Here is a 479,442-nt window from a genome sequence, read left to right as displayed (position 1 = left end):
GTGTCACATTATGATTAAGAATTTAACCATGATCCTTCCTTCTCCATTGTTATTCCACGGACGACGGCGCGCGAGAGGGACGCCAGCCTCGGCAGGCTTCATTAGATTCATTGATAGATTTATTGTTCTCCACGGTGGTAATCACTTCCCCGAGGTAATGTCTAAGCTCTTTATGGTTCAGAGGTGCAAACCCTGGAAGTTAATGAATCTGCGTGTTTGGGATTTTGGAAGTGGAAATGCCCTCATGCTTTGATCACGTCTCTGAGCAAAGAGCTTCATGGTGACCATTTATTTCACTATTGAATGGGATATATTTGACAAGGATGATGGAGGTGTTGAAGATGAATGACTAAAATATTTCATCCAAGATTCTTCTGAATTCTGCTAATAATAAAAACAATGTTTGGGGGAAAAGAATTTCCATATTTAAATGAGGGAATGAAAATATGGACAGGAAATATTGAAGTAAATATGTTTAAAATATGTAATATATATACTAAATATGTTTATTTATTGCCATGTATATTATTCTATAATATCCAAAATATATTGGTGACAATTGCTGGTTTATTATTATTCTTTTTAAACCTTTTTTACTTTATGATTTCTAGTGTGAAGCTAATCATTCAACATAGTTTTATACTGTATATACTTTCATGCAACAAGAAATTTCTTTAATATAATTTTAGTTCTGCACATAGATATTATATTGGTCAATTTTGTTTTCATTTTTAATATTTTGTGTACAATGTATTGAGTTAACTAAAAAGTTTAATAGAAATAATTTTAACTGTGTATTGAATATTAAAATATTTTCACACCATTCGCAGTTTATTTCCAAGCATGGTTTCATTAGCGATTATTATAATTATTGTATTTGAAAAACTTTCAAACCTTGAAAATATAATTTCACACATTTTGTTTAGCTTTTTTCCTGGGCTACAAAACGTCTTCTAATTCAACAAAATAAATAAACCTCTTCTAATTCATGGTGACCCCAAAACAATGTTGAAACCTTTGCTTTTCCAAACTGGATCAGAGTTTTGACTCTCAGATCTGACGACCTTTCTCACGCGTGAGCAAGTCCTGACTCACTCAAATCGGCGTCTTCATCATGTGTGTGTTACAGTGCTGTTCTGGGGGAGTCTTTAATCCAGTCATCTACAGAGCAAGGTGTCAAGCGCTGTACAACTGAGACTGTAGACTGTACTTTGAGAGAGTCTTCCCTTCTCGCCACTTCTGCCAGAGCAAGAATCACACATCTCTTTGCGACACAGTCCCATCAGAAATATTCTTTTATTTCCTCTCCATACATATTTGTTTTTGCAATATATGGACGCCAGCGCCCGCAGATTGTTATTGTCTCTGAAACACAACTTGTGCGATTCGAATCCCTCAGCTGTCACATTCTCACTAAGTTTTTCTCGCTGTATATATTAGCACCTCTCCCTCTGCGAGGCCTGTGCTCTTCCGTACCCCCACTCTCCACCACATTCACAACTGCAGACGGAGTAAACAATCTGCTTCCTTATGTGTGGAGATAGTTTTCATCTATTTTAATGTCATTTAACTTAAGACGCACAAACACCTGCTGATCCTTTAATGGTGGTGCCAATTGCTGACAGTTTAAATCACTATTTTTACTCTCAGTGGAGTCAACCCTTCTGCTATTTCACGATTATTAAAATAAAGTGCCATTTTATGTTCTAAAAATGAAGTTCATTTTAGCTTTATTGGCTCACAGGTGGGAACTAAGGAGCTCTCTTCATGGAAGACTTGGAGTAGAGCTGCTCCCCAATAGGTGCTGCATGCATGTCCCAGCTTATTATGGAATTTTATTTATTTATTTATTTTTTTAATAAACATTGGTGTGTGGTGAGGTGTTTTTTTTATCAGTTGTCTTTGTCGTCGACAGCTTAATGACTGAGCTCTGACCTCTGAGTGTTCACAGCTCACCGATGTGAAAGTGTGAAAACGTTTAAAGGCCATTTAAGCTGACTCCTCTCTCTGGTCACACACGCATGAGTCGCTGTCAGGCACGTGACAACTGGCTTCTGAAGAGTTGTACCTCTCCTGATTCAAGGGCTTCGGTCAGTGAGGGAGAAGATGAGACGGTTAGATGGAGGGTTGTGATCCAGTCAAACATGGGATTATGAGCCTGAATTTGCCTCTTCAATGCATCTTTGATCTCTCCCTCAAAAACTATGATATTACATTCTTCCATTTACTATCGTAAGTCAGCTGACTTTAGTCATGTTATTTTTACAGTTACAGTTTTGCAGTTGACTGAGTAGCCAAGACCCTGAAGACAGCATGACAGCGTTGCCAAGGGTAAGTGCTGCTGCCTCACAAGCAGAAGGTTGCGGGTGTGAAGGTCCAGACTAAGGCAGAACTAAACTTGGGAGTTGATCTGGACTGATCTGGACTGATCTGGACTAATGGACCAGGAGCAGGAGGCGGAGCAGGATTGGAGTCAAACCATGGTGTTGAATCCAAACCAAAACCTAAGAGGGCAAAACACGAGGAGAGTGGGGAGAAAACCGGACCACAGAACTGGACGTAGAAAAGTTGACCTTGACGACACGAGAGAAGATGATGACTTAACTAAGCAGGCAAGACGGACACAGGAAGACCAGACTAACCCCGCCAAAATAAAAGCGGAAATAAATAACCAAGCGTCCTAACAAACAAATGAAGAAAACCTCAGGGAAGCAGCTCATTGACTATAAATATTTCTGTCCTGCATTTTTAGAGGCGTTTGACAGAATCAAAATAACAAAAATGTGTTTGCCCCCTGGCTCAGCTCTTCCTTCAATGCAACACAACGAGTCCTTGTTACTGAAGACGCTGCACCTTCTCATGTGACCCAGAGATTCTCTACTCGGAATAGGATCTTATTCCCAACCTGAAGTGATTGAGAACCCATTGTATTCAAACCAGGACCGGTCTTCTCATCTGCAAAGAGAAGAGATGGCAGTCTGAGACCACCACAGGTTTAGCTAGTCTGGAGGCTAAAATATTACACGCAATACAATATATGGCAAGACTAAAATGGCAATGGCGAATGTCTGAAATCATTGCTGCAAAAGTAACAGGGATCAGCCACCAAGGGTTTTAATTGCTTATTATGAATGACCTCAGTGTCACTATGGTTCAGATGAATCCATTTTCCAGCAAAACTTTTGCTCGGTGAATCTCCGAGCACTCGGTCACACACACACATACAGACACACACGTTACTTCACTGTGATAGAAAACTTCGCTTTTATCCATCAGAGAAGAAAAAGCGATCGATCTCGCGCTTTGCCTTCTCCACTCTTTTTCCTCATCATAATGGAAAGTCTCCTCGGCCATTTCTCCAGCCTATTCTTCATTTGGAGTAATTATAGATGGAGAGGTAAAAGATGCTTTTCTTTCTTTTTTGTCCTCCTTCCTACCCTTCTTTCTCTCCCCGGCGCGCATTTAGAGGAGCTCTCACGAGTGCATTCTTATTAGAGACATGTTTGAAAGGCTCTCCGCAGCATGTGGTGTCCTCTGACCGTCTGCTGTGGCTGCTTTTTGTTGGCATTAACAAGCCAAGCGAGCAGGGATAGCTTTTCAACAGGTACAAACTTTTCCTCTTGGATAATTAACTGCATTCAGACACTCAGTGGAAGGCACCGTGGGCACAGAAGCCTCCAGAAGACCATATTCTAAAAGCACAGAGAAGGAAAAGGAAGAAAGACAAGATGTTCTCTTTGGTGTTGTTTAGCGCATTCTGTATCAAACTCCTATTCAAATAGTTTGGTCTTCATTTCTGCTCGTCTCCTTTGCTTTCAGGGCCGTGGACAATGGAATGAGTGGAAACTCTGGTCATTGTGGATCGGTCAAAGGTTTACTGTAGGTAATGAATGGAAGAAGAGCCCAGCGCTTGCTAGCCCCGGGACGCCTCCTGAAGAAGGCCTTCTCCATCTCCTCTCTTGTGGCAGGGGGCAGAAAGCAAAGGCAGAGGGGAAAAGTAATTTTCTTCCCGGTTCTATCCAATTTTTGGGTGGGCTTCTTCCACTTTTTCCTGTGCACTTTTATCAAGGTTATAATTATCTCAGCGAGGGCCCTCAAGTGAGAACGAATGGGGCCTTTGTGCTCGTCGCTCTTCAGCACTCTCCTGTTTCTGGGAGGAAGGTAGTCATATTAACATTTGCTCCTTCCATTTCACAGGCGCGGAGTCGAGACCAGATGTGTCCTGTGGTGGAGAATAAAGGGAGATTATGAGAGTAATGAATTAGCCACAGTTATTAGCAATGACTTTACTGGGTGGACCTCTATGCAAGGAACGGATGGAAGATTCTTGTCCTCCAAGTAGACAATCCAAGATGGCTTCCCAAACAGGAAGTCAAGCAGCAGCAATGAAATACACAGAAAAAGACATCTTTGTGCTTCATCTACATTGGTGCGTGAACAAGCTGCAGGAGGACAGAGTAGCCCAGCAAGTCTTTCATGGACGTTGACATCTTGTTTTCTGAGCACGTTAGACTCAGCTGTGGCGTCACTCCAACCTGGGAAGTACACCATCTTGAACACTAAGAGTGTTGGTAGAAGATCAGTTGACTTGATGTTTACTGACCCTGGTCAATCCTGGAAAATCGTGCCAAGGCCTGGGCTCCGTTGGCCTTCGTGTAATGTGTGCAGTGACGTCCAGCTACCTGAGCATTACATGTGCTGGGTTCCAATGGTTTTCCAAAGCATCAAACGTGCGATATACGGCAAATACGGACCCCTCATGTGGGGAAAACAAGAAGTCGAAGATGAAGACAAGCTGATGAGTACCATGTTATTTAGGGCGACCCAAAGCTCGGAGCCAGCCTGGGTCCTTTATGTACATCCTTCCAAGTCCAAGAAGACAGAGGTCAATCGATGTCTATATTTAACCTCTGAGGGACTGGAGAGCTTTCCAGGGGGTCCCCCACCCCTCGATCCTGGAGAACTCCGTGGTGTCAATGAACCATTAGTTATTGTTATTGTTTATTGTTTCGATGGTCAGTCAGTGAAGTGATCTCACCCAAATAGAAATGTAAAGGAAGCGTCCGCCTCTCCCGTGCTCTCCTTGAACTCCATCCCCAAACTCTTCCGGATGATTTCTCTTAATGTTATTTTAATTAAAAACACTGGTGTCAAAGGGTTTAGCCGGCCTGAGAAGCGGGTGCAGATTGTGGCACAGTGGCAGCCGACTTCTCTTGCTTGAGAGGAAATGCATCCTGACATGTCTTGGGTGGTGCCAACAGGCGCGACATGGCCAGGTCCAAACTGAGCAGGTATTTCATCGCCCACATGAATCGTCATGTGGTTTTAAGTGTGTCGCAGGTGCGTGAACTGAGAGTCATTCAATTGCAAAGAGGATTAGATTTGGGGGGATTTTCGGCTTCATTATTTCCCATATCATATTATTGAATTCAGTGAAATATTAGAAGAGTTTTCACATAACGTCTGAGTGAGCGTGAGAGTTGTCAGTCTCTGCGTGTCCTGTGATTGCTCTTGCTCTTTCTGAAATTGGTGACGTAAGAGCTCCAAGTTTTGATTTGGGACTGATTCTCTAACCCACCAACTGATAAAATGACGGACCCTTTTGTTTTGTTATGCAGCCCTCCAAACCTCATTTTCTCACCTGTTTATCCTCTATTATTGTCTGGTACTGTGCTCTAAAAGGCAGCGGCATTTTCCTAATCGATCACCTGGCCACATGGTGGGTTGTATATCTCTATGTTTTCAGTACCTTCAGAATAACCCTGCTATTGTTCTCCCTTTACATCCAGTAGCTTGGGTTTCAGGGACCTACAACTGAGGCAAGTGGCTGTTTGTGGTCCAAACTTCCTTCAGTGAGCATTATTGGCGACACTGACCGAGGGAAAGTGGCAGATTTTCCAGAGGTGACCCGGGAAGCTGCCCCACAGCAGGTCTCAACAGCAGAGGCCTGCTTCAAGTTTTGTAATCCCCTCACCCTCACTAGTGATTATCATATCTCCACCGACCCCGAAGGGCTCCCCGCCGACCGGGCTTAAACTAAAGTCTCACCTCCGAAACCCATCTGCCGTCTTGAAAACATCTTGGAAGTCACTGATACAGACGGGGGGAGGTTTGTCAGTAGAACTGTTTCATCATCACAAATGAAACACAAAACATTCCATCCATTTCAATATTTTGTGAAATCTGATTGACTTTATTGTTTGATACGTGATTTAAGATGTCAAGGTACGTCTGACGCTTCATCATTGAGAGAGTGTGATGCAGGTTTGGGTGGACAGTTGGACGGGCTGGTGGTCAGCCCAGAGCAGTGAGGCATGTAGTAAGAGGGTTTAACTCTGCTAACCTCCTTCTGCCAGGTTCAAGGGGCCTGCTGGGTTTGGTAATATTGCAAGTTTGTGCTGCTGCCATATCAGTCAGCAGGCTGTGGGATGGCGAGCCGGTGCTGTGGAGCACACTGTCTATTCAATGTCACTCTGATCTGGCTGGTTGTTGGATTTGCTCATGTAAAAGGCAACACATATTTGATTTAAACATGAACTAAATCAACAACCCAGACTTTAAAAATGAATCAAGCTATCAGGCCAAGTTTATTGTTGAATACTGGCAAAAATATTTGGGTTGCAAGCAAGGTATTAATTTATTATTTATAGTTTAGCATTTTTTGTTACCGTCTGACAGAGGAATTGCAGATTTAATCTCCTTTAACAATTTAATGGTGGAAAGAAAAAGCATGTGAATTACCCTGGTGCTCCTATCAAGCATTCAATGAATCAGGAAAAACAACAAATGAGAGAGGAAAATAAAACAAATTCAACATTTTATGTCGATTTATTTAGACGCTCTTTTCAATAATGATACATTAATTAATTGAATTAAAATACAGTATATAGCGCTAAATAAAACACCACAAAGACCAAAGAAAGTCTCTTGTTCTCGAAATAGCGCGGATTAAAGTCGACACAAAAAGGCAAACTCCGTCTTTTACTGTGAAAGAGTGTCCATGTGCCTCTGGGATTTGTAGTTTTTTTCCGGCGACGTTGCACCGGAACTGGTTGAAGCATGAGTGAGGTCACATTGATGTAGTTTTGTAATGCAATGAACTAAAACAACCATGGCAGCGACCAACACAGGTATTTATTGAAACACCTTTATGTGTAAAGAAAGCGTTTTATCGGTTATTTACTGAGCATGAGCTGCTCGACTCATTTATTTACGGAGCAATGCTATCGTTTCCTGAAGCTAACCTGCTAGCACCACAGCTCTGCATTGACATCTACGTAACCAGCCGATTTAACAGTTAAACAGATATATATTTCTCTGTTTCACTTCAGAGGAGACGCACTTAAGACACGTGGAAACTGACGTCCTCATTCCCAAGTTAATGAGAGAGAAGGCGAAGGAGCTCTGTGATGAGAAAGTACAAGGTTTGTTGTCTGATCTCGTCTCTAATATATGGCTTCAATTTCATACAATGCCGGATAACGCATTCGCTTCATGACGAATTCAGGGGCCAAACCCGAAGCAGACAGTGGCCGGGGTTATAAATAGTTATATAATTTGGGATGTTTTTATTTGTAATTTAAACATCTATTTTCCCATATTAGAGCGGGAAATAGATGCTTAAATACGTAACTGGACAACTGCACTTTTTTTTTTAAACATGATAGACGCAGTTATTCATAATGCCTGTCAGTGAATCACACATATTACACACATATTCTTCATGTATTTCCTCACGAGTAAACAGACATGACCTTTCTGTGATGGTAAAAGCGAGTCTGCCTTTGTAGCGTCTGACTGGCCCTCGGGGGACAGGTGCTTGTTGATTAAATTAGTCGCACTGTTCTGCTCTTTCAAATTGGTTTTTCCTGCAAGTGACATTGTTTGATCTGCATCCGGATCAAAACGCACAGCTAATTACGACGTCGGTTGGAAGTGGGAGAGCAGTGCTAATGAGTTGATCCCGCAGTAAGGGCTCGCTAAGAAGGTGAAGACTGGAAGTCTTCCACACCCTGTTTACGTGAAGGGTCTGTCACATAGAATGTCAGTGAAGCAGAATCCTTTTTTTCCATAATTAATTACCGAAAATTTCAGGTGGAAATAGAGACACAATACTAACCTTGTATGAGTGGAGACAACACTTGCATTACAGGCAGAACAAAACCAATGACCTCCACTGTATATGGAGAAATTATACGTACAGAGGAATCACACTGTCCAACATGCACTACCAAGCATGGAGTGAGACGAAAGGTTAGCACAGATACTACTAATAAAAGGTGCGTGTGTGAGGCAAATGAGGACATGAGCAGCGGGTAAAACACATGCAGTCGCATAACAATGTTAACGCAACAAGCATCACGTGACTCTTGTCTGAAATCTTCAGCCTTTAACGCCTGCTGTAAAGAGTCGGGGTTCTTCATGGTGTTCAAGTGTCGGGAGGAGAACTCGGCTCTGAAGGCGTGCTTGACACAGTAGTGAGTACTTGGCTGTCTTTTATAAAACAGAAAATGAGGCTAAAATTATTGCATTTTTTTCTTAAATCTCCAGCTACAAGGATCCCGTGTTCTTTGAGCAGTGCAAGCAGGAATACATCCAGGAGAAGATGGAGTTCGAGAGGACGGGAGTTCCATCCAAGAACAGGAAACAGAAGCTGCCCACCAGCATGTAACACCCAGAGGAGTTGAGAGCTTTGGGCAGGGAGAACCTGTGGAGGCTTTACATGGTCTTATACATGTTCAGTAAAATGATGCTTTTGCAAATACGTCCCGTCTCACGACTATGATCATGAAGCACTTGGTTCTATTAAGGGTATCAGAAAAGTCCGGCTGCCAAGCAGGCTGATGTTCCGGACCAGACGTTGTATATAAATATTCACTTGCTGTGCAGTGTGAGATGCAAATATACTGAAAATGACCTTACACTCCGCCTCCTGTTATCTTTGTGAATGTGTTGAAACAGAACTCCGATTGCTTCCCTCTGTTGCCTTATGTCTGGACAAAGTGTCTCAAGATGATTCCAGCTGTGGAGCAGGTAGCAATTCTAAGGTTTGAATACAGTGAGATCACAAAACCATGGTGAGATAAACCGCCTTGAATTGACACTCAAGGCTTGAAGAGGAAATCAGAGTTCTTCTGGTGTATTTAATTGGCCGTATTTACAAACAGTCCGCAGTGCAGTAAATCTAAAATATAATCCGTATCTACTGTACATTGCATTTTGGTTTGCAAATGGTTCACAGAAGTGATTACTGCTGCTGAACAGAACTTGTGGAACAGACCGAAGAGGTCTGTAGGCATCTGCATCTTGAATCACAGCGGACACTCGAGGCGTCTTCCCGACTCATTTGTAGACAGCTGTCACGTTTCCGAAGCGCCACTTTGGAGATCAAAACTGCATTAGGCAGGTAGCTGAAGCTAGTCGTATGATTGGACTGACGGCATGTTTCATTTACACCACACGGATTAGATTCAAGCTTGAGAAATGAACGACAGAAGTTCCTCGTACTGCATTTCAGCAACCCTTGCTGAAAAACAAAACTCTTTAAAACAGAGCAGACAGTCCCAACAGGTCAGTAGATGAGGGGACGACCAGGATGGTGTCCAGCATCGCTTCCAGCCACAGTCTCAGCAAATGCTGCTCGCATCTAAAATAAAATGACTTCATGACATAAAACCTTTTACAAAAATGTTTCATGACGTCATCCGCGTCAGTACTGTGCTAAATTACTATATAAAATGTAAAGAGACATAAATGTTATACTGAGATGACCATCTCCTGAAGAAACTCAAGTACACATGTATCATTTACAGCAGTTGTGTAGGTGGCTGATGACTCTGCTGCATCTAAATGTGGCTGTGGAGGATGAAAGTGACCTCTGAACCCCACTCCATCCAGCTCCAGGTGCACAACTGACCCGCACTCGCGACAACAGCCAGTGGCGTGCGCTAGCATGTGCTAAAAGGAACACCTTGCCTTCTCACAAACACATGTTAAACAATCGATTCTAAAACAAGCCTGTTGCAGGTATGTTCACCCAAGTCTTTACCTTCAAGGCAAATAGGTCTCTTTAGGCCTGGCATGGTTTCCCGAATCGATAGATCTGGTCCGGAAAGAGTGGTCTTCGTCAACTTAAGGCAAGTTAGGTGGTAGCAATGAGGCGGGTCCGCCTCTTGACAGAAAAGAGTCCGCTACAAGTTCAGTAGGGTTTGGCCCACTCTGTGTTAGGGGGGCTCCTCGGAACACAGTTTCCCACTGAGGATGAGGAGTTGGACGACTCCCAAAACATAGCGTCACTGGGTTTGGGGGGGCTGGGGAAGGAGCGCGAGCTGTCGTCCAGCGAGGCTTGGTTGAGGGGTGGGGGCGGCAGCACGACGGAACAGGGGTCGCCCCCGACTAGCCCGTCGTGGTACGTGGGCCAGGGTCCGTTGTACCAGCAGTCCTCTTTCAAACTGTCAGGCAGCACAGTGGCACCTGTCATGGCGGGCCGACCCACGCACGAGGGCAAGGAAGGGGAGCACGGAGGTCGTGGGGCTGTTACCCGAGGAAATGGGTGGAGGTTGTTCTTTTCCACGTCGTCCAGACACTGGACCGGGACAGAAGAAGCAGCTGGACACAGACAGGAGGGAGATGACTTAAACAACAGACAGGAGAGCTGAGGACAACCGCCTGGTGCGCTCAGTGTCATCTGCTAACAGGCTGTGAAGAGATTTTACACCGTGCCACAGTCGACAGTATGTCAAACACCGGCTGTAAACGCCCTCACAAATCCAACATGAAAAAAAAAAACAGTCGTTATTTATTCCTCACACATCAGTGCTTTGCAATTAAATCATCATCATGAGCGAATAATAAGTCGAAATCAAATTCCCTGCTTGTAATCTTCCCTTCATCCATCTCCCCATCCCCCTGGCCGTCCCTCCCTCTCTACAAACACCTCCCGGGACGCTGATTTGAATAAAAGTGATTCCAAAGGCAGATCATTACTAGAATATGAATACAGAATACGAGTGAATAAATAGCCTCATCCCCTCCGCTGCTCCTTTAACTCCCCTTTCTGAATTCCAAATTTCTCTTCCAACTGTATCATCCAAGTTACGGGATTAGCCACTTATTCAGTGGAATAAATAGGCAAAGATTTATTTTCTTGCCATATTTCGTTCTCATTTTCACCTCCTGGTCGCCCGCACTGACACAACAAGGGAATAAACAACAAAAGGTAATCTCTGTGCAAATTCATGGCGGCAGAGGGAGGGGACGCATTAGGATGTCCTTTATCCGCGTGTTTCTCTGCATCCGCAGTCTCCTCACACCCTCATACAAACTGCAACAAGGAGCAGTGGGAGAGCTGTTCGGCGCACGGAGAACATCTTTTGAAAAGCTTTCACATGTGCAGAACCACTCCTTCAATTTGATGAGTCGGAAAAGTCTGACATGGTTCAAAGTCCAGCTCCAGCTCTGAAGTCAAACAGTAACCAGGTTGAAATTGAAATAAGGCCGGACTAGAGCGCTCACCTTGTCTCATCTCCGTGGTCAGAGGCCTGAGTTTCTGAATCAGGCCTTTCTGTTGCTTCATCTCCGCATGGAGACGAGTGACTTCAGAACACAAGGACTCGTACGAGTGCAAGATGCTTCTCTCCCTGCACACATCAACCACAGGTCACACCGTGATGACATGATCACGTACATGGGGTTCTGCTTCAACGGACAACAACAACATTAATAATAATAATGATAATAATATTAGCAGGAAAAATGCTGAGTCAAAATGGCAGATGACATTATTCATTCATGACTCAGTAGACTAATCAAAACTGATTAAATATGAAACAGGAAGTAGACTAATCTGCTCTTCCCCTTATTATAACATTTAAATTAATCCTGCTCTTTCGGCATCTGGAATCCCACAAGGAGATTCCCGGTATCGTCACATGGCACTGCCGTTATCTGAGTTTAAAGAATATATCGCTCAAGAGCAACTGGCAAACTATCATTTTAACACCAGACTCAAAGTGTCACAGCTCAACACCAGCACTAAGCTGAGAAAAGGACACTTTCTGACACCGAACAACTGCTGACACATCAGCTCATGCAGATTGAATTTGCCTGCCAAGAAATGGAGCTCATTTACAGAAGATTATATTCCTCTGAAGAGGAAGGTAATCCTAGTTTAAGTCCAAATGCAATCAACCAGAATGCCAGAGTGTACCATATAATAGACATTATATATTATAGCATATTTTTCAAGATTCTAAAGGTGATGATTACTGAAACAGTTGCCGTTCACGGTCGCGTTTAGCTGTGGCCGACACATTGCATTAAACTGCACCCTCCTCTAGTGGTCACGCAGGGTAGTTACACTTCAAAGTTCATCCATGTAGAAGAGTTATATTGTCGTTTCTATTTTGCTGATTTAATAATTTAATAATACTTAATTCCCAGACCTGTTAAACGTGGGGTCGCAGCTGTGGTCCAAGTCTGGTCCGTTGAGGCCATGCAGTTCATCCTGAAGAGAACGTCAAACATTTAGTGCCTGTTTTTCTTGTCAGTAGAATAAATGTGGAGAGTAAAAAAATGGTTTTGGTATTGCATGAGGTAAAACAGCTGATACAAGCACAAGCAATGCATGAAATGAACACTTTTCTACGTCACACATTTATCAACAGTTGTTATATATTTTAGAACCATAGTTGCAACACCACAGTGTTTGATTTCCAGCACCTTCCTCCAACCCTTTTGTAGCACAATCCTTCCACTGAGATCCCACTTTCAGCATCCTCTCCTGCCCTCCTTCTGGTGACTGCCCACCCGCACTTACCTCTCTCTCTAGCTGTCGGCAGTTTTGCAGCGTCAACCTCTCCAGCTCCTCTTGAAGTTTGTTGATCTTCAGCTCATTGCTGACTCGGTCCACCTGCCAGTAATCCTGGGGGCTGTTCAAGCTCTTCATCACTGTGCGCCCAAGACATAACATACAAAACATTCATATTGATGTATTTTTTACCTACAAGTCTCCTGGTTTTAAGAAAAACACAACTTGAGTGATCACACACTCCACCTGTCCCATTTGACACAAATTTCTGAAGGCTTTTTTAGACATTCCACTGACGCAGTTCTGTGTAAGCATTTCAGAGCAAGGTGTTTTGATGCTGCCTAAACTGAATTACACAGCCTCTCCATCACGTACCTTGGCTGGTCTCCATCTCTGTCCTCAGCTGCAGCAGCTCCATCTCTTTGGCTTGAAGTTGTTCAGTCAGCAACCTCTCACTCTCACTCTTCTCCTTTTTCTGAAGGCAGCAGAGGGTTACTCGAGTTATTAATTAATTAATTACAAACTAATACATATGGTAATGTACATTCATGACCGTCCACTGTCATTGTCTGACAGTGACTATAAATCACTGTGGTGGTCGACTTTTGTTTCATTAGTCTTGATCGTAATTTTAACAAATTCCAACAAATAAATTGCATTAAAAGCTATTTCACTTAACTTACATATAAATTACATCACTGATGCACAGAGTCATACATAAACAACAAAATGATAGCTTACTCAAACTAGCTACATATAATACTACTGTAAACACTGCTTTCTTCATAAGACATAGATTCTTCCTCTATTTGTTTCCTGAAGAGAGTAATCTGATGTTATAGTAAACCGATTCACACTCAACATATCTAGAGGAGTGAAAGTATTTGGAAGATATTGAGTTGATGTTCTGTCAGGGTCAGCTGTGAGCCTGAGCCTTCAGAGATTGTTGCTGCAGGCTGAATATTTTATACCAACATTTCCACAGTGTTGGCATCAGCTTTAAAAAGTTAATGAAGCTGTACTCACCAGTTTATTGAGCTCAATCTGCAGATCCTCCTTCTCGATATAGATGCCTCGATAAGCACTGAAGGCTTTGTTTACGTACTGAGGACCTTCTGACGGTGGTGCATCAGGCCGGAAAAGCTGCAAAATACAGTACAAGTGTTTTTTGGCTTTTGAGTAAGTTAAGTAAAGTTGAGCAAAATAAAAACCTGCGACTCAAAATAATGTATTCCATATACTGCTACACTCCCTATTATGCTGTTCTTTCCTTGAATGTATTGACAGTTTATATTTACCTTATCTTCAAGCTGCTTCACTCTCTTCCTCAGCAAAGTGTTTTCTCTCTCTGTGTCTCTCAGCCTCTTCTTGATGTCCTCGTAGGCCGTGACAAGAGCAAAGTGTGAAGCGACAGATTCGTCGCCTGCACAGGCAGACACAGGGCTCTCTCCGGTGGCAGTGTAGGCCGTCTCATGTTTGAGGATGCATATGTCATCATCCACAGCCAGAGGCTCCATGCCTGCGCAGGCCTTCAATCTGGCAGATCCAAAACCTGGAGAGCAGAAATCAAGTTCAAAGAGCGTTTCTTGACTGCTCATACTTAACACAGTGTATCTTTGATGATATCACAATACTGTTCCATTGTGCTCAAGACACTTATCACTTCATGAGAGATAACTGAAGTCTTTAAGTACAAAAGGTGGCCGTGATTAATGTTGGATAAACTACTTAGAGTCAGTGATATCCTAACTGAATGATAATTTTCCAAAAAAATTCAAAAAACATTTTACTATATTATTTTTTTTTACTTGACTATTATCTTTTCACACGATGTTTACAAGTTTAGATGTCAAACCTCAGTAAAATATCACAAAAACATGAGGATTTTCTTTGCCATTAGGGTGGAGTATAAACAATATTTAATAATATACATGTAAGTTCAGATGTATTTTTATGATCTTGTCAAGATCGAAGATAGAGTTACATCATAAGCTCTGACTCAGTGATCGAAACGAGACCCGTTTCGGCATGTTTGGAAGACCTCCAAAGTGAACGGAGTTGTCAGAACATTAAGGAGCGTGACAGCTATAATAAACAGTAAGAACATCCGTTTTAACCAATTTGCTTTTTACACGATGCTAACCAGTGAGTCGTTATTTGCTCTCATGACATCCTATATACAACAATGACATTACTTTCAAAAATACTTCCAATTTTCGTACGACTTCTCGAGAAAACAGCCGATATCATCACCCACTATGATATGATCTGAGCGACCAGTGAAGGATGACAGGTTAGCTAGCATTAAGCTAACGTCTCCTGGCGATTTGTGGCTAGGAGGACGAAAACATTGGAGTTATTCACCAGATATGACTTTTACAAACCGTGTTGGATGCTGCCCTCAGATCTGCCACTGCTGACCACACCGTGTCTTCATGTATTTCTGAAGAAAGCAGACCTGTTTGTCGTAGAATAACAAAGAGACTGGGCACTGACAGGTGATGAGGCAAAAACTTCCGGGTGTCGCGTCAGTGCTTAGTCATTTCAAAATAAAAGTCGGGAGCGTTCGCCTAGAAGACCGATGAGCGGGTGAAGATTCGAGTTTATTTGATAATGTAAGTTCCAAATAAGAATGGACTTTAAGCTTTTATAGTGAGTCACAGTCGTTGTGTCACATATTCGGTAGATGCTTAGTTAGCTTTAAATACTTATTTTTAAAATGGCTAACCTCTAATTATTGTATTAAAAACTTTGAATTGCTATAATTCATTCACAAAGTATCTACTGCTATAGGTCCAGTTTGTTCCTGTACAATGTCTAAAACCATGAAGGAGTTCCGCCCGAGGCCGTGGTCAGTTAGCAAGTTAGCAAACGTGTTTCATGCTTCTTCAAAATGACGTTACCCAGAATGTTGCTCATTAAATTGGCTTTCAATGGTTATAACGAAGATATATTGGGTCAAATTCATGTGAAACCTCCTGAACATTGTGGCAATTTGTGTCAGTGTAGCTAACTAAATAGCAAAAGCTACGTAATGTATTTGCTAACCCATTGCAAGTTCATCGTTTAGTTGATAGCTGTTTTAATCCTAAAAATTGTCACGTTCATTGTAGTACTGACTTTAGTCTGTTGTGGTCATTCATTTATTGATTTCTTAAATCATAAATTCATTTTGGGGGGTATTTTTCTTAGTTATTTTTTAATTTGCAGTTTCAGTTCTTTCGTTTCTGAGTGAAAAATGTATGGCACATCTGCTCTCCATATCAAAGGACTTAAGGTTGTCCCTGGCCTGTCAAAATAGTAATTTAATATGAAGTCTGCCCATAAATATATAGCCTTATCTTTCTGTCTTTATCTTTACAGCGCCACCAAGGGCCGAGCCACTAGACAAATCTACACTGGCATGTCCATCGTATTCAGGTAAATGTGCATTGGTGAGACCCTATGAAATAAAGTGGCTACTTTCTTTTTTTTTTTTTTTTTTACATTTTTTAGCTTTTGCTGACTATATCAGACAGTGTGGAGGAACAACATAGGGAACATCGTCCATCATTGAACACTTCCACAGATTGCCAGATCAATTAAAATGTTTTTGTTTTTAAGCCAGAGTGCGACCGAGACTTTTCTTCTCAAGCTCAGAAGTGGCTTCATGAAACCATTTGCATTCAGTTGCATAGCAACACAATTGCTTCTCTATTGCAGTAGAATTTCATAAAATTCACTGATCGTACTGAAGAGCTTACCCTTGCTTCCAGGCATTTTTTGGATTCTTATGACAGAGAATCTGCAGCTTCTTCTGTTGATGAACTCCAAATGTAATGATAAAATTGCTAAAATAAAGCCTTAAATATTTTTGGATTTGAGAAGCTCACACTGCCTGTGCAGTCATTAATTAATTGGAGGAGGAAACACACTTTAATCCAAACCCAGATTTGCCTTGAGCTTTCTTGATTTCTTGGTGCAGGATAACTACTGAGAATCACTCCAGTGTAATTCAAGCAGATGTTCACCTGCCATAAAAAGGCGAAAACATGTCAATTATCAATCAATATTCTGGTGATTTTCTTTTGTGATATTTGCGACTGGCTGGTGGCACTGAAACCTTTCCAAAACTGTTATTTTGATTCTAGATAGTGCTGTTGTCAGCTATGTTTCTACACTGTTCCATGTTCCTGTTGAACCCACATTAGTCTGGAAAGACATCTTACTCAAACTGCCTCTGAATGTTTCTGACCACTGCAAACAGTCATCTGAACCTCCTTTCTGAGTGTGTCCCCAGATGTCCTGTCACTTTCAGAAATGATCACGATGGAATGATGATGATAATGATGAAGATGTTTGTTCGCTGTTTCAAGATGGAGGAGTTCTACTCAGGTGGACCTGTTTTGATGAGGCTGCAGGTGTCTGAATGGGGTAGAACCACGTAGAACAGGGACCTTCGTCAAAACATCTGCTGCTTTTTGGATCTAAAAATAGTCCAGTTGTTAGAACACTTAAAGTGTGCAGAAGCATGTCCTCGAAGGGAGTCAGAAGGCAATGACAAGTTCAGAGAACAAAGGCTTCTCCTTAACTCACTGTTGATGTTCGCTGTTGTAGCATGAGATGCTGTGATTTCCTATATGCAAAGGGAAAATCAGCTGTTCAAACTTCCTGGACTTGTGTCTTGATGAGTACAGACTCCAAAGAATCAAGTGGGGATAGTTAAAAAAACTCAGCTCACCCACCATGGACATCTATTTGGAGTATATGACAGGATTATTATTTGACCTTGTCGTGGTTTCTGTGTTCCCGGGCGTCTCAGCATGCATGTTTTTGTTGTGACAGAGTCGCCGGTGCATCGTGCCAGAATCATGGAGGACAGAGAGACCTTGGTCGTCGATGGCTTTCTGTTTGACAGCACAGCCAGTCGAGAAGACCTGAGGAGCCTGCTGACTTCACAAGCTGATGCGCGTGCTGCCACAAAGTGGTCCCGCCTGTCCAGGACAAACAAGCGGCTAAGGTGACGACATCAGTCGCATGACACTAGTAGAAAAGTCAATATAGAGCTCATCCTTTCAAAGGTCATACAACAAAAATAATCTCACACTTGGAAGCATTTATTTACTTCCGCCATCAAATTAAACAGGATGCATTCCGCAGCTGTGGACGCACAGCACCAATGAATCAGTCCATCTGGGACATTTAATACTTCTTCAAACTGTTATGTCTGTATCTCTAACCAGAGTTATTGCCCTTATTGCATTGTTTATTATGGACTCATTAAATGTCAACCCATAAACAAGAACATTGTGCAGGTTAGATGAGGACACAGCCATAAAAATCTGTTACTCCCTCGTGGTTCGCAATTCGTTCTTTCGTTATGTCTGAATTATAGTCGTGTACATTTCGACGGAAATAAACTGCCACGTTATCAATTTCATTTATATTTTCCTGTGAAATAATTTCCTGTCAGGAAGGGCATCTGCGGTGAACCCGGCGCCAAATGAAATAAGAATATCTTCTCATCTGCAAATTCCTCCTCCGATATTGATGTATGAAAAAAAATGAAGCGCACATGTGGTCGATCAATTTGCAATATCACATTTCATTATTATCAATAGGATCTAATTAAATATCCATTACAGTCGTCACATCCACCCCTTATGATTTACTCCAGTATATCAGATATTTTATCAATAAAATAATTTTGAAATATGCTGTGTCATGTTCACATCGCTTTGTTTTGGATAAATATTATAGGTGATGGCAATACTAAGATTACAAACAGATTTTAACCACCACTGACCATTTCTGATGCCTAAAACTCTACATGTCTGTCCTGTCCTTGCACTGTGTAAACTTTTTTCCACTTATTTCACACGATAGATGCACAACAATCTTGTACTGTCTTCACTGTTTCAATTTCAAATTGGTTGGATTTCATCCCAGGGTGTTGCTCTGATGTAAAAAATGCATTGGTTTCAGGGTGTTGAAGTGCAAGGACGGGAGGGCGTGAACGCTGTTTTCAGAAAGTTGCAGGCTGTTTTTGGGGTTAAATTGTGGCTTTGTCAGTAGTGTTGTAGTCTAGACCAGATCAATGCTGTGTCGAGGCATACAGAGACCAAGACCAGTGATCGGACCAAGACCGGGACCAAACTGAATACAGGATACAGAAGTCTATTCGTCATATATATTTCTATTTTCTATCCCCACAAGGATAGAAAAACAAATGTGTGTGTGTGTGTATATATATATATATGACGTGGAAAGCTGGATCGGTCCTGTCCAAAGAAGCTTCATCCGCTCGGTTGGAAGGAATTTGTAATTATCTGTGAAACATCATCGAACTAACACAGAACTGAGAGCAAATATATGGTCTCATCACTTGATTCAATTGTGAAAAAAAATCACCAACCATGCTGAGCCTCATCATGCCCGACCAAATTTAAAAAGTCAGACATGCGGGTACGTTGACAAATTCAAGACCATCAATTTAACCAATTATCAAACTCCCAATTAGAATCTTGCACAGCAATTAAACCCACAAGTTTACCGAGCATTACCATACTAAACAGGCTCCGGTAATTTATGCAAATGTTGTCATTATTATGCACGTACTGGTTCAGAGCCCAAATTAAGTGCTGTTTGAAGCACACTGGGTGTATTAGCAAGTGTGATCTCTATGACAACAAATTACAGAAATAATGGTCAATTGAAAAGTCTAATCAGTTCTTCAGTTTGGTGGTAAACGGCTGTGTTTACTGGCGCAGAAAGGCAGTGTGGATCAAGCGGTTAACCATTCAAATCTAAAGAAATAACTTCCCTAGACGTGTGGTTGCAGGAAGGCTTCCATAATCTGTTATGGAGGATAACAATACGCAGGCGCAAAAGCGCTGGGTAATCAGGCTGAATGCAGAAATAAAGCCTTGAAGAGCCTCCAGCAGATGTTAATTTAGTAATAACAGAAGTTGCAGATTGACTCCGTTGATTGTGGTGAAGTGCTGCATGAATTATTTATATTACTGCCCATGTAATCAGATTTTAATGGAAAATGCCGGGACAAGGAAAATCCAAGTGCTTCTTTTTTTTGGAGTCGATGAATCATCTGCCGTTTCCTAAATCATTCTGGACAACTTTGCATCTTAAACACTCTCAAACGGTTATCACAGTGGCAGCTTTAAAAATGTAGACTCCCGACTGCTGCAGAGGGTTCATTTATGATCGCTGTGACTCATTGTTTCGATATGTTTTTTCCACCATAAAGATGAGAAGTGCTCTGTGTGTCATATTCTTTTTGGCCAGAAGAGGCTGCTATTTCAATGTCCTTCCCCATATGTTCTATCGTGCATCGCAATGAAGCATTTAAAAGCTGAACTCAGCTCTCTTGAATGTTTAGCTAAATAAAGATTGATAAGGGCGGAGTGCGGACTGCAGAATGCTTCTATATAGCAGTATTAAAGTACTGTAAATCAACAGCTGGCCATTTATAGATTGTGGGGTCCCTTTGTGCTCAATATGACCCCTCTCTCTCTGCAATACAGCACTCCCATCAACGAAGCTGCACTGCTGCAGTTAAAGCTAAGATCAATGATGCCAGCAGTACAGTCATTCATCATACCGCTGTTGAGGACTTGTTTCTCAGCGCTGGACAAAACTGCACCAACACAAATAACATCAAGAGTCGACTTAACCCCTATGTTTTTCTCCGCTTGGAAACGCTGGGGAGTTCGGACTGAATTTCTGTGTGACTCTTAGTGTGGGTGAAGTTGCACTGACAGCGTGTGATATGAGCAGGTATAGAGCGCTCTTTAAAATGCTCGTGTAACAGCCCCCACCGTGTGTTGAGGCCGGACGGATCAAGACGTTTTTGAAGGTGGTAAAAGTTGGAATCTGGTTCTCATTCGTCTGTTGTGTAAATGGAATCCATCTCTGGAATGCATGTTGGCCTGAGATACGCAGCCCCGAGGTACTGAGCAAGAGGGTGGAATGATCATTACCTGACACAGAGGCTCATTGTTTCTGCAACATAACTTTGCCTGTCAAATATGGTTTTAGGCTTTTCGTCTGTGCTGCGCGTGTTAGTGTTTTTATCACTCTGGAATTCCCATGTGCGAGTGTGGTGACTGATTAAAACTGAGGCTTGGTGAAAGCAGTTACTCTGAATGTAAATTACCTGTCAAAGCGTTGATGAAATGTTTGTTAACTGTAACTGCAGGGTTTTCTGGGTTGATTCCTCAAATCCTGCGGCACAACGTTGCCAGAAGTGGCTCCCCCACTGCTCAGATTGACACATCAATATCATGACACAATGGATGCTTTGCCTCAGTGACCTGGACCATGGATATGTTATGGATGAGAAGGAAGTGATTCAGTCTGGGTTGACTACTTGTCTTGATTTGCCCAGTTGCCATATGCATACCTGTATTTGATAGGAATGTCATGTGACTTGGCCTCCTGTCTTCATGCAGCTGAACACATATTCCTCGTCATTGTCATGTTAGTTCTGAAACACTTAAGATAGTTGTTACGCTGACACGTGGGAATGCGGAAAGAGTCTGCAGTAAGTGGTATGTCTACTCTGTTTTCAAAGAATGGCCTGTGGCAAAGGGAGGCAACTGAACGTCATACAGGATTTATATAGCTTTTGTTTAAATACATTTTTTATTCTAGTAGGGCAAATTGGCCCCTGTGTAGGGTTAGGGTTAGGTCAAGTTACCTCTCAAAATAAAAGAAAATAGGTTCATAAAAACAATATGTCTCTTCGAAATCCCAAACAAACAAAAAGTTTGTTACTCTTTCAACATTTGGTGTTTATGTTTTTAACACCACAAGAGGTCATTGACTAATTCTCATTCACTAAGTGGAACGAAAACCACAACATGGCTTGTTGCTAATGGGAAGGCTTGTATTTTCAGTGTCACACTAGATCTTATTGTGCTGCTCTATGTTGAGTGAATAGTGGTTCAGTTTGGGTAGATACGCCTCGGCTTGTTCTTCAGTTTGAAACATGAAGGTTCAAAAACTTCAGTGCTCACTCTTTGCCTGAAACCGTGCCATTTAATCAGCAAACATCCTTCTTTGGACGACGCAGAGGTCAGCCATGTCTGTGACCCTGGTGTGTGTTTCGGTAGAGCGCAGCATTTCTCAGTAGATGGAATGAGAATAGCTACAGCAGGGCATCCAAGGCCTTTGCTTTGTTTTTTCACTGAGCCAATTAGAGAGATCTGCTGTGAAAGGAGAACAATAGAGCTTTCCCTGTGTCTTTGAGTCCACGAGTGTAAGAATGTGCGCGTGTGTTCCTGTTTGCCGGAAATATACAGATTTTTTGTTTTGGTGTCTCTTGGAATTTTTGTGTTAATGTGTGCGCTTGTGTCGCCACAGAATCAGCAAGCATAGAGTGTTTGTTGAATAGTAATGAGCAGATGTATAAAGCAACAACAAAAAGTGGATTACCGCAGGCACAACATTCCACTTTATCCGCAGAGATTCGTTTACACCAGAGTCAGACACGTGCTGCGTTGAAGTGGATGCAAATAACATTTACATTCAAGTATCATATAGATCGTGCGCCACACGCTGTGTCAAGCCATGCTTCTCCATCACTGCAGAATAGGTTTTTAAGTGCTGCAGTTGGTTGGAATTAAAACGCACAAGCATTATGTTGGATTTAAATATCGCGCAGGGTAATTATAAAAACTGCTTAAATATGCAACATCGCTGTGCAGAAGCTGTTACTGTCAGAACATCTCTTAAAGCTATACTGAAACGCTGTCTTCATTTGAATATATAATAACATGGTAATGATTATGCACACATTCATATTTGATCATTTATGTATGAGGTAAGGAAACTGTCAATAAAGACGTTCAAGTCCTCATCAGTCTTGGATGTATTTGGGTCCGATACAACTCTATCACTTAAGCCAGAGTTCCATAGTTTATTTCCAGCGTACATTCTTCCCAGTGTAGTTCAAGCTTGTTCCTCTGTCTTAAATCTTGCATTCTAACAGAGGAATGAACAGCTCCTTTAATCAACAAAATCATTAAAAAAATTAGTATTAGTATAATAAATAATATATATTATTAGTATTAAGCTTGTCAAAAATGCACCAGCATATGCAAGTGTCTATGCACTAAATATTGATGTAGACAACTTAAAATATCAAATACTGTGATATTTCAGCAAACATATCGATACAATATCGCGGAATCACAATGTTTGATTGTATCTATGTTTTCTTACACCCTGATTTATATTTTCACAACAACAACTTTTAATACACCGACTTAGATGGACCTTTCAGAGGCGATGATTTGAATAGATAATTCTAAAACAACAGAGAGTAGTTTTAGCGTTAGGCGTCCTGAAACACTTTTTCCTTGTCTCTTACGTTGATTACGTGAAATTCAAACTTAATATACAAGTGAGAGCAGCATCAGATGATTGTGAGAAACTTTGTTTTCTATAAATATCTTTTGTTATTTACCTTTTTTACAACTTTGAGCTGATCCTTCATGCACTTCAGTTTGTTAATGATAGAATTTGGGTGCCTTTTCCGCGCCGAGTCACTCGCATCACGTCCAATTAAAAAGTCACTACTGCTGAGTGGGAAACTGGCACGCCTCAGTTTGTGTCCTCGCTCTAACTTCTGTGCAACTTTTTTGACAGGAAGTGTGGTGATGATCTCACAGTAGGCCATAACACTTTATCTCGCCAAAAGACTTTGAGGTCATTAACCCCTACCTGCTGCTGTCTGGTGCTGTGCAGAGTTTGATGACTTGTATTTTCTATCTAAGGAGGAAAAAGGGAGAGCTTTGACGGTGTGTGTATGCATGTGTGAATACGTTTAGCGGCTCGAGCTAGCACCCCCGGCTTGGCCAGCCGGCTCCACCATATGGCCACATTTATCATGTATCTCACTATTCATTAAGATTGCCCTTGCTGGCTACAGGATCACTGCTGGGGGTCCCAACCTCACCTCAGAAACTCATTGGGCGACTGACTGCAATCCAGTCTCATTTTAGGTAATTGCATGAAAATTAATAAAGATATCTTGTTTATTTCCGATCACTTTGTCACCGAAAATGGTATGTTATAATCACAATAAACTAATGGCTGCAGAAAGAAACTAAAGTGAGATAAAACAGTGCCCAACAGATAGAGTTCTTAGAATAATCTTCCAGAATTAAACGTAAAAAAAAAAAAAAATGTTTTTTGTTTCCACAATTCCCACAAACATGTTTAGAAAGTGTTCCTGTCTATGTGTGCATGCTTTTGGTCGGCAACATAGTGGTCTCGCTTCGTAGCGTTTTCCACTGTTAACACGATATACTGGTGCTTTCCTGCAGAATTTACAAAGAGTGTTCTGATTACCATATCACTCTTGTTCCTTGAGCTGTGTTGCGAATTAATTAGGTGAACTGGGGATATTTGTTTCTCTTGACTTGGTTTTATCAGTATTCATCTCTGAAAATTGCCTTTGTGATCTTTGCGTTAGCTTCTTTTTCATTCTGTCTCCATCTTGTCTGTGTCGAATGTGAAATCACAACAGTAAAGCGACTCACATCGTTGACTGAAGTTTTACCCGCTAATGGTGACACAGTAGCTCTGTCTTACAGACATGGTAGTTACAGTTTAAGGAAATACATTGTCGTAGCACTCCTTCCTTTGATGTCTTCTGGCCATGGTCCAGGCTTGTGGTGTCTTTGTCAAGCAAGCCGAACCATATTTCTGTACCTGTTGACACTTAGTAGTCTCTTCCTTTACACCTGACGTGAGCTTGGATCTTGGTTTTCACCTGACGTCACTGTAGTGTACTTGTGTTGTGATTGTATGGGCAGCTGCTGTTTTACTGCACCTTGTTAAGCATCCAAGCGTCAAACCTTCAGTGTGACTTCAATGCCATCCAAAGATCACACACTGTTGTCAGGCCTGTCATTTTAATCTTGGGAAGTAGCCTTTGCTTTTGTCTGCAACACACTTGATTTTCCATCATCCGGCATGTCCATCTTCCCCTGTCCCTGTGTGACAGTTTGACAGTGACTGCGACTGAGAGACATTTTCAGTTTTGTGGGGGATGTCAACATGAGTGAGATGTCTGTCTCTTCATCTTGATCGCTGTGGGTGGGTGTTTGTCCTTGCCTGTAAGCTAAGTACTGTTGTACAAATACCTTTGGTGTTCAAACACATTTACTTCCTTTTCTGTCTTCAGCGATTCCACTTTTCACTGTACGTAAAAAATAGCCAGGGTACAAAGGATGAACTGCCAATCGTGGCGGCTAGTGTGATCTACCCCCCACCCCCTGTATCAACCACCTTCATATTTTGACTAAGAGACAGTCATGGGAGTTATGGGAGATAAAGGCCAATGCATTTTAGCCATAGATGGTTTGTAAAAGTTGTGTGAATCCACCATGACATGACAATATTTCTGTTGCCGCCATCTATAAAAATCCTCTTTTATTTTCCTCATATTGTATCCAATAAGCTCATTTACCCAACACCTCTCTTGTTCTCCTTTCAGCCCTCAGCAAATGCACTCTGAACAATGATGTCCCCTCCTATAAGGTGCGCATAAATAACTTGTAGCTTATGACCTTTCTCTCCTTTGGGAAATATCTTGTGGACTCACAGCAGACTCCACCACACAGCTTTGCACAGCTGTTGCAATAAGAAAATGTTGGTGGGAGAGAAAGAATTGTTAATTTTGAGGCTTACACTGGCGCTTATTAACAGTTGGATTACTATCACTGAGGCACAAGCAAGGGCACAGAGACAAGCTGTGGCAGTAACATAGGAGGAAGTGTGGAAATACAACCTTGACCTTGATGTAGTATTAATGACACGCTCCATCTTTGCAACCTTTGATGACAAGAGAAGCCTCAGGAAGGAAAATAGACTCTGCAGTGTTTCTTCATTTTCAAAATAATCTGATTTATACGTTTATGGCTGCGGATGAAGAGAACGTGAAGTGGAAGGGAATTTCCCAGGATCTTTTAACCTTTGTCAGTGGAATTACCCTTCAGGACACATGATGCCTTATATCAAAGTTGTGTGAGGATAACGGGTCCTTTGTGCAAGGCATTTTTTCTCCGGTCAATATCATGTTGTTTTTTTGGTAAAACATCGATCAGAACTGGTTCTTGCATGTCGTTCTTTTGGTGTTTGAGATCATAAAGCAGAGTAAAAAAAATGAGGAAAAAAATGAAGTTGATTGTTTCACTTCAACAAATACTCAACAGAGATTTCAATTCTTTAAAACTTTTGGAGAAATTTAAATTATACTGAAAATGAAATATGAACTTACATATGTCTGTCTTATTTGATATATCTGGTCATAATTCTCAAATGATCTTCGTTTAACTGATAAATAGATTCATACTTTCACAGATGGAGGAATGTAGACTGCAGTTGCCGGTGAAATACCTCAGCACATAATAAAGCAGCATTCCCACGAGCAAGTGAATGTTGAAATGATATGCTTCACATATTCCATCCGCCAGAGCCTCAAACTGTGAAGTTCGGTACCAAGTTGATGGCAGAACAGGCTTGTCTCTGTGACCACAAAGTGCCATCAGCTGTGTTAACAAAGCCGTAGATTCTGCTCACATTGTTCTTCTCTCAGTTATGGTCTCTGGAAAAAAAGGAACAAAATAAGTCAGGAAAAAGGTTCTACAAAATAAAAGAGGAAGTGAAGAAGATGAGACAATAAGATGGCGGTGGCTCTTATTTTGGGGTATGTTGCATGTATAATGTATAAATTATACTGAATTTAACTGCATCTGTACTGGTTGGATATATATTTATATATAAAGCTAAATTTAATTTAAATCATCAAGAACATCAGTTGAGCACACGAAGTAGCTTTAAACAGGGCTTCTGACAGCTGAGTCATTCTTTTTTTCACACAGTTTTGTTTGCCACCCAGGTTCATGCGAGGTAAAGGTTGTGTCTCTGAGACTTATAATTGGTGCAAAAGGGTAACTGTGCACATTTGCTGGAAAGCCTCTCTATTAGTTCTAGCCTGTGCGGACTCACCCATGGAGAAAAATGCCTTCAATAAGCCAACAAGAATGATATAATGTGCCATTATGGAAGACGTGTGTATGTGGCTGTTATAACTGGGTCAACATATGGCTACCTTTAATGGTTGGCCAATTCACCCAGCAGGAACAACCAGCTTGAAATATCTGGATGCATTTTGTAGTATTTTATCTTACCACTTGTGCTCACCTGTTAGGGGAGACTTAAATAATTTGCTGCTAAACAAACGTTGTTTATATATTTCCCACTAATTGGACAACAGGGGGTATTTTGAGCTCAGTACGCTCAGAGCTCCTTTTTTAAAGAACATTTTTATATAAGGAAATAGTAGGTAAACAAAGAGTAGCTCTTTATTTTGCTACATTTAAGTCCTCAATTAATCCTCAAGGGCAATTCAGTAGCCTCACTGTTTTTAATGGCAGCACTAAATCTACATTCCTTTTACTTATTAATTATTATATTTAGTGGAAGTTCGGCCCCTTGCACCCTCACCGTGGCCTTACACATCCTCTAGTCACACATTCATGTCCTCCTTCATCATTAACATCATGGGTTGTCCTCTTATGTTCCATCCCAGAATACAAACTTGAGCGGTTCCTCTCAGTGCTCTCGTATACAACCTTTGTCTAAAGCAATGGGCAAGAAGAAAATATCGTTTTATAATATTATAAAACAAGAATAACAAGCGGGGAAATGTATTTAAAGGTATGATGTTAAATATTTAAGTATGTTGTTGGATCATTCGATTTTCAGTATAAATCCTGAAGAACAGATTTGATGGCTTAAACATGTTATTAGGGCACCTTATTATGCAGCATTCTTTGAAGCAACAAACACAACAACACAAATAGTATGAATTTTGAAAAAGAGAGTAAAGTTTTTTCTGACCTCATGAGAGCCACTGCCCTGTCCAGGCTTCCTTTGCCTCTTGCAAATGTCAGTAGCACAGAGGGAGGTTGCATCAGGATTTATTCATTCAGTGATTTCATTCTGCCGTCTATTTTACATCTTGCTACAAAAATAAAAAATCTTTGCAGTGTTCATTCCTTCTGACCCCAAATTGAATCTGTTCCAGGGCGACCTATGGCCCACCCTATTGCTTGGATTTACATTTCGGTAACATTTTTTTTTTTTTGCTTGCATAACATAAACAAACCGCAATTAGACTTAAAAATTCCAGACGTGGATTTACCGTCGTGGATTCAGTATTGCTTTATTATCTCTTTGTGTGGTATATTTTACAGGGGCTTTATGGTAATGCTTTACCATTCAGGAACTTCTGACAAACACACAAACCCCATAAAGACATATAATCGTATGCTGATTCTCTGCCATTAACTGCCTCAGGCATTACAGCGTACGGGTATATTTTCTGTGCTGGGTCCTAATCACAGCCAGCTTCAGCCTTCCGCCGGGCACCCACACAGCGAGTGTATGGACTTGGAGTATGATGTTATTTTTCTGGCTGGGCTAATTGTCTCTGGGGTTTGGTTCTCTCTTGTTGCAGTCAGACTTTGCTCAGTTACTCGGCTCAGCCTCAGGTCCCTGGGAACACTCTAATGAAGAGTTATGAGAAGCTGGATGCCTCTTGGCTGAGGAGAGAGAGGAATGGAGGACGGCGATGCAGGGAGGAGAAGGGAGAAGTGAAGAGTGAGGGATGAGATGCTGATGTGTCAGGAAAGGAGGTAGACTCGTGGAGAAATGGTTAAAAGGAGAAAAATAAAGCAACTGTGTTAGTGGGACTGTCAAGACTGATCTCTCACCCAGGAGGACGATGATCGGCGTCTCTAAATGCCTCTCAGCAAGATCCCGATTGAATGTTTAATCCAAGTATGAAACAACATCTTGCATCACAATTCTGTTTCCTAGGGACTGAACTGCCAAAAAAGAGCTGAGCCAGAAGGAAAAAAACAGTTAATGAAAGCAACAGTGAAAAAAATAGACTGCTAGTTTTCCTAATATAGAGAATATTGCACATATTGTGTTATCATCGTAGTACGGTCGGAGACTTTCCAAATCATCCAGAGGGCTCTTGGAGACTGACACCCGATACAAAGAGAACAAGAGTGCCACATTGTCAAGCAGTGGATGGCACCAGTGGTGGAGAATCATTTGCGAGAAATATGAGGTTCGGAGTGAGATTGTTGAATATTCAGTCACTCGGATTGGCACTTCATGACTGGCGGGTTGCAGTAGATATTCAGATTTTATCCCTCACTCGTTTTACGTCTTCACCAGCAGTGGAGATGTTTGTCGTAACGAGACTTTTACAGCTGTATTTGCATTTTTATGAATCCTCTGGGTCTGCAGTCTTCATGCCAGCCTTGTCCTGAGATGCCACCATTGTGGAAGTGTTTTGAGCTCATTGCCCCCTTCATCTCAACAAAAATTATCCTTATTTTGACACAGTTCCTTGGCTCTTTGACCCTTAAACACTGTAAATTGTTTGCAAAGCTGCTTTAAAGTGAGTTAAAATCAGTTTGCGTTTAGCCAGTATTGCCAAGTTTGTCCATTTGTACGATATTTTTTCCCCCTTTATGAACAGTGCATGATTGTCATTGTATTTGTCTGATAATTAATACAATAAATATGACAAACAATCTACTAAAATTCATCATATTTAATAAGTTTCTCAGTGAGTTCAGCTGCGATTAAAACGTTTTTTCTCAAACCTGAAGTGAGGAGATGTTTCTCAAAACAGTGCACGATTTGCTAATGATCATCAGTGCCCACGCTACGTAGCATTGCTTTCAAGGTTTCACTAGATTTAAAACATCATCTACAAGTAACATCCGACTTATGACCTGCTCGACTTACATCCACCCGTACTTATGACCACGGCCAGCAGATGCTTATTTTTTTTAATTCAATGTCTGGTACCCCAGCAGCCTGGAAACGCGTATGGCAATTATGGTAGCCTGCCGCCATCGTGTACGACAGTTACCGCAGCACAGTATCCCAGCATCTCACTCTCACAGAGGTCGACCACTACAGTAGTACCTGTAACCCTCGCCTTGGCTGTTTTGAATGGCATTCTTACATCCAATCTGACTTAAGACCGGCTGGTCTCCAAAAAACCAACAAAAGTGAGTTAACTCACTGGTGAGATTAATAGAGGTAAAAATTTTAATCTTGTGACAGCCCTAATAGTTTTGTTTTGGGTTTTTTTTTCCGGAACAACAGTCAATTGGCTTGCTGTTAAGGCTATTTTATGGAAGAGAAGCAGGGAACACATAGGAGGCAGAAGTCAGAAACAAGGAGAGCAGGACAACCAATGAGGCGTTCATGGATGTGGTGAAGGATTTGATGCACAAGATAGGCTAAGGTGGAGGAAGCTGGCTGGAAAGAAGGCTTGTGGCAGGTGTACGATAATTTATGGCCATTATCTGTTGTGATAATGCTATCTGTTTTATTCCTCAGAAAGGACGTCACATGATATTTGCCCAAAATATTCATCATATGACAATATTCATTTCAATTTAAATGGCCAATAAAAACAAATCGCCAAGTGTACATTTTTGATCCCACTGGCACTGACCAGGTCACATCCCTCGTAGGCTTTCTGTCTCTTTTCATCTTCTCTCTCTTTCTGGAATTCAAATGCCACACAGCCAGAGAGAGACAGAGGCAGGGAGGTCTGCAGGGAGGAAGCCATTGAGAGCATCCGTGATGATACACTTCCCCCATTCAGACTGATGAGCTATTGAAAAGCGAGCTGACATTTGGCAATAATACGCCAAATAGCTCCACAGTTTAGCGAGATGAGACATTATTCATAAATATGTGATGCCTGGCATTTTTTAAGGTTTGCGGGAAGATATGCTGTCAAATGGTTTTCCACTCCTGCTGGAGTTTTATTTGTGCGCTGCTCTTCGATAAAGCTGTGAACCATGACAGTGAGTGGTTTTAATCAGCTGCACAACCGCATTGTCTTGCAAAAAGATTGCTTAGAGTCACGGTGAATGATATTATAATGCAAGTGTTGCGAAATGTTGATAGATGATGGTGTGTATGTGTGTGTTGGAGCCTAGCTGTGTTCAACTGGGTTACAAAATAGCAGAATTTGACTTTAGCATTGTGTCCTACTTACGTTCGAGATTCTGCTCCATCAGCTGCTCAGAAGTTTATGGAGACTTTCAAAAAGTGGTGTTACAGTTCCCAGACTGAATACTGTACCTCGTGTGTCTGACGGCATGTGATGAGAACAATATATGATTAGTGAAATCAGGCTACATTTTTGTAGAGTGGCAGAGAAATGCCAACTACCCTCTTTCCTTGATTCAACTCCCTCTGCGTCAATCTCTTCCATCATTTTCCTCTCAGCCTGAGATAGAATGCATGCCATTTCCTTTTATGTCCTCAATTCCTTGCGAAGTCCTCCTGAAGGGTCGTAGATTAGTGCCATTCTCATCCACATAATTTTAACAGCTGCAGTGTTAGCTGTTCCGCCGACATTAGAAGCCTCTTGTCTCCTGAGAGAAGCTCTTTGGCTGTTGGTTGAATTTCTGCCGTTTCAGATCAGCCCAGCTGGAAAAACATTAAGCAGGCGTGTTTTATTCGCTACGGGCTGCCATGGATGTTGTGGCTGCACATCGCCAGAGCTGCCGTGCCAAAGAAGTGTAGCATTTAAAGGAACAGAAAGAGGGAACTGACATGCTGGGAATTGGACTGTGGGTCTCCTCTTCGGGTGGATGATGTTTAAAGAGTCGTGTTCTGGACGTGGTGTTTCAAAAACAGCTATCAAAATAGTATTTATACATTACGTTTATACATATTTATTGAACACTTTTTCTCCTTCGCCAGCTTCAGCAGGGTTCATCTGAACTCCCACTCAGCACCGGAGTGATGGATTTGGCGTAGCTACCAGGTCCTCCACCAAATATCATGGACATTGTTTGAAAAAGGTGCCATTAATATCTGAGCAGATGGTTTAATTGAGTACTTGAAACGCTTCTGCCACAGGGTTAATTTGCTTGCCAGATGCCCAGGGTTAGACAGTTGGTTCATGGCTAAATTTTATGTCATGCTTTCGTTCATTTTTCGTTTTACATGAATAAATGGCTCCATGAAAAAGGGTTGTCCTTGAATAAGAGACAGGCTGACTTGATGGATGGATGGATGAGTGGGTGAAAGTTGGATGAGTGGGTGGGTGGGTGGGTGGATGGATGGATGGATGGATGGATGGATGGAAGGAAGGAAGGATGGATGGATGGATAGAAGGATGGAAGGGAGGAAGGATGGATGGATGATGGATGAGTGGATGACAGTTAGAATAGAATAGCTTTTATTGGGTGGATGGAGGGATGGAGGAGAGTGATAGGTGGGTGGATCAATGGATGAGTGGGTGATAGGTGGATGGATGGATGAGGGGGTTGGATGGACAGACAATGTGAGACCCAATGATACATTCAAACGCCATCATTGCCTGACGTCCACCGAAATAAAGGGTAGTGAATGAGCATGCAGGGAACAAACAAGACGATTTCCTTCCTCATACCTCCACCTCTGTGTTGACTGAAATCAAGTAATTTGTAATATACAAATGTTGCTTGTTAGCTTTGGATTAATTTGTATTATTTGTAAACGCTCTATGAATTGCTGAAAATATAACTCAAGGCTTGGTTGTATATTTTTCCACTTCATAAAAGAAGACACAAATGGGCCTAATGTTTTACGACTTTATTCAAAGGATTGTCACTACTGTACATGACATTATCATGTCGCTTTGTGTTTGTCTAAAGGCGCATTGAGGAAGGCCCGTTTTGATCTGCAGTCGCACAACTGCCTGCTCTGCTTTGACTCCCTTCTCTTGCTGTTCAGGACTTAATTACTGCAATAATTTGGCCTTGTTTGTTCTAGTCATTATCACACTCTGCAAGCAATGGCCAACTAATGAAAACACAGCCATCTTGATTGGAAATGTGATCAGAAAGTCAGAGGAGAATGAAACTCAAGTTAATCTGCGTGACTTTACGATAAAGCCTTGCTTGAGATCATGACAGTGTGGCCCTCTAGAGGCCGATAAAGATGAGCGACGCTCGAATATCAGAATCAGAATCAGAATTGTATGTATTGCCATGGTCAGTGGGGAGCCCACCAACTAGGAAAGTGTTTTGGAAGAAAGTGCTGACAAAAAATAAATAAAATAAAATAAAATAAAATAACAACAAATTCAACAGTCTGACGGCCGAGGGGAAGAAGCTGTTCCTGTGACGGGAGGTTCTGCTCTGGATGGACCGTAGCCTCCTGCCAGAGGGAAGAGGAACAAACAGTACATGACCAGGATGAGAAGGGTTGGCTCTGATCCCACCTGCAATCCTCTGACTGTTCAGTGTCATTTCAATACACTTGCTATTATTATAAGTCACTTGCAGACAATAGAGTTCTTGACAGCTTCATCTGTGTTTTAAACACCAGGCTTATTGTTCGTGATTTTGGATGTCACGTCGTCTCTACAAAGAAATCGTCTCCACAGAAGAATGTTAGCCTGATTGGTGATTGTATCAGGTTTAAAATTAACTTTTGAATGGGAGTATAATGATAGTACTTGAGGGCTTGATTGATACAATGTTGTGGGAGCTTGCATATTCAATGACATTCTGATATATCTGTCTACTCGGAGGCTTGTAGATTTCACAACCCATTGACTTGATTACTTCTAATGAAAGTTCATCAATCACTGCTTGTCTAATCAAAATGTCAAATTGAAACCAAATGAGGTACATGTAGGTTACATCAATTTATTAGATGAAAGCAATCGCATCTGATGAAACTGAAATACAAACACAATACATTTTCAACAAGGACAACAAACTCGTGTGCAAGTACAGCGGCCTTTTGTTGAGGATTTGTTTGAGTCTTTTGAGAATCCGTTGGGCGGCCGTGTTGCAAGATATTTTGCTGACTAGGGAATTGTACCATAGTACATTATATATATATAATAATGAATAAAGTCAACTCGCCAGTGGGTTCATTGGAAATGGGTTCATGTCATCGAAATCCCTCACGTACCTCACTAAAATGAGGGACAATAAACCTAGTTCTAAGTTGCAAATAGAGCATCTCATGCCCCTCGAAAGTTTCTGAACCCAATGTTGCTGCACTGGGTGAAGGGATGTTGGGGAGAAACTTGGGGGAGCTTACGATCTCGCAACGCCCGAATCTCTTAACAAACTTAGATCTCTTAACAAACTATTTCGTGACACACACACACATTCACATGCTGGACTGTTGTTTGTTTATGCTGCTGGAAATGGGAATTTCTCTTCAGAGATTAATAAAATATCTATCTAGACCATGATCTGTGGGAGGAAACTGGAGTATCAGGAGTAAGCCCACACAGACATGGAGAGCGTGTGCCCCGAGCCGTAGGCCGCAGACTGTCACAATGCCACCTGATCAGGTACAGTATATGAGAGCATTGGGTGTTGAATGGAAAACAGTCAGCGATCTGGATACTGATCTCGCTTGAGGTTCTCAACCTCTGTCCCCCACTGAGCCGGTCCCACTGTGGTAACGTTCTTGGCACTGCAGCCATGATATCAAAGCAGTCTCAATAGGCAGTCTTATTTGTCTGTTTATGAATCGATAGAAACCACTCCTTCCAGTCCACTTATTGACATAGGGACATGATACTGCATTGACACTGAAGATCACTTTCCTCTAGCGTAACTTCTTTTTACTCTCCAGTGTTTATTGGACCCAACTTTGCAAAAGTTTCACACAGAAAGGGAGGATTTTAAGTAAGACGAAGGGACTGTAGCGGTTGGAGGCCACATTAGTTCTTAGGAGATCGATGGCAGAAGGCGCTCATCTTGAAGCACCACTCAGTCTCTGAAACCCAGAGGAGGCATTCAAATCTGCTGGGAAGACCCCCTTCTATTTGTTAAATGATTTTGTTACGATTACAAGCGCCGGTCGACATCTGAGGAAAACTCCATAAAGCTTGTCAGGAAGATTTATCTATATATTAAACGCCTTCAAATAAAGGTGTGTGGATGTTTCACCTAGCTCTGGAGTTGTTCATCACTGCAGGATACTGAACAAGGTTCTCTAATAAGTAAACACAATGTATGGCTCCTGCACAGAACACCGCAGATCCATATCAGGCAAGATAATAATGTAATTTTCCCACTGTGGAGTCAAGCAGTGAAGGCAATAAGCCATTTTGGAATGTGATTACAGTGCTTTTAAAATAGCGTTTTCAGCAAAAACAGTTACTCTGAGGTACATTGTCGACGTTACTTAAAGAGGCTCTCTCTGTTAGGTGTTCGGTTATGCTGTAATTGCACATATTGCTTGCATGTGACTGGTGAAAATCTAGTGCTTTATGAACATTAGAAATGCCGGTAGATGTTCCTCTTCTTTTCAAAAAGGCAATGCCAATAGTTTGTCATTGCCTCTCTGACGTTGCGTTCAAGAAGAATTTGAACTAGAATGCAGTTCTTAAGTGAAAGAAACTATCACTGTTGCTTGGTATTAACAAAAAGCCTGGGTCACTCATGACTCTTATAAGACATGTAACTTGCCAATGTGCCTCTGTTGAAGATTTTTTTTTTATACATCTGAATATCTTGGGGGCAACAAAGAAAAGCAACAAGCTGGATGATGGTGACCTGCAACTTTTTAGTGTAGCAAATGTTGGTATGACCAACATAATATATATTTTTTATTTTTTTCCTAGCCAAGTTTCAGTTCCTGAATAGTTGTGCTACTCTATTTAATTCTACTCGTAGCAAGAGACGTACCTCAAATGACATTTGTGTGACAAAATCAGGTGTCATACATGAATTTATTATGCCATTCCTTCATAATAAAGTGTGGCCTATATTTCCACATGTGAACCTTTCAGTTGCAAACCGAGTTCTGGATCGAGTGCAGTCTATAAGCAGAGGTTTGACATACCTCAGAGTCTACCATGAACTGGCATTGTTTCTTATACGGGCTTCATTTTGACATACTAAACTGGATGTGATTGATCAATGGATCATAATGGCGTTCTACAAATGCTTTGTGTCTTAAGCTCGGCAGAAGTGCTGATGCCTGCTGTCTTGCACACAGCAAATGATGTGAAGAAGAGAGCCAACGCTGTCGTCGGGAATGAGGAACTTATATGCTAAACAGAGGTCCATTATAGCAACAAGCAGGCAACAAGCAGCCGTCTCCAGGGCCTGAGCACTAGTTTAGCATGTTTGTTCTGAAATTTACATTTTCTGAAAATCAGTTGACTAAGCACAAATAGCCCAGAACAAGGCCATCTCTCTCCAAGGGAGCAACACTCACAGGTTGTCTACGCCGCATTTGCCAGTTACAAAACATGAGATCATTCTATCATCTTTATGATCCTTGTCGTCGAAATAAAGCTGATGCAAGCCAGCCAACTGTGGGGATTCGGTCATGGCTGCCATGCACATTAAGCTCTCTCTGCACACACACAAACACATATACACTCTTCTGTGACCGCTGGATTTACGACGCGTGAACAGTTTCCTTTTTTATGAGGGGCTTAGACAAACAGTATTTGGCGCCAATTGATCGTTATGTTGTACATTATCGCATTTGCTGGACCAGATATCCCTCTGCATTGAAACGATCTCGGCTAAGAGGATCGGGTATAAATACATCTCATTTGTGGTGCTTATTTTTCGTGGGGTGTAGATTTCCCTAAAGTGTCTATAGCAATCGTTATATTTCTCCAACTTGTACTCACGAACCACCCAGACAAATAAATCACTTTTCTTCTTAGTCTTTTTTGCATTTCCCACTTGGGGTGTCTGAGCAATTCCTCCCCTCCTTTAACCTAGCTTGCAAATCTTCCAAACTATCTGGCCTTTGGCTTTGACTCCAAACTAGGGTTGGACGATTAACCAAAAAAAACAATCAAACAAACAAACATAAGAGACATTTAGAGCTTCAAACCACTGTGTCGGCTATTTTAGTTCCCCCTCCTTCCCCTTGTTATTCTCTCTCTACCACAGTTTCCTGCAGCACTCTATAGACGGTCCGCCTGTGTTGTGTTTCTTGAAGGTTCCACAGATGTGTTGCAAAACATGCGCCGCAGAGCAGCCAATCAAAACCACAACATTTTCAAGCTGGAATCAAACAAGAACTTGAGATTTGTGAAGGTCTGAGTCTCTGGCTGATGACACAGCTTTTAAGAATCTTACATTCTTTTTCAATAGTCTACATTTTTACATCAAAACCAAGAGGTTTTAAAAAAAAGTTGATTCTCTTGTCTTCTGGCTCAGCTCCTTTTATGTTAATAATCCTGTGATTTATCCAGTATTATGTTGTGCTTATACACAGCCTTTAACTTTTGTTGCCATAAACTCTTCTGGAATTTATCAAACTGCCTCTTGTGCAGGTGTTGTAATATAATTGCTGGGTATTTTTCCCACAAAGTAAAACTCAGCTGAATCATCAGTGACCCTCTCTCATTACAAGGGGCAGCATCCATTAGTCTATTTCAAACTGTTTCCCAACACCACCGGAGCAAACACACTTACATTTGACTCAGGCTAATTTGATTAACACATTTGATCCAAAAGCCTCCACAACAGGGTCGGCATTAATGCGTTGTGCAATATGCTTGTGTGTCTGCATGTGTGATTAGCAAACAGCAGGTGTCTTATAATGTGTATTTGCAGGGCTGTTTGGTGGTGTGTGTTTATGACTGGTTGTTAGGGAAGCAATGAGATAAGGCGCTAACTCAGACGCTGGAGATTTCCCACTTGCTCTTGTGTTCCGCTGCTGAATACACAACAGGAGCAAGTTCAGCAAAGTTCAGCCACTTCTCACTATTCACTCAGCACCACATAAATATGGATCGCATTAGCAGGGATGTTGTCTCCGCACTGTTGAAATTAGTTAATTATTCACTGAGTGCCACCCAGCTGAAATAAACAAGAAACATCGGTCCTGCACGTGTGGTGGGAGACAAGATTCCCTACATGGAGACTGGAGATTAATTAAAACCAAAGCCAATATTTTCGCACTGCAGATGTCTTCACCCGGGAGTTCAAGTACTCCACTTATTCGGGGCGTCAACAAACTTTTTGAATCATAGCCGTTCCTCCCTATATTCATCAGTCTGCTGCCCACTCTGTAGAAAAACTCAATATTTATGTTTCACTTCTGTTATGAGGATTTGATAAATGATTTCTTGACAATTCAGTATTTCAGCCCGACACACAGCTGGTATCCCCACTGATCACATACGGCAGGTATGACGGGTGGTGAGATTCATTCCATCTGCATCCATCTACGACGGAGTGGGAGGCCGGATTATATGCAAGAGGAAGGACGTGACTGCTCAAACTCGGGTTCCACCGACCAAAGTAGATAAATGGGAGAGGATTATTTTATTGCCGTCCTTTAACTGCATGATGGGTAAATTAAACACAGATGTTTATTGTTATTGACTTCCCCTGAGGCAGCATCATCATTCGTTTGCCTCATTCTACACCATTTGGTTTCCTGCCTTGACATCTCACTCCATTTCGTCCTAGTTATCATTTCACATCATCATCTTGATATTCCCATGTTTCCTGACATGAGAAGCACCTACATTTTAATAACTTAATTTTGTCTTTGTTGAGAAATTGAGTGTTCACGAATAATCGAATGTAATCGAATGTAATTGAATCTAAAAATAGTTGTGAATTCAGTCATTATTGTTGTCATTATTATTTTCATGTATTATGTAGTTTATATGCAGTTTATATTTATTACCATTATTTGGTTGCTGCTCTACAAGTAATGCTGTCAATCCAGCCCTCTTGTTTTTGCTGTTGTGAGTGTGATGTGGTTCTATCACTACAAGGAGTGGGTTGTGCCCCTAAACCTGGCTAATAGGTTGAAGTTAAAATATACGTATTTTGTATTTTCAAAATTCAAAGCGTGTTTCCTCTGTTTATTGACGATTGCCATTTTTGGAGCCTTTTTTGGCTCTGATGCTTAATAGGTAATGTTTAATTCATATGGGGGAGTAAAGGCTACTTGAAGCTCAGCTAACCAGTCGTGTGATACTGCATGAACTTCCTATCCAGCAGCTCTATTGTTGGTCTTTTATTGCCTGTTGCCTGTTGTGTTACTAAGCTACTGTCTTGCCCTTTGAAATTGCCTCTTGGGGATGTGTTCAGTGGTTCTGAATTTGAAATAATATTGACATATTTTACTTTGGAAATGTCATTTTTTTAGACAACTAAAGCGAAACATTTTTATCCCCCTATTACTGACAGACATGATCTTTCCTGCCTATCCTTTGTTTGCCTCTGGAGCTCCTCCCAGGTGGGACAACTCAAATAGCTTCTCTTGATGTGGAGGAGCAGCCGTTGAGTGTTCCCAAATGATGCAGCTCCACAGACAAAATTCAGTCACTCTGTGGTGACAATGTTGACCACTTTGTGTCAGCCATCTTGTTCTTCAAAACACGAGAAAACAGCCACTAAATCAAGGGCTTTTTCTTGGTTCCTTCCTCACAACATCAGACTCAACCTTGCTGGTAAACAAGACGGTAACGCCCCTGCTTCCACTGTGCGTGCCTGTTACGTTGCTGCAGCTGACATGCAACCAGTCTAACAACAGTACTCTGAAGTGGCATGTAGTAGTAGTGCACGGTAACAAAATAAAAGCTTCCGCTAACCTTAAAACCAACTCTGTCCTCTCTGTCTTGGACTTCCCTGTTTACTAAGACTGTAATAATTACCATGTTACGGTATTTTTCTTCAACATTTTCCAGCTTTCAAGATCAAATTTAATAATAGATTTCCTCTGCACAAATATGAATATTTGATTTCATGCATATGGCGCTTTAATGCCACAATGATTGTGTATCTGCGTACAATATTTATTGCCATCTAAAGTCCCAGTCTTCGTGGGGTAAAGTGCATGTTCAGATCAGAAGTGACTCGAGGCATTCATTATATAAAACCAGCAAGGGCTTTTATAGTACTGATGCAGCAAGTATGCAGAGTAGGCAGAATCCGCGGTTGCCTTTGCTTGAAGGAGCAATATGTTATCAGCTGTAACTAAGTAGTGAAGTACGGCCCCTGGCGCTGTCAAAGTTCAGAGTTATATGCCCAATGCGGCCATTCACATTGAGCAGAAGAACAACTTGGCCATTCCAAAAAATGTTGCACGGATATCCCACTGGTGGTTACATAACAGCGATGTGTGTTTTGGCGAGACGCTCAATGGTATGTGCAAGATCTCACTGTTTAAATCTACCTAATTAGGAGTGAGTTTGTCCGCCTCGTGTCTGTGTGTTGGTTCAGAGTATATATTTTTGTTGCCAGTTATTCAATACTGATAATGCTAATTGTGCCACTTACACCCTATCTCGCAGCCCACAACATCCTCTGTTTCTCTCACCGTTTATCGCCTCCCCCGCCCGCCACCACTCCATCGCCTCTCCTCTTCTCTCCTCCAAACACTTTCTTTCTCTCCTCAGGTGACAGGGTGATGGATTAGGCGCAAATAGACTCGTTCATCTTCCAATTAGAGCGAGTGTTGAGGAGGTGCCAGCCATTATGAAGCTGTCAGAAAGACAGGTAGAGAAAAGTTATGGAGAGATTGAGTTTTAGCATGATGGAGAGATGTTTGCGGAAGAGAAAGGAAAGGTTAAAGGAAACGTATTGCTGTGCATTAAAGGTAGTTAACGTCCTTCACAAACTTGTAGTAAGTAAACTTTTGTCTTGTGACTAGTCGTCGTATGTGAACATGTGATTGTTCATTGCTGTGTAATTTGATTGTGTAGTATGACTCTTCCATGAGAGGATGAAACCGCTTGCCTTTGAAGAGGAGTTCACAACTCTCTCTTTCGGTGCTTCACTCATACCACTGCCAAGTGTTGGCATAATTTCATTTTTCACGTTCTGCTTCGTCTTTTTCTTCAAGAACTGTTATGTACTGTAGGCACATAGGGACGACTTTTAATGAATTTGAATGAGCGTCTCAATTTATTTTCCATGTTTTATTTATTTTTTTCAGGGTTTGGGGAGTAAATTGAATCAACGGCGGCGATGCGTGCGCAAGTCAGGAGCAATATAGGGACCTGCTGTTCTGATTAAGTTCCTGTTATGGAGCTGTTCATTATTGATTTCAATTCACTTCACTTCTCCTCCCTCTCACCTTCTCATTTGCGGCATATCTCTCTCTGCTCAGCAGGCCTGCTTCTGCCTCTGTGCCTTTCACTTTACTCCACTTTCAATTTTCTCGTCTTCACTGTCAGGTTATATTCCCCACCATAGAGTTAAATGCGAGAGTTGCGTTTTCCAGGATAACATGGATTGTATAATCCTAAATTATTTTGGAAGACAGTCACCTGCTGGATACTCCCTTGTGGCCTTACATTTTTATCAGCCTATATGTAGCTACGAGTCGCTGGACCCTGCTGTGAGGTGGGATGAGACTGGAGATTGGAAGGGTCCAATACGGTGGTATATGCTGTGAAGGGGAAAGTGGGGCACGTGGAGACTCCTAGTGACTGAGAAAGAAAGGGTCCTTGAAGGCTGCATTAACGTTGGGCAGGCTTGACTGGACTCTACTGTTGTCGCCAAGTCCCGCACCAATGAGTGGAGCAGCCAAGACCGTGCAGTGTACAGAATACAGATGCCCAAGTCATGTAGACAGACACACACGTATGCAGTATTTTTTACTGCAAAAGAAACCATATTATTTTTTTCAACATAAATAAATTGAAACAGACTAGTAGTGTTCTGTATTCAGTTTGACTCGGTTTTAGCCTTGGTCTCATCCCTCACCCCTTGGTCTTGGGTTGGAACTCTGTATGCTCAGGACACTGTCTTGACTTGGGCTTCCAGGAGTAGAATACATCTTAGACTAATAAGTGTTGCGAAGAATAATGTAGTTGGTGGTGTTGATCATTGATTATATTAGATTTGATGTCCTTTATTTGTCCCACAGTGGTCTGGTCATCTCTTTGAAGGCACAGAATTTTTAACTGAACTGCTAAGAAGAACTATTTCATTGGGATGCAGATGTACCATTTGCTCCTTGGAGGGGAACCACTGTGTTTCCTGTGACATTAGGCGTCGATGGTGAACCACAGTGGTGTTTGACGCTTGTGTTCAGTCACTGTTAAATGACTGCCAGTTTTACACTTTGCTTGGCTCATGTTTTTAAGTGACTAACTTTGACATTTGATTGAAACACTCACTGTCCCTTTTACTTTTCTTAAACAATATGTTTCAGGAAGGACACACTGAACAACTCATGCTGAGACACTATCCGTTCTATTCGGTTCATTAAAGCATCATTCTGTTTGGCTCATACTTACTCTGCAGTTTAAATTTTTGGCTCGCTTGTTGCACCCCATTGAACTAACCTGCCATTATTCTCTCGTTGTGCCTTCACTAGCAGAAACTATAAGGCAATTGCCTTCATCTCAAGCTGGCTTTGAAAGTAGTATTTTTCTTTCTTAAAAGCATTTTTTGATTCTTTGTCTAACTCATTGCATCAGCGTTTTCATGAAAAAGCACTGAAAGTAATCTCTATAAATTCATAAGCTCTTGAGATAAAGCTCTTTACAGTCTCAGTAAATAAAAAGGCCTGGCTCTCTGCTGAGGAAAGGGTTGGATGGGAAAGTGAAGGCTTCTGTCTGCAGGTGTTATTATGACTAACTTCCTACAACCTGACATCTCCATGAGTCAAGAGCCACTTCACAGAGAAAGGAATGCAGCGGCAGGTTCTATGGAAAGATGAAGTGGGGAACCTCTTGTAATTAGCGTCTGGCCTTTTTGGCTGGCTGGCTGTTTTGCTTTCTGGCTTTGTGGGTGGCGGACTGAATCACTGTCTATTTTTCTGTCGAGTTTCCATACTGCTAACGATAGGAACGAGTCACCTTATAAATTAGAGTCTAGCAAAGTTTGAATGGATTAGAGGAAAGCAGTTCAGGTAAGCCTTTTATTTTCTCATTCAAAGTGCCAAATCTGTGAATGCTGGAGAGCACATGAGCTCTGCAGTGTAACAGTTGAGAGAGGACTGTAAAATCTTACCTATCTCATTCGTTGATAGCGGGAGAGCCCCGCTTTGACGTCTGTGGTCTTGGCTGAACAAATGATTTCAGATTGAATAGGATTAAGGCTCTTGACTGTGAGTGCACTCAAAGGACTTTGGATCTGGGCTTGAGAAACAGAAGAAGTCCTTTTCTAAAGAGGATGGAAGTGTAAAAGCAGGAAGAATTTTGTTCAAGAATGCAGTACAAATAGCAAAGTGCCGCTCTCACTTAAGGCAAAAAGACACTTGTGAAACTCTGGAGTTCAAAAAGGTGAATCAAATGGTGTGTAATTTGGTGTGTCATATTGGTGGAAACCATGATTTGAAATGGTCAATGAGCAGAATTCTATTATAAAGCAGCGGTTCTGCCAGATTCGTTCTACATACCATTGTAACTTTTCTTTGTAATGCTGATCATGTAATAAGCCTTTCTGTGTTTTCCGATCACATCAATATGAGAATATTTCTTTCAACCATCTGATGGCATTGTTTTTCATCATCTTTTGCCATTTGCTGCTGCAAACTTACCGCACGTTGATCATCCTCCTGGTCAGGCCTCATTCACAACATATATGAGCCTCATTGGTTGTTTTCCTCTTCTTCGTCTCCAACATTTTTCACTGTCTCTCTTCTCCTTGTTTCCAAACCATCCTCCCGCACCTTGTCTCCAAACTTCTCATCACGTAGCTCTAGCGTTGGTGGAGTGTGTATAGAACGGTGTGAAGCGATGAATGCTTCCCAGATTTGATATATTTTCATTATTTCAGCTCTTTGAATATGCCTAATTTAATGCTAGATAAAATGTTTTCTTTAATTCCAGTTGTGTTAATTCCTCAGTCCCACTGTGAGTCTCAGATAGAGAACGCTGGTATTAGCTGATGAATAGATGAAGGCTTTCAGATAAGTTGAAAAACAAAAGAATTTGGATGCAGCTAGTGCCGAGGGGACTGGCGAGTCGGTATCTTGCCAGTAAGCAGATCATGATCAGGGTCAGCTGGTGCTTTCTGGCTTGGTTTCTGTGCTGGGTCGAGCCAGATTTACCCCGTCCCCTTGGTGCCTTGGCTTTGCCTCCCTTCACCTCCCTTTTTTGGACGTATACGCCTGAACTCATATGAACTCTTTAAATGCCAAGGCTAGTGTTTTATACACATTCTGAAGAGAATTTTTGCAAGATTTAACAGATGATCCAGCGCATGAAATGACTCAGCCGCAGGAATCCCAGAAAACCTGCAGTTGTTGGCTCAACTACTGAGGGAGATGACAAGTACAAGTAAGGGAGGAAAAGACGGCAGCTGTCATGTTTAGGAATTTTACATGTATCCCTGCGTTTCTATTGAGATTGCTCCGTTTCACCTCTTGGACCCTGATCCCACCTCTGAGCTGACGTTTTTAAGGATCAGCAGCCGGGGAAGAATTAAAAACCCTTCGGTAGTGGACATGTTGTTGGTTATGTTGACCGCAATTGAGTTTAATGTCTTTGGTGACATTGACCCTTTTCCTCTGTTTCCCACAACTGTAATATGCCAGGCATTCCTTCCAGCAGCTTGTCAGCATTAGTCTTTGTCCAGGCCTCAGAAGCACTTGTTTTTAGTGGCCCTCCAAATTTATTTTCTATCCACGGTTGTTTTTCACAAGACCAGAGCGTGGTAATCAGGCTCTTTTTGTCCCGAGGATGGTAAATACCTGATTTATGTTTGTTATATATATTGTATATTTAGTAGATTATCCTATAAAGTAACAGGAAGTTTGTACCGATAGTGGTCCTATGATGCTTGAGTCAATTCCAATGTATTTTAAATTGCCATATTTGAAGGACTAATCGCAAAATACGTAATTGAGCGTCATTTTCACTGTGATATTTACTCTCCTTTTTTACTTGTTTTATTGCCACTGCAAGTTCGCAGCTTGTTTTCTTTAACCTCATGAATGCGAGTTTAGGACTCAATTTCAATAAAAGATTCTCCCAACTTGTAAAAAATTAAATGATGTGACAATGAAGTAGAGCTGAACCGGTTAAACGTTCCCATTGAAGAGACACATTTCTGCCTCAAGCTTTTTCTTTTGAGGAGGCCAGACATTCTCAAATCACAAACCGTAAATATGACAGACACAGGCACTGTGATTTACAACGTTGCCTCTTTATAAACAAAGCATCGCCGGATTCACACCCTCTGGTGCCATTATTGTCTGGCTGGAGACGAGCGGAGGAGTTAAAAAAAATCGCTGACTCACGCTAGAGCTCCTGGGATCATGTAGCTTCCAAACTTTTGCAGTGTTGCAGTGACCTTGAGATGTGCAGAGCCGAGCAAGTGAGCCAGTGACGGAGGGAAAGAGGGAGATAGAGAGATTCTCGACAGATAATCCGTCAACCCCCCACTGGTCCCCAGACTCACGGCACATGCGGCAGACACACACATATGCTCTGTAGAGCACATACACACACTTCTTACCAGCTGCCTACTCCTGCAGCACCAACAACTGTGGTTGACGGAGAGGACACTTCCCTCCCTTTTCTCCTCCTCCTCTTCACATCCATCCATCATGCCCAATGCAGCTTTTCCCCTATTTCAGTTCTTGTCTCCTATCATATATTATTTTTCATCTTTTTCATAGCTTTCTCTGACTTTTCCTCATCTCCATTTCTGCTTGGGGGTCTATCATTCTCTCTCCTCCATGCTACCTCCCCCCTATACTTTATCACCTCTTTTATTTGTATATGCCCAAATCACCTACTGCGCTGGGAAAGAAGATTAATGTATGACGACTAGACACTGATGAGAACACACTAATAATTGATAATGGGTCGGACCAACTGCAGTAAAATGTGTTTTGAATTATGAAGCAATTTAAACATTCATTTCAACCTATAGTTTTAATGATTCTTTAAAAATTATATTACAATATGTTATTACTTCTTTAGTCAATTCCATTGGAACTATGCTGAAATGCAGGTCATAAACTCACTAGACAGAATCACGCCTTTGGCGTCATATTGGCCCCAAATTGCACTTTCCCAACTTCAATATATTAAGCCATGGAATTGAAGATTGATTTTGAGTTGGTGAAGCTAGGGCAGAAATTGTTTGAGACCTTTGTTGCGTTCAACTATTTAGAGAAAACCCTTCGATCAAGGCGATGGTAGAAACCTACCAGTAAGATTGGGCAATGTTATTTACAGCCAGATAGACCCCAACAGGTGGACATATTCTTTGTGCTCCGTGATGCCTATGCAGCTGGGATTTGCCCATACAAGCCTAAAGTAGGAAAATGAATGATCAGCATTTAACGCTTCACAAGGAGTCCAAGCATTATAAAACCAAAGATTTAAATAAAACAACACTAACATAAAGACATATACCAATGACAAATGTGATTTAAGTTGTGAAAGATCTAGATTTTCTAGACGGATGTCTTATATGCCTCTTTCCATGTGTAAGTATCACACCACGCATTAATGCTTGAGCATGCGGAACATGTGACACAATACACACAAAGTAAGAACTGCAATAACAGTAATTCCCTCATGTGATTCAATAAGCGACAGGTTCTTGCACTAGAGCTTCTCTGCCGCTCAAACTGCATGGATCATCATGTGCATACCGCCCTGTGGGAGTTTTCAATTTATGGAGGAAATGGATACTGCAGTTAACATATCTCCTTCTCTTCCCCTGAGTGGGAAGAGAGCAGCGGGAGTCTGACATTAACGACAACCCAAGCATAATGCTTCTCAAATATTCCACGTTAGTCATCATCAGGGACGATCACTGAGTCAATTGAGAAAATAATAAGATGAACAAACGCAAGTGTGAAAGAGTGAGGCGTAACCAGCTTGGAATGAGGAAAACGCTGTGAGTAAATATGTGGTTTTTCGATGCGTTCTTCGGCATGTGTTCATCATTTGGACCTTTGGTCTTTACTGCTTTCCCCTCCATCTTTCTGCCAAGTTAATTTCCCAGCCAGGTGACGGCTAGATTTATTGGCATGTTCCCCCAACTGAGACACCACAGAAGGTGCAGCGGCACAGATGTGATGAAGAACTGTGCTGATTCCAAAACTCCAGCAAAGTTTTTAATCTCTGCCAAGAGCAAAGTTATAATGGGTGGAGTGACAAAGTGGGGTCAGTGAAGAGGGCTTGTCTAATAAGATGCAGAAAGGCTTGGGCTCCGATTTTTGAGAGTGAAATATGATGATGGACAGCAGCTTTTTTTGCGATAATTTTGCTTACTGTCAGGACATGATTAATGGACACAGAGACAAGGAGGCTGATTTTTATCGTCACTCTGTCGTCGCAGTCAAATTGACCTACACTTGGTGCCGGGGGCGTGTCTACTCAGCTGCACTTAGCCTGGCTCACTATATTACTGAATATTATTATATTCAGCCTTGCATGTGCTGCTGGAGCCAGAATTCTGAGCCAGAGAACCCATCACTTGAAGTAAATGCACGTGTTGCGCTTGAGAGGATTTTGGCTCTTGTCACTGACAAAGATGTGATCAAGTGAAATGCGAGTATAATAGTTGGATACATTCTTCATTTAGGGAAGCAATCAGTGTGAAATATTTGCTATTGCATTTCAAACCCCTATTGTGCCACTTACAGCCACATCTATTATTATTCGGAGCATTTGACATCCCGCCCAATTTAGAGCAATTGATCATTCTTTATTTGTTTGGTTATATGAAAATAATGGCGAGGAATGCTCCACTATGTCTTCCAGTGGCAGCACAGTAAGGACTTTCAGTCTGTGGTTCGATGAAGCAGTTCTTGTCGATCATGTGTGTATCCCCATAAGACCCTCCTGTAAATTCATACCATGTATTTATAAGGCCCAAATAGCTTTTTTTATCCAAAGAATTAGCTTCAATTCCAAGAAAATATCTGTTAATGACTGCTACTTGTCTCCCTGAAATAACGAGTACATACGCATGCACGTGTGTGCATCTATGTGATGTCGTGCGTGTGGAGCGTGGATAATTGAATGTAAGTGGTGCCTGTCAAGTGCGGTTGTATTTCTCTCGGGGAATTGAGACCCAGAGGGATTTGAAAACTAATTTTGCCGCTTCTCTTCAAAGAAAGGAAAATATGTGGTGTTGCCCACATCTGCTGGGAGTGTGAGGAAAACAAAACTAGTCTTTTTCTCTTTAACTCAAGTACATGTTCTGGCTGTTATGTGTGATTCGACATGATTGTCTGACAGCCCTCCAGACCACTGCGGTTTCTCTGAGATGTAAGTATCCAGGCTTGATCATACAGTTTCTGAGCTGGAACCTGAAGAAGTGCCTCTTGCTAATCCAGACTACCACGTCTTTTGGTACAGAGAGATTCTTTGCACAAATAAATGGTATCTAATCTAGCTTCCTGTCATTAGTGACGTCTATCGGCGGGTCAACCATGGCTCTAGAGTGGCAAAGCTTCTACTGGGTTTGTCACAACGTTTCATGGCAAAATTGTAATCCTTGACCGGGAATTGGATTGACGCAGCAGCCAACGTAGTCCTGAAGGACAAAACAAGCCGTGATGTTGACCCAAGCCAGGCTTCCAAAAGCAACAACCATTTATCCACCTATAAAAAAGAATGAATATTGACATCAGATTCTTTTTTTAGCTGCTATTTTGGTTATTTTCTCCCAGTTCACCCACTGTTGAACCGATTTCAACAGTAAAAGTTTCAGGCTTACCTGCTAGCCAAGCCCAAGCATGTTGAGTTCTCATTCTTCTTTAGCAGTCCTTAAACTGTGCCAATGGAGCAACAACCACACATTTTGGCACCACTTTCATTTTAGTTGTTTTATTCTGGCAATTCGATTTTTTTTTCCTTTTTGCAGTTCTGAACTCTGCGGGGTGTGTAAACTGCAGCAGTGAGAAGTATTTCTAAATAGCAACAAATCTATTTAGTCGTCTGTCCTCTCTTATTATTAATATTTCCTGAAACATTTCCATAAATTCTTTTATCATTACTTACTCAAACAGACTATTATTCACCTATTATTGACCAAATAATTTGGTGCCAGGATGTTCAAATATCGACTGTATGGAGTAGAAGCCCCCCGCATGCTCTCGAGCGGCTGATTTTTACCTCTGCCATCTCCAACCTTGAGCGCAAGGCAATAAGCAGATAGGTGAATGAACCCTTTAGCGAACCGAGTCCCCACTCTGGGAACACTAATCTGGAATACATCAGTGCATTGTTAAGGTTGGTTGAGAGATCACGCTTCAGCTGCCTTGATTAGGAAGCACAGCAGACCAAGCTAGGACAGGATGAAGTGATGTGTATCACTGCGGTGGCTTGGAAATGTTATTAGATGTCCGTGGTGACAGGAGAAAATCAGGCTGAAATGCTATCCCGATCGATAAGGCGGTTCTAAATGCTAATGGTACAGACCTGGTGAGCAGCTGCGACAGGTGACCGGAATGGGAATGGACACTTGTTGGAATATCTCAGCGACAAAAGCAACGGTAGTATGAACATCTTATTTCATGGACATAGGAGGAGGCTTAATATTTTGAAACTGCGACATTTTGTATTAAGACGCGCTTGAAAGACTGATCCTTTTTCTGGATTTAAAATTCCTACACCCATATAGTTGCAATAGTGAATTGCAAAAACGCTCAGATTATGTCGCGATTCCTGTTGTTGATGTCTCTCATTTGTCAGCCTTTTTTGTTCAATCGCTCCCCGTCCCCCTTTGCTCATTAATACAGAAGACAACCTGATAAACTGATTCCTCACTTCAAGGAATCTGAGCCTCCTTTCAAGTGCTCTTGATAGTTGTCCTTCACATGACTGCAAAAGTTTGTATGGCTTTACAAACTTGGTCCAAGGTGGCGTTATAATTAAAGAGTAGAGGGGTTCCAATATCACTGTTGGCTTAAGGGGATGGACTACTTGACTTTTATCAAGCAAATAACCTTTTCATGTAATATAATAAAACATTTATTTAATATCCAGGATTCTCATTATGAAGATTTGGACCTGCAAATACCAGATCGAAGATGCTATCAATGTAATAAGCTTCCTAATGTCCCCTCTGTGGAAAAATCACAGAGCGTTGATTTCAATCTTCTTTTAGGGGCCGAACTCTTTATTTTGTTGGGGTTGTTTGTGCAGTGTTTGGCAAATAGGTCTTCAGGAAACTGTCGTAAAACATCATTTGGCAGTAATAAGTAATTGCCGACTCAGCACAGTCGCTTGCATAATATTGAAATGAGTGAAATGTAATTTTCTCTGTGCATATTAAACCTGCGATTAAATGCCAAGGCACGATAAGGACAGTATAACTTGATGGGTTTGTGAGAAAGTGAACACATTTGTGCAGTCACTCTCTCACCCTCCCGCATTATGCTTCTCTCCAGCAGCGGGAAGAGTGGAGAAGGTATAAAAAATATTGTTTTCTCAGATTTTTCTTCTAAAGTTAACAAGGGCAATGCATGACATATTCCGTGTTAACAAGGGAGATGCTGTCCCCCCCTCTCAAATTGCCCTTCTCTCGTTAAAAGCCACCAGTGTATGAAGCAGGAGCCGTCGCTGTGAGAAATGAAGGCCATTGAGTTAAGCTTGTAGAGTTTAATGGAGCAGGAAGGCTATAGCAGAAGTAATGGCTGAGTGTGAGCCCTGCCACAGGCCTGTCAGGAACCAGAAGGAGCAAAGAAGAGATGAAAAAAAGTCTTCGATGGCGTGGCTGACGGATGCATGTATTTCTGGGGGCGTTGTGCTTAGAGCCTACATAAGAAAGGAAGCACTTTCCTAGTTGGTGGAATCCTCACTGACGTTGGAAATATAGCTTTTTCTGATTGTCATTCTGAAGAAAATGGTTGAATCTCACAGAGCTGCTTGCTCCCCAATAAATTCGATAGCATGTTCGCAAACCTCACACGTGTCATAGACACTTAGCTTGGCTGTGGCATCACCTTAGCAACAGCTGCGGACCTAGTATTTCTGTAATGTTGTCGAGACATCCGAAACATTGGGTCAACAAAGGAACTATGGATTTTAAACATAAACTAGACGGATAATATGAAAATAAAGCATACATTTCTCACTAGAAATGCCATAAAAACTAAATAATAGCTGCAGATTATCTTATAATATTGATGTTTTCCACCGAAAATAGATAGGATGTTTTTTTTGTTTAGGCCAGGACACTGGTATTGGTCACACTATTAGAGATGTGTGTGTGAAATGGCTCCACTTTCTCCTGTGGACAAACATAGGTATTACACACTTTTGGTGATAGAATGGGCTGTGCCATGAATATATCAGGAACTTGCTGCTTGGATAAAAGCTTCATATCTCCTTATGATGAGCGGAAAAACAAGCATGTAGACAAAGCTATAGCGTTCTGAAAACTGATACTAGAATGTTAACACCCCTTTGATGTCAATCAAATACAAGCTTGTCTGTGTGTTTGGCTTGTTGTCTGTGTTGGAAGATGGGAAGCTATAAGACATTTTGGGCTTTTGCACTTGCAGACGCCCCCAACAAATGCAACAGTATCCACATGTGTGAGAGAATTATTGGTCAAAAGCACTGCGTTACCTCTTCTTTCCTGGTGAGTAGACCCTTCTCTGGTCCACAGTAGCTATGGAAACCCTCCCTGCCGCGAGCCCTACATATGGCTGCACTTGTCTTTCCTGCCTCTGTGGTATACCGTTGTTACCCCTGCCATGTACACACAGGTCGTATATTCTTACCAAAGCCATAATGGCCGCTGTCATGTAATCTGGCCGATCTATAAAGCCCTGGGCTTGATGTCAAAGAGAAATGTATATCTAGCTGTGAAAACACTGACTTTAAGGCCAGCCATGTAGCTTGCCCTGGCGGGAGGAACAAAGCAGAGTGATGCTGTGGCTAGGGCTAATCGTCTGGCAATGTGATAGCATTTGAAGCTGAGAAGTCAGTTTTCATTCAGCTGCCCTGAATGACTGGTGAATGACTGCAGGCGGGCACATCAGTTGCTGAACTCTGGAACTTGTGAAATATTACATGGCTTCAGAACAACTCAACTTAGAACTTTGGAGCCTCTTTCCGTCACACACTGAGTAGCTGTGTTTCTTTAGACACCTTGTTTACATCTCATTTCGTCTAGCTGTTCCTCCTCAATATATGTTATGCATTTACATACATACATTTACATACGCCTCGTTCCTTATGTGCCGTAGTTATGGACACTATTGGACACCCCTGAACCTTTCCAAAGTGGTCCGCCATTGCTTCTGTGATACAAGATGGAAGCTGCTGTTGGAGCTGAGGGGGCACAGTCTCATGACTGTATGCTGGTGGAGGCAAACATTCATCCTTCCACCATCAAGGGCTGAACCTTGGAGCTCCTCGCTGGTTACCCTCACCGGCACCTGTGTCAAAGTTGGGGTGGGGACCTCCAGAAATTGCTCAGAGGTCTCTTTAAGTCCTGCTCATGACAACATGAAATTCAGAAGGGCCCAGTTTGAAATGCAATGGAATCAAAAACGTCATTTGAAATGGTACCCTTCACCCGTACATCACCTGTTCAGTGAGCCGCAGCATTATCGCACCTGAGATCGTACCTACTTCCTGAACATCCATATGACTTCCATTGCCTCTACCTAATGGTGCTTTTTCCCATTTGCCTCTTTTAAAGCATTTTAATAAAACACTTCAAAAGAAGATAACAATTTGAATGTTGTGCAATACATTAAGTGAAGGGCATTGTTTTCATGAAGTATGTGAGGATGCATCTACCTTCAGGCAGTGACGTCCACAAAAAGTTAACAGTTATTTTGGATATGAAATGAAGCTCGGCTGTGGAAGTAAAGGCATGTAACTAGATGCTGAGATGATGCCATTAGCACTGATGGTGCTGCTCTATGATGAAGCCTGATGAGATGTGGTGAAATCCGTCATGCATTGTAATTTTTTTGTGGTGTGCAACAGCGTGGGCGTTGAGAGAATTAACAAATATGAATATGGATGTTCAGTGAGCATCATGAGAGTAAATGTGCTTACTCTATTGATTAAATCTTCCATCAGTCACCGAGCTGCGTGGTCCCCGTCCGCTCCCCCTCACTCTCGCCGTCTCCCAAACCGTCTCTGTCAGAGCGCGCTCAGTGGAGTGGTTAAATTGTCCGTAGTGCGTAAACGCTCCTTTATAAAAGCCGACAGACGTGGCAGTCGTTTGCTGAAATTAATTACCCCTTGGAACCACAGCAGACATAGGCCTTAGTCAGTCAGTCACAGTCCACCACCTCCGAGGTCCTGTACCTGCACAGAGAGCCAGATACAGTCAGGGGGGAAATGACAGGTACGCTACGATGAGTTCGATTCAATAGAGAGCGCTAAGTAAAACCCGGAGTGTCTGCCACATTTTCAGTTAATGCTCATCATTTTTCTTTGAAAGAAGTGCCCTTTATATTAACAAAGTGTCTGTGCAGCAGTCAGTGCCAGCCTTTTGAAACACTACCTGAAGTCGTCTTTACTGTCAGCTTTATTTAAGCTTCAAATTATTGTTGTTGCACTTCAGTCCAGACACCAAAACACAACACTCAAGCCGTTCTCTGCAACTCAGAGTAGAGCTGCTGCATCTCAGTGGGGAAAAAAGGCTGGCTGAGGTGTTCATTTCTGATGGTTATATTGTGCGTCTCACTTGTAAAAGATCATATGACAGACTCACAACAGTCCGACTAGGGAGCAACTCGGTCGGCTGCCAAAGCTGGGCGGACCTGGGAGGAAAGTGATGAGTTTGAAGATGAGCAAATCCGATAAAAATGGATCCGTTAAGCTCCTCGTGAGTTGTCACATCCCTTTCATCAACACCTACCGACCACAGTCCCAATCCTGAATGACACAACAACACAGGCATCTGGCTTATTAAAAGAATGTGCACACGTTGGGCTGTGAAATGTAATTCTGTGTGACTCTTTTCCATATTTTGATTGAAAAATATCCATGGAGAGTTTTGGCGCGATGACACCACGACCAGCGTAACATTCCAACTAATCAGAATTAGTTTGTTTTCGGCGCAAGTAACCTAATGAACTGCAGCACTCCGTGATGCAACACTCTGTGAATATTAATAAAACCTTCATCTCCACTGTGATTTGCATAATTGGTAAAATGAATCCATTGATGCACAGTTCTTCTTCTCTTTTTAATAAAGTGATGATTCGTTTAAAAGTGAGCTGTTGTATAGAGAAGGATGGGTTGCAGTGTGTGGGGGGGAACTAATGAAAGGAGTGATGAAAAGAGAGGGATTTGCAGAGGGCCAAAGGTAATTTCTCACCATGTTGATTCAGCCATGTAATGAAGCGTGCCGTGTTGTACAAGGAGGTTATTGGTTTGATGTGATTTTTCATATGGCTTTATGAGGGCAGATGTCTCAGACTGTGTTGCCAAAAATGTCTGGGAACACTGGTATCTTTCCTTTTTTTTTGCATGCACTTTTGTAACCTCTTTATCTCACACATTGGCTGACTTTCCGAGACAGTCAAGCAGAGATCTGTGTCGTCTGAATATCTGATGACAGATCGTGGCTTTATGTCTGGATTCTTCTTCCCGTCAGGGGTCGCCACAGCATGTCTTCCACCGTAGCATATCTGGAACATCCTCTAGAACAGGGTGGCAATTACATTTCCTTAAGGGCCACATTATATACTCTGACTGTTGTGGGGGGGCGTCATGCCAAAAGGCAGAAAGACAGAAGGATGTGTCTAAAATTTTACTTGAATTTTGTTGCTAAATTATCGTAAAACAAGGAGAAAAATAACAAAATGTTACTACACTTTGACATATTCTCTTCTAATTTATTTTTTCCAGTGTATATGCCAGGTCTTGAAATGTGAATGTATTAGCAGCTTATTAGCATGTAATTATTCATTATAAAGTACTTGTAAGTGACTTATTATGCCTTACTACATTTTACCCAGGATTGGTCACCAAAACATTAATTCAACGTAATTCCTGACTAATGACTGTAAATAATCAAGTAATTAGTTTATTAATAGTTGTAGTGTTTCCCAGTCTGAAGTGTTATCCTTGGTACTTTGGTGGAAGAAAAACTGATGCATGAACTACAGTAGGAATAACATATACTTGTTACGGTAATTTCTAGACGAATGCGTGCCCCTGAAGCTGTAGAAAGGTCTGCCAGCTTAAAAAAAAATACACAAGAATCACTTCTAAACTGTTTTGAAAAGGGATTCCACCATCAAGACTGATTAATATTGAAAACCTGTACACTAACTGCTGCACCTCCAGCCACGAGTCCGTGAAGCTGATCAAGTTTGCGGACGACACCACCATCATCGGGCTCATCTCAGATGGAGATGAGTCGGCTTACAGGAGGGAGGTGGAGCGGCTGGTGTCCTGGTGCAGCAACAACAACCTGGAGCTCAACGCTCAGAAGACAGTGGAGATGATCATGGACTTCAGGAGAGTAACAGCTCCTCTGTCCCCTCTCATGTTGGCTGGTTTATCCATTCCTATTGTGGACTCCTTCTGCTTCCTGGGAACCACCATCACTGAGGACCTCAAATGGGAGTCAACCATCAGGTCCCTCATCAGGAAGGCCCAGCAGAGAATGTTCTTTCTGAGGCAGCTACGAAAACTACGACTGCCGACGAAGTTGCTGGTGGAGTTCTACACGGCCATCATCCAGTCCATCCTCACCTCCTCTATCACCGTCTGGTACAGCAGCGCCACCTCCAGGGACAAGAGCAGACTGCAGCGCATCGTACGTTCTGCTGAGAAGGTGATCGGTTGCAGCCTGCCACCTCTTCATGACCTGTATGTCTCCAGGACCCAGAGACGTGCAGGTCGGATCAGAGCCGACCCTTCTCACCCTGGACATAGACTGTTTGTTCCTCTTCCCTCTGGCAGGAGGCTACGGTCCATCCAGACCAGAACCTCCCGTCACAGGAACAGCTTCTTTCCCTCGGCCGTCAGACTGTTAAATTCATGAACAGCCTTGTTGTAATGTTATTCTATTTATTTTATTTTATTTGTTTTTTTGATGCACTTTATTCCAAGGCACTTTCCTAGTCAGTGGGCTCCCCACTGACCATGGCAATAAATCTGATTCTGATTCTGATTCTGATTCTGATTCTGAAAACAAACTCAGCGATGTTCAGAACGTGCCACTGTATCCAGCCTCGTCACATCAGACCAGTGTTCCTGGAGCTCCATGCTGCAGCGAAGACTGTAGGAATGACGGCACTTTAAGTGCTTTAATGTGAATCAAACAGCTTTGATATGTTTGGTTTGATGTGAGGAGGCAAAATATCTTGTAGTCCGAAAATTCCGGTACTTGTTTTTAGGTCTTCATTTTTACCAATTGTAATGAATTTCTCCTTTCAGTTTTGCTTTGACCTGGTGAGGGCCATATAAATGAAGGCAAAGGACCACATGTGGCCCTCTGACTGGACTTTGACCACATCTAGAAACACTAGAAACCATCGCTGCTTCCATTCGGTTCACAGTGGCAAGTCAAGTGGTTGGTTAAGAAAAAAAAAATCAACTTTGCACTATTCAATAAGTGCAACTGCAAACACAATGTTTCGACAATTGTTTTCAGGTCCGCTATATTTTTAAACACCGTGCCAGCTCCAGTATTGGATAATTATACAGGCTGAAAAGGTACAACAAATAAACAGCTAATCTGCTTATGAAGCAAACACTCTTTCTTGTCCAAACTTGTTAGCGAGCGCCTTTAGCGATTGTTTTTCTCTGTCGAACACTGTAAATATGATAATAATGGCAGACAACAAACAAAGTCCCAAAATAAACAAAGAGTCTGTATTAATTGGTTCATATCCTGGGCGCGCTTCCCAATTACGCTGTATCACTGCACCTTAAGTTCAGACTAAATTATGTGCCGTTTCTCGAAGGGATTTAATTAAAACTTTTGCTAACTTCCTTCAGGATTTTACAGAGCATATTGATGTTAGAACCAGCATGAGCCTCACTTTGTCACGGTGTTGGTTTGACCGGATAAACAAAACCAGAATCACGGCACATTTTTATTCATATGAATTTATTGATAGCAAACGCTTTGTTTTGCTGAGAAGTCCGCAGCACTCCACTCACCATGTTTTAGAGAAGCCTGAAACCCAGCAATAATTTAAAGTGCTCATCTCCTTTATGTGGCCCTCAAATATATAAAGCTAGAACTCAAAATGAAATGGAATACTCATTTAAAGAGCACCAATAGTCAGGATATTGTGCTGTTTCTTTTCTGGAAAGTGGAAATTCTAAATAGAATTTGGTCCAGATGGAATTGAATCTGACAAAAGATGGGGAAGCTTGATTTGTACTGCAAATAATGTGTTTTCACAAGCAAATAAATCACAAATTATATGACAAATGTAGTTGAACCTCACATCATTATTTAGCATTTAATTTGAGGTCTAGCATGTGTCTGATCCAGGGCATGAGGCAAGATGGACCAGAATAGTCAATAACTTTGACCTCCCCATTCTTTTGTTTCTGATCTTAGGTCCCTTGGACCGACTGGAAAGGGCGGGGACTTAGGCTCGATTATTGTCATAGGATCACCAAGATATTGACTACATTAACACCAACTGCATCATGTTATAACACTTACTCATAACATAAAATCTGATTCCGGATACTAAAACTCACAACTCGGTGTTTTATGGGTAAAGCTGAGCTGCAACACAAAAGGGAAAATGTCGATTTCGTCGTGTTCCAGATGCCTCCCTGCAGAACTGCAGTCATCATGACCTCTGGTGTTTTCTCAGCTGTATCTAATCTGAGATGTGAATTCATTCGTTCCTCTTTCTTCCTGTGTGTGTGTTATAAGTCTGGTGGCCAGGGATGAGAGGACTACATATCCCCTCGCCCCAGCATGGCCTTTCCTGCTTGCTTTACAGAGCGTTTTGATGACCAAGGACTCGCAGTTTCAATGGAAACACTTGCTTGACCGCCCAGTCTGGTATTTGCCTATCAGTGAACACGGGAAAACGCATTCGTCTTAAGACAGGCAAAGTCCTTCAATTCAGTCCTCAGAGGGGTTCAGTTTGTTTAGGACATAATAGAGGTGTGCACCAAAGACAAAGCAGTTAACCTGCGTGTTTATCACCTCTATTGTCAGTCCTGTCACTACAAAACGTAATTAGAAAGCTTTATTATGGGGAACGAGGATAAAAAGAGACTCGTAAAGAGTGTTCCTATCATAAAAGAAGTGTGCTGTTTAGTTTGGAGATTCAGCCCCTCGCTTTGTCTTTCCAACTGCCGTGTCAGCGTTATGCAAATTTCTCATGATAACTGACTGATGGGCTTTCTTGCCAAGTCCACGCACACACAATGCACCTGTTCCTTTCCGTTGCTTGAGATTCTAAACGCGCCGCTTACTAATGTAAAAACCTTCCCTCATTAACCATCTTTAGTGTCGGGGTTTTTTCAGAGAATCTCTGTGGTTGCAAAATCGCATATGTGATGTTCTTTCTGCTTGAAAAGTCTCTAAGTATCTATTCAAGTCCTTTCATGTTACCATTTCAATAGGAAGGTCAAGTGAAGTCAAGTCTGACGTGAAGCACGTCAAGGTGATTAACAAGAGGTTAGCGCTGCTCATTTGTGTGTGACGATTTGCACTTAGTACAAAAACATATTTATTGTTGCTGTGTCCCACATCATAAGAGTGAAGAGGAACATGTTTTTAAATGCTTCCGTACCGTCTCACATTGTATTGTGTTCTTCAATGTTGGGGGCTGCGATGTCTTAACAGGTCGATTGATCCAAAATAACACGCTTCATTGCGTCCACACGCAACGCTGAAGGCTGCCTGCCGCGTCAGTATTGGAGGCAAAAGTCACCATTCCCAACGTCAGCCGATCATTTTTTAATCGGGTCATTTGGTTTGCATCCGCATAACATTCAACTCATTCGTTTATATATCTTGCAGTCACATGAAAATGAGGACAAACCAGAACATTGTACTTCATAAAACACAACATGCAGGCAAATCTCTGAAACTTGACGGGCCACAAAGCTACCAGTTTGATACCAAGCACTTGCTTATACAGCTTTACCAAATCTAATTAAAATATTTAACCTCAAATGCATGCGAGAACCAAACTAAATGTTAAACTGTCTTCAATCGAACCATCTATTGGGTAATGATAATGTTGTATTGGGTAATACGTGCAGTTTTATTTCAGTCCCACTACTACATAAATATAATTTGTATCGTGGTTAAAGAGGCACTTTAGATGAAAATGAAGGCACATTATGTCTTTGATTCGAGGCTATTGCCTTTAGGCGTGTAGATGCTGCGAGAGGCTGTGACTCAGAGATCTGCTCTTACACACACTAATGCTGCGGGAGGAGAAGACGTGAACGGTTTGCTGTAGTAGGTCAAAATGTTTGAGTGTTTGAGAAAACCGAGTAATAAACCACTAAGTTTGCTGGACCCACTTCATTTCTGTGAGTGGCGATCACCTGGCGTGTATCCGGCGGTGATGATTATGAGGCATTGCATTACACACACATACAGTATGTGCATGTATCAGACGTCAGATGGACGTTTCAGATCCAACTACGGAATTTAAATTGACTTGGACTTTCGAGATGTATTCTTTTCATCCGCATTCCCTCTGGCCATTCGCTGTTCGGCACACTTTGTACAGAGCTAATGAATGAACCATTCTTAAGCCAGAAAACTTGAGAGGTGAACTCAAGTCATTGTTTCTGTTTCCGCCACAGTCCAGACTTCAGAGCGCTGAGAACAAACCACCCTTGAACCCGGTGACTCTCGAGTCCAACTGAACTGACTGTGACCATCTATTCCCCCGAGCAAACAAGTCGAAACAGCAAGTTTAAAAATCACTCCAACTGGTGAAAGTACATAGAACGTAGCAATAGTAAGAGTATTTATGATCTAAAAATGTCATTCAAATCTGCAGCAGTCCAATTTCCCAAATATCGTGCGTGTCCTCCATCTCTGCAATAATTTGTTGGCTGTTGCGGTGCACCGGATTGTAGACTTTGTTGCTGGTGTGGGATTGATTTATTCAACCATCGATTTTGGCCTGTGGATTTGGCATGCTGGAAATTGAACTCATCCGTTATGGTGCTGCATCACAAACAAACACTGTGCACAGTTCTCCTGACACGACTTATATTCTAGTCGAGAATTTGAATGCATAATTAAAAGCCTTTTTGGTGGACATTTATTTTGTCACTGACGGATATTTCAGTGGGAAAAAAAACAGTGTGATTTGAACAGCACATATTTCTGTGACTGTGTGGTGTTTATAAATAAATGTTATAAAAACCCATCAAGTTTATTAATGTGGCAGATTGAAAAGCAGCAGGTGATAAAAATTCTGTAAAAACTGACTGAGGACGTACTAGCAGCTTGTCACACACCTGTCAATCACACACAGCTCAAGAAACATAGGAGAGTCTTTGATCTGAAAAATTAAAAATCTCCACCAAAAAACGAAATTGTTTGTATGACCACACAACACTAATGCTACGGATGAAGCAACATTATTGGAATTGAAAGTAAATGGCATGAGGAATGTGGTGGAATGTGTTCAGAGTGAAGCAGGCCCATTCAGTCAGAGCCAAACTACTGATTTGGACTATTACTATTTGGATTCTAAATATTTTTTTAATTTATTTATATTTTTATGTTTTATGTCTGTTTGTCTCACCCGATAGATAGTAATAGATATATTAAAAGTTAGACGAAATTACATTGTTTTACTGAGTAACGCTCATCTTTACAGTATTACTTTTCCTCAAAACTCTATATACAAGCAACACATGAGAATACGCTATCACTAACACTATCCTTGTGAGGACCTTATGCCAATGTGTGGCTCATTTGCCTGGACCCCACATATCCAAGCTTTAATTTGAGGATGAAGACATCAAGATAACTGGGTCATTATAGTTCGGTTGAAGTTTGATTCAGAGTCCTGGTTAAGGTTAGCCATTTGTTTTGGATGGTTAAGTTAAGGATGAGAGGCTATGGAAAGCATTATGTCAGTGAGCGGTCCCCACAGAGATAGAAATACAAATATGTGTGTGTTGGTCGCAGACATGCGTCACTCAGACTGTTGACCATGTTTAACAGCCACAAGTATTTGTCCCAGTCCATTCTGTGCTTTTACAATTCTGAAAATTGGTTTATCCGAAACGACTCTAATCAAAGATGTTGATCCCTGTCACTCTCTGGAGTGATCTTGTGCACTTCATGCCCCACTGTGAACTCTCACGCTGTCGATCTTTGTTGCTCTCACGCACACAAACAGCTGCAGTCAGAGGGCAGAGTAGTCTTTTCATGCACGGCTCACTCTGCTTATGTAAGAGCACTACTTAAACCAGGTTACATCACATACCAGGCGGCAGTGTGTCAGTGGGTCACTGTGCCGCACCACCGCCGTGCCACACACACACTCAACTTTGGGCCCTTCACCGGATCAATCGGATAACAATTGGTGGCCATGACATGAGTTTGAAAAGTCTGAAGTTATAATTGCGAGTAGTGGCGAGCGACTCATAAAATCAATTGAGAAATGAATTCACAAATAAGAATATAGCAAGCAATCTAGCATTGCTGCACCTTAGCTGTGCCAGTAGGGGGTCCTCTCCATTTCCAAATTTGAATCTGTGTGTCCTCTTTTCACCCTTTACCCTGCTGCTCTTTCAGCTCCCTCCCCAACTCCGCCTTTCAGCCAACAGAACAGCCCATATCTGTCCCGTTTCCCCCCTCCTCTCATTTTCTATTAAGCGTACAGACACAAACATCTCAAGGCTTGAATGAGGGCTGGACCGACCACTCCCACTATCCTATAGTTCCATGCAGCGCACAGAGGGAGAGTGACAGAGTGAGAGGAAGCAAGAGAAGAAGGGAGGAGCGTTGCTTGTGCTGAAGCCGAGCCCCTTCTATGCCTCCACACACGGAGTGGAGCAGACGGCAACAGCCACACACTCCTCTCTCAGTGGCACGCACAGTCATACACACTCACCACATGCACACAACCGCTGCTGTCGCCTCCGCCACCACACACACGCAGACAGTGACGGCTGCCAGACGCAGTGGGAAGCGAGCCGTCAGAGTGAGCGCCTGAGAAGAGAAAGAGAGATCGCATAGAAGAAGAGTGTTGGAGGAGGCACCTTATGGATCAGATGGGATTTTCCTCAGTGTGAGTGCACGTCTGGATGAGTCTTCCCGAGCAAGAGGAGTTTGACCAAGGCTTTTTTCTTCTTCTCATCCTCCACACTGGGCTCCTGTGATATCTATCTACCAATCATTCTATCCCTGGAGCTTAACAAAAGAGACGGGGAGTGAGAGAGAGAGAGTAAGAAAAAAAGCAGTCACAGCTTCAGCTCCAGACCACCCTTCTCCTCCTCCTCCTCCTCCTCCTCCACATCCATGTGTGAGTTCATCGCTGAAATCACTGTCTTCAAGGGATAGAGCGAAAAGGACTGTGTGTTTTATCCAGGTAGCAGCTGGGCTCCTGGTGGGATCTTATCTGCTCTGAGAAAGAACAAGCAAGTGGATACCCGAAAAGAAAAAGATAGCAAAAAGCGGCACGAGTGAGAGAGAGGCAGAGAGAGCGACACGCTGGAAAGCAAATTGTGGGGCATGTTCGGGGCAGCAGAGAAGAGACAAGAGTGAGTGTGATTTAGAGTGCAGACTATAAGGCACCGGCAACCGGATCCCATCCATTCCTCCCTCCTCCTCATCATCACCATTCTCTTCTTCGCCCCCCTCCTTTACCCATTTTCTCTTGTGTTGTTCAATCTCTCCTATTGTTTTCTGTATTTTCTCTTATAACTGTCACCCCATCTACCTTCTTCCACAGCCCTCCTGAGCTGTCAGTTCTTCCTGTCGCTCTTTTCCCACCAGCCGGGTTAGTGTCGGGATCCGTGTGAGCTTTCAGACCAGCCGTCACATTCAAGTAGTGCAAGCGATCGGTCACATCTGGAAGAGGAGCGACTTCTGCCTCCCTGACTCTTTGAAACCTTGGGCCGAAGGAGCCAGACTGGACCACTAGCGTAACTGTGCCCCACCTGCGAGCATCTATCTCCAGCCCCCAGGATCTTCAGTTGGATTCCAGCTACATGGGAAAACGTTTGGAGCAGCAGCAAATGTACCCCCACTACACCTACTATTACCCCCACTATCTCCAGACTAAGGTAGGACGGTCAGCGCCGTTGACCTAATTTACCTTCCACATCAAAGCCCGCTCCTGTGTTTATGTGCTTGCATGATACTGAACTTTTGCGTTGATCAACCCGCTTGTTAATGAGGCCTTTGAACATATTCACTCTTGAATCTGTAATTGCTACCAAACTCTAGCACGGCGTCTGCTGGGCAGTTGAATAAAAGTACAGTGTTTTACACAGTGCGATTGGAAGGCTGTCGAAACTTTCCTGATCGTGGAGAGGTTTTTTTCGTACACAACTTAAACGTCATTACAAGCTTGTATTGAACCATTTGTTGGCCATGTAGTGGTGTGTAGGCTTAGTTGTGAGTCCATTGATTACTACCTTGCAAAATACTTATTAAACCAAGTGGCAAATGCAAAACAATTGACTGTAGAACATGCATTTTTGTTGACGATTTATTGGTAAGATCAATTTTATTTAATCCTTCGCAGTTTCTGCTAAATTAGCGATTTCTCAGCTGCGCATGTTGAATTTTGAAATTAAATAGGTTTTTTTTGTAGCTAGCATTTGATGCATTACATTACAGACTGAGAAGTTACATCTGGGTATCAAAATGGTGGGTCTGGTGCAGAGAGAAAAAGATCCCCCGATAGTAGCGCCCACAGAGCTTATAACACAAATCACTCAAATGAAGATGAAATCTCTCTTGTTCGCACTTGACTGCCTCCAGGAACACGGTGGTTCAGCAGCGAACGTGTTAAAATAGCACCTGAGTCAACACCAATTAACCTGGAATTGTTAACACAGAAATGATCTGAAGAAACTGTAATGCCTTAATGTTCATTTTCTAGACCGTTTTGGCTAGATTCCTGTGGTTGTCGCCGGTTTTCATCATTAGGGGCCATCACACCCAAGTCGTCTCTCACGAGGATGACGCTGACATCACTCAGCTGTTTCCTTTTCCCGTCCCCTCCCCTCGTTCAGGTCTTGAGACCATTCCCTCTGCTCCCACTCCACCAGTTCCAAGTTCAAGTCCAGGGCATGCGACTCAACCTGCACTTCTCTCCCTGACATCCCGTCACAATCGCACCCACTCCCTTTACTAACACGTACTCACACTGACATGATTGATGAACCCTGCTTCAGTTACTAGCAAGAGAAAACAGTGATGCTATATGTCAGACAGCTTCTTGGTTTGCTTTCTTATGGTTTACATTTAACGCACGATAGGTTTGTTTTAACACAAACGCCAGTCAGAAACAGGTATATAAAGTCCCTGCAGACATCTCTCAGGTGTGATGGACAGCTTACCATCTCACTCAGGTTCTTGTCTTTCTTGCTTTTGAAACCATGTCTTCATCTTGAAAAAGGCTCAACTGGGAACCAGTTACACTCAAGCAATAGATTGTCAGGAAATAGCCTGAGAAATAGCAACATTTATCTGAACTAGTGTCGTACACCACTAAATAATCAGTGTAATTTAAGGTCATTTCCCAGGTGACTATTTATAGCCTTTATTTACCGCTGTGCAGCCGTACTCACAAATGAAGCCTCACGGTGGAAATGCATTTTGAGAATGTGATCGATTGATACAGCATCACATCGCCTGACTTCCCGTTGCCCTTTGTGATTCATTTGCTTTGTGATCGTAAGTGAAAAGATGTTTGTTTTAGTCTTTAGTAGAAGTAAACATGTCAGGAGGCAAGAGAGCTGCTGAGCGAAGCACAGATAAAAGAGTCAGAGTGGGATGCTTGCAGGAACAGAGAGATCACTCTTGGGTGGTCAAAGTGTGGGAAGAGCAGGTACAACAAGGATGCTCCAGCGGTAAAAATAGCCCGCATCTTTCGCAGGGCAACTTGTGTCACGGTGTGTTTGGATTCATCGGTGGAGGAACGCAGGTTCAAGAACATACTCTTGTCGATGACCTGTCATTGATCGAACTCTTGTGTCGCTTTTTCATATTTCTGCAGTTTAAATCGTCCTGTGGCTTCAATGGTTAATGAAAACGATTCAGATATTTGTTTGCGATATTAGCCTCGCCAAGGAGGTTAGGTGATCGCCGGTGTTTATCTGTCTGTGTTTCCAAATAACCCAAAACCAGATGCTTTGCAACAAAGTTGTCAGGAATTCTTGATCAAATCTGGCAGAGTTGCTGGTTACCATCTGGTTCCCCAAATTTTCACATGATTCACTGCTTGGATCTTCGTTGTTCTCAAATCTTGCAAAGGTTGGACAGTAGCATTCTACGGTGGGCTATCAGATTTCTTGAAGGGCTGCATTAAAAGTATTGCCGAATCCTGTAAATGATTTATTATATTTCTTGTTTTTTGCCCTGTATATCTTGTGTTGAGGGGCAGGAAATACTATTAGCTGAAGGGGAAAAAAGACACAAAATGGGGGAAATGAATATTAAGACCTGAAATACTATATTCTATAAAATAGAATTGAAACAGTAATCATTGATGAAAAAAGTTAAATATCCTTTTAGTTTGAGATCACTTTCCCCTCGTGCTTAGTTAGTTTTTTAATTCGTGGGTTGCACCCTTTAAAATTCAGCAGCTCATGGTATGCCATTTCTGAGGTCCGGTTTAGTGGCGTTTAATCATCAAATTCTCTCTAAGTCTGAATCTTTACGGTGCTTTTTGAAAGTAGACATTAATTTGATGTTCTATTTGAGGTTCTGCTAGCTGTTGTCTAATCTGTACCTGTGTTTACCGCTACTCCAAAGCCTTTTTGATTCATAAAAACACATTATTATTATTAGTAGTATTTTTAAGGGCTTGATTATGTTCATGTCCCTGGCCATATGGTGGGAGGAAATGAATGCCATCTTCTGGTGTACCTTGTGTGAATTACCTGTGCAGGTGGTATAAAAAAAAAAAATAGTGCGATAATAAATTAACCAGTGTGACGTTTTAAGGGTGAAGAGGTAAATAAACATAAACAGATGTAAAGAGGGAAGCTGGCGGGAGAAAGAAGCAGAGATGACATCAGAGTGGTTTTGTGCTTGAACAGAGAGATCCTAGTTTTGTTTGCCCGATGAACTTAGTAGATTACTTCATTTGCTGAGCTAAGCTTATTCATACTTATTAGCTTTATATTGTTAATCATAAAAGTATAATGGGATTCCAAAACAGAGTCAAAAGATTTGAAAAGGTTCAATCAAAAGACTACTTCCTGCCGACAATGTTTTTTTAATTTATGATTTTTTGCTGTGGAGTTGTTGAAGTGTCACAGCTGTCTGACTCTCAAGGTGAATAAACAGAACTTGAAGCCAATTTTAATGTAAGTCCACTTAAATTGAAAAGCTTTCATGCTATATTTGCATTTGGAAGTGAATATTTTTTTCTCTTTCACAGGCCGATGTTAAGGGAGTCTAAATTGCCTCTTAATGCAGCACTTTTTACTCTTTGTAGTAGTTGTTTCATTAGTTATCCTCTCCAGAATGAAAAGAAAAATGCTTTTCGACGCCAGGGATTATTGATTCCACCATATGTTTGTTGGTAATTTATATTTGTCATGTGCGAATGTAGCATCTGGTCTTGTGATTGCAAACACATTTACAGGTTTATTGCACACAATATTGCGTGTATGTTGCATTAACCCTCAAAATCCGACGCCGTCTGTCACATCGCGTTATGTCGACAAATGTCATCAAGTCGCACCGATGCCTCTTGTTTCGTGATTTATCTCCAGCGGTTCAAGGTTATCTAATTTGTCGCACGTATCTGCAACAGGCATCTAGCCTAGACCATCACTGCTGTCCCCCAACCAGACCCCTCCTGAAGCGCCCCCCTCCTCCAGCCCTTCCTCCCTCTGCTGTCAAGGTCAAACCAAATTGGATTGTACCTTTACAAGTGTTGCCTCCGATGAGTTAAAACGTTTCATCTTTGTATTCAGGAGTGTACATGAGGCCGTCTGTAAGCATGTGAGAGTGTGATCTGAATTCATTTTGTATATGTCAGTACACCGCGTATCTGCAGAATCTTCTCTGTGTGTGTGCCTGGCTACTGTCAAGCGGCGTGTAAAGACCAACAGAATTGTTATGCTGTTGTCAAGTGTGGGATCGTTGTTTCCTGACTACAGACAGCACAACTGCTCATGTATGAAAAGACAAAACCTTTTTACCTGCCTTTCTTTCCCACTAAATCCTCTCGGTTTCTCTTCCTGATCTGCTTGAAGATGTAAATGGCCTCTTATTAATCTTGATCCCGGTGGGATGAGGCGCCCCACCAGTGGAAATCAATCAAGCATGTGTACTCTGTGTGTTGCTGCCTGCCACGTTATGGTGCGTACGTTTTCTCCGAACTCACCCACCACTCACAGACAAAGGCAGCCATGAATGAGCAAACTAACAATGGCTTGCTAGACGAAGGAGTGCGTGTAAATATGGAGCTATTAAGCACACAATTGCTTTCGTTCAGCTCCCATAATGGGATATAGGTACAGTTAGTGTGCATTAGTTAGAGGTGGGAGGTCCGCCGTGCACTCCCGTCGGAGCCTAGTGGCCTTTAATCATGGCTTACAGATGGTTTGGGACTCTGAGGGAGACTATATATACACAAACACCTGCAGCATTGCTAATGTAGTGTTATCCTGCAGCGACTTTAGATTTGTCCAAGGCTCAGCCTAACACGCTCTGAGTGGCCAGCCCAACCTTGCTCCGCGTTATTCAGCAGTTACGTGTGGATTTGTACGGTAATATGACAAATAATACTACTTGGAATAACATGTGTCATCCATCTTTTTAAAATACTTCTTCAGATACAAACAGAATAGAACAGTGATTGTGTAAATAAGTGGCGTCCTCCATTGTGGCATCTGATGTGATTTCCTTCCTCATTATTAGGCTGCAGCACTAGCTCCCCTCCAGGAGCAAAGGAAATTGAAACCTTGAGAGAACCAGACTCAAGCTGGTGAGGCTAGACTCAGGCATGTACTGCTTCGGAGTAAACACAATCAATGTAACCCCGCAGACTTGTAAATATGAGCATGATTCTCTAGAGAAAAGATTTTACTACGCAAAAGATACTTCGTGGATCAGAAATATTGAGTGAATTGAATGTAATATGACAGTAATATATTCATGTTGGAGTATATGTGGACACTACAAATACAGCAGCAGGTAGTAGTAGGTAGCAGGTAGCTACAATGTGTCAAAGGAGATTGTAATAAACATTCATTCATAAGTAGTGGAAGGAGTGCAGACAACACCATGAGACCAGGAGTAGTGCAGCATTCACCTAAACACACAATACTTCGTTTACCCTCTGATCCGATAGCGCAATGGCATTTGTTTTTAGGGTTGTGGTTTAGGCCTCGTCTGTGTTTGTATGTGTGCTGCAACACTGGTAGCACACGTCTGCTTTTAAACCCATGCCTGCGCATTCAGATGCTGCTTGAAATGGAATTGCCTACACAAAGCCACGCACTTCTGTTTGCATGCTACACAGTGACTCTTGTACCTGTAGACGCAGCTCTCCACACAGGCTTGGTGTGGTGCTACACATCATAGCACAGGGCCACATATAAATGTTGGAGTTGGGATTGTTGGAAGGTGAGATGACTTGTTTACTTTGGTACCTTTTTTTCAGTTTGTTGTGGCCTAGCTAGAGCAGCATTCATCTTTAAGTCAAGCTCCATCAGAGTTCGGCGTCATCTGATGACATCATCAAGTGTGTTGCAGACTGCACTTTTTCCAGAGATATTTAAGAACCACAATTCACAAGCCTTAATAAGGTGTTTAATCTCAAAATCCTTCACGTTTTAATTAATTCTTTGCACCCCTAAAGACTCGAGTAATGTCCTTAAATGCCTCTGCGGGTCACTTCCTAGCCATATATTTATTTTTTTTTAAAAAGCTGTTTCATTTTTTATTGCATGAAATCCCCAATCGGGCGAGATGAAAGAGCAAAACAAATTTTTGTGGCATGAGATTGAAGAGATTTGCTTTGACTGAGTGCCGTAAATTTAGGCCGCGCAGTTAGTACTTCGCCGACATGGTCTCCGACTTCTGAGAATCCGAAGTCAGATAGAAGTCATATCACAGCGAAATTTCATTTTATCTTTATTGCAAAGATAGATTTAGAGCCAGTCACACCCCTCCAAAAAAGGAGAACACATCTGTTATTAGAGGTTCACTCTGAAACAATGTTTCCTCTGAGAGTCCGGAGGACATGAGATTGATCCTTCGGTGGAAAAAAAGGTGACGTCAATTCTCCCAAAAGCAAGAAAGGTACACACTGACACCTGAGTGTGGATGACATGTCCTTCCATAGTCATGTGGAAGTGCGGAACAGAGTTTGCAAGTTTGGACATCTGTCTGTCAGACACCAAACCCAGCCTTCTCAGTTTGCTCCGCAGTGTTAGAGTCCAATTCTTGTATCACAAGTTGATTGAAAATCACCTCATCAGATGGCATTTCAGAAGGGCCGTGTAGTTGAGCTGTTCAGAATGTCCTCGCACACTTGTTTGAAGTAGATGCTTTTAGGAAAGTACACAGTGTGATTTTGACTTCAGTCGTGGCATTTTTCAACTCTCATTTGTCAACTTTGCTCCCTTGCAGCTCTGTTGTCTCCATTAAAAGAGTCTGAAAACCAAATGATCAGTGAAGCACATGAGGTGAGATGCATTCAGGTGCTCAGCTCAACATCCTCTTGATGTGTTACTGTGTTGATTCTCAAGTTATATAATTCAGTTCTGTGGTCACAACATATAACTCAAGTGATTGTGACAAACTACTGACTATTATTTAACAAAAAAAAACTCATTTAATACTCACAGCGTCTGAACGCATCATTTCATTTTCTTATTATTTAGTCTTCTGCAATTCTAATATCATTTTGAGAAGCTTTGAATGCTAGATTCAAATGATGAAACTTGATAATCTAAAGCAAAACCACAGATGTTTCCTCACAAAATCCAGAAAAGACGGCTGCTTAGGTTCTATGTGTGCTCGCAAACATCATTTAGCCCCTAAAATAGAGCCGGAATCCCGAGATTCTTCATGCAAGCTAGATGAATTTTTATTGCTGTGGATGCAGTGAAGCCGCAGCAGGATGATGCAAATAAATCATAAGCGTTTGCAGACTAAAATGTACCATCACCTAACTGTTTTCAACATTAAGAGGACCATGTTGACTTGCTGAGAACGTGCAAGAGTCGTGTTAATTGACTTCAAGTGGAGATGTTTCTGTATATTATAAAGCAAGATCCTGGTAAAAGCACATGCCAAAATAGGTTCCCTTGACAGAGGATTGGAGTCTTGCATAGACGAAGCACTCAGTCATCATTCGGAAAAATCTCCAGATCCGTGAGTCAGAGCCGTGGCCAGATAAAAGGGAAATCCGGGATTCCCTAATGAAACCGTTTCCCAGCAACAGAAGCTGTGCGTGATGATGCACAGCTATTTTGTTTTCTGGTCTGAAAAGTTATCTAGCAGCCCATCACTTTTAAGCAAATCCATATTCCCATTTTCGGCGTGGGGCTGTAATTACAGTAGAGAAAAGCAGCGTTCAGCGAAGTAATGACACACTCGGTCATCTGAATACCATTAAGCAGCTTTTCAGAAACAACCTTTCACATTCAATTACTCTCTGTTGTGTAGAATTAGTAGAAGCAGTGGTGGCTAAACAGTGATAAGTGAGCATTGTGAACCCAAGATAAATAAGTGACACACAACCTGCATGAACCCAAGCAGACTGAATAAGACCAGCGTTTCTCTGCAGTATATTTCTTGTGTAAATGCTGCCATTTGAATTGAGCTTGACAACACATGACGATACGTGATGGCATCGACGGCAGCATCTGTACAACTTTTCATAATTATTGTGCTTATACTTTATATTGGAAACATATATTAGCATAAATACTACTTACTACTTTTTTCGCTGCATTTTGGTCAGTAATTTATCAGAACTAGTACTAGCGTCTTGTTAGAATGGCCACTGAAAGTTCACACTAAACAGCACCATATCGACTGAATAATAACCGTAAATATGCAAGTAATCTGTTTATTAGCGGCTCATATGTGTAAAGTGTGTATATAGTGGAACCATTATTGTTTTATTTGGATGCCACCAGATCATCCACTAATGATTTCAATAAGATCGGTGGTCCCTGGTTTTCAATGTGAAATGGCCCCAAATATTAAGAGCTACCAGGATTATTCTTGTAGAATACAAAGTGCTGTTGGTTGTGAAAAAACCCTAACATAAATCTGACTCACAACAAACACAAATTCTTGGATGTGCCTCGCTTTCATGTCGACTTCACGACAAGGTTAGACAGAGGCTACGTAATTTCAGGGCCTTCAAGCTTCAATCTTGGCTGCGATTTAAAGATGTCTTTGACATCAGGGCAACAGGAGGTGCAAGAATCTTCCTCTATATGTTGTCATCAGTTGTGCGCGCATCTGTGCTGTGCAATAGCTCACCTCTCTCTGGAGGCGAGCATGAAATTGGATCACTCAAACAAGTCAAAAGCAGCGAACTTTAGCTGCGACAGCAGGTACGGACCAGTGCAACCCAAGTCCCTGAACATCACCCTTCACCTCCAGTTTTCCTTCTTTTGCTTCCTCTTGAGTTTCTCTTCCTCTTCTATTCAGACATAAAATACTTCAGCTAAGCAGAATTTCATCATCAATTATGCAGCATCCATCACACACACACACACGGACTGAAAAGCCGCGTGTGTGTTGTGCAAAGCAAACAGAGTATAAGGGTTTACGGCGCAGCGTGACTTCGGCTCATGCCCTGGTTCTCTTCACACATCTGCCTCCGACTGTTGTGGTTTTACAACCAGGCCTGACAATAAATATCGTGTTTGCTTTAAAGGTTTCACCGACGAGCGTTTTCACAGCATCATTCCAAAAAAAAAAAAAAATGGAGTGTCCTCATGTTACCTTCTATTATATTCTACCCGATGCGCCCTCTTCCTGCTTCTCTCCTACTGGTTTCTGGGCTCTCTCCCTCTCGTACCATCTGTTCAGTTTTCTCAGCCTCGCTAGTTTTAACTACTTTAGAGGGGCTCTCCTAACCAGCCATATATGTCCTTTTATTATTCTCTCCGGCTTGTTCTATTCCTGTACGGTCACAGGCACTGACCACTCGCTCTCTGTGTACTAATGGAGCAGAAAACGCTCAGTAGGTCAGCATCAGCGCGGATTATTCTCCAGAAAGGCGGTAGAAATTACCTGCAACAGTAAAACTGTGAAAGGGGGAGCACAGTGCGATGTATCAGAGAGGGACAGATGGCCGTGCCGACAAGTGAAAAGGTATAAATCCAGAGGGAAATAAAGATGCAGTGAAGGAAGCAGAAGTTGTCAGCTAGGTCAGGGAATAATGGTGCTGCTGCATTTTTAATAGTTGACCACTTTGTTGCGACCCCTGTCTAATGGATTCTCTGCCTCTTAAAAGCTCCCGTCGAGGCCCTCCACCTCAAACGGTTACACTGCGGAAATTGCGGAGGGCTCCAATAGTCCCTTCCTGATATAACGGCCAATGATCTAATGTTACCCGGCAGCAGACGTTTACAGATGAATTTACAGGAAATAACAAGCAAGGGGGCTGTAATGTCCCGAATCGGCTTCGAGCTGTGCGCCTCTCTCCGGTCAGAGGTCACAGTGTTAAGTGCCTTGCAGAGTCGTCATCGTCAGGGTTAAAGGGTGAAGGCGGAAAGTGCAACCTTCAGCTGCTGAATATTTCAAGTGTTGCTCAGTGACTTCAAGTGAAACGCAGTTCATTCATTCATCCTTGCCATTTATCAGTTGCTGCTTTGCTGGAACACTTCCATGATTTTTCTGGACATGTACTGAGATCTTGGCATTCACACGTCCACTCCCAGTGACTTTTGTGCGTTTGCCTTTCAGTGGAATAATATTTATCCCTTCCCATATGATTTTCCTTTCGGGTTAGGTGAGGGCTAGGACACATGAGGGGAGCTCTCATTACTATTGAAATGAAGAGATCACTTGGCATGCTGTATATAGCGCCTCATACGGCTCTCTCCCTACTGACTCCCAAGTGACAAGTGATCAGGAGCGCCATCCCATAGCTAACCCTAAACCCAAGCAGTCTTTCTTTTCGTGACACACTGCGCACAGTGTCAGGATATGCCATGGAAGGCAGAACATGGGCTTCAAAAATGCATCAACGTGCAATGCTGAAGGTTGCCTTCTGGACTTTTAAAACCTGCAGCCTGTGGGCCATTCACAGCCCTCAGCCTGCTGTTTTGTGGCCGCTTCTTGGTGTCCCATTTTAGCACACTTGCAGTGAATTCCAATGGATGACATTTAGGCTTTACCTTAGAATTTGATACATTAATTTAAGGTAATTTAAATATGCCGCTAGCATTTCACTCATGGTTCCTCTATTACGTTTCCATTCATGGTTACCTTATCTTTTGTGCCAGTGGACAATGTAAATCAAGCTTTTCATCTCTCTAGACAGGGTCACATACCCCTCACACTCCGCCAGTCTGCGGCCCAGCCTCACCAAAACTTTGCAAACCTCTGGTGTCATTCCGGTTCCAATTCAAGTTGAATTCCAGTTGAACACGACATGAAAAATGACGAACTGCAGTGCAAAATCTGCGCCGTAACTTTTCCTGTAGGGGCATTACTTTTTTTGTTTTGTTTTGCTACTAAGATCCGTCCGATCAGAGCTGTTACACTGCCTTAATGTCCCGTCCCTCCCATCCCTCCGTCTATAATCCCTGCTTCATCACAAAACTCTTTACTATCCAGAAATTGACCTATTATAAAGTCATTTAAATGCAAATTCCTCCCCCGATGAACAAAATTAGATATTTAATGAAGGCGTGTTGGTGTTAAACATGCATTTACCATGACCGCATTTTTAATAAGATGTAATTATCTTTTCCATTTAATGAGCACATCATTACATATGCACTGTAAATGATCTGTGTCCATGTATGGAAGTGCTGCACATGCCTCCGAATCCTCTTTCAGTTCTGCACATTAATCATTATCTACCTCCAGTTTTGCACGTAAACAAGAGTTATACGTTTTATTCCATCTTGTCAGATATGGATGTCTGAATCCGTACATTCCGCCATCTGCATTTTTCCACGCATTGAATTATCATAGGGATAAAGCCAGCTCCATTGTCATTATCCCTCTTCATTTATTGTGCGGATCCCCTGGTGGGGAAAGTATATATAAAGGCTTGTATGTGGCATGGTGAGTGATCCAGACACCCGGGACCATGGAGATAATTGATAAAATGGCCCCAGGTTTCTCTGCATGTCAATCTTCATCCTACTTAAAGGTTAAAGTCATGAGCGTGGCCTTTTTGCTCGTCTATATGTTACATGCACGGCAGGGCTCAAGCCTATAGGGGACCTTCTCATCTCACCCACACGCCTGTGAGAATTGGACGTCCCTCATTACCTCTGTATGGTTTTAGGACTCTGGAGGGCTCCGTGGATAGATCTCTACACACAAAGGACATTTCAAACGACACGAAACTGAAGTCAATCCGGATTAAAGTTCATGTCAATATCTTGACGTGTGAAGGTACCAGTTTGAACCTAAAGTAATGAGCCCAGAGTATCATTGCCCGCGAAATATGCAAACTTCCAATTGCAAAACTTGAAGTGGTAAGACAGGAATTGAATGGAATCTAAAGCAGGTGGATCCTGGTGATTCAAGGAGAGTGTCTTGTGTGTTTTGAGTGTTTGGTGATGGCCGATTACTGTGCCAGAGTTAGCCTCCAGGAATGGAAAGACAGACTCATGTTTCCTTTGAAAGCACTGCCAGTTATTGAGCCTCCAGTGCAGGAAATATTAATGTACATCCATTTCATAATAGTATAATTAATGAATTGAATCAAATGAATCTCATTTTAACACGTTTTTCTATTCATGCTGCTCTGACAAATGTTCCCGGTGAAAGGAAGTTTATATTGACTGATAATTATTTTTGTCTTTAATAAAAGTAACATCAGCTCTAGTAAACACACCTTTGGTTTGGCCACTCACACATGCATGTACAACTGTAAAAGCATCAGACGGTTGTTGGGTCAGATGACATGTAGGTTTTGATTTGTCTTTAATTTGCTTCAATACATTATTCAGTCAGTGTACGTGTCGCACGAAAGAACAGTGTATACTGCAGAGAAATTAACGCCATGATCGGACATTTATTTTTAGTCAGTAGACGTAGATGTGGCGATCATTTCATACGCATCCAGAAATAGTGCATTCTCCTCACACCGGGGATTCAGCTCACAGGTAGAAACAACAATCGATATCGACCACACCGGCAGCGTTTTAGTCTCCAGCAGCACAGTAGGACATTTCCTGGTGTGAACACACTCTGGTGTACAACCCCTGCCCTCTTTCTTTCTTCATCTGGGCGGAATATATAAAGAAACACAGTTAAAAGTCTATAAAACTGCTGTGCTGTTTGTCCTTGTGGGCAGTTTAGCTGCAGTCACAAACACACTCCTCTCCCTGAGCCAGAGGTGACCAGCTGGGCCAAGCTTCTCAGATTCCCCTCTAATGAAATCCTAAATAAACCGTTCTCTTCCTGGACTTAAACCTCTGCCGCCGCCCCCCCCACTCCTCGCCCCCCACCACCACCATCATCGCACACAGAGTTGTGCAACAAATACTCTCAAACTTGGACGGAGACGTGGCGCTCAGTTTAATTCGACCGAAGCTTTTCCTGGGAAAATACATCTTTTGTTGGGCCCCAGTCAAATATAAGTTTTTAACTTTCAGCAGCGAATGCATGAGAAATGATTTCACATTTACATTTTCCTTTGTGTGTGAGTACAGTTTCCAATACATTTATGGCTCAATGGAAATCAGAATTTTGACCTTGTCTGATGGACACCGTCGCCTGGATGTTGACAAGCTTTGGTTACGTTTGAGCGTAAAGGAAAAAGAATCACAGCTCATAATCAGGGGTCAAAAAGTCAGGACAGATATTTTACACTTTAAAAGTTATGTTAAATGTTTGGTCCTGGCTAATTCTGTTTCCTCTACAATGAGGTGACAGGGACTTGTCCATACCTGTCCCTCTCATCCTTTATTAGGATTTGTTTTAGTAAGAAACCTGCAGCTATTTGTACCTTATTAATGGATGAATTCTTGTCTGGTGTTGTGAGCATATCTGATAATATTGTACTCACTAATACCCTTTCTCTTCATGAGGAAATACAAGTCACCCTCCTGAAAGTTTGATAACAGTTCTGTCTCCCCAAAACATACCCTGTCGTCCTGATGAATCATATATAGAGGAAGCCAGAAAATGACTCTCAGATGGATCTGTTTCACTTGTGCTTTCATTCACTGAGGAAAGGTCAATGGTATGAGAATATTAACCAATTTTAAACAGACAATCTTTACTTATATATGTGCGTCAGGAATGTTAAACTCGATATTCAGAGACTGTGAGAACACAATATTTGCACAGCTTGATGCAGTTGGACACAAAGTTGATCAAAGAAACAGGGTGCATCTCCGTCCTTGATCACGCCATTGACGTCTTCTTCATCTCCTTCATTCTTGGTCCAACACAGTGGGTCTGTCCTCCCTTACTTTAAGCAGTACTTCAGAAACATCACTCATTAATACTGATGCTAGTTTCACTGTTCAGTAGCTGCTGTCATCACACCTAGATCCATGTTGCAAACAAGCAGTCTGCCATGTTTAAAATTCCAACAGGTCACGTGATAAGACGGTACGGTGGTAACTGAATATTTGGCGAATAAAACTCTAAATGTTTTTGCAACAATTGCAGTCTAATTATTTTTGCGAAGCACTCGTGTGGGTTCTGGCCAGCCCACTCAGCTGGGCTTTGAATGTTCAAGTCACACTTCAGCTTCTATTTATTTGCACCAGCGACTCCCCCGAGAGCCTCTGGTGTAGAATTTCTTGTGTTCAACAATTAATACATTTAAGTTTCCAGATTAATAAAATAACCAGTCGGATTTGTGCATGAAAACCGGCTTTGTCGCCTGCAGTGAAGTGTTGATTTAAGTGGAAGTGGAGGGCGAAATGGGATAAAAGACCTGACTAGATTAGGCTGGCACACTCCACTGAGGCGTGCTGTACCGCCTGGCCTTTCGGCACACTCTGTACTAAGCGCGTGTGTGTGTCTGGCAGGCCAGAGTTTGTGTATCAAGTCAAGGATATTGAGATAGTGTGTGTTTTGGATGCACTGACGACTGGTGTCGCAATGCTTGGGCACAATAAAGCGGCACAGCAGAAGAGCACAGTCCTCACCAGTATGACCTATTAGGAGTATCAGGGTCGGTACACAGTGTACGCTAGCACTGTCCAGCCAGGTGGTTTGACACGCTCAAACACCGGCCTTGCTCTGGATCTTTATCTTACCAGAGGAAAATGAGCTGAAGAGAAGCGTCTTCATCTTGTGTAATTTACCCGTAAAGCTTCCAGTTTCGGTTAGTGGGAGGTTGAATTGCTGCATATTCCGGCTCCCCCACACAGACACCCCACTGTTTAAAGTCAAGGTAGTCTCCAACAATAACACTTCATGGGCTAAGTTGCTCCCCCATCTGTCACTCCTTGTTAGCCTCCTCGCGTGCTGGGATCTGGCAGCAGTGGGTAAAAATAACATTTTTAAAATGGTTTTATGTGCTCAGTTTGATGCTACAGATTAAGATCTAGCTTCAGGAGGAAGTATTGCCACTGATCAGGTGATGTTGCTTTGGTTCCCTGTGTCCCTTACCTGTAGCACTGTTTACAGTTAGGTCCCTTGAATACAGTCACTCAAGTTTGTCCTTTGGTTTTATAATAAACTGTAATATAAAAATAATAATAATAACATCTGTAAAAATACATAGTTTGTTTCATGAGAAATGAAATTAAACTAATGTCAATAAATTATTCTGAAATAATTACAAAATAAAATAATGCAATTAAACAACAAATCAGTTGTAAGAAAATGTTAATTTACTAAATTTTAATGTCATTTTGGTCAAACATATAAAGGACAATTTTATACAACTTCAAAAAATATTTGAGAGAAAAAAGAAAATGCAGATACATTTTATTAATAAATGTGAAATAAATCAGTTTAAATTAAATAAAAAACACATTTATTCATTATATTTCTGTTAAAATAAAAACTAAATAATTTATAGGAAGATACAGGAAATACTTTTTTTTTTTAATGCTATTTTTCTGTGTGTAAGAAAATAATTCTGACATCATGAAACAGTGTTGAACACAAAACATATGGTGGTTTATCTGTGACTGACATTTCCGCAGTTGTGTGCGTGTGTGACAGTGTCTATATGGCGTGGTGGTAGTCCCCAGCCCATTGTTCCATGTCGCTGGGACAAGCCCCGCCCCTCCTAAAACCCGAACCTGAATTGCCATGGTTATAAAGTGATCAGATGTCGCCCTGTTGTTGCATCAGATGTCTGTAAAAGCTTGTCAGATCATTTGTGAAGTGAACCATGGTTGTGTGTTTCACTCCGATATAATTGGGAGTGATCCGTTTCAATGATTCTTTGTGATGTTTTTCGTGCCTCCTCTCACTGCAGCCTGTTACACCGCCAGTTGTGCCGAACAAGAGGAGACGGAAACATCTGTCATTGACATGACTTACTGCCTGATTCTGCATATTTCATTGATTTAAGGGTCCACAGATGAATAATTGAAAGCCTCCATGTGCATAAATGCGAGAGTCTTGGGAGCAGCGTGAGGCTGCATGGCTGCATGCACTCTGCAGGTTGTGAATATATATTTACATAGTCTTTTGTCTGCTCCAGAAGTGAATCAAACACCTTTTCTCCATTAAGACATTCCCAGAGTGTGATATCGTCAACATGATGGCACATTAAGAAGTCTTTCTCATCGCACTCTCCATATCTGGAGTCGTGGCCGTGTCTCTCCGGGGCCCTGCTGTCATTCAGCTCTGCTTTGACTCGACCTCTGACCCCCAGTGCCCGATTCATTCTGTTGAAACTGGCTGAGCTCCACTAAAATCCTGTATGTATGATGTACTCTTCCTTATGGATCCTTGCGTTTTGCTGCAGTAATATACATAATAAATAATGCTAATCGTAACCTTGAGTTTCCCCAAAGCTGTAATCCCATAAAATCTACTGAGAAAATGCTGCGTCCGAGATATTTATACCATTTAGATGGTCTGGCGTGGAAGCTTTCGGGGAGAGTTGACTAATTCACATGACATTTTCGGAACCGACTTTCATTTGGGTAGATCTTTTAACACAGAGATGTGGTGAGCACAGAAACACGGCTGAATTAGCCCCGGAAAGGTCAGATTTTTGGCAATAACCTATCAATCATTCAAAGGAATGACGGGTTTCGAGTCAGTGGGCCAGCCGAGCACGACGGTCCACGTCAGCATCTCTGGCAATTTCCCACCATTTCCCTCAAACTGTACAGAGCCCTGCCCCTGTCTTCATTAGAAAAAAGAAATTATTTCAATTATGGCGTTCCTTTTATGGTTAAAATCTCCGCACTGCGTTTAAACAAAACTTTATATTTGTTGACAAAACTGAGCCAACAGGAGATTATATTTAAGAGTGAACTCTAGTGGTATAATAGCAATCGCTGTCTGGGATTTGGGGGGGGCATGTTCTCTCTGTGAAGGTTTCCTGCCTGGAGGTTGCTCCTGGGTTACGTACAGTAGGCCTCTGCTCTGCGACTTGAGTAACTGCTGGAAGGAATAGCATCGAACATTGATGAAGCTTCTGTAATTTCCCCACATTCTTAAACATTTCGACTCAGTCCCTCCCAATTCTGCTAACTGATGTTGTAGTCGAGACCAAGACCAAACCGAATCCAGGATGCCGATGCATAAGATTATTAGTTATATAGACATATGTATTTCTTACCGCCAAAGAAACATTTGTTTTACACATAATAAATAAAGAACTGAAACCCTTCCATTGGAGCTTTGATTGGTTTTGCCTTCAAAGTCTTGGACTTGGTCTCTGTAAGCTCTGGTCTCAGTCTCGACTACGTCTGACTGTCACTGTCTGCCTCATGCTCATCGACCTATCCGTCAGTTAAGACCAGGTTCTTTAACTTGCATTTAAATCTCACTCATGTCCATCTGTGCCAAAACACCGTCAGCGCGTTCCAGGCTCAGATCTTCCATGATGTCACAGTGTGGTTTCATGCCAAACTCCCTTTGTCTCAATCACTTTTATGAGCTGATGTGAGCGTTGAGAGATATAAACTCTGTATTTGGACGCAAACCAGGATGTTCCAGGGGATGCCCGATGCCACGGAGATTAATAGCTGTGAGCTCTTGGATGCAGTACACACTGTATTCAGATGTTGAAGGTCTTGGCCATGCAGAGGTTGAGCTAACGTGGCACTCTCTCGCTAACACTTGGACATGGCCAATGTTTCAGTGTTTATACTTGCTCTCTGTCTCTGTCATGTTTTGTCAGTCCTGCACAGCCTGGATTTCTGTCCAGAGCTGACAGCAGTGGGTGCTGTGGTGCGTCTCTAAAGGCCTTCTTCTGACCTTGGCTGTAACAATCACTTCAGCCTCTGTCTGGGACCAGTTTGAGACAAACCCAGAGGAACGGAGTCCACCAGCAGATTCTGAACCGACTCTTCTCGTTCTGATGCTGAGTTTTGCCAAGAGTTCTTGAACCTCTGTACATATGCATGAAGCTTCCTACAGATGATTGTTTTACTGGTAGTGATGTTCAAACGAAGCCTTACTCCGGAAAGCTGCTGTTGGTTCGATAATGCTGTTTCTCAGACAGCTATTTTTATGAAGTCCCACACATCATCTGGGATCTGCCTTGGCACGACGGTATTTGTGCAAAAAAGGCAGTGGACTCAAGCGTGGCTCCTTCAATGAGCCTCAACAAATCGCTCCAACTGTGGAGCGGGTTTAATGTGAACTGTAAAATAGCAGGAGAAGTTCTCTTGCTCAGAGATACTCACGAAGAAAGACGGAATTGTCATGTGAAAGTCAATAAACTGAGCAAGCAATTAAACTCCCAAAATTGCTTTTTATGCCGCTGATTCCCCAGCTGTGGATCTCTGGATCTGTGGATCTCTATTCTAGCGAGGCTTGACGAGGGTCTTAGTCTTGTCTCATGACTTGGAGCTTATTATTGTAATGAGTCAAAGGATTTGAGTGGCTCATGACATTCACAATAACTGGCTAAATCCATGAGAAAATTCAAGTAGGGATTGTATTGGTGACCAAGCTATCGGCAAAGCTCAAACACCCCAATATACTGAGTTTCAACCTTTTCCCAGAGGAAACCATTCTTACCTGCTTCTTTAAAGAGTAGTGTTGAGACCACCCAATCTGAGACCGAGCCATGAGCATTCAGAGGGCCAGAGACCAGACTGAATAGAGAGCAAACTAACAGTCTCCATCTGTAAATGTAAAAGTTCTTCCTACAACAGTCTGCAAAATGAATTGGTAAAACACATTACATTTACACGGCATTTAAAATAACAATAGAAGAGACATCAACTTGAAACCTTGTCCTGCAAAAGATCATCACTCTCCCCAGAGTACAACTTGGCACTCTAAAAACGTATCGTGAATTCATGTTATCAATATTTAAAGTCATAAACAAGTCTTTTTTTTTAAAGGCAGATGGGGCTCTCAAGAGGGAATAGTAGAAAAAGTGACAGAGCAAGACGGGGAATTGAGGATGACAAAAGTGGAAAAACAAACACGAGCGACAGACAGACTCTTGCTTTCCTCTAAAGTACAGTCACAAGCTGTTCGTTTCAGTCTGCCAGCTGAGCTCAGCTTCCCAGCCATAGATAAGCCGTGTGTTATGTGCGTGTGTTTTTACTTGTGTGTGAGGTCCGTGGCACATCACCCAATTTTAGAGTCAAGACTTTCCGAGGAGTTAAGATGAGGTCAACGTTCGGTAAAGGAGAAGGTGATTATAGCTTGAATCTCCAGGAAATGAAGTGATTTTTTTGGTCTAATATGTTGGAGTGTGTGTCTGTGTGTGTGTTTGTTATTCGCCAGTGCTGCCAAATCGTGATCTTAGAGCTTATCAATGCCGGTGGCACAAAGAAAGCGAGGAGGGATGGAAATCAACAGGGTTTTCAAAACAATGCTTTACCCTCAAATAGACTGGAGTTGATGGTATGGAATCATTTGCTCGCGCACCTCATCCGTGCATGTTTTATTTGTTAGCATACCAACAAAAAGTTGTTGCCACCGCGTGTGGTTTGTCTGCTGGCAAGAGTGCAGAACTTTTGTTTTATTGAAACCAAGTTGTTTGTGAGCACTTGTGTTGCCTGATCTCCATGAAGTCTGTGTGAACCTTCAACTTATCTCCTTTCTAAAAGCCCTACCAACCATCAGTGATAAGATATTCCCCGCCATTTCATTCGCTGGTGTCTCCTGATTTGTGCTGTAGTCACTTGTTGCTTTGAGAAACGACTCACAACCCTCCTGCACCCCAGGTCCTTCTCAGTAAACAAATGACTTTATCAGTCCACGTGTGAAACTTCAGGTGTCGACAAGCATTGCGACAGTGTTTCATCATTGAAGCTTCATCTTTTAAGTAACAGTGAACTAGAAACTGGTCAGTAAGAGAAACCACACAGCAAGAGCTATTGGTACAAACGTGCATTGGAAGTGCTCAGTCTTGACCTGGAGGTGGATGATAGCAAGGGTGATGGGGCTGATCCTAACTCTCTGCCTGGTCCTCCTAACCACCTTCTGCACCACATAAGGCTGCGCTAAGATGACTACACAGTGGCGCTAGAGTCACGTTGAAAACCTCAACTTCCTCAAGAAGAACATGGTGCAGATCACCTGGTTTAAGCCAAACATCCAGATGTATTGTGAAAACATGAGCCCTTTAGTTTCTGTCGTCATGTCCTGGCGGTGTGCAAATCATATTTATTGGTTCTCAACCTGCTACCGTTCTGTAGCACGCTGATAGCTTCGCAAACAAACCATGTAGCCACTATGGGGAACCGAGAGTTTAATGGAATGCCACCAGATCCTCCAATCTGTTCTCTAGTGGTCATAATGGCTGGCTTGGTTGCTGCCATCAGTCTGTCGACAGTTCTAAAGAGCTTCTCCCATATCATTGTTTCTCGCCAGCCCATATGTCGAAGATATTCTGCTTCTGTGTCTTCAACATTGTCTTTTCATTTGTTTAATATGTATTAATATGTAGTTGTATTTAACATCTCTGAGCAAAATCCGCCCTGTTGTACCCATTGTCTGATAAATAACCTTCAAATGTAACCTATGTAAACCGACGTATAGCAAACTTCTCTACTCAATGTGAGAAGCATTAACATACTGTTGACCCCAGTATGTTTTTGGTGACATTAAATCCACACTTGTTGTTTATATTCGCCTCGCATGTGTTCTACAGGTTAGCACAATCCATCTCCCTCCCCTGTCGTCTCTCTATCTCCCTTCAACGTCTGCCTGCCTCCCTCTTTCACTCTCAAGGAAGCGTAATCCCTCTTGTAGCTAATGTGCTGTGACATTTCATGGTACAATAGGATTTGGGAGGCACGCTGTATTCTCATGGTGCCAGGGTCTCACTGATAACCTCGCTGTCGAGGTGATTTAGAGCGTTTATTTATATATTGTTTATCTCAATTTGAGAATCGCACTCTCAGATCATCAGTTTTGCACCGGCCCTTCTCCCCGAATATGTTTTAAATGAGTCTTTATTTTATGTAAGAAGCAGTTCAACTTTCTGCGCTGAAGTATTTTCTCAATATATTTCTACAGCCAGTCTGATGAAAGATGTATCATAATTTCTGTCCTATTTCTGGATTTGTTTTTATTTAAATTTGCAATTCCTAGTGACTGAAGCATCTTTGTGTAGCATCTTAGTATTTTGCCGATGGTTTCTGTATCATAATGGTGACGGCAAAGAGGATTGTGGGGTGACGCTTGCTTGAGAGATGCAATAGTGTAGATGCAACTTGACCTGATGCCTCTAAGATACTTCTGCTGGGCTTCTTTTTGGTGGCACTGCAGTCTATTAGCTGCCCTTTCACTCTGGATTTGGTGTTATCGAGATGAGACATGAGGTGACGAGTCATTGAGTCTGGCCGTGCCTGGAAGTAGGAACGGCTGACAGTGACTTGGGTGGTGTGATTCCAAACTCAACCAGGTGTGAGGCAGAGGTCAGCCGTCGACAGTCTTGGTCCAGCACACACTGAGTGATACTGTGCTGCTTTCTGGATCTGATCCTGCGGTATCTTGTGATGATGAAGGAGTAGACACGTAAGAGTACAAGTAAGAAAGGGCTGGAAAAAAAGACTATGTTAAATGAAAACCACAGTATTTTAAATGTAATCCCTTCACAAGATGAGTCAGTAGGAATTTAAGACGCTTTAATATTGGACACTTGACTGAAGCAACCAGATGAAAAAGTCCTTCATGTCTGGAAAAGTTTCATTCATGCACCACCGTTCCACAAAAAACACTCACTAAAATAATGACTTTAATCCAAGTCATGCAGAAAGCCTCGGGTTGTGCTCATCCACTCAGCCAGCGAACACAAATGACAAGTGAAAGGACTGTTTATCTAGCTAACGACCATCCGAGAAGACTGACGTCGTGTCATTTTGATTTGGCCCCAAGATTTCTTTCATGACAAGTCGGTGAGAGGCAGCTAGAAATTGAAGAGTGTCACGCCCTGATTCATGAGTTGGCGCTGGCAGGTCCGCTGTATTTTACCTTGAGCGAACTCTGTAGCTGCAGCCAATTTAGCTGAAACACCGCTAAGAGTTTCCCCGAGGTGTTTGTGAGTGTGTTTCAGGATTAAGTGGCAGCACCAATTAAAGCCGCAGAACCGATTTTACAGGATAACTTCTGAACAGAAGCGACCTCTCTGGTGTCCTTTGCGTCTCCTGTATTGCTTTTGAGGCTCTCAGTTTTGTTTCATGAATTGAATCATTTCAACTTCCGCAGTAGGAGGATGATGTCAGTCCCTTTTTCTTTCCTCTCCCTTTTGTTCTCAGTCGTTGCTTCCGGTTGATAAACAAGTTTGTATAAATCCTTGCTGGTTAACGCTATGGATCATCATTAAAATGACATAAATAACGAAATAGCTCTAAATTCCAAAGCAGCGGCTGGTATCCTGGTTTTCTGTGTTCTGTCGGCGGAACATCAACATATTTTTGAGAGGTATGTCCATGAGTACTCACCTGAGAATGCTTCTTCTCTCGATGTGGAGGAGCGACAGCTCTGCTTTGAGTCTCTCTTGGATGCCTGAGCTGCTCAACTTATCTCTAAGGGAGAGTCCTGCCAGTCTGTGTTCATAGTCTTTTGGAGGGAAGGGACGTAGATGAAAAATCCACAGCCTTTTGGCTCAGCTCTTCACGACCTTCAACCCGTTTCTGACTGACTCTTGGATGTAGATCAGCTGATTTTCATCCCGGTTGCCTCACATGTGACTTCAAATCTTCCCAGCAATCTTCCAAATCATTTGATTATTAAATTGACCCAAACGACTCCAGACAAAGAAACAAATATTTGGAGATGTCAAATGATGAATTCATTCTCTGCCCGGTGTAGAAATCTGCCTGTGTTTGAGGCAGAACCTCAGATTCTCTGATCCACAGCCCAAATGCAGCGAGAAATTCTCCAGCAATGCAGAAGATAAATTAAACACTAGCTAACTTAAACACAGCTGAATGGCATTATAAATCTTTAACACTGACTCTGACATTCAAGAAGGGCTGAGGGAAGCAAACTGTGAAAGAACCCAAACATTAGATTCAGCAACTGACACCCATCATTTTGGACAATAGCACATTTACAGTCGACATTATCCAGTAAAATGAGCTCGACTCTTTCATCCCGGATGTATACCCAAATGGTTTTCCTTCCAACTTTCCCCTTTTGGAGCACCTTGCCGTTGTTATTCAGGACTCCAGGCTGCCTTTGACTGCTGCGTGATGCGGCCGTGTTCCCTTCTTCCTCCGTGTTCAATAACAAAAGCATGTTAGTGGGTAATAGACACCTTTAACCTTTTGCTGGTAATTTGATCAGGCTTTTAAATCGATGCACGCTAAAAGTGTCTGGGTTATGATCGTCAAAAACATCAGCCTCTTGTAGATGGTGACGCTGTGTCTATTTCTGATTGGATCAATTGTTCTTCAGGGTTTCTGAATTATTCACGTGCAATGCAGGGTCTCTAGCAAGGAGATATGAAGCTGATGTCTGTGACTGCTGTTGTTAGAGGGTTCATGAGGGATTATTGGAAGACTGACCAAGTTGAGCTCCTTTATGTAGCTCTCCGTGGCACAACCTTATCAGCAAGGGGAATCCATTCAGTTCAGATCGGGATGGTACGACATTGTCCACACGCTGGGCTGTGTCTCGGTCCACTCACAAATGTTTGGGGTCCACCAACGTTTCTCTTTGCCTGCCCTGTTCGTGCTGCTGTATACAGCACACTAGCACAAGGAGCCACGCCTTCTCTTGTTTTTTTACTCGGATTCCTTCTCCAGAATGATGAATGGAGGGTGACATTTGCTTTCAAATTCACTCCAGGCGTAGCAGTCATAAAGACTATTGTTCTCTGATGTTGAATAGACACTGTGGTGAATTATGTGGTTGATCATCAGGCCCACAATCGTCTTTTGCCAGACTTTGTGCCTTTGAATCCAAAGATTAGATTCTTCCGAAGAGTGTCCTCGGTAAACAAAATAGCTCAATACATGTCTATTGTCTATTTTAAGTGTGGCTCAACACAGTCCTCCCACTTCATACTTAATGCTCTGGAGGGGTATCCAATAGTGAGTCATTAAACACTTTTGATGGAGGTTCACTTGCATGCAAGAACATCATAAGTCACTTCTAATGGACCAGTCTATTTCTGCACAGAAATTCCCAGTTTGGCCCCCTGCTAGTATCACAAAATGTTGGATTTCCAAGTCAGGAAAGTATTAGAATCCTCCAAACCGAGGGTGTTATCTATCAAGAATCTAGACAGACACCGATCACTGAGAACACTGTGACTTCATTGAGAGCTCCGACTTCCCACTTCCGAGGCAATTGGAACCTAGCATAAGATGAAATGTGTGTTTCCATAGGATCCATGATCAGGTATGTGGGGAGATGCACTGTTATTCTTGCACCAGAATACACTTTGTTGGCTTGGAAACAGTAGGCTGTAGTCCGGGGACCAGAGTCTCTGTCTCTTTGCCAGAGCTGACGCCACATGAGTCGGTTCATGATGATGGATGGATAATGATACAGCATCCTGTTACACTATTGAATTAGAGGGATGACTCATCTAAATACAAATCTAATTTATTTCACCGGTTAACTCGATATAGCACCTGTTGAACACTCTCCTTTGAGTGTTCATCGCAGTTGTTGTGTGGAAGCGGATGCTTTTAGAAAATCCTCTGCCAAATTCTGGACCAGCTGGTGTCGTATGGCATCACGGGGGGTTTGGCGTGGGCAGAGGGATCTAATAAAACTGCATCTAATCGCTCAGCGGCAACACAAACAACATACTGAGCAGAACTCATACATACACCGTAATTTCCCCAACACCCCATTTGTGACACCATGCCAGATTTATTCTGAAAATGTGGAAATTTGAGTCCTGCTTTTTATCAACTCGGACTGTTTCTTCCGTGTTTTCCTCGTACCGGTATGTAGTCTCTTCACTGAAAATATACTGACATGGCCGACAGGGTCTACCTTTGTTCCGTGGCCGTATTATGGATTTCCCCTCCAGATATCCTCTGGTCATCATCTGATCTCTGTCAGCAGGCTTGGATTGCGCTCAATATGCCCTCACTCTAGCATGCCCTGCCTCCCTCCCTCTCCCTGAATTTCCCTCCTCTCAGAAGTGATGAAGGAATTTAATTAAAGCGGTGGGAGAAACTGGAAGAAATGAGGGACAGAGTGAAAACGTACGCTCACCGACCCCGAGAGCAGACGAGGTAAAGATGTTCAAATCAGAGCTGAAGGAGAGGAGCATATTGTTGTATTAGACGAGGTTCTGTATCAATGTGGGCATGTACTGGTTCAGGAATTGCTTCATGACTAAGTGGAATTACTGCTAAACCCTCCATCAGTCCACCTGGATCGGATGAGTTCAATACCAGTATCCCTTCTGAACATCATTCATCTCTCATTCTATTTTCCCCAATGGACGATGGGGATGACCTCAAAGGTCATCATCACTTTGACTCATGAGCTTGTAACTTGTGAGATATTGGATATCTGCTTGTTTTACCGTATGGATCATGTGCTTAAGCTGGATTTATGCCACTCAGTTTCTTGTTTGGTGGTTGCTATTACCACTCTCATCACAAAAGAAGTCATTCAATATGAATGTTTGTGTTTTTGTGTGTGGAGAAATGAGAGAAAATGTATTTTTGTTTTGAGGAGTTTGGCTTCAGGGGATCCATCCATACTTCAGAGTTCATTTAGAACCACAACTTTGAGCCCGAAGGTCTTCACAATCGTTTCCTTTGTGAACTCGACACAGGAATTCACATTAAATTAGAATACCAGTTTCGACTGCATCTGCAATGTCAGAATAGAAGTCAACTGTAACCCAAGGGTTTAAGCAGAGGCTTGATTGATGCATTACTCATAGTGACTGCTTGCAATGAAAAACACAAGGGATTTTACTATTTTCTCGATAACCAAAACAGATAGCAGAGATTTTGTGGTGAACTACTGGTCTGGTGTTTCTGGGAGACTTGCACCGCTAAAACCAGTTGCTTACTGAGATCCCAGCTGCGTAGCTTGAACCCTTAGATGGCAGAACATTTACCCGTCATCGTAGTACTGACACTGCAGCTCTAGGATATGTACAGTGATCACAGATGAACAATAGGCAGCGTCGCGTCTCGTGTGGAACTTTTATGAGGCCACGGAATCCATGATATGATGAACATTTGTCATCCAATTTTACATATACTAGTTTCAAAAATGTACCAAGTCAGTGAATAGTACTGGGGTGTGGTGACGCATTACTGTACTTGGCTGTGGGGCAGTCCAAGTTGTGGATTTCTGAAGGATCTGTGTGACTTCCTGAAGTCTTTTTCTTCCCTCTGCAAGCGATTTAATGAAGGTCAAAATGAAGAACACGGAAGTATCTGGTCCTGGATTTGAGTCAATGAGACTGACATAGGAATGTGCAGTGCTATTGTACTACCAACTTCTAGAAGTTCTTGTGCGCGCACCACCAAACCATTTCATCCACCACAATCTCCTGTTGCTCCCTGTGATGTCATTTGATTGATTTGTAATGGGGGACAAAGACACCCCGATCCCCCACTCAGTCTCTGTCTTTTCAATTTCACATTGTCAGAGGAAAGGAAAAAACCCGACCCCAACTCGCACAAGCGCACACCATTTCCTATCATTTTTGGGCTCCCATTGTTGCTGTGCAGAAAGCTTATTCTCTCTGCACACTCTTTCTATACTCTCCATTCTCCGACCTGCTGCTATATAAGCGTCCTGTCTAATTCTTCTGCCCTCATATATTCAAATGGTAATTTGACTGCCTGAAAGGATTTCCACCAGATTGTTCTTTCATTCAACAAAATACAGCAAAAAAGTCATTCCTGGTCCTGTGGATTTCCAGACTCTGTCGCGCCCGCAGTTGCCATTCCTCCCCTTCTCCCCCGTTCATATGCTAATAGAGCAGAGCTTGATTGTTTCCTCATATTTTAATCTCCTGCATGATTTTCGCGGGGAGAAGGATGTCGGGATGTGAGCACGAGGAGATGATGAACCTGTAAAATAATCCAGTGCAGAAAATATTCTGGGGGAGGGGGAGGCTGAGAAATCACTTGCAGGGAAGTTTAATTGGAGGAAAAAGTAAAATGTTTGGCACGAAGGTGAGTCAGAAGGTGAGAAACTGAAAGGTGAGATGGGATAATCAATATGCAAAGCAAAGACAGCGAGAGATAAAGCCGGATAGAAGCGCCGCTGGGTGATAAGACGCGGGTTGGTGGACGCGAAATTTGTCCTTATAGCAGGGTTTATGTTACATATTTAACAAAGCTTCATAGAAAGTCTGAGCAAAAACAACACCTTCCTCTCCTCCGCCGGTTGCCGCTCATCACTGCAGGGTTGTGTCCTTGACCACCGGGGCGCTGAGAGAGGGAGCGGGAGTTTTCTTGAATAAACTAATGTGTCATTTGCATTCATATACATAATAAAAGAGCTTCATGCAAAGCACTTTCTTAATATGCATTTTTTTTCCTCTAACTTAGCCCGGCAGAAGTCATTTAATCAGATGGAGGCACATTTATAAGAAAACACAGTTTGAAATATGGTAATTTTATTTGTTTGTGTTGTTGGCTGTTAATATTGAATTCTCTGACATCAGTCTGTCTCCAGTCACTTTCACTGCATTCTGCGATTCCAGCGGTTTGAATAGGCGTGTTGTGCATTAGCACAAATGTACATGAATCTCTGCAAAACGGTCGTGACTTGACCGGTCAGAGTAGTAATGAATATTGATGGTACAGTATGTCATGAACAACTGGAGCAAAGATGATGGTACACTCATGTAGCAATCGTGATTTTTGGTTTAGGAGGTGCCATTCCCACTCTGTGCTTCACCAGTCCTCAGCCAAAATATGCTTCGAGATAACTTCCCTGAGTCCTGGTTTAAGTTAATCCAGCTGGCAGCAGGGTTTCACAATCCAGCGCCATCTGTCTGGATGTCCTGTCCATTTCCGTTTACAGCCCTTCAGAACGCAATGAGTCAACACAAATACTCCGGTTATTTCACTGTGTGTCAAGCCAAAATATTCTTCAGAAGACATCCTCCTGTATTGATGATTCCTTGACAGTTCTGACGTCTCTTCACTGCTGCCTGGTTAAACGGCTGCGTGGCAGATGGAAAGTGTCTCACTGCTGCAACTATTGCTTCATAGACTTCCAACATCCTTGAACTTTATTTAAACTCTATTATAAATAAATGAATGAGGGGGACACATGAAACCATCACGAGAAGACAGATTATTTCATAACAAAGAAAACCTAGCTCTGCAGTTCAGTAGCATGACGTTAAATCTGAGGTTGTTCCCAGTTTTTCCAGTTCAAGAGTTTGTGCGGAGAAAGAGTTGAATTGTACTTTAAAAATATCGCTTTGTGTTGCTATATCTATCCATGTATCCATTTCTTGTGTCTTATTGCTGGCAATCCAGGGATGCAGTGTTGGTGAACCCCTAAGAAAGCGGTGACCCCCTGGACAGATTGACAGTCATTCTCATCTCAATGAGTTGTTGAAATAGTTTAAGGATGCTCGTTGCAAACATAAGAAGTATAGAGTTGAATATGGTCCGTGAGGGGCCGAACCTGAGCTCCATCTTGAATTAACTCTCCACTGTCGCCCTCGTAATGGAGCTTCAAACAAAGTCGAGACATCTTAACTGCACGTATTTGAGAGCTGACATGCTGCTGGAATAAAAGTGTGGATAGATGAGCCCGATCCCCTCTGAAATGACCGTCATACGTCTTCATGTTGATTCTGAGCTGACCTCCCCTGATATCGCCTCCGTGTGACCCCCTCACAGACATAACTGCGCAATTGTTGCGCCACAGCAGAGTCCCCCCTTCCATTATCTCCCTCTCTCCAGGGTCAGAAGCTTCCAGCCCACGGCCATGTTGCTCCTGGGACTTTAGTGCAGCTTGTTTATCAGAGTCCAAGTGTTGTTGATGCGGTTGTTGTTGGTGGTGTTAGAGATGGTCTGGAACACAACGTTCCTCGGACGAAGTGACCCTGGCGCCTGGCTGCTCGTGGGAGACTGAGAGGGGGGAGGGGAGTCGGGATCTTTTCTTTTTTGCATGGTGGCCCAAATGGGTGATGACATTTGCGCATGAAATTAGGAAAGAACCTTGGGCGGTAAACAAGATGATGAAAGAAAAATCTCAGTATTGTAAGAGTGAAATAATAATGAAACCAAATTGTTTTTCTTTTATCTAAAAGCCGTTGCATGCGATAATGTTCTCAAATCCAAAAGAAAATATGCAAAGAGCTGTTTATGGGTGGCAACGGCCGCGCCACAAAGTGCAGCGTGGAACTGTGCACAACGTCCTGGGCCACATCCAGAGAGGTTTTGAATGCTTGGAGGGATTGGTGGTCAAGCTTGAAATTAAGAAAATGACAGCTTGCCTTACCTGGAATAACCAAATAAACCAACCTTAAACCATCTGGAGGCAGGAGCTGGGACGGACTGCTAAGCCCAGAGTGGCTCCATGGTTTTCTCAGCATGAGGACAGGCAAGGAATTTCTGACCCGTAGCTGGGAATTTCCACCTTGACCAATGCAAATGGTTTCAGGACGTCAGTTGACCAGAAATCATTCAGGATTTCAGCCTTGAGCAGATCACAAACTGAGCCACGATTTCATTTAGAAAGGCCTGTCTTCATTCATGTCTCGTCCTACTCCCATCAGGATTGCCAGGTCAGCTTATCATGGTCATCATCTGAGGTCATACTATCCTCTTCACATCCTTTCTTGCTTCACCTCTCCAAAACGTCAAGGTTCTTGACCACAAACAGGCATCTGCTAAGGTTTAGGCTTGACATTTTCAAAGGAAATATCACCTCAAGTGTGACGATAAATCACTGCTGCTCTTCAAGTAAACACACTCCATGTCCGTTTCCAGCAATTCAAAAGCTACTTTATGTATCGTGGAACTTCCTCAGACATTCCTGCAGGCTAATCACAGGATGTAACTTCTGATTACCCGTCAATGTGCGTAACTGTCTGCTGTTTAATTTTGTTTGGCCTATTTATAGGAAGCCTGTTAATGTGATACGACATGGCAACGGTTTTAATAAAGCGTCGGAGCGCACAGCCGACTGCAGATTTCAGGTCGGCACTAACTGCATGTCCGGCCTCCATTGGGAATGTTTAATCAGTTTGTTGCTTGTGAGTCACACAGAGAGCAAGAATTTCAGTCCGGAACCAAAAATAGCGTGTCGTCCTTCCCCTGGGTTCCAGGAAGCGCCTGAAGAGGACAGAACAGTCCTGTCTTAAATGTCACTCTCTCTTATCCATCTCTTTAACCCGTCCTTCCCACTGCTCACCCAAAGCTCACCCCTCTCTCTGGGTCTAACTACCGACTCCTCGCTCCTCTCTCTCGCTCTGTGCAGTCTTTATGAGTATTTCCATCCATTCATATTCAATGTGCTGCCACTGCCCCTTAAATGTGATCCTCGCCAAGCATCTTTGAAACCCTACAAGGCCACGTCAGGGTGAAAATGTGAATAATTGACTACAAAAGGAGGAGCATTTTACCAAGGTGTCTTGTTAAACGCACAGAAGAGGGTTCTTGCAGCAGAATAATGGACCTACTGTTGGCAAGCTGTCCTTTTAATACTCCCTCTATTTTCCCCTCATGGTGTGTGTAGCCGCCTGTCTTTCGTCGCCACGTCTGTCTGGCACAAACAAAGATCAATGCGTGCAGATACAATGACAACACGCTGGCACGCTCAGTATGCAGCAAGGTAAACCCAAGGCCAGTCTGCCGTCACTTTTGAAAGAGAGAGGAGCTTTGTCGGAACGTGTGCAGGCCATTTGAGAGCCATTTCAGCTCTTTCCAGGAGCAACACATTGTTTGGTAAGAAGAGACCTCTTCAGGGACGAGAGGGCTAATTATAGAATTACTTTCTGTGAGACCGTGAGCCCATGTTAGAAGCTTGAGGCTTATTGAGTATTTTTAAATGTAAAACTATCATACTTTTGTTTTGTTTTTTACGTCCATTAAGAGAAATCAGCTGCGCGTGTAGTAAAAAACGGGAGGAAGGTAAAAATATATCTTGTTATTTTAGGATCTCAGAAGATATAAATAGCCAGAAACAAAGGATCTGAAGTGCAAGCTAATTTTAAATGCTGAGTCTGCTGGCAAGGTAGTCTGCAGGTGATGCTGGTTCTTTGATGCAGCCAATCCCAAAATAGTAATCTGTTATTTCTACAATCAGAGACGTCATCTGCATCAGTCTGGGTGGTTTTGTCACATTTGTAGCTGGGTTGCACAGTTAGTGGCACATGCAAGACTGAAAACTAAAGATGCTTCAGTGTTTCAGATTTTTCGCTTCAGTCGTGTCGAATACTTGGTGTTTGGAAGGGAGCCTGCCAGGCCCAAGAGATGAGATGAGGTGATACATACATCAATAAATAAATAATAATAACAGTACTATAGATTGTCTGAGATTTCAGATTTTGATGGCACGCCACAGAGATACAGATGCAACACTCATCCAGTGGAAATCCGAGCTAAGACCCACAGTGGAGACCAGTATAGATAAGTCCTGACTTGGTCCAGACCCAGCAATGTGGACAGCACATTACCTCATGCAAGCCAACCCCTGATACTCCGACATGGTCAGGGTTAATGTAACCACCCTACTTCTGACACGCTCAGTCGCAGAGACTAACCTTGGCTGTAAACTATTTTTTCCAGCGATGACATAGTGCCACAATTTCCGAGTGACTCCATTTTAACCCCTGTCGTGTTCAAGGATTTGGCACATTCAAATCAGCGTTCATGGTGCTGATTTATTCTGCTATGATTTCCATGCTGTCTTGTACTGTTGCGATTATAACAGTGGATCCTCAGGTAGACTGTATGTGACACAACACGGCGATCATCCATCCATGAAATCTATAAATCCTCTGTGACTGCGTTTGCTTTGTGTGACAGTTTGTGTCATCGCTGCGGAGCCTTCCCCCCACTGAGGGAGTCGCTCCACTGTACTAAGTGTGTCAACAAACCCAGCTGAGAGGCAGTCTTCAGTCTGCACACTGCGACTGGCGAGTAATCCTTCAAGAGAAAAATAGGGATAAAGTGAGGAGGCTGCGAACGAGAGAAGACATAGAGGGAGCGTGTGTGAGAGGTGGGAAGAGATATAGCAGCGGTGGAGCCGAATTTGACAGTGAGCAAGAGAGAGCAAGGGAAAAGAGCACAGATGCCAAGGAGAGTGAGATTTTAATGGTTCAAAGGATATCCCTGTCTCTGACACTCACTATCTGCCCGACCCTGACAGCTGCACAAATTAGCTAAAAGAGGTTCCCTCGCCGAGGCCTTTGATCAGGTGTGTGTGCTGGATGGGAAAGGAAAGAGGAATTTGTACACTCATTGCCGTGTGTTTGTGTAAGTGAAAATAGACTCTTTCTCGTCCGCAGATCATGGCAGGATGTGTGGAGATAAGCTCGTGTGTGAGAGCGTGGAGCCAACTTATCTTAAGCGTGTCATTATGGCTTTTGTTCCGGTAATAGCGCTCTTTCAGGTAAACAACCGCGTTGATAAGAGAGTTGCGGTGTGTCGGACCACCTCTCAAAACAGCTGAGGCTTTGAAGCTGAGGAGTTGTGATCACAGACACACACATACAAGATGTTCACAGCTCAGTGAGGTGGAGCTCCAGGGGATTTTTTTCAAAGGAGGCAGTTAAGTCTGAACTTCTATACCCATGTACCTTGTTTCATATTTACGATTCTATGAATGCATGCAATGCTTCCATTCATGCCTTAATCTCTTATTGTTAAAACTGTTTATTTGACTGATGTGCCACCCCTATGTACTGCTGATATTCACAGTTTACTCATGTTCGTTGACGGTGAAAAGTAGTTCTGGGGTGAAGAAGAGTGTGCAGGCAGGGTGGAGCAGGTGGAGTGTGACAAGAGCTGGAGGTTCCTTCAGCTCCTCCAAGACTGAGGCCATGTTTCCATCTTGGAAATTGTCTATCTTGGCTAAAAGGCTCTGTTCCGTTTGACCGTGTGATTCATCTCCAGGTGGAGGAGCTCAGGCATCTTCAGATGGGTCAGTCATCCTGGAGAGGCTCAAAGCTGCTGCATCTCTAAATGGAGAGCAGCCATGAGCGCAATATATCCAACTAAGAGGGGATCCAGCTCAAGCATGCTGGCTTGGAATGACGTAGCGTAGCATAAATACAGTTCCAACAGTTATCCATAAGGCCAATATTAGCTATGTTTCTGCCGCTTACGTTCTACACTTCTTCCATTTGGAGGCGCTTAGATGAGCTGTCAACTAACTGAGGCAAAAATAAATAATTGAAATTGAGAAAATAATTGATTGCTATCCTCACTACCTCGACTGTCAGCAGCTGAGGAGGTCACTATTTCAGAACCTCCATTTTTGGTCTGTTATTGTTCTAAGAATGTCTTGCTCTGGTAAACCATCACGATGTGAGGGGCTCATAGCAACCATCTGTGTACATAACACCCCTTCAGTTTTTAGTTTGAAACTGAAAAGCACAGGTTTCACAAGTACAAACTCTCCTAATCTATGACGAATATATCAGATTTAGGACAAAAAAAAATAGGATTTTACACATAAATGTATTATTGGATTTCGGTTATTGACAGTTTGATACAACCTTTTTATCGTATCTTGACAGACAAGGTAGGCGTCCATGAGTAACTGTATATGTCATATTACTTTCATTATTCATCTGACACTGACATATGAAACTGGTAAAGATAACTGGATTATTTGTCAGAAGCCGGTCATGTTTGGTCTGTGGGGAAGCTCAGACAAACAGCAGCTGCAGTGGAAGGTGTCAGCTGCATCTGGATGTGGAGCCACGCTTCCATCGTGGTTTAGTCAATTAACATTTCAGCCCGATTGATATCTCAAATAAGGTTTTCCATTAGCCCAGAAAAAAAGTAAATGACAAAAAAGCAACGTTAGCATGCACAAATTTGTCAATTATTATGCTGTCGAGTAACTGTCGGTTTAAGCTTCAGTGACCTTTAAGCATTTCAACCAATTTGCATTTTTAGCAGCTTTGGCTTTGCAGACATTAGCCATTCTATCCTGTTTGAAGACTTTATTTGCCAAAAGTCTGGCGCACGGCAAGTGTTTGGCCGAACATGATACCCAAGTTTTTCGGCTATTAAAACAGTGTAGCTGCATTCGGTCATGCTTTGTTGCCATGTTTAGTGTGAGAAACGGTACGTTACGTTTCTCTGCTGTGTGTCAGCGCTGTGTGTGCGTAGAGGTAATGGATTAATACCAGACCTTGTTCAGTCTCAACACTGCTGCTCGGTGACAACCTGCCATTATCACAAACATCTGCTCGCACACGCACTCAAACACGCCTCTGCATGCTCCGACTTTGTTCTGCCCACCGTGATTGTCAGCCCAAATACACTTTCTAAAGCTCTTTCACTTCCCTGTCTGCTTCTGGGGTCATGGCAGGCCACCCAGCAGACCTTGGTGGGGCTCACCGACATCTGTGCAACTCACCATTTAAAACCTTAGTGATCTTTCATGCTGTTTATTTGATTGTATTTTTTGGATGGGGATCTGTCACCTGACCAACCTGGCATTGTTTAAGTAGTTTATCTGCCTCATGATAATAACTACAGAAATGTTAAACTGTGCTTTGAAGTGTGTTACTACTTGGTACTCGACTTCAGATTGACTGTGGTCTGAATTACCGTCCCCGAAAATATCAACTGACCGTGTTATGTCTTCTGTCCGCAGCAGTCCTATGCTCCTCCCCCTCAGCCCATGGCTCCTCCCAGCCCCGGCACCACAGGTGGAGGAGGCGGCGGAGGAGGAGGAGGAGGTCATGGAGGAGGGTTAGTGGAGCAACTGAGTAAAACCAACCTATACATCCGAGGTCTTCCGCCCGCCACGACCGACCAGGATCTCATCAAACTCTGCCAGCCGTGAGTTCCGTTTTATTAAGCTTGAAGAAGAGCCGTCCTCTTGCACTTCACTTCATTCCCACTTGGATTAGTTCCCCTCCTGGTAATTAGTTTTGCGTGAGTCCAGCAGCAGCTTATAATGAGTATCAACAGTGTGCTCTTGACCTCTGCGCGTCTCCGCTGTGCTTCCTGAGAGGAAAAAACACCAGGCAGTTGGGCCAAACACTTCCGCTGCCCCCTGCACCGATTCATTAACACACAAACACAAGGACTCACAAACATCTGGGAGGCTGATATTATCCCTGCTGTCCCTTAATTTCTATTTTAAATCAAATTATGGACACAAAAGAACAAGTCGTGCTTTGTATGATTTGTTGATTCCACCTCCAAAATTTCATTTTGGCCACAAAACGCATTTTACAACTGCCTAAAAGATACTGTCCATAAAACAAGCTGATTTTTTGAGTGTAGAGGAAACGACAGATGCTAAAGAAGAAGCCATCAACGTTTCCAGACAGACACTTTTCAGCTGAAACCACATGTCTCAGAGGACATTTCATCAGTCCAAAGAACAAAGGAAGGAAATGGCATTACACAGTAGATAGCCTAAATGGAAGGACCAAGGGGAAGGAGCCAGTAGCAAGTCAAATTGCTAACGTCACAAGTTGGACTTCTCGCAACAGTGGGAGACTTTGCTTCCACTTCCAGGAAGAGGTCACACGCTAGGCAACGTCAAGCACAGTTCACGGAAACTTCTGTGCGTGCTCTGCGTTTACTTCCTTCGTATTTCTGCACGTTTCCATAAAGGGCCAAATGGTGCAGTACCACCAGTGGGCGGACAGTGTTGCTCTCACTTCCTCATCACCTTCTCGTCTTGGGTTTGCCCCGTGATCTCCTCCCTGCTGGAATGAAATGTAAAAGCAACTCTATTTGGACGATCCATAAGGCTTCTCTCCAGCCAGGAAACCTGGTGGCTGACGAGTCCTGACCAATTTCCAACTTAGCAAACGCCTTAAAAAAGCAAACTGTGGGGAGGTGGGGGGGCGTGACTTTGTATTCCTCTTCTGTTTTGCTGGTGAGCACTGCTCCCACGGCGTCGTCCCCTCGCGTGCGAACAAAGATGCCAAACCTTCTGTATTAGATTAGTAGCTGCTGCTGTTTCTCGCAGATCAAAACCGTGCACAAAACCAGTCAATAACACAATTTTCCCTTTGAGCCATACAACTGAGTTAAAGGCCTCAATATTCTAATCACACCAGTATAAACCATCGCCTTAGCCAATCCTTAGAACCGGTTTGTGACGCAGCCACAATTATGTCAAATGGTTTGTCCTTCCTGGCTATCCTCATCAATCCCAACCGGAGCGGTGTGGTTCCCGGTTCAGGGTCTCCTGCTGGTGAAGAGAAGGGAATCCTGAGTTTGGGTTTGATGAGCGAGAGTGTCTCTGTTTTGTTTTGTGTGTGTGCTATTGTGCCCTATCCCTAATGGTAGAGAGCTGACCTGAAGAAACCAAGTGGCAGAGACACATTTTAAAGTTCAATTTATTATGGATTTACTAGTACAAAGTTCCACTTTAAATTGAATGCCCCTTGAAGTAGATTGTTTAGGCACACCAAAAGGTGGTCAAGATCAGGTATCCACAATTTTTTTCCCTCAGACAGCTGGACTCCCCACTGGAGAGTGGGTGAGAACCTTGCTGCTGAGGTGGCTCAACCGTCTGGTCAGGATGTTGCTGTGGTTGGCTCTATGGTCACAGAGACAATTTTGGGAAGAGGGGAGGTTGGACCCCTTTACTTCAACTGAGAAAGTTTGGTTCGCAATCGAAGTTGGCTTGACAGTTGCGTTGTCTTCCCGCTGCTTTGCCGAAATACTAGAAGGATCCACACCCGTGGATAGGTCAAGATGAACGTCCCACTGTAACATGAGTTGTACAGAAGTTGCACCAGCATTAAGACACAAAAAGAGACAGCAATGGAGTGTTTTGTTTTCATGCAGCATTGGCTCCCCCCTGGCATATTTGTCACTTTGTATTGTGTGGAGCGATTTTTAGAGCAGTCCTACTGTGTTGCTTGTCGTTTCCAAAGATCTTCAGTGGCTTTTTAAAAGTGTTCATTTTTCTCATCACAAATGCTGCTGGCACAAATCTGGATGCTCACTTTTCTCCTTTAAAATTGAAGCTGTTTGTAGCAGACATATAGCATCTTAGAAATACTTGTGTGTTAATGTTTGAACGTGGAAAAGTGGAAACCAATTGAGACAGTTTAATGTTTGCACTTTAAACCACTGGCTGTGCGCTCATGAGGCTCAATCTGCTTCAATGAGAAGCACTTGCCTGCCGACAGAAAGTTACTGTATTGACTTTCTTTCAGAATAAATAATTCCAAGATTAAAAATTATTTTTTAAGTACATTAAAAATAGAATATGTCATTTAAATGAAATGAAAGTATCTTGAAATTATACTGTGTTTTCACCAACTAAACGTGTTTTTTTTACTCCTTCTTTACATATTGAGAATCATATTTCAAACATAAAAATATTTACCTTTTGAAAAATCGTCAGACATTTCTGCAGGGAACCATGATGCATCTGTCTGTCGCAGTTAATTGGTGCATCGAAGTGTAGCTCAGTATCTTGCAGGTTGAGGCAATAAATGGCCATAGATTTTAGGATAAGGACAAAAGAAGATAAAAACAAGTCGCCGACACTCTCCCGTCGTCTCACTGCAGCTCATGTTGTATTTCAGCTTTCCTCCCCGAGGCCATCCAGAGAAACATGGTGAAAAATGGGGGCCAATAAGAGTTTCATTAGAGTCCCAGACAGTGTGCCAAGTGGCCAGTAACATTTGGGAAAGGTCAGCTGGGGAGGAAGCTGTGTACCCTGGGTCTGATTCTCTGGTTTCCAAGCCTCTCTGGGCTTCTCAAAACAGATTATTCTTGTCATTAAGTCACAGACGTTTTTATCAGACCACCAGGTCAAGGACTCCTCGCTGAACTCCAGCAAGCGTATCCGCTCAATGTCATTGCTGTCCGACATATATTTTTGTCAACCCACCCAGCAGTTCCATCAACTCCTTTATGTTTCGCCATCCTCATTTCCTCCTCCTGTCCCCTTCCTTCTCTTTGTCTCTGTGCCAGTTCCCCGAGTGTCAGCGAAAACTGCTGTTGTCAGCTGACATTTCCAATCACTCCCCCGGTCGCCCGAACTATGGACACACTTTTAACGTCCGGGGACAGAGCGGAACGTGAGCGGAATCTTAATCCGAGCACAAGGGCAATCTCTGAGCTCTTTAACTTGTTGTCTCCCTCTCTTTCTCGCCCTCACACTCCTAAATCAGCGCTGTCTGTCTACCTGTCTGTCTGCTGGCTTCTATGGAGGGTTGTGTGAGGACGGTGGAACGGCGCAGGAGAAGAATATAAAACATTCATTGAGTTCACAATCTCACATTAATCATCTCTGGGTGAGTTAGAAAAGCTCAAATCTCAATGATCTCCAAACCTGCCGAATGACTCATGGAAGTTTAAAAAGCTTCATATATTGCGTCTGCTTGAGGTAAAGCCGCTCACCGATATGAAACTAGCATCCCCGCAGAAATATATTTCCGTCCTGAAATGCATTGCTTCGAAGATAGATTCCATCTTTAATTATTTTTATGAACTAAACTTTTGGGCACAGAATAATTAAAGTGGCACCTTTTTTTTGTTACGAAACTTTTCCTTTTCAGGCGTGGGACGCGGAATGGTTTTAGAAGTGGAGGAAATTATGCGTTAAAGAAAGAGTGCGCTAGAGAGATGCTTAGTTAAGACCTCACCAAGGGGAGTGGTTTGGCATTATTCCATGTGGTGAGAGGAGCTAATGGTTAGCGAATAGTGTCGCGACCTGAAACCCTCCGAGAATGTACCATTTTCCAAAGAACACATGACGTTCCCACCACATTTTGGGCAAATGAAGCTGAAATACTTAGAAACAAGTGTTTACAACAGTTACCAGACAGTTTCTTTCTTTTTTAAATGACTGTTTACAACTTTACGATCAGACATGTTCGTACACATCATAGGCCAGCTAGCCGACCAATCATCAAGGTCGTCTGTGACTAGTCGACTGTCAAAAAAGTCTGTTAATAAATATAGGTGAGATAAATAAACGAATTATTTGCATGGTTATTAGTGGCACAGTAGCCAGTAAAAACATCACTATAAAGCACAGATTAGCATGTAATTTGCCCTGTCTTGTTGTCCATAATTGCTCATTATTAACTGTAAATACGCTAGCAATTACTTTATGAATGGCTTATATGATTTGGGGCATCTACAATGCAACCTAAATATTCAATACAAGCCTTTTCCTTGGACTCAAATTATCTTGGAGTCGATTTGATTCAGCTACAAATTTGATTTGCATCATGAAAACTGTGAAAACTGAACCACCAAAACTAGCATCATTCTGAGCCACTCGTCACGTTGCTGTGTCTGCCTGACCCTGGTTGTCCAAGGTGGTCGGTCACAAGCAGCCTTTCTGCTTCCAGTTGCCCTGCCAGAGCATTCTTCCTGTGTCAGCTTGGCCTTGGAAGGTGCCAACTCCAGTCTGTCAGCGGAGAAACAAACCTGATTAACAGAGCTGTGAAATGACAGCATTAAATTTGCAAAACTTGTCAAGATTAAGAACAAAGTGCACGCCGGTGCTTTCAGTTTATTATTGGATCTTGTTTGCTAGCAAGTGCTAGAGAGAAGTCATCAGCTGCTGCTCCTATATCATCTCAGACAAGCAGGCTGAAGCAACCTGAAGTGTTCAGCTGGTCTGTGGCACAGGCAGAAGTTCACTCTGGCTTGGGAGCATCTGGTTGAGCTTCATTATGAGCCACAGAAACAGGGCCTGCTAGTTCACATCTCACACAAACAAACCTTCAGCCAAGTAAAAGCACAACCTCCTCTCCTTATTTAAAAGTATACCGAGAGGATCGGCCATCCTTGAGCGCTCACTTCCCGTCCCGTCCTTTTTGTTATAAGTGTCTGAATAGTTTTATTAGTGTCTCATGTGTCAGTGCCGCCGGGTCAAGTGGGGCTTGATGTTATTTCAGAAAGCTCCAGGCTTCTGGAATCGATGAAAAGGATCCAGCTGTTGAGAAAACAACAGGACATTCTGCACTTTCCGTTCCCTTTATCCCACGCCCTCGGCCTTCTCTCATTCACCGACGAATTATCAATATTTGTGTCCAATTTCTCCAGCAGATTTCCTTCAGCTGTTATGACTAAACTGTTACCTAATCGCGATGAAATCTTCCTTTCACTGATGCAGTTTTGTAATTTAACGTTCCACATGGGTAGAGCAGTGTTTTACTCCGATTACTATTTGTACTTTCTTTGTAACCAGAGACACAACAGGTGGACATTTATTGTCCTTTGGAAGCCGAAAAAGAAATGTCTGCATGTTTCAAATGGATTCATGATATTAGTTTTTGCTGATTTATGATCGGACCACTGGAAATTATGAGAAAACATGTTTCTTATTTTAATGTTAGAAATACAATTCAACACAGATTGACCTCGGGCCATGTTGAATTACTTGATTAAATTATTGACTCCTTCCTCTTAGTTTTTCATTTTTCATCTCCCTTAATCAGGAAGAAATGCGAGGCAGAGGAGCTGGGAAATCTTTGAGAAAGTAGGACGGCGTAAACAGTATACAAACACCAGGGTGACGTCAAACCACAAGAGGAATAGCTGAACAAACAGAGAGACAAGATGGAGCGTCTACAGTGGAAGATAGGTTGACGCAGTGTCGCAGTCAGCAGATCCTCTGGAGCTTGACCGGGGAGAGGAGCAACACTGGGCTTGGACGAGTGTGGATACCTCCTAACCTGCGGCAGACTGGAGACCATGACGAGAGCAGACCAAGACTTTGACCTGTTTCTCCCGATGTTAGCATTTCAGTTATTTCTTTTGTAGGAAAAAATAATCATGTGTGTGTGTACGTATGACTGATAGACTTATGCTTCTACGTATTCAGCTCGGTCTCGGGCACCGTCATTGTTCTTGATCTTACCTCGGTCATGGGTTAGGTGGTCTCGCCTGCAACACTAGCGTAGATGAACGATTCAAGTGAGTCATGGTGTTTTTCTGTGCATATTGAGAATGTAAAACACAAGTCCAGGGGTCCCTAGCTTATAATACCACCATTGTACTGGGCAAGCAGGAAGTGTTTATGGTTGCTTCTTGTACCCAAATTTTGGTCTGTGGTGTGGAGTCTTGGGTGGTACAGTGCTCAAGTCCTTGGGCAGTCCAGCTCAAACGCACACTCCAATATCAATTTCCCCTTTGTGTTCAGCCTCCGTCTACTAGTGTTCTATTTTAGCACTCAGTGGCCTGATGCCTCCACACATCTGGAACCAGAATAATCGACTCCTGGAGCTCTGGGATCTACCAGGCTGGCAGCTTCTGGATATAGCTCAGAATATGACTGCTGTCTATTGGAACCAGTGACTAGGTGGGAGGAGGACCTTCGTTCCAGGGGGTGTGGAGGGTAGCCTTGAAAGATACCCAGGTTGAATGTTGGAGATGACGCAAAACTAAGAGCGACAAACCTTGAGTTCTGTTTTGGTGTGACCCAAGAGGAGCAGCAAGAGAGAAAGGGAAGCTTTGGAGGACTGTAGGGGCCGCTTCTCTGATGCATGGTCCACTGAGATAGAAGAGTCAACGATGAAGATGCTGAAGGACAACATCAGAAATGAGAGGGACAGGTCAAAGTATGGAGAGAGAAGTTCACAGGAACATATGGTTTGGACAGGTGGTGAGGAGAGACACGGTTGGACCACTGTTCGAGGTGAAGAGAACCATTGAGGTTCATTAATGTCACTCGGGTGGACAATCATGATAGGGTCACATGGAGGATTTGCTGTGGCAAAATGGCAAAGTATTTTGGCCTCAAAGTTTGAACCGCTAGAACCACAATTCTGTGATCCTTTTTTTCCTCCTGTAGTCTCCTGAAAAGTTTCCTCATTCCTCAGCTGCAGGTTCGCTGTAGTGGTTTGCACAAAAATACATTCCTCAGCCGGAGATAGAAACAAGGCTCCAAATGTCACAGAATGCCATGTCAGGTATATCTTACTCCCCATCCCAGTGTTTTCAGCAGGAAGGAACAACCTGCCAAAACACTGACACGAGATGTTTGTAGTGTATCCAACGACCTCACAAATGCCCGCGCTGAATTGTTGCAAGGAATCACACCCACACATGTAATGCTCCAGTCTGTCTTGGCTCACACTCACAAATGTTTACACACACACTCGCTCCGGTTTGAATCACTGTGAGGCAAAAGTCAACAAAGGTGCAGCTATTGCCAGATGGTAAGTGTAATGTGCGTGATTTCCAATCTTCCCTCTCTGATCTGCGATGTTGCCTGCTGCTTACGTCTGCGAGTGTGTTTGGCCGATTAGTCTGCCTTTGTGCTTTCTTCGCCTGCATTACCAGATTTTCCCCCCAAAACCACAGACCCAGGACTTTTGTTTACTAGAAGCCATGTCGAGCAAACATCAGATTCAATTTCAGCTTCAGCTTCGGTCGGCGGATTTGCAAACGGCCCTTAAAAAAAGTCCCAAATCACAGGCAAATGTGTAAAATCGAGGCATTGTTGGAACGTTTGATGTTTGACTCCGAGAGAGTGCTGTGATTTTCTCTCAACCGATTTCAAGATCATACGGCGCTCCGCTGTCGTGTTGTGTGATAGCGGCCCTTTAAAGCTTTTTTTTCCCGTCTTTATTTCTAAAGTCTGCTGTCCCAATAGAGTTTGATGTGGAGCTGTCAGGCGAGCAACTCTCTGTTCTTTTCTTTTCACTGACAGAAGCAGTTGGCTGACAGACACTCTCCCGACAGTGACAGCTAAATGATCTCTTCTTTATTAAACACCTCATCCTATCTCTTGATCGCTCCCTGACTACCGCGCCTCCTCCTTGCTATCAGCGTCTCATTTTATCTTTAGACTGACTTCGTTCCCTCCTCATCTATTTCTCATTTCTTTGACTTGCCTCCTTTTCTCTTCTCCACTCAGTCAGCTGCTCAACTGTATCTCCTCTCTGCATATGTCAGACCTTTGTTTGTCCCAGAAGAATCGGAGACTGGAACCCTTTCAGGAGTGGAATATATTTAAAAGTTGCAAGATATCGTTTCTAAATATTGCTGCGTGCAAACTGAACTGAAACTTTATCGGAAAATCCGTGGGTCTCCTGCTGTGAAATAGCAACTAAATTATGCAGAGCTTACCTTCATCGGTTAATGGTGTCGGAAATTTGGTCTGGTTTTAAGATTTATTCACAACCGTCCACTTTCCACTACCTTTCCCAGACTTTCTTATCCTCCTGCTCTTCAGGGAGAATACCAAACTGAGACGAGGTCAACCCTGGGGCCTCCTCCCAGAACAGCCCTCTATGAACATGCCACCTCAACTGGCTCCAGACACCTTGGAGATGAATCCAATTTAAACTTGTTGTATCTGCCGTCCTGTTCATGACTACAGTTGAGTTCAAGAGCTCTGTCTTTTGGCTCAGCTCTTTCGTCCCCACGATCATACACCATCTTCATTGCTGCCGCAATCCAGTCGTCCCTAACTTGTAAGCAAGAGCACTAACTTTGTGCTTTGGTCCCACATCGAGTACAATTCCTGAAAGTCAAACCCTTGTTTGCAACTTTGAGTCTGGTTCTCTTCAGGTTTCTGCCTCTGACTTTGCCAGTTGCCCTCTTCTCTTGCAAAGCTAAAGACACATAATCCATGGTATGAAACTCAAACGATCATGACACTTTTTTACATGAATATTTGTGTATTATTTCATCAGCTGTGTTGTCTTTGTGGATTGACAAAATAACTGATGACGTAAGATGCTGAATGCCTGGGGAGGTCCTTGTCCTGCCAATGTTCTGTCTGTCTTTATCGGTCTCTCAATCTGAGCACATTTTTAGAAATCATGTGGAACACAACAGATGAGTGGCTCTGGCCAGAGCCGTTTGTCTGCTAATGCTAAAAAAAATTGCTGGAGTCGAGATACTTTATTTCTTTTCACTGTGCAACGTTGACCAGGAATTTTTTAACACGTCCGGTCTTTTCTGATCACGCGTGAGGGACACTTTATTCCTATGTTGTGGCTGATAAATAGTCCGGCGTTGACTGGGCCTGAATCATGCCTCTTGGTTGACTGTAGAGTGATATTGAAGCGTCTTAGACATCATGTTCAATTCAAACCAGATAGCACGAATAAGCCATGTTCTGAAATTATGAGCCCTTTTCAACACTGAAGTTTGATTCTACCTTCATGTTGCAGGTACGGGAAAATTGTATCAACAAAGGCCATTCTGGACAAGAACACGAATCAATGTAAAGGTGAGTGATTTATGTATTTATTTTTATAAAAATATTGAAGTTAGTTTTGTGTAATGGCAGAGAGAAGTACTCATTTTTTATATTTAATAGTTATCAGTTAGTATTTGTTAAGTTTTTGTATCACGTATTTCAGGAGGAAATTCATAACATACTGTCAACTTTCTGCATTAATTCATACTGTAACAAAAATTCTAGAACAATTTTTACACTTCATGTTTTTTTAATAAAAAAAAAAGAAACCTGACATTGATGCGTATTTTGATGTCAATTTCCATTGTGATCATTGTTGTAGCGTTTGCCGCCGATACATTAGCAGAAAGCCCAATATGTTTTTAATCTCCTCAGTGATGAATGGCTCTCAAGTGTGTCTGTCGAGGGTCCGGCTGATTGTTGGAGTGGCCGCACAGAGACGCTCTCATCTGTGTGATTGTCGTCCTTTGAAGAGGAACGCCAGAGCACGCGTTTAGCGTGATTGCTGCTTTTGTGTCCAGGGTGGACTTACAAGTCTCGCAACATGGTCAAAGAGAAACCACATGTTTAATCAGCTGTGATCCAGTTGGAGGATCCAGATTGTTGGATCTTAATGACCAGTGCCAGCGATGCTATTTCAGGCCGCACAACATAGACAAGCCAAATCATCCAGATGAAAGAGTGTTGGTTAAAAGAACACATCCAGCCCAGTTTGTTGAAGAGATGGGTCCAAAACACAGCAATCACCACATTCCACGGTTTAATGTGACGCCACGAGTCCGTCGCAACATAAAAACAATTCCTGTATTATCATAACCACGATATTCTCATCTTATTACGCCTTCACTAATGATTTAATGATAACTTCCTGTTTCTTCAATGGGCTTTTCAAAATAGAGCCGTATTTTCTTCCTCACAAGACGCAGACACACTGATTTTTCCGTGTGACCAACTCAAGTCTGCTTTGTTTTGTGGTCCAGTCACAAAGATTTACATTTCATTTGACCTTTTTCTGCCTGACTGCTAAAGGCCTGTCCGAAGAATCTGACCTGTGTAGAGCGACCACAAGTCCATATGTTTAGACTCTAGTCCAGTCATTTATTATAGGCTGGTGTTTTCGTAATATCCACTCAGCTGTACTTCGCTGAGAGTTTTGCTGTCCACCTTCCTCTCAAACCGTCTTCACTGCTCTTCCAGTAAAGCGTTCTGAAACGTACTATATAAATTGAGCATTATTCTCTATATTATATTATTAGTAGTAGTAGTCATAGTACTCGTAGTAGCATTTTGATCTCAATCTTGCTGTATATTTTACTATGACTGAACTAACACTTCTATAAATACTCAGCTATTCCTTTATATGATCAACTGGAATATCTTCATGGATGTGCACTCCAATAGACAGGTCACCTTTCCAGGGATTCCACTCTAGGAACTGAACCTCAACCCTTCCCCATGTTCTGGCATGGCCCTTGGCTGGCTGGGAATTGATGCATTTCTCTCCAGTTGAGCAATTCCTCTCCAAAAACCATGGCACAACACCGATACATCTTCACAGCTGATATTTGAGTCTTGAACAAACCAAATTATCAGACCTTCAGAAATGTACATTTTAAAATTCCTACTTTGGGAACCTAAAGTCTTTGGTCCGAGGCGACGCAACAATGTTTGAAATCCTGACTTGACATCATTGCAGCATTGCCAAGGGCGAGCCAGAAAATTCCTTAAACGTTGAGATAATCATCAGTTATTCACCCATTCGCTCATCTCATTAACCGGAGAAAAAGAGCTGTTGCGGCTCAGGCTCTGCTTTTTAATTTTCCAATTACGAGCGCATGCTGGTTTTTGATGTTATTTACAAATGTGGAATTATGTTGGCGGCGTGCAAGCTAACGTCCTGAAACACCCATTTGTAATTTCATCTGAACAAGCCTCCAAATGAACCTGCTCGACTGCCTCATGTTGAGCAGTGTTTGTCTGAAAACCTCTGTGGTTGATTTGAACTGACTACGAATCTTTGTCCAGCCCAGTGGCCGAGGCACCGGTCAGCACTTTCAGGGCTTGCGCCGGACTTCATACGTCACTCAGCGACTGGTTGCAACGGAGGAGTCTCATTATCAGCGGAGCATTAGAAGGCCTTACAACCGGATAAGTGTTGGTTTGATTGCGGAGGCATTCAGCGGGGACGCGATAAGTGCCTAGCGTGACTAAGAGAGTAGAAATTGGCACCGAGACTTCCCTGGAAAGGGAGGGATTGATGGGAGGAGGCGTGAGGAAGTGGCGGCAGGGTGTAAAAATAACCCGGGGCTGAAAGAGAAGGAAGGCGACCCTTTGAAACTGATGATTTAGCAGACCGCCACTTGTTTTCAGGACAATTTTGGAGAGGAAACACTAGAGAGACAACGGAGACTGTCGCAATCACAGACCTGATCTGCCAGTTTCCATGCCAACATTAAAGACTGTACCTGGATGTTAAATATGTCCTCAATATAATTATTGTTTATTGAGTCATTTACTGTGGAAAATGCACCTGCACACAATGCACCCAAACATGGAGCTTCACACACACACACACACACACACACGGCTTCTACACAAGCTTCTACAACCACAGCAACACTAATGTATTCACGTGAAACTATGTGAAATCGGTACACACAAACACCTCACCCACACACACACATGCAAGACACATCAAAGATCTTTCCACAGACTCACACACACTGAGCACCAACATGAAAAGACTCACAAATAAAAGGATATAACACACAAACATGCCATCAAAAACCAACAGAAACGTACCGACAGTAAGCATTCTATAAATCTCTATAAAGCTACACAACCATATAGTAAAACACACAAAAAATGTACACACAGACTTGCTTTGACACACCCATTTCAAACACACACATATGCTACCAGACCACAAAAAAGATAACAACAACACAATATATGGCGAGTACTCACACACACATTCAGCCACTAACTCCCGCTAAAGCACAACACATCCCCTCCCTAACACACTCACCGTGAAGTACACAAGCCACAGGTAGCACATCTACACAACAAATCGCTGTCATACGCTGCACAAACAAAAGTCTTCACCACCACACACTAATGAGCTAAATGGTGGTCTAATTGAGTGGTTGTTCAGGTGGGGACGCCTCAAATTGTGTTGTTGGTTTTCATCCAAATAGTTTCCCATAACAAACACATTGTGGACTATTCCTTCTCTGAATGTCAGAACTAGCAGTCGTGATGTGAGCCAGGAGTGCGATGTCTGTCTGCTGTGTAATAACGCAGCCCTGTAGTGGGTTAAATAGAGTTTTCTAGTTAGCGCGGTGGGAGACGGAGGGGGGTGGAGGCACAGGCCACGGAGCTCAGGAAGGAGGAAGGAAGGGAGAGGAAAGCACTTAAGATTATAAAGGATTCCCATTTCCCAAAGACAAGCGCCTTCCCCCCCTCCCCGTCCCCGCTTCCCTCCCTTCTTCTCATTGCTCATCTCGACTCTCCCTCTCTCACTCCTTTCTTTTCCCCGTCTTCCTCCTCTGCTCACCCGTCCTAATGGCCTAGGGACAGGAACTCTGGAAGCTCTGGAGATTAGATCGGAGTTGGAGATGAGAGCGTGTGCGCGTGTTTATGTTTCCATCTGCGGCCGTCCATGTGCTGCATAGTAAAATGTATTCTTTCATCCACGAGTGAAATATTTGTCCTGCCTGACTGAGCAAGATGAATTTTCAGCTGTGTGTCATCATGAGGTCACAGATGGGAGGAAGAGGGCACAAATGAAAGGGATTATATAATTCCTTTGTTTTCTCCTGCTTCAGACTCACGCTGCAGGAGCGGATATGATTGTTAGTGAGGCGGCATCTGTACCTTCTACGCAGGAAATCTTTGGTAACTCAGGCGAGAAGTGCAATAAAAGTAGGACCATGACGCCCTCTGGCTTTGTGAATGGAGTTGGAAATAATTCCAGTGCACTTTTGGCCCATCACAGTTGAGTCATCTATTCATTCAGTACGTCAGGGGTCATCATCTGGAGCCTGTTCCCTGTGAACACTGCCCCGTCTTTCTTCATGATTTGATAACTTAATAATAGCAACTAATCCTAGATGAGGTAACTGTGGGCATCACACAGGTATTTCACACAGGTATTTCCATACATGTTTTAAAATCAATAGGGATTTGAATCAAAATAATAGGCTTCTGTTTCAGCTGCAATAAATACAAAAAAACAACTATCAAAAATACATCACTGGGTCACGAGGGTCACAGGTCTTCCAGCCAAGATGCCGTGCGTGTAACACAAATCGATGGCATCAAATCAATAACACTGTTGTGTAAGAAATATGTATGGAGAGCTGTGGAGTTTGCTCGGCTCAGTCAAGTGTCAATCATGTATCTGGGCTCTATAGGTAATGCCTGCGACCCTTGTGTGACCCTGCGATGCAGTTTTCCCAATTTGAAAACTCAAGCTTAATATATTGCTTTCATTTCACTTTAAGTTCACAAAAACGTTGTTTCACTTGGTTGACGTTTATTCCTTTTAGGTCTATTTTATTAGAATTGTTGGGTTAACTTTGCAGTGTATGAAATATATACAAGGAATCTCGTCTTTGCTTGAGGAAAGAAAAAAAAATCATGACAAAACATCTGTCCATCACTTTGCAAGACAAACTACTCAACCAGCTCCATCCAGCAGCGAAGTCCTTGAGCAACTCCATAAATTCATAAAAGATTCAGGGATATGTTCCGCTGCTGAATACTTGACCCCTGCTCCCTGCCGTTAACGGGAGCAGCACCATCTCAGCGCACGCTGTCCACTCGCTGAGTGATGAGGAGAATACAAGCAAATGGGCCGTTCTTCTCAAGGCTGACGTTCCGCCACAATGGACCGGTCGCACCGGGGAGAACGCCTCCATCGGTCACGGCTGCACTGTCTGAAGTGTTACGGGACTCGCATTTTGGGGACGAATTCGCGGAATACCAGAAATCTTTTTGATCTGGGCACCAACCGGAATGTGCAGAGCAAGGCTACATTATGTGCCAACATCTGCGGCGCTTTATTTACGCGCGTGTGTGGGGCTCCTGAGGCGTGAACTCAGCTGCTCAGCCTGGTAACATTAAAGGCACATTCATATTTCGTTAATCACTAAACTGGCACTGAGTTTAAATTGAACACCGGGCCGTTGTTTCAGCAGTGAAGGAACATATATATATGGGAGGACAATATGGTGTTTAGTATGCAAGTGACAGATTCTCCCTGCAGGTGACTTCTAAAATAAGCTGCAATGTCATGTAAGCTGACTTAACCTGGAGTTTGTCTCTGAGACTCCACAACCACGTTTCCTGGCTGTGACTCCCACTTAGGCCAACTATTTCACTTCCCTGCAGTTGCTTTTGAAAATGTCTTATTTATTGGCAGGCTAATGAATAAATGCACATGTATTATTTGGGAAATATGCAGCTTTTCCAAAAGGAATCTGGAAAGACATGAAAACAACTCTCCCATCTGCTGATTAAAACTGCATGTGTGTGCATTGTCAATGAGTGTGAGGGTCCTGGTGTGACCCCAATTAGCTAAGTGTAGATTAAATAGCCACCAAAGAGTTAACGCAAACACGTCCATGCATGTTCTTCTGGCTATGTTTCAATGTTAAGATTTGGGTGGCTGGTTTTTTGGCAAATGTGTGACTCTCTCATTAGCATCGGAATCAACAGTGTGTGTGTGTGTGTGTGTGTGTGTGTGTGTGTGTGTGTGTGTGTGTGTGTGTGTGTGTGTGTGTGTTGGGCAAATCTTGCAGTGAAAGCAGGTTTCTTTGAACAATAAAAAGTCTTCTGCTGATCAGCAAAATGTGAGAGCACTTCTAAAACCCAGTCTCACACTGGAGTTCGAGATGTTAGAAAATGGCTGCCCCTACATTAATTACAGTTTTGCTATGTCACCGCAATGAACGCGGTCCACATGTACGTTTACGTCATGTCATTTTGTGATTATATCAGGTTATGGGGGGGACTGATGGACTTACACCCCCAATCTCAACAAGGTGCAGATCCAGCTTGTGGCTACAAGCAGCCCAGATTAGTTTTGAGTGCCTGGATTCTCCCTGAATGAAATGATGAGAAACTCAGTCATCTAGGAGAGACTGAAAGTATGAGGTACTCCTGTCATGCACACCTGGGAGGAGGACACGGGACAGGCCCAGGAGACAAGAAGTGCTGGAGGAGGCTTCCTCCGCCCACAAAACTTCTGCTGGATGAATGGACCAGCTTTGTAGCATCAGCTTCTTTGTTCGACATTTCCCTGCCGAGGTTGCCACAGAAAGTCAGCCTCACAAATATGAAGCATTATATCTCCTCTGTAGGCTTTTGTTCTTACCCTGGGAATGATTTCAATTCGACCGCAGCAGAATCTGGGAGGGTTGTTAAGGGACGAGCAACCAAATATGGGAGAACAAGGAGCATATAAAGTAAACGCTGACGGTCACTATACAACAAGTTTCGTTTCCCAGTGAAGAATATATATTCAGCAAAAAAAAGTGATAAAGTGTGAGTCAAAGGTTGAGTAAAAACAATAATTTTAAATGTATGTTAGCAAACCTAAGGTGCATTACTCTGAGTTTCTTTTAAATAAACACGTGTTGTTATTAGGAGAGCAATTCTGCTGTGAGTCTTTGAAAGAGAGCACTCTGTATCTTTATTAAATCCGTGCCCCGACTGCATTTTGACACATTTATTGAATTTATGCAGTGTTGATGACAAAACAATGGCTCTGTTATTTGACAGGAAGCAACACTCTTCGAGGTATTTGCTTTGTTTTTTTGTCATTTTTTTTGTTTGCATCTAATTTGCCGCGTTGGTTTCCCACTCAGGTTACGGCTTCGTGGACTTTGACAGTCCTGCAGCTGCTCAGAAGGCCGTGGCCTCGCTCAAAGCCAGCGGCGTCCAGGCACAGATGGCCAAGGTAAGCTCCGCTCCACCTTTCACTCTGGACCCTGCTCCACTTCTAACAATGTTTGCTGGGAAGGTTCCGCTGTATGGCTTCCTGATCCGCTACTGTGACGGATGTGAGAGGCACGATGATGAAATCATCGATTTGGTCCATTGTAAACTTATTGATTAAAGACCATGGCCCAGGATGAGTATATTGATCTGGGGAAGAGAGGAGAGCAGCACGCTGGTTTCTCCATCATGTGTTGGAGCCGTCTTGATCTCAGTCCAGAGGAAAAAAATGACTGAGTAATTTGGTAGTACTTCCGTGTTGTGTTTTTCTGCTGGTCATTTGAAGGTTTTCTTTAACTTGAATAATCATTGTTGCTGTCCATTTTTCAAATCTAAACCCTAAAGGATGAGCACAACAGGCACTACAGGTTCTTGATGCTATGCGAATCAGACAAACCTCCTCAGGAAATCACTCACTTTTTATGCGTGAATTATTCACAACACTTCTGCCTGGAGTTGTGAGCGCTTCGCCGAAATCCTGTCACGTGATGTTCACTGTCTAAGATCAAAAGAATGTGTGTGAAACGAAGTATCCATATTACCGTCTGTCTCTTTAACCAACAACTGCTTCCAATCATTGGTACTTGACAGCAAGTTTATTTATGTCATGCCGTGTGTGTACACAGCGTAGTTCACAGCACTTCATCAAAAATGATATTGTGTTCTCTATTCTTGGCTTACTTGACTCTAAAAAAATGTTCCAGAGCTGCATATCTCTTCTGCAGTTGGATGAAGTTTCTGCTGTGACTCAGTGTAGTCTGTGATTGTAAGTGCTTTTTGGAAGACTGCATGAAAGCTCAACTCATATAGCTGAAAAAAACATGATCATAAACATCTTCAAAAAACTATTGACATTTGCTTTCATTTGTCATGAACAAAATGTAGTGAGCTACGTGGTATGCATTAGCATAGCGGCACTTCCAAGCTAATCGGAGCTTTTGCCAGGAGAGTCCCCCAACATCATCCATGCCAAACCACTTTCCCCAACTCATTTTGGCTCACAAAACAGCTCCAAGTTTTACAGCCTTTAAGGTCGTATCATGTGAAGTTGTTTCTGAGCGATGGCTCAAGGTCGCACAGAACATTCTCCCATAGATTAAACCCGTTAATAACGCTGGAGTTGGGCGGTAAGGGAGCTAATTTTCTCCGGCCTCTTTCAAGACGGGCCACGAAGGACAGGAAATATAAACCCAAAATAAATGCCCGTAGGAATGAACTCACAAGAATCCTGCCTGATCATAACATTAATAGGGTTACAGACAGTGTCTTATTGATCTTGTATGGTTTAAAAAAAAAAAATTAGCGTTAGTGTGGGCCTGCTCTCATTCATAGGAACTTTCTCGCAGTTTGAAACTCATTCACCACATTGAGTGTAGTTGTTAGCCAACAAGCTAACGCCAGAAAAACCTAGCTGGAGTAAATAATCAAACATGGATCATTGAAACACAAATGAATTGATCATAACTCACTGCTAGCCATGGTGCGGCATTCGCCGTGGCGTGCTCAGTCACATTAGCATGCCTGAATTATCCTGTTGTACATCTTTAATCCGTTGGAGCGAATTCCGTCTGCTGTTCCTCACAGACAGGTTTTCCAAAGTTCTCTGCCGTAATCCTCTGCCCAAAACATCCAAACACAAACCGTATAATCTGTCTATGCGAGGAGGCGCCACAAAGTCTGCCAAGATTCATTAAAGCTGTATCACCGCATACTTTGTGTCATAAATGGGCGAGCGCAATTAAAACCGCCGTGTCTTTAGGCTGCTCAAAGCTTCCCGTTGAATGAAACGGCGGAGTCGCAGCCACCTTTGCCTTGCTCTTCCATTAAACCCATTTTCATTAAACTTCCATCTCTTATTTTGTTCCTAATGGCTCAAGGGGGGGCAGTGTTGATGTGTTTAGCTGTTATTAAAGAGAGAGAACCCCTTGACTCTTTGGAGATTGAGTTTTCCGCAGGGATGAATTGGAGGGCACCGAGACCATTCCAAATGAAATTACACAGACTTTGAGCTGTTTCGTGAACTAATTAGGAACAGAGCCGCCGCCGTCCCAGCTAACTTTTGTGAGTCGGGATGCAACCGAAAAGTGGCTTTCAAAAGCGACTGATGCCGGATTTGCGATTGCGTCGGTTTGCAAGACGAGCAGACTAATTGGTGATGTTCGGGGGGATTTTCCTTTTATCACGTTGAACACCAATTAGAACTGACACAGGGAAATTTGTCGGTGAAGAAGCTTGACACGGAAAGTACAGTCATGTTTTTGGAGGTTAACTGGGCCAAAGTTTCTCTGAGTAGAAAGCTTTTCTTCGGAAGAGCGAACCGAGGCGGCGTTTGACAGAGAACAAGGAGGTAATCAACTTCTGTGAAGGATGAGACACGTAGCTATCGATTTATTTCCTTGGGCTCCGAGAGGCTTCGGGACAGATTTGGACACGGAGCTGATGTTGAAGCAAGGTCAAACCCATCCACGCAGGCTAACATGAAAGCGTCTTGTCAAATGTGGACCTTTGATTTGGACTTCCTAATGATTGATTCTGTTAACGGAGTTGCCGTCCGCAACACGCTGGAGCTCGCTTTCAAACGTCCGACGAGATTGATGAGTCGCCTCCCCGTCGACACAATGAGCTCATTACCGCCGTTTATTAAACTGGTGTTGCGCCAAAAGTCGTGGTATCATTATCCATATCAAGATTTAAATATCTTCTTGCCCGGAAGCAAACTATGTGCCCTTTTCAAACATGGAACACAGATCTGGCTTCATCCATCCGCAAGAGTAATGGCCTTTTTGTCATTGCCTTAATATTCTGGGGCTTTATTCAGACATGACCGGTCGGTGGAGGAGATGGGGTGTTAATCCTGTGTAGTCCCGGGTTGGTAATAAACTTTGGACGGTGACTCTTCACTTTCATGTATCAAGTGACACACAGGGATTGATATTTGGCTTTGGAACCTTTATTCACTAGTTTGAGATTCGAACTGACCCAAACTTGTTTGGTCAGTCTGCAGAGACTTTGACTAGACTTGACATTTGTATCCGTCTTTTAGTGGCTTAAACTCGTATGAGGAAACAATGTTGACCCACTTGTCTACTGGTGCACTTGATAGGGCTTCCCCTTATGCCCCGCCCACTCCAAAGGGGGGTGAGTCCAGTCCACAGACGGACCATTTGTCCTCACAAGCTGATCTGTTGGACCATCACCAGAACGATGGTGTCATGGCCCCGCCTCTCTGGTCCACCCATGCGCTTGTGCTTCCACCTCCTTCATCTTATATGTTGCTCCAAATGTTTAGCGTAATGAACAGCCAATGTATGGAGGGTGTCACTATAGAGCACGATCTAGCGGGTGCAGGTGTCTGACCTATTAAATGGCTGCTAAGAGATAATTGCATGCTTGGTCAGAGTTGAGAAAAGAAGCTCAGACACAGATGCTTAAACAAACTTTGCCAGGGAAGCGCCATTTGAACTGGGAAGGCAACACATTAACTAGAAAGATGGGGCGGATTAGAACGGCCAGCTGTGAATATGAGTGCTTCAAGCTCCAGCGATAATCAATCACACTCTGTCTGCGGCGCTTGTTGTGCAGATGAATCGGGCCCTGGAACTGTTCCGTAACAGGAGCACGACCCTTTGTCTTCCCTCAGATTCCAGTATAATCATGAAATTCAAATTCTTTGATGAGAGGAATGCATTATGCAGGCGCGGCATGAGAGCTGGCCGCTGGATTGTTTTCATACAGAAGATTCATTTCAGGGAAAGTGATGGGTGCAATGCGTTTGTCAGGATAAGACTCGCACATGTAGAAATAGTAAATCCCTTCTCTGGGGAGGCTGATGCCAGAGGAGACAAATATCTGATATCTGAGCCTGCTGTCATCCTGCCAAGTCTCCCGGGACACTTTTGCAGCCGCTGCATCGCCCGCAGAGTGAAAGCAGCGCGTTAGCAAAGCAGCAGTGGTAGCTTTAGCCCTCACACGCCGTGATAAGTACAGGCCGGTCACAGCCACTGCAGTGACTCATAACACAACAGAAAATGGGTGTTTTTTCAGACTGAAATCATCCGAATTTCCTGCTTGAGTGGAAAATGACAGACGTAAACAGCAGTGAGGACTGAAAGGTCGAGACAACCTTTGCAAGTTTAATCGAAGATCAGTAGGCACATAAAAGAATCGTATCTTTGACTCCTTCCTGTTAAGGTCAAAAATAATCCTGATTCAAGCAACTTTTCATTCCATTATTGGTGACCAAGAGATAACCATTGAGAGAAACTTATAGATTCTTTGTAGCATTGGGAGGATTCAGAATGATTGAGATGCTGTGACTCAAGATTGAGACTGAGTTGGTACGGTCCAGGAAGTCATTTCTCCTACCATAAGGGGCAAAATGGCTGACTTGAGTGCAGAAAAAAAGGTGCCGCTGTCCAGTTTTATTCACGTCCATTGAGTACTTTTAAGGTGTTGCGAAGTTCTTATTGTGGAAATTCTTACAGGTATGGTAGTTGCATCACTAACAACTTAGGCCTACTTTTCCCAACATTAGGGGTGAAATCCTAGTGTTTTTAGGTTTAGATTTTATGGAGTGCTTCCTCTCCATCAGTTGAACAGGACTCGCCTTTTAAGGTAGACTGTTATGGAGGACCAGGAAATATGTACCCCCCTACACTAGGAAAAATCCTGGGGAGAACCCAGCATTTACCTTGTACTTTAAAACCATTGAAAACCTGACAAGTTTACCCTTCACTTGCTCTAGAACTGTTAGAGATTAATGCCTTCCCTCCGCGGGCATGACAAAAATGTTGGATCCTGCAAAAGGACACTGGCACCTTTAAAGCAGTTCTACATTTTTGGGGTGCTTTTTTTGGTCGGCAGGTGACTGAGGATTAGTGTTTTAATTTCACATGTAGAGTGTAGGAGTTTATCGTGCAATAATTTATCGTGCAGGAATTTTGGCCGTCCGCTGGCTGCAGAAGGTCCAGCCAAAAGGTGTGCAGCCAGACACTCCAGTTATGTGGTAGTTAGAGTGGGGAAATTTAAAGGCGCCTTTAACTATCCCTTTGTCTAATAAATGAGTCCGTAATGGACCTTTTGCTACCTGATAACTACAGTTCAGTTCAGTGTTTAGTGGTCTGGACTGTGTTGGAAGGAGCATGTAACGGTGTGAAAATACGAAACATGTCAGCTCCAGGATTTACTGCCACTGGAGCAGCTTCCTAACATTTGCTATTAATTCATTAGAGTTGTTGCTTTGCATATCATTCCATTCACTGGAAGAAAACATTGATCCATTGAAGCCTGCGGATTCCACGTCCTCTTTATGATGGGCTCATGTTTTGGTTGCAAAATGATGCAAGTAAATGAGATGAGGAAATTAGAGCAAGTCAGGATGTGAAGAGAAAAGACAGTGTGTGTGTGTGTGTGTGTGTGTGTGTGTGTGTGTGTGTGTGTGTGTGTGTGTGTGTGTGTGTGTGTGTGTGTGTGTGTGTGTGTGTGTGTGTGTGTGTGTGTGTGTGTGTGTGTGTGTGTGTGTGTGTGTGTGTGTGTGTGTGTGTGTGTGTGTGTGTGCACGTCTTGGTAATTACTGTTGGCCTGAAAGATGATTGCTGCTGCAGCTGAAGTCTCTCTCGCCCGCAGACACACACTGGTCTAGTGTGGATGACGATAGCTGATCGTCATGCCGGGGCTACTCCATTTCCATTTTTCAGTCTGGTTTTACAACATTAACTGTGATCATCTCGGGGAGCTGGAACTCGAGAGCGATTGTCACTTTCACAATAATCATGTTGGTCGTGCTCGGTTAAGTTTAGAGACTGCCAAGATGAATGCAGTCCTGAGAAAGACCGTAATGCTCTCCAGGGTTCAGGAAAAGAACATTGCTGGAGTTCAACTTGCAACCTGCCAACCAGGGAATCATCTCCATTGACACCATATCAGAATATTTTCAGAAGGATGGAGTGGTGTGTGGCGGCCGTTCTTCCTGCATGTTTTTGATGTTGTGTACAGTATGCATTTGAAGTTCACCTCCCTGTGTGATGCCCAATGTGTGCGAGCTCGACTGGTGTGAGCGAGCACGTGTGTGTGTGCTTGCCAGTCCCTTCAGGATCTCCTTTCTGCGATTTGTTGTGCAAATTTCCCTGTCTTGTGTGTTTGCTTTTGCTTGCACGCTGTGTGAGTCCTGTTTGTGGGCACTGATCCAAGTGTGTGTGTACGAATGCATTTGCTTGTACAAGGCTTTTTCATGATTTAATTGTGACAGTGTGCTTCGGTGTGTGTTGCATCCAGTGTGTGTCCGTGTGCTGTATCAGTTTAGGGAGGGCCAAGGTCATTATGCTAATAGGAGCTGGTACCAGTGGCACTGACACCTCCAACCTCACACCTCCTCCTCTCTTTCTTCTCTTCCTCCCTTGTCCACGTTGTCCTTGGCACCTCCGCCCTTCTCTTTCTTCTTATCTTCCTCCTCTCTTTTTGGCCTAGTTTGTTCTCTTTATCACACACACACACACACACACACACAGCCCCTCTGGAACTCTGGCATGTGTTTGTCTGCAGCAGGTGCTGCACTGGCTCCTCCAGAGTCATTAGTTACAGGGTTGAGTGGAGGCCAAAGAGAAAGGCAGAGCGAGGAGGTGGGCATTGGCGTGGGCCGAGCGAGGAAGGCTGGGAGTGATGAGAAACACACGCGCTAAGTGAATATGACTGTCATTCATCAGCCCTGATTAAACCCCCGGGTTCATGCAATGGTGTGCTTCAGTCTCTGCCTCCTTTGCTGCGTTCCCGGCGTGTTTGTGATAAAAGCCAGATGCCTGATGTTCTTTTGACTCCGTCTGCGGATGGAGATGCAGCCTCTGTGCTCTTCCTGTAAATCCTCACGGCTCAACTTAGTGACAGATGAGAGGAGACGTAAGCACAAAACAAGACAAGCGTCTCCCTCTGTTTCCCCAAAATGATTTATACGCCCGTTTGCTTAATGTCTTTGGCTTTTTATATGCTTTTTGTCCTTCCTTTGTTGCAATCCTTCTCATGTCTCACCCTTTTTTGCAATGAGACACAAAGAAAATCACATATTTGTTTGCTCTGTGCTGCCTGAGGCCCATTCCTGCCAGGTATATATGGTTAAGAGAGATTTACGAGTGTGTGGCCCGTCTGCTCTGTGGGCGGCCATTATACAGCATAACCAAATCTATCTGGATGTTTGAGGGCTCGTGTTGTTTATGGAAATTAGTCAACATTTATCAGACAGAGCACGTGGGACGGCTGATGACCGAGTGAATCCTGGCTCATTTGAATGTTTTACATTGATGTTTTGATCAGTAGAAATCAGCTGTGTACCTCGACCTCTGTGCGATATGTGTCATGCTCTTGGAAGAGTGAAACATACATTTAACATCAATGTGATGGAATGTAACTATTGTTTTAGACATATTTGGATTTTAAATTGTGTAACTTAATTGTTCATCTTTTATTTTATTTTCCCCAAAAAACTATTATTTAAAAGTAATTTTTCATATTAAATTCATCTTTCCTTGTATGTGTTTGTTTTCACCAATAACGCTTTCACAGTTTTATATATCAAAATAATAATATTTAATTAACATTCACAAGTACTGTATTTCATTTTACCTAATACCATTTAATGTTTTAGGTTTTATTCTATGAATAATGAATAATCGGTTTCTAATAAGGCACGTTTGGATCTAATAATAACAACAACAATAATAATTTATGCTTATTTTCCACAACATTTCTATCTCTCTTCAGTGTGTCAACTACACATATTTGTCAATTTAAAGACTATTCTGACTCAGTGCAAGTTGACATAAGTCTCTCACTGGGTTTGAATAAACCGCCTCAAACAAAAGACTGATTCCACAATTCTACAATGAAATATAATTAGATTTCATTCACAAGTCGACTTTTCCTAGGCAAGTGAATCCGGACCACAATCTTCTCTGTGCTTTTCAACTGTCGGCTGCCAATTTGTGTGTTGGGATGAAGCAATAGCGCAGTCTTTTGTGCAACATTGTTTGTCGGCGCTGCCAGCTGTGATCCGTCGGGGTAGTTTAGGGACGTCCTTTCTTATTAATTGTAGTTCCAGTCGCAGCCTTGTGTCCAGAGCCCAACAATAGACGGCTGTTTGCTTTAAAGTAGCCAGGGTTATGGGCACGGCTGTGCCGGGTGGACCACCTCTGACAAAAGCAAGCAGACAATGAGAAGACGTATAACAGGCCGGCCCAGATAGAGGAGTGGGAGATGGGGGGCCTGGCCAGTGAAACCCAATTGAATTAAATGTAATTTGGCCTGAATGTGCACAGCCATCAGCCGCTCTCCAATCTTGTTAACCCTGCATTACCAGCCATGGGTTGGTGCACGCGTGTGTTCATGTGTGTGTTTCCGCGCGCTGGGGCCAGCCATCGAGGAGTTAAGTGGATAAGTGCGAAAAGGAAAGAAAGAGACGGATCAGATTGGAGGAAGCCGGGGTGATTGACACGGAGATGGCGCAGAAGAGGAGAATTAATACGTGTGTTCCAGTGATGAATGTGTCTCCGGGGCTTCTCTAATGGAAGAAAATGGCAATCAACATCATTTTCTGATGATCTGCTTCCGCATTTTTCCGTCACGCAGGCAGCAGTTGGGGGTTACTACCGATTCAGCGCCACTCACTGGAGGGTTGGATCATAAATATGTGGTGTACTCTACAATTTAAGAAGCCTTTGATACACTACTCAGGATGCAAAGGACCCCAATGAGGAAATTACGCTTTCATGAGACGCTGCTTGAGAGATGTGGCTGCGTCACGACTTTTGACCTCATTTGACTTGGATCCATCAACTTCACTCTTCTTTTCGACTAAAAATCATTGAGCCAAACCTGCCGTGCCATCAACCTTGTGGGATGATAATCCTTGGTTGTGCCAACCCGTCCTCGCTGCCATGCCGTAATATATTGACTTTTGGATCCTGTACTGCGGCCGCCTCCCATGTTGCATGTTGAAGCTTAGGCATTTCTATTACCTCACCCCAACCTCCTTCTCTCTTTGACATGCCGCGCTGACCACAGCGTCAGGATATGCCACGGAAGGCGGGACATGGGCTTCAGTTGAAAACCTAAGTGTCAACATTTACCAGTAAAGGCTGCCTTTGAAGTCAGCATAGGACACAAAAGTCAACTTTCCCGGCGTCACTCTATTACACCGTGGGGGTGAGGATGGGTTCGAACCCTTGTGCTGATGCCTACTGCTTAATTGTTGGTACAGCCAAAACAGTGGTCTCTGACTCGGACCCAGATTGGGTTTTACATTAGTATTTAAAACTAATCCCTACTGCAGATCTTAGCCCTTTCATCCCATCACCTCTGACCCGTCTAACTTCCACGCGTTTCTTTCCCTCTTGCTGCTATTCCAACTTCACACTGTTCTCTACCTGTTCCACCCTGCTGCACCCTCTTCTTCACCTCACTTCATCACCATCCATCACCCCGGGTGGAACTGTTTTCCTCTACTGCACCTTCACTCCTGCTCGTATTTTAAATGACAACTAGGGAAGTAAATAAATATGGATATGTGGAAGCAGTCGCTTGACCTGTTTCCACCCCACTTCAGAATCATTAAATGGCATGTAGCTTTCACTGTAGCTTCTTAGCTCAAAGCAGCTGCAGAGTTGATTCAACTTTTCCTTGCTAAACCAGCAAAGTCGTGTTGATTTAACCACGATTGATTGATACATTACCAATGTACCAATGCTGAAGCAGCTGGTGAGCAAGATCAAATGTGTAACTGGAAGCCAGGAATGTATCAGATTTGCTGGGCGTCTCACACGACTCCTAACTGTATTACTTCCTGTTCTCTGGCTCATCCATCCATACTTTAACGTGCCTTTTTGCAAAAATGTACGATTATGTTTGTGCTATTGACTTTCTCTTAACATTATATGAGCAGATCTTCAGCTGCACTTCTTCTCTGTGAAGTCCTCCCCGGACAGCAGCTTTTAGCACATTATGAATTCTTCAGCAGGCGGCTCGGCGGCGGCTGAGAGCAGAAATGGAGGAATAAGAAAAGTGGCTTCTGCTTAAGTAGCTACACTTTGTGGAAGCAAATATTCCAAAATGAGACGTATGGATCTGCTTTCATTCTAGGGAGCTTTACTGCGGCCTTTTGGAGCGTTCCTCGACCGCAATTGTGATTCAAATGAAGCTGATTATCAGACTCGCAAGTGCAGGATAAATATTCCGCCTTCAGGCGATTTGTTAATTATTCACACCAACACTTCTGTAGCAATCTAACATCTGTCATTAGAGATCAGACAATTAATAAATAAATATCCAGGAAAAAAAAGAGTGTTTATGTTAACCACTGACACAAAATCATTCCAAGCTTTTCAGAGATTTCTTGACAGCTGACGTTAATTGAATCATCTGGAGACTGAGACTTGAGGTTTGTTGCTCGCTTCCTGTCGGATTCCGCCTCACGTAAGTGAGAAACAGACCATCAATCAGAACAGAACTGTGCAGAAGTGATGGATTTACCTGGACAAAAACTGCCACGGTTGAATGGAAAAGTGTTTTTATGAATTACCCGTTTTGAATAATCTGGTGTTGTAAAATTGACTGGTTTTGTTGACCAAGCCATCAACCCTAAAAAAAGTGTTTCCCTCAGGATACAATATTTGCTTTTGACACAAAATATGTTTGTTGGGTTATTGCTCGTAGAAAAGCAGCATTTGACAATAAAATTTGCTTGTCATATCTTGTTTTAAGAGTGGCAGTGGCATTTCAAATATTTGTGTGTCCATCCAGCCCAAAGTATTGAAAGCATATATTTGTCCTATCCATGTATGATATTTGTGAGTATACTCAAATGTGACACAGAGCTGGTGAATGGAATGTCATACCCGCAATGTATTTCCCACAAAAACAGACTATTGTTAGTGAATGGAATGGTATTTTAAGTTGTTTGTGTTGAAGTGGACTTTTGTCTTCAAGTGAAATTTCAAATGTTTGGACAGGTGTAGTAGAGAATGAAGAATGTCAGCTGAGGTGCTAGAAGACAGGAGAGAAAGTTCATGGATGAGGAGGAGGATCGGCGGAGGCCAGAGGGTCTTGGTCTGGCAAGCCTTCATGAACACGGTGGAAAGGGGAAATGTTCAGATATAATTTGAAATAGCCTTTTCTCACCCTGTGGAATGTTCGCACTGCTTAGAACAATACAGGGAAAGGAAAACGTTCACCCCATTGAAAGACGTCAACATGCAAAAGCTGGCTTCAGCCTCAATTTAGAAGGCAAAAGTCCATGTTATCTGACGCCTTGGGATTGGGTGAGTGAAGAGACTTTGGGGTGGGGCAGTGGGGTTCTGTTTAGAGGCAAGTCTGGGCCAGTGGTTTCGACCTGTATACGTTTAAACTGTCCTTTTCATTGTGCCTAAATTCACCATATAGTAGGCTGAAATAAAGGATCTGGACAATGGGAGCGTCAACAGTTGCATTACAGTTCTGCTGGTGAGAGTGGGGATTTGGGCCGCACCTGCCGTGCTCACCTTCAGAGTTGACATGATGCTAGATTATAGTGTGTCACCTATTTGGACTCCTCTCAGTCGTCCCGGCCGTGAATTTGTGATGGTGGTGTTTCTCACCTGCTGATTGCCTCCCACTGGACTGAAACTCTTCAGATGGAGTCTCACCTCAGCGGCGCTCTCGGGGGAATGCAAAACAAAAAGGAACGAGGAAAATATTGGCATGAGGAGAGAAGCAGTGGAGTAGGCAGCTGGAGAGTGGGGGTGGTGCTTGTTATGATGGAGCTGGTCGGAGAACAGCTCTATAAGGACGGAGATAACTGGAAAACACTATAAAACGCCTCCCCTCACATTCGCACCCTCGGTGGAATTATCCTTTGAGTGGGCTGCCGGAGTGAGGGTGGGTGTGGAGAGATTGATGGGGGAGAGAGTGGGAAGCTGTGACGAGGGATGAACCGAGGGAACGTGGAGTGGGACGTCTGAAGTCGGAGAAGTGAAAAAGGAAAGGTCTGAGGAAAGGGCGCCGCTGCGTCAAACACTTATTTCTCAGAATGCATATGAGAGAAGTGTATTAATGGCTGCGGGGGAACGTGGCTGCAATGGAGCTGTTTTACGAGGACACTGTCCAGTGTTGTACGCAGAGTCTGTTTTTCCCCATTGGTTGTTGGGGCCTCACATCTCTCATTGTTATTGGTGGCCAGGCGTGTTTGTTGTTCGTCATTGGGCAGACAGCGGAGTCGGCTGGATTCACAATCCGATGGCATAATTCAGCCATCGATCAAACTTTGTGGACAGCACTAGCCAAACGGCTCCTCCAGTGAGAGAGCGGCAGGGAGCTTTTAGTGTAGAAATATCACAAATCAAATGCTGTAACCTTTTAGTACGTTGGAGTCGGCACATGCCCGCTGAAAACCAATGAGCCTCGTTCCCGTGGCTGCGCCCGTCAGCCCGGCGGCCCTCCTCGCTTCTCTCTCTTTTGTCTGTCATTTACTTTTAACTGTCCACCTTTTCATCTTTGAAACTTTTGTTCTCCGAGTTCCCGGCAGCTGTCTGTGTTTTTCTCTCTACAAATGAAACGTTCTGATGATGGCTGAATTTGCTATTAGCAAGACAACCAGCGAGTATGTGAAAATGTTAATGGAGGTTTGAGGGCAATGCTTCACGAGCTTTCTAATGTGGCCGCGATTTCATTTGTTTGAATCTTCGTGCTTTTATTTTTATCACGGCATTCACTCATTCATTGTTCCGGCAAAACTAATTAAAACAGCAGCAAAAACGTGATCCCCAACAAAGCTTGTTGAATAACAACCTACAAAGGTTCAAGCTTTGCCCTTCGACATGCTAGCGAACGAATATGGCAAGAAGTCATCTGGATATTTATTCAAATGAATGCAGGTAAAAGGGAACTCAGTGAAAGATGGGGGATCTGATCTGTTGTTTGTGCTTTAAAAACAAACAAAACCAGACTGTCTCTGTTGTGAGCGGTGAAGGCGGTGAACTGATGTATTTTGAAGCTAACCACAGATGCTAACATTAGCCTTCAGCTATTTAAAGCGCCTTCAAGTTCTGTTTAACCTACTTTCTTACAGTTAAAGAATGCCATTTACAGGCTGCTCAATAAATATGAATTTTGCTTTGGCCCCATGTGTGACAGACAAGCTTTAACCAGTTTAGATTGTGGGAGGAAACCAGACGACGTGAAGGAAATCTGAACTCATATTTTAAACATAGTCAGATTCATGCCAAACCCCGAGTTGCTCCCTAAAATCCTCATTACCTCCAGGATAATCTTCATAACATTGTCCTCCTAAACTTTTCATTGTTGCCATCTTAGTCCAACCATCCTTCTCCCCCCCCACTCATCCGAGGTTGGGGCACTGGTCACAACTACCTGTACAACTCGTGGTGGGAAATACCAAGGTGATCTCAAGCCAAGTGAGATACACAGGGTTCTTTTCCATTTAGAGTTGGAGGTCCACTCTCCACTGTCCAACCTGGCAGCTCATGGCCTTTTCCATCAAGTTAAACGTAAATGTGGCATTGAAATGACGCAAGGCTGCAAATGTGGTCTCGATAAGTTAATAATACTTTACTGGTTCAACGTCAACACTAGCAGTGAGATTACAATATGCATGCTGTTTGTGGATGTATCTCCAGCGTGTCCTGGGTCGGCCCCGGGGCCTCCTTCCATCCTCCCGGTTGGGCAAGACGAGATTTAAGAGACGTCCAGGAGACGTTCTGATAAGATGCTCTCTGTCTCTCTGTGTCACCCAGCATCCAGCCTGCGATGCTGCCCATCAGTCTGTCTTCTCATCAGCAAATCAATCCTCTGAATTTACGCTCACGGTTAATTGCACCAGCCTGATTCATTTCAGCATGGCGCAGCTACAAAAACACACAGCCAGAGTTTTCTTTAAATCAATCCGGCTGCATTAGCAGAAATGGAATCAATAGAAATTATGAATTTTCTCCATAACACATTAGAGAACCAAAAAGATTGCAGTTTCCATGAATGTGTGTCGGCATCGATGTGCTCACACATCCACATGGTGGAAGACTTTTTTTTGGTTTCCGCCGCACCACAACACCAACGGTGAGAAAACCTTTCACCGCTGATCCTCCTCAAGAACGTCTGTGAGGTCAAATGAGCAGCTCCGGTCGAACCCGCGGATCCCAGGCCGCCCCCATGAATACCAAGTATCCTGCTGCTCCTGTCCGCGCTATTAAAATCCATCTCACTGTAATTACCAGCCCTGGTCCCCGTGGACAGGAACCAAACAACCACTGTACAAATCTTAATAAAACAATTCATTATCGATGGCCGGCGTTTTTTCTCTTACAAGCAGGTGCTTCATTATTAGGGCAGGACGACACTAGTGAGATGGAAGTCGAGCAGGTTGCTGATCTAATGGCCGATCGTTACGGCTCTATCTGGGCTGAACAGTAAACCCGAGCGGAATCTTCATTGCAGCGTAATGGCTGCTTAAGAGGGAGGGATTGTGCAGGTAAAATGAATAGAATAATAATTGTGTGTGTGCTGTCATGAGATGTCCTTGGTAGAGGATATGATGGTAATTAGGCTGCTGTTTTCTCAACAGTGTTTCAGGGATGAGTCTATTTAACCTCTCAGCGGGGCATGCGTGCCTGAACGCGCGTGTGTGTGTGTGGGCAATGATACATCTGTTAGTGTCAAGATGAAATAGTTAGATGCTTAAGTTTGTGTGTTCAGATGCCCTTGCTGACTCAGGCGGGCTTTTCCTTTCTAAAAGTAAATAACCTTGGTCCAGCAAGCTGTCAGCCGGCCCCTCGGTGCCCCAGCAGCACGCTGCTATCTAAAGATGGCAAGAAAAACCTCTGCTCCCGTCTCTGAACACAACAACAAGAGCATCTTCAGAGAGGCTGCTTACACAACAAAGAGCCGCTGTCTTAAGAACCTTGCAGTTTACATGCTTTTGTTCTTCACTTGTGACACAAGGTCTTTCATGGTGCGCTAATGGGGGGTGGTTGGAATCAATTATGGAAACCACGCCTTAACCCCAGCTACAGGGGGCAACTTGAATTCTTTAAATTAATGTCCCTTGGACAAGCACCGGCGTTTTCTTGGGATTGCCTTGAAGAGGTGGAGGAAGTGCGGCTGGGAATGGAAGGAAGGCCAACTTCAGATATAGTCCCTGGCGTTGGCTGGGGACTTTTCCTCTTATGGAGACCCAACAGCACAAACTCGACATATAAGTGATAGGTGATAGACTAGTTTCTCCTGTTTTGGAATGTCATTTTTCAGTTGCCACAGCTTGTTTTTCTGTCAGCTTGTCCTTGTTTTGCTCTTCCTTTCAGTTTCTCTCCACTCACCGAAGCTGTTCCCCTCGAGGTTAATACCCCACGTCTCAAATGGAGATAACCATGGCAACAGTCTGAGGCTTTGGAGCTGTAGGTCTGTAGGACAAAAAGCATTGATCAGGATGAAATAGCGTCAGGTGGAACTGGGGGACAAAGATCACGTGGTTATGTACGTGTGTGTAGGTACCAGAGGAAGAGAACTCAGTCCACACTGAGACAAAATGACTTTTAGAAACGACTCTTGATCGATGGACGTCTTTAAAGTTATCAAAGTTTTTGTTCCCAATTTGCTCTTAAAACCTGAAAGTTACGCAAAACATCTCCTGAAACCATGTTACTCAGATGCTAAGATTTATTAATTTATTATTTTGTTTGGCCTACAGGAAACACAGTAATGAAGTTTGTTGGAAAAGTGTGTTCATTTTCTCCCCCCATTATCCGAGAAAGTGCTTCCTCAATGATAATCCTGCAATCCAGCCGACCTTGCGCTTTATTGCATTTTTCTAAAGCAAAGTTCTGATACACACAGACAATCAAGGAGCAATTCAGAGGGAAGAAAAAAGAGACAGGCAGATGGAAGAGGCCAGACGAGGGTCGTTTTAGAAGCAGAGATGAACTGGCTGTGATCTGTGAGAGTGGGAAAGTGAGTGTTGTAGATCAGCTGGTTTGGAAATCCTTGACCGGTGGGTATCAGAAGCTCTTCAGAATAGAAGTTGTCACACTAACATTCTATTTTTGTATAATGTTTACACAGTACCAGTGAAGTCCAAACAAGGAAAGCACTCAAGAGAGCGCATACCCCGGCCTAGAAGCTCATCTCACACAGCAGACAGTCAATTCAATAGAGAAACATCCACCCTACACCATCAGTGACATGAGCACCACTGTGACCCCAAGTTGTCAAGCAGTCTTAGCTTAAAACAAAGTCAGAACGGTCTGAATAATCTGAATAATCCTAATATTGTGTCAAAAGGCTCCAGATCGATCGTGCAAGTCTGAACATTTAATCTCATTTTATCTTCGAATCTAGCTGGAGGCACCTGTGGATGAAGCAAACCCAGGTTAGTCAGTGACTCTAAAAGTGTGCAATCGAAAATGAAAATGAAAGACAGTTAGCCTGCTAAAAACTGCTAATTCTCTGACCATGTTCTCAGAATACAATGACTAGTTTCCCACCGAGTTTCACTTTATGATCTGCTAGATGACAGATGTTTGCCGTCTAAAGTTCAGGATCTTCCAGTGCACGAGTGTTGCAGACAAAGTTGCTGCTGCCTCTTGACAAAATCCATCTGCCAAGTGAGATAAGAGCAAGTCGGGTCATGCTTGGCTCCGGTGTCAGGCTGTAGCTCTTCGTGTATCTTATATATATGGTGAGCTTTGACTCTGCATGAGTGAGTCACTGTGTTGGAATAAAACATTCCTGCTGCTGCGCCGCTTCGCTTTTGGTGATCTATCGTAAGGAGATTCAGCGGCAGTAAACACTTACATCTCTTTCATTTATTTTAATTTTCAACCTGAACAAGCAGAATGAGATTTTAGCTGCAGGCTAATCGGCGAACTCAAAAGTTGGTATTTGTATGGGAGAAAAAGATCCTACCAATAAAAACACTTTCCTTTAGTAAAGCTTTCCGAACATGAAAACCGTTTCAAGCTTTCAGAGAGCACAAAGGGAGTGGCGTCGATGCCAATAGAAACCTGCAATATTTGCTCAGAAAGAGCCTCCAATTTCCCATTTCTTTTGAGGTCAGTTCATGCCCGTGCTGAGCTTCTCATCTGCATGTGTTTCCATCACCTGGTCTGAAGACAGTTGTATATGTCTCAACGGTGTTTCAGATACCATCCCACTCTGGGATCAGCATGGTTTGTTCTATCACCGTCAGGAGGCGACTCCCACGCCAAAGTCAACACCCCATTAATCATTCAGGGGAGAGTTTCCTAGAAGCTTGCTCTGCTCTAGGAAAAACATCACCATAATAACCCTGGTTTAAAATAATATTCCTTGTTGATGTCCTAACAAGCATGGGTTGCACCAGTTGCTGGTGCTGCTTGTGCCATCACAGGAAAAGTTGATTATTTTACATTTTCTCACATAGTTGTGCAACCCATTTTTTCTCTCATCACTAGTGAGCTTGGTAGATGCTCTAGAATATAGCAATTCCAATATTTTTTCTTCTTAACTTGCACCAATTTATACGACTCATTTATTCAAGTGGTGTTTCCTCATCCCAATTCTACTGTAAGCGCACCACACACATCATTTTTTCAATCTGTCAGAAGCTGAAAAACTGTTATAGATTGTTGATCTTACCGCCACACACCAAATAAAGATTTTGTCCCCTCACAACAGGAACTTGTCCTTTGCTTGCGGAATTTACGTTTGCGCGAGACACCCTGACATCTGAACGGACAGCTGTAGGTCGGAGTGAGATTTGCTTCTAATAAGTAAAAACTACCGTTTTAATGTCGAAACTTTCCTTGTTTCTCTGTCGGCTTCTTGATCAGCTATGTTCCGCTGCACTTCGTGACCGTTTTTGGAGACGATTATCAGGGCAAATTCACTCTGAATGCAGGGATTCTTTTCTGTGATAACGTATAGGAATTAAGAGGATGAGTTGTTGACCATTCTTGGTGTGGACGGAGCAAAATCGGGACAAAAACAGACCTGTTATTGTTGTGTTTGCGCCCGTCTTTAAGATACATTCCTGTCAGATTAGTTTCACCTGGCGCCATGTGGTGAACCAGTGTGAGCACCATATGATCCAAAATGTTCTGCCGTTCTTTATGACCAGTGGTGCAGATTATTCCAGTAGGTTTTTGGGAGCAGCGTTTGTGATAGCTTCCCTGGCATTTCTTATAACATATTCTTATCACCCCTCGTTCTCAGGTGAAGCTAATGCAATCTGAACGGCACTTTCCCTTCAGACTGGATGGCGCTGTGGTGCAACTCAAGCTCCATTTCTGACGCAGAAGTTTCATAATATCCGTGCCTCTTGATGTGACCTGCAACAAGCTTAAAAAGACACCAAGATAAAATATGCTTCTGACATTTAATCAGGTTTTCCACTCCATGATTGATTCATTTTCGAATTCCGTCCTCAAGAAGTAAATCTGCTAAAAGGCTGTGGATTAAGCAAAAGCAAGGGCTGGTTTGTCACGATGGCCGCTTGTTTACTGAGGATTTATATCTGTTGTAACGTTTAATAGAGTTTTTATTGGCAGGTGGATGTCTGACACACAAACAGTCTTTAAAGGACAGGTGTTAAGACGAATCATAAATCTGCATTCCAGGTCATTAAACTGACCGACAGCTGAGTCCCATGAGCCTCATGATACACAAGTACAGAGTTAGGGGCTTGCATGCTCCGTGAGCACTGAATATGTGCCGACGTGACGCCCATTAAGCGTTAAAGTTTCTGTGTCTAATCCTTCTGCAGGGGCTTAACGTGCGAGTGGCGCCCTGGCATTGATCCATTTACACTGCACCTAAAATGCATGTTTCCTATTCCAGCTCGTAATCCTTCACAAAAAATACATTGGCATAATCGTGCCCTTTCTCTCACAAACACTTGTCATCTTAATCCCAAAATGGATCCCAGACTGCCTGTGGTGGATTCACTTTGGGGTCTTGGCGACACGAGTCCTCGACTCGGCCTTGAGGAGCCGGGACCACACTCGTGAGAGCAGTTTTGTGTGGTCACAGTGTAGAAATAAAAAGTGTGAAACACCTTAGCTTTCTCTGTGGTGACAGAACAGTGTGGCTTCAGATAATGTGGCAGTCATTTGTGCGTTATTATTATCATGTGAGACCATTGTCAATATGCAGACATGGAAGTTGAGGATTTTTGGGGGGTTATTTTTGGTGTCATTTACATCTGACTCACCGTGACACCTACATTGGAGCGCCGGTTATACGCTGCTCACCTATTGTTCGACACAATATACATTAGCTTCTTTGGACGCACAGAAAGACCTATCCAAGGGGCTTTCACTTCTCAAGGATTAAGGATTTAATACGCCTCGAGAGGAGCCAGGTGTGGTGGTTTGAGCATCTGGTCAAGATGCCTTCAAGATGTCGGAACAATGTCAGAATATCCCGACGAATGTATTGCCAGGCCATGCATCTGAACCCTCCCACAGGAGCTTGTGGAAGTGGATTCCCTGCTGAGGCTGTTGCCCCCTGGACCAGAAACTCAATTTCTGTATTTAATGACTGTTTTTCTCCATGATGGCACAGGCATCAACCAAGATGGCAGTGCCTTGAGTCATCATTTTCACTCACTGCTGGCCACCAGAGAATCTCTTGGGCGTGCCAGAGAAGGGTTTACTGAAAGAACGCTCCAGAGAATGCGCCATGCTAACGCTAAAACTGACCCTGAGCCCCCTTAAATTGGTATTGGGGTTTGTCAGGTGCATTTGTTGTCAGCCACATGGCCAGTGACCAATGATATTCCTCAGTGCATTTTCAGATGTTTTCCACTCTGCCATGCTGGGGCCGTGTCCAGTGAGTGAAGCTGAACCAAAGCCAAGGTGTTGGGACTTTGAATGCTCTGTTTTGTTAGTAAGTTCATGTAGAATCTGGAGGAAAATGAGTGACTCTCACTCTCATCTATTCCGAACTGTTTTAGGTGTTGAAAATGTTCTACATTTGCAGAAGCTGAGGCAGCCAGTCAGAAATTGAGTTCCATCATGGCATTTATCAAGTATTATCTCTGGTGTTTCTTGGTTTCACTCTCTGTTGTCTCTATCTGAGATCAGCACATTAGCTTGCCATGAAAGAGCTCTGACCTCCTCTTGTGTACTTGAGTCTTTAAACGAGCTTTCCCTTCATCAACCAGCGCAGATCCGTGTTTCCGTGTCTCTCTGTTCCTCCCCCCTCTTAATCTGCCTCTGTCTGTCTCCCATCTCACTCTCACTGATGGTTTCAGTGTCACTGGACTGGGTGATTGATTCCAGCTCGGGAGGAAGGCCACTGTGCAGCAGGGACCGTGATGAATTACTCACCTTTTAATACACACAGAAGCCAAGGGAGGCAGAAAGAGGGGACCAATATAAACATTTTGCTGTGACACTGGAGAACAATGCGAGACTTCCTGTTTACAAGGAGCCTTCTGAACGACATATCTTTGTGTTAAAGCGATGGCGCCAACATTGTAGCTCGACTGAAAGCTGGAGGGAGTGAAAAAAAATGTAATTAAACATTGAGCGATTGTAAGAGAGCAACTGTTTCTTCCGTTGATGAACGCGCTGCTCTTATTTTTCAACAGTCGTGCCGCGCTATAGCTGCGAGGAATAGAAGGAAGCATTTGTCTTGAGAATATTTGTGTTAGTTTGCCCTCATTCGAAGCCTCTCACCTCACTTTTGATGATGCAGGAGAATCCTTTGAAGGTTGCCTTGGCTTTATGACCTCTGTGTTTAATTAACCAGAAGACAACACTGAGTGGAATGTAAAGGTGTGTGGATCAATCTTCTTCTGCTTGATGAGTGATTCCAGGTGAATACAGGTCAAGTTGGCTTCAGGTTGGAGACTGATTATAACCGCTCCGTATCATTTAGCTTGCAAGAGTAAGAGAGAAAACGTGTGTGAAACCAAAGAAAATCAGCTGGTCATTCTCCAGCACAGGAGAAAGCCTGGGAAGCCAGTGTCTGCATGTAAATATTCAGGTTTATTTGCCACAGTTTTCAGCAGTTTCAGCATGTTCTCTCTTCTAAAGATCTCATCCTTTATTTTATTTTATTTTATTTTATTGCACAATGTACCGAAGCACTTTCCTAGTTGGTGGGATCCTCACTGACATTGCAGCTGATTCTGATTCTAAAGCGTCAGATATTTACGGTTGTCAAGTGGACTTTACCCACCACACATTCAGCACGTAAAACAAAGAACAGTGGGGCGGAGGGTTAAGAATTGGGGTGACACTCCTGAGAGTTCCAGGCTCACTATGTGATGATATAGATACTGTAACACCTCATGTGATGGTGAGTGTCCTAAGCTACCTACTGTGTACAGGTTGTGTTCCCAATGGCTCTAGGCTCTTCCCAAGGTCTGACAGATCCGTCCACATGATTCAGCCCTCTCATTTGTTGCCCTTTCAAACCCCAATATCCGCCCACCACAGCCCGGCTTCTCCCTCATTTGTCTCATACTAAAGATGTTTCCTTGCACGGGTCCTTTATTGCCCACTTCCTAAGACCGTTTTTCCCTGTAGGCGATGTGACAGTTATGCGAGTTGCTTTGTCTCTTGGGACGCCAGCTGCTCTCAGTCATCAGCCGCCATAATCCATATCTGTGCTGTGCTTGAGCAGGCGCTTGAGACTGGACTGGTGCTGTTGCTGGCTATGCTTTACAGGGGCTTTATCCTGGACCTTTGTGGAACCGCCACAGGGTATGCGCTGCCAGAGGGAGGCCGTGATGTTGCCTCATCTCCAAACCACTGGGTCCCATTGTTGAGTAACATGATGCTCCAAAAAGGGAGCGGAGCGTTGACACACAGAAACACAGATAAGCCGCTGAGAAGCATCGTGATGTAATGGGAACTGACCGTGGACTAGATGATGAGGTAATGGGGACCCAGTGTTGCTTTCACAGATCCCTCCCAGTCATTGTGAAGATAGAGGGAAAAGTGTATGGCTAATGAAACCCTGGGGATACCCGGGTTTAGGGTTCATAAAGTATTTATGGTGTGTTCATGAAGTATTGATTAAGCTGTAAGAGATCGTTTAGACACCCAACCATTGAAAAAGATTGGATTTATGATCCAGTCCGAACACGACGGATGAAGAACTGCGAAAAGTAAATTTGGTCGTCAAAAGTGAAGGTAAAGAGGAGGAAACCTAACACAGGCAGAGACTGGAGAGCAAGCGGAATATTTTAACATCAATTAGAAATGTAGATGGAAATACTGACAGCTGGGCCTGAAGAGGAGCTTTGAATCTGTTAGAGGGAATGAGCTGCTAACTGGGATACAAAGCTGAAGGCGGACAAACCAGGGCTACTAGTAGATATATCAAACTGAGCAGGGCCGGTGATTGACAGGCTGGAAATATGAGAGGAAAGCCTCGGCACGTAATGAATCGCAAGTTCTGTCACTAATGATGTACGGTTTTATGGAAATGCTCCGCCAGTTCCAAAGGAATTCACTGCCGCTAAATGATTCCGCGCCTTAGCATCTTTGCATTTTACCGACGGATGCTGGAACATGGCTCCTCTTTGAAATGCAAGTGGGATAGACGAAGAAATGTCACAGAGTTGAACCATCACTGTGCAGACACGGACCAATGGCACCCTGGCTTTATGTTTCGCTCATGTTCGACTTGTCAAGGTGTTTCTCCTGAATGTCGAAAGTTACCTGACTTGATTCATGTGTCCATGTATTTCTCCTGTTGCCAGTAATGAATTGGAATGAAATTATTCGACTGCTTTATCGAGTGTATTGCTTTTGGCTCAGATCTTTCTCCAGGGCGAAGACTTTCCATCCTCCCTTTTCTTGTTTCTAGTCCTCAATTTCCATGAGCTTCTCGGCTCAACATGGCTGACCAAATCTTGGAGAGTAAGTCATGCCCTGCTGAATGGATCCGTCGGTACTGAAACCCACGTCGTGGCTGAAACGCAGCTGCTGGAACGCACCACAGACACCCCTGTTGGGAATCGGGTGTAGACCTAAGATACTTAACTTACCCTTGTAGGAACATGTACCTTGACCACAGTCTAAGGCCCTATATCTGGGTCAAACCTCATTTCATCTGCAAATATTTTTCTGGTCGTATCAGGGGGCAGGAGACTGTTTTGCACCCACACTAGCGAAAGACTTCTTTTAGGCCAGTGGTCCTCAACCTTTTACTCACCACGGACCGTTCAACTGTTGACAATTGCAAGGTGCAGAAAACAGCATACAGATACACCACAAAACCAAATATAAATGCATGAAAATTTTGTATCGCCATATTGTTAAATCAAAGAGAGTCCTGACCTTCTTTCTCTGCAACGAGACGGTCCCATCTAGGAGTGACGGTAGACGGCCGTGATAAATCCATATTTCAAGCACGACTCACGGTATTGTTTGTTTAAAACTTTCTTCTTCTTGGAAGTCTTCAGTCTCTTCACTGAGCCCTTTTCCTGTCGCAAAGAAACGACTGTTTCCTACTCATTTTGCGTGCTTGTGGGTTACGTTTTGGCTCTGAAGTGACTGAGGCTTAACCAAGAGAATCCAGTCATTTTTCAAGATAAAAGGTTTTTCAAAAGAAAAGATCCTGCATACTCAGCTAATAGGACCAATTGATCCACGGACCGGTACCGGTCCCCGGCTCGGGGGTTGGGAACCACTGTTTTAGGCGACCCTTGCAGTATAAACCAAGATAGTTTCCTCACACCCACTAGTTTGTAGTCATACGTCACGGCCCTCCTCGACACCCCACCTGCACTGTGGCCGTTGTCGAAGTTTCTACAGAGTTGCAGCCGCAGACCTGCTGTAATTCTGCAGTGATGAAGTTTAATGGGGCTGAAAACCTGGCAGACGGGCGTGCAGGCGACACAGTTAGTGTGAAGTTAGCACATGACAGATGTTCCAGAGTGGAGGTGGAGACAGGGGTGAGAGTGGACAGGGAAGAGAGCGAGAGAGAGAGAGGTGAGTTATTTTAACATGCGGAGAGAACGATGAGAGGCAACTTTGTCCAACTTGCAGCAAAGTCAAGCAGAGTTCACTCACATGTGAGGGAGTCGAAGCTCTTCAGTTCATGTCCCCAAAGTGCCGGTGAGTTTTACCGCAAACTGTGTCAAGAGATGGTGCGCTGAGGGGAAATGTGGTTCATGATTTTTTGGTGTTTCTGCCATATTGAATATGGAAAACAAAAACAGTCAATGTGGCAGTTTTCAGAATCCAAGCGAGACACATGCATTATGAGTGACTTCTGTGGTTGTTGAGTGAGAGGAGCCTCCACTCATCCCTCCTGGGGTGGAATCTAAAATGTGGCAGCGCAGCTCGAATGAACGCGAAATAACTGGGATTATGTAGAGCGCAAAAGTGTTTTGTGCAGTCGGTGCAGAATGTTTACATTGAGTTAGCGTGATCCTACAGTTTTTTTAAAGAAATCAACTTTCTTACTTTTAGGACTTTTGAGAATACAGTTTTCAATATTTATTCAATTTATTTATTTATATACATAGATAGATAGATAATGAAAAAGGGTGAAAGCTACATTTAAGCGCAGAAATAAGAAATAAAGCACATGATTTTTGTTCCGTTAAATAATAAAATTCATCAAAATAAAATATATCAAAAATAACAAACATTAAAATGGAAATTACTGTATTCGTAAAAGTGGACAAATGTAGTTGGAATCGTGGAGTGCAGGAAGGTACAGGACCATCCCCAGGCTCAGATGACCTGCCTGTTCAGGGTCTTTGGATGTTGGTGGGAACTGGCTCTCTCTCTCTCTCAGGTGGTGGACGACCATGTGGGGAATGTGTCATTGTGATTGAGCAGTATTTTATGTGCCATTGATATTGATCACGTAACATTTTTGGTGCTCAGAAAAGAGGTTTATTTTCGGTCCCACAGGGTCACGTGAAGAGGGAAAGCGGTGCTAGTGTTCACGAGTCGAAAGGAATGTAGGACGTTTCTGGTTTAATACGATTAGAACACTAAGAAAAATGACTGTGCTTTGATGCTGGTGCGGCTGCATCTCTGGGCTCTCTTAAAGGGTTTAACCAAGAACTTATCCACCGAGAGAGAGATACGTTCTATCAGACTGTTTCACTGGAGCCTCGCTGCCTTTCTCTATCACTGATTGCAGACGCTTTAGTCACAGTTGGCTGGACTTGAAACTCCAGAAGTCAAAAAGCTCAGTTGGATATGAAGCAAGAAAAATACAACACCCGTGTGGAAATTAGATACAGAGCACACCACGGCCTTCAAAGGTGCTTCAGTTGTTCAATTTTGCAGTACTTTTTTGGTTTCTGTTTGTCAGAATAAAAGCTTTGCAGAGCTGTTATTAGTGTCATTTCCTTGAAGGTGTGGTGAAATCTGTTATTAAGTTGTTGAGAGCAAAGTCACCACAGAGACTTTTTACTATTGATAAAAAAAATAACTGAAGTGTAGATAAATCTTTGCCGAAGATATTTCAAATAGTCCTTTAGATAGAGTTTTAACAAATAAGTAAATAAATGTGCATGTATAATGTATATATTTCATTGAAATTATAATTTGTCATTGAAATTATTAAACAGCTATGACTAAATACTTTTTAAGAATTTTCAACAACAACAATTCTAAACTATATATGTATATATGTATGTATATATACATATATATGTGTGTGTGTGTGTGTTGAGGTTTTTTTGCCACAGTTTTCTGCAGTTTCAACATGTTCTGTCTTCTAAAGATCTTGTCCTTGACTGATCAATTCATGAAGAGCCCTTGTTGTTTATTTTATTTAATTATATATATATATATATATATATATATATATATATATATATATATATATATATACATTACTGCCCGAGGATCAAATCTCAGTAATTTCCATCCGAGCTGCGAGTCACGTTCGATGCGAGTTTCATTCTCATAGAATTCTTTATGGCAGCATTTGAATCCTGATGGGGTTCCCTAAATGCTGCAGGGGCGTACTTTCATTTCCATGAAATGTTTGTTCTCCTTCTCCACATGGTGCCACTTTATTTCAGTTAGTGTCTGTTTTTACTGTTGCGTTTTTCAAGCCTGAGCGATGGAAGTAGTCATTTTTATGATGCTCGCTGCCGATTCAGGTTCCACGTTGACTCACTTGAGAAACATCAGTTGTGTTCAGTAGATAAATGTCACTGTAAAGCTTCAGTTTTTTTTCATATTTTATTCTTAAACACCTTTTTCCACCCTGTAGTTCTTGTCCTCTTTCATGTCCCAAGAGCCGCAGCAAGCCCTACACCTCTATCTATTATGATCGTCATCCAGTCGCACCTTCATGTCTTCATCCATCATGACCTTCACAGGTCTTCCTCTTCTTCATCTGCAACATTGTTGGTCTGCCTCTGTCTCTCCTCTCCAAGTGTCCAAACCATCTCCCTGACTTTGTCTCCAAACATAAACTTATTTCTGATCTAGTCCTTTCTAGTCCCTCCATCTTCAGCTCTGACTCCTGAGCCCTAAGAGCCTGATGTCTTCAATATAAAACCCACCTAAAAGTGTCCTCTTGTTTTCTTTTGCAGCAACAAGAGCAAGACCCCACTAACTTGTACATCTCCAACCTGCCGGTGAACATGGACGAGCAGGAGCTGGAGAACATGCTGAAGCCCTTTGGTCACGTGATTTCCACGCGGATACTGAGGGACGCTAACGGCCTGAGCAGAGGGGTCGGCTTCGCCCGGTAAGTGTGTGTCATGTGTGGTGCTAACGTTAGTCGACACTCTCAGCATCATGTCTGTTTTTAATGAAACCTCCTAGAATTCAATGTGTATGCATTTTTAAAGCTAAGTGAAAGCTGCAGCTAAAGCTGAGCTGGATAGCATTGTTGGGCTAATGGCTACATTCAGGAAAACACATTCTATGATTCATATTATTTCACGAGAATCATAATCCGATTTATGAAAAAAAAAAAAATGAAAATGACTATCAATGAGATTTTTTTTGGGGCTTACCGCAGCTAATCTCAGGACACCTCTCACAGAAAAAAAGTGCCTTCAAGTAAACATGTCTATAAAATCTCAGCGGGCAGTGATTTATTACTTCCTCTCTGCGGCCCAGACGTGTGCGTCCAGTAATGACATTTGGCAGCTTTGACTCTCACGCGTCTATTTGGGCCTCTGAATGTGTGTCAGTCTCCTCGATTACACGACGGAGCGTGCCGGCCATTAGAATGCAGTCAGGTCTACATTCAGGGTCACCGGCGACGAGAAGACAACCCCAGTCGCCCCGAACACAATCTCACTCATCTGTGTTTTTCTGTGGCGCTCACACTCGCGCGGGCTCGGCTTGCCAAGCAGGCAATTAGTCACTGAGCCGTGATTGGGTGAGCAGAGCTGAATGGAGGACAGACAAAGGGAACATGACACGCAGCAGATCAGACTGAATGGAGCTTTTTAACCGGGACAAAGGAGAGGAAACCCCAAAGAAAACACACAAACTGGGCTCAATCCTGCTTAACGCTTAGCCTGAACTTGGGGGAAGAAGACTCCACCAGAAGTGATCATCTTTCAAATATTCATGACTTGAGGCTGATTCAGTTTTGGATTCATCTAGCAGTGCATCTCGAACGGGTCAGAGTCAGGCCGAGGAGGGTGGTGAATTTGATCAGCTCCTCAAAGTTGGCCCGGAGAGAAAGTCTGGAATGAGCTCTAGCATGAGCTGAGAGCTGAGCTAAAAGGCAAACCCTTCCGTCAATATTCCCACTGTCATCTGTGGTCCCAAGAGAACAGAAGAACAAAGGTGTCTGTAGAAAGAGAAGATTGGTAGAACTGCACATCAGTTAGAGAAGAAGTTAAAGTGCGGGGGCGGTACTTAGTGGGACTGCCTCCCTTCATTGAAGTCCCAAGGATTTCAGGATACGGTGAAGGCATCTGCAGTGAGAAAGAGTGGGTTTCTGGGAAGAAGGTGTGGGAGAGTTGCAACATTAAATCCTTGCTCACGATTATTGAGGACACAGTCCTAGTGGCGTCTCTTTATACACCATTAGGTGTTGGTTTTTGTCCTGGAAAGTGAAAACAATGTTTCTTGTCTGTCTCTGTCAGGATGGAATCCACGGAAAAGTGTGACGTGGTGATTCAAAACTTCAACGGCAAATTCTTGAAAACTCCTCCCGGCATGACAGGTGGGTGACCGACATCGCGACAAACACTGTGCCAGGAGAGCGACTCGTTTCTCCGGTGAAGACATGAACACAGTCAGAAGTGATTATATTTGGCATTCAGGGGCATTTAATGGCGCCCTCCTGCTTACAAAACAACATGTGACTCCCTTTATAATATATCACAACACAGTAGATCGCTGTGGTGCAGTGTGGGCTGCAAGAAGTGCACGAATAGCTGAGCCTCTCTCAGCACTTTGGCACTTGCTTTACATAAAGGCTGCCACTGAAAACAGAGTTGCTGCGTGTCAACTGAAGTTTGCTGACGCCTTCATGTGTGACATCTGTGATTAATCTTAACACACTCCGATTTGACCGGAAATCCAATTTATCCGTGTTAAAGGATCAGTTAAGGAAAGCAACTACTTAAGGCCCTCTGATGCTTCCTTTATGGACTGAATTGTACCCGTCCTTTACAAACCATGCTACTGATCACCTTTCCATGCGTGTTTTATGTTGCCATTGCTGTTCACCAGTATATCCACCAGGGGCAGCAGCTCATCGTCTAATGTTTAGGACAATGACAAACTCCAGAATATGTGAATGAAACATTGATCATGAAGCTCTTGCACAAGAGAGGAAAACGGATGCAGCGTTGTAGGAGGCGGTTGTCGGTGAAGCCGTTTAATATGTCGCCACTGAAGGACGGAGAATTTACGCCATTGTTAGGTGTTCTTTGTGTCTCATTAGAGCTATGTTTGGATAGTAACAGCAACACTGCCCTCCATGGTGGTACTGCTGCGTCTGTATCGGCAGGCTTTTTAGAAACTTGCAGAAATACAGACAAAATGAACACAGAGCAAGGACAGAAGGCTCCGTCTGGATCCGTGTCTGTACATAACGTTGAGCATCAATGGGCCTTAAGATTTAGGTTTAGCTGTATAGCACTGTTGTGCTAATGGCCACGTTAAAAATAAAAGAACCCTTTCGATAGACTCTTATTGCGTATATGAACTGTTTGTTGTGGAAAATATGCCAAAAGAACTATAAATATGCATGTATTTATGATGGTTATTATTCCGATTTATTTCTTTGTTTTTGGGTTCTTTTATCGTGCACCAGCGTGAATATATATACTACAGTAATCATATAGCCCTCCCATTGGAGGTCCCAAAATGCGTTGCAACAGTTTAAGCACCCACAGTGCGGTGCATTTATATTGCTCAGTAAACATGCCCTTTGCTGTTTTGCTAGCACAGTTGTTACTGGGGCGTTATCTTGTATTACACACTGTAATAAGGAGATTTGTTGAAGTTTGACTTTACTCAAGTTGGTTCTTGCCGTTCATGGCTGAATTCCTGGGAAACAGATGTGCGCTAGATGAAATCATTCCTACTGATTTGTTCACAGTGTGAGTCAGGAAGACAAATGTGCCCCGAAATGTAAAGTCTCTCATAATTTTGATTCCGGACACAACACAGTGGATATTGAATGAGAGGGTGAGGAGAGAGGCGTGTGCTGCACGTGGGGAATGATGAAGAGCGGCGTGCGTCTCTGAGAGAGAGACGTGGAGTCAAGTGAAGGGGGTCGAATAATGGATGGGATGGCAGAACAAGGACAGGATGGCAGAGAATAGGGGCTGAGGTGCGCGGCGGCAAACTGAAAGTGACATGAAAAAGAGCGAGAAGAGATGGAGATACAGAGCCATCAGATATAGATAGCAAAAAGGGTTGAGCGGTACATAGGAGAAAATGGAAATCAAGGACAGACAGCGAGGGCTCTGCCTCACATCCTGGCAGCATGATTTGTGAGGTGCAGCACGGTGGCCGCCTCTGATTCACTCACACACTCTGTCACACGCAGTCTGGGGGGTACATAAGGAGGTGTGTTGTTTTAGCAAGGATGAGAACCGGTTGGCTGAGGCCGAGTGGTTAATATGAATTCATCGTTGAAGGTTTATGAATATACATGCTGCGGATGGACGGCGAAAAGCATGGCGGGGTGGTGACCCAAAAGCAGACTGGGAGCAGTTGAGCAAACCCGTCGGTGGTCCGCTCACGTGTGAGTGATGTGGGCGCTCGCCGCAGCCTGCGTTTGTCAGATTGATCCATCCTCCATGGCAGATATATCGACCAGCAACAGCAATATTTTACTGTCCAGCTGGGAGATTCAGAGAGACATTGATCACGACTCCAGCATTAACAGGACGTATATCAGTTTGGGGAGTTTATTTATCCTCAAAAATCACCTGTGTTGAGGTGAAGAGTTGATTCCTTGCTATGATTTTTTTGTCTCCTCTTGTCTGCTGAGGAGACGTCAGGTCATTGCTAGGACGTAGCCCAAAGCCATGCGCCTGAGTTGCGAGGCTGTGGGCATGAGGAGAGCCGCTGGGGTCAGACGTGACACTGAGCACGCGCCTCTGCCTGGAACATCATGAGAGCCAGCGGAATAATGAAGCGGCTGCCGAGTCGATAGCTCTCCTACAGGTGATGTTGTTTTGCGGTGTTTGGGTGTTGTTGTTTTTTTTCCTCCTGATTGCAGCGAAGCTTCCAACTCAAGATTAAACAGAATTAATTACTGCTTCCTTCATCAGTGTGAGAAAGTGAACGGATACAAAACAAACCAGTGATTGAGCGTCAGGCTTTTGTATCAAAGATCATTAGGATGATCCATGTTGTTCCTCTGATTAGACGAATAAATCCAGAATAAAGTCAGCGCCGAAACACTTTCCCCTGTGTTGCATGAGGGGAGGGAAGGAAGGAGGAGAGATGAAAGGCAGGAGATGTCTGCTGCAGACTCCGGGAAGCTTGAAGTGTGAGCAAGAGACGGGGCGAGAACCAGGGTGGTGAAGTTGGTGGTGGGTTTTAACCTGAGGATTAGCACAGCTGTGGGGTCACTAACCTGCATGGATGGATCAGTCTCCCTCATCCGTCCATGCAGGGGAGGAAGGTGAACATCTTGCATATATACACACACACATATATATATATATGAACCGTGCTCTGTGGTGGTCATTGCTAGAAGACTGTGGGAGGTCTGTTTCAACAGTGTGATGAGGAGGACAGAAGCAGCGAGAGAACCTCCAGCCCTCCATCTGCTCACCTTGGTAGCCGCCGTGCACTGTGCCATTCTGTCCTCCCTCCTTAACGGTCCTCTTTTTCAGTTTAGCAGGACTTGAAGAACTTGATGGAAAACATTTTGGCTGCCACTTTCAATCAGCGCTGGCACAGTAACATCCACCCTAGTTATTAACATTTCATCTCCATTCCTGCAAGATTCGCAGCCATAAGACGCTGCCTCTCGCAGAGTGACTGACAATTAAATATGACGGCGGTGCCAGTAAATAGCCTCGTTGAAGACGCAGTGGAACGTGGTGAATGTGTTTGAGGAGCGAGGAGTGAGAGGCGATGAATGAGAGTAGGTGGCTTATTCAAATGGATGGTTAAGAGGTGTCTTCATAAAAACCGTGCGCAGCCTCGGCGCTTGTTTGGTGCAATTACAGTTCAGGTCAGGAGGGCGTTTAATCCCTCAGTGTTTGTGTGGCGACGTGCTGGGTTTGATTTGTCAGATTTGTTTTCACCGAAGGAACACATTAACTCAATAAGGAGCAGAGGAAAAGAAATTTTCTGAGCTGCTGTAACTTTCTCATGCTGCCATTTTAAGTGGTTCTGATTTAAGAATCGTGGTAAATCTACGGCTCTCCTTGGACATTTAAAGCTGTGGTTTACACTGGCATTTAAAGCACTGTGGTTTACACTGGCCTTCATGCTGCGTCCTGTGCTCATTCTGGCTGCGGAACATCTCACATTTCTTCACTCAGCAGGGAAATCTATTGCAGGGGTGCTGAAAGAACCCGTTTAGTTTTGTTTCGTGATCTACCAATCCCATATCCTTCACCCAAAAAGGTATTTTCCTCAAAGCTGCTAAGATTTGTGTGGGAGGTCACACCCCACTTAATCCTGTTTGTCGTGAAGTTGTCTTCTTCCATGGGTCCCGAAATGAGCTGCGTTTCCCAGCAGGATCAGAACAGCGGTCCGTCGCCTGGGGTCAGTGTGTGTGAAGTTAGTCGGCGTATGAAGTGCGTCTGTTTGTCTGGCCCTTTGAACCTCGCTCACCACGCTTTGATGATTCGCCCCTAGCTGCGTTTCCATGTCACAGCCGCCGAGGCGCGGTGGAGTCGCAGAGATGAGATGATAACGGCTGTTGTTTAGATACATGCTTTAAGGGGCTTAATCGCTTCTTTAAGGCCCACTCATTTGTCTGGACTCATCTGTTCAGGGATCATGTTCTTTCCAAGGGTCAATATCTGTGCATCTGTCTCCTGCAGCACCTGCAGAGCCACTGCTGTGCAAGTTTGCCGACGGCGGCCAGAAGAAGAGGCAGACGCAGGTCAAGTATCCCCAGAATGGACGGGCTTGGACACGTGACGGAGAGGTGAGACCACTTACGTTGTAAACACAAACACCCAAGATATTGCGGCTGAAGAATCGAGTGTTGCTCCAGTGAACGCTTTGGTCGCTCCTCCAGAATGTGCCTATCTTTTCTCATCTAAAATGGGGTGCCACAGGAGTCTGTCCTCAGACAATTGCAGTTTGCTGAAAAGCAGGATTCTGCCCATCAGTTTGCTGTTGATGCATTTTGATGAACTACAGCTCTTGAGGTTCCTGGCTCCTCCTGTTCCTACAGAGTCATGTGTCACTCTCTGGGTTCCGGGTTATGGTAGGGTAACCACCACCCGTAAGAAATTAGTTTAACCAGTTGTGCATGAAGGCAGTTTTTAGTCATGAGACTTTAAAATCTTTTGTTTTGAAGGTATCCATTAGCAAGACAATACTAACGTTCTGTATTAGCTATTTCCGATACATTTAACCTGACTCCGACCCAAACAGGGGAATAAACAGACAGATAGCAGCAAACTAATTCTATTTATTAACACAAAAAGTGTCACAAAAATATCACATCTGGTTTTCTATAATGTTGTTTCAAATCAAACTGCAGTGTGTTGAAAGTAGTAGTAGTCGTGTATTGAGACCCTTTGGAATGTACAAACTGCAGAGCCAGAGAACAGTTCTATCGTGATACGTCATTGGTTTTTCCCTGCCACAGTTCTTAGTGAAAAAGGAAACGACAAGCTCGCTGGTGGGACATTATCAGTGCTCATTCCCAGAGGCTGCATTGGAAAGGCTTTTGAGATTTGAAAGGCGTCATAAACGTACATAACGACTGCTAAATTCGCTGTTATTAAAGGTCTCCACACCATTTTTGTTTGCTTTTGTTCAAACGCCCATTTACAGTCTGCTGAAATAAATGAACTATTGCCCAGAAGACTGAGGAGATTGACTGTTGCACAATGCAGCAAATTCAGACGTGGTTAGCGTCGATAGCAAAGGCTTTGATTTACAGAACAAGTGAATAATGTTCCTGCCCACACACGCTCAGGCGGCTCTCAGCAGCTTCCCAACATTTGTATTACATGGTGGTTTTAGAAAGCGCAGTGAAATGGAACCAGACTGCTGCACAGCATCAGACGTCAACAGAAAGTCGGATTGTATGGGCTTTAAAGTATTGAATAAAGACAGATTGTGATGGGACCAGTTTGTGTTTGAAGCTGTGAAGCAGGGGGTCCCGGGATGGATCAGAGTCAGGCTGACTCAGCAGAATTAGAGTGGCTATAATGCGCAGACAGACGCCTTCAAAACTCATTTCTATTCTAAAGATTTCTGTCTGGTGTTTATATTCAATGACAGATTTTGTTTGTCTGCTGTTGTCCGGTTTACATGCTGACGCTGCAAATCTCAAGAGTGAAAAGATACACAATAACATCAGGTGTTCGTAATGTTATGGCCCAACCGAGTGTCCTGAGGGTTAGTTTTAATATTTGCCCGCGCAGAAGGAGACGCAGACGACAGGACGAGTCTCTCCGAACTCACTTCTGCAGCGTCATTTATCATATCGGGATTCCTTCTGCTCTGCGAAATATCACTTTGACGGATAATTGTAGTCTGTTTCGGTGTCTTTTAGCGCACTTAGCTCGGTGATTGACGCTGCAGATGTTCCCGCCGACAACAAGCGCTCGCCGAGACAGCTCAGACTCATTTTGGAAACTCATCAAATGAGCATCTTTGTTCTCTTATTTACAAAGTGAGGCCGATTTTATCATCTGCAGGTGCTGAAGCGCTCGGTCCGCTTTTGCAAGGAGTTTACGAGATTATCGGTCAGAATAACTCAAAGACAGATGAATGTTTTTTTTTCCAGAAATGTTGATTAGATTTGCTGGTGTTTTGAATTACCATCTGGAAGCACCAACCTATTTCATGTCTCCATTGGCTCTGACTCTTGTGTGGGCAAGTTCCGTAACACTGCCACCTGCTGTCCAGTTGCCATGTTGCCTGTCACATTTTACAATTATGTATTCTAATATTAACCAATAGTAATCAAATGAACGCATCACGCTACAGCGCTCTGTTTTTGATGTCGAGAGATCCGTCGCTCTGCTGCTTTCACTGGTTTAATTACATTCCCGACTCTGCTGAAACCAATCGAAGTGCCTTTTTCTGCGTTTAGAATTGTGAATCATCCCACCAGACTGAAGGGCATTTCTCTTTCAGTTCAAAGACACACACAAGGACAGACAAATAAATCCTCGCAGCGCTGAATGTATTTGTTTTTACAAAATAAAACCCTGGTTGGTGTCGCCACAGGCTCGCGTCAGACTCATTAGTCTGCGCATCAGCGGGTTTTAAGTGGCTCATTTGGGATTCGGAGGCAGCTGAGGAACATTCCACTGACATGTCAATGGAATGATGCGTTTTCCGGGAAAGCTCTGGCGTAAACAACACAAGACTTTTGACGGATGTGTTTCACTTTTATGTATAAATCATTCAAAAGCCGTATTGAGCGTTTTTAACCTTCAAGCTATAACGTCTCACTCTCCATTTCTTCCTCCAGAGTGGCATGACATTGACGTACGATCCGAGCACCATGCAGAACGGGTAGGTGCAAAGTTTCCTTCTCAGATTTATAAATGTGTCTCCCACCTCACTCTGCAGTCTCCTTTGTTTGGCGCCCTGAGTGCTTACCTCAGCAGGTATTGGTGTGCAGAGTGAAGATTGCTTGAAGATTAGCTGCAGAGAAGCATCAAGCGTCAGCCGTCATCCAGCGCATTTACGTGTCGGTTATTAACACACCTGTACATTAAGTGAGATTGCCGTCAGAGAAGCGCCGCGGTGTTGCTGTGCGCTTTCGTCAGCCGGAATCATCTGCAGTGCTCGCAGGCTGGATGCAGAGTGCTGAGTGTCTGTCTGTTCCCGGGGAAATTGGAGATTGGTCCTGTCTGCTGGAAATGCTGCTGGTGATGCGATCCCTGGAGACGCTTCCCTGCAGCTCACTTTCTCTTCTCATCCCTTGTTGTCTCAGTCCTCCCACTTTGTATCTCTGCTTTCCTTTTGTCTTGCTGCACATCGAAACTTTTTTTCTCTCCACTTACCAGACAAATGTTTTCGCTAACTTCCTCCCCTGCTTTTTCTTTTTTGTCTGCTGCCTCTTCTCTGTGTGAGAAGTGGACGCTCACACGCGAGCGTCTGCGCATGTATATGCTTAAACCCGCCGCGACCCCTTCGCTGAGGTCGTCGTGGTTCCTTCCAGCGCTGCGCGCCACGATTGTGAAATGCTAATGCAGCTAATTAGAGAGGCGAAAACGCAGAGAGGAAAGCGCTGAATTAAAAGAAAGGGGCCCAGTTGGGGTCAAGAAGAGGGCGAAGGCAAGAATCCAGTCAACCCAGGGGTATGCATCAATTACAGGTTGCAGGTCTTTGTCAAGTGTAGCATGGCAGGTCTATAGAGGCTGATGCCAATCTCACATAAGTGGAAACATGTGTCTCTGTGTTTGGCCCCAACAATCACACAACAATCACTCAATTACACTGGGCTGCATTTTTTCAATCACGTCTCCTGTCTGGTCTGCTGGCTGCACTTTATTTCCCCTCCTTTGATTCGCCTTCAAGCCTCGCTCCACGACATGCTAACGCCGGGATTTTAAACCAAAGAAAATCTAGCTGCAGCTACCGAAGCGTGAAATCTGAACCCAGGAGAAGCCGCTGATCAGAATCAGGATTGTTACATCGACTCACTGGCTTCCCGGGAGTTTATATTATCAGCCGTTAAATTCAAAACCCACTCCTCGAAGGTGAGCTTTTTCACCAGCGGTTAAATAACACCCTCTCAGATTCGCGGAAAGGAAAACATTTCCATTCGACTTTTAATCTCGCAAAAGTATGAAGCAAAATCTGTCGTCCTTTTAATTCCGATGGAGTTGGAGCCTGAATTCACTTGGTGTCAATGCGCATTCTTGAATCATCCTCCTTCGCCACCCACACTTCCTTGCAACTTTTTTTTTCTCTGTAAAGCACAACTTATTTCCTCTTAGCATTAAATCGCCTTCTTTCTGAATCATTTTGGATTCATAAATTCCGAGACGCTGACTTGTCATTAAAACATCACGCACCGTGGGAGTTGTTTTAAGGTCCCGAGGGCCGGATAAAATCAAACGGCGGCCTCAGTTCGGCCCCTGGGCCGTGGGTTTGACAGGTGGAGAACATTTTTCACGGCGTCCACTGATGGCTCACCTTGCTATCTTGGTGCCTTCCTTCCTAGCTGGTGGCTACAGGACGCTTCCATTGATCATCCTGTCTCGACTTCATCACATCCCCCACAGTGACACACACACACACACACATTCCCTGCCACCTTATCTAGGCAGGGAAGGCATCCAGCGGAGCGATTGATGGCCGACAACATGACTGAGAAATTCCACACTTACTAAAGACGTTTGTCTCTCCACCAATTAGTCTCCCTTTCTCTGAGCCTTTCCAGGTGATCCTCCTTCTCCTTCTCCCTTCTCACTCCTTTTCTACCTCACTTGAGCCAAGCAAGACGTGAACCTTTTTTGTTTTTAAGTTTGTGCTCTTCAATCGCACCTCAAGTCACTCAGCTCACGTTTAAATATTCACGCACACACAGAGACACACACACACGACAACGTCTTTTATATCTTTTTGCGTTTCCTCCCACATTTCTCCTCGGAGGTCGACTCTAAATCATTCGCTGATTTTTCAAAGCGAGCCCCTGACAGTGGGGATCGGTCGCAGCAGGGATTCACAGAGAGCTTTTAAATTCAATCCCGTAGTTGTGTTCCAGCCGCAGTTGCGTGTTCAGTGTTTGGTTTGAACAGCGGTGCCAGAGTCCTTATTGACAGCACGCTGCTCAAGGCTAATAGCCTCCATCAATAACCTTGTATCTGTCCTCTACCTAGTATTCCGCCTTCTCTCTCTCAATGCACATCACTCTAATGAAAAATACAATAAACACAATCAGAGGATCGTATTGAATAACCCTGCTACATGCACTCATTTGTATTCATTAGTGTCAGTAATGTAGTATTTCTAATGCAAGTCATACATTAACTAAGCCTCTTTACAGTTTTTTTTTCTTGTGGCTGATAATCATTAGGCGACTGCAGGAATATATTTTGGTGCTTTAACACATTTTAAAGTTTAACTGAGTCTGAAAAAGATAAGTTTGCTCACAGAAAAATGCATTTGTGACGCAAAGTGTTTCCACAAAGCTCGCGGATACGGACCAAATGGAGCAGTACCCTAGGAAACCGTGGGGGGCAGTGTTGCTGTTACTACCCGAAACGTAGCTGTAAAGAGACACGAAGATGACAGTGGCGGTCCTGCAAGTCCATTGTGGCGGATTTGCAGTTTCTCCACGAGGTCCGTAAACTCCCGCCTAAAGTATCGAAAGGGGACATGACCCTGGGGTCCTCCCTGAGGATGTGACAACTCATTCACTGACCTCTCTGGTGGTGGTTTATTGGCAGCTATAATAGGCATAGAACAGAATGTGTGATCGAGAAAACAATATTCTCAAAAATCACTCACGTGTGGAAAGCTCTTCACTGCTGGTTAACTGTCTCACAGTCCAACCCTGTTTTCTCATGGAGACATTTAGATGGTTGTGGGCGGAGTTTAATTGACTTATTGCGAGTCATGTTGGATGAACAAGTTGGTGATATGAATTGTCATAAGTCCTCAAAAGTACAAGTTGAAATCTCATTGTTTTCATGCAGTAGTTTTTCTATTAGACGGGAAATTCAACAGGTTTCTTGGAAGTCGACGGCGAACACAATCACAGTCTGGCGAGCGCCACACGCAGTTAGGGAAGCATTTTCCAGGCCTGAGCTGCCAAAGTTCAAATACATCCGAGCGTCCTCGTCTCTGTTTACGACTTCTATCACACACCAGACCGCAGTAATGCGAAACAGAACCTCGGGGACTCGCTTGGAACCCAGAAATGTGCGTGTGGGCTCTGGTGTTGGTGTTGCAGTGGCACCCGTCCATCCCTGTGTTCCAGCGTGTGACGGCAGTTATCTCAATACCAGCGGTTTGTGTTTGTCAGTTCTCATAAACACCAAACATTGAGGTTTTGTCACCATTAGTTAGCCATCGGGATAAAATAAACTGCCAAAGCGTTTGTTTATTAGTGCGGTTTTCGCTTCCAATTAAGACAGGCTTGATTTGCTTCACACTATATTCTGTGGAATCACGACGGTGAGGCAGAAAAGCCCGCTCCCCCTCTCCTTCTCTCTGCCTCTGCCTCTCTTCCCCTCCCTCCATTATTCAGTCAACAGACACTTTGGGATCGATTGGGCACAGCAACACGGCCTGGCGGATGAAACATGTCCTCTCTCGGTACACAATGATAAATAAAGCACGGCGAGCTGCGGCGTTCTACCTCCGCAGGGTTGAGGGGCTCGAATGTGAAAGAGGAAAATGAGAAGGCCAAGCAAAGGTATAGCAGGAGATGTAAACAGTTAAAATGTTACCGATGCAGCATCTACCCTGCGGTGAATGATGTGGAGGCGGCAACATAAAGGCCATATGAAAAATGCCTCCCACTCTTACATTAAGGTGATCAGTTATTATTATGCTCAGCAGCAGAGCCGACTTTTGCACAATGTGTTCATGGCTGCCATTTCATTCTGGGATTCTGTGATGGTGCCGGCCATGGCGGCGTCTTCTTTATGTTTGATGAATGCCTGGTTTGTGTTTGTGAGATGTCGGAAATAACGCGTGGCCTCGTCCTCTCTCAAGTCTGACGTCCATGAATCTTTTATGCCTTTGACAGCTTCTACTCCTCGCCGTACAGCATCTCCACCAATCGGATGATTGCACAGACGTCCATCACGCCTTTCATCGCTGCCTCTCCGGTTTCCACGTATCAGGTCAGTGGAGTCTTATCCACGAGGTGTAACACTCAAAACAGGATTATCATTGTCCGCTAAAGCCAACCATGTGAGCGTTAACTGTTGCAGTGCATGATGGGACCCAGTGGCCATAAAGTGGCCAGCAGGAGTTAGTTTTGATGGAGTTTTTGAAGCGGTTTTCATCACGTTTTTGTCCACTTTTATGTGTTTTCCATCGCCAAATATCAGAGCTGCAGACACACGCACGGTGCTCTAATGCAGCAGTTCTTAACCTTTCGGATCTCGGGGCCCACCTTTCTTAGAACAAATTGGCCCAGGGCCCGTTCAAGTAATAGAACTGATTCTTTACTCTTCATTTCATTTGGGATTAATAACCACATTTAATCTACTTGCATGAAATCATTGCAAAGATATTTGTCATAGAAGAGTCCAACCAGCAACAGAACTAGGTGCATGTGTCATGTTCATCAAATTTGCTAAAGAATAAAAGAAAAAATACACTTGGTGCAAACTGGAAAAACTGAATAAAATTCTCAATAAAATAAATATAATAAAACAATGTCTAAATATCATAAAATGTTTTATTTATACACCATAGAAGATATAAGTGTAAATGAAAGTATCGCCATAAAATGTCCCAATTCATTTTCAAAACTGCTTCAACAGGTGCTTTCATGAACAGTGTTTACTGTTGGGAGGGCGCAGCATCACTTTCTTGATCATTTTTTCTTTTCATAAACTTCTCCATAGTTGGTAACTGTCTCAGAGTTGCAGCTGTCAAGTCAATTCAGTGACACAGCGCTAACATATTAAGTCTCTGCGTCTCGCAGTCCAGAGACATAAAACAAAAGAACTTCTAGCGGCTTTCTAGGAGGCACTGGTGGCCCAACCATGGGCCCTGGCCCTAGGGTTAAGAATCACTGCTCTGATGTGAGTGCGCTACGGGTGTGTCAGCAATGTTTTAATGCAGTTCACATACTTCAGAAAAAAGTTTCACTACACATACAGACAGTGAAAGTTCCCTGACAGGAGCCTGTTTTCAGACCTCTGGGTGGCACATGTGATCGGAAAAGACGGCAGATTATCACGTGGCCATCGCCGTGGGATACGTGATAATCTTTTCTGTGCCAGCAGTGGGTTAAAGGTTTTACATTTTTAATGTTGGAATCACGATGATGAATTCGTCTGCGTCAGTTACTCACACATTTTTTAACAGTTCGTGGAGTTTAAAAAGTCGGTTCTGACTCGTTCGCTGACCTTGTTTTAATGGGTTTAGTAAAAGAGAAATATGGAAATGAATGGAAGCAGATGCATTTCGTGACAGCAGAAGCACGGGTTTTGGGGTTACTTCCTTCTTCATTTCAAGTGATCCTCTGATGACAAGTAGAGCTTAGTGGGAGTCAAACTTTCGACTGATCTCAAGTGGAAAACATGACATGCGCGGAGCTATGGAGAAACCTGTGCATGCAGCTGCTCTCCTGCTGAACCAAGGCACAATTCTTGTCTTAAAGCAAATATTTTAATGTGTTTGAAGAGCTTCAAACAGGGCTAAAATAAATAGTTTGAACTAATTTCTCAAAAGGACATATATTATGGCTTCATATTATGGAAACCTTTAACTGGTGGTTGAGCTTATTTCTTCGTGATACTTATTCAAGTTGTCTTGTTCTTCTCAACAAGTGGGAATTGGACGTGTCTAACACGAAACTGTGGCCACAAGCAAGGGAACGCTGAGAATCAGATTTGATGTCATGATCCAGAAAACCTTTGAATAAGTGATGTGAACTGTGCTTTGTGCTGTAACCCCGTGACTCAGTGGAGTGCAGTGTTATTGAAATCCCGTCATGTTCCGAGCGTCCCTCACATGTTGATATGTTCATCACGAGCGTTCTCCATTATCATAATCACAGATTATTTATTTCACCCCGAGGCGGCCCCGTGCCCCACACTGCTGATGTAATTCAACATGAGGCGTGATAAATATGTATTCAGCTACAAACAAGTGACTCATCCTCTCAGATTCAAGTGTCCCCATCTGTTTTTACGGCGTTTTTGGCTCATAAACATATTTTAATTATCCGGCTCCAACAAATAAAGTCAAAGTGCTTGAAAGCTCAGAGTGGAGGAAGAGTTTGTGGCATGATAGTTTTGCGTCTTTCGAAAGTTGTCGGGTTGGTACGCACGGAACTCGTTCCCCGAGCTACGCTTTTATGCATATTATTTGTTATCAAATGAATAATAGCAAAGCAATGATGTACACATCAAAGCCCAGTAGGTGGCACTCTGTGGCCGTTTTGCTTCAGCTTTAAATGACTGAACTCTTTCCTCACCTGAGTCGCAAGCGTCTTTGGTTGAGGTTCCGAGTCGCCAAGTGATTATGCATCCGTGCCAAGAGAGTGGGAGGGTGGTTGTTTGCATCCATCCATCCGTTGTTTTCCACTCACCCAACAATGAGTCAAGGGCAAGGACCCTTCCTGTTCCACTGAAAACATTCAGCTCAGTTTCCCCCGGCCAACTGAGAGATGCAGTCACGCCTACGTCTATTTCAGAGTGTGGGAGGAAACTGGAGTGACGGGAGAATCAAACCTACCATCTTTTACTGTGAGGCTGCAGCGCTGCTACCGCTACATCATCGTAACCGTGCAATCTGGAAAGGGTCGAAAAGGTGTCTCGCAACTGCATGTCTGACCGTCACCACCAGCAGTGTTTTCAAACATGAATTTGATCAACGTTGTACTTCACAGTGGTTTTAAAAGAATATTTTTCGGAACAAATAGGTTCAATTATTGATCCATAAATCCAGAATGATTCGGCTTCAAAACACTGTTGAAATGCAAGTCAAATGTAAGTCTTATAATTTCACATAGGCCAGTAGTCATTATTTACTGGTACCAAAACTGTGTCCCTGCTCGGCGGTCAAGGACTCATGATATAAAAGGTGATCTAGGGAAGTTAAGGTGAAGGACTAGCAGAAAGAAGTAGGGGAGCTAATAATGCATTTGACATGCTAACCTCGCCTTGCTAATGGCTACATTGTAAAAACACAATTTTTATTTCCATGAACAAACCTCCTGTAGCACAATAGTCAACAAGAAAATACAACCTCAGCTAGCTTCACAACTGTGTCGAGAGCATCTGTCAGAGACTCGGAGTAGTCCACAAAGCATAGATTTTACGTCTTTTATATGAAGTCTTTCAGCAGTGCTGTTTCCTGATGATAAATATTGAAGCTCCACTTGTTTAAATGTAATAAATATGGCTCCCAAACTCACATTAAGCATGAATACTTTTCCCGAGTACAATCCAGCTGAGACTGAATTACCAGGTCAAACAAATGGAGCGCATCTCTGGAAATGTTTTAGAAAGTGAGTCATCCGGCGTCTTGGTTGGAGACACCACTCAGTCGAGCAATAATGGAACACAAGCGTGCATGGCGGCGCTGCTCCCATGGATCATCGTTATGCACAAATCCTGCTTTTGTCTCCCCGCTCTCTCTTCCCATGTGTCCCCTCCTGGCTCTCGCACACACAACATGAATTGGTTTTAAAGTTCGTCGCCTCATTCCTCAAGCCTTAGATTCACAAAAAAGATCCAACGGAAAACAAACAGCAGTCCGCCCCCGCGTCGTTTTCAGTCCAAGTAATGAGAAAAACAAATAAAGGCCTGTTTTTGAGGCTTAAACACACAAACAGAAACACGCTAATCGAAAACCACAAAAACCTTACTGTGCTGTATTAATCTGTGCTGTCCGGCCTCAAATGTTGGAAGTGGGTTTCCTCTGGCCACTCTGGTTTCCTCCCAATAACAACCTAGTCAGTGACACTGAAGTGTCCATAGATCAATTGCATGTGAGCCTCTCATTTCCTGGGTGCCCCTGGCCTCTTGGCCCAGATATCATACTTACTTTTTCTTTAAGGAGATCACTTCCTCGTGTCTCAAGACAAAAGGCTTGCTCAGACCCATAGCATCACAGAGCCACACCATGGTTGGGCATCTCAGTCAACCATCCGACCTCTGCAGCTCATCTGGTCTTCAACTTGCCCAGGTTCAGAATCTTTGTCCAAACTCTGGCCTATCAAGCCCGCGAAAGACTTGAGGTCAACACAGTGTCCCTCCTGAGGCGTCTGATATTAACGGTTGTCCAGTGAACTTTCACCTCTATGTTGATGCAGAAGCTGCACTTTCAACTCCATGAGTCAAGCTCATGGCACTTGGTACAGAGAGTGACATCAGAAGATCGGAACCGATGATATATGACTTTACCGCACGCTGGTGAATGGCTAACTTTGGTGACAGGAAATGCAGTGCACATCCAGGAACTGGTTACGCCTTAACACTATTTGTTTCATCTCAGCAGCATGGCCGACCCTCCCCCTGGCTGCCTCTTCCTGGAGACTGCAGCAGCCACCTAAGGCAGTGATTCTTAACCATTGGGTCGGGGCCCCCGAGAGGGCCGCTAGAAGTTTTTTTGGTTCATACCTTAGGGCCGTGAGACGCTCAGCTTTAATACACGTGCCAAGTATGGTGGCAGTAGTGAGTCACTGAATTGACTTGACAGCTGCAAATCTGTGATAGTAACTATGGAGGAGTTCTTGAAAAGGAAAAACGATAAAGAAAGTGATGCTGCCCCTCTTTGCGATGATCACATGGTTTCATGTAAGTAGATTAAATATGGTTATTGATCACAAATGAAATCAAAAGTAAAGAATCAGTTCTATTCCTTGAATGGGCCCTGGGTCCATTTGCTCTGGGAAAGGTGGGTCTGGAGGTCAAAAAAGTTAAGAACCCCTGACCTAAGGCACCTTCTTTTGCTACCACCTACTTCAATTCATCTTCATGGGAACAATGGACTTTCTGCTTGGAGATGCTCTCTCTGGTCTCGTGTGAGCCTCAGCAGAGACTCTCCCAAACGTGCACATAAAACTCACTGTTTGCTAGCCTTACCCGAGGGTATTAGCTCGGTTCCACCCTCCACCGTCAGTCTGGGATAGCATCAGCTAAATGACCTGCAATGTACTGCAGACAAACCCAGGTTCCTACCAACGTGCGCGATGCATGCTCCAACGACTCCCGATCCAGCGCTCGTCCGTCCTGGCTTCAGTTTTGACAGCTACTGACCGCAGTTTTCTAACACTCGATCATCAGTGTCTGGAACAAAGAGGAAGTGAGGAGCGTGTTTCTTCTCACGCCGGACAGCAAAAGATGAAAGTGGTGATTTGTGGCCCGAGACCCACTTTGATGATGAAACTTCCGCTGTGAAGGAGTAATTATGAGTCGGTGTTGCTCTCTGTGGTCCCGGTATCCGCTCACAATTACAACATACTCACAGCAGAGTGGACCGGGCGCCGCTGCTGCAACATTCTGAGGAGTGCTGCGGCTCCTCCGAGCGCCTTGTAAAGACTTGAGTTAATTAATCATTTTCCCTCCACTCTTTGTTTTTTTAATCCTGCTCTTTTGTCATTTTCACTCACTTCCTCTCCTGCACAATTGCCTTGTTTCATCTCCCCGCTTGCACCACTTCCTTCTTATTATCCTCGGCTTTTTTTGATCAGGCCAACTCTCTCATGTCTTCCTCCAACTCTGTCTTACTTGCCTCAGTCAACTCATCTGTATTTCCTCTCCTCTCCTCAGGTCCAGAGTACGTCTTGGATGCCACATCAACAGTATGTTATGCAACCTACAGTAAGTTGAATTGTTGAATTCCCCCCGCGTCTTAAAAGGGCCCCGCATCTATCTAATGACTCACACTGATCGGAGTTTTGGCAGCGAAAATCGTATCCGCACGTCTGCGAATCAGCCACGATTCAAACGCTGCTTCCATCAAAAGAGCCCCAAACTCTTGTGAAACCTTCCATCTGCTTCTTCTGAATGAACTCATCCTTCCTGGCGGGGTTCTCAGGGAGAATCCTATTTCGATGCTGCACCCTGCTGGTGATAAATATTACTGCAGGTAGAGGAGCAGGCATTTTCGCATACTAGTTTCTGGGGTCACACCTTTCGAGTGTTTAGAATATGGCAACAATGCCCTTTAGTTCTGTAGCTCCTACTTACATATTTATTATTACAAAAAGGCTTATTGTTTAGAGGGGTTGTGGCAATTCCATTTTCAATTAATGTTATGTATTAGGATACTAGTTTAAAATGTGATCTTGCTCGATAGTGAAATCCAACCTTTCTTTGAGGAGTGCATTTCGGAGTGTACTGCGAGCTGGTGAGGGACTGCTGTGTGTATACGTCATGTTGCGTCGTCTTGTGTATGCAGTACGTCTTTGTCGTCAACACTGTGCTTATTGTCACCCAAATATATTTCCAGTAGTTGATTATTTTAAAGTCCACGGAATTGAACATGGAAAACAGGAAGTAGAAGACAGGGCAGTTCTATTACTAACAAGCTAATGATTGGTGTGAAGACAGAGCTGAGCCAAAGGACACGCCCCACAGTAGGTGGCGCTGACATGTCCCTGGTCTTCCGGGTCGGAAGATAGATGGATATTTATGCAGTTCTCCTCCACACAGAAGCAGGTGGTCGCCTCTTAAACGTTGGCGGCCGTTCTTCCTTTTTACGCCGTCGTTAAAAATCACAGCCTCGAAATGGATTTTTTTCATTTTCACGGTTTGTTATTTTATTTCGCTGCTATGAAGCTGCGGCCTTAGATCGGGCTGCCGAGCGTCATCGCCACTTTACTTTAAAGTTATGTGCTGGGATTAACAGTGTTGTTCTCGCGCCATTTCCCCGCTAAAGGTCAGACTCCGGCTCTGATTTCACGTGGATACACCTCTGATTTTATCGGAGGGAAAGTGGCGGAAGACAGGATTGAAAAGCAGCACAAGGCTTTGTGAAATTCCAACGACCCCCCTCCCTCTCTCTTGAACAATTCAAGCCATCCTTAAATTACGTCTGCGGCTGAGGATAATGCTCTTTTGTACATGTGTTCTCAAACAAATGTCCTCTCGGAGTATTTGGCAGGCTGCTTGATATCACTTTCTCTGCCTGCTAAGGGGTGGGTGGAGGATTGGGGATTATATGAAGGGAAATGAAATAAAGGCAGGGCAGGAATGTGACAGAGGGAGGACGGAGCAGGGACAGGACAGCAAGATTACCACGAATCACTCACACGTTCTGCGAGAGCATGTCTGCGCCGCACACGTCTCTTCCAGGAGTCTTTGTTCCGTTACCATCCCCGTGAAACAATAGAGGCGGAGGCTTGTCATTGTACTTCCTGGCTGAGGAGCAAATTAAAGCTGCGCAGGGAAACTCCGCTCACAGCGGCGTAATTCCGTTCCTATGGCAGCAGAAGCAGAAGCATCGCGTCTAATGACTCGTAACTGGGATTAATGGTGTGCGGCTCATTGACAGATTTAGGTTCACACACACGCACGGCGCTGCTCATCATTCAGCGAGGGCTTCGTCACGCGTTACCGAGGTGATTCTTGCTGTGATGGTGGAGCCAGAATGAAGCAGCGTCGCAGATCCATGTCGCAGACAGGCGGCTAATTGGGAAATAAATGACTCCGATTAAAAGCTTCTAATGAGAGAAATTCAAAATGGCTGTTTAATTCCTCAAAACCGGAGGACGACACACGCAGAGGTGCAAACATAATGATGTGCTGGATCTGCAGTGAGGCGGCGCCTCGGTGAAATGCCCAGGTGGTTGAACTCTTTGTTTTTACATCTTATTCAGTGAGAGGACGTCTTTGTGTACAAGTACTGCTCAATCCTTCCAGAGAGAGAATAAAAGGTCCCGACTGAGACGCAGAGCTTCCATCCTGTAGGTGAAAACAGGTGAAAACCCTCACTGTCTGTCAGAGGTTTTCCATGGAGACAGGCTTCTGTGTGTGAGGTTTTCAAATTGATGTTTGTCGGGTCTTCGGAGGTTTTCATGTGTGCCTAATGGATTTTGACGTGTGTGACAAATGTTCTTGTAGGTTTTCTCATGTGTGTGACAGGTTCTCCAAGGTGTGTGAGAGGTTTTCGCAAAGGGATCAGAGGGGTTTTTCTTCCATGGGAAAATCTGTATTTTACATTTGAAAATCTCCCACCCAAGTATTTTGTGAAAACTTTTCTCACACACATCAAGACACAGTAACACACATGAAAACCTCTCATACACAAACATTTCTCAGATACCCACACATGTGAAAACCGGACACAAAAACATCTGGAAACCTTGAGAGCACACATTAAATCGATAAATGACAACCTCTCACACACTTGGAAGACCCTGTTACACACGTGAAAATCTCACATTTCTGAAACACATCAAAACACACTCCCACAAACATTCACATGACAAAGAGTCTCACATGATTTGGAGACCCTGAAACAAAAAACCTCTCACCCACTCTTTTAATGATATATAAATGCTTCTGCTGAGGGCCGTTCTGAGCCTGTGGTGCTTGAGGGGAGACTTCAGCTGAACTCTGACATGCCCCGCTACCTTATCTGTCATTGGGCCCACACCTTCGTCATATGTAGTTATAATCAAAAGGCAGTGTTCACGCGCAGTTGTGCACCAGTGTTTGCTCACAAGAGAGAAGCAGCTCCGAGGCCAGATCACACCCTGCATGTGCGCTCGCAGCAGCCACGTCAATCCTGCAGCAGTTAGCGATTTTCTCCATATAACTGGTATCATTAGTACTAATTCGGCCTATTTGATGCCACCCGCAGCTCCTCGCTCCCAACTTAACAGTGACAGAGGAGGGGGGTGAGACTCGGTTCAAAGTTGATGCAGATCTGCTTTCTCTCTGCCGTCCTCGCGGGGAGAGACATCTGTCTGTACTCATTTGTTTCCAACCCGGGGACAAATATCTGCTACTTGGAAGCAAAAACCAACACACACAGTTAGACACATGACATTTGAGCGGTGACGTGCGGCTTGTGGGCTGGGCTGAACAAGTCTTAAGGGTAGTTACATGTGAGGATCGTAATAAGAGCAGCAGTTGGGGTTATAGATGAAGCCGGCCAGCGCACAGATTCTGGAGCACTTGGTCTGGTGACGTGGGACAATTGAAGCATCACACATCTAACCAACTTTACGCTGAAGTTGGCCTCCAAGATTGTGAAGTATTACTCATTACAATCCAAGTTAAGGACAAGAAATCCATTTTTATTTGCCCCGCAGACCATTTTGGCCCCTGTGTTACCCCAGTTCTGCACAGCAACATTTACCCTGTGCTTCCGAAACTATATCCTCTGTGTATAAATCAAGCGTGCGGTTGAGAACGTTGTTTCTCCACCACTGATTCCTCCACTACTGGTTTCTCCCACAGCAGGACTTGATGTCTTCAAGTACCGTTTTTGTGGAAGGCAGTTGCTGACTGTGAGCGCGAGCATGAGAGCCAGACTTAAGGATCTCACTCTCAACACTTCCAACAGGCCGTACAGGCTTTCGAGATGGCAGCTCGGCATCTGCTCCGTGGAGTGCTTACCCCCCAGCCCAGGAATCCAGCTGGATGTATTTGTCTTAAGATGACAGCCCTTAAGTTGCACCTGTCACCGAAATACGTGGCGACTCTCGTCCAAGAACCAGATTTGACATGCACACGCCACGACTGCACTTACGGGAGGTTTGGTTAAACTGCTATCAGCAGCGCGTGTTTACCTCTCAGCGGTGGTTGCCAGGTACCTCACCCGTCTGCTAAACCAACACAGAGCGGTGGCGCGTGCAGCCGGTCGGCTGTGTAAAGCGGAGCCGAAGCCAAAGTGCGTCTCAGCCAAGAGATCTCCCTGTAAAGGCTTTCTTTCCTCAGTACCGGCGTGTTTGAGCAAGTCCGTCCGGCTCCTCGACTTACCGTTGACAAGAGAAAAAAGTTGGGCCGAGGTCGTGCTTTTCGTACTCCTCCTCACCGAGCTTCTTCTTGTGAAGTTACCGGCCTCTCTCCCACGAACAAAATTCCCTTTAAGGTTCATTATTTTCATCCTTTCTAATCTCCCGTCCTCCATACTTCACCCCTTGTTTTGCCGCAGGCGAAGCTCTTTGTGTTTCATCATTATGATTCGCCCATTGCATGACAAGCTGTATAACCCAGCTGCTGGTTTGTCCTTTCTCTCCCCCGCCTCAGGGTGCCGTCATCACCCCGGCCGCCGCCATAGAGCCCAGTTTGTCTCTCCACCCCTCCAGTGTAATGGCTCCTCTCACCCAGCAGATGAACCATCTGTCTCTGGGCACCACAGGCACAGTGAGTCGGCCCTTTTTTTTTACCTAAAATTACCCTGCTACTGTGTGTTCAGATGCTTTTCATCATAGTCTTTTACATTTAATGGACGATTTCGTAAGAAAGACCAGACAGCAAGAGTCTGACTTTGACATCAAGGACTTTTGCAAGAGTAGCCCCGATACTGTTTCAAACTTTTCCACACCAAGGGCACCTCATTATTTAGAGAAGGCGCTCGCTGACCACAAGTGACTCAGAGGATGGAGAGGAACAGTGCTGGTGATATGAATCTTCATGGAGCCTGCTAAATGATGAGATTCAAAACAAAGTCACAAGTCCGACTGTGGCGTCAAACTGAACGTCAAACTGAAAGTCCAACTGAAAGTCATGGGAGGAACAGAGTCTCCTTCAACATCAGTCTACCTTTCCTCTGAGGCTTGGCTGTGGTCAGAATACTCACCTCACAGCACAAGGTTTTTCTCCATGAAGCTCAGATACGTCATTTTTTGGAGAAGATTACTGAATAATTGGAATTTGTTTTCAAGAAATTCATTTTTCCTCCCTGTTAAATGTATTTTTTTCTTTTGTTTTTTCTTTCAGGCTCCTTAAATCATTGAGTCTGAGCCATCTATGCATATTTAAAGGGCTGGAAAAACAATAATATATTTAATCTTATAATGTCAACACGTGACCTCCTCACAAGACATTGTTGGAGTAGGAATGTATTTATTTATTTGTTGTTTTTTTTGATGGGCAACACTGGAATGCACCAGATCAGATGCACATTAATACCATTCTAACTATTGGGAATGCTTATTTCTTTTGTTATTTTTTTTTCATCCATTTATATATTTTAAGTCTCCCCTCTGAAAAAATGTAAATGTTTTAATTCTGATTAAATGTGTAAATATTAGGTTGAAAAGCTTGATGTTTACACACACATAAATGAAAATAATGTATCCATATGTTTTCTATTAACAAAAGAGTGGAAGCACAATGTAATAAAGTGCCTTTTTTAAATCATATTTACATGTTTTACCCTTCTATAGCCAAGCAATTTTCCATCAGATCAGACCATACTTACTCATATATATATTATACATATATATATATATGGAAGGGGCTGACTGCGGCCCTCCAGGTGTGAGTGTAATGGCTGTGTGTGGTTCCTCTGCAGTACATGTCTGCTGCTGCAGCTGCTCCTATGCAAGGCACCTACATTCCTCAGTACACTGCAGTGCCTGCGTCTGCCATCACAGTGGAAGTAAGCAGCCGCCCGCTGTGGTGATCCGCAGCTGCCTCACTCACCTTCTGGCTGACTGTGTGTCCCACGACAGGGTGTGGTGTCAGACCCGTCTCCTCAGTCGTCGGCCCCCACCTCGCAGGACGGCAGCGGGCAGCAGTCAATATCGGTGGACAACACGCCGGATCACGCCAGCGCCTACTCCTACCAGCAGAGCAAGTGAGTTGGGTGGAGGCTGCAGCAGATGAGGACCAGATGGAGTCACTTGCCTCGCTCTCACTTACTTCCAGTCTTCTACTTCTTCTTCTTCTTCCTCTTGTTTCTTCCTTTCTTCCGACTCCCCATCTTCTAATTCATCTTCTTGTTTGTTTCTTCATCCTTTGTCGCCTCATCTTCTTCTTCTTCCTTCTCAGCATTTTCATCTACCTCTTAATCCTCCTTTTTCTACCACATCGACATCTTTTTGTTCTTTTACTTCTGCCTCCTGTTCCTCATCTTGTTATTGTTTATGTTGTTGTCCTTCTTTTTCTTACTCTGGTCCAGATGTCAGTCCAAGTCTTCTTCCTCCTCTCCATCTTCTACCACTTTCTCCTTCTTTTATTTCTCTTCATCTTCCTCCTCCTGTTCATCTGGTACTCCCTCTTCTATCAACTTCCCCTTTCTACCGCCTCCTCATCTTCCTATGAGGAACAGAGAACACTTCTTGTTGTTTTCCTTTTACTTCTACTAGTCCAAGTCTTCTTCATCCTCCTCCACCATCTCCTCTTTTTCTACCATCTCCTCCTACTCTTCTTTTTACTCAGCTTCTTATTCTCCTTCATGTTATTGTCCTACTTCCTTTGTTCCAAGACTTCTTCCCCCACCTCTTCGCCTTCCTCATCTTCTCATTCTCCTTCTTGATGTCGTTGTTCTTCGTCCTGCAGTCCAAAAATTAAAGTCCAAGTCTTTCTCCTCCTGCTCCTTCTCTTCTGCCTCTTCCTTCTCCTCTTCTTCTTGCTCTTCTTCCTCTTGTTGCTGCTCTGTTTTTTTCCTCCTCCTGCCTTGAACTGTCTCAAATTTAGGATGTCAGAAAGAATCTCTAAATATCTGATGCAGACTGACAGTGATATAGATGGCGGATTGTTACCAAGGTTAGGGGCTGCGGGTCACACAGAGAGGCCTGACCGTCCCCCATCTTAGCTCCGTGCAGGTGACATGCTGATGTGATCAACAGTGTTGAAATATATATCCTCAGAAAGCTTCCATTTGGGTGAAACCTGACGCAGACCTCAAGGTCAGACGTCTGCGCTGACTCCGCCCGGCTTCTTCATGTCAGACAGTCACGTCTCCTTTCCCGCCGTCTCTTTCAGATGACATCACTGGTCCAGATCGTGGCTGCGCCGCCGTTAAGAGGTTCCCGACTTTGAGGACTCGTAGAAAGGATCGTGCTGCTGCTCACAGGCACCAAATAAAAGACTAAAAGAAGGAGAGAAAAAAAATCAATGACACTTTTTACCTGTTCGAACTAAGTCAGCGGAAAAAAAAAGAATGATGAATGGCTGAACTGGGGACGCAGGAATTAAATGCAGTCTTGGAGTTTATTATTTCTCATCTTGAGTCTGGACGTCGCCTTCCAAAGGAGAACAAAAAAAAAGACACAACAAGCTGTACAGAAGAAAAAAACTACATTTGAATGTGCGGGTGGATTTGTTTTTTTAAACTGAAGAAGGAAGCAAAGTCTGTCTTCCTTGAAAGCTCCATCCGTCCCATGCTTTTCCTCAGTTGGGTAGTTTTCTAGAATGTTCATGTTTGAGTGGATCTTTATTGCCTTAATTTCCTCAAACTTCTGGGAAACTGTTTCAGAAAAGAGCTGAGTCTGTACAGGATTAACGTCTAACGGTGATTTATGTGGCGGCCTGATCAGTGAGGGGCGCTGTCGTCATCGCTTCCTGAAAACTGACGTTTGTTTTGGGGGTTTTCGTCTCCTGGCAAAAATGGTGTTGAGAGTTGAAGCCACATCGAGGAAGACGTCTCTCCTGACCAGGCAACTGCTGGTGTGTGTCTCAGAGTGTGGCTCTGTTTGAGGGCAACACTATGGCTTTGTGTGTCTGTTCCTTGCATAGCTGTACTTCTGGGGACCTTTTGCTGGGGTTAAAGCTTCAATTTGAGGATTGAAACTTCAAAATAACTGGGTGATTATAATTGGATATAAGTTTGGTTCAGACTCCTGGTTAAGGTTAGCCATGTGTTTTGGGTGGTTAGGTTTAGGCTGGGGAAAGCATGAAAGTCAATGAGAGGTCCCCACAAGGATAGGAGTACGAATGTGTGTCTGTGCTTGTGAGTCTGTTGAGACACTTTTTCTTTGTGTGTACGTCTCCGTTTTCACTTGTGTTTGTGTGTGTGTGTGTAACTGGGAACTCCTGGTCCACTGGTATCCAAAAAAAAAAAAGTTCAAACATTTAGATTTCAACTTGTCGCCTCAATACTCTGAAGAGACTTCTTCCTCTTGATGTGGTTTTTACTCTCAGTAGTTTTTCACATGATGCTGCATTAAGCTGTGTGTTGGAAAAAAAAGAAGAAGAAAAAGCTGAAGGTTTATGTGTCGCTCTGGCTGCAGGTGATGCGTACAAAACCAAAGATGAAGAGACTGAGGACCATTCTGTTTCCCCTCCTTGGTTCTTGCTGCGGGAGAGGGTTCTGTTGGCTGATGCGAGTGTGCAGGGCGTCCACGTGTCACCGAGAAAGGACACAGTAGAGATGCCAACATTCCATTCCTAATCTGAGTTTGGGTCGTGGGGGCAGCAGTCTAAGTTAAGAAGCCCAGAAGCCTCATTCAACTCTTCCGGGGAGGTCGACTCCAGCGTGTTTTAGCTCTGCCCCGGGGCCTCCACCCTCACTAGGGAAGCGTCCAAGCGGAGTCTCTCCCATCTGACCTCCCCCGCCAATGATTAGAATGGACTCATCGCTTGCCGCCATTTCCTCCTTAAATATTCTAATAAATTATTTATCGAGACTCCAAGTGGTCTGCAGGTTAAATGGTTAGAAATCCGGTCTCCTCCGGTGTAACTCTTTGAATTCCCCCGTCATTCTCCACGAGCGAGGAATGTTTTCTGCCGATAGTTTCTTCTCATTTGATTCAGGCTATTTTCAGAGATAATGAAGCTGCTAAGTCCTGTCAGTGTTGGTGAGTGAGGGTGCTCGAAATGATCGCAGGAAAAGAGCGACCGAAAAAAATGACTTCACGTGGGGGGTGGGGAGGGGAAGAGTTATAGAAGGTCTGTGCCTCTTTTCGAGCGTAAGAAGAGATGTGAAAACAAGACGTGAACTCCGAGTGAGGAGAACCAAATCTGTAAGACATAGGAAAGAAGAAGAAAAAAAGCATGGTATAAATATACTGGAAATGAACTCACTGGGGCGTGGGGGGTCAGAGAGATTAAAAACTATCCTCTTTTTTGTATAAAGAAGAGTTCAGCTGACAAAAAAAAAAAAAAAACTTTGATGATGCTATTTTTTTATTTGCTTGGTCACACGCCTTCCATGTCTTTCAAATTCGTGAGAGTGTCTGTAGAAGCAGTGGATATTGCTGTAGATAAAATGTCTCTTTTGGTCTTTTTGTTTTCTAAAAAAAAACTTTCAATAAAAAACAACTCAAGGTTTCGAACAGGGTCTTTGCCTTTCCTGCTGCAGCTCCCATCGTTTGCCGCTAGAGGAGGCTGCGCACTGGGCAAAACGAGTGAAAAAAGGTAAGTTTGAGGTTTAGATTTTATGACGCTGCTCATGTTGTATGATGATGCACACACTCAAGTGTGGATACAGAGTGTTCGGGGTACAAAACTGAAGCGTCTTTTATTACACATGCATCGCACTGTGGGGCGGAACCAAACACTTTATTGGAAATTGTCATAACCACGGCATAAAACCTCATGAAATCTGCTTCAAACGACATTTTACAGTGATCGCACGCATGATTCTATAAGACCAATAATTCGGGAGTATTGCTGTGAAATCTAAGGTTGTGAAGAGTAGTGAAAGAAAGAAGGCATTATGTTACAAGGTCGCCCTCTGTTGGTTATCGCAGGCATGACATGACTAAGCATCATAGAATGATGTCTGCAAAAGAAATAACGTTATTATTCAAGAGGAATGACTCTCGTTCAATGATGTATTATTTATTTACAGCGTCGGTTAGTAAACACACAATATGGAAGAGAATATCAGTGCAATGACACAACATTCATGACTGATGTAACAAAATCATGACATGCATCAACAGTAAAACACAAACAGCTTCTTCTCTTGTTGTTGTTGCAGTGTTCTCTGAACAAAAATGATCCCATCATCACTTCCCTGAGATAAAAGCAACGTCGTCACCCTGCATGTGGTCTGTTCTCACGAGTAGAAGCCCGTCATAGCTCATATGTTCTGGCAAACAAAACCGTAAGTGCCTTACTAATATTAGCGCTTCAACTGCTGCAGTGCATTCTGGGACTACACCGGACGTGGAGGTGTGAAAACGCCAAAATTGATTGTGAGCATTTTACATTTATTTGAACGTGATAAAACAATTCACGTGAATGGACCTATGGCAGTAAAACCTGAGACGCTAGCGCCGAAACAAGCAGAACATCAGGAGCAACCCTTTGTTCACCTCAGCTCAGGCATGTCACAGTACATTTCATAAAGCAACGCAACAGTTGAAGCTTGACTCACGATAGTTTAGGTCAAAGGTTTGAATGACATTGTGTTTATGTTACACATGATGATCAAGTGAAAGTAGCCAGATTCATTCAGTTGACTGAGCTCTCGGCACTGGCCTGGAAACGGTCGCGAAGAAACTCCACGTTTTCATATCCTTCATAAGTTTTGATCGTTGTGGAGCATTGGGAACAAAGTGAAGTGGACGGCAGCTGTTTGTGGAGCTGTATGATTCAACAACCTATAAAAAACCACATTTATCTGCGTTGACCGTGAATAATCTGATCGCAGCATGGAGCTTGTGTGAGGACAAACAACGTTGACATTTTCCCTCAGAATAAAAGATTATCAATCTGACTTTCCAATCAATCGGAGCCCTAACGTTGGAGCCAAACTGAAGTAGGAAAGGTCTCAAACAAGTTCCACAGTCCGGGCCCCTCGGCCACGTCAGTTCAGATCACGTACGGCCTCCGTCATGAAATGTAATATCAGTGGCTTGTTGGAGAGAAGCTTAAAAAAATGTAAACATTTTTGTTTTTGGAATAAAAGAGCCATGAGTCAGTGGTGAGGCACTGAATGTTGCTGCTCTGAATCTTGAAGGAGGGAGGAGGGGAGTCACATGCTAGAAGAAAGTGGAGGGTTGACTGACTTTCGCATTCACACATAGAGAGAGGAGCATTTCAGAGGAACCAAACCATCAGCTCTCCTTCCGTCCGTCGCACGAGGCAAATCGGGTTCCTGGTTATCGTCAGTAACAGGCGCGGACCAGGGTGATGAGGAACAAGATGACCGCGATGACGATGAGCGCCGTGAATAGGAAGATGAGTCCAGCGAAGACGGCGTCCGTCAGGGGAGTTGTGGTCTCGATCTCGGACGGGATCATGTTGGACAGACTCAGCATGTAGCCTAAACTCCAGCCGACGCTCGTGCCGTCAACCTGGAGTTTGAAAAAGACAACTGCCATCAGGTTCCCAGCAGCCTGGAGGCTCATGAGCCACACCGTGCAAGTGTTCTGGGATTCACTTGCTGCCGAACTCCCAGACGCCCGGCGGCGGCGGCAAACAGTTGCCCTCTTGTTGGCAAGAAGAACTCTGGAATGCCGCCACCCAGTGTGGAATGTTCCCCTGGAAAAGTGGAACCACAACAGAATTGTGCGGTCGCGATGGGCTCAGAGGTCCGTGTTTCTGATCCTAGCCTCGGGCTGCTGAGTCCTGCTGAGGAAATCCCCTGCTGTTGAAGGCCTTGCATTGTGAGCTCAAGCGCCCTCAGGCCTCTGGCAGTCATGGCACTGGGCCTGTCTGCTGGGAGCATCCCTGGCATTTAGAGTCATGATTCAGGCCAGAGCCAACTCCTGACACAGTCAGCTACTGTCATGATGACATCATCCATCGGCGCTAGCCATAAAACATTTGGGTTTAAATGTTCTGCGCTTCCTCTTCAAACTTATTTCACTCTCCAACAAGTCGCAGTCGGAATAAAGAGATCCTACCAGGAGGGAGGATGCTGAATCCCATGATTCACTCACCTTTTCCTGAAACTCAATATTCCTCCAGGTTTCTGCGTCAAACTTGTATCCGTCATGCAGCAGCGTGAAGACGTAGTGAACGGCGTAACAGTACGTCCTCAGGTATCGGTCGGAGATCCAGCCCCTCTGCGGCCTGATCTGAAGACAGACAAACCCCCTGTTAGATGTTGACTTTTCACAAAATGTTTGCTGAAGACAGAAAGAGAGTGAGAATGTTTGTTTGACAGATTGAAGCAGGAGACGCTGGAGCGTGTGAGGCTGCAGGAACACGAGCTTCCTGTGGCTAAACGTCCGAGCCAACAGCTGCGTCGGTCCAAACTGAACGGAAATACAGATGTTGCACCTCGAGCGTCTTCATTCGAGAACATTGGTGAGTTTCATGTTCCCATGGTGTGACTGAAAGACCCTTCTTGACCCGTAAAGCAGGTGACAGGAAAGGTCTGTGCCCCTCACTCTCTTTTCAGGAATGTGAGGGTCCACTGTCCTTCATCAGAGGCGCCGCAGCTGAGATCCTTGAACCCACCAGGTTCTGGAATTCAGTCTGTTTACCGTCACTCTGTCAGACGTGTGAAGAAGCGAGGGAGGAGCCAGCAAAATGCAATGCAGACCAACACTGTTACGGTGAAGTCACTGTGACAGATGTGAAGGTCAGAGAAAGAGGAGGAGCCTAAAGACGGCCTTGAAGTGTCCTCACCACTTTCCAGTGTGTGGTGCAGAAGTTGGGGATCCCCTGACGAAACTGCTCCAGTTCCGAGGTGCCGTTCAGCAGCATGGCTCGGGCCGTGTAGAAGAACCCGGCGTAGGCCTGGAACCACAGGTTCGGTCAGCCGCAGACCCACCTGCCGCACGCTAGAGTGTCACTGGACCTCACCATGAACCCTCCCCTGACCGGGGGCTGCTCCACTCCGTTGAACGAACACTGAGCCGAGGAACAGGTCTTGAAGTCGAAGATGGACCTGACGATCCGCCCGCACCGCTCCGAGTCGGGAGCGCCCACCATCAGGAATTTGCTGTCCAGGTTGATGTTGGCCGGTTTCTCCGTGCACTTGGTGTTGTAAATGGCAGAGTACGATAGGGTGACGTTGGAACCCTCCAGGTAGCAGGGGTTCTCCACATAAGTGAGGTCAGAAGAGTTCTGCAGCACAAGAGAGGAGAACACGGCGTCAACACCAGGGTCGCAGCTAGAATCAGAATAGATATATATTTATATATATAAAATGAAGGTAATACAAAATAAAGGAAAGGAATTTCACCTGTTTTTTTAAATTAACTTTTTAAATTAATTTAATTTATAAAAAGTGGCCAAAAAATTGGACAGAAAAATAATATTATTTTCGATTGTGAGTGAACTGTTTTTTTTTTTTTTTTTTTTTTTTGTGATGCATTATTCTTGGCTCATAAAGAGTTTCACAATATCAATAAATAATGACGACTCGCTCTCTTATTTGACAGGCAGCGCCGAGCACGCTGCTTAGTTCGGCTAATGGAAGAGCGGTCCCTGCTTTCCTGCCGGACAGGTGCGGCTCCTCCTGCTGCTGCTGCCTGACTGACTGCTGACTTCATTCAACCCAACCAAGTAAGTACGAGCTCTTCAACTTCAGGTTTCCCTCTGCTAGCGGTAGCGTTGCGTTGTTTAGCGCGTTAGCCACATGCTAAACGGCCGCGCGCCGCCGTGTATCTGGACGCGCGTCCGGAGTATCGGCTGCTTTAGTTTAACTAGTTCCACCGTGAAACTTCCTTGTGTTCGGGATGTGGTTTTACTCTCACTTTATTTGTTCGTCTACGTTTTACCGTTGGCGACGTCTGCACCGGCGCGTCATGTTTACGGAAATAACGCGTGGCATGGCAGTTTCGGGCGTTTATATAAGGTTTATGATCCTCAAATGGGGTCGTACGGTTGCAGTTATTTTTTTTATAGTTCTTTTTTTTTCTGTACAGTGAGTCTTGAGTCACTTCTGAGCTGTGACTTTTTGCTCCAACCATTCACACTCTCCAGCCGGAAGCAGTGCACCTGCCGCAGATGTCCAACTTAATGGCTCCATCTCACGTTTCTCCCCCTGATATTGGTTTTCAGGAGCAAATCCAGCTGAAATAATGTAATTCTTTCAGAGCAAGAAATCAATATTCCTAATGAGATAATGCATCTGTGCCTGGAATCTCAGCCCCAGCCTTCCCTGGGCTTGTTTCCCAACAACAAGTGCAAACAACAGGGAGCGGGCCGTATTCGGATGGAGAAGGTGGAAGTGTGGGTTTGTACCCGAATGATCAGGTCCAGGACCCTCTTCTCGGCCTCGTTCTTCCCGTAGCACAGGAAGCTGTGAGTGTAGACGTTGTAGTCATAGCCGTAGAGTCTGATGGGAAGGTAGTCGGCGCCTTTCAGGTCATCTGAGACGGCGAAGGCGATCTGAGTGGAGGCGCCGCCCAGGTCCATGGAGCCCACGGTGTCTGCTCCGTTTGGACGCATGAACTTGTTCCAGGTGTTTCTCTGAGAATGAAACCATTTTAGAGACAGAGAAGTGGCGCAGATGAAGCTGCTTGAGGATGTTACTCTCAGACGGTTGGACAAAGAATGGAAGCACTGGGAGAAGCTGAAGAGGAAAACAACCAGTGAAGATCATGGATGTGATGAACATGTCGCTAGGGAGGATGCGGTGGAGGAGTTGACCAGGATGGCAGATGCTGACGGTCAGAGAGGTTTTTGTCATTCTACATCTCACCTCTAAAAATTTGCCCTTTAGATAGTTGACCGTGATCCACCCGTAGAGTCCTTCTTCCTGTCCGGAAATGATGGAGGCGTTCTGGAACTTGAAGGGCAGGGAGCTCAGGTATTCCCTCAGGCTGGCCATGACCTCGCTGGCCCTCTTGGAATCCTTCGCCCTGGTAGCAGAAGCATTTCACTTTTTAATCAGCTCTGGATTAAAGACAAGTGAGCAGGTGATCCTTCTCTTACTCGAGCAACCTCATCCCAGCTGTGGCTCCCAAAAACACAGTCGTGGTTTTGTGTTTCTTTGGAGGAATTTCTTTGGTGATGTTGGCCATGCAGGCTTTGAAGTCCTTCCATGACTTGGCGTCTTTCTCCGGGTCAACTTTCATCTCAGAGATGCCGTCGCCTGCAGGCGTTTTATTTGAGAAATGTGTGTATAAACATTGAAAAAAAGTCCTAAACTCACCTGGGACTTTACAGCTCTTGACCTCTGTCACGACACCTGTCTCATTCTCTTTTTCTCCCGGCCACTGGTACAGTATGATATTAGACTTTGAGGAGCCGGAATCTATCACGATGCCGTACTGTTGACAGACACATCAGGAGTTTGAGCGTCGAATGCCACCAGAAGATTTTACGTTTCAGGTTTTAATTTCAGGAATGTCCTTTCAAGGTGTCCAGAGATTCCCTGTTAGCTTTTTGTTCATTAAGACATATTTGTGCATGGTGAACGTGTCACATTGTACGGAGAGCTGGTCAAACTTGCAGACAGGATAAATATTTGAGGCAGTGCATGTTTACATGGTAAGAATGGTGACTGTAATCTTCTGGTTTGCTCACCTCTAATCCGTACTCCTGCTCGCTCCACTTGTGCTGGATGACGGCAATAGTAACAAGAGCGGCGATGCTGGCCAGGAGGAGCAGGACCACCACGAAGAAGCGACACTTGAAGCCCAGCGGCTGCTTGGAAGCCATTTTCCGTTGGTGAGTGGCTCTGACAAACCTCACTAAAGTCAGTTCAGATCATTGGTCAGTGCTGTGACACCTACTTCATATCACGTCTGAGCAGCTTTCCACACTGAAATAGAATGTCAATGTCATCTGTTGCCCTTGTTAGATTATGATGGACCACTTTGACTAAAACTGCCGCCTTGACCACATTTTCCCAAAAAGACAATGGTCAACAACACGAAGTCTCCGCTGAAATGAAGCTCTCAACCTCACTCTCTTTCACTCGGACGTCATCTCACTTGCGCACAGTTCAATGCCAGTGTCGGCAGCCATTTTGGTTGTGACTGGGAGGAATTGGTACTTGTGCGCCTCCTTGGTTTGGCCTTGGTGCGAGGCTGCCTCAGAAGATGGTGCTGGTGCTGAATTGAGATGTGTAGCGTGGTGCGGAAAAATCTGTTTGGACAACGGCAGATCGATTGTGGCCCGTAGACGATAGTCACTGTCAAAAGTAATCACCAGTGTGAACTGTCGAAGCGTGGCTGAAAGCGGAGCTGAAGCAGACCAGATGTTCCCCTTGTTTTGGGAGGCTGTTCTGTAAACCAGAGTGATGTTTAGCGATAACTGAGAGCAGCCCATCCGGCACCAGCAGTTCAAGATCTCAGTTCTCCTCGACTGAACAGAGATTTCAGCGGGACCGTGTCCGGCCCAGTGCTGCCGTGTTCAGAGCGGGTGGTTATATCAGAGTGTAGTGTTTGATATCCTCCCACACAAAAGTCCCTTTGTATGGCTGCCAGATGTGATGTTTAATTCAACAAAACATCAAAGTTTAGTTTTCCGTCGTCCTGTCAGCGCGTAATGTGCCTGCAATTACGGGGCAGCTCGGACTCCGTGACTCACGGCGAGGTCATGACATTCTTCCTCCTTCTGTTTATCTGCTTTACCTGCAATTTTCCGTCTCTGTATACACACACTACACACACACACACACACACACACACAGCTGTGTGTGTAGTGACATGACGCGCTGGAACTGCTGTTGTAGAAATAGAATGTCTGTTTTTAAGCTGCGGAACTCCAGTTTTCTTGCTGTTTAGGTCAAGTGTTTCAGTCTTTATTGCTGTGAAGTTAGTTTAGTTTGGCAACTAACTGTAATCCATCATACAGAAAGTCAGAGCAGTCGCACTCGCCGCCTGAGAAACCATGCTTTTTTCCAGCTCTGCCTTCTGCTTGTCTTCACTTCACAACCCACTTCCTCCCAGGCTCCTGCTGACTCAGTCTGTGCCCCGTGTCAGTGTGATGCTAGTGAGCACTTCTCTGGAGCTTGTTATAAACAGAGGTGTCATTCATCTAAAGACGATAGTGAAGGTCTCTCTCGCCACTGACGTCTTCAGAGGTGTGGACTGCACCTGATGTCGTAGTGTGAGTGGTAGTCTCGGCGTTGGCCAGGTCACGTGGCTGCTGAGTCATGATCTGCCCTGCAGACCTGCTCTGCGGCCCGGTGCTTGAAAGGCAGCTGTTGTGACAGGTTTAACGTCCTGAGCCCTCTTGAAAAGCACAGCTGGAGCCAAAAATAATAGCTCTCTGTTCGGCTGCAGGGACCCATGAATCCAGTCAAGTTGGAAGTGAGTCGCTCTCTAATGCTGCCTTTGTATTTATGTTCATCGTGGAAGTCCGAGGTCATTCTCCTAATTTAGAGTTAAGTCAAGTGTGTCTTAAGTCTCTGAAGAACACGGCAGGATCGCTGTCGTTTGGGGCGTTTGAGTCTCATCCTCCCACACCTGGACTCTTCCAGGCAGCTTTCACTGGGAGTTGGTGTTTGTGAAGCGAAACACAACCCTGAGAGCCTGTTGTAACACGAGCCCATTGATCTCTTAAATCACTGGCTGGACAGGGTTCCATCCATTCTGTCACGTCTGCTGACTTCAGTTGTAGTGATCTTTATTGGCTCACTTATCCGGGCGGCCATGTTCACGCCTGCACCACTCTCAAGCGTTCCAAATGTGAATAAATTGACTCCTTTCATCTTATATTATTCTGCCTTTCAAACCACTCCATTTGTGACTCAGCTCTTTTAAATCCTACTGTATATGTACAAGGTATTGAGGAATTGATCTGCCTTTCGGTGACAGAAGTTTCATTTAGAAAGTCTGTTTCCAGTTTTGATCCGTTGTTTTCAGTTTAAATTTAGGCAAGTAATCAGTTCCATGCCAGTACAAATTCCCTTGTTCACAATTGGAGGGAATTAAATCATACTTACTTATATACTTAATACTTGTCCTTATGGCTCAGAAACCCTACCTTGAGGTTGAGCTTATGCAGTCTGCCAAAACGATAACTAGCTATAGTCATTAAAATTTTTTTTTTTTTTTTTTAAGTTTGCAAAGGAACGTATTTTAAGATGTTTCCTAAGTCCTAAATAAGTTCTTAGAAGAGTTATCTCTACCAAACTAATTGGCTACAGTACACTGTTTTTGCGGAGCACTCCACCACTCAGTGGCGGAACAAATGACTACCGGGCCAGAGGTCGAGCATCTGACCCACCCAGAAAACACCAGGGGCTATTTGAATGCAATATAGTTAAATGAGTGAAAGACGCCAGTCATGTAGCTCCACAAGTTATTCAATATTTTAAACCCATCTACCTGAGTCATGACCAAATGTAGTTACAGACCAAGACTGGACTGAAGTGCTCTATATAAGCGACACACGCAGTCTCCTCAGAAAAGAGGTAAACTATAAAGCTGTTCAGTCGTAAGACTGTGCACAGTAAACATGACACAATTTCAGGCCTGTCCCCACCCAGCCCCCCTCCAGCAAGTGCATCTTGTCTTCTCCTCTTTTCACTCTTTAAGTCACATGGTACTATCCACATCAGCAAGTGTTCCTTTTGTTACTGTCAGTGGTAAACTATTGCAGCAGGTTCTATTCCACCTGTTATTCCTTGTGCAAATTCAATTATGTTGTATGAAAATAGTGTGGAAAATATTCGTCATCGCCTCATCCAGTTCCTCCAGTCGTGCGCATGCTCCACGATGTTTAACATCACAGGAGAATATAGAAAATATTGAGTAAAATATTGTTGTGATTGTGACTTTCAGTCAAGAATTCCACGATTATTAGTTTTTTGAACGTGATCTCTGTGGCATGATGTTTGGATCGAACCATCCACACTTGCTCAGTGAAGCGATATTTAATCCTGCAAAAGGAATAAAAAAAAACAACAACCAAAACTTGTAATGTTCATCCCTCTCCTTATTTGGACTGTTGACTTTAGTTTGTATGTAAATGCGTGGCTAATGATTCTGTTTCTCTAAGCTGTTGACAGTGTCAATAAACACGCCTATCAGACACTGATGTTCTCAGACGGTCGACAACTTGGTTCAGACACTGAAAGCAGGACAGTTGAGGGACATGAGAGCCGAATGATTCAAGCGGTGAGTGAAGACTGCAGCACAGAATCCACCTCAGTGACAACACCCTCTTGTTTCTCCACAGCCATGTGGAGGAACAAGCCATGTGCTGCTTGTAGAGACTGGTTCTTAGCAGGGTGGAAACAGTGCAGACACACCAGCCAGGAAACCGTCTTCGCATCTCTGTCAGTGTGCGTGTGTGGTATCAGGTTCAGAAGGAAGGTCTCTTACCTTGTGGAAGTCAGGGGTGGGAGTCTGCCAGGGACGTCAAGTGAGGGAGGAAGAGATGTTTGGAGTGAAGAGACGAAGGAGAGTTGGACCCCAGCAAGACTGAGAGGGAGGAGCTGTGTGTGTATGTGTGTGTGTGTGTGTGTGTGTGTGTGTGTGTGTGTTTCAAGATTAAATACTGGTGCAGGAGTGTGCGTGTCTATCGGGGGTGCACGAGGGGAGAGGTGAAATGTTAATAAGATGTAGTGAAGATAAAGTGGACGGTGGCCAAGTTACGGTCAAGTCAGCTCCCGAGTGACAGAGCTTGGAGGCAGGTCTGCTGACATCCGTGTACAGTCTTGCTGGCTCCCATGACAGCACCGTGACTCATTTGCTCGCTTGACAAAGTGCTGTTTTCCTGCATGTTTTTCTTCATGTGCTTATGCAGGTTGGCCGCATGTAATTACACGTCCAGTCAGACGCACAACTGGGTCGTCCTAAATGATTTATCAAGCAGAGGAAAGTCAGAAGTAAAATCCTCATCTGTCATTTAACTATATTGTTTTGCTTAAGCCAACAACTTGTAAATCACCTGTCAGTGTGGAGCAGTCCCTCACAACGTAGCCAAACACAGTCAAATAAATATATTGTTTCCATTATATCACAGTTATTTAACTTACTGTTTTATATTTTTCAGTGTTTATTTTTCATTTTAATGTTACATTCCATCTTCTTCTCTGTAACTTACATTTATTCTCTTCTTTCCTCTCGTGTTTTTTTGTCTTACATGGTCTAACTTTTGTCGCATCAGTCCTGGACTTGCGACCAGGTTCCTATGGCGCATCCTAAATTAGATTTCATGGTTAGTCAGAATACATAAGTCAATTTTGCAAATGCATTTGTGCATTTATTCTCAATTTACATGTGGAAGATGTGCAGAGTAGAAGACTGCCCCGGTCAGTTCTGGTGTGTTGGGAGGAGATGCTCCTCAAGTGGGCTGTTTTCCTTTATATTATATTAGGGATCAGAGTCTGTTCTGCTTTCACGTTCTGGTATTTAATTGAGCTTGGTTCGATCCGATTTCGCTTCTGTTTCTGGGTTGGAGAGTGACGCCTGCTGAGTGAGCTGTGGTTGAAGGTTGCTCAAGTTGTGACGATATCATCAGAATCACCTCTGCTCAGACTGGTCGTCTGCAGGATGCGGTTTTCTACCGCCATGCAAACAGGAAGTTGCCAGTCCCATGTAGTTGCCAGAGCTTATAGATGAGATGCCACAGGCAGCTGCATTAGTTGGTCTTTTCTGCTCCTCAGAGTTTGTCAGATCTGCCTCGATAGGTATAAAAGAGGCTGAGGCTGTGAACTACAGTGTGATTGATCCTGCTGTGAATGAAGGCCGACGCTTAGGCCAAATATCTGTCATGAGCTCAATAATTAGGCAATAAAAAGGTGAAAGCCTGACTTGTATTTTGCAATCCTTTTTTGATCCTGTTAAAGTCTTCAGAGTGAATACAGGCCTGTCACGGAGGTGTATGCGCAGCTCCGTGTCGGAGCGTGAGGGAAACGGTGCGGCTTGTCGGATGGGCGTGGAGCAACGGACTCCGTCAGGTGTGTGTGTGTGTGTGTGGCTTTCCTGTCTACCTCGGTGTTCTCAGCGCTCCCAAGTCATTCAGCCAGATCTCAGAGGATTTGTTGTTGGCCTGAGCCACTTTAGCTTGAGTGGATTTCTATTGAGGGCTTAAACAAGTGTTGACTATTAGTCTTCACCACTGTCTGGCTGGTTATTGGCTTGTGTAGCGGATGTTATTTGTGAAGGCCATCAGAAGATTGTGTGCAAAGTTTGTCTCTCCAGTCCTCAGATTGTGTTGTGGAAGTACTGACCATGGACAATAACTGTGTCGGAGATTTTCCACGTTTTTCAACTTTGAGAACCGTGGTGCAAAAAAATGTGGACACTGATGCCGCTCCTCATTTCGCTGTGTCACTGCATCACTTTATGTCTCCGTCGCAGCTTTCCGTCCTTCTGCACTGGACCTTCCACAGCCACTCTGGTGCTGCGTGATCGGACTGATGAACGGATGCAAAACTAATGCAGACTTTCTGTTGAAGAAGTTCCATTTACCTCTTGTTAGTCCAACACGCACATTAAGACGCAGGCGAACACGGCAGCGAAGGGAAGTCCCACTAATTGTTAGCAAGTCTCCGAGTCAGTGCTTTCAAAAACTCTGCCGCAGCCCAGGGAGAAATGTGGTGGCGCTGTTGCGGTCAGATCAATTAGAGGCGCGAGCCACTTGGAGTCCGCAGAAAGATCCCGACGTTCCTCGACTCCGCTCTCCACTTCTGCAGTGGCTTATAATGGGGATTCCACTTCTCCTGCTGTGCTGCTTTTCTGGGCCACTTCTCAGATTTCTGTCTCACAGATGCTCAATCATTTCCCGCCACAAGATGATCTGGACGCTTGACGTCTCTCAGAAGTGGAGTGACTTAATTGCAGAGTGGGATTGATGGTATAATGGAGCTGCAGGAGTAATTATGCAAGCAGCCACATTTCCTGTAGAAGCCTGTGCATTCTTCTCTGCTCTTTATGATCGATGGATTTCAATTGTAGTTAAGATCGAGTGAGTCACCATGCCTAAGGGCGCGTTCACACTGCGGGTTCCGTCTTGAAACAAAGCTCTTTCAGCTCAGAAGTCCGAGATGTGAACACATGCGTTTCCTTGAGTCTTGAGATCTGCACCTTGTCTCGGGAAACTCTCAGTGGGTGGTAAGCTTCTCGCCTCAGGCGACTCGGCGCTAGACGCCGGAAACTACACGTACAGCGTGACTCCGCACAAACATGATAGATGCTGGGCAGTGAAGGGTCTGATCGCTGTCTGGGTGCACAACATGGTTCAAAAACATCTCAAATTCCCACAACACTGAGGTGAGCAGCTGGGAGCTGCAGGAAAATTGTGCCTGGGAACGGGACGAAGCACAGCCGTCCGGGAATCGCTATGTGTACAGAGCTTCGACATCGGTTCATATCTGAGGGGAGGATGACTCATAATGTTAAGAAGCGACAGAGAAATAAGATGGTCAAGCCAGTGGCGGTAAATAGGTTGTCGTGCGGCTGATGATGACATGCTTCGTCGTGAGTCATAAACCAGCTATTTTGCGCAGAGCGCCCCCAGCTGAGGAGGAAAAAAGGGACATCACCTGAGGTGCAGAGGTGTGAGGCTGCACAGCAGGGGGCGCGTCGGACTCAGGCCACCTGAGACAGAACCCGCAGTGTGAAAAGCCCCAAACTAGACGCTTGGTAACATGCAGCCTCCCGATACGTCCCTCCAGCGCCACCTCACTGCAGTGCAGTAGTTGTCACTAGCAGCTCGTGAAAGTTTCTGCCTCGACAGTTGACCTTACCAAGTTTGCGTCCTTTGTTTCAGGGACCTGTGTGATGGGAAAATGTGACAAACACTGTGGCTCCAACTGTGCAAACAGCCTGACCCCTCCACAGACGTGGAGACGCGCTGCATGAAAACATACGGCAAGTGAGTTCCTCGGAGACGATGGTGATGGAAATGATCGGCTCATTTTTACCTTTTTTCATGGGCTGCCGACATTCCAGAGGGATTAAGTTGATGCTTTAATTGGTTTATCGCTATCAACTGTCTGTTACGAGTCGATTTGACTGGCGGACATTATGTCACTTAGTGGTTGTCAACAGTGTTTTGTCAGTGCTTTGTGCCCGAAAACTGGACTCTTCTGTGGGAATAGCTTTGGGTGTGGTGGTTTGCTGTTGCACAGCTGCAGCAGAGAACAAATGTACTGCCAGTGTTCTTTTTCTGAAGAATTCATTCGGTTTTATTTTCAACTTTTTACTATTTGATCCTTTCTTAAGTGTGTTTTTTAACAAAATACAAGTTATATTTCTTCATTTTTTTACCCAATATATTTGTCCAATATTTATTCAATCTTTATCGTTCAATAAATATTACTTGTAAATAAGATGCCACTGATGAGCTTCAAGTAATATTGCCTTAAAAAATGAGTGAATGGAAAAACTATGAAGTCTGATACTCTTTTTGTGTGTGTGTGTGTGTGTGTGTGTGTGTGTGTGCGCGCGCGCGTGCGTGTGCGCGTGTTTCTATTTCATTTTTTTGTTATATTCTCATTTCCTTCAGGTCCTCTGTGAAGCATCATGAATCGTGTATTGACCGCGCATTAGTAGATCAACAATTCATTCTGATTGTGTTCAGGAGTCGGATGTTACGTTTAGATTTTTCTCGTCGTCTTTATGAAGTCAACAACTCCAGAGAGAATACAGAAACTGACTTGACGTGGGCCCAAACCGGACCATCTGGGTCCAAATGTGGCCCAGGAGCTTCTCACTCCTCCTGCAAATGCATCTCCCTGATTGTTATGGTCTGCAGAAACAAACATGCAAAACCAATGTGGCTAAAATGGGTCCATCAAGTCTCTAATGTGTGGGTTTTTCATTGCACTCCAAACCCTCTGTGCTCTGTTTCTCACTTAATAGGCCCGACTGTCTCTCCAGAAGCCGTTAGAAAGTGTTTTTCCGTGGATGATGAGAGTGTGTGAGCAGCAGATCGGCAGTGTGTAACTCGAGCCTGATACTCTGGCAGCTGTGAAACGACACCCGTCCGACTGTGATTGGATTATCAGAAGGAAACAATTACGCTGATAGTATTGTAAGTTTGAGTGAACAACCATCTGAGCGCTGTTAAACGCTGCGCATTAAATGTTGTGTAAAGCGATCGCATCGCGTCTCCAGTGTGACCGGCCATTCAGTTATGAGGTGATGGGCGGAGGATTGTGATGTTTTCAAATGTGATGTCTCCCAAGTGTCTCCAGTAAATGGTGGAGCTGACATCATCTGTCCTGTGCGGGACAGACAAAGTGCGCCGGCGAGATTCACAGGGGCCTTTTGGTTTGGTTTTAAATGGCTGAGCATTAATATGGAGCTGACCACCATCGACCTGAGCCAAACGGCTGGAGGAGGTGGGGCGGTGCTTCTCTTACTCGCACTGACTGAGAGGAAAATAAAAAATACCAGTGAAAAAGGGAAATATTTATGATTTAAAAAATGTAGTATGCACCCAGACCAGACCAGACCTGGGCAAAGTGCGGCTCGGGGCCCATAAGCAGCCCGATGCCTGTATTTTTGTGGCCCGTTTAATGTCAAACTATAACTATGTCCTAATTTTTTGGCCTTTTGTTCTTTCTGTTTTAGTCACCACCACCATGTCAGCAGTTAATATAGCATGTTCTTGTTTTAAGACTAAAATGTTCTTCTTTTTATTTTAATACATTGATGGAATACTGAAAATACTGTTAAATATAAAGTGAAAAACTAAATTGTTTTAATGTATTGCCATTATAAATGAATAAAATAATAATGAATACAAGCAAAGAACTTAAATGAAAGGTGAAACTTAGTCAATTTAATTGAAGAAAAATCTGAAATGAAAAATGAACAAAATACAGACAACCAAAAAAATAGCATGTGGAATCGGAACTGTAAGAACGTTATGTACTTATAATAAATAATACATCTAAAAACACCGTCAACTCATGGGGCAAATGCATCTGACCTCGGTTTCCTGTCAGAAATCTTGCTGGTCTCCGCTTGTGTGTCGACTGATATTGCTCCTTCTGCTCAGCCATTACAACAACTTTTAGAAGATGTCACCGCGTAACTCGGCTTGAAATGTTGTTCATGCCGAGTTATGGATACGACTGAGTGGATGTTTAAGTCATAGCGCCTGTGGCAGGGGAGGGATGAAGAATCTCATAAAGTAAGTGTTCACAGAAAGTCAAGTCGCAGCTTGTGCCGTGTCTGATCTGTTGTCATGGACCAGAAATAGTTTGATGTCAACAGGACAGGATTAGAGGTGTGAGCGCCATCAGATGTCTCCAGATCACGTGAGCATGAGAGAGCGTGTCAGAGCAGAGGCGGGTTCAGTCTAGATGTTGATTCCGCCTCACATATCCATAGATACTGTGTCTGCGCCTCCCTGCGCTTACTCCCTCACCCACATTGCCCTCTAGTGGATTGCTAGAGGAGTTACAGCGATGTCAATTTTACTCACTTTTGAATGTAAATAAATCAGATCTAGTCCATGCCGCAGTGCTTGGGCTCACTTGTATCGCTGTTATAAATATATCTGTAGGTCCATAAATTATTCAAGTTGATTCTACCCAATGCCTTGTTAAAGGATATGAATTATTAATGTGGTTCAAGTGCACCGGTGCAAGCACTTTATCAACAAGACCTTCGTAACAGCGTCTTATTTATGATTTGATCAGAACAGACAGCCTGTGTGCCTCCGGCGTTCGCTTCACCAGCTGCACTGCAGCAGTGGTTCAGCTAAAGATCACCCAGATGTAAAGTGACAAGCACTTCCTATCTGCGAGAACTGAAATAGAAGCGAGTAAAGCGTATTAAACTCTCACCCGGGTGAAGAATTCACCTCCGACGCTCAGTCTCTGTCTATATTTTGAGGAGAGCCTTCGGCCTCCAGGGCCAGAAGCTGCACGGTGCAGTGTCAGATCATTGTAGAGAGATGAAGGTGCGTCTGAGACGTGGTGTCGCCACCTGTCTGTGAGCTGCAGTGTGTTGCGTTATGGATGGAAGATGCTGTAAAAATGAATCCACGTTCTTTCAAGTATGTAAAGCACACTGGCCATTTATTCACGAGTACCTTGAGGACCACTTGATCACCTTTACAAAAACAAACGCACAGTGACACCATGTAACACAGCTGTTGCCCAACAACTCGCCCAGACAGACAAGTAGCAGTACATTCTCATGAGAGTCTCAGTTCACTCAGACGTTCACGATAAAATAGCAAAGCGTAAAGAAACAGAATCTAAATAATTGTCTGTCTTCAAATGTATGTCATGATCGCACGGTCAGCAAATTAAGGCCTGCTGCTCACTGAACCTGTCTTTCCCTTTTGTGCTTCGCAGGTGCGGCTGCTACTTCAGGATTCCTGTGGCCAGTTGGGCGATGTGCCGCCACGCCACCTGCACGTGGCGGGATTCGGTGTAGCGCGAGCAGATGGCGAAGCGCAGGACGAACTTCCCGGAGAGCTCGCAAGGCACCAGGTGGATCTCTCTGCACTTGGTGATCTGCTTCAGCAGCTCCTGGTTCTGCTCGTTGGAGCCCTGCCGTGGCCAAGAAAGGTGAGTCCGAACCAAACCACGAAAACAGCAGTGTTCACTACTACAACATGATGATCAGAGGGAGAGGAGAAGGAAGCGTTACCTTGAGTCTGAAGCAGACGAGGCCCATGATGACCTCCGCACTGATCTCAAACCTGTCGTCCGCCCGGACTAGACCCTCAAACTCGCGTGCCAGAGCCACTTGCTGTGAGAGAAACATGATCACATTTCATTATCAAGGCATTTCCGTCGTAAAAACACAGGGATGAAGATATTATGGACGTTTTTATCCTTCATGTGACAGAGAGAGATGAGCTCGTGACCACTAGAGGGCAGCGCCGCACCTCCATCCACTGGCCTGTTTATTCTTTACTACCTTTCCAAAGTAAACAAAAATAGAAATAAAAATATTGTTTCAAGTTCATATTTTATTTAAATATAATCATTGACATTCAAGTACATATTTAATTGACTGACTCTGTTTCACCTGTTTTTATTTGTGTCCTTCAAAAATGAAATGAATATAATGAATGAAATCGGAAGCGGTTTCTATTGAGTCTTGATATATTATTGTATTTACCTGTAATAAGAAAAGGTGTCACTTAATGTAAAATATGATGTTTATGATGTATAGCCACTCTACCGATCATTTTTTTTTTTCTCTTAAAAATATTTTTAGATTTTGGACTTTGGTCTGTTGTTTTTGAAGTCAACTTGTGAAGTTACACATTTGTGCCGGAGTCACTTGTGCTTCTATGGTTAAGTGGTTCCTGATGGGAGCAGCATCGAGACCCCCAGCAGGTCTCCTCACTGCGACTCGCCACTAGAGTTTACGAACGTGACGTTACTGGCAGGAGGCTGAGCCGTTTCATATGGGACAGTAATCCTCCGTCTCAGCAGCATGTACGTATGAGCGGCAGGCGCTCGCTCGCTGCAGCTCTGTGAGCAGACGTGAACAAGCTGAAGGGCGTCAGTGCTGCTGCGGAAACAGAGCAGGCTGATTCGATTGACCCAGGACAAGAAACAGAAGCAGAGTGGGAGCGAAGGGAGGTGGAAGAAGTCGGGATATGAAGATAGCATAGTTCTGTATTTCACTGAAGTGTGTGGGAAAAGTTGACCCACCTGAGGTCCAACGTTTCTGTCAATATGTGTTTGGTAACAAAGGTAATAGAATAACTGACACGCAATATTGCTCCTGTTATCCAGTTATCACCCAGAAACACCCACGGTCGCTCTGATCAATCATTAGCTTCAGGTTTGTGGAGTGAAGTTCAGCGACTCGATAGAGACAGAGTCATTCACACAGTAGGTTATGATGACTGGGCATGAACTGCAGAGGAACGTGGCAATGATGCTGTGGAAAGCGTGTCACCTTGTTGGAGTGAGACGTGCTGATGAAGCAGACAAGAGGCTGCAGGTGTGAGGAGGATTAAGGCAGCCATCCAATTTATTCTGGCAGAGCTTTGTCAAGTCTGTTTGGTGGAGCAGTTGCTCAGGCTGCTCCTCCAGCAGCACGAGTTAAGGTTCTGAAGAACGACCTGAAGAGCAACTCTCTAGTGACATTATACTTTGTGTGTTTATTCAGAGAGCTTACTGGTAGTTTCTCACTTTTTTGGTTTGTTGATGTACAAAATAAACACACACATAAAACATTCATCAAGTGTAAAATGTGTTCAAATGAAAGACTTCATCAGTCCCAATATGGGAAATTGTAGTATATGGACTAAAAATGTAATGTAATGTATTAGTTGATCTCAATATTGGGCCCCCATTCTCTTACCTTCCGTATATTCTCCTGAAGTCTCCCAACTCCGAGCATTCGGAATGTGAACCACATTTTTAAGGAGCGAAAGCGTCGTCCCAGTGGAATCTGCCAGTGCTGAGGGTGAGACACGTGCGAGGGTGAAGGTGCTGAGCATGGATGGAGGCGCTCTGAACGGGAGAGAGCTGAATATCTTACCCGGTAATCTGTGATCAGACCTTTGGAGAGAAAGGACAGGCCGTCACCACATGTGTCAGCACTGGAGAATGACCATGCAGAGGTGTGTGCAGATGATGTTCTATTGTGTGGGAGGCTTTTGTCCAGAGCCTCTCAGCTCACTGCTGAAGAGGAGCCTGTGTGAGCGGCGGCTAATAAGCACTCATTAGACCGAAGGCTTTTGTCAGTGAAGGTGGGAGGCAGCTGCTTCGTGCTCTCGCTGTTTGCCGGATAAACAACAGCTGAGAGCCTCTGCAGAGTGAAGCCAGGGAAGCGTTTCCAGTGGCCACCACTGAGTTGTAGTGCCATGACGCTCCTACAGGCGGCAGTGTGGAGCCCTGTTGCTTCTTTTTATTGCAGCGTTTTAATCAACTGCTATTTTTCATGACCTCCATGGTGGAGGTCATGTCATCGTCTGTCTGTCTGTCAAGCAGCAGACCATTCATCAGCTTGACCTCTGTAGTGTTTTGCTTTACACTTCTGCACATCTGTCTCTGCTGGCTTTGAAGAGAAATGTTTAATTTCATATTAAACAAGAGCTAGAAATTGAATTTAAGGTTTGAACTTTTAACAGGCTTTATATATGTGTGTGTGTGTGTGTGTGTGTGTGTGTGTGTGTGTGTATAGTAACAGTTGGAACTGCTCTGCGAAGGCTTCAAGCCACTCATTTCCGCCTCTGTACCGCCGACTTCCTGACCGTACTTATCGACTTCAAGTCATAGATATGTTGAACCTCCTGAGCTGATCAGATGAGAACTGTGTGGTTGTTCTGCCACAGACTGCAGTGGATAGTCACGTGAGGAGCAAGAGCTTTGAGCTCATGAGTGTGAAGAAGGCAGACGGTCGGTCACCTGCGTCCTGCTTCTCGTATTTCAGGTAGACCGGCTCCACCTTGAAGGCGCCCACCAGGTCCACTTTGTTCCTCACCCTGTAGACCAAAGTTGCCAGAGACAGATTCAGTTTGAGATGATTAAAAGGAGAATAGACACTGACAGAAGGACGTTTTGTGCTGTTGATCTTTATGTTACTGAGGTTGAAGAGAACATGAGATGAAATGTAGACTGTATCAGGTTGGTCTAAAAAATTCAGGTGAAAAAATAACAATAATAATAATAATAATGCAGCCACTTTATAAATCAAAATGATAAATCCTATTATGGCAAATTTAATTCAGTAATATTTTATTGGATTCATGAGGTGGTTAAAAAAAGATTTCTATAAATCGATAAAAATGAACGCAGCTCAGCGATCACTGCACTTGAGCTACAATCTCATTGACAGAAGAAGCATCTGTTTATTTTGGAGGCAGTTTCCGCCCAGTGGTGGGGAGGCGGCTGTGTTTGCCAGCTGTGTTGTCCTGCTTTTTATAGCTGCAGTGAAAGAGGTGAGGATGGAGTGGAGCCCTGTGGGCTCTGATGGAGCTGCTGCATGCGTGAAGAACGTCAACTCACCAAAAGGCCGAGCAGTCGAAGTTGATCAAAAGCCACTTGTGCGGGTTGAAGTTGAATGAATCTGCAAACTGGAGGAGGAGATGACGGTGATGGTCACGTTGGTTAGCTGAGGAGGTGGTCTCATAGCAGGACGCAGTGAGGGAGGTGCTCCATATTGACGCTGCCACACACCTGTCTAATCTCTCCTCATCTTTTCCCTGGATATCTTTTGCAATTTCCTTTCCTCTCTTCCTTCGCAATAACCTGCTCGAGCAAGACAATGGCTGACAGGCTGCAGGCAGATTGAGAGCGGCCACTTGTATCCTAGCAACCATGCATCCGGCGTCCGTCCTGTGTCCATCTGTGGTGCCCCATGACAGTGTCACCACAGACTGAAACACCCACCATCTAACTTATCTGAGGGTGGGTCGCAGGGGCAGCAGCAGGATCAGAGAGGCCCAGACTTCCCTCTCCCCTAAAACCTCTTTCAAATTCTTCTCAGCCAACCCAGAGATATAGTCTTTCCTAGGTTAGACCCAGGGCCTCCTTCCAGCTGGACACAGTAACCCCTCACCAGGAAGGAGGCATTCTAAGATCTCTCCCAGATGACCGGGCTCCAAGATACTTGGACTGGGTTTTCTAGTTTTCTAGGAATGAAGCTCTTTTACATTGCCACATGAAAGTTGCCTTCGAGGTCAGCAGCAGTGTTGCGGGTCTTAGTGGCACTGATGTGCACATCCTCGTGATGATCTCACTCTTCAAATGGCTGAATTCACCGTCACATTTTCTGTTTGTATTTGCCGTCGCGTTCCGTTTGTTATTCTCGAAAGCGTCTTGCCGCTCGCTGTTGTTTCAACTTGTGTGTAATAAAGTGTGATGTGTAAAGGTTGGCCGCTGCCTCAGGAAATGACTGGGTCCTTATCTCTGCGCCTGCTGGAGGAGAGCGTTCAAAGCCCTAAAAGGCAGATTGATGCGGCCGCATATCGTGCCGATCGCCGCGCCTGTTGCTCACTCGTGCACGCTTCCTGCTTGACATTAACGTGACGGCCGTTTCAAACGAAAATACAGCGGGCGGATGTCATCGATGTGTTCGTGCTCCAGTGACGTTTCACTTGGACTTGGTTATCTCGCACCAGCAGAGATCTTCATTACGATAAATGCTTGACATTTTTCAGTGTAGCGTTCGATGCCAAAACCCACCTCAATGCCGTTCAAGAGATGTCGGAATTCAGGACAGATGAAGGCGCTGCCGGCGTACGCCGCGTCCACGTGCAGCCAGAGGTTTGCCTCCTTACCTGGAACACATGAGGGGAATGTGTCAGAGAGAAGGCTTGACTCACTAGTACAGACCTGGGCAAAGTGCGGCCCGGGGGCCATATGCGGCCTTTTGCCTGTGTTTTTACGGCGGTATTTTTTGTTCCTCAAAATACATTGAAAGAAAATTGAAAATATATTTTGAAATTAATTTCCTTTTAATATCTCATTGATATTTGTACATAGGTTTTATTATTATTTATATTCAAATTAAATTGAATATTTTTATAGGTTTCATACCATGTTTACTCTTAATGTCTTAACTTAATATCCTTGCATCCACTGAATCTTTAATGGTTCATTTCATCCTTGTTTACTTAAGATTTTTTTTTCCGTCACGTTTCTCAGTCATCGCCGCCTGTCTTTTGCCATGGTGGCCCCTCCCACAGTTTATAATGTGGCCTTATAGGAAATTGAATTGCCCACCTCCGCACCAGTGTGTCAAACCCCTGGCCTGGGGGCCAAATATGGCCTGCTCAGCCATGTGAGAAATCTATGCTAAAGTCAAGAATTCCAAGAATTCACTTTTTGAAGTGCAATGATTCAATAGTGGTTTGGCTGATGAAGTGAACAGAAAAAGCGAGCTGTCACTCACAATAAGGTCCCAGTTCCGCGATGTTGTCGAACGCACACGATGGTGTCGTGCCAAGAGTCGCACACACCTGCAGGAGGACAGGAACGACGGTGTCACAGAAGCAAAACTGGAACACCAGGAGTCGACTTTCGTGTGTGTTTGCGAGACAATAGCAGCATCAGATTAACCAGCAGTGTCCTTAACTGTGGCCTCGGGCTGAACACAAATGCTATTACTGTGATGACGACTGTGCTGCTCTCGTACATAGACGGGGATGAGTCCTGCTGCTTTGTCCTCCTCCACCATCCTCTTCAGCAGGTCCAGCCTCATGGCATAGCTGTTGTCTGTGGGGACCATCCTCATGGTCACCGAGGCGATCAGACCTGCTCGCTCCACAGAAGAATGAGCCTGAAGAAACACATTTGTACGTCACTTTCTCAAGACCACGTCTTGACCACTCGGCGGCCCGACCCTTCTCTCGGTAGTGTTCTCCCAGTAAAGGTCTACGTGGCTCTCTGGTCACTTCCTAACCTAATCACAGGTCCAGCCTGGAATTAAACCTGATCAGCTGCGGCCAGACTGAGCCACTGCCTCCAACCTTTGCTTTAGTAATGAAGTCAGGCTTGGACTCATGGATTCTGTGATGGATCCTGGGAGCGTGACCTGCTAGATGAGCTCAGAATTATTGCTGGTCTGTGCTGAGTTCCTGAGATTTGCGATGGCCTAACCACCCTGTTTTGAACTGGCCGACTCACCTGCTCAGACGTGTACGCGATGAGTTTGGAGAAGATTTCAGGCTCGCTCCATTCCGGGTGCAGGACCTGGATCTGCCGCAGCGCCTTGCAGCGCGCGGCCAGCAGGGACATGAGCGTGGCCTCGCTGGCGGTGCCCTGAGAGGAAGCAAGACAGAGGCTCACTCTCGGCTCCTCCTGGTGCCCAGCGTCCGTCGCTTCACTCATTAATATACAGTGATTATCTGGTATCAAAGTACTGCTGTTACTCTAAACGTCGTGTCATGTGTGGAGCAAAACTACAGACTACATATATACTACACTACATGATAGCTTGTATCTCTCCAGCTTCTCATCTCGATTCTCACCACAGATCTCTGTGCCATCAGCAAACATCACGGTCCATGGAGGCTCTCCCTAACTTAAATACCAGGGTGCAAACACACAGCTCCAATACGTGTCAATATGGCTGATCAATCAGCCCATCAGGGTATTGATCAGGGACCCACCAAGAAAGTATTCAACCTCAAGATTTAAGGTCCAGTCACAAGTACTGACTGAGTCAGCCAAACAAGATGTGTAGCGTCTATGAACGAGTCGATTTGAGGTCCGGTGAGGAGCTCAGTCGACCGGGAGAGGCTCAGACTAGACCCTCGATATAGAGAGAAACCAGTGGAGGTATCCAGAGGTACACACACTCGGGTACCTGCTGTGAGTAAACCCTGTCAACAAATAAACGCTCTGAGTTTAGAGTAGGAGAAAACGTATACAACAGATTTATGTGTGTTCAAATGTGAGGCTGCGGCGGAGCAGCGGCCGGCTGTCGGCGCTCTCATCTGCGCCGCCAGAGTGAGGCAGCGTGTTGCCATAGTGAGGAGGAGGAGGAGGAGGAGGAGGGACGCACTTAAACATGAATCAGATGAAAACGCTCCAGCCTCACACACAGGTGGGTGCGAGGCTTGGAGTGATCTGTCGTCAGAGTGCGCTCTCATGCTCCGACACTCTCCGCCAGATGACGTCCTCTGTTTCTGTCAATAAAATGACTAAAGTGGTGTTTAGCCTTCAGTCACACGGAACAATCCCCGCTCCGTCCGCCACCCAGCCGACGTGCCGAGGACGATTTCCCGCCATTTAAACAGCAGGTGTCCAGAAATGTGAAAATCGATGGCAACAAATGCAGATGATTTTTCCACTGAGAGCACAAACCTGAATACTTATCCACCGTCTCCTCAATCCATATGCTCCTGCTCTGTTTACATTTCTATTAGAGAAAACAGAAGCGACGAAGGCTTCGCCTCTGACCTGCCAGGACATCAACTGTCTTCTGTGAGTCAAAACCTTTTGTAGTACTTTGGTAGTTCTACAAAACGGCAGCAGAGGTAGTGGGTGTTGCAGCAAGAGGAGTAGACCTGGTAAAACTTGTGCAAAAGATGCAGAAATAATTCCACTAATAGCATTGAAAGTAGTATTTCAGGAGGAAGTGATCACCTCAGTTAATAGTAGCAGTACAAATGTTGAGGTCCTAATACTACAGTAACAGCACTGGGAATGGTTGTTGTGAAACTAGAAGCTGCAGTCGGCGTGAGCAGTATTAGTCGTGGCATTTGCAGTAAAATGAGAATCTGTTTTTTTCCGATGAAGTACTATAGGTAGTTAAAGTAGGTGTGGTAGCAGTAGCGAGAATTAGAGGTAGTTGTACTTGTGTCGTCGGACAATGATCAGAAAGGCACTCAGACAGTGCAGACCTCCACTGAGTCCACCCAGATGTAGTTTTTCTTTCTTTATCTGCTGCTTGTTCCGAAATTACCATTTACTGTAAATTTCACTGAGCTCTGTTCAAATATTGTTAAGTTGTTTGTTGCTACAGTTTTTGAAGTAAAACAATACTGGCTGTCGTTATGATCCTTTTAGTACTGGCTTTCATAAGTAGCAGAAGTGCAGGTGCGTTCTCAAAGGTCACCACTAGGTGTCCTTGTGCGCCGTGCACTGAATTGATGTTTGTTCTGAGCAGTTTACTGAGGGCCACTCACCTGCAGGACACCTCCACCTTGGCCTCCAGACGATGCTAAAAAGCACTCGGGCAGCTGCATCATCTTCCCCAGCCAGTCCATCATCACCGTCTCCAGCTCCGTGCAGGCGGGACTGGCCGCCTAAAGGTCAACCACAGCGGAGGTCAGGTCGAGCGCCACCACGCCGCCGCACATGAAATGTGGAAGGTGAAACGGACCCAGCTGAAGCCGATGCAGCTCAGAGCGCCACACAGCATGTCCGCCAGCAGGCTGGGGTGGGAGCAGCCAGTCGGGAAGTAGGCGTAGAAGTACGGGCTGTTCCAGTGGGTGATCTGCAACATCCAGCTGTCAGTCAGGGCGCTGGGACACCTTGTGGTAGATTCAGCTAACTTGCTCTGCTCGAGCGGTTTTGCTGAATCCTCAACTTGTTAGCAACTCACTAGCAGTGCGCGGCCTTTCTGAGGATGTGACTGTCCGTCCTCATCTCTGTTCTTGTCGTGAACTATTTAAATAAGAAACCCCAATTTGACAGCACCTTAAAGCATCAGACTAGAGCTCTACTTTCTGTTTCCGCCTCTGCTTTCCTGCCACGCAGCCTCAACTTTCAGAGCAACTAAGAGTCATTACGATTTTGTTTTTGGTGGAAAAGCAGTAAGAATAACTGGAAAGGACAACGCGCTCACCCCCGGCATGATGACTCTCTCCACGTCTTTCATCACGTCCTCGAACGTCTCGGGCTCCTGCGGCGCCTCGGTGGGGATGAGCGGCCGGAGGTAGCCCGGCTCTACGTCCGGGTAGACGGGCCGCTCCTCGATGGTCTTCCAGTAATCAGCCACGTAGTCCACCATCTCCTTGCCAAGACGCCGGAATTCTTCTACGTCCATTTCAACACTGCGGGAAACATTTATCTTTCACCGTGCGCTTATGTCACGACATGGCGCCAGATTAGCTACCCGCCATTCAAGCCAACGCTAGCCATGATATTAAACACCAACATCAAATGCTGGGTGACTCGCTCGCTAGTTTCTCCTCCAACATGGGTGGTGTGAACCAAATGCTGAAGCGATGTCTTCAGACTTGGAGGTCACAGAGGTCTGCGCTCGCTGAGTGCTTTGCTCAGGTCTCATTGTAGCACTGTTTCAGAAGGGCTCGGTGGCTCGCCTCATGCAAGGGACGACTCTGGGTTTCTGGTCACATGATGAGACCGAGGCTGGTGTTCAGTGATCACTCTTGTGTTCGACATCACCCTGAAGACAAAGCTGCCTCTTCCAGAGGGTCTGAGCCCCTCTGCTCATCTGCTGAGCCCTGCTTCGCTTCATCTCACTGACAAACTCAAAAGTATTGACTGTTGCTTCCCATGGGGTGAATCAGAAACAGACTGGTTTCAGAGCAAAAAAAGACAATCGGCGTCACTGGTGGGGACGACTGGCACGAGCATTTGAACATGAACGTCAGAGTATGAGAATCTGGAGTGGAGCAGAGCCGTGAGTGTGAGGTCAACCATAAACTCATCCGACCCACAGCAGCTCTGCTGCTACTAACCAGCAGTAACGCTGCCCTTTGTACCGCTGTATCGCTCCACAAGTGTTCGGCCCGCTCTCTTTCTAAGACCTTTATCCTTATCCCCATCTGAAATAGGATTACACACCGGTGTGCGTGTGTGTGTGTGCGTGAGTCTACTCACATTTCCAGGTGAGACCCTTGGAGGCTGCAGGATGGAGGCTCCTCTTCCTCAGAGCACAGACACACGTGTTGAATCTGGTTGTGAGTGGAGGCAGGAGAGGAGGCTTTTATCTTGCCACCTCCCTCTCTGCCCTCCCCGCCCCCCCCTCACCACTGCTGCACTCCAGCCAATAGCGACCTGTGGAGCAGCAGTTCATACTCAGTAGTGAGAGTCCTGCAGTGGTCAGTACCCATCAGCGAGGGGCACATATGTAGTGACATCCTTGGCTTGGGTTGGACAGCGCAGGTCCCGATGTTCTTAGTAGGGGCTACTTTTGATGAGTACTTATGAGGAACGCATCATTGTACTTTTGTTTTGTAGCCACAGAGGAAAATAAATGCTGCATTTTATTCTGAATACATGACGGTTTCTTGATATAATATGGAGCACTGGACTGCTTGTGTCGCTGGCTCTACTGCTTTTGCATTGTTTTCTCGAAACATTTGTCAAAACATTTCAGATTTTGAGCTTGTGCAACAGTGTTTATGTGCATGTAAACATGGGCCTCCATCATAGAAAGGACAGCAAAGGAGAGAAAGAAACGGTCTCCCTCGCCTCGGTTTTGGAGTGGGGTCGTGTTAAGGTTCGAGAAAACGCTGAATAATCTTCCCACATGCTAAGCTTTAAGCTACCTCGCCGAAACAACATGCCTTGTATTCTGTTAATCCCAAGATTGTGACACGCCGCAGCAGAGACGGTGACAAAGTCTCAACTCTGACTTCGGATCGACTCCTTAAATCCACCCTCACTTTCTTGCTGTTGCTGTGTAACTGAGCGCTGTAAGGGCGCGCCATCTAGTGGAGGAAATGGAGAACAGCTATTGACTGTGCCATCGTAGAAAAAAAGTATAAATGACAAACATACGTATTCTTTACGATCCATTTTTTTATATATATATTTATTATTTATTACTCTTATTAATTTATGACTTTTTTTCTACGATGGAACAGTCAATAGCTGTCCTCCATTTTCTCCACTATATTTTTTTATATATAGATTTTTTACGACATTAATATATATAAATATGTATATATATATTAATGTCATTTAAAAAAAAAAATCAATTTTCAGGTGCAGTTTCTCCCACGTGGCCCTGTGGTGGCGGGTGAATGTACCGTACTGAATACGTATGTTTGTCTTCTGGTTAATGTCTTGTTTGGGACTCAGTGACGGTCGAATCGGTTGTGGACTTTTGACACTCGAACGCAATGGCTCCCCTTCTCCAGAAATGTGTTGTGTAAATGAAGGATGTCCTATTGAACTATTGCAGGACATTTGATATTGTTACCTTCCATAATTTCTCAGGTGGAGAAAGGCGCTGTTGAAATGACGTCACATCCGTGATGGTCGTGTGCACCTGTTGCTCAGCTGTCACGTGCTGATGACGGCGAACCTTCTGGATCTCTTCGGTCTTTGGTGAGTACGTTGAATGTCACTGCACACAGTTGCATTGTTGGTCTTTAGGCTTTTCTTGAATTGATATGGTGCTTTTCATCTGCGCATAATTTGATGGAAATGATGAACTGCGTTCTGGACATCATGACGTCGCGTCCAAACTTAGAAGTTGAGGGTGAAGCGGTCAGGATTGGTCCGAGACTTTCACCTTGAACAGATGAGTGTTTTGGCTCCGGCACCGGATGAGGGCGCTGTTTCAGTTCCACGTTTGAGAATCAGAATCAGAAAAGCGTTATTGCCAACGTCAGTGAGAATCTCAGCGAGCGCTTCCGTACATGGAACAAATAAAAACAAAAACAAAAAGATCAAATTAGAAAATAAACAATAATAGAAGCGATTAGTGAAGCAATAAACGACCAACAATTGAGCTTGTGCCTGTGCTCAGGTTGATAAATAAATATAAATGAACAAATAGAGGATGAAGTCATAAACTGACTTTTGTAGGTGTCTCATTGCCATGACCCTTTCCCCAGCCTCTGCCCCTGAACCTAACCATCCAAAACAAACGGCCAGCCTTACATGGACTCTGCGCGTAAACCCAATTTCAATGATCTTATTTTAAAGTTTTCCTCCCTGAACTCAGGCACAATGTCCAGACACACAGCAACAACAAAAAAAAAACAAACAAATGTATTTTATATCAATGTATTAATGTTTTATTCTAATTACAATATACAGAATATATCAGTCCCTTATTTGTACAAAAATACCTGAAAAGGTTACATTAATATTTATAAGCCGTTCAACTATTTACAGACCGGAGCAAAGCACGTCATGAACACAGCGCCCCCTCTCTTCACACAGAGAGACGAGCGGCCGCTTTCTTTTTTGCGATCCCTGAAGTTGATATATAGATACTTTGCGCCGTCCGTCGACCGCCGTCACCTGTCCGACTCCATTTTCACGCCCCCAAAACTGATGAATGACTGAGCTGAAACGTGGTGTCGCCCTGCGCGTCGACCCTGAGCAGCCCAGTTACATTCATTTCTGCTAAGAGTACAAACATGGCCACCCTCAGATCTTCACGTGGTCGCGACTCGGTTGGACAGAACGCCGCGCTGCCGCCCTCCAGCATTCAAGTTTAGTTCTGAGTGGGTGGCGGGGGGGGCGACTTCAGTGACTTCTCAACAGCTTACGACGACTTTCAGCGGCAGCGAAGGAGGAAAAATGTGCATGATGCCGCACCCACCGTGTTAGTATCCGTGACACACCTTCAATCACCGGTGCGGTGCTACAGCCGCGCCAAATCCAAACTAGACGTGACCTCTAAAATCAAGGCATGAAAAGGAGACATTTTCTACGGCAAGGCATCTCAGACGGCGAGGGTTTTGGTGCGTCACTGGAGGAACGCAGCGTTTCCAAGTGGAGAAACCCCACTCCTCATCCATTGGAATGAGAAACACTCACAAAACATCACAAGTGTCCCAGTCGAAACACACGCCGCCACGTGAACAATCTCCCATGATTTAACGGGACGAAAGGAAAAAAAAAAAAACAGCGCGAGCGAAACAAGAATTTTTTTTCAAGTAATCAGTCACATCCAGATAAATAAATACATTTCTTGCTGAAACAATACTTTAAAATCATCTTAGATAAATAGCGGTGACCATGCACAGGGGGTCCGGGCCTCTGCCTGCTGCCGCTCAACAGGACCAATGAAAGACGGCCGTGGCTGGTTCCAAGTATGACACCGGGGGAGAGAGTTGAGGAGAGCAGTGGCCGTCCTGCGGCTCAAGTGACGCCACTTCTGAGCCACAGCGGTTGATCTTGTCCTCACTTCAGACTTATTTATGAAGAAGTTTCATTTTTCATCCTTTCATTTACCAGTAATTTCATTCAGTTTAGTCCTAAAAATAATCTGTTAGTTTAAAGGAGGCTTTGTTTTTCTGCAGTTAATGAATTCTCTCAACCCTTTATCAACGTCGAACACTAAAAACCGATGGAAGAAGCAATTTAACGGCAACTTTAGTTTTAAAAGTGAATCATCTGGTCCAGAACACGGTGGGTTCATACTGAAATCCAACCACGGCCTCCGACACTGGCATCAGAGCTGGTGGGGCGACGGTTCGGAGGAAGCAACACGACGTCGACTGAAGGGTAGAAAGTGAACACTGTGGCGTGGAGCACCTTCACGTAGCTTATGTGGACTCGTGAGAACGTCCGGACGACTGACCCGGGCTGGAGCCCCAGGCCTCCTGACGTCTCGCCGTACTTTAAGTGCAAAACTCGTGAGTGTGAAGGGGGTTCTGGACGAGACGAGCAGAGTGGTCCACAGGGAAGCGCCCCCGCTCCTGCTCCTGCTGATCGTCCCGCCTCCAGCTTATTGGCCACCACCGTCGCTCAGGTTCACACGCGGCAGTGTTCGCTCCTCTGTCTGTTGTGCAGCCGCTCAGTAGTCTCCGCTTCACCAGCTTCTCAGGAAAGATTGTTTCAGGCGGGGGGCCGAGGGCGGGGCGGCTCCGCGGGTGTCATAAGGCCACCACGGTGCACGGGTGTCTGAGTTTACAAGGCAACACTCCTCTGTTGAGCTGGTAGAACTCCACCAGCTGAATCAGGTCAGTGAATTTGGTGGCGCCGTCGTCAAGGCTGAAGAAGATCTGGCCGTCCTCTTCACACTGGGGGGAGGAGAGGGAGGGACGGTGTGATGAGAAACGAGCAGGACGAGAAGCTGACAGCAGATGGCGCCATTTCATTCATCACAGACACGACTGCAACTCTCGTGCCACTTCCACCTCCAGGACACTAGAGGGAGCGCGTAAACGCTCCTTTTCCCTGCCTATTCTATTCCATAAGAGCTGAGAGGCATGGCGCCACCTGCCGTCTATATAGTCGCACTCACTTGTGAAGTGAAACAAATCTGTGTTAGCTGTACTTATCAAGAGGTCAGAGGTCATGTAGGAATTGTGTTGGAAAAGATGTGACAAGCTGTGAATGACTAGCTCAGCTGATGTGTGCTTGGCTTGTTGTCTTCTCCAGGGGTCGGAGAGGTCGCGGCCACGGGCCGAGACGCAGGTGCAGAAACTCACCGGTAAAATCTGGAAGTGTTTGATCTTCTGGTGATGGCACAACGTGAGCACGAAGGCCTTGGGGTTACTCTGACTGACTCGGAGCAGGAACAACCTGAGAAGAGAAGCAGGTGAGGCATCCAGTCACGACCCTGGTGATCCCCTCACTACGTGAGTGGGACGTGACACCACACATTTACAACATGAATTTCCATGGCACGTTGGACAGATCACAACTGGAGCTCTGCTTCAGACCGTCATCTTAAACTTCACAAATGATGAAGAAAAATCTACATTTCAACTGGTGAATGACATGACTTATTTTCACTCTCTTCAATATTGTGTTTAACAGTTCCCATCGAACGTTCTCTCTTGTTCACTTATTGTCGAAACATTTGGCTTTTGAATGAGCAATTTCAAGACGATTATTCTTGGGAATCAAATGTGTTTGATGCTCTTCCTAATAGACGACTTGTTACTACACTATCACTCCTCAGGAAGCTGCTGCTGCTGCTGCGGCTCAAGTCTGGGGCCACTCACCCGTCCACCTGACCCTGCTGGTGCACGATGCGGTGGGATTCTTCTCTGGTTATTCTGCCATGAAACCACAGCTGAGTTAGGTGGATGACTGTGGAGGGAAGAGAGACATTCTCAGCGGATAAACCTTGGAGGGCGAGTGACTGGTGTGAGGCGCACCTGAGTTGAGCGAGGAGTGGTGGAGCGGACTGTGCGAGCCCAACACGTTCATTCGCTGAGTTCTCTTCTGACCAAGAACAAGTGAGTGAGTGGATTGGTGTCCGCTTGGTTCTCACAGGAAGTGGACTCACCCTCCAGGCGTGTCCCTCCTCCATGGCGGCGCTCTGGGCCTCCACCGGGTTCTCGATCACTCGGCCTATTCTTCCTGAGAAGTCCATCGCTACTAGTGAGTTTTCAGAAACGCTCCGCTAGAGGGAGACAGAGAGGCCCGTGAAGCCACAGCAGTGAGGTTAGAGAGGCGAGTGTCGTCTTCCTCACCACCGGAGCAGAGAAGTGTGAGAGCAGCGTTTTTCTTTCCAGAGGAATCTTGTAGTTCTGGTACAGAAGAATCCCAAACTGGAGAGGAAGCAGAAGAATTTAGCCCGGAACGTAATGAGGTGTCTGTTCTCCGTCGTCACGCACCTTGAAGAGTCTGAACGCCGTCATCCAGCAGGTCCTGCTCTGCTCGTCCTCGGCACACAGGACCCTCAGGTCCTTCAGCTCCCCCCGACACTTGTTGGGCTGCAGGAAGAGAGCCCACCGCCGCTTTCATTTTCCAGAACTGAAGGATCAGTCAGCATTTTTGGGACGTGGAAGCGAGCGACGGACAGGCTGACCTTGATGCAGAAGGCGAAGTCTGTGGGCGCGCCGTGCTGCTTCTTGCCTGTGATGGCGCTGAAGACGTTGCTGTCCTCGATGTCGGCGAGCAACTGCAGATGTCGGGGCTCCTGTGTGAGGACCGGGGGTCGTAAGGTCAGAGGAGACGAGCGGGCGACACAACCTTTAGTGGGGTTACCTTCGACGTCCCTTTGGTGGAACAGTAGAGTCCGGAGCGCCGCAGGAACATGTAGACCTTCTTCCAGGACTTGCGGCCCACCTCCTTCACGTACAGGTGGCCCTGGATTTCAGGGCAGCTGTTGGTGGCCAGGAAGTTCTGAGGAGGACATGAGACGCACAGCGCTCAACACACGGAAACACAGCTCCAGACTTCAGCTAGTGATGAGTCAGCACAAATTAGCGTTCAGTTAACAGAGCAGCTGTGTGGCCCGGGGGCCAAATGTGGCCCTTTAGTGACGTCTGCCGGGCCTGCGACAGATTCACGGTTTGGTAGAAATGATACACAACCAGCAAGAATGTTTTGTTTTCCAACTCACTGACGTCAGATGGAATAACTTGTTGCGTTTGCTTCATGTTGAATCTCCGTCAAGCCTTCTCTATGTTCAGTGCAGCGGGAAGGTCCAGTGAGGGGTTAAAAACACGTTGAGCAATGTTGCCTCTCTAGCATCTATAAACCTCCACTTTTTTGTCTCATGATGACAACTTTTCTGTTAGAATCTTATCTTAATTTTCACATTAAATTTTTTTTTTCCTGAAACCCCTTCGGCAGCAGCTTCCTTTTCATATTCTGCATCTCTTCTATAAAACGTTGATTTTCCTGCTTTTTAACAGTAACACAATGACAGATAATTTAAATAATAACTATCACATATCAACATTTTGTTACTCAGTATAATGAGAAAAACTTTTTTTTTAACTTATTTTTCCATTCCCAAAACCTGGATTTGAAAAGGCTACCGTTTTTTTTCCCGACTCAATGCAATGTGATTAAAACCAACTTTTCCTGGAGCTGCTGATGGATCTGAAGTGGTTTCAGTCCAGTAAGGAGTTCACACAATAGCAACATGAAGAAGGTATGTGTGGAAGTATGTTCTGGTCCTGACTGTCTAATTCCATCCATCACAGGCGGCGTCAGCTGAGACAGTGGTGTGTCAGCAGAGGATCAACAGCAGTTATTACTTCAGGCTCCAACTAGACGTACTGTCTGAGGGTCAGAGATCAACCATGTTTGCCCGGCGCTCGTTCCGAGGAACACTCACTCACCTGCAGCAGCTGCGACGGAAGAATGGTACGGTTGGTTTCCTGACACCACGCCACCATGTGCTCGGGGAAAAATGTCTGCCAGAGACACGACAGTTTCAGACACGCCGAATCCTTCCACACATGTTGAATTCATGTCTTTCACATGAATATCTGACATTTCAGTTAACATCCCATATAGATATTCCTTCTCATCTTGATCGTATTATGTATACATAGATATTATTACCTTTTTTTTAATGTTTGATTCAAAAACGTTTATTTTTTTAAATACAGTATTGAACAAAAAAATTAAAACGACGCACACATAAATTTTGCGTCATTATACAGTTGGTATTTATGTTAGAAATAATTTATATGATCATTAAAAATCATCTTGGTGTTTATTTCTGAACTGAATTATGCAAGATATTTTAGAAAAAAAAACCCTTCATCTTTTTAGTTTTTATAAGTTTTGGTTTTTTAACTCAAATGCTTGACCAAATAAATTAGGACAGTATTATTTTTCTCATTTTATGTTTTGTAAACATTTGCCCCCCCCAAATGATGTCATTATTAATATTTTATTGCGTCATGTTTCATCTGTCCTCAACACAGGGTCTAGAGTCTGATTTGTCTTTCTGTCTTGTCACTTTCACAGTGACATTAAAACAAAGCAGTGAGAAGCACACGCCGCTGAGAACACTTCTGAAAATCTGATCTGAAACAGTCAGATTAGTGTTTTCTACGTTCTTCACCTAAATGCTGAGCAGAACATGAGTGACATTTTAGTCTCGATGGTTTTGACAGTGTCTCACATTAATGTCTACGCTCTGTCCTGACTGACTGGGACTGTCGTCAGGTTCAACTCTGACGTGACTCGATCCTGTGCTTCCACCCTGAAGCTCCTCTGTAACTGCTGAGAACCCCGACGACATTAACAAGCGCCGGTCTGGTATTTTAACAACCTTCAGGTTCAGAGCGAGTCGGGAGTGACACGACACGGAGGAGAAAAACATTACCAGGGGGTTTCTGAAGAATTCATATTTGGCATAGTTCTTCCTGAAGAGGAATCTGCTGTCGCTGTTCATGGAGGTCTGGACCTGCAGCACCAGCTCATGGTCCTCCAGGCAGCGCTCTGGACACACGGAGCAGACACACTCAACCAAAACAGTCAGAGTCAAATGAACGTCGACCGTCAGGCGAGTCACACCATGGTGAGTCACCGTGACGACACACTCTTCAACGTTACTCCTCAAACAAATAACTTCAACCGTCAGGAACCAAACAAAGAGTCTCGTGTCGGGAGCAACGTCTTCTGAACAAACCGAGGGCTGAGTCACCATGAGGTCACCGCAACACGTGAATGTAAAGTTAGGTAACAGTCGACTCTTCAGATGATCGACAGATTCCTTCCCTCAGCATCACCTCACTGAAAAGTGACACAGGACAAGCACACATGTATGTACAGTTCCACAACATTGTCCAGCGCAACACACAATGTTTGCCACCAAACTGCACCCGAAAATGACCCGGACCGCCTTGCAAGGTGGGACGTTACAGTTACCCACCCACCAGTCATGTGACCCAGCCACACTCGACTCTGACACCAACCTCAGTCCCACTCAGTTCCTCAACCATCATCTCCAACAATCGGCTGGAGGAGACGTTGCTAAACGTTTGGCGAGCATGTGACCGGATGCTGGCCTCCCATTGGCTCCCTCCTTGAATGGCTCAGAGGGAGATGGAGATTACTTCATCCCATCTGAGTGAGTCACTCGTCGCACATGAGGATAATACTGTGTGAGACGGTGACACAAAGAGTCCGGGGAGACTGAATTGGGGCGGGTCCGGCTCAGAAGATTAACCAAGGGTCCAAGACTTGCAGTTATCACAAAGTTTACCTCAAGGAAATGGTCAGTATCGGTTTGTTTTCTATGTCAAAAAAAAAGTCATTTATTATTGGCCACAATAAATGACTTGGTGGGCCCCATTTGGCCCCCTGGCCTTCAGTTTGATGCAGGAAAGCAGAGCCACAGAGTTGCTTCACACTTCAAGTGCACGGCACCCCACCTGCGCTCATCTGAAGCTGCCTGGACTTGGTATCAGCCCGTGTCTGTGAGGTGTGTGTTCTGGTTCAGCTCACAGCCAAACATGATGTCATCCCAAACAAACCCTTGTGAAGGAGTTGGGCAGCACCGCTGAGAAGCGTAATCGGATCATGACGGACGGTGAAACGGTGAAACACTAGCACGCAGCTTTGGGGCACGTTCCAGTGAATAGAGCCGCTTTAAACGCGTCACATGAGTGTGTCACATGGTGCAGGGAGTCTGTCACGTCTGCGGCGGCCATCTTGGTTCCAGCAAACCATTCCAGGCTCCAAAAACAAAAAGGACCCGAGGGAGCATTCCACTTGTAACCTTCGCGGCAGTCTTGACCAGAGACTAGGAACGGCTTTGCGCATCGACTCGAGCGACTTGCACATTAAAGCTGGCGCTGTCGTGGGATTGAAAGCGACTTCATGGGTGCTGTGTTAGAAAGCGCACCACTCTGTTTGCTCGAGGGCGAATCAATATATTTAACCTACATACTTTGGAAAGCTGGATGAGTGAGCTTCGCGGCTAACAGCGCCACGGAAGACTCTCACACTCCAATATAGAAGCCGGCGACTCTGCTGTGGTCATGTGACCTCTTCCCAGGAATAACGGAGGAGGATGTGACTCAGGACGTATGAGGAATGATGCAACCCTCCAACCATGAACTTTACAGTCAAGCAAAACTGAAACTGGTGACGGGAACATGCGGGAAAGTACCAAGTTTGCCACCAAAGTCCACACAACTGTTTGATCTGAATCTTCTCGGCCGGCACTTTACAAATAGTTACTCAGTTGACCTGATTTCAATCCTCTATACGTTTGAGTTGAAAATCGACACCTGACATCAGCCAAAAGGACTTTTCTCTTTCATCATTTCCCATGATAAATATGTGAAGTTTGTGGGAAAAAAAATGAAAGGGATTTAGGTTTCATGTGGAAGAATTCAAGTAAAGACAAATGACACCTCAACCAGTAGAAAAGTAACCTGAACTGAAAAAAATCCAGTGATGAATCGATATAAACATTAAGGATCAAAGGGACAGTAATGGTATGTCACGTCGATAAACAAGCTGATGCTCACCCCAAACAACCACTGAGAAAGTGCTCATCGATCAACACGCAGGTCATGGTTTGAACAGAGGAGACGCTTGATATTTGAGTTCTTCACAAGCAGAACACGGTGTTATTATTGTGCGTGTCATTCTTATAGTTCCAGTGTCGTTCGTGGAGTCGTGTTTACTCGCTGTTCCTAGGTGTACAGCCACTGTCTACACACGCAGCTTCGCTGTGCATTTGAGTGATGACAAGTCTTTGCGTGCACATGACATAGAGTGTGTTTGCCATCACGCTGGCCTGCGTGGGAACGCCGGCGACATGCCTGTGTGTGCGCGCGGACGCGCGAGCCTGCAGGAGACCGCTCACCTGACAGGCTGGGGGAATTCGTGTGTTGCCACTTACCTAGCCCCAGCAGCGGGTGGTGCTCAACAAGTGCCCAACTGTTGTCGTCCACACAATGGCTTTTATAGACCAGGAGCTGGCAGAGGTCTCTCGCCGTCATGTCTGCTGGGATCTCCACCACTTTGCCCATCCCGTCTTCACTGAAGATCTTCACAATCTGACGGAGAGAGTCGCGTTAAAATGACGGACGCAGCCGGCGAGCACGTCGACAGTCACCATTGCAAGACATCTGACCGCCGCGTCGCACACCGAGTCGCCAGTTCTGTGTGGTGGTTATAATCTAAGTGTTGTGCCATAGCAAATGCTAGCACACGCTGCAGTCAGATCACACAGATGTGAAGATCCAAGACACAAACAGCAGCGAGAGGAAGCATTGCGTCGATATTCAGAAAGATAACGTCACACTTGGCACAAGTCAGGCCCAAAAGGTCTCTCAGCCATCCGGAGCGGTCAGGAGGAAATCAATTCACATCCATTCAGTCAGCCCGAAACGCGTGGGCCGGCATCCCAGCCGCCCGGTGCGAGACCCGAGGCTGAGAAGGAGCGACCTTACCTCCACGGAGCGCAGTAGGCAGCAGTCCGGGGAACACGAAGGCATTTTCGGAGGGAGCCTTGGCTCATACACGCCGACACACGACAGCCTGTCTCTCAGCAAGCTGCGACAGTTGTGCTACCTGTCACCTACTCTGGAGACCCTGCCCCGTCTGTCCGGGCCACTGGCTCCCACCAAACAGCCGAAAAAAAAAGGAGCGCGGTGAGCTTCAGCGCAGAGAGAAAGGCTCAGATGTGAGCAGGTACTGTACAGAGCTTCCAGTGCCGGTCGAGTCTGACAACTATCTTTCTTTCTCTCCCTCCCTCCCTCCCTCCCTCTCTCTCTCTCTCTCCCCCTTCACAAAGGGTAACAGCCTCAGCCACAGGCTCTGAATCAAACCACACACTCAGCAGCCAATCACACGGCTCCAGCAGGCTGATGTAATCATTCCCACACACACACACACACACACACACAGACGCACAGTCATCCACAGAACTTTTGCAGACCTCTTCCTGCTTCTCTCCCTTCCTGACTGGGAAAAGAAGTTGGTGACACTTTTCTCTTCCCCAGCTTCTTGTCCTCTCTCCCTCCCTTCCTCCCGCCCCGTGGCTTCACTTTGAACTCATTCAGATCTCTCTGCCTCTCGCAGCAGAAACCAGACTCATTACACAGCAAATGAAATGAAACAAACCTGGAGCTGCACTCCAGCACTCCGACCTTCTCCTCCCCTGCTGGAGAGCTTCGTGCCAACATTCCTTCTCCCTCAAGAACAAAAAAAAACGGGAGACTTTTGCACGCACACAGCACCCCTCCCTTTAACTTCGATATTTAATATGGCATCAGGCGGACAAAAGCGCCGACACGCCCGTCTGGGAAAGGCGGTCGTCCGATTATTCGACAGGTAATCGAGGTGGGAGTGAGGATGTGTGTCAGCGCACAAGGCAGCAGGAAGGACTCGGAGCCGTCAACCAGATACAACTTAATGAATGTAGTGGGAACCGTCGGGGAGGGAGCGGTGGGGGGAGGGGAGGGAGAGAAAGAGGAGTGTGTGTGAGAGCCGGAATGAGTGCACGTATGTGTGCACGCATGTCACAGCGAGAGGGACCGGCAGAGGAAAGTGGGCGCGAGACCTGGGGATGACACACTGCAGCAGAATGTGTAGCATGAATGCTTCCCACTGTGAACCACACGTCCAGCCTCTACAGCTGTCTCCCCGGAACGCCCACTCACCGCCGCAGAGACGCGCACTCGCACAGCAACACGCCCTCGTGTCTGTCACTCTCAGCTAGCCAGAAGGGAAAGCCCCAAAAAAGGCTGCGTCTTGGCTGCCAAACGTGTTGAATCAGAGGCAGCTGATGCAACCGCCGTTATTGCCATGTACAGATGCACTTTATTCAGCGCTTTTAATATGCAAATCTCAGCCAGACACGCAACACTACGCTGACACGCTAACCCGCCTTTTATGACACACAGAACCAGTCCAGGTGAGGTCGCTAAGCAGCCAATCAGATGTCTAGATTTAGGAGCGGGAATAATAAGTGGGAAAATAACATCATGAAGAAAAAACTGCACTACAAGTCACATTTTATTTTAAAATATCTCTTGCATGAAGCGTTAACACCACGCAGGTCCTGCCGTAAAACATCAGCGCTCCCGACATGAAGTCGAGCGGAGAGTTGAGGGAAGCAGGCCGACCGAGAAACAAGGAAACAAAGGAAGGATTCTTGACATTTCGTTTTTCCGTCAACTATTTCCATTTCCTGTTGCTATGAGGCTCAATCGCGCGAGAGTTCTAGCTTACAGCACGACCTTCTCAATCATCAGGGACGGGTCACGCATCACAGCTCGCGCCGGTCAGTTTAAGAACGTGAAATTATGAACAAGTCACACACCTGAGTATAAGTTGCAGGACCAGAGAAACTTGGTAATCTTTCTTAGTGTTTTTTAACTTTGTGCAGCAGCCGTTTTTGTTAGCATCAAGCTACATAAAACCAAACACATGTTTGGGCCCCACTGAAGAGAGCATTAGCATTAACATGTGTAGCATGTGTGCGCTTGAGTTCATGTAGTTCTGCTGTACACCAGTTCCATTCTGTCTAACCTCTTGAGTCACCAGGACTCACTTGGGAGTGTGGGATTCACTCACCGTCCTTCATCTTGACTCACTTCCTGCCCTCGAACGATTCTGAACGCCGCATTCCTGCTAGCTCACCAACTCCACCGCAAACAACTACAGCACCAGGAGTACTTCACGACTCATAGTTGATGTCACGAGCAGGTAACACCATGAGGGCACTGTCTCAAAGTCAAATATTAAATTTATATTCAAATTTTATTTGAATATATTTAGAGCAAATATAGCATGCTATTTGCAGAAAATGTTACGCAAATTTGTTCTGGTTATTTTAGCGCAGGTTAATCAGCCGCGTAGGCTTCAACTCTGAAATTCAACTACAATTTATAGATCAAAGTTTCCACTGCGATTGCAGTCTGGTAAGACGGTATTAGCAATGTGACCAGTGATGAAAAGTCACATGACGGATTTAAAATGATGTGAGCTGGTCCTCAACCTCCAACTAAACCCCAAAGTCTGGATTAGATTAACAGCCGATTCACTCTGAGAAACAGTGGTACGTTTCCAGAACGCTTTATATTTAGAATAGTTGTGGTTATTAGAGGCTTTTTTCTTGTAGATTACATTGTACTTCTTTTTTCCAGTGAATTTTTTACGATTTCAGAATGGTTCTTTTCTCCTCCAGCAGTATTTATCATACATTTACTCATTTTACGACCGTCACTGAAGGTGAAGTGAGTAGATTTATCATGTATTTTAGCCAATACAAATTCCGTCTTCATGAATTCAATGGGTATTTTTCTTTGTTGGTTTCTTTCTGTCAGTCACGCTGTCCGCCCACATTAGTGCCACTGTCTTGAAATCTGACTGTCCACCTCAGCAAAGCTAAACCCATTTGAAAGAACAACACAGCAAAATCGAGTGCACAACCTGGTAACTAGCAGGCGACCACTTCACCTCATGATCTCCAGGGCTCTATTCTTTGGGAAAATAATAATTATATACCAATCGTTGGTCACGAGGAAGCGGATTTTGTCGGCGTTACCTCACCCCTAGCCTTTCCACAAATCTGCTCCACACAGAAATGAAAGTGGAAATTGAAAGCCATGAAAGAAAGCGAGGGCCTTTTGGGCCGGGCCGGGTCTCTCTGTGATGACTGGGGTCTGATAACTTGCTGTGACGTAACCCCCCCCGAGGGCTGCAGCTCCGGGCGACACGCACCTAAAGAAACACACGTGTCGCTGAAGTCTACCATTGGCTCGCTGCTGCTGTGCATATCATGAGCACATGCGAGTCAGTATCCACAGAAACATAATCTTGCGTGAAACCAAGACGGGACACAAAGCAGCCAGATGCATGATGAGAACATGCTTTGGTGTGTGCAGCCGCTCACATGCACCTCTGTGCGGCGAGAATCGGCTGCCGCGCTAAAAATAGTTCCGTCGGTGTTGCATACACGTTACGCGCCTTTACATCAGATTGAAGTTCCTGAAGAAGACACAGAGTCGAAATCCACCACCAGATTGACAACGCTCACGTTTGTCGGCGTTAAACATGGCCGACACGTTTCTTCATTCATGGGACAGGAACTGGGTGAGGCAAGACGACAATAAACATGACATCTCTGGAATAAATCACAGAGACGGAGTCAAGCGAACAGCTGTCCGTAGTCACTCGTAGTCAAAGCATCTATTCACACGCCAACGGCATCAAAGGTCAACGTTCTGTCAGCATCAAAGGCACATTTTTCATCAGATCACAAGCATTTCTGTTTTCTACAGAGTTCAGAATGTGTCTTTGAACCCAACCCAAGGAAGGGACAAGGACTCGCGAACCACAGCAGGAGACAGCATCTGGATGGTCTTCAGCCATGTTGTCTCCGTGCTACTAGGTCTAAGACGCAGCGTGTGTGTTGTCTGGTCTTCTCTGTGCTGAAGAGACACACGTGTTCCAGCAGTGTGCTGGATCATGATGCTGCCAACAATTTTCCAATTTTAATCCTGCTACCTTCCCCGAAAAACTCATGGCATATATCAGCCTCAGGGCCATTAAAAAATACCCCCACCCAAAAAAAACAACGCATCTTAAGTTGAAACGATTCACTATTTCACAAAGTGTATGTTTTGTTTGAGTTTATCAGCTCAGCAAAAGCCCTCCTTTTTTTCCCCCTCTGGTAATTGGCAGGCTGTTGTTGGCGGGTCACTGCCGCCCACCTCCCATACTGTCAGAATTTAGCAGAGACTGCTCCGTCTTTGTTTTAAAAAAAGAACAGTGGCCATTGAAAAGCTGATTTGGCTCATCCAACCCGACTCACCTCCCATTAACAAGTGCTCTCTATCAAGACCCCGCGACTGTAGCGCGGTGCTGTGTGTGGTCTGGGCCGCCCCTGGAAACTGACGTTGGGATGATGAGATGCAGACACAAAAACCTGAATGGACCCAGAGACAATTGGCAGTCCCCATTGAGCGCCCGCAGTCAGCAGGAGTGGGTGGCACTCGCCGAGAAAACTGCTGAGTCATGAGGAGGAGACGGGGAACTGTCCCGTGTCATCCAATTACTGCGTCAAATTAAGACCCAAGACACAGAGGCCTATCTGGGCTCAACAAAGCCAGAGATGGCATGAAGGGAAGCAAGGAAGGGGGGTGGGAGGAGAAGCTGCTCAGTGCACACCGACAATACCAAGTCATGTACTGTGGCAGGCTGCCACCGCCTCAGCTGCGCAGTCATGCATCTGATCACTACTGTATATCGGCTGGTTCGCCCACAGAGCCGCTCTGTCCGTAAACAATGGCTTCTTCACACCAGCTGGCCCAAAGTAGAGGGGTGGAGGGTTCCCAAGATGACCTGGGTCACGTTGGATTAGCAATGCTGGTCAGAGGGCACAAATTCAGGTCAAATGTTTTAAAAAGGCACGATAAATACAGAGCAAGCGTGAAGACCTGGACTCACACCAGTCCACTCCAACAGGTCTTGAGTATCCAGGAGAGGCTTCTCCAAGACTGTCCTGTATGACCAAGACCCTCTCCCAGTCTTCAAGGGAGACTCCACGCCCCCGGATGGAGACAAATCTAAAACTTGTTTTTGAGACTCTCTGTCAGCTGTTTCCTCAGCAGCACGTTCAACAGTCATTTGTTGCTCTTCACGTTGCAAGCGGCCACTAACCGAAAACCCTCAACTAAAGCCATCAGTTGAGGGTTGAGAACTGAACCGAAAACAAAAGGGATGGCGGCGATGGCACAGTGGAATTCTCAGCGGGGGTATCAAGCACCGGGCAGAGAGGGACCGAATTAACCTCGGGATCCCAGGTGGCGCTACGACGAATGACTTGTAGATGGGGTTCATTTGAGTCATGGGGAAAATGTGGGATCCGAAATAACGTGATTTTTGGTGACCATATCTTTCATTGAAATAGAAGTAGCCTTCCCATATGCCACAGCCTTTGTTATAACGGCGGCACCCAGCAAAGATAAAACCAAGTGTGAGAAAAACACCTGTGTACTCAGAGATTTGTTGGGGAAAAGGACATGGCGCCGGCTGAGTAACCGCTCGGCGTGAATCAACAAATTCAGCAAAGTGACTAAGGAGGGAAAATGGGGCATCCACAAGGCGTCCTGCCTAAAAGTAGGGCATCCTATTTTCAGGAGCAGGAGTCCCCAGGACACCCGGACACCCAGCTAGCTAAAAGCCTGGCTATTAAAGTGGTCGGTCAGCTCAGGTCCAAACCTACCACGGGCATGATTTAACTTCCATGTGACAGAATCTCAACACCTAAATCCTGGATGTCTTAAACAAGATAAGTTGTTTGTTTGACCACACGCCGTCTTTAAGTACGTCTTGGCTGCACGGCTGCTTCAGTTACCTGCTGAGCTGCACCCAGCGTGAAGCCAGACATTTCACCAGCAGGCATAGAAATAGAAGGGGACTTATTATCGTACACGAGGGACCGTTGCCCAAAAACCCCGGGTAGCGAGTGTCTTCTCAGACCACTGCTGGTTCGGAGCCAGTGTCCAATTACAGCCGGGGGTGAGCGCGAAGGGGGTCGAGCAGTTGAGGGAAACAAAGAGGGACGTCACTGGTGTGATTTTAGCAATACAGTGCAACCAGAAACCGTCCAGTCACTGACAAGAGATAGCGATGATCTCATTTTTAAAGGCAACGTTAGCTCACCGCCGGCAGAACAGTCATTAGCAGAGATGTTCAGGAACCGAAACACCTAAAGGTCTTTGTGTCATTTGAGTAAAACAAGCATCGGCACCATCCGCTGCAGCTACAAACAAACCTTTCCCTTTTGAGTGGAATGACAGCGAGTGCCACGGGAAAGTACAGACTGTCCCCTGTAGCTGGGAGAGTTCTGTGCTGATGCCAAGTTCACAGTCTGTCATAAATCCTGCACTTCCAGCCGGGCACTTGTCTGTCTTTGTCTCTCCAGCAAACCACATTTCTCCAGCCCTGCTCCCGCATTTCGCAAACATACAGGGACAAAATGAAACGACCAGAAATGATGCCGTGCTTGTTCACAGCTGAACGCAACCATACGTTCCCTTCGCTACCTTTTCACTGCAGTATCATCAGAAATCTGAGCTGTCCTACTTTCCCTTAAAAAGAGCGACTGAACCAGAGGAGGGAAGAGAGATGTACAGTCTCCATGACCTACATGAGTCCAGCAACTTGGGTTTGGACAGATGAAATGCCCACAGGCTGCTGCTCACTGCTCTATTTGTCACACACTGGCACATAGGGGAACAGCATGGCGCTAAGAGGAAGGCCGGGTCCAGATACAGGCGCTGTCCTTGAGCACGCTTTTGGACTGGCGCTTCGCTTCTGGAACATCATCTGGCAGCCTTGACTCCAAGGCTTGACTCCGCTATCTATATTTCAGCAGGAAACGGAAGAGAACTGAAATGTGGTCATGTCATACTGCGCGCGCGTGACCTTGCCAGTTAGCTAGACGCACAAAAGAGAGCCGAGCGCTATCAGGGATTCCCATTAGCTGCAGGGGTAATGGGATCTCGCCCTATTAGCCGGGTGAAAGCTGGAGCTTCTAATCTTACACCGGGCCACTCCTGGGACAGGCACTGAAAGATGGACCATTAAAGGTGCATCGCCTCCTGAAGTCTGGGTGGTCTGCTATTTAGGAAGAACACTGACTCCGTATCACAGGTTTCAGCGGCTATTTTCAGCCGTGAAGTCCAACAGACCCAGATATTGCGTGTTATGGATTAGACGCCGACACTTTCCATTAAGGGTGCCAGACGCAATATAACTGGTTTTCTTGAGCTAAAGAAGTAGTGGAAAGTCCTGAGTGGAGTGCCACGGGGGATTATGGGTAATCGCAAAATGGCTATAATCCATGTATTATTTCCTTTAGCTTCATTCAGCAGTTCAGCTTGACTAAGTGAATACGAACAAGCCTGGTGTTATGAAAATATGAAGCGATGTGTCGACCTACAGCAGGCTTGTCCGGCCCTTCATCACATTCCATATTGCTCACAGCTTCTGTCACAAAACACATGATTTCATGAGAACCACACATGGACGATGACAGGATGTTAAAACATCCACATCTGGTTCGCTAAACTGAAGAGTTCTACTCTTCCTACTGACCCACTTTTGCTTATAAAGCTGCATAATCAGACACGAACGTACAGGATAAATAACCCACTCTATATTGTGGCATATGGAGAAGAAGTAGCAAATTCTTCTGGAACATAATCTGATACAAATATTGGTAAACATGGATCTACAGTTAGCATCAACAGCATTATCCGATCACAGTCTACCGTCTGCCTCCTCAATCCTTGACTCAAGTGTTTCATGTTTGTATTCTTTTTATTCCTAGCAGAAGAGTCACCTGTGTATCAGCATCATCTTCATCATTTTGTACATCGACAGCATAGCCCCAAGTAATTCCTACATCCATCATTTATTAAGACACAGCACAGTGTTACGGCATAAAAACGGCGTGTGGCTCAGTATCGTCACTTAAGGACGACACTGCATCTTTAATGACTCTCAACCTGTGAGAAGTGCAACGTGCGGTTTGGAACATAACAGCTGTGCTGATCAAGGGATTACCATAACCGACACTCCTTTCATTAAAATACGTTCATTATCTTGCGCAAATAGCGCAGATTAGACAGCTGGCCTGACTAAATGGAGAAAACAATCCCAATAATACATTGATTCAACAGAGCTAATGCCTTGCCTATTTGCCAGAGCCACGTTTATTAGCGGTGAATCGGTTCAGTTCAGCCAGTTCAGTTCCCCAGGTCCAGTGTGTGAGAGGCTCTGTGTCAGCCGCCGCCGCCAGCAGGTTGAGACATGTTTCCATTAAGGATAAATATAGACACGACATGTGAGGAGTTGCAGGCTCCACCTGTCTGGAGCTGCTCCAGGTAACATTTGTTTAACCACAGCTGAACAATTTGTATTTCACAGCTCCAAATACTGCAAATCCACTTAGTCACTGGAGTTGTTACGGGTGTGTGTGTGTGTGTGGACTCCATATCCAGAACGCGGGAGCACATGAGCCTGCGGGGGTCGCGCTGTCCCACTCGAAACGTACTCGAACATAACTTGACGCTACGAAGTCCTGCTTTCACGCCAACAAGGTTTCAGCAACCAATGAGCCAGGAAGTGCGAAAGATTTAAACAGTATGGAGCCGGTCCTCGCTGAGCCGCCATCAAACACTCGCAGCAGAGCACTCGCCCATGCAGTTTGTTTTATTATTCATATTCACCTCAGGTGTCAGTCGGACGTGAATTATACAAGCGGTCCAAACAAGAAAGTTCAAGCACACGCTGCAAAAACAAACTCCTGCTTAGTAATGCTGCAGTCGTGCGAGACATACATCAGGTGCCTGAGGGGCCAGGTCCGCCAGTGCTCCAGAGCGTGAGGCGGCAGATATCAGCTCTGCCTGGAGAGCACATCAGCGCCACCATGAGAAGCACGCGGACACAACTGGTGGAAAGGCAAAAGACATTGAGGTGTCACCTCAGGAGAACAGCGTCTTCCATCATACCAGACAGTGATGTCCCTTTATTTCCCTGCCTGACAGAGATTCGGGACCAAAAAAACACAAATAGGTGGCACCTGAAACCCCATGGTGTATTCAATATGGTTAGGTAAACAGGAGGCTCTAGCTCCAGAACATACATTTGGGCCAACGTGTAAGTTGATCACAAACATGGAGAACAAGAGCCCTACCTTTTGACTCAGCACCATATTTCGTCTTCTCTTTCTTGTTGACTTTCACCACTAACTTTCAGTTATTGGCCTAAAATTGGCCCCAGGACCTTGAGTTTGTGACACTCATAGCCATCACGATCAAATGGTCATGACAGATATAGTTGTAGTCAGGCTGTCTGTTTCACAGACCTTCTGGAGTTATACACATCAAGTTCGACACATTGCTTCAGACAGAAAGACACTTTTGGTCACCTAACAACGCTGTCACTCCAGGGACCAGTCAGCCTCACATTTCCTTCACACTCCTCGCCCCAGACTGGGGCGCAGAACTGGGCAGGTCTGAGCCAAGAATTCCCAAACCATGCGAGGGTGAATACTGGTTCCTCACAGCCATTTTTGGTCTTCACCAGGTGAAGTTTCCCATCCCAAGATATTTCAGGAAGAGCCTGTGTGGACGAAGACGGGCTGATGCAATAAACACAAGTAAAATGAATTGAAAGCAGATGGCCAAGGTGGGCTGGAATACCAGGGAACGCAGCGCGAGACGGGACATCCTGCTGAAGTACAGCAAATCCAACTAAATCTGACCGAGTCAGCGTTCCCACACCAGAGCGTCTGGGACCGTTATTAGAACACAGCGAGCCTCCGTCCATCACGTCACTCAAAAGTAACCCGCGCAATAACTCGGCGAACTTTCAGAACATTTATGCAACGACACGAGGCTGGTGTCATCAACGTCGACACTCTGTTACCGACGTTCTGCGCTATAAATAAATCGAGCCCGAGTTTTAATCAGTCCAAGTGAGGTTGTTTGGAAACGGCGTGTTCCCATCTGTGAGAACTCCAACACGTTCTGTCCTGGGCCCATGGCTGACAGCTGATATACAGACTCAATGTTGCGCTTTTAAGTCGCACATCATCCAGCGCTGCCAGCGAGTGGAGCAATGTCTGGTTTGCTGAGTCCATTCAGGTCACATAACAAGTTCTGTAATAACATGCTAATGCTTTACAGCTACTTTAATACGTGGCGTGTTCAAAATTATACGAGTGAATGAGCTTGTACTATTGATAAAGCTAACTGCTCAGTAAATTACAAAGTTATTCACCATGCTACGCTAATTGCTAAATGCTGAGCAAATAAGAGAAATGGAAAACATTTTTCCTCTTCGCGACTTACCCTGAACGGTTTTAGGCTGACGACAGGTCGAATCATTTTTAAGAGTTGAAAACTTTAGGATTAATGATTTTCCATCAGGTTAAGTTTTCAAAAATAGGAGCATAAGGGGGGAATATTAAACAAAAAATTATTAAAAAAATATATATTAAAAAAAAAAAACTTCGGAAAACCTGTTACGAAAAATGAATCGTTAAAAAAAAGGTATAAATAGAAACTGTATTGCGGAAAAAAAAGAGTCTGTCCATGTATATATAACTGCAAAGTAACAGTATAAACCGGAATTCATTTCACATTTCACTACATATTCGAAGCAATACATTATTTCTGCTCAGTTAATACTTCCATACCAGCATGAAGCCGAGCAGATCGATGCAGGCTTGGAGCCACATTCGGCCCCGGGGCCCACACTTTGCCCGGTGGAGGTGGAAGAGGGGGGGAAGTCTGGAAGCATAAAATTCATATGGCCATGTCAAAAAACCTTGACAGGCTTCCTCGAGCCCAAGGAGTGAGCTCAGGAGGAAACGGCGTCACAAAGTGCCCAGGGGTCGGAAAATTTGCTCAAGGGAACAGAACCGCTCTTCAACAGCGGCTGTCTGACTTGGCTGCACGCTTGTCGGGCAGGTTGCCGCCGGTTGACAGAGACAAATTGACAGGGAGAAATGAAGGCAGACACAAACTGGTGCAAACCACCTGACCGCACACACATATGGTGGAGATGGTGGAGATGATGGGGTTAGAGGTCAGGGTTTGTGGTGTGGGAGGAATTGATTTACACTCTCAGCATCTTCTGCAGCGCCCCCCGAACACAGCGCCATGGGAGGCCCGTCTCGGTGGAAAGGTGATGAATTTAGTTTCCACTGAAGAACAACCACAATGAGCCATATTTTCCATCGCCATCAACAACAATAGGCAGCGCCAACTCCGTAAATAGTTAGCAGATCTCACAAAGACAAACAGCCGGACCCCAGCGCAAACAAACAGCAGTGCTTCTAACAGACCAGCAGGCACGGAGGGAAGTCTGGCTCTCACAGAAGTTTACAAGACTGTGTGTACATTGTAAATAAACACAAGGAATTGTGTGCAGCTCTTTGTTAACACAGCCAAGGAGGTCATGTTTTCGCTGACGCGGCTTGTTTGTCTGTCCGCTACAGAAAACTATACAGCCCGATTCAAAAGGACCTTGATGGATGGATCACTAAAGTTCTTCAGCCGCACGCAGAGCGGTGTTGTGTAATGCAGCTTCATGCTGTCAGACTCATCACCCGCAGCAAACGCATCACACCACCACCAGTGAGGAATGGTGCTCAAGCCTTTTGGTGAAACGCGATCTCTGGTGTACGCACACACGCAGCACCGTGGCATCTGCCTCGTGGTCAAGACGCCGCAGCCATGTTTAGCTCACTTGTTAGCATGCCTGTGACAGGATGATGGCCGAGCACCACCTCTGACCCTTGAAAAGTAAGCAGCAACCCAAAGAAACCAGCTAGCATGCTAACCCAGAAAACGCTAACCAACCAGTGAACCGCACCGGGGATCCTATTGTCGTGAAACACATCATTTGTAAAGTTAATAATCTTCCACTCTCTCAGCCTCCTCTCATGTCTCACTCCATTTCCTCGTCCTTACACTGCTCTTAACCGAGTCGTCTGGGAATTTCCAAACCAACAACATTCCTGTCCGGACCGGAGCTGGTCTCTCCTTCAATTAAACTGGTTTCATAATATTTACCAGGCACGTCTGCTTCATTTATGTTAATACTGCGCCGCAAACTTCGAGCGCTGAAGTTTTGACCCGTGGAGCTTATAAAGTTTGATTTATTTATGCCGGCGGTGGTGATCCCCAAATACAACATTCCCACTTTTGACGACTTGGAAGCGGAGGAGGAATTTAATGTCTCAAGGTCGAGTCCGACATTTATTTATGTGGCAGATGGTTTCTGGAAGCCGCAGAGTTCTTCGCCACTCCAGCGCTGACTGCACTGCGTCCATCAACTCATCAGCTGATTTACGAGGCGGGCCGGCCAAATTCAACCCAGATCCTATTTTGGTTGTGGAGAATGACTCACCTGGGATTACGGTTGATGAACCAGGGCTATTATGGCCGTGACCAGACCCAGCCGGGATCGTAGCCGGGCCAGGAACTTATGGGAAGTCGTCCACCCTCACATTACTGTTATCCGGCGGGTTACTGTAACCTGAGCTGGCAGCCTCACATGAAGGTCGCTGGAAGGGCCAAACTGCTTTTCTTCCCGGAAGAGACAAACTTCGGTCGGAAAATAAAAACACTCAACTGTTTCCAGAAGTTTCAACGGACCCATCTAATGTTTTGAAACAAGTGGCAACAGTTGGAAACGATGCGTAAACTGAAGGGAAAATCTGAAACTTCCTCTCGTGCTGGTGCTGAATCAAGGCATTATGGCGCAGACCAAAACAAACTTCTCCCTCTGATGGAGTCATTTCTGATATTATCCACGTCTTCACCTGTGACTCTAACTCTGACTCCCGAATCCATACATCATGGCCTACCGTCCAGCATTATTCAAACGAGGAAAGTCAACTGAAACATACAGCAAGTCACATGACTAAAGCGAACAACTCAGCAAATATAACCTTATATTTGTTTAACATGAAATTATTGACTTGTTTGAGTATATTTTGTTGCTCTTGACACACAGCTGATGCTTCTCTCTTTCACACACAAACAGCTTTGGATCCAGGAACTATTTTCTTTTTTAAAGTTCAATAAACAGAGAAAGTTCAGGAATAAATATCATCGTTGAGTCTCTGCTCAGGAAGAGTGTGGTCCGGCTCCTACACCCCCTCACTCCAGACTACCATGAAGCTGTCAGTCAGTTGAAGCAGGAACTTACATATTTATCTGTGGATGCTTCTCCAGGCGGCAGAGAGCCAGGACTGAGGACAGGTGAGCTGGCTGGACTGCAGAGCTCAGGGAAGGGGTTGGGGATGGCTGGCAGAGATGAAGTCCTGAGTTGCTGCTCCTCCTCCTGCAGTCTTCTGGATGTTTTGGAGCGAAAGAATGAACAGGTCAACAATGGGCTGTATACAACTCTTACACCTGGAGATTCAAAACACAACGTACAGCGATATTTAACCGTGAGAAGGTTCTGTAGGAATAGGCTACAGCATTTCCATCTGGCTCACAGCAAACTGTTATTCTATGCTAGTTTGTGTTAAGGACTGCAACCGGGCCCCTTGCTGGACTTCAGGGTCATGACCTTATTCATTCAGCCAGTAATGGGATACAGGAGGCTGGAGCCTGTCCCAGCTACTCGGGGACACCCTGAACAGGTGGGAGGAAATCAGAGCAGCCAGAGGAGACCAAGCACAGTCCACACAGAAAGGACAGAAGTTCACTTCTGAGCTGCTTCACACTGGGATGGAACCTTTGCCTGTCTCAATGTGAGGCGGCAGCAGCAGGAACCGCCGGCCTGTCATGACATCATCGGAAACTGGAGTCAATTATAAAACTTTTAGCGGCTGGTCCGTGTGTCGTGTGTAGGTGGGAGTGTGTGAGGGCTGAGCCGGGGTGAATCCAGCCTCTGTGCGCTGGATCCTGGCTCATGTCTGTTTCTGTCTGATCTCTCCATAATGAACTGAGCAAGTGGAAATCACAGACCCCTGCAGCCCGCCGGCTAATTCACTGCAATATTCATCACGCATCAATATTAAATCAAGACATTACTTTTAAGCCGTTTTCAAATTTGGCACACACAGTCCGAGTCAGTGGCTCGACGGAGGCTCGGCTTGACAGTCGATCATCAAATTTTAAGGATTCAAACGGCACCGTTTCATGGGCAGGTCATTCTGTGAGCTCAGAAGATCATTGTGGAATACTTGTGCGTACTCCTCTCCTGGCTGCTGCTGTCAGAAGCCGCTCTCTATAGAACCCAGCGAGTTCAAAAGGGAATGGGCCGTTTGATGTCGTCCCATCTGAGCTTGAAAACAGGGTTATCCAGAGGTCACTTCTGAATAATAACAAGTGCCTCGCCTGAGTCTGTCTGCCTGTGTTTGTGAGCAGCAGAGAAAAAAGGGCGCCTCGAAGACGGAACGCTCCAGAACAGCGTTGCTTCTCCTCTGCTTCTGTCAAACGCTATAACAAGGAGCGGCACCAGAATGCGTCTGTAGCCAGCGTCGGCCTGCGGGACACCGCCAGCTCTTGGAGCTGACAGTTGCACTAACTTAATGAGTTTTTACCTTTCAGCCTCCTTTAGGATTGAATAGGGTCAGTTACGGGCTACAGGAGCCTGACCTGAAGAAGTGTTCAGAGAGCGCTAACAATCGTCGCATCGAGTGGCATAAATGAGAGCGGTGTCACCAACCAGTCCAGATGCCTAAAGGGCCACATCTCAAACAGGAAATGCCGACCCTGTCACCGCCCGCCTGACATGCGGATTTGAAATGAAGGCGTACCCAGTCCCACCACAGAACCCTGGACATCGACTCGTCATATGGCTGAATGCTAAATAAGCAAAAGCCCAGGAGTGAAACTGAAATCCATGAACTTGGTTTGATTATTTATGTTATTCTAGAGTTGTTACCATGTTATTAACCTGAAATGTGTTTATGGCCTTTAGTCCATTCCAAGTGCTGTTGTTACACAGCGTAAAACTAAGAGTGAGGTTGAAAAACAGCCCACAATTTGAAATTAATGCACTTACCTCTGGAACAAAAGCACTGACTCAGCACATTTTTAAGAGTCCTACATCCGTCTATAAACCCAGATGACCTGCTTATGACTGCAGTCGCAAAGGGTTGATAATATATCATTTCCTTCAGCTTATCAGCCAGACATGTCTGACACATCTTATGAAGGAAACTTTCAGTAACTACTCGACTCTCATGACTACGAAGCTCATGACTGTCTGTAGCAAGTGGTGCGGACGAACCTGACGGCGAGGATGTGCATGGGCTGCGACCGCCGCAGGCTGGTCTGGGGAGAGTCTGTGGACGAAGACGAAGAAGACGGCGGCGGCTCCGGGGACGTATGGCTGAGCCTGTGGTTCCCCTGTCGCAGCTGGATGTGCTGCGAGTGAGGATGATGATGGTGATGATGATGATGGACGAGGTGAGCGTGAGAGGTAGGGGTCTGTCCATTTTGTAGTAGTGGTGTGGACTCTGCCTGCTGACCACTGCAGTTCGAGTACAAACTCTCCAGGGAAGAGTTCATGTCGTTGACCAGGGCCTCCAAGTCCACATCGTCCTCTGGAGAACACAAGATTCAAATGTCAGCTCATTTGAAGCAACTGCAGACGCCAGATGTGGCTGGATGAGAGCTAGGACCGGGGGGCGCCTGCAGGGGTCAGTAGTGTGGGATGACTAAGAAATCAGTTCATAAATACAAGTATTAAAGGAACAGTGAGGAAACCATAAATGCGTAAAATATGGCAAGAAAAAAAAACACAACATGTCACAACACCGACCCTGACATTTAGAACTACCATCTGAAATCAGTGTCATACCAAAACTCAGAACCACACTGGTTTCTCTCTCCTATTCACAAAGGCTGAATATCTCAGTCAGAGCATGTTTTTTTTTAAACAATTCAGTCATAAACTCAAACTAAACCCAAGTGTACAACTGCGGAGATGAAAGTTCCAACACGGCTCAACATACAGTCACTAACGCCTGAGGAAACACAGTGCGCAGTGAGACTCAAATGTGCTTAAAGACAAGGCCTCAATAAATAAAAAAGCTCATATTTACAGTAAAGTCCAGTTCAGTTCAGCTCAATGTCGTGCAGGGTGAATGAATGAAGAAAATAAAGACATCATTCAAACCGAGCATCATAACGTTTGAATCAATGCGTGATTTTAGCCTGCCAGAAAGAGCTTTCCGGAGCAGCCATAACTTCAATGACATCATGATCACGTTTGCATATTGAGCATATATCCCGTGACCCAAATACGCACAAACAAGCAACCAGTTTCTCCAGAGTGCTCCATCAGCACTCGACTAAGTAGACTGTGCTGCCCTGAAGGCAAATCTGCAGGATTACACCTACAAGCAGGGACCTGCCGGGACACTTCTCAACTGTTGTGACTGGAGTCCAGAGCAGAGGCATCGCAGCTGCCCCCAAATTCTCTGCATGGATCAAACCTCTTTTCAAGACAGATATGAAATTCTAGTTTTTCTGCAGGAGAAATCAATCCTCAAAGTTGGAGTGAAAAAAAAAAAAAAACTCAAGGCACATTTAAATTCACCGAGTGAATTTTTCAGCCGACGCCGGCAGCGTGCCGCGTCAAGTTTGCAGCCCAACTGGAAGGAAGCTCTTGTTTAATTGCTTCACGCTGGGAAAGTTTTGTCCTCTGGGTGCAGCGGGCAGGCAACGTCGCTCTCAGTACAGTACAATCTCCACTGGAAGGATGAATAATTCTCCATTAGGAGAACGAAGCAGCTCATGAATTGATCATCACAGGCTGGAGTGAGGTGCGGCATACGAGAAGGCCACTAGGGGGAGTCCAAACTCCAAAAAACAGTCCGACTCGGAGACAGTTGGGGCTTCAGAAGAAGGCTGGAGGAAGAAAAAGCTGCTCCTCTTCTCGCTCATTATTTCAGTTTAATTGATCGCTGTATTCTATTTTGAATTCAATTTAAAACCCAAAGGCGAAAGTTCTGCGCACCTCATTAAGGGAAGTGAACATTGAGATACGGTGTGAACCTTCACAGAACTTTACATTGCAGAACAAGACGACATTGCTGTGGAATCTGCCGTCTGGTTGCATGTGCTTCAAACACACCAGGACAATCAGCAAACATGCAGGGCAGATGTTATCGAGGTTCCTGGATATGAGCTGGTGAACTTGTGTCACAGTTGCCTGTGAATCAGAGCCGCTTAATCTCCAGGTATTAATAGTGGCAGGTAAGCGGCAGCTGCTACTTATAGCCAGCCCAGAGAGCTATATGGTGCAGTGGGAGGGAGCGTGCATTAAACAGGGAGGCGAGCCTTCAGATGGTTTCAACTGTGCCATGACTTGTGCTGCAGCATCAAGCTAGCAGGTGATGCGTCATCGACGTGCCGGGGAGAAGATCGACTCAGACTTGAGAACATATCAGCATCACTCCGAAAGGTGTCAAGAGTCGTGACCCGGACGAGACACCGTCGACATAAACAGGAGGGCGTGGTCAAAAACGCTGTTGCTTCCAAGTGTCGTGCAGGTCCGGAACACTTCTGCCACCTGCTGGTCCATTGAAACACGACAGGCAGTCGGGCTAGAAGGGAGGCAGGGGTCGGCACGGCGATGTGAATCGAGTTTCATATCATATTGTCCTTTTGGCCCCAGGTTAAATTAGGTGTAAAATCGGAGACACTATGTTTCCACAATGCTTCCATTGTACGTGTCACGTATGCGAGGCGCATTCCAGCGGTAGGAGCAATCAGTTCTGGTATGGATCGGCACACAAGCAAAGGTTTCTGGTAGTTAAGCAGCAAGAAGCGGACGACTGAATCAACACCCATGTGGGTTCTTGTTTTCCACTTCTGACGCAGCTTAATGTACATTTCTAGCAGGCGGGGCTTCACGCACAATACGCCAATTGAAGGCATGGTAAACATGAGCACAGTGGTGGGTTCCATTCAGCGGGACCAGTGGGTGCATCGACGGGCAGGTTAGAACTGTAAAGTGTGTCAAAGCGGCGCACAATGCCACTGGTGACAGCCTGCACACACCCACTGGAGAGAGAGGCTTCTGATAGGAAGGCAGCGTGTGGGAGGGTCAAACCCGAAACAGGAGAAGGGAGGGAGGGAACGCAGATGAAGAGAGGGGAAAGAAAGTAAATAAAGGGACACAGAAAGAGACTCTTATTTAGAGAAACTGTGCAAGGGGGAGACGGTTCACACGGGGTGAGGGCCACTGCAGGACGGCACTGTGCACTGATTTCAAACCTCAACAACTATTAATAGAAAGCGTCCTCATAACTGACAGGTTTCTAAAAATGGCTTCAGGTTGAGGAGACATCTTGGCACAACAGGAGATAAAAATATCATGTGTGCATGTCGGGACTTCAACAAAACAGAGAGTCACAACAGCTTTGTTGTTATCTTGGCTCGACGCTACAAGAAGTGGCCAACGCAGACACAAGGAAGAGCGCGATGACTGCATCAAGCCAGGAATCTCTACTGCCCTCTGTCGACATTTGATCGCAGGCCATGATTTAAATAAGATCCACTCAATGAGTCCCTTAAAGTCAGCGTCAAGTGAAAGAGACGGTGGAAGTCACTCCAAACTCAAGCAATAGTGAAAGAATGGAGGGAAATCTTGAAGCTTGGAGTGAATTACGGAACATGATTGTGCCCTCTTGACCCTGGAAGGACATACGCTACATACAGACGATTCTTGATCTAAACCTTTCTGGTGTTGGTTTTCAACGGCAAGCCTGAGTCTAGCTTGTCCACGTGTTGCGTCCCGCCTCAGACGCCATCCTTCACTGCCTGCCAGAGTCAGGGTCCGCCCCCCAACACAGGCCACTCAAGTGCATCAGTATCAAAGCCTTTCTTCCCCACCTCACTCCTACTGTCACGTTTGGCTGCTGGATCAAGAACAACCAGGCACCTGAGTCAAGAACCTCGAGCGACACTGAACAGACATTTTGAGACGCTCATCTAAGCATCACTGAGAACAGCATCCAGAGGAGTTTCTCCCTTCAACCACTTCAAGACTGACTTCACTGGCGTCTCGAGGAAAAACAGGCAACAACAACTCCACTGCTAATGAAGCGAGAGCGACAATACTGCACTGATTTCAGAGACCATTTGTCGGTTTATAACGCTCAAAATCCTCTTGCTTATCTGCTCCACCACCCTCAGGGACCCTCTGGTCCTCAAGGTCACGGACAGAGAAGCTTATTTAGTGATCACGGCCCGACTCTGTGGCTCTCATGGCAGCAGAGTGTGTTGACATTTACATATGTGAGCTTAGGACTCAACATTGCAGTCTCACCTCTCCACAAACTTTATCAATTTATTTACTTCATTATTACATTTTAGGACGTTTTCTGGTGATTTGATGACTGAATCTTTTACACCAAACTTTTTTCCTTCCTTCTCTACATCATGTTATTAAACTTGTAAGGACAATAATATTAATTCATATATTTTACGTCATTTTCTTTTCCTTTTCTTTGTGTCTCGGGGCCACCCAGCCAGGGACACCACCCACTGCTATATGGACTGTGTGTCCGTTTTAATATGATTGTTTATCTTTAACATGTTCATGACTCTTTTCATGTTTGAAAAGCGCAGAGTAGCTCGTGCTTCATTCATTCAGAAGATGTGTCACTGGTTTCATGACAGGCTGTGGGACGACTCTGAACCGAGCTCTCACACAGAGTCGTTGTCAGCATAAAGACTGAGGCGACAACACGCTGCCATTGCAGCGCTGGAGAACTGCATCCACTTTCCAAGGCCCAAACGCTGAAGCCGTTCTGAGCTGGACTTGCACATGCAGCAGCTAAGCGACAAAGCTGCATTGTTCCGGATATCAGCAGCTTGAAGGAAAGTTTGACCTTGAGAGCAAACCCGGCGAGCAGCAGGTCGCTTTATTAAATCCAAGAAAAATGAAGAACGCTGCCTGGAAAATGGGTTTAATTCCATCAGCAGGGATTATTCAGCTTTAATACAATCACAAACAGCGGCGTGCAGCTGAAAACTGAGCCGATGTAATGAGACGTCAGCGCTCGGCTCCATGTGGCCAAAATCCTTCATTGAAACGGTATTAAAACGTCCGACGCTCCAAGACGTTCCCTCAGTCGAAGTCAACTCGGCCGTCTCCGAGTCCCTCAACATCGGCTGATCCTGTCCAGTGACAATGAGATTTCTGCTCCATTTATTTCCCATGATACGGACAAACGCTCTAATTCACTTGTTGAGTCGGCGCAGACTCCCCACCCTCACCTCCCATGCTGGGCCAATATTGTGCTTAAATCTCATGCTCCGATTGTCATGGATGAACCCGGCGCGGTACAATTAGATAGGCGGCGTAATTATAATGGCACCCTGCGTCCGAGCGGATCACACTTTGAACTGCTGAAATGTTTACAGCGGAAGGGACCCAAATACTGTATGTTTTATAGCCACGGCCCCGCCACCCCCGCCCCTCCCCAGCAGAAGATAATGAGCAGCAAGTCGCCCTGCGCACACTGTGTCCAGACAGGAAGAATTCTTCTATGATCTTTGCCACCAATACATGTTTGACTCAAGCGCTGCCGAGAACGAGGGCGACTTCAGCTGCTGACTTTGGAAAATACCAGTAGGATTCTTCAGAAAGGAGAGACCAACCTTGGTGACTTGGAGAATTCCGGTTGGCGGTCTGCTGGAAGCTCTGGCCAATGAGGTTACCTGGTCTGTGGCTGGATGAGCGGTCAATGTTGTCCTGCTGCAGGAAAGAAGAACGACAACTTGAGTCAGTTATAGTCTCACACCACAAAAGAAAAAGGATTTGCAGTTTTAGGAACGTCCCAGCAGTCATGTCAGACTGAGGTGTGAAGATAGCAGCTCCACACTTATTGTCTAGAGGAGTTGTTCAACTTCACGCTGTGAGTAAACAAAAAGATTTTGTCCACTAGTATTTTCCCCCTAAATTCTGTCAAAGAAAGTTTTGATTTTTGGACCAAAAAAAACAATGAAATCTCTCCTCAAACGTGACCCTCTCCATCCGCAGCAGTCGGAAGCAAATGCGCTCACTACAACACGTGTTTGGAGAAACTCTGATCATTATTTAATCTTCTCGCAGGGGTGTGTTCCTTTGTGTATGCAAAGCCAGATTGCCGGCGCGCTCGGCCTAGCAGCAGGAGAAGGGACACTGTGTTCCGCGGCGGACTGTTGTGGAGGACAAACACCGCGATGTCTCCCTTACACTGGAGACCACCTCTGACGAGGAAATAAAAACTGTTGTGGTCGATTGTTCTGCTTCATTTACAGCGGTTAGCGGCGGAGCTCCACAATAGGCGCGGTAATGACTAATTTTTGAGGGGCTACCATTGTTGCTGCCAAGCAGTAATGTACATGACGATGTGAAGAAGGTCCCCCTGAACACTTGGAGCAGCCAGCAGGTATTGAACAGAGGCCACTTAACTACACAACTAATATCACAATAAACACCAGCATTAAAAACAACAGCCAAACCAACCAAGAATGAGGAGCACGGGGGGAATATTGGGCTGTGAAGAGTCCCACTCACCAGTACTATTCAGTTGGAGGCAAAAGTCCACGCCCGTGCTTCAGGAAAACAACTTTTTTGAGGAGTTGAAGAAGAATAATCCAAGGTCTTTGACAAGCAGAGCCCTCTGAAGTGGGACCTCAACTAAACGTACATCCTCAACCTATGCTTTTATCCATGGCCGCCCCCAGAGGCTGGTTCTATAGCAGACAATTCAACCGCATCCAATTAATAGAACGTACGGCGCTCATATGATGAGGTCTGAAGTTCAAGCCGGATTGGCGTGGACCGGATTAGCGTGGAAGATTGGGACATTCAACAAGACTTGCTCCTGGAAACATTTTCGTAAGGGTAATACGATTAAAAAGAAAAAAAAAAAAAAAGAGGTATTGAATCACCTCATTTACACTATGACGCAGCAGTAATCCACAAACATGGCCCGGTGGGCTGGCTAGCAGACTGTGACGGATCCCGAACCAGTCACCCAAACACACCCGGGACGCTCGGCGATTGGTGGGACTTTACAGCCCGCGTGTGTGTGTGTGCGTGTGTGTGTGTGTGTGTGTGTGTGTGTGTGTGTGTGTGTGTGTGTGTGTGTGTGTGTGTGTGTGTGTGTGTGTGTGTGTGTGTGTGTGTGAGGACGGAGTGGTTCAGCTTCGCCAAACAGAAAGAAACGCGAGAACTACTTCACAGAAGATCTTGAAGGCACAAAAGGCGCCATCACTTTATTTTGGCTCTCGAGACTCCAATTACAGATGTTAGACAGCCTTTTCATGGCTTTTCCCCGAGTGAGAACTGGGAGGAAAACTGAAGACTCTCCAAGGGCCAAGGGAAATATTTTATCAAGCTCATTTGGGGGGAAGAAAATAAAAACTAGAATACAGGCGACAGAAGACACATTTTCCCAGCATGAAGAATGTGAAACCAAACGTCTGTTTTTGAAGCTATTTTGAATAGCTGGAGTTCGGATGGAAGCAGTGGCAGAGAACAACAAAGCCCTCATCCCTCTTCTACTGTCACACAACTAGCATAGATGGGCTCTTCCGTATTGATGGACTCAAACTGCAGTATTTGAGGTCCCTGTTTTTGTTGGGGTCAATGGCAGGCCGGCAGCCGACGACACCAAAGTTTGGAGGTTGGCCTTGGATTGACGTCAAGGTTTTGCCTTTAGGAAAGGTCAAACGGAGGTCAAATGTCCTGACAGAGGCTGGCGCATGAGACAGTCTTCAGTCTTCGGACGCCACATTTGTTCGGTTCACAACTCAAGCACTGTTTTTATTTTTCAGACATCCACCTCGGCTTCCACCGCGTCTACAGCAGGCACGTCGAATGCCAATAAACTCAGCAGTGTTCCTCAGAGAACCTTCACGCTGCAAGATCAACAAATGCAAAACTGCGAAATGAAGCACTGGATGATGGGAAAGTGTGCAAACCTGTTAATGTTTATCCAAATCCATAACAAGCCATGACTCCCTTGCAGCTCGACTTCAGCTCCAGCGTCAGGCCCGGCTTGTTTATCCAGCGATCAGACCGAGATACGCCGAAACCCAACACACTGCAGGGCATGCACCGCAGTTATACACAACAATATTGTGTTTTGGGAGTCGGAGGATTCTCAGTTTCTGCTTGCACATCCACTCAGACTGCAGTCTGCTTGTGAGTTCCCTCGAATTCCTCCATCCCAGATGGATGGTCGAAGCCTTGACGCTTCACAACAGGTTGAAATACTGGGCCTACGATGAGCTCATCTAGCAGATGATACAATATCCATTTCAAATTTCATGATCCAGACTCACCCAGTTAGTGTGAACAGTCTTAAATCTGCCATTGTTGGCAATATAATATATTATATTCCTCCACATTATTATCATCCGCAATCAAAATACATTTAATTTCTCTATGCATTTCTGTAAATTATTATAGAATTTTTCCTTCAATTAGGAAATGCCATTTTAATTTAAGTTTGTCTACCACCATCATTTTGCATAAATTTTGATATACACATTTTTTTTCCACTTCATTTTCTGATGTATTGGAAATGACCTTTTCCATGTTCTGGTATGAGTTTGTATTTTGTTTGCTATTAACATGATAATCAATGATCATTTTTAATATTTTGTTGAAATTGATCACCAATTTTTCTTCATTTTACAATTATGAAAATCAATCATATTGAGCTTTATTTGCATGCATTCCTCCTGTGTCAAGCTACTACAGTTCTGGCCGTCCAAACCTCATATTTATTTCTGCTTTGCTAGTTTATATACCACACAGAGGAATCCCAGACATCCTCATGTATTCTTTCCCAGCCCAGTTTCATGACGGACTTTTCTGTTTGAGCACTGAAGAATATTTGGAGAGCCACTCTGCATCACATGAGAAGAGAAAAAACAGAATTCCAAGACTGTGTGATGGATAAAAGCATCATATTCGGCTGCATTTTTTCATGTTTCTCAGCTGTTTCTCGTGAAGAGAGAAAAAAGTCTGTTGAAAGCACAACTAGCACCAAAAAACAAATTGCTCCCGGCCACCACATGATCCTGAGGAGCGTTTATATTCCAACTAAATCTGTTTAGTTGGAGCCATAAACTGTTCAGTTACACCCCGAGAGCGTCATTACAAGTGTTATTATTGTGAGGCCTTCAGCTGAACCGACACCAAATAACGCAGGGAGTGGAGCACACATGCGCCGACACTGCGTCTGGCACAGAGCGCTCAGCTGCGCAGATCAGCCGGGGTGAACCTTCTGTCCTCAGGCTCGGGGGTTAAAGGTCGTGGATAAAGCCTGAATGATGAACACACACTAGACAGGCCTCTGTTCCAAGCAGTGCCTCAATAACACTCAAGTGCAGGATGGATGTGAATCTGTATCATAAAAGGTGAAGCGTTTCAGTCAAATCGGGAGGAACATCAGAGGAGATTCCTCACACGTGTAGGGTCCAGGAACACAGGGAGGGACGGACAGACGGACGGATGGATCGTATTCGACAGGACGTAGTCAATGATTCACCTTCACGATTCAAAACCTCATGAGCACCTCAAATGAAAACAGGATGAGCTTCTGTTGCACTGGATTTGTTCAAACATTTGAAGACAGGGAAGCGTTCCATGTGTGACGACACATTTGGACACACCACAATTATTTCCTCCATACTGCGCAGGTCACCCCACTTATCTGTGTCTGTTCTCTGAGCGAGAACTTCCACTGTGTACTCATAAGTTTGTGTTACTGTCGAAGAAAATTATATTAACCTTTTAACATCCAGGTCAACCAAACCAAGCTTTGTGACCTTTGAACTCATAGTAAAGCGGTCAGAACAATCTCCACCAATTGGTTGATGTGTGTGAAGTAACTGCTGCTGCTTTTAAAAATGCCTAAACAAATGTGGATATAACTGGAATAAATACAGTATATATATATATATATATATATATTTTTTTTTTTGTTTGTTTGTTTGTTTGTTTGTTTGTTTGTTTTATATAAATGTAAAAAAACATTAAAGCACACAGAAAAAAATATTACATCAATACATAACAAAATATAACCAAAGGACATCAGGGAAATGAAAATGCAAAACTAAAATACAAATAAATATAAAAATAAATATTGAAGAGTCCAAAGGCACAGATCGGGGATTAATCAAATAAAATGTATGCTTTCACCCCTTGAATGTTTCACAGTAGACTTGATGTTGGTCAAAGGACGTTACCTGGTAATTTGGGTGATGCATGAAGTAATCCGGACACCCGGCCACAGCCATGCTTCGCTCGTCTCCAAACAGCTTGTCTGAGGTTGTCTGCTGCGATAGACGACGGAAAGAGAGGAACCTGTGCAGGAGGAACAAAGTGAGGTCAGCAGAAGCATCGAGACAAGGAAGGAAGGAAGGAAGGAAGGAAGAAAGGAAGGAAGGAAGAAAGGAAGGAAGGAAGGAACAAAGGATAGAAGGAAGGAAGGAAGGAAGGATGAGGAAGAGTGTGAGGTTGGTTCCCAGAAGACAGATAAAGCACTTCTTAACCCACATTTACCAGGGTAAACAAGAGCAACAGGCGACAGCGGCGGGACGGCTCTCGTGAACCTGAATCACGTATTTACACCACCGTTTTAAGCCTTGTTAGGCCATTACCTCATCCGACTCTCAGCCAACGACAAATAAGTTATAATCCAGGGCAATGGCCGAACAACCGGCCGAGACGCCGTCACAAGCCACGGACACATAAAAAGCAAGTGCGCTGGGAGCTTAGACTCTGTCTGGAGGCCAATCTCTGGTCAAAAAAGCCAATTACAAAATTAAACAACACTGACTTCAGTCTATTTCAACTTCTTAAAGAGGGTATCCTATTAACTTCCTGGCACGGCGGTCGCTGCACAAACACCTGTAAACACCGGCCCAAAAATACCCGGCAGGCGCGTCTCCAGGTCTTAAGATAGACCCGGGGTGTATTTCTGGGCCCAACAGCTCAGGCTCGCAACTGTGGGCGCCATCTATTCACTAGTTCATGACCCTGCCCCCGTATTTCAGGAACATGTTTGGCCGGTTTATACAGCGCTAAGACTCTTCCGCTTGCATGAGCAAGGGTGAGAGCGCAGACCGTGTGGTGGTGGCGCTTTTCATGGTGCATGTGCTGAGATGTGCCTCCGGATGCTAACACAGAACACGAAGCTACATCGAAGTAGCGGTATAACTCCAAAAAGGGCAGTCAGCGTGGAAAGTTGGGCTCAAGGATCGGATTGGACGGATTCTATTCAGACTGGATACCGATCCAGGCGATCCCTGATTATGTCGTGAGCCATCAACTACAAATGCTGAGCGCACATGATCGTGACACTGTGGCCTCCATGCTTGGTCACGACTGCATAACTGATGCAAACTAGAATTAGCGGTGAAGCTATCTTTAAAAATAACAAATAGAATCAGATTAATGGTTATTCCTGACACCTCTGCATCCAGACACATCAAACAACATAAGACATTATAGAAGTATCACAGTGTGGGAATTGGGCTAAAGCTAGCTTTGAAGCTAGCTTCCCAAAGCTCTCAAACAAAACACAACCCAATAAGATTAGCGCGGTTATTCATGAGCAGACATGACATTAGTGATTGATAAATACCATGTGAGTTACCAGTTATGTCTCGCGGTGACGTCACCTGATGCAAGATTTCTCAGTCGGAAGGTCGGAGAATTCTCGCCACTCCCAGTACGCAATCTAAGATGGCTTCCACGACAAAAGTTGCAACGTCATTCACAGCTGTGACTCCAGAGTTAAGGACTCTAAATTACATTTTTAGAATATAGTGAAGCATAATAGAAAATCAAACCTGCAGTTCTTGTACGTAGCCATTAGCACGACCGTGCCACCCAGCTAAAAGCAGGGTTGTTTCAGTAGAAATTGATAAAGTATTTTGCAGACCTGAATATTAAAATGTTGAGTGACACAGTGAGGATCGCCGGGTGTGTTTACCAAACTCAAGGTTATAATCGCAAAGGTTGTGCCACAGCTGACCTTCAAAACACTAGCATACCTGGCTAATGGTTGGCTAAGAACCAGCGCTCACACTGAACAATACTTTAGATCATCTTTCAACCTAAAAAGGTCAGTTCAAGCAACGTGTCAACTGAAGCATAGCTGTATGTTCATTGATATTACTCAATCATACTCACCAAATAACATCGCCGGCATATGAATAGGAAAAGAAGCAGAAAACATCTCGCTCAACAAAGGTGCCATCCATGTCGACCATTTTACACCGAGGACTAAACTAGCTGTCCAGTCGCTGGTGAAAAGTGTGGCTCCAAAGCACTTTCTGGATGGAAGACCAATCCATTTCCCTCACAGATAACTGGTACTACTGTCAAACATGAGGGGGAAAACCATTTTCCAAGGGGAAAAAAGAATGATAACAGAAAACCTCCGAAAAAAACAAGATTAAAAAGCCGAAACTCCTCTCGTCCCACAGGATTGTGTCAGCTGACTGCATGTCACGCAGGTCTTAGTCCAGTACTTTAGGGACCGGTCCGAGTTTGAAACGGCTCACGAATAATGACTGAACTATGAATACATTTCGGACAAAGAGCTTGGCATGGGTAAAGCACACGCTGTACCGGGACGCATCAATATGCCTGTTTTACTGTGTCCACGGGTGCCAGCTGGCCGCGGGAGAGAGAGAGGCTCGCCATTATTTACAGACCTACAGTTTCCCACAAAACCAAACCAATCCACATCAGCCCAGGCTGCAGCCGCCCCTCATTAGGTGCCACAGGTTTTTGCTGCCAATCTATAGCTCAGCAGCTCTGTGGGGTCGAGAGGTCAGAGCGGAGGAGAGCGGGTTCATGTAGAGAGGTGGAGGGCGGGACACGGTGCCCAGCACTTGTCTGCCACAGTAAGTCTGAGAGTCAGGTGCTTGCACCTAAAAATAGACCTTGACTGACAGGAGAAAACTTGAGGTGTGACTTTGTATCAGGTCTGAGGTGAAGGGTGGCTGCCGAGCATTGTGACCGCCTCCAGCTCGCTGGCACAGCACTGACTCGATCAATAATAATGGACCATTTAGCGTACTCTGGAAACGCCCAGGGTTCGGGTTAGAGGCAGACACCAGTGGCTGATGGTCCCTGGTTCAGTCAAGACACAGGGGGAGTCCAGTAGCTGGTCCAGTCCCCTTGCACGAACTGAGCACCACCACTACGTGATACAACAGATCAAGCAGGATTTGTGCTGTGCTTTGACCTAGCATTAGCTACAACAGCATCCCTCTGCGATTCTGGCTCGATCTAAGCCGCCCTTTTTCTCATGTTTGATGTTGGTGACTCAGGAATGGAAACGTGTTTTCGGAGCGAATACAAAGCTTTGCTAACTCGGGTGTGTGTGTGTTAAAACAAGGCGACAAGCCTGAGCATTAAAACGCCTTGTTTCAAAGCGCTTCTACTTTAAGACTTTCAGCGTCCCATATACAGAGCGGACACACGCACCTACGCTTTATTGCCGTGCGACACAATCAAAGCCATTCCAGCGCATGGATTAGAGCCTCCTGGGAGCCTTTGATTTGATTCCTTCCACTTGAACAGCAAACTGAAACCCCGCCATCTCTGACCTTGACAGTGCCGTTACCCACGCGGTGTGGCTGAGCAGCAGAAGGGGACTGCAGGGGAGCACCTCGCTGTACCCAGACGTGACTGCATCTGGATTCATGAAAGAGATTTGCACTCGCCCGTCAGTTGTCCGACTTCAGAGGTGCAGGACGACGGATAGTTCATTAGAAAGAGAGGTGCAAACCGGACAAGTGAGCTCTGCCGAGCTTCTACGGATCTTCACTTTCAAACGGCGTCTGCAGTTCTGAGGGGAGAGGATGCGAACTCAAGTTATGTAATAAGTGTCTGCAAACCCATGGGACGCCACTTCACTCCTGCTAATCCTGCATTCTCCAGCTGCAGCTTCTTTCCGAGTAGCCTCTCTGCAGGACTTTACTATCCGTGAGCAAAGACACGTCCTGTTTCACTCATCATGCTCTGTCAACGAAACAGGTACCGCCGAGTCACAGATATTGGGAAACGCGTGAAGGCGTTAACTTCTTCGGCCAAAAAGCTCCCGTCATTTCTGGACTACAGAGCGCAGCTGAATATAGCCACCTCGTCACATCAGACCAATGAAATTACAGTCACTTTATTTACATTAGGGCATTTCATGTTTTCTCCAGGGGGTATTCCCGTCTGCAGCGGAGCTCAGCTTTGGAGGCGGTGCTCCAGGAACACTGCAGCTACAGGTGAAACCAAACCATTAAGGGCGGTAATGTAAAGAAAACGCCTGTAATTTCATTTTGATCTTGATGGCAAGAACCGTAAGTATCCGAAAACTAGCCTATTCTCACTACTCCTTCCGACTAAGCATGTATTCATTTAAAAATGAGAGTATTCGTCGTGTTAACAAGGATTTCTTCAGAGTGCATCGCCTTTACCCAAAGTTGAACTAACGGAATGTGTGTCCCAAAGTGTGTCCAGATTTAAAAGGCAAAAGAAGCGATGGCTTGAGTCTCGAAATCTAGTTCCATCAAGCAACCACTGGGGGAAACACAGCATCCTCAAGGCCTCAAACTAGGCCAGGACACCCAGCAAGCTAAAACCCTTATGGTGTCGACGGGTGGATGGAACCTACGCCAGCTCTTTCAACAAGTCGCCAGCTGCACATCACACCACCAGACAATAAACTAGTAGTACAGTACAACCAAATACCAGCTGGTTTTGGACGGTGGGAGGAAACCAGAGTGCATGGAGGAAACTGAAAACAAAAAGCTCCAAAACAATGGCGCTGCCTCACAAATGGACGACGCGCAAAGCTCGTCTCTGCACATGAGTGAGTGAGTGAAGCATGGACGGACTGCGACGTTCAGGTCAAAATCTGGGCACGGAACGACATCATTGCTTATAATAATATCCATCTATAATCAAATATATTATCTCTCATTATGGTTTCAGATACCAGCCACAAATACCCAACAGATTAAATGACATGTCATTTAACCCGCCCTGCTGTTTTCAACAAGTCCAACAAATACAAACAGAAAATGGAAACGTTAAACCTTTAACCTCACATTTTGGACGCGACCCAAACCTAAAATAAACGTGTCTTGTGAGCTCCACTCGCCAGCGTTACGAACGAAAAGCTCCACTTTGGGTTTATTTCCAGCCTCTGCGTCTGGCTGGCTTTCGTCTGTGTGTTAGTGTTTCGACTTGTTTTCAGGAGCCAACAGTGATTACAAGACGCAGCACAGTCTCGTCTAAAACAACAAAAACCTGTTTATCTGTAATTCTCCGGCCGTGACCTGCTTGTATAAATACTGAGAGGATGCTGACAGAGAAATCTGATATTTTCCTTCCAGCTGTCTGGAATATCCACACTCAGGTCTCCGACTTACCTTAAACTCAGTGTTGCGAAACGGATTTGCGTAACGTTTTATTATTTAATTATTATTATTATTATTATTATTAAGCACATTTCTAGGTTTGTCGACTTCTAACACACACATGCACAAGGTTTTTAGAGCTGAATTAGGAGAAACTGCACCACAGAAATACTGAATATGCTGCTCAGTATGACAAAGCCAGCTACGGCTAGCTAAAACTAACTAGCATAAATGAACTGGAAAACACAGCATAGCCACTTCCTTACTTACCTGACAATACTTTAACCTACATTATTAGATACATTTTTTAGCATTTGAAATTTCATTAGTAGGATTCCGGAGCTCGCTCTCACATCACTCGATAGCAAGAGATAGCAACTCAATCCTAAAACCTACCCCCTAAAATTGTATTGAGAACTGAATTTGTAAAAACAAAAATAATTTTCAGTGTGTTACCCTTTATCGATTAAGAAAATCCACATATTGTGTACATAGATATTATTGTTACGATATGTTTAGTAAAAACATTTCACTCAGTTTGCAGTTATATATTTCAATTTCAAATATTTAAAACAAAACAGGGTTTTTGCTGCCGATCACCGATACAGATCACATAGATTTACAATGAATTTGTACTTCAAATGATGAGACCTTCTGTGTCCATGATGTGAAAAAAATGAACTCTAAATAATTTAAATTCAGACACGTTTTATATACCTTGTTGAATGCAGCAATTATAATGTCAAAAGGACAACTGAAAAAAACATGTAACTTGATGCGAGACGTGGCAGGTGAATCTCAAGAGACCGTGCTACGTCTGTGAAATATTGACGTACTGTGCTGTACTACTCCGAGACAGAGAGCACTGCATGTGTCAAAGCTTCCACTCCGGATGTTTTCAAACGTTTCAGATTCCGAACGCTGCACCTGACTCGATCGGATCGTCCCTAGTTTACAGTATTGGTTCGCTGAGAATCTCATCCATATTGAAGCACATTGTTTTTAAAAAATATCCTGAAACAAAGCAAATTGTTTTGGGAATTATAACCAATACCTGCCTCTAATTTAGATCGAGGCTCAAATCATCCACTGTAAAACAAAAGATATTTCCATGTTTTGTGACCCTGCTATCACCTGCTACACCCACCCACTCGCCACCCGCCCAACTGTTGATCCATACAGCACTCCCCCCACCCCCGTCCGGCCCGGCGACATGGGCCCCTCCCCGTATCTCACAGCTTTCCAGTCCTGAACAGAAACAGCGTCTTAATTCAAGAGATGGCACGGGTCCAACTCAGAAGCTGGGGTCTCGCAGAAAGTCTATTAAAGTGCATGTACAGATCGGCCCGGTGCCAAGAAAAGGGAGGTCAATTATAGAACTGTGTATGTTTAAACTAGCCAGACGCTTTAAGCAAGAGTGACGCTGGGAGTTATCATAACCTCCAATGGCGGGGCAACCTATAGAATGTCAGGCCGAACGCTTAATCGGCTTTAGCGCCGTGAGGTTTGTGCTTGAGCTGGAGATGAAAGTCATACACCATTAAACGCAAACGTCCCTAACCTGCCCGCGCCGTGAAGCTAAATAGCAGGTGCTGCAGGTGGCTCAGATGCAGTTAGGATTTAGCGTGCGTGTGGGCCGGCTGTTGTTACTGCAAGGCAACAATGGCCGGAGCGGATGGGGAGGCAAACAGAGCATCTCTGTCTTCCCTTCTAATCAGCAGATGAGATGGGTGACGCTGGACGTGCTTGTTGCACATGGTGATCGGTCATTATTTGCGCGCAGCAGCGTAAAGTGGGGCTGTAAGAGAGGGCCTGATGTCACGGCCCAGGAGCCTGAATAGCACCGCTCCCTGGCTGAAAGGCCTTTTGGAAACATGGACGGGGCCTAATTGGATGAGGGTTTCAGGGCTGCTTGAGAAGACCGGTCTTATGCAACGGCCAAGATGAATGGTCCGGGCATGAGATGGACCCGCAACAAGTCGCCGGAGTCACATTAAGTGAACCGTTTTGCTCCACAACAAAGAGAAATATTAAGAAGAAATCCTGGACGGAACAAAGCCAGAGTTCTACGTGTCCACTGGAGGGGAAAAGGGATCAGGATTTATTTGCCTTACTTACCCGGAGGAATGCTAACAAACGTGTCAGTCGAAGAGGAAAAAAAGCGCCACATGAACAGGGACTTTGCTTAAGTCCAGCTGCTAAGCACCCAGGAACCTAATCGTGTCCACGTCTGGGAATAATACACAAGATCTGGAGGAAAAACGCTATTACGTCTGAACGAATGCAAGCAAACATGCTCAGCATGCAGCATGTAGCATGTAGAAGCTGTGGCCCTGGGGCCCAAAAGAAATTTAAAAGGTCACACCCTCTGTGTGTTGCATCAGCTCTTCTTGTTAAATGACAACCTGCCATGGTCGTGGTAAATAGGCAAGTGTTATGGCGACGCATGTGGTACCCAAAAGATGGGTTTTATTTACTTATTTATTTATTTATTTTCCCAACAAGGAGGTTACGCTTCTGACGATGTTTTCACACATTTTCACGACATTTTCAGGAAATATATGAAGTGGAACAAGGGACAACCTACTGGATTATGGGAGAGATCCGGATCACCGTCTGATCCACAAATGTTTTTGAAGGACATTTGGTCAGTGGGAGACTGTGTTGGGGTGAGCTGAAGCTGCTCCGCGGTTTGTGCTCTTTCTAGTAAGCTCTAGAGCTTTGCAAGTGGTCTTCATTTACGTCACCGCCAACAGGGTTTAACAGGTGTCTTCGATCTAGGCAACTGAATGTCTGAACCAAGACTTGGTGCTCGTATCACTGTCACCTGCAGTCGGCCCGTCCTTACACAGACCAGATTCACAGTTGCACAGGATTCTCAGCACAGCAACTACTGAATGATCGGAGCGACTGAAATGGCTTCAGAGAGCTGAAAATGAAAGCTTTACGAATGTATAGCTTTAAAGATATACGTCACGTGCATGACTCTCGTAGGTGCTCAATAAGCAGGTTTTAAAAATTTCACAAAATAAACCTGTACAAAACTGAGGTGACGTGGAGCTTTTTAAAGGTTTTTGGAAACTTGAATTTCCACTGCAGTGCATCATCGCACCAGCGGAATTGACCAGTTGTCCAAGGCGGTGTCGGCATGACGGTCCAGGAGGCGGATTACAGCAGCAGAGGTGAAATGCGGCACTGCACAGGAATAAACTGGAGCGTCTCGGAACAGCATGAGCTCATCGTGTAGACTGACGTTCTGAAGATCTGAGAGCCCATCACGCCACGAAAAACAAGCCGCCAACGTTGTTCAAACCAGTGGCGGTTCAGAATGACCCAGATTTTCAGTGGCAAAAGTTAGACAAGCTCGGCGATGTTGACTCTCTGGCTTTTTCCGCCGTGTGAAATTGTTTGGACGTCTCAGACTTCAAGAGTTGGAGATAAGACTGCTGTTTTCGCTGGGTAATGAGACACTTGAAGAGCAAGTATCGCCTCCTGTGTCTGATGACTGTGATGAAGCCGCCATGAGTGAGCAGCGAATCAAGACGACACACTTGAATTCACATCGCACAACAGATTGTTGACAAATTAAACACGTCTCTCGTAATTTGGGAGACTGGAAGCAGCCGTCAAGACGGAAAGCGTTTGGATCACGTTCAGCGTAACTGCCGCGGAAAACAGAAGCGGAAAAGGAGGGGGTTCTCAAGACGTCCTGCTTAAAGTAGGGCGTCCATTTACAGTAAGAGCCCCCCAACTTTAATGAAATGAAAGGTCTGCTGAACGCGCAACGAAAATATGGAAAACTGAAAAGTTTTTAGCAAGACCTGTCGCATGGTAGCAGCCGGTCTCATCCTTCATCTAGTCAAAATGGTGCACAACATTGACATAAAAACACTGGTTGAGATTTGACAAAGTTGAATGTGAGGTGGCTCTACTTTTAGATACAGTCAGTGGTTTGACTGACATGACCTGTGCGCCAAGTCCTCCGGCAGGCTTGGGTTAATGGTGTCATGACATTGGGGAGGGGGTATTAACAGTGTATAAGCCCAGACTCACCAGCGCTGAATGACTGCCGGCTGACGCAAGACCCAGTGGAATGCTGCCTGCAGCACTTCCAGCATCAATATCTAGTCATAGAGTAACTCCGCGACACTCATGCCCAAGGAAGTCCACGCACTTGGCTGCCAAAACGCCGCTACCGTTTAAGCAAGCGCCCTAATTTCGCAGCGCAACAAACTGCTCCTCCAACTTGGCTCAACATTTCTACCCTGAAAAAGCCTTGATTATTAAAAGGTCCTTCCAAGAAGCTCGTCTAAGACAGCGCACGCAGGGTTCTAATCCCGCACTGAGCCGAGTGCACCCTCTCAGTATAATTATGTGCAATATGTGCAGTCAGCGGCCTTTCGGCAGCCTGCGGTCTCGTGGAGTTCATGCCCTGTCATGCCTGTGCAAACTGAGCACCGACTTGAAATAGCAGGATCGGTGCTGAGTGGGTGAAAGGCGCCGCAGCCGCAGCGGATGGGACCGCGACATCATGAAGTCAAAGTGAGCAGGAAACAACGGGCAGGAGGAAAGCAAGGAGAAAATCCGCTGGGGATATTCATGGAAGGCAGCCAGAGGATTGTGAACGGCACCACTCGGGTCCAAAACTTGAAAGTCCACCAGAGGAGTCCTGCAGCGACTTCTGCGGATTATCAGACAATCTCTGCTCTTTAACACAACACAGCGCTTGAGAAGTAGCCTGCCGTCCTGATCTGCATTCAAGGCATCAGGAGTTCCAAGAATCATAAATTTGGGCTCTTATGCAACTTTCTGCAGAGAGCAGCCAATAAGAGGAATTGATTTGGAGCAGAGCCCAGATGACAGGGCAGATTAGCCCAAGAAGGATGGCTTTGTTAAGACGCACCAACATGGAGTCGCTTAATGCTCCACGACTGGACATATGCTTCATAATCATATCTGACATGCATTCAATTATGTATGAGCGGAGGATTAAAGATTCATATTGAGGGCAAACATTGAGCGACGTGCATTAGCAGCGTCTTCATCGACCTTCAACCCGGGCGCATCGATTCCATGAGGAACGATGGTGTCTTTCATTCCCCGCGAACATATTCAGAGTGGATGAGTGCAGTCAGGGGGCGCTATCGCACACATGGGTGTGCAGCAACAATCACTGGTGCAGGGGCTCAAACTACCAACTTGGAGGTTAAAGAAATGCCATAATTTCTGGTCTATAAAACATTAGAAATCTGACTAAAGATGATCTACTCTGAGTTTCAAACTGTGGGAGACAATACCAACAAGTATACGTGTCGCAATGTTGGTCACAATGTCTTCTGTGTACTTTTACCTTGTGCTGATGGGAGATTTTAGAATTTGCTGATCCACTTTAGTTCTAAAGTCTGGCCTGAGGGCCATTTGAGGCCCTGGTCATATTCCATTCGCACTGTCATCCAGCGGTGTAATGTATTCAGCACAGGAAGTAAAGTCAAAACTTGAGTTTCTGCATCTCCTGTACAGGTGGAAAGTAGTAAACAGATCCGTTTATTACGTTTCGCCTGGTTTAACGGTTTGAGACATTCACACGCCAACTTTTAAGAGTTGACATTCATGAGAGACTCGGAGCGGAGGATCCGTCAATTTAAGTCAGAGAGGTGAGGAGTCCACGGGTCAGACCTGGGACCAGAGGAAGGGGCAGCTTTTCAATAACAACCAATTAGTTAACACATTTTGTGGCACTGACAACAATAAGATCAAAATATTTCAGCTCTATGTTAAAGACATGAATGAAAACAACTCATTGAGTCATTTGAAGGAGCGTGACAAGTTGCTATGAAACCCGATCGACCCTGCAGGCAGTGCTAAGGCAGGTTAAAATATACTCTAAATATAGGTGGACTGAACTGAATACAAACATGCTAGTTACTTTACTGGCTGACAGAAGGACAAAAGTAAGAGGACGCTTAGAGCATATGAACGTAAATGTATCACTACTCCATGGTGCACAGTAATAATGCAGTAGGAGGAAACTGCTGAGCCAGTTTTGACTTCATCTCCGTTTTAAGATGCAGAAGGCAGCAAGTAAATTTCATTCCATGTTTTACAAGTTATATGCACTGGGTTCCCAGTTAAAGTCCACTCGTGCTGTCGTCACCCTCCGACGCAGAAGTTCACTAACTTTTCTGTGGTTGGATGGTTCAGTCACCAAGTTTGTCCTGCCCAAGATGAAGGGGGGGGGGCAGCATGTCAACAGCGGTGACAGCTCTTCAGCCTCTCACCTGCCACTCGCCAGTGAAAGGTGCTGCCTCAGTCAAGGTTGATGGGAGACGAAGCCTCGGTGCGTCCCAACGACGCTCCCTGGGAAAAACGCCACTTTGGCTCGCTCCCACCCCCGAAAAACAAGGCAGAGCTGCCAAGAGGATAAAGACGAGCGTGTCGAAAGTCTCACACAAGCGCGCGGAGGAGGGCAACACCGCCACTGGACTCGTCCTGGACGGAAAGTAGGCGACGTGCTTCAGTTACGCAATTGTAAACACAGCAGCAGCAGCCGGGCTAAGAACTGATCTGAGGAGGACCCTGAGCCGCGGGGAGACGCTGGGGAAGGTGTGGGCAGGCGCGCGCAGCTGACCCCGGACCAGCCGACAACTTTTTACTGTCCCAGGCGTCGCTAAGCTAGCAACTCACCTCACGCGGCTCAGCGGGACACTCCGGGCTGCTGTCGGTGTGGACGCGGCGGGACCCTCGATGGCGTCGGCTCAGGCCTCGGTGGTCAACATGCCGGGACAGGACGCACGGACAGGGGAGGTGAGGAGACTCGGTCGCCGCTCAGACTGCAGCAGCTCCTCATGCGGCCGGGAGAGACGCACACGCGCAGATGCACGCACGCACCGAGCCCCCGCCCACTCTCGACATGGCCACGCCCACATACGATTAATGTGGCGTTCAGGTCCTGTGGGAATAAGGGCGTGTCCACAGGCGTCTCTTCATGAAGGCGCTGTGGCGTGAACTTCTTCGACTTCCAGAGTTAATATGTCTGCTCAATATCCCAACACATATGAAAAGTTTTCACATTTTGTGGGTGACAGCGTCGGTTTGTCAAAATACAATTCAAAAGCCTTGTTGTCAGTGAAGATACTGAATAAATGCACATAATAAATGAACTAATATACGATTTAAAAAGCAAATATGTTGTCTATATGTAATCGTGGGCCATTTCTGCACATGTTTATGTAAATTTTGTAGTGATGTTTATTTTTATGGTGTTTCTAAAACGTTGTGTTGCTGTTTTGTGCATGTTTTGCTGTTTTCATGCTGCTGAGAAGAATGTGCCCCATGTGGGTTGAATAGTCCTGTCATTGTCCTATCCTCACAAATAGACACATAAACAATTGAATATCTTCTTTTAAAATAATTTAATTTTCAACTGATATTTAAAGGGATGAAGGGGATGTCGGGGTAAACCATTCACCCCAGACGGAAGACTCTTTCCGGAGCTCTCCCTCGCTCCAGAATCTAAACACTGATAGCATGTGTCGGTGGGTGCGTTGCACAACTGGGGGTCAAGATCACTGAACCACAGTTACCTTCCCAGCAATGCTGTCTTTTCCTCATCGTGAGCCTCGTAAACCATCTTGCATAAGACTTCCCAGTGCTAGTGTGAGTCAGAAGAACAGCATCGGGGAACAGGTCACAAGGTGCTGAATATTGCGCGACCTAAATCTGGGTCAGATTACATTTGGAATATCTTTGAACTTCATCCGCTACAGAAGGAGGCGCCGGAGGTCATCGGGCCGTCTGGATCGGGACGACCAGGGGGGCAAACATGTCAGCTCACTGCACACAAACATAGACAGCACAAAGACGGCACTGCCGCATCACATCAACACACACGTCGCTCACACTCTCACTGGAGTGAAGTGACGCTTCAACCTTTCGTCTGATCAAATCACCCCCAGTGTGTCATCACCTCACATCAATATATGAGGAATCACCATTTTCTTGATGGCACTACAAATTAGAGCAGGCAAGACGAGGTCCGGGGGCCACATTCGGCCCTCTGTTCTGTTTGTTCTGTGCCATTAGAATATTGAAACACTCCTGCTGCTCATTTTACTGAGCCACAACTGTTTAAAAAGACATGGCCATCTGCTGACCTCCTCTCTCAACATGGAGTTCCAAAACCTGAGGAGAACAGCAGAAGCAAAAATCATTCCCTGCTGTTCACCAAATGATGTTTTTCTACACTTTCATTGCTCTTAATTTGACTCTGAGGGAAAACCAACAGGGCACAGTGACCCGAGTCTCTGGCATCAGCTCCGACCACTGCGAGAGTCATCTTGTGTGACCACATAGTGATGACTCAGAGCCACGAGCTGCTACCCGGAATAGGAGCTGATCTGTGGTCTTCCAGCCAGAGAGGGAGAGACCTTACAATATATTTCACACAGACAGCCGGACGGCGAGATTATAAAAGAAAAATCTGGATAAGAAACAGATTTATTGAATCAGGTCGACAAAATGATCCAAAAGCAGCTTGATGTGATGATTTCAAAAATATTTACAGTGTGCAGGAATGACTGATAGAGTTGAGGATATATTAAATTTAGCCCAGTTTACTGCTCGAAAAGTGATTCAGTATAAATAAAGGATCAATTATGCAGCTAGATATTGGCAGCGGCTATTGTAAACAATGAACATTAAATTGGAATAAAACTTCCAACTAAGGCTTTTTCAAAATTTTCAAAATCATATTTTTTGTATATATATATATATATATATATATATATATATATATATATATATATATATATATATATGTGGCTTATATAAGAAAATTCATGAACATCAGCAAGCGCTTAACAGTGATCTTCCCTTCTTAAATCAAAAGGCACAAACTGGTTTTCCTTCCTTAATTTGCACTCGACATTAACACTGACAGTAACTGTTTAAGGCATTTGTGTGTAGGACATGAGATTAGAGGGGAAAGAGCTGAAGAGCTTGAATGATTCCAGTTCCGTTGGCACGTGGATGAAACGATGCTGAAGGTCGGAGTGAACAGGTCCTGCAGTCTCCAGCAGATTTGAACAGAAGGCCACATTATGAAGGTGAGGGACTTGGCCCCGGTGACGCTGAGCTACATCCGCGAGAGAGAAGAGGCGGCCGCTTGCATTGTCCCTCGTCGCCCGTTCACTTTGATGGTCTTGGCGGGTGCACTGACCTGCGAGGCACAGACACATGGCATTTGTTCTTCGACCTGCTCGAGAAGACGTTTGCATCGTTGAGTCCCACCACAGCAGCTCCTACCATCACAAGCCCAAAACTGAATCATAAAACCCAACGTTGGGTTTCGGAACTATGTAAAATAACTAAATGATCATCTGACTTTCTGTATCAATGTCATTCTAAAGTTCTTCACACCCTTTAAAGTTGAAACTCCCTGGCAGTTCTTGGTGTATTTTTGATTTTAAAAAATGCATTTACAAAGTGGAAAACTACAAGGTATTGAAGTAGTGGAAACACTCACTTACTCAGCACATTTTTAACAACTCTTCAGCCATAAAATGAAAACAAACCCAGACGACCTTTATATAAGTGCTGTCATAAAGGGTTGAAACACTCATGATGACTGGTTCCTAGAACACTGGACTGGACTCCGGGGACCGGATCAGGGCCGGCCAGGCGATTAAACTCTTCTTCACTCTTTAACATCCGATGCAGTTTTTTATTTGGACGACCCGACGGCTCCAGTGAATATAAATCTGCCGCATGAATTCTCCGCTCTCCAACGTCCATATCTTGAAGCATCTTTTAATGAGTTATAATCTGTCATTTATGTGCGGTTTCTCCGGCCGACGCAGCTCAACAGGGACCTCTTCTCTCATCGCAGTGAGAGGATCCGCAACATGTTTCTAGTCATTGTCTCCAACGCCTCTGTGTCTCCCATGAAGCTCTTTAACATTAGGCTCAGACTTGACCATGACGGTTCAGACGGGTGGAATCTGATCCTGTCATTCACCATCACTCACTGAGGAGCAGGACCTTACCTTTCTAAGCCTTTCGGCAGCAGATCCAGAGCGAATGGCCTCCAGCATGGCCTCGCGGGCCGCGGCCGCATCAGTTGGGTCACTGGGACTCGGGTGTGACGCGGCTGAGGGCTTCAGGAGCAGTGGGGGTGGGGGTCCGGGCGCCGGCGGCGCTGGAGGTGGAGGTGGTGCGGTGATGGTGGTGGTGGAGGGAGCGGCCTTCTGGCTCCTTTGCTCCTCTGAAACAGACTCCCGGATCACTGTGAGCTCATGAGCTGCAGCAGATTGGGTCTGTGGGACGGACAAGGCATGTTTAGGGAGCAGCTAGTTTTTCTAACACTCGCAGGCTTCAGGATGATTTATTGTTATTGTTCAGACGGAATGGGAGTTTGACGTCCTCAGTCATGAGCCACAAGGCTTGTGGGTCGTCACAAAAAAGCTAAATCACTGCACTCTTTCTGCGAGATAAGGTGTGGAGCTCAGGCGTCTGTGCCGGACTCAGAGCAGAACCACTGCTTGTGGACAGCCCCTTGGGTGAGAAGCTCCAGGTACATGCCACTAGGAGGAAGCTTATTGCTACTGACAAATGAAGCTAATACACCACTAGCATGCAACAGCTAGCATGTTGCACACATGACTGAAAGTTTTATTTTTTGGCTTTTCACTGCAGAAACAGTGTCAACCGAGAATACGAGTGTCTCCTTCCCTTGGCTGTCCTGGAGTGCTACGTCCTGACGGGCTATGTCCCGGTCTGGTCCATGACATATCTGCTCACGCTCAGTGTCAGTCACTGCATAACTCCAGTCATGACTCAGGGTTCGTTTCCACAGTCCACTGTGACTTAGACTAATTCGTGAAGAACCTCATTGAAAAGCCACAACTTCAACCATTGCACGATGCAACACCTGCTACAGGTCACAACTTATTGGTTCAGAACTCAAGTGCTAGCATTGTTGTAGCACGCCTCGCACCACGAAAGGTTCTGGAAAGCGGTGGAATGTTGTCACCATGTGCAGATGACTCCTGATCGATTTGGCTGTCACGGCGCGGTGCTCACCTTCTTCAGCCTCCCGGGGTTATTCTGTGCTCGGATGGCAGCCAGAAGAGCGGAGCGCTCGTTCTCCTCCTCCACATAAGAAAGCTTCTTTGCGCCGTTGGGACCAGGACTGGAAACCTGAGGACCGCAGCAGATCGTCTGAAGACGATGCTCCCATCGACACCACTCCGAGCCGCTCACCTTCTTCAGCCGGTCTTTGCCTCCGCTGTTCTGGATGGCCTCCATCAGGTTGCTGTGCAAAGACGACTCCTTCTCCACTGGCTTGACAACCACTGGCTTGAACTTCTTCACCGGGCCAAAGATGGACGCAGGAGGCGTGGCGCATTCCTCATCGCCGCCCAAAGGAATGACCAGACGTTCTGGGTTGGGGGTTTTCTTCGCCGAGGCCGGGGCAATGCTCTGAAAGGCAGGTGGCGGCATCAAGTCTCACACTGAGTAGGAACTTGTTTAGCAGGACTCACAGAGGCAGGTTTGGGTGCAGGCAGTGGCTTGGACTGTGGCGGTCTGTGCGCGGAAGGGCTGGGACTCCTGCTCTGAAGTTTCCGGACATCCAGGTTGCTGCTCTGAGACGGGACACGCAGCGGACTTGGCCTCCTCTCGACTGTTTTCTCCTCACGGTGGAGCTGTCTGGCGTCTACTGAATCTGTGCTTCTATGACGAGACACCTCAAGGTTCTGTTGCTCCGACTGACTGGCTCTGGAAGGAACGGGGCCCTCCAGTGTGCTGGGTGCAGGGTTGGCTCTGTGTTTAGTGATGGCAGAAGCAACATAGTGACTGGAGGTTCTCCTGGAAGGTTTGAGAAAGGAGAGGTCCCTATTCTGGCTATTGGTTTGGACTGGAGGAGGGAGGTTCTGTTTAGGACTTGGCTGCTGGATCACTTTGGGCATGGTTATTTTAAGCTCCACCTTTTCTTTCTTGACTTTTTCTACCGTTCCCGTCGTGTCCTCGTTCCTTAGCGTTCTCCACTCTGAGACGACAGCATCAGCTCTTCTTGAGATCTCAAACTTGTCTTTCCTCACGGGAGCAACACTCTCCTGTCTCTCGCTCGAACTCCAACTTTCTTTGGCCCTACCGACCTGAGGGGACCTGTCACTCTTCTTGAACTCTGATGAAGAGCTGGATGTCTTGTTCCAGGGGGTGCCGGTCCTCACCATGTTCCCCTGCTCGTCTATCTTGATAGCACCCGAAGACGCCGTCGCCACTTGGTCTTGTGAAGTCTGAATGACGGTCGGTTTCGGGGGGACCACGGTGAAGGTCTTCATGCCGAAGCGCGACGTGACGTTGGTTATCTTGCTAAGTTTGGGAAGCGAGTTGACCTGATACACGGGCTGAACCTTTTCAGGAGGATTTTGTTTCTCGACCCTCAATCTTGTGTCATTTGTCTCTTTGAGTGTCTTGTCTTTTGTTTTCTTCTTCTCCTCTCGGACCCAATCAGATGCCTTTCTGCTGTCTGCTTCAGTCCAAGCATTGTTGTTCTTGTTCCTCAACTCTGCATCTGCCTTTACACCTGAAACATGAGATGAAATTGCTCTCCTGTTTCTCCTTACACGTCACATGAATCTAGCCTGCTGTCAACAGGCGGTAACATAGGTTTATCCGAAATGGGAAATTGAAAAAACGTCTGAGAGCAGAGACTGGCGGCACTGTGCTCATATACCTGTCATTACAGCAGGCCCCGTCACTTCCGCAACACAGGCCAGAATGACCTGCACTTGTGTCAAGAGTAACAAAGGCTTGCCAGTTCAATAACTCCTCAACGACAGGTGCGATTAAAGAAGTTCAAACGCTGTCTGGTAGCGGAGAGCCAGAGCTTTCCAATGATGTATGACACAGCTGCAGTGGTGCTGGGAAAACCAGCCAAGACATTTGCAGCTAAATGCGTTTATTGAGTGAGAAAGTGTTGTTTTTACAGCTCGGAGTCTCACTCAAAACCACAAATAAAGCAAACAGGAACCGTTTCAAGACCAACCACACCAGCCAAAACACCTGCTCAATGACTCGTCAACTGGCAGAGAAACGGAATAATTAAAGTGCAGGAGTGAAAGTTCACTACTGTAAATATATGGTTCAAATCCACCATGCCAGTTTGGTTATTCATGTCGTTCTAGAGTTCTTACCCAGTTATTAAGTCAAAAACTTGGGTTCATGGTCTTTCTTCATTCAAACTGCCACCACACAGGCAGGATTTTAAGGTTGAAAGACAAGACAAAAGCAGCGACCCGATCGAACATTTTCTAGAATTCTACATCCCAAAACTGAAAATAAATCAAGAAGACCTGCCTTTGTCATCATACAGGGGTTAACAAAAGGGTGAGTCTATACCTTTGTGATCAAACAGCCCCACCCTTGGAGTCACTGTCGCTTCTTGTTTGACCTCAAACTCCTCCAGGACCTCATCAATGGCTGTGACTGGCACGTCCATGTCCACCACAGAGACAGGCACCCGGGTTTGCTCCACGGGGGCCATGTTGTCTGAGACATTAATAGTAGTTCAATATTAGCAGCACAGCAGGAGAGAGTGACTCAGCCATCGGGTCATCTCCCTGGAGTCAAGGCTCCAGTGTCTGACACCTCATACCTGCAGGAGGTGTTTCGAAATGATGAAAACGCCATGTGATGTCAAGCGTCTTCTCGTCGTGTTCCGTCAGCCCTCTGGACTTGGAGTGTGGCTTCAGGTCTCCGTGCCTGAAGATGGTGCACATAGTCACAGACGGAACACAGACATTGATGTGAGCCACCTGTTGACAAGCGTAGGAACAGCACTTGCTGCGATGTATACTTGTTATTCTACACGAGCAAAACGCAGCAGAAAAGACGATCCAAGTCCTCCAGGCTTTTTTAAACGCTCAGACATTCTCATGAGACGACTGGCTTTAGCTGTAGCAAGTTGCAGCATGGATGCCAATCCAAATACAATTTGTCCTCGCAGTGACTTGGACCACTTTCACTCAGCAGTTCTGAGAAAACGGGGTTATAGTGTTTTCCTGGAAAACAGCGGAGCCAGGACATTCATTCATAAAGTGTTTCAACGAAAGATCATTGATCCACAATCTCTCAGTCTGGGAACATTTCCACACACATTCCACAGGACTTAAAAAGAAAAGCGGGACAGCATTCATTTTGGACAAAGGCTTTTGAACCGGAGCCGAGAACCATAACTATCAAAGCTCTCGACTAAAAGTTGAGTGTGTCAGCTTTGGCTGCGAGGGAAACACAGCACAGGGTGGGAACTGTTCGTCGTCAGAGCGCTTGGCAGAGGCTGGAAATGAACGTGTGGGGGGAAATGTGTAGGTCACAATCGATATTCCACTGCATGAGAATGGAGACGGAGGATGGGTGACTCAAAAATACAGTAAAATTGATAAAAACATGAAATATACTCAGTGTCCTGTGCTGGGGACCAGGGAGCTGAGCCAAAACGCAAAAATAGACAGTGGCTATGAGGGGGCTCAACTCTCAAAGAGAAGCCACTTTGTCCAAGAAAGAGTTGTTGAAACAGAAGGTCGAGTCAGGCACCAGGCGAGTGATGATAGCTCAGCAAAGGTACCTGTTTCTGGACTCCCAGGTGGCACAACCTTCATCACTGTCACTGGAGGTGTCATGCATCGGCTTCTGCAGTCCCGTGTTGCCATGCACAGAGACGCTCCCCTCCGGAGACGTGGGCTGGGTGTCGTACGGAGAGCAGACCAGACCGGAGTCTTCGCCGATGCCGTCGGACGCAGCGTAACCGTGGTCGATCAGGCTGCTGCTGCCGCCGCTGCTGGACACAGAGGCGGTCTCGTCCTCCTGGTTCACCGTCTGGGCATCCTCTGTTGACCTCTTGAAGGTGTGGACGAAATCTGGAAGAGGGCATGATGAAACATCGTCAGACGCTTAAAAACTTAGCTGGCGCCACACATTTGGACTCCATGCCTCGACGACCACGCTATCTTAGCGGACGACAATCCACCTCCACCCATGCTCCCCCTTCAAAGAACCAGTCAGAACCCCCTATTTTGGATACCTTATTCTTCAGCATGCAAGTGACTCACAACCCACCTCCACTCATGCTGCTCCTCATTTAGCCATTGTCATAAGCTGCTGAGTCGTCCAGCGACCAGTTGTTCTTTTAGCTACCTACTGACAAGCCAGTTTGATTGACCGAGTATAAAACGATGTGAGTTACATGCACCTTACATGCACTAGTAAAGCGGTAAGTTTCAGGCACACTCTTGAGCGCACGCACAACAAACACAAACAACCACTTGTGGCTGCATTGTAAAAGCAGCACCTACTTATGTTTATAGCCCCGTTTATAATAAAAGCGGTGCCTATATCTGTCGCGCAGCAATGCTCTGAAAAGTCCAAATAAGTCGGTCACCAAAGACAAACACGTGTTGGAACGCAAATAAACCCAGATTGTGATGGGCTCGGCACACATGTATGAATCCCTGTGAGCTCCTGCATGCACCCGTCTGTGTCGTTGTGGCGACCTGGGCCCGATCCAAATGGTGTGGAGGGAACAGTCCGTTCCAGAACACGTGGTGATGACTCACAAGGCTGTCCTCGCAGATCCTTCCCAGCAAGCGCTTAGTCATGCCAGCTACGGCCACAAGCAGCACAAACAAACGGCCGCGTGTGCAGACACACATCTGCACAGTTCCCCAGGACAATCTGCTCTGTCTCACACTCCAGATCAGCAGCGCAGGAGCCACGCATGCACAAATAACAACCACCCCAGAACCTTTCAACAAAAGACATTTATCACTGAAAATATAAAAATGTAATTTCATTTTCATACCATCAACGAGAGGGGAGTAAATAAGGCTGACACGTGTGACACACCCCTGTACCTGAACTTTATTCATCAAACAGGCGATTATAACCTATATATTTTAAAAAATTGAATTACTGCGCTCAATGTTCTCCTCTCACATTACACTCCTCCATACTCTCCAGATGAGGAGGTTGTTATCTTAAGTGCAGCTGTAACTCACGAGCCGCCATCCACACAACTACTTATGTTTTTGCCGTCCAGGTCTTAGGTTTCTAAATCCAAACAGCCTGATGGACTGCTCATCTATTGATCCGCGGATATCGCATTACCAAACTATCGGCAGATAGATCTCGCATGTCCTCGTCTGCCGGCTCCACCTCGGCACGTCACTCATCCGTCACCGTGTAACCAACACCGTCGGGACTTAGCTCATCTATCAATGTAAAGTCCTGAGCACATACTGTTTCCATTTTTAACTCCGGCAGATGTCGCTTATATAATCGATATTAGCAGGTCAAGTCTATGACAACCGGGTGGGGTCACGTGATCACACAAGGTTGGGGTAAAGCGTGAACAGACAGAAGAAGAAAACAGAGGAAATAATGGTGAACGAAGAGGGGGGTCAGGCCAGGGGAGGACTTCAGGAGTGTTTGGGGCGCAGTCGCAGCGGACCACAGCAGTAGACTACAGAAAGGAGGAAAGAAAAAGGGAGGGCAGAAGGGAGAAAATAGAGAAGCTTCATTAACAACATGGTAGTGACAGTGTAATCGACACTATTCAGTCACTTGAAATAAAAGAGCAAAGATAAAAGACGAGGACAAACGTGCAGACAAAGAAGCACTTATGAACAGTATTTTTCTCTTTCAGATTAACAACGGCCCCTTGCCACTGAGGTCTCACACCCAGTTCCTCCATTAAACATCCCATCCGCCCCAGGACCTGTGTAAATGCAACACGAAACGCACTCTGGTTGATTGGTGCTGACCTCAGAGCTGACAATAGAGAGATTTACTGATTGGCGTTTATGCATATTGAGCAGCGTGACCTGAGCTAAAGAGGGCCAGAAAGCATGTGAGGACATCCAAGCACAGGAGAGAGGATTAGAAGATCCTGGAGGAGACCGGGACGGCGGCTTCTGGGAAAGAAAGATGATAAAGATAATGGCGGAAAGAGAAGCTTCCATCTGGCACCTACACTTGGGAAATGTTTCCTCCACCTCCGTGGCTTTCTGCAGACAGCTGTGTTCTGTGAGCTCAAGGGAAGGGAGGGGGGAAGCGGAGGGGGGGAGCGGCAGGGTGAGGGGCGACGGGTCCCGGACTGGGGAACGGCGAGGTTTGGCTGGAACTGGTCGATCTAGAGAGACAGCATGGATGCAAGGAAGGAGCTGGCGGTTAGACTTATCCTCAGTTCCAAACTTTATGGTTCAATTCATGGACCTCAGGTCATCAGCCCGTCACTGACCACATCTCCATCTGCACCCTTAACCCCAGGTTTCCACTGAACAGGATGTCAATGTCACAACTTATCTAGTTCCACTTCAACTTGTCGATAAGCCCCATCGAACTCAATAGGAAAGAAGAAGATTGGAACCTTTTATATCCTGCAGTTTGCTCCAGACACAAGAAAAATATATCTTTAGCTCTCAAGACAGGATGGAGACAAAGATCACTAAAATCTTTGCAACCACATGATCTGAGGGTGACAATTGAGGAGAGGCCATGAATCCAGACAAGTTTGTTGAGACAGCAGCATTAAAAATACAATAATGGTTTGTAATAAATCAGCTTTGACTTGGTCAGCACACATATACGGAGCTGCCATTGCAAAACTGTAGCAACAAAGCATAAAACATAAACATGACAGTTATTAAAGAGCATTAAGAGGGTAACAAATCACTCACACGTCTGATCCTGACAATAAAACCGACATAGTAAATTCTATCATTTGTCTGAATTCTGACAATTGGTCAGTGAAAGAGGAGTCCACAAGCCAAGCCCTGTCTGTTCAACACAGCGGCTCCACGCTGACTCAAGGTCAACGCCAGTGCAGCTCAGACACACCCGTGATGGATGCCTTTCTCTCCGTTTGCTTCAAAAAGTGAAGAGAGGGGATAAGCACGTCGACAAACAAACGCAGCCGAAAGAGCGGCAGCAAGAAGCAGCAGTACGAGTTGCGCACCTACTCCAAGAATGATCTGCATGTTCACTGACACAAGCTTCTTGGAAAGACTCGATGTTATCTGACAGGGCTTCCTGACAGTGAGCGAACAGATCCGTCACACTCTCACAGAAAGGGTTGTGTGCCTTTTCCTCACCTGCAGATGTGTGTGGAGATTAAATCTGACTCTGCTATTAAATGCCAAAGTGAATCAGCGAAGTGGGATTACTGGATTCAGAGGGAATCACTCAACAGTGACTTGAATTACAAGCAGAAGACGCTCAGTCGCTCCGACTCTTGGCCATGTTTTACACGTACAGTATATGTAAGTCACCTCCTTATCATTGGAGGTCATCTGCTCACAATGAACAGTAGAAACTGCAGGTTCAGTGGCATAAACTGTGTGAAAGGATTGTTACTATCACTGTGTGAATGATCAGAGCCATGCCACAAAAATGAGGATTCAAAGGCTCCCACATGGATGGAATGTGTGTTTCCTTTTTCATGAAGCAGTCCATTGTTATCCTTACCCATGGTGCTGTGTCTGTTGCTCTCAACGTCCTCCAGCTTCAGGTTGAGAACAGAGTCGCGCTCTGACTCGGGGAGCCCTCCTGAAGCCTCCACTGGACCCTTCTCTTCAGTCACATTGGAGACCACCATACGGACCGATCCGCTTGCCGTGCTGCTTGTGAGGGAGCTCAGCTGTGACCCGGTCTGATCGGGGTCCAGATCCGAGTCGTCCAGGCTGTGGCTGAACTCGGAGCTGGAGTCCTGTACGGCCAGGCTGTCCACGGTGCTGCTGCTCGGAGTCGGGGAGCTGGAGTTTGGGACGTCGGCGGACACGGACCGCTTGGTTTTGGTTTTGACCTTGGTGGACGTCGCTGCCATCTTAGCATGGAGGCTCTTGCTCGGTGTTGGGTCTGGGGCGGCAGGGGAATCGTCCAAGCCTCGGGTGATGGACGCTGGTGTGGGAGGTGCTGGAGCCTTTCTCTTTCTCTGCATGGTTTCGGACACGTAGCCCACCTGCTGAAGACAAACATCAGTCAATCACTCTGCCAGGAAACTCACTCCTTCAGGACCAAACTGGATTTCAGAGCGGAGTTACAAAACCAAGGGGCGGCCATCTTTCAATAACACCCAGCCAAGCATTCTTTTCAGTCTCAAAACAAAGCGTGTATTGTCTTGCATTGATGACGATATTGATTTGCATATTTTCGCTGTGAGCATCGGGCAGGTACAAGTTGCGGTGGAGAAGCAGCGCCACATGAATGTACGACTGCTTCCAAAACAAGAATTATTTTAGTCTGACAAGTCAAGAGGCTCAGTATCTGTCGATCATCTCTTGTGTAATTTGGAGTTCATTTCCCAAACGCGTACTGTTCATCAGATTTCATGTTTCATGACATCAAAAACATAAAGTCACGCCGCACTCGGCATCAGAATCAAAAGATCCTTTGATCAATGTTGGGTTTGTGATGCTAACTAGCTTGTGGCTAACTGTGTCAAATTTTTTCTTTAGCATTTAGTTTAAATTTCGCCCATTTAATAATGCATTTCATTTGATGATTTAATGATTCATTACTGCACATTTTACTGTTTATTTTTCCATATCACAAATTCTTCTGATGAATGAAATACCCTGGCTCAACTTATCTTCAGTTATCTTATCATGTCATTATTATTATTATTAATTTTATGGGCGTGAAAAGTGAAGCAATAGTGGTCCTTCATTGACCACTATTGCTTAACTTTGGTGACCGGCTGGGCCAATCTGCTTGCTGTACTGCTTGTGAGGGAGCTCAGCTCGATTCCTCTTATATCAACTGCTTCATAAAACAAGGAGAAAACTCACACCACCCCTTCTGGGTGTTGCTGTAGCACTTTCAGTCTGTGACATCATCACTGTGGGACGCCAGGGACCAACTGTGGGTCCAACTCCCGCGAACCCCAAGACATTTAATGACCAAGGTGAAGGCCATTTAAAAAGAGGACGACTCCTTGCAGACTCTTTTTAATCTGAGTTATTTTCTAAGAATACAGCATCAGCAACTGGCAGGTTTGAACAGGACGCGCTTCCTTCTAAGAAAACCTAACAAGGACAGCAAGTTCTACAGTCTTCAAATCAACATGTCCAGAGCTGCATGTAGCGTTACATCATGAACGTCCCTGGAGAGATCAGGCCATCTTGTCTTTTTCCAAGTCCACACATGTGAACCCGGTGAACCTGAGCATGGCATGCTAGAGAAATGCCCCCCTGACCGTGTCTTTCTCTTCCGCGGCTTCTTTATGTGCGCAGCATTCATACATACATGAATACGGACATACCAGTGGATGTGGGCCAAAGTTGAAGCTGGAATGGTTGAGTGACTTTCCTACGAAGATAGATGTGTGTGCGCGTGGAATGTGCGCATGCATCTGAGCAAGCATGTTAGCAGTGCGTTCCCTGCAGAGTGAAACATAAGCCTGCAGCCGGGCCGACGAGAGACGGAGAGAAACGGCCTCAAAACACACACACACACGCACACCTGACTGGTACCAGAGAGGAGCACACACACTCCTGCAAGATGGAACGCTATATCTCGCATCTTAGCCTGAGCTGGAAATATAGATTAGGGGCTTGTGAGGGGCTATGGGGTTAAGTGTATGCTGCTCTCATGGGATTATTGGCGCCAGGACCGGGACCGTAGCACATAATGGAGACTGTCAACTGCTGAAGCACCTTAAAGATGTCTGTGTGTAAAACCGTCACGATGAATGACGCAAGAAGACGTATTGTAAAGACCTAACCTGAGGATTGATATACTGTTTACATTCTGCATTACGGGCCGCTATAATTGATCAAATTTAGCTCGCCTGACAGACATAGATACACATGTAAAAGACAAGTTTAAAGTGAAAAACGGCTGAAGAATTGTTTGGCTGACAATGCAATAACGGTCCAAGTGGAAGCTGACTGGAGTATACAACTTCATAATATATGCTATATATTATAACGCCATAATGACATGAATAAGAGCCCGTCTGCATTTGAAGTACTTTGCAGAACTCCTTTGCAGAACTTTCTACCAGTCGACAAGTCAGTGTTCAGCTGCTGTGGGACTACTTGAAAGAGTACATGAACTGAAACTGTAGCCCGTGATCTTTGTCAGCTGACAAAACAACTCCTAATTTCTGATCCCAAACTTTTTTTCTTTTTAACTTGCCCTGTTGTCCAATGGCCTGGTCTGTGTTTCTACAGCACAGATGTTGGGGTGTTGGAGATCCAAGACGGTGTACGCCTTTTAGAAGTTATGGCCATTTGAAAAGTACTTGTCAACATTTCCCGTGCTAAAAATGAACCAACGACTAGAAGATTTCTCCCTTCAGACACTGATAACATCAGTAGCTATTGACCCCATTACTGAATAAACCCTGGTCATACATGTGGGCCAAGTCTGAATGGAACAGCCTCAATGCATGCATGTATAGAGGGCCATACCAGGACAGTCTGCCGTGTCCAATAAATTTTCCACCCTATGGTTTGAGAGGCGAAGGGGCCCATGTCGGAGCATGTTGATCAGATAGGGCCACCCATGGAGGCTTCAACCTGGTGGCGTGACCATTCATCAGTTGTTTTGAAGAGCTCTTGATGGGTGAGGGGCTTTGTAACAGGGCAACATTATTGGGCTAATGTGGAATGTGAGATGGAGTATATGTGTGTGTGAGGGAGGCTTACAGTGTCAACCAGTGTGCTTGTGCATGTCAGCATGCATCAGTACGTCCATGTATGCATGTGTGTGTAAGCATGTATGTGTGTGTCAGAGAAAATAATAGAGGATGAACTGTCCCCACACTGAGAGGTCGCCGGGGTCAAAAACATCCTAACAGTAGCCGGGCGAGTGTTGGGGTTATTGTGTGTCACATAATGACCATGTCTGGCTGTGCATGTATGATGTGCAGATATAGTCATAACAATGTCTAAGTGTGTAGTGGGGCGGGCTAAGAGAGGCTAGCTAAGGATAAGGAGCCGCATGGCTGACCCAGATATACGGTCGTGCCATGGGCCAGTATCACATGAAAGTATTTATAGTGCAAAAAAGATAATATTATTATATTGTAAACATAGTCATGCAAAGTTCACTGAAACAACTGTCTCAGTTGGGCCAGGTGCAACTTGAAATCTTGATGCACAAAGGGCTACCAATCGGATCATCTTGTAGAAAACCTGGGCCAGAACTTGACCTCAAATCTTCTTCCAAAAGTTGTGCGATAGCCAGATATGCTATGAAAACATGAATCCTAATGCGGTCTCCATTACCTGATCCCCATCTGGTCCTTTCAGCCCTGTAGTATCACACTAGCACTTGTTAGCATCCCCTGACTCCTCCCCTGACTAGCTTCAACACAAAGGAGCAGCAGCTCTCCTAAGAGTCTCACAAGTTTGCTGGTTAATCTCTTCCATTCCAAAGAAACTCGGTTTCAAAATGAGCTCAAAACCTCATCATTCCCTCGGGCCTCACTCACATTCCTTATGCCGAACCTCTATTTTGTCTTGGAGTTTGTTGACACGTCTCAGCTTCAGTCCTCTCGCGCTGCCATCGAAGGTCGACTGTTTGTCGCTCAAGCGTGTCCGTGCAGCGTTTGAGGTGAGATAAGTTCAGCCTTGGCCAGATAACGCTCTCTCCTCCAGTCACGGGACCGGAGAAGAAGTGGAAGTGAGGAAGGAATAACAACAGGCTGGAGACATGGCGTGTCAGAGTCCAAGTGTGAGGCAAAGATGGATGTTTATCCATTTGCTTCCACATATTGCGAAGCAACAAATCATTATTTTTCAAACAAGCCCGCAGGGTATGGAGTGAGGAGAAGGTCACGGCGCCAGAGAAAACAGATGCTTTATCTTGTCTTTACTTGATGTTTGGATTCTGATGGAAAACTTTTTGGCACTTTCAAACGATATGCAATTTAAATTAACTGACCTCCAAACAGGAGATACAAACAACACACGGGGCCAAAACTCAAAGATGATTCCGTAAGTTTCTTTTGTCGAGTAGCAACAGCTGGCACTGTTGTTGACACTGAATGAGGCGGCATTTTATTTTAGCAGCCTTCTCAGAGGCTAAATTTACAATATCTATGTCCAAGTTTAGCACAGAATCTGACTTCCACCTCTTGCCATCCATGTAAATGATACGCCGGGCTGGGTTCGGCCGCTGGCCCTGGACTTGGACACGTGTCCGTCGCTATCTACGGGCCGAAACTGAAGCAGTCACAGACTGGAGAGGGTGACTGCAAATGCAGACCAGACTCTTGCACGTTGAGTCCTCCAACCTGTGATTGGTTCGAGGCCTTAAACTTATTTTTGCTTTTTAAATCAACTGAATACCCCTCTCACTGAATATCAGGCCAAGCCATTGTGACTAAAATAGTAGACTCAACACGCTTTCTATTCTTACTCGGGGACCTTGAAGACGTTGGGAGTGTGTGAGAGGAGGGGCCGGGGATAGGGGACCATGTCACCCTGCCGTGTGGCTTTTAAAGGACAGGATCCGTTTGCACTTGAAACTGTCAAAACACTCTCGTGTATCGAACCAGCCAGGGCAGAAGAGCAACACAAACGTGTGTGTCGCACAGTCGCTCGTCCATCACTTCATGTGAACGACTGAAAAGCATCAGAAAAGGAGGGAAAGACCACAATAAATAGTTTTGATGTAAAAGTTAATTCACTGAAAAAATATGTCTCAACAGGAGAAACGATTGAAGAATGTTTCAAGATACTCAATAAGATGAAAGCAGACTGACTAAAGGCGAGTGTATCAAACTCAAAAATGCAACCGAGCTTAAGTTTGAAATACGTTCCACCAAGGAGGGTGAGCCAAAACAGAAATCAGGAGGAGAGGTTTGTATATAAGTTACAAGAGCTTCAACTGTTGCAGTGCATCATGACTAGTTGCGAGGCACATTCATTTAGTCAGAAATATGTCTCTGATATTCCATCTCGTCTTTTCATCTCCATCTTAAAGAGAGTTTGAAGGCGAATAGTTCACAGTCTGATGATGCAATATCTTGTGTAACAGCGCCAAGGGACACTGGAGAACTGGTTTCTCGCAGCGGGGAGGATTTAAGCAAGAAAACAAACGGCTACAAGTCATGGTCAGACAGCTTGTCGCTCAAGGTTTGCATAAGTTTCTGCTGACATTTCAACTGACATTTGCCAGTGCAATTTGTTTAAAGGAGTGCAGCCAAGCTATTAGTTGCCCGAGAGTTGCAGACATTAAGTAACTGTTGATTTATCAAATTAGGCAAAGACAGAAACTGTCGAAGGCTTTTGGCACAGAGGCTAAGGCATGACAGGTGCAAACAAAGGCAGCGGATCCAGACTCGACATCGAGAGACGCACAGTGGACCAAGAAGGCGTCCAACCCGTGCATTCTCAAGGCAGCCCCCTTTAACAACTGCAGGAAACACTGCACAAATCGCTTTTCAAATGTAAATCTGAAGATTCATTTTACGACAATAAAGTCATCTGCAGCATAGTGCGGACACATTTCACCAGGCCGACACTCAGATTCACAGCCCCGAGTCACTCAGGAACAAGTCCATTTTGACTGCCTGAATTACGTTACAAGACAGCTGTCATCTGCTACACTTTTTAATATTTCCTGTCCGTGCTTTTGCTCCTTGTTTATATGCAAACTCAGCAAGTCGTGAGAGCAGGCGGGCGAAATCGTGTCATGGCTCAGCTTTTGTGTCAGGTTTCATCAGGCAATCTAAGCGTGACTGCACTAAAACAACTTCACTGCCAAACAGCGTCTACCTGCCGATGGGCTGCGGGGCAAATGATCGCTACGGTGATGTCAAAACAAGCACACCCTCCGATTACTGGAGGGGCCCGGGAGCAAAAATGGCGGGTGGGACTCTGGGTTTTGTGTGAATAAGACAATCTCGTGGCAAAATAAGAAACGTGTTGGATAACAGGCGACTCAGGAGAGAACTTCTCCACATGTTAGCGGACAAACGTAAATATTTACTGAATGGCTGCTTTTCAGGCCCCTGGCTGTCCTCCGCTGAACCTGACCTCAAGTGGCCTGCTTGCATTACAACAGCATGTCATGCTATACTGAGCAGTTGAATTACAGCCTTCACTCTTACACACTGCGCTACACAAACACTTTCTCTTGTGTCATTTTGGCTTCTCCCTGCTTGGCACACAGGCGGAGAAATGCACCGCAAAACACAGTGTACTGTGGGAGGAAACTTCAGGATTCTGCAGCAAACCTTATCACCAGCAGCAATGGAGACATAGCATCTCTTGCGAAATCCCAACAACAGACCCGAAATAGAAAAGCTGGGGAAACAAGGAACACAGTGTTCCACTGAACATACCTTCATTCTTTCCAGGAACTTGCTTTCATTTTTTCTGAAATCTGAGATTGCTTTATGGCGTTAAATTCCTACTGGAATTAACTATTTTGAAAGTGCATGAAGGTTACGGAAGGTTCTGCTGGCTCGAGCACAGGCCCAACAAACCCTTCGAAGAGGAATACGTAACTTTGCACAGCACCACACACAGACACGACAGCAGGTCTATAAACTTTATGAAGAGAAGAAACCACCACCCACCCAGGCGTGGAAATACAGCCAACCGATTGGACCAACGAGAGTGGAGCCCTACATTACTGCGTTGTAACCCAATTATCAATGCCTCACATACCACATTTCCTTCAACTTTTAGAGGCCGCTTTTTAGGTTTCGATATCAAAACGATGACATTTGATGACGAAGACACATGCAAACAGACGGCAATATTCTCTGTTCTAAAGTGTCAAAGTCAAGGCCCGTGGCACAAATCGGTCCCGTCACTTTAAGAGGCCAGTGAGAAATCTAAATAAATCTTTAGCGTTAAACAGGCTTTTTTTCTTCAACCAGACATAATAAATGTTGACAATTCATTTGAAAAAGTTGAGAAGTGAACACTGATTGCATTGGAAGGTAAAATGATTTATGCTTTTGCTCTAATGAGAAAAAAAGTGGGACTTTTTTCTTAGGAGGCAGTGTCGGTGATGAAGGAGGACGACTTTTGTTCGGCCCAAAACAGACTGCGCCTCAATTGCTAGTGTAACTGAGATGGAAAACCTATTCCAATGTGTCATTAGATCAGCATCAGCTGACAGAAAAGAATATGCAATTTATCGTCTAAATGGAACGATGACAATACTAAGAAATATTGAATTTCCATCTCCCATCAAAACACCAGCATCGACGCCAACAGAAACATGATTTAAATAATGAATACTAATGTGATTCGTCCAACGTGGAGGCAAATCAGCAAAGTCTTATGCAAACTTGAACTTGTGCTTTTCGTTTCAGGTAAATGGAGACGGTTGGCTGCGTTCCTCAGACGATCCGGCACCGTAATCACCTTATCTGCACACGTGTATACAGGGCATGATAATAAAGGGCGGGGAAGTACGACCAAACAAAGTCATGCAAACAGTTCGACGGCATCTGATTAACCAGATGAGTGACGGGCGTCGCCAAGTCGGCACCCATCCAGCCACCTCTTTCACAATGAGCCATGAACTCACTGACCACTGAGCGAACCAACTTCCAATGATCATTTTTAATAACAGGCTTCTTCGCGAAACAAGCCTGCCTCAAGAGTTCTCGCAACCCCAGATTTATTTTGATCCATAAAAATTGCATAAGCTTTTTTTTTCCCTTCAGAGCATCTGTGAAATTATCCTGACAAAAGCCTCCAGTTAAGATTTAATTGCCCTGACGCTATTAAGTACAAGCACACAGCTAATATTTGGACACCTTGTCGAGCGTTGTTGGCTCGGCATCAGCGGTGTTGAAAGACGGAGGCAGATAATGATGGATGCTTGTCATTGAATAATTTGATGTTCTGGATACGTGTCAGGACGTGTCTTTTTAAGGCTAGATCAGGGTTGACTGAGGCCGAGAGAGAGTCCGACACTCTACTGTGGATCTTCATCAGAAATGGGACTTTTCTTTGGGGAGATAACTACTGCCAAATATAACACCTCGAGAGTAGAGATGAAAACCTTCTATGAATCTATAACACACATGTGAGTCATAGTCTAGACTAGAGGAATGTAATGAGTGAAAGATTTTTGACAAATATTTACAAATGGTTCATTATAAGGAGCAAAAAATTTTAAATTATGTAAACATAAAATTGAAATCAATATACAGGTAAAGTGCACCACAAGTGGATCACCGTGTTGGTTATGAGGACCTCCAAAGACTGGTGACTTTAACTTCTTAAAAGGGCTTGTAAAGAGCAGAAGGAAGTTGAAGAAATGACAATAAAAGGACTGTGATATGTCTTTGTGTTCTGACTATTTTGTCCAATGAAATAATGAGTGTTCAGAAAATATTTGGCGCAGAGTGAGGCTGAGTTTCACACTTGTCTGACTACAAATGCAAGAAAGAACACTTGATGAAACAAACTAAATCGATATTGACATTAAAGTCATGTGGCTGTTGGAGGGCCGTAGGTGGCCTCGCTGTACCTGACGTTGAATTACTAGTGTCATTGGAAATGGTAAGATGGTTCTCAGTCTTAAACAGCAGCAACAGAAAAGCCAGATTTAAAAGTGAGTTCAAGCTGTTGGTAAGCGACCACCTCCACTCCCGCTGGACACCTGAGAAAACATGACCTTGCAACGTGTGCACCGATACACAAATGACACCTCAGACAAGGGTGAAGGTAAAGACCAGGCATTAGAGCCAAATCTATTTTGGGACAGGCTCGCGCGTCCTCAGACGACCTCCTTGCTGAGTCTGACGCCGGGCGGTGTCTCGCAATTTTAGCAGTGGAGCCGGCCAGGCAGACAAATGACTTCCTCTGCATGGCGGCATTAATAATAAATAATGATGGCATCATATTTGCTACAGTCTTTCACTGTCATATTTTCAAATGGCCTGGTTCCGAATCACCTCTGCCGGTTCACCATATATCTAAATTGAATGAGGAAATTTAAACCTTGGATGAGGCACATTTGGTTCATGAATGTAAAAGTAACATGTCTGTTGTGACCGGAGGAAATATTTCTGTGAGTTCAGGAGTTGTCATAAATGATAACAAGGAAGAGAACGTTCATAAGAAGTATCAAACTTGAGGGCCCATTCCATTTTCAATGGGCCGCCAGAGCTGGAGTTGCTACACCACAATAGTACGACACTCAACTGAACAGATGTCTCCCTCAGGGCCAGTCAACATCAAGAGCACATTGTCAAGCAGCTATATAAATTGAAAACTAAAGTAACAGTGCATATTTTGGAACACTATTCAAGATTTTAAACAGCAAAGACAACTCCCATCATGCCTTGCAGCTCCTTAAAGGAGAGAAACGCAGCGCCAAGTCACCTCATCATAACCCCAAACTTGATCAATATAGTTTTGAAATGTCATATATCATTCTCTTAAGTTTCTTTTTAAAACACCAGCATAGACAGATTATTCATTAAAAATGAATCGCCTTCCTTCTGGGACATAAGATCTCAGATTGAGTTTGACCCACCGACTTATGGAAGAGGACTAATTAATCCAATGACTGGTTTTAACTAGAGTCTCATCTAAGAGACTGGTCCCGACATTTGACAGGAAAAACAGCATTAAATATGAATCATCGCTTGCCTCCCTATTGGTGGGGAAACTTGAATTTATTCTGCTTCTTTACACCAACTTGAGTTCACTTAATGAAGCTCAAGTGCATGAAAGCTGTGTTCCGCTTGCCGTCCGCAGACAGAATTTCCTCCTGCCAGCGCACATCAAGAGCACTCACTCTGAATAAACGATAATTATTATCAGTGGGAGGGGAGCCGCGCAACGACATTTCCCAGCATGCCAACAAAACATTATAATGAGGCCGCGGGAAGCTGCTGCTCTTACGGCGATGATACAGGTCACGCTGACCCTGAGGTTTGGACCAAAACATCCAGAGTGAAAGGGCGGGTCGCACAAGAATGAAAAGTCTTTAAGAGCCGAGCGCACATCTGTCTGACAGTCGCTCTCAGGAAGAGTGGACGCTCTCTTTGGTGAACACTCCTGAAACCTCACCTGATGGCTCCTGGTGTGGCTTTCTTCCACGGTGGGAGCCGCAGTAGGAGGAGGTGCTGGGGCTCTTCTCTTCTTCAGGTCCGACTTGGGAGACATTTTGTGGGGAGATGGGCTCGAGGGGGAGACGCCCGTCACAGAGTACGTGTCCTGGTGAAGGATAGAAAAGCTCAGACGTACGTTTGAATCTGGCCCATCAGACGATCATATAAAGACGAGGCCCTGGGGCCAAATTCGGCCCGCCAATAAGTTAATGAGGCCCACAAAATGGAGTCGTCTTCAAAACAATTTGATTTAGATCTTCAATCTTTTTCGAGAATCTTGGACACCGGTGCTAAAAAGTTGTCCACAAATACACACATACAGTATATATTCTTTAGCTCAGAATAGATCGCACATTCACATTTCCGGCTTTAAGTCTCGACTGACTGAACACCAAATGGATTATTGACATGTAGATATCAGAAACAAATGATCCTGATTTAATAAAAGTTGATGAAAATGTGACCTTAAATATTTAACATCATATAATTACTGTGATCTCATGTATAATTACAGTAATCGTCACTTCAATTAGAACTGACGACAGATTCAGACAAGTGTTGAGCGTCTCACTAATTTCGGAGGAGACAATATCTATTTTTTCACATTTTAAAAAGCCTTATGAAAGGGGGGCTGCTCCTGGCAGAAACTCACACACACACCCCCACGCACACACTCAGAATATCTGATCAAAGAGAGCCCAAAGTGCTCCTGAAAACGTGAACCTCCCCGTGGCTCGGCTTGGTACAGAGCCCCGGCACCACGGGGGAACCAAACCACGCCTCGCACCCCCATGATCTAAGAAAGGCAAAGTCTCTAAAAGCAGTTTAATTGATGCATTCAGACATTGGTTGGATTTGGCAGAACAAAAAGGAACGTTAAGTTCAGGTCATTAGAATTAATTGGGCCTAAGGTTAGAACATCTCACAGTGGGGATGGATGGGAAAGAGGACTTGGGAGGACTTGGCGGAGGGAACTACTCTGTCATGGAGGCCCCTTGTTCATAGACGAATATAACAATATTGACATCCAAACGACATTATTAATGAGGTCACGCTGAATCTGACCAGATAGAAATGTTCTGTTTCAAGCTTGATTTTTTTTTATTAGCACTTTAAATCCTGCATTTGTTTTTCATGTAACGACTGTGAGACAAGCAGTTTTTTTTTAAATTCACGTCCTATTTTGGGGGTGTTCTGAGTAATTTCATTGATATAAAACATTGACGTTGACCCTCACTGTTGAAGTGGACCTGACTTGTCAGAAATGATGATGTCCTTCAGCACATTTTTGCGATTCCTGACAGGAGCATTTACTTTCCATCACTTCTTCAAGAAAACTCTTTAACAAATTAGATTGGACTTTTGAGGACCCACTGTTTACATAATAAGGCAGCATAATTAAAAAACTCAAAAGAAAAAAGGGCCTGAAGGTGGTAGTTGATGCCTCGATGGGGTCATCATGTGCTGGTTGCTGAGAAACAAGCGTAACAGTGCAGCGGCTAAGATCAGAACAGAGTGGTGTCACTCTCGCTGATCTACAGGAGAGCAATAAAACACCAGACAGACGCTCACAGCCGAAGGGAAATGCAGGAAACAGCAAAGTAGACCCCGAAGACTCGAGCTGAGTGGGAAGTGATGTGATCCGTCCAGATCAATCAGCTTTCTAATTGAATTAAATGGAAAACATGTCCTGAGGTAAGTCGAAGACGCTGCCAAACACTGGCTCGTGCCTGCACAATCTAATTACAGAGGAAAAAATTGGGACATAATAGCTCTGCCACAGACTGAAACCCGTGGTCACGTGATTAAACCTGGAATATTGGATCATAGAACTGCGTCCAGTTTTGTTTAAGAGAAAGCAAGCAGCCTTTTTCATGATGATACATGCATTTTAAATCTGAACTTCGAGCTATACAGGAGAAACGTAGACGAATACTGCCCTCTAGGGGCGACAGCGGAAATGGTTAGCTTTCCTACGGTAACAGGAATAAAAGAAACCGAAGTTGAATATGGTGCATAAAAGTGCACTTACAAAAACACAAAAGGAAAAATGTGATTGATATTTTAAGGTGATTAAAGTTCATAAGCCATGTTTATTTTTCTACCCAAACACAAAGCGGATGATTCTCTGTTGCCTTTCACAGCGTCACTTTTATAATCAAAGAAAAAGCAGAGAAATTTGAATCAGTGTGGATAGACCTTTAGTGGAGTTCTTCGCTCAGGTGAATAATTATTCTAAACTTTCATATGAATGAAGAATGTAAGGTGGAGGATGTATTTCATATTATTTTTGTTTTTGTCATCGCATTGTATTAGTGTGCTGAATGTATAAGTTCAACATAAAACGCAATAAAAACCCTGTTTAAAAAAACCCGTCGCTGACTCACACATTGTGTTTTGCCATGTACATTATAGTAAATAGAAGACTGTTGTCTAAATGTTACAGCCAACAATACTTACGTTGGAGTGTGTGTCTGTATATCTGTCCATGTCCATAGTTTCAACAGTGTTAGGCGCCTCTCTCTGCAAACACAAGCAACGTGCAGCACAACACATGCATTCGGCAATCACGACACGAAAACATGCATCACAAAAGGTTGATCAATAATGGTGAGATGTGAGAAGAGAAAAGACGACAGTCTTACCCTCCTCGTCTGAAACAAGCCCAGGAAGCTTTTCTTCTCAGCCCGGCTCAAACTGGCAGAGCTGGAGTACGTGGAGTCTGGAGACATGAAGCACAAGCAGAAGTGTGAGGCTTTCAATGCATCGATGTCAACAAAAGGACACAGTTCTAAGGTTAGTCAGCACGAGAACGTTCGAGTCTTGGGCGGTAAGTTAGGCCGGTGTCCAGCAGAGAGCGCTATTGGTTCGTTCGAATTATGACTATTACTGTCATCTACCGCTTTTCACTAAAGCAGAGGAAGAGAGGATTAAAAATGTATCACACGATAATAACGGTAAACATAAAACTACAGAGACAAAAATCAGGTTAAAAATAAATACACTGAATGTTATGAGTTAATAAAATAAGACTGCGTTGTTAGTTGCCCATAAAGAAAATATAAGACGCGTGCTTTATGTAATGTGTGCAGCGATAAAATTCAGGTAAAGAGACCAATAAAAAAAACGCAATATGATAATTATAAATATTAAAATATATTCTTATGAACATATAGTAAAAACTATTTAGTAAAAACTAAATAATGAATAATGTGACTGTAATAAAATGCACACAGTCACATAAAGTAATAGTGTACATTTTAGTGAGATAAAAAATATTAGAGTGAAGAAAGAAACAACTTGTGAAGTTCGTCATTTAAAATGCACGTCACGAAAACCAACTCAGAAATGTAATGATAACAATGTTGACTCTTAATAAAGACAGTGTTAGTTCTCTTAAAGAAGTCATGGGTTAATGAGCAAGCAGCCCTCTAAAGGGTTAAAAAACATCTCAGTGGGGTGAGCCAACACAGAGAAGGGGGTACCTGGGTAGTTTAGAACCGGGGCGGAAGACATTTTAGGATGCAGAGCTGCAACAAAGAGGTTTTTTTTAACCATACTTTTTACCACTGATCCTGATATCTGTTGTATTTAGTAACACAGGAAAAGTGAGACAATAGGCACCAACAAGCTCACAACAATCATAGAAATGAAAAGTGTTGCGCTCTGCTGTTAAGACAGACGCAGCAGAGGCAGTGAAGATTTTTATGGAAGACAATTCCTGACCGAAATTTCAGGATTAATGAGATGAGACGAGCAGATACCAGAGATCTGTTGTATAACGAAGGACAATAAAAGTGGGAGGAAGCTTATGTCAGGTCCAAGAGTTCTGACAGTTGACATGTGTCTTCTGTCACTGAGAAGTGACATATACAGAAAAAGAGACTTTGACATATGAATATCAAACGAAAGAGGATAAAAAGGACACAATATTTGTCTTATTCAGAGCTCCCCTGCAGGTCATCACCACCCGTTCCACCCTGCCTGCACTTTCCTCATCACCACTCTTCATTTCTCTTTTTCCAAGAACTTCCTAACTAGAACAGCCAGCAACAGCTCTTAGCCAACTGCGTGTAAACCCAGACCTTACCCAGACTCTGGTCCAGGACGTAGACCTCCTTGATGCCCAGCTGGGTCAGAGACTGGTCCAGAGGCAGCTCGCGGTGGCTGATGCTGTCCCTCAGCAGCAGAACATGTGCAGGGTTGAAGTCGCACTTGTCAGCGATGACAGGTATCAGGTCCTGAAGTGGGCTCAGAGGGTTGACTCGTACCACTGCCTTCTGGTTCCCATGGTAGTTCACCATCAACCGCACTGTTTTCTGTTAGAGAGGAGAGCAGTTTTCAACTGAGGGCAACACTTTTAAACACGTATTGCATTTCTTTTTTTTAACTGAGTATCTATTTGGGAATGTTTTTACTTTCCTTTTTAAGGAGTTAAATTTAATATCACCCATGAAAACACTTCATGTAAGCAACTAATATGAGGCCAAACAGTTTTCTGTTTTGGAAAAGAAAATGGGAATAAGAACACACAGCAACATGCAAAAACAGAAATTACAACAGAAATGACTAAATTCAAATGATAAAAAATTGAGGTTATAATCAAAAGAAACTTCCAGACTGAGTCATACTTCACACATTAAAATATACTGATTTGACACATTTTTTAATTCAGGATTTTATTATTACTTGTCTGCTTTAGCATATTTTTTTTATTTAATTTTTAACAGCTTGTATTTTTTTTCTATATTTGATGATTGGGCATTAACAGTTAAATACCTTTAATTTAGTGAACTTCATTTTGACTAATGAGGGAGTAAACTGTAATGTAATAACTAAAACAAAAACAGGGGAATTGAAATTAAATAGGTGAGAAAACTGACTTGTGAAAAACAGCACTGTTGCTAAACTGTGATAAGCATTACTAATGTGAAGTAGACATGATCAACGGTGATACGGTGTGACACGAAAAATGATGTCACACACCAGCCAGAATCCAGGACCAGAGAGTGAGAGAACGTGGCGGAGGAGAGCAGAGAAATAATGCATGGTAACTAAAGGTAAGACGCTCATGAAATATTCAGACTGGAGGTGGAGTGTCGAGTTGAGGCAGTCAGAAAAGATGGAGGCACTTCAAAGACAGAGAGAGTGGTCCAGCTGGAATTAAAAAGAGTCCCAGTGTCACCACAGTCTTACCTTGGCAAGAGACCTGGCTGGTTTGGCTGGCCTAGTCCTCTGCCAGCGTTCAGGCGAGAGTCACAGGTGGAGCGTCATTACTGTGACCGACTCCTCACGCGCACAATACAGCACATAGACCCCAAACCTGTCTCACCTCTGGCACTTTGGGCGCCGGCCTGCGCGCTACCTTCTCCTCCAAGACTTTCTCTTTGATGAGGACTGAGGCCACGTCCAGGGAGCCCAGCAGAAGGTTGGGCTTGAAGCCCACACAGTGTCCCTCAGGTGAGTAGAGTTCCAGGGTGTGCAGGGCCGGGTTGAGGTGGAAGCGGCTGCACAGCTCCACCAGCAGGTCCATCAGTGCCTTGCTGAGAGAGGGAGAGAGAAAGTGAAAGGGGAGGGAGGTTGGGAGAAGTATATAAAGTTACAACGACAAAAGAGCTTCAGATGCAGTTCAATCTACTGTATATACGTGTGTTCTTATTCCTATTTAGTTCTTTGTCTAGTCACTGACTACCTTAAGGTCTAGTTGGCTAATAATGTGAACAGATTTAAAAAAATATACACAAAAAATATATGTGAATTGATGGAAACACTTTCTTGTTTTGAAACTTTACATATGAATTTCTCAAAATGTCCGTTGTGAACGTTTTGGGTCCCAATGGTCATACAGCCTCAGCCATTCCTCCTCTAAATGCAGATAGTGCTAAGAGAACGATGATGTCACAACTAGTCGACTACCGAACCCGTCGACAACTCATTTATTGGTTGATTACAGTTGAATATGTCGACGACTCATTGCAGCCCATGACTCAGTTAGTTTATTGACGTAAAGATAAAAATATTTTCTGTCTGTCTCATCCACTCTGCAGCTAAAAACACACTGAAAACAGAACAAAAAGAATAAACTGTTTTGTCCTGTGGCTCACACAGGAGAGACGTCTATAGTAAAAGCTGTCAATCACCGGATAAAGAGGCAGAGTCACAGACTCCGGAGCTTTCTGGGAACACACGGATCAGATGACAGAGCAGAGATAGAGCTACAAAGGATCTCGCTGACAACCAGCAACAAACTAAAACATCCCACATTTCCTGAGCGGGTTTAAGTCGTGTCCTCAAACATCACCTGGACCTTGGACTTGCTTTTATTTGTGTCATTATCATAGGCATATCAAAGGCAACAAGTCAGGGTTGCCGTCTTCAGACCGGCCAGATGAGAGACTAGGTGGAGCCACACTTTGGGAATAAAACTGCTTGTGTCGTCACATGATGCTTTTATTGAACAAAGGTTGAAATTTAACTGAAGGAATGCTGCATCACGACATTGCTGCGTGATGGTGAATGAGTTATAGTATAGAGTATATGTCCATGCCAGAGTGGAGATCTGCATGTTATCTACATTGTATCATAGATAAGTTGGAAGGAGGAAGTATAGATTGAGAAAATGATACATAATTTCTATCAGAAATGAGGAGATAAATGCAATAAATAAGTCAGGGCACAATATCTACTGACACTGTTGAGAGTGTTCAGCAAATAACGCTGCAAAGAGACACGTAAAATCAATCATTACGTCTGTTGTATTATTGAATTAGTTTACTTCATTACATTAAGAAAAACAGATACAATGAAAAAAACTATATAATATATATATATCGCTTTATTTTGTTTTAGCTTCAATTTTTTTTAAACTATACATATTAAGATAACTGAGATAAAATCAATAAATATGAGCGCAAAAACACAAGGAAAAAAAAGGCAAAACCGTGTAAAATTTTAACAGAATAACGTGAATAGATGAGTAAATAATAAGATAATATGAATTTATATGAGATCATTTGAATTGTTTTAACGGTCAATAACCACACAGCTATAGTGAGTAAGTGCAACTTCATCTTCATTAAGGCTAACTGATAATCCAGTTCCACCACCTTCCCTATGTGTGTGAACACAAATCCACACGGTGCATTCAGGAAGTAGACCTCTAACCAAAAAAAACCTTCTGTCTCAAACGTACACATTTCTCACATGAGAACAATCCAAAGCTTGGATGTTATATCCTGAGGCTCGCCAGGGTTCACGCTGCCATAACAGTCGCAGAGTCACTTATGGAAGGCAAATCATTGTTGTGCGGTCTGTGTTAACACAACAAAGCTCGACCAACACACAGGCATACACATTATTTGGGATGAGAACAAATGATTATCCAAGAGGTTGGAGCAAAGCCCACTTCTCAACTCTAGCAGGAACCTGATTATGACCAGCACTTGGTCACCACCATCACCAACAAACCCCTGCACGTGTTTCCAACTTTGGCAGGATTTTCGGTCCCCACAAAGAAAAAGGCTCATTAGGGCACAAGAGCGTAAACAGCGCGGCTTCCATCTGTGCTCTATCTGGGACAAAGCGTTTGCTGAGATTGGGAACCAGAGCCCTTGATGAGGCCCCACGGGCACAGCAGCCCCAACAGATCTGAAACCTGGCCCGTCCGTGTTTCTCTGGGATTAGCGAAAACACTGTAGAATAATTCCAATATGCTCTGCTGCTCCTCTAGGCCTCCTCCTTCCTAAGCACATTCAATGAACCTCCAGCCACACCCCCCCTCATGTTTACCACATCGATGGCCCTCATTGCTCGTCTTCCTCTTCTTCATCTTCAACACTGCCTCTCCAAACCATCTGTCCTCCCTAACCTCTCCTTGCCCTTTAATGTCACTCCCAATGAGAACCTCAGTACCTTCATCTCTGACTCATTTATCTGTGACTCCTGAGTCTCCACCTGTGTGACTCACTCACCGTCCATCCGCGGTATGAGAGGCCCGGCCGCCTCCTGGCAGCCTTAACTGTAGATCTACAGTTTGCCTCAGGATGTTCTCTTTGGTGTCCACGCCTGACGTCCCGCCATCTTCAGGAGTGTTGCTTCTAGGCATGCGGCGCGGAGTCGGCTGAGGTGCCTGCTGCGGCGGAGGAGGAGGGGCTCGACCCTTCATTCTCCGGCTGGTGGGAGAAGAAATGATCACTTTTAAGTTTGGTGCAAAAATGACAGAACAAAAAGCAAAGTTGATGAAGGAAGATCAGCGAGGAGGACTCGCCACTGACGGGTGAATACTGGCAGTTAACTAGCATCAGGTCATAGTGAAGGGAAACACTGAGTCTTCCCTACAACACATTCCCAGTGTTGTAGGAAAACATTGTTCAGTCTCACTTTATTCCTTGTTAATGACATACTCACTCATTCAGTTAATGATTTTCCCCAGTACATTTTAAATTACTATTATTACAAAATAAAACCAATCCATCTGTCTGATAATTTGATAATTAAAACATAAAACAAAAAACTTTTTTTTTCAATCCTTCTGACAGCAACATACTTCATACCTTCACTTAAGACTTAACCGTTTGAACCATTTCAACTTCTATTTCTATTTGTACAGACTGGAAATATGTTTGTCATATTCTCTCATCATGCAAAAATAAATTGGTACTGATATTTTTAAATGTGTCCTATACATTTTTATTGTAATCATATTTACATTCCTGCACACATTTTCTTGAAAAATTTAGCATTTATTTATGCTTTTTAGAATCAATATAACATACATCAGTTCCTCTTTAAAAATATATTTTCACTTTCGCTGGCCAGATGTTTTTTTATTCATTTATTTTTCATTTTTGAAAAATAAAACACTGGAAAATGAAATCATATGTCATCCATGGTGCCTTTACGGATAATATTGCGAGTTGCTTCTAAACTATTACAGCTTTGCTAAACAACCATATTTTTGTACATGTTTGTGTTACTTTAGTTATTGCTACAGAAACGGTTTGCTGTATTATCTGACAGTACCTTACGTCAACCAGCAAATTTAACGTCAACGAAAGCATTTTTCCAAAACCGATATAATCAAACCCAGTGTATCTTCAGACTATCACTGATCACTTTACTCTTCTAACAAACCCATTTATATCTTTCGCACCTTCACACTCTTTCTGCTCCAACACAAATATTTGCTTTTGATAAGAGCGCAAAACAAATCCACACTTACGTCAACAGCGGCCCTTGACTTGATTAAACGTTCCTAAATATCAAGTGGGTCCCAAGGATTCATAACACTGTACGAGAGGCGCCTGACTCCGCCAAGGTTCTACTCCCAGTCTAAAGGGTGAGGGAAGAATGCACCAGCTCAGTGGCTGGACCTTAACCTGGATCCAGTTAACCATTAACAGAAAGGTCGGATATCAACCCTTGCGCCCACGAGACCATTGACTTATTATGAAATCAGCCATTAGGAGTGACATCCAGACAATGTCGCTCCTCTGATAAATTATATTCACGTGATTATGATTCACTTAATTCTGGAAATAGTAAGGCTTAAAGACTGACGTCTTTGGTGGTAATGTTATTTACTTTTCTACATGCCTCAAACTGAATTCAATTCATGCGTTTAAAGCTCTTGAGGGCCATTTAAAATGACTCCTCAGGTATGAGCCGCCCCCAGAAAGCTCCTCCATATTGAAACAGTGAGACCTGGGTCTGTCCCGGGGCTCCCTCCCTCTTGCCCAGAACAATTCACTTGTCACTTGTGTTTTCAGGAGAAATCCTGTCAAAACGCCTTGACCAGTGGCTCTAATCTGAGTCTCTCTGGGATGCTGGAGATTCTCAATTTCACCTTAAAAGATTTCTACCTTAAGTTCCTTTCATTTTAAAGCGACAAACTCGCAACATGGTCTGATGTTTGGTGTGAGTCTGTTTTACCATCAGCTCTCACTCTCTCTGCCTCGCTTTCGCTTCACTAACTCACACAAAGACTCTTTTAGCAGCTCCATCTCCCACTGACTCAGAAAGAAGCACAGGGAGGTTTTTTTTTTTTTAAAAAGCCAGCTCTGGTACCAGGGAGAGTGAACTGGTGGGACTGAGTTACAAATGGACTCGCACTCTCCACTGCTAATGGACCGCTCGGTACCAAAGGTTTGTTCGCTTGACTAACCAGCAGTGGAAGGAGTCCCGTTTCAGAACACCTCACAAAATCCTCCATACAGTATGCAGTGAAATACCAAAAGATTATTAAATGCTTTCAAATGATTAATGGGACATTAATTCATTGTTAATTGTTCAGTCAATAACACGCAAATAAGACAGGAATGTAAAGGGAAGCAGCTGGTGAAGAAGAACTCTGCCGACCAGTCGTTCTATTTTTGACTTCCGGCCTCTTCAACGGATTTGTTACCGAGTATATTTACAGTGTGCATGACTCCCCAAAATCTGGACCAGAGGGCACGTCAAGCTGGATCCAGACAGTCGCCATGTCAAACCAAACTTTGGCTTCCTGTAGATCTGGGATCAAATGAATATTGAGAAATTAGGTAAAGCAGTGATGCATAGAACATTTGTTTTTGGCGGCAGCGCCGCTGGTAAAAGAGCGTAATTGGAACTGTCGTAACACGTTTTTCATTCAGGAGCACATCACCTGCTTTTTGCTTCAACAAAACCAACCTGTTCTTCACATCTTGTCATTTCTGACTGGCGACTGACAAACTTGACCAATTTAGCAAACTGTCAAGCAACATGTTCAAAGCCCTAAAAGAAGGTTTAGGAAGTGAATGAAACCGAGAGTGACAGATTCTATACCTAAAGATGGCATCGCTTGAAACAACCACAGAAACAAAGGTCTACTATTCTGTAATTCCGACGAGGAGGGGACATCATTTCGACCAAACACAGGCTTGACCCACATTCAGCTGATGAATTTGGAATCACAGCAACTGCAGCGAAACCATACGCATATTAAATAATACTATATGTGTCCCACTGTTTATCTGCCCCTTTACTGCAGACCTGGGAGGCTGTTCCTGGAGTCGGATGATTATGGTTTCTTCGAAAGATGGGCCCCCCGTGTCACCATTCACGACTCAAGAGTGATTGGTGCAGCAATGCAGATCATGCTGGTTCTGATGAAAGTGGGTCGGCCTCAGGCTCAAGAGCGATGGCGTCCCCCGATGCAAGGACGGTGGCCTCGCCTTTTGTTGCTTTTATGGGCGTTTGGAGTTTGAGCGAGCAGCGCCCCAGACCATGGCAGCACTATGAGGACCATGAGCATTTAATTCCTCTAGTTTTTCACCTTTCAACCAAAAAACATTATTATTGATCAGCTAATATTTATTTGTGTAAATTCATCACACTGTGTTTTCTATGTTTTCTAGTAAAAATAAATGTGATTACAGAAAATATTGTCATATTATAATATGTCATATTCTAAAGTACCAGTTTAAGTAATATAAGAGTTTGCCTTTTATTTGCTTTGTTTTTAAAGAACGTAAAAAACAACCCCAACCATTCCTCTTCTATTCATACTTCGGATTTCCTCCCACAGAAGTTCCATTATTGAGAGTATGACTAGAATATAAATTGTCATGTGAATGGAAATGTATGACTCAGAGAGTCTGTTCATCCATTTCCAGTGAGCTACAATATTTTAACAAAAATTATTTTCAGCACGCAATCCTGGCGAGGCAGTAAACTTAAACTCCACAGAAAAGTAAATGTTTAACTGGAATTCACACCTGCAGTAGGTGTAAAAAACGAAATAACCAGCCTTTCTTCGTTTTTGGCCGTGGACTGCGAACACTTGTGGCCGGCGTGCACCACACACACACACACACCCAGTGACACACACAGCCCTGTTACCTTGCCAGCATATCCTTCGGATACCATGGTGTCTCCATGGCAACCTATATTTACACCACTTGACTGCAGAAGAGCGCGGCGCTCAGTTAAGTAGCAGCTGTGAAGTTTGAATGCAGACACACAGAGAGAAGAGGCGAGCGAAGGACTGAGGAACAGAGAAGATAGGAGTTGAGAAAGTTGAGTGAGTGGAGCACAAAGCGGAGAGGTCAGCCCAGATCCAGGCAAACAGCAAGTGGGGAGGCTCAGCGAACACACAAGCAGTCACCGAGCTCTACTTTTCCAAAAACATTTCGATTGAGTACTTCGGGGTCTTGTTCACGTGTGAGGGGTGGGGGAGGAGGAAGATCTGAAACAAGAGTTAGATAGATTGATCAATTGATTGATCTCCTCTCACACACAAAAAATACTATGACATCACTGAGTGACTCCACCCGTGACTGGTCAAAGCCTGACTCACTTCCAAGGATATGTTAATTCACATCTTGTTCAACCACCTGAGAGCATTTTAGCACATGTTTATTTAATGTAGGCATTAGCACACTGATGCTGTCTAGATCAATATAATGTGAGCTGTCTGCTCTCAACTCAAGCACCACATATGAACAGAAGATCACACTTTATTTCAGCTTGTTGACACTAGTCTTTGAGCGATCTGAAGTTGTTAAGGCTCGTCCCCCCTGCGATCCACGAGTATCTGTTTCACATGTACTTGAAAGCAATGACTCCTCTGTCGAGACGAACTTCCCTTTGCCACCCTTGTCTCTCATATGACACCGGCTCACTGTTACCATTGTGAGTCATAAGATGATAAAAAATAAAAAATAGCCAGGAAGCAAACACATGGCATGTTTTAATGTGTTGTTATTGAATGAGAAGTGAGAGGAATGTGATCCCAAATTGGGTTGAGGATAAGGACCTCAACTTTCTGGGCAGCAGAAGAACTGAAATAGAAAGATCAAGTTTGAGCAAAGGTGGGTGTTGATAAGATTATCTCCACAGACAGGAGCAGTTTCATGTCATTTATATTGACACATCAGGAGTAAAACAGTCGCAAGATTCCCCCTTTAGTTAGAAGGACATTGGTGTAGCAACAACTGTAGGGATAAAGCCTGAACTCCACCCATTAAAACAACAAGAACACACCGCCTCCATCTGTTAAGGCCACGTCCATGGCGCATCAGTTGCTGCGACGGAATCCCTGCGTCTGAACTTGACTTGTCTTCCTCTATGACAAACCCGCATGCCACAGAGGCTCACAAATGACAGCGGCTTTCCAGAAATAAATGGGAGCCGTCTATAGCAGCTGCATAGCACACACTGTAGAGGCCGCTGGCAAACACAGCGGCAGGCGTTTCGGACAACACAGCTGACGACAGACAAACACATGTTGTCTGCAGAGGAACCGAAGTGAGAACATCAGTGGGCACATCACATGGTGTCTGAGAATTGTTTACAAAGTTGCACTCCACAAGCAGGCCACTCACACCGACAACTAACTATCTGCAACTATGCATCCGCAGGTAATTCATGAGGAATTCCGATCACTCGTTGGTCCTCATAAATATCCATCCCTCGTATGCCTTTGGTCCGTCACTGGCGCCAGGATATGAATCCGCATCACTCCCATCCTGGCCTCTTCCCACGGACTCCAGTCCAGGTCAGATTTATATTTTATATTCTTATCTTTGTGATCAAAGCGCTTCCACTTACATAAGCAGAGGCTAGGTCATTAACCAGGTCGTTTTTTAAATGGCTCAAAGCTATCAATAATAAATAAATATTCGAGGAAACACAATGGAACAAGGATATTGATTTGCAACGAGGATCTCATGCTTAAAAATATTATGTCTTTTTTTTGCAGACATAATAAAAAAAGGCCAACTACTAACAGAGGAGGAAACAAATAGTAATATCACAATAATGGGTTCATCCCAACGTGATAATACATATACTTGAGTTCTTGGTTAGAATAGGAAAGTAATAATAACTTCAAGTGTGGAGTGTATTATGAACCTGCTTCTGAAATTCTGTTGCGGCCTATAAATATGCATTTAACAGGCCAGATGTGGCCCGTGGGCCTTGAGTTTGACATCAAAGAGTGGTTGTCATCAGAGCACAATTTAATAGTCAACAAGTGGTTGGAATTCCCAAAATATAATCATGGAAAATGAGCTATTTCCACATCAATGTCAGCGGGGAATATTTGGGTCAAACAATATAAACAATGTCACTCATTAAAGAACAACAGACAGTGAAAGGTAAAGCAAAACAAAAACAAAGTTTCCTAACAGCGAAGGCAACAATGCCCGGCTCTGTCACTGAGCCATTAAAAAATCAGGAACGTCCCAGAAGCAGCTCGGAACCTCCAGCATCCACACCCTCTCTATTTTAAACAGTCTGGTGTGTGTGATGAATGCAGATACTACCGGATACGTACTGTACCCCGGCCAGAAATGCATCGCCTCAGATACACCCTGTGGCTGATATCATCTTACACTCCAGTTATATTTATACCTCATAAAAACAAAGCTTCGGATGAAAGTGAAAAAGTAAAACACGGCATTGAACTCCATAAAACTTCTGGGTCCAAGGAGACATGTGAACAAATAAATGATTAATCTGCAGAGATGTTGAGGTGCTTGTCCTCGATGGAGCAAAAGGCGATCTGAACGTTTAGAGAGCAGCAATTATCTCTGGGTGTGTGTCGCAGATAAACACTGCTATTCATAATGCTACACTGTATTTATCTGTAAGATCTGCAACTTCCTGTGGCACACGTTCAGTTAAGTCATATGTTTTGACAAAGGAGAGGAGAAACTGTCTTCCAGCGAGTGAGAAAGCTCTTTTACGTATGAGGTTTGACGTCACAGCAGAAACAGGAAAGGTCTGTTAAACTCTTAACAACTCAAGGAGACAAATAAACAGCAGTCAAAGCTGGAGGAATGTGGCAACTTCAGAATTTCACTGCTTTTAATTCAGCCACTTCCTGATGGGAGTAAATGCTAAGGTTTATAAGCAGCCCACATGAAGGCAAGCTCTGGGTCTCTCGGCTCAACACATCGAGCCCAGACATGAAAAGGAAAACAAGAGGCCGCTAATTAGGAGCAACACGAGCTCAGAGAATAGGAAGTAGGAGTAGGAATCATTACTTAGCAGATCGGTACAACTCAGAAGTCACACCATCAACTGTGGCATCCCCTTTGAACCTCCACTCAGAGTGATGATGCAGACCCAGGTCCAAGACAATGGCAGTCTTTACACAGATAGAAATGTCAAACACCACCAGGATAAAAGGGCATCTGGCAGCGTCCTTGTTGGGGCCGAGCCAAAACCCTCTGCACCGTGAAAGTACTTCTACTTGAAGAACAAGCACCGAACCTTGATCCACAGAAGATGTTTGGAGAGCATGTGTCTAACTGGACTGAAACAGCTGCACGACAGAGCAACTCGAAAAGATAGATAATTCAGGCAATGAATTCCTAGAGTAACACGACTGGTAGCACCAAGACTGGAACCTCAACCTGGACCAGATGAGAGGGACGGAGGACACGGTTCACAGCAGTTCCAAATTCAAACACTGCCTGAGTAACGAAATTAATTTAATCAGCTTAGAACGGCATGGAGTTCTGTTGCACGCATGACAGAGTAGAAACACATTTTAAAAGTGCAGTATTAAGTACAGGTTTCTGACATGCTCGGAGCTCAATCATCGCAGGAGACACCAGAAAATGAGTCCTTTTTGGCTTTAAATATTAATATCAGTCTTTGACACACCTATGAAGCCAAAGCAGGACCAGATTTAAGACGCCCTATACCCCCAAATATGACCTGGGCAACTTGAAGCATAACGTTATATAGTCTTAAACTGGGCATTTATAACAATAATCAGAATTGGAAAAACAGTATGCCTCAATATCCTGTGTGAGGAAAAACATAATTAAATGCGTTATGTTACAAAAGATAACCTGATTTTTTTTTTTTTTTTATCCTTTCAGAGGTGCGGTTTCGAGTCAGACAGAGCTAGATCTCATGGGGACTATTTACATACGGGTTTATACGCATTGTTGATCGATCGGAAATCATGGAAACGATTACTCAGGTATCAGGTAACACTGATATTAATGTTGGCCACGACTCCTAAATGACAAACCGAAAACATGACATGCGATGTCCCAAACTTACCCGAGAGAGTGAGAGGAGAAGTCGGTCATTGCTGGGATGAGTTCCGATTCCAAAACCTTCCGCTTCTAGACTCCGTCGTCATCCATGGTGAAACCACCTGCGGAGCAGCATATCAATAGGTGACTGCGCTGGTATTTCAACCAGTTGGCAGAAAAGGTGTCTCCTAACGGTCCAGCAAGTGAGAGCTCGGAAATGACTGCGGCGTCTGTTAGAGACGTAAAAGTAAAGCAAACCAGATCCACGATGGTTCTGAATTAAACACTGGGGTGTTGGTGAAGTGAGTCGTACCATACTGGTGAAGCGGGTTACTTGTCAAATCCACTTGCAGTAATCTTCGTGTCCGCCGGCGGGTTCGCCTCAGTTTCACCTGCTGTCGAGCTCACGTAAGTGCAGCCATTAACTTCCGGTTACAAGCGGGGCAGCAAAATAAAGTAGTTGCGAATCAAATCAAATCGTGACAGGGATGAAATACAGCCACATGGAAGCCAATACAGTTTATTTGAATGTATCATTTGCTCACACAGTTCCTTCTTGGAAATTGAAGTATGTGAGGGTGAAAACAACTTGAGTCATCGCTCGCCTTTTATTGTGTAGAGGCTCTTACCATTTCCGCTGGTTAGCGCGCGTGTAACTTTCCACGGCTCCCGCTATCCCGCCTCCGTCAGCAGATCCCACGCCAATCATCCTCAGTGGGAATTCAATAAGCGCCAGCTGGAGAGCAGGCGACGGTCCCTGAACACAACACCGACACCGAAGCAGGAAAAGAAACTCCCGTTGCGATCTAAACCTTTTCATTTATTAAGCTGAAAAATATATGAAGTAAAGTGCTCACCAGACATTGCAATTGTTTACTACACATTTGTATTTCCATTTTCAAGCTTTTTAAGTCGCTACTATCTGCGGTGGTCCTTTTCCTGGCCACTAGGTTTCGCTGCAGGATCATAAAAAAAAAGACCTTCGTTAGTACTAGTCGCAGCAGCAGCAGTAGTATTAAAACAAATAGTAGAAAACTTGATATATATTTTTTAGAAGGCGCGTTATTTAAGGGGTGTTATAAAAGAAGAGCAAAAAATGTATATTTACCAAACCAGAATTCAAGTAGAACCTTTTAAATAAACACAATTGATAGATTAATTTTATCTATTGATGACGTCTCCCCAATATTAATTTTTTTGTCACCCACAATTCTGAGGTTGAACAAACACCATTTTGCATTGAACACTATTTTCTGACGCTGCCATAAAACCTGCCCAAATAAACACAAGGCATGACATGTATGTACTGTGTTACAAAAGGCGTTTGAGGTGCCATTTTGAATATGTTTCTGTTTGGTATCATTGATCATTATCAAACTCTGAGTTCACTTCTCTTTTTGAGACTCACAGCAAACATCTCAGAGCATCAGACTGCAGACAACAAGAGTCACTTTCAAGGAAAACTCAGGTTATTATGAATTGATTACTGTCTTATTATTATCTGTTAAAATGAAACATGAAATCAGGTGGCTAATAATTGGTGCGATGATAAATATCAATGGCAAATTAGACGGATCAGTAGTTGAATGATTGATGTTCATTTTAAACTAAATTTAAATGGAATTACCAAATAATTAAAATATATTATTGAAATACAAATTATTTACTTATTTCATCATTTTAAATGCCTCAAAAAGGGATGTGTTAACAAGTAACAAGATTTTTATTCTGAAAATTCTGCTGGAAATTCTATTTTTACAAGATTATTTAAACATCAGTCAAAAAAAATGCTACTTTCACGTACATCTGATATAAAAAAATCTATTACAGTAAATCCATCACTTTGTTTACAAGAAAACAGAACACAGCAATATTAATCAACTAAGAATGACAACAGTGAAAAATAATTGTCGCACTTGTGACAACTTCTTCCACAGTATCTCAACGGGAAGCTTGAGTATCAGGCGTTAGCCACAGCAACTGAAACTGTGAAAGATAGAGCGTTCTTGAGCAGCCATTTAGCCTGTAATGGAGCATGTAAGAGTAAAACCTCCGACCAGCTATGATGACTTAAAAAAAAAAAAAACAGGCGAGCATGTGATGCAAAGATTAGACTCATATGCTGTTGACCAACTGAAGTGTGTGTTCATTGCTCTTGGTGACGTGACGAGTAAGTACATGTTTTTGTTATTCAAGTCTATTATGAGTAAATGTTGGAAATATTTTCAATGTTTAAACTAAAAAAAATTATGGTAAGACTGACAAGTCGGAGTTGTCATACAGATTAAGTTTATTAAGTTGTAACTTTTGACATTTCAGTAACAAAGGAACACGACGACACACTACTTGTGCACATAAATTTTATGCTACATAGAAACTACTGTTTACAGGTGCTCCAATTGCTGACTGTAGTTTTCTACAGGAACCAGCAGCTGAAATGGGTGAGTTGGAAAACCATTGCACAATTTCTATTAGGCGAATTTAAACAATACCATTAGCCACCAGCAGGTGTCCTTCTAATCCCTCTACTCTCCAACAGTAGCTGAGAGCGGATGTCGATTTCTCCGCTCAATTTCGTCGTTAATGCGTCGGTGATGCGTCATTAATGACTTCACTTAGGTCATATTCATTGAAAGTAAGAATTTGAAATCAGAATTTTAGCAACGACTAACCTGGAGCTCCACTTTAGATTTAGGCAATGGAAATAGAGTTTTTGATGTCTCGAGCAGTAGAAAGATTAAGGCTCCCGATGAGGCCACATGACGCGGACCAAACATATGAGGGGACCTATAAGAGATGTACAGTAGTTTGCTGTCAGCAAAAATCGGAATGTGGACATTGAGACACACAGGGAGAAGATGAATCAAACAGAAAGAATCGAAGAACTTGCGTCAAAACAGGACCTAAAAGTGATCCTTGTGGTACGCCTCATGAAAAAAAATGGATGCAAAGCAGTACAAAGGCACACATCCTTTATCAGATGTTAAAAACATCCCTTATTTATTTCCACAGTTAGATCAAACATTCTGGTGAACAGCTTCACGTGTCATTTTAAACTCACAAATACTACATGTCACATAAGAATATTTTTTCTCACCAGAAAGCAAGACGAACATGAGTGCAGATTATTTTGAGGATTGGGAAGAATACGGCAAATGTGACAACGTCGTGGCGGCAGAATTCAGCCACGTGTTTCTCCCTTTGATCTACAGTTTGGTGTTCGTCTTCGGGATTCTGGGTAAGTGTCACGAAAGCTCATCAATTCCATTCGCTACTTTCTTACATGCTTTTTTTGTCATGAGTAAAATGTATTTCGGTATGTCTATTAACGCATGCTTTTGTGGCTCTGAAGGCAACAGCCTTGTGATCTGTATCACGGTGATGTATCGAAACCAAGCCACGATGGCCGACGTCTGTGTCTTCAACCTGGCTCTCTCCGATACGCTCTTCATCCTCATGCTGCCCTTCTACGCTCACCACGAACGGGTGGGACAGTGGACATTGGGAGACTCCATGTGCCATTTCGTTGGCGGCTCCATCCGCACTGGCTTTTTCAGCAGCATCTTCTTCATGCTGATCTTGACCCTAGACCGCTACGCGCTCATCATGCACGGCCACAGGGTGGCGTACCACCGCACCAAAAGAGTGGGCGTGGTCCTCTCTGTGACCGTGTGGCTGCTGAGCGTGTGCGTGTCCATTCCGTCCTTCGTGTTCACTAAAGTGAGCGAAGAGACAGACTGCAAGTTCGATCCGGAGGATGAGAGCTGGGAAAAGTATGACCTCCTCACCTCCAACATTTTAGGGCTGGCTCTCCCCCTGCTGGTGATGGTCTTCTGCTACACCAGGGTCGTCCCCCTGCTGGTGAAAATGAAGAGTGCAAAGAAGCTTCGAGTCGTCAAGCTCATCATCACCGTCGTGGTCATCTTCTTTGTTCTGTGGCTGCCCTACAACATCAGCCTTCTGTTCCTCTTCCTCTACCAGTTTGACTATCTGTCGGAGACCTGCACCACACAACATCACACCAGGCTGTCTGTGGTGGTGACGGAGGCGCTTGCTTTCACTCACTGTTGCCTCAATCCTTTCATATACGTCTTTGCTGGACAGAAATTTAGGCGGCGCGCTCTTGCCATGGTGAAGAACTTCGATTGGGGATTGATTGATATGAACTCCTCCAGAGTTCAACGCCTCAGTCGGAAAAGTTCCATTTCGTCCAGGAGTTCGGAAACATTCGTCATGTAGCCCGTGAGTGGCACAGTCAGTCGATCGAGAAACCAACTCTGCTACATGGGTGATGATAGCTCCAAAACAGGAACGTTCTTGGGCACGTTCTTGTCTCATACCCACATCCTGGGCCACTTGCTTGCCACCATACAATGACTCTTTACTTCAAGGGAGCCTGTTCATTTGCAGTCCTCCATAACAAATGATGACAAAGCAGATCCGTCATTGCGAGTCACACTGGACTAAATAGAAAACTCTAAATCCCAGTGTAGGAGAACCGTGAAAAAATGGATGAAGGAAATGGGTGAAGCGCATCAGACATATACAAGCTCTTACATTAACAACACACAGGATAAAAATCGCTTCACAGCATAAATAAAGTGCATGAAATGGCTCTGTTTTGGCAACTTCTCCTACTCACGTTTGCTTTCTGTACTATTTTAATGTACATAGCTATTCATATATTGGCAAGAATATTTTAACAGCAATAAATGGCGAGGAACTTTTTAAATCATGTTAATCAAATTACTGTTTATGCAGTAATATTTCTCTGACTGTGGAAACCATTATGAATGGCTGAGCACAAAGAAGGAGGCAAATGTTGACAAGTACAGGACAAAGGGACTTTACAGTGCACCAAGACTGAAGGCCTTGCATGTAATGTAACAGCCACAGCTTGTTTCAAGTTTCTTGTATGGTGACTCATTTGTATATTGTGACACATTAAAATGATCTCTGAATGTCAAGGCCGGTTGCAGCCTACGCCATTTCAGATGACGTTATTAAACAAAGCAATCAATAAAACAACTGCCATGACTCGTGAATCACGTGGCTCACTGCAATAAGGAAATAAATAGCAGTTCTTTATTTCTGTCGCTGACACATGCTATTTTGATCCCCAGTGTTGCTTGTCCCACCGTCAACAGCAACTGAAAATGTCATTGAAATACTTCCCCTCCCTTCAGACTAATATTTGTGGTGATAAGTCCTTGTTATTCATAACTCACATCAAGTCCCAGAGGCAACATCTAACTCGTGCACTGCAGCAATCCACAACTAAAATGCTCTTTCTGCCTCTAGCCATTCCAAGTGAAGTCCAAATATTTATAACACACTGGGGTGTTGGACACAGATGATGACCTAGGGTGGAGTGGGGAGTAAAGAAAAGGAACTGAAAGCTCGAGAAGCTCGACGCCAGACTTCAGACAGACAACTTCAAACTACCATACTTTTGCATGACTTCTTTCTTATCCGGCTTGACATTTGGATGAGTACAACAATGCCAGCCTCTATCAACTTTATGACTTCACATCATTTTTTTTTTAAAACCACATGCACAGCTAGCTGCTAGCAGGAGGAAACCCGACCAGAAACCAACCCCTCAGCTATTGAGCTCTGCAACACAATTGGAGAGAAAGCCATTTGACAAGGCGAAAAACCAAAGCGCGGAACACATCGACCCGAACAGAGCAGCTTGAGGTGAGAGAAATGATTGAATACTCATGAATGAGCAATAATAATTCATTTGGCAGAGCATTTTGTAGCCAACATATCAAACATTTATCCAGAATGATGTTTCCAGTAGCGGCTTTGACAAACATGAAGATCAGTGAGCGGCACTCAGAATGACATGCATTATGGCGTGAACTTGACTTGAAATCAAAATTACATATCAGTTTAAAATAATTAGAATCATAATTTTAATTGTATTATTTTCATTGGAGTTCAATTTAATTCCTTAATATATCTCTATCAATTTAAATATTACACATTTCTATTTGATTTTTTTTTTACATTCCTGGAGTTAAAAATATTTTTTTCGTGTTTTTGAGTGCTTCCTTGGTTTATGAATTAGATTATCTTTTCTAAATGCATATCCAAAAGCTTGCCATTTGCTGAGTAATATCTCCCGACTTCTTCTTGGGGCATTTCCCAGCAGGGGCTGCCACAGCAAGTCCCCCACCTTCACCCTTTTTGACAATCCTCTTCTCACACTCCACACCTCCATTTATCACCCAGGAACCTCACAGCTTGACAGAGCTTTGGAGCAGCCATTTTTCCATTCCACCCTGAAAGTCTACTCCTTCTGGCCAATACAGACTACAGCCAGGGATCAGCTTTTGTCTAATAAAAGTGCTAGTAAAATCAGGGAGTATTGCTGATGCACTTAAAAAAACAAAATCACCTTTGTAACATACAGTGTGCATTAGCCTTGATGGCGCACGTTATTTTCGCCTCACCTTGGATATACACCTGAGGTCAACCCCAGAGGGGCCAGAACAGAAGCAGTTGCCCAAACATTTTCTGAAAGGTTCAACTTATAAGGTGTAGAAGAGCTTCAACCGTTGCACTGCATTATGGAAGTTGGTAACAGGCGTATTTGTGAAGCCAATTAAATTAAGAGTTCTTCATTTCATATTTCAGTGGCTAAATGTATCCAGTTTTTAAATCTGAGACTTGAACATTTCTGGTATTTAATAAGAGCCATATTAAATGAGTTTGGGCATCGCCCTAATCAACGGCTGGTGTCATTATACTGCCTGCTTGATAGCAGCCTGTTATCTTCCAATGATTGTGTGTGTGCCAGGAGAGTTTCACGCGGACCCACTCAGGCCACTGACTCTAGACACATTGAAACCCTCTTCGTATTTAATTTATAAATATGTCCGTTTAAGCAACGTCAATTCTGCTCATTCTTACTTCTAGGTTTCACTGCTTCATTTTCTCAATAAAATCCAGGGTGATGCTCCATATCTCTTTTACACTGTGCGAGTGTATCAGCGAGTGCACTGGGCAGGCGTGTGATGATACCAGTCATATAAATAAAATAGCTTCCGTGTCTTTGTTCCACTTTGACCGTTCCACTTCACCAGGTCAGTTGTTTAGGTTGTTACAGCTTAAACTTCTTTACTTTTCAAAACTCTAAACATTGCGCTTGAGACTCATCAGGTGTCTGTAAGATTTGACGCTTTAATAAGGTCGACACCGCAAGTTGTGACTTTGAGCGACTTATTCCTCTTCTCTCACAGGCAGACACGATGGCTGCAGTCACACCTGTCACCCTCGGCTTCCCCACAAACCAAAACATGTATGTACTGCAACACGCACACTTGCAACGAACAAACTACAATATCATCTTGATCATTCCTGTTTTTTTTTATGTTTGCTGCGCTTAACCAAGCTTGTGAGATTTCAACTTTATTGTGAAAAGCTCAGACATCACTACCTGTAGCTGTAAACATGAAGTACATTTCTGAATAACTGAGAAAAATGGTTTTTATATCACATCTAATACAACTTCCTCTTTGCTACTTCCTATTGGAAGTTTACATTCATTTTACGGGGCGTTGTATATTTACCTGGACGGTGGAAAACAGATCAACTGTGAAACGTGACCATGCCAGTCATGTGAAGAGTTCAGACCATAATCTCCGTAACGACTCATCTCTTGCTCTCTTCCAGCTCTAACTCAAGTGACTACGATTACAATTACGATTACAATTATGATGGCAAGGAACCATGCGATTACGTAAACTTCAAGCCTCAGGGTCTTGTCAGGATCTACTCCATCTTCTTCACGGTTGGCCTCCTGGGTAACTCCGTGGTGGTCTGGGTCATCTCCTGCGGGGCCCGACTGCGCAGCATGACGGACGTGTGCCTTCTCAACTTGGCCATTGCTGACATTCTCTTGTCGTGTTCCCTCCCGTTCCTCGTCTACCAGGCCTACGACCAGTGGGTGTTTGGGGAGACCATATGCAAAATTGTTCTGATCACCTACAACATAGTCTTCTACAGTGGGATCTTCTTTGTCACACTCATGAGCATCGACCGTTACTTGGCTATCGTGCACGCCGTTTACGCCACAAGAATCCGAACACAGCAGTTTGGAATAGCAGCCGCATTGGTCACATGGGTAATTGGAGTGATGGCGTCTTTTCCAGATATTCTATATCTCAAACAAGATTCAAATGGTAGCGTGACACACTGTTTCCCAGAATACCCGGCGGTGGGCAACAACCATCATTTCTGGAGGGTCTTGGGCCTTTTTAAAATGAACATTTTAGGTCTAATCATCCCTCTAGTGATCATGGGCTTCTGTTACTCACAGATCATCCTCAGGTTGCTTTACAGTCCCTCTTCCAAGAGACAGACCATCCAATTGGTCGTCACAGTGGTGGTGGTTTTCTTCTGCTGCTGGGTCCCATACAACATCACCGTGTTCTTCAAAGCCCTGGAGTTGCTGGACCTGTATACCAGTTGCGAGGCCAGCAAATCCATACATGTAGCTCTACAAGTTACAGAGATCATAGCATATCTCCACACTTGTCTTAACCCCTTCTTGTACGTGTTTGTCGGACGAAAGTTCAGGCAACACTTGTGGAAGTTGATCGACAAGGTTCCCTGCCATCCGTGTCGCATGATCAGCGTGATCCTTCCGCAGGACAGACTCCGACGAAGCTCGGCCATGTCGCAAACCTCCAGCTTGGATGAGAGAAGCACTGGGATATAGACTAAACCTTTGCTGCCCTTTTTAAGCTTCCTAGATGTATGTGGGTTCTGCCCTGTTCTCCTCATGCCCCCAAAACTTGAGGCCAGAGCTATCTGCTACCTGTGCAACATTATCTTGCTTGAATGGAACCAGACAACACAAAAGACTACACTTTCCGATTCGCCACCATTTCTGGCCAATGGCAGCCAAAGCAAAGGCGCATTGGTCCCCACCTTTTACAAGGAGGACCATGTGATGGTCACGGGATTAATGAACACTTAGTAAGTAAGTCAGTGAGAGGCGTCACAAGCCACACAACCCTCATATATGTTTGACAATCCTAAATTATCACAGGGTTTAACCTATTGTTTTAGTAAACCTTGCATGAGCTGCACTCGGACCTCGCATAGCTAGCGTTTCCCGGCCGAGCTCTGAAAATCAAGGCTATCATTCAGGACACAAAAGGCCAATGAATGAATGTCAGACACCACCGTTGTAATACTATCCCCCACAACAGAACTTTTTTCTCCTTATCACAATGTGGCAGTTGTGTGTAACGAATGTTGATCTGTGAAAAGACAGTGAGCAACTCTGTACAGTCATGACAAACAAGACCTGAATCTCATATGAGCCAGCTTCCTATGTGGTTCCTGAGGCTTCATCGACCCATTTTCTAAGGTTACACGAGTATCGATATGTGGTTGCACATGCATCCTGTCGAGGTGTTTGCAGACGAGCATCTCTTGTAACCATGGCGCTCAACATCTTCCTTGTATGAAATAAAAATCTACCACTGAAACTCACATTTTAAAACCCAACACTGTCAAAGGTTACAGATTGTCCCCAAGACACAGAATCTTATATTTGTAAATTCAGAGAATGTTGGTTCTGTTTTGCGGCACATCTTTTTTTATTATCATTAAATTTTTACTTAATGTTGTAATGTTTTGTCATGCAATGTATAGTTTACAGGTGCCCTTTTTCACTAGCATTTTTTAACCAGCTTCAAGAAAAAGTTTGTCTGATATGCAACCTGTAAATGTCCGTCTGCTATTTAAAAAAAACAGGTGGAATTTGAGTATTTAATAAAGACTGAATTTCTCCAGGAAATGTGCATGTCAGTGCTGTGCAAGCAGTGTGTGCAGCTGCACCTGGTGTCATTCTTCTGTTTCACTCAAAGGCATCTCTGCAATTGACCTCAATTTCAAGAAACCACAATTTTCAAAGGAAGCACAAATGCAAAAACGTGAATAATTTCATGATGCAGCATTACATAACTGCACAGTTGACACATAGTGCATAGATATAAAGGGAGTAAAATAACAACAAAACTGTTCGTATTTTACAATTGAGTTTTACAAATTAATATGCATCTTGAACGTCGATGTTGAAAAATCCCACGGTATGTGAAGTGGACACCCATATCAGGGTGTGCTTCCCTCATCACTATCTGCGAGAGAAACATTGTGGCATGAGTTCAGCACTAAAGTGATGTGTTTGACTGCAGGAATGAGTGGGAGCCTCCTTTGAGTTGTAACAACAACAATTCAGCTCAGCTCCTGAGTCGAGATCCTCAGCAGAAAATGGAAGCCCTGATGACCTCAGCTCGCTTTCGTAGCTGCCACATGATGGCGCTGTTGCTCTTACAACAAAGTCTCCAAAACATTTGAACAATTCAGTGAAGACACTAGTCATACCCAACATGGTTGACATTATGAGGCTCATGTAACGGCATACGACTGGAGATCAGACGTGCCCACGCTATTTAGCATACGTCATGTTACTGTGCACAGTGCATTGGTTTGGACCGCCCCGGTCAAGGGGCAGTAGCTGTACAGCAGTCTGTTATCTTTGAAAGATACTGTAGTGCGTGTCCCAGAATCACTTCACACTGACCCAGTCTCTCCTCTGACTCTACCTCCAGAAACAGTCTTCCAGTTTCACGCCTGGTTATGCCTGTTTGTCACTGGCACAGATGTGGCAAAGCTAAACATCCCTACCAATATCCAGCCACTATCAAGACAGTACAACCACAGCACTCAATGGTTACAGTGCAAAAAGGATAAATAGTCGCTTGTCCCACCTTAACATCAAAGTCACTCTCAGACAGGTCTTTTTATTTCATCGTATGGACCACCCATTCACTTGGGCCAGTGGGCTTCTACTACATCCATATTTTTTTAAATATATGACACATACTAATTGAAAGTAAAAGCCTTTTTTTTTTTGCTCAGGTCAAAACGGCACCTCTAAACTCAATGGACCTGGAGAGTGGACACGATATAATGAATACTGTGCCCGTATAAACATTGGTAAATGAATAAACGGGGTTCAATACGTTACCTGAGCCATTTCTTGAAGACGCTCTGCAGCGAGGCCTAGCATCCAGTGACCGTCACACAACTCGCCGTTCAAACTCAGTCGTTATGACACCACCTAGCGCCAGGGCAGTGAAAGTGTCACATTTAGCGTGACTAAAATGTGAAATATACACCCACACACAACTTAATTAATGTCTACGATGCGGTTTTTTTTATTAAATAGGAAATGTAGCTGCGCGCTAACTTGCTTCTTTGACGACACTAAGCCGGCTAAAAAACATGCTAAGCTAACCGGAGTTAAACCAGGCACCAAAGTGCTCAAAAACGCGTCATAGTTACGCAGCATAGTGAAATATTAATAAAGCACAGTCCAGTCTGTCATATTTTTACACGTTACCTGGCGAAGTTCTTGAACGACAGCGGTGAAAACAGCATACATTGACCGCCGTGCATTGCGCCACCTGCAGTGACGTGTTCTACTACCACCTGTCGGCGACAAGCAGTCACTACACGCAAGGTTTCTCTTGCTTCTCGAACGTTTAATGGCAAAATAACGAGGACAAAATAAATTATTTACAACACGTAGTAACATGTAAACACAATCTTCTGTACAGAGAAATATACATGCAAAAGTAAAAATAAGCCATATTAAGACATTCAAAATGACATCGCTGCAGTCTGGTCGGAGTGAAATATGTGTGAGGTCTCCATCCCGCCCGCCGCTCTCTGTACACCTTTACATGTGAGGACGCCGGGTCTCCCAAAGGCATTTCCACCGCTTCATCCTGCCCTCAAGAGAATTTCATCAGTGGATTTTTCCTTTCATTTGGGAAACCCATATTCACAAGAATAAATACAAACTGACAACAAATTGAGAGACAACAACATACCATATTTTTTGTTCATTTTTTTCTACATTAAAAATAAGATGAACTGACACCTGAAATTAAATGACATGATGAGTGTTGCTCCAAGCGGACTGACGTTTTTGACAACTTATGTGAGTGAGTGTGACTATTCCGAAAAGAAAACAACCTCACCTACTGACATTTAATCACTCGTGTACAGCAAGTGAACGCATATATATCTATATTAAAGCTGATGGTTTACTTCTATAAATTAGGTTTACTCTCCAATAGGTCAACAGACTTGACAATGACCAGGCCAGTGGCGCCTCCAGAATGATTTACTGGAAAATGGAACTTCCGCTTGTTAAAATGGAAGCTTTTTAAAATCTCAATCAAAGATTAAGCTGTGTCGCATTTTACGGTTGTTTTTGAGTGAAATATTTGAGCCAAAATAGGGTCATTCTAAACAAAAATAATTCTATTTTGATTATAGTTTGAAAGAGTAGATGTGGGTTCCAAGATGTGCTAAAGTAAAGTTTAAAAAGATAAATATTTCCATGTTAGAAGTTTGAAAAGGAGATGAGAAAGAGAACCAGGTGAACTCAGAAGGGAAATGACGACTAAGATTCAGATGAATTAAGAAGCGCCATGCCTCTTTACATTATTTAAACTTAAGCTTTAAGTTTGCTATAATGATTGTTCTGCATTCCAAAACAGGTGTGGAGGCGCCACATGGACCCAGTCCGTTTGGTACGAGCGTGTGGTGCTGGAAAAATCAAGCAACATCAACCTACAAAAGCCGAGCGAACTCTCACAACAGACCACTTTTGTGCACAGCTTGAAAGAAAAGAAATATTCTCTTTTTTCAGTCACTAAACAACTTCTTATATCAACAGGAATAAATAAAAGAACGATAATTTAAATCAGACAAAATAACACATTTTAGCAGGGAAAGAAAAGCATAGTGGGCTTTGGTATTGTTACAGAAAACAAAATGAAAGCATAAGTGCCTGAATTTTATAGATACATATTTCCTTTTTAACATTTTTCTCCGCTGGTGCGGAGCGGAATACTGAACTTAATACGTAAGAGTCAACACAATACAGACAGCTATCGCAGTACCAGGAACGTACATGCCTTTGTAAGAGTTACGGCTACAACACAAGTCTTCATAAATAGTTGCATAAATGTTAAAGCTGCAACATTGCACGTGGGATTTGATGCAAAACACGAGTGCATTTCTAGTAGCAGGTTTGTTCCGAGCGACAATCCGGGTGTGGCGGGTCCACGGTGGGAAGCGGGGGGGCCGTGCCGCTTCAACTGCATGGACTCAGTAATACTAAATGAAATTGTTCCTTTGAGACAAACTCTTCAAAATGAGAAGGCAGGAAGAGACTATGTACACATAAGGCGGGTGCAGACCGGAAATAGCTTTTCCTCAGGTGAAAATGTGAGACAAAATAAAGTGATTTCACCCTTGAAGCTATAGGGGGAGCAAGTCAGCTATTGCACTGAGAGTCACTACATGGTTTGGTCTTTGTCCAGTTGTACGCTGACCCAGCTGGTGGGCCTCACGTTGCCTTAGAATTTACCCCCAAAAATGTTATGAACACAGTTCTCTGTTCCCTAACTGTACATGGATTCGCTTACAAAAAGTAATCTCTTGTTACAAAAAAGCGATTTGTTTTTTTGTCTTTAACTGAAGCAGTCTAAATTACTCTTATAATACAGTCATGTTTTTCTCTGTTAACACTGTTCTTGTCCAGAAAGCTCTCAGTTTGTTGTGCACTCACAGGAGAGAGGGATGAGTGTTGGATCAGCAGAGGTCGATCAGTCAGCAGCAGCAGGACGTTCGTGGACAGGTGAAGGGGGAGAGGCCCTCATATATGGTTCAGGAGGCGGCTCTGGAGGAAGGACTTGATGGTGCCGATGGCCCGGATGTCGTTCTGGTGTTTCCGCCTCTCGATGAAGGAGATGAGCCTGGACGTGTCCAGGTGCGAGGCGTGGTTCTGGGGCGAGTGGTTGCTGATGACGGGTCGCGGCTGTAACCAGGGGTCCTGCAGGCAGAGCGACGCCGAGGGCCGGCGGTCCGGCTCGCCCTGGAGCAGCAGGCACACAAAGTCCCGGGCGGCCAGGCTCACACCTTGGAAGTAGTCATCCGGGAAGCTGAAGTCCAGCCGACAGATGTTCAAGCACGTCTCCTCCAAACTTTCATCCAGGAATGGAGAGGCTCCGCTCAGGACGACGTAGGTCACGACGCCTGCGGGTCACCACGGCCGTCAATTCAACAATCCAAACCTGAAACCCTGAGATCTCATACCTAAGCTCCAGAGGTCAGACGACAGGGAGGCGGGTTGACTCAGGACCAGCTCAGGGGCGGAGAACTCGGGGCTTCCCAGGAGTGGGTGGATGTAGGAGGAAGTCTGGTTCAGCTGCACAGCATCACCAAAGTCGGTCAACTTCACCACAGGCTGTGAGGAGGCATGCTCCACCACGATGTTCTCCGGCTGCCAGACAAGAGGAGTTTTAAGAAACACATCGGCGCTGTGGTCGCTGTGACCACTCACTTTGAGGTCCAGATGTGCGATCCGCCAGCTGTGCAGGTAGTGAAGCGCTTCCAGGATGTCTCGTAAATACAGAGCCACTTTCTCCTCCGTCAGGTTTCCCCAGCTGACGATGTAATCCAGGAAGCGCCCCTGGTCGGCCCTAGAAACCAGCACGCGTCTTAGGTTTGCTTCCAGGGAACATGGATCATCATCCCAGCTCACATTTCCAGCACCAGGATGTAGCTGCTGGCCGTCTCGTAGGTGTCCAGCAGCTTCACCAGCTTGGGATGATCCAACGTCTGCTGCAGTCGGATTTCCTGCAGCACCCGCTCTCGCCGCTGCAGCTTTTTGTTGACGTGCTTGGCGGCTATGGTTCGCTTACTGCCTCTCTGGTCGCAGCGCTTGGTCACCGAGAATCGGCCCCTGTGGGGACAGAGTCTTCAGTAGCATCAATCAAAGTACAAGGGTGAAACGTTTCTCACCGTCCGAGTTCCGTGATCTCTGTGTAGTGAGACTCGAAGCTGCTCTTCCATAAAGCTCCGCCACAGTCGTCCAGGATTCCTATTGCACGCCGTAATTCAGCCAAGTTTCTCACCTAAACCTTACAAGCATCTCACCTGAAACTCTGAGGCTGCCGGAGGAGGTGACGCAACCGGCCACGTTGGAAGCGACGCAGGTGTAAACGCCGCTGTCCTCCACAGAAGCTCCAAGAATGTTCAGAGTCGCCTCCCCGGTTTCACTATGCAACAAGACACTCTCTTACACTTGGACAGCCACGACAACTGCTCAACTTGTGACGCTTCTAACCACCTGTAATTGATGCTGAACTGGCTGTTGTTGCTCAAGGTGTTGCTGTCAGGTCCACGCCAAGTCACATTGGCTCGGGGTTGACCGCAGACTTTACACCTCAAAGTCACGCTGTCGCCGCTCTCGCATGCTACATCGCTCACTGGGATCAGAAACTCTGGCGGAGCTGGTGAAAGGGAGGAGCCTCAGTCGGCAGAACTCAACAGGTCACATGACAAGTACTTAAGTTTTCTTCAAATGTAAATGTTGAAATGTGTGTTTACACTGAGCAATACAGGCGGGTTGGCTAGTAGCTGGTACCTTTTCCCCAAGCCTGTCATCGTCAGCACTGTTAGTAATAGCCATTTTTTGGGTATTACTAACTTAGAATCGTAATATTATAGTAGTAATACTAGTATAGGGTATTACTACTATATTCATATCTGTAGAACGTCCTGCTAACTCACCATACCAAGTCAGCTTAAGATGCTACGATGGGAGCAAGTTAAAGATTTTCTCCTAAGACCAAGCTTCAGAAGGTTTTGTAACTGTTTAACATGCCTTTACCTTCATGGACGAAGTTGGGATTCAGCAGCTTAACAGAGACTTTGTTTGCTAAGCTGTCCTGAGATTTCCGGTAGCCGTTCTCCAATTTCTTTCCGTCCTTGTCTCGTTTCTCAGATTTTCGGCGGATGCGGAGCGCTGTGTGCCATGATAATGATTTCCTGGACCAAACAAAGCTTTAGAGGAAAGATCTGCGACAGACAACAGAAGCGTGTTCTCACTTGATGGTTCCTTCCGGGACCTCGGGGGTGACGGAGGATGAGGTGTGTCCCAACACGTAGCCAGGGATCCAGCCTTCAGCCGCGGGAGAGTGCTCGTTGGCGGCCCGGTACACCAGGAACATGTTCTGCTGGTTGCTGGCCAGTATTTGGACAACCTCGCCCTGTACCACGCTGATCTCATCCTCCTTCACTGCCACGTAGTCCTGGGTCACCAACATGGTGGACACACTGCTGCTGCTACTGCTTTCACTCTGCCCAAACATAATAGGAGGAACGTCAGCGACAGGAACGCCTTCAGGACGGCGTCAGCAAAACCAGCGCCTCCACTAGACTGCATGCATCAAACAAAGTGATGTCTCCTGCAGAGACTACAGAAGAAAGAAAAGGCTGTGACCCAGATGGTCGTCAAATCAAACTCCCCCAAAGAAGCCACAGAAAGACAGAACATGTGAATCTGGAGTTGGCGGAGAATTGGTGCTAAACGTCGCTGGTTTAGACCAATCCACTCGAGAGAGGAGCTTTTGCAAATGTGAAGTTTTCCTGCTTGAAAATTCTTCGTCAGGACAGCAGATGGAAAAGCAAGAGTGATACTTTGAAACTCGTTTGATGGCTGTTAGTTACTGCAGTTTTAAGAACACAGTGGTCCGTGTGGTTAGTGGATTCAGAAAGAGGAAGAAGTTGGTGCCACACATGTGGGTGAAGTTAGTAATTAATCTCCGGGGTCACTGCATGTGCAAGCCAGCGGCTGCGGCGGGCTGAAGAAGCGGTTAGTGACTGTGAGTAGCCCGATCTTGACGTCTTACCCCGTTGCTCTGAGTGGACTGTATGGACTGTTCACTGGTGGAGGAGCAGGTGCTCATGCGGTCTAAGTCTTTACTATGAGTGGAGTGGCGATGGTGGGAGGGAATCACGTGGCTCCCTCTGCCCACGGCGTCCCCACCACTGTCACTCAGGTAGGACACGGAGCTGGGCCGGCTACCTGGAGACGAAGGCACGTTCGGGACCACGGCCCAGAAAGGGTTGCCTTTGTGTGCGGGGCTCGGAGGGACTTCCTTTCCTCCTCCTGGGGTTTGTGGGGAAATCATGGGCGCCACTGTCCCCACTCGAGGGGTTTTGAGCGACAAACTCAAGGGGGCCACGGCCATTTTGGGAACACGAGCTGGTTGCTGTTTTACTGGCTCTTCAAAGCCTCCCACACTTTGATTGCTACCGCCCTCTTTGCTGCCTGAAGGTCTGTTGCTGTTATTACAGTTGCTTCCTTCGGACGTTCTTGACGGCAAAACCTCCCCATTGGTGTCTGAGTACAAACTGGGAGGGAAGGACGGAGGGTGGCAGGGGGGTGACCACATACCTGCTGATCGGTCAGGCCCCTCGGGGCCTGGGGGGTGGTGATGGTGGACCGGTTGGGGGAGGCGTGAGGAAGGCTGCGGTATTCTTGACGGTCGGGAGCGAGGCCCGCACAGCGAGGATGAGCTGCCCCCTGACCCCCCTGACCCGCCACCGCCGCCTCCCCCTCCCATGTTAGAGGTACCGGAGGAGCTACTGCCTCCTGGAAGACCTCCTGTGCAACTGCTGCTACTGCTGGGTGGACCTCCAGGTCCTCCTCCACCCACATGATTCCTCTGGTACTCGATAGGGGACGTCAGCGCTGCAAATGAAAGGAGACAAGAGATACATGAGGAGGACTGCGTACTCAGGTTAGAGAGTCGTGAAACAACAACTAGCTTTTGATTCAAATAAAAGCACTTTCCAACTCACTTCTATCCCAACACCACTGTCTCTCAGGTCATAGGTCATTAGGATGCTTCTCTGCTCCCAGAAACAGCTTGAATTTCTTAAATCGCCGTCATTGCTCAGGAGTTATTGTATAGAAAGGACAGTGTGACTCATGATACATGTGCTGATGAATCTGGTCCATGTTGAGGCGCTAGTTTACTGTAATGACAGTCATACTGGCTCTCTTAGGGGGTTAAACAGCTTCTAATGAGATGCCCACAAATTGGCCCAATAATATGCCCAATAAAAATTATTTAGTTTGTGTTTCTTCACTCCTCGTGGTTGATTTTCATCTGTTTTTGGTGACCTAGTCTCATATATACCCGTGTAACCTTCACCTAAAAGACTTTTGTTTTTTTCTAACCATATTTTTTTGTCGCTTTTTTTTTTTTACAAAACAGGATGTCTCTTTAACTGTATGACAATGTTTCTGAACAAACCTAAGAGGGGTTAACGTAGTTAGAAAAGCACGTGATATGCAGACACCAGCAACAGGGTCACCAAAGGGTCAATAACAGGAGGTGGCTACTATTAAACAGGTCAAGTCACTTGACTCACCATTGAGAAAGTTACGCTGATTCTCCAGTATCTGGCTGACCTGGTGCAGCCAAACCTGGACCACAGCAGGGCTGGTGGAATGGAGGGTGAACCTCTCCATGTTGCCGCTGGACGACCTGGAGGTCAGTGTGAACTTGCAGGGGTCATCTGCGATTTCCTCTAGACCCAGCCAGCTCACCTGCCATTGGAATCACAGACGTTTATGTCACGCCACATGTGACGTGACATAGCTACATCATTACCTTGATGCTGTTCTTAAAGAGGTAGCCTGGAGTAGAGAAGCCCTTCTTCTTGTCCAGGGGTTCGCTGAATATGACAATCTGCTCGAACAGGAAGACCCTCCTCTCCTTCATTCTGGACAGAAGACCTCCGTCCTGATCTGAAACCATGAAGGTGTCTTGGAGGAGCAACCTGCCCTGTGCAACGATCTTCCCCTGGGGATCACAGGAAACAGAACGGTAAAGACCATGACTTCAAGTTACGGGACGTCCGTGAAAAAAGTGCCCTCACATCGAAGCCTTGAAGTCGCCCAACATTCATCATGTCATTGCAGCGCTTTGGAACCACACACATCACCTCTACTGCTTTCTGAAGTGAGGAAGACAATCAATTTAAAAACACAAATCCAAACTAACATAATGATCAAAAGAACGCGGCTTTACCTCCATTTCTGTTGTGTCGGCTCCAGCCTTTTTAGAAACCTTGAGAAGATCCTGAGACCAGAAGAAACAGGCTCAACATCATCAACATCATTTCTGGGTCGACTAAACAACCTACCTTCAGCAGAAGCTGGTACTTCATGATCCGCTGGACTGGTTTGATGAGCAGGTCTGTGAGTTGGAGCCTATGACCCAACCGCTGCTTCAGCTCCTGCTCAGACACCATGACAGTGAGTCTAAACAGCTTGGCTGAAAAGCTAAGTAAGGGTATAGTACTTACCTCAAAGTATGTGTCGATGTACTCCGACACAATGTGCTCAGACTTGGGCTTGTTTTGGCAGTACACGATGTACATGTGAAATCTTCGCTCCTGCAAACCACAATCGTACATGACCAAATGTGTTATTAAGTCATTAAAATGGTGCAGTAAAATTATACAAACCTTAAGAAATTATGGAAATCAGCACATAAGAATTGTAAACACGGCTGAATTACCTGCTTGACAAATAATGGTGCGAGCCGATCTGGGTCCTCCAAACACTTCTCCAGCTCTCCCAGGAAGAAACTGAACAAGAAGAAGGCATGAGTCACGAGGCTTCACAAGTCACTGATGAAAAATTGAAGCGTACTCTTTGTGCCAGTCGTAGATCTGATGGATGTTCCCGAACACCATCTTGTCCTTTCCTCTCATGTCATCTGGAACCCCCTCCTCTTTCATTCGGCTCATGTAACCCTGACAAGAAAATCTTAACTTAGAAAGCTGAAAGTTAAAGTCCAAATAAAGCATGCTTCACTACCTCCACCACTGATCCCAGGTCTTTGACATAGTCCCGCTCCGTCTCCACTAGCTCCAGCAGGACGTAGCTGATGGACAGACCAACCGTTGGTGACTGCATCAGGGGTGGGAGAACATGTCGATACTCACTGTCTCCTCTTGAGAAAGCCAGATTTGCGCTCGTCCACCTCGTCGATGGGTGATGAGGAAGACAGAAGGGAGTTATCAGACGGGTTGAGGGAAGGAGAGCTGCTGTCGCCCTGTTCCACGGACAGAGAGCTGGGGCGATCCTCAAGCGACTGGAGAGGAAAAACAGGAGTGTGTCAGTCAGGTGTGACTAAAATGTGAGTGAGAATTTTGCACTAGACTGCAAGACAACTTTATTATTGATTTGTTACTGTTGTCTTTAACATATTTTGATACAAAAAACTCTACAAAAATTATGTTCATAATTCCTAAATAAGCACTAAACTGAGGGATCATCTGATAGTTTTCAAACCAAAGTTCTGTCTCAGTTTCCTACCAGCTCATGACACGACCTACCTTTTCCTAATGACTACAATTTTCAAACAAACACTCACTTAATTCCAACCCCCGAACAGACAAAATGACATTTCTCATTCCCTCTTACCATCTTGCTCTTCACCAACTCTTCAATGGCGCTGACCAGTTCAGCAGCACTCGGAGTCTCGGAGCTATTGGGCCGAGCGGACAGACGAGTCGCCGACTGCAGTTGGGAAAGAAACAAAAATAGGTTTAAAAATTAATTTCAATGACAGAGAAAAAAGTGTACTCCCCTACAAGACACGGCAAAACTGCTTGTACAGAATATGCTTGAGCTCACCATGTAGACTTCCCACCACGATTATCCACATAGGGACTTGGTGGCTGTGATCTGCCTAGTACAAGGGTTAAATAAGGGCCAAGTTTGGGCCAACCACAGTCTGGTCTTTGCGATACAGGGATGGGACAAGGGCAAACTCTAGGAGTGGCCTACTCAGTCAAACAATTTAAAGGCAGCAGTTGTTGCTGCTTCATACTCCATCGAGGTGAGCTGAGTTACAGGTGAGGCAGCAGGCAGGACTTTGACTGATCCTGAGGCGACTATTGTCTAACATCGGTACCACAGAATCAAGTGGATGGAGTATTGACTAAAGCAGCAACACGTGAGAGAAGTCCATAAAGGGCCGAGAGGAGGAAGGAAGGAAAAAGGCTTGAGGTGGAGGTGGTTTTACATGGAGAGATAAGGAAACTTGGAGAGAAGAGAGGCAGAACAAAAATCAACATAATGCTGCGGGGTGGCGTGCAATTGTCAAAAATAAGAGGAAAAAAGAAACACGATTAGTGCAAATAAAGCAGTCAAGCCACTGAAACATTGAAAACACTAAAAAGTGTTGCAGTTTGTACCTTTCAATTTTGTGACACCTTGGAGGGTGTCAAGAAAAAGCCCATTCTGAGCTACATGTTCAAAGGCCCTTGGTTAGACTCACCTTGTCATCCTGAGAGTCAGGCTGCAGAAGGCTGTGCTGCTGGATGGCCATAGGGGGCGGCAGAGGGACAGCATCGGCACCCTCCTCTCCTTCCTCCTCGCCGCAGCTCTGCATGCCTGATGAGGAGGACTTGGACAGGGTTCCGCTGCTCAACCCCTCATTACGCATTCGCTGCAGACGGAGGAAGAGAGCAACAGATGTCAGCTGCTTCATCAAACCTGCGCTTGTAAACACAGAGGGGGTAAAAAAGAGGCCTCACTTCCTCCAGCGTTTCATCCTGTGGCGTGGCCGCGCTGTCGTCGGAGTCCTTCTGTGAGCCCGCCATTGTGTCCATGTTCTTCCGAGTGCCGTCGCGGTTCTTCTTGTGCTTGTGCGCCAGCTTCTTGACGTGGCCGTCGGCTTTGCCCGAACTCAGGCGTCGCACTGGACTGGTCAGCCACTTCCGTAAGGTGTTGCCCGGACGCTTCGGTCCGGGTGAGCTGTGAGGGCCCAGGGTGTGGCTGGAGCCGGGCTGCAGGGCGTCGTTACTGGACACCGACAAGGTATCTAGTAAAGAAAACAAAGATGGCGGTTGGCATTTAGTACAGCAGATCTCTCCGATTTAGATCAGGAGTTCATAACCTTTTTGATCTCGGGACCCACCTCCATTCAAGTGATAGAACTGATTCATTACTCTTGTTTTCATTTGTGATCAATAACCATATTGAATCTACTTCCACTTCAACAAACCAAAAGCTTGTGAAATGACATGAAACCATGTGATCATCGCAAAGACATTATTATTTGCCATTGAAAAGTCCAACCAGCAGCAGCACCAGGTGCGAGTCATATTCATCAAATTTAAGAAAAAAAATACACTTGATGCAAACTGTTAAGAATATTAGAAAAATTGAATAAAATTCTGAACATAATAATACATGTAATTAAAAAAATCATAAAAATAATATATTTTATTTAAACTCCAAAGAAGATATAGTGTAAATGAAAGTATTGCCATGAATGTTGAAATTAATTTTCAGAACTGCTTCAACAGGTGCCGTTGAAGCAACAACAACTGTCCATGAACAGTTTTTACTGTTGGGAGGGGGTGCCATCACTTTCTTTATCATTTTTTCGTTTCGAGAACTTCTCCATAGTTGGTAAATATCACAGATTTGCAGCTATCAAGTCAATTCAGTCTCACCACAGCAGCTAAAAACACCTGATGCAAGATTGTTCACGTAAAACATCACTTATTATATTCATATTTAAAGTGTTAACAACTCACAATAAGAGCCAGATATTCAACATGAGACTTATCTGGAGTCACTCATTTGTACTAATTCTGACAGCCACCAAGTAGCAAGCGGCAAGTAAGCCAAGGCCACACTTGTACAACCGCAGTCATAAAAGGGCTACGACAACAAATATCACAGATCAGTGTTCATTGTCACCAGCGGCAGCAGCATTAATTACCAGTGGATTTAAATGGAACTCTCATTTCTCAGAGATCATCATGATTGTTTGTGTTGTCGTGACGAGCTCAGTGGGCGTGCGGAGCTCCTCCTCGCCCCTCTGGAGGGAATATGTAGGAGGGAATCAGGAATTTTTATTGAGCGTTACGAAGTGATGAGCGCACAATAGAGGACCAACTGAGTGTTCGCCACACAATTCATAGCCATGATTGATCAGCATTGATACCCATTTTGAACAAAACCAAACATCCTATTGATGCGTGAGAAAACTTAAAAAAGAGCATGATCCTGGATCCATTCTGAAAGACCAGAGCACGTTTGATGCAGCTGAAGGTATTAAAGATTCTGGCACTGACTTTTGTTGGGAATATTTTATGGCCTTCTTCACATGTTCCCACTTTGCAAGTGCAGTTTCCAGAACAACAAGCTTCACCCAAACCAGCAATGTTTTCTCTCAGCATCTCTCTCCAATAACGCTTCTGCTTCGCAGCCGTTGGCCTGGTGATTAAAACCACTTGGAGGGAACGGCGTCATTTTTCCCCCTTATGAAAAGAGTGTGCTTATGTGTGAATGATAGGTGAAGAGAAGTTTAAGCGGCTTACCTATGAATGCAGCTAAAGCCTGTTTAAGGAGGTCTATCCCGGTAAAGTCGCCTGACTCGTTTGTTGGCAGCCGAATCGCATGACATACGATTCCAAACGATGAGAAGCGGCGATATTTACCTGCTTTCCTCCTCACCCCTGCAGTGTTAATGGAAGCCAACTGCTGGTTACGGTTCTGCTGAGGAATGCTCCGGTCAGACACGCAATGAAGAAGCCTATTTAAAAAGGATGACGGAATCGCAATTGTTGCCCTCGGAGGACTCGAGGTAAACACACAAATGACCATTCATAAGAAACATCTAGTCCTGGAGAGTCAAACTGAAGGCCGGGGGGCCAAATCTGGGCCAGCTGAGGATTTTATTTGGCCCACTCTAGCTGTGAAATTCAAAGCTATGTCAAAAGTGTGCCAAAACTCATGTCCAACAAAGGTCAGAGGTCAAGTTTCAGCCTACCACAACCTGGCAAGTGAAGATTCTAAATGTCTGCTCTGGACAAACCCCAAATTGATGCGGGTAGATGGGAAGTTGAGCCTGGTGACTTGCTAATCGTGCTGCAGAGGTCGTGTTAACGTGGTGCAAAGGTGTAAAACATGGGGTCAGCAGCCTTGACACATTCCAACGAGGAGGAAAATAACCCCAGAGGCACTCATACATGTAGGGCACGACATCTGCCCTCTGACCTGACCGCTGTCTTTCATGGTTCGGACAGCTGGCGGACGCCTCCATGGGAAACACAAATTAATTTAGTGCAAGAGCTTCAATGTCGGACGACAAGGTCAAATCTTTGTTTTCTTTTTGAGACGATTAAAAGACTTTTAGGACACAAAATGATTCAGCATCTCACCTAAAAATAAGACGTCAAATCACAATTACCGCTTGTTAATTCTCTAGTGCTCCTCTGGGTCTGCCCCGTGGCCTCCTCCCATTTGCCTGGAACAGCTCACTAACAGGCTTCTATGCAGATGCCAAACTTCTCATTCGAGAGAGTCACCACGCTGAGAAAACTCTCTTTTTTTTTGGCTCAGCTCTTTCTCCACCTCGACAATTCATGACATTTCATAGTCAGGTGGATTTGAAATCTGATCTGGATATTTGTGAAGTTAGACAATGCAACACATGTTCTCCCCGGGAGACGGTAATTGGCGCCATAACTCATTGACAGCGTGGAGGCCGCTTGAGTTACAGCGGTGTGTATTTATCTGGGTCTCAGAATAGGAGGCAGGGAGGGGCTGTGGCAACGACCAAAGGGATCTGGAAAGTTGCCACGGCCCTGTAGGAGCATGCCTGGGATTCCAGAGGTGTCACCGGGGGAGCGTCCCTCGTGCGGTCGTGTTGGCCCCAGGAGATGAGAAACAAACACGCACAGACATCACACAGTGTAGCCTGGTGCAGTTTGGGACTCCACCACTTAGTTTCTAGCTGATCAACAACATCATCTGCTGCGTTGCAGTTAGTAAGGAAGCAAGTAGAAGGAAGCAAGTAGAGCTACAACTTTCCTGTTTAGTAACGCATCTCTTCAGTAATTCGCTTTTACAACGTTTTTAACCACAGAAAGACGTCATAACTAACTGATAATGGATTAGATTATCAAAATACATTTTTTGTTAAACTCAATTTAACAATAATCGGTATATATTCTTTTCAATATATCTTATCTTCAAAACAATATACTTAACATTTTCAAAGCTTAAGGATATTTATCGCTTTTAAATAACAGCTTTTGTTCCCACAAATTTCAATATAACAATCTTTATTTCTCATTATTTTCACATGCTTCTGAATATATAATAATTCAAAAAATTTTTTTTAAAAAACAGTCATTATCTATTAATATAAAGTCAATCATGTAACAACATTTTTGCCTTTTTTATTTTGACTAATTAAAATAATACAAGTGATACTGCTCGGTCTGGACCCCATGACATTCACTCATATTTGCATGTCTACCTGTGCGTCCCACTCTGGCCTAGAGTGTTGTCTATGAGGGCAAAAACACTCAAAACTAAAGTGACGCTTAGGAGATTTTAATTTCATCATGAAATGCATTTGGGAAATGACTCCACAAGTCCGAACATAATCCAAAAGTGATTAGTGAAAAGCATCCATGGAGGCATTTTAGTGATTACTAAAAATCACACTGCCATGAGTGCAAATTGGATCGGACCGAGTCACCTACCCAGGTCCAACAGCCAGAACTTGCAGCCGTCCGAGCTCCCTTCCTGCGCCGAATTCATGGAGCAAAACGGGTACAAAGACACTAAAGACTCAATTCCATGAGCCATGTCAGTCGCACGTGAAGCCTCAGAATGTCACGACTGATGAATCCGTCACAACATCTCCACGGGTGGTTCGGAATTCACCCAAAAGTCCAAGAAATCCAGAGAGCTTTCCACAAACAGTCCGATGTGAAGAACAGAAAAAGTGAAATGCAGCATTAGTGGATTCTTCTCTGTCTTTGTATTCGTGTACCTCCCTCCCTCTCTCTCTCCCTCCGCTCCTCCCTCCCTCCTCTGAGTAGGTTTGCTGTGAGGACATTGGCTGAGCCTCCGCTGAGCCTGTTTTTGAGGGAAAGTCTTCTGGAAATATGCAGCATAAGTACCGAGATACTCTGGGTACAAGTATTCAGTCAACGTGTCTGTTAAATATCCATCGTTTATGAGTTACGTTTTATGAGATGAATATGAGATCATAATGAATACATTTTTAATTCTGTGAAAAAATTGAACATATTATATACTATAATCACTTTCAATTCTGATAAAGTTCTGGTCAAAGATTCAGACTCACAGAACACACTCACTGTTGTGTTTCATTGTGCAATAACAATTAAAGGAAGTCTGTCTGAAGTAATTTAAATATTTCTTTCACATCATGAAAAGACTGTGTTGACCGTCTTCTCACTTTCAACTGGAATAATTTCTGTTCTTCTAAAACACATTCCTTGTGTACGTAATACTAACAAAAACATTTCTTGGGAGTTTTGTTCATTTTCTCTCATTTGTTCTATAAAGTCGCGTGGGTCAGGAGTCGATCCCAGCTACTCGGGGTAAGAGGTGGGGGTCATCCAACATAGATCTCTGGCCCATCACAGGACTCAAAAAACAACACACCCTTGACTTGTGCATGTTTTCCGCCAGAGGGAGGAAACCAGAGTGCTTGAGAGCTACTCAAGCCAGAACTAGACACGTAAAAGTGGCTCATTCAAAACTGATAGCAAGATTGAGTCAAAGATCACAGACTGGTTGGCACATACAATTTGAATAGACAGAGAACAAAACTATAATTCCCAGTTCAAATGTTTTCCCACACACACACACTGTCACACAACACTGCGGGTTCCAGGAAAACTTCCCGGAGAGTGCGCTAATCTCCAAAAGTGTCCACCCTCACAACAAAAGAGCTCCACACGGTGGTCAGCAAGCATGAAAAACTGATCAAATAGAAAGCTCTGACTTTGTCCACCTCACTGCACCCTTGTTCTGTCGCCGGATCAATAGCTGCATTCATCAGTCCAAGGCACTCAAACATGTACGCACTACCTCTGGCGTTTTTCAAATTGCGATCACGTATCCGCAGTCGCGAGCAACATCATCTTCTTGCGTCAAAATGCCGACCTCATCACTTACCCTTGTGGTTGAACAGCCCCTCCATCTCCATGGACGAGCGGGAGTGAGCGATGCACAGCATGGCGCACGGGACTATCCCCTCCTGGGCTGGGGAGCGGTCAGTGGTCCTGACCAGGCACCAGTCCGGCCTGTCGTGGAGTCGCTCCAGCACCTCCACCGTCTGGCCTCGTCGCACCGTCAGCTCTCCGCTGCTGCCTCCGTTACTGGCCAGGAAGTCATGGATCACCACCGTCAACTCACAGCCGCCGGACAGCTGGAACAGTCAAACATCGAATATTGACTTTCATCTGCTGTAGCAACGGTGTCATTATTAAAACTCGGGTATGAGTGACACACTAAACACAGCAAGAAAGACCCAACAAAGGTGAATCTGGAATCAGTTGAAGCAATGAGTTCTCTTCCTCCAGCGCATTGGCGATGATGATCGGTGACTCACTGGCTGCACAAAGCAACAATCTGCCGCTCGGTGGAAAACACCTTCACCCATTCCACTCACCTATACTCATGACACTATTGCAAATGACGCTCTGTGTTCGACAATACACCATTAGAATCAGGTGGGAATCACTGCTTTTGAGGCCAGACTCTTGTAACAAGACTGCCTCTACTTAGCTGGTGCAACAATACAAACAAAGTACTTCACTTAAGGATTAAAACTTGAGTGAAATCCTACGATAATGACGTCCTACTACTGGTCCCAACATACCCTCTGGTAATGTGGTAGGGCCAAAGCATTGAGCAGCTGAGTGATGGGATGTGAGCTCCTGCTCTCCAACCTTTCCATCGCTCTCCACTCTCGCATAGCGGAAAATATCCAGAGGAATGTAACTGCTACAAAGACCCGGCCAAATATTTCAGGATCCCTCTTTAAAATTCAAGCTAATGAGGTTAAAAAAAAACCTAACTATTTCCTCAGCACTGAAAGCTCCTGAGTGAGTGTAATCCAGGATATTCCGAGAGAATTCTGCTGCTGCGGTGTGACGATCAGATCATGGACGCTCCAGTTAATCCGAGTAGGTCGCGTCAGAGGAGTGCATCCCATCAGCTGTCACCTCCACAGCCTTCCCCGACTCATTTTGACCAAGCAGCTAAACTGCACAGAGCGTGGGAGGTTGCAGCAACTGACACACAAGTCAGTCACTTCAGTGGACACACACAGGAAGACAGATATAAAGAGAAAGGACACAAACCCCTCCACTGTCGTCGCCGCTTGAATGAGAGCTCTCACTCCGGCTCCTCTCAGAGAGACACATTCAGGGACATGAAGGGAGCTGCAGTGTCCGTCTGCATGTGCTGCATGTTTGTTCTGGATGTTTCATATGCATGCGAGCGCACCCTTGGCCCAGCCAAACATTTTTGAATCAATTAGTGCCTTTGAAAGTTCCCATACAGATGAGTCCCTCGCACATGACTCGCATTTACTAATTGGTTCTACGCAGCTGCAACAGTGCCAAGCTCTGTTGAGCCACTTAACCCAGCAGGGAAAGTCAACAATTCTGTTAGCTTAACGCTATTATTTTATTTGAGGTATTTCCTTCGCTTGACATTCAATTAGAGATGCACTTACTTCCCCGTGTGCGTGCACGGGTGCAGTGGCTCATGCCGAGCGTGGGAGGGCTGGCCTTCTGTGCTGCTACCGGATATAACTTCTGTATTTCCAGAGAGATTAGAAGCTCTCGCACACAGACGCGCACAAAAGCTCCGTCAGATGGGCCGTCACAAACACATTTTGCACAGCGAGAGCCTTGCTTCGAGTGTCAGCAGATCACGTGACGGCTTGAAAACTAACATACGGCGGGACTCAGTCACCAACATCACAAACACAAACGACAAGAACCCGTTCCTTATTTGCATGAAATCACGGAGAGGGGTGAGAGAGAGCAAAACAACTTTTACTGAGGGGCAAAAACATTGTCTAAACCTGTGGTACTCATGTGCAAATGTGAGACCACAGAGAACTTTCATTCATTGAAGCTGGTCAGGCGACATGCATCACAGCCAGGCCATGAAGTGCTGGGATTCAAACCTGCAACTTCCTACTCCACTGTCGTTGTTGCTAACCAACTGTTTTATTGATTTGACTGTAATGGGATCAACCAAAAACTCATTTTAGTTCCGCAAATAAAACAGTAATAATTGATCCATGAACCAGACAAATATTTTTACAACAAAACAAATACATCCAGATTTTTTGCTGCTATGTCAGAAGTATAATCAAACCACATTTGCAATGGCGAGAGAAGAGATTAGAAATACAAAACTCATTTCACCTTATCGCTGTCCAGGGTGTTCTGTGAGGTGCGTGAGGCGATAGAGATGGTGTCTGGTTGGCTGCTGGCGTCTCCCTGGCTGTCCAGCTCCTCACCGTCCCTTTGGCAACAGAGAGTTTAAGTTACTATTCTGTCACTCAAAAAGGACTCGAAGTGTTCTTGGAAAGTATAGCTCTGTAGTAGTGGAGGCAATTTCCATCAAGTAAAAGAAAAAAATCTTTTTTTAAAACTACAAGTTGCGTAGAGTACAAGGCACTTAAGCGTAAAGCAAAATTTGGAGTTAAAATTTGGAGTTAAAAAATGACTGAAGACTGACTCTGGAGCTGCAGATCCTGTGAGGCGCGATGCATACAAGGACCGTCAATGGCTCTTCACCATGGTAGTTTTGTCCCCAATACAATTACTATATAAAATCTGGAGTCAATTTGATGTGAAGCTCTTGATGAAGTACATTTTTGAGGTAAATATCATGACATAAACGCCACTGATGACAAAAGAAGTGGCTCCTTAAGGCAACCTTCTGTTTCAACATAGTGTTGATTCAGTGGCTGGCAATTGTGTTTTAAAAAAGCAGTTCACCGTCTGCCTGCTTACCGTCTGCCTTTATGTTTGGTTGTGGTGGCTTTGGGGATGTGAATAGGCTCCTTGAGAGCCCCTCGCAGATGCACAGTCCGCTCCTGAATGACCTCGCGGATGTGCTTGATCCAGTCCTGCTTGTTCTCTAAACTGGAAGCCTGCAAACAAACACGCGATGATCTAGCAATTTCTCACACAAACTGAAGCTTTGACTCATTATCAAATAACTTTCCCTCCTCCCATCAGTGCGTGAGTCACACGTCCACTTTGACACCACTGACATGATGACAGTGTGGTGTCGTGGCACTAATTCAGAGGACATTTATTATCCGCCTCGTCTTCATCTACGTCACTGTGTCAAAGAGTCCCTCTGCTCTTCCGCTTTCACCTAGCAACTGGCAGCACCAAGGCTGCTGGAGAACCCACTTACAAAACATCTTGCAGAAGTTACTCAGCATTAATTCACACCGACTGTTGATCCTCTCTCTCAAAAACAAATGCGGCATGTAAAACTCCTTATGACTCACTCATCAACTGCTATGCTAATGCTGCAAGTAGGAGAATATAGCACTCCTCACTCCTACAAAGAGTGAACTTTCTAGAGGGAATAAGTGGAGGCGGGTGTAAGACAGCAAGTGACTTTACTGTTGCTGCGGAGGAATCGTTCGGAGGAAGATCTCGCACCACGCTAAAAAGGCCGGAGGTGAAACCAAGCTCATAAACAGACATATTGTTAATGCAGAGAAAATGCATTTCATGACGCTACCTTAAGAACAATCTTGTTGTCTGAGGTCGGAGTCCTGCCGATCCAGAGGGCGAACTTACATGGATCTCCTTCCACGTGTTCGGTCACTCCAAGTTCTGATGTCTGGCAGTAGAAATGACATATTTAATGTTCAATTTTCCACAGAGGCTATTGCTTCAATAAGGTATGCTCATATATGCAGAGGTGAGATGAGATTGAAATAAACTGTTTATAATAATCTGGACATTAAATGGATGGAGAACACAGCAAGGAAAACACATGTTGATAAAAAAGTGCAAATAATAATAATATTGAAGTAATAATAATAATAGTAAAATTAAGTAAATTTCCATATTATTATTATTCAGAAGAACTTACAAATAGCTTGCTCTTGTAGAGGTACTTGCTGCGGCCGTTTGAGTCCTTCACTTCTTTGCTGAATACCAGAGACATCTCAAAGAGGAAGAGGTGGCGTTCCCGCCCCTTTCGGATCAGTGTCTTGGGGTCCCAAACCTGGAAGGACTCCTGGAGAATCAACTCGCCCTGGGAGTCGATGTTTCCATCAAATCCTAAAGTCGAAGGAGAAGAACCGAGACAGGATGTAAAGGAAGTTTCTTCAGACTCTTCTGTGTTTAAAGTCATTTTTTCGTTCCCCATTTAGGGTGGCATTTTAATGGCGTGTGAAACTCACCATCTAGCATAGAGAGGTGCATGGCGTCGTTGGCTCTCTTGGGGACACTCAGCATCACCTCCAAACCGTCCTTGATCTCACCTTTGCCCTCCTCACAACATGTCAACAGCTCCTAAAAGACACACATTGAGTTTTGAATAAGAGCCACACTTCATGATACTAATAAACAATGTGGCCTACCTTGAGAAGCAGTTGGTACTTGGTGATTCTCTGAACCGGCTTGATGAGGTAGGATGAGATCGAGTTGGCCAGACGATGCCTCTGCTGGATTTCCTTGATATTCCAAACACAAAAGCTATTCAAATTCAACCCCCAAAAAACAAAGTAACCTTCTTTCACACTTTTTTTCTTTGCTTTGAGAATCCAGCACTTACGTCGAAATAAGGACCGGCGTGCTCCAGGATGAGCTGCGTGGAGTCCGGCTTGTTCTTACAGTAGTTCACATACATTTGAAACTTGTCGGCCTTGAAAGAAAACGAAAGTAAAGTCAACATGTAAGACGGGAATGTAAAGTTTGTTTGAGCAGATATTTTATGTATTGCTATTATGCTGTTTCTTTCCCACAACTGTGTGTAACATTTTGAGTGATTCTGTTGGACACCATGGTGTGTGTCACTTACCCAGGTGACGAAGCAATGGCCGACGTCCTCTGGAAGCTGTTCGTACTTCTCCAGCTCCTTCAGGAAGATGCTGCGGCACAGATGGGTCAATGAGTACCGAGCAGGGACATGTGTATAAAAAAATGAGAGGGGCTGAACTGACTTGTGATGGAACTCGTACAGATCCTGCATGTTGCCAAAGATGATGTGCTCTTTGTTGACGATACCAGGAGGAATTTCTTCCACGCCGCTGGTCATCTCCCACAGGTAGGTCTGCCGAAACACAAGCTCATGAATATCCTCTTATTGGCAGGTAAGGATGTGAGAATGAGCTTGGAAACCTACGTCCATGCACTCCCGCAGGTCTCTGACGTACGCTTTCTCTGTCTGGATCAGCTCAGCCATGATGAATCTGAAACATCCAGAGACACGTGACAAATTCATTAGCGTCATGGAGAATGAAAAAAAAAGCATTTAAAGTGACCCAGTTGATCAGGTGATGAGAGGAGGACAGTTCTCTTCACTACACAGCCTTTCCCATCAGAGATCACCTGAGCAAGTCGTCCACCTCTCCTATGTTCATGTCCTCTTCATCAAGAACCTCATTCGTTGTCACCCTCTTTGCATCTAGAATATTCTTGGTCCAACACAGTCGTTCTCTCCACATGTCAAAACCATCCGGCCTCACTAACTGGAGCCCCTTTTGCACGGCAGTGAAATTATAACCAGGTAATTTAGGGTTCCGGCTATCTGGGCCAGGTCAAACAAACCTGCGTTGAACACCAGTATTTATCAGGTGTTGACGCCTCCTCCACCAGCAGTTTCACACACTGTCATGTCATTAAACAGTCAAATACATGTTGTTGAAAGTACAGAAATTTCAGATTCCTTTACCAGAATAGTGTGTACTTCAGATCATGTGTCCTGTTCTATCATGTGCTATGTAATTGTGAAGAAGGAGTGCAAGTGAGGGGAGCAGCCGAGCGGTCTCTCAGAATACTGAAAAACAGGGAGACGACCCCCTACTTTCAGGGCAAAAGAGTTTTTTGTCCCCAAACTCGAGCCTCTGACACACTCAGTTCTGTTCTTGCTTTGCCTGGTCTTCCCTACCCATTGTACCTTCAAGCCAACTCAAGTGTGTTCTGCTTACTCTTTTCTTCTCGCTGACTTCCTCTTCTCTTCGTTGAGCTCATGGGCAGCATCCCTCAACTTGACCTCTGACCCAGGCGCACTGGCTGGAATGATGTCCAATTGTAGCTCTTTGCTCTGTAAACACAAGAGGTGGCGGCCATTATGTTTTGCATAATAGGCATGCTGGTCATGCACTAGTCACGGCACTGATGTGTCATGCACGTATGTCCGTCTGCAGCAGCTTGTTAAACAGTACAAGCAGCCGCAGAGCCAGCTTGAATCTCAACACCACGCTTATATACGTTTAATAAAATATCAACACGTTTGGACTTTGACACTCACAGGTCACTAGATTTCAGCTGAGACATTGATAAACACTCACGGCCTTGTTGGAGTCTGAAGAAATGCCCAGAGCGGTTTCCAAGCATGTTCGGTACTTGTCCATGCGGAGAGAAAAGTCCCTATAGCGCTTGTCCACAGAGGACACCCATTTCTTTATCTCGATGGCGTGGGCGTGGCCCTTGTCACAAAACCCATCCGCCAGCTGGATCAACAGCTTTACCCGCTCTTTGGTTTGCTGTCAATAGAGAAACAATCAGGGAGGGAACACAGAGGGAGAGGTGGGGACGTGGCCACAGTTGAGGAAAGGTGGATAACAGAAAGAGAGAATCAGTGGATACAATAGCGGTCTATGATAACAGTGACACAGCAGAGAGGGAGCGGGACAATGCCGCAGTGGGAACGGGCCTCTCGGTACTAGCATTGGAAACATTCAGAGATGGTCACCTTTGCTGTGATCTGGAAGTCTTCGTGCTCTTTTAACAGCTCTTGCGTGTGGTGAATGCTGGAGCCCGTGGACGTGTGTGTGGACAAGTAAAACTCCCCAGTGTCATGAATCCATTCCAGGGCCTGCAGACACCATCAACAAACGCTTTTAAATCTCAAAACTTCATTCATGTTCACCACATTCTATGCCACTAGTTTCATATGTTAAGAGGTCCCCGCATTGACAGACGATCAACACAAGGGGTCGCCAAATCCAATTTGACCATTAATACAGTACTTTAAGCTTCTTATTATTTATGATGGTTGAAAGTATATTCGCTTTTAAAAACGGCGTTCTGGTAGGTATTGACTGAGGAGAGGAACTAACTAGACCAAATGCAGATGAAATAAGCAACGCTCTCAACGTTTTACAAAAGCTGGACGTTGCGCCACTTTAGCTCTGTACTGACCTCTACTGGTGCTTCCAGTCGATACAGCACAGTTAGGTTGAATTAAGGGGTAAAAAAGCACCTCCTTCACTGAAGCAAACAATAAACTGCGTGTTCAGGATATAGTTTGTTCTTTATATTGTCCTTCATTTTAAATACGAAAGAATGATGAGAAAAAATACACAGTTGGTTTGAAGGAGCCTCTTTGATACCTTGGATGACTCATCTTGGACTTAATGCCGTCACAATGACAATCTGTAATTGTTAACAAATTATCAAAGAAATGAACGAGCCGACCGCGAGTGCCTACCAAAACCCCCACCCAAAAAACAAACAAACAAAAAACAGTTAAGTAGAATTATTCCATGGGGAGAAATGGCTATTTTAAATCCATTTATACTTATTTATATACACACTTACTTTATACTTTACTTTTATATACAAACAATTCAGTGAGATTCTGCAGCTTTCATTCTTTCAAGCCAGTCAAAATGAGGTTGTTGCAACGAGTGGTGGAGTCAAAGTGGACTGGGATTAAATGAAAAAGAACACACCTGTTTGGCACTGCGTTCAAACACCACGTACTGCTGGCACTGGTCCAGTCGGCGCTTCCTCATGGTCCAGAAGTGCAGCACTCTGTTCTCTCGCTGCAGCAACTCGTTCAGGATGTCTGTCAAACATGAGCTTCATGATTCAACCTGAAAACAACCCAAGGAAAAAGTCATCAAAGCTACTTACTCTTGACCTGAGTCTCTGGCGCCTTGACGTGAGACAACATCCCGGGCATGTTGACACTGTTCCTGTGCAGGTACTTGAGGAAGACATCTGCGTTTCGTCTGGCCAGAGTGCACGCCTGGAAAACACCAGAACCTTCTTAACAAATGGTATAACAAGCACACGATGGGAAGCTTCAGCTCTTCACACCTTCAGAAAAGCCTCTTTCTGCTCCAGGTGTTTACTGATCATTGGGGTAACGTGGTCTGATTCACTGTTGGGGCCCAGTTTGTCCGCGCCGCCGCACCAGTCCTCCTCCCGCTTATACTCCTGCTCCAAACTTTCCAACACGCTGCACACCTGAGAAACAAAAGGACCCATGTCAGTTTCTTGTTCGTGCTGTTCCCGTCACAAACACATACCTGTTCCGAGGTTTTGTAAAAAGCCACAGACGCGTTCACGAGCTTGAGTCTGTCCTCCATCTTCAACATCAGCTGCTGCCAGTGGTCTGCCACCTTTGGTTTCAAGATGCGGTGAGTTGAGAATTCACAATTAATACACATTTACATTAGAGAAAAATACCTTTTCGGCACAGTCTCTGATCATGTCCATGTCATAGTGGTTGGCCTGAAGGAGAGCCTCTGCTTTCTGCTGCACCTGAAGAGCACTCTGATGGGTTTTCTACAGAAATGGAAAGGATGAAACCCTTGATCAGTGTACAGACATAAAGACAGCAAACATTAAGAGACATAAGACATACAGAGATGATGCATGCACAAACAAGACACAGCTTGATTCATGTAAAAAGAAACAAAAAAGACATGAAAACCAGGAAACAATAAGGGAGTAAAATAGACCATTAAAATATGACAGTAACATGAATGGTAATATTAGGATGATAGTACCTCAGAGCGCAAACCTCTACTAAACTTTGTTTCCACATTACGACTTTTTAATTACTTTGGTATAAAAAATCTGAATGCAGTGCACACAAATAGACAGCAGATGGCAGTCGCGCTACGGTGTTCTTTGTGAAGAAGAGTACAGAATGAGAACGTTCGCTAATCCACATTTTGTCACTTAATATCACAGTGATTTGAATGTTTGTTGCCATTTATAAACTCAAAATGTCTAAGGGAAACATTGGAAATAAAAGCTAAAGCTACCACTTTGTTTTTTTCATTTAATTGATCTCTGAACAGAAAAAATAATTTGATGAAAAATAAAAAATGAGCAAAGTCTGAAGGAGAAACTGTCAGTGTAGCTGAGCCCTAAAGAAATAGGTCTCACAAGTTCAAAGAGAAGGTGTTTGCATAATCAGCTATCAAAGTGAGGATTATAGCCTTTTCTTATTGGGGAGAAAAGGTGAGGAGATGAAAGGGAAAGCACACTGTTGTAGCTGGGGAACTACGACAGGAGAAAGTTCACCTCTATGGCGTGCTGGAATTGCTCGTGCTCTTTCTGCAACTGCTCGGCCTCTTGCAGGGAGCTGGCTGTGATCAAACCAGCGTTCAGCATGGACTCGCCGTTTCGGATCCATCCCAGGACCTGAGAACACACAAGACCACTCAGTGTTGTTCCGACAGCCAGAGATTTCCCCCTCTTTGTTTGTGACTCAGCGGTCACACCTGCTGTGCGAGTGACGCACAAATCTGCTCCGCCGTAACAGCGCTGATGACGCAACACGCACTTCTGTTTCGTGTTGTTTACCATTTCCATTACGACTTCACAGACGGACTCCAGAGAGCGTCGTTGTACGGGTTATTTAGGAGGTGTGTTAGGGGTCATTTTTTTAGCAAATGGAAAATGATGAGCTTCCGATTCACGCTGAAGAAACACCGACCCCTCCTAGACTGAGGCTTGGTTAAGACCCTGTTGTTAAATCTCTTCCCGAACATCTCAAATCACAGGTCTCTCAACACATTTCCAAACCCACCACACGATGTTGACAGATGATGAGTCACCAATCCACGTTCATGTTCAGGCACAACCGTGGCTATTTAGCGCCTGCGGCGACAACACTCTGACGTCACCGCACTTGGACAGCATTCTGAAGATTCTTGGAATGTTTCATGCATGGATTGATAAACAAAAGCGGAAGACCATCGCTGGTTTATAACCTCCGAATCTGGCAGCACCATCCAACCTCGTACCTGCTTGACTTCAGCCTGAAGATGCCTCAGTTGGACGCACTGCTCCAAATGCCTCCGGTGCTGCTCAGCTGCCAAGTCCAGCTCCTGCTGCTTCTCATGAAGGAACTCCAGCAGGTCCTGGACCCGTGTGGCCATGTCTACATCTCTGTCGCACAGCAGCTCCACCCCTGCAGACCAAAAGCCGGAATAATGAGTGACAGACTGGTATAAATAGATTTTTAATGACTTTAAAATTCTAAACCAACTTAAACGGTGATCAATAATGCTGACTCAGCAGCCTTACAACTACAAAAACGCTTGAGGCCTCTCCACTCACCAGAGGCCTGGACCTCCGTCACGCACTGCAGCAGCTCTTGTCCCTGGTGGATGACGTCAAAGGTGAGGTTGTTCATGGTCAGTGCCTTGTCTGCGTGGTGCTGCAGCCGCTGCTCGGCCACCGTCAGGTCGTCCGTGTCGAAGTCACTCATCTGCTGGGTCAGTTCTTCGTTCCATGACTCCAGGTCCGAGATGACCTGCAAGCAGATACGAGGTGAGACGAACCTCGACTTCCACGTGAGAAACATTTATTTTGGAAGGGACTCAAGCAAAGCAGGAAGGAGGCTGACAGCTAACCATAATCAAGCTGAGTAATTTGGGATCTCAAGCTCCAAAAGCAAAGGCATAAATCTGGATTAGGGAGTCACAAAGTTTAATCAGTGTAATGCAACACTTTAAGCCGTCTGCGGAGATCAGGGCGAACATTCGACACTGGTGATGCAGGCTGGAAAAGCAGATGCGCTGCGATGTTGGTGCTTGTCTTCTTGAACTACCCACATACTCTGAATCATGAGACATAGATCCTGGCACCAACTTGATGTGTTGGCGTTTTTATGGCGACGATAAAAAACGTGCTTTGGATGGCATCATTAGATTAAGGAAGTAGGACTGTGATGGCTGTTTACATTGAGTAACTCACATGCTAGTCTCAGTGGAGCTGGGTGATGACAACACTTGGGATGTAAATAATCATATGCAACACTAACAGTGATGAACCTTCCAACGTTCCACTGCCAAAACATTCATATTTGGACGAAGACGCAAACAACAGCATAATTGTACAAATATTTACTCAAAAATGTAATAATCTATTTAAGTAACTAATTCAGAGATGTGGGTCAAGCAGAGGCACGTGCCTTGGAACAGTAGGGAAGTCCATGTTCCACTCCTGAGCAAATTCATCACTTGGACCTTTCTGCCACTTCAATCTGAACTCTGTTTTCCATTCGCACATCAGTGTTGAAGGACAGCATGGTGACCCCACACAAACATGTCTAATTCACATTATATTTTCAGTCCTCCAACTCCAAATAATCCTAAGAAAAATTACGCGACAATTTGTTGAGACTAAACCATCAACCTCATCACTGCCGAAATAAGTCATGAATCATGAATCTGGGACTCACCAGGATGTCACTCTTACTCCCTCGTTCTCTCCTCTTACAGTTAAGCAAAACCCCCTCCGTGTGTACAAACACCATCTCCCTCTACAATCTCCTGCCTCCAAATAGGGAGATCTCATCGTCCGGATCACAGCCTACATGCTGAGCTCTTCCCCGAACAAGAACCCTCTGTGAGGCAAGACCTGCCTCAGACACACGCCCCCGGTAAATCCAGGGGCGTGTCCGGAGTACAGAGAGAGAGAAAAAAGCTCCTGCATCAGACTTCATGCTCAAGCGGTGTGTCATGTTAACCAAGAGAGATTAGCAGATTTACCGACATTCCCTGACCTGAAGTGAGATTTGTCTCTCTGTCGCAGCAGGGCAGGCACAACAGAGCAGACAGCAGTGCAGAAGTGTAGACAAAAAGACAAAATAGCACCTGAAGTGTACCATATTAAAAATAATCTAAAACACTTCAGTGACCACCTGAAGTTCTCGACTCCACTGAAGTAATTTCTACAGTTTCAACACACAACTTTCCTCCAAAACATCTCCGTGAACTGAAAGCTCCTTTCACACTCACGTCGATGGCATCTCGCTCAAAGATGCGGAGCTGCAGGAACAGCTCCAGTTTGATTTTCCTCTCCTGGAACAGCTCCTCCATCTGGCCCTGGGCCTCATCCAGCTGCTGCAGGACACTCTCGATGTGAGCCATGGAGCTGTTGTGCGGAGTCTTGTTGCTGGATATTGCAGAGTCTCTGCCAGAGAGCACACAAGCAATCAGATACATATTTACAGGGATAACTGGTGTGAAGAAATGCAGCCCGCAGATCTCCGAGGGAGATTGACAACGTTGGAAAAGCTTCCTCTGGATGTTGCGTACTTGTTCTAGTCCCACTCCCACATGACCATCTATTGATCAGAGACATACTCTGGAGCACATACCACCCCCGGGCTTTGAATTCCACAGTGCTATTTCAATGCATCCAGAACACAAAGGAGATAAACATTACAGTAATGAGCGGCTCAAATGTTGCTCATTTATTACACAACTGCATATTTCCACACCATACAATGGCAGAAGTATGTTCTTATTGGGTTCCTGGTTAAACAGGAAATGGAGGTAAAATAGAGCATAGATGGTGTACCTACCAGACCAGAATAGAAGGAAGGATTTGGGAATTCTTTCACAGTTTGAAGAATCACGTCTCATTATATTATACCCAAACTATGAAACTCAAACCCTGAGCCACAAGCTTAAATGAAATTACTACAGTTAATCGATTCAAAAAGTTAAACACGGTCATGGGCTGTGATTAATCTTGATGACTCAAAAACAAAAAAAGAAAAGTCACTTGTGAATAAACAGTATTCTTATGACAATTGTTTTATTTATTATTTAAGAAACTGCTTTGCTTCAGCAAAACTGAGATGGACTGACTGACGTCCAGCAGTCACCAGTAAGCCTCACTTCCTAAGCTCAGCTTTGTATACCCTCAATATTAGATGGAAAACAATAAAATGTTTAAAATAATAAATGTGGAATTGAGAATATAACTAATATACGACCATTTCATGCAGAGAAACACAGTATTTACAACCTCAACAACGAGAGAAAAACTATTGTTCAGTGTTTCAAATGGAACACTGCAAAGAAGAAAGACACATCTGCTTCTACACCTTCAACAGCCTGACCTACATTAGTCTTTCACAAGGGAGTGTGTGTACTATTAAATGTGTAATCTTGATGCAACAAGAGCAGAGAAGAGTCTATCAGAGGGACAGCTCAAGTATGTAGGCAAAGTTAGGGAAGGCAGATGGTTTGGACATGTGTAGAGCAGAGAGTGTTGGACCAAGAAAGCTGTATCTGGTTTGACCCCTCTGTCCTCGGGGAGATATGTAAGCACGTATGTGAAAATGTCTCGAGCAAACAGGCGGGAAGCTCTTGCACACAGATGTGAGGTCGTCTCAGACACACATGCGAAAACCTTGCAGCTTTAGAGAACATGAAGGTACCTGAGCTGCTGAATGAGGTCTTCTCCCTCCTTGATGACATTGACAGTAGCCTGCAGGGTGGTCTGCTGCTGCTGACCGAAGCGTTTGATCAAGTCCTGCACCGCCTCCACCGACTCAGCGTACACGTCGTCCAGCAGCTCCTTCTGAAGCTCCTCCAACCACGTCCAGAGCTAACAGGGAAGACATGCATGTTAAAATGTTACATAATGAACAACCCTGCTGCTTTGTGGTGTAGAGGAGGAGGGAGGGGAAAAAGGCTTCGTCATGTGGAGCAGAATGATGGAGATAAAAATAGATGCAAAAGAAAAAACAACAAAAAAACACTAATATTTAAAATGACCGGTTCTGGTCAAAGCTGGTGTTTGGTTGTTGTAACAGATTAGCCATCTGGGTGAGTTGGCGCGGCACATTCAAGTCTTGGCTGGGTTGCAGGAGAGAGAAAGGCTCTGGCACTCGAAAACACGCCACGAAATCCAAAGTAAATCGACAATTGCTGGATATTTTCATGAGAAAAAAAAGGCAACTATATGACAAAGCAGAGTGGCAGTAGAATGGAAAAGTCACTTGTCCTCGAAGGACACACACACAGAACAGCAACAGTGTAAGATGACAGATGGGATGAAGAAGATTAGTCCATATGGACATGAAGACAAGCTCGATTAAAAACACTGTGGATCCGCCTCTCTGCGTTAATGTAAACAGGATCCAGCGTTAACACATGCTGAGCTCTGTTCCCTGCCAGTGTGAAGAGGTGAATACTGACAGTTAAATATGTCTGATGTAACACTTCATCGCCACGCTGCATCAGGAATTTCTCCGTCTCCAGATCACCAGCGAACTCTATCTCTATCTCTGATCATATGAAACACTGGTGAGTAAAGGCAGACCAATAACTGCACATGAGCAACCACACCTCTTTGACATGCGTGTGAAAGGCCACCGACATGTCCAGCAGGACCTTCCGTTGCTCCACGCGTCGCACAAAGTCCTGAATGCGATCCTCCAGCTGGTGGGCCGCTTGATAGATTTCCTCTGGATCACATTCTCCGGTTTGAGCCAACTGCTCTGCAGCTTCTAGAAGTTTGTCCGCATTGGTGTAGGTATTCTGCAACAGCGAGACGATCCATGACTCCACTGTTTTCAATAGCAAAGCGGAGGTGAGGATTACCTGTGCAACCTCCTCAAAGTCTTCATGTCTCTTCTGCAGGGCTCTGGCTCTGTGCAAGGACTTCCCAACACCGGTATGCTTACTGAGGAAGGCCTCCCCGTGATTCTCTATCCAGTCCAGCACCTTAAAACGCAGAAAAGGTTGCAGTAAAATGCTAGGCCAGCAGAGGGAGCAAAAGGTCACAACCTCCATGACCACATTTCAGTGAGGTATCCATAAGAATATCATTTCCCAACCAGCGCCTGGGATTTAAGACTACCTTAATGAGAGGAATATTTCCACAGTCTTTTGCATCCTCAATTTCATCGACTGCTGATCCACAGCCACGTTCCATTTCCGCTCAGTCAGGCCCATTTGCACTTAGAATTCTTTGTATATAATTTGCACCCAAAAATTGATCTCCGATGTCGGCGCGTCAAACGAAGCGTTTAAATTGGAATTCCTGCTGGGAAACCCTCCAGTTATGGGAGTGTTGCCAATTCTGACTGCAAACGGGACGCAACACAACTGACTGAGGAGTCGCTGCGTTTAAAATGGAAAAGTTCCGTATTTATTGAATTGTCTTGCAGGCTTCCTCTTGCTGAACTGATTTTGCTGCAGCTCATTAAGCAGATTAGTCAGATTAATTAAGTCCTTGTGTTTTTCAATGGCCCTAGTGGAGCTGCAGGTAAAACAACCACGGCCACAAATCTTAACTTGAACAAGCAGCACCTCAGTGAGTCACTGGCTTGTGACCGGAGCAGGAAGATCAGTCTCTGTTAGACAATGATCATAAAATCAAAAAGTGCTGCTTCATTTTCAAGGTATTCTGGTGACGCACACGAAACACTCGCCCTTGATGCATTGTGTGAAGCTGAATAGCATCACCATGGCAACATCCAGCAGGTGAATGGTGACAGGTTAGGGGGCTAAGTCGGGGAGAGTAGAGAAGGACATGAAAACAGTCTCTGGGTAGGATCCAGTGATGCTGAGCCGACTCTTACCTGCTGTACGTCCTGTTGGAAAACACAGAGCTGCAGGCGCTGGTGCAGACGAACTTTGCGGTGCTGCCAAATGTTCTCCAGCTGCCTCTGGTGATGGAGCACCTCGTGGATGATGTCCAGAACGTGGTGCACCGCCTTGGAGTAGTTCGCCGATGCCATCAGGGAATCAGCACTTCCTGGGGTCAAAGGTCTCTGCAGCTTGTCCAATAAAGACTTCCCATCCTGGCTGACCTGTGAGGTGAGCAACGCCAAGGTTGTATTCATGCTAAAATGGCTGTCAGCGAGGCGCCTGTCTACCTCTGAGTACGCCGTTGTGATGTGCTCGTAAAGACCCTGGTGATGGTGGATTGTGTCTTCCAGATCCTGCAGCTCAGACGGAAGCTCTCCTTCTCCACACGCTTTGCACCAGGGCTCCACTTTACTCATGTACTGAGCAGAAAGACACAAATAAAAAACGGAGAAATGAAACTCTTCTGCTCATTTTAATCTCATATTCAGTTTACACAAAGCAGCTCCAGAGAGGTTCACGACAGAGACGGAAACAAACACAATATTTTTTTCACACCCATCTTTAGTGGCTTTTCTCTCAGAGGAAGAACAGAGGCTCAACTCCAAGCCTCTCCCGGATGGCCAACCTACTCCCCCTTTCTCTTCCACCCAGCAGGAAAAGACTATTAGGACTGTATTCAGTCTTTTAATGTGTACCTGGTCTGCTTTCTGGTGGAAGCTGGCAGACATCTCAAGCAGCGTGCTGCGTTCGTCCAGCGCTGCAGCGAAGGCCTTCCACTCTTGCTCCAGCTGGCCCGAAATCTGCTGGATCTGCTGCGAAGCATAGTGCCCAGACTCAAGGAGCCGATTCCCGACAGACATGATCCGGTTGATGTTCACATAAACATTCTGCAGAGGAGGAGGAGGACACATATAAAGGACTTATCAGCGACACAAGGGGGACAAAGCTGAAGAGTGGAAGCGCAGCTGTTTGCCGGTGTCGCACGTGAACAGTGAAAGAAAAGCAGTTTGCCGTCAGCTACTCTTAATACACAGGCTCCAAGCTGTTTTGTAGAGATAGGCATGTATGAGTCCGCTAATTAACAACTTTGTTAACAGCCAGCTATTATTCCATTCAATTACTGCTCCTGGAGCCAATTATGGTTTTGGTTTGTTGGTTTTCATCACAGAGAAGAGAACAGATTTAACAAGAGGAGACTCTTAATGAAGTTTCAGGAGGTTTGATACAAACATAATGATGGTGTTTCATTTGAAAGATGACTTTAGAAGAAATGTTTCCATGTGCCACATCAATAAGCAACTACTTCAGTTTGGAGATGAAAGATAGTCAAACAAAAACCCAGTGGAGTAAATTAGAGCAGATCTCAACATTTTATAGTTCATCACTATTTATATTTTAAATACATGTTAAAATGATGTTTTAGAACTTGAACTGTTTTGCTTCCACAATTTCTGCCCTTGTTAAGCTAAAAGGATTGAATATTATCAAAAACTAAAATAGGACTCTAAAATAAATGCTTCATTTTCTTTTATAATGTTAACTACAAACATGAAATATTGTTTGATTTCTTCTCAGTTTCTCTCAAAAGTGATGGACTTGTCAATTTCAAGATGTAAAATTAAAATAAAATACAAAATAAAATCCATCTTTGTTCAATTTCCTGAGGACCTAGCATTATTACTTGCACTGATATGATCTTGTTTTCAATATTTTTAGTCTCCTTGTTCTTCATTCCTCCTGTGTTATGGTTAGACAGCCCTTCACAGCTGTCCCACCCTTGGTCCAGTCACCAATTAACCTGTATGTTTTTACACAGTGGGAGGAATCCGCAGTGCCTGAAGGAAACCCAAGTAAGCGCAGGAAGAACAGACAAATGCCTCCACAGAGAAAGCACCCAGCCTCACCTCTAAATAAAGCCAAAATAATGAACTATTCAATCAAAATATTAAGAATTCAAATAAAAATAAAAGTTGAAGGAGAAACAATGTCATAATTCAAATCATTGATGCATTGTGGTGCCAATTCCATATAAAATGTGAGAAACAAGGAGCTCATTTTTTGATCATAGCACTGAGAATATCATAACACACAAAGACAAAACAACAACGGCAGTATAACACACTACTTCAGACAGGGAAAAGAGTTTAGCTGCTTGCTTATTAAAAGCTTTAGGTGGGGTAGCTGCAGGACATTGTACTCGTTTACATATTCAGCTCCATTTGTATCTCCAAATAATCACAAACCTAAATCAAATGAGGAAGCCGGCGAGACAGAGCACACAAAAGCAGATAAGTGATACACAGAAGAACAGTGGTGCCCAGAGGAACTACAGTAATCCTATTAGACGCTACAATCCTATTAAACATTTCACAAATTAAATACTGCAGGATGAACCAATCTAAGTGCTATCTTTTTGAATTCCATAGCAAGTTTGAAGTCGCAGGGCCAGACAGAGAGAGGAGTCGTGGGGTCACGATCAATAAAGCTTCAGGCTGTTTCAGCCATCTGTGGGACATTATGATTCAGATTAAATAACAGAGGCAAACACACTGGGTGGTAGAGACTTAACTTGAAACGTATGGGACGCTGAATGGTGGAGGTTGAGTGGGCTGGGAAGGTATTGCTAATTTAAACCCGATGAGAGCAAGTGGGAGGGAGATGAGGTTAAAAGAAAAGATCGGTTCAGGGAAGAAGGTGTGGAGGAAGCGATGGGATTATAATAAAGGCAGGAGTCAAAGGTCAGAAGTCTTCATCATAAGGACGAAAAGAACACAACAAAAGGTTCACCCAGATTGTTCATCTCATTCAGTCCTGCAGGCAACAGGAAAAGGAAGCTACATTTCCTGTGGGAGAGACGGTGAGAGCAGGCCACTGTAGTGCATGTTTTCAATCCATCTGTTCCCTCCACTGCTGTCGTTGCTATTGATTTGTTCCAGTGTTGGAGTGAGTCTCCATTCATGTCACCAGTGTTTGCATGTAAAATGTAACCGGCTGCTGGAAGAATCAGGGAGCTACCATACACAGTGCCCAGCTGGGAGGAGGCCCTGGGGCAGTCCCAGCACAGATTGGCGAGGCTATGTCTCTTTGATTCCAGGTCATGAGGCGTTTACGTGAGGAGGAGCAGAACTATTGCAGGGTGAGTGTTGTAAAACATATTCAGCTGTACTTATAAATCAGAAGTCTCTGAAGGGAAGGGGGGAGGAGTGGAGCGGAGAGGATCTGCAGGCTGTTTAGGGGGAATTAGAAATTGCACATTCTCTTACCATACAATTCATAGCAAAGTGGTTGTGCTGGGTCTGTAGCTCCACAGCATGCTGGTGGTTTCCTCCGATCTCAGTGTAACTGGTGAGGAACAGGCCCTTGTTGTGCATGATCCAGTCGAACATCTGGGAAGGTACGAGAAACATCCTCCTTAAATATTTGCATTTGCTTTGATACTAACGTTTAAATACTTCTAAACATTTTATTGGTTTCATTTTTTTTCTGTGTGACATAAAGTGATACAATATTTAAATAATAATACAGTACAAAAATTAACAGTAAAATTAAATTAAAATTTTATTTGACTTTTTTCTATGTATTTTTTAAATCAAATAGTTTTCATGTTATTTGTAAAAATTTTCTATTGTATTGTATTTTTAAAAACTGCATTCTTCTCTATTTAAAAAAAAAAGCTAAATGTACGGGCATGTAGTTCACAAGAAGCATAACATTGACCCAAAACAGAAGAACAAGAACAGAGTGGAGCCTGACCTTCTCTGCGTCCTGCTCAAACAGACGCAGCTGGAAACACTGATCCAGTTTCAGCTTCCTCATGTGCCACAACTGCTGCAAGTTCTGCCGCGTCCCGTGTAGTTTATCCAGCAGATTAGTCACTTTAGCCACCAGGTTGTGTGCGTCGACGTGTGTGTTAAAGCCGTGATGGTGATCGTTGGAATCTCCACTGGCTCCTCCACTACGGTTCCCGTACCCGCCATCCCCGCCTCCAGCAGTGTGCGACTGCAGCCTCTGCAGCAGCCTCCGTCCCTGCGTGTCCAGCTCCTCCACAGAAGCCTTGGTGGCCCTTTTCTTTAGTGCTGCGTGCTCCTCCATGAGCCGCCGAGCCCCCTCCAGATCCCGGGGCAGATCACGCTGGGACAAAGTTTCTTGGAGCTCCTCCAGCCGCGACAGAGATCTTGCCGCGTCACTGGCAAACGTCTCGAATGAGAGCCGCACCTGCGAGTGTTGCGAGTACTCAGCTTGAAAACGCACTATAAAAGACTATTTTAACTGTTTGAAGTTAATTGCTTGAAATGAAGCAGCGGTCGCTGACGTCTTAACAACTTTTTATGAGCAATTATAAGCACAACAAAGGGATCCAAACCTCAATCCAGTCATCGTGGTTGTATTCCAAGCTGCCTTCAAAGTCAGCAGTCAGCTGAGATGGATCCACTATTTTGGTTAGACCTTCTAAGGAGACCATCACCGTCTGGTATGAGGAGAAAAAAGAAGAACCCAGAATTGTAATCTGCATTAATACTGTGTACATAGGAAGAAGAACTTCAGCATTCTTCTCCAGCAGCACATGAGGAATATCAGTCTCATTTTCTTTGAAAGAAAACATTACCATCAAAGTATTTTTTTTTAAAAAGGCTCTTGAATCCCAGTGCTTTAACTTCAAACCTTCACAGCTCAACACAGACGGAGTGTCGTAGCAAAACATTCCAGGGATTTCCAGTAGCCGTCCTGTTATCATGAACACCGTGGAAACTCTTGAGAAGTACAAACAGAATCTGCTGAGGTTTCAGCAAGGAGAAGCAAAAACAACGAACATGCATAATGAATGGTCGAGTGTGCAGCCGTGGTCGGCTGATACTGGGTTTGTTTGCAGTGAAAACTGAGGCTAACACCTGTGGGACTCCTCTGAGCTGACGCCAGCGACAGATATCCACCAGCATTGTTGATATTTGAACAGCTCAAATGTGTTATTGTAAGTTGAGCTTGACTGTATACTAGGTCTGTTTCTGAACGACAGACAAATGATACCTCAAAATATTCAATCGTTCTCTCAGCATTTCTCATCAAAAGTGGCCACAGCAAGCGGAGATCTAGCATCCTGCGTGGTCACACATTCAAAATCAGTCATGAATCACCTGCCCAGCGACCTTCAGGTCCTCTACCCCGGTGTTTTGGGTCCAGAATATCACATTGTTCCTCCCACTTGAGCAGTTCTACTCAGAGCATCTATTGGAAGGCGAGTCTAGACCAGTGGTTCTGATCGGGTCTAGCTTTGAGACCCACCATCATCCTTTGATGAAAAGTAGTGCTCCAAAGCTGGACACAAAATGCACTATGTACTTACAGCGTGAGAGTAACAACAGACTTCAATCCACTATTCAAAAATGAATTCCTAACAAAAAGTTTGTGACCCACAGAAAGCAGCTTGTGACCCACCATTTAGAGAAAACACGGGTCTGCAACACTCATTTCGACAACTTGTTTCCACAACCTTAACCTGATTAAATTGAGAGACACACAACTCAAATCTACATGGAACTAAGTTGCTGATAAGTGGACATCTCTCCACTGACACGATGTCCTGGCTAGCCATGACATCATCAAATATGGCAGACGTAAACGTTAAAGAATCACACTTAATAAAGCTACTCGCCCAAGTACAAAGTCAAACACAAACACGTTGAAGATGGCAAAATAGTGCGTCATGTCAAAGCAAGCTCGAAGAGCAAGGGATTGTGGGAGCAACTGCGACAAACCAGGTGAAGGGAGAAGTGGATGCTCACTAACACATTGCGAATGGGAGGCTGCAGGTTGAATGATTTATACCCGCAATGTTTTAGCATCATTCTTGAAATCGAAGGCATTATAAAGGATCTGCAGGAATCTTTTGTCTCTTCAAGAGTGTGAAGTAACAGCAGCAGAGAATCCGCTCATTCCGCTGCTGACTAATGAGCAGCCAACTTTCCACGGCGTGATGAAGAAGAACACAGATTGTTCCCCCAATTTAAACACTGTGTTACTTAAACGCTGCTGTTCACCGAGTAAAATCGTTTGTGTTGCAAGAAAACGTATCGTTTTGTCCTAAATAACCTGTTTCCATAGCAACCGGGTCAGGACTAAATATACCAGCAGCACAAGCCCACACGGGACGGAGCGGAGCTACTGCCACCCAGCAGCAGCTCAATTAGAGCTGGTGAATTAAGAACACGTCTGGAACAGCTTATTAAAAGTCAAGAAAGGAAAACAAACACCTCACCTCAAATTCAAACTTAGAGCTGCCGAAGTTCGTCCTCTGCTTTTGCCAGAAGTTGTCCGGCTTGATGATGAGCGCGACGTGGATGCAGGAGGGGAAGGACTCTTGGAGGATCTTCAGCAGAGGCTTGATGCTGTCCCATTTAGAACCCCGCATGTCCACGATGACTGTGAAGCCATGCCTGGCCACCTCCTCACTGCAGTGCACAGAAATATAGGTCAGGACTTGGGCTTGAACAAAAATAAAACACAACTGTTGAAACACTGGGATTGAAGATGAATCAGGTGCACAATAAATTAAATAACTGAAGGAATGTTCTGGAAAAGTGGATGAAATAACAACATTAAAATTAAAACAATTTAAAAAACAAGTGGTGGAATAAAGGGAAGCAGGAAATAAGCAATGAAAAGTGCAGCAATAATCTCACACTCAAAACGAAAATGTTTGTGAAAATATGATGCAAATATAGTCCAAGCTGCTGTGGAGAGAGGAAAAAAAAAACAAGCGTTCATATTTCCACTGCTGCTTACCAGGAGTCCTGCTGCTCCTTAAGTCCATAAAAGGTTGTTCCTCGGTGTTTAAAGCTTAATTTTGAAAGTGTGGAGCTCAGAGACCAAAACAGACGCAGGCCCTCCTGTTCTAACTGACCTCACGCTCTGAGAACAGATCGGCAGCCAAATGGGTGGAGGAAAGCAACGGCGGGGAGGGAGGGAGCGAGCGAGAGGGAGACGGAGAGAGAGAGGGCTAATAAAAGAGAGCGATGGCCTCCTCGTGAGTTCGGGATTTTTCGCTGCCAACTCCTTGTCACCTTTCATTCGCGACTGAAAACCACATCCAACGTGCCAATTTGTGTGCATTACAAACACGTTTTAGAAATGGTCAAAACCAAGGAACAAACCTGCGATTTAAACAGACGTTGCAATTTTAGTTTCATTTTAGGGGTGCATTGATGAATCAGAGATCGGCACCGATATGATCAACCTATCTAAATTGCGTAGCCAAAAAAAAATCAATACAGCAGTTTATATTTATGCCAGATTCATATAATAATATTATTCTTCTTAATGAAACATTGTATGCAAAACAGAAGTTCAAGGACCCGTTAAAAATCCCCCCAAAAAAGAATGATCATTTTATTCTCATTTGAAAAGTTGAAAAGTCTGTAAAAAAACATAACTTACTTTTGTTATGTTCATTTCAGTGGCCACCCAAAAACGGAAAAAAAAGTAATCGGCCAGTTGGGGCAATTGACATCAGTCAAGAAACGGTACTCCCTTTGGTGTTTATCTGTTAAAATAACTCAAAATTTGGGGGGGAAAAATAACTCGACAGCTCACAATGGACTCATAAAGTAAATCAACTTTCATGAGACTGAGACAGCAAAGTGTGTTATTAAAATTGTTTTGACAACACTTCAACACTAACGCTGCAGGAGCGAGCTAACGTCGCTAACAGTCGCTAGGACTCAACCAGGTACGTTAGCATCGCGCTAAAACACTGCATTTTTTGAATCATGGAAGTTGGATGAGTGACTTGCTTGTACGCTGTGTTTCATAAAGTTAAGTCAGGGAGTTCCTCTGTGGGTGTCTGCGTTCTCCGGGTGCTTTTCCCAGGTGAAGCAGTTTGACACTGAGTCACCACACCAAAGAAGACATTTTAGCTGTAACTGATCTGAACTTTCTCGCCTGCAGACTTGTCCCACTTCACAAACAGAACACCCTGAAGTCCATTGAGATCTGAGCAGTACAGACACGTCTCATCAAAGCTCACCAGCAGGAAAAAACAGATCACAGCAGGATGGACATGCAGCTTGTTTTCCAGAGATGCACAAGTGTGGCGTTTCAACTCAGCTCTTTGATTGAAAAAAAATCAAACACTCCCTACTTGGGTATTGTAGCCAGGTATGCGATGAGCCTGCGCAGGTCCTCAGGTCGTATTCTGTCGTGGTTGCTCCGGGCGGGAAATGTCAGAACCGGACCTCCACGTCTGTCTCGGCCACCTGTGGGAGGAAAGTCATGAAGAAAAACTGCAGTTTCAGAAAAACATTTTCTTTCGTAACATCCACAGTCAGCGTTGAGAAGATCTTAAACACAGTGAGAATGAAAAGAGACAAAAGAACCGTATACCTGAGAGAAAAGCCACCTTCTCCTTGAGGATAGGAAGCACATCAATCGCCTTCATGTCCTCATTGCGATGGAACCCTGACAAACAGAAAAACTTTTTTATTCAAAACTTCTCTTGGGAGCAAGTGAAGCTCCATTTTCCAGACTGAAACACTTACTAGCATGGTTTTGTTGTTGCAGTAAAGCACTTAAGAAATAAAAGAACAATTATGAATTAAGTTTAAATTCTATGCAAAAAAAGTTCCAGCAAAAAAGATAAATAATAATGACTTACAGTCCTAATACTCAAGTTTAAAGTACCCTGATAATTAATACAGTGCATTATGAGACATGGTTAAAATAAAAAAAGGTTTGAATTATGTAAAAGAAAATCAAGAAAAAAAGATCTGCTTGAAATACAAATGAATTAAAGTGTTGCAAAAGAAAGAAGCAAAAAAAAGAACAATACAAATAATATATATATAACAATACAATACAAAAAAAATAATATTTTGATCAATTAAATCACACATTTTGAATGGGAAAAATAAAGATTATTGTCATGGGAAAACGGTTGGTTTTCAGTGGTAATTAAAAATTTAGAATAGTCTAAATAAAATTTCAGATTTAAAATAATATGTAAAAGTGATTTATTTTAGTAATGGAAGAATTTAAAATAAAAATATGGTAAAAACAACAATAATAATAATGGGTTTTGGATGATATAAGCCAGAGAAGTATGAGAAAAATTAAGTATGAAAAGAAAACAGGTATAGGAGAAAAAATAAATAAACAAGAATTTCATTTAAAATGTGCTTGTCAGTTTAAAAAACCATCTGACGAAGACATCAGAGTGACTCCAGTGACACTGAAACAGCAGTGAGATCCGGACTGCAGCACATGAGCTCACAGCAACAGCATGGCTCAGCAGAACCTCAGAACATGAGGGATGGATGATGATGAAGCGCAGTACAGACACCAGAAAGCAAACATATATAAAGGAAGGAACAATACAGTGCAGTGAGTGAGGAGACATACGAGACTTCTGCTGGAGTCTGCCAAGTCAAATTCCCCTTTGTGGTTTATGTAAGAAGCCTGCAGCGACCAACACTGACCTCTGTATTGCTGCTGCCCAGCTGCAAAACTGAAATCCAGCACCTTTTCTGAGAGAACATCACTGACCCAAGACTTGTGTTCCCTGTAATCTGCTCCTTGTCAGAGGCAGTTGTTCCGCCAGACTCCAAATAGTTCACACACATGCAGGGACACTCACTCCTGTTCGGTTTGTCACCGTCTGCCACTGCTTCACACGCTGGCGCTTTCCAACTCAACTTTCTAATGTTTCATTGACATTTCCAGCTCATCATTGATTTTTAAAAAAGGAACACAAAATGGCAGTATTGGGTCGATATTTGAACACAGGGCATATGACTGATGTGCTTCACACATACTTTGTGTTGATAATACCAGCTGGACTTTCAAAAAAAAAAAAAAATTATAGAAAATAAATCAAAGCTGACAGTGCAATCTGCTTGTGTTCCCAGTCCGTCTCTTCCCATAATTCTGGACTTAACTACACTGGAAGTTTAGTTTTCTGATTTTATGAGTATTATTTTATTTACTGTGCAATTGCAATCCAATCAGCTTCTGTTGGTGGTTTGGGATTTAACATCCAATTGGCCTTTTGCTAGCAGCCCACTTTAAAGTTTTAACTGCTCAGTCACTCTAAATCAGCTGACCTCGCTTTACATTTCTACTTCAGCATCTCTTTTTATTGTGCCTGTGAACAAACAGCAACATTCAACTGTCTCAGTATTTTATTTTTCCACTTTTTTATTTATCGCTACAGTAGAGCTGGTAGAAGCTTGTCTCCTGCCAACTTTTCAATAATATCTGCGTAAGTGTTATTCAGTGGTATTAGACAAATATTTAGATAAGCTTTTCATCGAAAAATCAGACTTTTTATAGACAAAAACATGTGATTTTACATATCATATTTCAGCTTCAGTTGCCTGGTAAGACATGGTCCTTCACCACTCCTCGTAATTCACAATTCAATCAAATAATGCCGAAAAGATCGTCGAATGAACTCAGTAGAGTCTGTCCTTCCTGCGTTAACACAGCTACAGATGTTGTAACTGTGTTTACTGAATTAAACCGCAGCAGACAGCTTCCACTACAAAGCTGTTTAAAACTTCGTCTGCTAACACGGGACAGATGTTCATTAAACATAGCAGCGATTCAAGCCTATCAACTTTTGCTTCTCCAGATCAAGCTGCAAGAAATCAAATCGAGATCACATGGTCCATGGAGGTGAGCACCTCAGCAACAGCTGCCATGACAGGAGCGGATGTAGCTTGAGTTCCAAAACGTAGGAGTAATTGAGTAGTTTTGGATATTGTGTTAGGCAGACATGTCCAAAGGTCTCTTGAGGTGAGCATTTCCCCACAGCCTGAAATGCTTCACCAGTTTAAAGTATCCAGTCACATGACTGAAACGTCTCTCATGCAGCAGTGAGAACAATGTGTTTCCAACTTTCCAGCGTGAAATGAAAGAGAAACAAATGTCTTCAGTGACATGACTTTGGCTGTCCTCGTTCCTGTCGTGTACGAGCAGTGCTAGCATAAATCTTTCAGCGTTCACTCTGAGAGCATCGGGGGAACGGACAGAACATTTCCGAGCATTCTTCTCCATCCACGCGGCTGATGTTGAGCTGCGTCTTTACACCGCAGACTGAAAAACATTCTCCAAAACCGCCGGCCTGCAGACGTGCTGGGCTGCTGGCGTTTCATGAGGCGCAAGTTTAGATGAAACAGAAAAAGCTTCACAAGGCGCTCAAGGACCAACACCCCTCACTTCTTCACCTATAGGAGCCGAGGCCGACAGTGTCTTGTATTTCTGCACACTCGGGTGTCGCCCCCTCGCCTCACTCGCTCAGACCACCGTCTATCTGCTAAGCTGGGCACGCCACATGATGCCAATCCTCTGCCTCGTAACCTTGTAGCCTCAAACTCAAGAGCAATTACAAGCCACTGCCTATGTACATGCTACATAATACTGAGGAATTACAACAGCACAATTCCCCAATTGACTTGGACAGAAAGTGGAAGGATACATTCCAGCTGCCGGCACGAATAGCTGTGGTTGAGTGTGAAATCGGGGCAGTTACAATGCAGCACAGTACGAGCCCGAATTCAACATTCTTTCAGCTTGTTTGATAGACGCAGCGTGTGTGTGTGGAGCGACAGCTTGGAGATGCTGAGAGATAAAACACAACTAACCCTGTTGGACCCAGTGAGGCTGAGTTTCCACTCTCTCTGAACATTTGCGCAGCTCTGTGATACACTGATATTTGAGAGAAAAAAACAGATGCAGCATTACAATTTGTGACACAACCTGTGTTACTCTGTCCCATTTTACTTAACGCCACACAGTGGATTTCCTGCTCTCACTGTGTCTGAGTTTGACGGTGGTCTTTAAACCAAGCTGCAACAAAAGAATAGTACAAGACAAGTCATTGAAGAAGTAGAAGTAGAGAAACACCATCTAACCAATGATATGATTCATTCATTGATCGCAATGAGCTCAGTTTGACAGCAGGTGGCAGTAGCTTTCTGGAATTTGCATGTACGACACACACACTAAGCTAGGAAGAGTTCGCACTAGCAATGTGATGAGAAAATGTATTTAAATTTGGCAATTCCCAGTGGACAAGTACAAGCTGTCACATTCACTTAATTCACTGTAATCCACAGAGTAATTTATCTTTGGCTTTTCTGGTAATTTTTTGGCGATTTTTTTGTATTTCAGAATCATTTCCTTTTTTGTTATGGATGTGTCAGGCACACACAGGAGTTACATCTATAAGAGTCACGAGAGCCTATAGAGTTTTAATAATTCAGGAATAATAATTGTTGATGGAAAAGTGGATGGGAAAAAAATGTGCACACAAATAGAAAAAAGTACTCCCAAAACAAAAATAATTACCATTAAAAAAATCATTACACTGAAAAATATAAATTAAAATAAATCCCTTGTTATTGTACTAAAAGACAAACTGGCAGCTAAATATAGGACATAAAAATTTGGTCCAAAACATTTCAGTCAACAGCTCAATATCTCCAATCATTATAAAGCTTAAAAAAACATCAGGTAGCTCAGCAGAAAAGTGTGACAAAGGCAAACAAATCATCTGACCTTAAAATAAAAAAAAAGAGCCACTAAATAATTCACATTAATGACCACACTTTTAAGGAGGCCAAATGTAATCTAAAGTGAAATTATCCCACATCATCGTCGGCCCACATCTCAGGCTTCAATAATTATTATCAAGTCAAAAGTTTGTGATCAGCTAAACTGGATCACCTGGAACTGTTTGCCCCTCGACAGCAGATGTTGCAGTCTGGCGCTCATTTAATAGGTCAACATATAGAACGCCCTGCTAAAGTGCTGACCTTCACACTTCTTTGCTGATCTATATTTGGCTGCTGTGAAGCTGCATTAACACTTTTTGTGGCTTGTTTTTATCTGGTGAAGATTCCATGTCCTGTGCTATTTCTGCTCAACCTCTTGGAGATATCAGGTGTGCTTACTGGTGCGGAACATGTTTTACGCGCCATCATGACCGTGCGCCGCGTCCCTTGTTTGACAACCAACTCCCTGGATGCTACAGGTGGAGCGGACAAACAACCACCTGCGCTTCCTCTCCGTCTGTACCTCACAGATATAGAGAATGACAGGTACCCTGCGCTGAGACATGAGGGTCCCTCCAATGTCTTTATCACCCTCTCGACAGCACAAAGCCTCCTCTGGTCTCCGCTCCGCTTCTCTCTGACCTTCAGCCAGAGCTCACACGGGGCCTGGGGACTGTGGTCAGCTCAACTTTCAGCGGGTTTCTCATGCTGTTGTTACAGTATGGCTTACAGCAAAAATAACACTTTGCTCCCACCGCAACCCCCCGACCTGCGTCTAACCCCTGTGTGCAGAAAAATATGCATGAATAAGTCATAGCGAACAGAGACGATAGGAAACAAATAAAATCTCTTCTTACGCTCACTGCTGGAATCAAACAAAGCTGCCTTTAGAGTCACAAATACTGCCTTGAGTCGGTCAAGGTAGTTCAACACATATTCTCAGATACAAGCACATAAGCAACATAAGAAAGTCAAGTCTGCCCAACACGTCATGATAAATGTATAATGAATATATTTGAAATGAAAGAGCACCAAAACTACATCATTACCAAAGCATGTCCGCATCATGACACATAAATCTGTAGGTGCAAATTCATTTCAAGATTTACCCTGGAAACATCCTGAAAATTGACGCTAAAATGTAACTGAATGAAAGACGGTGAAGCAGCTGAACAATTGTGCCTCAAAAAAGATTGTGCCAGTGGGGAATTAATGTGTTATGAACCCCACAGAAGCACCTTCACTTATTAAACAGGACGTTCTGCAAATCATGGCAGCACTGACATGACGCTCCAAACATCTCAGACCGGTCGCGTTCTCACTCACCACCTCACAGTCCTACAGTTTAGCCCCAAAATAAACCTGGCAGGACACAGACACAAACACAACAAAGTTCTCCGTGTCAATAGTTTGCCTTCTTCTTTGTTGGTTGGGGGGAGACACAGCACCACTCAGAGGACTGGCATGTGTACTACATCGTTTTCAATTTCAGTTTTAACTAAGGTGCAGTTCAATTCGTCGTCGTTCCATCGTAAGAAGAGCTACATGATATGCAATTAAAACAGAAGTGAAGAGCTCAGAACTTCTGAAGTAAACAATCTTTCCAAACTGACCTATTATCACCATACAAAAGCTAATACATTGCTAGAGACAGAATGGCTCACAATGTTGTTTTCATCGCAAGATATTGCTGTTAAAAATGGTAAACATGACAAATATTAACGTTTCTCAGGTTCTACAGTTGTTTAAGAATCTTTAGCGTTTGGTAATCTAAACTACTAGGCAGATCAAAACACTTTTTTGATGTAAAGACCAGTCCGAAACCTTCCAGTGGTAGGAGAGTTGTATACCTGAACTGATCACATTTTGCTTCACACTATAATTGACTCAAACAAAACATGATTAATTCTTTTTTTCCAAGCGCTATTGTGTGTGGATTATTAGCTCAGCGTGCATTATGGACGACTGCGGGCTTTGTAAATCCATGTAACTAAATATAACTCTTGCTTGGCAGAGTGTGTCAGCAGCTCAGGGCTGTTAGTGAGACAACAATGGTTAAAAGTCTCATCCAAGCCAGAGAGAGAGCGAAATATTTCACCGCGCTGCTTGTGAGGTCAGTGCGAGACATAATCGGAGCACTTCCACTGCAGTATAATAAACTACAGCTGACCCGCTCACATCTGCGCCGCACTCACTGCCTCTTGTTCGTCTTATCACTGTTTGCACAAGACTCCACAAAGCTGTCGCAATGATGTCGTTTTGTCGACAAACTATAAGCAGGAATTAAAGATAAAACATGACCCCGAGCAGCAAAATAGGAAACTCTACATCACAGCTGTCAGGACTTTTATTTGCCAAAATCTAACGGCTTCTTCGGAGCATGGCGTGGTCTGCAAAACACAGATCCCCACTTCTCACACACTTAAATCGTTGAAGCCACGTAAAACACAAGTTCAGTCCACACTGTTTTACAAGATAGACAATAAAACTGGAATCAGATGTAAAAGAAAACATCCACATCTGTTCCTCCATTCATTTCACACCTCAGTGAACCTGAATAACGACCTGCGTTTACTTTCTAAATTCCCCTCCCGTCACTTTTTTCCTCTCCCTCATTTGTCATGTAACATCCTACTCCTCTCCTTTCTGCCGTCCATCGTCACTCTGCCCATTCTGCGCTGACTCCATTGACTGCTTACATAGTTAGTGTTCCCCTAGGCCTCACTATTGGCAACACTTTGCGTCACTTAATGCAGTTGTGTTTCATGGGTATTTGTGTCTACACAGCGCAGCACAGTTGTTTTTTTAAGAGCCAGCCATGCACTCAATGTAACTACTGTTGAATAGCCAAAGCCTTGCGTAAGCACTGTCTGTGCACCGCCATGTCTTATGCGCCCGGCCTTTTCAGCAATGTCTGAATCTGAATGAAGATAGTGGACTTCAATTGAATGAAGGCAGTTTGCAAGGAATATTTTACAGAGATAAATAAAATCATTCCTTGCTGCATGTCATGCAGCACCAGAGCCAGTCAGCACACTCATCTTTCAGTCATGCATTTGACGCTTACAACATAAAGAAGTATAACTACTATGTATGGATGTTCCAGGTCAACACAAATTCACTCAAAACCCGAATTGCCACCATCAAGTTGGACTTGTAAAAGAGAAGGGAGAACCAAGACCTCAGTTTTTATCAAAATCAAGCAGGTGAAGCCAATAATAATCCAGAATTTACTTTATAAAAACTTAAAAAATGTCGGGAAATTCAGACACTTATTACAGGCAAAAAAGAGCCAAACTTTTCTTGTCATTGTTAACCGAACTTTTCTTTATGGCTAAGATGTGTATTCTGCTGCGATAGTCTACTCAGCAGATTCCAGCAGTTGACATTCATCCATTTCTTGTTGAGATGGGGTGGACAGGGCCATTTAATTTTGGTTTCGCATTTTGAATTGAATTTCATATTTCTAGCTGCACTATATATGTGAAGAGAAATAAACACTCCTGTTGCAACTCACGGTTGATATTTGATATAACAGATGTGCCAAAATGCACTAAAACATCACTCTACATAAAAATACAAAGTCATTTTTGCAGAAATATTTACAACAGAATCTATATAGAACACACAACAGCGACACATATATTGTTGACCTTGCTCTTGTTTCAGACTTTAAAATTGTAGTGTTTATTCCAGTGCACTTGTGATGGAGGCAGTTCAGAAGTAAAGCAGCACATTCATCCTAAAATACAGATTATTATGTATCGAAGTATCTTCACACTGCTCTGTTTAGTCGAGTGTGCAAGCACACAACACACAAAAACAGATGCTTAGAAACTGAGAATACTGAACCTGAGAGTCGGATGAGAGTCATCCCTGCCTGTGCGTACTGCCAGCTGTGGTTGTCCAGCACCGCCATTGATCCGGGAAAATCCGAGCGCCTCTCTCTCTGGTTTAAATCCGGCCTACCTAGACCATGTCACACACTTGTATCCCAGCTCTGGTCCACCTCTGTGGTCACCTGCTTCCATTGTTGACCAAGTGGACCGGACAAAGCGCTGCCATGTATCGGCCAACGCCCTGCCACCCACAAAGCAGCAGCGAGCCAAAGACAGTGCCAGCTCTCTTTTTTTTTTTGCCTTCACCAACTGGCCTTTCTTTGCAGTGGCCCCTCATGTCACACACCCCTCCCCAAAACAAGATTTAGTAACAAGTCCTGCTTTGCATTAAACAGTTTTTCCCCTCCCTGTTCGCCTGTGTAGCCCCTTGGAAAAAAGTAAAGCCAGCCAAACAGTTGTCGCGGGTGGATTTACGGGTGAAATAGGCTTTAATAATGATTGCTTGTAATCTTCTCTCTGACTAATACTTACACGGCTGGTCACCGAGCTTTTGGACAGGATCTGTACTGTAAATAATGCCATTGCTGTGAGTGCAGTTCCCCACAGGACATGTCCATCTTGAAAGATGGGTTGATTATACAGTAGGAATATTACGCAAATGGTTCACAGTGTCATTTTTTTTGACCCACCACACTTGTTTTTGTTGAGAGCAAAACAAAGGGCCCATTCTCAGTCTAGTTACAGATCAAGGAGAGGCACATTTGTTGTCTTGTGAAAAAAAACAAGGGTGAATTCCAATTATTTTTAAACGCAGTTTGCTCTAAAAATGGATTTTATTGCGCATGAAGATAAAAGAGAGATCCAATGAGCATGACACGACAACTCGTGATCATTGTCCGTAACCACAATCGAAACACTGTTTCTGGTCCTGACTCTACATCATAAGACCAAACAAGGTCACTGGGATTTATTCAGCTGGATCGTCCAACGTTCTGTCCATTCATCATTTTATGTTCAACACTTTTTAACAGCAGGTTTCCTCAGCACCAAGAACACAAAATATAGCTTGACAACAAAAACATTATTGTTCAAAATATTACAAAGCAAATGCTAACACAGTGACGACAAAAGAATCAAAGCTAGGAGAATCTGGCCTGGTTTTCCATGTGATGCTAGTGGACTAGCACTCCTAAGGTTAGTGTTAGTCCACTAGTATATGCGTCCAGACTTGGGTATGAGTATGTCTAAATAACATGTCATTAGTTCTGAAACAGGACAGCATGTTTCTCAATTTATTTTCAGCAGATCTTGCAGCAGTGACATCATCATTTTCAGAAAGTTGCATCAGCTGTAAGGACAAAGACCTAAATCCAAAGTTTTAAAGTTTATTCATTCTTGGACCCGGTTTCACAAAGTATCGGCTCTGGATTCAAACACGGAACATATGTGCATATGACAGACTTTCTCTCACCCACACTTGAACTGTTGCAATACTTTATGGACCATAAAGGCGCAGGGAAGAAACACCCTTGTCATGGAAACCAGTGTGATGGCACTACAATTAAAGCACTATACAGGCAATAATGAATGGAAATTGATGGCATCCTGCCAAAAAAAAGTTAGCCTGCACCTGAGTTCAACACACTGTTTAAATGCTTCTGCTGAATGTTTCACATTGACAACTGCAACGCAGGTTTGTGCACAACCGACCGCCAAGCGAGTCCAGCAACAATCCAATATTTGAAAGATAGTGACTTCTCTGTCTCTGAAGCAGCATGCGACCAGTTTCTGTGGCAGGGAGAGATTTCCCGTCGACAAAATAAAAGTCACTTCACCATGCGCATCAATAGCTTGTAAGCAGACAACAGTCGACACTGTGCAGCCAGCTGAGCGGCATCAACTCATCAATGACACAAAGAGGGAGTCGCGATGTACAGCTCCAGAAACACCATTCATCAGCTTCCTCTAACCAAACCATGATCCGATTGTCCCTGAGCACAACAAAACCCAGCCAATAAACCGCAGTGTGCCAAATAACACTTGACAGGCAAGGAGCAGGAGAGGGGGGGATAGAGTCTGTGGAAGACGGTGACTTGATCCGCCTCAGAGAAAAGTACAAAGAAGGAAAAAGCAAGGTCAAAGAACGAGGCTGAGAGAAGCAACATTGTGTCGACTGTCGTAACTCAAACAGATGGACTAGAAATGACAAAATGCTGGGGATAATTCCGGCCGAGCACAAGCTTTAACATTCCTACCAATTTTAGGACACACTTAGGTCTGAGTTCTTTGCTTGGTCAAGTTGTTTTATTTCCTACGGGATGGTTGTCCACCATCATCACATGCTTTCACTGCACGTCATTCCACTTCTGGATGAACGGTTCGTCACCAGACTCAACAAAGAGCGATGTCTGATTTAAAAAAAACACTGCGCAGAATGTGACCCGCGGGCTGCATCTGCAAATCCCTGCGGCCGTGAGGCACGGGGTGGATCCCACGGCTGTCAACACAGACCAGGAGAACAACAGCTAATGCAGACATGGCACCAGGGGAGCATGTGATGGCGTATAATAACACACATGCACAGACAATAATGACAGAAAGCTGACTGTGACGTCAACTCTGCCAGCAACGGTGTAAAAAGCAATGTTTGCTTCTGCTAACCTCAGGTATTACATAGGCACAGAGTCGACCCAGAGTTCAGCGAGTCAATTGTGGCGGGAGAATATAAGACTCACTGCCTCATCCTTTCACATCAACAAAACAAAGATTCAGGTGTCCATTCATTTGCATCTGTACATAACTAAGCCCTTCCAGTTCAGATGTGAAGATCCAGAGGGCATCTCTGAGGACAAAAGTGTTCTTTCTTACCTCAAGGCCTGACAAGAATACAACAACACCGCAAGAGCCTTTGAAGCTCACTGAGTCCATTGCGACATATGCAAGGCCGCTAACACAGTTGACCTCTGCCTTTCCTTGAATGAATTACTTTGCCAAGGTCACTGATGTGAGCAACATAGTATCACAGCCCAGCAAACCTCCGAAGCTCAATCGCCTCTCTATTTCATATGAATGTCAGAGTTTCTGCAAGGATTAATATGTCAGCAAAAATCCGAATCAGGACAAGCCCAAGCACATCTGAGGCCCAACAATGACCATGTTATGTTTTTAGTGTCTCCCTTGTTTCTCAGGAAAGCAAGGAGGAGGAGAGAAAGGAGGGCAATGCAAAGGTTAGAAAAGGGCAGAGCAGTGAAGAGAAACAAGGTGCCTCCTTTCATCATGGTTAGCATCTGCTCCCGATGTGGGATGCTCACTTGAAGCCATTTAATTGCAGGTCTTTTTATGACTTTGAGGGCCTCCCCAGTAAACCCTGACTCCACCCGACTCGCGTGTTTAAAGCGACTGCAAATGCACTTCCTATTGCTTCTGGAGAAAACCACTCGCTCGGAGACGTACACGACACAAAAGAGTTTCTCTAGCATGGGTCACTGCCCTCTGTAATCAGTGCATGATGTGGGAGGATGAGCCAAGAGCACAAGATCACGCGGGTGGGACACTGACCCATGTCATATAGAGTCACAAGAAAAACAAGCATTTGCTCAGACTTAAAACACAGATGTGCATCACACAACTGAGGGTAGGAAACCCTGGATGGCATCAAAGAGATCTTTTGAACTGGTTTGCTGTTTCATATTTAATGCAAACTACAGTCGAGGACTGAAGTAAACTGATGAGTTTGTAGTAGTCTGCAGGTTTAGATGAAAAGGTGAGGTTTGCATCAAAAAAGTGAATGCTACAAATGACTTACACACTGTGCAAAGTGTCACACAGGCGGCGCTGATCAGGATGATGCGTGAGCGAAGTCCTGTCAGCTCTGACATCCAATTTAATACCAAAATGGACACGTGAAGACAAGCTGACTGAGCCAATTACTCATTCATGGTTAGAAGACAAAAATAGACAAAAAGTGTATTTCAGAATCATCATGGTTTTTTCATATCTAATGTTGACTGTCCCAAGATTCAGGTGAAGATCTAGTGTACGTTTCCATGAGCTGTAACAGTTTTTAAAGGCCAACTTGTGGTCGACTGGTCTCTACCCCGAGAAAATGAATCATCATTTGCTGTAGCTTTAAAATTGGATTATGAATGATGCACAGGCCCTCCGCCATGTAGTCCCTTATCAGGACCACAAGGGCTGGAGTTTGACCCAGCTACACAGGGTAAGAGGCGGGAGACACCCTGGACATGCCGCCACACCACTGCATGTATAGACAGGATCACACAAGTGGATAGATAAATCACTCTATGATGTTGCAAGCTGGGAGGAAACCAGAGTGCCTGGAATAATCCCACGCAAGCAAGGGGAGAACACATACATTGTCTGAACCCGGAGACCTCTTTACCGTGAGGCTGAAGCAGTAACCACTGCACCCAAATTCTTCTATTTTTAATGATAAAATGAGTGAAACAAAGCCCTCTGAAGAGTGAAGCTGACAGAAAGGTCTGTTTACCTGTGACCACAATTGAACTTCAGGACAAAAAGTGCACTTTTCTCAACAGAGATGTAGAGACCTGAAACTTACATTATAAAAGAGTGTGAACACAACTTTGAAGGCTTTCATAAAAGGAATTAAATATGTAGGGTTTCGCAGATAGTTCTGGAACATCTATGCTCCTGGTTTTGAATGGTTGAAGTCAAGTCAGCTGCCAGAAACTGAATGCAGATGAAAAAAGAAGCGGCGCTCCTCTGGCGGTTTCACTCTACCTCCTTGTAAACTAAAACCTTTGAAGAGGGAGACCACACGACTGCCACTCACTCATCAGTGCAAGCGGGCCAAAAATAGTGTCGTGAGGCTGTCTCGAAACAGATCTAAGTAAAGAAGGGGTGATCGTAAAGAAGATGACTTTTCTACTCACAAGGAGCCCCGGACAGAATGTGGATGGACATTGGGTTTGCTTATCTTCTCTCCTTCCCCACAAGGCAGCAAGCACAGGGAGCTTGGGTGTCCATCAATACACAGGTCTCCACGGCAACAGACCGACCTCCCCCTCTTGTAAAATATGGATTAAGACATAAAAAGGCATCCCAGTGGCTTCCACGCTGAAATGCTTTGGAATCATTCATGAATCATAAAATGACTGCCATCGAAAAACGTAGCGTCCGCGGCACCGCCAAGCATCTTTCACATCTCTGAGGTCAAGCATGCTCCAGACCACCCTCGCCCCTCCTCTCCACAGCTCCCCTCCCCTGCTGACAGCCTCCTGGCTTCAATTGGTGGAGTCGTCGGTGAAAGGTGGACCACGATTGGACGTGTGTTGTGGCGGAAACACACTTCATATGCATCAGTGCTTTCCAGGAAAGGACCAGGATGGGGAGAAGGAGAAGCGATATGATACGAGGGTTGCAGGGAGGAGGAGGGGTGCGATAAGAAGGGATGCAAAAGGAGATAAGTGAAGGAATGGACCGTCTTATCACAATATCAAACCTTTTCCCATTGAATATACTGCAGTCACAGAGCAGCTAAGCCCTGGTTCCTGCCGGTAGGAGTTTACAGCAGATGGATCCAATTAGCACACAGCCTGGCCTTTCAATGTTTGCGTACGAGAGTCAGGGTTAATCTACGCCGAATGAGAATTGGTGCAATTGATCGGCGAGCTGGTGACGGTGCTGTGCTTGCACGCCACGGAGGCCATTTGTGCGTGCGTGACTAAGTCTGCCCGAGGCTGATTCTTCATCATGTGCTTCATATAGTCGCTCGCTGCATCTCTCTCGCTCACACACAAAAAAATGATGTAAGATTCCCGGCGACAGCTGAGGTCAGCGGCGTGGTGAATTCACAGGCATGTAATATTGACAGATATATCATCAATAAAATATCCCTCTACAAATACAAATTACATCATTAAAAATCCTGTGTTATTTTAACCCACATGGAGCTCAATAAACAAGTGTTTTGTATGATTCCCATTGGTGTGAAATGAATGTTTCAACTTTATTGAAGCAGTTAATTGCATACTGAGCTTTTTCAACACCAAAAAAACGAAAGAGTGATTCTCAGCTGTAACCATTCGAGTCACATAATAAATCCATTCAAGAATATACTTCAGGAACATGTTTAATATGCATCATATCATTTGAACAAAATGGGTACAGGCTGTCCTTTTCATTTCTGCCCCCACATCACTATTTTAAAGGCATAATATATTTTTAAAGCTGTTTTAGAGGTCATTTTAAATGTTAAGGATTAAACCCAATATGGCAACATAACTGATGCTGAGGAGGACTTTACTGGGTCCCACAAATATTAGACCAGTTAAGCATCATATATGTCTTTTATATGACAGTCACATATTATGAAAATACTATTAAATCATATTAACTTGAATTTGACGAAAATGACAAAATAAGGATAGAACTGAACATACTTAACATCCCTTAAAGGCATCATATATCCTATATTATGTAAGACATAACCAATATCTGGCCCCGGGGCCACTGACAGACCTCGAGCTGACTTCAAGGGGGGCAGAGCTTAAATCAAGAAACATATTACTTGAATGACAAAATGTGAAGTTCATCACAGTTTTTCATAAGCTCCCATCAGTCAATTGAGAACTCACGAGTATGACCTACTAAGCGGCGACACTAACCACTAAAATAAAATTGTTATGGTCCAGCTAATCACAGACATCACAGTCTCCACCGAATCCACCCTGCCTGCACTCTCTTCTTCGTCTCCCTTCATCTCTGTTACTGAGCTCAAAATCTTTACCTCTTTTTGCCTGCATCCTCACTTTCCCTTTTAAAAACATAATTGTCATGGTTAAGATACATCTTCTTAATGCCCTAATCTACCAAGAATAATTTAGTTAGCTCTAGCTGCCAGAACTAGCTGCCAGCGTATCAAGTTGGCAAACGACAGATGTGAACTCACTTAAAGATGTAAATCTAAATCACAGTCGTGTGCAACACATACATTCACTACGTTGGATAAACATCCACACATCAATGCAAATGATGTGTCACAGCCGCTCGGCAGCAAATTAGCTAGCACCGGCTTGTCATGTTATGAGCTTCAATACAAGTTCACAGGAAGTTCAGCGATCACTTTCAGTCAAGATTTTCTGGCACACACTGCTAGTCCTAAAATTCTTTGCCAAAACCAAGCACAGAACAAAAGTAGCTTGAGAAGAAATGAGACTAGCGTGAATCGAGGGGGAAATGGAGTGAATAAACACAACAAAGCACAAGAAACCGCGCACACAAACACATCCCAACAGTTCCTCCACACTGGCCATGGCAGGGAGGATAAAAAAAATCATCCATGCTGTAAAGAAAACCACTTCCTCCACGCAGCGGTGGAAGTGAGTGGGTGTGAGTGTGTGTGTTTGTGTTAGTGTGTCAGTACAGTTTGAATGAGTGAGCGAGCATGCTTTCCATTCCACATCCTGCAGTGCGCGTTGTTAGTATTCAAATCAGGATTCAGCGGAAACCTCAGTTCAGATCACTGAGTTTGAAAGGAAAAAAGAGCGACGATGAAGAATGCATTGAATAAAGACAAAATGTTGGGGATAATATTACCCGTAAACTTAAAACCAGGAGCAGGATTCTCCAAAAACTTATCCCCACCTGACTACATGAACTGTACACTGTCGCTATTTCTACTGCCCTGGTGCTGAAATATGTCTGGGGAGCAGGTTATGGGGTGATGAAAGGCCAGGCAAGCATGTGACCTGGGTCTGCTCTCTCATTGGTTTCCCTACCCCTGCAATTTGAACGATGAGCCTGTCCACTGCGAGGCTGAACAAGTCCATCAAAGGGATGGCTTTGATACACCCCCCTTGTGGTGACTTTCATCCAGAGGTCGCCACAGAGCCAGTCATATTATGTTTCATTTAATTCGACAGTAACCCTATTGTTAAAACAGATGAAGCAGCCCATACAATTCATATCTTCAGTCAGATGATACAGAAAAACTGCTGTTGTCTTAGTCCTTGAATTATTAATGACCACAGTCTGTAGATGCAACAGGCCAGTGGACTTCCTCAATTATTAAGGCTTTATTTACAGTTTAGCATCACAAACACAGGTTTTGACGTTCGGTGAGAAAACACTGCACTAGCTAGGATCCTGAGCAGTTGGCTACTGTTGCAGCTTATCTCCGACTGAGATCAGAGCATTTCTTGAGAACACTCCAACTATTTACTCTGAGCCAGATTAGCATGTAAATCCATGAGACGGGCCAACAGCGATTTTGGGACGGTGTGTAGGGGAGGGGTCACTGGTAAGCGCAAACAAGAGACTGTATATAGAAGTTTGTATCGTCACTTACCACCTGAGGAAGCTAATAGCATCAGCTACTAGCAAAATATCTTGTGGCTGACCATAACTGGGTTACTGAAGTGCGACGGACAAAGCTGGTGTGTCACTCTCAGGGATGTCATTCAAGCCGGTTTGGGCAAGAGGCCGGCACACGGGATTTGGATGTCCCAATCATGTCCTATTAACTCGGAAATCTGGCAGCTAATATGCCAGTTGTAAAAGTTTATCCCCGCATGACCCACTTGGACAACATGGGGACAAAAGTATGTCACACTAGTTTTCAGTCTATCAGGTGATCACACACAGCTGCCACCATCACAACACCGACAGTGCTTCACAAAACACCTACAAGTACTACTAAATAAACCATTACTGCTCAAGATAAATTAGAATCCAGGACAACACCAGCTAGAACAGTAACAGACACAAATACTGACAATAAAAGGCATAGTTATGTTGAAATTACTCGACATTTTTAAACAAAAGCACAACCTAAGTTGCTAGAATTTTTCACATCCGTTTACCCTCACGGTTGAAGTACGGCTACCACACCAGTCACCCATGAGTCAGTTCTTCAGCAAGGGGACATTGATCACTGTTATATGTAAATGTAGTGGATCTGGTGGACACCAGAGGGTTCCCCAGTGCTGAGACCGGTTCAGAAGCCAATGTCCACCAATGGTTACAAGTCAGACTAACTTTAAACTAAAAAAGAATAAGGCTTACCTGCAGTTTGACCAGGGCCATCCAGTTTGGATTCACATTTGGGAAGTGAGAAATCTTTAAGACACAAAAACAGAGATTTAGAACGATCCAGTTGGAGTCTGCAAGCACATGACATGCTTAAAAAGTGTCCACACAAAGCCGGTTCATTCTGTGGGCTGTAAAGAGGAGAGCGGTTCTACGAAGGCAGTTTCCAGTGTGAAGATGGAGGAGTAGGAAAGTTGGAAGTTACAAAGATAGAATTAGAATAAGTAGATTTGTTATGCTGTCTGGAGACACTGAGAATGGGAAAAACTGAAATATGATATGGAAGATAAATACACACAGTCACTGGGAGACAACGAGAAAAGGGAAGACGTGGAAAACGTGGACGAATTACACGAGGGCATGTACTGGTGATCGGTGTTAAAATATTTATATCAGGTGCATAAAAGATGGGCGGGACATGAAGGCAGACATCCATGATGTATTATGAATCACTGGACAGATTATCCATAGAAGCTAGTCGGGAGGTGTCGAAGCTACAGAGAGAGTTGACTTCCTAAAGTTCAATGGAACATCTGATAATAGCATTTTACTACCATTGCATACTATTGTTTTTTTACTTGGGTTTCATGCAGATTTGAGCTAACCATGTTACTATAACGGACCACTAGATGTCACTGCCACAATGTACAAAACGCACCTGCTTCTAACTTATTCAACATGTAGTCCTGCACAATTGGTCACAAGTGCCGATCTCTGCAGGCATGACAGCGTGCACAACCTGATAAGAGAATGTATTATTTAATGACGTGGGGCGATTGTATATCACTGTCTCTCCCGCCTGAGGAACTATCTTCAGTCTGCTATTGTGAGTCTCAAGTAAGACCAAGCTGCAGATGTCAGATTCAGTTACGACAGCGCAAGCTAATGTTACGGAACCTGAAATCACTTTAAGAATAGGAGGCCAAGGAATGCTGTCGGTGTCTATAGGAGTAATGTAGTTATCAAACTGAGCCACTCCAAACCACTCGTCTGAGAAAATCCCTCACATTTAAGTCCGATTGCCAGGGGTAGTCGGCCATGTTAGTAGACCTTGTTGCTTAGTACATGAGAAACATTTTCATAAGTTAAATAGAAACTCCTCCATACTTGGTAAGTGCACTACTTATATGGCAACATTTTGATGTTCCTGGTGAATTTTACTCTACAGCGGAGTGTTACTGAACACAATAAACCCTTAAAACCTCAGTAACTATATGGTTTCACGGGGAAGGATTCGGAGAGAGCTTAAGGCTTCTCGTTCAGAGCTTGTGCTGGGCTGCTGGGCCAGATTGTTTGGGTCACTTCTTTGGGGCCGAGAGCATGACAAGGGTCAGCTTAAGGAAGAGCAGACCGGCGTGTGCTGCCGAGCCAGGATTACAGTAATCACCTGTTCACACATTCCTCGCTTCATTTCATGCAAAGTGGCGTAGATTTGGTTTCCGCTGCTGCTGCTGCTGGGCCCGACCGTGTGAAGGGGAAGACCAAATTGAAACAGTAGCTGGAGCGATATTTCCCGTCGCTCACCCGAGGTCAGGATGTCAAGTTTGATCCTCCACCTATTTTATCTGGAGCCGTGGAGGCCCACGGCCGTTTAAGCCGGAGGAGCAGTGGGCTGGCACTGTTCAGGCGACCGGGATCAAAGTCTGCTTCTGTCTTCAAAGCCAGTGTGAGTGTGTGACACTGACAGAGTAAACAGTTCCTCTTGGACGGACCGCGCACAGCTGTTGACAGCAGACAAGCAGTCTCGGCCTCCGCACAGGCTCACACATGTAGCAAACACACAACACGCTCAACTTAACCAACCCTTTCTTTCCGAGTTTCAAACTGATCTGAGCGACCACTGGACCGGACTGAGACGGTCACAGAATAGAGGACTCCAAACTGTCCAAGACGACCCGTGTGTGTGTGCGTGGGATTGACTGGTGTCTTCAAGTGTTCCAGAGCGGAGTGGGACGCCTGCCACTTCAGAGACTCCATCCAGATGCTTCTCTGGTTTTAAGTGTGGAAGAAGAAAATTGGGAGGAGCTGACATCGAGAAACGAGGCGATGCCAGGCGAGAGCAGAAGGACAGTTTTGTTGGTCAACAATACGCTGTCAGTTGTCACCGCTGTGTTCATGTTCACACAACTACCACACGGTGGGGTTTTACGGGAGCTGAGATGAGAGAAGACAAGAGACATTTCCATCACGAAAACAACCCCGTGGGGTGTTTCGATAGCGTGAATGGGTTTGGGAAAGGTAACGTTAGCACTGAACCAAACTGTAAGAAAGTCCAGTGTGCCTGGTCCAGACCAGGTGGCCATAGCTGAGTCTGTCCGCAAAACAGCTAGACTGGAGTGACATGAAAAACCTGCGTGCAGCTTCACCCACAGCCTCTTTAGCTACGTCACCATCCTTTGGATCTTGGGGTGTGAGGTTGATTCTAAATCCCAACATACGTCGAATGAGGTGCTAATACACTGACTGATTTGTCATCAACTACACTTGAATCAATATTTCATGGTTCCGATTTCACAAATACACACATAAATGGCTGCGCAACATGTTGCGTACTTTAGATTTAGCCGTGAGATCGTCCCATCACCAGAAATGAAGGCTAACTGATGCTAACTGCTATCTCCATCTAGATAACAAGGAGCTGGCCAGTCCCACGAGACGGACAAATTTGGCGCATTATCCCAAAACGTGGCGGGGTTGTTTGACCGACCAGTGCAGAGGCGAAGGCATGAGGTAATGACAGAGAGCTGTGTGGGAGACGAAGTGAGGAGGCGATGAAAGGGATGAAAAAGGAGAGCGTTGTTAGTTGACTGATAGAAATTTCTCTCTTATCTGATCAGGGATTTGCAGGAGACACGCCAAGCTGCCCACACAGACTATTTTTATGACCCCCAATCCTCCATCCTCTGCTCATTTACTCCATCCCCCTCTTCCTTACTTCCAAGGCCCGAGGCGACGTAGGTGGGATGATTTATAGCTCAGTGCTTGTGACGCTATCAAGGTAATACCGCATTTTCAAAGATCCTAAACAGGTTCGCAACACTGGGAAAGCCTCATCACAGCTGCTGACAAATGAATGTTGCTAGCAAAAGCTAAAAATATTGGAAGGAATAAATTCATAGAAGGGCCTGCTGTATCTTGAAATTACACACAGCTCAAGGCTCAGGCGGTCAAACCTACTTTGTGAGACATCTGACTAGGACATTACGGGGATGTCATCCATCATTGGATCGAAGTGAACTCACCGTGGAAAGAATTTTGTCTTTCAAGAAACAAAATGAGGCTGTAAATGTTTTTTTTGTTTTTGCTTTCATTTCATAATATCTTTTGTTGAAAGCCTGCTTCTGTCACTCATACTTGAAGTCCCATAATGCACTGCAACAGTTGAGCTCCTCAGTTTTATATTTTGTTTCATATATTTTGGGTCAAAAGTGTCAGAAAATGTATGGACATTATTGCGCTCTTCCAATCCTCTCCAGCCTCAGTAAAACACAGTGAATCTCTTTTGCAGAACTCCACATCAGCAGCCACTACACTGATGTGACATGGCTGCTGCTAACTGCCTATTAGTCATACGAACATTTGCATTCCGTGACTCAAACGTTAGCAGCGTGGGAACAACTGCCCCGACAGTTTTGCGCTGTTGCAGCCACTTTCACAAACACACATCACAACCCACATCTTCTGATCGGGTCAGTATTCCTGTGATTTAAAAGCACATTTCCTGGACTGACAACGGTTGCATTCACTCTCGCCTTTTCTCAGGATATAAACAGAAAAATTGCAGCATTCAAATCAGCAAATAGCAATTTAGCGCGGCCATAATTGACTGCAACTTGCATTTCTTCCTTGCAAGCCCCCGTCGTTGTGCAAGGAAACCAAACGTGAGATGATTTCACAAAGCAGGCCGAGCTCTTGGTTTGGAACGTCTGACCAACTGCCTATTAGGGCGGCCGGGGACGTAGCGGCGCGCTCCATCAGAAGCACAGAAGCCCTCATTTTGCCGCAGGCGCTCCACCCTGACTCCAGCTCTGTAATTTGATGAGTACGTCATGTCCGTTTTCCTGGACCCTTGATATTCAACAAGGCAATTTACAGTGCAAAACAATGTGTTTGTTTCGCCATATTCAGGGGCCATGCCCAACAACAGAGGGCCCACCACAATCTCACTTCTGTTTTTGTGGAGTTTGCTGCCAATACTAGATTCAAAGCGCCAACCTGACCCCACTGGGTCATAATGTGCCCCATCAACATCTGAAATGCTTAACCCTCCATCTAAAGAGTGTCACAGAAATCTAGTTTCCCTTCCCAACAAACTAGCCGTCGCTCTGGGCTGAGCCGAAGGTTCCAGCGCGCCGCTCCTCCCAGTGCCTCCACTGCTCTTTTGCAACTTGTTCGAGGAGTTATTGAATTTGATTCCAGAATGCATCCAGATGCTTTTATGCCAATTGAGTTTCGCGTCAAGCTTGTGTACGATAATTCTATTGCATCAGCGCAATTTCATTACACAACGCTCCAGTGACTATTTATACTGTAATACCTTGTATAAAAACAAGATGACGCTGCAAATGTTGGTTTGGATTTTACTCTGGGCTCTAAACATTTTCGACAGAGGTGAATACATAATGAAATACAAGTCATACACATGCCATTTCCATCGAAGTCAGCCTCATCTACGCGGGAGACAGAATCATGACTCACTGCTACAAGTCGTGCTGTTGAAGTGTTAATATTGTTTTAAGGTAAAATCAATACATATTTGTTATATTAAAAAAAAACATTTCCACCATTACTTATTGTCCTTTTGTCATTTGAAAAGTGTTGCTATTTCCTATTTTTTTAAGTGAAAACACAAATGTATTTAATAACACACAATTATTTTTTGGAAATAATATTTTATTAAAATGTTTCTTCAATTATGTAGTATTTGCCATATTTTTCATCCTTGTCATGACATATTATAGGAAGGGTGTTAAACAAATATACTGATGAATAATATCAAGCTGCATTTTATTCAAGATTTTCTGAGGCTTTTGTAGATTTTTTTAATCAAAGACCTTTTTTAGGTAAATTAATACTCAAAGGTGTAAAGGTATAAATTTGTAGCATCAAACATGTTTTCAACATTTTGCGGTGCTCTAACTTTTGCTATTAATCATTGAATTTTCACATCATCACGGACATACTTCAGTGTACTGTCACATACTGACTATTTTCTACCTAAGACATCTTCAAAATATCACCTTTTTTTTTTATTTTACACCAATTGTTCCACTCATGATGTTAAATCGTTGAGTGTGTTTTGGGTCCTGACTGGAAGTTTCCAAATGACCACTGAAACTCTAGCTCCTGGATAAAGTGGCAGAATTCCTGTTTTGTTTTCCAGCTCTGCAGACTTAGACGGAAGATTGTTTTGAATTTTCCGCGCTACTGAGCCATTTATCACTGTTGGGTGGATTGACATAAGCGTTTGGGAGGAGGTGACTTCCTGGCCAGCTCCATCTCTGATTGCTTACAATGAATTTGTGATCGGACATAAAAGTCAGAGCATGAGCAACCTGGAGCGTGAGTCAGCAGCTGAAGTGCGATACACAGCAACTGTGTGGGACTGCAGAGATGAGGCTCCATCTGCTCACTGAAAATAATCAGAGGAACATCAAGTGTTCTGATGAAAAACCAGGCTGTAATCCATTTGGGGAATATTTCTTAACCCCTCAGGCAGCGGATTAATTTACTACCTTCATGAGTCATTTAGGGCAAAAATAGCCACCTTGGAACAACCCTTCTTTTTTCCCTGCCTAAATCTTTTTAACAACTTCCTTTGTGCTGAAACTGCCAGCCTCTCTCACTTTGCCCATGTGATATTTTGGAGTCATTCTCACTGACTTTTGTTGTAGTGGTCACCACCTCGGTCACCAATCTCTTCTTCGCCTTCCTCTCCGACCTTTACTCTCACACAGATGTTCTATCATCCTTTCCTCTTCACTCAGCTCATACCGCCACCTCTCCATCTCCATCTCCTCTTTATCCTCATTGCAAATGACTACATCATCCGCAAACATACAAAACAAACAATACGTAAACTGTCCATCAAAATAGCTAACAAGACGAGCTCATCTCTTGTCTCATGATTCTCATCAATGTCTTGAACAACCCTCACAGTACCCTCTCTAGAGGCATCCTCAATTCAAAAAATGGCTCTCCTACTGGGCATGTGCTGAGTCAAAAATACAATGAAGAGACCACCATGTATCTGGATTTTGAGATGTGGATGAGTTGAATCCTACTTCACCATGACTTCCACGTCAACATCAAACCTTCCTTAATTTCATTTTCACATTACCACAGACTTCACATGAACCAATGTCATGACCTCTGAGCACGACCGGCTGGTCAATGCGAAAGCAACCGCTTCTAAACATGTCATTTAATTACGACAGCAAGTCGGGCCACTCAAGGCCGCCGCGCTGACTCACATCTGAGCCTCGGCCCGCTAACTAGGACACCAAAATACAATCAAGTCCCCAAGAAAACACACAGAAACAAATCAGCCTGCGGGGCAGAGTGCTCCGGATCAGTTAGGAGGAGCAGATGTGTGCCAACATGCAACAAGCTGGCATCAATTAACCACCGGCTGCAGAGAGTAAGAGGATAGAGGAACACTGCTGCCGCCTCCCAAAGTAAAGGCAGAAATTCAACTCCTCGACAACAGGCACTGTGAAACCTTAAAACTGGATGAGCCAGCTGTTTTTAGCGATGCTACTTAGCAGCTATTTTACAAGCAAATCTTTTTTCTCTAATTTTTCTTCCTTAAATACTTCCAACCCTTGGACCAATCTCTTATGAAAGTTTCTGGAGGCCTCAACCTATTTCTGTCTCCGTCATGAATACTGTATGAACCCGGCTATATAAACATCCAAGCAGCCAAACTTCACGCCGCGCCAACTTTCCAGCCTGATACGACTCAGCTATAGGAAAACAACCCCAGTGCAGCATTCGAACACTCGTCGGCCGTCTGACTGGCAGAGGCAGCGATGCGGTCGGGGGTATTTAATGACGGGAGAATATGCTTGGAAACACGTGCTAGCGGAATCGTATGTTGGCCTGGATCTGCAGCGCTGCCTGTGTGGTGATGGCGAGACCCTGTGGCACCAGGTGTCACTGGGAGAAACAGCTGAGAGGCAGAAGAGGGGAGACAGCTGCTTCTTCTGGTGTGTCACTGGTGGTCCCCCAACAATGATGGTGGCACCTCCTTCCACTGTCGACGCCTCAGTCTGTCTCAAGGCAAACTACAATAACGGGACGCAGATAAGTGACACTGAGCTGAGCCAGGCTCTCCCTTCTTATGCTGGATTGTTCTGCCTGACATTTTCCTGTGTTCGATTTAACACCTGACACATTATCTCTCCCCTCATTTAGAATGTGCCACTATTCCTGTGATTGTCTAACTAATACTAACAAGTTAGATTTCTCCCTTCTGTTATTTAAAAGTGAAAGACCGTCTCTCTCTGTCAGATATCTACAAGCAAAAACTCCATAAACATGTTGGACTTTCTCTCTCTCTTTGTCACAGCAATGACTTCCACTTACGTTTGTTAGTCAAACGTGCTAGATTAACTCTTCTTCTGTCACCCATATAGACTGTCTCTACCCTTCAGCTATTTAAATATATATCTTCTTTATATAAATATCTTCTTCTGTGCCAGATTTTTGCTTATTTTTTGAGAATGCTATGTATTCAGCCACTATCCCTCCTTTGCTTGTGAATGAAATGTGTGAGGTTGTCTCTTCCTCAGATATAAGTCTTAAATCTGATGGAAATTGATCTTAATAGTGTTGGAATTTCTCTCCATAGGTTGCCCGTCTTGAATGCATTCTACTCCTGTAATTTAAGTGTTAAGATTGTCAACCATCTCTTCTTCTCCCCAAATCCTTCAGACTGTTACATAAATCACCCTCTTGTCTTCAGTCACTTAAACAAGGGAGCTTCTCCTGTAACATTTTCGTTCTTCTTCCTGCCAATAGTTCCGCGTCTTTCAATAGACCTGCTTCCCATCTCACCAGCCAACGGCTCCTATCAATCTTTCAAGCTTAAACAGCATTTGAAAAAATCCTACTCAAAAGTTTCAGATGCATCACACGAACCCTGATGGATGAGAAGACCTGAGTCATGCTGAAGAGCTCTCCATCAGCAGTGGTCAGTACCTATCAAAGCACCTGGAAAGTAATTTGGTGCAAGTAAAGGTGAGGGAGTTAGTTGAGAATAAGGACCAACTTCCTGAGCCAAACTCACGCCTACAAAAATGCGTTAGACTGGCTTGGAATTGTTCAAATCAGCCAGGATTATGAATATATAATGACACCACCACCTCAACGGTGATGTCAGAGGGTCGTGAAGGCCCACTGGAGCCATAAAATATGTTTACGTCGTGCATGCAGTGACGAGATGGGCCGGCCCATCCTTATTTGTTATGATGACCATCGGCAGCGACAGGCCCAGTGTGAGGTGGACTCTATGAGCTGGTGTCATCCACGCCGTCAGAATTGTATTCAATGGGTAGGAGAGGAAGACGTCCTGCCCACAGTCGAGGTGTTGGTGATGGATGTGATGGGTGGAACGTCGAAACAGACCTCCAGATCGAACGGATCGAGCAGAGCTGGTTCGAGGTTAAATGTATTGTTGGAATGAAAAGCGTGGTATCGGTGAAACCAGCAGGAAACGGGGGAGTGACTGAAGTCAGATGGTAATACGTGCATCTCTCCGGAATCACAGTATCCTGCGTTTAATTGGCGTTAAATCCGCCACCGACCACCCGGACAGCTCCCCTCCACCCCCTGGATCCAGACTCGCCCCTTTCCGACTTACCGGATTTGAAAAACGCCGCTACGTCTGCAGCGTCCTTCGCCGCCTCATCCAGCCCCTCTCCGGCGCTCATGGCTGCGGTGGCCCGGGTGGAAAACGCTGGCTACAGATCCTCACTGGGTCTTCGACTCGCTCTTCCGCGACGCTAAATCCCGAAGCCTTCCATTTGGAGTCATAAAATCGGTGCTCCCTGCATCAGGCGACAGACCTCCTCCTCCATTTTGACCGAGAAGGGAAAATCCTGGCGACCGAACGGCGGCGCTCCGGAGTTGAGGGAGACCAGGATGGAGGGAGGGGGGTTAGTGGAGGAGGGCGGAGGTGGAGAGAGAAAGACAGGGGCGGGGGAGTGCTCGGTGAGGTGGGTGGGGGTGGGATATCCCCGCTTCTTAAGTGGGGGTTTGCTGCATTGTGCGCCACCCGATTTTAACCACTTCCAGTGTGAGCTCCTCGTGCTACCGGTGACGTCACCTCTGGTCTCTCTCAAACGCCCTCTCGCTGACTTCAGATGTCGGCCGATTTGAAAAGGGACAGAGTGGTCGTCGTTCGCGAGCAAGATGATGCGGGAGCATGAGGTCATCTGGCCCAATAATCAACCCACTGACGACCGGGGCCTGCCCACGAACAATGCCGCCACCTACAGGTCATCTGATGCACCAACGCTGTGGGTCACAGGGTTTACAGTCACCACTGGAGATCATTCACAGGATATTGATGTAGGTATTTCTCTGAACTTTGTCAACATCAAGAATCATTATATACAATATTGGGCTTGATTTGAAAACCGTACTTAAGCGAGCAAGCTGTCTTTCATCTCATCCTTCTCTGGTCACACCTGTCCTCTCCATGTTCATCACATCCATGGACCACACTTCCTCTTCTCCATCTCCAACATTCTTGTATAACTTCACACTTTACTATCATGGATTTGAACATGCCCTCAACTAGTTACACCCTTGACTTCAGGCCTGTAATACACCATTAGTTACACCTCTCTGACAATATTCTTCAAAACAGAGTACATTTTTAATCAATTATATTGCAGCTGCTACTTTTATTTCTATTAGGCTTCTACATATTTGTTTGATTTTTTCCTTACATCATCTTGACCTACAACAGAAGTCTAAAATCGTCTGGGATTTAGCTCTGATTTCCAAAAGGCCTAAGCGTTTGAACCCAAACCAGTGTGTCCAGTAGGAGTTCTTTTTTCCAAACTTGTAATGCAGGTGGATTCCAGCTGCTTATTTGATGTCGCAGAGAAGCGCCACGCCGCGCAGGATCCAGTGTTCAGGAGGTACCGCCGTCTTCAGATCCACAGGAGCAATGTAGTTTAGATCCGTTCTCACCGGCTTCTTGTAGATGGGACAGGAATAGAGGTTCGGGTCTTTGGATCCTGCACAGACACAAATAACCATGTCATCTATCCATCATCCTTGAATGCATCTGGGGTTACAGGAACACACAGAACAGTGTTTATTGTAAGTATCTGAGCTGTAGACCACTTCCACATGTGAGGTTGAACAACTCAGTCAGGATCATAGATTCCTGCACTGACGGTGCTCTCACCATTATCCTAGTGATGATGGCCTCACATTGTCCTGAATAGCACTGGGCCATGTCACATGTAACATCTACTTTTAGCATTGCATGTTAACATCCCGCTTCCCTGCATGTGCTAAATCTTAACATCATGCAAGAGATCAAAGCTGCTACTGTTGTGGAGGCTATCAACAGAATCTTACCGTGATTCTTTGCAAACATGCGGATCACTGGCATCATCTCGAAAAGCACTTTGGGCTTCGACTCTATAAGCCTGCAGTTGCGGCGGTCCCAGCCTGCCCCCTCCAGGTAAAGGCCGAAGACGTAGACTCCCTCTGGAGGGGCACGATTGATTTCCTCTTTCATGTACTTGGTCACTTCATTGAACAGCACCATGTGATCCAAGGCCCAGTCTTTGTGAGCACGAGTGATTTCCTGTCAGGCGAACTGGTTAATGGCACACTCTCGAACAGTTATCGAAACCAATGTGACTTTTGTTACCTGCTTCATGGCTGTTAGAAAACCTTGTGGGTTGAAGAAGCCCGTCATCCAAAAGCAGTGGGGCCGCCCCTCAAACACCCAAGTGTAGAACTGTTGGCTCCGCTCCACCAGCTCCGTGAACCAGAACCCCAAAGTGCTGGAAGCCCAGGAGATCTGGAAACATCAGGACCAGACTACCACTGAGTTGCTGAGCACCAAGCCCTTGCTCTCAGTTTACTCTTGAGCAAGCATGTGGAAAGCTCTCCGAACTGCGACCCACTGCTGGACAATGAACTAACCTTCCTCCAGGTGTCAGGGATGCAGGCATCGTAAATGCAGTCCAGAGCATCACGCAGATTCTCGTTCATGATGATGGTGCCGTCGATGGCCAGCTGAAGGTCAGTCAAGGTCGAACGGACCACAGAAATGACTCTCTGCATCCTGTCAATCTCCTGCCGCAGGAAAATGTTCATGGGCTGCAGCGCGCCCATCTTCTGGAGGCGCTCCATTACCTGAGAAAATTTTCAAAACACACTCTACTGAAATCATGTCGGCTCGTGGTGAGCCATTTATAGCCAGCAACAAACACACGGTCTGTTAAGTTTGTTCTCGATATAAATGAATGACGGAGAAGTTCACCTCATGCGGTACGTAGTCTCGGGGCAGTTTCTGCAACATGTCTCCAGCTTGTCTGTAGACCACGCTCTCTCTGGTCTCCCCTCCTCCGGAAGAGCTGTCTTTGGGCTGAATGCTGCCGATAGTGTCCAGAACATCTTTAGCAAGCTTGCTCTGATACGTGATGTCTGCGTTTGTATGGAGCCCAAACACCTCCGGTGTGTCGTAGGCAGGTAGGCCCTGAGTGGAGAGCAGGTGAGATTAGAGCGGGCAGAAATCAAGAGTGAAGGCAGGGTGGAACTGATGGAGATGGTCTCGGCTATACTGAATACTTCAGAGCAGGCCTGGGCGAGGAGTGGGCCATGAGATCAAAGTAAAACTCATAATGAAGAAATGTTTCCAACTTTTGCTTCTTAATTACCAGTTAAATCAATTTAACCACCTCCATTTCAGGAATTCACTTCTTCTTGTTCCCTTCCGAAACTTTGTCTCTAGAGACAGTTACTGATGTGACTCACCCGAATATATGTCAGATATTGTTCCACGGTGGTGCACTCTGGAATGTAATAGCCCTTGTAGAAGTGGAAGTCTGGTAGGAACATGTTCTCGCTGAACCAAACTTTTGCAAAGGTGTTAAGGAGACGCTTGTCGTAGTCATCAGTCACACGGCCGCCGTACTGGATTTCGCCAATCATGTACCGCACCGTGTTCCAGGACACACCCTGAAGAGGCACAATAGGGATGAAGAGGGTTAAAATCCATCCATCCATCCATCCATGCATCGTACCTTCTTAATGTCAATGTCGTCGAGGTGGTTCTGTACGAACTGGACCATGGCGTTGTAGTCGGCCTGGTTGAACTCGTAAGGAATGTTCCACCCCAGTGGTCCGTACTTTCGTCTCTCCTGCACAGTGCTGTGAAGGAACGCAACTCCGTACAACATTGGCTTCCACTGAGTCAGGCTGAAGACTTCCAGAAGGTCCTGGTTGATGCCTGGAGAATGGACCGACGACACACAAAGGTTGAAGAGCATTGTGAAAGTACAGGTGATCGATGTGAACGCTCCCACCTCCGTAGGTCTTTTTAAGCCCCGCCTTCAGTCCTTGCGGAGGTTCGCTGGTGAACTTGATTGACATTTGCAGCAGGGTGATGGGGAACTGTTTGTGGACTTCAGTCGTCACCCAAAGACGGAAGCCGTCGTGGATGAACTCTGTGTCCACGACGATGTCCATGAGCTCAGTCATGAAGTCCAGGCCAAGGTGGCAGTTCTGGAGCAAAGCCCAGCCTCCCTGGAATTATCAACCATTTTAGGCTTGAATCAAATATCACATCCAGCGCAGGCACAGACTCACATTCGCCATGTTGTGCTGCAGGAGCTTGCGTGCATGGACTTCTTGTCCTTGTCCCATGGAGATGTATTTGGTCTCAATTGAGTGCCTCTTCCCCAGCGCTATGATGGAGTCAGTTGGATCAGAACCCATGGACAGGAAGCAAATGAGAGGCGTTCGTTGATCTGACTCTTCCCAGGTTTTCTCCAGGTCAAGAATGACGCCCTCGGCGAACTTCTCCCCCATGGAATCGTGTATGTATTTACGAGCCTGGATGACAACTAAATGTCAGTGCTGCATGTGTATCTTAAATAAATAAGCAGTCACACCTGTGCAATCGTTCTATCAGGACACCAGCAGCGAATCAGGAGCAGGCGCCTGAAACAGTCCAAGGTATTGTCGTAGTTGTTTGGAAGGACTTCCTCCTCAGGCGCTGGTTTATCAAACCACGACTTCCAATGCTTGTCACTCGCACACACCTTAAATAAAGACAGCATTGACAACTAACTACAACTAAGAACACTTTAAATATCATTAAAAGCTTGACTGAAGACCTACTTTTGGAGTTTGGTTTTTGTGGTTGGAAAATGTTAAAAGTAATGAACAATAAAAAACATGAAATATATTTTGCTCATGAAGGCTGCATAAATACAGACGGGCTGCACTTTGCCCACCTCTGTTCTATACATACATGGTCGAGTAAATTTGAAAGTGGTCCAAGTTTGCTGAGCTCCACGAGGTTCAGCCAAGTCATGTCCAGGATCCACTTGGATGGCTTCTGAGGACACGCCTTCAGATCCAAAGATGCACCTCCTGTGAGACATAGTTCATCCCATACAAGGTTTAATATGACTCATCATCACCATAGTTTTTTCTTCAATAAATCTTGTGAACTTTATCCAGAGAAGATCCACTCAGGTGATTGTGAATGTTACCTTTGATGAGTATTTGAAACTCTTGGTGATTGACACGATTGTTCTGTATGTCGATCTTCAGCGTCAGCAGCAGAGTGAAGAGGAACTTATGCTCCTCGTACAGACCTCGCACTGCGTATTTGAACACCTCAAAGGTCATGAACGCGATAATGTTGTGAATCCGCTGTGAGGTGCTTGGGCTCTTCTCAGACCTGAAGGCCACAGCAAATACCAGGACTCAGATACAATCACAACAGGGACAGGAAGCTTAAAACACAGCAGCGCACCAAACTGCAATAGTCATGTGTTTCAGGTGTTTGGGTTCGACCAAAACTACGTGGTGGGGCAGATTTGGCCCCCACGCCTTTGGTTTCCTGAACTTCATATTAAAACAAAAACCGGATTTTTATTAAGATACTCACTTTGCCAGGGAGAAGTCAAAAAGACCCAGAAACTGCTTGAGGGAAGTCTGGTACATCACATTGACCATATTCATTTCTGTGATCAGAAAGTATAAAATGCTGCCCCTATTGGCCACTGAAAAAAAAGAATGTTACAGTTAGAGAAGTCAGAATTTGTGGACTCTCTTAGTCTCCAGAAACCCACCAGGTCTGTACTCTTCCCTGGCAGCGTTGATCTGGATCTCAGTTTTGGCTGCAATGGTCAGTTTCTGGTGCACCTCTTCAGACGTGAGCTTCGCCTTGCTGAGGACGATGATCAGGCCCTCATCTTCCACCAGTGAGCCCTGCACACGCACAAGTGTCAGCAACAAACTGGACTCTAGAAAAAGTTCTGACTCGCTGGCTACTAGCTTGCCTGAGTGCTGGTCAGTCTGTACAGGAGGCTGTCTTCCAGCTCCTTCATCTTCCGCTTGTTGGCTGTGACGTCTTCCAGGAGATCTGTCCTCTCCTTCTCCAGTTCCTAAAACAAGCGCAATGTTCTCTTTGTCTTGCTACATTTGACCCAAGGTGTTTTATTCAATACCTGCTTCTCAGTGAGGATGACTCGGCCCAGCAGCTGGTCCTCCAGTCCTCTCATGGTGACGGTGAAGTCAATGATGGAGGTTCGGGCACTGACTTCAGGGGTGTACGACGGGTTGGGTAGCTTTGTGGTCATATATAGTCTGAACGACTGCATCACTTCCGCCTCTTTGTCACCAATTTTAACCTGGAAATTCACAGAGAAATCTCACGGATATCGGTAACAGTCAAATTCAAATTAGCTCATTGAACCAGCAGGTGGCAGTAGTGTTCAACACACACTTTAAATGAGCACGAAACAAGTGCTGCTGCTCTCCCTTAAGATATAAAGCAACACATCCTTCAAAAGATTAGTGGCTCCGGATGAAGATCCAGAGCTCTACTGAAACCAAATGATCTGGAATCAAACTACCAACCCATTTGCTGTGAGGCTGCAACACTAACCTCCAAACATCAGTGCCATCGTAAGTAAATGCGTTGCTTCCACCTACCTTGTAGGTGGAGCCGCTCCTGATGAAATTTTTTTCCAGCACATTGTCAAGTGCGGGGTCCAACTCCTCCCCAATGTCCTCGATCAACAGAGGCTGACCAAGTGACAGACTGTCCTCCAGGTGTGTCTTGAAATATTTGTGGTTCAAGGAGGTGATCTGTGGAATTAAAAAAAGGTGAGACACAAAGAAAGGTGGTGAAGATCGATGCAGCAGAGTCCAGGATACAAACCTGCAGGTCATTCTTCCCCTCCTTGTTCTTGATCCAAATCTTCCCTTGGGTTTGTGGATCAATGAGTAGAGGGAAGCGGGCAGCTTTGGTGACAATGATGCCGTTTTGAATGGACAGATCGTCGTTGGGAAGTCCCTGAGGTAAGACACACACAATTCAGTTTCTTTTCAGATTAGAACACACACTGGTGTGCAGACAGTTTTGTCACCTGTAGATTCCACTCGCTGATGGTGGAGGTATGGGCTAGCATGTCAGTCAGATTGATATTGACGTCAAACGGGATGTCACGGAGCGTCAGCTCGCTCTTCCAGTCCGTCAGGAGGAGGTTACGAAACTCCTGGTTGAAGGGGCCAGAGTAAGAGAGAAAGCCTGTGGCCAGGAGGACGTCACCTGTCGATGCAGGATAAGGGAGTTCAGTTTCATTGGCATCTACATGATGAAGACGCTGCTGACAAGGAGAAACTTGCAAATTTGTGTTCACAGAACATATAAGATTTCATTTTTCTTGGCCGCCTCCTGCTGCTCACACACACCAACGCTTTATTAGATGCTGGACCTTTTGACTTTCATTATGTTTAGAGATGTGAGTCATAATACCATGTCAGGCAATAATTCGATTCTGAAGATCCGGGTGTTTGGATAGAGAACTCACCCACAAGGCGAGTGATCTGTGCAGCAAACTCTTTGCTCTGCTCCGTCCATCTCTCCTTCTCCCCAGCCAAGCCCTTGATCAAATTAGAAGCAGTTGACATCTTGTTCCTGCAGCGGTCAGCGTCGTCCAGCAGCATCTGAGGGAAATTCAGGGACAATAAATGAGTCGAGGGTTTTATTCAAACGCTGTAATATCATTGTGCTGGCTGCCTGTAAATCTGACATGGTTAGTTTGGACCCAAAAAACAGTCGTAAATAAGATTTAAAATGCAGAAATTAAAATCAAAGTGTCTGCCAATAATCCACATTTACTAGATTTGTCACTGTGGTGAAATGTCACGCAACTAAGGAACAGACTTTTCGGTTTAATTATCCACCAAACTGTATTGAGTATTGAAGCAGGCACTGACCTGTTTCTCTGCCATGGCCTTGTCATAGATGGCCTGTACCTCATCCAGCTCTGCCTGCTTGGCATCAAGCTCAGCCTGAGAGTCCCGAAGGTCCTGGTTGGCCTTGTCCAATAGAACCTCCTGTTGTTCCAAGTTAGCCTGAGTGCGAAGCAGAGATGAGAGTATACACTGAAGCAAGAGACTCTGTGAGGTCTCCAAGCCACCGCCCGCACCTGTAAGGGCAAAACTTCCTTGTTGATCTCAAAGAAAGACGACATTGCTGTGGTCCACGATAAAAGTCCGGCCACATTGCCGCACACTTGGCAAGCCATCTCAAAGGTGTACTCTTTCTTGTTAAAATAGGGCAGCAGGAGCTCCACCACCTCGTCATTAATTGTCTCTTTGGGAAATTGCTGAAGGAAAGAAAAATAAACATATATTTGTATAACACATTTGAAGTCCACTGCACAGCAAGCAGAGGAAGGATTTGCTAGCCCTGGGGTTTACCTGCAGCGCACCCAGGAAGTTACCAGCTGTCATGAGCTTAAGAGAATCCTGCCACGAAGGAGTGATAGAATCCCTCTCTGCGTCTATCACCACTTCATTCAACCGACACTGGAACAGCAGCAGCACACAGTCCATGATGAGCATGATGAGGAAGGGAGGGCGGCCCAGCGTTCGGACGGTGGCAATATCGGCTGGCTTGATGGTCTGGACAAAGAAAAGAAAACAACATTAGCAAAACATAACTCCAGGGTACTGTCAGTGTTATAAGCAGCCAATAACAACCACAAAAAGACCCGTTCTCTCAAGGTTGTCCTCATGTTGGTCTCAACTCATGAACAAGAGCCCAGGCACTCGTTCTCAATCTGGAGTAGTTAATCAACAAGGTCTCAAGAGAGAACCATGGTCTCAGATTCCACGTATGACATTCTATTAACTCCCACCGCACACCAAGGTGCCCCACTAAATAGAGCCGACTCACTTGAAGCTGCAATAGTAGCTCAGTCACTGACACACTACTTTTATTCCCTCATTATTGTCATTACAAACATTAAATGGTAGATTTGGAATAGCTACTACCAATAGAAACCTTCACATGGATAATGTAAGGAGTGAGAATGTAGTATCAAGGGTCCTATATTTGAAACTGAGAGGCTGCAGTGAGAGTCGACCCATTCCACTTCCGCGACTGCCTATGCCAGTAGCATCATCTAAAACTGTACTGGTACCTCCAGTGCCTTCTCAGCAGCCAGCAGGAGCGGTCTCGCATCCTTAAGTTTCTCCTCAGCCACCGCTTTCTTCACAGAGATGCTGTCCACAAGAGCCTGAGCTTTGTCTTTGACTTTTTGGACATCCAACTTGACTTTTTCAGCAGCCGTGGCTTTGACTGTGACTTCTTTAAGCACCTGTGAAAATGCAAGACATTCCAAACCGGACACAGACAGGAGCATGTATTAGATACACAGGTATTGGGTGAAGAATTACCTACCATATCAGCCTTCTCATTGGCAACCTGGAGCTCTACTTCCTTGACTTCTAGCTCTTTGCTGAGAGCTGCTACTGACACGGTTGCCTCCTTCAACTTCTCCAGACCTGTGTTCATCCTGAGCAGAGTACAGAGTATTGAATTAGAACTGTTGTCCATAATATCCTTAAACAGCACAAACCATCCAACAATGGTACATTAGACATTAAGCCAGCTTTACATTAAAGTTTCTTGAATTGCTTGAGTGTTGTACCTGTTGGCCAGGGTTTCCACCTCAGACCTCTTTTCTGAATAAATACTCTTGTACCCTTGAATGAAGGACAAGTAGGACTTTGGTGTGACGTGTGTGGAGCGGCGGAATCTAGGTAAGAGCAGAGAAATGAGTGGCAAGTCACATTTATTTTTCTCTTTGATCTGAAGAAAATGTTTACCTTTGAAAGTACTCCACGCATTTCTCAGCCACCCCGTCTTGAAAGGAACCCATGCATTGAACCAATTCTCCCTTCACTTCTGGGGTGCACTGGATGTCAAACACAGCCAAGAAATGTTGCGACACTAAAGGGAGTTAAGAGTGGAATTGATTTTTTTTTTTTGTATTTACTTTTTTAGTTTCATCTTCATAAGAAATGAATACATAGATACCAGCAACAAGGGCTTCTTTGGGCCACCGACTGAACCAGTCCATGGTGCAGCCTGAGATCAGGGCTGGAAATTTGAGAGCTCGGTTGCAGAACTTCTCTCCAACTGGTGAGAAGCAGAGCACAACATGGAGGTGATGTCGAACTCGTGACATGAAGTAGTCGTAGAGATTTTCATTTGATGGTGGGATCTTTGGATACTCCTTCTTCATGACGGCTATCAGATCACCCAAAATCTCGTCCATTTCATCACGTGCAAACAAATTGGACACCTGGAGGAGAAGATAAATTAAATATATTTTCATTTTCAGGGATTTGATTGCAACCATTTTGGACATTGCAAGTTAAAATTAATATTTATCAATACATTTATTTTATATAATTAGCTCTTCATGTACTATATATGAGGTCGTAATTCATGATAATTTCTTTCACTCCAAGTTACACTTAAACTTCGTCCACACTCCTTTGCTCACAATATTTAGATTGCAAGCATTGTCAAGCAAGTTTTATGGTCCAAAACTTGGATCACATTCGCAGACCTCTCCAGACGACAGGACGTTGTTCATATACTCCAGGAAAGACTCTCTTTTGATCTCGTTGTCAGTGAAGAGGAAAGTAATTCCTTGGCCTTGCTGACCAGCTGTTCTGTACAAAAACTTCAAGTCTTCCAACAGATTCGATGTGTTGTATGTTCTAGCAGGAATAAAAAAATAATGCAGGTTTTAGATTTTTTATGATTGTCTGTGGCGGAGGACACCAATTCCATTAAAGGGAGATTCACAGCTCAAATTAACCTGCATGTTTTTGGAATGAGAGTGAGGTGAGGTTCTAGGAAACAGAGCCAAAAGTCAAATGAGTTATTAGAGAAAGTGAAGCCCATGATTCTGATTTGGAAAGATGGATGGTTCCTTGCTTGAGGCAATCCAGCTTGAGGTGACTCTTGGTTTGCTGTGAATGTGGGTCCTTTGTGTGGCGATATGTGATCAGAGTTACTGCCTATGTGTGCCAGTGACCTCTTGACCCAAGAAGAACAGGCTCCAGGATATATCCATCTCCAAACCACCTGGTCATTTAAGTGTGTAAAAGTATGATTTCAACCCTCATGGATAGGGTGTCAAATTATTACCACACAGCTAAAGCATCTTTGTAACATTCATTACCTGCTGAGCGTTATCTGAAAGATCTTGTATCCAGCGATGTATGAGGACAGTCTGGTCAGACTCTGTTTGCCAGAGCCACCGACACCAACCAAGAGAGCGTTACCTCCCGGCGTGCGGATTATCCTTGACAGCTAGCAGAATCACAAAAGGCACTTAAGAAAATCTACCAATGCTGGATATGATTTGTACACAAAATACTTAGATCCATCTCAGAAATAATCATACTTAATCTTGCTAGAATTATATGTTCAGAAATGAGCGTCACCTTGACCAGATGTATCATTGCATCCTCAAAAAAGACCATGTCCATTGAAGCCCCCCTAACACTCTCATTGTACTGGAAAAGGAACATGTTCAGTCGGTCCCTTAAACTGTTAAAGGACTCGATCGGTTCATACACTTTGGGCGCATCAAAGTCAAAGTCATCTGGCTCCTCTCCTGCAACATGATCGCCACAGAGTGAGTCAAAGTCAAACAAATAAAGGTGACAGGTTTAAGGATAAATACCGGTGGGTTCTGGGGCGTCTCGTAGGAAGTCAACAAAGTATAGGTCAACCCCGTCCACCATGGCCTTGTAGTCTTCCCCGATCTTCTCATCGACCAGTTTCACCAAATTCTGGTCGAACCAATTCACGTCTTCTGGGGTGGTGAATCTGTCAGCAATTACTCGCTTGCACTCGTGTTTCCATAAGCCCACAAGTACCTAAAAAAAGGATGATACAAACTGCTGATTTACTCTTGAAGTATGTGCAGGTTAATCCAGCCTGTGTTTGGACAGTCCTACTGCACGTGAGCTAGGGTCTAAATAATGATTATATAAGCTCAGAATTTCTTCTTGAATTGCCCATGGATGAGTTACAGTCATTTTAAAACAACCGTAAGGGGTTTGTCAATAAAGGGTTAATAAACAGGTTGGGCACACAGTGATGAAACCATCTAAATGTTTACTGAAGATAAAGGAGGTGTTCTGTGTTTCACAGTTAGGAGCTCGGTTCAAGGTCTCACCTGGACTGAGTGGATGACATCAGCGGTGGTATTGAGCATGCCCTGCCAGACCCTGGACAAGTCTCTGAGGTTAAAGATGTAGTGGAACTTGGCAGGCGTGGGAAGCATTTTAATCTTGGTCAGCTGCCAGAGAAGGCGAGTCAGGCTCACAAGATGGGGCACTGTTTTACAGACCTCATCCTTAAACTGTCTCTCCTTACAGAAGTGACCTCCACCAATTGCACCTGAAACAAAGTGCTCATTAAAACCGGAATGTGAACTGTATTTCATTTACTCACCAAATATCTTGTCAATGGAGGGATTGGAAGGAAGGGTACAATTGAAGATAGAGAACTGTCTCTTCAGTCGCTGTGGGATGTCATTACGACCTCCACCAGGATGAATCATAGCTGCCAGGAACTGAATATCTATGATAGTGGTGAACTCCCCTGGCCTCTCAAGGTTGTAGAATCCATTCTGCTCCATCAACTGTCGGACAATCTCATTTGTCACCTATAATGATGTGAAAATCAGAGATAAATGGGGGAACCTTAACAAGAAAATAAGAAATAAACTGACAACAAACCTGATCTCCCCATTCATTGATGATCGGCATGTTGACGTCATCAATGAAAACTGTCATCTTCTTCCCAGCAGGTGGTCCATAAGTGGTACCCATCCTCTTATCCACATAGCTTTCAATTGTCCTCTTTGTATAAATGAAATGTGTGTTCAGGCATTGTTTGCGGTCTACTTCTGACATGAAGCGTGTTACCTGGAACATCATTGGCGTCGTAGCAGAAGAAAAGTTGAGACACTTTCCCATGTGGGTTTCGGGATTGTACTGGGCCATGTAGCCCTTGATCATCACAGTTTTGGCAGTTCCTTGCTCTCCGATCAATAGAACAGCCTGAAAACAATCCAAATTGACACAAAGTTAGGCAGGCCAGATGGGGAAGACACATCCAGAGGACAGACAGCGTTTCTCTAAGATGAAACACACCCAGGAAGGAAATGTGAAACCATCTTAACACTGAATTGCTGAAAGGTCAAACTGACCTTGCTCTGCTTAGCAATAGTCTGAATAAGGAAATCTGTCCGAACGTTGTCCACATTGGGGACCAAGATTGAGTTGTACTCTGGAGTTGAATCGGTCGGATAAATGTAAGTCTCCACCCTTGTGAGCCAGTGGACCCATTGGCCTGGTGGAAAAACACAGAAACACAACAGAAGCATGATAATATGGGCATCACACAACAAGCCTTCAAGCCCGTTGGACTAGGGTATTTTTCATCCCCAGTTGTTTGTTCGAACGAGGGCATTAGAAAGGACAACCAACTTCTGCGGATAATACTGTGTCTCACTGCAGTATAGTGGACCATTATAACATGATTATTACTTTGGGAAGAGGGCAGAAGTTAGCAACTGGGCTCCCTGAACGCAACACATTTCATCTCCGTGTATAGAGGGAGCTGGAGCAGGTTCATGCTCACCGTCATTCGTGACGTAGTAGTCGAACATGGTGTCTTCACTATCATCAGGAATTTTAGGTAAATTAATTCCCAATTGTTTGTTTTCTCTAATCCACATCTCCATTTTCTGACGGCTGTCGTGCTCCAGCACGGCTCCTGCACTCCACATGAGGGAGAACGCGTAGAGCCGCTGCAAATGCTCTCGGGTCAATTCACCGCACTGCTCCTAGGAAGGAAGACAGGACAAGGTTGGATCAAGTTAACTTCAGGATACCAGTAGTGAGAGCAGCTTCAAGATTACTTTGGGTGGGATGAGTCCCTGTAACATGTTGAGGGCCTGCATGATGACAAAGGCCTCCAACAGATCCATTTTAAACTCCAGCGACTGTGTGCAGTAGCGGTACACATCAGGAAAAGACATGGCAAAGAGCTCCCTCAGGACCTCAGCCTCCTGTGGAGTCCGTTTCAACAGCCACCCCTGTGTGGAAACCTCTTGATCAAAGACGGTGTTTCAGGCACAGTGCTTCGTGCATTCAGGTTCACCTACGTCTAATATGGGGCTCCAGTTGAGCACAGAGGAGCTCATGAACACCATGCCGTTTCGAGAGACGGTGGCTGGGGAGGCGTTATCGATGTTATGGGGCTCAAAAGTCACTTTGCAGTTGGGTGCCATGGGGATGCGATCTCCATTCGCCAATGTGAGGGTTTTGTTGTCATCCAATACAGAGTTAAGGTTCTCGATCCAGATGGCATCTACAGGTCCATCCAAGACGATCCAGATGTGTTCTCCTGTTCAAGCAAAGACACATTCTAGATGCCCAGGAAAGAACAGCATGATTCAAGCGAGGTGACCTTTCTTAGCCCTCAGTGTTTTCCTCCAAAGAGTCGAGAAGATGCCATCAGTCCAGTCGTTAGTGGCCACGTCAAGTCTGCCAAACATCTGAGGAGCTGTGATGGCTTTGGGGTTCATTCGCATCTCCTTATGAGGTTGACCACATTCTGTTGGTGGAAACATTTGAGACAAATTATGTCAAGGTCACAGACACTTGAAAAACCGACCTACCAGTCATAGCCTTCATCAACGTGTGAATACATGTGGTCTTTCCAGCTCCACTGGGCCCTAGAGCCATCATGCCGTGACGAACTCTCTGAGTCTCAAACAGCTGGATGACTTTCAGCTTCCAGGGAGGGTTGACGATTAAACCCGCGCTGTCCACCTGAGGCAGAGTTATACCAGGGTAGACTTTTGCAACATAGACAGGAACAAATGAAGCACAGATTGGCTATATTTTCTCTCTCAGGAACTCAAAGTCTTTCAATGGTTTACTGAATCTCCAAAACCTGGTCGCACCTGTCTGTCGATGGATGCCTCCAGCTCGGGATAGCCTGCTTTATCCAGGGTGATGCCAGGGAAGAGATCATCAATCAAGCTCATGAAGAGCGGCTCGTCCTCATCAATCTGACACATGGGCACAAATAAATATTTAAAGATACATTTTGGGGTAACATAGACGCTGTACAGACCAGCTTAGAGAGATTCATGTCTCTGAGGACCCTCATGACGATGGTGGACTCGGTGTCAGTGGGGTTGGATCGTTTGGCTGCTCCCAAAGTTCTCAGCACAGACAAGATGTTCCGTAAACCAAAGTCATAATGGACCTGTTAAGACAAATGATTTTAAATGCATATCTACTTACATGGTTTGTCAGATAGGTGGCTCTATAATGAAGCATTCTGACTTCATCCTCAATGAATGATGTGGCCAACGTCATTGAGATGTTCTCCGCACCTGCTTGGACAGCTGCTCCTCACACAGCTTGTAGAGGGTGAAGAACTTCAGAGCAAGTTCCTGGTTGTTTATGAAACCACAGCTGGCGAGTTTGACTCTGATTATAATCTGACGGTCTGGAACCATCATGGCCACGGAGCGGAAGTTGATCTTCAGGTTCTCAGGAAGTTCTTGGCGACCGGCGTAACCCGGGTTCTGCATTTTGAAGAAAGTAATTCAATCACAGGTGAGTGAATTTCATGTATGCTCAGGTGACATGTGAAGCTAGATTATCCTTAATATTAGCTCGCAGGTGACTTTGATCATAAACGGATGAGATTCATATCTCAAAACCTGTTTCTCACCATCGTTAGAAAGAGACCAAACTCTGGTTTCATGTCTACAGTGTCACCATCAGTGAAGATGAAAGTCTTCTGCCGCTCTTTTTTGCAGTTGAGCACGATGGCGATCTGCTGGGCCGCCACAGACAGCACTGGGAGGTCGATACGGTTGAACTCATCAAAACAACCCCAAGCTCCAGACTGAGCCAGGCCTGAAATTACACATGCCATATACTTTTACTACCAATCACTATCGTTCTTTCAGGCTATTCTAATTACAGGCAGTTTTAATAATTCCCCTGTCACAGGACTTTTGCTTGCCTAATGATACCTTTGTAGATTCTTCCCAGCCCTCTGAAGTCCATTTGGTCAGAGCAGTTGAAGACCACAACATAAATCCCGAGGCAGCGACCCATGTCTTTGGTGGTCTCTGTTTTACCTGAACAAGAAGAACATCAACAACATTCAGAGAATTACACTGCACAAGATGAAAAAAAACCTTATTTACATTATTTAACATGTCACCTGTTCCTGCAGGACCAGCAGGGGCAGCGCCTAAACTCATGTAGAGAGCCTGAGCAATGGTGATGTAGCACCTAAAGCGGGACAAACAATGTGTCATGAAAGAGACAATGGCCAAGTTTATGGCCTGCAATGAAAGCTAGAAGAAGGCAGCCAAATGAGATTGATCATTTGAGACACAGACTGGACTAAATAAAATGTCTTCCTTTATAAATATAAGAAGAGGAAGAGGGACAATGAGGTGGCTCTAAATGAGGACACAGAAAAGAGGTCGGGTGTGACCGGGGGACAGAGATAAATTGTCAAGCTTGACTTCAGGAAGTGGTCAGTAGAGATGACGTGTTTCTCATTCCTTCCCTCAGCTGTAAAAATGCAATATATTCCTCATTTTTACCCATAACTACACCTCTAACAAGCAACCCAACACAATATGCAGAGCAATATGTCATCCAGGACCATGAAATTCGACTAACAGGACAAGTCGGCATGGCCACACTGAGCAGGCAACTGAACATCAACACTAACAATAAAAAAAAAACAAGCATTGCACACTAAGCAGAAGGCTCTTGGATGAGTGTCAGCTGCTCAACACACTATTCCCTAATCAAAGTGTGGTCTTCTGAGTTAAAGTAAAAAACAATGTATTTTAATATCTTCATACATTTAGGATGCTTTTGATGGAGAACTGCTTCATATAACCACTCTTTTCCTCACGGTTATTGGACGACATTACTCTGACATAAACAAGTCCATTTGAAATTTGTGTCAGACTTTAAACAGGTAATTTCATCACTGGATATCAGAGAAGCAAATGTATCCATCCACATCTCTCTACCTGTCTGTTAAAGGTGTGATGACAAGCCTTTCAGTGCAGCCCAAAAATTCATTTTGGTAGATGAAGGTCACATCTGTGATGCGGATGAGCATCTTGTCCTTTGAGAAGTAGAAGCGGCACTGCTTCAGCCACTCAAAGTCGTTGGGACTCTTGATATGCAGCAGGCACTAATGGAGACGTGGAGGAAAGGGAAGTGCGATCAAATATTTATATTTTTTTCAATTAAAACGCAATACTTGTTAATATTTTAGCGTCGCCACTCACCAGATCATTGAATATGTCCCTCTGATGTACGTGGATGGTGATCAGAGTCTCGTACTTGGTCCTCTCCACAGGAGTGAGGTCTCGGGTCGTCATCGCGATCAGCAGATTCAGCAGGTCCAGAAACTGCTGGTTGGTTTTAGCCATGACGGTTCGATCATATCGGGCATTGGCTAACGCATCTTCAGCGTCTTTCGTCCAAATAACTTGAATACCTAAGAGTCCCACCTGAAGAAAGTTTGATTTCATTACTGCAAATGGATGTTTTTGTGACTTAACATATCCGTCACTAACTTCACTAACTTCCGGCGATGCACAAGGGTTATTTGGTTGACTTACCTGGGCAGGAAAAGAGTTGAGGAACTCAATAAGGTGGAACCCTTCTTCCTCCATTGACATGACTGCATCTCGGATAACAGCGTGCAGAGAGGTCTGGGATTCCTTCAACAGATTATCGAGCCAAACCTCGACGTTCCCTTCAGCCTGGACGTGCTTCTCCAGGTCGATTGACTCACCCTCTCGAGATGCAATGGCCAGTATACGATCGTAAACCTGGCAGAGTCACGTTGGTCAACTCCCGCAGGACAGACTCACAACTCCAATTAGGCTTACCTCAGTGTGAAATCTCACTGTTTTAACATTGTCAAAGACGTTGAGGAGATGAGCTTGGATGGTGTGAGAGTCGGAGGCTTGACCCAGGATCTCCAGCAGGGCAGGATCAGAGACAAAGAAGAATCGAGGGAAGAGCAGGCGTTTCTTCTCCAAATAGCTGTCAAATGTTTAAAGCTTTTAAACTAGTATGAAATTAAAAAAAACATAGCAAAGCAAATCATATACTTCAAGATTTAGGATGAAAAAAAAAGTTTTATCTCATACCACCAACTGAAAAATCAATAACCTCGACTTCAGGAACTCAATAAATGTTGTGTAATTGTCTTCCTACCCGGTCAAGGACTTCTGACATATCTCCAGCTGCTCGAGGAGATGAGGAAGAAGCTGCCCCATTGTCTCATCGCCCACGCATGACTGTATCACACTTGGGTTCTCATGGGCTCGCATCATGATCTTCACCCAGGATTTATCGATGTTAGTGAACCGCTTTGCTTCCTGGAGAGTTTTAATGATGAGAAACAGCTGCTGGTAATTGCAGAGAGGAGAGGATGTTTTTACAGAAAAAACATCCTCCATGCAGGGGATGACTTACTTTCGGCAGCTGCTTAGCGATGTCTCCACCTACAAACACGGCCTCCAGGTAGATCCACAGGTTCTGAACAGTCACCCAGCTTTCTATTATATCAGTCGTGTTGGACAGATTCAGAACCCACTTCTGGATCTGGGCTTTAAATGGTGTATTGTATCTAGAAAGAAGAATGAAATCAACAAGGTGCCCCAAAAAGCGTGTCTAAGATCATCATCACACCTGTTGCTCATGAGAGATCCCAAAACCATCAAGCTGTCCTCCATGCTAGTGATGATCTCCATCGTGCTGTCTCCTCTCAAGAGCAGTTCTCCACGGGTTTTGAAGGCGGCGAACGTGAACATCTTGTTGTCCCACTCTACAATGACTTGCTTCAGTTTGTGCTCAATTTCTCGCTCCTTCACTGCACTGATGCAAATATCCTGTCCAGCAACACAAGATAAATTGACTTTTGAAAACCACGAAATTGTGTTTTGGTGTTATATCCACCTTTATTTCATTGAAAAGCAGTAGTAATAATGTCAAACTGGAGCATTATATACTGTAAAATGCCCTCTTTTAGTTTAGTAATTAGTTTATTTTATGTTTCAATGTTATTTTAAGAATTAGATTATTCCAAACAATAGCAAAGATTAGGTTTCCCCAAATACAGGCCACACCTGGCTCGCCGGACGCAAATCTGGTGGACCAACATAAACATAAATATAAGAAATATTTGTGCCCAAAAAGTGTCTGCCAGGATTTTATTTGACAAATCTGAATACACTCTCCTTTTAAAATCTTTCCTGGAACACTCACCTCAAGCTCCTCTTTATACTTCAGAAGCGGGGCTTCCATAATATTGCGTAACTTGAAAGTATCTGACTCCACATCAAAAGTATGTCCAGTTACCTGGTCAGAAATGTGAATTTTTTAATCATGCATGTGTTTTTTTAAGTGCTTTTTGGATAATGTTACTGACATCTGTGATTCGGCCCCAGTGACGACTCATCATAGCTTTGTTGGTCATGAGCTCCAGCAGAGGGCAGGACTCACTGAAGTCGTCGATGGTCTTCTTCAGGTCATTGAAGGCTTGCCATTCTTTCAGAGCTGCCGGCAGTTTGCGACACCTGCATGCAATTCATAAGCAGAAAATCTTCAATACAATATCCCTTGTTCACATGCAGGGATATTGTTCAGCTTCATGGTTTTGATACAGAACATGTGTCACGTTGCGCTTGCCTCGTCTGGAAATCCAGCAGCTCATTATTGATGCTCTCGATGTCAACGTCTGCCCACAGGATGTCATAGTATCCGTTGACAGTGTCAATGACGCTGTTGTAAAGACCATAAAGCTTCTGCGACAGCGTCAGCTGCAGTTTAACTTCCCCTAGTTTCGGATCTTCAGTAACCGGTATGTTGAACAGCTGCTGACCACTGGTGTAGATGTCGTACATCCTGTACAGGTTGTCAAAGCGATTCTGAAAGGAAGAGAAGCGGTTTATTGTCATCACCCTAATGTCGGACATTGTCGTGTTATAATATTAATTTCTCTACCTGGAAAATGACCAGTCGGTCGCTGGCATCCTGCGGTGCCAGTCCCTCAACCATTGGACCTTCCTGGAGCAACAGGTGAAACCAAGTTAGTTCTAACTGAGACGTGACCAATTTCAGCGCTACTCATTCAGTCTTTACCGTCTCATACTCCTTGTAGAAATGCTCGCAATCGAGACGGAAGGTTCCCATATTCTGGGCAAGTTCCCGTTTGAAGACGGGCTTCATGGCCACCAGATCGTTCTGCATCTCTGTGCCCCGAGACACTAACTTCTCCCAGCTGTATCGCAGTGTGTCCACCTTGTCTGCTTCCTCCTTCGCCACAGGGAGCTCGTATTTTTGGAGCATCGCATAAGACTCCTTTGAATAGGCGAATAATAATGAGTAATGAGTCCAATAGATTGTTGAGTTTCATTACCTCAATAGGTCCAACTCTAAAGTCGATGTTGATTTCGTTCTCCCTCAGCTCACTCAGCGCTGCCATGGCGATCCGATAGTCATTGAGGTCTGTGATCTGCCGATTCAGCTTCTTTCCAACTTCGTCAATGAACGCGAAGGTCTCCTCCATCTCAGAACTGTATTTCTTGTTACAGTAGCGCCCGTAGTCGACCATCCAGTTCTTTGTTTCAGCAGTCAGCGCCAGTTTCAAATTTTCTGAAAAACAGAATTATTATTGGAGTAACAGGAAGAGGAGCTCTGGTGAATACTCACCTGTGTACACTGCTAAAGCTCTGACAGAGATGTACTCTGGCTCGGAGTTTATCTCCAATTCCAGGTCTCTGAAGTAAACGATCTGCCTCTCAAACTCTGACAGCAAAGGGTTGCCTTCCATGAACCTGGGAGAAGAGAAAGAGCAGATAAAAGAGGCTGCGCTTCGTTCTGCCAAGCAATTAGGATCCTACTTCTCCAGGGTCTCTTCGCGAGGATTCTGCCAGATGTGATGGTAATGAGAGAAACAGTCGAGTGCCAGGAACAACTCCTGAGCAGAGAGCAGGATAATGGAGTTATAAACCAAACTAAATGATATCAACGCACAAAAAGCAACATTGGCACTACTGCTGTACCTTTTCAGAGGAAGTTATGGAGCTGCTGAGTACGTTCACCAGTTTGACGATTTCCTTGTTTTCTGAAACAATCTTGTAGTAATTCCGGGTCGGGTAAGCCACGGTTTGAGCCGCGTTTGCTGATATATCTGTGACACTCCCCTCTAAAGAAGACCATGGAAAATGTCATTACTTGTCCAAGCATTTTTTTTTAATTAAACAGTGAACAGTGAGTCAGTTTGAATTGGAGAAGATCATGAATTCGTTAATCAATCAATCAATCAAACATACCGGTGAAACTCTTGCACGTTGTGTTAATAGCCTCCTCCTCTTCGACCTCGGAAAGCTCCTCTTTCAAAGCCGCCATGCGCCTCTCGTTCATTTTTTTCTGCGCAACAAAATGCAACACAGAAATCATGTTTCAGTCCTGCAGCTACACAGTCATCATGATGCGTTCTGAAGTTTTACTCTTGTTGATGACACACATATAAGCCAAACTTCCCCATTGAGGGGAGAATAAAGGCCATCTAATCTAATCGATGGCCCCAGCCCCCGCAGATTATTTGTGGCCCTTGATTCCTTTACTATAGGGTCAACATGCAAATAGTACACAGCCAACGGCTCATTTATCAGCCGAGAGAAAAGCTACGAGCCACCATCACTTTCATTCAGATGCTCCATCTGTTCACTAAATGGAAAATGGCAATAAACTCCCAGCAATAGAAGGATTATAAAATGAAGTTAAAAAGGAGACCACCTTTGTGATCCTCTCTTTGCTCCACTGGCCGACGCCCTGGCTGACGTTGACCACACACTTGATGGCCTGATTCAGGGCCGTCTGAACTTCCTCCAGACTTGGAAATATGGAGATGTTTGGGATGGTGAGCGTCACATCAACTCTAAAGATGGCCTGCAGATCACCAAACTCCCACTGGCTCGGTGATTCGATCTCATCTAAAACAGGGAGAACTTTCAGGCATGCTTTAAAAATTGCATTACATTACCGGCCACGAAACAAAGTCTCACCCATGGAGTTCATGAGAGAAGCGGGATGGATTTGCTTGCGCAACATATCCAGGTTGTTGCGTGTCAGTCGGACCAAGGCGTCAATGTTGCGATGGTTGAAGTAGGACAGCAGCTCCAGAGCTTCCTCCCCCAACAAATCTTTCTTCTTCTTCTTCTTCTTCGCCATCTGGGTAGTCTGGAGGCCGCTGGCCTTGGAGCCACCTTGTTCTACAGACCGAGTGTCTTCCTCCTCTGATGACACAGCCAGCATGAGCTAAAATATATTTACTACAAAACAAACAGCCATACCGTCAGCGTTGCTGAGGTCTGTAGATTTGCTCCGCGTGCAGCTTTCATCAACATTCTCCGTCTCCTCCCTGGGATTTTTGTCAAAATCCAGCAGCATGTTGATCACTTCATTGGAGGCTTCCTCAACAAGGAGGCTCTTTGTTTGAAGATTCTGAGTTTGTCCCATGCATAGCTCCTGCACACGAACAAACACAAAACACTGAGTTTCATCATCTCTTAAAAAGTCACTGAGATACACTAAGAAAAATAATCCACCCGAGTCTTTGCAACAAACTCTTCACAGGTGACAGGTCCATCTTCTGGTAAATAGCACAGAGTGTACGTGCTCATTTCATGCAGCGCTGCGTCTATTCTGACCTCCACCAAGTCGTTCACCCTGTCCATTAATAACTCCAGGTCCCCTGAAATGACGTTTAATAGAAAAAGATTATGTGATTTTCTCACCCAATGTCATCAGATTCGTCTGTGTAACTTGTTTCAGTAATATTCCACATGCAATGAGCTCAAACGGACAGCAGGCGGCAGTAGCGTCACAATGAGGGGACAGACGCATTGAGTGAAAAGAATATATAATACCCACTCAGAGTGCTGTTGATGCGGTTGATGTACTTGGTTATATTCATGGAGGTCCAGTTAAGAGAGGTCAGACCAGGCTGGATGGCAGCATCCACCTGTAATTCACATGAAGTCAAACTTTAATAAAGTCTAGAAATATAAAACAAGGTTGATAGGTTGGAGGCAGCAGGCCATGTAAGACATGGCACTTCCCATTAAATGATATAAAACCTCCAACATTTAACAAATATCTATGATAAAAAAAAACAGTTTACCTTCCCGATGTGTGGCTTTGACAGTTGCTGAAAAGCTGGCTGAACCTTCAACCGAACTCTCTTGTTCTCGTTTAGCATGAGCTGGAAGAGACGTATTTCAAGTGTGTTAAGATGCAAGAGAGAAACCACGGAGCTCCTTCTTTCTCTGTGATGGTGCTCACCTGTAACATGTTGAAGTTCTGTTTCAGGCTGTTCTGCTTCTGTTGTAGCAGCGCAGCGAACGGTGGAATCTCTAAACCGATCCTCTTCATGAAGTTCACCTCTCGTATTTGGGTCAGAATCTCGGGGTCGAAGTTGACGAACAGCTCCCCGGTCTCCGGAGATCTGACTAGTAAGGAGGCACGCAAGCCCAAGATGGCCAACTCCACCTAGGTACAAACATGTGAACCACTTTTCAAGCTTAAGGAAGGAAAACTATATTCAGGGGTCAGGTGTCAACTTTGCTGCCTCACCTTTTTCATCCAGCTTTGATGATACAGTGTCTCAAACTCCACCAGGACCTTCCTGATGTTGTTGTACCTCTTGATGATCTTCTTAGCCTCTTGTGTGGACAGAACCCCTTCATACTGAGCAACATAACAATGGTTCATTTCTCCAAACAAATACATGTATTGGCCTTCATACTTACCTCCTCAAAGAGATCCAGAGGGATCTGAATTCTGCTGTACAGATGCCGGGCCCACATGATGCGGCCAGAGTCCGGGGGCATGTCCCGGCCGATGGGGGGGTCTGATTTCTGCTTCATGTAGATGCGAGAAACCACCTCGATGTCCTGACCGTAGTTTTCCAAGATCCGCAGGTACTTCTCTCCCAAACCCAGGTTTGGGATTTCAAGTCTTTCAAGCAGACGGAAACACAAATGATGATTCAGCAAAAGATAAAATATCCATTTATTACGTTGCTATTTAGTGAACACACGTTCACCTTTCAAACTTTTGCAGTACATTCAGCGCTCGCTCTTTATTCTGAATCTTCTGAAAGTGGCTGTTCATGAAACTTTTCAGTTGACTCTGGAAAGAGAAAGATGAGAAGAGTTTTGACAATGAAACATTGTTTTTTATTGAAGCATGCGGGACACCTACTTCATTTTGCTCACACATTTATTATCCTAAATAAACTACTTGCTCACATGTGAATTCGCAGCATATTAACCAGTAATTAAGGACGATTAAGTATTGGTTAGTGCTGACAAGATTTTACCCTGAAATAGTCAACGAAAGTTCACTCAAAACAACACTGTAATTCGTAAGTATTCAGCGTAAATAAGCAAGTAATTTGATTTTTAATACTGTTCCAAAGTGTTACCTTGTTTTAATATCTTAAAGAAAGGGCATTAACCGTGATGCCATTCATTTATTATATATATTTTACCATCAAAACATGAGCCCCAGAGTCAAGACACATAATATGGTAGAGCAGAGCACAAACTTACATGAAGCTCTCGGGTATTTTTGCAAAACCTCTGATAGTCAACATCGAAATCCGGTCTGCCTTGGTCCAGAAAACTGTAGTTCTTCTTCTTCATGTTTTGAACGATCGACTAGTTAGGAAATAAAATAGAGTTATTGTTATGGAATATTTATCTAGGGGGCGACACAAACTGAATGGACCACACGCACTTGAAACTTCTTGACTATGGCCTCCAGTTCCTCCATCTTCAGGTCCAGCAAGGCGGAGTAGGTGGAAATGGTTGTGAACATTTCTAAAATTTTTTCAAGACGTTGCTGGAATGAGTCAAACTTTAAGAAGATGTGCATCTCGCTGAAGTCGAACTGCCTCTCAGAGGGAGTCTTTGCCAGCTTCTCCTTGGCTTTGTGGAAATGCTGCTGGTATTTCTGAAGTGAAATGAAGCGTAAAAATAGGAAATTGATCAGGATTATTTGTTTCAAATGCAGAATAAAGTCGCAACTTCCAAGGAAACTGAATCCTAAAATACCTGATTGAGGTGAATAGAAGCCCTCATTTTGTCTGTGACGACGTTTTGAGGCTGGTCCCATATAGTGTTGGCACCATTGTTAGTGATGTAGGCCTTGCATGCTATGATCATCTGATTCGTCACCTGTGGATCAGGCAACACACATCAGGGCAGCATGGTTTGGGGATGGAGATGAAGAAGACCAATGACGAAGGAGAGCATGAAGGTGTGACTGGAGGAGACGAGTGAAGATGAAGGTCAAAAAGGGCAGGTCATTCTGACCTTCACCATGAAGAGGGACGTGATGTTATCAGACGTGTTGAAGTGATGGGAGATACTGTGGCTCGTCCTGATGGCATTGATCAGCGCAGGAATAGCATCCACCATGGTCACCTGGTTCAAACAGCATCAAAGTATATCATCATAAGAGCTGAGCTCAAGAGATTCCTTCAGCCTCACAGGGTTACAGCTGTAGAGAGGATCCCAGAACTTCTCCAAGCTGTTCAGAATCTTCACATTATCAGTGGCCATGTTGGAAGCGTCCATCAGTCTGCTGTCCAGCTCCCGCCACGCCTGAACAGATCACCAAAATAAGAGGTTTGTGGTTGGTTTGACTGACGCACATACTGACCTTGAGGACTTTGGACTTGGCGATCAGTAGCACGCCCAGCACGGCCTTTACGTCCGAGCCTTTCAGCTGCTCCAGCAGGTAGTTGAAGCGAGCCATTTGTTTCTTCCAGTAGTCCAGTTCAGAGCGCGGGCCCAGGTCGTCCAGCTCTATCCGAAGCTGGTCGCTCTCAGCAAGAACCTGGAGTGTCAAAGTCAGTCAAGGGAAAGTACTAGTGCAAGTCGGTAAAATTTGTGTGCAACTCAAGTTATCTCAACGTCCTCTGATGAAGAAGGAGCTGATTTTGACTCTCACGTTTGGCTGTGAGCTTTAGCTAGTAATCGAAATAACAAAGTGTTAGAATGAGTTCCGAGGCGCTCAGTCATCTGTGAGAGACTCGAGAGAGTCAAACTGCTCATGGAGAGGAAGCCTCCCTGTTGAGGCATGTCCGACTGGGAGGCGACCCAGGAGGGATTATGTTCATTATGTTCCATCAGTCCAGCTACAGTAGATGGAGGACGGAACCAATCACACCACATGCATCCGCTGAAACTCGATGGCTACACCTGTTCTATCTGTTTGATCCACACTTTCAGGCACGCCTCCAACTTTTCCGTGGTCTCTGAGCTGCTGGCTGCCATCTTGTAGTCTGATTGACCTTTCAGAGCCCGAAGGTCAAAGGTGTCACAAGGTCTTAAAGTACCCTGCACACAAGTCAAGGAACGGTCAGCCTCAAGATACACAGTCATGAAGCTGAGAAGAGTCTTCACAGGATGATTTGGATGACTCACTTTGTCCTGCAGCCTCTCTTGTGCTCCCGTCAACACAGACACAAAGTTGGTCATGGAAATCAAAAACTCCTTTTTAATGGCCGCAGCCTGGGTTCCAGCCAGGTCCTTCCATATGTGGCTCATCGTCTTCATCGCAGGGGAGTAGATGTCAGAAAACAGCTGCTCCACACATCTTATAAGACCCGTGTCGGTCGTGTCGAACAAATGAGAATTGACCTCCTGGAAGAAAAACAAATTTACTTGAAAGTACAACCACACCAGGAGCTGGATCACTTGAAAGTACAACCACACCAGGAGCTGGATCACTTGAAAGTACAACCACACCAGGAGCTGGATCACTTACTTTATGTATGTTCTCCGGAGTTACTGCTTTGGAGGTGTTTGTTCTGGTGAAGCAGACTCCCGCCCCCAACAAAGGCGTCTTCTTCTCCTCTGTCACAAACACTCTGCGACATGGTTTCAAGACCGTAGGTTTGGAGGGTCCAGGTGCATCTGGGGTTGAGGGAGCGTCATTAACCGCACAAACTCTGAGGTACTACATACCTACATACTACATACCTGAATCTGGGGCCTCGTATTCCTGATGGACCATGAGGTTCGGGAGCCCACCGGCTACAAAAAACTGCTTCATGATGTCCAGCTGACGAACAAATAAACAACAGTCTCAGAGCTTTATCTGCTAATACCGAGCTGCAGACATTGGTATTCACCTGAGTCTCATTAGATATGGAGCCTAACACATCTGCTTTCTCTAGTTTTAGAAAGGCAGCGACAGTGTTGACAATGAAGTCGTGTCTGCCGTCCAACTTGGGACGCTTGGCACTTGGCTCCTAGTGACGGCAGCAAATGTAAAACAGTCAAGATTGAGAGTTATACGGTTCTTAAACCAGCACTTTTGTAACACAAGAAAATGAGAGACACTGTCAAGCTAAGAACGTACCATTTTCTTGCTCCGATTTGTTGCAAAAAATTTTTACTAACCAGAGTTTGGCTTCTGGTTACATGCCCACGGTGTAATACACATATTCTTACTTTCTAAAATGATGCTCTCTTTGGTAAATGGCGATGTTGGAGTGTCATTTTATAACCTTGTAAGGAGCTATATGTGCGTTAAAGACGCAGGTAAACAACAATACTAGCAAACAAAGACAAAAGTCACTTAAAAAGAGCATTCATTTCCATATCTTTGGTCATTTCATGATGTCATTGGACTTGGCCACAAACAAAGCCTAAAGTCAAGCTATTTTTCTTCATTTATAACATAAAAATTGACGCATTTTGACATTTGCCGATATTAGATAACAGCATCATCAATAGATTGATGTTTGGACTGGAAACAAAAAGTAAAAAATGTGCTGCTTTATACCACTTGAAATGTTACCAAACGTAAACTAGACGGGATGCAAGCTAGCGGAAGCTAACTGTTAGCTAATCCGTTAATAACGTTTGCCCGATATTATTCTTAATTCCAGCAGATTTAGATCATTTTTTTGTGCATTCCAGTTTTGAGGTGCTCGGAAGGACTAGTATTTTCGCAGATAGCTGTGGAAAACATCATCTTTTAATTTGAAGCGAGTTTTATTGTTTTTAAACTCAAACAAACTTGCGCTTTTTTTACCTTAATGTAGTACACATGACATCCACTGGATGGCAATGTAACGTCATATTTCGCGCACCACTTAATAGTCGAACTGTCTGGATGGATATATTCTCCATGGACTATATATACATATACATATATATATATATATATGTTTCAGGTCCGTTCGCTCACACTCATGTGTTTTCGCGCTTCTCGCAGTTCCTTTAAAGCTCATTTCTGATTGGCTGTTAGTCTTCACTCGCAGTTTGCCGGGAACGCTGTTGCATTCAAGTGATGTGGGAACTTCCGAGGTGGCGAGATACATTTTGACGCCACATGGAAGTTTTGATTGAATTGGCTACCATTTTATGAAGTCATATATTTGTTTACTTCCCGCTTGTTGCCAAATTACTTCTATTTAAACGTACAGTGACGGTTGGAAATAGGCTAACTAAGAAGTGCTTCGATTTTAGTGCAGTTCTTTCGATTAATTTGAATTTATAATGGTTCTAAGTTTCATAGATTCGCAGTGCGTCAACGGTCACGTGACCAGCCGAAAATTTTGGTGAATAAAACACTCGAATCATTACTACAACTAAGCGACCCTAGTGACGAAATATGGATTCACTTACGTTTTGAAGGTTTCTTTACGTATTACCTGCTGCCGGCCTCTTCTTTATGGGTGTCTTCTTGGAGACCCGTGGTGCTGCTGCCACCTGCTGTCCAGCTGAGTTCATTGCACTCGATATTATTATATAGAGTAGACAAACTACTTGCCTGACTATAGTATTGGGCATGAGCTGAACAGTTCTAGTTTTGTATGGTTTTCGATTTTTGCCTTCAGTCCATGTGCATACTATAAACACATGCAAGAAAAGAACCTCTGTTCGGACACACAGTGAAGAGATTGGTATTTGTTTTATTGGCGCTCACAGCAGACGCTCCTGGTAAGACAAAGGTGAGTTGTGTAAAATGGCTACAGCTGTTCGTAGTTACACAATCATAAGCCAAAGAATAAATAGATGTAGTTACCATTGTGCATTGAGAAAAGAAGTTGCATGTCTTTAAAAACACACACGATTATCAAAACAATGAAATAAATAAATACAATTTAAACACCAGTAAGGCATCAGGCAGGATAAACAGGTTTCATGGCAAATGAAGGCTTGTTCTGCTCAGAGGTAGAGAATGTCCATAAAAACAGCTTCAACACCGGTTTGTTGTCCAAATAGTTCGTTTGACATTCTCCTATTTGCATAAACGTGTTGACGTAAATTAAATAAGCACTTGTCATTTAAGGCAGAATAATGGACAGAGACGGCCAACTTCTGCGTCGGTCACCACAGGGTGGGGAACTCCATGTGGCCGAATCCAGGATCCTTCCTCAACTCCCAGTACATGTCGTTGCTCACCCACGTGTCATCCTTGGACTTCCTGCAGACACAAGACGTTCAGCTGTTTATCGACGACGGTGGGCGTGAATTATTCACCTGAAGAACTTGGGTTGGTGCAACACGCTGTTCTCCTCCAGGACTCTCCGCCGGTCTCTCTGCAGCTGTTCGATCCTCTGCTTCTGCTCCTCAGCCTCCTCCAGGTTCCCCTCCTCTAGCAGCCTGGGGACAAAACAGAAAAGAAGCATCACCCCTACCCGAAAACCAGAAACAACTGCTGATATTTTATTGCTCTTTGCAAAGAGTGAGGAGCTCCAGTTTGTCCATTTATTGGTCAGTTACTATAAAACATTCTGGTGGTGTTCTCGATGACCACCTGGACCCATAAATCTTTTGAAGGATTCATCACTCTCTTCAAGAGAGCTAGAGCATTTTCCACAAATATTATTATTATGGCAGTGGTGAGTGAAACAGTTTTTTCATGTATTAGGTGCAGATGACATACTAATAACACTTTGAAATAGCGTGCAATAGATAGCGCTGTTTAATTGCAGCCCTTTAAATCCTGAAGTGAAGTGGAGCAAGGTGTTTTTTCATGTAAGAAGTCGAGATGCTACATATTCTGTTTGATACTGAATATTCTGTCTCAAATGGACGCTGATAAATTGGATGAAGCTTCCAAAAGAAGCTTCAATTATGGGTTTGAAACTCAGAGATCATTGTCGTCGCAGAAGTTTCAGCCTGTAGGGTCTTTGATCAGAAATCCCTTTTAATTGGATCCCGTTCCCGTGCTCACCGCTGGTCCACACGGAGCCTGGTGTCGGTGGGAGGGAGCAGCAGTTTCACTGCCGGATCCAGCTCGTTCAACTCGACAGCGAACTTTGTGAATCCGTAATACTGTTCGTGGTCCAGAGGCATGGCGTCTGGCGGAGAGAAGTGGCGTGAGAAGTGGCATCACAGGCCAAGATGGCAATGTCAAACATACTTGCTCTCCAGACACATTTGGCTGAAGGCGGGTCTCCGCAGAACACAGCTTCGTGCCACTTCCCGAAGAGCCTGTGGACGACCTTCCCTTTCTGGTCCGTGATGAACCCCTCCACCTCGTTGACGCTGGAGTTCCAGTACTTGGCCTGAGAGAGAAAGAGTGCGGCTGAGTCTCATGATCCTGTTGCAGTCGGCAGATGCTGCTGTTGCGTCAGCCGCTGGCGCTCTGCTGCCGGGCTGGAGTGTTCAGTGTTCAGGTGGATAATGACTCCGGACAGGTCTGGACCTGCTCCTCTGCACAGCTTCTAAATGAGCACAACTAAAGCAATTAACCTTCTTGGCTCCATGAAGGTTTCTATGTTTCATCACCAGGGACTCTGGGCCAGATCGTGGTTCTGAAGCCACTCACACACATGAAGATGCTTCTCCTCCACAGACAGATGATGGAGACAGAAGCCCTGCAGTCACACTGCGACACCCTCCGTCACAAAACAGCTGCGAGGAGACAGGCCTCCACAACACTTCACTGAAGTGCCAGCATTATCCAGCCGGAGTGAAGTGTTGTGCAGATGACACCAGCTGCACAACAGTTTTTTGATTTATGCACAGAAAATTTTTTTAAAATATATGCATTATATATCATAATACTGAATCCTCAAAATTAAATTGCTGATTTAAAGACAATTTAAAGACATGAATATTTTCATATTTGCAGTCACCCACATGCAGAATCCAGGAATACTAATATTGAACATCCACTGGAAAAATGATTCCACTTCTAATATACGCGCTGCTTATCTTGACGCCACCAAAAAGGTCAACTCACTCCCAGTAGCTGACATGAATTACTTGTGTGTGTGTGTAAATCTGCTTTAGCTACACTTGTGAGGACATTTTTTGCTGGTCCCCACATGGCTAAGCTTCAATTTTTGGATTTAAACTGCAAAATAATTAGGTAGGTGTGTGTTTGTGGGGACATTTGGCTGGTCCCCAGATATCTGCGCCTCCATTTGAGTATGGAGACATCAATATAACTGGGTCATCATAAGGTTCGGGTGTGCCATGTGTTTTAGAGGGTTAGGTTTAGTGTAAGAGGCTGTGAAAAGGGTGATGTCAATGGGAGGTCCCAACAAGGACAGAGCTATAAGCATATGTGTGTGACTGGACGTGTGTTATAGCAGGGTGTCATGTGAAAATGAAGGAAAGAGATGACCAAGAAAAAAGTTAGTTTTCAATTGAACATAAGGTCTGTATGGTCAAACTACATGTGTTACATAGTGTTGCACGACGCCATGAGTATCCATCAGTTTCTATGGTAACAGAAGTTTTCCATCCTGGCTGCAACGTACAGTTAATATCTATAAATAAATACCACTTCTGAGCAGACATAAAGGTGAATAAAGGCTGCTGACTTCAGGACTCACCTTCACAAACGTGATCCTGCACTGACAGACGTTGCTGTTAGAGTTCCTGATGGAGATTTCCCCGTAGTGCTCGATCCACCGCTGACCGCTGAGGATGTTGTGGATGCATGACGTCACCTTGTTCCACTCGTAGTGGTCCCCAAGCCTGCAACACATTCGCCTGGGTTTCACTCAAATTGACATCAAACAGACATCAACAGCTGAAGAAAGCTGACCCTGGGAGGGTCACATGCGTGGTGCCGACAGGTACGATCTCCATCGACTTTCCCCAGAACTTGTTCTTGCACCGTACATCTGCGAAGGCAATACAGTTTTTTTTTCATTTCACGCCACAAGAACCTTCTCATTTCCATGTCACTACCTTGCCAGAAGAGGAAGTTTTTGGACTCGGCGTGGCAGGCAGAGATGGGCGGGTGATGACTGACCTGGCAGGGAAGTCAACGTGAATTAAAACCTCTGGCCAGCTGGGATGAAAGTGAAACGGATGGATCGCTCACCTGCTCTGCGATGAATCTAAAGCCTTTATCTGGACGCTCACATTCATAGGTCTCTCCTAAGACAGGGTTGAAGGGTTTCCCTCCTGTCCTGTAGTAGCTAGAAGCGTATCCAGATACCACAAATGTGGCGATATAAACCTAAAGCAAACAGAGAAAGTGTGTGTTTTAGGCTCACCAAATACTACATCATGACCATCTTATGCATTTTTGATGTGAGATATATGGATGCCAAAATCTTTCTGCGTTTGCACTACTGTTTTCAGGTCCAACTGAGCGGTGGCTGTGCCCGATCTTCCTCATCCTACCATTCGTTCAAATGGGTCCTGGGTGACGGCGGCCCGGTCCAGCAGCTCGCTGTACTCCAGCTCCTCGCACAGCCTCTGCAGCGTGTTGAGCGGCTCGTTCAGCTGCACCGGCATGGCCACCTTGGACAGATCTTTGCCGATGTTGTTCTTCAGAATATTCCAGAGGCTGATGGTGCTGTTGTTTGGGCTCGGTGACGGAAGACGGGACCTGCGTTGGCAGAGGACAGACCCCTCCTCTGCTGAGCCTGGAACATGAATATCTAACCAGTGAATATCTAACAGAAGATATCGTGAAATGAGGCTCATGAGGTCATTACTCACCGGCGTTTTGTCTCTCTGCTTCGGTCTCATTGCTGAAATTTTCCATGGAATTGTTGTCACTGACGTCGCTGATGTACGAATCATCCTCTGATGCCTGCAACAAACAGAAGCTTTTTGGTCACCCTGTCAGACTCAGATCAAACAATGCCACATATAAATGTCTCAAAGGAGCCGGTGACAAATTTGCCTCTCAGCTGCCTGTATTTTTAGATAAAAGTAATTAAATTCCGTCTTTGGCTGATATCTGATCACACGCATCAACAAAAAGGCAGGAAGAGGACGGCGACCCAGAGGACAGCTATTTTCATCAGAGTCCTTAAATAAACTCTGAGAAATCATTTTGACTTCCAGCTTTTTCAAACATATAATACCTGATTAGAGCTCTGGTGTTGACACTGGCTCACTGTGAGATGTGTGTGGCAGATGTGTGAGGCATTTTGCTGGGTATGATTGGATTCCACCCACTATAGTCTTCCTCTTCTTCGTTCTCATTTCTGGTGAATTATTCTGGCTTTCAGGACCACTAATACATGGTAATACGCCTGAAACCGCCCTCGATTTCTTCACCAGAAAAGCAGGAAGACAAGCTCTGAATTTGAAGCTGGTGGTCATAATGTTCCAGCACATGCACCTCATTCTCAGAGGAACTGTTGGACAGCAGCACTTCCTGGGCGTCGAAGAACTCAGACAGCGACTCTGCGATGGAAGCTCTGCTTTCGTTGGACGCCTGATGCACCAGAGGACGCACTCCATCCACAGACGCCTGTTTCTAGGAGACACAGTTTCCTCGGTTATTATTAAGCACAACAGACAATCATCGTGGAGCGGAGGGGGCGGCAATCATGGGGTCCTCACAGCCGCAGACGTTCACACTCTCACGTCAAATGATGTGGATCGACCTGCTCTCCCATGCCAGTCACTGATGAGTGGATAAGTGGACCAGCAGTTCACCAGATTTCACTTCATCATTTAACCGGAAGATGACTGACAACTCTCTCTTACGCTTCAGTTCATTCCTGACAACACACCTCTGCAGTCACTTATTGAGTACATTACTTTCACATCCAGATAATTACAGGGCTCCAAGACCTTGACTGATGAAGAGTCCATATATATATATATATATATATATATATATATATATATATATATATATATATATATATATATATATATATATATATATATATATATATATATATATATATATATATATATATATTCTTGAATAGTTCTTTCGAATGAAGAAATAACTTAAGATTTTGTTCTTGATATTCTTCCTGAAATAATTTTCTCTCATATTTCCTGTGGTTCAACACTTTTCCCTACTCATCGTCATGTTAGAGCCTTCCTGGAGTTGGGGCGGAGGTCAATGGGGAATGTAGGAAACTTGCTGAGTCATCAGGGCGGACATGCAAACAAATAAATCTCATTGAAGGTTGTCTGATGAGAAACATCGCTGCAGTCCCTGTCAGAAACAAGGAAGTCAGTCCCAAAGCATTCGCTGACACTAAAAAAAAAAACAAAAAAAACCTCAGGCATGCAAGAAATGCATTTCCCACAGAATCACACTTGTTTGTGGCAGACTCTCTTTGTTATTGTCCAGTAGAATTCATGAGTCGGCAGAAACCCTCGGAGGGAGGGAGCCGGACAAATTTCCTGGGACGTGATTAGTGGCTCGCGCTCTGGACAATGCAGCAGAGGAGCTTGAACGATGGGTTTGAGGGCCTTCCTCACAGTCTGGCTGGGGATATACCTGAGCTGGAGGTCCAACCAGGAAGTGTTCTACTTAGATCACTGGACAGAGCTGAACCATGGTAACGTTCTCATAGCTATTTAAAGGCTGAAAATGACTCTGTGTTATGGGCACCTCCACCAACTTCGCTCTGGAGTTCTGCAGTCGTCAAGCATAGCATCAAAAGGTGTCAGGTCTCTGAGGTTTCCTGGTCTCAGAGGAGGCTATTGCTCGCGATGGCAGACGATGCAAGTCCATTGTTGGTGCTTCAGGAGAATACAGAAGCCAAAGATTACTAACTAAGATCCACTTGTTCTGACGTGTCGTCGTCACCCAGATCTGAGTGAGCTTTACTTGATACTACATTCAGCCTTCAGGATGGGTGGAAACAGATCCCAAACGTTCTACTTGTCACTCATAATGTTAGTTGTATGTGAACTGCTTAATACTGACAACACTGAAGTTGTGTGCTTTGGCTTTTAGCTTTTAATGGCATACATTTAAGTGCAACATGATAAAAAATATTAAAATCACTAAACATAAATAGCAAAAAGACAAGGATATACACCTTGTTTGATGCAGCATTGTGAAATCACAAACATCAAATCAAGGATATATTAGATTGAATGAAAAAATCTGATTCCCATTCTGCCATTTCGACCTGGATCGGACCCGATACCGATAAATTATCGCCTCAAACATGGCTTACACAGTGGCATATATGGGCTGGGGGAAGTGTGGAGCGCTATCACAACAATATGGGTCCAGAATGAGTTCATCTGTGGTCCACCCAAAACCCACATTGCACAAGAGACTACATATCTGAAGATGAGCATATGATGACCTACATTCACTATCAAGACGAGTGTCAATGTGCCTGCCTGACCTACTGCTGGATCACACTCAGATTTCATACTGTAGCCACTGACCACTGCAGACCTTCAGTAAGTCGACCTACACAGTTATTAAGTTTGTGGACATAATGTTTCAACATTTATAACAGCATAATGTGCAGCATTAGTAAAGGATTATTAACTGTTGGTTCGCTGAATAGTTTGGAAGCATTTACATCTTAGCATTTTGCCTTGTTTGTAGTTGTGTATTTACTCTGACGTATCCAGGTATTTCACTAAACATATTTTTTTCTGTTGTTATGCACTTCCACCAAGAAGTTCAACAACAAATACATCTCCAGCCAGATGTGCGAGACAACATTGACTAAGAGCGAGCGGTTTTAAATGAAACTGAAAGGTGTGATGCTTTTATTCGCCCCACAATTGCCGAGCCAATCGAGCGTAGTAAGTGGGAGAGAGCTGCACGGTCGAGAAAGAGGCTCATTCTGTGGCAAATTCTATCCAGCGTGGGATGAAATGATGGAAATAAAAACAGCCATCGTGAGAGAGGGGGTGCAGGGGTGAGGTGGGGATTGGGGGGGTGGTAGTCACTGCATTCCCACACCCACCTGCAGAGGGGCAGTGACATTTGTTAGAGACGGCTCTACAATCTGGGACTCAGCATGAATCTTGCACAGGCGCTCTCGCAGCTCAGAGTTTTGGGCTAAAGCCTGCAACAACACCGGCGGACACGTCAACAGAAGGCAAAGCCGCGAGTGGCACAATCCGCCCATAGAGACCAGCAGTCCTATGTTTTCTAAGGGGCCACATGAGATAGTGTGCCTGTTCTCAGGGGCCCCCAAGCTCAAAGTCTAAAATTTAACCTGAACTTTTGTTGCTGGAATATTACAAAACAAGGGGAAACAAGGAAGTGTCATTCCACATGCAAAAATATTAATTTTACTTACAATTTGGCAACATAGATCAGAAGATTGGACGATGCTTTTTGGTGGTCATACTCACATTCACATTTCCAAACTGTGGGATTAATAAAGGCCATCTAAATGTAAATCCCTACTTTTAGGTGGCCTATCTTGGTAATAGATCAATGGGGGAATAAATAGTAAATATAAAATTAAGGTACTTCACGGAAGTTTTTTTAAATATATTTTTGTTAATTTATTTTTGCAGGACATTAAATACTGTCAAAATTAGCATTTTAATTTAACATTTCAGAACAACTAGGCTATGGAGGCAAAAGAAAATAAAGGGCTACAAAAAATGCATTTAGAATAGACGTAGAAATAAATGTATCTAAACAGTCACCTGGCTTTTCCCACCTCTGGTCTGGAGTGTACCGTCTATTGGTGAAACGCGAGTATTGCAGGGTGAGCAAGTGAAGTTAAATTATCCGAGCGGCTCTGACTGTGACCATATTTAATGTGTATTCCATTGTAACTCCAGCATGAGACCTCAAATGCACCACGGATGCTGGAAGCGTAGGTCGGAGCCGAGTGATCAGAAAAGAACTGTCAGCTATTTAAAGTCATGATTGTGTTGGTGTGGACACCACACAACTTCTTATGCGTCAGAAAGGAAGTCAGCCTGACAGTGATGATAGAGAATAGAAACCTAGACCGTGGGCGGGCGGCAGCAGCAAATATTTTCATGTTGTGGTGGGCAGACTTCACACCGGCAGCTCGTGCTCCCTCTTAAAGGGGTTCCACGGCGTGTCACACTGACAGGCAGCGTGGGAGGGCGCGACGCCCAACTCTTAATGTGTTCAGCCTACCGTCGTCAGCGCGTTCTTCAATCCAACCACCTGGGGAGAGGTCGGCGGGCAAGGCTCGTGATCCAGACACTGTCTCAGTCTGTCCCTCTCGAAGGTCAGCGACGTCAGCGCTGACCTCATGGTGGCGTGCACTGCACAACGACAGAGAGTGAGCGACGCTAAGTCCTCACATTGCTCTTACATTCGTTACATTCAATTCCACCAAAAAATAACTAGCCTTAACCTGCAGTGGTCAGTACCTCACAAAAAAATAATGACTGAGGAACAGGATCAGTGGTGAATATTGTGGTCATAATGTTATGGCTAACCAACAGAGTTTCATGCATTAAAATGAGAGGCAAACAAATCAAACTGATGAAGACGGAGTGAGAAAGAGCCCCCCCCGAGGTAAAACATCACTCACTTTTAATGGGATTGGTGAAAGGATATCAATAAAACACACCATAATATCATCATCTTTGAAATTTGTAAAGCTCTTACTCAGCTTGATCCGCCTGCAGCAGTCATAAATTCTTTATCTTTTCACCTCCTTTTAGGATTAAATAATCATGCAGGCCCGAATGAGTGTTTTGTGAACCACTACTTAACATCCATTTGCTTCATAGATCAATAAAATATCATTACACAGGGGTGTAACCCCGCTAGCATTGACAATTTAAATTTTATTTAAACAAGGAGTCTTTCACTGAAATTAAAACTGAATGAAAACAAACATGCTTACGGTTTGTGGCGACTCGGCAGAACTCCTCCTGCAGCTTGGCCACATCAAACGCACAGTCCGCAGACTCCGGGTCGACTTTGTCATTGTTGAGAGCAGCGGTGGACAAGTTAGGGTTGGAGGCGTGGAGGCGGATGGAGCCAGAGGAGATGCAGCTGGGAACCTGAGGCGGAGACAGCCAGTTAGCAACTGTAACTGCGAGGCAGAAGCAGCTTTGAAACTCCTGCCTGCAGTGTGGTTTTGACATCTTTGTTGTAGTTCTTGGATCGCCACTTTCTTGGAAGCCTCTTTTCCTTTTTGGGGCTGTCGAACGTGGACGCCTGAGGAAAGAAACCGTGTCCCAGATTTAGAGACGGGATGATCAAAGGCAGAGATAATAAGAGTTGAACCTGAAGGGCCTGGATAGAGGGAGCAGAGTAGGTACGATGGAGGACCTCCATGCTTTGTAGAAGGTGGTTGAGCTCAAGTATGTGGGCCTCACACTCAGACAACTCTGGAACAAGAGGTTCAGTGCATTATACACGCTTATAGAGTAAACACACACTTTCACTCCCGGGTCTTTATTCATCGGTAGTTATATGAGTTTAAACGCTTCTTAAAATTGGAGCTGAGAGACCGGTAAACATGTGAGTTTTTAACTGAATAAACTCGCTAGGAGTCGCACTTGACACTGGTGCAGGTGAATCTGGATGCTTTTTGGAGGACAGTGCTTGACTTTTCAAGATTGGAAACCTTCGAGGATTTATACTAATTTGAAATGGGGTCAATAAAGGATTAACATGATGCAATCCAAAACATTCCAGGCTGTTATTTCCCTCACCTTTGGAGCACTTGTCCAAGTCGTCAGACGACTGCAGCCAGGCGGCCACCTTGGCTTGACTGGTGCAGCCTGCTGCGAAGACTCCCGAGGAGTGCACGCTGGATTGTCTGCGCACAGACATGCACTGCAATAACCAATCCCAGAGGTCAGTTCAATAACAATTAGCTTTGCTCATGAAGAATCTGCAGCAGAGGAGGCGGGGCTATCTTGAAGCTGCCATGTTGATGTCAGTCATTTTCCAGAGCTGACGCATGGATTTTTTTTTTTTATTATTACGAGCTGACTAGTGTGCAAGTTTACCTTCCTGATGGAGGCACTGTCAGTCACACACGGGGAGCTGGGGGAGGGGAAGTGGGGGTAGTAGAAGGACTTCTCATTAGGGCAGACGGCGATCTCATTCTGCCGATAGAGGCGGTGATGACGGAGCTTGGACACCCATTCATCAAACAGCTCCTGGGACTTGATCTGCATCAGAGACCAAGGACGAGAGCGGCGGCAGCGGCAGTCAAGTGACCCGCTACATGGTCAGAACGGAAAACCTCTTCATCCTTAATGTTACCTTTAGATGATAGATGTTTTCCTCAGCGTCCAGATCGATGCACTTTGCTTTCTTCTTAATGGCCATCACAGAGAGTCCCACGTCAATGCAGCCGTGGAGTTTCCCCTTCTCAATCTGCACCTCAACACAGGGCACACCTTTTATTGGATGTCAACCAGCCCAAACACAATGTTGTGGTTTGGTAAACGTCCTTGAATAACATCAATAATTCTGGTTATTAGCTGGCGAGTCCATAATTCATGCAGCACTCACGTCCGCACTGCACTTGCCGTACTTCAGGACGCCCTTGTCCAGGAGGAAATATCTCTGCAAGGAGAACAAAAATCTCATCAACACATGCCTCGCTTTTAGTACTGGCTGAAGGGAATTGAATCTTAAAAATCACTCATTTGCCATTACGAGGTCTTTGATGATGCCCGGAACGTCCAATCTAATAAACTGCAATTTGATTGAGTTCAATAAGGCAGGAGGCGTCAGTAAATGCTCTGAAATAGAATACTGAACAACTGAAAGGAAGAAGGAGACGATTGCAGGTCCTTGCCTCTTCTTCCTTTCAAATTTAGGCTTGTCACAGCAAGTCCTCAACCTTCATTATCCTCTGTCTTCATGTCCTCATGCATCATGAACCCTCACTGGCGTCCTCTTTTTATTGCAACATTCTTGGCCGAACACTGTCTATCCTCTCTGCAAGTCCAAACCATTAGTCCTCCCTAACTTTGCTTCTCTCATAACGTGAAGCGATTCTGCCCACAGATCTGGACCAGTGGTTCTCCCCGGATCTCGGCGGTGTAGCCGTTGAAACAACTGACCACTTCAGTATATACACCTGCGACAACCTACTTTAATTGCTCCCTATTTCCCCAAGGCAGGATAAAGTCTAATCTCTACTTCTCTTCAATCAATTTCTTGTTCACAACCTCGACTTCATTTTTCACATCCGCACTCTTCTTCCTCCTGTGTTTGACCAGAGCAAATGAATCGCTCCATGTTTGCACGCCTCGCTTGATTAAAACATGGTGCATCTCTCTCCTTCCTCCATCACCAGAACCAGACGACGACAGCTCGCAGACGCTGGAGGTCAATACTAAACATGTTCAACTCTATTTACCAGCAGCCATCAGCTAATGCATCCGAGAGGAGCACCAGCAATACCACTCCAGTGAGTGCAAGGTCACATGACTCCTCGCACTGTGAATTAACAAATTGGGTTAACTGAGAGTTGTCAGCAGTTTTTATACGGAGGGTGATTCAGGTAAGTGACGCCTATAAATGCAGAGCGGAGACGCTACCTTGTGCCAGCCCTTCATCGGCCACTTCCTCCTCTTCAGCAGGTAGCCCTCCTGTCTTTGGGGCTCCAGGACGTTGCTGCCCCCCCCACGCACGCCGTCCACGATCTCCCAGCTGTCCTGTGAGAGAAAAACAAACCCTCTTGTTTTCTGGATGATTCACCACCTCGACTGGCGCAGAATTATAATTGAGGTGAAAACTGTTTTTTGAAAAAGGTTGTATCAACTCAGAATGCTGAATATCAGGACTGAAGGATGATCCTCAGTCATAATTTCACAAGGCATCAGGGTCACACACTTGTGGGAGAGTTCCAGGAACAGCGAGAGGAAGTGGTCGCGGTTAGTGAGGCTTAAATTAGACCATTCCTGAGTGAGGATGTTGGATGTTGTGTCTTTTCTGGGCAATAACATGTGTGTACCCCGATAATTACAGTCCAGATTTTGCCCCCAGCAGACCTAGAGTGGCAAATGCCATTTGACCTTTTCTCTTGTTGGATCATCCTATAAAATAATCCTGTGGGTTGAGGTGCATTAAGAGAGAAGTGAACTGTAATCCTAAAATTAAGACAATATTTTCAAACATTAGACTTCAGAGACATCTAAATCGAACGACCTTCGGTGACCTTTGACAGTGACCATGTGACTACCAAAGTTAAATGATGGTGGTTTACAGAACAAACATGTCGGGAGGTCACACGGATGTTTTGATCAAATGAGGCCGTCTTGGAGGCGACAGTTTAAATCTTTGTGTCCACTGTGGAGAGTGTGAGAGGAGGATTCAGCTCCCTCCACCCCTGAGCTCCTGTCACATCTCTCAATGACACAGTTCCACAGTGACACACACCGCCTGGATACTTTTCTACAAGGTCAAAGATACTCGGCGAGTCAGAGCGATGATGTAACAGCCACAAAGAGGAATGACCCAGTAAGCAACTCGTGATGATGTGAGACCCACAACTTCCTCCATCTTTAGGGAATTGCAGATACCAAAACATGGCTTCAGAGCCACAAACTGGCCAGCCAAATCCTAATCTGGTCGAATCAGCTTTTCCATCTCAGAGACAGCAATAAGAGTCTGTGAAGTCAAGTGGTTGCCCGCCGAGGTTTGACAGTACCAGGGGTCTCAAGAAGAGGGTCAGTGGTCTCCGCAGTTTTTAAATAATAATCCATCACTTACCGAGACTGAACTTTCCCCCTTGAAAAAACAGACAAAAGCTCAGCAGCTCATCTCCACAACTCGCTACCCACATTCCTCCCCGTACCTCTCTGGTCGTCCTCCTAAACAACCCAGCAGCAGCTTTATGACCATCATTCTGCAGAAAACAAAAGATGACACAGCTGCACCCTCCAGATATCAGCCACATGCAGATGGTGCGTTCAAGGTGCCGATAGTCTCCGTAATCCATGGTGAAATGTGTGTGACTCACAGCAGTTTTAGACAGTCTGCCTGATGCAGTTTAAGAGTGATGGGGAACAAAGCTGACGGTCCCAGATGTGTGACATATATTCTTCCTCGCCAGAAACACTATGGTGCATCATTAAAGAAACAAGAAGGGAAGGAGGAGCAGGTAGAGGATCAATTCAACATGGCGGTTCACCGTAGGACATTAGGTGACCAGCTTGTTTTGGAAGGAAGAAAAGATACATGATGGGTAGGAGTCAAACCCAGCGTTCTGGGGTGACAGGTGGGGGACCCCCTGGACAGGTCACTGTCGACGAGGAAGCAAGACAAGGATCTTTTGGTTCACTCCAGTTATACTCAGAACTCCATGCCTTCCATGCCAAGGCCCCACTGAAGTCAGCCTTCCATGTCAGAAAGTACCCAGACAAAGTACAATCCAAGTGTAAACAGGCAGTGAAATAAGCCGAAAGAAACACTTCATCCGGCATGTTTTCAAGTTGCAGAAGAGTCTTTGGACAATTTTATCATCTTGTTTTCCAACCTGCCATGTGGAACTTGGAACACACCACTCATCCCACCTCTGACACAATGTGTCGAGGGGAGAAACCTTAAACCGTCATCACCAAAAGTTCTCGGATAAAATCCCCCGGTGCTTGTTAGAGAGTGTCTTACCTGTCTGCTGTCATGTTTGGACGAGGAGCTGCTGTTGCTGCGTGACAGGGAGGAGATCTTCTGGGACATGGTGGACGCTCGCTCCTCTGAGCTCATTTCACTGAAGACTGGTCGCTGCAGGTTAGAGCAGGATGGCTGACATCCCTACACTGACACAGAGAAGACGAGGTCAGGGAGAAGAAGACTTTCAAAGAGACTTGCATAAAAATAGAAACATTTTGTCGGACTTGATCAACCGCTGCCAAGGAGCTCTGCATGTCAAGTCAGGTCAAATGTGCCAACTGAGCTTTCATATTATCAACCACAGTTTGGTGTCCGGCAGTCAGAGAGGCCATGTTCTGAACATGTCGTCCATCCCTCACTGATCACTTCAATCAGCGGCTGACCACGCTCCATCTCTCTGACTCCCAAATCTTCAGGGAAGCTCACGATAGCAACCAGAAATAACCACCTGTTCTTTCATTACCATGAACGACCAGTTCCCATCACAGGAACAGAGGACGCCCTCTCACAAGTCGGCACCTCTCCTGCGGCGAGTTCAATCCCAGTCAAGACGGAGTCACTGCCTCGATTCTGTCTTCAGGTCAGCACTTACAGCTTCTACTGCTGCGCTGTATTTTCTCATATCACATTTTGTTTTCTTTATTTTTTCAAATTTACTCTTAAGCACACAACATACAACATATACTTTTTTAATTCTAATATTTTCCCATAGAATTAAATATATTTTTCACCATACATCTTTCGTGCCTCAAACATCTTGGTTTTTGTAAAGCTTTTTTGTGTGCGTGCGCTTTTTAAATTTCCCTTGAAAGCACTCTAAGATATTATCCAATAAGGTTCTGTGTCATCCGTCAGATACTTTCGTGGAGCAATGTTTTTTTCCAGTCAAAAGAGGTCCTGGCTTGCGGAGTCAGGGACTAAAGGGTAAAATCACAGGAGATCGGAGAGGACAATCTTCGGTAGGACACTCAGAGCAGAGCCCTAGAAGCACAATACCAAAGGACTGTTTGTTTCTTCATCGCTGCACATGAAGGCAGAGGCCACACCTCTGGCTCAGGAACATCACGACAACCTCGATGTGATTTGAGGAGAAGGAGATAAAAAATGAGTTTGAATTTTAGCTTCTTTTTTCAGTATTCATTCAGAGAGGAAACGACAGAGGCGCTTGATGGAGCAATATTAGCCCAGTAAAGATGTCATCAGCAGATATGAGACATTATCTCTTCAGCGGAGTGTGAAAATAAGGGGCCTCACTGCACTGTCGTCGCCCACCACACTTGACTAATTAGCATGTGTCAGATTACACATCAGCGGACACGTTCTGCAGAGCCACATGTGGAGTGTTTCATTACGAGCATCCGCAGCTCTCAATGAACAGTCAGAGAAACGCAGCGTGAATTCTCAGTCCAACGTGGACTAAAATTGAATGCCTTTTCTGAGCCATCCATAGGGTTTCCATAGCTACAACTGTTGCAGTACAATACGGGCCAGATATCATTAGAAACTAAGGGCACAGAAGGGAATATCTGATCCTTGTCACAAAGGAAGAGGGACATGCCCCTCCTCCACTCCTCATCCATCCATCCATCCATCCATCGACGACAGCCCTCTCACTGCTCCGATGATTTATTCATCCACTTTCCACTGATCAGAGCCAAGCTCAGGTCGGCCGCCCCGTCGCCCGCGGTTCTCTCTTTCATCTGACAACCACAGCACTTCACCTGCAGCGTCCGCCTCATCGTCCTTGCCCTTCTAACCACAGCGCTCCTATATGGCGACGATGAGCGATTTGGGGGGAATGCTGTGGGCGAAATGGCCTCCATGTTTCTCTCACCTTTTAATGGGAAGCGTTTAACTGTCATGCAGGGAGGCGCAACTGCGGCTCATTAGCAGACGTGTGGAGTCGTGACCGCAGCGCGGGGGAGACAGGGGGCACTGACAGGCAGGGAAGTGTTTGTTTATCCAGCACGCTGGGTCGGAGGGGATCACATGACAGCATGGGAGAACAAGCCACAGGGAAAGTTCTGCTGTCATCACTGCTTCCTCGACAAAAACATGAGCTCGGAAAGCACACACAGAACACCTGCCACATTGATATACTCAAATAATGTATATATTTCCCACATGACAAACCATTAGAGAGAGAGGGGTTGGAATTAATTTAAGATGCAAATCACTTAAGCATATATGATCTGACTGGGGGAATATGATTTCATAAAGAAAGTGGAGCCAATTCCAGCCACAATGATATGAGAGAAATACACTCTTTCAACTGGGACAACATCTGTATGGCGGCACCTATTTGGCCACACTTTCATTTATATTAAAGTTTTGAAAGTTTCCATTGAGCTCAACTGCAGTCACAGAGCAAGCGCTACCCTGTAAACATCCAAAGATGAGAAACCAGCGTCTGCGAATGCGGAGAACTTGTGTGACCAATATGTCTTCCACGGGATGCTGCCTACAAAAGGGTTAGGTGGACTTACTGAGGGAGGAGAAGACACTTTAAGGACCATAGTTCCCTCAAACTCTAGGACCAGAGACCTTCTTGCCCATAAAAAACACTGAAAATAATTTGACATATAATTCTAACGTGAAGCATATAGACTCATTCATAAATATTCATTTTGGCAAGTGGTCTCTTCAAGGATCTATCTACGTACATGTGAACGCTTGTTTGAGAAACAAAAACTTTCAGCACTAAACACGTCTGGTTGCTGTATTGTGAGATGTTCACCAGCCGATGCTAGCTATTTTACCACACCAACTCTGAAGTTGGTTGAATATCTGCATGAACATTTCCCACTCTTTCAAAGTGAGAGGCGTCCCTTCCGAAAATCAACACCACTTTTGGTCAGATATGGATCCCTGATGAAGTTACAGATGAAATAATGTCCTTTTAGACTGTGGTAACTGGATTTGAGACAAGCTGAGAGCTCGCATCACTTCCTGCAGTTCATGTTGCAGACGTTCTTTTGTCTCTCAGTCCAAACAGTCATTTCTCGTGACTCACCGAGGAGAACGTCTCATGGTGCACCCCCCTGCGGTGCCGCTGCCCCGGTCACGACTTTGTCATTCATCTCTGTTTCTTCTGAGCACCGTTCGCCAACAGGCCGAAATCCAAATGACTCATCTTCACAACGGTATTGGCTGAATGATATTTTGATAACCTTCATGTTATCTGAAGCTATATTTGCAGACTCAAATTCTGGGATGATTGCTGGTGCGAGCAGCAGTGAGGCAGCAAAAAAAGATAAAAGCGGTTTATTAAAAATTCCACTTCATCGGTTAAAAATAATGGAGATGAATATTTGATGTTTGGCAGCAGCTGAGGAGGAAGAAGAGGAGGAGGAATGATTTAGTCTCTTTAAACTGAGTGCCTGTGATGAGCAGCTGGTGAACGACAATATTAAAACCAACTACAAGGAAACTTGACGTTGATTTTAATCTTGTGGATTATTACTTCATTGTATTTGTTAAAGATTAACTCTCACCGAGTCAAAGGTATCAAAACAAACACATAACGCATCATGGAGGCGGACGCGATTATGGTGGTTCTCTGAGTGTTTTAACGTAAAAATTCCAAAAGAAACATTATAATAACTGAGGTCCGTTGCTCACGGAAGTAAAGTCACGAATCCAGCCAGACATAAGAAGAGAGAGACCTCATTAGAGAATGATTTAACCCTCAAAATAAACAATTATAAAGTGACGTTACAAATACAAAAACAGACCACAAGCTTGACAAGCAGTGTGCCTTCTTCTTCATTGTTTGCGATGATACAGGGAATATCGCGTCACCTACTGGACTGGCATGTGTACTACATAATTTTCAACTTCTACTGTATAAAGATGAAACGTCACCCAACTTCACTACATTAAAACTCATTAAAGAGCTCATTGGCACAGGCACTTTGTGATAAATATAACAACATCCACAGAGAGAAGACTCCAGAGGTGAGCTCCTCCAGTCCAGGTCAGTAGTGTTGCTCCCATCCTCCTGCAGAACTAGGACACCAGACATTCTGGGAGTCTCTCGAAATATATTCTGCAGGTTCACAACAGGAAATGAGTCCTTGACACTGAGCAAACTGCCCCCATCAACCAGACCTATTATTCATCACCACACCACTGGACTAGGGGGCGCAACACTTGAGCGTGTGAGGCAGTCGCACCTTCTAGCGATGATCCTGATCTGCTCACGTCAGCATACTCAAATGTTGCCAAAGCTGCAGGCAGTCCGTCCAGAGAAGAGGCTCTGCTGAGGTTTAACTTTTCTCATCTGTGTCAGCTTCTCTTGAGGATCTCACGACCAAAGTATCAACACAGTTTGAGCGTGGAAACAGGAAATTACTTGGGATCATGATGACGTCATCAAGCTGGCATTGAAATCTACAACACTGGACAGACGACCATTGAAGTATAAGACATTAGCAATTTCATTGTTAAAAATTAATTTCAAAATGTACTTGTGAAATCCAGAGCCATAAAACAGACAACAAATTCACGGATCACAACATATTGAATTTTGTAAATAAAATTGAATGCTGTGATTCTGGGATTAAAAGACTCTTTTAAAGACAATTCTCAGCATTTTTTTTTATTAATGCTGGGTTCCCCACAGGTTTTCTCCCAGTAGATGAGTTTCACCGCATTGTACATCCTTTAAGGTCGTCCTGAAGGTCATTTACCTTAAAAGGCCTGCTCCGATGCGACGATGCTGACATTGCAAGACTTTTTTATTATCCCAAAACTTCTTTCACAAAACATGTAGCACGTTTGTGTAAAACCACATCGATGACTTCCTGAGAAACGACCACATCCTCCAAGCGACTCGTCTCCAGCCTGCGAGTTTCTCTAGAATTTCTCAGATCCACCACGCGGGGAGTTTTGAGCGAAGCGATGTCCGTTGAGATCTTTCCAAATGAAAGACCACACACCCCGACTGTAATGAGTTGACCTCTGGTGAACCAGGATGTGGATTTATTTTACACTTAAAACGCAAGCCAAAGGAACATCTGCACTGCCAAAAGGGCGGATGTATATTTAGACATCATCCCCGCCTCAGCTCCATCCAAGTGTTAGACAGAGTTGGACCAGCTTCAGAGGTTTGATTTACGCCTGAACTCTATCCACCAGTCAAACCTTCCAAATCCACTGCACTCACGTGACGACAGTTTCATTTCCTCCTCATATGATCTACTCATTTGGTTCTCATGTAATTACTTAAGATCTCTCCCAGGTTCGGTTTTACAGTGTCTCTGCGGCCTGCTCCATTCATCTGTGCTGTCTTCATGGCCCACATGGTCACATGACCTACTTCAGTTTTTATTTTTGCCACCGCTGAGATGTGATTCACAGATTTTCCCACCTGCTCGTCACCACAGGAAAACTGTTCCTGACTCATTTGACATCTCCATTGCGTTAAGACGACCTGCACCAGGTCTCCTGCAGCACCTCCTGTTTGCTCCACTTTAATCACCAGACACACTCACCTTCAGCACACAATCTCGTACCAACCTGGACCCTCTGATCCCTGGCAACCAACCTCGTCTGCTGTCCCTCCATCACACGGAGAGCGTATCCTTGACCTTGTAGCTCAGCAACTCATCATTACAGGGGTTGCATGAGTCAATTAAATTTGAAGGCCAACATCTCTTAACATTGGGACAAATACATACAGGGTTCTAGCTAGAAGAGCGTATTCCAGGGAAACCACATGCAAATGGGACGTCCTACTTTTAGGCCTTCAGTGCGCCTCATGGAGGAAAACCTCCATAGTTTTCCACTGTACCTTTTTGAATGTGATTTCATATCAATTTGCCGACTCTGCAGTTGCTTCACAGCCTCCTTGTTCATTGCGATTCAAGTCACCAAAATCACATTTCACAATTTCACGCAGATTCACCACCTCAACAAATACAGTACAAATGTCTCTGAGTACTCCTTCTCGTTTAAACACATTTTAACTCAAAATTAAAACTGGCAGAACACAGTCTGTGATGATACAAACACAACATTTCATTAGTCAATATTCTGTGATGCTGTAAAGGTGGCGAAACAGACGGATTGTCCCAAACACAGCAGCTTCCGGTAGCCTCCAAAAAAATCCTAGCTAAAAGCCCAGAATAGCAGACATGAAAATAAATGTCTCCATTAATTCCTTCTCTCCTCCTTATTCATTCTATTCTAGGATCAGAGGGGGGCGGAGCTTTTTTGGGGCGAGAGGCCCAGGACACCCAGGACAGGTCACCAGGACACACACAGGCAGACCACCACTCAGGGAAAAGCCAAGGATGAATGCAGCAGATTATTTCCAGACTCATCCTGGTACATTATTCAAACACTGGAATGCCCTCTTTAGAGACGCAGGAGAATTTTAATAATTCATCTCTGACCGTCGAAGTGACCACAGTTGCCGGTGGAATTCAGTCAAATGTTAGGGTCTGGTTTTGTTTCTGCGATAAAGGCTGGCCCTGTTAAACTTTAATGCTGATATCTGTTCTGTTGAGCGGAACAATTAGCCGCAGACAGCCTCGCGGTGCCAGCAGGGGCCGAGAGAGGAAATGCCTGCCGTCAGAAATGCCACGACAACAAGTCAGCAGCAACATTAGAGATGCTGGACGGTGCTCCAGCCAGAGTAATGATGCACATAAAAATGTAGTCCACTGTCTGATGTGGACGTTTAATTCCACCCAGAAAGAGTGGTACGATGTACATTGTAAAGTGACCATTTTCTTTGTTGCGTTTTGGTCAAGGCAATCAATATAGTGCTGAGGGACATTTTCGACAAAGGCAGTATAGCTGGGACCAAACATTCAAAAAACATTTTCTCTTCAATCCCAGCTGTTACTCTGATCCCCAGCAACCAACCTCATCTTCCGCCCCACTTTGCCTCCCTCGTGGTGCTGAACTTTTGCCGAGGAATACATCTCTGACTTGACACGCCTGTGCCTGACACGCACACCATGTACAAGTCACTTTATGGAATGCCACCGTTTATACTAAAATAGTGATAAAAGACAAAAGAAAAACTATTCGTTTTAGTCCTAAGATAAATGTGACTCATATTCCATTCATTTTAAATCAGTGCTGGCTATAATACATTGTCATGCCCAAATATGTGAATAACATTCAGTTACTTTTACTGGCGACCACCTTTACTACACTACATTACATACACAACATTTCGTTGTACACTGTACAAGGACAATAAAGGCTATTCAATTGTATTCTATTCTATTCTATTGCGTCAACACAAAAGCATCATGTTGTCGTCACCTGTTCACACCTTCTAAATAATTCATACCGTCCAAACAGACACCACCTCTCAAGTGTATGAGGTCATGAGAGCAGCTTTTCAGCCACTTCCTTGGATGAAGAACAGCCTCTAGGTCACATCTGCAGAACACAGACTTATGATGCACAAAAATCCCTGGATCTGTCAGTTGAGACTCCGGAGGGCAACACAGTTGTTGTGCAGACTTGCTTGCTACTTCCCTGCTGCTGAATTCCACAGATTGTAAGAATTCCTCCCGCGCAAGTTTAAGGATGACTAAGGGTGGATGGGGATGAAAACAGACTCATGAATAGACCTGTACAGTTTGCTCTGCAGCTCCCCTTTGAGCGACTATATTTTCTTTTCTTTAACTCAATGCTCCATTGATTCCTCGACCTCAACACCCCCATTTACTCAGGAGACCTTCTCAATAGCCCTGTGTGGCCCGAACACTTTCTCCACCTGTGCTGAGACAACACTGAGCGAGTCATAAAATTGCAACCTGACGAAGCTCGACTGAGCGAGCTAGCGAATGAGACAATAAAGAGACAGTCATTTCCAAAATCACAAGGCCTGCAGTAGCTTTTAATGCTCAACAATTTACACATCTATTGTGGCAGTACAGAATAACAGAAAACACTGTTGTCAAACTCAAGGCTTGTGGGCTAAGTCTGGACCATTTCCACGGTTTTTGCGGCCAGAGCCGTTACTGCTTATGCTTGAAGTTCAATTGAGTATCATAATTCAGAGTATCTGTTCCAAACGGAACCACTGTTCTGAAACCCTTTGAATCCGGGTCCCGGTAATGTGTGATGTCACAGACGTGTCACTCTCAAATATTTCACCTCAAAAGTAGTCACTCCACAACACGCACACAAGTCTTTTTCAAGGGAAGCCAATAAAGGTAAAGCTCAGAGAGAGTGTATGATTGGGCCTCAACAAGAGTTTCACTTCTCAAATGAGTCACTGTTGAAGGAGGATGATTCACATATTGACAGAAAACACAAGTTAACTATGCAATGTTTGGTCTCCAAGGAAACACATCACGAGTTAGAAGGCAGGCAAACGTGGCATTCTGTTTAGCTTCTTGAGCAAGAATTGCCAGTTTCCGATGCTCAGTAAGTGTTAATCCTGAAGCGAGACTGCGGGCGATCGAGTCTGGCACCTCTGACGGCAGGTATTACAGGGGTTTTAAATGGAAAGACCGACTGGTGGAGGGTGAGACTTTAAAAGCGTATAAGAACTTGGTGCAGATGAATCTTTAGCAAGCACAAGGGCTGGGTCTGGTAGCTTCAAGTAGCGGGCTCCAGAGAGCAAATTGGTAGTTTTGGGGTGCTGACTAAATATGGACTCAAACCCTGACTAAATATAGCTAAAAACCCACTGGAAGACACAGGAAACCACGTAACCAGTGATGAAACCCAAGAAGAGTAGTGGTGATTTAGATACAGAAAAAACACAACAGTGTAATGCCATTTTTTGGGCCAAGAGAGACAGGACCATACAGTCCGCATCTCATCTGGGCAGTCAGCCCTTCAAAGAAGAAAGTATCTGACCTTCATCTCCTCGACATTAATTGGGGCCCTGACTCTCTGCACCCCTCATATCTGTCAGAACCACTTTCATATTGTACACGCATCCCTGTGCCTCTTAATCCCATAAAAACATTTTCATTTTCAACAAGCTTTCAAGATGGTGCTTGGATTTAAAAGAGCTCACAACAGCACATCTACGTTGCTTGAAAATGTTCCTGGCAACTCTCTGATCGGAGTCAACAGCCACTCGCTGGGATTCAAGCTTCATCTCAAATTTGTGATAAATGTAGAAAGCACACAACCCAATCACACTTCCCAATTCACGTTCTAATCCCAATTCACATCTGTGCTGCCTCACCAATTTAAAGCCATTTAAACCAAGAAAGAATAGATAAAACTTAAATTAGAACAGTGGTCATAATGATGTGATGAGGTCACAAATGAAAGCTGAAGAGACTTTTTGAGACTATTGGCATTGATTTTTCTGTTGAACTAGAAATAGAAGTTTATAAGGAAAAACAAGTACAGCTATGTGCTTTTGGAAAACTGTAATGCAGTTGTTAGGACTATGCGATGCAACATAGTGTGGTTCAAGTGAAACAATCGTGAAGAAGGTATCTGTATTTTAATAAAGTGTTGATCAGATGTGTGTGAGGACCTTCAACAACCAAGTCAATGAATGAACAACAATTAATATGCTTCAAATGAGCTGCGCAGAAACAGAAGGGCGGGATCATCGAGGGCTCTATAACTCTTCAGTAAGATGTTTTGAACGCGCACGACTTTAAATTCAGTTGAAAATACGACTAATGAACGTTACCTGAAGAAACGCCGCACTCACCTTGACAGAGTTGCCGATGTTGTTTCCAGGTGACAAGGCGAGAGAACATGAGCAGAACTCGACCACCAGATAGACTTTTTTTTTCCTCCTCTGCCGAAAGAGAAAATGTTCATGTTCTGGACGAGAAAGCTTCGGTACTTCAGTGTGTCACCGCCGCTGCGAGACACCGCGACCACCGCTGCATGTGGGAGGAGGCGAGCGACTGACGTCATCTCAAAAGGCGGGGCAGCTGTCGGTGACGTGGGTCTCGGGACCCCCTAGAGCAAGGACGAAGTCGTCACTCTGCTGTTGAGACATGGATAAAACAATGAAATCCATATGAACTGTGTATGTGGCTCTGAAGAATCCGTCTATTGAAACGACGCATGCGTCAAGAGGATGACGCCGCAACAAACAAAAGGTGAAAGTCTCCGTCATAGACTTTTAGAGCAACACTGCTATCTGCTGGTCAATGCACAGAATTACAATGACATTGTGCTTTCGATGACGTTTTCCTTAGTGAATAAATAACCTAATAATAATAAAACACCAACACTTTAAGTAAAAAAGGACTGAAAATGTTCTCTAATCAAGACTTGATAAATAGAGCGAAATAGATTGCGATTAAAAAACGATTAGCACAAGGTAAAATCTTTCAGTGAAGAAGCTGGTGTGATAACATTTTGGAAAAGCATTACAATAAATTAATCCTATTAATTAGTTATTTTAGTACATTATCATTCATTTTATGAATAATATACATATATTTAATTTTTGAGTTTCCATTGTTAAGTAGAAATAATTATTTTATGATTTCCTTGTTATAATTTCATGTTCTTAATGTTCCTTCAGATAAGTTTAAGACTGCATTTGATTTTATACTGTGATATGGATCAGTTTTCACAATCACGGTCCCTGTACTCAAATAGAAATTTGCTTGTGACCAGAGGCCATTTTGAAAGTCCAAGTTGAATGCTAAAATTATTATAATTTGAAAATGAGTGAATTTATTTGAGTGAATTTTCACATGTATTTTTCAAACCAATGTACTGGTAATATAATAATAACTCTTGCCTACAGTGAGCTGATTTGTGACACCCAGCCAGCGAGGATGGAATGAGGCTCCACACTGCATGCGAGTGTGGCCTTGTCTCACGTTCCTGGATTCAGCAGCTGCACAGGTGCAGTTTGCAGTGGGAGCCATTATCATGTTGCTCTGTCTCTGAAGGACGCGCGGCTCCCTCCTCAAGGACTCGCTGTCACACACAAAAATCTTTTCACAATGAGTCAGCCTGACGGCAAAAGATTATATGAAAAAGGGTTATTTTCTTCTTTCACACCGCCGAGCGCGAAGGTTACCGCAGCACCTCCACACTCAGATTCCATTGCACAACTCAGGGTTGTGTGTGTGTGCGTGTGCGATACAGCTTCATATAAATGTCCTCTCATGTAAATGAAAACACCATGGTAATTATCTGGTGAACACATGACATGCGGACTCTAAGAGCTTTGAAGGGATTTTCTTTTATTTGTCTGTCTGCGGCGGCTTAAGGGAGCCGTATAGGAGGGCACTGTTGTTCCACACATGTTGAGCTCTAATTAATGTCGTGCATAAAATGCACAGAAACAAAGACGGAATTAACAACGACAGTGGATTCAGACCATTCGGTGGGCTTAGGAGATAATTAGCATGCTACATGAACAGGCTGGAAGAAAGGAAACCCAACCAGAAACTGTACAGCCTTTGTCTCACAAGACAGTAACAATGGTTAAACACGTGCACCGCTTCTTGGCAGTGCCACGTGTGTTGCAGGCCTCTTTTCCCTCCCAGAAACCTTTGACCCACTGGCCAAGTATTGTGATCCCTCACCTCTGAAAACCCAAACAAAAATTGTCACAAACTTTTTGTGAAACCAAGGTCTAAAAGAACATCTGGGGCACTGAACTGGTTGCTGGTTCATCTCAGGGACAGACAATTAGAGACTCCAATATGGGCCGAGGCATAATTGAGTGCCTGTTTTCCAGCAGTGCTGGGGGAGCATGTGGGAGAACACACGTGTCGGTGAGCTCCTGCAGCAAGTGCAGTAGTGTCTGTCTATGAGTTACACCAGCTAAGAAAACATGTGCGGGATGCGTTCAATTATTTCCAATCCTAGGGCGAAGCACAGATGCACAGCTATGTGTTCATGGACTGACAGTGGCGCTACACTTCTTGTTCAACACACGAGCTCAAAGAAGAAGCCTCCTTAATTCCATCATCACTGCCACAATGAAAGCTGGTTGATGTGAATTACTGTGGGAGGAGGGGGGAAATGAAAGTGCCTTGGTTGACACTGGCCTACAGGTCTTCAGGTACGTTCACATCACACATGACACACTAGTCACGCTGAAAAAGTAGGTCACTCTGCTGAAGTTAGTGGACAGTGAAAAAGTTGAGAGGCAGAATTGTCACTATTGGATGAGACGATGAAGCTTCATGAAACAGTGTCCTTACTTTCAGAGGCCACAAAATGGCTCCATCTGCTCTAAAATCTTGGTAATTGAACAACCATTTCAAAGAAACTTCATCAATTTTAAACCAAGACTGGGCTCTGAGAACATGGACACTGTTTCATGAAGCCTGACCAGCCCATCAGTAATTGTCTACCGTGGGATTCCATCATTCAGAGGAGCCTGGTGAGTCGTGAATGTTAGCAACTGCCACAATTAGCTTCTCTTTCTTTTCTCCCCTTCTTTCGATCAACTTTCCCTTTAATTTGATAAACAGGATGGTAGGGACGGTGCCGCCTTCCTCGCTTCTGATTCTTCTCCTCCCAAACTTTCAATTTCGATCATGAATGAGCAACTTAGCTTTAAACATTTGGCTCTGCTCAGCTACTTACCTCAGCTTTTCAGCCTGCCATGAACATGAGGTGATGTTTTCATGGCCATATGAAATGAAATGAAGTCAATCCGAGGGTCGAGGAAGGCGGTAGCTTCCTCTACCATCCTACGTTTCAAATACACGCTTGCCTATCTGTGCAAAATCTAAAATCCAATTGGTTAACGTGTCGCCAGAGTTCAGACTTTTCAACTTCAGCATGAAAGTCACTGTAGTTCTGACCTTGTCATCCCAAACGTGCTTCAATTTCCTCGCCCATATTCACGCCTCTGCATTGACTTGAATGCAAATCTGTCACTTTTGTTTCATATCTCAGACCAATGGCCAACTACAGTAGTTCAAGTCATCAGGACCCTCACTGGATCCCACTGTGGTCTGTGTTCGCTGAAGTGGTGAGGCAACCCTCAGTGAAGGAAGTTGCAGTTGACTCCATAGAAGTCGTGTTTTCGTCCGGTGACCACGTTGTCATTCAGGTTCACAAGAGGTCTTGCGGTGGAGACGTTAAACCGGCGATGAGCTTCAGACTTACTGAATGGCTGTAGAAGTGTCTGCGGGTTGGAACTGTTGGTTCTGTTTGACTGCTGGATGCCAGGAAGGACGGGTGGACGAGGCAGGAGCCCGGATTTAAGCTGCAGTTCCTGATGAGCACCAACATTCCAAAACCTGTCGCAGGAGTCTTTCTTCATGACCTCCTGAGGAAACCCTGAGCTCAGCACTTCCACAGCGCCCTGTGATATACTGTGACCCAGTTTGTTTGGCACCGGTGCTTCATTAGACTCGGTGGTAATCTCTGGTGACCTACATTGGTTTACAGTAGCTGAAGGAGAGCCTTGCTTTGAAGCTAAGGAGGGACTCAGTTGCATGAAGCTCTCATGTCTTCTCCGGCGTCCTCTTCTTGGTTTCGAGGGAATGAACACGGGCTGTGACCTTTCTCTCTGCAGGAGCCAATTACATCCAGGTCACTTTTTGAGTTTGAGTTATTTCAAATGAAGTTTACCAGAGGTGCAGCGTGTGAAGACGTCCCGCTGGGGTCACTTATCTTTTCCCTGAAGTCATCGATCTGGAGAGGACGGGCTGGTCCGGAGCCTGCAGACACAAACACTGCTGTTAAAAAAACAGAATCATTTTTCATAACTTTCGATGGGATCACCAGTGTAGTGCATCTGATACGACGTGACCCAGAGGGCCTTCTCCAGATTCTTCAGCATGTTGCTGGTGCGCTCTGGTAAAGTTCCTTCCCACTCACGTAGTTTGGGATTAGGCAGGACAGTCTTCGGGGGAGTGGGGTACCAGACTTGACTTTCTTCTGTCATCGGCTTCGCATACTGAGACAACAGGGGACAGAGCACCTCATGTATTTTTAATTTGCCACCAGCAAACTACCTCAGCGTTCCCCGCTTCCTTCTTGATTCCATCCATCTTTTTTATTCTGTCAGATATCCCTTCAGTTCCTCGACTCTCGCTCCTGCACATTTCACCCGCATCTTAAAAACCTATGACACTCACATCCCAGAATCCTCGGTGCCCAGGCCACGCCAGAGCGTTCTCCCCTCTCCCTGCGGCAGACTCCACAACCTCCAGCCGATATGGACCTCCTGTTTCAGACAACCATGACATGCGATGACATTTTCTGGTAAAATTGGGTCCGTTTTTTTCTTTTCTCACCGATACACTTGCTCAGCACGCTCACTTCCGGGGCAGCCTTCGGAACGTGAGGGGTGAGGAAAGGCTGCGACGAAGCTCTGACTCCCGAGTCTGGATCGTCCGGACATTTAAATGATGGAAAGATTGCATAGCGAGATATATGGGATGCGTAAGGATGCTCTTTTGGAAAGGCGACCTGGATCATCTTCTCTCTGGGAACAGGCACAAACTGTTGCTGAAACCTTTCGAAAATCATCAGCTATGAAGATCAACATGAGCAAGGACTCACCCCATATTGACATGGAAGGGTTTCGGTAAACTAAAGAAGGGAATGAACATGTTTAAGATGATAAATTACCGATACTGATGTACACTCACATTTGATCGTTGAGCCGATCTTTAGTTTTCCTTCTTGATGCACTCATCCCAGAGCTTCTATGAAATCATAAATCCCACATTATTATGTCATAAAAATTATTATGATTTTATTTAAACATTTATTTTAACAATCTGAACTGGAGAAACAGGAAGCTGTGATGAACACCTCTCAACTGACACGTTACACTCATAAAAACGTTGTTTTTGCACCCATTCAAAATTAGGCTTTTAGGTGTGCTTGTCCTTCTGTGTAAAATAAATGAGTAGACTTTTAGTGTTATTATGTCAATCATCAAGAGAGCTTTCCACTGGCCGAATCCAATAAAGGTTTGCACATGCTATAACAAGTGTAAACCTTGTAATACACTTGTTTTAGCAACACATGTATAAGTACATACAGATACGCGAAAGCAGTACACATGCCCAGTTCATAGTTTTGTTAGTCAGGACTTTATTTTGTCTGTATAGTATTCATGTAGTAGTCAGTGCTATTCATGTGTTGTTTTACCACTTAAACAAACCAGCAGAGTGTTGTTTAACTGTTTGTTACTCAGCAGTTTTAAGATGATTCTGTTCACTCACATGAGCGAGCTGGTTCCTCTGAGCTCAAGAGGCTGAAGCTCCATCTGGCTGCTGAAGAAAACAGACATGGACAAAATGTTCCATCTACAAATGTTAGTTATTCTTATTTAGCATCTTGTTAATGACTATAGAGGGAATTCAGAAGATCTTTGCTGAACATAAAACACACATGACATCACATTTTTATTTATTTAATCAATGTGGATCAATAATATCAGGTTAGAATCACAGAGGAATTGAGCGACTTGGTGGAGGTGTGTGCTTGCGATGCTGCTCGCGTTACTCATACTTCAGTCAAAGACGGCGTCATAAATGAATAAAAACATGCAGCAAGACAAACGTGCTGAGGGATTTAGAAAGTTTTCTGACCTGTTCGGAGGGGAGCCGAATGTTTCCGTGCCTTCTGGCAGCGCGTGTTTGTATTCTTGGAGACGAGCGGAGTGAGTGATGATGTTTCGGCCGACGGTTCAGTGACACCTGACCATGAGGCTGGACGGTAAACAGAAATGCTGGCGATAAATAATTAACCAGCGAGAAGATACAAAAAAAATCTGTCGGGGTTGATTTTAAGAAGTGAAGAATCACAGCTCTGAAGGTCCATCATCTGTCGTGATATCAGTACACTGCTTAATCAACTTTCTATGGGAGAATAAAGGGCTGCGGGGGTCCCTGCTACAGACACCAGATCCACCTCAGCTCTCCTGGTGTTGGGTAACCAGAGTCAGGTTTCATTGTTCAACACTTCAAGGCTGCTCGGAAATACAGAGACAGAACATCTTTTCAGACTCAAGGTTCATTTCCAGCTGACATCTGCATGCTTGCTCTGAAAGACATTTTATCAGGAAAGACAGCATGTGCTCACCATGAATGATTTACAGGAGCGGTGTTGATAACAGTGAGAAGTTTGAACATTCAAAGAACCCTTTTAATTTGTAGGTATGAGCACAATATCTTGAATTTAAAACCAGACAAAAGTCGGGGGCTGGCTAAATAGCTTGACTTGATTTCCAGTGTCGTTCACGGTTTCTTGCCAAATAACCAGGATGATGGCCAGTGCCATTCGTGCTTGGGAGATTTTAGCTTTGAAATTTGAGTTTGCATTAAGTTTGTATCGCAACAATAAGAAATGATGATACAGATCATATTGCAACATGTATTTACAATAAACAGCGCAGTCTTCTTTGACTTTTTTTTTGTTTTTTTTTTCATTTTAAAGGAAGGCTCGGAGTTTTTTCTTGCAGCAGTTTTAACATTGCTTATAAACTCCACACTCTTCCTCTCTCAGTATCAAAGTGGAACAGCATGGTTGAGCTTAAATGTGGCAACAAGATCACCGACCCTACCTTTAAATCGCAAAACCAGAATTTGGAAACAGAAAGTGTTGGTCATTTCAAGCTTCACTTGTATATATTGTCATCATGCCATCTTGTATTTTCTGTGGGAGGTTTTGGAACTGCTTATCCAAGGTCAGGACAGGGGGGCAGCAGCCGCAGCATAGAGACCTAGCCCTTACTAGCTCCAAGTCAAGAGGCTTTCCTGAAAGTGGGCAGGATCTCTCCCAGATGGCTTCTCGTCTTAGAGAAAGTTGTGATTTCATCGAGAGCAACATTTCAGCAGAAGCTCTGCAGACGATGGATGGCACATTTCCAAGCTTTGTTTGTTGGTCATCACTGCCTTTTGTACTCTGCAGGTTTTAATTGGGAATCTCTGGAGACCTTATCCCAAGCAAAATCCCCGCGTCCTGTCAGGCGGCTTAACTTGAGTCCACTAACCAATTACCTCGCTGTGCCCCAGCGGTGCAGGCCACCGTCCTGATATCCTGCTGCTGCATTAGAAACATGCAGCGCTCTGCAGTGATCGCTCCAATATTCATGGGGAGGCGCGGAGTGACCACGCACAAGCAATAGTCCGAGTAAATCCCGCCGCCGCCTCGGAGGACTTCACCGCCCAGCAAGTGAAATATGCTAAATTGAATTTTTTCTTTGTAATAAATCACCAGCCTTCATCAGTGGATTATTTAAGATGCAGTGGGCTCCGCAAAGCACAAATTAAGTTGGTCTCAGGGCCCGCGTTGACCTGGAGTAACCCCGTTGGCTGAGATCCAATAGCTGCGACGTTGTTGTGTAAATACGAACATCATACGTACGAGATGCAGCTATCAGATGAAGTACACAGAGACACATGCACATGCAGGCACACGACCTTAATGTCCAACGTGTTGTGTAACCGTTACACAAGTGTAAAATTATGACAACTTTTTATCAAGGCCACAGGTCAAATCTATCTGACACTACAGTGTGTGCCTGTGTGTGTAGTTGGTTATTCTACTTTGTGGGGACCAAATTCCTGACAAAACACTATACTTGTGAGGACTGTATGACTTTGTGGGGACATTTGGCTGAACCCCACAATCTTAAGCCTCAGTATGAGGATGAATACAAAATAACTGAGTCCTTATAATTGTGTTTCAGTTTGGTTCAGAGTCCTGGTTAAGGTTATCCATTTGTTTTGGATGGTTAGGTTTAGGGTGAGGAGCTGGCGAAAGCATCATGTCAGTGAGAAACCTCACTATGTCCCCACAAAGTAGAAAAATGTGAGTGCATGTGTGTGTGTGCTTCGGATTGAATGCGTAAAGCGTAGAAGGCAACCCTGAACTTTTACCTCAAAGGACACGGCACAGAAAAATATTAAATTCTTTTCATGCTTTGAAAAACACATTCCACTGAGGAGGTGATGCTCGCGCGTGTGTGTCTGCATGTGACATGACTCGACCAAAGGTTGTGTAACTGCGTCAAAGGAGCAAAAATGGTGGTCAAAATGACAAATTTTCTTTCATTTTACATTCTCTCTCTGTGAATTCAGCCACATTTTATTCTGCTGAGAGCCAGAAGTCCTTGAGCTTCCCGCAGTAAGAGCAGCTCACACTCTTTCACAGCATCTGCCTATCATCCCTGCATCCAACCATTCCACCATATTACTATGTACTGCATAACTAGGCATTCCAACTTACATGATATCACATACGTTCATGAATAAAACATTAAACATCCAAAGCTGTGGCTCAGTTTTTCATACTCCTGTATCACTGAGGTGGTTTAGGGAGAATTAACACTTTCAGGAATGATTGTCCTGCTATTTAAATTCACCATCAATGGCATACTTTTTGCCAATGCTATTCAGTTGAATGTTCTTTGACCAGTTTCCGTTTCCCATGAGATATACTGGTTTTTTTTTTTTTTTTTTTTTAGATTAATCTTTGGGTCCATAGTGAGGAATAGATGGAGCGTGAGATCGACTGACGCAGCGTCCTCAGTCAACGAGCTGAGCTAAAAGGCAAAGCTTTTGGTTGGCTGGGTGATCTACTCCCTCCTGCCAAGGAGCCCAAATTGCAACACCTCCACATCCAGAGAAGCCAGGAGAGAGGTGTCCGGGCTTCTTTTCCTCTTCAATCACAATAAACGTGTAATGAATTACAAATTAGTCACTGTTTAATTTGTTCTAAATGTAATATAAAGGAAGATTTTATCAACGCAAGACTTTAATTTTCTCAGAATTGTGAGTTTACTCAGCTTTTGTGTGATTAAAGGAGATAAACAAATTAACCTATTAACACTAAAACAGTGTTTTATATAATTTTATTTTTATTTTATAATAATTTCTTGTATTCACTTTCTAAATTACATACTTATTTCCTTTGGTTTTTCAAGCCTTCAATTTTTATAGTTTTTTTTTTTTGTGTGAGTGTTTGTATCCATCTGGGCCACGATAGAGTTTTCTCATGGCCTCCTGTGGCCCACAGGCCTCAATTTGAATGACAGATAGCTGGAGATGATACATTTTTAGAAATGCGACTTTAAATTATAATTTTCTTTTTTATGAAAAGGCAATATGAGTTCTGTTTTCAGATTAAGTTCGACTGAAAAATGCTTAATTAAATTAGCATTCAGCCTTTAGAAGGATTATTATTGAATCGATCCACATTCAAATGACCAAAAAACTTTTTCAGCAGGCGACATGACTTATTAATGACTCCTCTGAACAGACTCGGCTCTTGTGCACTTCATTGTGCTCTGCCTAAAAGTGAAAGAAGCCTCCATTGGTTTTTGATTGGCGTTCCGCTCGCAGACGGAGCTGGAGTGGGAATAAAAGAGAGCGAGAGAGAAGCCTGCCCTGCAGTTTTCTCCTCCACTTTATCGGGAGAGAATGGATATGCGCTGAGCTGTTCCACACCTCCGCGCCGGTGATCGACAGCTGTGGATCTCCTCGTCAATCCTGGCTCTGACACTGGCGACTCCAGTCGGGGATGAGTGAGGAGACGCGGAGCTGCGGCGACCATCTCCGGAGTCCAGAGCGCATCATCTCTCACCATGACAACCTTCGACTTCTCCGACGTGGAAGCGTTCTTGGACTGCCACCCGGATCTCTTTGAGGAGTATTTAGTCCGCAAGGCGAAGTGTGACCAGATCGGCAGGTGGTTGAAGGTTCACCAGCCCTCCAAAGTGTCCGGCTCGGAGGAGAGACGCGGCGCGCTCCGGGATCCTCTCTGGCCGTCGAACCCGGACGGTCTGCGGAGGAGATCATCCCACATGGAGCTGCGGCGCAACTTCGCCCGCTCCAAAGCCACCACCGCTCACCGGACCTACGACGAGCACGTCAGCTTGATCGAACACGAGGATCAGTCCAGCATGAGGCGCCGTGCGCTCCTGCGTAAAGCCAGCTCTCTGCCACCGACCACTGCGCACATCCTCAGCGCGCTGCTGGAATCCAGAGTCAACGTGCCCCAGTACGCATCCAGCGCCATCGACTACAAGTACCGGCTGAAGGAGACCAACGAGCGGGAGTTCTTCTTGGAGCTAGTAAAAGACATCTCCAACGAGCTGGACCTGACCAACCTCAGCTACAAAATCCTGATTAACGTGTGCATTCTGGTGGACGCGGACAGATGTTCTCTGTTCCTGGTGGAGGGTCCGGCGCACAAGAGGACTCTGGTCTCCAAGTTCTTTGACGTCCATTCGGGCACCACAGTCAGACCCTCATCCAACACCCTGAACTCCAACGAGGTGCAGGTGCCCTGGGGAAAGGGCATCATCGGGTACGTGGCAGAGCATGGAGAGACTGTCAACATCCCCAACGCTTATGAGGTAAATGAAAATGGAGATGATCTTGAGACCTCTTGCTGTGTCCCAGACCCTTCCGTTATATCAACTTTTTAAGTAAGTAAGTAATGCTCGACTCGAGTCATCACAACTCAGTTGGTAGAAGTCTGCTGGCCAACTTCCACAGAACCTTTAAAAGTCCGACAGGGGAGGCTTTGTGAGTCACCACCGTATAAGAGGAAGTGTTCAGTTGAAACTGAAGAGCACCGGCTCTTTGGCTCTGCAGCAGAGTGCCAGATGATAATGAAAAGAATGTTTTTACACAGAGAGTAAAGAAAACCATTGAAGACAGTGTGCAGTTTAACACCAATAGTACAGAACGACAGCATGAAGTGGTATGAGAAGGCCAGTGTGGCAACACCTCCTGGAAGATGCAGCTTGTGATAATAATGATAATAAATGTAAAGAAGGAACTTGACGGTGAAAGGTGAAGAAACAGTCAAGAAAAGTTGAATCAACCACACGCAGCAGATATGAACTTACGCAATAGAGGCACAATATCATGCAACAGAAAGTGAAGAAGCTTGAAAATATCCCGGGCTCCACAAAGCGGCATGGAAAAACCTCTCAAATTAAAGGGGACTTTAGCTGCAATCTCTGGATATTATTTCATTGGAAACAGGCTGATGGTTTTATATAAAACATGAAAATGAATGACACTTATTTTCCGCAGAGAAGGACTTCAGATCAGAGGCACCAGTGCAGGGGAACCAAAGGGAAGTGTGGGTAATTAGCTTTATGATGTCAGATGAGCGTTGTTTGCACAGAGAGAAACAAAACTGGTCCATCATCAGCATCACACCAGTTGCTGTCAAGATATTATGTAACACCCTCAAGCAAGAGAGTGATGCTGATCCCCCCCGAGGTCTGCTGCTGCAACAGAGAGGATGAGCGACTGTGCGTGAGGAGGATAAGTTGTGCGACTGTAGCTCATGCATGTTGAGTTCAATGGCTCACGTTAAAGGTGCAGTGTGTAAAACCAAGGAGCAGCAGCTACTTCAGAAGACAGATTCCAATAAGGTCACCTTTGTCGATCAGTTAATAGATCTCGGCGACGAATGTGACCTTCCTGCGCGCTTGTTTTCAAGGCTAAGTCAGTTGCAAGGTCGCAGGATAAATCCTTTTAACAAGGTCCTGGAATAAACAAGAGCTCAACCAATGGAATCCACATCCACCATGGCCCATTACCATGGCAACCAGACTCAAAGAGGATATTTGTTTAAAGTCCAAAATCAAGCCAGACCATCAGAACCACCAGCATGTCTCGACAGAATCGAAGCTAATGTTTTATTTATAACCCAATTTCATTCATCTACACATGCATCTTTTGCTTCTTTAAGGTGTTGTTTTTTTCTTGTTCTGTCTTATGTTTGTTTGGAAATGAGTGAACAGATATGACGCCCAGGGAATTAGGATATGGGAGTAACGTCAGGCGCAGGCCTGCTCCCCAGACTCCTAGTTTTGAACTGCCTCCAGCATCTTCTTCAGGACACTACAAGCTGCTTCTCAGCCAGTGTCTCCAACTGCTACATGATGATGTCCCAGCCCAGGTCCTCTACCTGAATAGGTTTTTGTCCTTGCCAGGACCACCGCTTCAGCGACGAGATCGACAAGCTAACAGGGTACAAGACTCAGTCGATCCTCTGCATGGCCATCTGCAACAGTGACGGCGAGGTCATCGGCGTGGTGCAAGCCATCAACAAAAACCCCATGGGCACCCCCTTCACCGAGGACGACGAGAAGGTGAGCAGGTCCACGTGAGTTTTAAAGAATTATTTCAGGTATGAAGAGAAGATTGGATTCTGGGATGAGCAAACACACGCGTTGCTCTGCAGTGATACAGAAAGAATGTGAATCTTTTTAATGGCTGTGGAAGGGGCAAAGTGTTCTCTCAGAGGCAACACAGCCGAGGAATGAAGACTGGAGGTCAGCCTCGAGTCAAGTGTGGAACATTAAAAGCTGTGCAATATACGCTCTCGCACATTTGGAGGATAAACTCTCGACTGCTCCCTGGTCGTTGCACTTAAAGTGAGCTGAGTAGAATGCATTAAAGCTAAATTCACCGCTCCGCACTTAATGAGTACCTATATCTTTCCTCACGTTTTACTGTGACCAAATATTACACAGCAACTCCCAGACACATTAGGAGGGAAGCAGAGATGAAAATTGTCCACCATCAGTCCTCACAAATCCACACCGGCCACTTTGGAAGATGCTGACTGAACAATTCCTGGTGTGAAGTTTTGGGCAATCAAAGAAGTCAGGAAGTTGGGGGGCGGAAGGAGGGGATGTTCAGTCGCATCACATGCATTTCTGTTATGAGATGAACTAGATGACAGCGGACTGTCTGGTGGTGGTGTGGAGAATAAATGCTCTCCTCCAATGATGGTGCTCCACAGTTGATTCTGCTCCTTGGTTATTTTATTTTATTTCTATTCGTAACTATACACTCAAGGAACAAAGGAAACAGAGTTAAAATATTGTCAAAAAAAGACACATTCAGATGTGCTTTGATTTGGAGAAATAACTGAAAGAAATTAGGACAAATATTTTGGAATTTTAAATGAAATATAATTTAATGCAAAATATATTTGGGATAATAAGGTTTATCATGCTTTAGGAAAACTGGTGTGTAATTTGACAACAAAAATATCAGAGCAGTACAAAGGTAAACATGAAAATAGAAGAATATTTAAGTTAGTCCATAAAACATTAGAACATTTTTAACGACCTAATTTCACATATGGACTTACCTAATCAGAGAAATGTTGTTATATTTTTACTTTCACTTTGCTGTCTTTATTTGATCGCAATATCCTGTCATCATTCACGGCTGCTACCTACCACTGTGTCCTGAAGGGGGCAGTGGATGAGTTCCCCTACACCAGAGGTGGACAATAAAGTTCCTAAAGGGCCACATTAGAAACTGTTACGGTTGTGAGGGGCCACCATCAAACGAAAGAAAGCGATGATGGAAATATTTGTCTCGAAATATTTAATTTTATATGCACTCAATTTGAATATAAATTAACTATGGACCAGGCTTTCAAAAATTAAAAGGCAATTTATTTCAAAATTTATTTTCAGTATTCAGTATAACAAAAAAAAAGAAAAGTGGCTAAAGAAAAGAAGAAAATTTTAGTCTTAAAACAAGAACATGCTATATTTACTGCTGAAGTGGTGGCAGTGACTCAAAGAAGGCAGAATAATTTGTTATAGTTTTAGTCTGACGTCAAACGGGCCACGAAAATATAGGCATCGGGCTGCAAATGCCCCCGGGCCGCACTTTGCCCAGGTCTGACCTACACCTATGGCTATTTTAAACATACAGAGGAGTGAAGACTCAGCATCTCATTACTCATGTCCAAGCTACAAACTATCTTCAGTTAACTGAGATGTTTTCAGTGCCTTTTTTTCCAAAAATCAATGCTTCATTGCCAAAGAATCCATCCCCACTCACTCATTGTTTGCATGAAACCAGGTGCTGCAGATGTATCTACCCTTCTGTGGAATATCCATCTCAAATGCCAAGCTGTTTTCCGAGTCGCGCAAGGAGTACGAGAGGAGTCGGGTGAGAACTTCCTCGCTCACCATTTCAGTCTGAACGATCCAGTTGACTGTGGAGGTATTGTGATTAAGGCTCTCCTGGAGGTGGTGAATGACCTGTTTGAGGAGCAGACGGACCTGGAGAAGATTGTCCGGAAGATCATGCAGCGAGCGTTGACCCTGCTGCAGTGTGAACGCTGCTCAGTGCTGCTGCTGGAGGACATCGACTCTCCGGTGATGACCTAGCCTGCAGATATCTACGACTCGCTTCCTAGCATCTCACGTGACTTTCTCCGTAGGTGGTGAAGTTCTCCAAAACTTTTGAGCTCATGTCTCCTTTGTGCAACATGGACCGAGACATTAGGTGAGCGCTCAAAGCGTTCTTCATCAATCATCATCACTTCACCACCATCAGCATCATCATCATCATCATCATATAAAATGAAATCCAAAGTATGTTTTTGAATACATTTCGTGTTTGCAGCCATAACATGTTGATGTAGAATCACATAAACATGGTGTTGTCACGTTCATTGGAGTCCACACTTCTATTCTTACGCATACCCAGATGAGGCACTCACAGCTCATCCAAGTAAACATGCATTTTGCCGTTCCCCCGGTGAAACAGTCGACCACAAACACGTGATTTCTCTGGTTGTTTACAGCAGCATGGAGAAGCTTTCATGCTCCGACTGGCTGATCAATAACAGCATCGCAGAGCTGGTGGCTTCTACTGGACTTCCTGTAAACATCAGCGACGTCTGCCAGGACCCCCGCTTTGATGCTGAGGTGGGCTTATCAGTCATCTAGTCCAAACTCAATTACTGAGGTGGAGATCAGCAGATGCTTCATTGATGTGATGCATCATGGAGCTTCGAGCTTCAGGAGTCAAACTTGATCAGCATGAAGTGGTGAATACACCCTGAATATCCTTATAGGGAGTGTGTTTATTATCTGCAGTTGCAATGCTTTTAAAAGGTCATAGGACACAAACAGACAGAGAGCCACTTAATGCAAACACACCTGAGTGTAATTTGGAGTCATCAATCAACCTTTGTATGTATTTGGAGTGTGGGAAGAAACCGGAGTGCCGCACACGAGTACAGGGGCTGAAGAGCTATTCTCCAGGAATGTCTCCGCCGAGTGGTCATTGACTGTACTCCAGTCAAACGCACAAGCTCAGCCGATGTTTTGTTCCCAGGTTAAAGTGATGTGACAGTCATCAATGATGGAATTTGTTGATGGAATGGAAAATATTCAGATAAATATGAGGCCAAAACTTTGATGAAGATTTGAAGTTGTTTCCACGTATCGCGGTGAACTCCAAAAAACTCATCCACATTAACTTACAAAGCTAATTTTGTTGTTTGAGCACTTTAATGTTGGGTTGCCTTGCTATGAGCTGGAACTTTCAGTGTCATCTATTTGCGGCTAGTGTCAAACCCAAGGCGAGGGGCCAAATCTGGCCCTCCAATTCCTTTAATGCAGCCAATAACTTACACTAAGGGACACTGGGACTGAAATTCTGGCCCCTGCTCTGTGTCGTCACAGGCTGATCAAGCATCAGGATTTCACATCAGGTCTGTGTTGTGCGTCCCAATCTGGAACAGAACTCACCAGATCATCGGTAGGTTCCTCTGAGGGTAAAAATAAAAGTTCTGAAACAGCTCAGTCTGGTGTTTTCCCAACAGGAGTGGCACAAATCCTGAACCGCCTGGACAGGAAAACCTTCAACGATGCTGACCAGAGACTTTTTGAGGTACGATTTGATGTCTTTCTTAAAAGATAAACAGTCTTTTAAGTCTTTTGTTTGTGTCCTTGAAGGCGTTTGTGATATTCTGCGGACTCGGGATCAACAACACAATGATGTACAATCAAGTGAAGAAGACCTGGGCCAAACAGTCGGTGGCTTTAGATGTGAGCGTGCATTCGTTTTTTCCATCAGTCACTCTGGAATGCTTAGTCAATCCCTGCTACTGCGGACGCCTTGCACAGATGATGAGGTGAAGGATGACTATATTCTGGTTCTGTGTTAATCATTAATGTGTATACCTAACTAGCGACTGGCTTCAGCGCTCGATACATCGCTCCAATAATAAACAGCACATTAACAGACTGACACACCGAGCTAAAATCAAACACGTCCCCTGGAAGTGTGCCGTTCATTAAAGATAATCTTTACGCTTGTTCGTTGGCGTCTCCATCTGTCTCCTGCTCCACTGGCCGGCGTCTAACCCGAATTCTCACATTATCCTCAGTAAACATGTTTCTGCTTCTCCACCATCAATATTTCAGTGGAGCTTTATTAATTCATGACACACACACACGTGCCAGTCTGCTCACATCAAACACAACTGATGCACAAATACCCTCTGATGGGGTCTTTAAGCGCGAAATGAGTTTCAGGAATCTCAGAGTCATAAACGCAGTCTGGTTGAGAATGGGTCGCGAGATTACACCAGAGTCTTGGAAAAAAAAAAGTTCAGTTAGCCGCGGAGGAAAATATTAAATACAACTTTCAGGTTGTATTTCACTGGAAGCTCATTTAGATTTACACACTGGTTTGTTTTCAGCTATTCTTAGCACCTCCTGTATGTGTGCGATGTGTTTGTGAGCCTTTACTGCCACCTGCTGTCTGACTTTGTTGATTGCAGTCAGTGATGTTTTTAAATAAAATTAAAGTAGGGCAATAATAGTGAGTATAAAAAATCACAGTGTGCGTGGAAATGAGCAGCTTGGTGGTCTCTCTTGTTTTCTAATTTCTTTCTCACACTTTGAAAACTTTTAGATGTTGTCCTACCATGCAACCTGCTCCAAAGTGGAAGTGGACAGACTGAAGGTAAATTTTGTACCAATAAAATGTATTCATCCACCAATATCCTCATCGGGTTCGGGGCATCACAAGACACAGACTTCCCTCTCCCCAGACTCTGACAAAGGCAGTAATGGCCGTGGAAATAAGTCCAATTTATCACCTACAATTTTGGCCGGACTCTGGTCACAGACGGTGTGATGTTTCAGTAGCACACGGGTACATTCCAGCGGACCTTGCACAGAACAGAGATGAGAAGCTCAGCCATGAGGGAGACTCACTCATTGTGGGAACATCTGGTTGATCCCCTTAAGAACAAAGATGTTCGTGGTGAGAGGGAAGTCTGCGCCTCTTCACTGTGACCCTGCACCATCCGTGGATGGATGACCAAGTTTCCCTGGCGACCTTCTGCTCTCACAGGCAGCCAAGATCCCCTTGAGCAGCGAGCTGGGCATTGATGAGTTTCACTTCAACGACTTCTCTTTGGACAACGACGCCATGATCACAGCATCGCTGCGAATGTTCTTGGAGCTTGGGGTCGTCCAAAAGTTCAAAATCGACTATGAGGTACGCTAAAGCGCCGGCTCACCACCGTTCAACGCACACACTGATGTCTCTGTGTCGGACTTTCGACAGGTGCTGTGCCGCTGGCTGCTCACTGTGAGGAAGAACTACAGAACTGTTGCTTATCACAACTGGAGACACGCGTTCAACGTGTCCCAGTGCATGTTCGTCATGATCACAGTGAGTCTGAGGGGGGCAGGTGCGAAAATAAAAGCATCTGTGGATGTGAATGAGGCGTCATAAATGTTACACATACTCAAATCAGGGAATTGGACAAATACGATTTTTGTTTAATATTGCATATCGCATTATAACTATAATTGTAAAACAACGGTTAGTGTTTGACTGTTGGCAGTATTTTAAAAACGTGATTTTATATTAGATTAAAAGCGTGAAACAGCACCATCTACAGATCAGTTTGTGTTACAACAACTTGAAGTGAAGTCATTGTAAGAACATGTGATCTCGCAGTGCAGTTCAACCATGTGTGCAGCTGGGATTCCATAATGGGTTAAAGCCCTCCTCAACTGTGTCTTCTTTCTCTCTGAAGTACAGCATGAAAGGATGTTTTGTGACAGATTCAAAGAGCTTGTTTCCATGACTACAGTTCCTTCACACCGATAAAGTACATGCATTAATGAAAACCTTAGAATCAACTGGTGAATATATTAATTGAGAAATGGAAATATTTTCTGGAATATATTGCTGGAATGAAATCACCATGAAGACGAGAGGAGAAACAGGATCGACCGGGCCAAAGAATCAATAATAAATGTGCTGATGAAACACTAGCGTTCATGTCAGAACTTTCTTTTGCTGTAAAACTTCTGATCCTCTCAGACTGCCAGCTTCCAGGACGTGTTATCAGATGCTGAGATTTTGGCTCTGATGGTCGGGTGTCTGTGTCATGACCTGGACCACCGTGGCACCAACAACGCCTTCCAAGCCAAGTGAGTAGAACCTCACCGATCGGATTTGTAGGCATGTTATTTACCATGTGGCTTGCAGGACTGGCTCGGCACTGGCCTTGCTCTACGGCACTTCAGCGACTCTGGAACATCATCATTTCAATCACGCGGTGATGATCCTCCAAAGTGAGGTAAGACCATTTGAGTGGAGCGATGAAGTGAGCCATGTTTTGTTTTCATTGCACTTTCGTAGCTCGAGCAGTTCACACACAGGAGCAGGTAGCATGCAGCTACTGCATAATAAAAGCCTGTCATGTCCGCTGAACCCTGAAGTCTCTCACTGGTTTTTCCACAGCCTCCTGAGAAAACACCTAAAGATTTCATCAGCAAGTCGCTCAAATCACCGCCAACTAGATTCTGTATTGATTTGTCTGAAAAAAAAGGGAAAAAAAAACGTGGTGGAAAGTCTATAGGTCATTATAACAAGGACTTCATTTGACACTGAGCGATGACTTTACCGATGCATCGGCTAAAAAGGACAAATCCTGGCCTTCTTTTCCATGTGATTTCTTATTCACACAGGGTCACAACATCTTCGCCAACCTCTGCTCCAAAGAGTACAGCAACATGATGCAACTGTTGAAGCAGGCCATTCTCTCCACAGACCTGACGCTGCACTTCGAGTGAGTAAAACCTTCAGCTCCATGGCCCTTAGATACAGTAGCTCCTCCAACTCTCCCACAATTCCTCCCTTATAAAATCACTAGATTAGGACACTGAGGTTGATGGTCGACTCTGCCGAACATATTCATCTGTTGCTGTCATTTTCAAAGGCGCAGGAGCAAGTTTTTCGAGTGCGCTCTATCTGGAGAATTCAGCTGGACGGATGAAGGACACAGAGAAATCCTCAGGTGGTCAATTATTCATAAAAACACGCATGTGCTGTGATCAATTGTGTTAAGCAAAGGCTAATAAGACAACGTCTCTATGGACAGGTCGATGCTGATGACAGCCTGTGACCTGGGCGCCGTCACGAGACCCTGGAAGATTTCCAAACAGGTTGATCCTAACACCGACTGCATTATTGTTGTTTCATTGGCTTTACCTGAAGAAACAAGGGGGAAACCGCTCAGCTGCTTCGGCACAAAGGCATTTGTATGGTGATGGCAACTTAAGAAACTCCCACGGATCCCTCTCCCAAGTATCCCAACCATACCCCCTTATGCAAGAGGTGGTAGCTCTCCTCCACGTCTCTGACAGATGATGAGAGTTTCTCACTGCTTGTGACGCTGCGTATTATTCTTTCAAAAGGAGTTCCATGGAATTATGTGAGAAAAAGACACTTTAGGTTGTGCAGTGCCACAAATGAAAGTCTTGTAATGTGCAGCGTAATTTGGAAATAAGACCATAAGTAAGGGAAAATGTATCCCTGCTTGAGATACATCTGTTCATTGCTGGGATCCATCGAAATCCTTGCAAGCCATGGTTGTGTGTCCCTGGAGCGTCTAAGATTCACAACCAGCGACCTTGCTGTTTGAGGAAATCAGAGTGCTAAAAAGCCAAATGAGCGCAGCCAGAACTGTTGCGAGCAGTCGTACAAAGCGGTACACAAAAATGTGAGTAATGACTGGAGACCGCATGAGGAACAAATCTCCAACAACCAGATGAGTCATGAAATTTTAATCAGAAAAGCACTGAATATTTAACCATAATATTTCTGACAGAGAAAGCAAGCTGATTGGTTGAGGCGGCGATTAATCACGTTAGTGATGAATTATTGATCGCCGGCGTGTTGTGCACAGAATATTTGACCAAATGTTTCAGCGATGCAAGAGAAATATTTTCAACAAAGATGCAAAACATTTTGTTTGTCAGGTTGCAGAGCTGGTGACCAGTGAGTTCTTTGAGCAAGGCGACAGAGAGAGGTCGGAACTGAAGATGACGCCAGCGGTGAGAACTTCAACAGAAGATGTTTGCTTCTCTAACTGTCCAACCACCTGTGTATTTGGCTGCATGTTTCAAAACATCAGGGAAAGGGCCCCTTACATCATGTGTCAAACTCAAGGCCTAGGGGCCAAATACAGCCCGTCAAGTCATTTTATGTGGCCAATCTTTAGAGAATGGTTTTAATCTTCCCAAAATGGGGAAAAGGCACTTTTCCCAAGCTTGTTCACATCAGGTTTGAATGTTTGCTGCCCAAACAGGAAGTGTCCAGACTTTTCTAAATACACTGGGCCTATGGTTCGGTTTGTATCTTAAAACAACACGTGAAGTTAGGATCAAGTGTATTTTTGAAAAAGGTGTTGACTCTCTCTGTAGGCCATTTTTGACCGAAATCGCAAAGATGAGTTACCAGTCCTACAGCTGGAATGGATCGATGGCATCTGCAAGCCTCTTTACCAGGTACCTCAGTTCCTCACGGCTCTCAGAGAATATGACAGCGAGCATCGTTCTCCGGTGTGTTTCACAGTCACTGTTCAAGCTGAACAGGAAGCTCCAGCCCATGGTCGACGGGATCGACGCCAACCGGAGGAAGTGGCAGGAACTGTGCTCCTCTTATCAACAATCTCGACGCGCGTCTGAGTCAAGGTCAAGTCGTGAGTCCCCCAATCCTGATCTCACAGTCCAGCCAAAGGACGGCACACGTGAATCCAAGTCCAGTCAGGATGTGCTCATCGGAGACAACAAGAAAGAAAGTGTCCAGAAGAAGTAAGCTCAAGACTTGGGATTTGACCCAGTCCTGTGATGACACGCCCGTGAAGGGATACATGACAGTTTACAGTTCAAACCGCACATCTTTCCCAGACTGAGTCAGATTCAGGGGTCGGCCCTTTCGAAGGGCAGTTTCTACATTTCTACTGAATTCCTCAAAAGCTTTTTATCCACTATTAGCAACCAAACCAAAGTTGTGATCACTGTTTGTTTCGGGACCTGAAGTGACCCATGAAGACGCCTTGAATACAGATATTCACTGTGAAGATCTCAGTCTCGGCAAGTCGCCCTCCTGAATGTAGACTGGAGCATGACGGTGTTCCTGAATGTCACTCACTGATGTCTTACCTCGTCTGCATGTCGCTGCAGCATGAGGTGGTTCCTGACATTTGCAGCTGAACTGAGCCTTTTGATCAACTTAGCCATGAACACATCTCGACGCAGTGCATGTGTGTGTGTCATGTCTCAACACAACTCAACGTTACACAAAAATACTTTAATTCCCAAGATTTTTGCAACACTTCATTTAAAAAAGTACAAAAGCTAATATGTTCTAATCGGCATCAAATGCTATTTTTCTGAGTCAGGCAAAACTGTACCTCTTAAAAATGTGTTTTTGGTTGTTACTGGTGCTGCAGTGTGGGCATGTGTGCTTTTGTGATGGTTTCCTCAGAGCATCATTTATTTAGTTTATTTCTTTGGCATTTTATTTGCTGTCTTCTGTTTATTGAAGTATTTCTTCTACTGAAGTATTATCTGAGATTTTTCCTTCTTTTTGTGTTTCAAACATTAAAGTTCAAGTGCTTTGCAGTGGGATAACAAAAAATAAAATCAATGCACAACCTCTTATTTTTCAAATAAATGAAAAATATTAATGAAGGAGCACCTGAATATACAGAATATAGATAATAAATGATTAAAAAAAGAAATATAATTGTGTCTAATATAATGGTGTATAAATATTAACAACAAAAGAATCGCATAGGAAATTTTGAAATAAATAAATATATAGTTGTGAAAATGTGGACATAAATTAATCGAGAAACAAATGAAGTATATTCAAAACAGAAATTGTGAAATAAACAGAAATTATTTACAGAATTGGGGAAATTAATAACACAATATAAATGCGTGGAGGAATAAATATTTAGCACACAAAAAGAGAAATAAATACATAGATGAGGGAACATAAATAAGATTCTCCTCATTAACAATAACAATAATAAACTCCTCAATAAATATGTATGCTAGACAGCCATAATCTGTATTTATGCTGTTTGTTTTCGAAGATTTGTTGTTATTGGCATTGTTGACTTGTTCACTGCTATAGAGCCAACAGCACTGTTAGCCAGTGGCAAATCCAATGTTCACCTTTCCAAAACATTAAGCATCAAATGAAAATCTTTGCTGTCATTTCTCCAATAGTGGAAGCATCTGAAAATTCCTGTTTGTATTTTGAAGCTCTTTGCTGCTTGTTTAAAGAGTTTAAGAGTGTCCGTTTACTTTGTTGACTCTCCATGCGTTTTCTTTCTCGGACTGAATCGCATGCTGGTTATTTGGATTACCGTGAGAAATGCATGTTGGAACTGAAAACCTTTATTGCCCAATGAGATTTGCTTTGCATGATGGGAACGTTGCTGCTGCGCTTCTGTCCCGCGCAGACGAAGATTTCTATTTTCACATGGTCGCCGCCTCTATGAAAGGTATTTTTTTCAGACACTGAAAACTATATTTATGTCAAACGACTGGTATTTTGTTTCTGAAAAATTTGTACTCCTCACAAAACTCAAGAAGAGAAGGAAAGTTACACGATAAAAAAATGCAGTACTGTAAATACCGCTGCCTGTATTTTGTGAATAAAATACTGTGATGTTTTAATCCTCATGTGCTTCATTTATCAACGTCGTACTACCACTCTCCTCTGAGTCTCTCATGCATTACTGAGCTTCCACTCATTTGAACTGAGGTTACTACCCAAACAACCGACCACAGGTGTCCATCCTTCACAATATTCCGATACTAAAACTCCTGACGTGTAAGGAATGTGATGTGTATTTGTGAAGAAGCTTCTTTAATGAATCAAAACTCAGGCGAGCAGCTGCTCGATTGCATTAGAGGTTGCCATGGCAACATAGTGAGAAATATGTACAGACCAGATGAAGCATGTGAAGAATGTTTTCTCTCAGGAAAGGTCGAAAACTATGTTAAATCATTTTTCATTCAATAAACATACATGCAGTACTGTGGATGTGGAACCCGAGCGAAGCATCTTTGCCGATGATCTACTTTATTGTTTGAGACCGAGCCCATCCGGACCTGTTGGTTCCGATTCATTGCAGAGCTGAGAACAAAGCTGGTCCAAAGCTCCCGTGAATAAAAGATGACTGTCGAGAGCTACACTATCTCGCTGCGGAGATGCTAAAGGTTAACTCATCCGGCGAAACAAAACTGAGAGCGCATTGTGGAGAGGATGTTTCCATATTCATACAGTCTCTTTTACACTTCCACAGAGAGCGTTTGATGTGGATCTCCATAAGGCGTCGAGGTGAGGCTGCACGAGCATTTTCCGGCCACACGTTGGCGCCAGAGCTGAGCCTTAATCTATAATTTAGCTGGGATTGACTGTGTTCTGCTCTGGGCGCTTTGAGATGATCATTATTTTGGCTCCGCCGGTTTTATGACAGCAGTCGGAAAGGTGCAGGTAAATAATAAAACTAAACTAAAAGTATTTTCCCCAAAAAAATCATGAATAAAACTGCCGTATCCAGTCTAAAATTGAATTAAAGGTAACTGATGACAAAAATGAAAACTATTACAGCTTTGCTTTCGACTCAGGCAAAGAAGCAGGTGCTCAAATCGGAGTCACTTTGGCCAGGTGAGTCCGGATAAAAGCGCCCAGCGGAGACTGAGAGACATGCTCTGAACTCGCAGTGACCTCATGAGCTAACAAATACATTGACAGTGTTAGTTCGAAAACATTTAGAGAAGTTTAATAGCAGCCGGTGTAGCAGCGCTAATGCGATGTTTAAATATTAAAGCTCCTCTCAATACCGTCATTACGATCATACATATTTAACATCACTGCTGGAACAGTGTATCATTGTGACGATGAACTAGGATCCAAGATGCAAACTAGCTAGTGTTGTTATGGCTGAATATACGCTGACTTATTTACGGAGGCCGTACTATTAGATGCAGCTTGCAAACAGCGTCGACTCAGCACAGACGTTTTAAACAAAGAGAGCTTTAACAGAAGAGGAGTTTTAGCTTTTTGATTTACTGTAACATAAATGGAGATTCTTTGAACTACTTTATCTCTCAAGATTACAAGAGAGACACAGAGCAGATGCTGTGGTCTGATAAATCACCATCAACTTGATGCTAACCTCCGTGTGAAACTTTCCGATTCGCTCGGAGGAGAGACGGACGAGTCGCTCCCTCCGCTGACCACCGTTCATTGTGAATTCCATCTTCACTCGTGCTGATGTTTCAACCGCCAAGGGCTGTTTTCTTCTCAGTAAATCAACTATTCATGCAGCCAGTGCAACAAAGAATCAATTCCTCTTTGAAGGTGAGAACCCACTGCAGTCACATGACAGAGCCGCGTGTGTGTTTTGTCATTTGGGGCGCTGCCACGTCTGCCTGTCTGCCGCAATCAAAGCCTTCACAGTGTCATGACATGAAGATGAATAATTGATTCATGCAGGCGGCTCTGAGCTTATGTAACCCAGTGAAGCATCGTTGGAAACTGGAAGCTGCCAGTGAGGATGAGGAGCACTCATCATCATCATTGGATCACTGCAGCTCTAAAAATGTTGGACTAATTAAAAACAGATTTTGGATTTTAATAGAAGGCCTTATGTGCTTAAAACGTAGCTCCCCCTAGTGGCGAGTCTGTGCACAGGAAACAAGAATGTGGAGCTGAAAGTATGTCAAGCTGAGGTGAGTATGTGTGCTGCCAGCCTCCAGCAAAGAGACACAGCATGTTGAAGAAGGTGTTTTCAGTCAGAGGAACTGCACCTTATTGAAACCAGAAAGAGATTTGAAAACACTGTGTTTCTCTGCAGTGGGCAATTATAGGGGCCAAGGGGCCACATTATGTGAAGGGCCGTCAACCGATAACAGATAAAATGACAGACAAAAAATACCTCAATAAAACTATGTTATCTGATATTTCATTTGGTATCCTGTACATTTTTTAAATTGTCCTCAATATAAATCATAAATATTGCATTGTGGCAACAAAACTATACACGTAAACATGAGATACAAGCAATTTATTCCAAGGCATATTTCAATACCTTGAAAATGTAAATTTTTAGTTAAAAATAAAAATCTTATTTAACATTTCACTATGAATGATAATCAGTTTCTTTTGGAGTGACCTGACCTCATAAGAGCTGCGTAGTACAAGGGCCTCACTGGTTTAGAATCATGAGTGCAAACTTCTTTTTTCTCGATGCAGGAACTTACTAAACTACACAATAGCCAGCTTTCTGGCATGGTTCGGGCGTGTCGCTGGCATGTGTACCACAGTTTTCATGCTGAAAACATTTGGCATGGAAAAGTGCGTTTTCATGTGGACAAAGGCTCAAAAGGAAGGCGCTGACTTACTTTGGCGATAAGAAACAAGAAAAGCCTTCAGATGGCAACATTTTCCCTACTACTGAAACACTGTCCTGCACCATTCACACAAGTTTCTCATAATCCCACAGTCACAGCTGCTCACGTTGATCTGTCACAGTCTGGAAAATTAATATCTCAGTTTAATTTCCAGCTCCTTTCTGTAAAAAGCACAGGAGGAGCCCAGGGGATGTGATTAAAAGTGTTTTTCCAGAGACGCCCGGCCCGCAGAAGCCAGCGTGGATGATTAATGTGGGCACTATCTTCTGCAGAAGAGCTGCTTATTGATCACAGTCTCAGAGGGGAGAGGACCCAGGTTCGGTGATCAATACGTGGTCACTCCAGCCTGTCACACGCACAAGGTCCAACCCCTGACCCAGTGCAGCAGAAGCTTCAGGCGGCTCTTCGGGAGTGGACGTCGGTGGTAAACTCGTCTTTGAGCGTGATTAAATATTTAAATACTTGCTGGTGCTAAAGACGAAACATTGAATTCTTCACATCGCTGCAGAGAATGAGTCCTCTTGCGTTTGCCTTGCTCAACCGATAATGATGTCGCTTTTTGATGATGTCATACTTTGAGGGGAGGAGTTTGGAGAGTCTGGGCACTTTCTCTTTGTTTGTTGGCACTCCAGTTTCCTCCCACGCTTGTCCTGGGTGCTCCTCACCTCTGCCCTATGTAGCTGGAACTCTAGCGACACCACAACAGTCAGATTTCACATTTAAAATTAAACTAGGAGCTAAGAAAGCTGCATTGGCGTCTTGTTCGTGTTTGAGGTGCCCTCCCTTCTTCTTCAACAAGTAATTATGAAGTTATTTTAGCCTGAAGTCAAACCGAGTGAACCCAGGACTGACCAGAGCTCTAAAAATGAAATACAGATGTTGATGAAATGACACGCTCCAGTTTACGGCGCGGGGAGATATATGGCAGTGTGTCGGCATCCCTTAAATCTGCACGGTCCCTTGCAGACACGCACATTCCTCATGTGGGCCCACTGCAGATCCAGACAGACGGGCCTTCAGAGCCGCTCTGCCTGAGCGGGAACTGGTCCAGATGGATCCTGCTGTGCGACCCAGATGCAGAGGGAAGCGCTCTATGGAGCGCTAGCCGAGTCTGACTGGCTCCTTTTCACAGGGCGAGTCCCCTGGAGTTCGTCTGGTACCAGCCAGGGCCTCTCCGCTTCCAGTGGCAGTAAAGACATTCACATCAGTTATTGTTAGCAAAGTTCAATCTGCGAAAAAAATGAGCAATAACTGATGGCCGTTCTGGAGGAGAAGTGATTTACATGAGCCCATTACTGACAGGCTGAGTGATCGATGGAGTAAGTATTCCCTCTTGTCGATCACTCCCACATGCAACAGAACCACAGCGAGTGCAGCTGAGAAGTTTTACTGTCAACGTCTCCACGGGAGCACTCCACACCCTCATCACAGTCCCGGGATCAGATTCAGAGTCACGCACTGAATCAATCTGCCCAGGCGACAGGGACACCGGCACGTCCACCATGACTGCTGCGGCGACACGGACCACCTTGATCTGCACGCGGAAATGCTTCTCCAGTTTCATGGGACTTGATACTGATTTGTTATTTAATACCTGCTTTTAGGAGGCCTGGAGGGCGTTTGGTTTATGTCTAATGAGCTACTGGAAAACTAATACTGAAGGAATGTGTGTTATTTTGTTTCATCATACACACACCAAACTGTTCGTCTGAAAGAGTTGCTCTCTGTGGCATCCTCAAATCAGTTTTTCCATCAAATAACTCTGCTTCCACAGTCAAGTGAGAATCATATCATAAATCCAATGTTCCATAATGCACTGCAACACCTGGAGCTTCGAATCCAATAGGTCAGCTTCAACAGTTCAATAAATATGATGCCAGTTTGGCTACAAGCGGTGCTGTATCTGGTTCAGGAAAAGTTTAGATGCTCCAACTGTGACAGCAGCTCAAGTCATGACTCTTGGCTGCCTCTCTCAGTTGGGGGTTTCCGCTCGGCTCACCGGATCCGGTATCAGCTAGAGTGACATGTGAATGGTCCAGCAGCCCCAGTAGCCTGAAGGCTTCCTCACCACACTGAATGGACCAGCGTCTATGGAGGAAGGATCACATTTGAAACCAAAATTAAAAGACCGCCAACACACACTTTTTATGGGTTTTCTGAACACTGTGACTCTTTTGTTGAAGTTGCAATATAAGAAGATTAATTATGATGTTCCCATTTGAGCCACTTAGTCATTGTCATCCTCCTGAGACTCAGAGTAGAGAGTAGGGAGGAGTGTTAGTATGTTGTGAACTTCAGTTTGTAAGGTAAAATGTATTCCCAACACAGTGTTTTACATCACATTTGAGCAAGACGACAGCTGTAGAGAAACTGATCCACCAGAGACACTGCTTCGTCTGAGTGCAGCTGCTGGCCCTCTTTGTGGCCCAAAACCACCTAGCTCAGTCTGCTGACCCTGAGGTCTTTTATCTTAACGCACGGTCACTGTAGGACAAATCCATTCAGGAATCAGCAGCTGGCGGACATATACTGGCCAAAAAAAAACACACCTCACATCTGATCCAGAGACTTTTGCCGCATAGACAGAACTTCTAATTCGAGGACCAGGCAAGTGAACAGCAGGTCTCCTCCACCTGAAGTCTGGCGTCACTTCAAGCTCTCAGCAGGACAAAACATGTCGTGAGCAGTGCTGCCTGCCATCTGGAAAATAACAGCTTTGAGAAGGTCCAGTAATGAACCCTTGTGCTTTCAGCGACACTGTTGTGAAGTTCTGATAATTGATGGAGACAAGTCATCGCAAACAAAGTCGTTCCTGGATCATGATTGAGAACATGGGTTGGCAGGATGATGCGTTAGGTTCCAGTGGAAAATGATTTGTAGCATGACTACAAAGTGCACCTCTAATAACTCCTGTCGTGGAAGAGAAGCAGCTAATCGCTATCATCCCACTTATGGCGCCATTTGTCGGGGGTGCTCAACCTTTGGACTGAGGGGTGAACACATCTGGAAGTATAAAAGGTATTCGTCCAACTCTCTGCTGTACTGACGCAGCTGTTTGGTTTGTTCTCACTGAACTAGTGTGGCACAAAGCTGATTTACATCCTCTCAAAAGTACTTTTCAATTCAGACCCCATCAAACTACAATCTGCAAGCAGTTACTCTTCAGAACAAACACTTGCAGCTGAGAGGGCTTAGTAAAAAAGTGGGGGGGTTTCTTAGTGGGGGGTGAACAAGTGGCAGGTCTCTCTGGTGAAATGCCATGTTTAGGCACAGGAAACAAGCTCTCAGCAGCCAGGAAATGAAGCGCCCAGCACAGTCAGCCTTTCCCCCTCCCCTGCTCTCAGATGGGTCTTGTTAGAGCAGAGACACCAGGACTCCAGCTTTTTGTTCACACAGCCAATAGTAAACAACCATGGAGACTCTTTAAGACATGCTAAGTGCTTGTGATGGCTCTGTGGTTTGCTGCCATGAAAGGTCTTGAGTTTCTCAGACCTCCAGATACCACAAAACCCTCCCTTCTACAGAGAGAGTTAAGTCTGACATTATATTTAAATGGGTTCTTAACAATAAATACAGATTCATAGTGGATGATCATGACCTTCGGGTTGACTTCAAAGTACAAGTTCACACCAATGTAAGATTGAGATCTGTTGACACGAAGATTTGAAAAAGAAAAAACAATGTGTGTTACACTGTCAGGTTCAATTCAAACACAACCACATCTCAAAGCTAGCAGCAGATCAGGAGCAGCAATTCCGATAATGTAAAGTCGATGTTCCCTCTGTCGACTTCCCACTTCCAAACTCATGAGATTGAGAAAAGTTGATTATGACATTGTCAATTCCTGTGAACAGAAAGCTAACTGATAAGTGCAACTCTTGGTTTCTGTTGAGCACCACTACTTAGCTTGTTGCTAGCTGTAGTGGACTACAATTAATGATCATAGAGAGTAACAAATTCACATTTTAAAAGAAAGTTATTGAAAAAAGTACTTAGGAGCTATTGCTTGTTTGCATCAACTGCGACGTTAAATAAAGTAGAATAAACAATCCCATAAAAATAAAAGGCATCAGTCTTCGTGTACAATCCAAACACTTGTACAATACATTTATGCTTCACCACTAAAGGTTTCCTCTTTGCCAGTTCAACTTGATGAATTCATTTCCTGTACTTTGCTGTGTAGCCGTCCATCTTGTATCAATATACTTTCAAAGGACTGTCCAAGTCACTGTGACTCACAACAGTGAATAACTCCAACTCAATGTCCGGATTTGCGTTGGCTGCATTTGATTTAGTGAATCTTCCCATTAAAAGACTGATAAACTTGACTTTTTGGTGTTTCGTGAAGAAGAAAATACAGTGTTTTACTGACCAGACAGCCATGGAAATGACTAAGATTCGAGTGAAGATTGTATTCACGAGTGTGAAGGCCAGTTGGCCGCGTGCCTACACTGTCTCTCTCACGCTGTAATGGACCATCTCTGAGTGAGGGTCCGCAGCGACGATGCAGAGTGATGATTCACGGCTCTGAGGCTGAAGGCTAAGTCGAAACTAATGTAAACAGTTGAGTCGATGGACTCGGAGTGTTTGGTGAGGTGGTCAGACAGGAATAGATGGAGAGAGAAAAAGAGGCAGAAAAGAAATAGAGCCTTGAGGCTGAGCTGGGATTTGAGCCGCTCATGAAGTGAACTCATCGTGCAAACGAATCAGGGCAGATCGGACGATGAAGTAAAACCATGCCTTTCTCCAGCGCTGTCGCAGAATAACGAACTAGGAACCTGAATTCCCTAAGTATACTTGATCAGTACCACCTCACCGCTGGTATGTAGCTTGCTTATTAGTTTTCATATGGACCGTCAACTACAGTCTCGCACTGATGATAGAAATGACTGAAGTCGTGATGGTAGCTGGGGCCTGACTTGACCTGACCCCCAGAACAAAGGCACCATCAGCGTCTCTTTTGTCAGCAGCACAATATCTGGTGATCTCTCGGGTGCATTTTGAAACAACTTCAATGTTGTCTTCCCATTTAAAGACTCGCCATGCTGTCTGGGAGCCTGTAGTTACTCTTCTCCTCTTTATGGTCACCATTTGTCAGTGGGATGGCAATATCGGCTGTGGACGAACATAAACAGGAAGTAGAATTTTTCAATCAATGAATTACTATGAAAGATACAAACACATTCTGAGAATTTGTGTTTCCTGGTTTACACAATTAAAACAACACATTGAACTGAGCCGTGACATCCATCTTGCTGTGTCAGTGTTGAATCGTTTTTTCAACTTGTTTCTCAGTGATATGATAAAACAGTCAAAGTCTGATTTGTATGTGTGACAAAGGTCTTTGTCTCTCTGAGTTGGACTCTATCAGGGGAGAAGCAGTGGCCGTCCATCACCCTGACAAAGCTAACAGCCATTCAACCAAGCCAGAGAAGTTCCTGCCAACAATCAAAGGGCTTTTCAGTGAAGGAATCCAGCCCTGGTCTGTCATCAGCAAGGGGCGGGGCGAGCTGTCAAGCAACAGGGAAACTTGTAGCCCTCCCTTTGGGTTCTTTTCAAGTCTCCAGACAAATCCATGGTATTGGTCAAGAGCAAAAGCTCCTCCTCTGTCTCTCGACTTCACCCTCTTCTCTCTATATATTTCTCAATAAATCTAAATGAACCTATTTAGTCAACCTTCTAGGTTCATCACATAACTGCACAAACAACTCACACTGCCACTATGATCATTGATGGTTTCCCCATGATATACAGTATCAGCACTGGGCCATTTATTTATGTAGGAATACTCACAATAATGACGCAAACAAAGAGGCCAGTGTAATCTAATGTGATAAGAAATCTCTGGTTGAGGGTTCAGGCCCAACAGCACCCTCTAGGGGGCACAAAATTCACTGCCCATAATAGCGGTGCAGAAACAGTTTCCCAATGTTATTCTGTTTGGTGCTGGCTCTCCACGCAGTGAATTCAATGGCTATATCGCTACATTGCTGCTCTGTATGTCATCATCTGACCCCTCTTAACTTAGAGTAGACTTCCGCCTCTAGAACCCATCAAAGAAAAACTGCTCACAAACAAAACATTATAATAAGCTCCAAGCTCCTTGTAGAATATTAATGTCTGACTGTAGCGACTCAAAGCAAAAGCACCCTTTCATTTTGCTGGTAAATAACATCTGCAGCGGAAAGGGAAACAAGTTTCCATGTGAATTCTTCCTGCTCATTTGCTAGTTTTGGGAGCAAGCTAGTGTGTTTGAGTCTAGTCATTTTATTTTCTCCTCATGGCTTATAGCTACAAAGCTTTACTCCTTTCCTAAGAAATACCTAAAAGGAGTGTTAGTTGGAAGCATTGTCCAGGCATGTAGCTAAAATCCGAAGACGCCATTCGCCACTTGCTAATTCAATAAACCCGTCACTTCACGCACGAAGCCTTGACATGCAGATTAATGGTGCTGACATGTACATGTGTGCGCCACACAGAGTTGGAGTTTTGGGGACCAACCAGAGAAGAACTTTCTCCTGAATTATGAGCGAACATCTGGTCCAGCCTTTGTTGCGAGACCGTAAATCCAGCCGTAGAATGGGACCTTGAATCCCTTATGGGGGACACAAATCAGCACTTAATGTAAATCACAATGTGAGGTGAATTTGGGGTTACGTGTTACCGTTTAAATCAAGGACGCCATGTCGAGTTGTGTGTGTTTGATTCTGCATCCACTTGGGTTTGTAATTTCATTATTAGATAACCTCATGATGTCACTTACTTCAGTGAGTTTATGTCTGGACCAAGACACAATGATTGAATGTGTATCCTTGACCTCATTGTGAGAAGCAGACACGCACTTTTAAGCTGCTTTTTAGAAGCACAATGCACAGCTAGTCATGAGAGACTATACTGCAGCTCTCCTCACAAATGTATCCACCTGTTGTTCGGCTCATTCATTGAGACAGAACATCTCAGGTCCCAAGGCAGTAGAATGTGCGTGTTAGATTCATCCTGTACTGTCTCTCAGAGCCTGTGCTCGAGCACATGAGTTCTGCGTTACATAATCCTGCCTTGAGGGTGAAATGGTTTCATATCCACTAGTGTATCAGAGCGAAACAAGTGAGCTGCTTTTGTACTGATGCCTCGAGCTTCTCTGAGGAAACCCAGGTCATTAAAAAAAAAGCTGGGGAGCACAGCTTCCTCACGCGTCCGCAGTGACCTCTAGTGGTGGACGGTGGTACAAGAGCCGGGATATGAATGGGAGAGACGTTTCACTGGAGCTGCTCCAACCAGGCGCAAGCAGTGTGGTTTCCAATTGGCTGAAAAGGCGCTGTCAGTCAAACGCTGTGTGGACTATTTCCCTGCGGTGTCGTCAGTGTGTCTGTGGAGCTGGAGGAGGAAAGAGCAGCGCCGGAGAATCACTAAGCGATGTGCGGTTTCACACATCATTTCATATGGACAACTTATTGTGAATAAACATACATTCAAATTTATAAATAAGTATATGTGGATCTTGCTTAAATAAACCTAAAGAAAAACAAATGAAATATGAGGTTGTACTAATATTGTAAACAAACAACCCAAAATTATAATAACAAAAAATAAGTAGATTTCTTTAAAATCTTTTTTCATGATTGCACAACGCCATTGTGAGAGTTATATATTTTTGTTAAATATAGGTTTCGATCTTTTATAACGAATTATATTTCATGGTAGAAGGAAGCCAAATGAAAAGTGAAAACACGAAAGAGCGGGAGTTAAAGGGTTAAAATACAAAGCTGAAAAGATCGAAAATCGAGATATTTGTGATACAAAATAGCCATTTACAGCTCTACTCTGACATGGAAATGTCACGCCAGTCTATGTGAGAGATGAGACGAGAAGAATCTGTGCTTGAAGAACACCATTCCCAGGTTATAATCCTTTTAATCTCGAATAAAACCACATGGACGCGACAGACAGCTGCATGGCAGATGAGACTCGCTCCACTGAGAGGGCGTGGCTACTCCAGCGCAGTGGACACCAGCCCTTCTCTCCGATTGGTCGGCGTCGTGCGCGTCCCCGTCGTCTCCTCCCGGTTTTTCCCGGCATGACCTTTTCCCTTGGCAACCACTTCCTCCGAGCATCCACACGGCCATCTTTAATTCACAGTCTCTCGCCGAAAAAGTTGTCTGGTTCATGTAAACACGCCGAAAGCGACACGTTTCGAAGCCCGGAGCCGCCCGGAAGCCACATAAACACGGTGTTTGTGTAGTTCTGACTACGACGAGAGCAGAGCAGCTGTGTGTCCGCTGAGAATAAGTCAACACCGGGAACGTACGTGCTTGTTGTTCACTCCTGTGTCTGATGCGTCCTATGTTTCTGACCTCCACTTGAGGTCCCCCTGTCTTCGCGTTCAAATACGGTGTTTACTGAGAGGTAGTTTAAAGGAAACAGCAGGTGGAGCGCTGAGACAAGTGACACGGCTCAGTCTGAAGGACGGACGCTCTCTGAATATACAACAGACATCGTTCCGCCGATGCTTAGTTAAGCGACTCCTTGAGCTTTCACGGTAACAGACGAGTGTTATACTGTCACAGTATTGGTTCAGACATAACCGTTTTGATTCAGGAAAAAGCAAACGCACTGCGATCTTCCTCTCTATTGCGAGGTCACCAAGTCTGCAGTGGCTAGTACCTATTGAAACTCGTGTGACTTGTGGTTGGATAGGTTGATCAGCACCTGCATGATGAGTAATTCATTCAAATCAGCAAACCACAAATATATACATCTATTGTATTTGTCTTGCTAAAGCATGATGGTCGAAATGCATATTTTTTGTTTATTATCAATATTATTTTTCTCCCCATCAGGATGAGAAAGAAGCAGACAGCCAAGCAGAGGAAGACAGAGGAGAGCACAATCGTCCAGGAGTTTGCAGTGGAGAAGATACTACGCAGGAGAATCTTTAATGGAAGAGTGGAATACTTCTTGAAATGGAAAGGCTTCACAGAGTGAGTGTTACTTTCTCAAACTGGTGGTTGGTCATTTTTCTGTTGGCCTAAAGCAGTTACGGCAAATATTAGAGGAGGACTGTGTGTTGATGGCAGTAATCTTGATCTTGAATGTTTGGATATTGAAGTCATTGCATTTCCTTTATTAAACATGGCAATTTAATTTATAAGTGACCAAAATAATGGGCAAAATATGAGTCATTCATATCCACGCCAGCTAAATTACTTTTGAGGTTCTGGACGGGTAAAAAGCAACAACAGAAGACGCCATGGAACATAGAATGGCTGCTGTCTTCGTGTGAGGTTACACTGGTTGTGGCGTGAGAACATTGCTTGACATGGAGGAAGTGGAGAACTAGTCAGAGCTTATCTTCTTTCATGTCATGTGATCGACACACTCATGCCAAGTTTCTCTGCCACCCTTCACAGGTTCATTAGCTGCCCGCTTCGTCTCTCTCAACACGATAAAGTGAAACTACTGTTTGTGACTGGGGGCGGGGCGATGTGCTCCGCGGCAGAGTAGGAGGCTTATTGCACAACAATTGTGGGAAGCTATAATGAAAACAAATTTCCATTAAATGACCTTCCCACACCAGACTAGTCAGCTTGCATCGTTGATGTAACTGAGTTCTTATCAGCAGGTGTTCATTCATTTATTAGAGTTAGCAATGCTTTTATTAAACATAGTATTATTTGTTTGCTGCAAAGTACTTGATTTACAGGTCAATTTATATTCCCAATGTCGCTTATGAGCTAAACTCACTCATACAAAAAAGCGTGTCTGGCACTGAGAGAAGCCACTTGTCAGCATGGCTCCTGGATGTGACTTTGATGAGGAGGCCCCGGGCAGACCGAAGCCATGCTGTGAGATTATGTTGCTCTGGCTCTGCACTGCTACAGAGAAATTCAGGTTTCTAACAAGAGGAAGGTTTGAGCATGATGACATGGATAACTGCAATTGGACCGTGTGGTGCAGGATTTGAGGGCATATTGTTTGTAGCACATTCAAATGTTTCCAAAGCAATAAAGACAAGCCACGCAGCTGGCAGAAGTACGAGTCTCTACCTGGAGCTGGGGCTTATTCTCATCTGTTTGATTAGATTCTTTGCACATGTTGGCGTGAGACGTTCCTCACAGATATTTACCCAGTAATTATCTTGTTTTGGAATCTCCACAGTGCAGATAACACCTGGGAGCCTGAGGACAATCTGGACTGCCCTGAACTCATCGACGACTTTTTGAGAAACAGGCATTTTCCAGATGAGAATGAGGAAGAGCAGTGCGTGCAGCAGGAGTATGACTTCATCCCAAAAGAAGAAGTGATGGAACAAGAGACGGAAATTGTGAGTCTGATCTTTCCGTGTTATCCAAAGAACTTCCGAAGCTAAATGCATTTCAAGGTAAAAACTAGGGTCAAACACAACCAACTAGTTTATTTATTTGTGTGTAGTATGTTGCGGTAACTCGCGGTTGTCCCCCCCCCCACCATGTATGTAGAAGTGAAACTGCTCAGATCTGCTTTTCATCGCTGTGTGCTGCTGAAAACAGCCCTAACACAGCGTCCTAATCTGTACCCCCAGTCCTACATGCAGTCACACATGGTGCCGAGTGACGAAGGTGACACCCTGGATCCGGACGCCCCCGCCGACCTCACTGTTCTGCAGGAACCTGAATGCATCATTGGCTCCACAGACCGACAGGGAGAACTCATGTTTCTTGTCAAATGGTAATCTAAGTGCTTCCTCATTTGCCACAGCGTTTGAATACTTACTGAAATCCACAACAGTAAATCAATCCTCTGATCATTGACCGCAGCGGCTTTTACAAGAGGTCTGTGTCTGCTGCAGTAGCAAAACAAAACGCTAAATCGCTGAGCTAGACAAATTCCATTGTGTTATTCAATGCCACAGGAACTCCATCGTAGCCTTAGTCACGTTACTGCTGTGAATGTACAAGTATGTATTCCAACCATTTTAGATGCAGCTTCTCAGTTCCGTTCATTTTTCAGTGCTCTCAGTTCATCCATGGTTCAGACTTTCGAACCATGAGATGCCAGGGAGATAAAGGGTTTTTTCTTAGAAGGCTGAAGAATGTCGACGCTTGTGCTTCAGCTGAAAGTCAGTCCTGCTTTTGTTTCCAGGAAGCACACTGGCGACGTGGCCCTGTTGAAAGCCCGAGACGCCAGCGCCAGGTACCCTCAGGTCGTCATCGACTTCTACGAGCAGAAGTTAACTTGGCACAGCAAGGAAGAGGAGAAGCAGTGACGAACGCATGCGTTTGTGTGGGACTGAGACTCTGCATTGACCTCAAGTTTAATCCGACATCCCTCTACTGTGGATTCTCTGTGCAAGGGACAGAGTGAGGGAGACGACTACTAACATAGTGCAGAGCTGATGGACGGTCAGACTAACATGTAGCAGCTTTATTCTTCAGTAGCGGACAAAACACTGTGGTTTAATGTTTGTGTAGTTTTGTTAGTATTTATTGTCCTGTTACCTTTCACTATTGGACCTTTTGTTGTTTTGCGTGTGCCTCGACATTTATCGTCATACCCGGACTACCTTGGTTCGGCTAGGTTGATCTGCTGTGTGCTTCTACTGTCTAGATCTGTGATAAAGGTTTGTATTGTTTTACCAGAGTAGAGTTGGGTGACAGTTTTTGCCAAAAAGTTTCGGATTCATCTTTCAGTAGTCCCTGCGTGGATATGCCCAGTGTCGGCATGGATTTCCTCGACTGTCCGAATCCATGCTCTTCATTTTAGCCCCCAGACTGCATCCTGAGCGTTAGCTGAATCTACTGTGTGGGCATTTCTTTGATCCTCTATAAATGGGTGCCATCCTTTAATATTTAAAAAAAAATAGTATAGTATTGTGTGGGGGCCCAGGGTAGGTCCCCCATAACTCGCTGCAGCAGCTGCTTTCCGCAGTTGTGAGGTGCAAATTTTGTTTCTATCCGGCATATAAAGCGTGCGCGACAGGACTGTTGTCATTGCTCTGAGCTCCTTCTCACCTCCCACTCTTGTCTTGCTACCCTCTCAATATATATGGACGCAGCACATCTCGGGTACATTCAATTATTAGCTGGTTTACTATTGCCTTAGAAAGGTGCAGTGCAGCAACTACTGTGCAGTCGCTGCAGATATGACAAGCAGCAACACCTTCAGCATCCCAGCACAGCTGCATTAGGTAGAAACCCATTTTGATCACATTCACTGATAATACGGTGGAAAACTGGAGGCAAAAATAGGGCCTGACAGTAGGGCCCTGTTTTTGAAAACCTGCTCCACTCTGAGTCATAAAACACACAAACTCAATATCAACATTAATTGCAATTGATCTCATTTTTAAAGTAATAAAACAATCTTGCTGGCCGGATTTGGCCCCCTGGCCTCGAGTTTGATATCAAATAAACATGCTCACTCAAGTATGAAGTAAAGGGGTTTCCTAAACTTGTACAAAAACTGTGTTTTTCATTACTACTGTCTGGGTTTAGACATTTCAAATCTGGCCCCTTCTATGTTGATTAAATATATCACTTTAAAAAAAAGAAAAAGGAAAGAGGATTTCCAACTTTGCTGAGCTGTGCTGGCACGTGTGACTGAGCCGCAGCTGTACCTCGTGTGACTGCTGACACGCAGTCAGCTGAAGTGTTCACCTTCCAAAACACGTAGAATTACTGAAGGACTGTAACTGTTGACCATGTATCTGTGAAGTCAATAAAGACAAATTTGTTTTGGAATTTCCCCAAGAGTTGTATTTCAACAGGACATTCTTTCAGCGACTGTTGATAACGGGGGTCGTCCCAGTGGCATGATGTAACCAAGTCACATTGACGGGACATGTCGGTTCAAGTCTGTTGTTCATTGCTGGATTACACCTCGCAGAGGAGGAGGAGCCATTATTTTGAGACCTTTGCTCTTCTCAATAAAAGTGAAAATAAAAGGGAAGGGAATGAGATGATTACTCTCCTCCTGTAAGTGATGAGGAAGAGGAGGGACAGCTTCAACGGTGGGGTTAGTTCTCGCTTTTATTCACTCCCGTGTTGAAATCGGTTCTTATTTTGGAGTTTATTGAGGAACCTTGGAAGATTCTGAGGGAATTTCCTGCCCTTCACCAGAGAGCTTCCTCAAACAGCCGACAAAACTTCCCCTTACCAGTCTGAGCTGCTGCCTGCTCAGTCTGGCCGGGTCTCTCCATGCAGCCGGTCATCAGCGTGTGGGTTCGCGACCCTCGGATACAGAAGAATGACTTTTGGCACGCATACATCGACTATGAAATCGGCTTACATGTAAGTGAAATCAGTACTTAAGTCCTTGTGATGGATCAGTCAAGTGTGTCTCTTCTAGACCAACAGTGTTTTCTTCACCAAGAAGATCTCTATTGTGAGGAGGAGGTTCAGTGAGTTTGTCTGGCTCCGACAGAGACTCCAGGCCAACTCCATGTTAATGTGAGTTATTTTGTATCTCAGCTTTGTTAGTGGCTCATTTTTAATGATGAGGTCTTTTTAGGATTAGTCTCCCGCCGCTGCCCCCGAAAAACCCTTTCTTTAGCCTGAACAACGCCAAGCAGATCGCGGAAAGGATACAAGGCCTTCAGAAGTTCCTGGAACAGTAAGAACCCAGATCGATAGACCTCTGAACGTTGACCTACTTTCGCCAAATACTGAAACTATGAAGTACAACGAAGAGAAATCAATAACTAAGATGAGCGATGTTGCCTCCAGGATTGTGCAGAGTCCACTGCTGCTGTCCGACAGCTGCCTCCACCTCTTCCTCCAGTCTCAGCTCAGCATCTCGAAAATGGACGCGTGCGTGGCCGGAAGGACTCACTTTTCAGTGGCCCAGGCCGTCCAGTGCTGCACTCTCAGGAGATTTCATTTCGAGGACGACTTGCCAAATGACTCCAGCTTGTCATGTGACTGTGACTCAGATAGGTAATGCCACTTTTCATCACCCTTTTCCTGCCTGTCCTCTTCTGGAACACTTAACGTGAAAAATAAATTTATCATTTGATGCGTCAAGAATGTTTATTTTCAGGTTTTTCATCATATTTCTATTGCTGCTAATTGATTTTTGATTTTTTTATTTTTTTTGCTTTTCTAATATTGTTTTTTTTTCTGTTCGTGCCTTCAATATTTAATTATATTTACACATATTTAAGAGATTCACTTTCCGCATTTGTCTGCCATGATCACTGAACTATTAACATTATCTGCTGTGTTTTCAGCTTCGAGAGTCGGGATCCAGACTCTGAGATTAAAGCCTCGTCTGTGGACATAACAGGAAACACGCATTCTCTGGATGTCAGTGGCCCCAGTCAAGAAGAGGGCTCACTCTGCTGCTCTTTTGAGTCCACATGATCATCACGTTCCTGCCAAAACCTTGAACAATGCACACTTTTTCTTGCTGTTACCAGCGGCTCATGCACTTTTGTCCGTGTCTTTTCGATCTGCATTGCTTTGTGGGTTTCTGTACGATAAGATATCGACAAATCAGATACGTAACCTGTGTTGTACATAAAATATATGTAACGCCGCACTCCTGAGGAGTTTGACGATCCGCCAGTAGGTGGCAGTGTTGTAACACTCAAAAGAGCGCTGCACGTGATAATATTGTTGATGTGTTTTGCATTAAAAATGAGCTGTAAACAAAGAATTGTGTTGCCAATAAAACCATCTCTGAACTGAGGTTTCTGTTGGCCTGATCCTTTCTCTCCGACACCACCAAGCTTGTCAGAGTTGGGGTGCATTTATATCTGTCTCAAACGGTTGCTGAAGTAACAGGTGCAAAACCTTTTGGTGATCAGAGAAACCATGCAGATGATCGATCACTAAGACCTGCCAAACAAGACACAGGACCTGAGGAGACCCCAGGTACATCAGACGAGAAGTGAAAGGCAACGTCGATGGCTCAATATTTAAAAAAAAAAAGTAAAGAAGCAGCAGGAAGAGGACGCAAGTTTAAGTGGTGACAGCTGGGGTTAGCATTTCAGCAGAAAGTAACCAGAGAAAAGCCGCAAAAAAACGTAATGCATGTGGCTCATGTGGTCTATTCGGCAAGCTTTGAGTTTCAAGGTCCTTTTAGTGGAAGCACCTTACACCCACCAGGAAGCTGGTGCGGTTGACTAGGGCACCAGACCAACTTGGGAACACAAGCTCACTTCAGATTAAAAAAAGATGCATTTTGTAGGAATAATAAATTCACGTTAAGTAACTATATTAATGTGTCAATTGAAGTTGTGAATGATCCTGTGCTTGCAGCAGTCCAGATGTTTTTCACGCATTCAAAGGCATCTTTGATGATGTAACAGGGAAATTAAGCCACGTGTGATAACAAAAACTACGTCGTGTTTAAGGTTCAGAGCTGGGACACGGTTATGTAAAAGCAGATAAATAGTGGACGAACAGAACAAACCACAAACAAAAATGAACTCTGCTCAAGACGCTGAACTTCAAACCGGATGAGTGACACGATTAGGAACGTCACATTTTCCCTGTAATGGAAGCTGTAAAAATGTGCGGTCTGAAGACCAGGTGAACCTTTGCCCTCAAAATGCCAGGCCTCAGAGTGTCCATTTCAATGGTGTCATTTGTTCTCTTCATTTGTTAAAAGTTTCATCTTTTCTTTTAACATTACTGCATTGGAAGTATATTTCTACATTTATTTATTCACCACATTTCTTGTCTGTTTTTCCCACTGCCGTTTCTCAACCAAGCTAGTGAGAAATTGTACATGCTGTACTCCTAAAGTCTCCCCCTCCACAGTCCTCTAATGCCCCCTGTTGTATTTATGGACTGTGGTCGTACAGTGCAGTGGTTCTAAAGATTATTCACGCCACAAGATAGATGATACACAGTTTTCCCACCACATGACTTCACGCTTGCCCACGATATAAAACCTTCTCTTAGGGTCCTGTGGATTGAAATGTTGACTTTACTGGTTTGCTTCTGAGGCGTCCTGCAGTATTGACTCCTCTTTTAATGGCGTGTGACTCCCTGCTCCGTCGGCCGTTAACCTTGAGCCGCGGCGGTGCCACTGTTTTCTGCTGCCATGACAACACTGACACATTAAGAGCGGTCAGATCAATCCGCTAACAGCCTTGTGTCGTGACCCTCCAGAGGTCAAAGGGGAAACAAACACAACAAAAACAGGGGAAATGCTTGTTTGACGCTCACACTGGATAAAAAACCATTTCAGTGTTTCCATAAACGCCTGAGCTCTGGATCATCGAGTTAGTCTTCCTATAGTTTGACACATTAAAGCTTGGAAAATAGGATAAAGTCAGATGGCCCCTTCGGGAGACGCCCTTCTGCTTCAGTCAGCAAGTGTCTCGACAAACTTCCCTCAAATGTCTCCGCTTCATCCCCGATTGATCCACTCCCTCGTCTTAAAAGACCTGTTCTGGAAAACTTAAAACTTGAATTCCTAATGAGCTGCAAAGTGCCTGCACAGACAGAAAAACAAATGAAAGTATTGAGGAAGAGACGCTCCAGTGGAGGCAAATTACAGATAAATCAGAGGCTGCTCATGCATTTTAAGTGCCACATTATACAAAATCCATTAGGAGTCCGGCCCAACTTGAGATATTAACTCTCAATGGCTGCAACTTTGTGGATGAAGCAAGAGTCGGTATCAGGGAGGAGCAGCTGGGCTGCCAGCAGATAGAGCGGGATACCTGAGGACCGCTGCCAGGCCTCCACATATTAGCGCTCGAATGATAATGCCGCAGGCTGCTGAGTCTGACGTGCGGCTTGTTATACAGCGGGGCAATCACATCCTCCAGAGACAAATGAGGGAGCAAGGTAAATGATCTGGAAGCCTGGAATTAATTGAAATGTTAATGACATACGCCTCGGCTCCCGACGTCCCTCAAGGTCTCGCACATTTCATGCCGTGGCGAGCTCTGATTTAAGGGAGGGCAGGAAACCATTTTAGGGCGCTTCAGTTGCCCTTGAAAATGGAGAATTGGTGGGTTATCGCGGGGAGTCTGTGGAGTCAACCCAGAGGGTCTTATTGCAGACATGAGGTGAAAATACAAGAAAAAAAAAAAGGCGTCCAAAGCAGTGAGTATTCGTCGGATGGCCACTTGAAGTGGACTGACTCGATACAGTTGAACCGCCTCTAATGAAGGGATGGACAGGTAAGCTAACGGCTAGTGAGCAATGCTAGTGGTTCAGAAATAAGTAGAACAGCCAAATCTGTCTTTTGCTGATGTCAATGTTTCACATGCGCTGGAACGTACCATGCAACTCTTCATTTGAAGTTCCATTTACTCATTAAATTATTTAGAAAAATGAGATCGTACTGCCGGATGTGACGCCTTCGCGCCAGATTCACCAGATGGATATCCAGCACGGAGTGGACTGCGGATCTGGATCCCACAGTAGACCCTGCCCACATATGGGACAGTTACATTTTGCTAGTTTAGTGCGCCCAGTGGAAAAGCTCATCAAGTTGGAGAGTGATTCTATTTCAGCTGGAAGCTTGTGGGGCAGCGTGGTTTTACACTCTAAACCTCAGACTGTCTCAGGTCCAACCACAACAGCTAAAGAAATCCTGGATATTCCGAACGCTTCCACTAACTGCAAAATTCAAAAGCTATCAAATCAAACATTGGTGTGACAGGTGAAGAACAGAACAAGTTGGAAACTTTGAAAGTTCAACCAACCGTCAACGCTGGGTACATCACTCACTGAAAAGTTATCCTTCATTCATCAATCATTGAAACATGCCTTTTGGATTTGTGAGGCTTCCCTGTCGTTCTCACCTCCGCATCCTGGTATCTGTGCTGGTTGTACTGTGAGCGTGATCGCTGTTGCATGGCACTGTGAAACCAGCTTCGCTACACAGTACAAGGTCGCAGCTGGGCGTTCCACATCTGTATGATGTAGGTGTCCCCTCTACCTGAAGCCCAATTTCGACAAATGAAACGCAGATTTGATCAGCAAAAGAACATGGCGGGCCCATGACACCCAGCTGGCTAAAAGCTAGCTTTCATGATATATCAAAACATTTTGAGTCTGAACAAAAGTTAAGTTTGACAGACAGACAGACAGACAGACAGACAGATAGATAGATAGATAGATAAATAGATAGACAGATAGATAGAGAGACAGACAGACAGATAGACAGATAGATAGATAGATAGATAGATAGATAGATAGATAGATAGATAGATAGATAGATAGATAGATAGATAGATAGAAAGATAGATAGATAGACAGACAGACAGACCATCGTAGCATCATAGCATCATATTGAATACAACCAAACGAAGGTCTGGCGCGTGAAGGGAGGAGGGAGACTCCAGCATATAAATGCAGAGACACCCAGCAGTCGTGGGGAGAAGCCGACTCAGAGAACAACGGGATAAAACGACAGGGTAGAGGGCACCGTCTCTGGAGGCCGTGGCGCTCGGCTGCCAGCGCGTGTAAATCAGCAGGCAGCTCACGGCCGCAATGAGGTAGAAAATAAAAAAAACATAAAAGTGTCGGAGTGAAATAAGACGCAGGGAGGCATCTTTTATGATGAGCCTAAATTCTCCTTACTCTGCAGTAGATCCACTGGCCAGCTCAGCTTGTCTTCCCGAGACGCTGTCCATCATCTCACTGTCTGCATATGTGACCACATATTACTCAGACGGACCCTCCTGCTACTCAGGGATACATCTGTGAGGAGTTCACCGAATTACCATTCATGCTATGTAAATGGGTTCATTTACGAACGTCGTCGACCACTGTGAACCCACGTAACTAGACAGCCAAGACAAGGGTGAGAGACTGTTGAAGATCCGGTCATAAAGAGTCATTTCATCTCGGAAAAACATACAGAATGGATTAAGTTACACTCACGTTTTGATAGCCACATAGCTAGACACCACGCTGGCCAAATATAGCTCACAGAAACGCAAGGCTTAAAGAGTATAATATTGACCTGAGAAGGTGGTTGTCCTTATTGTGGATAATAATTCAACCAGAAAAGACTGCCGGACACTTTCAACCGTGGCGTGTGCGAGGATAGGCGGAGAAAGCGTTTGCTCTGACGTCATGTGTTCCGCCATGTTTGGTGTACCAGGAAATGTCTCTCAAAAACATCCGCAAACAATGTATAAATACATAAATATACTACTACCTACCAATAGCTGTGAATAGAACATACTGCTAAAATCACTGCTAAACTCTCGCGAGTGTCCCAACTTTTATTCCCGCCCCGAGTGGACCAATGGCAGCAGCGGTCAGAATGGCGTGATGACGCAGCAGTTTTATTATTATTAGATTAGAATTATTATAACATTTTTTATATTAGATTATATTATTATTTTTAGTTTTAGTGGTATTTAAAAAAACTATCTTTCTGTATTTTTTTATTTTGGTGACTACCAACATAATAAAATCTGACACAATCTCACTTTACTGCTCCTTGTTGCTCTTCTTCACACTGATTCGAATGCTCCATATGACTGACCCCAAATTCTTGAACTGTTTTCTCTTGTTTGACTCCCTCATCTTCACTCTTTCTCCCTCTCATTCGAACTCATGTATTCTTTCATTCCTCTTTTCAGCTTCTCTTCACTCTCAACAACAACAAATCACATCACTTGTTCGTGAGCTAGTTATTTGTTATTATAGTCGAGTAAGTTATTTCAGTCTCATTTCTAATGATTTATTTTCATATTTCAAAGCTCTTCCAATACGTTGTTGCACATTATGTCAGCATAAATGTTGTCATGTCCAAATTAATTTACAAAATAGTGGTCTGAAAGGCAAGACGGAAAATTATTTTCTCAGCACTTTGACACAAAAACATTGTGATGATTTCATGCTTCTTTTGGCCACATTTGAAGTTTCAAGATGGAGAATATTCCGTCTGCGGCTCCAGCCAGAGTGTTATATTAGGATTTGGCAGCAGATACATGGCGGCGTTGACACTAAACGGAAATGATGGCAGCGATCTGCTCTCCGGCGACTCGGTTCGGAACAGTAACTCACACCTTTTCTTCCAGTCCTCTATATAAAGAGCTCGCCTGGAATGTGAGGTCAGCTCCTACAGTGTCGGGGGACAGTTGTGATTATCAGCCGAGTAAATCAGTGATGATGTCAGCGAGTAAACACAGGCGAGGCAGGAGTCCTGTAAATAATCTTTGAGGAGAGGGAGGGAGGGAGGGGGGCGAGGCGTGGGAGATGTTTATGGCAGGTGGACAAACACCTGTCACTTTGATAAGCCTGATTTATCCCGAGTGGAATGTCAGCACATAGCTCCAGCTAGTGTGACAGCACGGACCCTCGAACCAGTCGGTGACAATGCAGCAGACAGACTCACAAGCAGTCCTGTCATGACAACATGAGTCAGGAGCTCCACATCACTGAAGCTTCCTCAGTTAATAAACTCATTAAGAAATGCATTTATCAAGATATTTATCGCCTCTTTTCAAATGTCAGAAGATTTTACAGTTCAGGCTGGACATGGACTCCAAGCACCAAGAGTTTCTTGTTGCAGATATGGAGAAAGTTAAGTCTGGAATGGGATTCTGGGTCAGGTCCACCAAGCTCTATCTGGGGCTTCCTCCCAGTTGACTGGGAACAACCTGACAAGACGAAGCAAAAGATCCTATTAATACCAGACGCTGGTTCCAAGTTAATGCTGCGTCAGGAGCACATGTCCCTTTCAACCCCTGACTGCACCACAAGTCTGGGTCCAGGTTCTCCGTCCTGGCAGGTCTGCCTTCTTGTACAATCGGAACAGAGCTGCTCATCTGCCCGAATCATGCCACAAGACACTCCTTTTCTGACCATCACTTGCTGCCAGAATCCGATTCAAGATTCTGGTACTTGCCTATCAGACCCAGTAAGAATCAGGACTGGTTTACTCCCCTCAGCAATTGTTTCCTCACAAAGACAATCACCTTGCTCTCGAGACTCATGGCCGTTTACAGCCTTGGAAACTTAAGCATAAGCTTCTGATGCAGATAAAAAGCATGTGCCAAATGTCCTGTAATGAAATGTCAGGAATCTATTAGCTCAGCTCTTTTTTTCACCTAGGCATCCTCTAAGGGCATCGCACCGGTTTCTCCAGAAGAGATGATTTGCACAACAGACAGGATTCTTCACAAACAGGAAAATGTTCGAGCATTTCATGTTTCCAGTGGGCCGTGATGGCCACAACCTTCTCAGTTTCGGCAGCTCAACGGTGTCCGTTGCTTCAGGTGCTGGTAATGTTACTGCTGATTCATGTGGCCGAGCGGCGTTTGAATGATGGCCGGTGCTTTTCGCAGGAGGAAAGTGCTGGAAGGCCATTAGCAGGCAGCAGGAACAGACAGTGATGGCTGTGAGGAGGAGGCATATTTACTGGTCTGCCACTAACCCCGGTCTGGGCCTCATAACATTACACATTCAATATCGGAAAACCACTGAAAGAAATGAAAATCTTGCAAAGCCTTAAAACTCCATAAACATGAATTTTCGGCGGAGGCTGTCACGCGGCTCGTCAGCGCCGGCTTTAAAAACGCCTGGGCTTCTCACAGTGTCATAAGGCGCCTTAATTCGTCAGCTGCCGTGAGTTATGCTAGCAGAAACTGACCTCAATTAAGACTGACTTGCATTTAAAAAGTGTCTATTTCAGATTTAAGGATTTAGACGGGGAGAGAGGCTTTAATGGAATGCTGACAGCGGGCCGGTCGGAGGGGTAATACATTCCCAGTGAGATGCCAGAGGGGGGGTGGGACATAAATAACGGCGTGTTATTCCTGACAGAAACTCTCTATGAAGCGGCGCCGTGATCTACGAGCGGGCGACCCGGTGAAAGTGCAGCAGAACCAGCTGACAGCTTGATCAAGAACACCTCTCCAAAGTGGTATAGATCAACTCAAGATATTCCTCAACAAAGACGGGCAGGCATCATTTTTATTTACTCAGATGGAACGTTAACACTCGCTAATAGATCGGCGCCCGCGGCGGTTAATAGGTGAATGGTGATTAATATTCATTAGCTCTGGAAGCCTTCATTACAACATGACTGATGTCCTACATGGAGATTCTGTCATCTTCCTCAGCAAGTTAGGCTTTATTTATTAGAAGGCAGCCGCTCAATCTATATATATTTGGCTTGTAAAAGTGTATCTTTACGGTTTCAGGTATTAATTAGTGATATTCTGGTATCATTAGTGTAATTTAGTGCCCAGTAGATTAACAGCCCGGTGGCATTTATCTATGAAACATTATATCTTGACTTGAAATTGCTATAAAAGACGCTCTATATTCTGAAGATGTGGCTGTCCAGATCTAGACAGGGGAGGGGGCGGGGGGTGTGGTCGACATCCATTAAGGAAATCCATTATTGGCACATAAAAATGAAAGGCAATATTTAGCTTGGTGGGCAACCTGAAGCCTCATGGGTTCAGGTGGACTCCTCTGGGATGCACCAAACATTTTTGTTTTGCCTTTAAATTCCCAAGAAAAATTCGCGTCAGTGGATGATAAGTTTCGCTGCCACCACCAGGTGTCAGTATACTCACCAGAATACAAACGGTGGAGCCTTTGACTGTCTAAATAATAAGAGCAGTAAAGTAATGTCGAGGAAGTAGTTTTGTATGAATAATATATGCGGAAATAAACGTCTCAGTTTCATCTAGATCCACCGTGTTTTTGCGTGAAAGATAGACACCGCATTGGGGCGGCAGTTTTTGTGGACATCAGCACCTTGGTCGCTGGTTCTTTATCTTGTTCATGACGTTGTCAGATACATCTTAAGGATCAATCGTCATAGTGACGAAAGAGCTGAGCCAAAAAACAAAGTTCTAGATGACCCATCTCCGTTCCTCCTGACACCTGTGATTACAAGCTTTGGGTCGACTAAACAGGGAAGAGGTCTGGGCTTCTTTACTCCAGCTGCTGCCCCCGTGACCCAGCCAGCATAGTGGGAAGAAAATGGGAGTGCAACTCCATGTTTCTGTCCTTACGACAAAGACTGAAGGGCTGAAGAGCTCTGACTGAATGGAGTCAGAATCCTCTTGAAAAATGAGACAATGGAGCTGAATCTCTAACTAGAGTCATCCATGAAGGAATATGGGAATAATAAGAAGATTCAAACCACACTCTCACATTAATCATTCAAGGAGGGGATGTACAAGTTACAAAGGACATTTGACGAAATATACGCCTCTGTTTGACTCGAACCATTTCCTGTTGTTTTTCTTCTCAACATCCACTGTGGAATATTCAATAACTAATTATGGTAATTCATTGCATCTCCAATTAGAGGAGAGGGTTTATTGCCCGGCTGTACTGTAAAGAGCAGGATTTATGTGGGCTTTGAATGTCACCCAGAGGACACGGCACCGGATCATCCGTCAAGAGGAACAATGTCCAGATACAGAGGCAAGACGAAGAATAGAAAAAGCACATGAAGTCGATAGATGATATATTTCGACTCTTCCGCTCACACTTGTTCGACCTGTGGCGGGACGGGAGCGAAAGACGCGTACGAACTTTAGTGTGATATACACAGAGAACACCTCGCCTGCTGTCAAACTGCCCCTTGGAGGGCGATAAGCTCCGCTGCCATCGGAGAGGGTGTCTGTCTTATTAGTGCACCTCAGTCAGCCGCACAGCCCAGCCCACCATCTGTCCCCACCAGAGTCTCAGCTCCGTCATAAAAACACCAAAGTGCTGAATACAAGCCTTTTCAGATAAACACATTTCTCTTTGTGTGCGTTTTTATAATATTTACCATCTAAGAGCATCTCGCTGGTTTCTCCAGGAGATTCATAACGACCCGCAGTGCCACCTGGTGGATAATGGAATATTATTCATATAAGATGAAGTTGTCGTTGTTCAGACCATTTTCAGGTCTCTGCGTGGTCTAGTGGCCAGAGCAGACCAGCGACACTAACAACACATGAATATGCACACCAAGTTTGGTTCATACTTTATTCATTGAATTTTGGCATCTTACTTGCTGTAATGTACACAACCATATCATTTCTGGAGTGTGGGAGGAAACCAGAGTTCCTGGGCAAAACTCACGCAAGGGGTGAGACCCAAACTTGGTGGCCTTCTGAGTGTGGAGTTTGTTCAGTGTCGAGGTGGTGTGATGTCATGGGTTGAAATCCTGGGGCAAGTTCCAAATACCTGGTGGAGAGTTTATCAACATCGAGCTCCTTTGAAGTACAATATAAAGACGAAACATCATGACACATCTGTCAAGTTCAGTCAACATTTTATTTACTGCAGTCTGAAAATTCAGCTTTAATACAACAGATAAATACACGTGCTTTCACGCCTCGGACAGGAACCCTCCGTTACAGGATGTAGAGCTCCATGAGGAAGTCTTTAGGAACGATGCCGATGAGTCCGTTCTTCTCTCCGACCCACCAGCCGTACTTGTGGTACTCCTAAAAGAGTAGACGGTGATTGCCTTTACTCACAAATACCAGTCAAATACTGCAGGATGACGTGGCTATTATGGCAAACTGAAACATTCCTGGTCGCCTAAGCACAGCTACTGATCGAGTTGATGGCATCGTCCTGCGGATGGCTATATAAAAAGCTCAATTATTTAAGTTAAACTGCAGAACAAATGTGTGAGGAACCTTTAGACCTTCAGTCTTGTTAGCATTCATGTTGCTAGCATACACAGCAAATATGATAGCTTCACCCATAAAGCTATTTTTGGACAGCTCACCATAAACAACCAGCACTCTTCATACCATCCTTGATAGCGCGTATCTGTTCACGGTCAGCAGCCTGACCTCTGACCTTTCAAACCTCCACCAACATCCCGACCACGCACACATCCACGCCAACCCACTTCAGCGCGCCGGCCACGTCAGACGTAAATCTGTCAGGCCGTGACAAGCAGCGGCTCCAAATGGCCGTCGGCTGGCGAGGAGGCGAGCGAATTGTCGTCTCTCTCTTTGACCAAGAGCCTGAACTCTCATCAAAGCCTGCGCCGCGCATGAATCAAGGCGGGAGATCACGCTCTGCCAAAAGTGAAGGAAGAAGAACCTGCACAATGTTCCCAAGTGCACTTGAACACACCACATCTGTCTCCTGTTAGTGTGAGAACCTTGGAGAGTGGAGCGGCTGACTTGGCTAATGAGCTGCTGATGGACACTTCATCATGTCCGACACAAACTGGCCGACTCCCCGACAAACACTTTTACACTCGGGCGATGATATGAACGCTGTAAAAAGTAATGAGCGCCGATGAATTATGAGCAGCAAATTAACAGTCGCTCCAAGAAAATGTCACGTCCCTTTCATTAATGTGTCACATGATGAACAGGTCGTTTGGCGGCGACACCCTGAGGGCGTCATGTTGCAGCGTGGCAGGAAGGGTGCGCAGCGGCAGCCCACGTCCTCACCTGTCTCTTTCATTTCTTCTACACTGAGCAGATGTTATCTCCACAGCTCATATTAGTCAGCTGCTTCTGACTTCTCTCCAGAAATACCTCCACACTTCAGCAGAGCTCTGCAGCTCCAGCTCAGCCAGGAGGGAGTCGGCTGCAGTCTCCACGGATCCCTACCCTCGACAAACCTGAACAGATATTGGTCAAACACTGACATCCAAACAGGTTTTCCTCACCCATGAAAGAAGTGGGAGGTAAAAATAAAAAATAAAAGGTAAAATCATATCTCATACAAGATTGACTATTAAATTCATTTATTTTTAATAAATGAAAACATTATTTAATTCACTTAAAAGCATGTTTTATAATTTGTCATAATTAAACTATCTCCCTAATATTTTATACATAAATGATAATTTAATATCATATTCAAAGTCAGATTTTTATTCATTATTCTACTTGTTTTCCCTGTCATTTATTTTATATTTTCTAATTAAAAGTCTGTTTTTTAAATATTTATTTCTACTCCTGCTACTGCCATGCATTTCCATGCAGTTTCTATATTCGATACCAATATGACCCCCTGGTTTTGGTGAGGCCCCGCCCCCGGTGAAGACAGTATGTAACATCACAAAAATGACTCAGTATCGCAATGGACGAACACTCTACTGGATATTGTGCAAATGGACAGATCGGTTGCGCGAATGCATGGTGCAAGCATAAAAAATGTGAAATCCTGGAACTCAATATATGTTAAGATCAGAGATAGAGTGGAAAATGACTGTGTATAATACTGACTGTTTTTTGTTCTTTTTTTTGCTTTAATATATATTCTGAAAACAGAGGCTCTGGGGGGTGCCGCCAGAAAGTTGGGAGGGGGGAGTTGATGTAAATGCAATTCATTTCTTGTATTTTCCTGACAAATTGTTAATAAAAAAATCAAAAATTTGATACAAAAAAAAAAACAAAAATGACTCAGTAGATCCAAAGTCGGAGTAGATTGACTTGTGAATCTCGTGAAGAGTGGAGTAGGAAACGCTCCTCCCTGTTCAGAACAGTGAAGCGACCAATAGCAGAGAGTTTTGAGCCCGCACCTCCATGAGACATGCTAAAAACCATTTTAACAGATCCTAGCTGAGACAGTGACAATGTCTGCCCCAGACTGTGACAGAGTCAAGTTAGTTTTCTACACATTAGTGTAATTTAAAGAAGGAATAAAGCAAGTCAATAATGAAAGGACAGAGACACACAAGTGCAGATGAAATGAAACTACATGTTTCAGAGGCAGCGAGACACAAACATTAAAGACGGCGAACTGCGTCATGTTGACGCTGTGTTTACGTTGTATCAAACCACTCACCGAGAGTGAGCCTTCACATCTGTCCATTAGTTTTATGTGCAGAAGGGGGAGGTTGGTCAGCATATCTGGACATCTCCCTCCCTTCCTCACCCCCCCAGACAGGCCCTAAAATCCACACCTTGGTCCGACTGGGGGGTCTGGAGGCTGTTACACTACAGCTATTCCTGGACTCTGGAATGGGGGAGGGACAAGGAAGAGGGAGAAAGGAGGATGGGGGAGGTAAAGGAGGCCGATGCAGCTGGCTGCTGCAGTCCAGACGGGTTTTATGGTCATTGCCCTCGCAGCAGGCCACAACCCCCAACACCAAGGTTTCAGCTAATGGCACTCCGAGTCCCAGTGAAAGGGCAACTTGATTCTTGGAGCTTTTGGGCGCACAAAGAGCCATAAACGGACATTTGGGAGCATTGATCCGTCTGCCTGCTTCGTTAGCTTCCTCACCACAACACAGGCTCATTATTCAAGTTCTGATCAATGGAAAAACGTAACACACGAGGGCGACTTTTGGGAGTTTAGTTTCAGAATTAAAACATAAAATATGGACTACTTTAATATTTTACATGTAGCTCTTGTGTTTAGAAAAGATGGGTTCACTAAATAATCAACCACATGGTTTCATAATTTGTTTAATATAAAAAAATAATAACAAAAATAATAATTCATGGATCAACACTTTCGTTTTTTATTAAATTGACTATAATTTATACACTTATTTTATTTTTAAAACACTTCATAGGATTGAATGATTCTAGTTGAAACATTCAAACGAAATAAACAATTTAAATCACATCAAAGGTATTTTCCGAAATTGCGTTGAAATAATGGAAGCAAGCAGATTAATGGCACAATTGTCATTAACACATTTAATGACTAAGAGCTGCACCGACGTGATCTTGAGCAAGAAGCCAGAGCAGTGAAGTTATTAGAATAAACGGAAAAACAAAACAGTAATAAGTAATTTAAAAACATCTAGGACAAGCGATGGTTATATTGTGTGTGTGTGTGTGTGTGTGTGTGTGTGTGTGTGTGTGTGTGTGTGTGTGTGTGTGTGTGTGTGTGTGTGTGTGTGTGTGTGTGTGTGTGTGTGTGTGTGTGTGAGCACCGTCTGACAGGTTTGTGTTGGACGCTTTCCAGCCACTAGATGTCAGAATTGACCTGAAGAGAACCTGCCGGCAGAGTCGCACCACGTGACTCACCAGCTCACTCACGCAGCAGCGGTAAACACTGACTCGAGCTCAAATACAATCGTATATTGAAAACAATTACAAAAGCTAAAGGCCTGATGTGTGAAGTCAAAGATACCCAGGCGTTTATGACGGGAGATGGCTGTGTGCCTTTAACGGCTCTGGGGCCCAGGTGAGCCTGTCGTTCATGCGGCGAGGTGACGCAGTGTCTGGTGTGTGTTTCTCTAGCGAGCAGCCCAGATGGAGGCAAGTCCAGCCTCCGCCAGAACCGAAGCCAGTGTGTCGGCTCGATCCGACTCCTCCGGGCAGCGATCCAGCTGCTGCCCCTAACACACTTCCTCTAAAACCTCTGGGGTGCCTGGAGCGCCCCCTGCCAGCACCTCATGCCCCCCCTACTCACCTTGCTCAGGATGTAGATGGCGTCTCCACGTTTGAAGGACAGCTCATCGGGATGGTCGCCCACACAGTCCCACACTCCCTGATAGTAATTTGGATAATCTGTGCTTTTATCTGGAGACAAGAGCGACTAGTTTCACTTCAACTGGGATTATCACTTGCAAATAAGGAAGTTAACCCAGCTTTTCACCCAAAACCGAAGCCACGGGTATTCATAGTTCCCGTCACCTGAATGTCACTTCTGCTTCTACTTTAAATAATAGCCAACATTAGGAGGCTCCTGACGGTGTCACTAGTGAGCACATGACAATGTGAAGAAGTCTGAATGAGTCTGAACAGCTAAAGCATCAAAGTAAGAACCTGAAGGATGGAAACAAGGAGGCGCACCTGCAGCAGGTGGTTTCATGGGTGGAGCTGCGACTGGAGGCTTGGAGACAGTCGGCTTGGGATCTTCCTCTGGAAGCACACATGAACTGTCAATCGCTCAGGAGGAAAACTAAACTTCAATCCCCATCACTTCATCATCAAAGCCTCATCTGAGCGTGTGTAACCAGAAGTTGGACCTGGAAGCTCCTCGTAGATGTCGTCGTCAGTGGGTGGCACCTCAGTGTCATCATACAGGCCCTGACCCTCGTCGTCCTCCTCTGGAATCATCCCGGACATATCTGCAACGTTCACACTGGAGTGAGTCATTCTGTCAAGCCACTTTCAGAGGCTAAAACACTGTCCACCTCTCAACACAAAGTCTATCTGCTTCACCCAGTCCTCCGCTTCTTTCACCGACGACGCACAAAACTGTGACAGAGAATGAGTGATGAGTGTTTCAAGCTCTAAACTTCAGGTCACAGCGGCTGTGAGTCTGCACCACCTGATACACCCTCTTGTCCGGAGCAGAGATTTCAAAGCAGCAGTCCTTCTTCGAGTCCTTGCGTAAGGTGTTGATGATTTTCACCTTGTAGCCGTCGATGTTGAACTCTCCTTTCTGCTGCTTGTCTATAGGAAATCGAACCACGTCACGACGTTGGCAGAGAAGAACCGTCAAAACATGTACCTTTCTCATGGCCGTAGTAGTAGAAGGTGTTGTGACTCAGAGCGCACCATCGTTTCTGCCACTCTACTCCAAAGAAGCTGTGATCTGCAGAGGAAAGAGTAAAGGATACTCTAAAGTTGCTGAGTTACTTGGATTATAATCTGCTGGCTAAACAACTATGGACTGGAGCTGGTGGGACTCACTTTGATGTGTGGGATTCAGTGAGTCCAACTCTTCAGATACACAAGCTTCTCTAAACCATTGCTGGCAACACACTATGTAGACTTTTTCTCTCTGTAGGACTCATCTCTCCTGACTCACGGGTTATTTACAGATCCAATACCAGCAAATGCACAGTCAACCATGATCCAAGCCGATCTATATCCTATCTGTTTTCATTACAAGTGACTTAAACACGAAAAGCCAGACTGAATAGATGAGTTTTGTCTTGTTAGATTTGGGTCAAACTTCATGACCATGCCTCCAGCAAATCTTCACTTGAAGAAGTGACGCACCCTTCCTGCGTTTCTCCAGGTACCCGGCCTTCACGACGGATTGCAGATCCTGGGCTGCTACAGGTGGAGACTGCTGGGAACCTAGAGGAGATAGAAGGATCCAAAACAAAGGTCAATATGTCACGACTGAGTTCCACAAATAACTTCCTGCCTCTCCTCAATGGTTTCCTCCACCTCAAATCTGTTTGAGATCGAAGCTACAGCATGTTGTTTAGCGCTGGTGCTAGCATTTGCGTGCTCAACAAGGGCTTTAATGAAGAAAAAAAAACAGGTAAACGGAAAGGAAAGAGAAACAAATCTGCTCTTCTCAGTCATTACGTAGGTTAGATGTGCTACATGCTGCTGATGTGTAGCTATGTTTATGTCAACAACCCTCAATAATATTCACAAATACTGACTCCTATGAACTGCATGTACCCCACTACGAGTGATCTACAATTGTGTAAACGTGCAAAATAGTGACCATTAAACATAAACATCAGGCCCCATAATCAGCATTTCAAATGAAAGCCCCTGTAATATTTGACCCAAAATGTAAACACTAAACTGAATGTTTCACCGCTGCTTCAGACATGCCTGTGTCCAGCCACAGATCACTTCTTGTGTGAAGGGTGAGCAGTAAGTAAACATTGGTGTCTCACTTTCAGAAGTCTCCTCATCTTTATCCGTGCGCTCCGACTGCAGCGACTCTCCGTCGTTGCTGTCCACGTCGTCTTCATAGATGTCCGAGTCCTCTCCACCTAAAGAGAGGCATCAGCAAACACAGGAACTGGTCAGACGGGAAGAGGAAAGGTCTTTGTCATGCGGTCGTGCCGGCTCTGTGTTTAACTTTAGGTCAAATATCAGTTATTTTATCACAAAAATTAAAACAGTGATAATGTTTTGTTTGTTTCCCTTGACATTGGCAATAAAGCTGATTCAGATTCTAATTCAGAAAAAAATCTGGAAAACTTATTGACTTTAAAAAATAGGGGGACAATTTTAAACAAATTAGCGAATCAAAGGCCAACACACAATTTAGTTTAAAAAAACTTTCACTGGTGAGCAATTAAAGTGAATATAAACACTATGGAAGAGTAAAAAAAAAAAACCTCAAACTTGATATGTGAAAATAAAAAAGGTGTCACAGAAGAAGCCTGAATTGTTTGAAATCAGAAATTCCAGCTTGGTAACACAAACTGAACAGCTAATGAAACCTTGTCAGTGTTGACAGAGCAACAGCCTGCTCGCTTCTACACTGTGCCTGTGGTTAGATGTCCAAACTAGCACGACACACTGCACTTTTAATGGTATATTTCCTGTTACACGCACAGTCGAAACCAACAAAACCACAGAAAAATACATAAAAAAATGTTTGAGCTTGATGTTAGGATGAGACATCAGTTGCATTATGGAGGGACAGTGGAGCATGAGATTTTTGTAAATTGTGGCCACAATAAAATTGGATCTTTAGACTTGTTTGAGAAACACACTGATTACAAAATGGGGGCCGTGCCCCTAGCACGTTAAACTGCTCTTACTGGTCAGAATTTGTTTTAAATTTAAATGTAGAGGTCTTAAAACTGGAAAATATTTAGGTTCGAAGATGATCCACTCATTCAAACTACACTGCTTGGACTGGCTGGATGTTTTCTAATGTTGTTTTGCACTTCAGGTCAGGTGCTCAATGAACACAGAATTTAAGAATGAAAAAAAAAAGGCAAAATTAAATAAATCGTATCAGAACTTTCCCTCAAGGTTTCATCCTTAAAGGTCAATAAAAATTCAAAACACAAGAACAAACATACTCACTTTTGTCCTTGAAGTCATGCTGAAAACTGTTGAGAGGACATAAACGCAGTTAAAAAGTGAAACCTGTTTAAATGAAGGCAGCTTGAACAAACCTCTGTTTAACCTCTCTGATGCGCTTGAGGAAGACTTCTCTCTTCTCCTTCACCTTTTTGCTCAGGTTCTCCCCTTTCAATCCGTCGGAGAGGAAACTTTCTAAATCTGATTGAACAAGGCTGCGGTTTAATTCAAAGCACTCCACATTTCAATGCGACACAAAGGAAGAAACGTATTTGCTAAAAGATGAAGGTCCACCACGTTGAAGTTCCGCTTCCTCTGTCGCTCAGCGGTCACATTTGAACCTGGACTTTTCTCACTGCCTCTCCCTTAACATGAACAGCGTTTCCGAAAGAGCCCGAAGATCCACGAGGGGTTACCTGAAATAAGCGTCGTCAGCTCTTCGGGAATGGAACGCATTGTGTCCTCCGAGGCGATTTTCACGGAGAAAGAGTCGGAACCAAAACAACCCGCACTTGACACGGAAGCTGCAGTGGACACACGCTGACACGCGCACACGCACGCGCACACGGAAGTATTCATTCTCAGTGACCACACACACACGCACACACACTGACGTTTATTGGTCCATCATCGCTGCTTGTTTATTTCCTGCGAGAGAATTGATGGTCAGCAGATGTTTACTGACAAATAAAGTCAACATTATGAACCCTCTGATTGATCCCAGATCATATTTCACAGTGGGAGTTAACTCTGTTATTTATGTGCCCACATTGTAAATCAGAGAAGATTACCAACAGGTCATAATGTAATTGTTTACGGCCAGCTGTTTATTTATCTGAGAGTTATGAGCTGGCCGATCGGCGTGCAGAGAAAGAGGAACACCACAGGAGCAGTGTGTGGTTTTGGGTGGCTGCTGGACTGCTGGGTGGCAGGTGGCCTTCTCTGTTGAGGTCATCTTTGTCAGACCACTTGATATTTTCGGTTTGTGTTCAGCAAGGTTGGCGAGTCATAACTAGCATAAAGAACAAACAAAAAAGATATATCTTGTTTGTGCACACTGGTGATGAGGGTTGTGGGTTCAAATCCAGAAGTCCAGTTTTTGTTGTTTTAATGCAGGAGAGGTGAAAACGTTCTCTGCTGCAGGGGAACCATCAGTCTTTGGGGAGATTAAAAAAAAAATTGACATGAGAAAATGTAGCAGCAGGCTGTGAACAGTTGCCATACTGACTGGAGACAGATGATGCTGAGCTGGAAGAGTAGCACTGCTTTGAAGAGAACACATTTGAGCTGGACTGTTCAGCGCACCAGCACAAGCAACCTTTTGATCCTTGTTTGGGTTCGTCCCAGGGCCTCCCCCGACTTGGACGATCTTCACCTCATAAGAGAAGCATGTTGGTGGAGCTTCTCCTGCATTTCAGTGAGAATCATGTGGAGAAACTTTATCTAAACGTCATCTTAATAGAACATATGTCAGCTTGTCACTGTCAGCGTTAGCTTTTTCTTTTTTTTTGCATGTTGCATAATTTCCTGTTCTTTTTAGCGTCATAGCAGGAACATTGTTAGTCAAAAGGGAAGTTACAAAATGAGAAACTGAACTGAAGTCAGAGCTGTTCGGTTGCTTCGCGACACTGGGGCTTTTAAATCCGCTCCTGATTCTGATCGGATGCTGATGGACATCTCCACCGGACCCTTCTCCTCCTGATGAGTCTCTTTGAAACTGTCCCGTTGCTTTGCCAAAGTGTCGCCAGCTCATCACTCATCCTGTGACAGCTCCATCATCTAATCCTGCCTGAAAGCTTCTGAGGTCTGCTGTCGTCAGAGGAGGTGTCAGTGGAGGCGGGCGGAGCCGCGTGCGTGCACAATGACCAGAGAACCACACGCTATAAGAAAGACAGAGAAACCAGAGCTCAGTCGACAGCAGTTTCATTGAATGTTTGTGCTCATAAAATAATCCTAAATATTTATCATCACAAAACTTTGACAGGCACTTCTTATTTTCCCGAATTTTAGAAAGTGGACTGAAGTGTGTTGACAGTGTGGTGTGTGGTAACATGAAGTAATGTCTGTTATTGATGCCCCCAGTCTCATATTGCACAGCAACAGTTCAAGATCCTAATTTGTCCTGTTGGGATTTATTCATCTATCCCAGTTGGGACTATGTTGATGGAAGCAGACCGGGTTCACAGGTGAAGGGGCAGCCCAGAATGCTGAGACTGAAACTCAGATTGTCTCCCAACCACTATGACACATGCTAGTGACGCACAGAAACAACTTAATATCCACCAACTCAGGATGTGTTCCACTTCACTCCACTTCATCTTGTTGTGTTGTAGTTCCTTCCTGTGTCGAAGAGCCAAGCATTCTGGACGCAATAGCTGGAAGAAATGAGCTCATGCACAGGTTTCAAAATCGTGGCTTGCGGGCCACTTGAGGCCAGCAGAACTGTCATTTGCGGCCCCTGACTTGATACATTACGATTAAAAGCATTTCATTTTGCAAATGCACCTCTCAGCGAGAGGCGAGTCGAATAAGCACCAGACTCTACCGCTGGCTCAGACAGTGACTTGTGTTGCGTTCCACTTATATCTTGATCCGACTGTCTTCATCATGATCCTGGTGCGGCGTCTCATCCCGTGCGCTGTAGCATCTGACTCCACGTTAATGCGAAACAGCACTCAGCGCAGCACTCTTCCTTGATGTGGGAGGACGTTGATCCCAGCCAACGTTTACCTCCAACTTCTTCCAGTTTGATTTAGTCTCTTGTATCTTCAGTCACGTAGTGAAACCGTTGATGTATGAATCTGGCTGCTCACTTCAAACGATAGAATAAATCCTCAGACTATCTTCCTCAGGCGTCAAGTCCCGATCACAAATAAATTCCTCAGCAGTCATTCAAACCCTCTGACCCCCTCCTGACCCGGCAGCACTTCCTCCCACAAGAGTGGAGCCAGTGCAACCTCGGAGCAGAGCGAGATCTAGTTTCCCATAAAGCTTCCCAGAGCCTGATTCTCTCCAACACTCCTCTTCAAAATAAGAAATCAATTCACCGTTACGCTACATTTGTGGAGCAGCTTGAACATTTCAGAACCGACCTTCACATCAGTTTCAAGCCGAGAAATCAGTGATTTAAGTTTCGCTGTCAAATTCCTTTAGTAGTAATTTCCACTACTAAAAGACGAAGCAACAGGCTAGTTTCTCTTTTTCGTTGATCATTTAAACACCCAAATTTTAAATAAAGTATTAATATTTTGTGTTTTTTGCCTTAATTTACATTTTCTCTATGATCCTGGTTTAATTTATGTCTATATTTACTTATATTTTAAGTGGTTTTAATGAGTCAATAAAAGTTAGTTTGCAGACAAAACCTTTGTCACTCAATGACAAAAAATATATAACAACAAAAAAAAAATCCAAAATATAGTGTCAAGATAAAGATGAGCACATGGAAAGAAAAAAAAAATACTGCCGAAATAAATTGTGCATGTGTGGATTATTCCCGCCAAAATAGACGACAAGGAAGCAATTTTGAAACGACGCAAACATAAAAGAAAAGTCCTATAAAAGGTTTGAGCTAAAACAGAGGGAGGAGTTTCTCCGCCGCTTGAAAATAACTGTTTCTGCGAGTTCAAGTCGCGAACTTTAAGAGAACGTAGGAGCTGTAAACTCAGAGCTGCGAGTTTTATTGGCCATAAATTTGAATTATACAGCCGCTATTAATTATCTCAATGCTATTTAAAGCTTCAAAAAATACTCTGGTGTCATAAAAGTGTTTACTCCCCACAAACTATTTCATTTTATGTAACGCCGCTTAATTCAAACACAAAAAGATACTTTTTTTTATTTACATGTTATTCCTCCATTTTAAGATTTCACTTTAAATAATTTGAACAATGAAACTTACCTCGTTGATTTAAGACACAAACTGATTCAATCGGTCAAAGCGTGCAATTCCGTAGAGGTGAGAGAAAAGCTGGAATAGATTTCGTTCCGGGTCTGGTCCTGCAAAGAGAGGCCCGTGAACGCCTCATTGTCCGGCTCCAGTGTGGAGCAGCGCCAGACAAGTGTTTCTCATCCCCCTCGTCTCCTCTTCTCGGGCGAGACCTTCCTCCCTCCTCCTCTTCCTCCGAGCTGATCCGGTTCTCCCGACAGTCCCGCTTCTGCTTCATTCACCTGCTTCTCCGACAGCTGCACGGGGACTTCTCGTTGAAGTGGAACTCCTTCTCCAGCTCCAGCAGCTGGTTGCTGGTGTACGCGCTCCTCAGCCTCGGGGCTCCTCAGCCTCGGGGCCCCGCCGCGCTCTCCGGCTCCGGGAACCTGCAAAAAAGAAAAGCTGATCAGAGGAGCGGAGATTTATGAGGCGGTGCGTGGTGGAGCTGGGTGATCTATCGCGCTCCATTACTGTCACCATCACTGCTTCACAAGTCCAGGCGTCACTTAATGAGATGGAGCTTTCCTAAATCACCACAAGGCCGCAGACACGCAGGAGCCTTGTGGAGGTGATCCATCATCTCACTTGCCTTGAGTGGAGACGTCGGAGTCGAGCCCCGCGGAGGAAGAAGAGCTGGCTCTCTTCTTCTCCTTCGTCCATGGGTGCTCCGGTGCCGGGACTGTCCCGAGCTCGGCGCGTCCGCGTGGACCCTTCCTGGCGCGGACGGTGCGGGTGGGAGGACCGAGCGTCGAGATCGTGATTGATGGTGCGTGGAGCGCCTTCGCGGTCAGACGCTCCGCCAGAGACGCGCTGCTGCTGCTGCTGCGGCTGAATCCACTTTCGAGCCAAAATTCGTAATTCATCTCCCAAAGTAGCTCGTGGAGATGACATTTGTTTTTTGGGTGGGGGGGCTATAAAAAAGGGGTTATAGGGAGCTCTGATAGTCCTGGAAGTATTTCTAGAACTCACGCTGGGAAACAGACCTGCCGCGTGTCACGTGGTCACTGCTGCCCAATGACAACCGTGGATGTGAAAAGAAGCTGTCCTGGTGACGCCTGGTTCCGGAAGTGAGACGGTTTCGAAAAGATAGTCTGCGCGTACTGACCTTTCGGGGTTTTTACTTTGAGTCTGTGGGTTTGGAAACTTGGCTTTCGTTGATTTTTTTTCTTAATGGTCGCCATTTTATTTTCGGACGGTGCTTTTTATGTGAAAAAAAAAATGTCGCAGAAAAAAAACATTTGTAATGTGCGGTGTCTTTCAAATCCTCCACCTCTTTTGTTAATCATATTTTTGTCAATTTTTTGACCTCTCTGCCATACTTTCATCCTCAAACACCCAACCCATTCTTAATTTTTAATTGAGCATTATTACATTTTATTTTTTGTATCCTTTTTTTCCTGTTCCCAGCCCATTTACTTCGTCCTGACATTCTTTTTTTCTCATAGTAACATTTAGAATGTAGTTTTTGTGACAGTTTTGTATCATATATTTGCATCATTTGCTAATTACATCATATTTTTGAATCTGAAGTTTTATTAATTGAGGGATTATCTATCATCAGTCAAGACAGTGCAGCGGAAAGCAACAGACTGCACACTCATGTTGGCAAGTCTGCTCCTTCAAGACACTTTTCTTGAGGATCAATTCAACATGCATACCAAGTCCGAATGCTTCTCTTCCTGCACATATCGCAGCAGTTCTAATGACCCTTTCACAAGCCACCCTGGATTTATTGACAACTGGTTGTTTAAATTGACTCCAAAATATGATGATTTCCCACCATGGGCAAAGCAGTTCTTAGTTGTGTACTTGCAGTTGAACATTGGCAAGCAAACACCTCCCACTCATAGGTAACGCTTTGAAGCAGCGAGTCTGACACTTGAGTTTGAGTCCCAGACTCACTCAGGTGTATAGGATTCAGCACATCCTTGACTTACTGATAACCAGCAGCAAGCAAACTCTGGTCCAAATATTCGAGGTGTCATGTTCAAATGCAGGTAAACAAAGTGAAGCCAGGATCAGCGGGCGCCAACATGTGTTCTCGCACACTTCTCCTGCATGTGTGGTTGGTTTACGCTGACAAATCCTCTAAGCTACACTCAGGTTTGTGTCGCCCTTAACACAACCAGTCGTAATCTGCTGCCTGACTATTGTGCGATTGTGAAGGTTTTATTGGGGAGGAAATCCAGCCGCAGCCAACAACACAGCCGCCCCTCCCCCAGTTGGGGCTGTGGCAGTGTGTGCTCCGATAATGAACACCCAGCAAAACACCTTCACCAAAGGCTTCATCGATATGAAACAGCTAACAATAACATGATTTATATCCCAAAGTTTATATATTCTGAACAAATATAGACGATCAAAGTCAAATAATTACTGTTATTACTGGACAGTACAAAACATTCTACCTAAAATATTCATAATAAAGTCAAAGTTGCTTCACAAACATTTTGAACTTCAAGTGAGTTTAGTGGTTGTAAACAACTTGCAACAACACACTCTTAGTTATGGAATATAACCATGACGTTCAGGCCAAGTAACTTTTCATGTGTGTACTGATCCAGATACTCGCCGAGCTCAAACAATATTTCAGTGTTTACTTTACTATGTTATTATTTTCCTTGGTTTAAGAACATTGCTATTCATGGTTATGTACAATACTAGTTTACAATTGTACAAATTATGTAAACTATTAATAGAACTGTGTCACTTTTTAGACAATACACACTCAATGTCTCATGCTTGTACATTATTTCTATGATAGTTTTTACGACAAACATGAGTACAGATGCGATGTGATTTTGTCGGAAGGACACGCGATCCATCGGATTTCATTTCTTCACATCCAGACTTCATAATCTCAAACGCGTTCCCGCCGAAATAGATGTTGACAAGAGCCATTCGAGCGACACTTGAGTGATTTTCGAAGCGGAGTGTGCAGAAAGCGCTGCTGTTTATTGCTGGACTCCGAACAAAGAGCCCGCCAGCGTGTGCGTGATCCATCTTCCTCGCCAAAAGGTCTGACAGCTGCTCGCCCTGTGCGCGCGTCTCAACCATCCAACACTTCCAGCAGCAGCACGCAGGCTCACTTTCTCTCGCCTTTGACGTCAGACGACCAAACCAAGGCTCCGTTTTTAAAGAGGATTTCTGTCAAGAATGAAGCGCTTCAAATAGACTGGATCAAGGAAGACGCTTTAAAGGTGAGCGAGAGGAAAACAAAAGCTGATTCGATGCATATCTGGAACGAAGTTTCCTGCGATCATCGATGGTCTTTATTGTGTTTTTGCGAAAGGAAAACCATTGACTTGCTTTCATTCAGCGATAAGTTCTGCGCTGCACGTTTAGTTCCTCGGTTATTTTTAGATTTAATTGCTGAGAACCGGAGACATTTGGGGATCCAGTGGAGGTAAGGTTCAACAGAGGAAAAATAATTCGTGATTAATTTGAATGAATTGATGTTCTCTTTGTGCAGCTGGAAAATAAAAGCCTGAAATTATCCCTGGCTCAGTGTGTTTAGTCTCCTCTGCCACAACGCGATTTGCTGTAAAGTTGTGCGAGTTTATTTCATATATAGAATTCAGACACCACATTTAATAATTAATAGAATTATTTTAGAAATGAGTATTGGAAGATTTGATGTTTAGAATTGCTCCCGATAATTTGGGTTAAATTTAGCTTCGGTTTTCTGGCTGTAGCTTCTGCTTAACTATATAAATTGAATATAAATAGAATAAATGTTATCACACACACACACACACACACACACACACACACACACACACACACACACACACACACACACACACACACACACACACACACACACACACACTGCAAACAATGCCTCTTTCTTTGTTGTTGCATTTTAGTCACTTAAGCCTGAGCTGTGGAATAAACGGAACACATGTTTATGTTTAAACACAAACACACAAAGACACGCACCCAAACACTGATGACGGACTCATACTTGAATAGAGACACACACACAAACTCAGACACTCTTTCTACACCCCCATACCCCCCACCCCACTCACATACACACATATGCCTGTACCGCTGTCTTTGTGGGGACTCCAAAACAATCCATCCAAAACAAATGGCTTAACCTTAACTGGGATCATGAAAAAAATGTCCCCACTTTGCATTATGTCCTTTCAAGAAGGTGTTTCCAAGAATTGGTCCTCACAAGCATAGCTAAACCAGCTGCACATACACATATCCTTATTAGGACTTAGTAAAGACACTGACTGCCAAACTCTTTCCTCAGCCTCTCACCCTAAACTTAACCAGGACTCAAAGTGAAAACCAATTATAGTGACCTCACAAGAATAGCTAAAGCAACCCCCCTTCACACACACTGCTGCAGTGTTTATCAATGCAGCTGTGAAGAAAACACCAAAATAAGTCGAGCAAAATTAACACAAAACAGAAAAGAAAAATACAAAGATGTGTAGAGTAAATATGGATATGATGAAGTGCATGAATCCACCAGCAGATGAAGCAGTCTGAACGCAACATGAACAACTCCAAAGACAAACCATTCCATGGAGATGTTCTGGACGTGCATGGCCATGCACAGGAGCAAGGTGAGCTCGATGAAAAAGATTTTCATTTCAAGTGAATGAAGTGGAGGGATTTAAAGGGGCTTCTGTGTCTGGGCCTCCTTCTGTCTTCAGAGAGGAGACTGGCAGTGAGGGTGGAGATGACTTCCATGTGCTCATGACTTTACTCTCCTGAACTTCCCCAGAGTTCACTCTCTCCCACCCCAACTGTCAGGCGGGGTGATGAATGGAGGCCCAGAGAGGTCAAAGCAAACAACATCTGAGCAACTTCCCGCTTTTCCACCAAACAGACGAGGAAGAAGCAGCGCCTTTCCATGGTGGACCAACTCTCTTCTCACATGCAGTTGAGAGAGCTTCTCTCAGGAGCGGGGTCGAGCAAAAGTGAACATTGTGTGATGAACATCTTAATATTCCTCCTCCGTGTTGGCACATCAGCAGAGAGGGCAGCACGTTATGGAGGAGTTACGGCTGCTGGTAGTTGGAGAACAAGTCGAATGAATGAGGCTGCAGCAGCAGGATTTTATGTCGCTGTGGGACGTTGTTGCTTAGCTACAGCACGAGGAGGGGAGGAGGGGAGGAGGGGAGGAGGCCGAGTCGGCCAGGAAGAAGACTCATCAACAAGCTACCTTCTCATCTTCATCATCATCATCATCACCATCATCCGTGAGGTCCAAGAATCCAATGGCAGAACTTCAAAAGCTGTCTTCACTCATGATGTGCGAATCCAAGAAGCAAAAATGTTGGGCGTATGTTTAGCTATACACATTTTGCTTTGTGGGGTCATTTTTGCGGTCCCCCGGGGTAAAGACTCAATTTGAGGATGAAAATATCAAAAAAACTGGGTTTAAGTTGGGTTCAGAATCCGGTGAATCTCTTGTTTTTGATGAGTAGCTTGAGGGTGAGCGGCTGGGGAAAGCATGGAAGTCACTGAGAGGTCCCCACAGAAATAGCAGTACAAGTGTGTATGTGTGTGTGTGTGTGTGTGTATGGTTGGAAAAATAACACCATTCTTCTGTCTTTCACCCAAGGTAATTCACACACATTCATGCGCTCTCACACACACACATTCCATCACACACACACACACACATTTAAATTCCACCACAGACACTCACACACGGAGGAAGTAAAACAGAAATAGCAGAAAGACAAACATGTTCACAAAAACATTTAAACACGTTTAAAACACACACACACATTTTGTACCTCTATCCTTGTGGGGACCTCCCATTGTCATAGCCCTTACCCCAGCCCGTCATCCTGACCCTAACCATCCAAAACAATTGGCTGAACTTAATGGAACACAACTGAAACCCAATTTTGAAGTTTTCTACCTCAAACTGAGGCTTCACCTCGTTGGGTCCAGCTAAATGTCCCCACAAAAATCACACGGTCCTCAGTGTTTTGTCAAAAATTGGTCCACACAAAGCAGGATAAACAAGCCCACACACATTCCTCAAACAGAGTCAGTTACAGACTTGTAACTGTTTTAACTGGTGTAGCTGTATGACAGCGTCAGAACCTAATAGTTTTGAACTTAAACAAAAGAAAGAAGGGTAACAATGCAAGGCCATGGACCGGGGACCATCTCTGACAATGAGGCTACATTTCCCCACGTGTGTCAAACTGCCACGTAAACAGACTCTTATTCCTGACGTGTTGTGCATTGTTGACCTTTGTGCAACACGAACTGAAAGAGCAGCATGCTGGAACTGAGCTCGGTGGACGTCCTATAGAAGTCTAGTCTAGTCGCACCGTGGATTCTCCAGGAGCTGCAGTCTACAGTTTAGTGGTAGATAAGATCCTGGACCATCATCTTCTGGGCTGGAAGGCCTCCTGCTGAAGGTGCTCTGCATGTATCAGCATGAGCGGGTCATTGCCTTGACTAAAGAGATGGATCTCTGACATCCCACAGGACCGGGCAGCTTCCACACCCATCACTGCCTCACAATTTAGTCATCATTTTCCACAACCTCTGTCGTTTCTTGTCATCCTTCTGTTATTTTTTTCTACTTTGTTATCCAGCATCGCTTCCTTTTTAGTAGAATTTTATCTGAAACCCTCCAGCCCCCCAAAAAAGATACAATTGGTATATAGCGCCCTCTGCCGGTGACCAGAACAAATCGTCTGTCTCCTTGTGACACTTTCAAAATTAGTTTCCGCGTTTCTCCAATTAGAATGTTTTCCAAAACACATTAATTTTGTGAATTTTCAGCTTTAATTCTAGAGTTTTTTAGGTTTCTCGACTCGACAATACACGAATGTTTCTGCAATTTAATTTTGACGAGACAGTCGTAAAGTAATGTGTGTGTGTGTGTGTTGGGTGTGGGTGAGTGTGTGTGTGTGTGTGTGTGTGTGTCAGAGACTCTAGATGCTCTTGGACTTTCGCACCCTATAAACATGGAGCTTGTGTCGTGGCAGTAAAATCAATAAGTGCGAACTAATTTATAAAACACTGACACATCATCAGACTCACTCCGCTGCTTTACTTTTATT

General features: G+C 44.5%; 17 protein-coding genes and 1 long non-coding RNA gene across 49 annotated transcripts; 8 read left to right on the top strand and 10 right to left on the bottom strand.

Annotated features, from left to right (window-relative positions):
• Positions 1–7,017: 7,017 nt before the first annotated feature.
• On the top strand, positions 7,018–8,921 carry cmc1 (C-x(9)-C motif containing 1). The gene is made up of 4 exons (XM_053887216.1): positions 7,018–7,130; positions 7,332–7,424; positions 8,387–8,477; positions 8,551–8,921. The coding sequence occupies exons 1-4, from the start codon at positions 7,112–7,114 to the stop codon at positions 8,669–8,671; spliced, it is 324 nt and encodes a 107-aa protein (XP_053743191.1). The 5' UTR covers positions 7,018–7,111; the 3' UTR covers positions 8,672–8,921.
• azi2 (5-azacytidine induced 2) lies at positions 7,158–15,362 on the bottom strand. Its single transcript, XM_053887214.1, has 8 exons — positions 15,193–15,362; positions 14,107–14,360; positions 13,835–13,951; positions 13,184–13,283; positions 12,818–12,948; positions 12,444–12,505; positions 11,515–11,639; positions 7,158–10,608 (listed from the first exon to the last, which is right to left on the bottom strand). Exons 2-8 carry the CDS (start codon positions 14,323–14,325, stop codon positions 10,199–10,201), a joined length of 1,164 nt encoding a protein of 387 aa, XP_053743189.1. The 5' UTR covers positions 14,326–14,360; positions 15,193–15,362; the 3' UTR covers positions 7,158–10,198.
• Positions 14,887–168,416, top strand: LOC128771654 (RNA-binding motif, single-stranded-interacting protein 3-like). Of its 9 annotated transcripts, XM_053887211.1 has the most exons (17): positions 15,472–15,659; positions 16,172–16,228; positions 17,633–17,807; positions 74,390–74,499; positions 97,420–97,607; positions 106,892–106,950; positions 113,793–113,884; positions 140,456–140,613; positions 141,974–142,053; positions 146,357–146,463; positions 148,978–149,021; positions 153,217–153,313; positions 158,927–158,977; positions 163,358–163,474; positions 164,628–164,714; positions 164,788–164,912; positions 166,043–168,415. In XM_053887211.1, the coding sequence occupies exons 5-17, from the start codon at positions 97,447–97,449 to the stop codon at positions 166,044–166,046; spliced, it is 1,182 nt and encodes a 393-aa protein (XP_053743186.1). In that variant the 5' UTR covers positions 15,472–15,659; positions 16,172–16,228; positions 17,633–17,807; positions 74,390–74,499; positions 97,420–97,446; the 3' UTR covers positions 166,047–168,415. The 9 variants fall into 9 exon arrangements, with proteins under 9 accessions (XP_053743187.1, XP_053743185.1, XP_053743186.1 ...); XM_053887212.1 differs by lacking the exons at positions 15,472–15,659; positions 74,390–74,499 and adding an exon at positions 14,887–14,905; XM_053887210.1 differs by lacking the exons at positions 15,472–15,659; positions 74,390–74,499 and adding an exon at positions 15,340–15,423.
• A 185-nt stretch (positions 168,417–168,601) lies between these two features.
• On the bottom strand, positions 168,602–178,308 carry entpd3 (ectonucleoside triphosphate diphosphohydrolase 3). Of its 4 annotated transcripts, none has more exons than XM_053843942.1 (10): positions 178,189–178,308; positions 174,437–174,590; positions 174,063–174,180; positions 173,843–174,002; positions 173,610–173,769; positions 173,150–173,377; positions 171,764–172,027; positions 171,587–171,697; positions 170,893–171,030; positions 168,602–170,304 (listed from the first exon to the last, which is right to left on the bottom strand). In XM_053843942.1, the coding sequence occupies exons 2-10, from the start codon at positions 174,569–174,571 to the stop codon at positions 170,116–170,118; spliced, it is 1,503 nt and encodes a 500-aa protein (XP_053699917.1). In that variant the 5' UTR covers positions 174,572–174,590; positions 178,189–178,308; the 3' UTR covers positions 168,602–170,115. The 4 variants fall into 4 exon arrangements, with proteins under 4 accessions (XP_053699917.1, XP_053699916.1, XP_053699918.1 ...); XM_053843941.1 differs by having other exon boundaries at positions 174,437–174,603; positions 178,189–178,274; XM_053843943.1 differs by having other exon boundaries at positions 174,437–174,674; positions 178,189–178,241.
• On the top strand, positions 173,398–181,685 carry LOC128746711 (uncharacterized). Its single transcript, XR_008412574.1, has 3 exons — positions 173,398–174,026; positions 174,136–174,580; positions 181,583–181,685. It is a non-coding gene; the product is annotated as an uncharacterized LOC128746711 (long non-coding RNA).
• A 3,139-nt stretch (positions 181,686–184,824) lies between these two features.
• ddc (dopa decarboxylase) lies at positions 184,825–195,126 on the bottom strand. 2 transcript variants are annotated; one of them, XM_053843945.1, is made up of 14 exons: positions 195,045–195,126; positions 194,044–194,251; positions 193,579–193,692; positions 193,382–193,501; positions 191,376–191,510; positions 190,825–191,028; positions 190,642–190,708; positions 189,933–190,027; positions 188,754–188,821; positions 188,154–188,230; positions 187,285–187,304; positions 187,105–187,203; positions 185,428–185,529; positions 184,825–185,327 (listed from the first exon to the last, which is right to left on the bottom strand). In XM_053843945.1, the coding sequence occupies exons 2-14, from the start codon at positions 194,242–194,244 to the stop codon at positions 185,139–185,141; spliced, it is 1,491 nt and encodes a 496-aa protein (XP_053699920.1). In that variant the 5' UTR covers positions 194,245–194,251; positions 195,045–195,126; the 3' UTR covers positions 184,825–185,138. The 2 variants fall into 2 exon arrangements, with proteins under 2 accessions (XP_053699920.1, XP_053699921.1); XM_053843946.1 differs by having other exon boundaries at positions 190,885–191,028.
• Positions 195,127–197,171: 2,045 nt separating this feature from the next.
• grb10b (growth factor receptor-bound protein 10b) lies at positions 197,172–243,581 on the bottom strand. 4 transcript variants are annotated; one of them, XM_053843937.1, is made up of 17 exons: positions 243,416–243,581; positions 231,548–231,665; positions 226,958–227,054; positions 221,571–221,886; positions 219,534–219,678; positions 205,690–205,846; positions 203,158–203,273; positions 202,160–202,234; positions 201,075–201,212; positions 200,896–201,006; positions 200,702–200,800; positions 200,558–200,635; positions 200,371–200,487; positions 200,240–200,306; positions 200,084–200,171; positions 199,565–199,658; positions 197,172–199,153 (listed from the first exon to the last, which is right to left on the bottom strand). In XM_053843937.1, exons 2-17 carry the CDS (start codon positions 231,596–231,598, stop codon positions 199,007–199,009), a joined length of 1,896 nt encoding a protein of 631 aa, XP_053699912.1. In that variant the 5' UTR covers positions 231,599–231,665; positions 243,416–243,581; the 3' UTR covers positions 197,172–199,006. The 4 variants fall into 4 exon arrangements, with proteins under 4 accessions (XP_053699912.1, XP_053699913.1, XP_053699915.1 ...); XM_053843938.1 differs by lacking the exon at positions 243,416–243,581 and adding an exon at positions 243,010–243,337; XM_053843940.1 differs by lacking the exons at positions 219,534–219,678; positions 221,571–221,886; positions 226,958–227,054; positions 231,548–231,665; positions 243,416–243,581 and adding exons at positions 206,243–206,420; positions 206,467–207,608.
• Positions 243,582–245,526: 1,945 nt separating this feature from the next.
• Positions 245,527–293,363, bottom strand: cobl (cordon-bleu WH2 repeat protein). Of its 3 annotated transcripts, XM_053886956.1 has the most exons (21): positions 293,274–293,363; positions 292,899–292,991; positions 284,518–284,632; positions 282,159–282,801; positions 281,871–281,967; positions 273,800–274,000; positions 271,162–271,372; positions 269,920–270,148; positions 269,315–269,359; positions 268,475–268,551; positions 268,290–268,352; positions 265,789–265,935; positions 255,254–255,746; positions 251,358–251,649; positions 250,389–250,495; positions 250,133–250,282; positions 248,272–249,317; positions 247,991–248,209; positions 247,811–247,927; positions 246,775–247,044; positions 245,527–245,948 (listed from the first exon to the last, which is right to left on the bottom strand). In XM_053886956.1, the coding sequence occupies exons 5-21, from the start codon at positions 281,897–281,899 to the stop codon at positions 245,865–245,867; spliced, it is 3,780 nt and encodes a 1,259-aa protein (XP_053742931.1). In that variant the 5' UTR covers positions 281,900–281,967; positions 282,159–282,801; positions 284,518–284,632; positions 292,899–292,991; positions 293,274–293,363; the 3' UTR covers positions 245,527–245,864. The 3 variants fall into 3 exon arrangements, with proteins under 3 accessions (XP_053742931.1, XP_053742933.1, XP_053742932.1); XM_053886958.1 differs by lacking the exon at positions 269,315–269,359 and having other exon boundaries at positions 255,254–255,749; XM_053886957.1 differs by lacking the exons at positions 281,871–281,967; positions 282,159–282,801; positions 284,518–284,632; positions 292,899–292,991; positions 293,274–293,363 and adding an exon at positions 275,050–275,394 and having other exon boundaries at positions 255,254–255,749.
• On the top strand, positions 284,016–286,941 carry LOC128771548 (C-C chemokine receptor type 1-like). 2 transcript variants are annotated; one of them, XM_053886964.1, is made up of 3 exons: positions 284,016–284,286; positions 284,946–285,083; positions 285,198–286,941. In XM_053886964.1, the coding sequence occupies exons 1-3, from the start codon at positions 284,283–284,285 to the stop codon at positions 286,082–286,084; spliced, it is 1,029 nt and encodes a 342-aa protein (XP_053742939.1). In that variant the 5' UTR covers positions 284,016–284,282; the 3' UTR covers positions 286,085–286,941. The 2 variants fall into 2 exon arrangements, with proteins under 2 accessions (XP_053742939.1, XP_053742938.1); XM_053886963.1 differs by having other exon boundaries at positions 284,946–286,941.
• On the top strand, positions 287,202–291,663 carry cabz01093075.1. The gene is made up of 3 exons (XM_053886965.1): positions 287,202–287,545; positions 289,096–289,154; positions 289,529–291,663. Exons 2-3 carry the CDS (start codon positions 289,105–289,107, stop codon positions 290,574–290,576), a joined length of 1,098 nt encoding a protein of 365 aa, XP_053742940.1. The 5' UTR covers positions 287,202–287,545; positions 289,096–289,104; the 3' UTR covers positions 290,577–291,663.
• Positions 293,364–293,394: 31 nt separating the features above from the next.
• triob (trio Rho guanine nucleotide exchange factor b) lies at positions 293,395–359,049 on the bottom strand. Of its 10 annotated transcripts, XM_053886948.1 has the most exons (60): positions 358,788–359,045; positions 349,901–349,954; positions 332,845–332,919; positions 332,603–332,717; positions 330,722–330,914; positions 328,832–328,936; positions 328,222–328,683; positions 327,732–327,854; positions 325,164–325,355; positions 324,756–324,887; positions 324,459–324,689; positions 323,476–323,598; positions 323,221–323,412; positions 322,308–322,477; positions 320,875–321,049; positions 319,190–319,385; positions 318,874–319,040; positions 318,149–318,268; positions 317,303–317,401; positions 317,143–317,235; positions 316,931–317,080; positions 316,745–316,859; positions 316,561–316,676; positions 315,579–315,701; positions 315,175–315,369; positions 314,812–314,927; positions 314,007–314,073; positions 313,825–313,934; positions 313,683–313,752; positions 313,437–313,526; positions 313,243–313,335; positions 313,063–313,174; positions 312,750–312,940; positions 312,393–312,494; positions 311,645–311,784; positions 311,051–311,150; positions 308,781–309,033; positions 303,359–303,645; positions 303,100–303,270; positions 302,241–302,336; positions 301,760–301,908; positions 301,632–301,698; positions 301,464–301,567; positions 301,330–301,399; positions 301,115–301,204; positions 300,953–301,045; positions 300,838–300,888; positions 300,686–300,763; positions 300,418–300,609; positions 300,176–300,353; positions 298,645–299,489; positions 297,842–298,092; positions 297,624–297,781; positions 297,081–297,243; positions 296,888–297,009; positions 296,753–296,831; positions 296,493–296,693; positions 296,292–296,430; positions 296,045–296,231; positions 293,395–295,984 (listed from the first exon to the last, which is right to left on the bottom strand). In XM_053886948.1, exons 1-60 carry the CDS (start codon positions 358,855–358,857, stop codon positions 295,605–295,607), a joined length of 9,381 nt encoding a protein of 3,126 aa, XP_053742923.1. In that variant the 5' UTR covers positions 358,858–359,045; the 3' UTR covers positions 293,395–295,604. The 10 variants fall into 10 exon arrangements, with proteins under 10 accessions (XP_053742923.1, XP_053742921.1, XP_053742930.1 ...); XM_053886946.1 differs by having other exon boundaries at positions 324,459–324,887; positions 358,788–359,046; XM_053886955.1 differs by lacking the exons at positions 349,901–349,954; positions 358,788–359,045 and adding an exon at positions 340,866–340,934.
• A 211-nt stretch (positions 359,050–359,260) lies between these two features.
• On the bottom strand, positions 359,261–386,211 carry LOC128771543 (dynein axonemal heavy chain 5-like). The gene is given in 86 exon segments (XM_053886944.1): positions 359,261–360,174; positions 360,524–360,755; positions 360,822–360,974; positions 361,100–361,312; positions 361,440–361,655; positions 361,934–362,137; positions 362,203–362,408; positions 362,485–362,704; positions 362,768–363,013; positions 363,073–363,222; positions 363,435–363,556; positions 363,679–363,869; positions 364,080–364,194; positions 364,264–364,402; positions 364,474–364,578; positions 364,642–364,824; positions 365,129–365,284; positions 365,358–365,492; positions 365,566–365,747; positions 366,010–366,145; positions 366,419–366,556; positions 366,631–366,810; positions 366,905–367,108; positions 367,630–367,806; positions 367,890–368,004; positions 368,140–368,247; positions 368,318–368,441; positions 368,529–368,796; positions 369,067–369,220; positions 369,688–369,818; positions 369,953–370,125; positions 370,195–370,390; positions 370,693–370,916; positions 370,971–371,184; positions 371,258–371,380; positions 371,447–371,581; positions 371,731–371,873; positions 372,165–372,369; positions 372,445–372,621; positions 372,691–372,932; positions 372,996–373,142; positions 373,207–373,360; positions 373,495–373,602; positions 373,668–373,802; positions 373,933–374,127; positions 374,277–374,464; positions 374,584–374,691; positions 374,778–374,848; positions 375,610–375,776; positions 375,874–376,098; positions 376,210–376,422; positions 376,483–376,639; positions 376,814–376,977; positions 377,075–377,228; positions 377,291–377,490; positions 377,867–377,959; positions 378,030–378,177; positions 378,290–378,528; positions 378,605–378,667; positions 378,743–378,961; positions 379,020–379,255; positions 379,313–379,437; positions 379,504–379,580; positions 379,666–379,808; positions 379,936–380,032; positions 380,402–380,598; positions 380,671–380,901; positions 380,959–381,133; positions 381,214–381,359; positions 381,539–381,629; positions 381,789–381,869; positions 381,950–382,156; positions 382,241–382,354; positions 382,417–382,624; positions 382,713–382,798; positions 383,221–383,328; positions 383,408–383,623; positions 383,725–383,847; positions 383,986–384,096; positions 384,163–384,276; positions 384,335–384,511; positions 384,877–385,014; positions 385,102–385,320; positions 385,445–385,741; positions 385,812–385,931; positions 386,042–386,211. Coding segments are annotated over 86 exon segments (13,875 nt in total). The 5' UTR covers positions 386,045–386,211; the 3' UTR covers positions 359,261–360,022.
• A 1,280-nt stretch (positions 386,212–387,491) lies between these two features.
• osbpl3b (oxysterol binding protein-like 3b) lies at positions 387,492–411,469 on the bottom strand. 3 transcript variants are annotated; one of them, XM_053886960.1, is made up of 23 exons: positions 411,081–411,469; positions 401,423–401,566; positions 399,352–399,468; positions 398,315–398,368; positions 398,063–398,176; positions 397,804–397,968; positions 397,504–397,627; positions 397,073–397,176; positions 396,911–397,003; positions 396,687–396,846; positions 395,966–396,096; positions 394,803–394,904; positions 392,237–392,374; positions 391,606–391,699; positions 391,285–391,529; positions 390,980–391,117; positions 390,844–390,907; positions 390,698–390,776; positions 390,483–390,627; positions 389,060–389,204; positions 388,871–388,997; positions 388,174–388,296; positions 387,492–388,117 (listed from the first exon to the last, which is right to left on the bottom strand). In XM_053886960.1, the coding sequence occupies exons 2-23, from the start codon at positions 401,516–401,518 to the stop codon at positions 388,021–388,023; spliced, it is 2,655 nt and encodes an 884-aa protein (XP_053742935.1). In that variant the 5' UTR covers positions 401,519–401,566; positions 411,081–411,469; the 3' UTR covers positions 387,492–388,020. The 3 variants fall into 3 exon arrangements, with proteins under 3 accessions (XP_053742935.1, XP_053742937.1, XP_053742936.1); XM_053886962.1 differs by lacking the exon at positions 394,803–394,904 and having other exon boundaries at positions 387,494–388,117; positions 392,237–392,368; positions 411,081–411,467; XM_053886961.1 differs by lacking the exon at positions 394,803–394,904 and having other exon boundaries at positions 387,495–388,117; positions 411,081–411,467.
• A 670-nt stretch (positions 411,470–412,139) lies between these two features.
• LOC128746475 (uncharacterized protein C7orf31) lies at positions 412,140–417,009 on the bottom strand. Its single transcript, XM_053843539.1, has 9 exons — positions 416,914–417,009; positions 416,545–416,595; positions 415,963–416,019; positions 415,874–415,903; positions 415,606–415,796; positions 415,447–415,535; positions 415,091–415,265; positions 414,938–415,026; positions 412,140–414,875 (listed from the first exon to the last, which is right to left on the bottom strand). The coding sequence occupies exons 2-9, from the start codon at positions 416,586–416,588 to the stop codon at positions 414,345–414,347; spliced, it is 1,206 nt and encodes a 401-aa protein (XP_053699514.1). The 5' UTR covers positions 416,589–416,595; positions 416,914–417,009; the 3' UTR covers positions 412,140–414,344.
• Positions 417,010–420,734: 3,725 nt separating this feature from the next.
• On the top strand, positions 420,735–434,043 carry pde11al (phosphodiesterase 11a, like). 2 transcript variants are annotated; one of them, XM_053887617.1, is made up of 20 exons: positions 420,735–421,685; positions 423,285–423,443; positions 425,182–425,271; positions 425,340–425,480; positions 425,546–425,610; positions 425,915–426,035; positions 426,798–426,873; positions 426,938–427,005; positions 427,071–427,163; positions 428,035–428,085; positions 428,479–428,625; positions 428,695–428,802; positions 429,463–429,572; positions 429,631–429,721; positions 430,113–430,213; positions 430,364–430,441; positions 430,526–430,589; positions 431,406–431,480; positions 431,850–431,933; positions 432,001–434,043. In XM_053887617.1, the coding sequence occupies exons 1-20, from the start codon at positions 420,912–420,914 to the stop codon at positions 432,241–432,243; spliced, it is 2,739 nt and encodes a 912-aa protein (XP_053743592.1). In that variant the 5' UTR covers positions 420,735–420,911; the 3' UTR covers positions 432,244–434,043. The 2 variants fall into 2 exon arrangements, with proteins under 2 accessions (XP_053743592.1, XP_053743591.1); XM_053887616.1 differs by having other exon boundaries at positions 425,912–426,035.
• Positions 434,044–444,942: 10,899 nt separating this feature from the next.
• Positions 444,943–449,659, top strand: cbx3b (chromobox homolog 3b). Of its 2 annotated transcripts, none has more exons than XM_053887627.1 (5): positions 444,943–445,166; positions 445,703–445,844; positions 447,010–447,186; positions 447,424–447,569; positions 447,984–449,659. In XM_053887627.1, the coding sequence occupies exons 2-5, from the start codon at positions 445,704–445,706 to the stop codon at positions 448,105–448,107; spliced, it is 588 nt and encodes a 195-aa protein (XP_053743602.1). In that variant the 5' UTR covers positions 444,943–445,166; position 445,703; the 3' UTR covers positions 448,108–449,659. The 2 variants fall into 2 exon arrangements, with proteins under 2 accessions (XP_053743602.1, XP_053743603.1); XM_053887628.1 differs by having other exon boundaries at positions 444,944–445,166; positions 445,703–445,843; positions 447,021–447,186; positions 447,984–449,656.
• Positions 449,660–449,826: 167 nt separating this feature from the next.
• On the top strand, positions 449,827–451,516 carry snx10b (sorting nexin 10b). The gene is made up of 5 exons (XM_053887626.1): positions 449,827–450,130; positions 450,189–450,289; positions 450,351–450,452; positions 450,566–450,775; positions 451,069–451,516. Exons 1-5 carry the CDS (start codon positions 450,038–450,040, stop codon positions 451,199–451,201), a joined length of 639 nt encoding a protein of 212 aa, XP_053743601.1. The 5' UTR covers positions 449,827–450,037; the 3' UTR covers positions 451,202–451,516.
• Positions 451,517–461,052: 9,536 nt separating this feature from the next.
• skap2 (src kinase associated phosphoprotein 2) lies at positions 461,053–468,975 on the bottom strand. Its single transcript, XM_053887907.1, has 12 exons — positions 468,873–468,975; positions 468,552–468,657; positions 468,460–468,485; positions 467,310–467,408; positions 466,669–466,749; positions 466,175–466,258; positions 465,992–466,116; positions 465,855–465,918; positions 465,687–465,788; positions 465,511–465,579; positions 465,128–465,237; positions 461,053–461,229 (listed from the first exon to the last, which is right to left on the bottom strand). Exons 1-12 carry the CDS (start codon positions 468,910–468,912, stop codon positions 461,137–461,139), a joined length of 999 nt encoding a protein of 332 aa, XP_053743882.1. The 5' UTR covers positions 468,913–468,975; the 3' UTR covers positions 461,053–461,136.
• Positions 468,976–479,442: the final 10,467 nt, after the last annotated feature.

Source organism: Synchiropus splendidus, chromosome 15 (genome assembly GCF_027744825.2).
Source record: "Synchiropus splendidus isolate RoL2022-P1 chromosome 15, RoL_Sspl_1.0, whole genome shotgun sequence".
Lineage (NCBI taxonomy): Eukaryota > Metazoa > Chordata > Actinopteri > Syngnathiformes > Callionymidae > Synchiropus > Synchiropus splendidus.
The sequence above is the reverse complement of the archived record's forward strand: the minus strand, read 5'-3'. Positions and strand labels throughout refer to the sequence as shown.

What these genes read in the sequence shown, in the direction of transcription:
- cbx3b (XM_053887627.1), top strand. Translation starts at nt 445,704, where the DNA reads ATGAGAAAGAAGCAGACAGCCAAGCAGAGGAAGACAGAGGAGAGCACA. An exon ending in AATGGAAAGGCTTCACAGAG is followed by an intron (nt 445,845 to 447,009) that starts TGAGTGTTACTT and finishes ATCTTGTTTTGG; the next exon opens with AATCTCCACAGTGCAGATAA. An exon ending in TGGAACAAGAGACGGAAATT is followed by an intron (nt 447,187 to 447,423) that starts GTGAGTCTGATC and finishes CTGTACCCCCAG; the next exon opens with TCCTACATGCAGTCACACAT.
- snx10b (XM_053887626.1), top strand. Translation starts at nt 450,038, where the DNA reads ATGCAGCCGGTCATCAGCGTGTGGGTTCGCGACCCTCGGATACAGAAG. An exon ending in ACTATGAAATCGGCTTACAT is followed by an intron (nt 450,131 to 450,188) that starts GTAAGTGAAATC and finishes TGTCTCTTCTAG; the next exon opens with ACCAACAGTGTTTTCTTCAC. An exon ending in CAGGCCAACTCCATGTTAAT is followed by an intron (nt 450,290 to 450,350) that starts GTGAGTTATTTT and finishes AGGTCTTTTTAG; the next exon opens with GATTAGTCTCCCGCCGCTGC.
- ddc (XM_053843945.1), bottom strand. Translation starts at nt 194,244, where the DNA reads ATGGACGTAGAAGAATTCCGGCGTCTTGGCAAGGAGATGGTGGACTAC. An exon ending in AGAGAGTCATCATGCCGGGG is followed by an intron (nt 193,693 to 194,043) that starts GTGAGCGCGTTG and finishes TGGATGTTGCAG; the next exon opens with ATCACCCACTGGAACAGCCC. An exon ending in GTGTTCAGCCCGAGGCCACA is followed by an intron (nt 190,709 to 190,824) that starts GTTAAGGACACT and finishes GTCCTCCTGCAG; the next exon opens with GTGTGTGCGACTCTTGGCAC.
- cabz01093075.1 (XM_053886965.1), top strand. Translation starts at nt 289,105, where the DNA reads ATGGCTGCAGTCACACCTGTCACCCTCGGCTTCCCCACAAACCAAAAC. An exon ending in TTCCCCACAAACCAAAACAT is followed by an intron (nt 289,155 to 289,528) that starts GTATGTACTGCA and finishes GCTCTCTTCCAG; the next exon opens with CTCTAACTCAAGTGACTACG.
- skap2 (XM_053887907.1), bottom strand. Translation starts at nt 468,912, where the DNA reads ATGCGTTCCATTCCCGAAGAGCTGACGACGCTTATTTCAG. An exon ending in AGATGAGGAGACTTCTGAAA is followed by an intron (nt 466,750 to 467,309) that starts GTGAGACACCAA and finishes TATCTCCTCTAG; the next exon opens with GTTCCCAGCAGTCTCCACCT. An exon ending in CGGACAAGAGGGTGTATCAG is followed by an intron (nt 465,919 to 465,991) that starts GTGGTGCAGACT and finishes TCTCTGTCACAG; the next exon opens with TTTTGTGCGTCGTCGGTGAA.
- azi2 (XM_053887214.1), bottom strand. Translation starts at nt 14,325, where the DNA reads ATGGAGCCTCTGGCTGTGGATGATGACATATGCATCCTCAAACATGAG. An exon ending in TGAAGCAGCTTGAAGATAAG is followed by an intron (nt 13,952 to 14,106) that starts GTAAATATAAAC and finishes TGTATTTTGCAG; the next exon opens with CTTTTCCGGCCTGATGCACC. An exon ending in GCCGACAGCTAGAGAGAGAG is followed by an intron (nt 12,506 to 12,817) that starts GTAAGTGCGGGT and finishes CGTTCTCTTCAG; the next exon opens with GATGAACTGCATGGCCTCAA.
- LOC128746475 (XM_053843539.1), bottom strand. Translation starts at nt 416,588, where the DNA reads ATGGAGCTTCAGCCTCTTGAGCTCAGAGGAACCAGCTCGCTCAT. An exon ending in GTATCAGATGCACTACACTG is followed by an intron (nt 415,027 to 415,090) that starts GTGATCCCATCG and finishes TTGTGTCTGCAG; the next exon opens with GCTCCGGACCAGCCCGTCCT. An exon ending in CTTCACACGCTGCACCTCTG is followed by an intron (nt 414,876 to 414,937) that starts GTAAACTTCATT and finishes TGGCTCCTGCAG; the next exon opens with AGAGAAAGGTCACAGCCCGT.
- grb10b (XM_053843937.1), bottom strand. Translation starts at nt 231,598, where the DNA reads ATGGCTGTGGCCGGGTGTCCGGATTACTTCATGCATCACCCAAATTAC. An exon ending in ATGCACATCCTCGCCGTCAG is followed by an intron (nt 219,679 to 221,570) that starts GTTCGTCCGCAC and finishes CAAAACATCCAG; the next exon opens with AAGACTGCAGGAGGAGGAGC. An exon ending in CCACTCCTCGCTCAACTCAG is followed by an intron (nt 200,172 to 200,239) that starts GTGCGCCTCACA and finishes TTCCCTCCACAG; the next exon opens with TCATCCACCTAACTCAGCTG.
- osbpl3b (XM_053886960.1), bottom strand. Translation starts at nt 401,518, where the DNA reads ATGAGCTCAGAGGAGCGAGCGTCCACCATGTCCCAGAAGATCTCCTCC. An exon ending in CTGCCGAGTCGCCACAAACC is followed by an intron (nt 396,097 to 396,686) that starts GTAAGCATGTTT and finishes GTCGTTGTGCAG; the next exon opens with TGCACGCCACCATGAGGTCA. An exon ending in AAACTTCCTCTTCTGGCAAG is followed by an intron (nt 390,777 to 390,843) that starts GTAGTGACATGG and finishes TTGCCTTCGCAG; the next exon opens with ATGTACGGTGCAAGAACAAG.
- pde11al (XM_053887616.1), top strand. Translation starts at nt 420,912, where the DNA reads ATGACAACCTTCGACTTCTCCGACGTGGAAGCGTTCTTGGACTGCCAC. An exon ending in ACCCCCGCTTTGATGCTGAG is followed by an intron (nt 426,036 to 426,797) that starts GTGGGCTTATCA and finishes GTGTCGTCACAG; the next exon opens with GCTGATCAAGCATCAGGATT. An exon ending in CCTGGAAGATTTCCAAACAG is followed by an intron (nt 430,590 to 431,405) that starts GTTGATCCTAAC and finishes TTTGTTTGTCAG; the next exon opens with GTTGCAGAGCTGGTGACCAG.
- cmc1 (XM_053887216.1), top strand. An exon ending in CTGTGATGAGAAAGTACAAG is followed by an intron (nt 7,425 to 8,386) that starts GTTTGTTGTCTG and finishes TGAAATCTTCAG; the next exon opens with CCTTTAACGCCTGCTGTAAA. An exon ending in AAGGCGTGCTTGACACAGTA is followed by an intron (nt 8,478 to 8,550) that starts GTGAGTACTTGG and finishes TTAAATCTCCAG; the next exon opens with CTACAAGGATCCCGTGTTCT.
- LOC128771654 (XM_053887205.1), top strand. Translation starts at nt 51,277, where the DNA reads ATGGGAAGCTATAAGACATTTTGGGCTTTTGCACTTGCAGACGCCCCC. An exon ending in GAACACGAATCAATGTAAAG is followed by an intron (nt 106,951 to 113,792) that starts GTGAGTGATTTA and finishes TTTCCCACTCAG; the next exon opens with GTTACGGCTTCGTGGACTTT. An exon ending in CTTGGACACGTGACGGAGAG is followed by an intron (nt 146,464 to 148,977) that starts GTGAGACCACTT and finishes TTCTTCCTCCAG; the next exon opens with AGTGGCATGACATTGACGTA.
- cobl (XM_053886956.1), bottom strand. Translation starts at nt 281,899, where the DNA reads ATGACCGACTTCTCCTCTCACTCTCTCGG. An exon ending in ACCTGGGAGTCCAGAAACAG is followed by an intron (nt 250,496 to 251,357) that starts GTACCTTTGCTG and finishes CACCATCTTCAG; the next exon opens with GCACGGAGACCTGAAGCCAC. An exon ending in GGGGCTGTTTGATCACAAAG is followed by an intron (nt 249,318 to 250,132) that starts GTATAGACTCAC and finishes CTCATGTTTCAG; the next exon opens with GTGTAAAGGCAGATGCAGAG.
- entpd3 (XM_053843942.1), bottom strand. Translation starts at nt 174,571, where the DNA reads ATGGCTTCCAAGCAGCCGCTGGGCTTCAAGTGTCGCTTCTTCGTGGTG. An exon ending in GCTGGGATGAGGTTGCTCGA is followed by an intron (nt 173,770 to 173,842) that starts GTAAGAGAAGGA and finishes TTCTGCTACCAG; the next exon opens with GGCGAAGGATTCCAAGAGGG. An exon ending in TCCTGGACCTGATCATTCGG is followed by an intron (nt 172,028 to 173,149) that starts GTACAAACCCAC and finishes CTTGTGCTGCAG; the next exon opens with AACTCTTCTGACCTCACTTA.
- triob (XM_053886946.1), bottom strand. Translation starts at nt 358,857, where the DNA reads ATGAGCGCCGGAGAGGGGCTGGATGAGGCGGCGAAGGACGCTGCAGAC. An exon ending in GCCATTGCTTCGTCACCTGG is followed by an intron (nt 313,527 to 313,682) that starts GTAAGTGACACA and finishes TTTTCTTTCAAG; the next exon opens with GCCGACAAGTTTCAAATGTA. An exon ending in ACACCCTGGACAGCGATAAG is followed by an intron (nt 309,034 to 311,050) that starts GTGAAATGAGTT and finishes TGACTGTTCCAG; the next exon opens with CTGTCCGGCGGCTGTGAGTT.